Genomic DNA, 429,973 nt, shown 5'->3' with positions numbered 1-429,973 from the left:
TCGTGTGGAAGTGTAGGTAGGAATGCAGGTTACAATGAAAACAGCAGTGTCACGTCGCTTCCGTGAAGACCATACTACCAAGTCTGTACTTTGTACCTTTTGGACATGCCTTTTTTTATTTTTGATGAATTTGCATTGCAAGATGCTCTTACAATAAACTTCACACACCATTACCTGGACCTTGGACATATAATGAATGTCAATAACCTGTTAAACTCCTATCACTATTCTAAAATATACATGCAGCAACACACTTTAGAGGGTGTTACAGAAATTTTGAGATTATTACACAATGCTTGATCTACATATTGCTAGCTGATCTCCCCTTCCCATAAAAATGAAATAGCCTAGCAAGTGCAAGATATCACGTTATATCAAGAGCAGTGTAATTTGAAGTTTCACAATAATAGATTATGTACTCCTCGTGCTTGGTTCGATAATATTTACAGTTTGAGTTCCTTAAGAACAGTGGAATGCACAAAACATTGCTTGGTAAGTTGTCCATGACTTCCATTATGCTTCTCTTTCATCATACGTGTTTTTAAGGACAATTTTTAAGTAGACCTATGCTCATGTAGAAGTTGACAACAGCTTGTGTGATACTTTATTATAATTCTTGAAGCTGCCATTATGCAAAACGAAAGAGAGAACATGTTGATCAAGAATTTGCTTCGTAATATTTAGTTAACACCATTAAGCATTGTTTCCATGACATGAAAATCTAAATATGCTGACCAAGGCAGTAATTTATTAAAAACAAACTAAACGTAATGTTTCAACCTTCTAGCAAGGTCTTCTTCAGACTCTGTATCAAGTACAAATGTAACAAGATACAAAAACAGGGCATTATAGGCATTATATATACACAAACATTACTCCCTCCAGACTATTAGAAAGTTGTTCTCTAACTTTCTAGCAGGTGGCTTTCCCTTGTCAACTGTACTTTCACTTAAAAGGCTAAACATATTTACATCCATATAGAATGTGGAATAGGTTCTAGCCTAAGCCCAGCATTGGCTGAATTGGTTATGAATGAATGGGAAAAGAAAGTGATAGAAAAAGTAGGTGACAAAATAAATCTGTTTTGCAGATATGTGGATGATTGTTTTGGCATATGAAAAGGAACGAAGAGGCAGCTCGACATTTTTGCCAAAGAAATAAAAGATGAAAAAAGAGGGATATTATTGGAACTTGAAATAGAAGAAGACAAGTTAAGCTACCTATATATATTGATGAAAAGGAAGAGAGGACAAGAAATTGAAACTGCTTGGCATCAGAAGAAGTGTGCACAGGCCCGTAGCCAGGAATTGTTTGTAGGGGGGGCGAAGTCAATCCTAGAGGGGGCAAATTTTTTAATATATTGTGTCGCATTGGCAGATATGGTAGGGTACACAGAGGCACTTGCCCCCCTTCCCCCAAAATCTATAAGTAACAGAAAAGGGATAGTATCTTGAAACTGCAACGAACAAAAAAAAAACTTCGAGCAACATCAAATAGCAATATTTCGATAATGACCTTTCCAGATTGCCAAAGAATATAAAGTTTAACATAAATAGGCTAATAGGGACTGTACCTACTTGATATTGTAATTGATTGATTTGGTGTTTTAAGTCCACTTTATGCACACTAAGGCTAATTGGGACTGGATCTACAGTTTAAAGCGGGATTCGAACCACTATATGCCTCCACCCTACTTGATATTTACAGGTCGATAATGTTAATTGATGACTAACAACAGCTTTGGGCCTCTCTGCAGAACTGATTAAGGAAGCCCTTTATAAATCATGCTTCATAATGATTCCCTCTAGTTTCCAGTATGCAAAATTTTTACGCACAAAGGAATCTAACGAGAATCCAACAACACCATTGTGTTGTGTTCTACAAGCAAAATCGAATTAATTAAATAATAATGGTTACATATTATCTGCACTTTGTTGAATTGTGTAAAAAATTGTAATACTTTTTTTGACCTTGCTAAAACATTAAAACATGGGTCCCTTAGTCCACCACGGACTCTTATTTCCTTCAAAGGGGAGACACTTGCATCCCTACAGACAATGTTTGCCTACTGGTTACGTTAACCATTTTGCAAAATATTGTGTGAATTGTATTATATTGTAGTTGAAATACATGTTTCGACACCTGAGAAACAAATAAGAATCCCCTGATTGATCAATGACTTCTTGGATTACAGTGTCATCATTAATATTTGATATTAAGTTTCATAGAAATAAATTGTTTAAATAGGGCGCAAATAATTTTACGAGAGCTCTATGGCATTCTCCTTAATATTCTTTTTTCATATAGATCGTTTGGCTCCCAGGGCCGACTCCCGCCGTCCCATGTAGCTATGGCTCTGAACTTAGATTATAAGAATAGGATAGATTACGAGCGAAGCGAGCAAGAAAATTTTACGAATTGTATTTTTATTTGTATAAAATTTGAAATCGAAGGGGGGGGGGGGGAATTGCCCATATGTGCCCCTTGCAAGTACCCTTGGCCGTCTGGTAGAAAAATGCAAGGTACACGTAAAAACTAATTAAATCATGAGTATCCAATTGTCCTGCTATTCTTAGATTCTCCTAGTCTTGTTTTTTTACTTAAATGTTTGCTTCCCCTAGAATGAACTTCCGTCCAAGGTCGGGAGAGGGGGAATATGGCCCCTGCCCCCTGTGGTTGCGGCATGGTCTGCCAGTGTGTCTTCATCGATTTCACGTCATCCTTCATTGTTGCGATTAGCTAGAAGTAGCAGAAAAGCAACGCTAAGTAACAAGATTCAAATATCCACTCCCTCCCTCTACCACATGAATCACTATTACCAAAAGGCAGACTTGGGAATCAAAAATTTAAGCAGTTCGAAGTTCATAGCAACACATCCAAGAAAAAAACATCTGAACACATTCGGCACCATTAATACAAGACTACTCAAAATGTCACAACTGTTCTAGATACTGAAAATTGCGAAATCGTTTCCCGAAGTTTGAATCTGGAAGGGAATTCCCCCCCCCCCCCCCCCCAATCTTGATACGACATTATACGGAATCCCATACACCCTAATAAATCACAAAATCAATTAGTGTCTTTGTTATATTGCTAGAGTAACACATGATATAATTTTAAACATTAGTGTGTATCGGTATATTTTGTGCTTTTAAGCTGATTCTCAGCAACATACACAATATACACTACCATACATTTTTGAATCCTTGTCCCGAGGTTCAAAAACTTGCAGTACCTGAAGTTCTGTGGATGCTAGTTTAGGCAATAGACACGTACCTCTTCAAATTACAACTTAACGCCCATTTCCTTTTAGATATATATAGGTTTATTCATATTATATTTACAGAAGTTAATTCTTGGCCGTTATTCACAAAATTACATTCCGGTGTACCCTGTCCCCCCTTCCCGAAGAGAGTGTGTAGACTCGCGTAGCCACTGGCTCCACGAGTAAAAAAAAATATAACCCTCAGTACCAAAAAAGGTGGCTGAAGGTATGTGTGTTGCGTACCCGGTTTCCCACATGAAATAAACTATTGTAATAATGTGAAAAGAGCAAGAGAAAGTTAATATCCCCGTCGGTTCACATAGTGAGGAAAGAAAGCTCGCCCAGCCGCTCGCCTTAGAGAAAAAAGATACCTCTTACATTGCTGTACTCCGCCAAACATCTGAGGCCGACTGCTCCTCTGCCCTTCCTATTTATAGGCCCCGCTAATGACCTAAACCTTTACTGGAAACTTACCGCTCCCCACAACGGCCAAGAACCCAAACGTACAGGAATACATAAACATACACAATTTATAACATAAAAAAGGATTCAGTAATGATCGCATCATTACATAGTCCCCCCTTCCTGAAGAGAGAAAAATCAAAGTTCTCTAACCTAGAAAAATAATAATAATATACACAAAGCACTTGTCCACAGTTTCTGTTCACTACAAACACACTTTCATTAGATCACACGACACTGACAGTCAATGTTCACTCTAATTTTGTCCACAAGTGTACTTCGAGATCCGAGATCTTCCCTCAGCACTGGAGCTGGTTAACCCACGTCGATTCTTACCCACTCAGCATCTCTTCCATCCTTCCTCCTGGACAATGAGAGACAGTCTCCTGGAAATCCATCCAAGTCACCAAGGCTGCTGGTTCGACTCACGGCAACGCCACCGAACTGCGGCTTCTCGACGAAATTACACGGTCAAAGAATACGCACTAACTTTGCGTTACTTTCGCGATGAAATTGACTGCGGAACGACACTTTTGTATGAGTACTGTATGAGGTATGAGGTAGAGAAAATAAGTGAAAGATAGAATAAAGAAAAGATAGATAAGTCCCTATGTACAATATTTACAAAAAATCCTCCTTTGAAATTAGACTAGAATCTGTTTCTCAGCTTGTAACGCATCCGGGATATATCTTCGTCTTGCTCCTCCTGCCGAAGTTACGTGCGTTCTCTTTGCTGAATTGGGTTCGGCTACTTTCCTTGCAAAGTCAGGTGGCGAAGAATAAGGCTTCAACTGGTCACTGTTGGCTCTCAATATTCTTCCGTCCCCGCTGTGTTTCATTTTGAAAGTATTTGCCAGGAGTTGGAACAAATGTTTCGTGCGTCCAAAAGTGCCGGGAGTTAGTGCGGTGTGTGTGGTGATTGTTTTGTTTTTGGTGTTGTGTGGAGATCTGGAAGCCAGCTCTCCAGGAAGCCGTAAGTATTGAGCTTTTATAAACAATTTGCTTTATGAGAACTATCCTCCGAGTTTTCCCACGCGGTGACTTTTCGGAACAGTCAGCAAACCGTCGACACCACAATGAAAAATAAACTTTGAACTTATAATCGCAGACAATATATTTCAGTAAAATTACACACCTGTTTAGCGAAAAAAAAAAAAAACAATTCCGAATGCCCCAAGAAGGGGAATCAAATCGGAAAACCCCCACACAGAATAAAACAAGAGAAAATGATACTCCATCCTTCCAAATTGGCGGTCCAGTCTCAGATCGGTCTGGCCTCCACTCACAAACAACAGTAGTTAATAAAAGACTGCGCTCCCAGGAAACATTAGAGGACCCAAGAAAGAAGAGAAACCAGCAGATAGGGGGCGGCCCCCAGTCCAGCCCCCCACCCCCCGTAATTACAAGGGCAAAGGGAAGGGAATTGGATACAATGAACCCCATAATGGAAAATATTCCAGATACTGCGGATATACAGCTTGGACTCTTCATTAAACTGTCACTAGAGCTAAACCTGATGATAACCAAAGATAGGAACATCGCATCAGAGAATAAGACATCTATTCTGGAAATAGTTGCTAAAATGGCTCAGGTACACCAAGACACAGTGGCGGAGAACAAGTCTCTAAAAACAGCATGCGACATTCTGCAAAGCACTGCCAAAGCAGACTCCAAACCCTCCTACGCTCAAACGCTGGCCCAACCGGCGGTAACACAATCTGGGAAAACTGCACAAATACAGAAGACAGTGCAGAAACCCAAGCACACTGTCTTCATATCAGATGAGAATCGAACAAAAGATTCAAAAAAGGTGCAGGAGGTATTTACAAAGGCAATTAACCCCCCCAGGGATGGTATTAAAATAAAGCAAATGCGGACGACTAACAAAATGCTTATAGTGGAAACGGAGACCAGAGAAGAGGCAGAGAAGATAATAAATCATCGCGAACTTGCCAAACTCAAGATCAGGGCCGAATTTCCTAAAAAGAGAAATCCGCTTCTCATTGTCTACGATGTCCCTTCAAATAAATCAGAAACGGAGCTTTATGAGGAGATTTTCTTGTTGAATTTAGAGAATCATATATCATGGGAGGACTACATGAAAAAGTTTAATCTCAGATTTAAAACAGGACCACGCAACAGGGCAAATTGTCATTGTGTATTCGAAGCTACCCCTGACTTAAGAAAGATCCTACTAAAAACAGGCCAGGTTTTCATATCCTTCCAGTCATTGTCTATAAAAGATTACATTGCCGTGTCAAGCTGCCATAAATGTGGAAATTTAGGACACGTAAGCAAAAACTGCAAGGACAACGAAATCTGCACTCACTGTGCTTGCGAGGGGCATACCAGAAATAAGTGCCCCAGGATCGAAGAACCAAAGAAGTGTATACCCTGCCTCAGAAGGAAAAAAGAATGTGACGGCAAAGACTGCCCCACATATAACATTCATTTACAAAGACTAATTGAAAGAACCGATTATGGACCATAAGACAAACTCCAAACAGTCATCCAGGGCCAAGAACAGGAAAACACCCTGTCGCGTTCGCCGCGATGCAGCAAGGGCGGCAGCATACAGAGAAAGAAAGATAAGAGAATGGAAACTAATCTTAGCTACTAAAGAAGAGAAACCGATTGACGATCTAATTATTAACCTGCTAAAATCGACAATACTTAACTCAGAGCATTGCAATACTCACTGCAATAACAATCCATTATCAAATTTTTACCTAACCAACAATCAATCCACCCCTCCAGCGAGACTACCTTACCAAATATTTAGTCGAAACATTCCCGGACTACCCATGAGCGTTTTCACCGCATTGCCTTGCATTTTCCCCACACTTAACCCCCCATATGGCTCCCCGGAGTCATCCTACTCGGAAATACCACACAGTTATTCTCCACTTTCCTCATCCACCCCGCCATCACCAGTTTGTGCCTCACCAGTCCATGAACCTAATACAAACAATCTTTTAACTCTGCTTATGACCCCACCCGATTCCCCATCGGAATCACCCGAGAGACCTCACACTATCTACTATTCTCCTAAACTCAAAAGGACTACTCCCTCCCCTCCCTCGCCAACAAACATCCTTGCGCAACTGCACCTGGAGCCCACCCCCTCAGAACTTCCGCGAACAAACCTCGTAAACACAACCTCTGCTTCAGAAAAGAACCTCAACCCCAACGCTCCTGAGTTCCAACCTTCCAGTAAATACCCTAATTTTTGCAAACCGACTCTCCTAAACCCACCTACACCGGAAGTCACTTTCAATAACATAAACCCAGATACAATATATAAAGATTTCGAAACGTCTTTACGCCTCAGTCGGCTGGAACAGAAAGATAACCTGGCAACCGCACTGAGACTAATAATCAGATATAAACATAAGAACGGCAGAAACATTACTTTTCCATATCCGGAGGCAATAGACAAAATAACTCTAGCGTCGAATAACATACCAATTACGGAAAATGAACTCTTTGAACTCCTTGACAAGGTTTTCTCACGAAGGGAAGTGCCCTTCGAGCTGGAAGATATTTATGCTGACTTCGCAAGGGCGTACGGAAGAGTCGCGTTTATCCACCATAAAGAATGGCCGCAATGTTACCAGATCGTCAGGCATCCATGAACGGCCAAATAAGAGTCTTACAGGCCAACCTTAATGGTGCAAAACTAGCTACCCAGGAAATATTTGAATTCGCAAATATAAATAAAATTGATATTCTGTCCATTCAAGAACCGTATACTATTAATAGTAAAATACCATACGTACCGTCAGGAATAAAAGTATTACATGACAGCGAGAAACCACAAGCTGCTATAATTTTAATGAACAAGAACATCATTCCAACCAAAATCGCTCAATTTTCGAACTCGCACATTAATTGTGTACAACTCTCCCTAGAAAACTTTACGTTCATCCTTATAAATAGTTATTGTCAATTCAGCACTAACCTCGAAATTTTTCTTGACAAGATTGGGGAAGCATGCGATGCCTACAACAACCACAAATTACTGATAACTGCGGATGCGAACTCTTCCTCCCCTTGGTGGCACGGCGACACAACGGATCCTAACGGAGAGTTGATGGAAGATTTTATTGCGAGCCACAACCTCTTTGTCGAAAATGCTCCTGGAAATCCGCCAACGTACAGGGGAAGAGCGGGGGCGTCCAGCAACATAGACATCACTTTATCAAACAACAAACTCTCAGGAAAAGTGCGAGAGTGGAAGGTCTTCGACATGGAAACCACGAGTGACCATAACATAATCACCTTCTGTTTATTAACCGACATCAACGAACCCACAAGCAATGCCGAAAATACGTACGACTGGAGAAAAACTAATCATAGGCTTCTTATGCAAGCAATAAATCTCCCACCGCAGGTGGACTTTACAAAGACCGTGCATGAATGGGCAAAATACGTGACAGAAGAACTAAAAAATGCAATAGATCAATCAACCCCGAAATTATCGTCCAGCGGGAGACAATCTGGTAAGCTCTGGCCCAAAAAACTTAAAAACCTAAAGCAAGTCATGAAGAAAGCGCGTAAGCTGTACCAGAGGACGCGAATACACGCTCTGAGGGTAATAAACTTAGATCTCTACAGGAGGGCCAAGAGCAGATACGAAGCCGAGCTGAAGAACTTTAAAACCAATAGCTGGAAACGCTTTGTCGAATCAAAATTAAAAAATGACAAATGGGGACTCCCCTATAGGGTTGCAATGGACAAGATAAAGATTGGAACTGGTTTTACAACTCTGCAGAAAGAGGACGGCACCTACACCAAGGACCTGCAAGACACAGCGGAATTGCTACTTAACACTCTACTTCCCGATGATAACGTAAATGAAGATAACGACACCCATAAATACATCAGAAGTAATTATAAAGAAAAAAACAACAACAGACCCCTCCTTCCCTTCAGCGTGGAGGAGGTCATAACTGTAATCACGGCCACAAGAAGCAAAAAATCGCCGGGTCCAGACAAAATTCCTGCCGAAATCATTAAAATGGCAAGCCCGGCAATCGCCCCTTTCCTAACGTCTCTGTACAATCAATGTCTCATTGTTAAGGAATTTCCGAAAATTTGGAAGGAATCTGAACTTATTATTATTAAAAAAGACGGGAAAAAAGAGGAAACGCACCCCAAGTCGTACAGACCGATCTGTCTTATCAACATATTGGGAAAAATATTCGAAAAATTACTGACTAAAAGACTTTTGGAATTCACAGCTCTAACAAACAGCTCAGACATTCAATTCGGCTTCACGAAAGGCAGATCTACCGAAGACGCTATAAACAATCTATTAAACACGATCGGCATGGTTGATGAGAAATATGCAGTGGCGGTGCTGGCGGATATATCGGGGGCCTTCGACAACCTCTGGTGGCCCCACCTCTTCCAAACTTTGCGGAACTTGGACTGTCCTGGGACACTGTACACTATCTTACTTGACTACCTCACCGACAGGAGAGTGTTTTTATCTCTTCCAGAAGGAAAAATCAACAAACTTACATCTAAAGGATGCCCACAGGGATCGGTCCTCGGTCCACACTTGTGGAATGCTAATTTCGAACCATGTCTCCAAGTCATGAAGGGCCTACAGGTAGTACACAAGTGTATTGCGTATGCAGATGACTTATTGCTGGTGATAACTGGAAATTCCAGACGGGAGATTGAATCACGCACTTCTACTGCTCTTAATAGATTGACGCAATGGTGTAACAAAGCCAAATTGGATCTTTCTGCGAATAAAACCAACTATGTTTTACTAAAAGGAAAATTAAGTTTTAACAGAAACCCTACAATTAAGATAAATAATAATTCCGTCAAAAGAGTGAAGGAAGTAAAATATCTCGGAGTCACTCTCTACGAGGGGCTGCTTTTCAAGAGGCACATCGAAACCATTACCTCTAAAGCAGAACTAATAATGAACAAGGTGGCCACTATAGCCTCCAACAAATTTCATCTGCCACCCTCAACCTGGAAAACGTACTTGGTCTCCATTTATGACTCGATAGTATCGTATGGTGCATCTGCGTGGGCATCGACATCCCTGGGGAAATCGACATACGTGTATAGACTCAGATCGTCGCAGAGAAAGGTTCTGCTCAGGCTAACCGGGGCGTTTAGAACAACATCTACCGAAGCCTTGCTCACAGTAACGGGCACCTTGCCGTTGGATTACATTATAAAGCTCCGGGCCCTTTCCTACTTTTTCAGGAAGGGCAACGAAAGAAAGATAACCGAGATCCTAGGAAACTTCTACCCAACATTCCGTGACATAAAGCATAGAGTAAGAGAGGATTGGCAGAGGGAATGGAGCTCTTCCGAGAAGGGTAGGAGACTATACCAGTTCATGCCGAACACGAACGAGCCTTTGGTGCATAAAAACAAGGGGTTCTCAAGGGGCTTGATCCATTTTCTCACGGGCCACGGCCCATACGGCACCCATCTTTTAAAAACGGAGAGACGAGACAACGATCTCTGCAGGTCCTGCACGACGGAAATCGACACCCCAGAGCACAAGGTATTTTTCTGCCAAGCTTCGGACGAAATTATCATCGCAGCGAGGCGGGAACTTCCCCACACGGACGTCTACAATCTGCTAAGGAGTCCACATTTTGATAAACTAAATGCTCTGGCAGACACGGTGTCCCATGCGGAGCTGAAGATATTCATGCGAGATAATCGCCGGCGACCTTTTGCCCCCCTGCTCCGCCCAGTCCCCGCCGAAACACCAAGAAGGAATCCGAGGAGAGGAATCCCTGCGCCCCCTCCCGAGCCCCTCCCCGAAGAGGAGTCGCCGGAGGGTGCGTCGGGGCGTCGCTGCTGCGATGTCGCCGCTGGACGAAGGAGGCGGCCGAGAGAAGAAAAATCCACCCACCCCGCACGCCTGGGGAGCGACACAGGAAGTACATGAGACGGATGGAACGGCGTTAGGAGGAACAGCAGTGTTAAGTAAATGATCTCAGCTCGATCCCCAGGGAGGACCAAAAAATGCTAAAGAAACAAATTTAAAAAATTAATTTAAAAAGGGAAAAAATGAGTAAATAAATCCCAAAACAAGAAACTGACATCCCGGGAGCTTCCCTTCTGGAGATTTTTAATTTATTTAAGAAAGCTTATCTGATCAAATTAGATCAAATAAATGAATCACCGCTGGAAGCCAGTGGACTCCCTGGAAGTTGAGCTCGGGACTGAGATTAGAATTACAATTTGGGATTATAATTTAACAACATCTAGTATTTAACAACATCTGTTTTTCTTATGTAATATATTAGTGTTTATATTTCTTGTACTTTGAACATATATGGTTTTGACAGGTGAAGGTAATAAAGGGATATTTTTAGTTTCATAAACATTAATCACTCCCGTTACATTGATTGGATGATTGAATGATAATGTAATAAAACAAAAAGTTATGACCCCTGGTAGTGGGACGGGCGTGATAGGATGCCATTTTTTAATGTAGAGAAGCAACGACAATAAAGCATCTTTCTTCACACGGACATTGCTCCTTGTCCGTCGTGATCCCTTGTCCCCTCCCTGGAATGCAGACGCTGCACTCTTGCATGGACGTGTGCCAGATCAGCAGTTGTGCACGCGGCGGTAACGACCCTAAAGAATTCAAATACAAATATCACACTCCAAAATTTTAATTTTATCTCTTCTTTCTAATTAATGAATAACAATCAGTGTGGGCGCAGGATGCGGCCTTTCTTTGGGCTCCCTGCTCTGGTATGCCAGACTGGGGTTCTGGACTTGTGAGTTGGGCTCTGTGGGTTTGATGAGGAAAATAATCTTGTACATCAAACCGCTCTGGAATGCCGGAGCGGAACCTTCTGCGACTCCAATATTATGCATGCTTGTCTCACTGCCAGGGAAACGTTATCGAGAATGTTATTGAGGATGCTCTTCATGATGTTGTTAAAATAATATTATTAATATTGTTATGTAATGTAATGTCATCTGTTCTGGATTCCAGAACAGATATAATATCACATAAAGTATTGTATATATCAATTATATCATGTATATATTCCCTGTATAACATTACAATTTATTATTATTATACCTATTTTAAAATGCAAATAGTAATAAATAGAGGAAATAAAGTCGGGGGAACCGTCAAATTCGGAGCAACTGACGTCCTGGTATATTTTTAGGAACCAGGACAATAAGACCATACCCTCGAATGTAGGCGGGAGGAGCCGGGCTTACTTCGGGGGTTCCCCCCCTTATTACATGTATTGAATAGCTGTATATTTGTGTATGATTGTTGTTTATAGTTGATAATTGTCTAAATTATATGATAATGCAAATTCAGTATGTAATGTAATAATGTAATAAAGGGAATTATTAACTTATTAACTCCCAGGATGACAAGCGAATGCATTATCATGCAACGACACGAGAATTTGCGAACGTAGAGAAGTAGGTACCCATATTTTCCCTTTTCCCTTCTCTTTGTACTTTTCCGTAGGCAAATTTCTCCTAAGAATTCCCTCGTTGTCGAAATACGAAGATTTGGCCTGGGTCTTCACCTTTTCCTTGTACTTCTTCGTTCCTTCCACCTCCTCATTCCTTGTAACCCTCGCTACGTCAGCAAGAAACTTGTCTTTCATTTGCTCGGAAATGAGGGAGGCTGTGTCCAGAAGCCTACGTGGCTCCTCAGAATTGTATTCTTCATTTCCCTCAGTGGCAGAGAATGGCAACAATGAAGAATCTTCCATATCTTTACTTCCAGAGAGACGAACCATGGGCAGTTTTGTGCTCCGAAGCAAATTTTCCCTCTGTTGCTTCCTCATTTGCTTCGCACTTTCCTCAGTACACAAAGCGCTGAAATCTGCAACTGATTTCTGCACAGTGTCAGTCGAACATTCCACACGGTCAATCATGTCCTCAGTTTCGGGGTGTGGTTTGCAATTTCCCATCGTCGCGGTTGCTTCAGTAACAGTTTCATTTCTTTCCATCGTCGCAGTCATCGTCGCGGTTAGCCCAGCTCCAGCTTCCACAGTCGACGTTCTCCCCTGCTGCGAGAGCGGAAGCCTCTTTCCCACTTCCCTCTTCTCCGCAGAAAATAAATGAATGACGTTACTGTTTTCAAAACTGTAGCCTCCCTGCTTCAAATGTAGCGATATGCCGGCCTTCCTTATAAACCCACGACCTGCGATAAATCCCGTGAAACAATTGCGCAGAACGACGAATTTATGCTTAAATTTCATCCCATTCAAATGTACAGTAAGATACATTTCCCCACATGATTGTACAGAGCCTACTGCCAAAGAAATATTAATACGTTTATTGTTAATCTTATTTCCTTGTTTTTCCAGTTCTCTTGCGATCTCAACAGACACGGTGCTCACAGACGCACCAGAATCCAAATATAGCGAGAAGTCCTTTCCTTGAACCTTACAGGTGACTAACGGTTTTTTGTCGCCAGAAGTGAAATTTCTGCAGTTGCGTATTTCCCTATTCCTCCCCCTGTTTTGCTTTCCTTCTGCGTGTGCAAGAACCGGAGTTATCTGTTCTGGTCTAACGGTATCTTTAGAGACGGCACAGGTGGCGCCCTTCTGCTGACCATCATACCCTCTTCTCCTCGCCGGTTCTTCTGCTCTCGACGGGGTTCCAATATTCCCGGAAAGGCTCAAGCGGTTGAAAAGACCCGGATTTATGGCACTCATTGATACTTCTGTTCCCACGCGGCCGAAAGTGTTCATTGTCCCCGCGGCTGCTAATTGCCTTGTGCCACTCGCTGAAGTCGGCATGGCAGACAGATGCGGCGAACTGTTGTCCCTCAGTTCTGGACAATAGTACAGGGCTTCTGAATACAATCTCTTTTGAATGTCCATAGCGCGAATCTCCAGATCTTTCAAGGTTGCAAAGGTTCTATCGTACATGTGCGTTCTGAATTTAGGATGGGAAAATTTCAAAACGTGCTGGATGACCTCGTCTTCTGTCCCCCGTTTCTCCCTCATTGCAAAAAGCTTCCTGGTGTGTCGAATAAATGCAAGAAGAGACTGGTCTGGTGACTGGTAATTGTTCTGAATGATCCTTGCTATTTCCGAGTCGTAATCGACACTAAAGAATTCTTCCAAGAAAGCCTTCTCAAATTCCCTAAAAGTGCCGAATGGTCTCGAAAATCTGAACCAATCTGCAGCGATTTCCTTCAACGAAAGCGGCAAGATTCTATCTAAGAGAAAAGTATCCCCAATTTCCATGATTTCCTGATAATTGCGTAATTCATGCAAATAATCGTGTGGACTTAAATCACCGACGTTTCCCTTAAAGATCGGAATGTTAATGTTGCTTTTTTCCAAGATTTTGCTCATTTTCTCCTCGCCCGTCCTTGCCGAAGTTCCTTGCGTACGGTTTAGAGAAAGTCTCTCAAGTTCCCCAACAATATCTTCCTCAGGCCTTCCTTCCAAGTTCGCATTGCCTAGCAACTTGCTAATGAGCTCCCTGTCTATTTGAATTGCCATTTTGTCTTCTATTATTGTCTTTCCACTTCACAATAACCAATGCCTTCAGTACTTATCACAAAAAAATATCCCGGACGAGCCCCCAGTATGTATCGGTATATTTTGTGCTTTTAAGCTGATTCTCAGCAACATACACAATATACACTACCATACATTTTTGAATCCTTGTCCCGAGGTTCAAAAACTTGCAGTACCTGAAGTTCTGTGGATGCTAGTTTAGGCAATAGACACGTACCTCTTCAAATTACAACTTAACGCCCATTTCCTTTTAGATATATATAGGTTTATTCATATTATATTTACAGAAGTTAATTCTTGGCCGTTATTCACAAAATTACATTCCGGTGTACCCTGTCCCCCCTTCCCGAAGAGAGTGTGTAGACTCGCGTAGCCACTGGCTCCACGAGTAAAAAAAAATATAACCCTCAGTACCAAAAAAGGTGGCTGAAGGTATGTGTGTTGCGTACCCGGTTTCCCACATGAAATAAACTATTGTAATAATGTGAAAAGAGCAAGAGAAAGTTAATATCCCCGTCGGTTCACATAGTGAGGAAAGAAAGCTCGCCCAGCCGCTCGCCTTAGAGAAAAAAGATACCTCTTACATTGCTGTACTCCGCCAAACATCTGAGGCCGACTGCTCCTCTGCCCTTCCTATTTATAGGCCCCGCTAATGACCTAAACCGTTACTGGAAACTTACCGCTCCCCACAACGGCCAAGAACCCAAACGTACAGGAATACATAAACATACACAATTTATAACATAAAAAAGGATTCAGTAATGATCGCATCATTACAAGTGAGAATTTCAGGTAGGAATGTGTTCTGTATTTTTCACAGGGGGGGCAAAGGAGGCTCTCAGGGGGGGCAGTTGCACCCCTTGCCCCCCCTCTAGCTACGGGCCTGAGTGTGCAGCAGGGGTATTCTGCCACAAAAGAAGTGATATAAGTGAAGTGACAAAAATAAATTTTATAAATAATATGGAGGACAGAATAAAGAAAATATGTACGAAAGAATGTGAAAAAGAAGGTAAAATAAATAGCCTTTGGAAACAGCTGGAAAAGAATGGCTATGAGAAGCAGGATAGACTGGACATAAACAGAAGAAGGAATAAAAGGGGCAGGAGAGAATTGGAAGAGATAGAAAAAGAGAGAAGGTTTGGAATAAGGAGTATGGGGAAGACCACAGAAAAGATATGCAAAGTGCTTAGGAAAGCGGGCATTAAAACTTACAGGAAAGGAGGGAGAAGCATCTTGGGAATAGCGAAGAATGCAAACAAGGAAAAGGAAGACAGAGAAGAGAAAGAGGAAGGGATTATCTAGGAAGTGAAATGTAAAGAATGTCAGCGTATACATAGGAGAAACGAAAAAGAGGCTGAAACAACATAGGGATGATGTACGACTTGAGAGAGATATATTTAAACACACAAGAGAAACAGGACATGACATAGAGTGGGATGAGGCTAAGCAGATAGGAAGGGAGAAGAGAATGCTAGTGAGAAAATGGAAGGAGGCCAAGGTAATAGAGAAGAAAGGTGAAGAAAAGACAATGAACTGGAATGGGGGACTGAAGTTAAACAAAGAATGGAAGGTGTTAGAAAGAGTGGAAAGGACAAGAGAGAAAGAGGAGAGGAGAAGGAAGAAAAAGAGCGTGAGATAAAAAGTCCAACCACATTCTATATGGTAGTAAATATGTTTAGCCTTTTAGGTAAAAGTACAGTTGACAAGGGAAAGCCACCTGCCAGAAAGTTCCAGAACAACTTTCTAATAGTCTGGAGGTAGTAATGTTTGTGTGTATATATAATGCCCTGTTTTTGTATCTTGTTACATTTGTACTTGATACAGAGTCTGAAGAAGACCTTGCTAGAAGGTTGAAACATTACGTTTAGTTTGTTTTTAATAAAATAAATTACTGCCTTGGTCAGCATATTTAGTTTTTCGTAATATTTAGGCATCCCAGTCAACACACTAACGTTGCCACAACGTTGTATGAATGTTGTATTTATGATGAATGTTGTATGTAGGGGAACAACGTTGTGATAACGTTGCCACAACGTTGTATGCTTGTTGTATTTATATGATGAATGTTGTATGTAGGGGAACAACGTTGCGATAATGTTGTATCAACGTTACAAAAAACATTCCACTGAATACGTTTTAGTTTGGATGATCACCACCATGAGCGCCACAAGCGTCAGATCGGAGTGTTTTGTTTAATCTGAATTTGTGTGTGCACTGACCACCAAACCTTATATTTCCTACAGCATACACTAGATGGCAGTGCGACTCAAATGCAAAACAAACATAACTTTTAGTAACACAAATAAGGATACTTTCGATTGTAATTAGTGAAAAAATGTGTTTTATTATCCTTCGAAAGATGTGTGAATATTGAAGTTGTAAGGAAGATCAGAAAATGAAATGTGTTCAATACAAGTGAAACTCCCATGATAAATATTTTTATTCCAGACTATATAATCAGGAGCTAAGTACTGCAAAAAGCACACGTCAGTGCGTCGAGAGAAAACCCCCTTGGAACATTCTCTGTGACTGCAATTTCAGTACGTTTGGAACGGACGACTGGAGGTAATTGCAGTCTACACAGTGGTTTGGTGTTCCCGAGGTACTTTGTTGAACGCCTTGCTGCGAAGGGATATCTGATTCGAACGATACCAGAGCTGTACAATGTCCTTCTTTCGAACTACGACACCAAATACAAGACGCCAAAACATATCCTAAATCAAATCCTAAAATATGTGCCAAGAGCTTCAGTTAATGAAATAGTCTTCACCAGGAACGGAATACTTATAAAATCTACTGACCCACATTTCTCCACCATTATCAGAGACAAGGCCTCATACCAAATTTTTGGTACAAATGCCAATATGAAGCCACTAACCTCTACACGTCCAAAGCAACCTCCTCCGCCTAAACGAACACCAATGCTATCAGTGGTAATTCGGGGTGTTCCCCCTGAATACACCGACACAGAAATCGCTGAAGAAATTCAGGCAGAAGGTCACACCATCCACAAGTGCATGAGAATTCGAAATGATAACGGACCAACCTATATGGTTCGAATACTGACAGTAGATAAAGATACCGTGGACGAACTATTGCACAATGGAGCCTATATATATTGTCGAAAGCACAGAGTCGAACCTTCCAGGACGTCAACACCACTGCCAGTGCGTTGTGAACGTTGTCAAACATACAATCAGCACACTACAACCAACTGTCCAAATTCAGCAATCTGTGGATACTGTTCTGGGCCACATTCTACCAACACTTGTACAAACATCCAGAACCCGCCTAAATGCAACACATGCTCTGAAGGACATCCTACTTACAGCTATAAATGCCAAGCCAGACCTAACCCAGAACCAAATCACCCTGAGCTCGTTGTTCCCATCCGAACTATAGATAGCTCAACCAAACCGGCAAATTCATTAATGGACCCAATCACTGTGGAAGACCTGCTACGATTCTTTACTATTACAACTCAAAACATCCAGCCATTTCTCCGCACACATATTCTGGACCAAGTCATACTCGCTGCAAAAACACTTTTCAAACTGCAGTTACACGCTACGTATACGGGACCACATGTTCATTTCAATATCAACCCTCTTGAAAACACAAGTACATCCTAAAACAGTTTTCAGACTCTTCATAACAATCATGGGTTATTCTTTTCTCTTCTTAAATATTCGCTCTTTAACAAAACACAAAAGCTTATTTGAGACTGTCTTGCAGGAAAAGAATGTATCAGCTTTTTCCCTCAACGAAACATTCCTAACGCCAAAATTCAAACCCAAGATCAGCGGATATAATATGATTCGACATGATGGGCCAACGGAAGCTCAACGTGCAAATGGAGGGACTGCAATTGGCTTCCGAAAATCATATCCGCATAGAGAACACACTTTACCACCGCATTTCAACCTGCCGGAATACAGCATAGCAACAATATATCTGAGACACAGAAGCATTACCCTAGCAACCATCTATGTTCGGCCTGGACATCCTATACCATACAACTTTATCAATTACATTGAAAACAGCTACAAGCATTACATAATCATGGCCGACATAAATCTCCATAGTCGACCACAAGTCGAAAAGCGACAATTTCACCAAACTATAGTCAACTGCCAAAATTGCCATTTCCACCAACTTCCGAAACCATCTAGACCAATCAGCAGTACTTCTCCAGATGTTGTACTTACATCGACTTCCCTCCTTACAAATAGCAACGTGGATGTACTTGAACCCATTGGTAGCGATCACGCACCTATAATCTTTACAGTTGACGCACCTGCACCAACTCCTCACAAACCCTTTCTCATAATAAGGTACTCCTACGATCAAGCAGACTGGGAAAAATACCGTAATGCAATCGAAAACTCCGTGCAAAACGCAGATACGCCAACAAACGATAGGGATCTGGATGATGTAGTCCCATTACTCACTTCTGCCTTAACTGAAGCTGCGAAAAGTACCATCCCACTTCAAACCATCAATCTATATAAACCAAAATTACCGCCGAACTATCTAAAACTGATTTCAGCCTCCAGGCGTGCCTTCCGAGAGTATGTTGTAACAAGAAATCCTGAAGCGTTACGGCATCATAGACAACTCCTCCGCACGGTACAAAACTATATCATTGCATATAAAAGAAGGAATTGGATAAAAACGTGCAATACACTGGCTGATACAACACATCCATCCAAATACTGGCAGCAATTTAACAAACTCACAGGGAAAAGGTCAAGAACTACATATCCCATTATAGTCGATGGGAAATCCGTAGACGACGACCAAGAGAAAGCAAACGCCTTTGCACACCACTTTCAAGGTATCTTCACACCACAAACTGAACCATTACACAAAACAACCCAATCACGTACAGTACAACGTGTCTCAAACCCACATAACCGAGCTCTCAAACCTAACAATGACCATAGTATGGATGAAAACGAACCTCTAACCTCACCTATAACACCAGAAGACATAGCATGCGCAATATCTCGGAAAAGGAACACTGCTCCAGGCTTCGACTCGGTAACCTACCGACTCGTCAGAGAGGCTCCAAGAACCTTTCTGCTAATCCTAGCCACCATATATACCTATATACTACGAACAGGCTACTTCCCGACAGAATGGAAAGTTTCCAAAATGCTGCTGTTCGCCAAACCCGGGAAACCTGTTCGCGAAGTATCCTCTTACAGACCAATACAGCTCACATCGACCCTCAGCAAAATCTTTGAAAAAGTACTTGTACGCAGATTGCACCAACACCTTTCATCCAAGAAGCTTCTACCAGCACATCAAGCAGGCTTCCGACCATCCATCAGCCTCAACGACCAACTTCTGAGATTGATAACAACTATAACAAACCACTATAACAAGTCCTTGCCATCGTGTCTTCTTTTATTCGATCTCGAAAAGGCGTTTGACAAAGTATGGCATTCGGGATTAATATATAAACTCCACAAATTCCAACTTCCTCAATGCTACATTCGCCTTATCCATTCGTTCCTGACAGGCCGCATGGCATACATCTCTCTGAACTCGGCAACATCCTATCCCATCTTCTTGCACACAGGAGTCCCACAGGGGTCCGTTTTGTCACCGCTGTTATATTTAATGTATGTAACAGATATGCCGACCATGGATACCAGCACACACGTATTCCAATTTGCAGATGACACTGCTTTCCTAACTCTTGGGAAAACAGTTCAATCCATTAATAAAACACTCCAAAAGGCCGTAGACTCCTTTATTCGCTGGTGCAACCAATGGAAACTATCAATAAACTCTTCAAAAACTCAGGCAGTAGTTTTCCTACCTCCCCACTGTCGCTCCAAAATACACCGAAACCCCAAACTCTTGGAGATTAAAATAGAGGGGAGACGCATCTTACCTTCAAATCACGTAACATACCTTGGGGTTACCATAGATGAAAAACTGACCTGGCGTCCACATTTAGAAAAGATAAAGAAGAAGGTAAAAAACCGCCTAAACCTATTATGGAAACTGGTGGGTACATCTTGGGGATTACACCCGACAACAGTTCTAACCACCTACAAAATGTTCTTGCGCCCAGCCATCACTCACGGGCATATTGCTTGGATTGACGCTTCTGCTTCCTTCTACGACCAACTGGAAATCTTTGAACGGCACGCATTTAGATTGGCTTTCCGGATTAAATTACCTTATCCCACAGCACTACTGTATGACAGAATTTCCTTCCCGACTATTTTGTATCACGTCGAGAGCCTTCGCCAACGATACATAAACAAAGCCATGATATCCGAAAACCCAGTATTCTGGAATACCATTCATCTTGACATCCGACATGATGCAGCACCTACACATATGTATACGCCATTACAACACCTGCTCACCATGTATTCAAGTTATCTAGATGATCTAGACCCACAGAAACACGAATACGATATATATCATCCATCGCAGTTATCACGCCATATTTATCCCACCACTACAGCCTAAGCAGTACCAACAATACTCCGACTCCAAATATCGAAATCCATATTTACAATCTTCTCAACCATGCTCAAAAGTAAGATAACACATACGAATCACCAATCTTAATAAGAAAAATATTCTGCAATATAAAAAAGCACTTAGACCATCCAAAATGATGAAAGACACATAACTTACAATGAAATCACTTACCGAAGTGAGGGCATAACCCTCTCAACGGTTTGACACTAGCAAAATAATAATAAAAAAAAAAAAAAAAACTGCAAAAAGAAACGGACCTGATGGGCTCGTGGCTGCGCGTGCCGGGTCTGCACATGCTCCCTATCTTAGGAAGGAACGAAATGTCTGACTGGGTGTTCTTCTCAGAGCATCTGGTCTCGCCGGGCGTTCTTCTTAGAACGACCGGCGCCATATTAGAAAGAGCAATAGTCACGGCAACGGTCTAGTGATGGGTTCAAGCCGTTCATTTGTGCGAGTCGACTCATGAGCGCTCGCTCACTGAGAAGAGTCGTTCAAAAGAGTCGCCAAGCTTCTTTTTCTCGAAACACATGCCTGAAGAGGGGGAAGGGGGTAGGTGGTGTTGAAGCAGATGATTGTATTTAAGTAAACGAACACAACGTACGTCCTTCAAGATTAATAAATTGTATTGCATTTTTGTGTATGTGTGTGTGCGTGTAGCCGACTAGATGGCCAAGATTCTGAAGTAATCGACATTTGATCTTGCCACATAAGTTCCCGGGATCTAGTCCCGGTCTGGGCAAGGATATTCTTTACGAGTGTCCCTTCATCTATATCATCACGCATCATCCTCATCGTCGCGATTACTTAAAATTTGAAGAAAAGCGGCATAAAATAAGAAAAATACAAATACGATTCTGTATGTGTGTGGATATACATATATGTGTAAACAGTAAACACACACACACACACACACACACAAACAAAATTTATACTTTTTTTTTATACACATACTTGTTTTCATTACTCTGCCTCATGAGTGAGATTTTCTATATTTGTATCTTGTTTCAGTTTACATTTCATGCTGCGGATAATGCAAATTATGCAGTACGATAGCATACACAGAAATGCTATATAATTATATCAACCTTTTATTAGTAATAACGTGCATTTACATATTCTTCCTTTTTTGCATTCGATCACTGGTTTTAATATCGCAACAAAATGCACTCCAGATCTGCGCTGCGACACATGCTTGCATTTCCACGAGCATCGCTCGTTCACGACTCTTGAAACAGCACGAAGAGTCACAGCACAGTCCCACGACTCTTTCCCCATCATTCGTTCACGACTCGCGAGTCGGCACGAAGAGTCATTAAGCACCTTAGCGACTCTTCTCCTCCCTCATCGTTCACGACTCGCGAGTCGGCACGAAGAGTCATTAAGCACCTTAACGACTCGCTCGCCTTAGCGACTCTTCTCCTCACTCATCGTTCGCTCGCGAGTCGCGAGCTCTCTCACACAAGGCGCGGCGGCGGCAGTCTCGCCAGCAGACTGGATCTACAGTTTAAAGTAGGATCCACCCGCTCGCTCTCCGCGGATGGCTAACAGCTGTGTTTAAGAAATATATATCGCTCTTGAACATTATCCATGTCCATCCCATATCTATGTTTTTGTTGTTCTACAGTCATTCAATATAAGTTTCTGCCAATATCATAATGTATGATCGAATTTCTATAAAGCGGGCCAAATTATACGTATGTATTTTTTTTAATGTTGCTTTCTACTAGTAAAACACCTTAACACGTAGGCTCACCGCAGATGGCCAACAGCTGTTTATATCACTCGTGAACATGACCCATGTCCATCTTACGTAGTTGTTCCTAATTCTGCAGTCATTCAATAAAAGCTTTTTTGCAGTATCATGTACGATGAGATTTATGATTAAACTTCTACATTTATTCTTTAATGCTGTTTTCATTAGTAAAATATTTACACGTTAATGTTAATGAAATAATTCACGTCATATGAAAACGATTTTGTCAGACAATGTTTAAAGTTCACTTTATGCTCGGGATTGAAGCTAAATTTAAACTGGGGGTCTAAATCACTGGGCAAGGTGCCTCCACAGAGGATCGAATCCGAGACAGGAAGCGATTTCCTTACCAGGATTTAACAAGGAATGAAAGGATGGCTGAATAACATAAATAAAACATACTCCATGGTGCATGTTTTTTGTTTCTTGGTTTCTATGTTGGCCAGCTTGAAATAATCTTGGAGTGACAGATAAGTGGTGTCGCCCTCCTCAAAGTAAGCCTATTGACACCGAAAGTTCCGGGTTCGAACCCCAGCCCAGAGATGAGTGGTAATCTGTATTTAACCTCTTGTCAATTACTCTAATCACCATCCATCCTCCGTCGTTGCCTTGTAACGATACCTGGTGGATCCCACTTTAAACTGTAGATCCAGTCCCGATTAGCTTATCTGTACGTAAAATTCATTCATCCTCGCTGTCAATACTAAGTAATTAGGTATATTAGATGCATAAAATACAACAAAGCGTGTTAGGCAGTTAAAATATTAAAATTGAATTAATAAATTATAAAATATAATTACTGCATGCTAATTTATAAGAAATTATAGCATTTTAAAATTTGTTTGTTCCTTAATGGGAAAATAACTAGTAGCTTATTTCATCTGTTCATTCTCATGTTAACAGATTTGTTTTCTTGGATAAATAAAATTGAACGTGTAAATTAAAAGGTTTACATGTGCACGAAGCGGAAGAGCAACTCGATCGAGTACCGTGGTGAGACAAGATGACTTGGCACATCGTTTCAACTCGTGAATGAGAATGCATATCTTGTTCGTGATTTGATTTCAAGTTAAAAACACCTGTCAGGTCTTGTTCGCTTATCGATTTCAAAGCATAAATCGGTATCGTTACTCCAATGAGACGAGATTCTCGGACAGTACATTTTACACAGAGTGTCTCTCATCATCTCACCAACTTTGGAAGGGTTGGCCCTGTTTTCATTGCGATTTTGTAATGCCCTGCTACTTGTGAAACTGATTCACTTCCAACAATTTCAGTCGCCTCTGTGGAGGAGTGGTTAGAACAGTGCGCTAAGAGGAATCTCGGAATTGAGTGTCACTTCATCAATTTCATTATATCATCACTGATTTTCATGTTCGCGATTAGCCAAAGTGGCAGAAGAGCAAAGCCTGGGCAAAAGTGGTATCCCGAGCCGCTATGTGTTTCCACCGAATATCGGCCTCAGGATTCCCTGCCCTCGTGCCGCGATGTGCTAACCACTCCGCCACGGGGGCCGGCCCTCCCCATCACATCTCTGTTTTATACTAAAGGCTATGATTGAATATGAATGTAAAATTTTGTGTGCGTCACTTAGGCTATTTTGCACCCTTCACTTTATACGGGATCCAGCCCCTTACCAGAACTGTAATGTCCTGTAGTAACTAAAATATTAAAATAATCTGACCGGTTAAAAGCTGAGGCTGTAAAGGCACTCTGCACACATAAGGACAACACACACACACACATTCCTACGAAAATTATACTGGCCGTAGGTATAGACGCCAGAGCCTCGTTAGTCTGCAAAATGCAATCCAGGGTGTACTATGTGGAAGTGAGGTTGACAATTGGGTGTACTACGTGAAAGGATCATCCCTTACATCCCTTAAACTATATTTCTCGAGACCCTTGATGTGCTAACCACGCCGGCATACATTATAGAATACTTGAGTTAGTTTTGTCAATATTAATTTTATCGATTGCATTTTTGTTTTGCAATGATTTTGCGCACTAAATTTTCATATTTATCTTTGCTTTTCATTTGTGTTTTACTTTTATTTTGTATATAATGCTGTGTTTCTATTGGTGTAAATTTGTGATTCGTCTCTAATAACGTTATCATTTCAATGTGATTTAAATTTTAATCTTCTAATCTCACGTGTATAATATATAAGTATATGTATGTACACATGCATACAGAGAGAAAGAGAGGGAAATTGCATGATATGATCGTTAGAGGGGAAATCCCCACTGTTCCCCGCATAATTTCAAATTTGTTCCTTGTATTACACAAAATATATTAAATTAATGTTATAACAAATTGAATATCTATTATAGATCGGATTATAAGAAATTATGTATAACTGCGTGTGTGAGCGTGTTTGTCTCTCAGGTTCTTTATTAAAAAATCAGAAAAACAGAACATAATGTAGTATTCAAATATAAAAAGACCTTCATTTCACGAGTCCACTTATAATTAATTCATTATCATGTGGTTTGTTCTATTAGGTAATTCTTAACTGAATATAAAAAATTGTAAGTTATAATTTTTGTTTTAATACATGTTTGTTATTTTCACTAAAGGTTTATCATTTGAACTTGTGATTGCTGCTTGTATTACGTCATTTTTGGATTTGGAGTAACATAAAACAAAAGGTGTTTATTGTCTTTGATTTTGCTTTAGAAAATAATGATTGGTTGATTGATTTGGTTTATTTTACTTCGCCTTTCTGCCACTTTTTTTTGGGTAATCGCGAAGATCAGGATGAGTAATGAGGTGTACTAACCACTCCACCATGGAGGCCGGCGCTTTAGAAAATAATTAAAAGTAACAATCTCTTTCCACACTAAGTATTTTGTGTTGCAAATTATAAATTACTGCCTCCCTTTTCTGATTCACTTTAATAGCATAGTGGTTAACGCTGTCATGTATTAAAATGGTTTGCTTGGCAAAAATTGTTATAAGTCCACTTTTATGCTCCAATAGGCTAATCGGGTCTCCCCGATGGCGTAGTTATAACGTCGCCGGAAATCAAGGGGTACCTTGTTCAATACAAAGTGGAGGTTCGGATCCCACTTTAAACTGTAGGTCCAGTCCCGACCATCCTATCTGCACATAAAGTGGACTTAAACAATAACAACTCAAAATAGGCTAATCGGAATATTGTAATCAAGAGGTCTGTGCCTAACACCTTCCCAAAATCTTTACAAGACTCCCCTAATATTTTTTACTAACATTTAATTTCTTGTAATTTTAGCGCTAATGGTTTGGCCGAACTTGAAACTACAGGACAAATTTGTTGGCTGTTCTTCGCTGCCCGTCATGGGCTGAGGTTGCGCGCTCTCTCTCTCTCTGCAAACAACACTCGCGAGTCGCGAGCTCGCGAGTCGACTCTTTCCTTCGTTCAAAGAGTCGCTAAAGTGTGCCACGACTCTTTGAACGAAGGAAAGAGTCGACTCGCGAGCATGCTCCTTCCCCTCTCATCGTGCACGGCACGTTTCAGCCAGCTTTACTCAACTAGGGGTAGGGAAAAGGAACAGAGAGGACCCCCCTCCCTCTCCTCTCCAGTCCCCATTTGCTGCCCGCAGAATCGACTTGCTTTCTTTAAAAAATTCCGGCCGCCAGGCGAGTATACACTTGCGCATGCGCCTTCCTCGCAAAATTCGTGGAAAGGAGAGGGAATAATGGAATAATAGTTGCTTGGCGGGCGGAGGAGTCGTGGCACACATACGACTCTTTGAACGTGTCGTTCAATTCTGGTGAACGAGTCGTTCACCGCTCACAAGAGAGAGTCGTTACTTTTGAACGACTCGTTCACGAACGACCCATCACTACAACGGTCTCACGAGATCGTTGTCTAGGGAACATGACCGAACGAGCACCAGACTTCACGGCAAAGCGGAACGATCTCAACCCTCTTCACCAGGCTCGTGGGATGTAAGCAGCGGATTCGTCTTCGGCGAGCATCGCAAGGGCTGGATGGCAGTCGGGAGAGATCCAGGACGGACCAGAGACAACCAGGATACGAGACCGAAGCTGACGACGCACCCAGACAACGAGCCGCTTAGCCAGACTGGGCAGCTGGGAGGGGCGTGTAGGTGGATACCTTGCGGTGTTATACCAAGCCTACACGTGCAGGTGGATACCTTGCGGTGTTATACCAAGCCTGCACGGGGTGTGTTGGTGGTCCTCAAAAGGGCCGCTTGGCCCGACTGGGGACCGCGCGGAGTGAGATCGGCCGGGGTCGGCCCTTCCGGGGGCCGGGAGGGGAAGCCGAGCCAACACCTGATACCTTTCCAAAGTTTAACTGAGGAGCTCCCCTGTTCCAGAAGAGGACCCCGTTCGAGGAAGTCCTAGTCGTCCTGCGCAAAGCTATTACTTGACTCAGAAGCACCCCTGGTGATTGGGGGGACGTAAGCCGGAGCAGCCTACTGGAGTTGGGATCCCAGAAGCTAATCCGCTCTCTCTCTGAGAACCCAAAAAATTACACTGTCCGCGGCGCTCGAGGTCGCATCCCGCTGAAGAGTCGGGGAACGCTGAGCAAGGGGCGGCTATGGGCCGATTCAGCGGGGAAGTTGGAAGGAACGCGGTGATCGGACTGGCGTTAGTCGTGAGCACTGGGAGGCCTGGGGGGGTTCCCCACGTGCAATAAAGCAGCCGGCCCGTGAACCAGCTGTGAGCCCTAACAGCACCGCACTCCTACATGCCTTCTTTTGGGGGGGGGGGGGGCACCGGGGACCATGTGTGTGTCGCGTCAACCAATTGGAAGATAATTACTGACCGACTCGGAAATTGTCCTAGGCAGTATAGGCAGGCACATGGGCACGAAATGTGGTTCCCCCGGGTAGGAGCGCAAGTCCCCTTTTCTCTCCGATGTTTTACTGAGGCGAGGTGTCAGGGGAAGGGGAGGCGTCCTTAACTGGTCTCCGAGAGGTACCGGCCTTGGTCGGGATAGCTCTGTGGACCACCCAGTCACTCCTGCCTGTCCACCGAAGGGGTACGAATACCCAGACTGACCCGACCTAGACTCCTCTAAGCCCGACAAAGACGCCTATCTCAAAACTTACATTAACCCATCCCAAAGTATACCATACCAACCTTACCAAACCAATTAATAATATTTTAGTTTCAGGCGAGTCAACGTAAAGCTGAGTAGTTAGAAAAATCTCCCCACTAACATGCCCAATTAGTTTGAAATAATTAGAATCTCTCTTAAATAGGATACTTCAACTACCAAAACCTACCCCAACCCATCCTTACCAGGGGAAACCCGCAGAGGTAAACAATCTGGTACCCAAAAACCACCACCTAACCAAATAAATACCATCCAAATGTAAAGCCACTGTCACTGTCACGCCCAGGTTTTCCTCCCTTCTTCGGGAGGTTTTTACTGGAATAATTAATCTTAAAGTATACCCGCACACGAATGTTGCGAATTAATTAAATTAGGAGGTTTTTACTGCCAATTTATGCATGCGGCAGGTTTTTTCCTCTATTACGCAAAAAGCTCTTTGTATCTTTCCTCTCTTCTATCTTCACCTTCATTTTCGCCTATAATTATATTTCCACACCAGGCAGACACCGTTTGATAAATACTCAACTAGGTGTGCTTTCTTAGGTATTCCCTAACAAGCATGCTATGGAGGGCCCCGAGGGGGAAGGGAACTCACTCAGAGAACCCCGAACCTTAGGGGGACGCTTACAAGACGAGCGTAGCTGCAGACCTGTGCTGAGCCCCACTCACCCCGGCGTGTCCTTTGGGGGGCGGGAAAACTTAAAATTTCTGATTTCTGATTTCTGCAAAAAGAAACTGATTACCAGGTGTAGTTAGAGATTGGTTAATCATCACAATCTCCAGACTAACAATTGCCTATTGTGGTGGAGCAGGAAAAGTTTTTATAATATGTAAAGAGAAACTGTGACGTTACAAACATTAATTTTTCCTGTTACGCATATGTATTATATACAAAAATGGCTTGGCAAGATTGCTAATAGCTTACCATGCGAAATAACCATATTTTAAATATGCATTGTTATATTCATAAATTACACAGACTGCAAGGTAATGTTGCAAAAATGTTGTGGCAACGTTAACCCATGACATACCTAACGTTGCTACATAATGTTCAGTATATGTTGTGACAACGTTGTCAACCAACGTTGCAGCAACGTTGCAGCAAATGACCCGTAAACGTTGACACAACGTTTTCACAACGTTGTATCAACATACATTCAACGTTGTAACAACGTTAGGTATGTTAGGGGCTAACGTTGCCACAACGTTGTGGTAACATTACCTTGTTGACTGGGATCCCACTCAACATCAATACTGTCAATCTTATATACAGCATAGATAACAGAGGCAAACTGTCCATCACCATGCTGTTTAGTTCTGTTTTCTGCAATGTACAGTTGAAGAATTGAAACAAAACCCCAACAAGCCTTCTGCACTAGCCTAATTATAAATTCATTCCTTATAAGAACCTAGAATGTAGAAAAGATTACAAAATGGCAATGGACAATTTGTCTACTGTTATCCTTATTCTGATTGTACTTGCAGACTGTGTTGTACTTTACAGCTTTAAATTGCATATACTCCTCCCTCTGGTGGCACAACCATATCATTTTAAATTGAGTTTTTCACTTTTATGGATACTTTGTAGCTGTGTAATTGTTTAAAGATTTTTCAGATATTTGATGTTCAACATACATGTACCCCAACGGCGAAAAACAGTAGACTAATTGTCCACCACCATTTTCGTTCGGTCTGTATTACACAATGTGATGACAATGAATTGAAATAATAACGTCAATAAGCAGAGAACAATGCCTGTTTCGAACCAACATAGTTTCATTCCTTAAAACAACAGGTTGTGGAATAAAAAGGTAATGAAAATAGTGGTGGTCAATTTGCCTACCATTATCTTTGCCGTTGACTGTACAAAACAGTTTCATAAGTGCAACAAAGTAAATAAACATAACTACTGAGAATCCATGGAATTATAGTAAAATTCGCTAGAAAAATTAATGAAATAGTTATTTCACACACACATACTATTGGTGGAAACCCCCATTAAGATGCCAGATAGATCCTGCATCACACTTTTAATCCTATCAGTTGGAACATTTATATATTTTAAGGCCGAGTCTGTTGCCACGCACGTGTCAGCAGTAAGAATAAGCTTCAGATTTGCTCCTGTCACGTAATTCGTCTGCTAGTAAGATGTTACAAATCTTAAGAACAGATTGAGACGAGAGAAATGCAAGTTTACGATTAATGGGAATGAATGTACAGGTAATTTAGAACCTTTTTCTTTAGAAAGCATTTAGCGATATTATTTTAATGCTAACGGAACCTAACCTAACTACGAGGGCATTTAGGTTTATTATTAGAAGAGACATAATCTTAAAACATTTTTGTGAAAGTAATCGCTACAACTTCACAGTATCTGTTACAGACGTAATTGCATACATAGCATGATTAAATCACGATAAGACAAAGACCGATTCTGCTGCCACGCGCATCTATTTTGATGTTCCAGCAGAAAAAAAACGTGGCAGCAGACATTACCATATTTTTTAAATATTACAAAGGTACGTACAGTGGGATCCATGGGTATTACCCTGCAAATTGTCCATGACTATTTTTATTAATTTTTTTCTTACATCCTATGTGTTTTTAAGCGATGAATTTTTATGTATGCTGGTGCAGAAGTTGTAAACAGCTTGTTTTGAGTTTTCTTTTAATTCTTGAAGCTCTTATTGGGTCAAATAAAGTGCACGAACATGGTGATGGACAATTTGCACGGTAATACTCATGGATCCCACTGTACCTGACCTTTGGGACAGTGGGACCCATGATTATTTACCGTGCAAATTGTCCATCACCATGTTCGTGCACTTTATTTGACCCAATAAGAGCATCAAGAATTAAAAGAAAACTCAAAGCAAGCTGTTGACAACTTCTGCACCAGCATACATAAAAATCCATAATTGACTATTTTCATTAATTTCTCTCTTACATCCTGTGTGTATTTAAGCGATGGATTTTTATGTATACTGATGCAGAAGTTGTCACCAGCTTGTTTTGAGTTTTTTTATTAAATAAAGTGCATGAACATGGTGATGAACAATTTGCACAGTACTCGTGGATTTCGGTGTACAAGCCAACGGCAAAGATAAGAGGCACAGGTAAATTGTCCATCACTAGTTTAATTATAATTTTAATTTTGTTTTAAAATGCGAAATTTTGATGTGAAGCAGATGACGTTTTTATTTAAATTTATGATCATCGTAAAAAAAAAACTAAAGAAAAAGGCGATGGATAATTAATTGTACCATTTATTTTGCCGTTGTGTGTACAAGCCAGATGTAAGTTTCAGGTTTGTAACTGTAAGTGATGAACTGATGCATATACATAGTTGAAATAATAAAGCCAAGGTAAGTAGTGTATTTCCCTTTAAATGTAAAATAAATGTCATAACGACCAAGATTATGCCCACATGTCAACATTAACGAGAGCGTTGATATAACTTGAACGTTCCTCCTAAAGATGCCAGCAGAAGGGCTGTTCTTGCTTTGATCGTATCTGCCGCCTAGTGAGTAGATTGTGAACTACATTGTACCATTCGACATTATACGTGGTGGACTTTTATCCGGAAAAATTGCCAGGAATCTAAATACGAGCATCGGTACCGGAATTTGTATCAATACAACCATTTTTTTTGCATCAGAATGTTGAAGTATGGTCCTTGTACTAATTGCATAGATCATTACACATACACATATTTAATAAAATTGAAACTAAATTACGAAATTTGTAGTTGAAGCAAATTGTTGGAAATTTCAATATTTTTAGAAATAGAGAAAGGAACAAAGAGTTACTCTGTTTACTGCATACCGTATTCTCCACTGATCAGTGGCGGCCCAGGAGTTTTGGGGATTATGTATGCTTTTTTTTTTAATAGTAGTCTGCCCTCATTTTACCATCTTTTTCTGACTTTGACGTTCTTTTTTTAAGAATACTGGGCCAAAGCGGGGGTATGACTCCCAACCCCCTCTCCTTGGGCACGTCCCTGCCAGTGATCCTAATCAGAACAAAGAAACATGGGAGGCAAGACAACATTTTATTAGTGAAATTAATTAATTGATTGATTTATTTTACTTAACTCTTCTGCCACTTTTGATTAATCGCAAAGATGAGGGGGTGATGATTAGGTCACGGATTTTAAGATGCAGCACTTCTCCAAAAATATAGCTGTTTTCATACCGATAGTTTAAGATGTATTTTAGTACATGGTCAAATGAACAAACTTTGCTGCACCTTTCCATTTGATTAGCACATTTATCTCCTTTTAATCCCTCTTTGACGCTTCACCACCTTTTTACTTCCCTTTCTTTCAAGTTTTGTTAAAAAAATTGGACAGAAAAATAAATGATTTGCACTGTTCTCGAGCAGCTACATAAAATAATAGTCTAATTTTTGTAGAGCAGAACGAGAACTATAAAATGACACGTAGCTAGGGGGAGGGCTAAGGGGGCTGAAGTTCCTCCCGAAATCCTACAAATATCTAATTTAAATAGTGTGTAGTGGTAGTTAATTTTACTTCGTTAGCAGGCTTAAACATTAGATCGAAAAAAATTAGTGTATAATAGATGAACCAGGTTATATTTTCATATTCTAATATTTAATCCAAAGAATAGCTAAATGAATCCACAGATCCCAAAATTTATAGTTTTCTTTGTGAGAGGTCACGCAATATAAACTTTATGAGTGATTTTTGGCCCCAACTTTGTAATGAGTGCACTCACGGTCCCCGGAATGACGTATCATTCATACCGGGGCCAGACGTCATTATGGGTACGGGAAAAACGGTCGTGACTTACTTACGGTCCAGGTTTTTTTTCGTTCGCTACTGAGCCGGTCGTTTATTGTTGTACTCATGCGAGGTGGAGATAAATACCTTGAAATGTTACACTGTTTTATTTACCTTAGATATGTAGACTCGAACAATAATAACACACTAATAGCATAATATCAGATACCTGAAAAACATCAAATAATAACACTGACGAACGGTAAAAAAAATGTGAATATATTGTATCAACAAAAAAATATTGGAATCAACAAACTGTTTACATCGCCGCCTCAATCACTCACTCATTCTCTCTCTCTTTCATTCGTACTTCTGAGGTATTTTACATGTGAATATACATACAAATCATGGATCTGATCAACATACCATTCCCTTTTTGTTTGAACTTTTACGCGAATTTAGGCCATTAGTCTGCCAGCTCCCGTGCTCTTTTAAATTAAATCTGCGCCTGCCCTCGGAAAGCAGTTATCTCAAACAATTGGGTCGGCGGGGTTAAACCTTTCGTTCGAATGAACGTATGCATCAAGTCGTAAGCGCGACATTTACAAGTTTCTCGGACGAGGGTAATACACACAAGCCTCTCTCGTCAATTAAGAACAAATACACCATTACATAGTGATGCAAAACTTAATCGGCTCCAGCTGCCGGAATACACAAATCAATCGTCGGCGCGAGCAAAAATTACATCAAAAACCACAATGCAACAAATAATACTACACTCGCACGACCTTGCAATAAAAATACACTTTCCACAATTTTAAAAAAAGACTAATCGGTCAACTATTGACAAGCTTATTGACGCGACGGGGTGGTCGGTTACACAAAAATGGAGCACACTTTGACAATTTACACTAAAAAATAACGTAATGGAATGGAGCTTCTAACTCTGAATGCAGCAGACAATTATATTAGTACATATGAACCTGAAATGACCTTTTATAGAACATTACAAAAAATATCAGACACGGAAGTTAGGTTCGAGGTTCATGAGTCACTTCGCAAATAAGTGAGACTTCGGCGTTAACGGTACGGCGTTGATACAAACAATGCACGTTTACATGGGCATAGACCATCTGAAGAATACTCTACCGGACTCTGCTACATCGTGTGATCGTTCATCTCTCCTGGATGCGGGACTTGCACACGGTTCCTTTGCGGCGAAATTGTTCAGCGAGGTCGATCGCGGCGAAGGATGGTTGCGCCGATATTGGGCACTTTCACTTCCTTAGAACGTCGGTGTTCCTCTCCTCACAACCGCCGGGCGCACGTGGTCACGCGCCGGTCCGGCATCTCTCTAGTGTGTCGGGCATCAATCAAATGTCGTCCTGGAATCATCTCTCTCTGGTAACGGGCTTCGGTTGGACGTCGATCTGGAGTCATCCTTCTCTGTCTCTCTCTCTCTTTGGTAACGGGCTTCGGTTGGAACGTCGAACTGGAAACGTCCTTCTGGGCGTCGGGCAATGGTTGGCTTTGATGTCGGCTTTGGCGCGGGCTGGCTGGCTTCACCGGATTGTGGTGGTGCATTGTTGCAGGCGTCGGGGAAGGCGACGGCCGCCCATTTTTATGTAGTCCACGCTTGGTAAAAACAATTAACCGCGTAATGCTTCACCAGATAAGGCGCACACTGGTAAACTCTCTATCGGCAATTCGCTCACGGTACGTAAGAAAAACAAGTCCACGGCGACAAAACTATAGTGACGCGAGAGTGTAGCGCGGAGATGCTCTCTCTACAAAATCCGGGCAAAACTGTCTCTTGGACTCGTAGTACTGCCGATTTATACCACTTTCAAAATTGTCCGTTGAAAAGCACGCTAGAGTGGCTTGGCTTGGGTTTCCGAAGAGATGGAAATGACCTCTGTCCATTGTCTCAAAATGCGGTCACAAGGCGCGTCCTCTGTTCTGGCTAGCTTGGTCTCCAGCTGATTATCCTGGTCATCCGTGAAAAATAGGTTTGGCCTCCCGTGGCGACTTCTCGGTCGGTCCTGACGAAAATAAGTCTTCCCTTTCTGCAAGACAACCCGTGTTGGTGCAAACATGTCATGTACTAGGCCGTGTTGACAGTTCGGCTGTCACTCAGGAAAACCCGTCTCCCAACTCCCGACGTCTGGCTCGGATACAAATTTTTCCACAAAATAAACCAAACCTCAACGTTACATTTAAACATACTAGAATCCATAAACAAAAATGACTAATATCGAACTGTGTTTTTCACATATCACTGGATACAGTGACAACTTTTAAAGTCTTTTTTTGAACGGAATGTGTAAAAGTTAATAACAAAATACAAAAACTAAGAATTTCAGTACACTAACTGTACAAAATGTAAGAAAAATAATGTACAACAGTTGTGCCACTCACATGGTAGACCAAGTAACAAAGTCTCTCCATTTATATAATAATAGTAATAACAACAACAAGGTAAGGTAAAAAGGTAAAGTGCTCCCCTGTTCTTAGCACCAAGCCATGAAGGCTTATAGGAGGGTGTAACGATAATAAATTTGGATTACGTTTTATTTTTTAGTAACTTAACATAACAATAAAGGCCTATAACCGTTGCTCCCCTCTAAAAATATTTCTGGCGACGCCTGTGCTGATTAGGGATGAGACCCTCCGAAATAAAATCCTGGCTTCGGGCCTGGTATAATATAATCATTGCAGCCCCAATGGTTCCCAAGATAATGTAGCAAAACCCGCGAGAGAAAACAGAAACTTCAACAAAACCTATTCGGCAGAGCCACAGTTCTCTATGCGGTCCGCGCTCATTATATACACAGTTCTCTATGCGGTCCTCGCGCATTATATACAGAAAGCATTGAATAAAGGCATTTTATCAGCACCTTTTTGAAAACATTTTCAGAACCTTCCCCCCCCCCCCTTTCCCGGCCATAGTTTTGCACCTCAAAATCCTTTTCCTAGTGATGATGATGAAAGTGATGAATGCACATTCAAAAACCGACTATGCTCAGGACGGAGTTCGAATCCGGGACCCCCTGTGTCTTAGTGGAAATAAATGAATTTAACATGGAGAGTATAATGAAAATCGGTACAAGGAATAGATCGAGAGGCTGGGGGAAGAGACGCAGATATATGACTGGTAGTGTTGCCCACGAGACGAGACTTTGGCCTGTCTCGTCTCGTGGAAATGCTGTCTCGTCTCGAAAATATTCGTTTGTCTCGGGACACATGATCAATCTCGTCTCGTCTCGAATTTTTAAAAGCCCGTCCCGTCTCGTCCCGTGGACAACACTAATGACTGGACAGAGAGGGAGAGTAGAATTGAGCTAAAAGGGTTTATTTGAACTTTTTAACAATCACTTAGTAAATACTGATAACAGTGACATTGTAGACACTCGCCCGAGACAGATATAATTAAATTGTTATTTCAAGTTTATAGGAGCCGACCTCCGTGGCGAAGTGGTTAGCACAGCGCGATACGACACCTGGGGTCTCGAGTTCGAATCCCGGCCCTTGCATGGGTGTCATTTGTGGTCGTCCCTTCATCAGTTTCATCATCATCATCACTAAACATCATCTTCGCGATTAGCCCAAAGTGGTAGAAGCCAAGTAAAAAAACTAAATCAATCATTCTATGTATATATATTTTGGATGAAATGAGACGAGTGAATTATGCCATAAGTTTGAGAAACTATTCAAAACTGGTAACAAATGCAATATTGTTAATTTTTATACAGTCAATCTGTAAATACAGTCCGTTCGTTTTGGCCCTGGGCAGAGATTGCGCGTGAACAACTTTGAACAACTCTTATAATATAGGTTAGTACTCGTTATGCAATATATTTAATATAATTGTCTACATGCTAAACATATGTGCGTAAATAAGCGAGACGTTACGGGACGAAAATGTCACGCCATATCTCGGCCAAGAGCCAAAACGAACGCATTGTATTTATAAAATGATGCAAAAACTGTTATCTCTACATGTTAAATTGTATTATTCATTTCATTTAAGATAAACTTGAACAGTATGAGCATACACAGTCTACAACATACATGTATGAAATAATACGTTATCTAAACATTAAGAACATTTCTTATTTTTATGAAATAAGAGCTTTCGGTTGCCTTAACTGCGTAGCGAACACAGTGGATAGGCACCCACTGTCAACATCTGAAAAAAATCCACCTATATTAAATTCCGGGGGCACATACTTTCCACAGCAAAAGTTGCAACAGCAGCAGAAACAGAAGCCGCAGAAGTAGAAGCCCGTGACCATCGCACACAATATGTGGAGCGACCTCAACCACCAAGAACCGAGGAGCCAGAAGCTGTCTCCTCCTACCTGTTGGTGCAGTCGTAAGCCTAAGAGCCCGTATCTGTCGTAGATCAATCTCGTCCGCGGGTCCATCAATAGGGAATAGGCTTTGCTGATCCTGACGAAGGCCTCCGTGGCCCATGGGTCGTCTGGGTTCTTGTCCGGGTGGAACTGAAGAGCCAGCGCTCTGTAGGCTCTCTTGATGTCGCCGTCGGTTGCCTGTCTGGGCACTCCTAGCAGCTCGTATGGTGACTGCAGCGAGGCATCCATGTTCAACGAGTCTCTGGAAAGGAGAAAACGTCTCAGTTCTCTTTGCAAAGATTTTTTTAAAAAGAGAAATACTTCAGTCAACTGCTGCAACAACAAAAAATGGGGCATCATGATACTGGAGCATTGCACAAAAACTGGCCCTACTTCATTTAAATAATCAAATTAATCAATGTGGAAAATCAAATTATTGTTATTTTTAATTATTTTAAGGTTTAAATGTTTGTGAATGCATATAATTTGCATATTTCACTAACAAAAATTATTAGCTTCTGTAGCCTGTATGCTTCACAGACAAATGAAGCCACACTTGAAAGCGTCACACACGTAACACATTTTCAGGCATTGAAGCTATGTCATACTCTTGTTTTTTGTTTTTTTAACAGACAGCACAAAGTACTTAAGAATTCTTTGAAATCGGTTCATTATGAATATTTTAATCCAACCGCACGTCTAGAACCTTACATTTTATGTGTGAATATCACACACGTAACGTTGGAATGCACCTATTGTGAACATATACGGTATCATGGTACAGGGAAACACACTAAAACCTGCGTTTTCCTATCATTTCATGTTATTCCATCATATCTTGGGGCAGATACTTTTCTACTTAAAGTTACTAATATTATTGAACTGTTAATTGTGAATAGATTTCATTGTTGCAATTTATGGTGTTTATTATATCTACTTTTGTATCTATTGCATAACAAAGTATATATTACTTTTCAATACCCTTGTCAAACTGTTGTTATAGTTTTAACTTTAGTTATATGTGCTTCCAAAGATGTTTTATTTATTTATCAAATAATTTTTGTTTTAACAGATGTACACAGCAACTCACAGAATGTTACCCATGCTTGTCTTTTGTTTTAAGAAAGGCACGTTCTATACTTTAGGTAAAGTCTGTTTTAAATGTATCCAATTATTTGGCATAAGACATTTTGAAAATATGTCATACCACCTTATTCTTTCTTCATTTGCACCTTGGCAGTCACCATTCCACCAATTTCTGGTTGGAAATATGTGCTATTTTATTTCTTTTCCTCTTAGACAGTACCCATTGTACACGTTATTAATTGTAAATAACATTGACAAGTTATATCTTGATTACGTTTAATTTCCTCGAGTAATTTATATGAATCCAAAGTTATAAAATACAATTCTCTCTTTCTGGCTCTACAGCCCTTGGTGGGCCTTGGCCTCCTCCACAATCAGCCTCCATTCCAATCTATCATCAATTCTTCTCCTCCATCCTTTAATCTTCATTGTCCGCAAGTTTGCAGCTACGTCATCTATCCATCGAAGTCGTGGTCTGCCCTTTCTTCTTGCGTGGTGAAGCTTTTCTTTTAACATTCTTCTTGGCATCCTATCGTCCATCATTCTCTCCACATGCCCCAACCACTTTATTCTCTGTGCTTTGACAAATCTCACTATATCTTGGTCTTTTATTAAATCATCTAGCTCTGCATTATATCTTATTCTCCAGTCGTCATCTTCCCTCACAGGTCCATATATCTTTCTTAATATTCTTGTCTCAAATATTCTGAGGGCATTTTCATCTGACAGTTTCAAAGTCCAATTATCTGATCCATAAGTGACAACTGGTCGTACCAGTGTCTTATAAATTTTAAGCTTTGTATTTCTTGCGATCAGTCTATTTCTAAACAACTGCATATTTGCAAAATATGCACGATTGCCTGCCTGTATTCTTTCCTTTATTACTTTACTCATATCATTATCACTATATACCATTGTCCCCAGATATTTAAAACAAGGAACTCCCTCAAACTTATTATCTCCAATTGTCAGATCTTGAGGTGCTCTTCTGCTCTCAGAGTTAGACATTCTCATATACTTTGTCTTTTTTTCATTTACATTGAGCCCTATTTTTATTGCTTCTCTTTCCATTTGCTCATAGATTTGCTTAAGTGTTGTTATTGTTCTAGAAATGATTGTAACATCATCTGCATATGCACATATTTGACTGGATTTTCCAAATATGGTTCCCTTTTGATCAACTACATTCATTACTTTGTGCAATGCTAGATTAAATAATACTGCCGAAAGGCCATCCCCTTGTTTCACTCCTGTATTGAATTTAAACTCTTCACTCAGTTTACTACAAACTTTCACTCGTGCCTTAGTACCACTCATAGTCATTCTTATTAGTCTTATTATTTTGATGGGAATATTATACTCTTCAAGTACCTTAAACAGTTCATTTCGATTAACACTGTCAAAAGCCTGCCTGAAGTCAACAAATAAAAAATGCAAATCCACATCATGTTCATAAAACTTTTCCATCATCTGTCTAATTATAAAAATCTGATCAGTAGTGCTTCTGCCAGGGCGAAATCCACATTGGTACTCTCCCAGTATATCTTCTGTGTAACATTTTATTCTCTCACTGATCAATCCTGACAAGATCTTATAGACCACACTAAGAAGTGTGATGCCTCTGTAATTTCCGCATATCAATTTATCACCTTTCTTATAAATTGGGCATATTATTCCAGATTTCCATTTATGTGGCATTGTTTCATTTTCCCATATCATTACAATCAATCTATGTATTGCTGCCAACAATGCGTTACCACCAAGTTTGATAAGTTCAATTATCACCTCATCCTCGCCTGGAACTCTATTATTACTCATTTTCTTCATTACAAATTCAACTTCTTTAATACTAGGTACTTGTACCTGATGACCATCCCTATTTTGTATATTCCTATTATACTGCTCTTCTTCTTCTTGGTCTTCCACTTTATTCAAAATCTCTTTAAAGTGCTCTGCCCATCTATTGAGTATCTGATTCTCTTCTACAATTACTTTCCCATTCTTATCCTTACATACTTCTATTCTTGGCTCAAATCCTATTCTCATTCTATTTATAGCTCTATAGAATTTTCTTATTTCACTTTGCTGATTTAGTTCTTCTATTTCTTGCATCTTCTTTTTATACATCATTTTCTTCTTTTCCTTGCATACCCTATGTGCTTTCCTTCTTAGTTCTTTATACCTCTCAGTATTACTTCGAGTTTCCCTCTGTAGCATTCTCTCTCTAGCTTTATTCTTCTCATCTATAACCTGTATGCACTCTTCATCAAACCACTCATTCCTTTTAGTTTTCTCTTCTCCAAAAGTTTCTTGTGCTGCCTCCTTTATCACTCCTTCTATTATTTCCCATTCCTCCTCAACCACTCGAAGTCTGTTATTCTCTTTCTCCTTCAGTTTACTCTGTACCTTACTTACATATTCACTAATTACTTCTTCGTCTTTCATTTTTTTCATATTCCACTTCTTTCTCTTGGCCATCTCGTTTCTTTGCACCGCTATCAATTTTTCCCTCATTACTAATTTTACCAGGTAGTGGTCGCTATCACAATTGGGCCCTCTGCAGCTTCTCACGTCGATAACTGATGAGGCATGACGTGCATTAACCAGTATATGATCAATCTGGCTTATTGTTCCATTAGGTGCCTTCCATGTTCCTAAGTGAATTCTTTTATGTTCGAAACAGGTACTTGTTATGATCATGTTGTTCCTGACAGCAAACTGGCAAAGAAGGTTCCCATTCTCATTGTTTTCTGCATGTAGAGTATGCCGCCCTGAAACCCCTTGTTGATTCTTGTCCTTTCCTATCTCAGCATTAAAGTCGCCCAATACGGTTACCATATCATACTTTTGGATCTTTCCACATGCTTGTTCCAGATTGTCATAGAACTCTTCTTTCTCGTTCTCATCTTTCTCTTCTGTAGGCGCATGTGCATTTATAATTGTTATGTTTCTAAATTTTTTAATAAATGTTTCTAATATTTTAATCCAACCGCACGTCTAGAACCTTACATTTTATGTGTGAATATCACACACGTAACGTTGGAATGCACCTATTGTGAACATATACGGTATCATGGTACAGGGAAACACACTAAAACCTGCGTTTTCCTATCATTTCATGTTATTCCATCATATCTTGGGGCAGATACTTTTCTACTTAAAGTTACTAATATTATTGAACTGTTAATTGTGAATAGATTTCATTGTTGCAATTTATGGTGTTTATTATATCTACTTTTGTATCTATTGCATAACAAAGTATATATTACTTTTCAATACCCTTGTCAAACTGTTGTTATAGTTTTAACTTTAGTTATATGTGCTTCCAAAGATGTTTTATTTATTTATCAAATAATTTTTGTTTTAACAGATGTACACAGCAACTCACAGAATGTTACCCATGCTTGTCTTTTGTTTTAAGAAAGGCACGTTCTATACTTTAGGTAAAGTCTGTTTTAAATGTATCCAATTATTTGGCATAAGACATTTTGAAAATATGTCATACCATCTTATTCTTTCTTCATTTGCACCTTGGCAGTCACCATTCCACCAATTTCTGGTTGGAAATATGTGCTATTTTATTTCTTTTCCTCTTAGACAGTACCCATTGTACACGTTATTAATTGTAAATAACATTGACAAGTTATATCTTGATTACGTTTAATTTCCTCGAGTAATTTATATGAATCCAAAGTTATAGAATACAATTCCCAATCTATATTTTACCTGCCACTTCTAACTTCTAATGCACATGTTTTAAATTTCTAATCACTAATCACTATGGCAATCTTACTTCACAAACACGAACTACATTAATTCGTACACATCACAATCACTCAAGTAACAATTTCAGAAGCCATATTCCCGAAAACGATTCTTCTCTTAAAACATTTAAGATTTTTTTTCAACCTCCCAAGTAATCATTAAATATTTATCTTCAAGCTCACCCTAATATACTTACACAACAACTAAACAAAGTTTTATTGGACTTACAGCTTAACTTGTGGTTGTTTATGCCCAGCATACATTATAATAAACTTAGACAGTTGCTAGTGTTATTTTTATGACCCTATCAACTGTTAGTCGATTTTAGTCATCTTTCTGAGTTTCTTGCAAAATGTATTTAGTTCACTATGCACTTATTTTTCACAAGAATGAACAAATATATATATATTATAATGTTAACAAAATATCTGAAAGAACAAGGTTTCTCATTAGAATGTCTGCTAGTTCATTGGTTCCAACAAAACCGTCACATCAACTCATCAACAATTTATATTGGACTTACAGCTTTACATCTGGCTATTTTCGCCCAGCACACAATTTAAGTACATACTCGTAAGATACAATTTTTATGTAAATTTTACAACACACAATGTTCCAGTACACTCTTAACTAAATTATATAACTACACTCCCTCATTCATTAACAAAAGAAAAACAACATGTATATTATACAATTTTATATCAACTTGTTTAAAAAAAGCAAGCATAATATATCCAATTCGAAAATCTGATGCGTACAATAATGAAGCCAAATTTATGGGAAATGGCACATTAATGTTTGATAATGTTTTGTACAATGTCTCGTTTCTCTGAGTGGATTGGACATTTAAAAATAATATGATGAGCATCACCCCTTGAATAGGTGTTACACAGGCGAGCGAGTCAGTCATGAGTAGTGTATAAAAGGGTAGACAAATACATGAAAGTTGGGATTTCACTCATTTTTAGCGAAGATGGGACGTTTTTATGCTTTATCATGCAATGGGAATATTCGTATTTACAAGTGCATTTTTGTGCGGAACGCCGTGTACCCCTAAGGTCACAATCTATTTCAATGAAATCACTATGTTCTTTCAACCTCCCAAGTGAGCATTAAATATTTATTGTGGTCGCGAACATAATGTTCAGAAGGTACAAGAAGAAGACTTTATTGCTCAATGTAAGTAGTGTTGTCTTCAAAAATATTTCTTCCCAAGTTTTTCATTTTTAGTATTATTAGCAGTATTATTAAAATTATAAACAGTATACAAACTGACAATTCACAAAAACAATATTAACAAGAAAATAAAATACAGTACCATGGTCTACTGTGACACGCCCACGAGTGTAAAGGTCCTAAATAAAAATTTAGGTTCCTTCCCTTAATCGGACTTCTCAGATTTGTTCTTAGTCGAGAAGCAATTACACCTTAATTTACACTGTCTCCTATGCGTGTAGGAAAACAGATAGGTTTTACTTTCACAAAGCAGCTTCAAAATAACGCACTTGAAACACATTTCCAATATTTACCTTCCTCTATTTTGAAAAACCAACACACACAGTATTAAGTTTTATCAACGTTAATAACTTTACACACTGAAAAAATAATTAACATGGAACTTAGAAACTGTTACATTCATAGCTTTTTCTTTTACAACCCACAATCTCCATTATCACATTTTTTTAGAGTTTTACATAAAGGTTGGTCTCAACCTCTCGCTCTTACAATGGATGATATTCAATATAACGTCAGCGGCACAGAGCATGATGGGAAATCTGGCCGAAATGCACGCGGTCCTGCACACAGTCCGGCAAAAGACAGCAAGAGTGAATACGAAGTAAATGCTGAGCAGTGGCGGCGATTAGGGCTGGCGAGGGGGGCAGTTGTCCCCCAATTTTCGCCACTTTTGCCCCCGCACTATGCTAAATCTTATCTACAAAGGGAAATATACTGTCTTTGCCTCCAGTTTTGGGACCCAATCGCCGCCACTGATGCTGAGTGCATGAAAATGACCCGGTGTTTAACACTTTTCATTGTATTATTGGAGATTTGATGTTCAAATGAAGTTTCCTTTTGGTGAATTAATGAGTTGTGTGTGTATTGTGTGTATGCCACTGCTTATGTATTTATTGTGAGAGAACATCATACCTTCATACAGTTTCGCGTATTTGAAAGGCAAGTACTGTGTTTATGGCTAGCGTTATGTGAATTTCATGCTACTCTTCACATCGTGATGCTTTGCAAAGCGTGTGGTTGCTCTACGACCGCTAATAATGTTCACAAAGAGAAAAGGTAATGTTGTTAATCAATGCGGATACGTTCGCACTATGCATATATTTCTGTATATTTTTCAGCTTATCTTCTATGCCTGTCTCAATACACATACAAAAATAGTACACAATTTCACACTTCGGAACATACCTGTAAATTATTGTTTTTACGAGACAAAGTTTGTTTTTAATTCACTTTATTCTCAGATGGACTAGTATCGTTAAAAATGTGCCTCCACCGTGAAACGATCTTATCGAATTTTGGATCCTTTGATTACAAGGGGACAGCATTAGCCGCTACGCTATCGGATAGGCCCGATTAATTCCATGAGAAACAGGCTCCCTAGGCCTGTATTTCTTTCGGATCTTACATGTCTTTATACAGCGTTGTCTTCAGGCAAATAACATATTTTTAGATACTTTGGTCATTGTTACGAGACTATGCAAAATGTGAAGGACTACATTTAGTATAATAGTTAAATTTGTACCTTGAATCTCTGCGACAAACACTGTAAACGCAATACTTATAAACTGTGTTTACAACACACTCTGAAACGCTTGCCGGAATCATGGCAGCGGGCGTGACTCTTCGCGCAATGAATTGAGGGGAAGGTTGTTCGCCGAATATCATCCATTTCGTCATAGTAGTTACTGGCAAGGTTGTTACAACTGTATCGCATAAAGTACTACTTAAAATACAGGGCTTTATTTTTAAAATGTCTCCTCTATTGAAATATACTTCCTTTATGCATGAACAGTATTCTACCACCAATGGCATTTTTCTTGTAGAAGTTAACTGATTTCATCCATACATACGAGTATAATGGAAATACTCGTATAATCCAAAGTTAAGGATAACATTGTGTCCTGTCCACTTAACGTTTCACAGAACTTAGCGTATACCTCTGACAATTTTGGGACTATTGCACTGGAACAGCCTGTAGTTTTGCTTCCTTATCTAACAGCTTTTTAGACATCACTAGGTTAATTCTTGACAAACAAAATGAACCAATTCATTCCCTGGTTGGAGAGAAGGGAGAAGTACGTTAACAGAACCTTGTGGCAGGATCTTGAGTCGAACATGCAACATACTCGCCAGAATATTTAACAATGATTTTACGTCAATTAAAAACTCAATTAAATTAATACAGCTAAATTTCAAGGTTTTTGACTTTTGTGCACATGCACATGGTTACATCCTAAGATTTCCTTCCAAATCCCTCAAATTTCGCTCTGGCAACACTGACTGAATAGCATTGAAATCTGCTTCAGCAACCAGGGCGAGTATCGCGATAAGGCGAGCGTCACGTGGCTTCAGCCGGCGCGGACCAATAGGAAGGGAGAAGAGAGGATCATTCAATTCCTTGCGCCCGATATCTTCGGAACGAATTCTTTGATCGATGTATTTGTTTTTAACGGATCCCAGACGGACACAATGGGGTGGAAGGTGGCATTATTAGATCCCAAGGATTTCCCAGGAAGTACGCAGTGGGTATTTTTCATGGAAATGCACCGCTCATTGTACTGGGATGAAAAGGGACAAAAAAAATGGACCAAGAAGGTCGAGCCACGCGTTGGAGTCCTTGCTGGAGTGAAGGTGCGTTTGTGGACTTGCCGTCAAAGGTAAAGAGTTTGGATACCTCGTATATTTCTTTCTTTACGTCCATTTTCTGCCTCTTTTAGGCCATTCGCGAAAATGAGGATGAATGATAGGTGCACCGAGAAAGAAAAAAACATGGCCATGTCTGGACTCGAACCTAGAACCTTCGATGGTGAGATATGCGTCTCGACTTATTCGCTCAACGAGCCTTATATATAGGCTACCGTACTCTTTTGTGAACCAACAAGGACATATTTAGGGGGAGTCCATGGCATCCGGACTCCCCCCCCCCCCCCAAAGACTTGCCAAGAACTAACATTAAATAATGAAAATGTACTTGTTGATCATTTGCTGCATAATCGATAGTTATTTATCTCTAAACTTATTGCAAATCAGGGATTATATTGGGATTGTAAAGCTTTAAAGGACAGTACCAAATAAGATTTATGCACGCTACTACTTTTGATAATATGCATAAAACATTAATCACGAACTTTACTTTTCGTGAACTGGACCTAACATTCTTTTTTATTATTATTCAATTCTTATCTACATGACATTAATCTCCTTGCCAGGACACTCGTTTCCATGCGAATTTTGACGATCTTAAGTTCATGCAAGTTGGACTCACAGCCAGTGTAATCCTCAGTGTGGCTCATGTTGTATCGTCCCTATATCTTTGCTACTGTCCCTCCTCCATACATCTCATCTTATCACTAACGTGTTTTTTTTTTTGGCCTGTTTAGCTTTTTTATTCCCTTATATTAAAACATAAGCTTTAATGTTTTAACTTTGTTTCGTGGTGTTTCTAATCCGATATCGCATTTTTATTGTGCCTGTTTTGAGGATTACCGCCTATTTTCAAAATCGTGTCTAAAAATGCCTATTCTGAAAATTTTTGTTCACACCTTTCTTACGCGCCTGTGCCTTTCCCTATATTGAAGAAGGTAAGCATTGATATATGTTGAACTGACCGAAATCGGGTAATCGCCAGATTTGAAGGTCGCAAGCAGGGTTGTTAAATGGCTAGGAACCCATAAATTCTAATGGGTTCTATTAGGTTTCGCAACAGGACCTTTTTTCTCTCGCACAATTTAAATTCGGTCCAAGTTGCGTATTGTTTCATTGAAAAAAGGTTCCTGAACCGTATTGAAATTCAACCGGAAAAAATGTTCCTGGACCGTATTGAAATTCAACCGGAAAAAAATGTTCCTGGACCGTATTGAAATTCAACCGGAAAAAATGTTCCTGGACCGTATTGAAATTCAACCGGAAAAAAATGTTCCTGGACCGTATTGAAATTCAACCGGAAAAAAATGTTCCTGGACCGTATTGAAATTCAACCGGAAAAAATGTTCCTGGACCGTATTGAAATTCAACCGGAAAAAAATGTTCCTGGACCGTATTGAAATTCAACCGGAAAAAATGTTCCTGGACCGTATTGAAATTCAACCGGAAAAAAATGTTCCTGGACCGTATTGAAATTCAACCGGAAAAAAAGTTCCTGGACCGTATTGAAATTCAACCGGAAAAAAATGTTCCTGGACCGTATTGAAATTCAACCGGAAAAAAAGTTCCTGGACCGTATTGAAATTCAACCGGAAAAAAAGTTCCTGGACCGTATTTAAATTCATTCAGAAAAAAGGTTCCTGGACCGTATTGAGATTCAACCGGAAAAAAAAGTTCCTGGACCGTATTGAAATTCAACCGGAAAAAAAGTTCCTGGACCGTATTGAAATTCAACTAAAAAAAATTATCCTGGACCGTATTGAAATTCAACCGGAAAAAATGTTCCTGGACCGTATTGAAATTCAACTAAAAAAAATTATCCTGGACCGTATTGAAATTCAACCGGAAAAAAATGTTCCTGGACCGTATTGAAATTCAACCGGAAAAAATGTTCCTGGACCGTATTGAAATTCAACCGGAAAAAAATGTTCCTGGACCGTATTGAAATTCAACCGGAAAAAATGTTCCTGGACCGTATTGAAATTCAACCGGAAAAAAATGTTCCTGGACCGTATTGAAATTCAACCGGAAAAAATGTTCCTGGACCGTATTGAAATTCAACCGGAAAAAAATTATCCTGGACCGTATTGAAATTCAACCGGAAAAAAAGTTCCTGGACCGTATTGAAATTCAACTAAAAAAAATTATCCTGGACCGTATTGAAATTCAACCGGAAAAAAATGTTCCTGGACCGTATTGAAATTCAACCGGAAAAAATGTTCCTGGACCGTATTGAAATTCAACCGGAAAAAAAATGTTCCTGGACCGTATTGAAATTCAACCGGAAAAAATGATCCTGGACCGTATTGAAATTCAACCGGAAAAAAATGTTCCTGGACCGTATTGAAATTCAACCGGAAAAAAAGTTCCTGGACCGTATTGAAATTCAACCGGAAAAAAATGTTCCTGGACCGTATTGAAATTCAACCGGAAAAAAAGTTCCTGGACCGTATTGAAATTCAACCGGAAAAAAAGTTCCTGGACCGTATTTAAATTCATTCAGAAAAAAGGGTCCTGGACCGTATTGAAATTCAACCGGAAAAAAAAGTTCCTGGACCGTATTGAAATTCAACCGGAAAAAAAGTTCCTGGACCGTATTGAAATTCAACTAAAAAAAATTATCCTGGACCGTATTGAAATTCAACCGGAAAAATGTTCCTGGACCGTATTGAAATTCAACCGGAAAAATGTTCCTGGACCGTATTGAGATTCAACCAGAAAAATGTTCCTGGACCGTATTGAAATTCAACCGGAAAAAATGTTCCTGGACCGTATTGAAATTCAACCGGAAAAAAATGTTCCTGGACCGTATTGAAATTCAACCGGAAAAAAAGTTCCTGGACCGTATTGAAATTCAACCGGAAAAAACGTTCCTGGACCGTATTGAAATTCAACTAAAAAAAATAATCCTGGACCGTATTGAAATTCAACCGGAAAAATGTTCCTGGACCGTATTGAGATTCAACCAGAAAAATGTTCCTGGACCGTATTGAAATTCAACCGGAAAAAATGTTCCTGGACCGTATTGAAATTCAACCGGAAAAAAATGTTCCTGGACCGTATTGAAATTCAACCGGAAAAAATGTTCCTGGACCGTATTGAAATTCAACCGGAAAAAAATGTTCCTGGACCGTATTGAAATTCAACCGGAAAAAAATGTTCCTGGACCGTATTGAAATTCAACCGGGAAAAAAAGTTCCTGGACCGTATTGAAATTCAACCGGAAAAATGTTCCTGGACCGTATTGAAATTCAACTAAAAAAAATTATCCTGGACCGTATTGAAATTCAACCGGAAAAATGTTCCTGGACCGTATTGAAATTCAACCGGAAAAATGTTCCTGGACCGTATTGAGATTCAACCAGAAAAATGTTCCTGGACCGTATTGAAATTCAACCGGAAAAAATGTTCCTGGACCGTAATGAAATTCAACCGGAAAAATGTACCTAGGCCGTATTGAAATTCAACCGGAAAAATGTTCCTGGACCGTATTGAAATTCAACTAAAAAAAATTATCCTGGACCGTATTGAAATTCAACCGGAAAAATGTTCCTGGACCGTATTGAAATTCAACCGGAAAAATGTTCCTGGACCGTATTGAGATTCAACCAGAAAAATGTTCCTGGACCGTATTGAAATTCAACCGGAAAAAATGTTCCTGGACCGTAATGAAATTCAACCGGAAAAATGTACCTAGGCCGTATTGAAATTCAACCGGAAAAATGTTCCTGGACCGTATTGAAATTCAACTAAAAAAAATTATCCTGGACCGTATTGAAATTCAACCGGAAAAATGTTCCTGGACCGTATTGAGATTCAACCAGAAAAATGTTCCTGGACCGTATTGAAATTCAACCGGAAAAAATGTTCCTGGACTGTATTGAAATTCATCCGCAAAAAAGTTTCCTGGACGGAATTGAAATAGTTTACAGATAAAAAGGTTCGTTACGGTCCAGAACCCATTTATAGGCTTGCTGATTTTTTCTCCTGGACCGAAATTGAATTTATTTAACAACCCTGGTCGCAAGGGATGTCAGATCTCAATCTAACGAAGCTAACTTATTTCGTCAGAATAATGTTTTGTTAATTGTTTTGATTCGCGCCTCTCACCATTCACTTGGCGAGTTTTTTTGCCGTTATTGTTTAGTCTCGAAGCATTGTTTGGTCTTGTTACAAAAGAGCGTGCGGCTCATTGGCCGGAGGAATGCCGCAGAGGCTTCTAGAGAAGAGCCGCCGCCTTTCTCCAAGCTGGGCTCCCTATTCACAGAAGGGAGGCTGCCGAGATGGGTTCCATTGTGCCCCTGCCAGTCACCGCTCCTGGTCATCTCCCATTGGTCCCCCGGGAGAACCGCGGTCAGGCCCACCGCAGATGACCTCAGCGAAGAGTGAAGGTCCCCGCATTGTGTCCCCCCGCGTGCCATCCGCCTCCTCCCAGATGCGAAACTGGGGCCCCGTGCACGCTTCCCGGCTATCTCCTCCTCCATCGCATCGCCTCGCCCGCGAGTCAATAACCACGCCAGAGAAGAAGGTGGCGACGTGAAAAGAGATTTTGTTTAGGTATGCGACTGTCCATGTGCACCGTACACATAAAAAATTGATCGAATCAAAAGTATGATACCAATACCTTGTAATCATTTCGGTACCACTATTTTATCTTCTAGTATATTCTACAATTACTGTATATGCATACATGAATATATTTAATATATGTAACTATTACACAACTCTTTGTTCTTGTATGGTGAAAAACAAGGGAAAGATCCCGATTGGTTAATTTGTTTATCGGTCTATGTATGTTAATTGTATTGGTTCTGTCTTTTTTTTGGTGTATAAACCAATATGGTACGTGAATGTTAATTTGCATTCTGTAATTGAAGAACTTACTTCTGTTGAGGCAGTAATTAAATAATTAATAAATAAAAGTATGAAACGAAATGGCGGTGGTCGGTCCTCGGCCTCCAGTAAGAGTAAACTAAAGTCATTCAGAATGTAACACGTCATTTGCCAACCGATCTCCATGGCGGAGTGGTTAGCACAGTGCACTACGACGCCATAGGCCCCGGGGTCGAATTCTGGCCTGGGCATGGATGTTCTTTGTGAGTGTCCCTTCATCAATTCCACCATATCATCCCTCATCTTCATCTTTGCGATTAGCCAATGTTGCAGAAAAGCGAAGTAAAAATAAATCAAACCAAACGTATTTTGCCTTCTGCTGGATCTTGGACGCTGAATAGATCTAGCAACAGGGTGCGAAATCCAGGGGGGACGGGGGGAATTCTCCCACCCCACCAACAGAACAACGAACATAAACAATTAGTTTGGAATAATATCGATAACATACAAAAATAACGGACATCAAAGAGCCTCATATCTTAGGACACTGAATTCAGCAATCCCCAGAACACAGAAATTAGACAGACTTATTTCTTCTCCATTTCTCATCGGCTTTCGTTAGCAACCACGAAGTATATAAATATATTAGTAAGACACTTAATAGCACTTATATGTGAATTTTATATAGGAAACTATTATCTTCTTATTATGTCTATTAATGTTTGTCCCTCCTATCTTACGCAAATCATTGTTCATAGCATCAGTAGTACATCAAAATCTTCAATTTGCAATTACATTTTGAATGAAAGACAGTCGATATAATATATTGTATATTTTATAATATAATTTGATTATTATTTAATAATTGACACATATTTAATGACATTATATATGTAGTGTCTGTCTGCTCCTTCCCCCCACCAATCTGCAGTGGTTTCGCACCCTGTCTAGCAACTAAACATGCGAGTGCAAAAAGATCAAGAAGTGCAGCGAACTAGACGGGGCTGTTGCATAACTGTTTCCTGTTAATTCTATTGTTATCAAATTACAAATAAATGCCTGATGAAGGGAGCGGTGTTCCGTCGAAACATTACATGAAAAATAAGGTTTTTAAATTGCTTGTAAAAACTAGTAAATGAAAAGATCTACAATGCAAGCAATAAGTACAGTCACCCGCAATAAAAATTGGACACTTGCACCCTTAAATACTCGCTTCCATGCAATGTGTGTTGCCTAACTCCACGGCGATGGCATTCACTTTGGGTAACGCTATATACTTTGGGGTAACGCGTTGCGTGAAATGTTGAGTGTTCCGTCGCTCGAGAAAAGAAGACAAATGCATCAAAGGATTTTCCTATCCCAACAAATAACCTCTTTAAAATCTGACATGGAAGATCCAACATGGCAGAAATGAGACCCCTGAGGAGGATGTGGAAGTTGTTAAACTCAGTCTCTAGTAATAATTCTAGCATCGATCTATTCAGATTTAAAATTCATTGTATTCTCTGAACACTGTAGGAACCAGGACACAATGAAGATTGTTATGTTAGATTATTGCTATGTTAATCCAACCCTGAATTACACATTGTCTATATTTTTACCTTATTTGTTACAAAATACCGATTCAATTCCTTCGTTCTATGTTTTCCTCTGTGTCTTATATGTGCAATTTATTACTCAATATCACTATTACACTACTACTATTTACATGTAAATAAGCTGATTACCTCTGACATATTTAGATTCAAATATAACTTTAAACTGTATTAATTCAAGGAATGTATGAAATCAGTCACGTTTATAAGTATGTTGTAGTTTGAAATGTCATATTTTTCACATGATTTTATATTGTTTACACAATGCTTTGTGAACACTGTAATTGTCTGTATGTTCGAAATTATTGTATATGTATATATTATTGTATATGTTTCGTAAAACAGACAATAATATGGACTTCAGACTTTTCGTCACGAAGCGTTTTCGGTCTCAAGAACATTATATAATAAACTCAATGAACTCTTGCGATTATGATACATGAAAAATTACATAATATCTTCTTCTATTTGAAAAGAGATACTTTGAGATACGTGCGTAAATGAACTCATATTTATTCAAGTTCACATACTTAATTTTATGATTTTATATCAAATTATTAGTTGTGTTGTATAATTTTAATAAGGTTCTGGGGTAACAGAATGTTTTTGGTGAGGGTAAAAAAATGACATATTTAGTTGTTAACATTCATTTTACTCCTTTCGTTCTCATATTTATGTGTTTCGTTTTTATAAATAAACCAACCGTAGAATTTGAATCATCATGAGCTTTTCAAAATAAATAAATTTTCAAAGCGGAATTTTTTTTCCCGGCTGGCAGAACGTAACGAAGCGTGAGTCTGTACATTTTCAAAGAAACTTCAACCTGACCAAGGGCCATTCACTTATTCCATCAGCTACCTGCTCCTCTTATAGGTATTTCAAATATGCTAAGTCAAATGTAAACAGACTTCCTGGAGTACTGGTGTAGCAAATAGCTTCAGGTAAACAGGCAGTAATTTTTCTAAGAGAATAGGAAGTCAAAACTTGACGAATCGGCATGGAGTAAGTCTCCACTGCATCAGGGACAGAGGAGAATCACACTTTTTGGATTGATTTGGAATAGTCAACAGCGCTCTTCGGTTTGTCTTCAAACTTAACCTGACAAGTAAGCTTACTCTTCGTTCTTGGATTCGATCATCAGACTTCACGTTAGACAGGTAATTATCCTACCCTCACCATGTATGATTCAGGTTCGAAAGTTTTAAAATCCAAGTGTTAACTGTTTGCCATTTCTAGTTCTTTATTAGTGTATCTTGTTACATTAGTACCTCTTGCACTTTACCAGCAAGTTCACTATGAGCAGCAAGTTGCTCTACCGTCAAGGATGAATGATTAAGTGAGCTACATTCCCAATAAGATCCCTCATACGTAAGGGTATGATACGATAAATAAGCAAATGGCTGTGAAGTTCTTTCAACACGCATTGCGTGGAAGCAAGTATTTAAGGATCAAAGTGCCCCATTTTTAATGCCGGTGGCTTTGTACATCTTTCAACACTCCTAAGATTTTTCACAAAGGTGTAATTTATGGACATTTTGATGCTAAATTCAATCCCGCATAAAAAAATGTACTTCACCTGTCAATCACAAAGGAGACCGGCAGTGGCGTAGAATTAGCATTTCGGGTGGGGAGACGCCAAATCCAGAGGAAGGCTACGCCCTTTTTTGCCTAATAATTTACTTATGGGATTATTCGATATAAGTATTGTGTATTTGAAAGTACAATTTCATTGTGTTTTGTTGCCTGAAGTCAGCCGGCTTCCGATAAAACATAATCCATGCATGTTTAAAAGCTAGCAAATGAGATACCTCATTATGCAACAAAGGTTTGGAAGACTGGTATTTTATAGCTTTTTTTAATTAGGTTGTTCAACTCAGAATACCATACGCCATTCGGAGTCTTTTGCCCAAAACGTACTACACGTGTAGCAAAAGTATATTTTGTTTCTTTCAGCAGGTTAGCCAAGGTTATAACATTTCGGCATGGCGCAAGTCATTAAAAAACCTACCAGAATCATAAGCGCTTCTAGAACAATAGTAGACGCATTATTATTGTGGATGATCTAACTATTGAACAATTTGGTTTGCTTTACTTCGCTTTTCTGTCACTAATCGCGAAGATGATTATTATAAATGATGATATTGATGAAGTTGAAGGGACACTCACAAAGTATACCCATACTAACCACTCCGCCACAGAGGTCGGCGGATGATCCACCTATCGTACACTCTATTGACGTAAGAGTGCCAATTAGTAATTCAGACTACTGTGTGGCATACATCACGATGCGTCAAAAAAAACAACCTGATAAACATTTTAAAATAAATTCGTCCAGAGATCATTCGATATTAAGAGTTTTGCAACGAACGCTAACATTTCCATTGACAAAATATAAAGGACGCCCGACCCTGTGGCCGAGTGGTAGTCGACCTCCGTGGCGAAGTGGTTAGCAGAGCGCGCTACAACGCCAGGGGTTCCGGGTTCGAGTCCTGGGTAAGGCATGGGTATTTGTGATTGTCTGTCCTGAAAAAGTCCTGAAACAGAAATGTGAATGAAATGATATGAGTGAATGTGATGGGGGAAGCTTCCGCTTAGGGGGCTTTCCTTTAAAAAAAAAAAAAAAAAAAAAAAAGTGGTTAGCACATCGCGCTGCGACGCCAAGGGCTCCGGGTTCGAATCCCGGTCGGGCTTGGTTGTTTGTGATTGTCCATTCATCAATTTCATCACTCATCCCCATCTTCGCAAATTAGCCAAGAGGCACAAAACGCGAAGTAAAATAAACTAAATCAAATCAAATCAAAATATAAAGGATTTAGATATTAACGAACAAATAAACTTTCTTAATGATACATTAGTTTTGCGGGTTAAATGGTAGAGCAGCCACAGGCTAAACTTCGCCCATGAATAAATAATATCTGTTTCTAACCTTTCATACCACGAGGACTGAAAACTCGGACGAAAACTGTTTTTTTTGTTGTTTTTTTAGTTTTTAAAGCACATCGCTGTTTGTGCGATAAATTACACAAAGAAGTTATATATTGGAGTTTGGTAAAGTTACGCGAGTCATATTGCGTATTGTAGCAACACTATGAGCGCGAAGAACGGGGTAGGTTTGTCGTCTGCATCGGAAGGCAGGAAGGGTCACATGAGCCTTAGAACCAATCAAGTTGTTCCGTACGCCGGCGTACGAGAGAGCATTTCGTGCGTGCTTTTAGATCCAAGCTTTCCCTCCAGGCAGGCACAGTCCTGTACGCCAAACCTATCCGGCTTCCGGCCAGCAAAGACATTAGAAAAATGCTATAACGACAGCTGTTTAGTGGAGCGTTGTAGGCGTACCGAGATAAATAACTATTATAATGCCATACAGCTCAAACACATACAGGGTGTTTCTGTGACCGTGTTACAGACTTGCAGGGACAATGGAAGAGATCAAACGCAACAAAATGAGATAGGGAACCCTGGTCCGGAAATGCCCCAGTCAAAAGTTACAAGAAAAGCCTTCGAAGGGCAGGCAACCACGCACAACGCGGAGGGGAACCATAAAAGAAACGGAAAAGAATCCACCGCACATGCTCTGGAGTCCGTATCTTTTACCGCCATGATTAACTTGACCAGTGTACACTGTGTTTCTGAGAGACATCCTCCCCGAGTTATTGGAACACGTCCCACTTCTCGTTCGTCAACGCATGTGGTTTCAGCATGATGGGGGCCCCAGCCCACTTCGTAGCTGGTGCTCGTGATATTCTGACGCAGACCTTCCCACAGCGGTGGATAGGAGAGGCGGACCTGTTGCTTGGTCTGCCCGTTCACCTGATCTACCCGCAATTGATTTTTTTGTGAGGTCATGTCAAAAGTGTTGTCTACGAGACACCTGTGAAGAACTCTTTGCAAGAATCCTTGCAGCCTGTGATCCGAACGACTCCTGGGATATTAGAGCGGATGCGACAGAGCTTATTGCGACGCTGTCATGCCTGTATCGAGGCAGGGGGGGTCACTTTGAACAACTACTGTAATGATGGCTGCAGTTACTACTCATTAAAGCCACTACAGGGATTCTTCTGTGTTTGTTTTTCACTTCCCCAGACATATTTTATGGTTGCCTGCCCTTCTATGGTTTTGGCTTGTAACTTTTGAATGGGGCACTTCCATACCAGGGTTCTCTATCTCATTTTGTTGCGTTTGTTCGCTTCCATCATCCCTGCAAGTCTGTAACATGGTAACAGAAACACCCTGTATAATTAGTAATGTTTTACTTTTTTTTACAGCACTCATGAATTTTTTACCCACTATAAATCAGGTTGGCGTTCAATAACGCTACGCCACTGGAGACCAGAAGAAGAAAAAAGCAGCAGATACACAGAAAGGAGGAAGATAGAGAGGAAGAGGGGAAGAGGTGATAACGTGCATAGTGGAAATTGGAGCATCGGCCAGTGTGGAGGAAACCGAGCAACGCCCACCAAAGCACTCATTTCAGGAGGTTAGTGATGAGGCTATCGACCCAGCTGTGTCCTACTTAACGCCATTCTCACCTTCGCGTTTTCAACAATACGAACGACGTTCATAACTTAGGCGTTGGTACAGTCACGGGCACTTCTGGGTTGTAACGATTCATGAAAGTCAAGGGTATAGTTTCAACCCAGAAGTGTCCGTGACTGTACGTATCTGCAGCATTTGAACTTGCTTGGACGATTGCTCAAAATGCTGTCAACTTTCCTCGTAATCCGGTACACAAGCGACAAGATTAATGTTCATGACATAAGTAAAATGGCCAAACCTCCCGTATATGTCACTTCTTTTTGGTAATCCGTTCCGATTTTTTTTGGAACGTAAAACGAGATGTCAAAATGTTCCTCTTTGTGACAATCACTTATCGGCATAGAATTACTACGTAACGCCAAAAATATTTGAAGAATGGAAGCTGGAAAATACATAGCGATTGTTGGGTAGAAATCATTTCACATTTCAACATGCAATGCTTCCCTAGATCTTGCTGCATCAGCTGTGGCCAACAATGTGCCATATTCCAATTTCCTTAAGATATTGGAGTCTCATCTCTCTTTACCTGGAACTAATGCCCGCCCCCCTCCCCTGAAGGAACGTTTTCGAACATGAATTGTGTGTAGAAGAAGATATTCCATTCCATTCATAGACAAAATATTAATGAATTACTTCAAATATGTTTATTAACATTCAAAAATGTTTATGATATGCATTCATTCAGTGCTGTCTTGTGACTAATTGTTACGTGTATTAAGTCCTTAAACGTATCCATCAAACATAACGGCTCATATTCCCCAACAGTGGGGATAATTAGGGTTTTGCAAACTTTTGTTTGTGCATTTTTAGTTCCTTTACAGAAACAGATTCTTACTCTTGTGTACGTACTACCAAATACAGTGCAAATACTAATCTTTATCTAGCAACATGAAACTTATTTTTATTTCAATAACTCTTAATTATTAGTAGTTTTGCCTTAAGGTCGTCACATTACCCCCACTTCCAATATGACTGTTATATTTCAGGAGGATATAAAATCATCACTGCGTGTGTGATCTTTGATGCCAGGGTTGCTTGCATCTCCTGAGAGGAAATCAAATAACGTACATTTCAAGTGAAATTATCGAAAATGACTGTAACATAGTATTATCTTAACGAGATTCACTAATCCTACAACAAGCTCATACAGAACTACTTGTGTGGTGTCGCCAGTGGAAAGTGGAAAGAGAAGCAGCTGGAACAAGTAAACAAATACACATACCCAGGAACAATCATAACGTCAGATGGAAGAATGGATGAAGAAGTGAATAATAGGGTACAAAAGGCAAACCAAGTGTACTATCAACTCAACAACACTTTAATTGGTAAACACGAAATAAGTGAACAAACGAAGATGATGATTTACAAGACAATCTACATTCCCACATTGCTGTATGGAACAGAGAGCTTAACATTATTACCAAAACAGAATAGCAGATTTCAAGCAGCAGAGATGAGATACCTACGGAAAGCAGTAGGAAAGACTAGAAGAGATATGATTAGAAATATCACAATTAGAGACCAGTTACAATAAAAACCACTATTGGAAACAATAGAGAGAAAGGTACTGCAATGGGTTGGACATGTTACATGTTGGCGGCAGACCAGACCAGAAGGCAAGAGGGGAAGAGGACGACCAAGAGTTCAATGGGAAGAGTATGTGGAAAAGATAGGAAAGAAGAAAGGGAAAAGAATGCCGGAAGTCCGAAAACTAGCCTTGGACCGAAAAGTGTACAGCAAGTGGAAGATGGAACCCGACGCTTAATGGCAGAAGGGGATGTTGTAACGACCCTGCTTGGTCGCCATTTAATTATTATTAGACATTGCGTGGTCGCTATATTCTTTTTAATCGGATGAAAGAGTTAAGCGGAATGTCCCTGCGAGGCGTACGCTTTTAGTTTAAATGTATTCTCTATATCTACGTTTACTAGCTTCACTCATTATTAGACCCTGCGTGGTCGCTATATTCTTTTTAATGTTATCATTTATTGTCATTTACATTGTTCAACGTGTTGTTTACAATAGCAGAGTCCTGCGAGGCTCATTATTAATTGTATTGTCTGAATGCACACAGTTTTAGTTTATATTGTCACGTGCATCTAGTGATTTTCCCACTAGTGATTTCTCAATGTCAAAACCTTGATATTCCTCAGTACGAAGTTTGCAATATGTAAAAAAATGAGTTAGCAACGCGTACTTGTAGTTAAAATTTTCACCACCCATGCGCCACCGCGACTATAAAACCCAGCGCAGGGAGACCGGAGCTCAGTTGGCTCCCGGATGTCAACTGGCAAACATCCTGGGAAAAACCGGCCATCCAGCCAGAAGCCTAGCAGCCATCCCAGAAGGAAGGAAGGAAGAAAGAAGAAGAAGAGCCTAGCAGCAACCTAACTACCCGGTCTAGGTGCCAGGTTCTACCTGCCTGGCTTGTCTAGGAGCACCTAGACCACCTTCCTAACCTGTCGCCCTTGTACAGGAGACACCGGTCGGCTTGCCGATTCCTAGCTAACGCCGGGGGTGTCGCGGCATCCTTTAATCCTTTACCCAGCGCCCGCTTGTCGGAGGTGCTACGGCCAGTTCCCAGCTTTCTCTTACAGGGGAGCCCGTGACGTCGGCCGCGAACAGCGCCCTAAATAAAATTAGGTCCCTATACTCCCCCTGGCGCCTCACTGCGAGGAATAAATTGAATGGTCCCTGCCCCCCTTTGAGTCCAGAAGTGATGAATGCACGTGTATGGTAAATGTAAATGCACTTAAGTGATAAAGGTTAAAGACTAGTGTGTTAACAGACTTTCTTACGATAAGTTTATAATAAACACACATATGTATATATAACGTTATATAAAGCTGTTGTTCACCTTTTACCCAGCAAGCCCTGAGATATCTAGAATCTGTGTTCAACGACTGGTAAGAAGTTAGCATTTATGGGTAGACTTTTGCCGTCCTCCTAATTGAAGTGTTTAGAGTGTGGTAATCTTGTGTATAGGTGGGACGGACGTTGCAAGAGTTTTTGGCGCCATAACGTGGGGCTAGATATAACAGTGCAGTTAAGTGAAGCCAACCGAACCGTGCATTAAGAGGATTGTCCAGTGAAAGTGAAAGTGTGGACTGTATTAAACATGGACCAAGAATTTACTGGTATGATCCTGAGAAGTAGAGGGAGGAAGACCATGGATTCAGAGTCTGGATATGGTTGCTGTGAAGGACTGGGAGAAGAGGCAGCACATTTCCAGTGTTGCCAGTGCCAGCGCCAAATTCACTGGAGCTGTGATGGAAAAGATGTGTCTACTTTCCCCGCTGTAGGAGTTAAATGCCAGACGTGTGAATCTGCTCCGCAGACTCAAGTAGCGGAGACCGCAATACAAGAACCAAGTCCGCTGACCAATCCTCCATTAGACCATTGGTTATTGGAATGGGTGACGAAAGATAGGGAAGACAGAAAGAAGGAGAGACTTGAAGAAGAAATACGCCGAGAGACTTGAAGACGAAGAGCGCAGAAAGAAAGAGAAACAGGAGGAAGAGAAAGTGCGCAAAAGAGAGGCAGTTCAGGCTGAAAAGCTGAGAAAAAAGGAACTGATAGAACTTAGATCCCTAATAGAGTTTCATGAAGAGAAAAGGGAGCTTGAGAAACGAGAGATTGAAGAGAAAAGGGAGCTTGAGAAACGAGAAATTGAAGAGAAGAGAGAGCTAGAAAGAAGAGAAATCGAGGAGAAAAGAGAAAAGGACTTTGAAACTCTCCGAGCTTTAATTGAGAGCCTAGAGGAAATAAGAAAGAAAGAAAAAGAGGAAGAAGAAGCCAAAAGACAAAGTGAAAAAGAGGAAGAAGAAGCCAAAAGACAAAGAGAAAAAGAGGAAGAAGAAGCCAAAAGACGAAGAGAAAAAGAGGAAGAAGAAGAGAAGCGTAGGAATGAACTGCAAGCCCTCTTTGCCCAGCGGAGAACTGATATAGAAGGTCTTCAGGCCGGAGTAGAAAGTATCCAAATTACTTCTCAGCAGATATAGTAGAGGTTGAGGAAAGATTAAAAGAGGCTCTTCAGGAAAAACTAGAACCATTATCTCAGTGGCGCGGACAAGTAGAAATTACAGTGGAATCCATTGAGAAAGCTGTCCAAAACGTGGGTGACAAAACCGAATCCATCGAGAAAGTCGTGCAGGAACAGAAGGGACTGATGGAGTCAATAACCTCAACTCTGCGGAAGGACGTAGAGCAGGCAGGTGAAGAGAAGGTGAATTCTCTTAGGGTAGAGACAAGGAAGCTTGACGTATCTCTACGAACAGAAATGCAAGATCAGACAGGCACATTTGTCCAGAGGGTAAGCGAACTTCAGGTTCAGTTCCAAAGATTGAATGTTCAGCCAGAACCCACTTCAGACGTTCATTCCAGCCCTTTTACTCCGGATAGAGATCTGAATCCGGATGCTACTCCTTATGAGCCGCCCAGGTTAGCTGAGAAACCTCTATTCGCTGCCAACAGAATGAAGGCTGATGGAAGAAAGGCTTCGATACGATGATACTTCAGATGGATCGCCACCTAGAAGAAGGCCAGATTTTAAGATGCCTAGAATGGCGGATATCGCCCACATTCCTAAATTTAATTCAGCTCAGTCAGCTGAAAAATATCTTCGGGAGCTCAACGTCAGCTTTGAACTTATGCAGGTACCCGAACATTATAGGCTAAAGTTGCTTCCTAGAGTCTTCACTGATAAAGCTGAATACTGGCTTGCAGGAAATATTGATAGTTTCGTGAATTATGCTGATTTTTGCGCCAGGTTCAAAGAAGAATTCGCTTCTGAGAAGGCTAGACAACGGCAGCTAACAGCTGTGACAAACTGGAGATATTCCAGACTTGTCCACGAAAGTATGGAGAGCTTTGTCTGGAGCGTTTATGCGGCCTATAGAAACCTGAGTGATAACTTTAATGAGGGAGAAGTACTTAATTTGATCATCGGACAACTTCCTTATAGAATGCGAAACCTTTGTTTAGCACATGCGCCCAGAACGGTAGATGACCTAACTCATTTCCTGAAGGATTTTGAAATCTATGATGAGCCAGATGCATGGAGGAATAAAGATGAACCGAAGGGAAAAGAACAGAATCCCTCAAGGAACTATAAAATCCGGAACATAGAAACGAGGTCAGAAGGTAATTATCAGCGCCCTCAACGTTTCACTCATGAAAGAGGAGGCAGGCGTGATTTTAGAAGAAACTCTTTCCGACCTTATCCAAACCAAAGACGTAGATCTCCTGAACCTAGAAGGGTTCGTGCGGGTAGAAGTAGCCCTAGTCCTCCGAGACGACTATTTACGGGTGAGCAGAATGAGATTCGCGGACCTCCAACTCCTAGACAAAACATTACATCGGAGCAGGAGGAGACCGTAGAAACAGCGCGGGAGTTTCATCAAAATCAAAGGTCCCAGTCTAGCCAGACAAACTAGTACCTTGTCTAAATGCTTCGTTCCTGTTTAGGCAAGGGACTTCCATGGAGCGGCCCAAATTAATAGATAAAGATGTCCAAGAGTTACTAGTAAATTTCCAGCTAACAGAAACTGAAGAGACCATTTTACAAAAGGAATTGAAGTCTGCAAGGGAATCTAAAATTAGATACAGATCTCCAGTGGTGCAAGCTAAATTAATGGACTTTACAGTAACCTGTGTGACTGATACTGGCAGTGAGTGCTCGATCCTTAATTATTCAATCTGGACTAATTTATTAGATAAGATACCTGGCATACAGATCCAGAAAGTTCCAGAGGTGCGATTGGTAGATTTCTCTGGAAGTCATAAGAAGCGTGTATGTGGAAGCAGGCGTGTGGAATTAGAAATTGGTGGTTTAAATTTCAGTACCGAGGTTTTCATCTTAAAAGGATTTGGAACTGATCTTCTGTTAGGAATGCCTTTCTTGAAACAGCACGAGGCTGAAATCAACTTCAGGAAAAATATGGTAACGTTATCGTTCGGAAAAACTTCTGAGCAGAGAGAGGGGAATCCTTTAAATATTGATATAGTGCGGTATATCCAAAGAATCCAAGATGAAGAAGTGGATTGGATGTATAAACCCACTGACTTCAGAGAGAAGGTCGAGACGATAAATATTTTACTCGATTCCCAGAAACAGGAGTTATTCAGTGTGCTGCTGCAGTATCTAGAGGTATTCTCAGAGAAACCAGGAACCATGGAAAGTGCTGAATGTGAGATCGTACTGAAAAGTTCTGAACCAGTTTACCGCCACCCATACCCAGTACCGCTTTCCAAAAGAAAAGCTTTGGAAAAGGAATTAGATCTCTGGAAAGCATGGGATATCATCCAACCTTCTGTGTCTCCGTATCTGAACCCATTATTAGTGGTCGATAAGCCTGACGGAAGTGTACGGCCTTGTCTGGATTTTCGTCAACTCAATGCAATCATGGTGGTCCCTAAGAGCTCCGTTCCACCAATTGACGAATCTTTACAACGATTCCGAGGATCACGATACTTCACTAGTTTGGATCTGGCCTCAGGTTACTTGCAGATTCCCCTAAGAGCAGAGTGAAGAAAATATACAGCCTTTTCCTACAAAGGTCGTCAATATGAATTCCTAAAAATGCCCTATGGCTTATCGAATGCAGTTTCTACTTTTGTATCTGTTATGCACCGTGTGTTTGAACCTGAGACTGAAAGTTATTTAACGGTGTATATTGATGATCTCCTTATTTTTGATTCGGATTTTCCAACTCATTTAACACACATAGAAGAAGTTCTTCGCAGACTGGAAGAAGTCGGTCTCAAGGTGAAATTAAGAAAATGTAATTTTGTGAAAGGAGAACTAGTGTATCTCGGACATTTAATCTCTGGTGATCAGATCAAGGTAGATCCAAAGAAGAATGAAGCCATTCTAAGGTTCCCTCGCCCTACTAGTAAAAGGGACGTTAGAAAGTTTTTAGGACTAGCAAACTGGAGAAGAAAATTCATAAAGAACTTCTCTGTGAAGACAGAACCTCTGGGACAGCTGCTTTCCAAAACTACCAAATGGAATTGGAGTCCAGCTCAAGAAGAAGCTTTTTCTCAGTTAAAAGAAGAATTAGTAAGTACTCCAGCGTTAGTGCAGCCGGATCTAGATAAAGAGTTCTGTATTCAGAGCGATGCCTCAACTAAAGGTTTAGGGTGCATCCTATTTCAAGAGCAAGGAGAAGATAAAGCTGTTGTTCAGTATGCTAGTCGAAAATTAAAGAACAATGAAAAGCATTATTCAATTCATGAGCTTGAATGTTTGGCCATTTTATTTGGAGTGAATAAGTTTGAAATTTATTTGAAGGGTAGACATTTCAAGATTTATGCTGACCACCGTGGATTAGTATGGCTACAAAACTCTAAGAACTGGAATTGCCGTCTTACTAGATGGTCCCTCAGATTGCAGTCCTACTCTTTCGAGATTATTTACATCCAAGGAAAAGAAAACTTAGTACCTGACGTGCTTAGTAGATATCCAGCGGAAGATGAAGATGTGGAACCAGAAACCAGAAATTTCCATGTGAACTACATCTGGCAGGAGCGAGATGAAATAGAGGAGGTGGAAAGTTGGATAGAAGCTCAAGAAGCTGATGACTTTTGCTGGCCTGTCATCAAAATCCTAGAACAAAAGGAAGAGCAAGATTCGCCTGCAGAAACAAAAGTTAAGAAGTTGTACCAAAGGTATGGTAATCTTTTGTTTAGGAAGAGTTCTGAAGATGAAGTAACGTGGAAGTTGTGTGTTCCAGAAAAGTTCAAGGAGAAAGTTAAGAAAGAAAATCACGACGAGCAGGGACATTTCGGCCTAGCCAAAACCTTAAACCGAATTAAGACTCGTTATTTTTGGCCAAAATTGAAGGCAGATGTAGTTAAGCATGTTAGAGATTGCCTCACGTGTGCTAAGACTAAGATGGATAAACTAGGAATCCTTAAGGACAAGCTGCACATAAATCAGAAGGATCCTCACCAGCTGCTGTCCATAGATTTAATTGGAAAGTTACCTTCATCTCAGGGGTACCAATACATATTGTCCCTGGTAGACGTTGGTACAAAGTTTGTCTCAGTTTATCCCTTACGGCGAGGGACTGCAAGAGAGATAATAAATATAATGGAGAGAGGATACTTTTCCCACTTTCCAAAAGTTAAGGCCATATTGTCAGACAGGGGTACCAGTTTACTTCAGAAGTATGGAAAGACTACCTTGACCAGAAAGGCATAAGATATTTCTTCACGACCGTCTACCACCCAAGCAGTAATACAATCGAAAGGATCAATCAAGAAATTGTAAGGTTACTCAGATTGTTCTGCCATCGTGAACATCAAAGTTGGTCTAAATTTTTAACTGAAATCTGTTGGCTACTCAATAAATCGGTATCTGAAGCCACTGGCTACGCTCCTTCAGAATTATTCTTCAACAGACCCGTTCCTAACGAAGTCCTTGATCATTTCAACTGGCCTATCAACGAAGTAGACCCGCAAATCTCCAACTGGAACCAAAAGCTATTTCTAGCCAAGTCCAAAGAGCGCACTAGAAATATGAAACGAAAATTTAAGACTAAAGGCCATGCGCTCGAGCTGCACGAAGACGACTTGGTTCTTGTTCGAAATCATAAGCTTAGTTCGAGGAAGAATAGAACAATAGCTAAGCTCTTCGAAGTGTATATTCGACCTTATTTAGCCACTGATCTTCGGAAAAACACAACAATGTTAGTTCACCCCAGGACCAGGCAACCCGTCGACCGAGTCAACTTCAACAACCTTCGCCTCTACAGGTGTTCATCGGAGCGAAGAAGAGAAGTGGTAGGGGAAGAAGATGACCTAGTGACTAATGTGTAGAAGAAACAGACTCTTATTACCGTCATATTTTCTATTGAATTTTAAATTAATGTTTCATGAAAATTTTTCATTAATTGTAAGATTTAAATTTCTTCAAAATTTTCGCCCGAGGAAGGGGCATATGTAACGACCCTGCTTGGTCGCCATTTAATTATTATTAGACATTGCGTGGTCGCTATATTCTTTTTAATCGGATGAAAGAGTTAAGCGGAATGTCCCTGCGAGGCGTACGCTTTTAGTTTAAATGTATTCTCTATCTCTACGTTTACTAGCTTCACTCATTATTAGACCCTGCGTGGTCGCTATATTCTTTTTAATGTTATCATTTATTGTCATTTACATTGTTCAACGTGTTGTTTACAATAGCAGAGTCCTGCGAGGCTCATTATTAATTGTATTGTCTGAATGCACACAGTTTTAGTTTATATTGTCACGTGCATCTAGTGATTTTCCCACTAGTGATTTCTCAATGTCAAAACCTTGATATTCCTCAGTACGAAGTTTGCAATATGTAAAAAAATGAGTTAGCAACGCGTACTTGTAGTTAAAATTTTCACCACCCATGCGCCACCGCGACTATAAAACCCAGCGCAGGGAGACCGGAGCTCAGTTGGCTCCCGGATGTCAACTGGCAAACATCCTGGGAAAAACCGGCCATCCAGCCAGAAGCCTAGCAGCCATCCCAGAAGGAAGGAAGGAAGGAAGGAGGAAGAAAGAAGAAGAAGAGCCTAGCAGCAACCTAACTACCCGGTCTAGGTGCCAGGTTCTACCTGCCTGGCTTATCTAGGAGCACCTAGACCATCTTCCTAACCTGTCGCCCTTGTACAGGAGACACCGGTCGGCTTGCCGATTCCTAGCTAACGCCGGGGGTGTCGCGGCATCCTTTAATCCTTTACCCAGCGCCCGCTTGTCGGAGGTGCCGGCTGGCTACGGCCAGTTCCCAGCTGTGGTTGGTGGTACCGCGCACATACTACCTTCTCTTACAGGGGAGTCCGTGACGTCAGCAGCGAACAGCGCCCTAAATAAAATTAGGTCCCTATACTCCCCCTGGCGCCTCACTGCGAGGAAAAAATTGAATGGTCCCTGCCCCCCTTTGAGTCCAGAAGTGATGAATGCACGTGTATGGTAAATGTAAATGCACTTAAGTGATAAAGGTTAAAGACTAGTGTGTTAACAGACTTTCTTACGATAAGTTTATAATAAACACAAACACACACACACACACACACATATATATATACATATATATATATATATATATATATACATATATATATATATATATATATATATATATATATATATATATATATATATATATCAGCGGCGTATACTCTGGGTCAGCTAGGTAATCGGAGATGACCCGACTATAATTTTTTAAAAAAGTTGTTTTTTATTTCTTCCAAATATTCTTCCGAACCAATCTTTGATTCGCATATTTCTTTACTTCGAGCGCGCGAATGTTTTTCAAACGTTTGCCGCTGAATGTCCGAGAGGCTTTCAGCCACTTTCTCTTTCCTAGAATTCCCATCCTTCCTGCATTTGAAATTCTTTTTTTAAAGTTCTCTGCCAAACAACTTACGTACGCCACCAATATGACATGTGACGAATACTTCAATTTGCAATTTGACGAATGGCTTAATTGTAACGATGAGGATAACACTGATGAGACAAAGAAAATACATATTCAAACTTTACCCAAACCCTCTGCTTCGTAGTTTACTACACCAACGACTATCTTTTGCATTTATTCAAAAGGTATGCCTAAGGGCGGTAACGCCAACAACAAACAGTCTAATAGAAAATGTTTCATCCCACTTTGCGTTTTATCCTTGCAAGGGACCGCAACTCCAAAAGACATTCAACTTTCATTACTTTTCCCCCACCCCTACATCACAGTCAATGTACAACCTAAAATGCTTATCCATATTTTTGAAATCTTTAGAGCTGCATAAACAAAAATCATAAAAGTTTCTAAATAGGTCCGCTTATCTAAGTATTCAAAAGAAATTTTGGTTAAGCTAATTAATTTCAATGAGCACATAATACCATAAACGCAGTTCCAATTTGTTATTCTTGTTTCATTTCCAAATTTACGCTACATTTAATGAGGCAAACTGGTTCCCTTTCTGAGCCACTGTCTTCAAATAGATGTGGCAACAAATAAATTTTGCAACGACGTGTTGAATACCATACGTGAATATCCTCCAAAGTTCCGTTTCTGGACTTTCTCTCCTTTTCCTTTGTAACGAGCAACCCCTTGCTGTGCGCGTCACGCGTCAATGCACCAAACCTGAAGTCTTCCCTGGGAATGACATTACAAGTCGAAGCAATGTTTTATTTCTGGTACACGATTATATTCCTCTGATAAACGCTGTGATTAAAATTTCTAACTAGCTTTGAAAGCTTTTTCTTGAACAAACTGTACAAAAGTTAATTGTCCTCGTCCGTGGCCGTGCGGTCTAAGGCGCTGTGCTTTGGCCTCCGACGGCATGGGTTCGAGTCCGCCTGGGTTCAGTCTCTGGGTTCTCGGCCTGTGCATAGGACCGGTGGCAACCCACCATCGTGAGGAAATTGGCGAGCTACGAGTGAGTAGTGTAACCCGGTCACGGATATCTCCTATAACGGCTGGAGGTTCGACGTGCTGACCCCACGTCACCCCATTACTGGTTGAAGATCTCCACACCTCTAGGTAGGATTGTGGGATGGAGCCTGGCAGCCGGGAGATAGGCCAAGGCCCTTCGAGGGCTGTAGAGCCACGGGTATTATTATTATAGAAGTTAATAACAAAATTTAATGACTATAAGCATCTCAGTCAAGTTACTGTTGCGCTGGAAATTCATTTATCAAGTGGATCGAGAAGAAAATTCTCTCCAAGGAGGATATAATAATAATAATAATAGTAATGATAATACATTTGGAATAAAATTGGTTTATTTCAATTAGTTTATAATAATAATAATCATAAGCATGATAATTATTATTGTTATTAATATTACTGTTTAAATTTTATTGTTGGCCTGACCACCCCTATAAAGAATTCTGCTTCCTTGTAATCCACGCGCACGTCACCTACTAAATCAAGAGATTATTATTATTATTGGTTTGGATATATACGTGGATCTTTTCATAAGCCAACTAATTGACCGTCAAGCATTCGGTAGCAAAATCCTTGAGTCTACTATTCAACGTGCTCGGTCACGGCTAACTTATTACATTTATTTCAGACAGTTTGCATTATACTGGCACGTAAGATTTCTCAAAATATGGCCAACTGAAGTTAATCAATGCCATTGAACATAGGATTACTTTTACAAAAATTAATAAAAGTGCAACATGAATTTAGGTTACAAACTGAGACGAGAGTCGTGAATGAAGGAACCTTTCGTTCTTCGCCAGACGTCGCTGTAAGCAGACTCGTTCTCGTTGCTCTTTCTTTCCCGAAGGAAAAGCATCGGTCTCGTTTAGATTATCTCAATAATAAATATATAAGAAATGTTCAAAGACATTTAGTAATATAACTTAAAAACGAAAGTTTTAGAAAATTAAACATCTTTAAATAAAAAGTAAATCAAGTTGCATATTATAGAAATTTTGATTATAACGAACTCAAAAAATAATTTACACTACGATTTACCAAATCCTTGAACAATACAAGGCTTTCGGACAGTATAAGTCTCGATTATACAGACGGCTGTCACTCTCGGTCTTGTCTTCATTTTAAATTGTGCTCGGTTTCAGCCAAAGTGGCACAAAAGCGAAGTAAAATAAAGCAAATCAATCAATCAAAATAATCATAATACGTAATAATAAATTTTATACCAACGGCCGATCTTCCTTTAAAAAAATCTGGTTTTCTATTGTTCTAGTCAACAGTCGAAGGCAATCGATATATGTAATACCTCGAATGACGTGTTTGCCTGCCAGTGAGAAGGAAAAGAAAACAGCATTATTCCTGCTTACCACTATCTAAGATACAGTTTTATTAGTAGTACAAGACCCTGCATTCAACGACTAGTTAAAAAAAATGAAGTTACTTATTGTATTTTGGATGATACGTCCTTCATATCTTCACATTCACGCTTGTTTATTAACTATCTGGATTATTTTTAAAAAATGTTATTTTTCGCAAGTTCTCGTGTCCATTGGCAATATGTACAAATACAGGAAAATAATTTATCTTATGGAAATGGCTATTTCAACAGTCACTCACCCAGGCTCGAACCTGGACACCAAGTGACAAGAGCGTTGCACCACAGCTCTGCACCCTGTCCGTGGGGGTCCCCTTATTGAGAAGAACTTATTGCTTACAAATCCCGCAGGAAGAGTACATTATCTTTGGTAACGACCACCATATAAGTTATATTTTCTGGAGTTCTTTGTTCCAATCAGTATATTAGGACACTACAGTAAATGCAAAGACAATATTTTCAACAATAAGACATTAAATACTCATTTATTATTATAAAATTTTAATTACAGATTATTGTAACGAACTGATAATAACCAGCATTACACAATAAACGCAGTTTGAAGTTTTCTTTATATAAAAGCGTCAAAAAACATTCTCATGTTCACATTAGTTTTTTAGGGGGTAAAAATCTAGATTTTTGGTCAACTAATCATGTGTATTAGAAAGTATCAATGTCAACTATTAACTAATAAGTTCTGGGGAAATTTGAAGTTGTTTGTTGCGGAACCTGAATCAACTGCCCTTATCCTCCCACCCCCCTACTATAGGGCTGTTCCTGGATGAGAATTACAATATTATATTCTACATTAATATTATTATGAAGTACTTATCTCTGTGAAGGAAAGCCGGTCTCCATGGCGGAGTGGGTAGCGCAGCGAATCCAGGTCTGGGGATGTGTTTTCTTTGCGAGTGTCCCTTCATGAATTTAATCATATCATCAATTCATCCTCATCTTCGCGATTAGCCAAAAGTGACACAAAAGCGAAATAAAATAAACCAGCTCAATCAATTTGTGGAGGAGAGAAATTCTGTCCTTTATTTTCTTAGGACTTTGGTATCCACAGAGCGCTTTCAAATTGCCACAAACCAGTGGCGGATCCAGAAGTTACAGCTGGGAGGGGCGAATTTCATTCGAATGCCTCACCTCACCGAACCTCAATTCTAACATACACTACACTGCTATATATAAACAATATATTATACTGTAAACAGGAACGAAGCTGATTTTGTGTTCTAGAAGATAGAGAATTCCTTTGCAAAAATAGAGGTCGAGGACTGGAATAGGTGGTTATTATTGTATCAGAATGCCTCTTGACCTCCTATTGCCACAATGTAATCTGAATGAGCAGATATGAGAAATATAGTGAATATTCACAGAACACGAAAGCCTATTCCCTCAAGGGGTCTCAGTTCGATTTCATTTTGAAGCATATTGCACAGTGATTCAATACAAATTTAAACTGTAGTGTCAGTTTCGATTAGCTTATCTTGATCATAAGGTTGATTTATTTTATAAATATTATCGAGCCTTTTAAATTTGGGGATAAAAGTCGGAACATTTGAGTCTCAAAAATATCAGGTATAATATCATATCCAAGAACTGGCAGTTGGGAATGGAGATCGCTCCCATCGCCCCCCCAGTGGATCCGCCTGCCACAAAAGTTGTCTAAACCACCCCCACCCCCAAAGATCGTTGCTTTGTTTAAAGGACATTCACTTTTAGTGTCTTTTGTTGCAAGTCACGCGTCGTATACGGCGCGCTTTTCGTGTGGACCAATCGAAGGTCGTCTGGGACAAGCAGGCCCAGAATAGCCTTGCCGTTGACATTGTGTGAGGTCGTCTGTGCCGTGGGCCAGAATAGTTTGTCTGCTGAGTGGGTATTTGAAAGTGAAGATAAGAAAGCAGGATTCGAAGGTAAGTAAGTTCAATAACGTTTTCAATATTTTTACACTGTAAGTTTTCTTTATATATGCTCAGATTGTCCTATCCTAAATGCTTAGACCAAAATGTGTTTCACATTTCGAAATAATGACAGTACACGGTGAGAGGGCACTGTTTAGCATGCAGTGTGAGCCCTTTCAATAGTTCTCGTCCGAAGATTGGCATTCGTGATGGTTTGATTTGATTTGATTGATTCGTTTTATTTTACCTCGCGGTTTGTGCCTCTTGGCTAATTTTGAGAATATGGGGATGAGTGATGAAATTGATAAATGGACATTTACAAACAACCATGCCCAAGCGGGATTCGAACCCGGGACACCTGGCGTCGCAGCTCGACGTGCTAAGACATTTAAATAACTAGCGAAATCACAAATATTACTCTTTATTACTTTGCTCCTCAGGTCGCCTAACTTGAAGATTTTAACAAATGTGAAAATTTTGGGGGTCCTTGTCCCCGCCAATTTACGCCTATGGTTGCGGAGACAGAAATCATGGTTTAAGTTCGTTTCCGTCCTTCCCACTCCCATTTTTGGAGAGAAATAACTGGAAAACTATAACGATAAAAAATAAAATTTCAAGTGCACAAACGAAATTCTATCCAAGAAGTTGCTTGATTTTTTCTTCCTCCACGATGGGGAGCTTTTAGTTGTTTAGTTTAGTTATTTCAATGGTACAAACGTAATGATTTTGTCCTTCATTTTAAAGTTGGGGGCGAGGGAACTTCAAATATTAATTTAATTTACTCTCAAATCGTTACGGTACAATCGAAAAAATGCGCTGGGATAAAACTGTACGGGCTACCCCCCAAGTTCAATTTGTGAATACTCGAACTCTGTAATGTTGCAAACGAAAGTAAATGCTATACAATCCGGTACAAACGAAAGATAATCTTACTTTAAACAGAATATGTGGATGTTTGGGGGAACAACGTTACAAAGGTTGACCCTACTACAATTATCACTGCTACTAGGATTCTCTATCATCTTTATTTCTTTCTCCGTTTTCATATGTTTCAATTTTTCTCTGCTCTCTTGGTTCCTCTGTTTCCATTTCCGTTATTCTTCTTTACCTTTTGTCTCTTTCTTTCTACGCTTCCTTCTCTCTTTCCCATTTCCTTCTATTTATGTTCTCTGTCATTCGCTGTCAATGTATCTTCGGTCTCTTTCACCCTCTCTCTTTGTGTTCTTCTGTTCTTGTGTGATTCTCGCTGCGCTGTAAGCAATCCCAATTTTTAACTGTTGGCTATTTGTGTTAGGAGGAGATGGGCCAAAAATATTTCGTTGTGGGCTAGAGCCCCCTTTGGTGTCGACTATTCTGACTGCGACTGGCACCTTCGTTTGGTGTGTGATGTTCCTAAAGTTGTAAAGTAACTTGTTGCGCATAATTCATAATCTTTCGTTATTGCCTGTCGGAACGTACCCCAGAGGGATTTGTAATTGATTTTTAAGTAAAGAGGCCAAAATAATGCAGTGGGATACTGTGGGACGTAAAGTTAATTTGCATGGGAAATATTATTTACAAAACAGGCTTCTGTAAGAGTTTATAAGATTTGTAAGCTGCTGCTTAAACTCCATTCATTCGTTGTAGTCGATTGCATGTAATTCACAATTTTTTAAAGGAAAAAAGACACATTGTAAACAAGGGCGTGAAAGTTAAATATACCTTGACATTAATTTTCGGGAGCAATGATCGCCTTCCCACATTCAGACGCTGATATTCGTGAGGTTTTCTGTAGTGTGCGTCCATAGTATCTTCTAATTTTCGGTCCTTGGGGGATTCTAAACATTAACAATTTAAGTTAAGAAAACTTACAATTTCAAGCAGCAGCTAGAATTTCTTTTAGAGTGTTGTCTTAGATTTCTTTTACACATAAATATGGTTGTGTAACATAAAATTTTAAGTATTATTTTAATTTTCAACTCCTTTTCAGGAATGTGCCATGCATAGAGAGGAGTGAATACGGATAATACCCACAAACACACTCGCCTTAGTTCCAATCTACACTGAACATTTCGCCACTCATCACCGATAGCAGTTTTTCAAGGATCCTGCATGGGTTGGGTTTACACAGATATGCAATGTAAGTAGAGTAGTTCAAATCTAATTTTGTTCTCTTTTCAAGGGAATTTATTATTCATTATTTTCATAAGTTTTAAGCTGTAGGAACTTGAAATGAAGAGGTCTCTTAGGAAGTAAGCTTATATGTTGAGGTGGGAGGACCAGTGGCGACCACTATATGTACCCAGGTGTAGCGCACGCTAGAGGTGGTCAGCTAGTATTGAACATTTAGTCATCATAGTGAGTGTGAAAAGAAAATTAAAGTGTCAAAAGTACATGCATACATAAATACATGTATCAAGGAGTCCGACGTTCCATACTCGGTAGTGGTTCAGATTTCACTTTGAACTTTAGGTGCAGCCCCGATTAGCCTTTCTGTGCATAAAGTGAACTTAAAAACAAATTCAAACAACAAATCTGGAAATAGGAAAGGGTGGGTGGGTGTCTCATAGCTTCGGTTATTTCTGTTTCAAAGGGAGTGTTCGCCACTGGGAAGGACAGTACTAATAGTTATACACAGTGTAGGCTGGAGTGTAAAACTTTGTTGTGACTGTCTTAAGAAGTATTTGGAAATTGATATGGCATACTAATTACACAATGTGTACAGCGAGATGTTAAAATATTACCAGGCAAGTTGTTCATAATTTTCAATATTTTTTGACGTCCCACGTGTATTTAAGGAATTGAACTGCATTGAACTTCTCCGGGAAATATTTATGCATCTCACTCTTTACATACCTTTCCTAATATCTTTGTTACACAATTAATTTCATGGAGGATTAGTGAAAAAAAATGGTTGACTAGACCACACAGCAAATATACTTCTGTGTCAGCATCTTTAAGTTCTGAGAATCGATTGCTGCTTGTGTACAATTTAGTGTTCTTGTGGATGTGGGATGAAGTAAGTGATTCATACATTTTATTTGTTTTCTCTTTTCAACTTGCAAAGTGAGGGTCTGTGATGCTACATTTATTGGCTATCAGTTACCCTGTAAAAGCCTACATACAAATTTTGTCTTTGGAAATTAAATTCATTTTGAGATGTTATGTAGAAGAAAACACACAGATAAAGAAATTAATTCTTATTTGAAAAGTATCTAAACTTTCATCATTCTGGGTTTCTTTCATTCAATCTTCCACTGTATGTATAGACATTCCTTAGGAGAATTTAAATTGCTGGGGGGATCCAAATGATGCTAACTTTGCATGATAATTAACTTTTATATGTTAAATCCACTTGAACGCTTCAAATAGTCTTCCATCTATTAAGAAATATAGTTGTACAATAAACTGTTGTATTGAAGAAGTTAAATTTTTGCTACTTTCAAGATTAATCTAATTTAAATTTATTCCTTATTTCAGACATTGAATGCTGTTTAACTAAAATAACCACATCTGATGTTTGAAGATGATCCTGATTTTGTAAATGGAAATGTAAGTAAATAAATCAATTAACCTGTATGTAATCTGAAAATGTCAGAATCACATAAATAGAACTAGGAACGTAAAATATAATGCTGCGTGTGCGAACCATACATACACACCTTTCATTTTGTAATTAAGAATCTTTGGATATGCATTTCCAAAATGCACCTTAGCATAAATATACAAATTATAATCTTTATGTATTTCTTTCTATACTTTCTAAACTTTCAATAGAACTTTATTTCTGCTACTTGAAAACAGAATCATATCCATGCTTTTATTTTTGGAGAGTTGAACTTTCATGTAGCTATGTCTTGTTTCTATAGAAAATATTTAAAATTGTCAAGGGTATGTGTCTCTTGTCTGCTGGGTGAAGGGATGGAATGAGGCATCCACTCACTTCTCCTTCTGGCACTGTGCCTGTTACATGCTAGTATAATGTACAGAATAAATAAAATCTTTTTGCCTTTTCACTACATGATGTTTACACATACACTTTGACAGGACAGAACTACAGGGTGCGAAATCATTGAAAACTGGTGGGGGAAGAAAGTTCTTAATTTACATTCCCCCTCCGCCACATGTGTGTATTATTAAAAGTAAATTAATTTGTTACTTTTATACATATCAGATATTGTAAAGCAGCCAACTAATTACTTTAGTAACTTGGTTAAAGATGTTATAAATTATGAAATAGTTGAAGTGCTTTTATTATGTGTAAGTTTTTGTTTTGTTTCTGCTTTATGTTAATATAAATCAATTAGATTTCATAGTTATAATTTTCTTGCATTCTTGTTTTACTTTAATTGTGCGTATTGGTGTTGATTTGTTAATGATTTATTGAGAGAGAAAGCATTCAATACTCACAACTACACTAATTTGTGTGTGTTTTCGATATTATTGTTAGTACAGTATATTTGAAATTAAAAGTAATTGCTTATCTTTCGTTTGTTATAACAAAAAATCTTCCCCCCGGAAATTTTTGGTGGGGGGATTTTTAAGGCCAAGATTGTTGGTGGTGGGAAATCCCCCTGTCCCCCCAGGATTTCGCACCCTGCAGAACTAACAGAAACAAAAGAAAGCTAAAGCTAAACACTCAAAAATTAGTAAAAAAAATATTTTTCACACCAACATTGAATGGTACTGTTTGAGCTCTTAGGCGACACCAGAAAGGTGTTTGTGTGTGTGTATTGGGGGGCAATCCATTGACTTAACTTAATAGTAGAACAAATATTAACAATAAGAATCATGGTTATGATAATAATTTTACAGTAATAACTATTATAACAAAAAAATAAAATTATATTATTATTATTACTATTATTAAATCCTTTGGGAGAACTACTAGATGAATGAATATCAAGTACAACTTTTCCTTATTACTATATTTTTTTTTTTTTTTTACATTTTACACAGTTAGTGTACTGAAATGCACAGTTATTCTGTTTTATCTTTAAGTTTTAACTTTTCAATAAAAGCTTTCTAAACATTATTTATGTTATAACAACTTCTGCTTTTTGTGACTTGAAATGGCCGATGGCAATTCCAGGGGGTGGGGTCAACGGATATGTTCCACCTCCATCTCCCGACACCGATGTTTCAGCACAAAATATTATCCTAAAGTAATTTCTTACTTTTGAAGATAGTGTGCCATTTCCAGTTATATGCTGTGGCGTGCCCAGTAGTCAGCCCTCATTTCGCTATTTTTTCCTGCCTGTTTATAGCCCCATCATCACCCTCCTTGTACAGGCCCTTGCTTATGAAATAAAAGCATGCATGTTTATATTACCTTTGCATAATAGGGTGACATACTCTTAGTCCCTCCACCTGTTCATTCAATCAGTGGCGCACGCAAGGGGGGTTACTGGGTTTAACCCTCCCCGAGCTTTAAATATTATGGGAAATGCTGTGTAAAATAAATTGCCAATTTAGTGCTACTGCATTCAATGTAGAAACTGATCAGCTTGAGGGCCTCCCCGATGGTGCAGTGGTAGGTCGTTGCCTTGTAATCAAGGGGTCCTGGGTTCGATACCCTGTGGAGGCACATAGTGGTTCGGATCCCACTTTGAACCGCAGGTCCAGTCTCGATTAGCCATATTGTGCATAAAGTGGACTTAAAACACCAAGTCAATCTTTCAATTGAGCAGCTTGACTGATTGATTTTGTTTATTTTTCTTCGCATTTCTGCCACTTTTGGGCTAATTGCGAACATGAGGATGAGTGATGATATGATGGAATGGATGAATGGCAGTGGCGTACGCAAGGGGGGGGTTAACGGGTTTAAACCCCCCCCTTGAGCTCTTGAAATATTATGGAAAATGCTGTAGAAAAAATTAAAAATGGCTAATTTATCACAGTCAAAGATCTGCGACAGTAATAATAATAATAATAATAATAATAATAATAATAATAATAATAATTTGGATTATTATTCCCATGCAGCATGAAGAAAAACACAACATTCCAAACACAATCTAAGCGGCCGCAAAGTTCAATTTTGCAATTTTCTTTTGCAAAAAGTCGCGCAGTGACTCTTGCGAGAATTGTGAAAATTCCTTGCTTCATCCTTATTGCAAACGTTCTTCCCGGTACTGATTTCACATCCCCTTGTGAACTCTCAAGTGATGCTGAGTCTACATCCACATCATTAAATAATGTCGAAGAAGTCTTTTGTGAATCACCTAGAAGGGATAAATGTGTTGGAATGTCTATAAACTTACTTTACAACGAAAACATAGACTCAGTGGAATTTAGCAACATGTATTCTCGCGCTTCATCATCACCCTGGGTAAGTTCCATAGGTAAAGGTAATGTAAATTCCCCCGTGTATATAGCACCGTGCCATGCAGTCACACATAGTGGTGTGGTGGGCCCCAAAGATTCTTGATCTCGAACTATTTTGCAGGTGATGTGATCAGCACCATGCTCCGGCAGCCTTCATCCCCCAAGGTTGCTCTCAGATACCCATAGGCTGGGTGCGGAGACAAGGCTGGATAAATTCCAACCAATTCCGGGAATCGAACCCGGATATCCCACGAAGTTGTCAGACTAGACCAGCGCGGCTCCTTGAATGAGTTTCATATTTCGATTATTTCAATAAATTTAATATATTTGCTTGTTTTTATGGATTTTCTTCACACTTAAAATGTCTCACTTATCATATACAAATAACCGTTGACTAGACAATTATTTTGAAACAAAAGAATTGTAATTTTGTTCTATTTCTTTCATAAATAGCAGCTGCATTAGTAGTAATTAAACTAATTAATTAATTATAAGAATTATTAATTAATTTAGTATTATTATTAATTAATTAAAGTATAATAAAACAATGGTAATGTGAATTTGTAGAAAGTTTTCGAGATAACACCCCCCTTGATGAAATCCTGCCTACGCTACTGATGAATGGACACTCACAAAGAACACCTGTGCTCAGGCTGGGATTCGAACTCGACACCCCAGGCGTTTTAGCATGCTTTCGTAACCATTCATCCATGAAGGCTGGCTACTCAAGCTTGAATCACTTTGTATGCACACATCACTAGTATACTTTTCAGGGAAGTATTAAGACTCATAAATGTTATAAGTACATTCTAAACTATCACACTCTGACCTAAATGCATTCTTGGTTATATTCTTATTTACTCTTACATTTTTTCTCCTTTCAGATCATGGACGCCTTTCCATACAGACATTTTAAAGGAATACAGCATGCAAATTTTTAGCAATGAAGTAAAATTCCTCTTTTTTGGATAAAATTGTGAGAACTATGTTGAATTATTGCAAGATGAAATGTACGAATATTGTAAATAAAGTTGAATTTTTTGCTAACTGGTAACTTTATTTCTTCAACCTAATCTTTGGGGCGAAAAAAATTAAGCTCTGTATTTGAAATAGAGTGGTTAAAAATTATGTATATGAACATTTATAACTTCTACTAAATTTGCTCTGCCTTCTTAAGAATGTACATTTTCGTTTCTAATTAATTTATTAAAGTACTGAAATAGGTTCTAAAAGCACCAAAAATCACTCTCATTGTAATGATTGTGGCATTGAACTGAGTGTGCAGAACCAACAGCAAAGGAAAGGTAAGGTTGAATTATTGCTTAATGTGTATGCATTTAGTGGCAAGGTAGTATTTTTCAGAGATTATCCCCTTACCATGTATGTATATACTTGCATCCAACGTATACATAAAATTTATCTACGGATATACAAGTATACAGTATTTTGTTGTGTTAAGTATGTCATTTATTTATCCTAGCAATGTATGTGAGCATGAGTGTTGCTTTCCAAACAGTACAGAAAAAAGTTGTTATTTTATAATTAACAGGTGTGACTTCTGAAGATCAATACCCTTCATGTTATATTGTACACTCAAGGACACTTCTGGGTTGTAACAGCACCATTGACTTTCAATTAAATCATTACAACCCAGCAGTGTATGTGACTGTACATATATCCAGTCCCAATTGGCTTCTAAGCATCAAGTGGAAGTCTCAAAAAATACTTATTGGAAAATATGTATGTACATTAAAAGTTGCGGATTTTTTGTATGATTTAGAAATCGATACATAATATTCCTTGCAAGCTTCATGTAATTTAGGGATGGCTTGTTCTTCTACATGAATACCTTGGTGAGCGTGCTGCATTTAGTTTCCTCTAAGATTTTTAAGCTTTGTCAAATTTTAATGCTGAATTGAATGGTATTATTTTTATAAAGAAGACAATTAATCACATTAAAATCTGAACGCATTAAATGAAGAAACACTGTTTTCACTGTGATGTCGTATATTCCACAATGCAAGAGTTAACATTGCATTTCTCTACTTTGATACATTTGCCATCTGGGAAGAAATTATAATGAAGTTATGATTGCTCTATCTTATTCTGAATTCATATTGGATAAGATAGAAAATATCTGACTGATTCTTCAAGGTTAAAGGTAAGCATTATTATACTAAATGAAGATCATTTACCTCTTCCTCACGAACCCCTCAAACTCACCCTATGGGAGGAAAACACACTCTATACTAGGGTGAGAATAACTCACCGTATGGGAGGAAAAACACACTCTATACTAGGGTGAGAAAACTCACCCTTATGGGAGGAAAAACACACTCTATACTAGGGTGAGAAAACTCACCCTTATGGGAGGAAAAACACACTCTATACTAGGGTGAGAAAACTCACCCTTATGGGAGGAAAAACACACTCTATACTAGGGTGAGAAAAAACTCACCCCAATATGGGGTGTGGAAACTCACCTTTTGGGGACGTCTATTTGTGACAAGCCAAACTTACCCCAAAAGGTGAGTTTCCACACCTTTATTTTTTTCAGTGTAAGCTCCTTCTGGCGAGAGTCCATCGGTCGCACTCTCCACTCCAGAGCCTTTGCCGTTCCCTCGGCTGGCACCCTCTTCTGCCATTCTTCCCCGGTGGCCTTTGTATCGTAGGAGCTGTGTTGTTTACGACAGGGACATTTCTCAGGAAACAGAATTCTGGGTTCGCAAATTACGTACTGAAAAGGAAAGTAGAGAAACAGGGAAATGTGAACAACATTTGCGAACCAATTCTATGTTAATTCTCATTTTACATTTGCTTCTGTCTTCCTGATATCTGCTATTTCAACAGATATTGTCAAGGGAAAAAAAAAAGCTTTAATATTGAAGATGGCGGTAATTAAATAAATTAAAATTTTAACTAGAAATTCAAGAAATTACACCTACCTCTCTGGCGGAGTGGTTCCCACAGCTCCCTACGACGTCAGAGCTCCAGGGTTCGAATACCGGGCTGGGCATGGGTGCTCTTTGTAAATGTCCCTTCATTAATTTCATGTCATCACTCGTAGTGATTAGCCAAAAGTGGCAGAAAAGCGACGTCAAATAACAATTTAATAAATCGATTAATGAAGTAATTAAACTATTTATATGCTTACTTTTATTCATTTTTGTATTTTAAAATGCGTGATTACTTTCTTTGTAGCCTTCAAAACCAGTGAGAGTATTTCTTTCACAGAAATGAATAATTTTTTAAAAGGGAAAGCTATCGGAAATAAATTATATATATACGTACACATATATTAGGTAATTTAAGTTGCTTCTCCCCCTCTCTAGATTAATAATGATCATAATGATAAAAGATGTTTGAATGTAAAATATATAAACAAAAAACGCAATGATTCCAACTTATAGAACCTCGCGCATCGCAGGGAATATGAAGTCTGTGTCAAGCAGTAAGGAACCACAATAGAAGATTGGCGCAGGGAATTGAATGCGTGTTGTAGCGATTCGAGAATTTAATATTTGTTTAGCTGTTAGTGGTTTAGTATTCGTGCTAGTGCTGTGTTTAAAGTTAAAGGCAATGGATATAATATAATATTTTCGTGTGAAAATATTTGGAACGGGATCTTTTCCGGAGAAATTGCAAATAGTTAATGTAGGTAGGCCAGTAGAATCTCTTGTACTGTTGTACTGTACCACAGGTCTTGAACTCAAACTTCCGTGTATAAAAACAAAAATCAGGAATGAACGAGTAACTGGGTACTGGGGTAACTTGAATTTTACACTTCAATTAATATTGAGGGTTTTTATTTCACTACCGAATTCCTTTCATATTCTTTGTTACAGGTTTTTTCTTATAAATGTATGAATGTTGAGGTAAATTTGCAGGGAGACTTCAGGAGTGGGTGGATGAATCAAGTGTCTGAGATTACCCACTAGTTAAAACCAGCATACGCCACTGATATATATATATATATATATATATATATATATATATATATATATATATATATAAAGCTGTTGTTCACCTTTTACCCAGCAAGCCCTGAGATATCTAGAATCTGTGTTCAACGACTGGTAAGAAGTTAGCATTTATGAGTAGACTTTTGCCGTCCTCCTAATTGAAGTGTTTAGAGTGTGGTAATCTTGTGTGTAGGTAGGACGGACGTTGCAATGTAAAAGAAGAAGAAGAAGAGATTCACTAATCCTACAACCAGGCGCGTCGCCTGATAATGTTCGCATGAGCACGTGAACACTTTTTTGATGTTCGAGTATACACACACAATTTAGTCTGATACGACGTCTTTCACGTGTGATAACTTTTTTAGATAGTTGGTAACACTGACTCCCACTGTGTTCCACGGTTGCGATGAACACAATGGCTGTGTTGTGTGTTGTGAACTGGCAGCTAAGGAGCTGTTGGCCACTATACCCCGAAAGTGTTCACTGCCCTGTGCGAACCCTGATCCAAGCGGCAATACTTCTTACATTCGGCACCAGAGCGCAGCATATACATGCACGTCTAGGAGGACTCGGAAAGATCGGCGCTACATAGTTGCAATCTGTAGTGAGAAGTCTCTAAACCTGGCGGATTTTAAATTCCAGTGGGCGCTAAAATTCACGGAATAGTGACGAGCGACTTTTCTTTAGAAACTAGTCTGCAGGAGTTAAAAATATCTTTCAAAGTTTCTATGATTTGCGCATGTGCGTCTAAGGGCAATTCACACTGTGCAACTTCCTGTAGTAATCGACGTTTTTCATGCCAAGGAAATAACTCTCACCAACTTAAATTGCAAAGGAAAGTGCCGACTACATTTACATCAATTCAACGCGCATTTTTCTGGTAACTATACTCAGAATAGTATGGGGTCTAATGGCCTAAATAGTTGTTACCGAAAAAAGTTATCAATTGATATTAGTAAATCATTTTTACTATTCCCTACGTTATTAGAACATGCTTATTGTAAATAACAAAATATAACTTTCAGAAAACTAGAGCTATGTTTTTGCTACACATACATTTTCTTTTTTGAAGTTAGAAAGTTGAAATAATGTATGCATTTAAATTATAGGGGAAAGTGGGGGAATCGTGCGCGGCGGGGAATCGTGCGCACCACGTTTCCGAAGGTACGAGCCAGAGAATGAACTTTCGATTCATGCTATAACCTAGCGGGCGTCTCAGGAAATACTACTACATTGGGCTTTTCGCGCCAGTTGTATTGTGTTGTGTGTAGCGAGTGGATGTTTGTTTTTGTGTCCATTGTTGTTATTTTGCTGTTGACGAAAATAAGGAGGTATGTCTTAAATTTTTACTCTAGTGTTTTGAACTATGCTTGTTTCGATAGTGCATGATCATGTCTATACACGTGTCTACTTGTTACGAGATTAACGTTTTTATATTTTTTTCTAGAAAGTAATTTTTTTGTAAGGTTGGTGTGGGGCAATGGTGCGCTTCGGAGAAAGGGTGCGCACGATTCCCCCGTATATGTAATTGAATGCGCACAATTTCCCCAAACGACATTAAAGGTGAAACAAGTAGTAATACCCAGGTTTTTATTTTGTTCACAGATGCCACGAAATTACAACAGAAAAACTGAGAAGAACTCCTACTCTCAGGGTAATCTGAAAAACGCTCTGGACGCTATCAAAAATGAAGGAAGAAAAATAAGGGAAGTTGGCAGATGGTTCAACATACCTGAGTCTACTTTACGGAAAAAGCTTGTAGAAAATCGTGATCTGCCTACTCCAACCCGGCTTGGAAGAAAATCAACGTTTTCTGTTGAAGTGGAAAGTGAATTGAAGGACTATGTTCTGACACTGGCAAAGTTATTCTACGGGTTAACTGCGAAAGAATTAAGACGCATAGCATTTAGATATGCAGAAGATCACGAAATTGTACATTCTTTCAATATGGAACAGGCTCTAGCAGGTAAAGACTGGCTGTACGGATTTTTAAAACGAAATCCCGATGTAACTCTACGACAACCCGAAGGAACAAGCTTAAATAGAATTACTGCATTCAATGAAGAAGAAACGAAGCTATTTTTCTCAAATCTTCAGAAAGTTATGGATGAATATAAATTTGAGCCAAGGCAAATCTACAACATGGATGAGACAGGAATAACGGTCATCCCAAAGAAGTGCCCGAAGATTTACGCTGCGAAAGGTATGAAGAGGATTGGTGCTGCTACTTCAGCAGAAAAAGGGCGCACAATAACTGGTGTTTTTGCTGTCAACGCTGCTGGATCTTATATTCCTCCAATGCTGATTTATCCGCGGAAACGTATGACACCTCAATTACAAAGAAATGGCCCTATCGGGTGTTCTTACAAGTGTTCGAAAAATGGTTGGACAAACGCAGAATTGTTCACTGAGTGGCTAGTTCACTTCCAGAAATCTGCAAAACCCGCAGCAAGTGACCCAGTGCTGCTTATTTTAGATAACCATGCAAGCCATATTTCAATCGAGAGTTATGAATTCTGCAGGAATAACCACATTCATATGGTATCTCTGCCACCGCACACATCACACCGGTTGCAGCCGCTCGACGTAACATTTTTCAGTTCATTGAAAAATGCATTGTACAGGGAATATGATCTTTATTTAACTACAACTGGCCATGAGAGGGTGACAGAATATGATTTGGCTGAACTCCTAAATCATGCTTTCATAAAAGTTGCAACAATGGAGAAAGCTGTTTCAGGTTTCCGCTCTACAGGAATATTTCCCTTTAATCCCGACAAGTTTCAGGATCATGATTTTGCTCCTGTTCAGGACGTTACACTTGTTATCGCTGAAGATTCTTCCTCTCCTAAAGGTTTGAACAAATCATGTGGCATTCCGAACAGTGCAGATGAAGACTTAGTGGAAGAAATCATCCATCCAAATCCTGATAATAATGTGCCTTCAACATCTGCTGCAGGGACAAACTCTTTCCTTTCCTTTGTCCCAATGGGATTATGTCAAGGAAAAGGGAATAATACCAAAACTGTAAAGAATTCTCGGCGAGCAAAACAACATTCAGAAATTTTGACCAGTACGCCCATTAAACGCAAGTTAGAAGAGGCCCAAAAGAAGAAACAAGAAGGAAGTAAGAAGAAGTTGGACAAAATAACGCGACACCATAAACGTCCGTGTGGAATGAAAAGCATCAAGAAGAAGCTGATAAGGAAAAGGCAACTTTCAGAGTCGTCTGAGTCAGACACCGAGGATCAAGAAATTGTTTTTGATGACGATGAATTGGATGACGTAGACTTAGAAAGCGGACAAGGCAGTGCTTTGATTGTACAAGACACTAATGAACGTTGCGGAATTTGTGGTGATTTTGGGAAAGACTGTGAATTATGGTATCGATGTGTTTCTTGCTGTGAATGGAGCCATGCAGAGTGTACTGGTGTCGATACAGCCAACAATTACGTGTGTGATTTTTGTAATCGAAAATAACATCGTCTTCCCCATTAATTTTCTTTCAATTTTAAATATTGAAACAGCAATTCAATTGCCTTCTACAATTGTAAGGCAACCACATTCAATTTATATGTTGTTAATCTGATATATAACTACATACATTTTTATTTGCTGAACTATTTATTAATGCGCACCATTGCCCTACCCTTGCGTATCATTACCCCATAGGTTGGGGAATTGTGCGCAAATGCAGGTTTGCATTACATGATGCATTACTCACGTACACACTGTTTTCTTTCAATTATAATTATTTCATTCAAAAGGAGAAAGAATGAAAAAGTATTAAGCTAAATTTCATATTTTCTCAAGCAAAACCTTTCCAAATATAATGAAAATTGCTTAGGTGCGCACAATTCCCCCACTTTCCCCTAACAATTGAAATCTAATGCATTTTTAATGTACATATAAACGCACATACATTCAATAAACCTGGTGTAAGTTGTTCCCCACAGCATTTTTTAAAAATACATTTTGTATTTTTCACCAGCAAATTTGATTCAGCTATTTTTAATTAGCGCATGTTGAAGATTTAGAAACTTCTGCGTTTCAATTGTTGGCAACACTGCTGCTGTGGAAGAACTGGGGGCAACGTTTGTTTTGGAAAGATGAAGTACCGTTAGTTTTTCGGGGCAACAAAAAAGCCTATGCTCTTTGGCGGCAACGGGTAAAAGACGGTTAGTGTCGATGTCGAGAGCAAGATATCTATTAACAAGCGGTTGGGTGAATTTACGTATGTGCACTGGCTTTCAGATGTGCGAATGTGTGTTGTGCCGTGTGTGTGTAGTGTAGTGTTGTGTTTTGTACACTATGAATACGGTTAGGAGTTTGAAATGATAGTCATTTTCGCGATTGAGCGAGACAGAACGAACTCAAGTAAAAAGGATGGGCCGTCACCAGTCGACCTCTACATTGCACAAGAGGTAAGTACTCCCAATTGCGTTATTAAAAGAACATTTAAAAATTACTGGTACACGAAGTACAATTGGTTATGTGGGTGCAACGTTGTGAACGCGCAATTTTGTTTTCCTTGTTTATTGTTTGAAGGCGGCAATTCATGGACAAACACAGGACACATCCTGGTCGTTTGTTACCATTTGCACATGCGACTCGCTTAAAAAGAGAATGCATCTGAATTGGAACGATTCGTTTCGTGCAATGTATAAGATCAAGGATGGTAAATATGTTTGATTGATTGATTTGGTGCTTTAAGTCCACTTTATGCACAGTAAGGCTAATCGGGACTGGACCTACAGTTTTAAGTGGGATCCGAACCACTGTGTGTCTCCACCGGATTTCGAACCGGAACCCCTCGATTACAAGGCAACGACGGGTAAATATGTTAATGACGACGACGAACAGATGTTACTATACGCTGTAAATCGGTGGTTCCCAAAGTGTGTGCCGCGGTGCCCTGGGGCACCGTGATTAGCTTACAGGGGCGCAACGAAATGTCCCGATATTTTCACTGAATCGTTAGTCAATGCTATGAATGTTTCAAATATCTGCTTATTTAGTACTTTTTTTTTTTTACATATAAAATGTTTCTGAATTTGAAATACGTGTTTAATTTTTAACGTAAGACAAGCAATCTTACAAGTAACTGAGCGTTGCAAGTGTTAGAGAGGGCTACATTCTGGGCGCCGCAGAAAGTCTTGAAAACACTAAGGGAGCCGTGAAGCAAACAAGTTTGGGAACCCTTGCTTTAAATGGTCGAAAATCAATCTCTCTCTGAACCATGGCTAGGAAAAATACGGAACACTAGGAAACAAGGAATACAAGCAATGTCACATTGACTGATACTTCAATCACAAGCATCACAACCGAGTTATTGTGAGCGGGGCGAAATATCTTATACTATACACAAAATATTTTTTTCTGGACTGGAGGCGTCCTCCCCTCTGTCCCGCTAACGATGCACGTGTCAAAGCTGAATGAATGTCGTTGGTTAACATGTGGTCGGTGTAATAGAAAGTAGATTGCGAAGTATGATAATCTTGCGATGTACATACCTGAGATTGCATCTTATACTAATTAGTTTGCAATAGCCATCACTAATTGTAAATAACGTAATTAAGAGGGTGTTAATTGAATAAAAAAGTATTGAATTGCTTCAGATATAGGATGATTTTGGGGGGAAATTGTTGAAGATAAGTTGAACTGTTATTCTTACTTGTTCAATATTCAAGATGAAGTTACAAGGGAGAGTAGTAAATCTCCAATCAGTATAAAAATTTTATTGTGAACACCCGTATGTGAACAGCACGCGACGCCACTGCATACAACAAGCTCTTACAGAACTACTTGTGTGGTGTCGCCAGTGGAAACTTGAATTGAATCCTCAGAAATGCTCCTGCCTCACCTTTTCCTTATAACGTAATAAAGTGCTCTCTTTTTATACTCTTTAAAAAAGTCCCATCAAAAATGAAAAAGGTTTCCTCTTAAAAAGATCGTGGTGTTATCATCGACGAAAAACTAAACTTCAATGACCACATTACACATACTACTAAAAGAGCCATGCGTCTCCTTCGTCTTCTGTACAGGTTCCCTGAAATTCCAAAACCAATCAGCCATTATCATATTTTTCAAATCCTTATCTCCCCCATTCTTGAATACTGCTCCACCATCTGGACTATGGCTTCTAAAACTAATCTTTCCAGTCTTGATTCTGTCCTCAACTTTTCCCTCGACATTGCTCGCCATAGAATACCTTCTCTCAGACACTTCCATAAAACAGATATTATGTCCATTTTGAATATCCAGTCACCACACACACTCGTCACAAACTAGCAGCCATGGAATTTTTGCACAAAAGCATCAACGGAAAAATTAAAACCGAATTCCTGGTATGAGAACCCACACGGCCAACCCGCAACGTAAAGCTCTTTCACATTCCCACTCCAGGGCTCTCTCTCCTACAGCGGTCTCCTTACTATAGGCTCCCCAACTTATATAATAACCTCACTGTAAATAGTGATATTTTCTTGTCAGAACGCAGTTTCCGTCAATAGCTAAGAATGTACGTGTAACATTTTATTCTCTGCCAAGAAGCTCCGCGACCGACAGAACTCGAAGTGCTCGGATCCTACGTTGACATAAACTTTAAGGTCAGAATTTTTCCGGCTTTGTCCCCCGTATAAGCGGCTCTAAAGTGCGCCCGACCAAAGAATGGACTTGAGGAAACCCAGACTTTCCGCCTCCAGTTCAAGGGGGGAAAAGCGGTGTTGCTACCGGTTAGGTTAGGTTCCTGTCAACAAGCTCCCTTCGCTCGCATTTCAGGGAGAGGCAGGAAATCTGAGACCCATCCGCTTGCTACGTGGCGGCAACCATTAGGCATGTTGTTGAAAAGCTTAGCATGAGATACGGCTTAAAATGTCACGTACAGAGTAACTTGTTGAATATTGCGGAGAACTTGGAGTATCTAAAACTTGGCTCGCGTGACGCGTCTATCATAAACGATCACAAACTGCATTTTTCTTATTCCTTTTTAGGGTTATCAGCCATTCTTCTTTTTCTTTCTATTTATTAATAGACGAAAAGCTTCAAGTGCGGCAAGAGTCTACAATTTAGTTCCTGAAACTGTATCGTAACATGCAAATGTATTATCCAAGAATATTAGGTGAAATTTAGTCTGCTGTTATCAACATATTTGCCATTTTGAAAGTGGATGTCGTGACGTCATATTCACCAAGCAATCTAAGTTATTGTTAATCTTACTTGAAAGAGCTGAAATGCTACATTTTGTAGCAAACAATGCGCAATCGAACTATTTACTTTGCGTCAAGTTCCATATGTTTGTGATTTTAAAATTGTTACTATAGAGAGCTTTAGGGAACATAAATATTTATTACACGTCATATTTGCGTATTGTCGATTAGGGGAGACCAGGGCAAAATGATCCCTATTAAATCGTATTTCGCATAAACATCGCAATACAATGAATACTATTACACATATGTTTTGGTGCATATCTTAAGTATTACTGAGAATTGGTTTGGAAATTTTAAATCGGAAATGCAACAGAGATTAAAAAACATAAAATAATCCAAATGATCATTTCGCCCCGGGTATACGGGCAATATGATCCCCTGCTTCTTAGATATGTTACAACAATGTAAATGTCTTGTTAAAAAGTAGAAAACTATAATGTTACTTTAGAAATAAAAAAAATAAAAAGCACTTTAGATATAAAATAGCATTTTGAATGCACAGAACAAAGCATATGCAAGTAATCCTATTATATGCTTTAAACACTTTAATATTTGTGATTATTTTCAGAGTTACTATTCTCTACATGCAGAGCAGAAAAACAATCACTTACCTTACATCAAGAGAACTTGCAATTACATTTTTCGCTGTAAATGTATAAACAAAAGATTGTGAGCGACGCTAACTTTCACCGACAGTTTTCACCTCAACTGAAAAGGCAGTAAAGTCTCGGAGACTTCTGGGTTGTAATAATACCATGGACTCTAAATGGAATCGTTACAACCCAGAAGTGTCCGTGACTGTACATGAATTGCCTACATGATAATACCACTAATCAAGCAGAAATTATGAATGACTGTTTTGCTCCGGGGGATAATTTTGCTCTGGTCTCATCTTTCTATGCTTAGTTTGATAAATCATCTTTTAGAGTGCACGTGACCTCTCTGCTTTAGACACATTCACCATCTCCCTAGCTAGTAATTTCACGAGACATACATAGGGGCTGGGCTACTTCATGTAATTGCCACCAGCATGGGACGCACCGACAACCACAGCGAGTGGTGCTTTTTATGTATACATAATTCCCTTTCATTGTTTGAACTTTTCTTAATATGAAAATTGATTTTTGTCAGCTGCACTGCTGGAGAAGATGACCCTCCACTGACGTCAATTCCGAAAAGAAAGATGTGGTTTCAGATTTAATTTTCTATATATTTTTCTACTGTAACAGTAATTCTCAAAAAGTGTAAAGTGGGAATTGCAACATGTATTTGACAAGGGTTTGTTGTAAGAAAGGCCATTTTACTTCAGTTTTCTTCCACGTTTGGCTAATCGCAAAGATGAGGATGATTGATATGATAAAATTGATGAAGGGACGCTCACAAAGAACAATCATGCCCAGGCCGGGATTCGAACTCGGGATCCCGGACGTCGTGGCGTGTTGTGTTAACCAGTCTGCCACGGAGTGGAAACTAGCCCGGGACCACATGTAGCTGGCTTATCAGTAAAATCTATTATCGCTCTGCAACCGTTCTTTTCCTTTCTTTTGTTACAGGAGATAATAAGACAGGAGAGGAGATGAGCCAACAATAAGAAAGAAGACTGCAATCAGGTGAAGCATCTAAACAGAGCTACTAAAGTGAAAGGAAGTGTTTTATACATATTAAATCATGCCACGTATAATATATGTTTCAGGATCCTGGACGATGGGAGAAAAATATGAGAGAGGATGAAGTGAATAGATATAAGGTGTCTTGGCGATTTTTCTATGTACTTTACAAAAATAGGAAGACTTGAATCAAACAAATGTTCTCGGGTTACCAGCCAGGTTTGAATTAAGTCCACTTTATGCACTGAAAAGCTAATCGGGATTGGACCTACAGATTTAATTGGAATCCGAACCACTCTGCCATGTGCCTCCACCTTGCATTGACCCCCACCAAGGTTAAGTGGGCGTTTACTTTCAGGAGATTTCCTGATGATGAGTAGCTCGAGAACACACTTGTCTTACTTTTCGTCACTTTTCTGCCTCATTTTGGTAGGCGACGATGAGGATGAATGATGATGAGCAGGGAACGGATTTATATGTAAAAATGTGCTAAATATGTAAATATATATTTAGTTATTTTCGCCGAAATAAGGAATCAAATATGGACTAAAAATTGCAAATAAAAAAACCTAGTTTATAATATAAGACGCTACACGAGCTACATAAAATACAGTCTTGGCATTGCAACTATTACCGTGACTGTCTTGAAGAGCAACAAGAAAGCGAATCGTTGCTTCTGGCGCTGCTGTCGGGCGTGCAACTAGTAGCGAGGGGTAGGGGGATTATCAACTTGGTACTCTCTTCCAACTTCGCTAAAATAACGTTTGTAACAACCAGGAGCCGATGCTTGAGCTCCCATTGACAACAATTTTAAATAAATAGGAATTTTAAGAATTTTACGATAACAAAAGCAAACAGTTCGGAGATGTAGAACTGTCAGTTATTCGCAAGAAATTCACCCATCTCTTTCTGTCACACGGAGATATATTGCGCCAATATAGAAAATAAGTTGAGAAATGTTCTGAAATATGGAAATAACATGTGAACATAACTAAAATATGTAAAATATGAGCAAGAATCTCAGATATGTACAAATATGGAAAATAAAAACTGAATTTTTTGAGTCTACATGCCAAAGATAACGCTGTGCGACAATGAAAATTGCCGCAGAACAAAAACATGTGATTCCTATGGAGTTCAGTGCCCTGATGACGATTGTGAAAACAGTTTTTCTCAATCACCTAAACTTTTCTCTGTAAACACAATTTTATCAGCGCAGGACTGCATGTTATTGTTGTTGCGGCGCTTTCAGCACAGCTTGTTACTAGGGCTCGACAGTGCATAAGGGAGGGGGTGGAGAGGGAAGGGATAGGTTGAGGTATAGTGGAGTTGAAGTTGTTGGCAAATAAATGGAAAATCTGTGGTGATCTCAAAGTTCTGGGGCTTGTGCTGGGAATGCAGACTGGTTACACAAAATATTGCTGTTTATTGTGTCACTGGGACAGTAGGGCAAGGAAAGGCCATTACCTATGTAGTGATACAGTGGACTTCGAGAGAAAGCTTCAATCCGGGTGAAAAAAATGTGTTGCATGAACCCCTTGTTGACAAAGACACACCGCTCCGTCTGAAATTGGGCTTCATGAAGAATTTTGTGAAACCAATGGACAAAGATGGCAGGGGTTTTCAATTTTTACTGTCCAAATTTCCTGCCATTAGTACTGCAAAAATTGAAGAAGGTATTTTTATTGGGCCTCAGATTCGTGACTTGATGAAATACATATCCTTTGAAGAGTTGCTGACAGATACTGAGAAGGCAGCTTGGCTTGCCTTTAAAGATGCATGCAACAATTTCTTGGGTAACGTCAGGTCTGACAATTACAGGGAACTGGTGAAACACATACTGGACTGTTACAAGGCTATGGGGTGCACCATATCTTTGAAAATACATTTCCTGCATTCTCATTTGGATTTTTTCCCGCCTGATCTCGGAGGGAGATGTGAGTGACAAACATGGTGAGCGATTTCACCAAGATATCGCTGCCATGGAAAGAAAATATAAGGGAAGAAGATGGTCACAAAACCTTTTGGCAGATTACTGCTGGATACTCATACAAGAAGTTACATCATCCACTCACAAACGGAAAGTTTCCAGGACACGTTTCTAACTTATATGTACATTTCAAGCTTTTTGCAGCTTTCTCGTACCTTTTTTTATGTTTTTTAATACAAACAATTAATTTTGTTCCATGACCTGTATTTTATCCAGCTACAGGTTTCTCCTGTACTGTAATGGAGTCGTTTCCAAGTGTCGCGAAAGTTGCAACTTTGCTTTTCATGAATTACAATATATTGCTACCCATATGAAATATAGGCTAAGTGGTAAGTGTGGCATATCTTTTCCAGAAAAATTGGTACGTGATGGAACATTCCAGATTTCATTTTCGTAATCAGCATATTTGATTTAGTAAATAACACCTTCCTTCATCTCGCGGCAAGACACAAAGTTCAAATTTGTAGCAATGTGTAATACAAAATATAACTGATTCCAGCCTCATACATAAATATGTATTTACATATAAATCCGTTCCCTGATGAGATTAAAGTGAAGAAGAAACAGCCAAAATTCCGAATCTTGGGTGGCGACATCTTGAGTTAAACACTACTCGTACTTAGTCACCAAAGCGAAGGTTTCCTAGGGGAAAACAGGTACGTAATAATGAGTAGGGAAACTGCGGGGAATAGATTACCACAAGACATAGCAGAGGAGCAAGAATGAGGGAAGAGAAGAATTAGGGAAAATCGTAAACGGTGAAAACATGAGAAGAAGGTCGGGAAATGGGGATACAGGAAATTTGGAGGGACTTGAAATCCGAAAGTTGGAAGTGACAGACAGTGATGATGATGCAACGTTCAAAGCGTTGAAGAGGACATTAGATTTCACTTAGCGGGTTGGGGTGGAGGCGTCTCATTCGGATCCAGGGTTCGAATACCGACCTGCGCACGGGTGTTGTTTGTGAGTGTGACATCTTTAATGTACGCCGTGCTCACTTCCTTCCATAGCCTTTTTTCCCGTCGCGGTTAACCGAATTGCAAAAATGAGCGACGTTACATTATACCGACTTATAGAATTTCCTAACACGGCGGTGGGCTTTGTGTATTGCGAGACGCTATGGAGGTCTCCTTTCGATTCACTTCCTCGTCACGTCAATATCCGGATGAATATTTAAAGCGCCGCGGAGAGAGGACAAACAACATCGCCTTGTAGTACGCAGACCTGACCCCCCCGCCCCCCTCCCCCGTGACACGAAAGCGTGGTACGAGATGCAAATGACGGTCGGGGGACGAAGGACGCCAGTTACAACCAGAAAAAAACAGCCTCTCTGCTATTTTGTCACGTGACGAGACGATTGGCCAATCGCTTCGTCTTTTACACGTTTCAGCAAGGCTCGGCGATAATCCTCTACGTGTGCATATATCTTCGTCCTAGAGCGATTTCGCGAACGGCTTTTTGCTTCGTTTTGCAGACTCGATCGCGGAGTGATAACTTTTTTCGTGGTTCCGAAGAGTTCCCCCTCGGTTCGCCAGAGGGCGTGGCTCGCAGCCTCTGCAATTGACGCGACGTGACGTCACCGTGGGAAGAAGCACTCGAAATCTGGTTGCGGCGGCAGTAGTCTGTGCTCTCGTGTCGTTTCAAACGTTTTAAGATTTGCATCGGCATCTCGTCCAGTGGTGAGTACATCTTTTGCAAACTTGTGTGGGATGGAAAAGGCGAGTATTTGCGAGGGAACGCTCCCTGATTTCCCCGTAGAGCGCCGTGAAATTCCCGTCCTTGTTCGTGGCTGTTCCGCGGGGAGGGAAACCCCGGCTACGTAGCCGTCGCTTCCACGAACTCGGGTCGGAATTCCTGCGAAGCGGCGGCCAGTTCTTGGTCTTCGCTCCCCACGTAATCCTCCAGACCTCGCCGACAACATTCCGGCAGACTAAACACAACGTCACGCGGCACAGGGTGTCCGATAAATGCTAGTGCGTGTTTCTTTTTACTGGCATAAATGTTTACAATTAGGCTCTTGAGTACTTTTATCGGCGGATGGAAACATAGGCTAATTCAGATAATGGAAAAAAAATAAACGAACACGTGACATTGCGATCACACTTTGTACATTTCCTCAAATAACTGAAGTAGTTACTGTCAACACGGAACACATCAGGAATTAAAAAATGGATCCCCGACATTTGCGTTAATTTTTCAGAAATTTTGTTAGAGGTAAGTTACGCAAAGTGAACCTACGTATATCATTTCCATGCAAATAGACATTTATGCTAAAGCAAAGCTACACTTTTTTAAACAGGTGTTCGTAGTTTTTGGCGGTGAATCTTTTCGGATAAATATTTCGATAAATTGGATTTTCGCAGTGGCACTTTCCCAAGCAGCGTACGCAAGAAGATTCTTGCGCCAAGCCAGTGGAATATCGAAACATCTACGTGTAGTAATCACAACCCAGTTTTATCACTTTCGGTTTTGGAGGTCACATATTTGAAAATTCACAATGCCAGAAGTTTCCGTAACTGCCTGTCAGTTTAAAAAAGCGGAACACAACCGTTTTTTAATTTAAATTTGAATATTCCATCGTGCAATAACATAGACAATTATTATAAATTGCAGAATGCACCATAAATGTATTTTAAAAAAATTGAATCATCAAAAAACTGTGTAATGGTAGTTAATAGTGAAAAACGGTAATGGTATTTTTACTGTACTTGGATGCTTATTATCAGTAGCGGCGATTGTGTGCCAAAACTGCTTTTGGGGGGGGCAGACTAAGCATTAAGAGGCCATAGTGTGGAGGTAAAAAGTCGGGGGGAGCAACTACCCCTTGCCCCTCCGAATCGCCACCACAGGCCGTCATTTCTCCAGTCAATTTTTTACAGTGCAGAACGATTAATTTTTTTTGGCGGGGGAACAAACTATAAAATATTGCAGATTTCTGAAATCACACACTAAGGTGCTCTAGAAATGGTTTCCAAATACTGCAACACCAATCAAGAAATATGTACTATTCTTTGGCTTGTTGAATGGAATTACGGGCAGAAAATATAATTCTATTCCACAGCGTATTCTCATATAAACATGGGAATTGTGATGGAAATGGTGATTGGATATCATTTGAAATAATTACTGTGGTAAATATCGGTATAAAAAAAATCAGATGGAAATAAACTAACAACATTCTGTTTCTTAATTTAGGCTTGAAGCTTATTTTTAGTCCAGTTTATGCTCAGACAGGTTGATTTGTACTGAACCAAGGTTTAGTGGGACTCGTACCACTGAGCTGTGCCCATCCCCTGGCTGGAAATCGGGACCCCTTGATAGCAATGCGAGACGTTAAGCATTAATGAGCATGTAATGGAAATGAATTCCTGATTGGTGCGATGGCTGATTCCACTGATCCTGTATGCTTGATTCTTTACTGTAGTTCTACAATATATCTTGCAAAAATGAAACCACGCATTCTATACAAATAAATGCAAAGAGGCGTTGCAGCTAAGGGAAATTGCTTTTCCTCACAATTGCACAATACCTTCGATTAGTTCACTTGAATTACGCATACAAAGAGGAAATAGCAGCAATCAACCGAGCAGCGTTCCAAAGTTCCTCCGAGTTGATAAGGCAGACCGTGAATGATGTAATAAGCCTGTTGGAGCAATATTACAAAGGTTACTCACGTACGTGGGTAAATATGCGTGTATGTGAGATGGATGCACAAAATTGCTAAATGATTTGTGCAATTTCATTTTTTTTTATTTGTGATTTGATTGGATGGGAGGGATTCATTTGATCTTCATTATGTTATATAACAAAACATAATAATAATAATATACGTGTAATATGTAATACAATTGTCCTATTAACTGTTCAGGCATTCTATCTCGAACAACCAGATGCGTAATATTAATTCACGATTAGCAATTTTGAATATTTGGTAATTTTCTACCTCAAACCTTCTTAAACCCTAAGGTTTATGGCTGCAGCAACACAAGCCTTCCATCTGTCCCTATCCTTGGCAAGATTAATCCAATCTTTTCCATCCTTACCTACTTCCTTTAGGTCCATCCCAACATTATCCCTCCATCTTCGTCTTGGCCTTCCTGCAGGTCTCTTACCATCAGGTTTTCCAACAAGAATCCCGTAAACTCTTCTTTCCTCTCCCATTCGTGCCACATGGCCTTCCCACCTGTCTTCTTGATTTAATTATTCTAATAATATCTGGACATGGATACATTTCTACCTCTCTAGACAATTAAAGCGAATTAATAATTGACGAAATTCATAAAAAACAATGAGGTATTCTCGTGTCATTATTTAGGGCCCCTACTTTAACACACTAACCAATACACCATGGAAACCTATTGCAGGTTAGCGTAACGCGGTACAAATCTTGGGAAAGTGACTTGCATTCGAATTCCAGGCAGGTCATGGATTTCTATTCCGTTGCTCTTCTGTCAGTTTCCATCATTCGATCATTCTTCGGGTTGGAGTAATCGTGTGGAAAAGAGACGTGTTCAACTGGAGAGAGAAGGAGTGGTGGGGAACGGGAACTTCGACTGGCGTCATTTGCCTTGCTGGCAATTGCATTGTGTGAACCGAAATACTTTGAAAAATACGAAGCTAACAAGAAAACACTCAAAACTATGCTGTTGCTTATGAATCCATAGATGTATTGCTTTCATATTATTTCTCCTTTTCGTAACTGTCACTGTAACAAAAAAGTACTAAGACCTGACGTAGGACGCAATCACTCACAGCGAGTAATATAATACTAGAAAATATTAAAATAATGTTTCGGTTCAGATACAATGCATTTGAAATAAACTCTTGAGTACAAAATTTTTAAACTTGCAATCAATAATACAGTGGAACCTTGATAACTCGAACCTCATCTCGAATTCCTCGATAAGTCGAATTTTTTGTAATCCCCTTGAATTGTCCATAACACTCAATACTAATTTTACCTCAACAACTCGTTTTGTACAGTTTATGGGATGCCGTTCAAGCTCAATAACTTGAAGGTAGAGTATGAAAAACCTCTATGAGTCGAGTTAAATTTTAATCACCTCTATAACTCGAAGTTTTAGTCACACGGACCTCAATAAGTCGAAGTGTAGGGTGCGTACGTACAATGTCATGTGACCAACAATCGTGTCGGTACTTGAACTCCCCCACCCTACCGGTATGTAACCGTGATTGTTAATGTGCTTAGTGTGCATTGTAGAAGTGTTAACTTAAAATGATGCTACATACGTTATAGGCATACGTAGTGCCGACGTTCAGAAGGGTCAGTAAACTTTAAACCTCTATAACTTGAAGTCGGCGATTTTGGCCCTCAATAACTCGAACGGTCCTCCTCCGTAGTCGAACGGGTTAAGGCGTTCACTCGTCTTGAGATCGTTCGCTGCGGGACGGCGTAGGTTCGAATCCGGCTCTGGTCGGAATTTATTCGGCCTACGTATAGGGCCGGTGGCAACCCACCATTGTGAGGAAATTGGGGAGCTCCGAGTGAGTGAGCGTAATCCGGTCGAGAAGACCTACTATAACGGCTGGGGATACGTCGGGCTGACCCCCCGACTATTCCAATACTGGTTGAAGATCTCCACGCTTAGAGGTGACGAAGGAAAGTGTGGGAGGGAGACCGGCAGTCGGTAGGTATGCCAAGGCCCTTCATGGGCTGTCGCGCAAAGGATTATTATTATTATATTATTATTATAACTCGAACGTGTCGAAATCCTTGATACCTCCATTTCTTTATTTTCCCCCCTCAAGTTTGAGTTATCAAGATTCCACTGTATTACCATTTGTGTTTTCAAGCATACTTCGAGAAGCCAATTTTTCCCAGAATGTCAGCTTCTTCAAAATATACCGGTAATTATAAAACTTCATACAGTCAGGATTTTGAAATGGATTCGAACCAGTACCAAATCTTTTAAAGATTATATGAGAAAATTATAGTAGAAGACCTACGACATAGAGGTCGCGCGTAACCTAATGATTTGAGTTCTCGCCTTACATTAGGTTCGATTCCCGGCAGGAGTTCTTAAAATTTCGGTGGTGACCCAGCCTCGTTGGACAACTGAGAAGCTACTTGAAGAGAGCAGGCTGTAGGATTCCATAAGCTGATCACGCGTCACCCAACGAAAAATCGCTTATGACGTGAGTAACGGAGGGACATGTCCCGTAACCCCGTCTTTTCGGAAGGCACACAAATACCAACCATTCTTGGGAGCTGGATTCGAGCAGGATAACGAGGCCTACAGCCAGGACACTCTGCTGCCTGGTCCCGTGTTCTGTTCTTATACCCTTCACGGTCACCGCTTTTACTTACATATGAAGATTTTTACTTGTCAAATATGTTTAAGCTTTAAACCTCACAAGAAGTTGATTGATATCTGTGTATTTTCAAGAGCTAATGGATGCATGAGTTTTAAAATGAAACGCAAAGCACCTATCCAAGATTTGATTGATTGATTGATTTGGTTTATTTTACTTCGCTTTTCTGCCACTTTTGGATAATCGCGAAGATTATGATGATACGATCAAATTGATGAAGGGGCACTCACAAACACCCATGCACAGGCCGGGATTCGAACCTGGACCCCCTGGTTTTCCACAATGCGACAGGTGCAAATAGCCAATATCTTTGCGTGTCAATAATTTTAAAAATCAAACAATCATTCACCATAGTAATTTATCTTTCCGAAACTCTATAAAGCTTCGTTTCTATGCACCGAGACATTGCAAAGACGCACGAGAGACCGTTTCACCCCATTCCTTATTTAAGAAGTTCCCAACCGCATTCCAAGTTTCAGCAGGTTCCTTTTATAACTGGCTCCTCGCCTCCGCACAGAGCTTGCTGCCCCGTCTTCAGCGCTATACTTAAACCAATCGTTAAAATATTAAGTTTCTCCATGTAATCGGGACGTAAGTAACAAGTTGTTCACGTCAAAACACAAACTGTGGGGTGGGGGAAGGGGATCTTGATGCGTGCATTGGCGGACAACATGCATGTTTCAAGGAGGCCTAAGCCAATCAATCACTGTCGCCCCGCCGAAGGAAACGGACGAGAGTGGGTGGAAGCCTTGGGAACATGCAACCTGCTCAACGGTTGTGTGTATATGGGTTGCATAACAGCTAGGCGATTGCCATTTTTAGGGTACCGAGCAGAAAAGGCTGAATGGTTTGATTGATTTGGTTTCTTTTACTTCGTTTTTTGTCACTTTTGTCTATGCTCTGTCCAGGATATCTCTGGAGCAAGGCCGAGCATAGTGGAAGAGGAAGGGTGGGGGAATCGAGTGGTCATAGCGAAGCAGTGCACGCTGCTCGAAGGATTGTAACTGCAGTCGCTTTCCCCCTCCACGCTACCCATTCCCTTTCACGTGTTTATTGGTGGATCCGTCTCGCGTCACTAATTACGCAGAGACATGTTTTCGTTCACCTGCTCCAGAGATACGTAGTTGGGACAGGGTACAGATACTACGCATGCAACTTCCACCGAAAAATGCAGGCTCTACCAGGACTCGTATCTGGGTCCCTGGTACACCGTACGAATACCTGATTTACCAACTGAGCTACCGATCGAACTTCGCCTGATTTTTTGCTGTTGATGTTTTACTTGTGTGAAATTATCCGACAGACTGACAGTGCTACTGCAACGGAATCTGCTGCCTTTAAAACATTGTATCACAGGTGTCAAACGCCCCCAATGGATGGTACTATAGCAAAACGAGCTGCAGACAGGTCAATACTTGTAGACGCAATACTTCTTTCATCAGTTGCATCTGTAGAAGAATCTAGACTTTCACCTGTTATCCACAAGCTGTAACAGTCGACAACGCTGGAAGAGAAACGATAGTTGTGTTTGAAGAGAGACTAAGGAATGACTTTGCACAGAACAAGAGCTCTTACGTAAGCAGTGACATCCTTGCAAATGAAAGGGAGTTATGCTTTGTGCTGAGACGTGAGGTGAATGCGTGGGATGCATCTACAGCCTGTGTGGCTGTTGTAGGTGTGATAAGGAGTTGCAACCTTCAAATTAAATCCTCGCACAAACACGGGATGTGGGTGGGAGTGAGTCCCGTGGGAAGACTCCCTGTTGTGAACGCTTTGCATAATTGCAACAACTGACTACAGATTGCCGGTAATAACCTTTCTTCAGTACATTCGTTTCATCGTTTGTGATAACTCCCATCATGTTTTCTTATTGGAACACCACTCGTACTAATGGTAATGTTTGAAAATAAAATTAGGGGTTTTATAAGTACTGAGGGGGGCCACATAAGAGGTAGTGACCCAACGGACATAGAATGGGTGATCCTGCTGTAAGACGATTATATGTTTATAAATTAAGTAGGAGACATTGATTGCTTACAACGCCTTTATAGATCAGCAGTTATAAAGAAGCAGGATAATAAAAGTTGGTAAAATATTACGTGCTACGTCCAAAAGTGATTTCTCGTACACACTCAAGGAACACTATATAGTGACCAGGCTTATTATGCAACTATGAGCACTGTTTTCGTTTGCGATGGAAATTGTTAGAAAATTAGAAACAGTGTGATTATGTTAATTCATTCATAAACTACCTTACTATTTGGCACTATGTAGAAATTTAAACAGGAAATTCGTAACAACTTTACTGTGGAAGAAATTAGCCTCTCTTGTTTCAAAGGCAACAGATCCCGTTGCGGTAATACTGATAAGGACAATTCTACACAGGAAAAACAGCGGCAGCGAAAAATCAGAAAAAGCCAGAGCTGGCTCACCTCAGTTAGTAGAGGAATGGCACGGTATGCCAGAGACCCAGGTTCGTGTCCTGGTCGAGCTTGCATTTTTCGCTGAAATATTTACACATTCATAAACTGTTTACAGAGGCCGCAGTTCCAATCCCCTAACCGGCCTTCCTAAGCATTTATACTTCCTCCCCATGTGAATGTATATGCTAGGATGGTGCCATTAACTAAGTCCACGCCCATGTCGCTTTCCATCAGTCGTCCTATGATATTTCTTGTAGCGGTCAGTCTTGTGCTTTCCAGATGGGTTACAATAAACAAGAAAAATAGTAGGTATCTGCTATTTCTGATAAGTCATTCTTCAAATTCTTGGCCTAATGGAGACGATGAAATTGATCTTGAGAGAAACATAACGGCATTCGAACCTTGGACCCCTGCATACAATAATCACACCGCCACAGAGAGCGGCCTATGTCCGTTATAAAGTAAAAATTACATTAATCTGTGATCATCTTGTATCTTGAATAAATTTAAAGACATAGAAATTAGAAATATAACATAATTAATAGCCCGACCCTGTGGCCGAGTGGTTAGCACATCGCGCTGCGACGCCAAGGGTCCCGGGTTCGAATCCCGGTCGGGCTTGGTTGTTTGTGAATGTCCATTCATCATTTTCATCATTTCATCACTCATCCCCATCTTCGCAAATTAGCCAAGAGGCACAAAACGCGAAGTAAAATAAACTAAATCAAATCAAATCAAATCAAACATAATTAATAGTTCTACATTATTTCGCATCTTACTTTTTCTTACCCAAATAATATTTTTTAACAAAATTGTCTTATTTGTAAGTAGGGTTTCTGCCACTTTTCCTAATCGCGACAATGAGTAGTAAAATCAGATGAAATTAATGAAAGACGGCCAGGATTCGTACCTGGAACCTTCGACAGGATTATGAGTCTACATCTCAAACAACTTTGCCACCGAAGTTATTATTATTTATTATTAATACGTTATTAATAATAATAATAATAACAACAACAAAATAATATCTGAAACCTTTTGACTTTAATTCTGAACTAAACCACGGAATATGGATTGTCCTTTTGGGTATAAATCCAAACTAGAAGACTTGCATTCGATATTTTATTGAAAAAAGAAAATTACTACACATGACGCTGGAATAAATGTCAGTTACAGCTTGCAGAACGAAACGGAACTTGTCCAGTCTGCCGGGCTTTCAAGGCACAACGTGTCGTCCTCTTTCGCAGTTTTTGCGAGGCCTCTCGTCTCCATGCATGACAGCCGCAGGGAGTTAATATTCCTTTCTTGTGATCCATCTGCGGGGAGGCCTCGCTCCAGTGAAGCGTATAAAATCACATCTCACCATCAAACACGATTGGAAAAATGTCGAACCGAACTATAGTGTACATTCAAACAGCGACGAATACTAACGTACAGAAAAATCGCACACTTTTTTAAAATTTTGTATTATTTCAACGTGTGATGCATGTAAATTGCAGGGACCAGTGGCGTGGGAGCCGAACCAGCTAGCGCAACGATGCGAGGGGGGGAGGGGAGTTAGTGATACTAGACGTCGACTTCTTCCCGGACATTCTTTGTTTTATGCTGGTATAGACTAATCGGTACTGGAAATACAGTTTAAACTATTGTACAATGTGCCTCGACCGGGTATTGAACCCAGCCCGCTTTCGTTACCGGGAGGCCCATCTTCTTCTTCCCTTACATCCCTACATTTTAGCCTGGTGTTCTGAGTCCGGAATGAATTTGAAAAAATCGTAAATGTCCTACATTTTGAGCATAAATTGCATTTAGAAAATTCGTCTTTCTGCTATAAACAGAAAATTACAGGGGGATTTGAGATAATTTGTTCCTCGGAGAACTATACTTGAAAACACATGCAATGACGTTATGAATAATAAGTTTAGGAATTTTGTATTCAAGACTTCAATAAAATGCATTTTTCAAATACTGAAAACTTCAATTTCAAATTATTTGCTACCACACACACACATTTATATGTAGATATACAGTGCGCCATTTCCTTGCGAGGCCGAGAGATCTGGAGAAGTGTGGCGGACGGCGCTAGCGGAGATGCCGATATTTTCGACCAGTAACGTCCCGCTTAAGTTTACCCTCGATAGCATTTTGCTTCGCTCGGAATCGTTTGGAGGCTTCGAATGTGTAACACTGTATGAAGGTTACCTTGCAGAATAAACCGTTAAAAGTCATGGTTTTCGTGAGCATTGTTTGCAATCTGAAAGCTCCGAGCTTGAGTTGTTCTTTCCTTCGCGACTACAAGTGTCCTGGACAGAGCTGCGAATGAAGTGAGGAACAGACCTTGAACCAAGAGCGCGTTAATTTCGTATTGTGTGAAAGTGTAGTTTTTGGTTACTTGCAGTGCTACTTCTTTGTGTAATTACAGTGTGTGTGTGTGTTGTGTGTAAGTGAGGCGATTGAAATGCGAGCCGCAAAGTTCACTTTAGAACAAATAATCTTTATGTATGACACTTACGTGAAAACAGACTCGTGACGAGACGTATGTAGGCAATTTGGACAGAAATTCCCTGGTGTTTCACTTTGATCAACTCTCATAACACAGGTTAGTGCTCGTTTTGCAATATATATAATATAAATATCTGCATTTTAAAGATATGTCCATAATAATAAGCGAGACGTTACTGATCGAAAATGTCGGCATCTCCGCTAGCGCCGCCCGCCACACTTCTCGCGATCTCTCGGCCTCACAAGGAAATGGACGCACGGTATATACAGTATATGTATATACACATACACATAAAAAAAATATTTTGTCAGGAGACCTGGATTTGATTCACTGGGTTTGTGATGTCAAGTGGGAATTCTCCAGGAATGTTCTTCACGGCACTCGTGTCCACCCAGCCATTAATAAATGGATACCTGGGGGTAAGGTCCCAGGAGCATGGTACTGATCACATCATCTCCACAAGTGCCCAAGATTGCAAATGTGGGGAGCCAGCCATACCTCCATGTACCCTTCATGGCTTGTTGCAATGTGCAGAGGGTAGCATATAGTAAAGTGTCCCAAATTTTGGCATTGCAGAAATTTTTGCACAAAATTTTTTGTTCCTCATCTTTGCAATCGATGGTGTCAACACGTACTAACGTGTTCTTCAAAACTTGGCGTAACTGGAAATCCTATTTTATTAAATTTGATACACAATTCGACACCTACGTAACTACTTTTGATAGTTTTCCACTTCTTGTCGCAGCATTTTCAATTTCAAGTCGGCAGGGGTTAAAATTTCAAAATTGAAAATAAGGAACACCTTAATATATGATATGATATAATATTTATTGATATTGGTACGAGCCCTTCGGCTGTGCGTATCTTACAATATTGTTACATAAACACCCCGTCCTTAAACATGCACCCCATTTATCATACATTCAGAAACATTGATAAAGATAAACATTTGGAAAATAATTACATACTATGTACATATATAAATAGCAATGTGGTCCTCTTCTTACATTTGAGATTGTTCATTTTCACAACACTGCACTACATGCTCCACCTATGCCTGAACCACTGCTGTTCCGTACCCTTCACTATCACTGACTCCTTGCAGCATTTTCCTGCGCTCCCTCCAAACTGCATGTAAATAGGAGCCCAGGGCTTTGATATTTACATTCGTTATACCACTCCTCTCCTCCCTACATATAGCCTGGATGGTCTGCTCAATGCTGTCCCTTGCGCTGTCCCCCCATTTGCGTTGTCTGAGGGGTGCCGACCAAACACACTCATGTAGGATGTGAGCCCTCGTCTCCTCTTCGCCGCATAACGTGCAGATGGCACGACCGTCCGGCCCCTTGAGTTTGTGTTGCCTCCACCCCCCTAGCAGGAACCAGGCGAATACACGTACACGTATCAATGTATCGTTTTCTCCCCCATTCCACCCACACCCCTGGCGGTTGTGCGGCGACGAGCGTTACCTTCTCCCTACATTCTGCCATGATGTCTTGCCTGCTACTGTCCGCCAATCTCTCCCTTATGATTTGCAACATCCCAGTTTCGCACCTCCCGCCCCTCACCTCTTCCCACAGTTCCCCCAGACCCATTCTGTACAAGTCGTCCTTAATCCCACTTGCCCAGTGGCGTGCGAACCCTTCCTCAATCTGAACTCGCAGACACTGTTCTTTCAGTGAGTCTCCGGCCCCTTGTTCCAGCTTCATCCAGTACTTGAAGCATCTCATCCTCGCTTCGACATCCTCCCTGTGTTTTCCCATATCCCTCAGGACGCCACACGTGCTTGCACTCGTACTGGTTCCCAGTATTTGTTTTAAAAACCGCGCTTGTATCTGATTTGCTACTCGCCCCCCTACCCTCCCCCATAGTTCCGCGCCGTAAAATAGGGTTGCTTTCACCGTTGCTTCATAAATTTGGTCCAGCAATCTCACACTGACTGTAGGGACTTTCCGTTGCAGTCGCTCTACCTTGCCCAGCCCATAACAAGCTTTTCCCTTTCTGCCTTCGATGTGCTTTGTCCACTCCCCTGCCATACTCAACGTGATGCCTGGATACGTGAAACGTTTGACCCTTTCAAGCTCGGAATCCCCATAGGTCCACCGCTCCATTGCTGCGAAAACATAACCTTTCTTGAACGCCATTATTTTAGTTTTTCGTGTATTTACCTTCAACTTCCATGTTGTGCAATATTGTTTAAGTCTGTTCAATCCCCGCTGTAACCCCTGTACTTCGTATGATATTAAAACGAGATCATCAGCATAGAGAAGCATTGGTATCGGTGTCCCGACTATCTCCGGTGTTTCAGCTCCTTCTTCTCCCACGAAGCTAGCAACGTCATTAATAAAAAGAATGAAAAGTAAAGGTGAAAGTATGCATCCCTGTTTGACGCCTACCGTGCTCTCGTGCTGCCCAGACACCACCCTCTGCCCACATTGGACACAAAATTTGACCCCTCTGTACATATTCATTAGCGTATTAATCATTCTAGCCGAAACCCCCAAGTCCCATAACTTCCCCCATAGCATTTGCCTATTGATAGAGTCAAACGCCTTTTCAAAGTCAACAAAACAGCAATATAATTTCCCCCTTTTCTCGTTTAATTTGCTTTGGATCAATGTGTTCAGGACAAAAACATTATCTACAGTGCTATAATTGGACCTGAAACCAGCCTGCAGGGGAGTCAGTTTATCAAAAATATCGGCCCATTTTCTTAATCTGCTATACGCACTTGAAAAGTGAGGTCACGAAGAGTTGTGGCAAGAGTAAGCTAGAAATAGCCCTTGAAAAGCGTGTCAGAATAAATGGAACAGCAAATGTTTCAGCCACAGCATCGTTCATGCCAAAAGGCATGGTGGAAACAAGCGTTTGAGCCTTCTGTTAACGTGCTTGTAAAATTGTATTCTGTGGGTGAAAAAAAGTCAAATATACTTCATTGGAAAGCTTCAAGTATCTATCTTTTAATAAGCGTCATCTGAAAATTATTCTTCATTGCATTTTAGTCTTTTAATGAAAAATTCACTAAAAAGTGTAGTTTTTTTCTTCCATTTTGCAAGAACGGGGAAATTAACTTCATACAGTTCATAATCAACTATTGATATAAGTTAATATTGAGATTTTATGTACTTGAAGACGGATTATTTTTGCACCTCTGTGGAAAAAGTCAAATGCAAATCTTCATTAAATTCTTCAAAAACTGAAATTTTAGGCAAACGTGCAATCTTGAAATGCATAATTGCAATTTCTACGAAATTGTAAAAAGCCGGTTATATGACACATTTGATCCAGAAGTTTAACGTGTGTATCTCAAGTATCTCGTATGACCACAGATATAAATTATTATTGACCACTCCTAATATGGTAAACGCGCGGATGACGTATGGTGAGATGCGGCCAATCTCAGACTCCGGGGGCCTCAGGTGACTTGCACAATGTTGTCGCTTCGCTGCAGCTACACGGTCTACGCTGCGGGAATACTGGAAGGGCGTTCCGTCGGTTCGATCCAAAGCATTGTGGCAGTGTAAAATAATGCATAATAATTTTGTCATATTATGAATGAAATACATTTTCTTTGTATACTGTAGTTTTTGTTACATTTTCTACTTTTTATCCAATCTTTATACGAACGTCATTTTCTCCGTATCATTTTACGTCGCTCAATTAAAAAGAGTCAGTGCAACGATGAGCTTGATTTGATGAAGGCAATGAAATATCTTATCAAATATTCGAACCCGTGACTGCTGGCTTCGCAGTTTCCTCTGTATATAAAAAAGATAATGTAACGTGCCTGCGATGTACAGCAACTTCATAACAAAAGAAAACAGGAAAGTAAAAGTGAATGTAAGGGATCTTATGTATGTGTGCGAGTTCAGGAAATATACATGGTAGGAACACAAGAGTGATAGAGAATTTCCATTCGTCCATTACAGTGTCTAAACAATGCTTCGCTGTACACAACAATTCGCTATGTAACCAAAACTTTCGACTCACTTTCCGTGTCAAAGCTGCTGGCTGAACGCAGAGTTTAAAGGGCTGCCGGCGGCGCGTGACAATAAAGCGCACATCGTCGTAGCAACGAGACGGAAAACGCGCGAGCCGGTTGCCAAGAAAAACAATTCTGTCTGACGTTTTCGATTCGCAGAATATGAAAAGATAAGACATGGAAATTTGATTTTTATTTCATGCTCATCATTTGGATATGCTTTGCATCGCTATTGGGCTGACCATTACCGAGATTGCAACACTCCTATTAAACATTAATTGTGGCTGTCCCACAAATGACAGCAACATTATATCCCGCTGAGATATTTCCAAATAAACACGCTTCAATCACAAGAAATTTCATATTTTTACGACTAGTTTACTACAAGCTGCACACAATTGAATTCGACTTACATAAAAAAACCACCAAGAAACTACACTTTTACGAACATTTTTGTCTGAATAGAGAACAGACAGAGTTAAAATCTTGCTTTTTTCTAAACGTAGACACTTGTAGCTTTCCAATGAGCTATATTTGACTTATTTCCTCCCACGGAGTACAATTTTACAAGCACGTAAACAGAGGGCTCAATATTTTTGTCACGGATAGCACCATCGTGACGAGTCATCTGAAAGTGAATCATGCAATTCGCAATTAGAAGGTCTCTATATGAAGTGAAATGAAATCGAGCTTTGCGTTCCCTCTAGGATCGACTATAGATGCGTAATTAGCTGCAGTCCGTAGCTTCACGCGGACTTTTCTAACTAGCTTCACTTGCCTAACTAGCCTCGTATTAGTCTGTTGCGTACGATGCTGGTCGTAAAGAGAATTTGTAATGGCTAAAACTCAGAATGACATTCAATAAATATGCGACAGTTGTAATGCTTGAGCTAGTGGAAGTTCTGCGATAGTCCTTTGTGCTTCTCCGATTTATATCCTGCTTCATTTATACGAGTAGATAAGTTCAAAAGTTATATTGTCCAACGTCACGTGTTCACGAGTAAGCACAGGGAAATGTTGTAATATATAGCTACGTATATTTCACACGCACACATTCTAGGGTGATTTCCAAACAGACTGATTTTTTCAGAATTCAGAATATTTATTTATTTATTTATTTATTTATTTCACCTATAACAGAGCTTTCGCTCCAATTACAATAGGCTTACATATATATATATTTTAAACAATTAAAAAATTATAATTCCAACAATACAAAAACAATAGAAGAAAAAAGAGTGCAAAACTACAATAATCGTTTCATAAAGAACACCAGCACAAGTATTCTAAAGAACATAAATCCAAAAATGATATTCACTGAGGTAGAACAAGGTACATACAGACTGAGGCATTTATAACTATACACATGTAAATACGCATATATAAACAAATATACACACATACAGGCAAATTGTATTTACAAATATACCCATATACACAGAAAACATCTATAATTATTTATTATTTATTCATGATATTCTTCGAAGGACGGACAGGAATTGCATGAATGGCATAGCGAAATCCAAGTCTCCACCGTTTCTGACTATTTCATTATGTTTAATACATAGTCTTAGAATGGGGGAATTCTGGTGTTCTGTTGAGTTGGATTTACTGTAATAAAAAGGCTGCCTGAACCGCAACATGTCCTTCTTAGCATTAAATTTTAATGTTTGGAGGAGACTTGGACTGTCAACCAGCCCGTTGACTAACTTATATAAAAATAATTGATGTGATACTACTCTCCTTTCGTACAGAGGTGTAACATTGAATTCTCTGAGTAGTTGTTTATATGATACCTGATCCTGAAAAGATGATTTTTTGTGTTTTTTGTAATATAAGTAACGAACAAATTTCTTCTGAATTATTTCTATCTTTTTGCTATCACATTGAGTGTAAGGTGACCAGACTACACTTGCATATTCTAATTGGGTTCGAACAAGGCAATTAAACAGGCTTGTCAGAGCTCTTTCATTATGCATGTCTTGTGAACTTCTAATTAGAAACCCTAACGTTCTGTAAGCATCATTACAAATCTGATCAATGTGTGTTCCAAAACATAATTTATTATTTAATGTAACTCCTAAGTCATTTATCTGATTTACTCTTTGTAATGCACGATTATTCATTGTATACTGATAAATATTGGCTTTGATTTGCCTGGAAAAAGTTATTGCAAAACATTTTGTGACATTAAAGTTTAATTTATTTTCGATGCTCCATCTTTGTGCATTTTCCAAGTCTTTTTGCAACTTATGTGCATCATTTGAATCTTTCATTACTTTATACAATTTTAAGTCATCAGCAAAAAGTAAGCATTTTGAGTATTTAAAAATTGTGGGTAGATCATTGATGTATAATAGAAAGAATAATGGTCCAAGATTGGAGCCTTGTGGTACACCGGAACAGACTTTGTAAGTGTATGACTTAGCTTGATTGTATGTCACAAATTGCATTCGATTGCATAGGTAAGAGGATATTAACGTAAGAAAGTTATGAGAGAGACCAAACTTAAACAATTTACTTAACAATACATCGTGATCAAGAGTATCAAAGGCTTTGGCGAAGTCCATATATATTGCATCAACAGAATTCCTATCATCGAGGGAATCGGATATACTCTGTGTGAAATTGACCAAATTAGTTGAAGTAGACTTTCCAGGACAAAAACCATGTTGATATATTGATATATAAGGTTTGATATGGTTGTATATCCTGTCATATAATATATATTCAAATATTTTTGAAGGAGCTGAGATTAGTGAAATGGGTCGGTAATTTGTAATTTCGCATGGGTCTCCCTTTTTTAAAACAGGACAAATTTTACTGATTTTCCAAAGATCAGGAAAAATTTGAGTTTTTAAAATAATATTGTAAATATAACACAAAGGGGTGCATAATAATTCGGCACAACCTTTGAATATGTATGTTGGCAATTGGTCGGGACCACTAGATTTGGTTGATTTCAGTTTTTTTATGGCTTCATTGCATTCTGCGTTGGTGATAGAATCTACCACCAACGACTGAGATACTATCATGTCAGAGGATTCAATGATGTTATATGTTGAAGGATTTGAAGCATACACTGTTTGAAAATATTCAGCAAAACCATTAGTAATTAATACGTTCGTTTCCAATCTATTACCCTTATACATCATATAACCTAGTTTCCTATTTGTTTTTTTCTTGTTTCTTATAAAATTCCAAAATGGTTTAATGTTGCTTATTAAATTGTTCTCTATTTCTGATACATATGTTTTATATGCTATATTTATCATTCTTTTTAGTTTTCTACGTAATTCAACAAATTTAGTTTGATAATAGTCTGAATATTTCATCTTTCTTCTGTATGTTTCTTTTTCTTTTAAGTTTCTTATTATATCAGATGTAAACCAACATGGATAAGAACGTTTTTTACATATTGATATTTTCGGCACATATATGTCTATCACACCATTAATTACCTTGTAAAAATAGTCTAAGGCTTCATTGGGATTCTTGTAAGTAGCTAAATTGTCCCATTTTTCATTTTCCAAGTGTTTGTACATATTGTAGAAGTCTGCCCTTGCATAATTGTATACAGTAACTGGAATTGATTTAACACTAGTAACCTTTTTGTTTAAAAAGACCTGAATATGTAGTGACGGGTGGTGGTGGTCTTCCTCAAGCAACGGGTGTAAGTTTCTAATAAGAGTCATGCTATCACTTATATTTGTCAATAATAAATCAAGGGTTTTCCCATTTTTATTTTTTACATGATTGACAGATTTAAGATTTCCCATTGATAAAAAATTAGCAAGAGAAATACTAATAGGTCCACCTTCCAATAAATTATATTGATCATCTATTATTGTGGTAATATTAAAATCACCAACAATAATTGCTTTAAAACTATGCCGGTTAGCAATCTCCTCAACAAATTCAAAAAAATCCTGATACTTCTTAATTGGTGATTTTGGTGGAAAATATACTGATAAAAAAAAGTAACTTGTATATTCAAATATAAATTTGATACATACTATTTCTACATATTCTATAGTGATTTTAAATTCCTCAACAGAATATTTGTTTGCTACAGCAACCAAGACACCTCCCCCTCCCTTATGGACCCGATCTTGACGATAAACATTGTACCGGTTATCTATGAACTCGCCATCATATACACCTACATTTAACCAAGTTTCTGTTAGTATGATTACATCATAATTTTCGAGGGATATACTAGAGTATAGTTTGTGTAATTTTGTATTTAACCCTCTAACATTCTGGTAGTAGACAGATAGTTCATTACATTTTTCCGAAGCCATTTATTGTTTCAAGTTATCTAAGTCATCAGTTGTTCTTACTACATATACATCCTTGTCACCCTCTCTCTTTCTCAATCTTATATTTACAGAATTATCAACCCATACGTAGGCATAATTTCTTTCCCGTTTAATTGCCCTGACTTCACTATATAATTTCCTTCTAAGGGGGGAGTGATTCCTTCAAACGAGGGTTCACCGATACCGATTCCCACCAATGGCCATGTAAACATTTTAAGAATTGAAAGTTGTTCAAAATATTGAATAATATTAGTGGGTGAGTATTCAACTTTAATTATTTGCATCAATTTACCAGAGTTTTGTTTTAAAATGTTAAGAAATTACATCAGAATATAAAAATGCCTGTTATGTAATCACAAAATGCAGTTTGTTCAGATAATATTGGTGCAAAATCAATGAAAAATTCAAATTTTGCATAACTTCCAGGATAATTAGACCACGAAAGTGTCCCGTGAATGATTATAGTGCAGGGTTGGCATGTTTAACACAAAAGTGTTTAAAACAACTTGTTTTAAACGTTTAAAACACATGGCTTTGTTTATTTTAGAAACATTTAAAAGAATGTGTTTTAAACATGTTTTTTTCAAATTTGTTTAAAACACATTTTGATACTTGATGTTTGATAGTTTGTGGTTATTTGCGTGTTTCGTAACTTTGTATTTTCATTCATTCCGTGTCATTTTGTTTGTTCTGCACAAAAATCTGTTGAGTGGCTGAAAATGAATAATCAGTTAACAAAGAAACATATCGTGATGACTGATGAGTACCTGTGGGTCTCTTTAAAATGCCTGGGTTAGTGTTGCCCACGAGACGAGACTTTGGCCTGTCTCGTCTCGTGGAGTCTCGTGGAAATGCTGTCTCGTCTCGAAAATATTCGTTTGTCTTATGACACATGGTCAATCTCGTCTCGTCTCCAATTTTTAAAAGCCTGTCCCGTCTCGTCCCGTGGGCAACACTAGCCTGGGTATGTTTTTTTTTTTACACGTGTTTAAAAAAATTAAAATTGAATACTATATGGATGAAAGTCTTGTTTCTCACCTAATACACTGCGCACAGTTGTTAATGCCAATATTGTTTGTTGAATTCACGAAAAAATGTCATATTCCGAAAAACAGAGTAGCTACCACGTGGATAGAGAGGGGTCTGGCAACTGTGGATTAGTTGAAGCTTCTTGAACAGCCTACATGCGAGATTCAAATTTTAAGATTAACAAAAATAAGTATTTTAAATAAGTTAGTCAAGCGTTTCATTATAACTAGGAACATACCCCTTCCTTGTATTAGTAACAGACAGATAACTTATTAATAATTATTCTTAGAAAATAAAGTCTTCTTGGCATTACGTTTTAAACGTTTTATTTGTTTAAAACATGTTTTTTTCGGTTCTTGTTTAAAACACTGTTTAAAACAAAAAAACAACTTTTTTTCGGGAAAAAAAAAACTAATTTTGACAACCCTGTTATAGTGCAGGAAAAGTATGGGCAGGTATCGTAAACAAATTCCAACCGATACATCGGTATCGGCTCAGCTCTACTTCAAACGAAATGTTTCCCCAAAAATTCGTTTATGCAAGTCGAGTCTGCAAAGTGCAGACGCATAATACTGAAGTGAGCGTCCAATAAGTGCCTGGCAGATCCATGCAGGCCCGTAGCCAGGCAGGTACAAGGGGGAGGGCGGGGGGGGGGGGCTGAGGCGTGAGTCGTCAGCCCCCACCCTCTCTGGCACTGAGGTCAGCCCCCATGACATTTGGTAAAACTATTTTGTGTAATTTGTTTGCAGTGAAGAGTGAAAATGTAGACAGCAGATATTATTTTGCTCACAACTTGATGAAGGATAAATTCACAGAACATGAACAGCAGCTATTACATTCGTTCATCTTATTTATAAGAAGTCTAAGTATCAGCAAGTAATTAGAAGATTTTAGGCTTTCGAAAGTTCTTCCATAGGGGAGCTTCTTTATCTGTACCTTTATTGCTCCTGTTGCGACCTCCCATTTATACAGAAATCTGTGACTTTGATGTCATCATGCAAATTCCGCATCTGCGTCAAAGTTGAACAGCTCCCAAGTTTTGTGAACGAAGGGGAGTTTTATTGTTTCGGCCGGGAGTGGAATGTACGCTAAGCACTATGATTGAATATTGTCCATATTTTCTTGGGTGATATAAATATCTGTATCATCAAACGTAGTATGGAGTGTGTAGTAAGGAATGATTTTAGTAACAGCCAATTAACACTTTAAGCGATATTTTAAAATATATAGAAAAAATATAGTATTTGTGTGATATTTCTAAACTTTATGTAACTTAATGACCCCCCTCCCCCACACATAATTTACCTTCATTTAACACTGTTAAATTTTTGAAAAACGGACTTGATTTACAAAGACCTCCCTGATAACCCGTGCCCCCCCCCCCCCGCTCCCCCCCCGGACATGAATTCTAGCTACGGGCCTGGATCCATGGGCAAGGAGACAAAAACAAGACGCTCGAACTGAATGTTGCAATCTTGTTTATTGGTTGTGGTTTGGTTGTGAACTAGCGAGATCGTTTGCTTTTCTTTGCCTTCAGGTAAAAAGCCCTGCACCAACTGGTGCCCTCGGCGCAACCGGTGGAGGAGGCTTTTAACTCTCAGTCAATATATTTGAGTCCTCAGAAATAATGGGCTTGTTTCCCATGCCATTTGCGGAGGAGAAAATTGGTCTCGCAACACACGCGTGTGCAATATTTAACGGTTCATATCGATTCTCAAGCTCTGGGAGGTCTGTTTCTTCCTTGTTGTCCAGGGACTTATCTCTCTATTTTCTTTTTAGTTCTCTTCTTTTGCCGAAGAGTAATGGTCAGAATCAAGGGCACCCGCAAGGTTTTCTCTCATGGGGGGGGGGAGGCAGAGTAAGATTTCATATCTTCACTTCAGTCATAGAAACTTTTATCATCATTGTTGTTGTTGTTGCTACTGTTCTTATTACCTTACAAATAATAAAATTCAAATAGACTTGAGCCGATCCCCGTGGCGGAGTGGTTAGCACATCGCGTTACGACGCCAGGGGTCCCGGGTTCGAATCCCGGCCTGGGCATGGATGTTTGTGTCTATTCATCAATTTCATCATATCATCACTCATCCCCATCTTCGCAAATATTAGCCAAAAGTGGCACAAAAAGCAAAGTAAAATAAAGCAAATCAATCAAATTGAACTGAAGATATTTTGGCGCTTTATGCAAGTTGAGATTCGAGTCTCCTATACAAATAGAATGTGCGAATCGCCTGGCTTCCTTTTCTTCTATCACTTTCCTCATGAACAGTTCTATGTTGTTGTTTTTTGTACTTTTTCACAAAGCACATATATCAAACACTTACTTAATCTATTGTCCTTCATGATATCTCTGATACAAGTTTTTACATGCCGAAGGGTACTTTAAATAAAAATATAATAATTGAAAATGACAGAGTGTGAATTAAACGTCAGATCCCCACTTCGGGAAGTGATCCCGAACAGCCGAGAAAATCCAAACGGTCTTATTTAAAACAGGTTAATCTTTAATATTTTCTGCACTATAAGCAGGGCCGGATTAAGACGAAATTGGGCCTGATGCTGCTACTAAGTAAACTGTTTAACGTAAAATTGATAGCATTAACTTGAAATCTTCGGTGAACAATAAACACAACGACGTTCTAGTTACGTCACAGCGCAAAGAATAATAGTAACTGTATAATAAGTAACGCTGTGTCTAGGCGTCCGAAAGTTGGGCTCCAAATTTCATTCTAAGATATTTATTTTCAGGTTAATATAGCAAAAGAGAACTGTTCAGCTTTCGGAAAATTCTCGTCTGTTTTCCTCTGGGCCTATTTCAGGAATGGGCCTAATGCTGCAGCATCAACAGCACCAACCTTAATCCGTCACTGACTATAAGTATCTGAAATGTCTTGAAATTATCAGTTTTTATTCCAGAAGTACAAAAACAATCACTTGAAGGGGAAATACAATTGTAAATTTTCACCGCATTGGGAAATTTTGAAAATTTCCCGTGCAGAAAATGGATATTTTTTTTAGTCGCGAACGTCTCAATTATCAACATTTCCTTCCCAATCCCATCCCCATACGTCCCGCACACCCTTACTTGTGTCGGCCCTGACAACACATGCCTTTTAAGCACTAAAAAATCTATGTTGTTAAGGAGTAGTGTTGAATCTTTTCTCTAAAGATTGTTAATGTTACAATAGGTAATGAATTGTTTAACTTAAATATAAAGAAATGCTGAAACTATGGAAATATAAAACAACTATGTAGTAACCATGGTAAATTGTAAACAAAATTATGATATAAAAGAGCTAGACTTTTGTAAGCCTACGGGACATTCTCCTGGTTGCCGAAAGGCTGATGGTTCAGGGGACGTTGGGTAATATCTTGCTTCAATCTTCGGATTGGCTGGTGTACTTGTGCTCCATTTGGCAGATATTCCACAAACCCAACTCTGATAAGGCGTTCTCCTGCATCATCAAAAAGACCAGGGTTATAAACTTCGATACAACTAATAGGTTTAGGCCTACAAGTTGTATCGGGTGAACTGTCTGTTTGAAAAGTGTAAATGATCTTAATGATATTTCATTTCAAACCTACATAGGTGATAATTAGAAATAAATCCTGCACCAAAGACCTCGCAAGGGCTTGGTTATACTAACCCTAGAAGCCTTTGAGAAGTCCGATAAAAGGGTAGTAACCAGACTAACATAAAGCCCTAAAGGCAGAAGGTGCATGTCATACTTATACGGTAGTCACCATGATTCTAATGTCTCTTGTGAAACATTATCTCGTTATTTTGTTGGACATGGCAGTTAATTGCTGCAACTAACAGCCTGTAAATAGCAGCAAACGATATTATTTGTTATAAATATCACTATAAAATCACCATTTGAATTGCATGAACTTTCCCCAGATATCTCAGGGAAGGCCCCGGCTTGCGGGCAGTTACACTGTTAGAAGTCACCGTAACATTTACAATATTCTGCCGTTCAAATTTAGCAGTCTTGCTATTAATTTACAAAATGGACGCAACCGTTTTTTATTTAAATTTGAATATTTTATCATGCATAAAGATAGAAAATAATTATAAATTGCAGTTGCATGCACTACAAATATATATATTTTGTAAAAACTGATTCATCAAAACTACATTAATTTGGTTAATTGTGTAATACATAAATTAATACTTTAAAATAGTCATGGTGATAATTTTTACAGTAGTCGGATGGCAAGGGAAAATGGTGGTCTCAGACCTTCATTTCTTTAATCAACATTTTAAAGTGTAACTCATTAGGAAGAGAAAGTCGTGCTACAATCAGTGGTGGATTACCAGCTTTCTTTCAAAGGTGTTTAGGGTAAATAACCCCCACCTACTATTGTTGTATATTCATTAATTTTATTCCCTTTTGGGTTATGTCGCTCTGCTACTTGTTACATCAATTTCGACAACGCGGATCAGTGACGATGAGATAAATACAATGATACACCTATGCCTTAACTAGGGCTCGAACCTGGGATCCATGGCTTCGTAGCACGTTACGATGACCACTCCACCATGGATGTCGCCTACCATCTATTGTCTTCCTTCTTTGCTGTTTTCCCATCTCCTCTTACCCCTTCCTCTCCTCTTTTCTTTGTGCAATTTCTTTATTGTATTTCAATTTCACACATATTGTGCACGTGGCAACCCTGAAATTGAATCTATCTCTATATGGAACATTCCATGTGAAATAAACAAGTGAAGAAGTGAAATTTGGCATACTGAAAGGACCACTTGAGGTAGGAAAATATCCGAAGTGGCAGATCCATATCCTTTGTATTTTCGACATTACAGTGTTGCAAACTGTGAGATTTTTTTACCATTTTTTCAAACATCTTGTTATCTTTAAATTGCAATATTTCGGCAATCATTAAATTGCAATATTTCGGCAATCACGGAGCCTATAGAAGTGATTCGGACGGCATTGGAAAGGTCATGAAGGTCTCTTTCACGCGAGATATTGCATATCCATGCCAGGGTAAAAAAACATTTGAAGCTGGTGTAAAGAACTTTGGTAGCCATTTTCTCAAAACCTAGTCCTTAATTTATTTCAAAACATTATATGTCCTACATACACTATTACTCTACAACTGTACAAAATTTGAAAATTGGACGCCAATGGGATCCGGAGTTATGTTAGATTTAGGGTAGGGTAGAGTAGGTTAGGTAATGCATAATAACATATTTTGATAGACAAGTACTTAATATTCAAAAGTAAAAGTCTAACAGAAATGAAATACAACATTGTTTGAATTAACGTACAAGAATCTAATGTTTTAAATTCGCAGTTATTAAAAATACAGGGTGATTCAAAAGTCCGGTCCCATAGGTAACTCCGTTATTAGTGCACATAGTGAAAAATGGAAAGAGAGAAAAGTTGTTGGAAATAGGTGAGTTTCAATCTAAAATGCTTGAATTTTCAACGTAGCATGCACCGTTTAGGCTGTACACTGGTACGAGCCTCATTGGTAGCCGAAAATGTCACATGCTTGGCCTTGAATACTGCATGGCATCGCAATACCATAGAGTACAGGGTAAATTAAGAATTCATGACAATAATTACAGGCAAAATAAATTTACGTCCGAATCACTTCTATATCTGCCCTGGTTGCCGAAGTATTGCAAATTAATGTTAACAAGATGTTGGAAAAAATTGTCAAAATCTCATAGTTTGCTACATTGTAATGTCGAAAACACCAAAGATATGGATCTACAACTTTGCATATTTTCCTATCTCAGTTGACCCTTCCAGAATGCCAAATTTCAAATGAATCAAAAAATGTAAGGTTGAGGACCTTGTTGGTTTCACATGGAATGAGTGACACATATGCAACCCACCACGACAAGGAAAAAATGGTCGGATACCATCATTTGCCCCACCTACAAAGGTAAGGGGAAAAAAAGCAATCCTAAAATTACAGGGGGTCTCATTACTGTCAGTACTGAGCAAAGTGTACTGCCAGATATTTTATAGACGCTTACAAAAATGGTGCGAATTTTTTTTTATGTACTTTCCCCTCTGCAAGATGGATTTCAGAAAAAAATTCAGACGATGTTCGTTTATTGCAGACGTTGATACTAGGGGTTAAATGGGGGGAAACTATATTGCTGTTACGTGGATTTCATAAAGGCGTTTGACACGGTTAACAGACAAGTGTTGGGGGCAAAATTGAGAGACGTTGGGGTATCCGCCAGAATGATCAGATCTCTCCAAGCGGCATATGAAAAAAATCAGTTTTGGGTAAAGTGCGGGAATGAGGGCGTTACAGGTGCAATGAATCAATACTGGGGGTGAAGCAGTTTTTTTTTCTCTCCCCTCTGCTGTCTATCCTCTTCATCAACGATATCATGGAAGAAATAGCGCAGAGGGACACGGACCCACCAACGATATCCGACGTAAAGGTACCGCTTCTGTTGTACGGAGACGACCTGGTACTGATTTCGAACACAACAGCGGGTCTACAGAACGGCTTAGACGCATTACATGGATATTGCGAGAAGTGGGCCCTGCGAGTAAATATCAAGAAGACCAAAATAATGGCATTTAAGAATGGGTATGTATTTGGTAAGGATGAAAAATGGAAATATGGAGAGACAAGTGTCGATAGGGTGAAACAGTACGATTATTTAGGCATGGTGATGACAATGATGGGCAGGTGAGCAAGGCATGTACACAGGAATAAATGTAAAGCAATGTTTGCGTTGGAAAAAACAAGAAAATAAAATACAAAGTACCAAATATACTAATCAAAACTCTGTAGGGTGTCTACGAGGCCACAGTTAAGGCAGCACTGTTTTATGGCATCGAACTATGGGTCTGGGAGGGAGGGGAAACTGTAAACGCCGTACAGTCTAGATTCCTAAAACAAGGGCTAGGTGTAGGGACGGGTATGGTAAAATGTGGGGTACTTAGAGAAATGGGAAAATTAAGAGACGAAGTGGATGCCAAAATGAGGAGCATTAAATACTGTGCAAAACTGATCACCATGAAGGGGGGAAATTTGAAGAAACTCTGTGTACAATCACAGATAGGTGGGGGTAATGGGAGGCAATGGGTAGCAAAAATAAAGATGGAATTATACAGTATAGGGCTGGGATGGGTTTGAAAAGAGGGAATAGAGGGGAGAATTGATATGCAGATGCTAGGGGCCGTACGTGTCAGACTGGAAGACATTAACAAACAGAACATTTTGGCAGAATGCGGTGCAAAAATATCGTTACCATCAGCGAAGTGGATACAGATCGAGAATGGAGAAGGAGAATCTACGTGGATTTGTGTGGGGAAGAGAAAGGTCAGGATTGGCCTGGTTCAGACTGGGGGGATGGACACAAGTTAAACTAAAAAGGGATGACGGGAGCGTAGAATGCCCGCTATGCGGTGAAGACGAGACGAAATTTCACATTCTCCTCCAGTGCAAAGAAACAGGGGAAGCAAGACAAAAATATATCAGGGAAATAAATGAAGCTAACATTGAGAATATAATGACAACCATTATTAGGAGGGAGAGACCGAGAGGGGAGGAGGCGCAAATAAGGAATCTGGGAACTTTCCTACACTACGCCTGGGTAAAGAGAGCAAAGAAGCTCAGTGGGGAGAGCGAAAAGGTGTGAAAGGAGGCTACTAAATACGTAAATAAATAAATATGAGAAAATTTAGGAATCACTTAGGTAACAGTGCAGGTGTAGTGAATGAATGGAAATGAAAGATGGTATTTGTGAAGTCCGAAGCAGTGTGAATGTGGAAGTAGACTGAGAGGAGGAAGGGTGTAGGAAAATTGCACTAAAAGTTTTCATCCTTGTATGGTATGCACAGCTGTAAAGGCTCATACTTGAAAATAAATTGTATTCTATAAAATGTCGTTGTCCTGAAACTTTCGGTGAACACTGTACACGCAGTAACAGGCTGTGACACAATCTCATTTGTAATAAAGGTAAGCTAAAGCCACGGAAGCCACTACAACAAAATCGTATCCTGTGGGAAGGCATATTGCCTTGGTCCCTTATATTGAAAGAGGAACATAAATTAATAGTATTTGAAAATAAAATCCTTAGAAAAATATTTGGACCAAAAAGGAATGAGGAGACAGGTGAGTGAAGAAGGTTACATAATTTAGAACTGCACAATTTGTATTCCTGTCTAGATATTATTAGAATAATTAAATCAAGAAGATTTAGGTGGGCAGACCATGTGGCACGAATGAATAGAATAGAATTTATTTCCAGTATGAGCCCTTACAGCTATACATACCATACAAGTGAACAGATAGAAGGCCTGTGTTGCTGCAACCAAAACCCTTCGGGTTTAGGAAGGCTAGAGAGTAAGTTTGAGGGAAGGCATAGAAGTGCTAAATAATCATTTTTCAACTAAAGAAAAGTGAACTGGAGGATAAGAATTTTTACTTAGTTTATGTGGTTGATCAAGAAGTACGACCTTAGAAGAATTACTTTTCTAATGAAAGCAAGAAGTCGGAAGAACGACTGACCTCGCTCCTTTACCTCCGACTAGTGATGCAGAAATCAGCATTCAAACAGTGCCTCGTGCAGGGATGGAGAAGAAAAGAAGACACCGTTACTCCCGCTTGCATGACTCCAAACTCTGCTCCACCAGAGTTGTTAACACTCGTCTCTACTTGTGAATTCATCCAATGTGAATGCAGGAGATCAGGTCTCAGATTCTCTGTCAAGGAATATCATGCATGAATTCTCTCAAGCCATTGAACTTCGTATAGTGACCAATAGAACGAAGTGCCTGAGGATAATGTCAGTCTTTTCTCTAAATTACCGAGTGTGGTTTCTGTAGGACATTGGCTTTAAACTACTTGTTATAAATATTTAGATAATAAATATAAATTACAACCCGTGTCGTAACAGCTCGGGGGCCAGTGCCTACCTACCCACATGCCTCAGCAGAGAGGACGATCATCCAGCCAGTTACGGGATGACGTGTGGTCAGCACAACGAACCCCGAGTCATGTTCGTAGCTCCCCAATTTGCTCACGATGGTGGGTGGCCACATGTCCCATACACAGGCCGAAATGTAAGGAAAAAAGTTGTTACGCTTCTCTCAGGAGACTCGAACCTGCGCGCATCCCGTGGCCGGAGCCCAAGGCATGACGCCTTCGAACGCACGGCCACGGTGCGGGACAAATAAAAATTATATGATAGGAAAATGTGTGGTCATCTACAATAAAGCGTACTAAAAATTCTGTACTTCTTACAATGCTTTATTTCTAACCATATTTCACTTGTATTTTTAACCTCTGTAAATTCTAAATTTGCTTCAAGATTGAATAAAAATTGGTGAAAGTTACCTACGTTACAATTTTTCGTGCTATTTTTTTCATCTTTGTGCAGAAGCCTTAATTCATGATTCGGCAGATAAAGAGATGCGACCATAGCTATATTGTAAGATAACTGTAACACATATATTTCCAAAATGGCGGGCGTACTACAACTATACTCTGTCCTGGGTATCTCTGGAGCAAGGCCACGCATAGCGGCAGAGAAGGAGGGGTCGAGTGGGCAAAGCATGGCAGTAGACGCTGCTGAGAAGTCTGATAACTTCAGTAGCATTTTCCTACCCGTGTTCATTGGTAGAGCCATGGCTGTAGGCAGGGAAAAAATTTCGGGGGAAGGGGTTAATTCATAATTGTTCCCATGGGCGACGCCAGAAATTTGAATAATATAAATAATAACAATAATAATTAAAATTTCATAATAATAAAACAATTTTATTCCAGGTAGGGGGCTTACTCAATCCAGCAGATGAGTGAATATCCAGCACAAGTTGTTTTTTTTAAACGTTTCATGCAGTGTGTACTGAAATGCACAATTATTATACTTTTTTATTAAATTTTAGATAACTTCAAGAAAAAGCTTTAAAAGTTAGATGGAAATTTTAGTCATAAAGTGTTTGTTGTTCGACCTTAAAACTTAATTTTTGGAATTTTGAAAAGTGTGGAACCATTTATTCTTTTTAAAAACGGCCTGCTGCATGGATTGTAACCTCAATTTCGAACGTAATGCGCTAAGAAACTGGAGATCCTAGGTTTGAACTCCTATCAAGGGGGATTTTCGACTTTATCGGACAGGGAATTTAAAAGTTGGAAAGGGAATTTTGGGATAATCATAATTTTCAGTTTACATTCCTTGTGACGCAGGAACAACACTGGAAAGAGGATAGCAGAAGTGAAAATGGAGGGGTCGCGGGTGGGCTGCGATTCCGAGAATAAATCCTGTTTCACTCAACTTTCAGAATTCCAAATGTATGAAAATTCTAGCTCGATCGTTTCAACATTGTCTCCTTGTATTTTTGTGATGCTCGAAAAAAAAGTCTGAAAATGAGTTACAGATTTTGGTTTCTGAACTTCCATTAATCCAACATGTCAGAAGTTTCGGGGGTGGGGGGGTAGAAACCCCCCTCACTACTTGCGCAGAGACTTGTTTTCGTTCGCTTGCTCCAGAGATACCCGAGACAGAGTACTCATTTTTTTTCGAGACTTTTAAGATGCAAATTCGGTGACCATATACTACTACATAATACATGGTACCTTGTTTGTGAGAGTTTTATTTTTAAAGTAAGTGCACAATTTTTTAGCTACAATGACTAAACTAATAATGAATGTCAATTTTTTAATAACACGTGGACATATCCTACGAACATTCAGGGTGGGAGATTCTCTGGAAATCCAGGATGGGATATCCCATGGATGTCTAATGGATATTCACAATAGCTATCCACTGATCTGATCTGGACATTGTGATATCCTATGGATATCCCTGAGGGAATTGGTCTCTATGGGAACAGGCACTAATTGGAACTGAACGTGCAGAAAAGGGAAAGCCTAACAGTGTATTACAAAATGCAATGTAATAATGTATATTATATTTATCATTGTTGCTACTGATGTGAAGATTTGGGGCCACGAATCATAAAACGACAGAATAAATGTTAATAAAAATATTTTCCAAATGGATATCCACCTTGCCTTAATCAGTCAGTCTTCCCAAAGGCAATTTCTCAACTTCCCAGAGGAGATAGAGCCGACAGGGAGGTGCAGAGGGTGGTGGGTGGGCAGTCCCTATGGGTGTGGCCGAAAGGCACGCAACCGGAGGTGAAGGCTTTTCAGAGAGATTTTTGCAGTTTCTTCCTTCCAGTTCTGTCATGGAAAGTTTACAGGATCGTTTAATCTTTGGGTGAATGGATGCAGGGACAACAAAAAAGAAATATCAATATGCTGTACAGCAGAGGAAAGAAATAGTGATGGTGGCTACCTCTAATTGGCTGCTGAACATATAGAGGTTGTAGCTGTACAACAACCACAAACGTGAACAGTCTAAAGCAGGGTTAGGAAAATACAGGGTGCCTGAAAGTTTTCACCTGGCGCCTGAATGTTCAAAACCCAGTTGTACATAAAAAATGTATTTTTAACATTTCGAGTTCGCTTATGGAAATTTCAATTGCCTTTATTTTCTAAATAACGAGTACATTATGAGTTTATTTCATGTTTGTACGTTTCCTGTATCCCGTGTATCATTAAATCAGAATAATAAACATGCCATTATACATTTCTGCATTGTTGCTAGCCGAATTTTAAGATGGTAGAGACGGTCATATATATTAAATGTATTGCATAGTTATTCATGTTACCAGTTGAGCCTTCTTCAGGAAGGCCACTCAGGTGAAATAATTAATTAGTTTTTGTGCAACCTTGTATTAATTTAAAAAATAATGTTTCAAGATCATATTTCCAAATGTGTAGCTTTATGTTAATAGAATTCATGGCTTTCTTAGACCATATTTGGAGAAAATGAAGAAAATAAAAGAAAAAGAGGCTGGCTCCTGAGAAAATCGGGCTGGTGCCTGAATTACGTTAAGTAATAACAGGGTGGCCACTCTAGGACCATGATAAAATTCAAGTATACAGAAGGTCGTTTCACGTCCATGGTAACAAAGTTAGAACCCACCTCACCTTAAGAAAAACTGTGACGCCACGAGCGGTGGTGCTCCACGTGATACCCCTGTCTTGCAGCAATGGCCCTGCAGCGGAGTTTCCATTGGAGGAGACTGCGTTGAAGAACACATTGGTCCAAGCGATCATATTCCTCCTGACAAGCTTTCCAAAGACCCTCAATTGTGCGGGGCCGTCTGCTTCCCAAGGCTCGTTTCAACAACGAAAACCCACAAAAATACATGGAAGAGGCATCGGGGGATTTCACAGGGATGTCTGTAAAGGGGATTGCATGAATGCCCGTTTCACGTGCCATCCGATCCATGTATGCCTGCGTGGACTTTGCCGTATGACTGGATGCCTTGTCCTGGAGGATGACAACACGAGATGTGTCGCTGCCATAGAGAGAAGGAATATCATGCCTGTAAAGTGGCTCCGAAATATTCGTCTGGTAATAGGCTGCATTTATTTTAGCCTTTTTTCCACTCTGCGCAGTGGAAGTTTGCCATTATGGCAGTAACCACCAACAACCATGAACCCGCGTGGAAAACTTTCAGCACATTCACGTACCCGCTCAGATCGACCTCTTGCATCACTTGGACGATAGTAGATGGCCCTTTTTTTTTTTTACCACAACCCGACAGATACGCACATGCTTCATCCAGGGACACCATATACTTCCAGCGGTCCCCTGCCAGATGGCGTTCGTAGAGCTTCCGACTGTTGGTCTTCCTCTCCTGGACATGTGAGGCACGCAACTTATGAACTTGAGCCTTGTGCTTCCGCACAAGTTGTAAATCTTGGGCTATGATGCGATTTACAGTTGCAGGGAAACATTGCACTGCCTGTGCAATCACTCTTTGCGTTGCAGGGTTTTCACATCGCACCAAGGATCTCACTTTCCGCACAACATCGGAGGAACGCTTGGGCTTCCGATATGTCCGAGGTCCACTTTAACTGGTTCCAGCAACAGGTACGGTGCAAGCTTTATGGCGATTCAACACTGCATGGATGCCCTTCTTTGACGCATGGAATGCTTTTATGTCGCACTGTTGAATTATCTGGCTATAACTATAACCAACTTCGGAAAGGGCACAGATGTACCCCTCCCAAAGGACTGGAATTTTTGGTGCCTAATAAACACTCACTCACACACCAACCATCGTCTTTGCAAGTCAACACAGAGTACTTTCGTCCTACTGGCTCTGGCTGTGCCTACGTGCTGCTCCCTGGTGATCGAAATCGTTACCATCAACGTGAAACAACCTGTAACGAACCTGAGAGTTTAAGGTTTTATATTTGTAAGAAGTTAAGATTTTTAAAATGTTTGTTACTTCAAATAATGTGCAAGTTGTCACAGACAATTATAGTTAGATTGATACAGTTGTAGTTGGAACTTTTATATATGTTTATAAATACGTCAAAATCTGTTCGTGTTGACGTCACTTTCTCATCTCAGCAGAGGAAGTGAACCAACCTGAATGTTTCTCACCTGACGACAGACTGAGATTGAAAAACAGGTGAAGGTGAAAAATAATAAGAACTTGGAAACGGAGAGAATTCAAGTATAGATTTTGGGTTTCCGACTTTTCTTCTTGCCGATAAGTTGAAAGTAAGCAATTAATTATGTTCTTTGACTTTCGCTATATGTGAGGGAATTGCCCAACGTTAGTATTGAATGTTCTAGTGTTTTACTGGTAAGTGATTATGAAATATACGCGATTATAAAACTGCGTTTTAACTTTGAAAACAGTGTTGTGTTTCTTATCTACCCAGCAAGCCCTGATGATTTGCAGATTTTCATGTTCCCGACTAAAGGAGTAGCGGACTAACTTTGTGATGACTGGTGTACAACCGGGGGACGTTGCAAACCTTCTGTAATTCCCGGTTTTCAACTTTCCAAAAATTCAAGGCTACAAGCAGATGTTTTATCTATTTCAACCTTAAGTATTACCGCATCTCACCACCCACACATATACTATATTTACAGTCTGTGTGATTTCAATGTATCCAAAAATTCTAATTTAATTCAATTAAACGGTATCGTATACTATTTAAAATATTCAATTTAAGATGCGGCGTTTACATTTGCCATTTCACATACTCATACTCGAAATGCATCTACAAACACAAGTGTTATGGGATACACTAATCTAGAAAAATTGTCAATTTTTAATAATTTCAAACTCAAATTTACCTAATCAACTTCTAGATGTCAACCTGCAATAATCTCCTGCCTGACAGATAGATTGTTCTGCAAAGGACTCTAACAGAATGAACGGATTGAGAGAATTCTGTTTTATTTTCCACGCAGAATTCTTTTCTTTTCCTTCCTCGATAAAAATAAAAGCAAAACTGTGAAAAACTTGCCTTGGGTCATTTGTAAATGTACGAATTAATTTGGATTAATAAAAGTTGCAATTTTTCACGTCTACGGAGAAAAATTCAGGTAGAATTCACGCACAATTCCCGGAGCCAGGAATTCACGCTCAAGGAATTCCCGGTGAGTAGCTACCCTGAATAAGTTTTCTACTCTGGTCTAAGGGAGGTTGTAGAGCATTTCTAAATAACTTTCTTCTTTGAGGCCTCCTTTCTGTTCAAAGACGAAGGTTTTATTCTGTGAACGCATGCTCAACCAATATAGATTCATTATTGCGACTGACTTATTTCCAACAGACAGCGTACTTACCAAAAGCTAAAAATCTGCATATAATTTATGTGGAATATCAGTGTATAATCACTTTCCACTATATACTTATGGAACACTTACGTGGAATATTTTCATCTTGGCAACCTGCTTCTTCACTTCTTTCAAGTGCATCGGTCAGGTCACCTAAAAGAAGATAAATGTTGTTTTTAGAAATATAAGCGATTCCTAAATTTTACATTAAATTTCCAATTTACTTTAATCCAAATTGCTTATTGGCGTGATACAGATAAGCGGTTGGTTCATTATATGTAAATTAATACATGAATTCATTTCGGGACTACCTTATTACAGTTGTACCCTATCAGTAATAGTATAAATAAGAATTTTTAAGTTAACAATTTATGATAATCTTAATCTTTTGGGGTTGGAAGACAGTTCTGGAGGTCCAGCCCGGCATACCCCTTAAATATGCAACTGAATTGAGCTGATTTTGATTTTAAAAGTAGGGCAGTGCAATCAGTAGAAAGACAAAAAGGGGGTTTAGTAACAATTTTCAATTGCATCCATTGACGAATTATATTATGTATGTGTGTGTGTGGATGTATGTAATGTATGTATGTTTGTCTTATCTCTGTGATTCCACTAAAGAAATTTCACTAATGGAAAGTGAAATATTAGAAGTTATTGTTCACAGAATTGATTCGTTTAGGATTATAAAATGCACATCAGATACTAAGCTAGTGACGGGTCCAGGAAAAAATGAGCGGGGGGAATATTTTAATATACCACTAAATACCCAAAATGTTGACTAAGGTAGAATTTCTTGTAAAATAACGCATTATATACGTAACGTTTCCACCCTCTGACAGGGTCTTCTTCAGACAAAAATTCTCACTAAAATGCTCAGACCTGTTACAGGGTGGAAACGTTACGTGTATAGTGCGTTATTTTACATGAAATTCTACCTTGGTCAACATTTTGAGTGTTTTGTTAAACATGGAAACAAGGTTTAATGGTGTTTCCCACTAAATACCAAACAAAAATGCATTTTTGGGCAAGAAGAGCATTTATTTATCGTATTTCTCTTGCTTGTTGGGGTGGTTTTGGTCGGAGGAGTAAGGGCTCTGCGTATGAGTCGACCAGGGAAGGGATGCGTTCCTCTGTCACGGTTCTGAATACGGACAGCAGTCCTGAGAATCGTCTTTTCTTATGGGTGATATTTTGTCTGGAGGAAAGGCCCTTGAGCATCCCCTACCGCCTCCTGTTTTCCGTAGAAGTCATACACTTTTCTGGGTAGTGTAGGTTTCTAGAACAAGAGACAGGTATAAATGTTTTTAATTCTTTGTCCCTTATACCTCTGATGGTAAGAGACCTGTAGGAAGGCCAAGACGAGGATGGAGGGATAACTTTGACATGGATCTAAAGGAAATCGGTAAGGATGGAAAAGATTGGATTTATATGGACAGATGGAAGGCTGCAGCCATAAATCTTCGGGTTTAAGAAGGTTAGAGAGTTAGTTAGTTAGTTGTCCTTTGTAGCTGATGGACAATTCATCTCTCTTGTATCTCTGCTCTGTGACAAATTCCAGTTGTCCATAGCGGCCGTTCCACGCCACACCTAAATGCTCCGGGTTTTCCAGAGCAGAGAATGTTTGAATGGAAGAAACACGCTTTTCGTTTCCTCGTGGCACGGTGACATCGTCAGCAGCAATGTCGCTTTTCTGGATTCTTCCGTGTCTTCCTGATGCTTAAAAGGCTCGCCCACCTCGTGACTCATCTCCATTTGGGTGTCCAGAGGATTTTCTCTCATCCTAACAACTTTTTGTCTTAAACGCTGAAGCACGTGTGTCTCCAAAGGATGGGATGAATCACCAGCTTGACTGGATGTGAGATTTCTGATATGCTTCCAGTTGTCCTTGATTGAGATGTGTTTGGGCGCATCACCAAGTTTGTTATATCGACTACTCACCCGATACATGGACAAACTCTTCGACAAAAACAAGTCTTCTGTCTAGCGGTATGCAGTGACTCATGGTACCTTTCGAAGGAAGGATAGGGCGACAATAACTCTACAAATGGTTGAGGATACAATGTGAAAGAATGTGTTGTTACTTATATTGAAACTCTGAGTAATTGAACTCACCTTCTGGTGTTGTACAAATTACGAAACTATCGTCTATGAAGCAATATAAAGTTTAGAAGTCAGCCGCGCTAGAATTAGAATTAACTAGAATTACACCAATTGTGGAGCCTTCCCGGTGGCAACGGCGTCATCTTGTGATCAAGGGTTCTCGGTTTCGATACTCGGTGGAGACACACGACGATTTGGATTCCACTAACCTGTAGGTCCAGTCCCGATTACACATTTTGTGCAAAAAGTGGACTTAAAAACAAAGTCAGAAACAAAAGGAATACACGAATTGTGGTGGATATGTAGCAACAACTTTTGCTTAAGACCACTAAAAGTCGCCCTAGACCTACGACCTGTGCGAGCAAAGCAAAGTCATTTTCCAATATTCCTCTCCTCAAACTGATACAATATTCCAAATTGTGAAGCGTAATGGTAACGTCGTCACCTTGTAATCAAGCGGTCCCGGTTTCGATACCCCAGGAGGCCAACACTGGTTGAGATCGCACTTTAAACTGTAGGTCCAGTCCCGATGAGCCTATCTGTGCCTAAAGTGGACCTAAAACAACAATTGAAATAAACACAAGTATGTGCTTAAATCCTTCTAGTACAGTCGGCCTCCATGGCGGAGGGGTTAACACATCGCCCTACGACGCCAGAGATCCCGGCCTGGGCATAGATGTTTGTGAGTGTCCATTCATGAAGTTCATCGTATCATCACTCATCCCTATCTTCATAATTAGCCAAAAGTGGCACAAAAGTGAAGTGAAATCAAGCAAATCAAACCTTCTTGAACATTCAAGTAAACCCCGTACAGGTAGCTGTGATAGTGATACAAAGTAGGTTCATGGAGCTACGAGACGTTCACAGATATTTAAACAACATCGAAAGCGAACCACACGAAGATTCATTTGAATGAACTAGAAAGAATTCGAAGCAGATGGAATTCTTCCACAAATTATAATAGCTATCGTACCAGTTTTTGCAAGAGGGAATGAATATGGAAAAACGATTTTGTCGCCTGAAGCCACGGGTCGACCACGGTCTTTATTGCAGACGTTAAGTTTGGTTGATTGTATTTATAAATGTCAAAGCAGAGGTAGAGGAACTGGGCAATAAAGATGTTAATTGAAGAGTAATAGTTAATTTTAGACGTTTTGGGGGCGATCACTTAATTTCAGACGTTTGTGTGTTGGGGAGGGGCACTGGTTGTTATTCATAATTTCATGGATTGGTTGATTTGACATATTTTTGTTTGCTTATTGCCACTTTTGGTTAATCACGAAGATGTGAATGGGTGATGGTAAGGAACAAAGTTGACAAAGAACACCCATGTCTAGGTCGGGATTCAAACCTGGCGTCGTATCGCGTTGTGCTAACCATTCCTTCACGGAGATCGACCCTTGACTTAATTGTTACTTTTGAAGTTCCCTGCGGTATTGCCCCCGTTCTCCCTTCCCTTAATCTGCCCCAGGAATCACATTCTTTTCATCCTGCGTAAAGTGGGGCAGGTAGGCAGAGGTTGACGCACCCAGGGTGACAAAGCGTTTCTTTAGCGTGGTTTATGCTTATGAGAATCTTTACTACGCACCGGCAATAAATGTTCTCCGTCCATTGATGAAGAGTCGTAAATGTTTTATGGCTCCTCCAGAAGACCCGCTCCCGTCGCCGAGTACAACCAGAAGGAGAAAATGGCTTCTCGTGTTATCAGGCAGGGCTTATCGATCGGGAAGTATCTCCATGTAAATTGCTGTAGAGAAAAATCTGCGTGTTCCATCTGAAGGCAGCGATAAGAGACTCTTTTATTAAGACGAGGCCCTTCGCGTGGCTGCCAGGGATCGATTCGGCTACAAGTCATGCAACTGGTCCCTTGCGTCGGTATCGATCGGAGGTCTTCTTGACGGAGAGGCTTTCGTACATTGTTTTCTATTGGAGGGGAGGGGGAGTGGAGATGCCAGCATGTTTAAGATTCACCTGCAAGTAGGGATGGTACCAAGGCGAGACGAGACTTGGTATAGTCTCAAAAGTGAGATGATGAGTTTTAAGTCCATTGTATGTACATTTAGGCTAATCGGGACTGGACCTACACTTTAAAGTGGCATCCGACCCACTATGTTCCTCCACCGGGTATCGAACCCAGCACCCTTTGATTACAAGGCGACGACATTGCCACTACGCCATTGAGAGGCCTCTTTCCCCGAACGGAACCATCAGATCTTGTGTCATGATCAGCGACAGTTGAAAATCAACAGACCCATTTTCAGGTGGTTTAGAATGTTCTTCTTGCAAGGGGAGTAGATTCTCGAGGACGAGGGATTACCCCACAATGCACACGCTAACCCTGCCAAACCAAGGTTCTTGATTTTTTACCCCAAGTGATTGTGTTTCACCAGAGCACCTTGTAACCATTTTTTCAGCTCAAAAACCCAAAATAATTTTTAGATGGTGGTGGTCAGTGCATAGGGACTAGTCGTCTGTGTTATCCGATTTTCTGGCCCGGAGTCCGCTAGTGTTTTGAGTTTTAAGTCCACTTTTATGCACATATATGAAGTTAGTTTAAGTGGGACCCGAACCACTATGTGTCTCCCGGGTATCTAACCCGAGACCCCTTGATTATAAGGCAACGACGTTAAAGCTACGCCATCGGGAAGGCCTCCGCTATTGTTGAATTATATTCACGATGCTGATCGACACAAAAATTTTAAGGTTTCGAGACTAGTAATCGAACCTAGGACCACTAACACAAAAGAGCCAGAACTAGCCAGTCGGCTATATGGGATGCTTGTACTATCAGCAAGAAAAACATTTTGGCAGAATGAGTGGAAACAGTATTTTTAACTTCGGCACAAATTGTGGATTGGGATCGGCAATGGGGCAGGCCGAAATATGTAGACGTTGATTGATTGATTTGCTTTATTTTACTTTGCTTTTTGTGCCACTTTTGACTAATTTGCGAAGATGGGAATGAATGATGATATGATGAAATTCATGAATGGACACTCACAAACATGCATGCCCAGACCGGGATACCTGGCGTCGTAGGGCGATGTGCTAACCCCTCCGCCACGGAGGCCAGCTGTACTAGAAGGATTTAAGCTCATGCTTGTTTTTATTTAAGTCCACTTTATGCACAGATAGGCTAATCAGGACTGAACCTACAGTTTAAAGTGCGATCTCAACCAGTGTTGGCCTCCTGGGGTATCGAAACCGGGACCGCTTGATTACAAGGTGACGACGTTACCATTACGCTTCACAATTTGGAATATTGTATCAGTTTGAGGAGAGGAATATTGGAAAATGACTTTGCTTTGCTCGCACAGGTCGTAGGTCTAGGGCGACTTTTAGTGGTCGTAGAAAAAGTTGTTGCAACATATCCACCACAATTCGTGTATTTCTTTTGTTTTTGAGTTTGTTTAAGTCCACTTTTTGCACAAAATGTGAGACATCCATGCCCAGGCCAGGATTCGAACCCGGGACCCCTGGCGTAGTAGCGCGATGTGCTAACCACTCCGCCACGGGGGCCGGAAAATATGTAGACGTGTGTGAATCGAGTGACAAGACGGGATTCGCCTGGTTCAGATTAGTGGGCGGACACAATTCAAGCGCGGTGTGTGGAAACTTTGGTATCGAGTGTGTAAAGTGTAGAAACAGAGCGAGGAGATACGATTTCAATGGTGGAAGAAACGAAAACTAACACGGAGAGAAAAGAGGAAACAGGGTGTATATAGAGAGGGATATGCAAAAAACGCATATGTGTATGGAATTGTACGCACAGCCGCAAAGGCTCATACGGGAAATAAGCCTCTATTCTATTCTAAATCCTGTATTATCAATTTAGTAAACATTTGACCAGTGGTGTACATGTAAAGTAATGGCTGTTACATCAGCGACCGGGTTCAGAATCCCTTCTCTATCTTCTCTTGTCAAACTCCACTTAGGGGCCAAGATAAACAGGCCGAAAACACCCTTGGGATTATTAACATGACTCGCTTCACATCTTCGGCGAGCGAACAAGATAGTTTGTTGGTCAGAACTGGCGATGAATCGAAGAATAAAAGACGTGAAGAGGCATGTTGCGATAAAAAAGAAGAGCACAAAAAACCACGCATTGGCTGCCGTGCTCCCAATGGCTGTTATGCGTGAAATGCGCTGAGTAACCGCTGTACTCCGAACTCGCCTCCGCTGATTTCCAGGAAACGCGAACGGGAGACAGCGGGATGAGACGCCCCACAAACACCCCACGGGACGAGGGGTGAAAGGGGGCGTAAACAATGCTCTGCATAAGAGTGCAAACAAGACTGGACAGCCAGCGCCTGTGAAGACCATCTCGTGGTAAAAGTGATTGAAGATCTGGTTTGTCGCTGTCTCGTTAGTTTCGTTATTGACGCAGGCTTGCTGTCATAAAAAAATGAAAATCCGATGCATATTTTCGTTTTAAAAAGTTTTTACAGCTAACTTTGCACTATTTGATGTCAATAAGTGGTTTCGGTTTTATGTAACATATTACCACAGGCGGGCTCGTACCCAGGATTTCTTTGAAGAAGGGGCCAGATCCGAAAATGTCCCTATATATGTGTGGAGAGAGAGAGACAGAGAGGGGAGCAGGCTGTAGTTGAAATGTTTTTATTAAGTGTTAGGTTTTATGTTTAACAAAGAGAAGAACAGAAATGCTGCGAGGTTCATTGAATTAGGTTATTTTGCGTTACTTGGCCAAGTTTCTCTAATCGCAACTATTATGATGAGCGACGAATGAAGAAACTGATGAAGGAACACGCATTAAGCTATGCAAGAATTAAATCGAAGTTTTTACAAATTTGAAAATGTTATTTGCATAGTTTTTTTTCTAGGTTAATATTGAAATATTTCATGGCCCCTCCCCTGGGTACGGGCGTGAGCAGGACCACAGAGCGCTACGACGTCAGAGGTTACGGATTCGAAGCCCGTCCTGGGGATGGGTATTCTTTGTAAGTGTTCCTTCATCAATTTCATCATATCATCACTCATCGTAGTCTACTGGTTAACCTTACTCATTAGCGTATCCCTTCTACTTCAATGCGTAGACTTTCATTTCTTTTTCTTTTATTTGTGTAATTTGGACATTACTCAATTGAGCTTATTACAAATACGTCTGGTTTCACGTGACGGATCTCTCTCCGTCGTCGCCTTGTAATCAAGGAGACCAGGGTTCGATACCCGGGGGGATACACACTGTGGTTCGGATCCCACTAAACTGCAGGTCGTTTCCCGATTAGCTTTACTGTAAATAAAGTGGACTTAAAACACCAACTCAATGAGTTAATCAATCAATCTCCCTCTTGTGAATGCATGATGCGCGTCAGTAATTTATCGCCAGCGTTTGACAACTAAAATCATTTTGTAGAAATTTGTACAGCTAATTTTAACAGAACCTTTACTAACATTAACAATTGTTGATTTTTCTGTTCATTTTCCGCTTTTTGTACGTGTAAGTATTTTTGCAAAACTTGATATCTTTAGTGTAATTAGTAGTACTATTCAAGCCAATTGTGAGTATATCATCATCATCATCATCATCAATATTCTACCATGAATCAAATTTTTTCTAGAAATTAATTAATTTCATCCATATATTTAATGGAAAGTTGGTCCCCACTTGACATTTCACGAAACTTAGCGTACACCGTGTGAAAATTTTGGGACTTCAGAACTGGCTTCTGTACAAGTACGTGAAGTAAAAACGAGCCAAGAACTGTTAGAATATTTATAATTGACAAAATATGAATGCTGTCAAGTCTGTACGCGTATAATGAACAAAGGAGGCTAAGAGTCTGACATGGCTGCTTCAACACCTTCATCTTATTTTGAGGAAATTCGAGGCCAGTTGTGTCACGTAATGTTATGACTCCGTCCACCAAGAGGCAGCCAACAATGCGAATAGAATTCTTCGCAAAACTCGTTCCTTCTCAGCTGGGACACATAATTTCTTTTGGTTTACGCGACTGACAATAGATGTCACTACCATGCATTTCTCAGTACAAGGAAATCCTTCGTAGCATAGAAAATCATAAAAAACGTTACTTCTTATTTTGTAACCTACTCTTACTTTTTTTTACTTCAAAGTCCTCAATCCTTTTTGTTTGTGGGAGGATATGTTAAAAGTTACTATCTGGAGATAAATATATTTGTTCTGTTGTGTATGTACGCAGTGGTTAATTTATGCACACACGTAGGTTCATCGTAGAATTAACACCATCACTGGGATTCATAATTACAACGATTTAATACACAACTTACAGATCCATTTCCAAGCGTTTTTGTACATCAATTAACTTTACGAATGTTGATAATAAATTATGATATTAAACAATTCAAACTTTATCCACACTTAACGCGTTCCAAATTGAGTTTTATGTCCAAGAGTGTGTCAAACTAATAAAAGCGAGCAAAGAAGTTTTAGTCGATGACAAGCTTTGCTGTTGAGATATTCTAATCGGAAGTGGGCTTGAGTTTTAAACTGGGATCCGAAACAATACACTGTGTCCCCACCGGTAATCAAATCAGTGACCCCCTGATATCAAAGGAGAAGAGAAGAGTCTTGTCGTGTCTCTCGAGTGAGGAAGCCTCGTCTCGGGAATGTCTCGTTCTCGCCCTCGAGCCGACTTCCGCTGCGGAGTGCTGCACATCGCGCCACGACGCCAGATATATCCGGGTTCGAATCCCGGCCTGGGCATGGGTGTTCATCAATTTCATATCATCACTCATCCTCAGAGTCGCGATTAGCAAAAAAAATGACAGAAAAAGCGACGCTAGATAACAATAATGAAATCAACATCAAATCTCGGCTTCGTCATCTTCCGCAAGTGACTCAGAATGCCTTGCCTTTGAAGATGTGGCTTAAGATGTCTCAGGTTCAGCAGTCTCAACACTATGCTTGCCTAACTCAGCAGTTGCGGAAGGAATGTCTAAAATGGGATTTTACTCCTTGGGAACTTTTTCGAAGTCGCCAATGGCAGACGGTCATCAGCAAGGATGGTTGGTACCAATGGAAGGATGAAAGAAAAGTTAACTATGAATCCTACATTCTTGTACTGACCTGACATGAACTTTGTCGCCGTGGAGCAGAGGCCAGGGCGGAGATAGCTAATTCCCGGCGGAGGTTTTCGTTTCATCGAGGGCTTTCATCAGCCGCCGCCCACTAGAGTGTAATTGGCGGTCAACGGGAGACGACATTCGAGTCCTCTTCCACCTCATTAGCGACAGCTTGAGGTAGTTAAGTGATTTTCACGTAAGGTCTCCACTTTTAGTTAAAAATAGAGTCGTCTGCCTTCGTTTCTTGTCACCAGGAGGTTGCAAAGGACGAAATTTGATTTATATTTCATTTTTGTTATTTAGCGTCGCCTTTGGCCATTTTTGGCTAACGCTACGATGAGCATGAGTGATTGATTTATTGAGTTGGTGTCCACTTTTTGCACAGTCAGGCTAATCGGGACTGGGCCTACAGTTTAAAGTGGGATCCGAACCACTATGTGCCTCCATCGGGTATCTAACCCGAGTCCCTATGAAGCCCTACCTGGCGTCGTAGCGCGCTGTGGTAATCACTGCCACGGAAGTCGGATATACCTTAATTTTGCATCCTAAGTTCACTTAGTACTAACTGTCGAATAACAACCCTCTGAAATGGAATAAATATTGTATCACAATTACTTCAATCAGCAATTTAACCATACACTAACACCGCCCTCCCCGAGCTGAAAATTTTTGATAAACCCCTGACTTTAATAGAAACAAACCGAAGCTACGGACGTTTATTTTCAGATCATTTTGCGTTGGTTAAAGAACACGTCCTTCCAAAATGAAAAGAAAACCTGGCGAAACGCATGGATTAAAATTTGGAGGTTTGGACACCCTACAAAGAATAGAATGGAAAGAAAGATAAGAAAAGGCACATAATGAAATAAATGAGGCTGTGTTGAAAGAAGAAGAAGAAACGTTTAAGAAACGTGGTAAATCGATCTGAAAGAACGGAAATTTCCTAAAACGTCGGTGCTTTTTACCTTAATCTCCCCAATCGATGTAAAGAAAAGCCAACCATTGAAGTCAAAGGCAGGAACAACCTAATTCAGCGTCCATTCGTATCTCCAGCCTCACGCAAAGGTTTCGACCGTTTGCCGCTAGAGGTCCTGAGCGTCGCACATGATCAAACGCCTCCGCAATGGTTCAGCTTCGCATTGACGGTAAATGAAGAATGGAAGAAAGACAAAGCAAAATTAACAATAATGAGAACAGCAAAAACTTGGCTCTGGGCGATCGGAAGTTGGCCATGGAACCAGGTGGACAAACATCAAAGACCGCTTTCGCCGTCTCTCGTTTCGAAGCTTACAATTCTTCATGAATTCTGATCTGGAGTCACGTGGGATTCGTTGTCTTTAGATTTCCAGAAATCAGTTTCTTTGCGGTCGGGAAAGCCTCGGTTGCCATTGACTCAATTCAGATGAAGCGAATTCACCAAAGAGGAAGTCTTTCGTTCTTGAAAGATACAAATGCTCGCTAAGAACTTGGGTGTCAATTGTGTAGCAAAAAACTTTTCTTTACTGTCGCCGACTTGGCATAAATTGTAGATATCAAGATATTATACAAACATGTATAATACCTTGATATCTACAATTTATGCACTGCGGAAGAATATGTGTAAAGAAAATGTACATAGCTTTGTCATGGTTTTTCTTCAAAATAATAAAGAATAACATCAGAATATTAGAATGCCCTTTATGCAATAATCAAATACAGTTTTTCCACACAATATTGGTGCCAAATAAATGGAAACCTTGGTTTTTGCTTAATTTCCAGGATACTTAGACACTACGAAAATCGCGCTGTATTTTGAGGTGGTCTAGCCCGTAGGGCATCTCACTGCCACGCGGGAAACCCAGGTTTGATTCCCGGGGTGGGTGATCTAAGGTCGGAATTCTCCCCACCTTGTCCCAGCATAAACCGGCTCAGGGGCTCACCCAGCCTGAAATCAATGGGTACCTGGGGGTAACCCTGGGTGGGGGGAAAGGCGGCCGAAGCATGGTGCTGATCACATCACCTCCAAAATGATCGAGATCTAGAATGTGTGGGGGCCCTATCCCCAGATCTCCTAAATGCGCCTTCATGGCACGCTGATATATGCACGGGGAACTTTATTTACCTTATGACGAAAGACGAAAAGGCCGGAAAATTATCGGCAGTTATCGCTGATTAAAATTGAACCGATAGTTTACGATAAGGATACATCGGCAAAAGCAACACAAACCCCGTAGAGAACAATCCTGGCTGTGGAGCCACGCACCAGAACCTCGTCAGCCTGCAAAAAGTGCAGCGCAGGGGCTACTAAGTTTAATGGTTGACATTTTGGTGCATTCACGGAAGTTCAGGGGTGTACCCTAGAAATTTGCTATTTGTGATCAACCTGTGAAGTCTCTTTCCATTATCACCCTATTGGTGTAAACTCAGTTTTAATGACGTGTGGCTGAATCATCTTCAACGCCTACAATCCCATAAAGCCTCCCGTGTTTATTTTTTGTGCAAAAAGCGGGGGATAAATGCCATTTGCCTTCATAGGTACATACGAGAAAGAGCAATGAATCAGAAAAGTTGCTCATGTTCGCGGTGTTTCTTACATTTAGCTGGAACGTTCCAGGTCCCTTTGGCCAGAATCCAAGGGATTCCTCGGTTGAGACGAGGAACCGTGGACGTTGATTCCACTTACAGAAATAGCGCATTTTGGTTGATGGACTTGAAGATAACTCTTGTGAATCACCGCCAGATGTCCGAGCGCCAGAATTCTTTCGTATTCTTCTGCTGTGTATAAAATCCGCTATTCATCTGTTCCGGCCTCTTAGACCTTGGACATCTCTAGACGTATAGGTGAGTCCCGCTTTCCCTATATTGTCTCTCAAAATTTCATTGAACGGTTGGTGTTGGTTAGATTAATCCCTCTTTCCGTAGCAGTGGCTGTCGATTCGCTGACATAAAAATATGTACGTCAGCGAATTTCGAAGTTCAGCTACGGATTTAGTTTCCAGATAAGGAATAGTTTAATGTCCAAAGCGTTTCCCCGCAACGTCTTCTATTCTGAAGTTGATGTTCGGGTGTTCTGGAAATTAGACACGTTTATAAATCTTTTTAGAAGAACGGGAAGATCCAAGGGCGCCCGCAGGATTTTTTCTCGCTCGGGGGAAGGGGGGGAGGCGGTAGAGTAAGATTTCACATTTTGCTCTTCACTCAAACTTAGCTATATTTTACGCTATTATTATTACATTATTACTATTATTATTATAAAAATCATAAAATTGAAATTCAAAATACTTTGGAGTTGTTGACAAGTTCAGACTTGAGTCCAGTATTTAAACAGAAAGTGGATTCGACTTGCTTCTGTTCCGTAAACATCTATAAATTGTTTGTGAATAGTGCTTTGTCTTTTTGTACTTTTTCACGATGCACAGATATCAAACACTTTTCGGGATACAGAAAAGTAGAGAAATTCCATAGGATCATATCTAGAAGTGGTTAACTATTAAAACATTAAAATGCCGACCAAGGAAAACTTTTATAGTGTATAAAAAATATACATAAGAACAGGGTCGTCTGAAGAAGACCCTGTTAGAGGGTGGAAACTTTACGTTTTTATATATTTTATACTATAAAAGTTTGCCTTGGTCGGGATTTTAATGTTTTATTAACATGGAAACAAGGCATAACTGTGTTACCATTGATTAATTATGTATATACATATAAAGAAAAAAAATCGTTGTACTTAAAATATTATTATAACAAGTGCATTAAAAATGTGAAGTTTGAACATCTAAAACAAACATAGGCTGGTTTTTCACAATCTGTAAGAGAATGTCACCAAGAGAGAAGGCACACCAACCTCAGCTCACGCTCTTCCTGGACTCGTAGAGCATAAGGCATTTCTCGAGGGAGGTGTAAGCACAATGTTGAAACTAAAATGAATTGTTTCCGCTTGGTCTGGCAGTTACAAGCGCGTAAATTCAAAACGACCCGTATTCCCCTGCGACGCGATTTTCCCCGGGCTACCCTAATCAATTATGTTATTGTAGTTGCTGATATTTGATTGTTAATGTGAATATCTTTCCTCTCTTTCAGATTCGTGTAGTGTAATACGCGGACGCGCTGCTTAGTTACGAGTGTTACAAAATACAGAGGAGGACATCATCACCATAACTGAAAGGTATTGTTAATATTTTTTAAAGCTATACTGTAGTAAGCAGGGGTGCCCACAGGGGGGGCGGGGGGGCGCAAATTGCGCCATCGAAATTTTTGGGGGGATTTTTTCCTTAATGTAATATAAAATTCAACATTTATATATTATTTCCAAAATAAATGTAAACACGTTTACACCTTAGGTACACCATATTTAATCCATTAGATGAAGAAAATGAAGTATTTTGAGGTAGCGATGATACTCACAGGTGGGTTTGTGAACTCACGTTATGTCCAAGCATTTTTTTGGGGGGGAGGACGATTTTGTGTGATGGAGATTTGATGTGAAACAGTACAGCGTTTGGCACAAGTTGAATTACGTTATTAACTATCCATTGCTGTTACATAAATAGCAAATTCTAGACTGCCAAGGAAATTGTAACGGGTAATATTATTATTAAGGAAGTGGGATATCCAACTCTTACACATTGTGTCTTAAATCGACACGTGGATTCTGGTGGGGGATTGAGAATTAAACGTTGGTGGAGGGGGAGGGGCAATATCCGACTATTGAATATCATTGTTAAATCTTAGATTATCGTGGGAATTTTAGTTAGGGGGGGGGAAGTTAAGCATTAAATTTATTGGGGATATCAAACCCTTGTGTATTAATATTACGTCTGAGATTGTAGCGGAAAATGTGGTTTGAAGATTTTTTTTCTTTTGGAGGGAGTAATATCTAGGTTGAAGGGTTGAATATTAAATTTGAGGCGAGGAGATATGGAGCTCTTAATAAAGTGTAAAATCTTAGATTGTCAAGGGATTTCTTTAGGGTTCGAACATTATATTTGGGGACTATATTTAGCAATATGGTATGCACACGTTTCGGCGCCGAACATGGGAAAAGAGAAGCTGTGAAAGAGTAAATATCGAGGGATCCTATGAAAGTACTGAAGTCCCATTAAATTAATATTCTTGCAAGCCTGCAAAGAAATGTATATAAAAATTTTCTTGCTCGCTTCGCGTTGCGTTACAAAAATGTGTGTCTCGCATTTTCATGAGACGATTATGAACAATTATACTGTAGCTGCATTACAATACATAAACAATATTCTCTATATTTATTAATAATATAATTCCTTGAAATATAATGTTTAGTGTCGGTATATACTGCTTAATTTAAAGCAGGTGAGTCATTTGGATGATATGGTTCTATTAGCAATATTATTCTATTATTGATTCCCTGTGGGCTATGCTGCAATAGTTGTACTAACTGTGTACTTGCACATTACTCGATAAAACAGGAAAATAAATAGTGTCAAATTCGCAATTTCTAACTTATTGTTGCAGGGTAATTTTGCTTTAGCAAGTGAAATTTGCACTGAAGACGAAATCCATGTTGTTATTGCTATGGATTATTAAAAAATGTAATTACCCCAAGCAGTGGGGGTGAGTTCTTTGAAGGAGGCACCTTATTATATTCTCGTCCCGGCCTTAGGAATTTCTAGCTTGGGTTCTGTAATTTTCGATCTTAAGTTGTATAAGAGGGCCTCCCCGATGGCACAGTGGTAGCGCTGTTGCCTTGTAATTAAGGGGTCCCGGGTTCGATACCCGGTGGAGGCACAAGTTGTTCGGATCCCACTTTAAACTGTAAGTGCAGTCCCGATTAGCGTTACTGTGCATAAAGTGGACTTAAACCAACAAATCAATCAATCAATCAATCAAGTTGTATAAGACTTTGTGTTAAATACCCAAATTGTGGGTTATTGAAATCTTGTTCTCCAACCACAAACACTGTTTAAATACAAATTTATATAATTATGACAACTGAGATTGCTAGCTTTCCGTTATTTCGAAAATTTGAACCATTAACAAATATGGACAGATTTGCGGGCTATTTTATTAAAATAAAATGAATTATTACGTATTTTGAGGGGCAATGCATCCACTGTCTAGCTGGGGGATGGTAACCTCTGTTTAAGGAGGACGGGCAGATAGATCAAGTATCGTGTTCAATAAAGCTTAAAGAAAACGTTACCTTCAGCAGACACGCTATCGTAATTAAAATACTTCATGTGGATTACCACATGATTTGGGGGGACGCATGACGAGATTTGGGGGGGATTGCGCCATTGGCCTTGGGGGGATGGGCACCCCAGGTAGTAAGGAAACTTAGACAGCTTAATGGTTGAACTTTCTTGCCGCTTTTGGCTCATCGCGACATTCAATGCCTTATCAAAAGTAGCCGAACTCCTTGGTGGAATGGTTAGCGCCAGGCGTCCCCATTGATTACTGAATTGCTTCCAAGCGACACATGCACCTTGTCTCGGTCTGAGAGCTCCCCACAAGGAACCAAACTGACAATTGCCCGTCGACCTGCTTTCGACAACTAGATGTCTTATTTCCGGAATATCTTCCGTACGCCTACTTGGCCCTTCATTCAAGTGCACTTGGCCAAAGTTAAAATTTTAGTTTACAAAACGTGAAAATACAATGTTGGGAATGACATCGGTTAATTTCCACGTTGCAGTGCGAGGTTAAAAAAGAGAAAAGGAAATATTGACTTGAAGAGGAGTGGAGAGGTTTGTTATAGGACCATTTTATGTACATATGAGCCAATAAGAACTACACCTACATCCAAACGACTGAAATGAATCCCACCGGAAATTGAACCCAGAACCCTTGATTACAAGGCGGTATAAGTATCCCTTGGCTACAGCGAAACAGACAATGCACAATCTTCAACGAGGCTTCCCGCTGATGTAACAGCATTGTTACTACCATTTAGACAACTCTTTCCACGTCTTTCTTCTGTGTTTCATTCTTTCTCATTCCTCCCATGTGAAAGAATATTGGCTAGTGTGAGAAAAACTCCATCGCAAGCTTCAATTTCAGGGAATCGTTGTCTGCGCGGGATAAATATTGGTCGCCCGGCCTGTAATTAGCGGAGGACCGTCCGTCTGCTCTCTGTCTCTCTCCTTCCTCCTCCGTTTTTTCGTTTAATGGCTTCGGCCATTTCCTTGCTCGGATTTTTATGTAACTTTTGCGGTTTGTTTTCGTGCATTTCGGCGGAGGCTTAATTCGTTTCGGCGGCCTCAAGCAGGGAGCGGACGGATCTGTTTCACTGTGAAGTCGACGCTTTGCTGTCGGCAACACTTTCTTCTTCTTTGCTTTTGTTCTTTCGGAGTTCCATGTCGCTGATTCGGTATGCGATGTTGACGTGTATTGTCGCTGATTCGGTATGCGATGTTGACGTGTCTAACATAAAAATAGAGCATTTGAATTTGAAATTTTGGGTGCGTCAGCACTTAGGCTATTTTGCACCCGTCACATTGTACGGGATCCAGCCCCTTAGAATAAATAAATATAACTAATACACTCCTCAGAAAAAGTTTGGAATATTATTATATTAGCCATTACGTGATAGGCATAGCCTTGGAATACAATAATACATGGTATCTGACTGTCTGCTGGACGTTCTTGTGTTTTCGCCGACATATACCACCGTGCCAATTACCTATTGCTTAATGTAACAATATTCCAAACTTTTTGTACCTAATATAACAATATTCCAAACTTTTTGAACCTAATATAACAATATTCCAAACTTTTTGTACCTAATATAACAATATTCTAAACTTTTTGTACCTAATATAACAATATTCCAAACTTTTTGTACCTAATATAACAATATTCCGAACCTTTTGTACCTAATATAACAATATTCCAAACTTTTTGTACCTAATATAACAATATTCCAAACTTTTTGTACCTAATATAACAATATTCCAAACTTTTTGTACCTAATATAACAATATTCCAAACTTTTTGAACCTAATATAACAATATTCCAAACTTTTTGTACCTAATATAACAATATTCCAAACTTTTTATACCTAGTATAACAATATTCCGTCCTCCTCCGTAGTCGAGCGGGTTAAGGCGTTCACTCGTCTTGAGATCGTTCGCTGCGGGACGGCGTAGGTACGAATCCGGCTCTGGTCGGAATTTATTCGGCCTACGTATAGGGCAACCCACCATCGTGAGGAAATTGGGAAGCTCCGAGTGAGTGAGCGTAACCTGGTCAAGAAGACCTACAATAACGGCTGGGGGTTCGTCGGGCTGATCACCCGTCACCCCAACACTGGTCTGAGACCTCCACGCTATAACAGGTGACGGCGGAACAGTGTGGGAGGGAGACCAGCAGTCGGTAGGTAAGCCAAGGCCCGCCATGGTGCTGTAGAGCTGTAGGGTTATGTTATAACAATATTCCAAACTTTTTGAACCTAATATAACAATATTCCAAACTTTTTGTACCTAATATAACAATATTCCAAACTTTTTGTACCTAATATAACAATATTCCAAACTTTTTGAACCTAATATAACAATATTCCAAACTTTTTGTGAGGAGTGTAGAACTGTAATGTCCAAGGACTAAGATATTCTGACTTGGGTTAAAAGCTGAGGCTGTAAAGAGGCATTCAGCACATATAAGGACAAAACACAGGACAACACACACACTGCCCTAAAAGGATTATACTGTCCGTAGGTCCAGACGCCAGAACCTCGTTAGACTCCAAAATGAAGTCCAGGGTTGTACTACATGGAAGGTTCACCCCTTGTGCCCCTAGAGCATAAAAAGTTGCAGCATTGATCATTGATATAAATAAGTAATTCCCTATGGGATAATGTCCAACTAACATTGCATTGCATGCTCGCCTTGAAGATGAGGGTAGATATACTGACCATGGTTCCAGACACGGTTCGCTAGTCTGCAAAAAGCAGAGTCCAGGTTGTACTACGTGGAGGAGAGGTTGACATTTGCGTGTGTTCAGGAGGCTCACCCCTTACACGCTAGTGTTGCCCACGAGACGAGACGAGACGAGACGAGACTTTGGTCTGTCTCGTCTCGTCTCGTGAAAATGCTGTCTCGTCTTGAAAATATTCGTTTGTCCCGTCTCGTGTCTCGTCTCGTCCCGTCTCGTTTTGTCTCGTCTCGTCTCGTAAAAGTAATGCAGGACATTATGCCAACAAATGTTATAACTGGGAGACATCACAAAATATCGAAAATGGGTTAAATCTGTAATCACTTTGCTCACTGTAGCCTATGCTGTAGCTGTAGTGGGAATAAATATGATTCCTTAATCATAAGAGCATGAGTATATCAAATAAAGTTCGTTGATTATCAATAGCTAGATAGTGTAAATTTGCCTTGCTTTTCTAGCTCCCATCCACTCTTTATCCATCGTACACGCAGGGAGCTTTCAAACGGAAGGAACACGCGACAGGCAACAAGCCACACGGGGGTTTACACTGAAGTGACAAGCGACAGGATCCCCTTCCGTTCCGTCTATGATAAAAGTATACACCGCACGGGCAGTACCAACAGATCGAGGCGATTCTACGCTCGATATTAAGAAAACGACACAATTTGAGCGACACGCAAGCGACAAGAGACACGTGGTACTTCGATTCGGAAGGTTACGTTTACTAAGGGTTCGTATCCAAGCGAAACATGTTGCTTGTCGCATCTCTCCTGTGGCTTCTTTAATGTGAAGCAACGAACGACAAGGAGACTTCAGTTTATAAGTAAACATTCATCGCGCATGCGCGGATAACAACTCTCGCGACTATATTGTCTATACGGTATCGAGAAAGAGCCTAAGCAGAACAACAAGCAAGCAACAAATGAGACGTGGAGCTTCGGTTCGAAGAGTTTCCTGTGAGGAACATTTCTTCACACCAAAGTTACAGGCGACAAGCGACACGAGTCGCTTGGAAGCGAACTTTCAGTAGTCAATGCAACTTTTCAAACACGAAAAGCTGCACGTGTCTCTTGTCGCCTCGGTCCGTTGTTCACGGATGCGGGGTGAATGTTTTCCTTCAGACTTAAGGGGATTGTGTCGCTTGTAGCTTGGGTGTGAATTATACGTGTCGCTTGTCGCTTCGGTGCGAAATTTCCACAAGATAGCTTTCAGGTTGAAGCGACAGGCGACAAGCGACACAGAGTTTTCACACCAAAGCAACAAGCTCCTTTAGGGAGATTTCACACCGGAGCGACAAGCGACACGCGACACGCGACATATGTTGCTTTGGAACGAGCCAACCAACAGCAACGTTTCACAGCGTAGGAGCATTGCAGGCCGCACAAACCTGCGTTCGATTGGTGAAATCCTGAACCGACACGTGTTACGGGTCGCGTGTCGCTTCGATGTGAAATATCCCTTAGTCTATAAGCAAGCTTTCACCGTGAATTCAATACCAACAGGCAGAGACGACAAAATGCACGCTATTAAAAAATGGCCCAGTCCGAACGACACGCAAGCGACAAAGCAACACGTGCCGCTTGCCGGTCTAGTCGCTTCCGTTCGGAAGGTTGGATTTGTTACTGTTGGTTCATTTCCAAGCGACACTTGTTTTTTACTAGGTTTTTAGAGCAGCGGTGGTGTAGTCGTTAGGCGTCTGACTACCAGGCGGGAGACCCTGGTTCGATTCCCGGAGTGGGTGAATAAAGGTCGGCATTATTCCGCATTGTCCCCGCATAAAGCAGCTCCGGGGCTCAACAGTCTCATATCAATGGGTACATGGAGGCAATCCTGGAGAGCAAAAGCAGCCGGAGTGTGATGCTGATCACTTCGCCCCCAAAATAACCTTTCCCCCACATCCCGTAAATGTGCCTTCATGGCACTGTGTTATATGCAATTGGAACTTACCTTTACCTAGGTTTTTAGTGCAAAATCTTTGGAGTTTGCAACCAACACTAGAGGCTGCTGTGGATTTTGAGAAGAGGGTCTGTTTGGGCGAGAAATTTTATGACGATTATCGTAAGTATGGCTGGAACAGGGCCGTAGTAAATACCGTGCGTCCATTTCGATCTGCAGCCGAGAGATCGGGAGAAGCGTGGCGGGCGGCACTGACGGAGATGCCGACATTTGCGGCCTGAAATGCCCGCTTATTTTTATGGACATATGCAGACATTTATATAAATATTGCAAAACGAGCACTAACCTGTGTTATAAGAGTATGGTTTTAATTTTAGTAGCTTAGTGACTGTATGTGCCGATGATTTTGACACGCCCACCTCTTGTGAAACACGGCGTAGAGTTTGTTTGGAGAACGTTCTAACGCTGCACCAATATCATCGAGTTTTGCTTCGGTTAGAATCCGTCGTTTTTCCTTAGGTGTTTTAAAATTTAACGATACAGTTTCTCGTAATTTAAGGACAAGATGTCTAACCGTATCTCTGTGTGGAGTTGAAACGCATGGGAATTTCTGTACAAATTACCTACACACGTCTCGACACGAGTTTGTTTTCACGTAGGTACGTGTCATACATAAAAAAATCTTTGTTCTAACGTGAATCTTGCGGCTGGCATTCCAATCGTCTCACTGACACGTCACACATACACACTACAATAACACAAACAAGTAACTGCAAGTAACCAAGAATAACACTCTTGCGCACAGTACGAAATTAACACGCTCTTGGTTTACATTGCTCGCCACTATATTTACAACTCTGTCTTCATCTAGTCGCGAAGGAACAAAAAACTCGAGCTCGGAGATTTCGGATTGCAAGGAAGCTCACGAACACTATTGACTTTTAACGGTTTCTTCTACAGCGTAATCTTGATACAGTGTTGCACATTCAAAACCTCCAAACGATCCCCATCGGCACAAAACTCTTTCAAGGATATAAACTTAAGCAGGACGTTACTGGTCAAAACTATGATTAAAATGTTTTATTATCTGTGGCTCTTAACATCGTTTCTAAAGCGTATTTTTTGTGTATATAAGAGCAGAACTTGGATGAATTACAGAAGAACTTTTGCGTGTTATAACACAGGTTAGTGATCGTTTTGCAATATTTATATAAATGTCTGCATATGTCTATAAAAATAAGCGGGCATTACAGGCCGCAAATGTCGGCATCTCCATCAGCGCCGCCCGCCACGCTTCTCCCGATCTCTCGGCTGCAGATCGAAATGAACGCACGGTAATAGCAGTCACTACCTACGGATTGTTTTGCGCAAGGATGAATGGAAGAGAGCTCTTCGGGTAGCAGATAGTTGCCAGATTTAAGATATCCTGAGGAAATTCCTGTAGGAAGATACAGGGATTTTGCAAGTTAAGATAGCTGGGACACGAGGATAAAGCCTGGGCAAATTCGTTACGGACAACGTGTGACGAATTAGGATTTTTCGAGGGGGAATCTTACAGATCTCTATTCCTGTAATACGTAGAAGCTGTTTTGGGTTTCCAAAGAAAATGCTTTATTCCGAATAAATAAATACGTATTTGCAATTGATTAGTTATTTTGTTTATATTTTTTTAGAGACTTTCGAGACGAGACGAGACTTTTCAGGAGCCGTCTCGTCCCGTCTCGTGTCTCGTCTCGTTTTCGAGATGAGACACGAGACGAGACGGGACATGTCTCGTCTCGTGGACAACACTACTTACACCCCAGTGACGATATGATGAAATTGATGAAGGGACACTTACAAAGAATACCCATCGGAGACCCCTGGCGTTGTAGCGCGCTGTGGAGCTAACCATTCCGCCATGGAGGTCGGTCCATGGTAATAAAGAACCATGGTCACAAACATTCAGAGTATTACCATCTTTGGTGTTACACCACTGGATGTCGATTGTCGAACATCAAGTATGGAGACCTTCGACACTAATTTAGATGCATTGCAACAACCAAGTTCCAAAGGCCTTTGGAGGCGACGCAGTTGCGTAATTTGTAGAGTGTACTTTTTACAGAATCCAAAGCTTAATGGAGATTCTGTTCACTGTATTTGCGGGAGGGCATTGACCAAGGCTCAAGGCAGTGGTGTCTTGGCTTCTTCACCTTGCACGATAAATAACCATAGACTTCCAACATGTTATTTGTATCGAAAAGGACATAATACATAATGACAAAACAACAAATGTGTGCAGTGGCGCCAACTTACAGCGTGTCCGGCTTATAGCTCTAATAAAAGAAACGTGTGCTACAGTTTACGAATACCTGCCACAGTCAAAACCTGTGTATGTACGGTACTGCCATCTGTTGCCATTTACGAAAAACACGAAACGATGTCGCGCGCATGCGCATAGTAAACAAACATGGCGGAGTGGACTCCAAAACAGAAGGTGTTCTGTGGGTTATCATTTGTCGAATTGAAGTCCGTGACCCTAGCACAACGTCAGTGACAGTGACGGAGCCAGTGTGTCTCATTTTGTGACGTGTAATGGCAAGGTATTGTGCATCAGGATACACATTTATTCCCAATAAATTCTTGGTCAAACAGATTTTGGGATCGTTTATTTTTTTATAGCTCTAAGCCGGACACCCTGTATATTATGTTTGTTATCGAGATTCGTGGTGGAGTACTTATTGAAATCAGGAAATAAGAGATCTAAAAATAAAATAGTAACGGTGAAATTTAGGGTCTTCGGGAAAAGGCACGTAAGTTGAAAAATGAAATGTTGCAGGAGGCAGTTATTTGTCAATTCTTTAATTAGGAAACATTACAGAAATGATATACATGTTGGGTCATCATTAAGAATCTTTACACATGCCCAATATAATTACGTATACTTATAATAATTTTTAATTGATTTAGCGTGACTTAATGATATCAACAGAAAATCGCACTTTGTGACTTAAGTGCTTTTTCTCGAACACCCTAGAATTGTTGGTGCACATTAATACAATGATAAATGGAAGGGAAGATTTGTGAGATTTTTAAACTGGTCCAATGTTTTCAAAAGTTGACGCCCCTGAATATGTAAATGTAATTTCATTTAACGGTAGCTAAATAAAGGCACAGTCGTGTTCTTCCAAAATAGTTGCGTCGTAGTTATTAGTTTAACTAACATAACGTAAACACCACGAGTTTAAAGCAAATGCACGGGTAGCACAGGTGGCCACGAAAGAACCTTACTTTTCGACCTGGCCTCGTATTTTTGGAGCAGAGGAGGTGATTAGCCATTACATAACGCCTCTCCCAATCGATGCTCCTGCAAAAGATCCCCCGAGTGCATTCGTGGCAATTAGGCGACGCGAATCGTGACATGAGAGAAATAGATGACATCCCCGAGGCACGTACGGTGGCGACACCAAACAGCGGAAACGCAAACTAATGATTACTCTGGTGTATACTCACCCACGGGGGGAATCCGTTGCAATCGTGACGTCTCGCTAAGCATCGTACATTAGCGTCGCGTATGGTTTCGAAAAAAAAAATGGCGCGGATGCAACCCTTTATTTCGTCCGCCGAAAACAAAACAATAAGGTCTCCTTAACCGGCGTCTTCCTGTTCTCAGGTCGTGTGTGTTCCCGCTGCTTCTAAATATGGAAAAGATTCGGCCCCGTTCATGTACGAATCTAAAAACGCCGTCTATAGTACAAATTGCATGCGGTTTCGCGCTGGGTGTTGGCAAACCGCAAAAAAACGTGAAACCTATTTTTTATACGCGTTCTCGGAAACTTTAGGCTAATTGCGCTCCCCCCCGCCGAGGGAACGCACCTGGGCCTCACCTGACTCAACGCCTTTCGGAGAACGTTCTTTTGCATGCTCGCTGCTCCGGCGGTTGGTGGAAATCACACATGCGGTTCCCAAGGTACTGTTGCTTTCCGAGAAAAGTGTCGTCGCGAATGGGTGTCTTTCACAATTTGGCGCCGTCGAGCGAGAGAAAATAATCTCCTTCCTGCCAACTCTCGCGGCTGGAGGTGCTCTAGGGCCTGGTAAGCCCCAAAATAAAATTCTTACCTTAAATGGACAAATATTGATGTCCTTCAACACTGGGGTGGGATCGAAACGAGAATTGGTGCAGCCTCGATTCGTCTCGAGTTACAAATGGCTCATTCTCGGTGCGCTCTCAGTATCTAACCCAAGTCTCGGTTTGGAAGGACAAGTCTGCACCCCGAATCGAAAGAGTAGAAAAGTGTAAAAATAAATAAATAATTATTAAAGCATAATAAAACATAGACCGTGTCCGAAATGTGCAAGACCGCACTTGAAGCGAACACCCTTCAAGAACGGTCTCACAGTTCAGTCTTGAAGCATTGGACTGCAAGCGGAAATCTTTCTAATAGCAACTTCGACTGCAGCGCCTAAACGATCATTAGATAAAACTAGGAGCAAATTGTTTTTCCCGCGTTTTAAACACTTGTTTTTTACAATAGAAATCACACCGCACTTTAAAAAGTTATTACACTTACATTTCTACACATTAGAAGAACTACAACAAACATCTGGCTGACTTTCGACTTTCAGGATTTCAAACAAATGAACAACGAGTGCACGAGTCAAGTATTCAAGCGTGCAAAGATGCGTGCTCCATGCTACGGTCTCGATTGCTCGTTGAATTGGAACGTTCGAACTGCACTAGGTGACGCCATGGGCGTCCGGAAGGGGGGGCAAGGGGGGCCGTGCCCCCCCTGGAAAATGAAAGTCAAACAAAAATTATGTATTTCACACATATAATTTCATTTTAGCCACAATAATATGTGTTAATTATTGCATGAACACCATAAATTCAAATTTAAGCAATGTTTTTCTAGCGAACAACACTATTTTTGGGGAAAATGTGCCTTGTTTGCCCCCCCCCCGGAAAAAAATACCTTCCTTGCCCCTCCCTGGAAAAAATCCTGCGGACGTCTATGGGTGACGCCACTTACAAACCCACACTTCAATGCTGCTTTTTGGACCTTTCGGACAGAGCCATAAGCTTGAGTGATCGAGTTTGTTTTTATGTCCACTTTATGCACACGACGGCTAATCGCGATTGGACATACAGTTTAAAGTCAGATCTGAACAACTATGTGCATCCACCGAACAGTCTTATGAAATGTATTTGCTGTTGCGTAAGGTAACACGAAATAATTACACCGCTTGCGGACTGCCCAATGTGCGAAACGTTATACATAAAACAGGCGGAAAATTGTATTCATAAAATCACATCACATTTGACAGTGTTAGTCAAGAGGTTGAACGCAGTGGTAGCGTCATCGCCTTGTAATCAAGGGGTCCCGGGTTCGATACCCGGTGGAAGCACAAGTGGTTCGGATCCCACTTTAAACTGTAGGTCCAGTCCCGATTAGCCTTACTGTGCATAAAGTGGACTTAAAACAACAAATCAATCCAATCAATCCAATCAAGAGGTTGAAGAAGCTGACCAATGTGAATTGTAGATACAGGCTGTTCTGGGCACGAGACTGTGTCAGTAAACAAGCATTTTGTTTGTTGCAGTATCACAGGAAGAGAACATCGTCCTGCAATGTTCCAGCCTCTAGATATTTTCCATTAGTAATGTCTAATCACAATAATAAGTTAGAAGAAATAACTCGCATTTTCACAACTACCAACATTCTCGTTTTCTTTCATCACTTCGAAAATTATGTCTCGGAGATAGCTGCTATACTACAAGAAAGCAATTCAAAACTAAAGTAACAGTTCAACTACATGTATACCCAACGATATTTACAATATTGAAGGGACAGAACACTTAAAAATTGTTGTTACAACGGAAGGAAAGGGCGTGGTGTAGTGGTTAGAGTTCTCGATTGGACTGCTAGTGGTCCCAGGTTCGATTCTCCTTACGAGGTGTTCTCTTTTTCTTAATTCTCCTTTTATTAATGAAGAGCATGGTGATATTATTTGTAACAGCAGAGTAAAGTGGTCACATTGTTCTGCATCTGGAATTTATATATATAAAAAATGAATTGACACACGTTCAAAGGAATATTTTCATGCATAGATACTCTAACGATAATTGTGTACTGCTTCAAAGACATTGACAAATATTAAAGAAATAACTATTTATATTTTTGGTAATTCAGGACACACTAATTTTACCCATTTTCCCACTCGAGTTCAATGCAAAGATACATCTACAAATATCGACTGAAAAGTTTTCATCACGTGCAATTCTTCATTAAATGTTTTCACCGATTCGTACTACGCGTACCTTCGTTTTCTTTGTTACAAACAAGTATTCTTTGCACATTACATGTAGGAGGAGAGTTGCATCTACATTTCACATTGGGTAGCTCGTTCTACTTGGTTTCAGGAGCGAAAGCTTGTAGAGTAGTGGTTACCGTTGAGGATTTACAAGCTGATGGTCGAAGGTTCAAACCCTTCCGGTGGCAGATAATTTTCGTAAGTTTTAGACATATCCCACTGTGTTCATTGTTCACGCCGTGTGAAACGGAATGATTCAGTTTAGAATTAACGATGGGGGGAGAGGAAATATTAAATTACAAAATCTGCATTTCAACGAACCGAGAAGTGGAGAAGAATTGGATAATTCTTATAAATATTATAATTACATTCATGCTTTTAGTGATATAATCGTAGGTAAAATCAAAGATCTTGCGTGAAAATTTTTTTCCTGCTCTGAACTCAGCCAAAAGGCATTTCACACCGATCTAATACATTCTCCAATACATTTCAAAATGTTAGCCTATTGAATGTTTCATGTCGATAATTTGATCAATGCATCAATTCCTGACGCTGACGCGATATTTTCTGCAACTACCTCTTCTCTCCTCTCGTCTCCAGTCCCTTCTGTTCTTATCTTCTCCTTCTCCTTCTTCTTTCCTCTCCTTCTCCTCTGCTTTTATCTCATATCGCCTTCCCTACTTTTCTCGCATCTTGTCTCCATTCCACTCATCTCCACTCCTCTTATCTCCTCTCCTGTCTTCGATTTCCGACTCTACTGCACTCATTTCCTTCATTTCGTTCTTCTCTTTTTCTCTCTTTTACTCTACTCTCCACTTCCCTCTTCTCGTCTCCTCCTCTCCTCTTCTCTATAAACTCCTCTTCTCTCATCTCGTTTTCATCCTCGTATCTCCTCTTGCTCAATTTTCCTCATCTCTCCACAAATCTTTTTCCTTTCTCCTCATTACTTCTCCTATCCACTACTGTCCTCTATTTTCTTCCCTCCTTTACTTTTCCTCCTCCCCTTTCTCTGTTCTCCTCTCTTTTGTCCCCTTCCGTTTCCTCTCTCCTCTTTTCTTTGTGTAGACTCATCAGCAATGAAGTACTAGAAAATCCATTTTCTTTCTTTCAGAAAGTATTTCTCATTTGCAACAAATGTAATACTGATATTTTTTTCTAGTTTTATACAATAATAATTAGATTGATTTATTTCGCGTATTTCATAAATATCTATTGTGCATGTGGCAACCCTCAAACTGAGCCTAAATCTACACGCAACCCACCAACGCCTTGTGTAAATTGGGTTGCCGAGTTTTAAATGTCGTTGTCCTAAAACTTTTGAGAGACACTGTACAACAATGAGGCGCTGGAGGGGCAGAAGTGTTGAAGACCATCGACTATTAAAATTCCTTGTGATAATAATAATAAAATAAAAATGTCAAGTCCTTTTACTTGCTTATTTCTTGAAAGGAGGTAGAAGGAAGGAAACGTCTTACATCATAAGCGAAAGCGAAGTATAATGAATATTTTTTAATCAGAGATGTCTATATTTTAAAGTGTACAGTTACCGGCAATAAAAATGGGACGCAGATCCTGAAATACTAACTTCCCTGCAAGGCGTTATGTGTGTTGCCTAACTCTACGGTGATGAATGGATTTTAATAGCAAATTTTGAATGGTAACTTCTACGCCGCCGTAGAGTTAGGCAACACACATAACGCCTTACACGGAAGCGATTATTTCAGGATCTAGGTGACTGTACAAGTGTTATTAATACAGAGCATGAAATTAACGGAAGTGAATTACCATGATTACAAAACTGTTATTGATAATAATAATAATAATGTCGGCAGTGTCCAAAACAAAGGATAGTCTAGATAAATCCCCCCCGTTAGTTCCAACACTTTTTTACTTGCAAGGTTTTTGGAAAATAATTTAAGTACAAGTACGAAAGAGGCCGGGGTAATATTGGCAAGTGGTGGGTGGGTGTCCTTGAACTCCCGGCAGCCTTGCCCTCAGCCATCTACTCTACTCGCGGGGCGTACACAACAAAAGCGACTGTTTTCATTGACCACAACCACAAGCTCTAATGAAAAGGTTCGCGAATGGAAGGACTCCTACCAGGGACCTTTGCAAGGTCAGACGGCAATATTGCGGAAGGAAACGCTGCTAAAACAATCTCGGAGGAAGACGTTTGAGTAATCGTCTAGGAGATGGGGAAACCCTAGAAACGTGATGTGGGTGGTCACGTTTATTTTCTCAAAATGGTATTTGTTGCCGAAGCAGTAACGCCGTAATTCAGTGGGGTTGCAAATTCTTTGTGGGGGAATGGCAGACACTTTTATTACACGTGTAAAAGCGAATATTTGGTGTTCGAGTTCGTTTAATTATGAAATCTTTATTAGACTTTGGGACACCGCCCCCTCTCTGGTGCCGTCTCCCCACCGAAGATAGATTATTCTAAGAATGATGTGCGTGCTTTTTGCAGTTAAATGAGAATTCAGTTGACCTTTTTCTTTTCTTTGAAGTTTGTTAACCAAATTCTGCATTCACTATATACGAATTCGGTGACGATTCTTACGACTGGGGATTTCCCAGTTAAATAATAAGTTCTATGCGAGAAAACTAACTAACTAACTCTCTAGCCTTCTTAAACCCGAAGGTTCATAGCTGCAGCAACACAGGCCTTCCATCTTTCCCTATCTTGAGCAAGATCAATATACTCTTTTCCATCCCTACCGATTTCCCTTAGGTCCATCTCAACTTTGTCCCTCCATCTTCGTCTTGGCCTTCCTACAGGTCTCTTATCATCAGGTTTCCCAACAAGAATCCTGTGAACTCCTCTTTCCTCTCCCATTCGTGCCACATGGCCTGCCCACCTAAGCCTTCTTGATTTAATTATTCTAATAATATTTGGACATGAATACAAATTATGTAGTTCTAAATTATGTAACCTTCTCCACTCACCTGTCTCCTCATCCCTTTTAGGTCCAAAGATTTTCCTAAGGATTTTATTTTCAAATACTCTCAATTTATGTTCCTCTTTCAATGTAAGGGACCAAGTTTCACATCCATATAATACTACAGGCAAAGTTACTGTTTTGTATATTTTAACTTTTAGTTTCTTAGATATTAAACGAGAAGACAAAAGTTTATGAAGAGAGAAGTAACATGCATTTCCTGAATTAAGCCTACTTTTTATTTCCTCTTTAATATCATTTTCATTTGTTAATATTACTCCTAAGTATTTGAATTTGGAAACTGGTTCAAACGAGTTGTTATCAATAATTAGATTTTGATTATTACCTAACACTTTGAACAGTCTATGAAAGAAAACACATTTTATAATATCAGTCCACTTCTATTGGATACAATATCGATTACACGAATGTTTTCTAAGTAATCTCCCACGCCACTATATGCAGGAAGATTTGGAATGACTCTTCAGAGATTTAATTGTAAACATAAATTAAATATAAAAAATATCCTTAGGGTTTTACTTTCATAACATTTCCAACATCATTCCTCTTGCAAACCATTCCCGATATCAACGTATCAAATACGTGCATTTCTATCAACTTCTTCCATGGCAAACCACACTTTCTCTCTATTTTTTAAAGAAAAAATCACATTGTCCTTCTATTTAGCCTTCAATGTTACACGCATGTTGCTTGCTATTCACGAGGAAGTAATTTAATATTTTTTATCTCGTGATGATCTTGTAATAAAACTGGGGGTAGTTGTGAAAATTGCACTTCAAGGTCTTTAAAATTTCAACTGTTATCTCTTCTACTTTTGAGAAAACTCCTATAGTGTATTGGATTACGAGACGATGCCATGAAATAAACCATCAGAAATTGACAGAGACAGGCGCTTGCAAGATTGAGACGAGACAGAGGACAGCCTCGTTTGCTTCTTGACTTTAGTAAATTACAGTGCAATGATAATTTCGGTGCAACAAAATTGCTTATAATTTTTTCCTCCATTTGACTTTTTAAAGTTTTAAATTTTTTTAGAAAGCTAGATCAAAGTAGGTTAAGGCCTCATCATCCTCCCCTTTGGTCACGCCACTGAAAAGAAGGGACGAGACTGGGCCAAATCTTGTCTCGACACCAGCGGTAGAAAAATACAGGGCTCCCATTCGCCATGGCGCCTAAAAAATTTCACCTAACGCCTGAATTTTCAAATCCAGTTTCATATATATATATATACACACACACACACACACACACACACACACACACACACACACACACACACACACAGTATCTACCAAAAAGTAATTGGGCACCTATGATGGTGGTTAATATTTAGTATCTAATTTGATTCGTGTGGTCTTCATGTTGTTCCTTGAGCAAGAGAACCACTTGTGAAAGTGATGGCGCGTAGTGCAGAGTTATCAGACTTTGATAAGGGCATAATTGTGGGCTGCCACCTCAGTGGGCTGTCTAGCAGGGCCATAGCCGCAAAGTTAAACAGGCCCAAATCAACAATAGCATTTGTGCTTCGTAAGTGGAAGGTGCATGGACAATGACAATGGTGAACTTTCCGGGCGTCCAAAAAAAATGACTAACAGAAATCGGAGAACCCTAAAACGTGAAATTGTTCAAAACAGGACACAGCCGATGGGTACTATCAGACAGGAATTTAAGGCAGCAACAGGGGCGTCAGTTTATATTGGAACATTACGAACAGAGGCCCACCAACTCGGATATTCCGGAAGAGCAGCGGCACATAAGTCGCACATCACCAAAGCTCAGTGGTGTTTGGACCGTCTCAACTGGACACTGGAGTAGTGGAAAGCGGTTATGTAGAGTGATGAGTCGAGATTCACAATGTTTCGGTCTGATGGACGTGTATGGGTATGGCGGCTACCCGGGGAACGGCTTCTACCAGAGTGTATAATGCCTGCCAGGAAATTTGGTGATGGTGGAGTAATGGTGTGGGGTTGTTTCTATTACTACGTTGTGGGACCACTGGTGATTGTTCGTTGCACAATGAACTCACAGGCATACTGTTCAATACTAGACAATGAAATGCTCCCAACCTTGTGGAGTTTTTACGGAATGGACCCCTGTTACTTCCAGGATGATAAAGCTAGGTGCCATGTTTCGGAAGCTACTATGCAGCGGTATGCCAACAACAATGTTCACCGATTGGTCTGGTCTGCACAGAGTCCTGATCTCAATCCCATAGAACACCTTTGGGATGCATTGGACCGGCGGGTGACGTCTCGGGAGATGCGGCCAAATTCCATTGTCCAACTGAGTGTGATATTGGAAGAGGAATGGCGACTTATTCCCATGGACTTCTTCCCCAAACTAGTCGAGAGCATGCCTGACAAGTGGCTGCTGTACCAAGAGGTGGCTCCACGAGGTTCTAACAGGGTTCGCACCACCAAACAACAATTTTGTACAGGTGCCCAATTACTTTTTGGTAGATTAGTGTGTGTGTATATATATATATATATATATATATATATATACACACACACTAATCTAGTTTGTGTGTTAGTGTGTATATATATATATATATATATATATATATATATAGTTCAATAATTTAATTTCACTTATGGAAGTTTCCTTTTTTGTTCTTAAATAACGAGTGAAGTATTTGTTTTTTCATGTTCGTGTTTACTGTATCGCGTGTATCATTAAATCAGAATAAAAAAACATGACATTATAAATTTTTGCAATGTTGGTAGCCGAACTTTAAAACCTATTGTACAGTCGGACATCTCTTAGAATGTATTGGATAATTATTTATGCTGTTGCCGGTAGAGCTTTCTTTAGGAAGGTCGCTCTGCTGCAAGAAATAATTACTTTTTAATCTTGTGTTAACTAATAAATTTAATGTTTTGAGGTCGCATGTCAAATTGTGTAGCTTTATCTTAGTTCGGTTCATGACTTTCTCATAAACTGTCCCGGGAATATCTGAAGCAAGCGAACGGAAACAAGTCTCTACGCAAGTAGTGACGCGAGACGGCTTCACTAATGAACACGTGAGGGGGGATTGGATTGCGTGGAGGGGAAAGCGATTGCAGTTTCCAGCCTTCCCAGCAGCGTGTACTGCTTCGCTCTGCCAACTCGATTTCCCGCCTTCTCTGGCGCTATGCGCGGCCTTGCTCCAGAGATAGCCGGGACAGAGTATAGACCATATTTGCCAAAAAGAAAAGAAGTTGGCGCCTGAATTTATTTTAGTTTCTTCTACCCCTGCTGGGCACCATTCCTGTCAAAATGTGTGAGGGGGATGAATTTCATTTGGAGCAACCCCACTGACCCACGTTCAGTCCCGAAAGGAGATCAGTTCGTGGCAAGCGAAACAGAAGCAACCGTGTGTTTGGGATCGCCTGCTTGCATGCGCTCCGTCGAGAGATCTCTATCTTCCCGCAAGTTAAGAATGGCCTAAAGCTGGTCAAATCGCCAGGTTATTTATCCGAGGCCGAACCTTTCATGACGTCCGATCGGGGACTTATCGCCACGGTACGGAAGCACGCAGGCCCCTCTCCACGGGGCCCTCGCATTTTCGGCAATTATCGAGCGCCCCGGCCCCACGCGACCCGTGACGTTCACCTCTTGGGACGAACGAAGAAGTCGTGATCGACCGAAATCCAAGCAGGTGGGCGGGCGGTGCACGGAATGCTATTTGGAAGGGAGTCGTGTTCTTTCGCCCGAAGAGCGGGAAAGCCGACGGCGTGAGGCATCGGGTACTCGGGAACTCTCCGGGGAAAGTACGCCACGAGCAGTCGAACCGTTCGCCTCCCCATCTCGTGTTCACAAGACACTTTAATGACACGGTGAAGAGCTGCGACTTCGGCGTAAAAGAAGCGAAAAAATATCCTAAAAAGATTTTCTTTTTAGAATTTTGCGTATACGCACACGGAATTATATTCTTTCTCTTCCAAGAACCGCAATTTATTCCATATTCTGAAAAATTACATATCTTTGGAATTCTTTGTAGAGTATTCATGTGACTTGCTTTGCTTCAGCTGTGTTCTACAAAGGTCCACGGTGCAACAGCCCTCCAAAAAGGTAAAGTGCTCCTCTTTGCTATGCACCCCGCCATGAAGGCGTATAGAGGGTGTGGGGTTAGGGCCCCACACTTTCTTGATCACGGCCGAAGGTGAGGGTAATGTGATCAGCATCACGCCCCTAGCCGCCTTTAACCCCCAGAGTTTCCTCCAGGTACCCACTTTATACGAGGCTGGGTGGGCGCCGGAGCCGCTTGAACAGCTGAAAAAAATCCCGGTTCTTCCCCGCCCGGGATCGAACCAGGGTCTCTCGCATGGTAGTCAGACGCCTTAACGACTTTTTTTTTAAGGAATATCCCTATTCGGTAGTATCCCCGTCATTCATACATTTCTCAAACTTTCACACATTTGAATTTTTACTGTAATCTCGTTTTTTCTTATTTCGGACAAACACAAACATACAAGTACTAGCCGGGATTCCAACCCGGGACCCCTGGCTTCGTAGCGCGCTGTGCTAACCACTCCGCCACGGAGGTCGACAACGACTGAACTACCGAGGCTTATTATTAAAAGTTCATTAACGTAAGAATAAAGGACATACTCCTTTGATGTCTAAATTATAGAATTCGACTCTTCGCTCCCCGAAGAGGTCTAAAAGCAATACATCTCCATAAACATACGACTACATATGAATATAGACAAACAATAAAAACCTCAACCCATATAACACGATAGAAAGTCGTTTATCGCCATGATTATAAGCAGCTTTATTTACTTTGAGTCACTATTGTCTCCTCAAGTTCATTTTCATGACCTGTTTAGAAATACAAGGAACGGGAACTGAATAAAAAATCGCCTGAGTAAGCAGTACCAATGAATTTCATTTACGAAGCGAATAATGCGAAGAGAATGAAATAACAGGGAAGCGGTAACTTATATCGGATTGTAAAGAGAGTGAAGAAGTGCAAAGACTGGAATGATAATGAATTCGGAATCGCTGGGCGAAAATATCTGGGAAGAATGTTAAGGGCTGGTGGCCACCCTCGGAATGGCAGCCGACTCGTCAGACGCTAATTAATCCGGAAATGGCAAACAATCCAGCGAAGCTCCAACGATGCCCTCCGGGGACACGACGCGAGAACTCCCAAGACGGGAGACCTGGCCACGAGATTACGTTACGCTTTGTGATATGCAGAAGGGTCTGTGGTGTTTTTCTGAGCAAGCGTTGCAACGTGATGGGATCTTTACATGAAGGGGGGTATTTTCCTGAAGATATTAAGGCATTATAGGTGAAACAACGAAAATTAAAAGGTGGTAAATCAGGGAGCGAAATCATTGAAGACCGGTGGGGGAGAAGATCTTAATTCTAGACACACTGTACATATTATACATACTTAAAATGTTATTAAATATAAACGTAAATTACTAAATATTTAAAAATACATCAAATACAAAGGAATTACTTTACATATTTAAAAAGTAGGGAACTAAATCTTTTATTAACTGGTTCAAGATGTCAAGAATTTACAAAACAGTTGATATAGTTTTATTACATAAAACAAGTTTTTGCTCAGTTTTTGCTTCCTATTAATATAAATCAATTAGATTTCATACTTATATCAGTCTTGCAGTTTTGTTTTACCTTTCTTGTGCGTATATTGTAATTGGTGTAGATCTGTTAACGATCTCTTGAAAGAGAGAGAGGGAGAGAGCATTCAACATTCACAATCATGTTACTTTGTGTGTGTTTTCGATATTAGCCTTAGTAAAGTATATTTGAAGTCAAAACCAATTGCTTACCTTTTGTTGTTATAACAAAAACTATTCCCCCGGGCAACTTTTGGTGATGGGATTTTTGAGGAGGGGAATTTTCCCCTGTCCCACCAGGATTTCGCTCCCATAAATTGAACTGCACATACATTTCTAAAATAAAAATCTTGCGGCTTTGGAGTAAAACGATAACTCAACTCCCTTGGAAATCGAGTTAAGGCCCGACTGGACTTTTGGCGGACGCCAGGGTAGTTGTTTTCGAATTTTCCTCTCCTTTCGTAAAACCGACAAGATATTCCAACACATGAAAAGTTACAAACGCTTAGAAAGTCTTCTGCAATATTCACATGAATCTTTCGCTGTTGTCTAGATATTATCAACAGATTTAGTTTATTTTACTTGGCTTTTCTGCCAATAGATAAGAATAGGATATTGTTTATTGTAGTAAGGATATTCAGATTGTGAACTGTAGATATTTCTCGTATTTAAAGAATCTTCTAGTTGTAAAATAACTAGGGCTGAGCCCATACCAATACCGATGTATCAGTAACGGTCGCTGACAGTGGTATTGCTATCGAAAAGTATCGGTTGCAATCTATTTACCAATATCGGCCGACATTTTCCCCGCATTTTGGTCTTTCACAGGCTCTGCAAAAATTCAGCGCAACACTTTCCCGGAGTCTAATTATCTTCAAAAGTGTGCAAAATTTGAAGTTCATTTTATTTTGCGTGAACAAACTGAATTTGGTGATTACATAACATGCAATTTAATGTTCTGAAATAATTCTAGATTCATTTAAAGTAAAAAATATGGTAAATTACTACATAGGTACAGTCGAATGCCTACACACTAATACAGTATTGAGACATCCTTTCCTCTTGTACAAATATTTATTGTTCTTTCCTAATTACCTTTCTCGTTGTACAAATTTTTATTGTTATTAATCTTAATCTCTGTTATTTATTTTGTGATTCTTGTGGTATTTAATATTTAGACCTATCACTGATAATGTCAGGATAGTGATTGACCTTTTTTTTTTGTACATATCTTGTTTGAGCTGTTACCATGGGAATTACGACTGTGTTTTGTCTTTACTTTTAGTTCTGGCATTGAGTTTTAAAAAGTGGTCAAGTTGAATTGTAAGAAGCTGTTATTTCTTTGAGTGAAATGGATTTTATGCACATAAGTATTTATTTTGCTAAGAAGTAAAATATACTTATTTTCTCTTAGTGAAAACTTGACTTCGATTTTTATTTGACGAAGGAAAGATATTATAACCCAATACCCTGAGAGGTATCACGTGAATGCTACGAGTCTTAATGTGGTAATATTTATTGTATTTTAGTTAAATAATCATGTTCTTTTACTGAAAGAACGTGTCAGTATTAATCAATATTTTAAGAACCTTTTGTTACAATTTTCAATTATCGGTATCGATATTCGTTCAAAGTTATATCGACACAGCCCTAAAAATAACTAAACTGAACTTAATCCTAAAAGCACAATGTAGTTTTATAGGCAATGATGTCTGTTCTATTACGATGATAAAAAATAAATAAATAAATAAAGCCGCAGTTATTAAAACCATGCACTTTTAAAGAAGCTTCCAAGTTTAATTGCTTGCAACAAGAGGGGAAGGAGATGAGAGTGGGAGTGGGGGATGGAGGGGAACGTCCAGAGGGTTTCCAAGGAAGGGACAATTTGTAGAATGGATTCCGCCTTCGGATGACATGCGATCTGCTTAAATAACAAGTCCGTCTCCGCCTCAAAGGGAGCCGATTCACGATTGGCCGCCGATGACGGGAGGGCGCTCTCGCCTCAACCGCAGGAACCGCACGGGAAAGGTTTCTTTTCTCCTCGCGTGCAAGTACTCGGAACGGGCGACGAGGAAACGGACTCCTCAGGATTTCCATATTTACGCCTCACACGTCGTACGGGACCCACACGGAGAGGTAAGGAGGTTGCAACCGCGAAGGATGGGACGAGGCTGCAAAGAATGACGGAGAAAGCTTTGGTCAGGATGTTCGGTCGCGGTATTTGAACCTGCGAACTTCCGAAAGGAGCCTGTCACCTTAACCACTCATCGAAACTGAAGCCATAACAGTAATAATCCAGCCGACCTCTGTGGCGGAGTGGTTAGCACAGCGCAGTACGACTCCATGAGCCAGCATTGAATCCAGCCACTTTCCTCCAGGGGGCGGCGGGTGGAGGAACACATCAAACTTCACGCATGGATATCATAGGTGTTAAATTACAATACCAATAAAACAATACTAATAAATTTTAATTGCCCCTTACTGCTGATGTGCAATTAAATTAAGTGTAATTAGGTATAATTAACTATCATTTTAAGTAAGGGATTATGAGAATCAATAAAATAATAATATATCATGCAAAATTTTACAGCAAACTAAGGGATCTAGGTTTTCTACACCATATCTGTGGATGACATCATCAAAGAAACTTCCAGTGGGTTCCTCCTCCCCTCACTTGACACCTTCACACAAGCTTGAAGCGTTTCCTGATGCATCATATTACTTAATTCATAACGGACAATAATTTAAATATGTTCATTATTTTACCTTTTAAATATACAGAAGGCTGAATCAGTGCTTATTACTGCGAAAAAACAACAACAGAAGAAGTACGCTCTACGCTAAATTAAAATGAATGCAAGAAAGCGAAAGTGAACATGGTTGCCAAATTTCTTAGCCATTGTCCGAATTCTCTGTCAGGTTACTGAAATTTTCAGGACAAATCGGGGTGGAATGGATACTGGAAAAGGGTTTTGCGAAAATCGTCTGCTGCTGAAACAACACTGAAGCTTCAAACAAAGAAATATCACCGGCAAAATATGTTAAGAGGGGAGTTACGAGTTGTAAAATCCACCATAAACACAACAAAGTGGCGATAATAAACAAAACAACATACAACCGAAATTTTGATCTGAAACCTAGATGTTTCAGCGCTAGAGCGCATGTTTCCACCTACCTCCCATTCTCGCGCGTGGAGTCGTCTTCTCGAGCTAGTCTTGTCTTCCGCGGTCGGAAAGTAGTAGACTTGGAGGTATTTCGGAAAGATTTAGTTTGTTTCAACTACGTTTATAGCATCTACAGATATATCAGTCGCAACTCCTGAACTATTTTTGAAAATATCAAGTAATACGTTGGGGATGTTTTCAAAATACTTTGTGACATATGAACTCGAAAGTTTTATTAATAATTTAAAAACACGGGAACATTTTTAAAGTGATGGTATTGTTACCTTTATGTTGTGGATAGAACGAGACGCACGCCTAACAGAACAGCACTGACATCAGATAAAAGCTTTTCAATTTAAATTTTAATATTTAAAGGTATGTAATGATTATAAATTGTAGTTGCGTGCACGAAAAATATATATTTTAAATCATGTATCATAAAATTACATGAAATAACCGTTCACTATGTCGAAACCGTTAATACTCTGAAAACAATCACGATTTTTTATTGGGACAATTGGATGGCAAACGCAAATTGACGGTCTAGAGCGCCATTTCTCCCGTCGACTTTTTTGCAGTGCAATTGCCGCCTGCATTTGAGGTGGAGACGCTCTCTATTGCGGCACTTGCCAATTTAGACAACAAAGTTGATTGTTGTGAAATGACTTACTCGTCCCTGTGTCGCAATTGGGCTGATTCTTACTTTCAAAGCTCCGAGGGTCTTGAAACCGCAGACTCCGAAGGCTTTTCTTCTGCTTCAGCTAATTGGAGAAAGTACGCGGCTTCTTGCGCTGTGATATTCCGGAGTATAAATAATATGGAGTGTATATGTATATATATGTATTACGTAAAAGAAACCGCAGATAGGCAATAAGCCTTATTAAGTTTCTCAGTCCACGGATGGATAACAGTTATACTTAGCTTCCGCGATCGCTCTGTTATCGCACAGGACAGGTGGCGCCAACTGCCCTAAGCGGTTGTGGCTGTACAGTGCTAAATGGTAATTTTGTGAGTGAACTCTTTATTGTTACTTGTATTCAGAATGGCCCTGGTTCCCATCCTTGGCATGGACAAGCATGCCAGTCACGAATGTGAATGCCCAAACTTAAAGCTTAACTGGACTGTTAGCCGACGCCAGCGCATCTGGTTCTTAATGTTCCTCTCCTTTTGAAAAACCGCTATGGTTTTCCAAAATATGAAAAATTGCATCTGCTTAGAATTCCTTCCAGAGCATTCATGCGAATCTTCATGTGGTTTGCTTTCGCTCTTGTCGAGATATTATTAATAGTTTCGTGGCTACGTAAGTCTATTAAACTATTGAGAATATCTAAATTCTCCGGCCTGTCCAGTAGTGTGGTGGCTACTTGTATCGCTTTGTAATCAAGGGAACTCGGGTTGGATCCCCGGTACGTACATTGCACAGTGGTTTCGGAATCATTCGGATCCCACTATAAACTTTAGGTCAGTCTTGATTAGCATGTCTGAACATAAGGTGGAATTGAAACATACTTCCATTTGAAACTGCTACGGATCATTCTCAACTTTCTGTTTGCAATGTATCCGCGTGCCACCTGGTGTCAAGAGTTAACGAAATCAGTCAAGTTGAATTATTATGCGAACATATTTGATTGAGAATTTGGCCGTTTTGGACTCTAAGAATGAAATAAGTTCATGAATAGTGCGTGTTATTTGAATAGGCTGCATTCCATGGCGCAATAGGTCTGAGAACCTTCGTTATACTACGTGCCTCACACCAGTTTCCATGACGTGACAAGATGTTCTGTTTTCAATCATTTTCAGATTTACCATACGCACTGTAAACGTGCAAGGTTCAGTTTTCTAGTTGAACAATCCTTTCTCAATAACTTAAGATGTTGCTTCATTGCAGACGTTGCATTATATTTCACAAAATTGTCTTATTTACACATAATGCTACACTACTGGCAAAGATATACATGAAACGATACCGAATATCTTTTACTGTTAGAAAGTAAATGCATAACATATTTACTTTACACTTGTACATGCGCATATTTAAAAAACATGTGTACAATAGTGGGCATGCACTTCACTAATCAGCATTCCTTTTCGTGTTAAATAAAGCACGCCTTCGAGTTAGTCACTATAAAGCGGCGTTCATGTAAACACCATTACAAATCAGTAAAGTTCACAAGTATTTAAATGCCATACTCTTTGCTCGCTGGTTGAACATAGATATTTACATTAACATTTAACTGAGTTGTAATACGTACAGACGAACACATTTACGTGTGAGTGATAAGGAGATGAACATTTCTAAATTAAAATCATGACTGTTATTCATACGTGAAGGATTCGTGAACTCGCAACAGATCCCAGTGCACGTAATTCTGCATAACATAAGACCAGTATTTTTTTTTAACACTGCAGATTGAGACCCTCTACCAATTGTCCCCATACTGCTGAATCAACATCAAAATTTGGGTTCTACCTGGAATCGAACCAGTGGCGGGTTAGCGACCTACTCTAGTGGGAAAAGGATCACATCTGTTACCCATTTTGCTGGTGAAAATTTATCGATATATAGTTAGAAGTTGTCTCCTGGGCGATCGCTTAATTTTAGATGCTGAGCAGATCGCGTTTTTAGTTGTAGAAAAAGGTACTTCCCGATGACGTAGTTGTAACGTCGTCGCCTAGTAATCAAGGGGTCACGGGTTCGATATCCGATGGAGGGACATAGTAGTTCGGTTGGTTCAAATTGATTTGGTTTATTTTGCTTCGCCTTTCTTGCACTTTTAGCTATTCGCGAAGATGAGGATGATAATGATATGATGAAATTGATGAAGGGACACTAACGAAGAACATCCTTGCCAGGCACATTGTAGTTCGGTTACCACTTTAAATTGTAAGTCCAGTCCCGATTACCATTTCTGTGACCTATAAAGAAAGCAAACTCAAAATAGACGTAAAAGAGGGGAGCTTGCTCCCCGTGCTCCCTCCTATATCTCTCGATCCCGAAGACTATACTCTATCCCGGGAATCTCTGGATCAAGACAGCGCATAAAGGGTAGAAAGCGATTACAAGAAGAGAGCGTAGCGAAGCGGTACACGCTGCTGCCGTCGTTCCCCCTCCACGCCATCCCGTTCACTCCCACGCGTTCCTTGGTCGAGCCCTGTGGAGCCACTACTTCCGCAGAGACTTTCTTTCGTTCGCCTGCTCCAGAGATTCCCGGGACAGAGTGTAGAAGGTTAACCAAGTGACTGCGTAGGAAATGCTACACTCTGTCCCAGCTATCTCTTGAGCAGGAGAACGAAAACAAGTATCTGCGCAAGAAGTGACGCGAGACGGCTCCACCAATGAACGCGTGGGAGAGAACGGGATTGTGTGTGTGTGTGGGGGGGGGGGGCAACTGCAGTTACCATCATTCCTAGCGGCATGTACTGCTGCGCTCTGCCCACTCGATTTCCTCCCCTTCTCTGACGCGGCTTTGCACCATAGATAGTTGAGACAGGGTATAGAGGGGTGGCTGCATCGTATCATATCACAGGGTCTCCAACGGAACCCTCCCAGCAGCGCCCCTGGCTGGTGCAGTGGTGATCGAAGCGAAGTCCCTCGCTGCCCTTACGCAACGTAATTAACTGACCCGGTGGAATGAAGAAAAGGAGGGGGGACGTGCGCTAACAAAGCGGGCCAAAGTCCTCTGCGAATCTGTTTACCTCGTTTTCACAACCGCGATAAATACTTATCCGGTTCGCAATCCTCTGCTCCTTCTGGGAACCGAAGTTCGATTACCTTATTGATGCACGAGGGGCGAAATCCGCGCTTCTCCTTTGGAAACGAATTCCCGTTTGCTGGCAGTGGTGCCAACCGCCGGATTAAGTTTCTAATTTCCCACCGAAAGGTCGCGTAGCTGCGAGAAGCGCACTGCAATTATCCGCTCCGTAGAGCATGTAACGCCATCAGTGCGGACCAAAGTATATTCTTTGCTGATACTTGTCCGCTGAATGGATAAAGGGTTAGTAAATGCTTTCCCAATTAAAAACCAAACATATCCTACTGAAATTAAGTTATGAACGCATACTGTATCACGCAATATACGTGCATAAATAATTTCTATTCGTTTTCGATTGATCACTGCATCCCTTCAGTTGTTTTATCCAGTCTGCTATAATCGAAATCAGTGTTTCCCAACCGGCGGACCGCGAAAGGTTCTCCTGAAGTTTGCGAGTTATGGTCGGATGAATGTTTTGGCGTAGTTGAATCATTTCTGATCTTCGAGGAGCATCTTGTTGGAGTTGCCGAGGCCAGGTTTGTGTTGGGATGCCCCTAGGTATTTCTAGGTTGTACCTAAGTTGTTCTTCCCTTGACACAATGTCCGCTAGTTTGCGACTGGCAGCCCAGGAAGATGACCTTTCGTTCGTCGTTCACCAGAGATAAGAGGAAGCCCTTCTCTGAGCAGCCAAAGCCGCTGAGAGGGGTGTGTCAACCGCGCAGCTTCCAAATTTGAATTTTACCGGTTGGCCCTTTCTCGAGTTGAGCCGGATGCGTGAAGCAACTTGCGGCCCCAGCTGGCAACAACCTGGAAGGATGGCCTCTCGTTCGTGTTTGACTGCGATAACCGGAAATCCTATCGCGACAGTGGCGGTGAGCGATCAAACGATCTAACCATGGGGCAGTCGCCTCCGGACGGACGGGAACCTCTGTCAATTTTGTTTGCCAATTTTCATTAACAAATTTATTGAAGTGGAAATATTCTGATTAATTTGAATTCTTCAGTGTCCGAAATGGAACATTGCAATAAAAACTAATAATCTCCATAACTATGCCATAATTTATTTATTAATATTCAATTTTAAGGGTACATATTAATTAACGTATGAAGTTTAAGAAATAGTAATCTATTTACAAGTCAAGCTCTTGGGATCGGAGCATCGACTTTTAAAAAACGAATTTACTGGGCCGGAAGCTCACAAAGGATAAGAACCACTGATCTAAAGCATGAGATTCATTTAATCATCAAAACATACTCTAATGTTATCTACGCCTGATGTTGTGCTTAGTTATTTTCAATGGCGTGCCAAGGATTTTTGATAGGGGGGTTACGTATACTTCTTTAGTATTCAGCCCTCATTTTGCCATCTTTTCCTGTCTTTGACGTTCTCTTTTTAGAAATATCGGGCCAAAGTGGGGGATGACCTCCACCCCCCCTCCTTGGGACGCAACTGTTTTTCTTTTATGTCAATTTCGTACTTTAGTAGAATGTTCACAAGGAAGCGGATGAATAATCGATGAAAGGACAACCATATTGAGGACATATCGTCAACCGGTATTCGAACCGAATGACACGCTATCATTACACCACGGAAACCGGCAACGCACATATATTCCGTGATTGGTTGGGTCGTCTCCATCCGTATCCAACGACAACAAGATTCATTAAGAAAATACAGCGACCTCCTTTCTTCGTTGTGTAAGCTCCCGCGTCCCCTCAATTATCCTGGCTATTCCCTCGAAATTCCTCCAATTAGGAATCTTCTTAATTGCAGGAGAGGAGATTTCGGACATCTGTGGATGCAAGGAAGATGGCGCTGGACATGGAAAAGTGATTATTGCTATATTCGGCTTGAATATTCCTTCTCAATACATCACCCTATGCCGCTTCTTTGCTGTATACTGGCATTGCATATTGGGTCGAATCTCACTTTAAAAAAGGCCTAGCTCCGGTTAGCCTATTTCAACATAACACGAACTTACAACAAACTTTGAAAACTTTCTTTGGATTCATCATCGATCCTCGCCGTTACAATTATCGCACTGATATAGAAATTTGACGCAAAATATAAGCAAAACATAATGGAGAGTTGGGGGTGGCGCGGAGAGTAAACCGTTCCCAAGTACAATCGTACTTTCGCTTTTAGTAGAAGAGAACCGTATTCGTGTCCAGATAGACGCACATTACATACGTCTAGTTCGCTGCACATTTTGTCACTAGGTGTAGTGCAGGTGTATCCCGGTGTCAGGCTGGAGCAAGGAAATGACGTTCAACCAAGTAGTCGAATAGCGGTGTTCAAGTTCAGAAGAGGCAAAAATTGCCTGTCTGCTGTTGAAACGTTCGTTTCATTAGTTAGCACGCACCACGTGATCATACACCACACACTACACCGTTCCAGAACGTATTGAAAACGGTGGAGACACCAAATACACTACTTGACACCAAATCAAGGTAGTAGACGAGTCGGTGTTGCACCATGTAACCAACTAGACGCACCAGTGCAGGGAGAGTAAAAAAGTCCAGCGAACTAGACGGGGCTAGTGATTCGGATCTTACTTTAAATTGTAGGTCCAGCCACGATTAACTTGTATGAGCATAAATTGGATTTATAACGATAGTCTATTGCAGAAATCGGAGCTAAATTTTAGGTGCTTTTTGTACAGGAAAGAGGCTCGTGTGTCTTAAACCGTCTACGAGAAAGACCCAGCGACTTAATATGTGAAGACTAAGCTCTGCCGAAGTTCATCTCATGCACAGGATGGTCCGAACCCCGATCCATCGGAACCCTTGAAGCTTTGATTATGAGACTTGAAGTTTTCGTTTTACTCAAAAGTTCAAAGAAGTAAAGAAAGTGTGTATTAGGTTAAGGAGGCACATTTTCGGTGCTTTGGAACCGAGAATTCGATTGGTTTATTTTTTTACTGAACAATGCCGACATTAACATGACATCCAAAATGCATTATAAATTGTTCTCCTAAAAAAGGTTTTCTACAGCGCCTGGTAGTTTGAAGTAGTACGTATTATTGACCACCTCGAACATACTTATAGATCCAGAAATATTTCTTTTTCCAGAGTATAGTTGCAGTTAGAGGACAAAATCTGCTCGATGAATATATGAAGATACTAGCAATATTTTCATTCGAGAAATACTTAAAGTAGCGAGAGAACTTCAGTTTTTGTGTTAAATGACAACGTGTAAAGTTTATGACTAATGATTTGTCTAAACTTTATAACACTTTTATTTAATGTGAAAATTTCTAAGTCTATAAATGACATCTCACATATACAAATAACGAAGAATTAAATTTATATCACAGATTTTTTTACTAATGCGTGAAAAATAAGACAGAATTGTAATATAAAGTAACATCGACTTTGATACGATAAATTCACGTTCCTACCTTTTCATACACACACACAATCAAAATACTCCGTAACTGCTCATATCTTTCATTATTCTCACATTGCACAATGGTTTGGATCCCACTTTAAGCTGTTATTTCCAGCACCGATTAGCCCATCTGTACACAAAGTAGACTTCAAATCCAACTTAAACAAACAAACCATCATTATTCTCTGAATGTTCGCATGATGATATTTGCCAACAGAATGTTAGAAGGCCTTAAGTCCATAAACATGCATTTTTTATTTCTGTAAGAACATTTTGCATGTTATTTAAATCTTGGGCCCATCACCGTCACACATAATATCGTGAGAGGCAAGCAAGGCACTTTGTTCTTAAATAGTGTCCTCTACCCCCTTCCCCTCCAAACAGTGCTTGAATTTAAAATTCTGTCGTTTCCGCCACAAACTTGTAACATCCTTACACAGTAATCATCCGTTCCCTAAAAATTAATGAAATATATTGTCACTGAAAAGGAACTACCACGAAATATTTTATTTTCGGTCCCGTGTCCCTCTCCCTTCCGTGCACCCTTATACACTCGCCGTTTGGATACGAATCTCTTTCGCATTAGCCCTAAGATTTTACACGACATCTTGCGTGAATTCAGCGCTCTTTCTTCCTTCCGACAGTTGGCCACACTGGCGCACAGAGTGTGTATTTCCGAAACAGGTCCAATCAGCATGATAATTTGGATCAATTAAAAAAGGTTAAGTCGGTTGTTTGAGCCCCATCTTCCTTGAAGCGGCAAAGTGACGCAGTGCAACCTCCAGTACCTGGCAATTTGCACGGCGGACGAGTGTGTGTCAACAGGGCGCTTGCTTAACCTTGGTCGTAAATTGTTGTTCAGTAACGTATTACTTTCCCATATTGCCAAGGACACGCGGCCAACTGGTCTCCTCGCGAGTTACGAAACTAACTAACTACATGTGTGTTAGCAGGCTCTCGTTTTTTCCTCTTCTTCATTTCAGCTTCCAAGTGTCTTGTGGATGCTGTTTCTTCTTATCTTCCATCTTCCTTGTTATGTTCCATCTTCTGAATCGTCATGGATTCAAGGAAATGATTTTTATCCCTACCAGAGATGTTTGAAGTAAATGGAATTGAAACGATGTAGTATATAAATCAAGAAGACTTAGGTGGGCAGGTCATGTGTCACGAATGGGAGTGGAAAGAAGAGTTTATAGGATTCTTGTTGGGAAACCTGATGGTAAGAGACCAGTAGGAAGGCCAAGACGAAGATGGAGGGATAACGCTGAGATGGACTTGAAGGGAATCGGTAAGGATGAAAGAGATTGGATTGATCTTGCCCAGGATAGGGACAGATGGAAGGCTTGTGTTGATGTAGCCATAAATCTTCGGGTTTAAGAAGGATAGAGAGTTAGTTTGTTAGTTAGTAGTATATAATTTAACTATGTAACAAACACAATTGAAAAATCATTGTTGTCCATTAATGGTCTAGTGTGAAAGATTTTCCTGTCGAGAAGTACGAAGCCTTGTGGATTAAACAAAGACACGATTCTGCAACTGAACAACCACACAACAGCAGGATGTTTTCTACCTTTTCATGTCATAGTGCTCATATTTTTACATGTATTAAAGTGTTCACAAGAAACTTGTAGGTAGGTGAGACGGACGTTAAGTTTGAACTTGGCAATAGAGATTTGGCCAAGTTTTCGGTGCCACGGTATGAAGGCAACAATGTAGAGAAAGAAGACAAAAACGTATGAGAAAGAAATTATATAAGTGAGAATCTTTGCACGTTCCAGAGGAGGGTCTCGTTGAAACTACCTGCCTCCCTCCCTGGTCCGTTTCTATGTGTAAACTCCCCGACTCCCTACCATCTCGGAGCTGCGTATGGGACCGGACTTTTGAATCACCCTATATTTCTAAGAACAGGGTGTAAACATCAGCTTCATGTACGTTAATTCAAACAATATTGTTTTTATATTTAAATTTCATTTCTGTTATACTTTTACTTTTGAATTATAGTACCGTAATTTTTATCCAAATATGTTATTACTAACCTACCCTAACCTTATCTAACTTAAATCTAACATTTAACTCCGGATCCCATTGGCATCCTATTTTAAAATTTTGTACAGTTATTGAGTAATCGTGTATGCATGACATGCAATGTTTTGAAAACAACATTAAAAGACGTATTTTTGAAAAAATGTCTACCAAAATGTTCTTTACACTACCTTCAATTGTTTCTTTCACTATGACATAGGCATGTAATATCTCGTGTGAAGGAGCCCTTCAAGACCTTTCCAACATTGTCTGAATTGTACTTCATTAAGTGCTCTGATTAACGAAATATTGCAATTTAAAGTTAACAAGATGTTGGAAAATTTTGTCAAATCGCACAGTTTCCAGCCCTGTAATTTCGGAAATAAAAAAGATTTGGATCTGTGGCTTAGCATATTTTCCTGTATCAGGTGGCCCTTTCTGAATGCCAAATATCAAATGAATCACGAAATATAAGGTTGAAGACTGTTGATTTGACATGGAATGGCCAAAATGTTAGATATTACTTGAAAAAGTGAGTTTGCGTATTAATCTTTTCGCGGACCATGCCGTTTTGTCGGTTGACCCAAATAAAGATATGAAAACAAACATGAAAACAATTAATTATTTAATATAAGTGTTGGAATGAGTTCAGTTATGGTCACCTTCACGTGTAAACAGGACGAGAAACACATTTAAACTAATGACATGTTTCGTCACAGCACCATCCGAATTTCAAACTGTTAGAAACATCCAAATCTGAATACATTGACGTCTCGTGCACATCTTATTCTTATAACTTAAAAAAAAACAAAAAAACGATCAGCCTGAATGCAAACTCGAAAGAAGAATTCGTGACCCAGGAAGCAGAGTTAATTAAGATTGAGATGGATAACAAAACAGTTTTCGTGACTGCCGTGAACATTCCGTGACTTATTTTCGCTTTTCTGCAAAATACCAGACACTTGCGAATCAAATTGCAATCAGCAGCCACAAGCTTGTGCTGTCTTACAGAAATTTTCACGCAGCGTGTTTGCTATGTAAATCTATTTGTTGATTACCTAAAACCAACGCCAATTTTAAAATTTAAGAAACGTGTGTTCTGTAATACCACCATCAATTGATTGATCGATCGATTTTTATATTATGGGTATATCTACACATAGCTAGTCACCGCAATATGGTGATTTAACCATATTAAAGCACAATTAGACCCAAATTCGTTTGGAAGACCGTACAACTAATACAGATTCGGTAAATAAGAAACTTTTCGATATAAAATATTGTTTTATTCACTACAACCTGGAATCCTTATAATTTTGTTACGATTGAAGGTGTATAAGTAAATAACAGAAAATAAAAGGTCTCCGTCATGTTCAAACTGCTGCGTACAGATGACGCTGAAGTGGTAGTTTTGTCAATATGGGTGCATTTTTTTCATTTATGACTATTAAGGAAGATTCTGTTGTGAACCAACGGATTCAGGCTGTAGCGGCAAGTATCTGAAATGTGAAAAAATGAAAACATTTCGTACCTACAGAGAGTAGTGGTTATATTAACTATTTTTGAAGTGGCGTTTCGCCACAATATACTCCGTGGTGTAGAGTTTAGCAAACACTGTTGCCGTGATTTCACTCCGTTTTTTCTTGATCAGTGCGAGTGCTTGATTCGATAGGAACATGTAAGCACTTGATCAAGGAAGATGGTGTGGTCCATTGACTATGATACTTGCTCACAACACAAAGGGTCCCTGGTTCGAATCTCCACTACAACACTTTTTTTTAAAAAAACGATAAAATGTAAACTAGTGTAAGTATGTGAAATGTTAATTGAAAATTTGATGACAAATGATTTTTTTAATACAAATTGGAAATAATTTTGAAGCTGCCAAATACCAAATTACTTTAATAAAGTTGAAGCTATGAAGTGAGACGTTAATAAAATAAACGCTAAGCGTATTATTGGAATCTAGTGTTTTAAATGGAATTGATATCACTATATTATTTGCTTATATGTACTTATTTGTATTAGGTCATAGCTATGCTATTAAATCTTGCCCCTAAATCTTTACACAGACGAAAACGTTAATGTGGGAATTGTTAGCAATCTCGTGGCAAGCTGTCATTTCATAAAGTGATGTCTCTTGCAGTTTGCCATTTATATTACCTATTTCAGTTTCTGTTAAAATGATAAATGCTTTATGTTGTTTTACACCTTCAAAAATTGTGTAATTTTAAGCGTTGTGTACATGCGTAGTTAGAGAAGAAGATATCGACTTTGCATACACAAATATTCCTTAAAAATTGAAAGAACATCAACCCCCCCCCCCTCTTTAATAATATTTTTTTCTACAGAAATCAAAGTGGGCAAACAAAATACTGTGGAAATATGACTGTGTAATCAAGTCGGTATGATAAGTTGCCAACATGCTAAATGGTCCCGGGTTACTTGGCTTTTCATCAAAGGTAGAATATTTTTTACAGTGCAGTGCCAAGTAGTATGCCTAGTGTACGCCTAGGGTGGAATTAAATACACATTTCTTCATGGATGTTATTTTTATTAAAAATGTAATGGATTTGAGGAATTACTTGTTATTAAACCTCTTACAAAATCTGGAAAGGCATGTGCACAAGACATAATTGTTAAAAAAACAAACAGAGAATTGATACGAGCATATTGTTGTGTATGGAATTGATTCCAGTTAGTTCTTGCTTTGCGTATCACGCATTTAGTAATCAAGAAATGAACGTTAATGTGAAAATTCTTAACAACCACGTCAAAACTTAGAGCCGTCACTGAAAATAATATTGATTGAGTTATGAATAGAATTTACACAGTATAGATTTCGAATTAAAAAAAAACAACGTAAAATGTAGTAGCTAAGAACATATTAGGTTATATAAGTCGACCGACGTTGTCCAGATCTTAATATTATAATTTTGTTTTAAAATATGTGGCTATGTACAAGAATAGCGAAACGAATGTTCTTACGACCACCTTTAGCACATCGTTTTTCAGTCAATCAGTATCGTCCCGATTTATATTTGTAGTGTGCAGACGTTGTGTAAAGGTATAAACGTATGTTTCATTCTTATTCTAGGATTCCAGCACAATATATCTTTAGATATAGATCAAATTATACATATTAATAGGTCACAAAGCAAACTTGTGTAAACAAACTCGAAAGCATCTTTAGTTTAAAATGTAGACATATGTGCGTAATTTACCGTCACACTGAAAGTAGATATGGTCAGCTCAATATTTGGTCCCCAAGTGTAAAATGATTTTGGGAAGAAGGAAAACTGTAAGACGTTTTAGAATTTAGCGGGTAAAATAATGAATTGAAAATGCATGTTGTATGCACTTCCCACGTTCCATGTATTCGAGAATCTGCAGTTACACATTTTTTTTTTTAAAGTTACACTCTCAAAATGCGAATTGGAACACACACACATGTTGGAGATTCATTGGCACCTACAAAAGTAAAAAAAACTTCTTTGACCGGGCTCGAACACGCATCCTTCAGAAAGTGAAGTGGTAACACTGAGCCCCCCCCCCCCTTTTTAAGGAATACCTTATTTGGTGGTATCCCCCATCATTCACACTCTTTCTCAACATTCGTACATATCAGTTTTTCTCTTTATTCTCAGTTTTACCATTTTACGGATAACATAAACATCCAAGTCCTAGCCAGCATTCGAACCCGCGACCCCTGGCTTCGTAGCGCGCTATGGTAACCACTCCGTCACGGAGACGAACAACCACTCGGCTACTGCTCCTACTGGTAGCTATGTGAGCACATTACTTAATGTAAGTTGTTTCGATTGATTCATCACGGGCGACGTGTATCTCTTCTCGCTTATTTTCTTCCTGATGTAGTTATTTTTTTCAGACCGCTATAATATTTAACCTCCTGCCACCCATGCAAATCTTTCTGCAAAACATTATTGGGACGCAACTCCCGGAAAGAGAATATCTTACTTTCAAAAAACTTGACGTGGAAATGGTGTTCAGTCCCACATTTCACCATAAAATGTTTAATATTTGAAGTTTTGCTTGCAACGCCACCATCAACCAAGCATAAACTTTCTAGACAAATAGTAACTACACTTGATTCACCGTAGATCTGGCAACATAGCACTTGACAAACAGTGCTGCCATCTGTTATCGAAAAGTTACTGCAAAATTGAGTTTAGTTTCCCGTTAATTAAAATAAAATCGAGGATAGGTCTCTAACAAGAAAATAAAATAGGTCTTAAAAACTTCCTCGCTCAATTCTTGAACCTAATGCATTCCTTCAAAGATCTAAAACTATACTATCTCCGAGGATAACATCTCCGAACCCTCTCTGACCCGGGAATCTCAGGAGCCAGCGAACGAAAACAAGTTTCTGCGCAAGTGACTCGAGAGGGCTTTTCCAATGAACGCATGAGAGGGAACGGTATTGAGTGGAGGGGGAAGAGTGACTGCAGTTTACACCCTTTGAAGCAGCGTGTACTTTTCGCTCCGCTCACTCTCATTCTCCAGCTTCTCTAATGTTGCCTTGCTCCACAGACTCCCGGGATAGAGAATAGTTAAAAGGTGAGGCATTCAGCACACACAAGGACAAACCCAGGATATTCCACGACCCAACAGAGGATTATCCTGGCCGTGAGTTCATTCGTCAGAACTTCGTAAGTCTGCAGGAAGGCGTTACCGGGTTGTAGTATGGGGAAGTGAGGTTGACTTTTTGGCGCCTTACCAGAAGGTCACCCCTTACACCCCAATATCAATATCTAGTGTCAAAACCATGTGTTGTAAAACATAGTCACATATTTCACTCCTGTAAGAATAAATGACGTATTCTTAAATATTTTAATTAAGTATTGGGGGGATTCTACTCGACATAGAAATGTCTAAGAAGGGAAACACGTAAGAAATAACTGAATATGACATCTTCAGGACAATCAGCGCAATTTGACTAGAAAGTTAAGAAATAAAGGGTAGAGGATTTCCTCACGGATCCTTCCGACTAGACATGAGGAATTGCTCAGATTCCTGTGGACATGTTACATCGAACTATGCAGAATGTCCCTTGGCGACTGGTGCAGGAATGTCTGCGGAGAAACTATCATTTTCTGGACATCGTCTTCAAAACATAAACCCATTCATCTTTTCATCGGTGTGTAATTATGTAATGACATCCTCTGCACTATTCCTTTCCATGATTATATCTCTTGCAACTATTTATTCTCTTCTCTGAACCTCCGTTTCAAAACTTCCCGTCTTTTTGAGCCACCCTGTATTTTTCTTAAAGAAAATGTCCTCGACTCTTAATTCAATCTCTTTAAGAAAGTGAGGAGCATACGAATAGTTCTTCGATTCTCGTTTCAAAGATCAGGGAAAGGAATTTTACCTAAAAAAGTAGGAAATTCGGCTCCTCCTCGAAAATTGAGGTCACATTTAAAGAAAATTCAACAGTAAAAATTTTGGAAAGTTCACTGGATTTAATTTGCTCTTTCAAAAATTTCGTAATTCGATCCCTCTCGTAAAGACCAGTAACGTTATTCCTTCTGGCGACTGTAATACCTCAGTCCAGAGTAGAGAAATGAAATAAAGATGGGAAGAACCGGTCACACAAATATAAAGCGACGCAGAAGGAAACGCCTAATGGATTTTTAATGCTGAAATATGTGCTGAATGGGTTATGTGGTCCATGTCGAAGGAAAATTGTTTATTAACTATAGGTAAGAAAAAATTAACGAAGAATTTGCAAGGAGTCATTATACTACACGCAATAATCATGTCGTAAACAGTCTTGCACATTGTTGGAAATCATCCGTGGTATTCTCACAAGTAAAGAATGGGACCGTCCTCTATCAAAAAGTCTTATGTTCTCTCATCTATTGTCCGTAACAATCTCTGGACGATCGTTCCGTGGCATTTTGATTTTCAAGACATCCCTTAAATTCCTTATCATTTTTTACAGAGGCGATTAGGTAGAAACGGCTGCGCCATTGTTACGTAACCATTGTCGCCGTTCTCTGCTCTAACGACTTTTTGTCCGGATTTATTTGCCTAGAAAGAATTTGTTCGCCGCGGCGCCAGTAAAAATGCCAATTTGCAATCTTAATAAACTTTTATTATACTGAAAATTTCGACAGGATTGAATTGATCAGAAGCAACGTTAATATTTCACAATACAATTTTCTTTCCCCCGGCCCGTCTTTTATATCCACGTGTTTATTGTGTTTACCGTCTGGGGAATTATTATGGCTAATTTTTAATACAAAGGGGAGATTCCTGCGTGTTGTGTAACCAGAGGCTTTCTGCTCGTTTCAGGTATCGGAGGTCACGTTGAGCTCGCCCGTTGCTAGAACGTAAGTACACTTTTTACAAGTCTTAGTCTGTTTTTTAAAGTTAAATGAAATACTCTGACTAGTCCAACGGTCCAAGTTCCGCAATCCAGAACGAGTGCAGATTGTCCGTGCATTCCAAATGACATCCCAACCTACCCAACCTTTCCGCAACAACACTTCATCTCCTTGTAACATACACTCACCTCACAACACCCCATACGTCATCAAGTCTAAACTGTTCTGGACCCCAGAATATGTATCAATAAATGGATAACCAAGCACTAACATATCAGTAAATCCAAATACACGCATAATTACAATAACAATCTGCTGACACTCATCTTTATTATACTCTCAATACATTAAGACTAATAAACTCACGCACAAGACCTGTTATGGACACCAGAATAGGTTACACTTTGTACTTCTATCACATTTATATTATGTATTGTATATGTTTTGTTTGTATATTATAAATGATAAATAAATATGAGAAGATATAAAAAGGCGCGAGAACAGTTATATTCAGAGAAACTGACGTCTTGGTTTATTTAAAAGCACCAGGACTTAAGCGCATACCCTCGAATGTATGCGGGAGGAGGCGGGCTTACTTCAGGGTTTCCCCCACTTTTTTAAACTTCCTAATTCATAGTCGAGCTATCACTGTTCAAGGCCGGTCCTTACAATAAAAGCTGCACAACTATCAAATTAGTTATGAATATAATTGCGAATGCAAATATACTTCAATATCCTGACCAGACATTAGATGTTGCTGTGGCAGTGACGGCGCTGGAGGGGAACGACCCCCTCCCACCCCCATTGGTAAACCAGAGCGCTCCCAAAGCAAACAAGAGAAACTAGACAAAGTTTTTTTGTGTAGTTTATTTGTTCTATTAAGTCCACTTTTTGAGCAGATAGGCTAATCGGAACTTGACCTACAGTTTAAATTGGAATCCAAACCGCTGTGCAATGTCTCTCTACCGGATATCGAATCCGAGATCCCTTGATGAAGGGTGTCTACAATCTACACTTTTGTGAAAACAAAATTGCTTGAGTTTTCCAGACCAAGAACCAAAATTTTCAAAACCAAGTAATTAGCACAATTCATGTAACCATGTGTACGAAAGTCACTTTATTAAAACTAAACACCAGACTTACGATCTAACTTACCCACGTGTTTTTAGAATATTCACTTCACATGCTAAAGGTAACAATGAGAATGGAAACTGAACAAAAATTGACTGTTGGATATCAGGGGTGAGCTCTTATGTATTGACTAATAGTTAAAAAAGATTTTTTTAATAAAAAAAACATAGCAATTATATCATAAATAGTATATAACATTAGACAAATTTAGTAACATATGTTTTACTCGTAACATCTACCAAACACAAACCCCCAAAGAACGTGGCAAATTCCTAGTAATTTACTGTAACAGATTTCTACATGAAAGTATTTCAAAACATGACCCTTTTACCTAGAGTATTTAATAGGTATACAGTTTCTACTGTAACTACCAGTAATGCTTAGTATATCAAATTTAAAATTTCTTGATTGCTCTGTTTTTCACGGTTCAACAAAAAATGTTGATTGTTTTTCCAGAAACAGTAAATTTCCATGACATTTCCATAAATTTCCAGAACAAATATATTCCCTGATTATTCCAGGATTTCTAGGTTTTCCAGACTGGTAGCTTTGATTAAAAGGTTTCTTTGTATGGTATTTAAAAGCGACTGGCCAGAAAGTAGGTCTATTCCCGACCCACCGCCCCCTCCTGTTTCCCAAGTATTTTATTCCGACTCAAGAACCCCAGCGGCCTTCCGAGAGTTGTTTCACCTCACGCTTGATTCTCATAAACAATTTTATACTGCATTTTAGGCCACCCCGTCTCGCCCACAACGTTCTAAAGAAGCTACGCAAACCACTGGAAACGAAAATTCTGCTTTGGAGTTGAGTTGAGTTGGTGTTTTTATGCACACTAAGGCTAACTGGGACTGGACCTACAGTTTAAAGTGGGAACCGAACCACTATGTGCTTCCACCGGGTATCGAACCCGGGACCCCTTGATTACAAAGCGACGACGCTACCACTGCGCCATCGGGGAGACCCCTGCTTTGGAGTGGAATGAAATGTGCGTATGCATTGGTGAAATAATGTTCAGTTTTTGATTGATTGATTGATTTGCTTATTTTACTTCGCTTCTTGTGCCACTTTTGGCTAATTTGCAAAGATGGAGATGAGTGATGTTAAGATGAAATTGATGAATGGACACTCCCAAACATCCATGCTCCTGGCTTCATAGCGCGATGTGCTAACCACTCCGCCACGGGGTAGGCGTGTTCAGTTTTAAACTACTGTCCAATTTACCATGCGACATTATACGTTGCGGTCATATTCATTGAACAACTTCCCTCCCAACGTTATGTTGATTGGAAATGTTTTGTTTTAAGATACCGTGGTGGCATGGACGTTCGAAAGGTTTTACAGGAGAAGGGGATAAGGTATCCCCCCCCCATAACACTCTTCAGTTTTAAGTTAATGTATTCCTTCAACGAGCTGTACAAGTCTTACTTGTAATTATATATAATATAATATAATATATATATATATATTATATATAATATATATATAATATATATAATACAATAATAATAATTATATATAATTAACGCAAGTTACTCTGACTAGAATAAAATTACATGTGGATTATGCAATTTTAGGTTAACATTAATTTTCCAAGGCAATGCCCCTTTTGGACACCCCATGGGGAGACTCGGCAATTATGCCAACTCCATCACGGTGACCAACATTGGACAGCACCAGTGCCTGCAAAATTCTAAATATGCTACAGCGAACATAGCGGATTCAAAATGTTTCCATGTTCGATACCCGTTAAGATACATACTAGATGTATCATATAAAAGTGGCACCATGCACGGGATAAGACAGAATGTAATATCAGCAAATACTTATATTATACTGTACATTGTATTACCATATTACCGTCATTCTTTTTACGGACACGATCACTTCTGCAGTCTACATTCACAAAATCTTGACACACTTCATGGAACAGCTAACAGTGCATGAGAAAAAAAAATATGCATAGTTCCAGCAAGATAGCGCTCCTGCTCACACTGCAAAGCAAGCAATGGCGTTCTTGGAGAGAGAGTTTCTAAATAGGCTCATCTATAGAGGATTTTGACCCCCAAGGTCACCTGATCTAAGTGAGTGTGGTTACTATAGTGGAACCACGAGCAAAACAACCTGCGCAGACCCGCGACTCCTGTGCACCGTACCCCCGCAAGTAGGAGAGGGGGAGAGTGGACCAAGCTTCCTTATGGCCCGAGGTGGAGGGAAGAAGGGAAAGCTGCGCGGGGACTTTTCGTCCCAAGGTTTTTTTCCTTGTGGTCGATCTATACCCGTGGGGAAAGTTTACGAGGCAAATCGAGGAACACCTGAGGTCTTGAATACTGAACGCTAAATAAAGCTTGACTTCCACTGAGACGCTGAGAAACGCAGGAACAGAAAGCAACAGAACTTCTGTTGTCTGCTTCTATTGAAATCAAATGGTGTAACGCCCACTACAGGGAAACGCGCGGAATTTCAATGCCAGAAGTCTGCAGGTTATCTCAAAGCGCCCGCTGAGACGCCACAAACTGGTTTGTTACGTTCTGTTGCTGGGTTTCTCAGCGTCTCAGTGGGCATCAAGCTTAAGGAACATCTCTGTGGACGAGATGGTTATACCTAGGTGCACTGTGCTTGACATCTGACTTTCAACTGTAGGTCCAGTCCCGAGGTGGGATCTCAACCACAGTATATGTACCCTAACGGCTACCGAACCGGGAAAAGTTTGATTACCAAGTTATAGCTTTTAACATTACACTATAATTAAATAAATAAATATAGGCATGCCTACTCACAATCAGAATGGCTAATGATAAGTACCCGCGGACAATATCACCATTATCAACCTGGAGTCGTAAGAACAGCTCCACAATTGCTTTCCGTGCGTCGAATGATCCGCAAAGTTCAGAGGGGTTCAGAGTGACTACTCCTCAAAGAATTACGATAAGAGAGCGCTGGGCTTGTGACAAATGCATGAAGTATTGAAATACATTGTGCGAGACGTGTTAGTGTGACGGTATAAAAGGAACAACTTTTATTTTTAAGTTGATGGTAATGTGCAGACGTCACTACAAACCTTTCAGTTGGATGTGATCTAATAAGTGCCACATTAATCATTGCAAAATTCGTGGAAATATAATCAACAGTCTGTCAACCTTGATATATGATAATTTACTAAAGGTTGTTTTGAGGAATGCCATCTTCGCAACTTCGTTTGATCTAAGGGAAGTAGTGGGATTGGTGGGGGCATAAACTCGAGAAAGGAAGAGCTTCTCTCCAGCAGATTTGCTATACTTAAAACAAGCTCAACATGCCCATATGAGTTTTTTGAGCAAGTGTGGAATCTTGTCTAATTCAAGATTTTTGTAAAAATGCCCTCGGGAATTTTTCAGAAAGGAAGAGCTCTTCAGATTGATTTGCACATACTTACAAAAGTTGCATCAGCCAGATTTTTATCCATAAATTTGTCAATTTTTGGCCACACCAGAAATTAAGCTTATAGTATGTTTTTCTGTCAAAATCCCAGGAATCTTGAATTGATATCTATTGGGTTCTGAGACCCAGTGGAGTGTGGTGCATGGTTTTTATTGCCTTGTAATCAAAAGGTTCGGGTTTGAGTCCTCATAAAATCTGATGGCAAAATGTTAATATTGTTGTTTTGTAAACAAGGGGCTTTGGGTTCGAGTCCTGATAGATGTGGCACTCCATACGTGAGATTTTGAGCTAGTTGATAGCTCCCAGATCTTAAATTTGGTAAAAAATGTTATACAACAGAGCAAAATTATTCTCTATTAAGAATCACCAGAGTTTTGTTATCTGGGTAAAATATCAGCTCAACAATACGGGCAAAACTGCCTGATCAATACAATAGAATGGAGGTCAAGTAAACATTCCATGTTCTTTCCAATCTTTTGATCAATCCTATGTTTCTGCCAACTATTAATCATGCTTGCCCGGGAGTTGTATGCCAGCAGATATAATCTACACTGCCTCTTTTCAGAGAGAAATAACATCATCAAAGAGTAATTGCCTTCTTTCTGTATGCCTGAGTGATTATATCTGTTGATATTACCTGTACTGTGCCTTTTCCGAGGGAAATTACATGTCATTTGTCATGGAACTCAAAGAGAAATTCTTATCTACACTGTGCCCCCTTTCAGGGACCATTCATCATATTGAGGAAATTTCTTCATGGATATTGTCATGCAAACTGAATTGTATTTAGGCTTGGTCTTGTTGTACACAAGTCTGTAACTTACAGAATAATTATTACAATATTTCTGTATTTCAGCTTTTGGCAGATGTGTTGTGTTTTGGGTAGGTATTTGCTACGAGCAGAGGTGGTATAAAATGGGTAGGTAACTGACGGTAAAGTATTGTTTTATATCCAAAGGGCTTCTGTGTTTGAATTGTGCTTCTAGAACTGCTCTGTGACTCTCTCATTTCTTACATCATAAACATATGATTTTTCTCCTATGAGAATAACGCTACAAATGGTGTCATCTGGTAATGCCTCGTGGAATTCACAGATAATTTTAATGTTTGTCCTGTCATTAACCACAACCTGTTTTCTTTTTGAGGTGTTAATTACAAACATGGGTCTCTGTGTTTTGAATTCATCTGGTGTGTAATACAGGTCAGTACTGCCTGTAGTGACTCTTTTGAAAGCCGAAAAAGCCTCATATAATTTAAGAAAATCATCCTTGGAAATGTCTAAATTATAATTTTCTCTGGGAAATACCTCATTTCTGCCATTTTTAAGATATATGTTCTTGATGTTGCAGTTATCAAATTTACTTGAATTTTTTTCCTGATTATTGTGTCTTCCAGTCTGAAACAGTACCACTACAAAATCGGGCATGTCAAATTGAATACTGGAGAATGAATTTGTAGCATCAAATTCATAATAAGTACCAGATGCAGGCTTCTGTACGCATTGATATGTATAAAATTGCAGAGGAAGCTGTGGATTTTTTAGGATATCAGCTTTGTATTTAAGAGCGTAACTGGCCTCATATTCAACAACAGGGATTCTTAACTCCATAGTCTGAATAATGCATTTGCCCTCATCAGGTAAGGTATTAGGCAGAGCTTCCCCTGTAGAGTTTAATGTGCTGTACCTCATCAAAGCATTATTATCATTTGCAGCTCTTCTAAATGTAATTCTTAACCCGCCTTTCCACATAATATCTTTGTAATCCGAGAAGAATCCTGGCAACAGGCGCATGGGGAACAGTACAGTGTGGCTCTTGGTTAATATCTTATCACCAGCCTCAAATCCACCTATTTTGTAGTAAGAAGCCTCGGTTTTGGATAATTTTAGAGTGGCCAAAGCTGTGGAGGTAATGCCGGGATAATCCACTCTGTTTATAACAACGCCATGCTTTCTGATCTCAATTTCAGAGAACAGATGCGGCACAAAATTGTCTACCAATCTTATGTTTGAATTTGCCGGATAATCTGTACCATCGAGCTTTACAACATCAAATTTGATGTATAGATCTGCTCTGTGAGGGTGTATAAAGCCATCCCCTACATCAAGATCAACCTCGATTTCTGTGTTGGGTTGATTTAAATTTGCAAATGTCCTCCTGTTTGGGGGGAATGATTGTAGCTCATAACTCTCAATATTTTCCATTGTATGTATTTTTATTTAAATGTTAATCTCTATGATAGCAGTTGTTGTGGCTCCAGCAAAATCAACTAATTCTTCTTTTTCATTAGTGACCATCAATTCAATGTAATCTATTCTATTATGGCACACAGGAAAATATAATGTTGGGGATGGATTGTAGATGATTGGCTCCATAAATTCAGAATTAGGTTTGAATGTTGCAATGATGCCAGTTTGTTTGTGAGTGCCTATGCCATTTGATTTGGTGATCATACCCTCAGCCACATTACAGTGAATATTCAGAGTCTCTATGGCTAAGAATTTAGGTATATTCATAGCAGTGTGTTTGATGGCCGGTTCGAGTTTTGTGTTGTTCTCAAAGCCTAACAGCTCTCCTATAGTACCCAGATCCACTGTTTCTGTAGCAGATACAATCTCTACTCTGTGAGTGACAGAATTTTGACTTAACACTACACCTCTGGGTAATTGAGCATTTAGAGTGGACAGATTATATTGCCCTGGAGTGATGACAATTTTTTGATCCCCTACTGCAATTGTGTTGTTGTGGTGTGTAATATTAGGGATCAAGTACATGCCGTAAAATGCTCTGAGAGCTATTGTTTTGGGATACACAATGTCATCATGCAATTTGAGTTTCAATATTGAATTTTGGCTGGTGAGATGGAATACCCCCATGATGTTTCAGATACCACAAGGCTTTTTGAAAATTTTCAATTGATGGTTTATTTATTTGGGACATATATCTGAGAACAGATAAACACAAATGTCCGCAATTAACATCTTTGAAGTTTTGAACACGGGCATTATTGTAATAAAGATTAGCTGATTTTAGATATTTTATTAAATTTTCAGGCGGAACACCTCCAAATGAATCAAACACAAATGCCTCATTGTTTAAATATTTAAGATAACAGATCCAGTGAGTGCCCTGATTTTTGTACTGATCCAAATTAACAATGCCACACTCTTTGTTGAGTGGTTGTTCTGGTAAAGAATCAGACATGTACACACCTCTAAAATTTTTGATGCCCAGTGGCTTGATTAAAGCTTCAATATCTTGGTTTGTAAGCGGCTCTTGTTTTTTTTAAACTTATTCATGGCTCTCTTAACACCTTTGCCTTTTTTCTCCATTGCCAGGTTATGGCGCTTCTGCTCATCTAATTCTGCCTTATTTTTCTTGGCATCTATTACTGTTTTTGCTATGGCAGCTGATCCCCCAGCCAAGCTCCCTACAGCCCCGAGTGCTGCTAAGATGGCCGGGATAGTAAATATGAAACCCCCCGTATGCAATTTTTTTCTTGATTGCTGTAATTTTTTTAATTGGGGGGTACTAAGCAACAATTTCATACCATGTCCCTTTGCAAGACAAGAGCTTTTTTTCTTGCGCTGCTTTTTGGTCAAAAGACTGTCAATAGTTTTAAGAGATTTAAGACCTGCATAAGGTATTTGATACATAACACCCTTGGCCTTCATTGTAGGTTTATTATATACATATTCACAGCCCCCACCCCAGTTTTTGTTTGGTGCTCATAGCTATGGTGGTTCCCAATGCTGATATTCTCTCACTTAAAGAAGCATCTTTGCTTACAAATCTACCAAATGCAGCCTCTTCTAATTTCTTGTCTGCAACATGTCTCTTGTCAAGATCAGAATGTGTGTTGTATGCTATGTCATGGTCTCTACAAGCAGCATCTAAAGGATTTACACCAGGATCCCCTCTGTTTAATCTATGATCCAATTTTGTGCCTGGACCACAATACTGATAGCCTGGAATGTGTAGTTCAAATGGCAGCTTGTTTATGATGTCATTAACCAAGCCCCGACCCTCAGAAATATTCCAAAATTTAGGTGGTAGAGTATTATGAGATATCCAATCCCCTTAGGGTCATTCACTATAAAATTAGACAATTTTGTGCTTATCATGTCCATAATTCCAACCTTTTCATTGTAAAAATTGTGGTTGCCAGCATTCTCCTCCCCAGCTATCACCAATAACCTATCTACAAGTTTCCTGACATCATCAACCCACACAAATTCTTTGGGCAGGGTGTTGTATTGTTTGATTCCACTGCCAGTCTTGATCTGTGACCATATGGGCTTGATTAAATTATTGTATTTTGCTCCACTGCTCGACTTGACTCTTTTTTGTGTGGGATCATTGTTCTGGTATAGAGCATCTGATTTTATTAATATTTCTTTGTAATGTTCATAATCTTGATCTGTATAGCTGCCAGGCCTTTTTCTAGTCATCAGTTCCCACAATCCAGGTGTTCCGGGGTACTTAACAAAACCACCTTTTTCTCCGAGACGAGATTCTGAATATACAATTATATCATCTCCCATAAATGTTACTCTGAAATTGCCAATTCTATGTATGATGCTGCCGTCAAGCTCTGTGTCGACATATAAACCAAACACCTCATCTTTGTTGTCTTTAGGTGTGGTTAAATATTTTTGAGCAAGAAGACCCAATTCAATAGGATCCTGTGTAGCTTCAATTCTTCTAGGAGCAACAGGACTAGGTGTATGAATACTGGAAAGTGGGGTGAATGGATAATCTAATATGTTCCTTGCAGCTACAGGTACAAGCTCTGTGATCAAATCTTGATTTTGCTCTGTAACAGTTTTGATATTTTTACCTAAATTATTAATAGCATCAATGACAGGCTGTTCTGTTTGTTTGTGTTTTTCATAAATTCCCCGGTTCTCTGATTTCCATCCCTTAAATCTTTTTACAAGATAATCTCTTAACTTAAGATCATCAATGATTGGCCTTTTCATGGTTATTTATATACGTCTCAACGTCTAGAAAATCGTTGATTTTACTTCTGTATTTTCCAGTATTGGGTGTTCTTGTCATATCAATTGTGACAAACCCATAACTGTCCTGGTTCCAGCACCTACTGCAAAACTTGGAAAAGTCATTGTAGCTCAGGTCCCCACCTACATATTCATCATGTATGTGTTTGAGGTTGGTATGATCTTGATGAAACACACATATAAAATTGCTGTTGTCTCGGATCAGCTGCTTCGGTATTTTAGAAAAAGTCTGTGCCAGGTAGAAGCAATCAATGTTTTTGTGTCGGCCCTGTGTAAAGAAATTTCTAACCTTGTTTTGATTATCCAGTATAATGTCATCAAACACAACAACAGAATTATCGAGACATTCGTGAAGTGGCTTAACATCTGGTTCAAAAGTGGCTATATCCAATCCATCATATAGCTTCATCAGCTGCTGATATTTTAATTGTTCCAAGCTCTTAGAGAAGACATACAAGTGCCTGTTTTTCCAGTCTAACCAGTTGGGTGCCAATCAACCATTAGTGTAGTTTTACCACAAGCCGATGGCCCAACAATAAGACACCTAATATTATCAGGCAGCAAGTTGCCATTTCTCTTATTCTGTTGTTCAGGTTCTGGCAGCCTTTTTATAACATCCCAGGTGCTCATATTATCACTTTGTTTGCATCGATCCAGCTGTTTTCCGGATGACCCAGCCATTTGACAAGTAACTTGTTGCCTTTTCTGCGGATGATTTTTTCTATGAGATATGTGTCAGGCTGTTTAGTTTTGCTGAGCTCTTGTTCATAGAACCTGCCTTTGAGAATTTCCCCTCGATGATCTTTTATTATATATGTGTTAAGGGTCCCGGGTTTAACTTGAACTACTGTAAATAATTCAGTACTCCAGTTTCTTGTAAAACCTCTTTTGAATAAGTGCTTATATTTGCTGATTCTTACTTGATCACCCACCCTGTATTTGGCCCTTCTTGTTGTTGGCTGGTATCTAGGATAATAAACAGTCCTGATCAATTTTTGCTCATCAGATGAAGTTACTTCAGAGGGTTTCATGTTGATTGTGGAATGGACAGAGTTGTTATATTTATGTAGAAGTTCTGGAAGAATATTAATCCATTTATAATTACCTTGGAGGGTAAATTGTTTATACATAAGATTTTTTAAGGTTCTGTTGAATCTCTCTACAATTGAGGCTTTGAGATCACTGTAACTCGAGTAATGTTTTATTGCCTGGCTTTTAATAAATTGTTGAAACACTGAATTATAAAATTCTTTGCCATTATCTGTTTGCAAATAGCGCGGGGATCTTCCTGAATGATTGATGATTGTCCTGATGGCTTCTGTAACACATTTTCCAGTCTTGGATTTGAGTGGCAGAGCCCAGGCAAATTTTGAAAATGTGTCTATTACAGTAAGTAGATACTTGTAGCCCTTGTTGATTTTGTCTAAGTTTTTCAGCTGTCCACTTGACAACTCAATCAAGTCGCTCTGCCATAAATCATCTATGCCTTTTGTGACTACTGGCAGTCTCTTAAAATTATGCCTGGCTTGTCTGTGTAATTCATCAACTATAATTTCTCTAGACATAATATGAAAACAAGAATATTGCAACTATAGGGTGTTCAGCAGCTGATACTACAGGATTTTCTAAATATAATTTGTCCCCTATTTGTATTTTAAATTCCAGAGAGCCATCATCTTCAGCATAAGATGTTTCTAATGTATTGGGATCTGTAAAATCCTCTAACTCTACACTGGTGATTTTCATTTTGTTCTCAGCATTTGTTATTGATAAGGTAGGGTAGTGGTGTGCCTGTGGCTGATGCCAATATTTGATCTTGATTGGTCTCAATGTGCCCCCAACAAAAAACTGGTAATAAAATTGTGCAGGGGACAGCATATATATTTTGCCACCTGGTGTAAATGGTGAATCATATTCTTTGTTGGGGATGCTGTACAATTCAAGAATTACTGTATGTTTTGGATTCTCGATTATGCCTGTTATTTCTTTTTCTGCTGTAAGCAATCTACTTGTTACAGATTCAAGATGCTCATTGATGGTCCTAACAACATCATCATGGCCTGGTTTGATTTTTATGTCCACAACAAGTTTCTTGTATTGTTGCACAATCTCTTGAAGCTGGGTGGCAAAAACAGACAGAGCATTTGCTTGATTGGATTCCATGGTTCCTAGCTGTTGGTTGATATTAGCTACAATTTGTTGCAAATTTTCAACAACTGCCAATTTTGAATTTTGAGCAGTAAGATCATGGACCTGTCTTCTGATATCCTCAAACAGGGCATGCAGTTCATTAATATGTTGATTGGTTGGAAGAGTGGCCACTGTCTGAGTGAGATGTTTGATCTCTGCTTGGATATTCTTGATATCTTCTGATTTCAATATCCTATTCACTGCTCTCTTAATATTTTTAAGTTCCTGTGATGTAGGAAGATTTGATACTGTATTTTGCAAATATTCAAGTGCCAATTTCACATTATTTAATTCAGATGCATCAGCCACATTTTGCATAGCATTTTGGAGCAGGGCTATATCTGCCTGAGTGGGTGTGGATTGTTGTAAAATTTCAAGCTTTGTTTGAATATCATCTATCAAGTGATGAAAATGAGATAGTTCAGATTCAGTGTTGAGGTTTTCAAGCTTTGTGATTTGTTGCTGGACACTGACAAGAGTATCTACAATCCCAGGCAGGCGAGTTTCTTGTACATTTGCCAAATCACTTTGCACTGCTGCTATTGTACCTTCAAGATGGGTTATGGTACTTTGAATTTTTCCAAAATCTTCATATGTTTCAAGTTGCAGCTTAATATTTGCTACACTCCGAGTTATTGCACTCAAAGCATCAGAAGATGGCAAATTGTTCATAAAATTTTCAAGTGTCTCAATTTTTTCTTTAACCTCGGCTATGGCATTGTGCAGAGGATCCAGATTAGGTATCTGGAGTGACTGAATCTGTTCTTTTAGAGTGGAAATCACTAGATCAAAATCTTCTTGTGATTTTATGCTTTTGACAATTGTTTGGAGCTGTGTCTGGACATTATTTATTTGCTCTTCCAATTGCTGTTTCAATTGCTCGGAGTTGTTAGCCTGGGTCTTAAATTTGGCTTGAAGAGCTGCTACAGCTTCTTCTAAACTTTGAAAATTATCTAATGTTGCCAAATCAGTATATTTCTGAAGCAGCAATTTGAGTTCGGAATCAATTTTAAGAAGAGGGTCCATGCATTGTGATTGTAAATTTGTAATTTCTAATTGAAGACTGGCATTGAGTGTGGTTTGTAAAGCTTGTAAATCACTTCTTAATTTCTTGACTCTGACATCAAGCATAAGAATCTCATCACTGTGATCTTCATGTCTTGTATGGCCAAAAATATCATTAGGCATTTTGTTTTAATGGTTATTTATTATAGAGTATCTGATTCTTAATTCTATAAAAAAGGGTATAAGCTTGTCATAAGATCCAGGGACCTCAATATATAAGCAGTCACCAGCAGAAACAGTATATACAGTGCCAGAAATCATGTTTGAGTGCTTAATTCTATAAATATTTCTCCCTACTGAAATCTTGACATCACCCTCAGGGGTTGTAATAAATTGTAATTGCCCACCTACAGGTAATTGGTAATGATTTAAATTATTGTTAAATATGTACAATATTTTGCCTGTTTCTTCATCAACATCTGTAAGTATGCTGTTCAGATGAATAATTAACAAGCCACTCAGTTTAGATATCATATCAGAAGAGGGTTGTGGTGTTGGCAGCTCCATAATAGCCTGTTTTTTGAACCCAAATAAGTTCATGGGCATGTTTATTTATTTCAAATCATGCTCTGTAATTGGGCATTGATTGCCACTTCTCAAATCACAATGCCCCCATGGCAAAGTATGTATGCCACATGATAAAATGCATCTCTTATCATCATGTGGGTCCAGGGCCACTTTTCTTACAATATTTGAAGTCAATAAGTGATCCACACTCTGAATTCTGGATTCTGATGTTCTGATTGAACTCTGTGATTTGATGCAATTTTCATAATCTTCAAATTGAAGATCTTTTTCAACAGTTACTTTGCCAATACCCTTGGCCTTTTTGGCAACAGTGCCACTACATGTCTCAAAAGTGTACATCTTGGCACTTAACCCAGCAAATTTCACAATAACATCACCACATGTCTCATCTTTTAACTTGCCAGGCACCTTTTTGTTGTGGGGTTGAATCTTTGTATGTTCACTGGTATCAAAGTATTGAAACAATTCAGACTGTGCAATATCTTGATAAACATCTTCTGTTTGAATATCAAGAACAAAACTATCCGTATCCATGTACATCAGTTTTACACGATCACCATAAAAAGGTTTCAACACATCATAATACAATGTTAACATATGTAATTTGGACAATTCCAATATCGCAGCCCCTACATAAATAGGTTTATCAAATTTGATCTTTGTTTTCTTCATGTTGAAAAGTGCCATGTGCTCATCATAAATTTTTCTGTAATTGAAATTAGGCTTTGCAACCAATTTTTTGCTCCGGCTGGGGTCAGTAATTATTTTAACATCGGTATGTTTTCTGACATTTTCAATTGTTTTGCCATACACTGAATTCACCATCAATTTAAACAAGCCCTTATCAAATTGGCTCTTTGCAGATGTTCGAAGCTCCGTGTTTGTATCAATGTATGGTTTCAACCATTCTGAGTGCCTGAACCTTAAGACTTTTCTAACTTTGGTTACTTGAACACCATGATGCATCAGGAACTGGAGGTTTTTGTAATATATGACATAATCCTGTTTTGGCTCTAGAGTCATCATTAGCTTCTTCTGTTTAGAGCCAGGTGAGCACTGAACCTCGGGAATTGGGGGCAGATCAGAAAATGTGTTGTGTAAATCATCAGGAATTTTCAGATCAACCTCTAAGAACAGGCCGTAGTCACTGTCATCAAAATCCTTAAGATCTTCAATATTAAAATCTTCGACCCATTCAAGCCCTGCATATGGCAGTTTATCCATCATGGCATAACCATAGAGGCTGTTTGCATCTACATACAGTATATAATTTGATGGCCGTGCTGGATCATAATCAGGCAGCATAATATGCTTGTTATTTGCTCTGGCATATCTCTGGGAACATTGCACCATCCCCCCTCTTATACATTTCTCCATAAACAGATACGTATCTTGATCGTGGATCAGATCCAATTGCATTTTAGTGTTGAAAAGCATTGCGGCCCATGCTAGGCCCGGGGCACTGTAAAAATATATTGGGTCCAGTTTATAATTTTGCATGGAAGATTTTCTGAATGCCTGCAGTATATCAGCTAAGAGGGTGACATCAAGTTTCAAATATGCCATGTGATAATCACCAAATGTCTTGCATTTTAAATTGTTCCACATCAACTGAGCATGGTAATAATCATCATCAGTGATTCCAGATCCTCTGATTTTGCTGTAAAACTCTTCTTGTGGTGGCAGGGAGCACTCATCAAATTTAGAAAAATCTGTGACATAGTCATATGGATATACACCCTTCCGCCTAATTAATTTCAGGTCCTGATTTGGAAACAAAGCACGTGTGATTTTGAATTGATCATCAGATAATTGACTGGCCAATGTAGCCAGGCTAGCAGATAAAAATCTGTAAGAATCAAGAAATCTTATGTGAATAGGAACACCATCAACTTTAATTATCTTGCTAATAGATATATATTTCTCATCATTTTCAGCTAAAATATTTAAATTCTGCTTCTCAAACCCCTCGTACCTGATCAGATGATGGAAATCATAATTGGATGCTCCATGGCAAAATATGGGGACAAATCTTGGTCTCTTGATCTGAATATTGCAGCTATTACACAGGGCCATTAAGAATTTACCATCTGTATGAGAATGGTGATGTACCTTGATATTTGTATCTGAAAATTCACAATCACATACCGGGCATTTTTCTGTATTGTTGAAATCCTCAATCTGTTTCTCTGTTAAAGGCAACATAGGCTTTGATATTAATAAGATGTTAGATGCTATGTCACGGCACACATTTTCTATTCTATGTGCAAATATTTTGATGGCATTTGGTCCCTTGTATGAATATTCTTTAATAACAACACCATCCCGTATAACCATAAAACAAAAGCTGGAAGGTTCATGTTGCTGGTATGGTGTAATTGAAGATTCTTCGGGATCTGGATTGCAGAATGCAAGAGATTTGAGGTTTGATTCAGAATCCCAGACAATATATACTGGGTGTTCCAACGAGGCTTCATACTTTTTGAATTTGCAATTTTCACTTGGCATTGGCATCACCATATGAACAGGTTTATGGTTCCCACAGTATTTCAGATGCTCAATTAACTTGTTTTTTGCAATTTCTGCACTCTCTTCCCGAACCCCCTTAACCATTTTCCTGCCATCAAATTCAGTTAAGCATCTTCTGCACAACTTAAATATTTTTTTATATTTGTCTAGTTGTGTTCTCACTAAAGCTTGAAGATTATGTATCAGAGTATAATGATATGTATCATCCCCTTCAATTAAGAGCAGATCAATCGGAATTGCAGATTCATCATCAAATGTACTGATTCTGAGAGGATCTATCAAGCAATTGCCAGTGGAACAAATAAATACATTAATAGATAATTGTTTGCCATTGATGTGCCTGGCCCTTTTTTCAAATTTATCAATATTCTGAACAGACATTGGATATTCCAAACCCTCCATTGCATCGTCAAAATCATGTTCATGCTGTTTGTAATAAGTTATTCTCTGAGGATTTCTTAAAACTGGATACAAAGCAGCTAATATACACCACAGAAAACATTTCTGGTCGGTATTTTCAATATTGACCACGGCTCTTTTGTTTTTGATATTGGCAGGTAATGGCACATATGTAGATCCTTGTAATGGGTTGAATTCAGAAATATTAACATATAACTTGTGTGATGAACCGCATAGGCTCCATCCTGACTCTTTTGCCGCAAATTCAGAGTGTCTCATATTCAATTGATCTATCAACCTGCTTATTATTTTGTCTGAATTTGCATTTGAATATACAGGTACAGTTTCTGTTATGTGGGGCTGTATAAATTTTGTGCCATTTGGTTTCTTATATTGAGTATACAATTTGAGGGACAGCTTATAAGAGCCATTTTGTGCATTTAGAATTGCCTGTATATCAGGATTTACACTGTTCAAGAAATTCTCAATGCCACATCTTGGCTCTGATACAAACCGGTGATCCCTTAATTGGCCGTTAAAACTGCTACGGATGGGTTCATAGCGTGGCTGCTTTGCTGCTCTGGCATTAAGAGGTGCTTCGTGCCTTCTTTTCAGACCAGATGTTGATGGTTGAGAGGGCAATGCAGAGCAAGTATTTTTATGTGTATATGTGAAATATTCCATGTTATATTTTCTATTGCATTTGGGGCAAATTTTTGTGGGAGTTCTGTATTTGTCTGGATTACAAATCTTTTGGTGTCTGGCCCAATTAGAGCTAAATATATTTTTATTGCACTGATTACAATATTTTTGATTCGGCATTTTTGCTGTTGTTTATTATATACAATTTCCTGGGTTTCAATTCAAAACTTTATACTGAATAAAAAATATCAGTTGGGTTCAGCACTGTGCTTTGTATATGTGTGTATATGTGTAGGTGTGTATACACTTAATATTTTTGGCTTTGGTATTTATATAAAATTTCCTGGGTTTTAAATCTAATCTTTATGGATTAATATTATTAATATTAATCTTATGACAGGTTGTAAAGCCAATAGCTTACAAGTGGAATATTCATTCACACTGCCATTCCGCAAATGCCTGCACGGACATGCATGTATAGAATGGCAATGACCTTGTTATGTATAACAGGCTGGGACAAATATAAGCTTGACTCTAAATATGAGTGGATTACAACAAATATCAGATTTTATAATGTTCAATTAAACCAAACAGGCCTGTAAGTATGAGAAGCACTGTATCAACACATCTGTTCCCCTCAGTCACTCTCACATAACTGGCTGATGCAATAATCGGGAATTTCTGTAAATACTGGCGCTGAGGAAAAAAATCAATACTACCGTCTCGGGAATTCCACACACTGACACAGAGAGGAAACATGCAAGCACGGAGCAATTCTAGAAGAGGGCTCTACATATTACATTGTTTTAATATTAGATAAGCAAATTGAATGGTATCCAATTAAACTTAAACCAGAAGTAAATATGTATGTGTATAAGCTTAATTTCTGGTGTGGCCAAAAATATATCAATTTTTGACAAATTTATGGATAAAAATCTGGCTGATGCAACTTTTGTAAGTATGTGCAAATCAATCTGAAGAGCTCTTCCTTTCTGAAAAATTCCCGAGGGCATTTTTACAAAAATCTTGAATTAGACAAGATTCCACACTTGCTCAAAAAACTCATATGGGCATGTTGAGCTTGTTTTAAGTATAGCAAATCTGCTGGAGAGAAGCTCTTCCTTTCTCGAGTTTATGCCCCCACCAATCCCACTACTAAGGGAGTTTTTACACCGCGACACGTGTCGCTAGAGGATTTCATCAATGGAACGCAGGGTTTTGCGACCTGTCATGCTCCTACTGTGCGAAATGTTGCTGGTGATTGGTTCGTTCCCAATTGACATGTGTCGCGTGTTGCTTGTCGCTTCTGTCTGAAATCTTCTTCATGAAAACATCTCTCCACCAAGCAGTGCTTTTGGTGGTTAATATTGGTCTGTGAAAATATTAGGCTTAAGGGGGCGAGCACCAGTTTTGTTTAAATGAATCGCCGAAAGCAGGAAATAGTAAGGCATCACACCAGTTCATTCTAATAGTAAGGTTTAGGATGTTAACTAGTTCTGAACTTATGAAACACGGAAAATTGCGACTTCTAAACCTTTCAAATGGCGCTCCTAAATTTATTTTTGGGTGGATCCGCAACTATAGTGAGGCCGCCGAATCAGCTGACACGGGGACCGCCATTATGGCAGTGTCCCGCTGTTGCCGACTTTACCTACAAAGGCACGTGCGGCCAAACAGCCAATCAGGCCTACCGTTGCACCCCCTCGTTCAGGCAACAAGCGGCAACCTTAGAATCCCTCCTCCCCGAAGCAGCCAGCAAGGATTTTGTCAAAATAACCGTTCTGCGCTGTGAATGGAAGCCGGTTCATGTGGCAGCACTACTATAAGGGTGAAATGCAAGAATCAATTAACTAAACATACTTTGGGCTTGTAAGCAGTACTCGAACTGAGGTAACGTGGGGGAGAGGTGTTATTCGCAACCAGAGAAAATTTTCATAAATTATCCCACCCAGATAGGTCAATTTGCACAGGCATCCCTCACCTACTGCACTGTCTCCATGTTGATCCATACAAGCTTCCTATCCATTCCAAACTCCACAAAGCATCTATCTCCCAAGTAGGAATTTCCACTTCGAGCACAGCTCGTAAGTAGTCAGTTGATTGATTGTTTGAGTTGGTGTTATAAGTCCACCTAATGCACAGTAAGGCTAATCGGGACTGGACCTAAAGTTTAAAGTGGGATCCGAACCACCATGGGCCTCCACCGGGTATCGAACACAGGACCCCTTGATTACAAGGCGACGACGCTAACACTGCGCCATCGGGGAGGCAAGTAGTCAGTTGAGAAACAAGCTGGAATAGTATTGGTTTGCGACAGTTGAAAGTAGTTTGAGATGGGAAGTGCGTGCATAAAACTTGGAGCCTGGAGGACAGTGGTTCTGGATATTCAGGAGAGGAGTTGGACGTTCCTGTCTTCTGAAGAAAACGGACGCAGTTTCCTGCGCCGAAGCCGGACGCTGGAAGTCGTGGGCGCGGAGGAGGATCTGTTTTTTCTGCCCCTCCAACCTTTCCCACGTCGCTTGTTCCGTGTGCGGTCTCACTGATGTCACCTTCACCATCTCTTCGGAGACAATGGGTTCAAGCCAACGACGCAGTTGGTAGATCTCCACCTGCATATGAACAGTTAAGTTCGGCCGCATGGAAATGTTTCTCTTCGAGTAGCTTGTTCTCCAATGTGGATTCAGCACTTTTGGAATAAACGTTTCTAACATTAACAAATATTTGTAGCGTATGTGGTACGGAGTAGATGATAATTGGAGATGATGTATGGTTGTTTGTGCGAGAAGAGGACAAATATACAAGAACGAATTACGAGGAAGGAGGAAATACACATTTTTGAGACGTATCAAAGGAGGAAACTTTTAAATTATCCCTCACTCTGTCTCAGTTATCTCTGGAGCAAGCGAACGAAAACAAGTCTGCGCAAGTAGTGACGCGAGACGGCTCCACCAATGAAGACGTGAGAGGGAATGGGATTGCGTGGAGGGGGAGCGACTGCCGTTACAAACCTTCGCAGCAGCGTGTACTGCTTCACTCTGCCCACTCGATTTCCCGCCTTCTCTGCCGCTATGCGCGGCCTTGGTCCAGATATTGCCGGGATATAGTATACTCGTACTTCGTGGATCTTCCTTGTTCTGTTGTTTGGATTTCTGTAATGGTTTATTGGCTCCGGTGCTACAAGTAAGAGTTTTCTTTTCCCCTTCTTGAAAAATTCACAAGATGAAGGCTCCTGCGTAGCCAAAGGGTTAGCGCTCGGAGCTCCGGTCTCGAAAGTCGGAGAACAGTGGTGGGACTTCATGCGCTGACCTCGAATAACCCAAGGAAAAATCTGCTTTGGCAATCTTTAGAGAGGGCTGTTGCGCCATGGCGTTTTTTTTGTTTTTTTTTTTACACAAGATGATACCCATGAAGTTGTAGGGTGACTTAAATGAAATATCTAATGGTAACGAAGAGGAACAAAATATTAGAGAGAAGATAATAAAAACTTTGGGAGGAGAGGATTTAAAAAGTGCATAAAAGAGGCAGGTAGACTATCCAGTTTGAAAGACTTTCTCAAGATACACAAAGAGGAGATAAAATTGAGACCAGTAATGGATTGCAGGAACAATGTTTTGGAACCCTTGCAGATGAAGATAAAGAAGATAATTGGAGTGTTAGTGAAAGAGCAAGAAAGCAGAGCAGTGAGGAATAGTGAGCAAGTAGTGGAACTTATAAAAGGTCTGAAGGTTAGTGGGAACAAGACGACAATGTTTAGCCTAGATGTAAAAAGCATGTTCCCGAGCATCAAGAGGGGACACATAGTGGATATTGTTGGGAAGAAGATGGGACAAGAAATACGACGGTGAACGTGAAGTGAAAGCACTGAAAACTGTTTGGGATAATGATTACTGCAGAGTGGGGGATAAAATAATGAAAATTAGTGTAGGCTTAAATATAGGCTCTAGCTTAAGCCTAGTGTTAGCAGAATTGGTGATGAACGAATGGGAAAAGAAAGTGATCGAAAAAGGAGAGGAAAAGATAATTCTGTTCTGCAGCTATGTGGACGATTGTTTCGGCATATGGAAGGGATCAAGGAGGCAGCTGGACATATTTGTCAAAGAAATAGAAAATGAAGCAAGAGGGATATTACTGGAACTTGAAATAGAAGAGGAAGAGAAGATAAGTTTCCTACATATAATGATAAAAAGGGAGAGAGGAAAGGAATTGAGGCCACTTGGCATCAGTCAGATAAAGTGTGCAGCTGGAGTCTTCTCTCACAAAACAAGTGATGTGAGTGAGGGGACAAAAAGAAATTTTATAAAGAATATGGAAGACAGAATGAAGAAAATATGCACGAAAGAAGAAAAAAGAGAGCAAAATAGAGAACCTATGGAAGCAGCTAGAAAAGAGTGAGTACGAAAAGGAAGACAGACTTGACGTAAACAGAAGAAGAAGGAAGAAAGAAGATAAAGAATCAGGAGAGGGAGAATAAGAGGAGAAAGAAAAAGAGAGGTGGTTTGGTATAAGGAGTATGGGGAAAGCCACAGAGACGATAAGCAAAGTACTTAGAAAAGCAGGCATAAGAACATACAGAATGGGAAGCCGCAGCATTTTAAGGATAGCGAACAAGAAGAAGGAAGAAAACAGAGAGGAGGAAGAGGAAGGGATTATATATATATGAGGCTCCGTGCAAGGAATGTGAGAGTGTGTACATAGGGGAAACAAAGAAGAGACTGAAAGACAGGTTGAAGCAGCATAAGGATGACGTAAGATTAATGAGGGAGAAAAAGGTTACATTCAAACACACAAAAGAAACCGGACACGACATAGAATGGGAGAAAGCTAGGAGGATAGGGAGGAATAGTGAGGAAGTGGAAAGAGACCAAGGAAATAGAGAAAAAAGGAGGAGAAGAAATAATGAACTGGAATGGGGGATTGAAAATCAACAAAGAATGGATGGAAAGGAGTGTTGGAAAGAGTGGAAGGGATGAGATAAAGGAAGGAGGAAAGAAGAAGGAAGAAAAACGAAGAAAGAAAAGAGGAGGGAAGGAATATGTCCACTTCCAGAAGTGGAGAAATTGATAAGGCACAGACTCTGACCAGGGACCTGTCAATCACCTGTCAGGTAGTGTCAATTACCTGTCAGGAGATTCCAAACTCAGGAATTCCTGACAGGAAATGTCCTAAGATAAGGACTGGTGCCTTTGTGTTCTTTTGTGTATGGACCCTGTACTAGGAGTGTATATATAAGATGATGATTGTATCTTTCATCAATTTATTGTGAATATTCGTCTGAAGAAGACCCTGTTATAGGGTGGAAACGTTACGTTTTTATGTGTATTTTTTATACTAAAAGTTTGCCTTGGTTAGCATCTTAATGTTTTAATAAAATAAATAACATCTTACCTTTGACCAAGGTTTATTTCGTTTTATCAATATTATTTCACGCTAAGTATCACAAAGTCAATCTTAACATTAACGACATACTACGTGAATACAATATTCTTCTAAAAATTTTCTTCATAAACTTAGCATCTCACATCTTAATCAACGTTCCGTCTATTTTCCCACTGCTGTCCTGGCAACAGATTCAAGAACAGAAATGTCTGTGCCAGACAGGATAGTTTGTTACGTTCCTTGTAACTTTCCTCACCCTTAACTCCTATAGTCGGGAGCATTGAGGCTCTAAAGGTCTACACTGAAACTTATCTTCAGGGTAGGTGTAGAACAAATCCAACTAAAGTCGTGAAGTTTTAATCAAATGTTTATTTACCGCTTGAGTACTTACAGTCAGTGGTTAGGTAACTCGTAACTGGAACTTGAAGATCCTTTGTTAGTAGATAATTTAAAACTTACTAGAAAGGTCAAACTAGGGTTGCCCAAGCCTAGATTTTACAGAAGAGCGGCATACACCTGTTCACTTCTTCCCAGACCTGGAATTATCACCCGAGACGGCCATTTAGGCTTTCACAGAAGAGCTGCTAACACCTGTTCACTTCTTCCTAAATCGGAACTTACATCCCATTCGGCTAACCTAGGTTTTACAGAAGAGCGGCATAGACCTGTTCACTTCTCCCTAGATTAGACCGTTCCTATTTGGCCAGTCTAGGTTTTATAGAAGAGCGGCTTACATCTATGCACTTCTTCCTAGACTGACACCAGAACAGACCTCCTCACAGACCAAACCAAGGTTATTAGAAGTATAGGTTGGGCCAATCCGTTGTTTACTCGTAATGACGAAACGACGGTAAGAGGTGAATTTATCCATGAAATGAATTCCAAATCTATGCGCTAGTGTTGCACTATGCAGATAGGAAACCATGCCAGAAACTGAACACACGAAATCGAGTACACAAATGAGCATTTCCACCCATTTACATTTTGTGGCTTCAGACAAATTGAAAATAAATATACTTGTAGATAGGTACTTATTGTTATGCGGGACAGAATATTTTTGATCGGAACGGGAATTTTTTTTAAATCCCGACATTCGGGACGGGAAATATTCGCAATTTCTCGACTAGTCAGGAAATATCAAATTCTCATTTTCAACTTAAGTGATTTTCTTTGCATTTCTGGAATGAAAACTAACAATTTCCAATAAGTTCCAGACACTTGCAATGTAGAAAACGTCAAGAATTAATACCGTTTTAAAATGACCATTCGGTTTCCCGACTGCTCGGGATCCAGAAATTTAGGGAAGTCATTTGCTGAAGTCGTGATAGGGACGGAATTTTTCTTTCCTATCCCGGTCCCGACTTTCCGAGATACCGCACACCACTTGTTAATATTATTTAATTTAGTTCAGCACAAGATACATCTTCCAAGTACGTTGAACATAATATATACGTTATATACGTTTTTCAAAAGGATTCTTCGGTCACCGAGCTTTGGATTCGTGTGGAAACGCTAACGTGAATCATGCTAATGCTAGAATCTGCAGTGCGCATTTCTGCCCAGAAGATTATGTACGTAATCTGAAAAGTCAACTTTTAGGTTTACATCGTAGAAAGATCCTTAAGCAAGATGTCTTCGACTCCTTATTATGAGCAGGAATGTAGGGAGTATAATCCTGGTAAATACTTCGCCTACCATTTCTTTGCCATTGGTGTACAATTCTCTCTCGGTTTTTCCCTACATATTCACATAAAGCAATAAAAATACAAACTGCTAACTTTTCATTCCATTTTGGTTATTTATTAAACGGTACGTGTTTGTATTTATATTTCATAAATTTACTTTGCTCTTCCGGCCATTTAAGGCAGTAGACCTAGTGGCCGGGTACTGAATAATCATTTGAGGCTCGAATCATCATTTGAGGCTCGTCGTAGCCTTAATGGATTTCTCTCGTAAGGCATGATCTCCACTTGAGGGCAGAGTTGGCAACACTGTGGGCCCACTGTAGCCTTTTATGAGGGGGGGGTGTATTGCCCTCTGTTTACATCTGGCAACACTACCGTAGTTTGACAGTGTTGTTAACCTACTGGGTTTTTTTCACTGAGGCTCGAATCATCATTTGAGGCTCGTCGTAGCCTTTTATGATGTATATTTTGAGGGCACAGAGTTGGCAACACTGTGGGTTTTTACTGTAGCCTTTTATGAGGGGGGGGGGGTTTATTGCCCTCTGTTTACATCTGGCAACACTACCGTAGATTTTTTGACAGTGTTGTTAACCTACTGGGTTTTTTTCACTGAGGCTCGAATCATCATTTGAGGCTCGTCGTAGCCTTTTATGATGTATATTTTGAGGGCGCAGAGTTGGCAACACTGTGGGGTTTTACTGTAGCCTTTTATGAGGGGGGGGTTTATTGCCCTCTGTTTACATCTGGCAACACTACCGTAGATTTTTTGACAGTGTTGTTAACCTACTGGGTTTTTCACTGTAAATTTTCATCAAAGGGCCTGAGGGGTCCATGTATTTTTTATGTCTGGCAACACTGTTGGGGGCCTAGTGTTGGCGACACTGTGGGTTTTTACTGTAGCCTTTTATGGGGGGGTCTATTGTCCCCTTTTTTACATCTGGCAACTCTATTGGATGTTTTGTTTGAGGCTTGGGTTTTACCAACCCATCCGAAGAAAATTCCACTATATGATCTTTTACTGGTTAAGCTAACCTACAAATAGAAATTGGCAACACCGACGAGCATCAAATGATGATTTCGAGCCTCAAATAATGATTTCGAGCATCAAATGATGATTCGAGCCTCAAATGATAATTCAAGGCTCGTCGGTGTTGCGTACCCACTCTACAAAAATTCCACTATATGATTTTTTGAAGCTTTTCACGGTGTATGTTAACCTCACAAGCAGTGTTGCCAACTCGGGGCGAGGCGTAGCCTTTTATGGTGTATGTTAACCCTACCAGCAGTGTTTCCAACTCGTCGTAGCTTTTCACGGTGTATAATTTTTACACGCACGCGCGTGTATTGTGACGAATGCACTCTCTCATCCTTGAAGGATGAATGCACCTTATCGTAATTTTCCAACTGTGGGACCAAATGTTTATATATATCGTGACCTTTGTAAACCTCTTTCGGGAACAATGTGTCGCACACACACACGCGCGCACGCGTGCCTGTATTGTGACGCAAGCAAACAAAAAAAAAACTTTGCCTGTCATTACAAAAAAATACTTTGACCGTATTCTTAAATAACTAACAAGGACAATGAATCTTTTTGGCTTCCGCAAACAGATCAACATGGAGACTGCACCGCCAAATTTCAATAACCTCTTACCTTCCGTATTATCTAAACTCAATGGTTTACTGATTGTTCATCTCAACAGCATTTGGACGAAACTGAATGACGATGTGGGCAAGATGTTTTATGTTTTTAATAACAATTTACATTTCTACGAAATTCCGATCGACGGGAAACTTCAAATCACCGTGAATCCGGAAAACGCAGGCGAAATCAAAATTTCTACCGGCAAGAATATTTTTCGAATCAAGCACGACAAGATGCTTTCTAACATTACGTACGATGTTTCTGCAGGAGATTATCTTTACATGGAACTTCTCGGAGATTACGACAAACTCATTCCTCTCTTTGTAGAATTACGAATCGTTTATCCTATTATAAATAACCGTTAACCAAAAATGCCTAACGACATTTTCGGCAACACCAAGCGTGTAGACCACGCAGAAGAGATTCTCATGTTGGACATTCGAGTTAAGAAGTTGAGGACCGATTTGATTGCTTTGCAGGAGACCTTAAACAAAAGTTTAGAGTCGGAAATCGCTACGCTCCAAACGCAATGTCTCGACCCCATTCTGAAAATCGATTCCGAACTGAAGACGCTGATAAAAAATTATGTCGACGTACCTTCTTACGACAACGTTCAAAATATACAGTTGAGCGTGGATTCGCTTCAAAATGATTTGGCCAAATTACAGCAATTTCAATCGAAAAATGAAGATTTGGAAAAATTGAAACTCGAAATCGAAGAACGAACTTCCGCAATAGAAAAGAATTTCTCTGAACTTCAAACCGTCGTGAACGATATAGACGCAGAACGCTTACATGTCGTTGTTTCCAAATTACAAGAAGAATTCACCAGCACGTTGGAAGAAATTAAATCCAAGTTGCAGACTTTGGAAGATACAATGACGAACCTACCATCGTCGGACGAACTGCAGGTCATCGGTAAAAGCGTCGCGAACATAAAAATTCAATTGGAGGCCTATCAAGATTTCGAACACATTCAAACCACCATCGCCACGCTTCAGGCGTCCTTGGAATTGATCAACGAAGAAATTAAAAATATTCACGCTGAAGCAAGAGCGTTGACGAGCATTCAAGACACGTTGAGCACGGTTCAGCAGAAGATCGAATATTTAGAAAATTTGAACGTCGAAACGAATCTCGCTCATTTTCATCACGTACTCGACAACATACAGGGTGACTTGGAATCGTTACGGACGAGCGTGCCTTCGAGCGAAGATTTGGAAAAATTGAAAACGGCGGTGACGGCACTATCCGATTCGAACGACATCAAAAGTTCATTGAGCGATCTCGAGAGTAGGGTGGCCAATCTCCCCACCTCCAAAGAATTGCACGCTTTGAAAAGAAACATATCTCGAATGCTGAAACGACTAGAAACGGAAACGGCGAACGTGGAACAGATTCGAGACGAAATTAGTTCGCTGGTGTCGACGCTGCCCACTTCGCAGAGCGTCGCCGACCTTCACACGCAGTTTTCAGAGATGCGAAGGATCGTGAACGATCTTACCGAGAAGAGCTCGAAATTGAATCAAGTCGAGAACCTTCAGAACATTGTCGTCAACATCAGAGATCAAGTTGGAGTGCTGGAATCCACGCAGGAATCGACGCTGGCCTCTTTCGGTGCCAAGTTGCAAGAACTCAACGAAAACTACAAGCAGTTGAACGTGGAAGTGAAAATCAAACCGTCGTTTTCTGCCGTAACGGATACCATAATCGAGCATTTGCTGCCCATCGAAAATAAACTCGGACAAGTTCACAGTAATCTGCTCGGCGTCGACACTAAATTCGCTAAACTGCATTCTCTGCAAGCCATCGAAATCAACAGCGTACCCAATCAACAGAGAATCTCCACGTTTGTCGAAGGTAACAAACTGTACATGTTGCATCCTTATCATCCGTACTACAAGTTTCTCCTCGATGGCACGATTCAGATAAACGAATTTTCGTACTGGTCTCACGGTAGAAAAGCTAGCGTTCCCACCATGACTTTGATATCGAATCGTGGTGTCCAGAAAGCAGGAAACATTCCTCTGGCACGTTGGAACGAAACGCGCAACATATATGAAATACACGAAGACGAAGATCTTACCGTTTTCGACGTGAGTGCCGGCGATAAGCTGATCATTCAAAACACGAGCGAAGTGCCACCCTCTTTGAATCCCATCACGCTTGTGCTTCTCTTGAAACGTAATCTCTAAAAAAAAATGTCTAGGCAAGCCATCGTCGAAGAATTGCATAAACCTGCACGCCGTAACTACGAACGTTTGGCTGTGGTAACCAAGGGCATCGACGACCTCTGGCAAAGCGACCTCGTGGAGATGAGTAGCGGCAATTTGAAAAACGTACATAAATTGAACAAGGGCAACAAGTACCTCCTCACCGTCATGGACACATTTTCGAAATTCGCATGGGCTCTACCTTTGAAGGCGAAAACGGGAACATGCGTCACGGAAGCATTCAAATTAATTTTTCGCGAAAGCGGCGGCAGACAACCACGGTTTCTGCAAACGGACAACGGTAAAGAATTTTACAACGCCGTATTCCAAAAGTTTATTCAAAAACACAAGATTCAACATTATTCGACCTTCAGTCACATCAAAGCCAGCATCGTGGAAAGATTCAATCGAACCTTGAAAACACACATGTGGAAACGATTCACGCTTCGGGGAAATTACAAATGGGTCGACATCCTGCCGGAACTCGTCGACACCTATAATGATACGGTACACAGAACAATAGGCATGAAGCCAGCCGACGTTACCAAGTCCGACGAGCAGCGTTTAATTTCTACAGTTTACTGTCCAAAGTACACACCCACGACAAAAAAAGCTAAATACAAAATTGGAGACCAGGTGAGGATCAGCAAATTCAAACGCACCTTCGAGAAGGGATTCACAAAAAATTGGAGCACGGAACTCTTTACGGTGGTTCGAGTTCTACCCGGAAACCGACACACGTATATAATAAAAGATAGTAGCGGCGAGATTTTGAAAGGAAGATTTTACGAAGAGGAACTCTCTAAAACAAAACACCCCGACACGTACCTCATCGAGAAAGTATTGCGTAGGAAAGGTGACAAACTGTTTGTCAAATGGCTGGGACTTCCGGAAAAGAGTTGGATCGGCGCGGACGAAGTGATCTTGTGAGTACGTGGAACGTGGTGAAGCGTCTACCGGATCCGGAAAGTCAAACGAGAAAAAAAAAGAACGGCGAGTTGCTTCCCGACAGCATCCGCTGTCTGATCGTAGGTCCTTCGGGGTGTGGGAAAACGACACTGCTCGTGGACAATTTTCTCCTCGCACCGAATTGGTTAGATTGGAAGAACAGGCACCTGTACGTGTTCTCGAAAAGTTTGGAGCAATCCAAATACCAGCAACTGATGAAACTGTACGATGGTCTGGACATTGCAACGTTCGCCTCGGAAATAAAACCACTCGACGATTGTCGTGAAAATTCAGTCGTTGTGTTCGACGACGCCATCCTGGAAAATCAAAATGAAATTCGCAACTTTTTCACGCAAGGTCGTCACAAAGGAATGGATTGCTTCTACCTAGCTCAAACGTTTTCCAAAATTCCAAAACAGTTAGTACGCGACAACGCTAATTTCATATGTTTGTTTCGTCAAGATCACACCAACCTCAAGCACGCGTACGATGACTACGTAGGCGGAGACATGAACTACAATCAATTTTCGGAACGCTGCTGCTCTACTTGCTGGAACGGTGACGATTTCGGATTCGCGACGATCGACATGACGAGGAAACCCAACGACGGAAAATACAGAAACAAAATCAACGACTTTCTAAACGTTGCAACGTTGTGAGAAACGACGTGTATAAATAACGTCATGACGAAACGAAAAATCGAAGACGGAAATCTCAAGCTTCGCGATTACCTCGCGAAACGCTTCAAAGGTTGGAAATCCGAGAATCGCGGATTCTACGAAGAGAAGAAACGTCAGGATCAACCCGTGATCGATGCCATCAGCAGTCTAGGTAAAGAAATTAAAAGTGTCACGGAACAAAATAAAAATTTGATCAACGAACTCGTACCGCTCGCAGCTAAAAGTTACGCCGTACCCACGCCTATTTCGAGCATTCCTTCGACGCCGTTCGAACTGAAGGATGCACCGGCACGACGTCGAGCCATAGGCAGCACGTCTTCGGATAAAATCGAGTTGGGGCCTTTGGCACGAGACTACCTGAGCACGGGGAAATTCGACAAGGATGAAGTGTTCGGATTGTATCCCAGCATGGAAACCAGCGAAGGCGGCGGTGTGGTGTGGAAGATTGGGAAATCGAAGGTGACCTTCGAAGGCAACGACATTAAAGTCAATTTAGGCGACAAGGATAGTTGGAACAGGTATCCGGGTACGGTGGGACTGTGGGAACTCGTTGCCAAAAAGCAGCCGAAAGATTACACCGACGAAGATTACCAAAGTTACAAGGAAATTCTGATCATGACGGATGCCTTGTACCAGAACAACGACGCCTCGCAGAATAGGGTGAAATCGAGCAGCGGCGAGAAGTACAGGAATCTCATCAAACCGATTTGGAACCAGGTCAAACAGGCAGCGGCGTCAAACGCTACAACACGTTACCCAAAGAATTCGTTTGGGTGGACGACGTTAGGAAACTCGTGGACCGATTGTTGGTGATAGCCGGCGAAGAGAATGCAGGCAATCGTAATTTCTACAACGAGAAGGTTTGCATCGTGGACATGATCAGCACGAAACTTTCCAACTTCATCGTGAACGACGACAAGGGCATAGGTTACCTGATCAAAATCATCAACACGCTGCCTCCGAAATTTTGGAACGTGGCCGAAGGAAAGGGACTCGTGAACGACATCATCAACAAGTTACCTTTCGAGATGCATCTACCTGGCTACCAGTACTGCGGACCGGGTACCAAACTCGAGAAAAGATTGGAGAGAGGAGACAAGGGTGTGAATCCGTTGGACGCGGCATGCAAAGATCACGACATCGCCTACAACACCACGCAGACGGATCTGGACGCACGTCACGAAGCAGACAAAAAATTGGAACATGCAGCTTTCGAAAGGTTCGTGAGCAGAGACGCATCGCTGGGTGAACGGGTCGCCGCACTGGGTACCACCATCGCCATGAACATGAAACAAAAATTGGGGTGGGGTATATAAATAACATACCGTAAAAAAACTACACAAGAAAAAATCTCAGAATATATATATAAATAACATACCGTGAAAATAACACATAGAGCATCAACATGAAGCCCAAGGGTGTCGTGTACCAGATACCATACTCCAATCTAAAAAATCTAGGTGCTCTCGATGGGTTACTCACCAAGAAACAACGCGAGAAGAAACGTTCTTGCTTGTCGAAAGGACACGGAATGAAATTACTGCTCAGCACACCTCAATTGAAAAGATTGCAGCGTTCGCGGAAACAGCAAAAGATCGGAGGTTTCATATTCAGCATCCCCGCCATCCTGGCAGCATTGGGGGCCGTGGGAAGTTTGGCCGGCGGAAGTGCCGCCATCGCGAAAACCGTCATCGACTCGAAGAAGAACAAAGCGGAATTGGAAGAACAGAAACGTCACAACCTGGCCATGGAGAAGAAAGGGGGGAAGGGCGTGATGAAGAAGTTTAAAAAAAAGAAACAACAGCACTCACCAACCGAGACATTGAATCTCTGATCGGACCGTTACGAATCAAACACTTCAGAGGAGTTTTCATGTCCGACTCGTTACCTTCAAGCGTTAAAAGAAGAGAATGCGGAGTAGTCAACTTGGACGGTCAAGAAAATCCAGGCACGCATTGGATATGTTACCACAAAAATGATGATAAAGCATTCGTTTTCGATTCTTTCGGAGGTGTTCCACCTACAAATTTAATTTATTATCTGAAAACGAACAAAACCTCTAAATACTACAACGACGAACGCATTCAAAATTTCGGAGACGTGAACTGCGGCCATCTCTGCCTCTCCGTGCTCGCGTTTCTCTCTAAAATAAATAACCCTACGATCGAGGATTTCCAGAAAGCATTGTGGAACCTCAAACAGCATCACTAGGATGGGCGTGTTCCATCTCACGAGCGAATCTTCAATCTTGAAACTCACGCTGCACGACGACATCGTCTATCCTAAATCCGTGGCTCTGCGTGCATTCTACAGCATGTACCTCATACCTAACGTCACGCAGCACAACAACAAAATTAGCGTCGGAAGCGAACACATCGTCGTCACGCCAGGACAATACAATCTTTCCACTTTGCAAGCTCAATTACCCAAAGGCACATACCTTTCTCAAAATTCGGTCACGCACAGAGTGGAAATCCTATCCGCGACGGAGACCGTGGACCTGGGCACCATGGGAGAGCTTTTAGGTTTCGAGAACAACCACCCAAAACTCGAAGCTGGCATCAAGCACGTAGCAACCAACATTCCTAAATTCTTGGCCATAGAGACTCTGAACGTACACTGCAACGTGGCGGAAGGTATGATCACGAAATCTTCGGACGGATCATTAGGAAGTCACAAGCAGACGGGAATCATAGCTACTTTCAAACCAAGTTCCGAGTTCATGGAACCGATCATCTACACGCCCTCTTCGCCGATCTATTTTCCAGTATGTCGCAACCGCATAGACGACATAGAGTTGGTGGTGACGAACGAGAAAGGAGACGTGGTGGATTTCGCAGGTGCCACTACGACGGCCATCGTGGAGATCAGCGTATAATAAATAACCACACATGTAGAATGGAGCAAATCGAAAGTTACGAATTGCAATCTTTCCCTCCCAACCGTCGCACGTTCGCCAATCTGAACGAAGCGAACAGGGAGATCGAATACGACGTGGACGTAGGCGACGGGTTCATTCATCCTCACAGAGCGGACCTCTACCTTCAATTCGACGTGGTGAAGAAAGAAAGCGGAGACGCGTTTCCCGCAGCAGCAAACTTGATACTCGTGGACAACTTCGTGCCTCACCTGTTCTCGCAGGTGGAGGTGAGGAAACACAACACCGTCATCGACAGAATAGATTATCCAGGCATCACGTCGACGGCAGTGGGAACGTTGAAATTATCCAAAACGGACGCAGCGTACTACCAGGCCGGGGGATTCGAAGCCGGGACCAAAATATCGACGAGAAGTCACACGGTGCTCTTTCCCATGCGTCTGCTGCCTGGTTTCTTCTCGGACTACAAGGAGATCATGTGAAAGGGAGGACTGAGGGTCACGTTTCGAAGAGCGGCCAACGACAACGACGCACTAATGCGATACGCTACTTTGGGTCCGGACGGCACCACGCCGATAGCCAACACTTTACCCGAAGCAGCGAAATGCGTCATCCGGAGCATGGAATTGAGAATGCCGGTGGTGGAATACGAAACGAACTACGCCCTCAAGTACAAAGCGGAGATCTTGAAAAGTCCGCAGGTGCCGATTCACTTTCACGGTTACCAGTGCGTGCAGAAGATGGCGTCGGGAAGTCACATGGAATTCGACGTGACGACACAGTTCAACAACATACAGTTCGACATGCCAGATTTCGTCGTAGTGCTTTTTCAGACCGGACGCGATAACGATCAGGAAAAAAATTCCAGCAAGTTCGACGACTGCAAGATCAAGAACGTTTATCTGAAGAACGGTAGGAACGAAGTGTTCCCGCGCGAGAATTACAACCTCGACATGACCAAAGACGATTACCTCAAACTTTACGAAGCTTACACGGCTTACAAACGCGTGACCGAAGGAAGCGTGGACGTGTACTACGCGCCCAGCGAATTCAAAGCACGCAGGCCGATGTTCGTCATCAACACATCTAAGAGGAAGCAAGTGGTGGTCAACGATCGTACCAACATCAAGATTGTATGCGAGTTCCACGATGCCTTGCCTGCAGATACTCTGTGCAGTGTCATTCTTATTGCAGAGAAAACATTTGTGTATGACGTCAAGAATGAAAGAGTGACTGAACAGTTTTAAATAAATAAAAAAAAAATAGCACACAATAAGAAATGTGGAATTTTATATATATAAGTACAAATTGCAATTAGCAGTTTCCAGAAGTTTAATTTTGCTGTGCCATGCATGCATGTAATCGAGGAAGTGGAAGTAAATTAAAATTGTTTTTTTTTTTTCGCATTGCCTATTACTTTTTGTTGCACTCTGGGCAGGTCTTACTAGTTTGGAGGCGATAGTGGCCCCACGGAAGTGTATGGACCCCACATTCAAGAATACACCTCTTGTCGTCGTGTGCATCCAGAGCAACTTTCCTGACAATATTAGTTGTAAGCACATGATCGACGCTTTGGATACGATGCTCTTTTTGTAGAATGGGCGATTTTGTTCTGAGGCACTCGAGGTAATCCTCAAACTTGAGGTGCTCCCGAACCACTTGCCTGCTTACACCCTTTGCCTTTTTTGTTACAGAACCCTCAGCCCGGATCGCATAGGCTTTGGCACGAAGTCCAGCAAACTCCACAATCACATCCCCGTCTTTCTCGTCCTTGAGTTTGCCGGGTATTTTTTTGTTCCGGGGCAGAATTCCATACCGGTTTAGCTGGGGATAGCCCGATGTGTCGAAGAGCTTGACAAGAGCTGGAACTTTGGCTATATCACCATACGCATCGGCCGTGCGAACATGGTACACCAAGCTGTCTGTGTCTGTGTAGAGGAGCGAGATATTGTGGTTGTAGTGTGCACGTAGTATGCCGTAATATGTCTCGAACATGCACAACTTGCTCAGATCCAAAACTGCAGCTCCCACATAGATGGGCTTGTTGAGTAGCACCTTGCCCCGGTTCATGTGAATCAGAGACATCTGTTCGTTGTAAATTGTTCGAGACCTGAACAGCGGGCTTGCAACAAGTCGACGACACTGTGTTTTCTTCGTCACCAACCTCACATCAACGCGATTTCGCACATTCTCCATGGTCTTCCCAAATACCGCATTGTTCATTAATTTGAAAAAATCGCGATCAAGTTCCGAAGTGGCATCAGTGCGATGTTTGGTGTTCAGTTCGATGTACGGCTTCAACCATGGAGACTGCCTGAACAAGAGCACGTGGTAAACTGCTTTGACCGAGACCCCTTGCTGCATTAACCACTGGAGGTTCCGGTAGTGTAGCACATAACGCTTTTTGGGCTCCAAGTCCATGACGAGCTTCGGTTGATCCGAGCCAGGTGGACACTTGACTTCCGGAGCAGGCGAAAGGTCACAGAATGTATCCTGCAGCTTCTCGGGGAAGTCAAGGTCCACCTCGGCAAAAAACCCAAACTCGTCGCACTCTTTTTCGATGTCGTGGTATAAAGGATCAACCCACTTAAACTGTCCTGTTGGGAGTGGCTGCATCATGGAGTGCCCGTAAAGATTATTCACGTCAGTGTACATGATGTAGCTTGATGGTTGGGAGGGGTCGTAACCAGTAGCCATGTGGTGATTGTTGGCGTGTGCGAAGCGTTGCGACACTTGGACCATGCCGCCCCGGATAGCTCTCTCGATGAAAAGCATGATATTATTATTGGAGATAAGTGAAAGTTTAACTTTAGTCAGCAGGAGCATGGCCGACCATGCCAGTCCAGGAAGGCTGTAAAAATATACAGGGTCCAGGTTGTAAATGTTTATCGCAGTCGCCCGAAACGCCTGGAACACATCGGCAAGAAGCGTCACATCAAGCTTCAGGTATGCATCGTGGTAATCACCGAAAGTTCGGCAACCCAACTCGACCCACATAGACTGAGCATGCTTGTACTCCTCGTCGGTAATACCTGAACCTCTCAGCTGGCTGTAGAACTTATCCTGGGGAGGCAGCAACTCTTCTTCGAACTTGGAAGGGTCTGTGACGTATTCGTAGGGGTAGACCCCTTTACGTCTGATGAGTGCGACATCTAAGTTCGGGAAACTTGATGTAGTAATGGCTAGTTGGTCGTCTCTGAGCTTCCCAGCAAGAGCATCGAGGCTTGCCTGGAGGAACCTCAGAGAGTCGAGGAACCGAAGCTCGATGCTGCTGCTTGAGTTGGGGATCGGCACCCACTTGCTGATGCTAATATAATGCTCCTCGTTCTGTGCCAGGACATTGATTCTCGCATTGTCGTACCCTAGATGTGTAACCAAGTGATGGAAATCATATCCCGAGCCATTGTGAAAAAAGACCGGTATGAAGCGCGGGTCCCTGGCTCTCAAGTTACATCTGTTGCACCACGGGCCAATGTAGCTTCCGCTCCCATAATGGTCATGGTGGTGGACCTTTTTGTTATCGTCAGTGAAGACCGAGTTGCAAACAGGACAATTTAGAGCCATTTCGTGCTGATGCTTGTTTTTGGGAGACAGAGGCAGCATGGGCTTGGGGGCCAACAGCACCTTCCCTATCTTGATGGCTTCCTGTTGCATTCTCTCCAGGAAGTGTTTGACCGGGTCGGGACCGCGATACACATAGGGCTCGGAGGCAATATGTTGGTCTCGCCACACCACAACATAGGAGTAACTCGAGGCCTCGTGGATTTGGAAAGGAATGGTAGAGGATGTTTCGGGGTTGGGCTCGCAGTTAGACAGAGGTTGAAGAAAGGCCTCGAAGTCTGCTACAATATAGGCAGGATGCTTCACCATAGCACTGTGCATGCGAAAGCACTCTACTGCACCAGGTTCGGGCAGGATAATTCGTGCAGGCTTGTTGGTACCACAGTAGAACATGTGGCAAGCTAGCTTCTCAGCAGCAATGTTGGGTCCTCTGATGCGCCGGTAATCCTGCTGTTTTCGATTATGAAATGTAGCCAAGCACCTGCGACACACCTCGACGTGGGTTTTGTCTTTGCTCCGTTGGCTCGAAACAAGCCGAGAGAGGGAACGGATAAGGGTGTAATGGTGATGGGTTTCGTCCTTGATGAGCAGGAGGTTGATTTCTCGTACCTCGTTGTTGTTGCTCACGTTGCTCACCCGGATGGGGTGGACCTCATTTTCGTTCTCGGTGAGACCGTAAACATTGATGGCTAATTGTAGGCCCAACAAGTCACGAGCACGAACCTCAAACTTGCGAATATGCGAGACTTCTACAGGGTAGGCAATCCCGGCCATTGCATCCTCCAGGTCCGACTCATACTGCTTGTAGTGTGCAACATAGCGTGGACTGTTTTCCCTAGGTATAGGGTGTAATGCTGCCAGCACCGACCAGAGGAAGCATTTGGTGTCTTTGTTCTGAATATTGAGAACAGCTTTCCTTGCTTCAACCTCGGGTGGCAGGGCAATATAGCTAGACCCTGCCAGTGGCAGGGACTTGCTAAGTTTCAGACGAAGTTCGTGGGGGTCGCCACACAGCGAACCGCCCGAGCCTTTAGTCTTATGCTCCTCGTGCTTTGCCACAAACTTCTCGACAAACTTGTCGTAGATGCTGTCGAGGTCAGTGATATCTGCCTGATGCAGTGTTTTTGCTTTTGTGGCATGGAAGAATTTATATATTTCATCAGACGGTTTCTTATACTTGCAGCATAGCACAGCAAAGAATTTAGTGGAGTATGTAGCCAATGCATCGTTGAGGATGGATATTATCTTAGCTCGCTCGCTCTCCAGAAAACTACGCACATCGCAGAAGCTGTCTGATGTTATGTTAAAGTCTTCTAATAAATGCTCAAACGCAAATCGGTCTGCTTTCTTCGCCAGCTTGACGCGTTTGGCAGGTGGCGATGCATCGAGGGAGGTTACTTCTACCTTTCGCTTGGAAGGTTGCGGTAGAGATGTTCCAGTGCTCTTGCAAGTAAGCTGGTGTCGCTTGAAGTTGGCAATAGAAAAAATTTTTCCACACTTAGAGCACAGTTTGGTTGCACATATTCGCTTTCCCGGCACACAAGTACGACAGTGTCTTTGAAAATTTTTACTTGACACAGTAATTTGGCACGTAGGGCAATTTTTTTCAGAACGCATAATGCAGAGATTTTTTGGGGGTATGTTATTTAATACCTAATGCTGTGCAATGCAAAATATAATTGTTAATTTTTTTTAACTATTTTCTATGACCTTATTTGGGTTTTTTTTCGCCAAATTATATGCTTCTAGTCTCCTATACAATACAATATACGAACAATATTTGTCAACAGTATCATATTTGAGCAGGTCGTTTGTCACCTAAACACTACAGCTCACAGGTTGGTAAAATCTGACATGAAAGCAGATAATACGCTTATGCCTTATTTATATGTAATTTTCACGGGCGTACAATATTGTCAACAGTATCATATTTGAGCAGGTCGCTTGTCACCTAAACACTACAGCTTACAGGTTGGCAAAATCTGACATGAAAGCAGATAATACGCTTATGTCTTATTTATATGTAATTTTCACGGACGTACAATATTGTCAACAGTATCATATTTGAGCAGGTCGTTTGTCACCTAAACACTACAGCTTACAGGTTGGCAAAATCTGACATGAAAGCAGATAATACGCTTAAGTCTTATTTATATGTAATTTTCACGGACGTACAATATTTGTCAACAGTATCATATTTGAGCAGGTCGCTTGTCACCTAAACACTACAGCTTACAGGTTGGCAAAATCTGACATGAAAGCAGATAATACGCTTATGTCTTATTTATATGTAATTTTCACGGACGTACAATATTGTCAACAGTATCATATTTGAGCAGGTCGTTTGTCACCTAAACAGTACAGCTCACAGGTTGGCAAAATCTGACATGAAAGCAGATAATACGCTTATGCCTTATTTATATGTAATTTTCACGGACGTACAATATTGTCAACAGTATCATATTTGAGCAGGTCGTTTGTCACCTAAACACTACAGCTCACAGGTTGGTAAAATCTGACATGAAAGCAGATAATACGCTTAAGTCTTATTTATATGTAATTTTCACGGGCGTACAATATTGTCAACAGTATCATATTTGAGCAGGTCGCTTGTCACCTAAACACTACAGCTTACAGGTTGGCAAAATCTGACATGAAAGCAGATAATACGCTTAAGTCTTATTTATATGTAATTTTCACGGACGTACAATATTGTCAACAGTATCATATTTGAGCAGGTCGCTTGTCACCTAAACACTACAGCTTACAGGTTGGCAAAATCTGACATGAAAGCAGATAATACGCTTATGTCTTATTTATATGTAATTTTCACGGACGTACAATATTTGTCAACAGTATCATATTTGAGCAGGTCGTTTGTCACCTAAACACTACAGCTCACAGGTTGGTAAAATCTGACATGAAAGCAGATAATACGCTTATGCCTTATTTATATGTAATTTTCACGGACGTACAATATTGTCAACAGTATCATATTTGAGCAGGTCGTTTGTCACCTAAACACTACAGCTCACAGGTTGGTAAAATCTGACATGAAAGCAGATAATACGCTTAAGTCTTATTTATATGTAATTTTCACGGGCGTACAATATTGTCAACAGTATCATATTTGAGCAGGTCGCTTGTCACCTAAACACTACAGCTTACAGGTTGGCAAAATCTGACATGAAAGCAGATAATACGCTTATGTCTTATTTATATGTAATTTTCACGGACGTACAATATTGTTAAGAGCACCAGTTTTTGTAGAGCTCTCTTTTTCCATCTTTCCTCTATACAGTGAAGCTGTAGAAGACACAATTAGCTAACCTAGCATACAACATACCTTCCTAATTAATATGGATATTGTCACACATTCCTCTTATTTTATACTGTTGTAAATGGAAAAGATTATGTATGGTAAATGTTTTGTACATTATAGGGAAAAAATGCAAAATATCCCCTAACTTTAATTCGATCCACCTCTGAATCGAATTTTTTACATATTTTCACGCCGCCATATGTTGTCCTATTTGCTTCTTTTACTTGCCTTGCTTAATTAACTCTCGCTAATTAGCATTTTTTTGGAAGAAGTCAAATAGAACAACATATGGCGGTATGAGAAATATGTAAATTAAAGAATATTTTAGTAATATAAGGGCCCTAGCAATTAGCTTCGTCGACTAAGAGTACTCTTTTAAACATCTTCAGCTAGATCGTATTACTACGCAAGGACGTTTAAAATGTTTGGGTGTTGAAAAAGTTTGACCCTACTTTTTATTTCTATTGTTTGCTAATAGATGGCGCTAATAGTACCCCCTCCCCTCCCTCTCCCCTCTTCTCCTCTGCTGTATGACAAATAGCACAAACATAAAAATCAAGATTTTGGAGAGCAAAACATAAAATTTGCATGCATCTGATGTCGAACTAGGAACTTTTATCTTTCGGGGAGTCAACATTATTTTTTTACTCAGTCGTCATATAACATGAACACACGCAAATATTCACATGTGCTTTTTATTATTTTGTGTTCGGTAAGTACAAGTATATTCTTACATAAATTATTGTTTAATTTAATAAATTGTAAAACTCGGAGCCTGCTATACTAACACTCCTTCTGTCTATTGAAAGCGAATGTTGCGTGCATACGGAAATAACACAGAAAAAAAAAGCGGATGGAAGCAATTTAAAATCAGTGGAGCAAGGTTAGTATTACGAGAGCGTAAAAACATGTGCTTTCATTCAACTTCGAAAAATAAGAATAAATGTGTGCATACAGAACACATATGCTTTCTTTTCACAGTTGTAAAATCATATAAATTGTACATGAAGTAAGTTACGGGAAGGCTCTCTCTTTTATGTCTGTGTATATGTTGTACAGTGTCTCTCAAAAGTTTTAGGACAACGACATTTTAAACTAGGCAACCCAATTTACACAAGGCGTTGGTGGGTTGCGTGCAGAGTTAGGCTGAATTTCAGGGTTGCCACATGCACAATAGATATTTATAAAATACGCGAAAGAAATAAAAACAAGTATTATTGTATAAAAGTATTAAAAATATCACTAGTATATCGCATGTGACAAAATTCTTTCTCAAAGAAAAAAATAGGTTTTCTAGTATTTCATCGCTGATGAGTCTACAGAAAGGAAAAGAGGTGAGAGAAAACGAGAGGTGAAAGAGGAGAGGAGAAAGAGAAAGCGAAAGGAGAAGAGAAAAATAGAAGAGAGAAGAAAGAGAGGATAAACGAGGAGAGGAGAAGTAGTTAGAAGAAAGGAAAAATCGAGGAGAAATGAGGAAAATGGAGCAAAGAAGAGAAAAGAGAAGGAAAACGAGATGAGAGAAGAGGAGACGAGAGGAGGGGAGTGGAGAGTAGAGTAAAGGAGAGAAAAAGAGAAAAACGAAAAGAAGATGAGAAAAGTGCAGTGGAGTCGGAAATCTAAGACAGGAGAGGAGATACGAGGAGTGAAGATGAGTGGGATGGAGATAAGATGCGAGAAAAGTAGGGAAGGCGATATGAGATAAAAGCAGAGCAGAAGGAGGGGAGAGAAGAAGGAGAAGGAGAAGAGAAGAACAGAAGGGACTGAAGAGAAGAGGTAGTTGCAGAAAATATCGTCTCAGCGTCAAGAATTGATGCATTGGTCAAATTGTCGACATGAAACATTCAATAACATTTTGAAATGTTTTGGAGAATGTATTAGATCGGTGCCATATGCCTTTTGGCTGAGTTCAGAGCAAGATGAAATCTTTCACGTAAGATCATTGATTTTACCTGCGATTATACCACTAAAAACATGAATGTAATTTTAACATTTATAAGAATTATCCAATGTTTCTCCAATTCTCGCTTCGTCGAAATGAAGATGTTGTAATTTAATATTTCCCCTCCCCCATCGTTAATTCCAAACTGAATAATTCCGTTTCATTAGGCGTGGACAATGAACACAATGGGATATGTCTAAAACTTACGAAAATTTTCTGCCACCGGAGGGGTTTGAACCTACGACCATCAGGTTGACAATCCTTAACGGTAACCATTACCCTACAAACTGTCACTCCTGAAAGCAGGTAGAAGGAGCTGACGAACGTGAAATGTAGATGCAATTCTCCTCCTACATGTAATGTGCAAAGAATACTTGTTTGTAACAAAGGAAACGAAGGTAGAACGAATCGGAGAAAACATTTAACGGAGAATTGCACATGTTGAAAACTTTTCATTCGATATTTGCGGAGGTATCCTTGCATTGATCTCGAGTGGGAAAAGGGGTAAAATTAGTATATCCTGAATTGCCACAAATATAAAGAGTTATTTCATTAATATTTGTCAATGTCTTTAAACGAGTACAGAATTATCGTTAGAGTATCATAATTCATGATCTTATACATGAACATATCCCTTTGAACGTGTGTCAATTCATTTATTTGTTTTTTATATATACATTCCAGATGCAGAACAATGTAGCCACTTTACACTGCTATTACAAATAATGTTACCTTAATAGAAGGGGAAATATGTTTTCTAGTATGGAGGATCGAACTTGAGACCGCAATCAATGCTTTCAAGAACCAATACACTACTACAATACTGCTATTACAAATAATGCCACTATGCCGTTGTTTAATAAAATGAGAAGCGAAAAAAACAGAACACTTCGTAAGGAGGATCGATCCTAGGACCGCTAGCAGCCCAATCGAGAATACTAGCCACTACACCACGCTTATACCTTTCGTTGAAGCATCAATTATTAAGTATTCTGTCCTTTCAATATTGTAAATGTCGTTGGGTAAACATGTAGTTAAACTTTTACTTTAATTTTGACTTGCTTTCTTATAGTATAGCAGCTATCAGCCTCCCCGATGGCGCAGAATTTACAATACCGGACCAATCCCCGATTTTTGTAATATTTCGCATACTCACTAATTGAGGTCTCCTAATCACGAATTTGAAGTTAAAATTTGGGGGTCATGTGCAGAAATTGCAAAATAAGCTAAATTGAGTGGTCCGCGATCGGCACGATTGCTCATTATTTACCGGAAAATTTTATGTTTCCAATACTTAAAAAAAAAGAAATATACATTCCTGATTTTAATTATGCTTGCCTTGCCTAACCTAACCTAATCTAACCACCGTGAATGGTTCGTGGGGCTATCCGTCAATGGTGTGTGGGTCTATCCGTGCATGGTTTTACGACCCCAAATTTTAACTATGTTTGCCTAACCTAACCTAACCTTACCGAGAATGGTCAGTGGGGCTATCCGTGAAAGGTTTTGCGCTAATTGTGAAAACGAACCGATAAAAAATCTTATTTTCGTAGCACTTTAACGGCAAACGTTCATAATCGAATACGGCATTTTCGTATCCTGCAATTTTACGATCGATGCACTGTTGCCAAACTTACCTGTAATCAAATCAGTCCACATTCCACATGTTCTTCTACATCGTGATTGTCACTGTCACTGTCGTCTTCTTCGTCATGCTCTCCAAGTATGAAATCAACAGTGTGGCAACGCTGTAGACAGCGTAACTAATTGCGAACGTCAATTGTTCATATCAACAAATATGGCTCCCATACTTGTATACGGAGAGTCATTGCGAGAACTGAAAAGCTTATTTTACAACTTCTGCACGTTAATGAACAATTTCTTCACCTCACCCAAACATGTTGACCTGAAATAAATCATCGCGGCAAATTATTTCGTGAGTATAAGACGTAGCATAGAAATTACAGAAGGTTCCGGTATTGTAAATTCTTTCCGCGTTGCCTTGTAATCAAGAGGTCTCGGGTACGATTCCTGGTGGAGTCACATAGTGGTTCGGATCCCACTTTAAACTGTAGGTCCAATCCCGATTAGCCTTACTGTGCATAAAGTGGACTTAAAACACTAAATCAATCAATCAATAGCAGCTATCTTCGAGAAATAATTTGATGTGATGATGAAAAACTAGAATATCAGTAGTTGTGAAAATACGAGTTATTTCTTCTAACTTATTATTGTGATGAGATATTATGAATGGGAATGGAAAATATCTAGAGGCTTGAACATTGCAGAACGATGCTTTCTTCCTGTGATACTGTAACAGACGAAATGCTTGTTTACTGACGCAAGTCTCGTGTCCAGAACAGTCTTATGAAATGTATTTGCTGTTGCGCAAGGTAACACGAAATAATTACATCGGTTGCAAAAATGTTTGCGAACTGCCAAATGTGAGAAACGTTATAAGTAGACAGGGGAAAAAAATATTCATGAAATCACATCACATTTGGCAATGTTTGTCAAGAGATACTCGTGGGACACTGTGTTAAGGTGCTGGACTAAATGCTTCTTATTTTTCTTCATCGAAGAACAACAATAGAGCAACAGTAGTTCCACTCTTTCTAATTTCTTTTAAATTCTTTAATTGGGTTAAAAAGAAATAAAAATATTGCTTGCATTTCTGTCATTGACGTAGACCAGGCACGTATCCAGGATTTCTTTGAGGGAGGGGCCAGACCCAAAATTATATATATATATATATATATATAGAGAGAGAGAGAGAGAGAGAGAGAGAGAGAGGGAGAGAGATTACAAAACAGTTCAAATTGTCCGAGCGCCATTGAAAATTCATTATAATTCTATGTTTAGAAAACGACGGGAGAACATTGGTCGAATTTCCTTTCTTGCTCTTTTGAGACAATATATACTTCTACAATAGCAATCGCGTTCGGAAACGGTGAAAAAAAATGACTGTTTTCAAAGGCAGGTAAGCTTGGTAGCGTAGCTTGCTCGCGTTCAAAGTGACTCACGCTATATTCAAGGCCGCTTCTTATCGCAAAACACATCGTCTGCACCCAACAAGTTACAAGTGACCAGAGTCGAATTTTGCAAAGAATCTGAAGAATGTTAGATTTCATCAGAGGCGGCTAGGTGGGCATTAGCTAAACACGCATAAGTATAAGTCATAATTCCTGACAAACAAAAAGCTTATTAAATAAGTATTCGAATAGTAACACGTGCTTTACGAGTATCCTGTAACATGTAAGATACTTATCGGGATTACAGCGTAGTAGTGGCAATAGATCCATGAAGAACAAAATAAAACTGAATGGTTGCTTTATTATAGATAAATATTTTATTTTCATTCCCTTGTATTTTCTTATTTTAATAATAATAACACATGGCTCGACAATCCTCGAAGGGCCTTGGCCTATCTCCCGACTGCCAATCTCCCTCCCACAGTCCTACCCAGAGGTGTGGAGATCTTCAACTGGTAATGGGGTGACGTGGGATCAGCACGTCGAACCCCAGCCGTTATAGGAGATTTCCCAGACCCGATTACGCTACTCACTCTTAGCTCCCCAATTTCCTCACGATGGTGGGTTGCTACCGGCCCTATACCCAGGCCGAGAACCCTAAGACTGAACATAGGCGGACTCGAACCCATGACCCCATGACGTACAGCGCCTTAGACAGCACAGTCAAGGAGGGGGACTTTTCTTACTTTACTTTTGGCTAATCGCGACGATGAGGATGAATAATGAATAGAGAAAGAAATAAAGAAGGTCACGCACAAAGAAGACGACGGATCTTCGAACGATAATTCTGTACTCGTTTAAAGACATTGACAAATATTAATGAAATAACTCTTTATATTTGTGGCAATTCAGGATATACTAATTTTACCCCTTTTCCCACTCGAGATCAATGCAAGGATACCTCCGCAAATATCGAATGAAAAGTTTTCAACATGTGCAATTCTCCGTTAAATGTTTTCTCCGATTCGTTCTACCTTCGTTTCCTTTGTTACAAACAAGTATTCTTTGCACATTACATGTAGGAGGAGAATTGCATCTACATTTCACGTTCGTCAGCTCCTTCTACCTGCTTTCAGGAGTGACAGTTTGTAGGGTAATGGTTACCGTTAAGGATTGTCAACCTGATGGTCGTAGGTTCAAACCCCTCCGGTGGCAGAAAATTTTCGTAAGTTTTAGACATATCCCATTGTGTTCATTGTCCACGCCTAATGAAACGGAATTATTCAGTTTGGAATTAACGATGGGGGAGGGGAAATATTAAATTACAACATCTTCATTTCGACGAAGCGAGAATTGGAGAAACATTGGATAATTCTTATAAATGTTAAAATTACATTCATGTTTTTAGTGGTATAATCGCAGGTAAAATCAATGATCTTACGTGAAAGATTTCATCTTGCTCTGAACTCAGCCAAAAGGCATATGGCACCGATCTAATACATTCTCCAAAACATTTCAAAATGTTATTGAATGTTTCATGTCGACAATTTGACCAATGCATCAATTCTTGACGCTGAGACGATATTTTCTGCAACTACCTCTTCTCTTCAGTCCCTTCTGTTCTTCTCTTCTCCTTCTCCTTCTTCTCTCCCCTCCTTCTGCTCTGCTTTTATCTCATATCGCCTTCCCTACTTTTCTCGCATCTTATCTCCATCCCACTCATCTTCACTCCTCGTATCTCCTCTCCTGTCTTAGATTTCCGACTCCACTGCACTTTTCTCATCTTCTTTTCGTTTTTCTCTTTTTCTCTCCTTTACTCTACTCTCCACTCCCCTCCTCTCGTCTCCTCTTCTCTCATCTCGTTTTCCTTCTCTTTTCTCTTCTTTGCTCCATTTTCCTCATTTCTCCTCGATTTTTCCTTTCTTCTCACTACTTCTCCTCTCCTCGTTTATCCTCTCTTTCTTCTCTCTTCTATTTTTCTCTTCTCCTTTCGCTTTCTCTTTCTCCTCTCCTCTTTCACCTCTCGTTTTCTCTCACCTCTTTTCCTTTCTGTAGACTCATCAGCGATGAAATACTAGAAAACCTATTTTTTTCTTTGAGAAAGAATTTTGTCACATGCGATATACTAGTGATATTTTTAATACTTTTATACAATAATACTTGTTTTTATTTCTTTCGCGTATTTTATAAATATCTATTGTGCATGTGGCAACCCTGAAATTCAGCCTAACTCTGCACGCAACCCACCAACGCCTTGTGTAAATTGGGTTGCCTAGTTTAAAATGTCGTTGTCCTAAAACTTTTGAGAGACACTGTACAATTAGGTACAAGTATTGTACAATTAGGTACAAATTGTTGTACAATTATTTCCCCCAGTTGTCCAGTTGGAGTTGGGGGCATAACACTGGTACTATTTGTAATCACAGTGCTTACTCGTGTATTTTGTTTAATATTTTATTTCAAATTCACTGTCAGAGACTAGTGTTGCCAGTTCCTGGATGTAGGTTTACCTACTCTGTTGGTTGTCACTGTCAAGCTTCCAGTATTCGTACAGCATAAAAAGCTATAACCCCCCTCTCAAAATATGTACATTGTATACGCCAAGATGCTCAATAGCCTAGCAACACATCATGAAAAAACATGCCAAGAGAACCCAGTGGGTTTATAAGTCAGTGCTGCCAACTCCTATTTGTAGGTTAGCTTAAACTGTGAAAAATCATATAGTAGAATTTTTGTAGATTTGGTACGCAACACCGACGAGCCTCAAATGATAATTCAAGACTCGTCGGTGTTGCCAATTTCTATTTGTAGGTTAGCTTAGCCAGTAAAAGATCATATAGTGGAATTTTCTTCGGATGGGTTGGTAAAACCCAAGCCTCAAACAAAACATCCAATAGAGTTGCCAGATGTAAAAAGAGGACAATAGACCCCCCTCATAAAAGGCTACAGTAAAAACCCACAGTGTCGCCAACTCTAGGCCCCCAACAGTATTGCCAGACATAAAAAATACATGGACCCCTCAGGCCCTTTGATGAAAATTTACAGTGAAAAACCCAGTAGGTTAACAACACTGTCAAAAAATCTACGGTAGTGTTGCCAGATGTAAACAGAGGGCAATAAACCCCCCCCCCTCATAAAAGGCTACAGTAAAACCCCACAGTGTTGCCAACTCTGCGCCCTCAAAATATACATCATAAAAGGCTACGACGAGCCTCAAATGATGATTCGAGCCTCAGTGAAAAAAACCCAGTAGGTTAACAACACTGTCAAAAAATCTACGGTAGTGTTGCCAGATGTAAACAGAGGGCAATAAACCCCCCCCCCTCATAAAAGGCTACAGTAAAAACCCACAGTGTTGCCAACTCTGTGCCCTCAAAATATACATCATAAAAGGCTACGACGAGCCTCAAATGATGATTCGAGCCTCAGTGAAAAAAAACCAATAGGTTAACAACACTGTCAAACTACGGCAGTGTTACCAGATGTAAACAGAGGGCAATAGACCCCCTCATAAAAGGCTACAGTGGGCCCACAGTGTTGCCAACTCTGCCCTCAAGTGGAGATCATGCCTTACGAGAGAAATCCATTAAGGCTACGACGAGCCTCAAATGATGATTCGAGCCTCAAATGATTATTCAGTACCCGGCCACTAGGTCTACTTAAGGCAATTGAGATTATGAAGAAGTGATAAAATAGATGAATAGCCAATCACAGTTCCCCTTACTTACAAGAGCGACCACAAGAAAAAGAACTTTCCTCCTCTTCCGTTGAACTCGGACTATAAGAGAGCATGCTCCACTCTCCCCCTCCCCTCCACACTGGAGTACGGTGCACAGGAGTCGCGAGTCTGCGCAGGTTTCTTTGCTTGTGGTTCCACTATAATAGTAATATAAAATTGTACACTCACCTCACTTAGTTCTCTGGCAGTTTGTTTCTTTATACATCATATTTGGAGAAGATACAATTCAATCTATAGTTGTACGTACCTGTATAATATAACACACCTTATTACTGACTTCCTTGACCCTGGATGTAGAGGGTCAAGGAAAACAAAAAAATGAGCATAATTTTCTCTTTGGTGAAGATGTACCTAAACCAAAAAAAACTCAAATAATGAATTCGACAATGTAAATTGATGAGATTTAGTATATCATTTGATGAAGTGAACTAATTCTGAGTGGACTAATCGCAAAGGACATAATCAGCTCAGATCCTGTTACTTCTTCATGGTATGTGACGTAAAGTTCCCGCCCAACCGTTTGACGGCGTTAGTGGTTATCGCATCTCCTTTTCCATAGCCTGTAGTACACATCCTCATCTAGACATTGTTCTTGTTCTGGTGTCTAATATCTGCATACTGCAACACTGTCGTTTTGTCATTTCACGTGACTTCACATTGAAGTGATGCATTCACTTGGCCGGTTACACGTCATCGCACGCAAAAACTTCATCCGTTACCATGGTTTTGGGCCAGGGCTGGACCAAACTGCTTCGTATTTATACCCAAAGTTCCAGCCTCGAACACCTGCCTTTAGGTAATTTCTTATTACAATATTCCAAATTATAACAGAAGGATATTTGAAAAATACATAGTTTGGCTATTAATAATTTACAAAGAAAGTTTACATATTCATTTGAGTTAACAATTATTTCTTTAACGTTGATAAAACCTTACATTTTGGAAATATACAAATTTAAATGTTCCGCCATTAATTTAATTACAATTAGGTTAGTTCATCAAATATTGATAATCTTTGATTGGCGAATCTATATTTGCATCATAATAAATGCCCGTTGTCTTAAGCGAGCTAACTACATTAAATTGCTACAGAAAGGTTAATACATTAGTTCGACAACGCCTTGATTGGCGCGTTCATATTTGCGTCACAACCTGAGCCATACAACATGTAGTATCATAGACATTAACAAGAACTCGAGGTACGTAAAACTATATCAATTTTTCTTTTAACATGTAATTGCAAAGTTACAAAATAAGTAAGGTCGTAACAAGTTGTAGGAATGTATAGAAACCGGAAGTGGCTTCCGGCATCAAATTTCATCCACATAAAGCCAAAGACTATAACGAACAACAATATTAACAGAAATAAATAAAACATTACTGCGAAAATAACAAATATATCGTATTTGCGGGATAATAAATAAGTCGTAGCACAAGGTGATTTCTACATGAAATATTTCAAACTATCGGCACGGGTCTTCCAGCAGTTGCGATGGTTTTTGCCAACTCTCTTGCGAGTTAAGCAGAGCATCAACGAAAGTGAATAAAATGCTCTGGTAAGCTTTCTACTAACAGGTCAGGCGATATCAGCAGCCAACCGCCATTCGGCATCAGATCTCGCCACAGTCACCCGATCGGTTCCTTGTTTTCTATGTCTGCAGACAACAATGCCTGCAATCAGACGATGGTGTGATGCTGGGATTGGCTTCGGGTGGAGGAACAGGACGGCGGAGGAAAAGTGTGTCGCTGGGAATCCCACCCGTGACGCACTTAACGGTGCGAGCGCTCTCTCCGAGGGACGTGATCGGTCGCTCGGATGGCGGAAGGATACTGCAATCCCCCTTGACATTGGTGCAACTCCTCTGGAGGGGCTTCAGGGGTGGGAAATCGCTCCAAGTGTTCGAAGGCCGTGCAATGACGCGTTTCACAACAGCGTGACGTGAGCAATGGACCACTTGCGATTCGAAGGAGAGGGGCGATCGTTCCCCTTCGAATCTAAAATGAGGCGATCACCCGTCCCTGGGACGCTTTGAACTAACATGTGTTGAATGAACATAAGGGTAAATCCGGATCGTGCCACATAAAGAGTGATCACCCCGTCCTTGACATCTAATATTGAACAGCCACCCTAGAATCGTCAAAGTAACAATAAATCGCCAACTGACATGAGAATAACTCATGTTACTGTAATGCTCTTAAAGAAAATTTAAGCATTTTCAAGTTCCAAGCAAATACGAATGGCTGCATTATTTCCTATGTAATCGAACTATCTAACGTCGTTCTCTTGCAAATGTTTTGTTATTAACACTCCTACACACTTTATTCGTCAATTGTGTTACCTCTACACGTTTGCAGAAAGAAATTGCCTCGGCATCGGCTATTGGGTGTCAAGACTGGAGGGCAAGGACAATTTACTTTATCTTGGTACACAAAGCATTACGAGGCCATAGTGCGGGGGCAAAAAGTGGGGGAGTAACTGCCCCCTAATCACCGCCACTGTTGGAAATGAATAAATTATGTGTAGTTGTTTTGAACCTGCTTTACGAAACAATGTTTCTATGTATCACAGAGCGGGGAAATAATGGAAGGGACAAAGAAAATTGGTGTCAGGGAAGTTGCTATTCTTCTAATACAGTGTTTTTCGGAGGGTCCTGACACACACTACATACGCCCAGTTTCGTACCCATCAATGCAATAAAACAGTGAGATGGAATGAGTTTTTCCTTTTCCTACACATAGCGTTGCCCACGAGACGAGACTTTGGCCTGTCTCGTCTCGTGGAAGTCTCGTGGAAATGCTGTCTCGTCTCGAAAATATTAGTTTGTCTCATAACACATGGTCAATCTCGTCTCGTATCGAATTTTTAAAAGCCTGTCCCGTCTCGTCCCGTGGGCAACACTACTTACACACAGTTTGGGCATCGGGGATTCGAAGATTTGACCTTCCAAAGTAAACCGGAAACGCGATGGCGGTCTCCCAAATGACCCTTCCGGAGGCCTTTCTACAGGATCAACATTCTTTCTTTATAGACGCATAATTTCTCCGCCTGACGTAATAATTTCACCACTGTCGGAAAGAATTTCTCCGCTTTCTACTCGAACGACCTTCGAGTTAGGTGCTGCCATCTACGCATGTTACGCAATAGCATGTGAATGGGGAGGCGTTGAATTCGCTGTTTTACAACCAGAGCCGGAATTTGATATACCAAAACGAGGCACTGATAATTTGAGAAATCACACTATGACAGGCACTAAAGAGTTGTCAGCGTTTTAATATTGTGGTCAGGGAAAATTCTTCAAAATCTCTCATCCAAAATTTACTATGACCGGCAATTTCATGTACGAGGTGGTTGGTCCATTTAATTTGGTACTGCGAAATATATCTTACAAACAAAGAGGTTTATTACTCGACTTTAAGGAGGAAAGCGAATGTAATTATGTAGTTTTAATGAGAGCACGTTTTCAAGGTCATTTGAAGATCAAACATTTTTTTTACATTTTTTTTTATTCTTATTCCTCGTACGAAAATAAATCTACTTTTGTAGAAACCATATTTTCAAAAGAGCGCGTTGTTTCCCATATATTTGCCAAGAAATTTCGGTAAAATGATACTAATACAATTTAGTAGACCAGCCAAAGACCAAAATTGTGACTTTTACCTGCATAGAATGTTAATGACAGGCCTCCATGTTAAATCAATGTGTCATAGGTCAGACAGAAATTGCTGAAATAGTAACAGGTACTCGCATCACGGTATTCCTCAACTATGCATTCGTTTAACGCAGGATCTATGACCGAGCAAGTTAAGTGGTATAGCGTTTCGATCTCGACACCGAAGTTTCCGGGTTCGAGTCCCTACCTTTCCATGCGCGTTGTTTGTTCCACATTTTAGAGTCCACATTTGACAGGTACCTCTCTATAAGTTCGACTTTCCTGTCATAGGTAAAACAAGGACTCTCCTATAGGAACGTTACTTTATCGTATTCGAAGAATCAGGACGCTCCTATACAACGGCCTCTTTCCGAAATGGACATTTTGTGGATTTCGTTGGTAACGCAGACAAATTATATTTTGTTAATTTTATAAAACTGCAAATGTTAAAGAAAATGATGATTTCAGAAGATTGCTAGAAATTAAAGAATGATAATTATCTCTTACTTACAAATTATGGAAAGCCAGAAAGGCAGAGGACTAAATTATCAGCATAGCAACCCTCAAACAGTTGAAGACTACTTAGTTACAGCTAGCCAGAGACATAGTAGGCTATAGAGTCTTCACCCCGTGTGCTCTCTGTCCAACAGTCCCGTCAACAGGGTCTTCGCCCTCGAGACGTAGACTTAGCTGTCTGAGGATCACTTCGGAAACCTGGAAGGGGGACGAGGTCTTCACCTAAACCCGAACAGCATCTTTCGTTTCATAATCATCAGCAAGAGTCAGGAATAAGGCGGCCCAGGGGTACCTAATTGTCACCGCTAACGAGAGTTTTAGTATTTCCACAGGATCAAGCAACGTAAAGAAGATCTACACAAACCTCATTCTTGGAATAACGGTATTACATGAACTGATGTTATCCAGTTCAGATTAGAAAAGAGCAAAATTATCATCATAAAATAATCAGATAATATCAACACAATCTGTTTGAGGACAGAACAGATAAATTCCGACCTGTATCGCTAGCAACGGACTAGGTGTTACCTCAGTATTACTAAAGAGTCCGATATAGAAGGTAACGATACCTGAGGTGTCCAAGGAGCCGGACGCGGGTACGTGACACATTCATGCACTGGGACTGGACCTACAGTTTAAAGTGGGGTCTGAAACACCCTGTTCCTTGCAACGATCCTGCTAGACCGTTACAAAGTTACGCATTTGTTATTTGTATTGTTGAATAGCATTGTGTTATCTGTTTTGATATCGGTTCTGCATAGGATTTCACTGGTATGCTTGGTAGAGAACGAAGTTCTACCATATCTCACTAGGGAGCGTTTTTGTTCTAATAGTTCATTGTTAACTTGCATAGATGGCCCTCAATGTTAAGCAGCGCTCTCATAGTTCACAAGTATCCACTAGAGGCGCTGGCGCTGCGCTCAGAATTGTATATAAGCAGCGACGCGGCCCGGTCCAGTTAGTTCTGTGTTGACTCTTCGAAGACTCTTGGTTGAGCTCTACTCCCGCAAATAGTCCAGCATTGCTAGCACACGGGTGCTTAAGATTACAAGAGGGCTTGTAATCTGGTAGATTATACGAGCGATAGCAATATTTCTTGGCCTACCAGGTAGATTGTACGAAGGGTGATGTTCATCGATAGTTAATTTTTCATTAAGGGAGAAATAAGCAGTGTTTAATTACTGTATTTAGCTTAGCTTTATTAAAGTAATTAATTAAATAAATAACGTTTAACTAAGCTTTATCCATTATAAGCTTATAATAAATATCAGTTACTTGGTAATATTACTTTTTAATAGGAAGGCAGATTTAATTGTTCCTTGAGTCTTTAAATTAATGCCCTATTGTCCCCATGTCAGCACAGAGGCGACCCAATGCCCTGAAAGGAAAATAAGGACCCATATTCCCCACTGGAGAAAAAAATTGAATGGTCCCTGTCCTCCCTCTCCAAGATGCCTACAGAGGAGATTCGAACCTGGAACTTCAAAAACGACAAGGTGCAGTGAAACAAGCTTAATAAGAATGACAATTCGTCTGAACATCACGGCCCCTCTTGGAAGATCAGCTTCCAAAATTAGAATACACAATAATTATTACCTTTTACAATATAACATATTACACTTGAATACATAGATTACAATAAACACAATTTTCCTTTCTGGTTACATATTTACACTTTCTCCATTGGTAGAGGTGCAAGCTTCATAATAGGCCTCTTTAGTTCACCGTCTTTAGTTTTAACAGTTGCAACTCTTACCAAACCATCTTGTCCTTTGTGAGTTTCGATAACTCTACCTAATTTCCACTTCAATGTGGGTACGTTATCTTCCTTTATTAACACTAAATCATTGACTTGAAGGTTAGGAAATCTCTTCTGCCACTTCGGTCTACTTTGAAGTCCAGATATGTACTCCAAATGCCATCTTCTCCAAAAATGCTGCACGATTTGTTGACACCTTTGCCAACGCGTCAGGCAGTTAATTTTGCTCTTGGTGAAATCATCTTCTGGAATGTTAAGGAGGTTGTCGCCAATCAGGAAATGCCCTGGCGTAAGTGCCGTCAGGTCATTGGGGTCACTTGACATGGCTCTGATTGGACGAGAGTTCAAACAACCTTCTATCTGCACTAATACTGTGTAAAGCTCTTCAAAATTCAACACAGCATTGCCCACAACACGTTTCAAATGATATTTTATGCATTTTATGTTACTTTCCCAAATTCCGCCAAACCAAGGTGAGGAAGGGGGATTAAAATGCCACTTGATTCCTTCATTTGTCAGAAAGTTATGCACAGTTTCTTTATGGTTCGATTCTCTCAAAAAATACAACATTTTATGCAATAGTTTGTCAGTTCCTACATACTGAGTACCACAATCAGAATACAGGTTAGCAGGTTTTCCTCTACGAAATATGAAACGTCTCAAACATGCAATAAAAGTATTAGTAGTTGCTGAAGATACAACTTCAATGTGAACACACTTAGTAGAAAGACATATAAACAAAACAATGTAACCCTTGATTATTTTATGTGATTTCAAAAATCCAGACTTAATTGAAATGGGACCTGCAAAGTCAGTGCCTGTGTTAACACAAGGTCTTGCTTCGTTTACTCTAGGAGGCGGTAAACTTCCCATCAATTGTTTAGCTGTAATAGCCTTGACACGTCTACAAATAACACATTTGTTCACTATGCTACGAACCATATCTCGAAGCCCAACTATCCAATATGTTTGTGTCACAATAGCTTGTAACAGTTGCGGATTTGCATGGAGATTTTTCACATGTTCATGTCTCAATAATAGTTCAGTAAAGGGATGATTTTTGGGTAACACTATAGGATGTTTCTTATCTGAAGACACATCAGCATTGTGTAAACGCACACCTACTCGTAACACACAATTATTGTCAATGAATGGACTCAACGAAAGAAGTTTACTGGATGAGGGGAGCTCCTGTTCTATTTGTAAACAGTTAACCTCGCTCTCATAAGCTTCACGTTGGGTGACCTTGACCCAAAACTCAGTCGCAGCTGATAACTCTTCGGTTGTCAACCTCTGCTCTTTTCGCTGCATGGATGGCGCTCTACAGTTGCTTATGAATCTAAACATCCAAGCAGTAACAGGTATCAATCTCAAGAATGATGAGAATCTCTGCAATAACTCCTTAGTGTCAAAGGTTGTACTCAACAGCACGCGAATCCTTGTTTTTCTTTCCTCCCTTTTTATTTCTTCACTTTCCACTGTAGATGATTCATGCATAGGCAACTCAGGCAAATAAAGAAATGATGGGCCATTCCACCATAAATGAGCTTCACACAACTGTGTAGGAAAAGCACCACGAGAACCAATGTCCGCAGGGTTTTCTTTCGAACGCACATGAAACCACTGTTGAGGATTCGTCAGTTCATGAATGAGTGAAACTAGGTTCGAAACAAATGTACTCCATCTGGATGGATCTGATTTAATCCAACATAAGGTGATCTGGGAATCAGACCAAAGGAAAATATCGTCTATATGCAACGACAATGATGACTGCACAACACTAATCAATTTGGCTAACAACACAGCAGCACATAACTCTAAACGTGGCAATGTTACAGGTTTTATGGGAGCAAGCTTTGTTTTCGAAACTAACAATCTGACTGTAACAACGTTGTCATCATATACTGTTCGTAGATACACAATAGCACATGTACCTTTCTCACTGGCATCACAAAAACCAATCAGTTGACACAAAGTTGGTTCTCTACATTTTAAGCATCGCGGTAACTGTATGCTCTGTAACACAGGTAATTCAGCACAATGTCTTTCCTCACAAACACCATTTACTGTCTCAGAGTTAAATTCACTCATACTTCTAAGTTTATTTTGACTACTGTCAACTTCATCTGCATTAGATGTTTTTCGCCTTTTCACATTTTCCAAATCTTCCATGTTAGTGCTCTTCTTCTTCTTGGATGACTTTATCTTATGGCAAGCACTCAAACCATTGCATTCCTCAACCTCTGAAGCCTCTGCTTTAACAAATGTGCCACATTCAGAATTGCCTCCACTCGAGGGAGCATCCTGTTGCTCGTAAATTTGGGAGTCAGCACTGGATTCTTCTGTTCTTGATTCTGACTTTGATTTCTTTCTTTTACTGGGTTTCACATCTGCATTTTCTTCATCCTCAAAACTGTTGCTGTTATTTAGTTTAATAAATCTACCAGCCTCCCTTGAAATGGATGCATCTGAATGGTTTCTCTTTCCTGGCATCTTGTTAGCCTTCTCCATTTCTAAACGAGTTTTTCTTTGCACTCCTATGATTTTATTGTTCACCACTTTTTCAACGTGGATTTTGAAAGTATCTCCTAGACTATACCCCTCAAAATTTCCAACATAATCATTAATATGTTGTCTTGATAGAAGATGCACCAACTGCCCTTTGCAACTGCCATTTTTCAGGACACCCAGAACAAAGTCCTTTTTAATTAAAATGATCTCGGCTTTAACCACAGTTCCTGGTTGTGGCAACTCATTGTTACCTTCTGTCTTCTTAACCTTGTTCGTGGTATGCAACTGCACACACACCTCCAGGCAATTCATGGGTAAATTGACGAACAACACCTTAGCTGGAATTACATCCCCTCTTTCTAAATTTACACCTTGGATTAGGGAAGAGTGAGCTATGGCCTGCACACCTTCAACGTCAAGAAGCACTACATCCCTTGAAATCTCCACCACAGTTCCTTTGATATATTCACCAGCAGAATATTTTGTCAGCTTTTCTCCTCTCTCTTGCCAACTCTTGGTTATTTTGTCAACAGTCAACAGGTATGATTCCAATAAGTCCACACATGACTGCAACTTTCCATCCCAACAGTGGGATACTTTGACACTGATAGCAGCAATTTTATCATTTTGTACACTTTTCAATTTCACCATCAACACGTCATTTCTCTGCAGATTCGAATCTTCCAATGTGCTGACTTTCAAATCATCCAAGATTATCTTCTTTGGCAATATTTTTTGTACTGAATTATTATGAAGTATCCTCAACGTGATTTCTTCTCCTAACTTCTGCACTATACATGGAACTATTTGGCCCGATGTAAATTTACCGTTCAAATCATAATGTGTTTTTAAGAACTGTATTAAAAATTGTCTACTCGTAAACAAAGGTTTATGCTGAATAGTCACACAGATTACACCACATAACTTTTGCCCTTGTTGGTAAACATTTGCAACACACTCGTTAAGAGAAGGGTGATATGGAATAACTCCAGTGTCGTTCTGACCACAAATTTGAACTATCAAACCAATGGCATCCACTTTCAAAACATGTACATCATATTCTTTCCCAATTTTGATTCCTGCTTCAGATGCATGTAAATTCTCTTGTGACTCAGGGTCAAGTGTCAACAGCAACTTTTCTTCTTCTGGATTGCAACTGAGCACCGAACACTTTAGAGTTTGTCCAACGTAGAAATTGCTTGCAGAAAGCCTATACCCCTTATGGAGTTTTTTCTTCAAATTTATACGGCCCTTCACATTTCCACAAAATGCAACTAACACGATGCTGTTTGCCACTTTCGTGACAGTTCCCTTACAGAGCATTCCAATTCTTGCATGTTCATAGTTTGTAAGTAGTTGTATCCCAGATTTCATTAGCATTGGCTTCAAAGTTAGAATTAAGCGCCTTTACTCTCACAACAGCAGTCGGTAACAAGACACGCGTTGCGTCACACTGCGTATCAGCTGTTATGTGCGACACCACTTGCGGCGTTGCCACGTTTCCACTTACCTTAACTCTTTGCGAAGTTTTACGATGGATAGACGTGTGGTGAGACTTACCACAAGACCTACACGAGCCTGATGTACACCTATCCACAAAATGGGAATTATCAAGGCAGTTGAAACACAAGCCTTTCGATTTCACAAACACTTCCCTCTCTGGCACAGATAGGCTCATATATTCTTCACATTTACTCAAAAAATGCGATTCTCGACACATAGGGCAAAAGGACGACACGTGAAATGAATTAGCACTTCTTCTAGCACTGGGTTCACTGTGGGACGTGGAGGGTTTCCTTTGGGATCCTGGTTTCGGGTCCTTGGAAGATGCAGATGCTGCGAGCGCTCTCGCTCTGTTGTCCAGGAAGCCGCTCAGCTGTTCGAAAGTAGGAAGTTGCTCGGACGACACGCTCAGCTCCCATTGTTGCCTCGAAGTACTGTCCAATTTCTCCACGGTATGAAACACTAGGATAGCGTCCCAATGCTGCACTGGAATGTCCAACACACGTAAAACTCGAACACATTCTGTTGTCACGTCAACCAGCTTGCGTAAGCCGACAGCAGACTCAGTTTGTAATGAGGGTTGGGACACAAGCCGCTTAATTGTGTCGTTCACTAGCGCGTGTTTCTGTTCATATCTGTTAGTCAGAATGTCCCATGCTTCTTTGTAATTCGAATCGGTTATCGCTATAGACTGTAACAATAACGCGGGTTCACCACGGACGCTCGATTTCAAATACTGCAGTTTTTGCGCGGGCGAAAGTGACGCGTTGTTGTGTACGGACGCCACGAACAAGTCTCTAAAAGAAAGCCACTGCTGTAGATTACCTGTAAAAGTAGGCAAATCTAACCTCGGTAGACGCACATCACTCACTGTCTTTGTCTCGGTCACGGTAGTTTGCTGTTTTTTCGCGATGTATAACTTGGCCAATGCTTCGTCGAGCCTGTCTTGCACTGAACCAATTTCCTCATCATATTGCTCAAACTGTTCGTCAGTGCACTTTTCTGAGATTTCACGGATCAGTTTTTGAATGTCTTCTGTCAGTTGTAATGCTTTGTCTATGTACACTAAAATATTACCTTCGGTGAGATCATCTGCCGCCAATTTCTTCTCTAAACGTGTGACGTCACGTTTGAGGAGACGTTTGTTTGAAAGTATTTGCTCCATATTTAAGTCTCAAAACACGTAAAGTACATACACGAAGATCACAGTCACACCCGGCAAGGATACGATGCACAGAATTGCCGGTAAGCACAAAAACACTGTCTCTCAAAGCTCAAACACAAAGCCGTTAATAAGGCGCACTTTCTCAGCGGGAACACAATGGATGACGGGGCCGTAACGAATCGAATCAACCATTTATCCGGGCATAGGAGGACCATGAATAGCTTCCTAGTTCCTGGGTGTGTGGTTTCGCGTATGTCAGTTCACTCTGGTGCAAATGAAACATATATGTAGATTAACTTATACTTTAATAACATGAAGCACGTAAATAACACGAAATATAATGAAGGTTTCCACACAAATGTACACGAATATGACGAGGCGTACAACACACGTACGTCGTCTCACGACTCAACTCGGACTCACACTGCGCATGCGTACACTGCATGGCAACAAGCTTAATAAGAATGACAATTCGTCTGAACATCATATCTCCGGCTAGAGAAGAGCTAACATCATGGGTAAAACTGAATAATGTTCACCGTCACAACGTCGAACCCGGTACGTTGCAGTCATGTACGATTCTGAGTTTACCGCAACTGCAACGTTGTGCCGGAGGTGCAACGCCGAACCCGGTGCGTTTCATCCTCCACGAGGTGTCGAATACAGGGCCCCTTGATTACAAGTCGGCGGCGTCACAGCTACTCCACCTAGGAGGCCCTGTGTGTTCCTTGTGAGTGTTCCTTTATCGGTTTCATCTTATCATCACTCATCCTGATCGTCGCGATTAGCTAAAGGTGGGAAAATAAAATAACAAGTACAAATTTATAAGAAACGTAGATTATAAAAAAATACACAAATTATAATAGTTTCTTCAATTTTATTTATTATCAATGCCGTCTTTGAGTCCGCGTTCATTAATTAATAATCGTTTACTCAAACTGACGGTAATTTGCCTCAGCGGCCATGCCTATAGTGCACCAGAATGAGCTTTTGTATTGTCAACGTTATGCACTGCAAGGCTAATCGAGACGGGACCTACAGTTTAAAGTGGAATTTGAAGCACCATGTACAGTCACCGGCAATAGAAATGGAACACCTAGATACTGAAATGCCAACTTCCCTACAATACGTTGTGTGTGTTGCCTAATTCTACGGCGATAGAAGAACTTTTGATTGAAAAGTTGCCATTGAAGTCTGCTCATCGCCGTAAAGTTATCCAACACGGATAACGCCTTGCAGAGAAACGAAGATTTCAGGATGTGCGTGTCCCATTTTTTTTTTTTACCGGTGACTGTACCTCCACCCAATATCAAACTTGGGATCCCTTGATTGCAAGGCAACGACGTTACCGCTACGCCATCGGGGAGGCCCCCCAGCACCAGAATGATAAACGACTTCGTGATTTTATAGCATGTAGTTAATGAAAAGCAAACATGCATTTGGTTCCTGACCATAATAACGAATGAAGGAAACCGACAGGATTTTGATGAATGGGAGAGGTCTGGGAACCACCGCCCGTTCAAAGGAGCCGATCGGAGTTCACTTACAGGAACTGAGGGGAGGGGAGAGGGGCGTATGGAAAAACCGATGGGTGACATATTTGTCGGAGAACGAAAGAAATCCGTGATTGTGACTCACATCAATGTTGTCACCTTCTTTTATGTCGTCTACATGAATGGACCCACTCGACGCAGCAGAAACATTCTGAAGTGCGGAAGTAGTTGTACGTGGTTGCATCACCTCCACTTCCTACGTCACCGGACAAGCAGTTGCAATGTCACCAATGATGACTTTGCACTTCTCCAGGGAACCCCCTGCTTCCAGGGAAAGGGGATGCGAAGCCTTGTCGCTGGTTTCGTTGCGAGCTGAGCGGTTCTCAGGTGGCAGACTCGAGACTTGGATTTTCTTGCCGCTGACTGTACGTACAATCACGGGCATAAGTGGATGGTAGTTCCAATTCAGCCGCCGCATATTTTCAGCCAGGCACAGCGATGACGTCAGAGGTTTCATGATCGAGTTACGCTACTCATTCGTAGCTCCCCAATTTCCTCACCATGGTCACCGGTCCCATACGCAGGCCGATATACATGTATATAAGTAGCAAAGTAATTCCTTTGCCAATTGCTTACAAATGTCAAAATAGTTGAAATGGTTTAGTATGTATACGTTTTTGTATAGCTCTTGCTCTCTATTCATATCAATCAATTAGATTTCATACTTATATTTGTCTTGCATTATTGTTTTATTGTGCATGTGTTGTTCTTGGTGTAGATCGAAGTAATGGTCTCTTGTCTCTAAAGAGAGAGATTGAGAGAGAAAGCATGCAACACTCGCAAACACTGACATGCATTAATCCTTCGTTCTTTGGGTGCGTTTTCGGTATTTTCTTTAGCGTACATCAGGAAGGTAAGCATGGAAAGAAGTTGGCGTGGATGATGCTGGGGGATGAAGACACGCGATGGTGATGATGGGTCAGAACATGTATTTTTATGTCAGGACACGCGTGTTCTGCAGGAGGAGAAGATACGTAACATAAGGTGCGAAAGAATACTCGAATCAATTGAAGTGCCAAGGAACATAGAACTATTGGAAAAAGTGGGGGTAATTTTACAAACCATCAGGGAGATGAAGTGCTGTATGGTAACACCTGTAAGGAATTTGTGGGAAGGTGTAGACTATGAGAGAAAATAATTATGGTAATGTAATAAAATAGGTGTAGTGCGCACAACCGAGGACTCGCACATGAGATGAGAAATAAATGCACATGAGATGAGAAATAAATACTAGTACTAGTAAAGGGTATATTAAGCTAGAACTAATTGCTTTCCCTTGTTGTAACAAAAACTCTCCGCCTGAAAAATTTGGTGGGAATTTTTTTTAGGACTGTTGGTGAGCGGGGACGGGGGGGCTGTTCCTCTAGGATTTCGCACCCTTCCGTAGCCCATGTGAAATTTGGTGAATAGAATATCTTACTCTTGACGCTGCTTGGAGGGTGGGAAACTTCAAGAGTACGCAAGGTTTAAACGTGATCTCTTGACCCCAGACTCTCCATAATTTCCTTTCTCTCTCCGAGAAAATTGCTGGAGATATTCATTCTAATTTTCTCCACTTCCTTCCTTCTCGCGTTTTCTTTCTTCCCTCGCGGTCCATTGTTCTGGGTGACTAATGCGACAGTTTGGGGACTGATGATAGTGTATGCGCAGGCGTGGGAGGTTTCAATTCGACGGATATCGGGGAAGCGTTCGGAGACTATTGACCGTTCGGACGAAAAGAACTCGTCTCGTGAGCCCACAGTTGTCACAGCCATTCACATTTCAAAACACATAATCGTGGCTAATGAATCTGGGTGGTGTAATTGTGGTTATCAACACTGTCAAAACTTGCTTTAGTGCATTGCTCCCTCTTACAATAAATTATTTATATTATTATTTATTCTCATTCCATATTAGTATACTTTATAACAGTTAAGTCAGGCACACTTGCTTGTAGTTGGTACTAGTACATAGAAATATATATTTGTGTCAAATGATGAACAAATAGAAGTTGCTGACCAAAAATATGCTTTAATGATGGCTAAACATTTTTTTTTACTAAGACCAATTTGTTTTGTAATTCTGATAAATTCAGGTCCATTTCCTAACCTACTCGGCAGTAGTTGGTACATAGGGCGTTTCGAATCCAGGAGTCCTGGGTTCGAGTCATGGATAATCGGGAACCTTAATCACCGACGTACACGAGCTCTCTCTCTCTCTCTCTCTCTCTCTCTCTCTCTCTCTCTCTCTCTCTCACTCTCTCTCTCTCTCACTCTCTCTCTGTGAGTACACAGTGGATTAACACTAGCTTACCAGAGGGGACTGGCAGGCCCACCACCTCATTTTTGCGATTTTTCAACTGTGAAAATTTCTATAAAAAATTGAAAATAAATTATATCGTTCCTTAGGATGTTGCCAATATTTCTGTATTACTTTTGTTCATAAAAATGGAAGGAAAAATACACTTGATTGGTCTATCAGGCATAATTTTGAATGTGTATTATTGGACACACTCATTGCAGTGACAGTGTACAATTGGTTGGTCATGATGGCAATTATTGTAATTATTATATTTACTAAACAACTGCGCCTCTATTAACAAAAAAGGCATTAATAAAAAAATGTATTATGGTGTTTGTGAGTTTTAGTGAATGATAAAATATATGTGAGACACTCGTGCAATAATTGGTAATTAGTTTTTATTAATTATAGTAATTCGACTGCACATATATAATCAGCAAAGGAAGCATTGATTCAATAATAAAATGGTTTCTTGAATTTTAGTGATAAAAAAAGCGTGGGTCTGTGAGTAAGTTAGTTTCTCGTATGGCACGGGTAAGCTAGGGTTAAGCAACACAACGAAGAAAAAACAGTTGGCAGCCTTACAGGGAGGCAACCCACATTGCATTGTCAACAGACTGGAATACATATTATGCCAGGATATGATTTCCAAGTGATGAAAATTCGTTAATATCAGTGTTCGCCCAGCATTGGGAGGACTTTCGGGGAGAGAAAAAAGTATATTTCTGTCAGGAAGGCACAAAACTTTTTGATGCAACCGTTTTGCAAACGTTAAAGGAACCATTTAAGGTAAATCAGAGCTGTGAGAGCGATGGCTGGGGAGGAAGACAAACAAACGCCCGCATCCGGGAACGCATGAGATAATCCCGCCAAGTGCTGCGGGGGTGGTCACGGTATGACATCACTCGTGACGTATCTGTGACGTCGCGTCGTTCCGAGGCCCCCGCCTTCGAGAGGTGGAATGCCGGCGGGGTTAGTCACGCTAGGGGCACGCCCCCCCCCCCCCCCTTCAGCCACTCACGCCGGGCAGGAATTCCGGTGCAAAGGAATACTCGGTTTTCACACATGGGGTATTGGAGTGGTCAGTTACGCACGTTGTGACAAAATAAACCCGACATATTCGATTGCAGGCACCGGTAGTTGAGGATCCACTGGGCCTTCCATACATCTCAGTAATAATGACCTTTTCGAAAACACCCTTGCTATGAAAGATCTATACTAGTTCTAAAAAGCTATAGGTATCACCTTAGAAATCGACCCACTTTTTCAGGAAAAAAATTGTGTGCATTACACGGTTGCCAGGGTTTGTACAATACGATAATAATAATAATAATAATATAATGTAGGCCTATAATTCGCTTTTGAGTTAAATGCATTGTTTATCGAAGACTAAAGTACAAATATTGATAGTACTGATTAAATAAGATGAAGTTGAGATACTCGGAACGTCCAACTAACTCTTCTCTGTTTTATCTAAAATATATTCCTGTACACACAAAGGGTGGTAATTTGCCAACTTTGTCATGAATATAATAAAGGCATAAATACGAGTGCTAAATACTTGTGGACAGGTGAACTAGTGTGTTGAGAAGCAGTTCAAGTTCTGTAAATACCGTTGTAAATAATTTATTCATAATATTCTTATTGAATTACTCTCGTAAGTGCTAAATTCTCGTAGTTATCGGATGATTGTAAAACGATATTTTAATGTCCACGACTTTGATTTATAGCAGGCGGAATGCACTTTGCAAACAAGAGGATTTCCCTTAACGAGTTATCGCTCTCGATTTTGACGTGGTTCGATCCCGGTCGGAGTTCCAAAATTTTGGTTTTGAGAATTAGGGATTTACTTGAAGAGAATAGTAGGGTCTCCGATTTGAACAGCCAAAAAGACCCTGCGATGTTAGTCACTGACCACGCCTCGTCTAATGAAAAACCACTTAGCACTTGGCCTTCAAAGGGCTGTTGCACCGCGTAGTTTCACTCTTACATAAAGACGTACATACCCTGCCCCAGGTATCTCTAAGCAAGGCTGCGCATAGCGGCAGAGAAGTGGGGGAATCGAGTGGGCAGAGTGGAGCAGTAGACGCTGGTCGAAGTCTGGTAACTGCAGTCGCTTTCCTCCCCTCCACGCAATCCCGTTCTTCTCACGTGTTCGTTGGTGGAGCCATCTCGCGTCACTAATTGCGCAGGGACTTGTTTCTGTTCGCCTGCTCCAGAGATAGCTGGGACAGGGTATAGAAAGATAGAAACTAATATGTATGTTGAAGGCAGAGATTCTGGGTAGAGTCTATCGTTATGTTTCATCCATTTCATAATTCATCCTCATAGTTCCAATCGGCTTAAACAGAAAGTAGAAATATATTTTATACAAATGGCGTGAAAAGAAATATGAAGAACCATGACCATCTACAAGAAGATAAAAGAAAGAACGCAGATGAAACAAGATTGCCAGGTGAAAGTTGTCTCTGCAAGTTCACGCAGAAAAGGCTCGTGAAAGGATGGAACCTGCCTGGAAACTTAATCGGGGGCAAATGATCCATCACGTACGCCTCCGTGATCTTGCCCACCCTGGGAAGCCCAATGTGAAAAGGTGGCAGAGGACTCTGGAAACGGGGCCAATCGGACAGCGATTCAAACGGGATGCAACTTGGCTGCACCGTTCCAGCGACGCGTTCAGAAACAGTTCACATCGAAGCCAACCTCATCAATACCTGCTGACCGGAAGTGGTCTTACAGATCTCGACTCCCATCTTCGCTGTTATTCTCCTTTCGACACCCAGTCTGTGCCTATTGCTTTCGAGTAGCTTCCCACTGTAGTGGGGCAACCGGAAATTCAGGACTCTCACCGAGTATAGTTACGCGGAAGCCCACCACAACCATCTTCATAGTAAAACAAAATTACTCCTTGAAATAATATTAATCACATGCGTTCTTTATCCATCTCAATCTGGAACATGGCTGCCCCTTCTCATACCTCCAAGATCGACAGCGTTCTCACCATTTTCCTCTCCATCGTTCGATATAGAGTGCCTGCCCTGAGACACCTGCCTAAGAGAGATCTGCTTGTAAATCTGCGCATTAATACTCCAGAAACTCGAGAGATGTTGCAGATATGAAATTGCTATACAAGATCATAAATGGAAACTTAAGATGCAGCATCCCTCTCCACGAACTCTCACTCAGAGTGTCTAGACACAAAACACAGAACATGGAAACTTTCCACACTAGAACTCCCAGGCTCTAACTCAAACAACGTTCACTATTCCATATAGGCTACAGAATCAGTTCAATATCATCTCCAACCAAATAGATATATTCAATTCATATTAGTCTTTTATCACCAACCTAGGAAAAATTGTAAATAAGTAATTCTTTTGTGAAACTGATCTGTTTACCTTGGCACTGTTTCGACTTGTTTGTTTTATGTGTTTTTAATCGTAGTATATTGTTTTACTGTTGTTTTTCTGGTTTAAAATGGCTTCTGATGTACTGGAAATTTAAAAAGAATAAATAAATAAATTACACGCTTAGCCTTCTGCAGTTATTTTACCACAGTGGGTATCCGAGTTTAAGGGGGTGAGTTATATTCTCCATCAACCCGCATGGAAACGTCACTGCAAGTGACAGTGCATTTAAATGAAGACAAGGTGTTTTCGAGTTCCTGCCAGATTTGGAGATGATTTGAAATATCAGATTGGATATTCACCAGGAGCTGCATTGAACTAAGGCGCAGAAATTTCCGAAGTTTGCAATAGTTTGACAAAAGTTTAATTCATAAAGTTACGTGACGTAAGTTTTCTTTAAAGTACTGTCCAATAAAGATTCGAGCCCTGATTTGGCATGGCTGTATCATTGTGTTTAATTCCATCATCCGTTTTATCAGTTCATCATTCATCCAGTCATCACGATTACCGCAAAAGTTAGAAAAACAACGTAAATAACCAAAATAATAAGAGCACTGTTATAGAAAAATAATTTGTAAAAAACATAAAATATTTCGATTGAGCTTGTACAAATACAAGGAAAGAAACAAGGGAGAAACGGTCGAGTTATCCCAGCCCTCACTCACTCTGGATAATTTACCCTTTGAAGGGGAAGAGTGCTTTATACAGGGGTAGAAAAAACTTAAAATAATTCAGGCGTCAGTGTCATTTCTCAGAAGCAAGCAAATACGATCTAAGAAAGCCATAAGAACAATTAAAATAACATTTTGAAACTTGAGCGTAAAGCATTTAGTTTATTAATTAATACAAGATTGGATTAAAAGTAATTACTTCTTACGCCAGAGTGGCCTTCCCTACCATTTCACCGCAGAATTTAAAATTCGGCTAGTAACAGTGCAAAAATGTTATTATTCTGATTTTAGTAAGCACGTGATATAGAAAACACAAATACATTAAGGTCCCGGGTTTGAATCCCGGTCTGGGTGAGTGTCCATTCATCAATTTCATCCTGTCATCAGTTATCCCCATCAAATTACCCAAAAGTGGAACAAACAGAGAAGTAAAATAAAGCAAACCAATCAAATACATTAAAAACACACACTTTACTCGATATTTTTTTAAAAAAAGGTAATGAAAATTTCCACAAGCCAACTCAAAATTTTAAAAAAAATATACTTTTTTATAACTTAATTTGAAAATTCAGGCGCCATGCCATGTCATGTGTATTGTTCGAAAAAGTTACTGGAATCTCCCCCTGGAAATTCTTAAAACACCCCACTGGACATGACCTTACACGTAGCAGTATTAATTATTTTCCTGGTGAGTGTTACAACAAAATTCCTGTTTCTTCGTCGTAAGTGACGTAGTTTTCTGTCGTACGATCCGTAGTGCGTAGGATTAAAAAATCGTACCTGCCTCGCCTTCCAGGTTGCAATCGGCGGAAATCGGGAGTAACGTAAAATTGCTGACGCCCAGTTTGCGATGACGTCAGAGATAACATTTCAATTAGGCTAAAGAGGATCAGATGTCCTCCCCTCCACCCTCGGACGGGAGGAGTGATTCAGATCCGGTGCGGAGGCAGAGTTTCGCGGAAGAAAGATGGGAGAGACAAAAACTGGAGACAGCGGGAGAGAGCGCTTGCGACACTTTCGCGCCGGCGACCTTGGTGTGGGCGTCCCATGCATGTGGATGTGTGCGGGCGTTCAACCAGGCGCTCATGTATGTCAGTGTGCGAAACGGAAGGCAGGAGTCAGGGGTAGGGGGGCTACGTGCCCCGGTGCATGGAGCGGATCGCTATTCGCAACACCGGATGCTCATATGTTTATGAACTCCTGAAGTAAACAGGGAAATCCCTTCTTCCCTCTTTCTCTCACCCCACGTCTGTCAGTATTCTTTAGCCGCACCCTTGTACTCATGAGTCAAGTAGATCTTGCACTTGAATCGGAAATAATGTATAAACAAGGCGCCCGCAGGATTTTTCTCAGGGGGGTAGAGTCATAGAAACTTTTATGATTATTATTATTATTATTATTATTATTATTGATGTTGTTTTATTATTATTATGACTTAATACTACTACTACTACTTTCTAATTCATAAAATTCAATTAAATTGAAAATACTATTTGGCGTTGTATACAAGTCAGACTCGAGTCTTCTTCAGATAGAAACTGGATTCTCCTTGCTTCCTTCCCATAAACATCTATCACTTTGTTCATGAACAATAGTTTGTCTTTTTTGTACTTTTTCGCAATGCACAGATATCAATCACAGTCAGAGACGACTTAATTTACTGTTCTCCATGGTATCTCTGATTTATGTTTTAAGTGCCGAAGGGTTTTAAAATAATAATAATAGTTGCTGGAGTTACAAGCTTGTGCTTAGTTACTTCCGGCCTGTAAGTTACAGAAAACAATACTTTTTTGTTATACAATATTGCTACAATTTCATCATTCGAATTACATTAGCTATTTCCAGAAATCTCGGTGGGTCTGGCGGGCACGCGGGCACCCTTGTCTATAGATGTTCGTTGTTTCGACTGTTGTTTGAGATTTTGATTAATTTAGTTTATTTAACTTCGTTTTTCTATCACTTTTGGCTAATCGCGAAGATGAGGATGAGTAATGATATGATGAAATTGATGAAGGTACACTCAAAAAGAACACCCACTCCGAAGCCGGAATTCGGACCAGGAACACCTTGCGTCGAAGCGCGCTGTGCTAACCACTTCGCCACGAAAGTCTGCGATTATGTGTGTGAGTGTGTGTGTGTGTGTGTTGAAAATAAATGTTGCTAAAATGCCAGGAGTAGGAAGTGCAGGCCTAGTTTCAGAGAGCTCAATGAACGTATTCTATACAGGGTGCTTCTCTTTACAAAAACAATAAAATGTACATTGTTTTTTATTGTCTTTGGTTTGATTTTACTTTTTGAATGTTTCCATTCTTAACTTTTCAATTATTCAATGCGCTTGTAAGGAACATTTGCAAAAGAGTTGTGGGGAAATCTGCGGTACAGTCGTGGACATCTGCCATGAAGGTTTCCACCTCAAAGCGTTGTGGTTCCTCCTAGAAACGCATCTCTGAATTTTTTATGACCACGGTGTCCGTGTGAAATGTCCAAACCAGTTGTGCATGTAAATTATTTCAATAAATAATCCCCACCACACGTAATGAATCTCACTCCCAAGGAAGGAGAGAGCACGCACGCAATTCCCAATGATTCACTTTTCTGGAGAAGAGGGAGAATTCCAGGTTCCACGAATTGGAGGAAAAAGCGCACGCATTATGCAAGTTCCTTGTGTTGGCTTGCATAATGGCTCGGTGCGTTTTTGTGCAGTTGAATGCAATAGAAAATCCCCATTGATTGCATTAACGGTTCAGGCACTAGGTTCTGAAGATTTTAGGTGTAATGCATGCGGAGAAAATAACTACCTTTATCCGATGGGCTATGAAAATTTCAACCTATTTTTTCCAGGTTAACGAGACTGCAACGCCTTACCCCACAGCCAAGGCGCTCCGAAGGGTTGTGTATTTCTCCTTGTGTGTGTTGAGGGTCCTTTTGCAGCCTCAGCTTTTAGTCTTGATCAGGAATTGCCTCTGGGGGAAAAGTACTAACCTAAATTTTGTTTGTTTCAATTCGTGAGCTCTGTTCTTGCTCTTGGCGTCGATGAGGAGCTTGCCCCCCTTATTACTTATCTAGAAATATACTCATCACAAAAACTTTGGAATATTGTTACATTTGACAATAGGTGATAGACACGACCTTGCAATGCAACAACACAGCAAAAATAAAAATATCAGAGATTTATATAAAGGTGTAAATGAATTTAGAAAGGGGTGGCAACCTAAAGTAAACTTGATAAAAGATAAAGACGGTGATTTTCTAGCTGACCCAAGCGATATTCTAAATAGATGGAAGAACTACTTTAATGACCTTTTAAATGTCCATGTAGGAGATAAATCAGAAGTAAATGAAGTCCACACAGCAGAACCTTTAGTTCCAGAACCTAACTTGACTGAAGTTAAAGATGCTATTAAAAGGCTAAAGAATAACAAAGCACCTGGCATTGATTTAATACCAGCTGAGTTAATTAAATATGGTGGAAATTCATTAATATGTCAAATTCATAAATTAATTTGTTTAATATGGAATAAAGAAGAAATCCCTCAACAGTGGAAAGAATCCATAATTGTTCCTGTGTTTAAAAAAGGTGATAAAATGAACTGCAATAATTACCGTGGAATTTCTCTACTCTCAACAACATACAAAATATTGTCTAACATTCTTTTAACAAGACTAACACCATATGCTAATGAAATTATAGGTGATTATCAATGTGGATTTAAACGTAACAGATCAACTACAGATCAAATTTTTCACATCAGACAGACACTTGAAAAAAAGTGGGAATATAATCAAAATGTCCATCAGCTATTCATTGATTTCAAAAAAGCATATGATTCGGTCAAAAGAGATAAATTATATAATATATTAATAGAGTTTGGAATACCTAAGAAGCTTGTTAGTATGATAAAAATATGCACCAGTGAAACAGAAAGTAAAATTCGTGTGGGTATTAATATGTCTGACAAATTTACAATTCATGATGGGTTAAAACAAGGAGATGCATTATCTCCATTGCTCTTTAATTTTGCCTTAGAATATGCTGTTAGGAAGGTAAAAGAAACTAAAGAAGGACTAAAATTAAATGGTGTGACTCAGTTGTTAGCATATGCAGATGATATAGACTTACTGGGGGATGATATGAATACAACTAAGAATAAAGCTAAAATATTTTTCAAAACTGCTAAAGAGATAGGTTTGGAAGTTAACAAAGAGAAAACTAAATATATGCTTACAGGCCGAAACCAAGTGTTAGGTAATAATCAAAATCTAATTATTGATAACAACTCGTTTGAACCAGTTTCCAAATTCAAATACTTAGGAGTAATATTAACAAATGAAAATTATATTAAAGAGGAAATAAAAAGTAGGCTTAATTCAGGAAATGCATGTTACTTCTCTCTTCATAAACTTTTGTCTTCTCGTTTAAAAGAAACTAAAAGTTAAAATATACAAAACAGTAATTTTGCCTGTAGTATTATATGGATGCGAAACTTGGTCCCTTACATTGAAAGAGGAACATAAATTGAGAGTATTTGAAAATAATATCCTTAGGAAAATCTTAGGACCTAAAAGGGATGAGGAGACAGGTGGTGGAGAAGGTTACATAATTTAGAACTACATAATTTATATTCATGTCCAGATATTATTAGAATAATTAAATCAAGAAGACTTAGGTGGGCAGGCCATGTGGCACGAATGGGAGAGGAAAGAGGAGTTTACAGGATTCTTGTTGGGAAACCTGATGGTAACAGACCTGTAGGAAGGCCAAGACGAAGATGGAGGGACAACGTTGAGATGGACCTAAGGGAAATCGGTTTGGAATATTAAAGAGTATATAGATCTTGCTCAAGATAGGGAAAGATGGAAGGCCTGTGTTGCTGCAGCCATGAACCTTCGGGTTTAAGAAGGCTAGAGAGTTAGTTAGTTAGTTCATGGTATCTGTCTGCTGGACGTTCTCGCGTCGTTTCGCAGAATATGCCACCGTGACTATTACCTATTACCAGTATATAAAAATATTCCACACTTGCTGTGCATAATATAACAATATTCCAAACTTTTTGTGAGGAGTGTATATTTCGGATGGGGGGGAGGGGTCCGAACAAAGTGTCTCATAATAATAATTATAATGTTTAAATTAAATTAACTCTAATTATATTAAATTAATTATAGCCGTAATTACAATATTGAAATTAATTAATAGTATATTTTTATTACATGAATTGGTAAAAGGACGGTGTAAGGATAATGATATAACAGCACGTATTCATTACCTAGCTTTCGTATAGTTAAGGTCGTCAAAATTTTTAAACATAACTGCCTTGCAAGGAAATTAATGTGAAATAGATAAAGAATTCAATATTTATTGAATATCAAAAAAAGTTGTTTGATCCAGTTAACGAAAAGTAAAGTTCCTGGTGATATTTTATGAATGTTACTTTGTAAGTAGTATTAAATCTTGCATAAATCTTCTTTGCTACTGTCATTCAAACTCGTATGATCCCAATATAACCCTTGCCTTCCAATAAGTTTGGCGGAAGTAAATAACCCTCGATTAAACAACAAGTATATTTTCATTATTTAATTTTAGTTATTTTATTATTGCATATTCATCATTATTAATTTTTGTACTTGGTAAGTCTATCGGGGGATCCGGAACCCCTGGACTTCCCCCATAAATACGCCATTGACTTGAAGATTGCATGGAGCCTAAGCGCTGACGCGTTTATTAAAAACTAACTTGAAATAAAATACAAGCATGACAAGGTGAGAAACGAAACTAAACAGAATATTACAATATTAAAACCAGAGCAACGCACAAATATGACCAATTCGCGACTATTTTCAGCTTTTATTGCACTCAAATCGGTTGATTGATTGATTTGTTATACATTACTTCGCTCTTCTGCCACTTTGGCTAATCGCAAGATGAGGAAGAGTAATGATACCGGTACAATGAACCTGATAAAAGGACCCTAACAAATATGCATGCCCAGACCGGGAAACCCGGGACCCCTGGCTTCGTATCGCGCTGTGCTAACCACTCCGCCACGGAAGCTGGCTTCACTGAAATCGGTAGCAACGCATGACAATGAAATTAATCCTTATATATTACATCGTAGACAACCTCTAAAGTAGTGACGTATCGATAGTCTAGATATGATCTTTGAACTTGATATCCTACACTCTGTTTGAAATTTAGTTAACATTGGATTCAGTTGCTGAAATAATCAGCACCACGCCCCTGCCCGCCTTTACCCCCCAGAGTTTCCACCAGGTACCCATTTATATATTTTTTTAGAAACAAATAATCCTAGATATTGTAGGAGACTTATCATGTACATTTCCGTTCTCTTGCTTGGATTTTTTTTTTAAAAAAAATATTTAGTCACTTCAGTGGCCCTGGGGCTATAGGTAGGACTTTTTATATTATAACAATCCAGACAGGGAAAAAAGCAATTCATTTGACGGTTCTATTAAACTGCTCGATGATATTCGATTGATTGCGTTTGTGTTGTAAGTTAATGCACAGTAAAGTAAATCGGGACTGGATCTACAGTTTAAAGTGCGATTTAAAGAATCCACTGTTAGATGAGCAATGTCTTTGTTCAAGCTCTCACGAGTACCACTACACAATAAGCTTAAACTGCATACAAGCCTCGCCAGTCCTTGACAAATCTTTAAAACTATATTGTACCTAATATTTACCTATGCATTGTTCTATCTTACCTCACAAAACTAGCATAATTATGTACATCAATTGCAATATTCCTGCTCAGAAATATTTAGTTTTAATGTGTGTGTGTGTGCGTGAATGTTTTTTTTTGATTTTTATGTGTCTTCTTGATTAAAAAAAAAGGTCTTGTTCTTTTCTTTGTAAGCATTTTTGTTCTTTCTTTTTTATTTCTTCCATTTTTTATTATTTTGTTTATGTACACCAGGTAAATATATAAATGGTGTTAGGTGGAAGAACAGCCACAGGCTGCACCTTGCCTTTCAATAAAGAAAATTTGAATTTAATTGAATCCGAACCACTTGTGCCTCCGAACTCCGGACTCCTTCATAATAGGACGACGACGTTACCACCACGCCATCGGGGAGGCCCCGAACTGTTCGATGATATCTGTAATCCAGAATATTGACGCGGTTTGTGCAAACAAAACACATTCTTGAAAGCTCTGAGTCACGACTAGGTGCCAGCAATTTTAACATGTGAATGACCACCATCCCTCTGAAATTTTTTACGCCTGACGAATTTTCTATGCACAGAATAGATTCGTTCTCCTCTCAGGAGCGATTTCCTCTACTTGCGCAAGTACCGGAGACACAGAGACTCTTGAACAACTTTTCCTTGCGACAGTCTCTCTTGTATTGGCTGTCAAGGCACGTAAATGGCGTCCAGGAGGTGTTTGCAAATGGCGCACCCACAACGGAGCCAAATGTTTCTTCCTCTCCGTCATTTCCGGCGAGTGTCGTTGTCCTTGTTCGGCAGTGAAAGGCTCCATGGCACAGTTGCCTCTTTTCGTCCGATTTTTATCTCCTGCGATAGATCATCGATGGAGGCGCCTGCATGCTTGCGGTGGAGTTACTCCCTCGCGTTCTACTTCATTCGATTCCTTCGACATCCTAGCATTTATGCAACGTGCCAATTCGCTGTCTGTGTTGGGTTGCCTATATGCAAGGATGTTTAATGCAGACAAATTTTCAAGGTTTATTATCTTCATCTTTTTACACTTCACCACCAACTAATTCTGCTCGGTATGGTACCCTCATACATAGAAGCTCACACAAACAACAAGAACATAAAAAAAATACTCCAGAAAATATGTTCTAGTTAACTATTTAGCCCACAGATTGAGAACCAATTTTAGCTTTCAATCGTCAATCTGAGCTTCACGCGTTTTTGAATGATTCATTTAGTTTATTTCACTTCGCTTTTCTGCCTCTTTTGACTAATCGCAAAGATGAAGGTGAGTGATGATAGAAATTGATGAAGATACACAAAGAACACTCATGTCCAGGCTGGGATTCGAACCCGGGACCCCTCCTGGTGTAGTAGCGCTTGTGATAACCACCGCCACGGAGGTTGACTTAACGCGGCTTTCATAATGCAGGAAGTCAATTCAACAGGAATGACAACCGTGACTTTCTTCCTTACATTTCATGTTTGCAAGAAATACAGCGCATTTATGTTCAATATTTACGAAGTATGCACACATATACAAGCGTACGTTTTGTGTCCAGAACCTGCCAAATGACTTTTCAATTAGCAGCTCACGGTCAGCGCATCAGCCATTCTTGACTGCAGCCCTCAGTTTCCTCTTTTCAAGTAGCTCTCTATTCGTCAGTTTCTGTCACTTCATAACTATCTTAGCTTCCTTCCATAAATAACTCAATAGCGTCAAAGTAATGAGCAGGGAACGGATTTATATGTAAATACATATTTATGTATGATGCTGAAGCTCCATGGCTGCCCATTCTCATGCCTCCAAGATCGACAGTGTTGTCAGCTTTTTCCTGTCCATCGTTCGATATAGAGTGCCTGCCCTGAGACACCTGCCTAAGAGAGATCTGCTTGTAAATATGCACATTAATACTCCAGAAGCTCGTAGATACGTTGCAGATATGAAATCGCTATACAAGATCATAAATGGAAACTTAAGATGCAGCATCCCTCTCCACGAACTTTCACTCAGAGTGCCTTGACATAAAACACGGAGCATGGAAACTTTCCACACTACAACTCCCAGGTTCTCACTCATACAACGTTCACTATTCCATAGGCTACCGAATCAGTTCAATATCATCTCAAACCAAGTAGATATATTCAGTTCATATTCATCTTTTATCACCAACATAGAGAAATTTGTACAGAAATAATGCTTTTGTGAAACTGATCTGTTTACCTTGATACTGTTTTGGCTTGTTTATTATTGTTTATTTTATGTTATCCCTTTTTTGTGTTTTTAATCTTAGTCTTTTGTTTTACTGTTGCTTCTTTTTGGTTTAAAATGGCTTCTGCTGTACTGGAAATTTTAATAAATAAATTCAATAAATAAATAAAAATCAGTTATATTTTGTATTATCCTTGCGCATCATGGCATGTTGACTCGAAAAATTCAGATTCAATTTTGCATATTTGTACATATATTAGGTTTTGTCTCATATTTTACATATTTTAGTTATTTTTACACATTATTTCCGTATTTCAGAACATTTCTCAACATACGAGGGGGGGCTGGAAAGTTCGTGAAATCACCCAGAAGAAATACAGCTGTAACAACGAGTTTAATACATATTCAACGTATTCCCCCCGAAGCTCAATACACTTTTCACAACGATGTTTCAACATTTATAGCCCTTTCAAATAGAAGGTTTTGTCCTGCCATGCAAACCAGCCCTCCACCTCCTCAACCAGTGCCTCTTCGGACGGAAAATGTGTGCCCTAGAGATGTTTTTTGAGGTTTGGAAAGAGGTGATAGTCGGATGGGGCCAGATCAGGGGAATAGGGTGGGTGGGGTACACAGGTAAAGCCCAGATCTGCCAGCAATTGCATGGTTTGATGGGCCTTGTGCGACAGCGCATTGTCCTGGAGAAATTGCACACCACGGCTCACTTTTCTCCGACATTTTTCCTTCAGAGCAGCCTTCTTTTCAATCAAATATTGGGAATAAACAGCAGCATTGATGGTTTCACCCTGTTTAAGATATTTTATGAGAATGACACTGTCCTTTCCCAAAATACCGATGTCAGAACCTTCCCCGCTGACCTCTGACTTCGGAACATTTTCGGTCGAGGAGACCCACTGTGGCGCCACTCCATGGACTGCTGTTTAGTCTGTGGGTCATAATGGTGAATCCATGTTTCATCTTCTGTCACCAGACAGCGCAAAAAATCATCAGGGTGTTGAAATTTGCGCACGATCTCCCGTGACATCTGCATCCGTGTTCTCTTCTGGTCAGCATTCAGACATTTTGGGATCCATTTTGCACTGAGCTTCCGCATGTCCAGATACTCTGATATTATGACACCCACACGCTCACGCAATATCCCCAGATACGCAGCAATGGTTTTGGTGGATATGCGCCTATCCTCCATGAACATGTCGTGCTTTTTGACAATGTTTTCCCTGGTCACTGCACTTGCAGGCCTGCCAGAGCGGGGTTCATCTTCAGTCTCACCATATCAGTCTTAAAACGCCTCACCCATTTGACTATTGTTGTATATCCTGGGGCATGTTCCCACAAAGTCTCATGCAAAGTTTTATGGATATCCATAGGGGGATTTGTCTTGCAACACGAAAAATTTGATGGCATTGCGAAGCTCATTCTTCTCAAATTTCATTGGGTTCTCCGCCATCTCTTCTTACTGAACGTGAAACAGAAAAATAACAATGACAAAAGGATATATACAGGATAAGAGGTTTACAATATATGCTCTTTCTAATGGCTACAACGATGTGTTTCAATTTTTATTTCTTCTGGGTGATTTCATGATCTTTCCAGCCCCCCCCCCCCCCCCGTATACTCCATATTGGTGCAATAACTACATGTCCCCGTGTGACTAAAAGTGTTGGGTGAATTTCTTGCGAATAACTGACAAATTTGAAATACACTCCCATTACTTTTTGCAATATTGAATGCAGTTTTAGTCAATATAAATCCATCTTAAGAGACAACAGAAGGAAATTCACGTTCAAACATTTACAGCAAAATTTTGTTATTCATTTTCTGTTTTAGCATTAACGTCAATGTAACCGTACTGTATTCTATGTAGCTCATGTAGTGTCTTATATTACTAAAAAGGTATTTTTTTTAAAATTTTAAGTACATATTTAACTCCACATTTTGGTGAAAATAAGTAAATATGTATTTACATATTTAACAGATTTTTACTACATATAAATCCGTTCCCTTGTAATGAGTAAATTTGTCATACAATATATGCATGTATGGAATTTGAACTGAACAATACATACATAAAATACGTAAATCCACACATATATCTATTTTCGCATGGATTTCAGTCATGATACCTTGCTAACGAACATTGTCCATTCTCTAATGGTCTTTAAACCATACTTATTCTACTACCACGTATCCAGAGAACACCTTTTCTCTCGTCTTTAGGTGAAGAAATTTATTTTTGCAGGAGAACAGATTTCGATCGAACTTACTTCAAATCCGCTGCTCTAGCCAACTAACTCGAGTCTGAAAATAAATTTGTTCACCTGAAGACGAGAGAAGAGGTGGTGAAACATAGTGCTCTGAACCCGCTCGGTCAACGAGTAACGAGTTTCCGCTAAAATTACTTTTGTAATTTCGGTTTAATATTGAAGTATATACGCCGACTAAATGTAACACAAGTACCTATACCATCTTAGGAGGTATTTCACATGCTTTACTACCTGTGGCTGATCGACGAACTGATGCAGTAAATAAGCGACAGACATACAAAGGAATCCGTACCAGAACTGAATCCTCGTTGTCCAAAGGACGGCCGTATATGGCGCAGGTTGTCATTGCTTGGGTAACAATACTGAGAGATCTTGTTGATAAATTAAAGGTTCGAGGAACGAGAGCCTTTTTGTTTTCTAGGCTCCAATCACGGTCCCCTGCTTCGGCGTGGGCTACCAGCAAAGCCGGAACCTCACCCATCCACCTGCGAACATCCAGAAATCGAAAGTCACACGTGTTGCTGTGTCTTGGGATACGCATGCGTTCATAAGGTACTTGGACGTTAGGAGAAACGACGTCACATTTCTTAACAGACTCCCGCGAGAAGGTAAAAAATGTCACCTTTCAAGAGCGTCTGTACACATGTCAAAGGTCGCAGGAGACGTATCACTCCACGTGCCTTGTAATTGGCGTTATCCAAGACGGCAACGTCCAGCAACGTGGGGAGGAGACTGGATCCTAGGTGTTAGATAAACGCTTCGGAAGTTATGGTGGGCATCTACTCCTACATAGTGAAAATCAATAGAATCCTAGGATATAATTTATAACAGAGTTCTCTAAACTATTGTCGGATTACAAATTAAAGATACTGGAGTTTGGACTCCAATTAAGAATTAACCAGTAGATCTACATAAAAACGAGTTACATCAACATTAAGCTTATTCAGTTCTTCGTTAATCTGCACACAGCGATGTCCGTTGAACCGTGGAAACTGCAAGGTGCGAGTCAGTGCGTGCGGTGTTGACACGTTACACGTACATCTTTACTTCGTTGAATAAAAATCTGTATAAAATCGGCTTCGCAATGCGAATTGACGATGATAATGGATTTTAAAAAACAGATGCAAAGAGCCTCAAAACAAGACCAATATTGGATTTGTAGGACTACTTAGTTATAAGGAAAAGTTGTTCCGCCAAATTGATAAGAACTGTTTTTTGACAAATTTTAAAAATCTGAAAATTAAGAATTGTGTTTAAAATCTTTCTGCCTGCACCGTACTAAAATTTCATCATGATGGGCAACCCGTTTTTTATTTATAGAATTTCAAAGAGAGCGATCGTTTGCAAAACTAACCGGTCTGCTAATGGTATGGAAACCGAGACGGGCTTCTCAAAATCAGACCAGACCCTTCGAGATATAATTGCTGAGACTAATTGGGCACTTCCATTCCTAAACGTTTCTGCGTGCAACACATAAACATACTTCGAAAAAATATATGTCCTCAAGTGTACACTGTACTTACCACATAAGTTCCACGATGTTGATCTTTCTTCCTGTTGCATTTCCTCGATCTTCTTCCTGAAAGAAGAGTAAGAAGTTTAGATGGAAAAAATCTCCAAGCAGCATACTTCCAACACTAATGTTTGGTCATACTCATATATCAATGTACAGTGAGATCCATGAGTATTACCGTGCAAATTGTCCATCATCATGTTCGTGCACTTTATTTGACCCAATAAGAGCTTCAAGAATTAAAAGAAAACTCAAAACAAGCTGTTGACAACTCCTGCACCAGCATACACAAAAATACATCGCTTAAAAACACATCGGATCATGGATCCCACTGTACCACAGAAATAGATGGAGCCGCAGTGGTCTAGAAGCCCGCCTCCGTGGCGGAGTGGTGCGCTCAGTGCGCTACGACGCCAGGGGTCCAGGGTTCGAATGCCGGTTAGGACGTGGATGTTTGTGTTTGTCGGGGGATAATACCGAATAGGGATATCCGTCCGACTACCACGCGGGAGACCCAAGTTCGATTCCCGGGGTGACTGATTTAAGGTTGGAATTTTTCTAGCCTTGTCCCCGCATAAAGCGGCTCTGGGGACCACCCATCCTCAAATCAATGGGTACCTGGGGCAACTCTGGGGGATAACGGCGACCAGAGCATGGTGCTGATCACATCACTTCCAAAGTGTCCTAGATCGAGAATGTGTGAAATGTGCAAAGTGCTATATGTACGGGGAACTTTATCTTACCTTTACAGAAATAGATATGGTACTGTGGTGTTGCAATGTGAGGTCTACTACTATAGCTCGACCACAAGGAAAAAAACCTTCCGTCAAAAGCGTTCGCGCATCTTCCCTGCCGTTATCGGTGCTCGGGGCAGTGTTGCCAGGTCAGACTTGAAAAAATCGGGAGATTGTTCCTTGGGAAACCAGAAGATCTGCTACAAAATCCGATGATCTAATATTAGCGGATGAACGACGTTCTCGGGGGCGGAGGGGCGGCATAGGCGTGCGCACTGGGGGGCAAGGGGACGTCCGCAGATTTCTTCCAGCGAGGAGGAAACAATGTATTTTGTTATCAGGCGGGTAAACGAGGCATATTACCCCGTAATAATGTTGCCCTCTCAGAAAACACAACTTGAGTTTGAAATTATCACGTTCCTACATCCCTATTATAATAATGGATGTTAATTACTGTGACTGAAATCAACTCATACGTCTGAAATAATAGGTACTTTTATGTCAACATTCATTTTCCAGAAGGGGAGGGGGTGGCGACCATCCTTGCACTTATTTCCTTTTGGACGTCTATGCCGCTATATAATTTTGTAGAAAATTAAATATTTAAGTATAGAATAGTATATTAAGGATAGAAAACTAAGTATTTTCAAGCCTATAAAAGTTCCAAGCAACTACGGGGGAGGGGATGCATTATTTCCTTTGTAATTGAACTATACCGCTTCGTTCTCTAGCAAATTTCTTGTTATTAACACTCACATGCTTTATCCGTCAGTTATGCTGCCTCTATACATACATACAACACACACACACACACACACACACACACACACACACACACACACACACACATATATATATATATATATATATATATATATATATATATATATATACAGGGTGTTTCTAAAGGTCGTTTACAACGCTTGGGAGGTGATTCCTCACACGAAAACAAGCAAAAAGTCTAAGTTCCATTTTTACGACTGAGGCTTCGTTTCCGAGATAGGAGCCTCGCAAAAGGTGACAAAGTGAACGTCACACCTAACTGGGACGAATACTATCACAGATAGAGAGGCGGTTCCAAGGGAATCATAAAGGAATCGTATGTGCTCAGTCCGGAAGTCACTATGAAAAGTTCACTGCACGCATGCGCAATGGAGTCCTCAAAGGAATTGGGGATTTCCAGCAACAACAATGCATGGAAAAGGTATGTAACGCAGCAAGAAGGACCGTGACAATGAGAAATGCGTTCAAGACAACACATCCCGACCTCAAACATCAAAACATGACCACCGAACACAAAATCCGAAAAGTTGAGCACGGTTGCATACCCCAGTTACACGCGAGGAATGAACGAATCATGTCATGTGGCATACGAGAGACAGGAGGAGGGAAAGAAAAACACAATATCAGATGATTGCGACAACGTGTATTTTTACACGCGACAACTACGTAATATTCCCCCCCCCCCACACACACACAACAAACAACAAATGCTACAATATCTTACACACAGACAGTCCGTGTCACTGTACACCAACTGAAGATGTCACTTTCACCACACAAAGGGGGTGGGGAGCAATACCAAAAGTGTTCGCACGCGATCATTGTGACGTAAAAGAGACCAGTTTTGGAAGCGCTGCACAGGCAAGTCTGGCTCTCGTAGTCTACGTTTGACCTTCATGACTGCTGTTCCCGCGAGAGGAGCTCGAAGGGTTGGTTCTCTCCGGCAGTCGTCCCAATCGTGTTGCAGGTGCTGGGATATGATCAGCAGTTCGCTCTAGGTTGTCATACGCATTGAAGAGTACTGGTATGTTGCATTGAAAGAAGTTGACGTGGTGGAGTGGGCAAGTCAAGTATCGCAACAATTGGTCTGTGGTGTTCGTACGGTGATACGGCCAATTTGTGCAGTGTGCCAGTGTTAAACAAAAACAATACTTTGCAGTTCCAGCTCCCTATTACACAGATGGCTGCGTATACGACCCAGCAGCTAGCAGACATGCATCTCATGTATGGGGAGGCACGTGGTAATAGCCGTGAGGCAAGGCGTCTTTATGGAGAACGCTTTCCACATAGACGTTTACCGTCTCACACCTTCTTTCAGGTAGTGGACAGTCGACTGCGTGAAACAGGGTCAGTGTTACCACCGCGACAAGAAGTTGGAAGACCCCGAAGTGTACGCACACATCAGTTTGCAGAAGATGTGTTAACAGCGGTCGCAGAACATCCTGGCACCAGTACGCGAGTGCTCGCTCGGGCACGAAACACGTCTCATGTGAATGTTTGGCGTGTGTTGTCAGATGAAGGAATGCACCCTTTTAAACTGCAGAAAGTACAAGAACTGTTACCTCGTGACTTTCGCCCTCGTATGGAGTTTTGCCAATGGTTGTTGCATCAGCTGGACACAAACCCTCACTTCGGGGCAAACGTATTGTGGACAGATGAAGCCATTTTCACCAGGATGGATGTCTTCAATAGTAGAAACAGTCATGTATGGGACTTTGACAACCCACATGCACTTTTTGTGGCCCATCACCAGCACAGGTTTTCAGTGAATGTGTGGTGCGGGATAGTACATGATCATTTAATTGGACCATACATTCTCCCTGTTCGCCTGAATGGTCGCACGTATCATGCATTTCTTAGTGAGGTTCTGCCTGAACTGTTGGAGACCGTACCTTTGGCACTGCGGCAAGAAATGTGGTACCAACACGATGGTGCACCAGCTCATTTCGATCGTAATGTACGACATTTCCTGCATGAAGTGTTTCGCAATAGGTTCATTGGTAGGGATGAGCCTGTGCCTTGGCCACCGAGGTCGCCAGATCTCAACCCTCTCGATTTTTTTCTTCTGGGGAGAAATGAAAACCCTCGTATACGACACACCTGTCACATCAGCTGAGGACCTCGTTGCTCGCATCAACGTCGCCGCCGCGACGGTAGCAGATACACCTGGCTTGTTTGCTCGTACTCGACAATCCTTGATTCGTCGCTGTCATCTCTGCGTAGAAGTAAACGGCAGACATTTTGAAAACCGTCTGTGATTATTGCCCTCGGCAAATACCAGTGAGAACACTTTTGGTATTGCTCCCCAACCCCTTTGTGTGGTGAAAGTGACATCTTCAGTTGGTGTACAGTGACACGGACTGTCTGTGCGTAAGATATTGTAGCATTTGTTGTTTGTTGTGTGTGTGTGTGGGGGGGATATTACGCAGTTGTCGCGTGTAAAAATACACGTTGTCGCAATCATCTGATATTGTGTTTTTCTTTCCCTCCTCCTGTCTCTCGTATGCCACATGACATGATTCGTTCATTCCTCGCGTGTAACTGGGGTATGCAACCGTGCTCAACTTTTCGGATTTTGTGTTCGGTGGTCATGTTTTGATGTTTGAGGTCGGGATGTGTTGTCTTGAACGCATTTCTCATTGTCACGGTCCTTCTTGCTGCGTTACATACCTTTTCCATGCATTGTTGTTGCTGGAAATCCCCAATTCCTTTGAGGACTCCATTGCGCATGCGTGCAGTGAACTTTTCATAGTGACTTCCGGACTGAGCACATACGATTCCTTTATGATTCCCTTGGAACCGCCTCTCTATCTGTGATAGTATTCGTCCCAGTTAGGTGTGACGTTCACTTTGTCACCTTTTGCGAGGCTCCTATCTCGGAAACGAAGCCTCAGTCGTAAAAATGGAACTTAGACTTTTTGCTTGTTTTCGTGTGAGGAATCACCTCCCAAGCGTTGTAAACGACCTTTAGAAACACCCTGTATATATATATATATATATATATATATATATGCGCCTAAAATTACACTAAGGAAATTTTCGATGGTTCCTGACGCTATTTACGCCCCTGTTTTGTACCCACCATTACAATAAAACAGTGAGATGGAATGAGGTTTTTCTTTACCGACTGAACATTTAACAAAGCTTTTGTCCCCCTAATCCACTCTACCTCTCCCCTCCATGTTCAAGTAAGATGAGCAGGAAACGTGTTTTTAAGCTGGCCGTTGGAGGTTCCATAGCAATAGTTTATTAAGGAATTCTCCCGAGAAATCAATAGGTCTGGCAACACTGACGTGGCCGCGCTGAAAAGCTCCTTCCCCCTGGCCTTTCCCTCACCCGCCAGCGCGATGAGGTTCTGCGCAGGTTTCTTTCCTTGTGGTTCCTCTATAGTTGAGGAACCTCTATGTGATAGGTGTGTAAGGTAACAGATCTCAGTGGGGAGCTGGGTGTCAGGGGTAACCCCTTAGGACAGCACCCGAATGTTAACCTTCCTTCCACGAAGTACAACTGGGGCTGCAGATTGCAGATTAACAAGGCTGTAGCGCCTGAATCCAGAGCCTGTATGATCCTCTGTGGGACTCGTGTTGCGTCGACCTATATGTTTGTGACTGTCCCTTCATCCACCGACGGCTCCAGGGGGGGATACGATGGTACGTACGGCCGTACCCCCTGTTGTTTCACTAACGTAGCCGGATTTTATTTACTGAATGCATCCTTTGGGGTAAACTTGTTCTTGTTCTTGCGCATTTTTGTTGCTATGCAACTTCCACGTTGCAAAGTTCCGACTGAAACACTTTGGAGATATGCAAGAGAAAAAAATGCCAAAACATCCTTCCTTTTGTTTCGTTTTTATTTTGCTTGCTGCTTCAATCAATTGTCGACAATCGTGCGGAACCTGTTCTCTAACGTCAACAATCCCTTATAAGTAGAACTAGGAATTTTAGGTGCTGCACCTTAAATTTTTTTCTGTGAAAATGGGTAAAAAAGTGACTCATCCCCAAAATAAGCATGTATTGAACTCTACTCAAGGTGTTTCAGTTGCACCTTTTTGCACCTTTTTCACAATCTCAGAACCTTTTCCACCTTTTTCACATTCTCAGCACCTTTTGCACCTTTTCGCCCATTTTGCATCTTTATCATTTTTTTTAATACAACTCACGCGCTGTTTAACCCCACCCACATTCAAGGCACGGCTTCCTGGCACGCGATTCTTGTTTACCGCACAACAATGAATCGGCTTTCTTCAGTTCTTGGACGTTAATGTAGTAACCGTGCGGACTTTAAACAGTGCCAACAATGACCCATTACAATTGCTAGAAGTTGTGCTCTTTTTGTCCTATACTGTATTGTTTACAAATTGTTGTAGGAAAGCTGTTTTATCTTCGTTTCCTTCTCCTGTCTCAGCGAGTTGAATCATATATGTATGCACTGCTCACAATAAATTTTACATCTGAAAATTAGCACCTATTTTAGCACCTTTTTTGTACAAAAATTGGCACCTTTTTTGCACCTTTATTGGCAAATTTTTGCACCTAAAATTCCTAGCTCTGCTTATAAGATCCATTCTCACTTTTACGAATTAAATTGTCGGTGTTTCTTTTTCAGTTCACTGCTTCAGAACGCGGCAAGCGGCTATTCGGAAGGGCTACTGGTCATTTTTGAACATTTTAGTCCGCAACAATAAGCGGCACGATAAACATATTTTTTTTAATACATTAGTTCGTAGTATTGCTTCCCTTCGGATACTCAGTTGTGGTCTGGTAGTGAGTGAATCGCATGCATTAGAAGAGTACGGTCTTAACAGTTTGCATATTTCTGAATTCTTCTTTCTAGTTTTCCGTTTTCGCATCCAATGAAAATTAGTACAGCAAAGAAAAATACTGTCAGGGCCAGAAAATAGGAAAAGTCAGAGAGAACGGGAAAAGGCTACCTTGCGTCAGTCTCCTTTCATGAATAATTTTCAGAGACGTTCGAAATCAGGTGAGTTATTGAAATCATTAAAAAACGGCCTACTTCTAGCGAATCATTTCTGTACACTTTTCCCGAACAGTATCAGAGTGAAATTTGTTTTCCGATTCGAGTTTCGAAACTAGAGATATTGATTGATTGGTTTGGTGCTTTAAGTCCACTTTATGCAAAGAAAGGCTAATTGGGACTGGACCTACAGTTTAAAGTGGGATCTGAACCACTATGTATGTGCCTTCACCGGGAATCGAACCCGGGACCACTTGATTACAAGGCGACGACGCTACCACTGCGACATCGGGGAGGCACGTAGAGACATATTGACACTTGAATTGTGGATAACATTAGTTACCCAACAACAACAACAACAACAAAACGAAAAGTGAGTTAACCAACCTTTCTTCCGTGAAGTTAAGTTTTTGAGAGATAATGAGAACACGTAACGTTTCACTCTTGAGGAAAAAAGTTAACCAAATCATACGTTTTGGGTGAGTATTTGAGTGAAGTATCGTACCTAATTCTATAGTTTAACCCAGTGGTTCCCAAACTTTTTCGTTTCACGGCGCCCTTAGTGTTATCATTTTTTTCGTTGCGCCCAAGTCAGAATGTAACACTTGCAACGCTCAGTTAGTGTGGTTAGGTTGCTTGCCTTAAGTTAAAATACTAACACATATTTCAAATTCAGAAATATTTTACATGTAAAAAGTACTAAATAAGTACACATATTGGAATAAGTGCAATTTCAGTGAAAATATTGGAACATTTCGCGTCGCCCTGGGACACTTTGGGAACCACTGGTTTAACCCATTTCTCATAGTTCCGGTCGTCTTAATAATTCTAAAAGCAAGAAACAAATTCTCTTTTATCGTTCCCCAAAGAAAATCAAATATTAAGTTTAGACATGTATTTATACTGTTCGGAACTCTAAAGTTCCCGATTTCTTCTTTGTGGCTTCCACTTTTTTTTATGTTGCTATGTATACTTAAGCCCAAAAATCTTAATTTTCACGGTTAACACGGTAGCTAATGGGGAAGATGTTTGCAAAAATTATTATGCATTTCTTTAACTTTTCTTCTCAGGGGCAACAGGTTACGTGTTTTGATTGTGTCTCAATAACTTAAGATCGACTCGAGGAATTATTGATGGATGTTTGTTGAACAAAACTTGTGCAGAAATGTTAATATTTCGCATTGCATTGATAGATTCAGATCGTACGGCCCTCGTAGGCTTCTTTTGTAAACTCAACTGTTAACCTTGGTAATTTTAACATGCACAAACATTTCAGTACAAATAGACGAAAATGAAGTAAACCTTACTGCACCGGCACCACAAGACAAAGGTAGATTTCGTCTGCTTAGAATGTAAGGTGTATTGTAATATTTTGGAAAGGAGGACAGAATTCAATGATCGATCAAGTTAACTTTCGTCTTTCGGAACATACATTGAAAAAATATTGTATGTAATACTCGTACCTGGTATCATGTACTAGGTTTTATTATAACAAATACAAAAGACATTAACAATATAGAGGCATTAATTATATTATTTAATTATTAAATATTAATAATTAAATAGTCAATAGTTTCTTTAGAAGCATATAGAAATATGCCTGTATAATATGGGATCCTTTTTACTAGTGCTGTATATTCCAAAAAGGTTCTTACGTTAATTATACTGTATTGTTGAAAATCGTCATACAGACACTACATATAAAATTGCTAAAAAAATTTAGTATAATACATTCTACTAGAAGAGAAATCCACGAACAAATTTTATTGTACAAAATATCAATGGATCAACGGAAAAGCAGAACATTTTAAATTTATTGAAATTCAATGTGAATAAAAATAGAGTTACGCACTTACGCAAAAATAGGTTTTCTTTTGCACTTGCTTCGCTTTTGCAGTAAATTGTACATTTATCACGTCAATTGGTAAGGGTATTGTAATATATGAAAGACAGTGTGAAACTGTGTAATCGATTTTCAATCTGTATAAGTACAGGGGGGGGGGCGCTGTTTTGCTTATCGTACCCCTTGTTCACGAATCCTGAAACCACCAGTGCCTTCATCCATCTCAGCTTATCATCATTCATCCTTTTAGCCAAAAGTGGCAGAAAAGCGAAGTAAAAATTAATCATTCAATCTATCATTGTGGAGCGAGGAAGTCCACAGCAGTGTCCGATGAGAGCTTCCGAGTCTCTTTTTCACATTGTAGTTCAAAAATATTTTGAACGACAATTACACATTAATACAATGTTTTTTTTTAAAATGGTTATTGCGTTGAATTAATTACATATGTAACTTCTCATGTAATCTACAATAAGTGGCACAACCATTAAACACGGTAATTACAAACTGCAGTTTACGAGATAAACACTTACTATTTTTTCTCAGTGAAATATCCGAGTGGAGTGTATTACTTTGTATTTTTAACGTATATATTGCAGGGCCTCCCCGGTGGCGTAGTGGTAACGTCGTCGCCTTGTGATAAAGGAGTAAGTACCGGGTTCGATACCCGGTGGAGGCACATAGTGGTTCGGATCCCACTTAAACTGTAGGTCCAGTCCCGATTAGCCTATTTGTGCATAAAATGTACTTAAAACAGAAAAGTCAAAATCAAGCCATATAGCTATACGTATTGCATTACCACCCATTATAATTGAAAGAAGCATTGAAAAAGGGGGTTATGAGGATTTATTATTGTACATGTAGGATTATGGACAAATACAGGGTGTTTCAAAAAGAATCATGCAATTTCAAAAGGCTATATATTTTTTATTTATCAAACCAGGAACTTGGAATTGCTTTCAAAATACAGAGCTATACATAAATTTTTACATAAAAAATATTAATAAGTGATCAATGTGACCCCCTTTGGACGCTGGTCTTCTTTCCATAAGAAATGCCAAATTACGTATGAAATATGGATGGGTGATATCGGATACAGGATATGGATTCGAATTCTGCTGGATTCACTTTGGGATATGTGAAATGTATAAAATAGGGGGGGGCGAAAAATTCCCTCCTCTACCCGCATACATTTGGAGGTATGCGCTATTGTCCCGGTACCTTAAATTATACCGGAACGTCAGTTACGCGAAATATTTTCCGGATTCCCCCGTTTATCCTTTATTCTTTATTTATAATTTCCATTGTTTTACTTGATGGAATAATTTAATATCATACCACAAAAGGACCAATGATTATTCGAAGACCACAATAATCATTGGTCTACATATAACAGTGTTAGTGGGGTTAAAATGTTATCGTGTTAGATCTACAATTATTGATTTTAAGATCTTAAAGTTGGAGAGAACAGATTAGGAATCGGAAGGTTAATACTGGCGTAAAGTGTATGAAATGAGATAAAAGAGTTATTAGGTTAGGGACTTAAGGTTGACAAAGTTACTAATTGGGAGTGGTAGGAAGTATAAAAGCCTCTATTTGTTGTTATTTTTTATCTGTTAAAAGTTCTTCATCACCATGAATTAGTAAATGTCTAGTAAGAAGTGTGCAGATTAGTAATTCGAGACCATTTGAAATGTATAAGATGAAAGCAGAGATGGGTTGGTGAATTCTAAGAAGATGAAGGCTTTCAAAGTTCAAGATACGTCTGTCGTTCTTCTAGACGAAAGCCGTTCTTGGAAATTCTGAGGCATGTCGAAGATCTAGGATTGCGTTATAATAACGTATACTTTTGCAAGAAATTTTAACATCGCATTCCAAGAGACTTTCTTAGATTGGGAATCGAAAATCCGACATTGCATCATCACTGCATCACTTCAGTGGTCGTTTCATTCACCTACTTTCGGCCATAGAGGTCCGTGCAGTACTCGGAACAGACTAGAGGTGACCCACGAAGCGACGAGATGAGAGGAATCTGGTTCGGCTCACACGCCGCGGAATGCCACAGGTGTCTCGTACGTGTTTACTCACATGCATACAATGCAGAGGGAAGAAAAAGAAGCGAGCGAAAGGAGCGGGAAGTAGCGTTACAGCTTCCCTCATTATCTCCCTCGCCGCGCCCTCGCCGCGCCCTGCATCCTAATGGTTCATTCCCCGTTCATTGAGGCCACTTTTATTTTTTGAGACCTGTGATTAATGAGTGACAGCGAGTCGTTTGCGACGGCCAATCCGCCGCGTGTTTACTCTCTCCTTACAACTTGTTGTAAAATTTAAAGAATTTCAAGATTTAGCCCGGAGATAGTGGCGGAGTGGATAAATTGTAGCGGAGAGGTTGTTTGCCCTTTTGTTTTTTGCTCGCTTACCGGTCGGAGCGGTTCCGGTGATTCTGAATGAATCAGTGACGGGTATCCGTGACGGCTCGTTCCCGCCACGGAACAGTCACGTGATGAGAAATGTTTTTTGTATCTCTGTACATTGAAGACTTCAAGACTTGCGTATTTACTAAACATCGCGGGCCTGATTTAACGTCACGTTTACGAAGGTAAACAGTTTATCCAAAAGAAAATTGCAATGCTAGGATAAATTGATTGATTGATTGATTTGGTGTTTTAAGTCCACTTTATGCACAGTAAGGCTAATCGGGACTGGACCTACAGTTTAAAGTGGGATCCGAACCACTATGTGCCTCAACCGGGTATCGAACCCGGGACCCCTTGATTACAAGGCGACAACGACAATGCTAGAATAAAGTAAGAAGGAAATTTGTATAACACCAACTTCGAATTAGTGCACAGTCCTCAAGAAAGAAACTTGCCTCGTAATTTTCAAGAAATTAGAATAAAATTTATAGAATAGAATAGAATTTATTTCATATGAGCTTTTGCATATACACATGCCTTACAAAAACAGTGCATTCTTCTTTAACCACTTCCTTCTCTTTGCTTTCTTTTCGTTATACGAATTCAAAATTTATTTTACTTCAATACTTTACAGTTCGCTTTCCCACTAATTTATTAATTAGCTGTTACAAATTTTAATAAACCTTTTCGCTCGCTTTTATTCTCCTCTTAATCTTCTTTATCCGCTCCGTCCAGACATATTTGCTTCTCCTCCCTCACACTCCGGTATATTTTTATTACACTGTCCATGTTATATTCGATTATTCCTCTAATAAAATTTCGTCTTGCCTCCCCTGCTTTTTGCACTGGAGAAGAATGTGAAATCTCGTCTATTCGGTTCTGTCGTCCTCCAATTCGCATTTTATTTGTGCCCATCCCCCAGTCTGAACCAGGCCAATGCTGATCTATCTTTTGCCACACACAAGTTCACATATAGTTCTTCCTTCCCATTCCCGATCCGAATCCACCATTATTGCTGATGTTACAGATTTTTAGCAGCTTTTCGCAACCATTGAGACTGTCAGACGGATAAATTACGTTTGGGTTGTTAGGAGAATGGGTGGGTGTCTTTTGACAGTAGAAACGACCACGCACACCAGACGTCTATTCTTTCTAACTATCTTCAAGAAGTAATGTACCTGCACAGAGATATTTCTTGTGCATGTTATTTGGCGCCTATGGGTCTGGGATCTAATTGCATTCCAATTTGCAAACTAGTGCAGTTTGAACCTGCAACGTCAAAAGCTCTGAGACCGATTTTAAACAAATCTTTCCAGTGTGCGGGTTTGTGTGAGGAAGTTCGCGGGTTACACATTTTGGACTTTCTAACGCAATTCTAAAACTCGACGAAGAGATTTTTGTATTTATGCTGTTTTCTTTAGTTTTGGAACAAAGAATAGTTAAAATATTAGGATAACAGACGTATCCGGTATCAGATATCTGAATTTTTAAAATTGGGATAGAATTAACCAATAGCCAGAACTGACAACTCGCCATATGCCTAATCATCGAGGGTACCAGACTTACCCGGACTTACAACCTGACCCCCTCTAAATTCTAATTGAGCATTGGAATTTCCAATGACACAGGTACGTAAATGATTTGAACAAAATAATTGATTAGCTTGGAGCCGAACCCCGATAATAAATTGTCGGTACCATAACACCCTGCAAATTCTTCGTGACATCTTTCTCAAATTTTTGACAAAGGTCCAATTTATTGAGAATTTGGCACTAAATTTACTTTCAAATCACCTAGAAACGTTGTTACTGTCCCCATTATCAGGAGGGGATATTTTCGAAATTTGGGCCCTGCCGACATTATTATTAATTATTATTATTATAACAGGAAAATTACTGAAAATCATCTGTTGCCTGCCGGACCTCGTTCGCTCAGTGTAAACACGCCTCGAATTTTAAAAAATTCAGTTATTGATATCATGTTCTTTTGGCGAATTTTGAATGACGTAATCAATGTCAGGCTTTAGATCGATTTATTTTACTCGTTGATTCTACCTCACCATGGAAAATTGTAGGGTCGACAACGTCACATCCGTTTTGTTTTTTTCGGAGGGTTGTAATTTCGGGGTGTAGATTGGAGGACCTGTTCCAGTTGAAGCTGATGAAGCTCATGAAATAAGCTAATAAAATGAAAACATTAAATAATTTTTATTAGTCGATGATCTTTGTCACTTCTGCCCCTTCGGCGTCTCCTTTTTCGGCTATAGCCTTGGAAAACCTAGTGGCAAATCCCCCCTGCCCATTACTAACATCCAGGAACCGCCAAGAGTTGTTGATTACGCTGTGATTACAAAACAAATCTCAAGTAACAGGAGGTAATGTAATATTTAGCTTTTGTACCTTATTCTAATTGAGCGTATTTGCGTAAAAATATGTGCGTACGTATCACGGTCCGTTGTCAATTAAGTGAACGGCCGGTCTGTTGAACGAGACGCGCCCCGGAGGAGTTTCGAACCGGTGACGGCGGTGACGGAGCGCTCCAACCCTCGCGAGTGGCGGGAAGAGGCAGCTGACGGCGCAGGGAAAATATATTGGCGAGAATTACACGGCGGAGAGCAGCGTATCATGGAAACGATCGGAGGTTCCCGGAAGAGGTGGCGAGGCATTTCCTCTCGGCCGGACTTTCCCATCGGCGGCAGCGGCGGAGGGGGAGGGGGGCAGACGCCGCTGCCTCCGGGCGGCCGTTCCGAAAATTCTGCAGCGAGCAGCGAATGCACAAAAGCGCCTGTCACCGTCGGGTTCGTAACAAATAGAATGTTCGGAAAATAGAGTAAAAAACGCAACCCTTCCTCCCTTCAGGCGTGTTTCGGGTGGTAAGTTATGACACACTTACACACTTTTCGCTCCAGCCACGCCTTGGCGAGCCATCCCGCCACGAGGTGCTTTCTGGATACATTGTAACTCTTTTGAAGACTTTGTTAGTGGTTGTGATGAATATTCTCTCTCATCTTCCATAGAAGATGCGAAACTACGAATTTCCTTGAACAACAACGTTTCTTCCTTCGCCTAGCAAGATCTAAATGATGAACTGAATACATTCGCACGCTAGGACGTGACCTTATTGATGATTACGATGTAGCTCAGCGGTTCCCAAACTTCTTCGTTTCACGGCGCCCTCGGTGTTTCAAGATTTTTTCAACGCTCAGTTAGTGCGGTTAGGTTAAAAAATAAACACATATTTCAAATTTAGAAACAATTTATTTGTAAAAAGTACTAAATAAACACATATTTGGAACAATTGTATTTTCAGAGAAAATATTGGAACATTTCGCGGCGCCCCTGTAAGCTAGCCACGGCGACCGAGGGCGCACACTTTGGGAACCACTGATTTAACTGACTCAATCGCCATCTCTATCGGGTTAATGATAATTTACATTAATCTACATGTAAACTCGCCTCAGTAGACTTCTTTGTCAAGCGTTTTTGTCCAAGGTGCAGTTAGTCTGACACTGGACCACAAATTGTGGCACTAATGACGCGATTGTACAGTGACCGGCAATAAAATTGGGATACCTAGATTCTGAAATACTCGCTTCCCTGTTATATAAGTTGCTTAACTCTACGGCGATAAAAGGATTTTAATAGCAAATTTTCAATGGCAACTTCTGTCACCGAGTAGAGTTAGGCAACACACATAACACCTTGAAGGGAAGAAAGTATTTCAGAATCTAGGTGTCCCATTTTTATTACCGGTGACTGTACAAGTGTTATTAATACAGAGCATGCAATTAACGAAAGTGAATTACCATGATTACAAAACTGTTATTCATAATAATAATATGTGTCCAAAACAAAGGATAGCCTAGGGGTCCAAGTTATATAAATCCCCCCCCCCCCTGCTCGTTCCAACACTTTTTTACTTGCGAGGTTTTTGTACATTAAAGAATGACACAGTTGAACATAGTTTCCTGAGTAGTATTTTTCTTAAATTGAGCATATTTATTTTATTAGTATATTATATATTGCCTAATATTTTAAAATTTTTATGGAAGATATAAACTCTGCAAAGCTTTTAAAAAGGTAAATATATCACCTGTTTTTGAGTTTAGGTTTCAAGTCCACTTAATGCACAGATAGGCTAATCGGGACTAGACCTACAGTTTAAGGTGGAGTGCGAACCACTATCGAACGCGGGACCCCTCGATTACAAGGCAACGACGTTACTACTACGCCATCGGGGAGGCATACCATTGCACCATGCAAATGAAGCACAAAGGAGGTGTGAAGGTAGGGCTCAAAATTCTCGATCTCGGTCATAGTAGGAGGTGATGCGATCAGCACCACGCTCTGGCTGCCTCTTAAGAGCATGGTTGGCACCAGGTATCCAGTTATTAGAGGCTAAGTGAACCAGAGTCACCCAATGTGCTGGAAAAATTCCGACTTTAGATCACCCACCCCGGGAATCGAACCCGGGTGGCAGTCAGGCGTCGGACCGACTATACCATGCTTAGATGTTCTCAATAGTTTCGTGATTACGTAAGTCTATTGAACTGCGTATTGTATTGAAAATACCAAACAATAGCGAAAGCAAACCACGTGAAGAATCACGTGAATGCTTTGGAAGGAATTCTAAAGGGATGCAATTTTTCGGACTTTAGAATATCAAAGCTGTTTTTCGAAAGAGGAAAATTCGAAAACGCTGTCCTCAAGTCGGGCAAAGATCCAGCCGAGCCTCAACCGAGCTACCCAATCAGCCCTAGTTTGTCTGATATTTTTCCGCACAGCACAACTTCGTGCGTGCCATAACGCACGGTAGCATGTTTCTTGTTCGTGAGCATATATTAGGCTACGTACAATCTAAAATTTAGAATATTTCTAATCACGCAGTCACTAATCTTGTTTTTTTGTTTGCCCACCAGTTTCAGTTAACGGCACTTTTTGTATTTTTTTCTGTAAAAAGTATAGTAAAGTGCTCCCCTGTGCTTTGCACCGCGCCATGAAGGCGTAGAGGGGGTGTGGAGTTAGGGACCCACACTTTTTTGATCACGGCCGAAGATGGAGGTGATGTGACGTGATCAGCACCGCGCCCCTGGTTGCCTTTAACCCCCCCCCCCAGAGTTTCCTCCAGGTACCCACTTTATACGACGCTGGGTGGGCGCCGGATCCACTTGAACAGGTGGAAAAATCCCTGTTCTCCCTGGCCGGGGATCGAACCCGGGTCTCTAGCATGGTACTCGGACGCCCTAACGAACTACCGTGGCTATTTTTTCTGTGGGAATAGGAATTTTGGAAAAGTCGTTTTCAAAATGGGTTTGATTCTCTGTTACCTGATCCAGCAAACGTACGTAAGTCGACGAGCCACCTGGAAAGGCTTCTTACGGTGCCCTTGAAGTTGACTTAAAATCCTTCGTGTAGAACGCTGACATAAGCGTATTATTGCCTAACCAGGCAAACAGCAACGAATGATAAATCGCACAAGGCGTGGCAGGAAAGGTTCGTTACGTGACCACTATTCAAGTACTTGCCCGAAAATTCCGTTTGATGGAACCGATAAAAAGAGTCTGTGAAGTGTATACGTCATGAGCAACGTCATAAGAACCTCTTTCATTCCTCCGTGCAGTGTTGTTTCCGTTTCATTCTTCCCCTCTCCTCTGGAAAGTTTCCAACCATTTTTCACCGATTTAGACATTCAGATTTGATCATGTAGGAGGGAATATTCTATATACAAAACTGCAGCCAAAATTATTTCAGTGGTTAATTTCGTAACTGTTCAACAAGATTTTGTTTTGTATATTTCACAAAATTATTAATATGAAATGTTAATAATCAATCCTTGAATATTAGGGCAATACGGCCGTCGTTTATGTGATTTGGGTTTCCTGATACCCAGGAATAAGAGTGTACAATTTCAGCTTTCTTAATTATCTAAACTCCAACCTATTTCTGTTGATGTCTTGTAACACGATTGACGTTCAGCCAACACCTTGTATGTCGGCCGGTCATATAAGTTTATCAAGCCGACCTCCGTGGCGGAGTGGTTATCACAGCGCGCTATGACGTCAGAGCTCTCGGGTGTTCTTTGTGAGTGTCCCTTCATCAATATCGTCACTCTTTGAGTTTGAGTTCTTACATGTAATTTATGCACAGAAAGGTTAAAAGTGGGATCCGCACCACTATGTGCCTCCACAGGGACCCCTTGAATAGAAGGTGATGACGTTACCACTACGCCACCGGAGGCTCTCAATATCATCACTCATCCACATCTTCGCAATCCAAAATTGACAGAAAAGCGAAGTACAATAAAACAAATATTATTATATTTGAATTATGCATTGTATAAAATCGTACTTTTCTTTACTTATCTCTTCTATTAATTTATTGAATTGTTGTAATTGATATTTATGCATTTTCATTAATCTATGTACGCCTATTGTAATTGGCTCTGGTTATTTCAAAAAATACAATGAACTTGATTGGTTTTATTTATTTTTCACCCATAACAAACTGTGTGTTGTATTTTTATCTTTTTGCAGTTTATGACCATTTAATATTTATGTTGTGTATTTTAAAAGATATGCATAGCATAATCTAACATTATTTATTTAACACCAATTTGCCACTAAACATTTTACAACGAACTCCATATATATAAAAGATAAAACACAATCTGTTACTATAAACATATTTTCAAACTCAATATAAACTGTACATTCTATTGATTGATTGATTGATTGATTGATATGCTTTATTTTACTTCGCTTCATGTGCTACTTTTGGCTAATTTGCGAAGATGGGGATGAGTGATGATATGATGAAATTGATGAATGGACACTCACAAACATCCATACCCAGGCCAGAATTCGAACCCGAGCACCTGGCGTCGTAGCGCAACGTGCTAACCACTCCGCCATGGGGGCCGGCTGTACATTATATTAACACACGCAGCCTCACACACGACACTTTCAGCTGAATTCTCTTGTTTCGGTTGCCACTATTTTAAAGGATTTCTTCCAGGAATATTTAATAAAATATGCTGTGGGTAAGCGGAAAGATAAGTCACCCAATGAAAAGTAGATTGACTTTCAAAGGAGGTGTTGCGACAAAAACTTCGTGATAAATTTATAATATCGTTGTGAAAAAGTGTCAAAAAATGTGTAGTTGGAAAGCTAAATACGATTTTTTTTTCAAATTTAAATGCTGAAAAATCATGCCTTCAATAATTCTTCCATGTTTGTCTTCTGAAGGGGAATTTAGCTGACCATTAACGTCCTTGTTATGTGTTGCAGATCCGCTGTTGAAGTGAGCGTGGGTTCCGCATCGCCCGGTGGTCCACAGGACTGTTTGCTTAAGGTAAGTGTGGATTTTTTCCCCCTGGCTCCATTATTTAAGAATCTTCCTTCTGTATTTCCGACAGTCACAACGGCAAACACAGAGCGTTTGCAAAGCTGCCATTATTTTTGAGAATGCGGAGTTACTGCTGTTGGGAAAATACAGAGCAAAGGGCACTCGTGGTCACGTTTTCGGTGGGGAATACCCCGTCAGTCGGAGGAGACGGCAAAGCTCTGTTTGGTGGAGATCTCTCCAACGTATCGCCAGGCGACTATTTCATCCACTTTATGAGAAAATCATCGTGATTAAGCAAGGATGATGAGAAGATATCACCTTGCAGAGAGACACGTGCGGAAAAATTCGCCTAATTACTGATTTTGTTCCTTTTCCAAAATCTCTCTCTTTTCGACAAACCACCATGATATTCCAAATTAAGAAAAAGTATCTCTCTTTAGAATTACTTCTAGAGTATTCAAGTAAATCTTCGTGTGGTTTATCTCCCTGCTGTATAGATATCGTGATAGAAAGTAGGTTTATAGTGCCACGAAACTATCACACAATATTCAGTGAACAGGAAGAGCAAACCACATGAAGAATCACTTGAATAACGTAGAATAAATTTTAGATTCGTATTTCTTTTTTCAGAATTTGCAATACCATAGTGATTTTTTCAAAATGTCTTTGCTGGCGTTAGTCAAATTTCGGAAGAAATCTCTTTGGCTTTAGGATGGCATTATAATTTTCCTTGATTTAACTCTTTGTGTACTATTTATTTATACCCCCAAACCTAGACTAGTAACATCTTAAATTATTGCGTACATGACTTCATACGTTGTGTTAGATTGCAGATGATATCAACGTCTAGTGACATATTACTGCTATTACATTTACATCTTAAAAAAAAAAAGTATAAAAATGTCTTCGCTGCCGAAAATTACCATAAGAGTAGATCAACCGCAGGAGGAATGTGAGAATCGAAATATTAAAGAAACGCTGTAAATCGAGGTACTTATGTACGTAGAACTCTACACATGGCACCATTTAAGAAATATTTAATCGTGGAATCTCTGAATAATTAATCCAACACGGCAGTAATTATAACTTACAATATGACATTCACCGGATACTGTAAGACAACTCTCGTGTTCCATCACCGTGAGGACGCAGGTCATCTGTGTTTACTGAGTTTTGCGAGGGTAATTGGGTAACTGCTCAAAAAAAAAAAGATGAAAAACGGGAAAGGGAATCGAAGCTAGACGTCGCTATCTCGCAACAAACAGTTTGCCAGGTCTTAGCCTTATGTATCATGGAGTTTAGCTTCACATAGACTAGTATACTCTGTCCCGGGTATCTCTGAAGCAAGACCGCGCAAGCGGCATACAAGGGGAATCGGGTAGGCAGAGCGAAGCAGTACACGCTGCTTCGAAGGCTGGTAACTGCAGTCGCTTTCCCCTCCATGCAATCTCATTCCCTCTCACGTGTTCATTGCACTTTCGCAGAGACTTGTTTTCGATCGCTTGCTCTAGAGATAAACGGGACAGAGTATAGCAATTCTCGTCCGCGTACAGCAAAATGACAAACTTCGTAACTGAAGGATTCTGTAGAGAGTTGCCATAAAATCTTGTTCTGATATAACCATCAGGTATTTTTTTTTATTCGGCCGTGAAAGAACTTTATTCAAACACGAAAGAAAGTGTAGATATTGAAAATTATAAGAAAAATATTGTAAATAGAGAAATATATAAAAAGAGACTTATGTGGCAATAAAAAAATATAACGTAGCTTCAAATTAAAAAAAAATGCCCTAATTCCCTCACAAGAAATAAATGTTCAGAGAACCTCATACTAAATATAGTATGTATAGGAGTAAATATAACTAACCAAACATTCTGTGAAAACACATGAAGCTGCATTCCTTGCTATTTGCAGCATAACATACGTAGAAAAGTTACAGGGTACAAAAAAAGCATCTTGAAATAACAAGAATGCAAAAAGTGTTTTATATACTTAGGAAATGCATTAATGTGTGTGGCTCATAGCTGGAGTTATTTTCATTCCGAATACTTTCCAGGTTACATCCCCGCGTTCCTGAACCTCTCTAAATCCTAGGGGAATCTCGGTGCTCTTTCCAATCAAAGGTCACACAGAGGATGCTACCGCCGCAGCCTTGCGTAGCAATAAGCGTCCCCTTTATTTCATGGACTGTGTGCAGTCTGGCTTTGTCGTGGAGGTAACCGATGAGTAAGAAAAAATTACGTCACTCTTTCATTTCAGTTATTTTCATTTATTATTTTCACCTTTCTCCCATTCTTTAGTTGGTTGGTTTGATTTGGTGTTTTAAGTCCATTTTATGCACAGTTTGGCTAATCGGAATTGGATGTACAGTTTACAGTAAGATTCGAACCACTATGTGCCTCCACCGGGTATCGAACCCGGGACTCCATTCTCACGTATTTGAGTTTCTTAAACAAAAGTATCCCTGCCAACAGGAGGTGCGTAATTTCATGATTTTGTTACATTTTTGCTATGCAATATTTATGTTTCATTCAATAGCCCAGATAAGAATTCTAATTGCACATGTCACGCGCTCTATCTATGCTAACTACAGTTCCAGAACTTTTTAAGTCATTGGTCATACAAGGGGCTTCTGTGGTCTAGTGATTAGCCCAGCAAAACCAGCATGGATTGTGGAAATATTGTCAATTATATAATAAATCTTGAACATATTGTCGAAGGATCCGTTAAAGTTTGATAAATTACACTTTTTGCTCAATATCCCATCGTTTTCAAATGGAAAAGAAAATTAAAAACCCATCACCAAGCACGTAAGTTCTCATTTTTATGCATCGTGTTCAAGGTGAAAATAGTCAATTCGCAAGACGCAAGATAATGCAAACGTATTTGATGGTTATATTAGCACAGTTGATTTGTATTTTGTATTTCTTTATTTTATGTCGCTTGTCTGCCTCTTCGGGCGATAAGAATGAATGAATGATGCTTGGATGAAACTGAGGAAGGGAACAGGCGGGGACCATCGGGACTTCAGCGGCGGTTAAACAATTAAATTGGGTGATGCCGACAGTTAACTTTCGTCATTATTCTGGCTCTTTCGTGTGAAACAGTGCTGATGCAAATGGGTTCAATATTACCGAGTTAGCCTCGTGCCTGGCATTAGTATCGGAATTCCACCTTTTTCAAGATTGCTTTTCGCTTGTAAGAGGCACGTTAATACATTGGAAATTTTAATTTTCATAGAGCAAACATACTACAAACGTTCAGAAAATAACGGCGTGAATTGCTGGCGTTATTGCCAGAATTTTCCCAATAGTTTCGTAGATCTGAAGAACGGGTAAGTAATTGTTTCCTTCCATATTCTAAGTCAGGTCCAGCCGCACATTCGGTTACCCATCTTCGAAATTTTCCTTGCCTAAAATGGGATCAATATCAGCCACTTGGCCTTGTACGGGAGAAAGTTGGTCGGACGGGTACTTGTCGTTCAGAATGAAAATTCTGCGTATCGAAAAGTCGAGACGTGTGGTAATTTAATATTCATCTGTTTTTAAGGCTTGCGGTTCAATGTGAATAATATGCATATGTTGCAGTTTTTAGTATATTTATTTATTAAGAAAATTCCAGATACAGCACAGGTGGCCATTTTACACTGAAATTGTCAACAATGAAAATGCAATGATAATAATAATAATAAGCAAAAAATATTAGAAAATAATAAAAGTAACAAAATAACACAAAAGTGAGGAAAATGCATATATAAATGCATTGTCTATTTTTGAGTGTAGTATGGATTGGGCACTATTCATCTGTATTCACTCCTCTTCTCCTAGTTATGTGCCCGACCCTGTGGCCGAGTGGTTAGCACATCGCGCTGCGACGCCAAGGGTCCCGGGTTCGAATCCCGGTCGGGCTTGGTTGTTTGTGAATGTCCATTCATCAATTTCATCATTTCATCACTCATCCCCATCTTCGCAAATTAGCCAAGAGGCAAAAAACGCGAAGTAAAATAAACTAAATCAATCAATCAATCAATCAATCTCCTAGTTATGTAGAGTAGCAGATTTAATCCCGCTCAACGCCTTCTAAAATTTTTCATAAAGGCCCATTCTGCAGTCATTTCAATAATAAATTTATCTTTACATCCCCGATGGAAAATTTTGGGGAAAACCCCCTGAGAAGTAGTCATGTGGTTCGTATATGTACGAGTATATTCAACTTATTTTTACGTTGCTTTTATTTTTACATGAGAATAAATTATAATTAGACGAAATCGCTGAAGTAAAAGGAACACTCATGTTCAGAATGTTTCGTAACTAGATCGTGAGTCGGCCACTCAACACGCTGAGGCCGCGATATGTAGCTTGCCGTTACAAACCTTTCGTTTCCATGTGTACACCAATTTTGATTTGAGTTTATTTTAAGTGCACTTTATGCACAGAAAAAGGTTAATCGGCACTGAACCTACAGTTTATTGTGGGAACCAAACCAGTATGTGCCACCATCGGACATCGAACCCATGACTCCTTGATTACAAGGCCAGGACGTTTCCACAACGCCATCGGGGAGGCCTTCCAATTTTTGTCTAGACTTTCACCTATGTGTTCATTTTCCCACGACATTCCTACCTGCGTTTCTCCCCTGAACCTTCCCATGTACATATCGATAACAAAATAATAATTTCTCGATCGGCCAATTTCAAATTTACCGGCAATACCCGAACCTTCGTCTATCTCCATTATCTAAATTAAAGTGCGATGCTCGTGATAATCGTCGCTGGTGCTTCGTTATTGGAATTTTTTGTATGAGCCGAGAGTACTCAGCCTATCACGAGGCGGCATTTCAAAAATCGGAAAATAAACAAAAAAAGAAGCGAGGCAGACTTCCAGGAAGTGATGGGCCTCGCAAGTCAGTCTCGCTGGCGATCTATCTTTCAGGGTGAGTCATGCGATAATATATCGCCGGACTCCAAACCCGGCACCTGCGATGTCGAGTGGGTAATTTTCCAAGCTCTGCTCAGGGCAACAGAAACTATGTGTTGGATTCAAAACCATTAATTTCTGTTATTATCGGATTTTTTTTTTTTTAATGTCAGACTTGTGTGTGGACCCTTAGGATCTGAAAATACTTTTCAAAGCGAGTCGATTGTTTTGTTTTCCTCTGGTAGAATGGCGTTTGTTATGGACAGATTCCGAGAATGGCCGTTGACTCACCCTGGACGCTAATACGGAAATTAATAATTCTCTGATACGCCAAAGGATGCGCCATGTTTTACAACGTTATGTAATTGCATCTTCCACTACATAATTCTGGTGGGATGTAAAAAGAAAAACACACATCGCATCGCAGAGTGCAACAGATTGTGTACACTCTCCTGCAGTATTACGTCAGTTTTACATAACGTGCAAAGCAAGGAGGAGAAACGATCATGAGAATGGAGGAAGGGTCAACAAACAAAGAAAAAAAAACTGTAATAGAATTGATGGCGATGAGGAGATAAGAAGACTTGAGAGGAACGCATCAATGAATAACAAGCAGATTACACGACTATAATTAACAAGGTGAAAAATAAAACATACCAGAACTAGTTGAGTTAATGCATAAAAAAGAGAAGTGAGAAAATCAAAAGGACGAGCTATAATTATTTTTAATTAATCAATCTAGAAACAATAACCCAACTGTGCAGAGTTACTCCGATATGTAGGCTACGAGAGAAACTATTGCATTTGTATTTTCGTTATTTCGAGTCGCTTTTCTACCACTTTTGGTTAATCACGGCGATGAAGATAAATGATGATCAGATCAGTGGCGCAACCCCAGAGGGGCAGGAGGGGCATTGCCCCCCCCCCCCAACCTTGGACTGAAATGAGATCTAGGGGGGGGCAAGGGGGGCAAACATTGACGGCCAAGTGCACCTGCAGGGAGCAATTACCGCCCGCAACTTCAAATTTTATGCAAATAAAAATACTTTTCGTAAAATTATTGCTAGCTTCGCTGGCGATATCTCTTTTTCTTAGTCTTATCAAGTTCAGAAACATAGCTAGGGGCCGGCGGGAGGCTGCCCTGAGCGCTGAACGATCTAAATGAAAATAAGTTGTAAGATTGATTTTTGGTTTAAGTCCACTTTATGCATTGAAAGGCTAATCGGGACTGGACCTACAGTTTAAAGTGGGATCCGAACCACTGTGCCATGTGCCTCCACCGGGTATCGAACCCGGGACCCCTTCATTACAAGGCGACGATCTTACCACTACACCATCGGCGAGGCACAAAAGTTGTAAAAGAGTTAATCGATTGGCGTCTCGTGAAATTATTTGCGCCCTATTAAATCAATATTGATTACAGCCTACAAAAAAAAAAAAAAAATTGATCCAAAAATTTTCAACAATCCATGTTAATGTAGAAAAGAATTATATTTGGAATGCATTTATCAAGCATTTTCTCTGTTTCAAAAATAGTTTGTGGGCTTGTTTTCCATTATTAATATGAAATTGAACGTGTTGAAAAAATAATTCAAATTGTTTGTTCGAACACAAATGCTTTAGCACCAACTTCTACCCCCTTTTTGCTTAATTTACGAGGATAATAACGTATTTGATACTACCACTGCTGCTACTACTATTACTACTACTACTAATAATAATAATAATGTTGGTCCCGGGTTCGAATACCGGCTTGGGCATGGATGTTTGTGAGTGTCCATTCATCAATTTCATCATATCATCACTCATCCCCATCTTCGCAAATTAGTCAAAAGTGGCACAAGAAGCGAAGTAAAATAAAGCAAATCAATAATAATAATGTTATAATAATAACATTATTATCATTAAAATTTTTATTATCATTATTACTACTACTATTATCATTATTATTAGTGGTACGTTTATCCTGGTACTTGCCCCCCAGACAAAAATTCGTGGTTGCGCCTCTGGATCAGATGAAGTTTATGAATAGGCACAGAAAGAACTCCAACACTGAGGCCGGGTCTCGAAGCCGAGAACTTCGGATGACGAAACAGCCACCGAGACGGCTATGAGAAAATCTAAGTGAGATAACAATCAAACAATCAATTGAAATAATATACAAGATCCCATAAAAACATTACTGTACTGCGTCGTACATCATACATGTACGAAAAAAAGAGTTTTTCTTTAGTTTTTGTTTTAAGTCCACTTCATGCAACGATATGCTAATCGGGACTGGCCTACAGTTTAAAGTTGGATTCAAATCACAATATGTCTCCACCGGGTATCGAACTCCTTGATTACAAGGCAAACTAAAAAAAAAAAGAATGAAATCAGTGAAAAAATAGAGAAAGTATTGTATTATTTTATAATTTAATGTCACTTTTAGATTTTCCTAGATTTAATTAACAACAAGTATAAGGAATCATTAATTGTGCAATATATAAAATATTAAACAGTGAAACGCCTAAGCGCCACCTAGTATTTGGACTTAGAATTCCTGGCTTCGTGTCACGTCATAATCACTCAACCATGGAGAGAGGAAGAAGTATTTAAGTTGAAAAAGTACAGGAGGAATTGAGAGAATATGCAAGATATATACATGAAAACCAATTCCAAAAACTTTACTAATATGCTAGAATGAGAATACACTTAAACTGTATAATAATAATATTTTTTACATTGTAGATAGGTACTACCCGCGTATAGTAACATAGAGTTATAACTTCGTGAAATGTTTCGAATAAAAATGTTTACGAGTTGTCGAATATGGAGAGACCAAACTTTTTTAATGTGTGGCGTTCAAGTGAATTTATCTTCTATCTACTGGAAACCACACCCTTTCAGTGTGCACCTCTTGACGAAGCTCATTTCGATAAATTTCCAACAATGAAGTTTTGGTTATTGTGTTTCAGGAGAGTTGGTTGCCCAGCAGTGGTCTAATGATGGCTTTGGCAGGCAATTCAAGCCAGTTGCCATTCAGGCAAGGTGTTGGTCATTTGGAGCGCTAGTGTTTGTTGTTGCTGTAAGCAGGATGTAGCTTTGTCGAACCACCAAAAATTTCAGCACTAGATTTTACTTTGTAAGTTAAATTTTAATTCGTGAGTAAATTAAAGACTTCCATTGAACCAACAACTGGTCATTCTCTAACCTGCGGGACAAAGACGGTCAAAACGTGTTGCTGAGCACATCACCTCCAGTATGGTCAACATCGAGAACGTACGGGGTCCTACTTCAAAACACACATTTGCTTTCATGGCACGGTGCACTGAACAAGGTAGAACTTTGCCTTTTTGCCTTTGCATCCTATTTTACGAGTCTTTCATTGATTGATTGATTTGCTTCGCCTTTTGTGCCACTTTTGGCTAATTTGCGAAGATGGGGATATGTGATGATGTGATGAAATTGATGAATGGACACTCACAAAGATCCATGCCCCGGCCGGGATTCGAACCTGGGACCCCTGCCGTCGTAGCGCGATGTGCTAACTACTCTGCCACGGGGGCCGGCTCTCTTACGAGTCGTAATGCAATAGTATGCATTCAAATCCTGTGTAAAGAGCGCTTGCTCTCATCACTAGGAATATTCTAGAACAGTCTTTCTCAACCGTCCGGATTCCGGGTTCAAATCCCGCCCTGGGCATGGATGTTTGCGAGCGTCCATTCATCAATTTCATCATATCATCACTCATCTCTATCTTCGGAAATTAGCCAAAAGTGGTACAAAAAGCGAAGTAAAATAAAGCAAATCAATCAATCAACCGTCGGGCCGCGATAAATTCTTCTGAAGTCAGGAATTTTAGAATCTTCAAGAAGAATTGTTTTGAAATGGAAATATTCTGGCTAATTGGAATTTCTTAGTGTTCAAAGTTCAACATGCATAAAAACAGCAATTGTCAAATTAATTTAATGTTGACTTGAGGAAACTGCAATATTTCATTAGAGGCAGTTGTTGACACTTAATTTAAAACTAATCTTATATTTGTCAACAAGCCTAGACATAGTCGAACTATGCCATGATTATGCCATAATTTATTTATTAATATTTAATTTGAAGGCTACGTATTAATTATGTATAAAGTTTAAAAAAAATAAGTATTTACTAGGGCTGAGTAAACTTTGAACCGAACCGACACTCTTATCGATTCCCACCGATGCCGATTTCGATACCTCAAAATTGCAATAATTAAAATTTGTTCAAAATATTGATCAATATTGGTGTGTGAATAATCTTCTCCGCAACTCGTCGTGCTTTGGGGCAGCCTAGGACTTGGCGCCACCAAGGGCAACAACCAAAAGCTCCAATTATATGCATGAATTTACCAATAAATTTGCTTTAGAAAATTCAAGAATTACATCAGAATACTAAAAAGAGATGTCATGTAATCCAAAAATACAGCTTTTCTTTCATAATTTGTGCAAAATAAAAATAAAGTTTAAATTTTGCATGATTTCTAAGATAATGAGACTCCGCGACAGTGTCGCGAGACATTTATGCGGACTCCGTGAAAGACCAATATGCAAGAAAAGTATCGGCTGGTATCGGTAGATGAATTCCAACCGATACATCGGCTCAGTCCTCTATTTACGAGTAAAATTACTAGGATCGGGGCATCGACGTTTAAACAAGGAGTTAACCGGGCAGCGGTCTAACGAAGGTTGAGTATCACTGTTCTAGAAGGCATCTAAAATATCATACGAAGCCATGTTTCTCGCCAGGTTGTAATCCTCTATATGATTACGGTGTATGCGGCGAAATGGTGGACGTGCCATTAAACTGGATTTGCCAATCCCTGACTCGATCGGGCGCAGATCTTCTTCCTCGCGCCCACGTCGATGCACTCGTAATGCCAACGCGGATATTGTCTCCTGGTTATTTCGTGATGCAAGGAAGGCGTTTGCCATTGTTTTTCCCCGCAGTCCCTCGGGGCAAATGGTGTGGTCACCTCTATATACGACCTTTAATCAACATCGATTGGATTTACTCGACACAATATCTGTAAGGAAATTATATTTCCTGATAATATGTCTAAACTAGTCCTTTAAAAGCAAATTAAGACAGTTTTAGTTATGGAATCACTAAAAACTTAACCCAATCACTTCAATTGTGATAGCGTTATTGTTTACTTATACTGGCAAATTAAGTATTTTATTAGTTTTCTTTGTTTTGTATTGTAATAATAACCCATGGCTCGACAGCCCTTGAAGGGCCTAGGCCGATCTCCCGACTGCCAGTCTCCCTCCCACAGTCCTACCTGTAGATGTGGAGATCTTCAACCGATAATGGGGATACGTGGGGGTGAGCACGTCGAACCCCCCGCCGTTATTGGAAACATCTGTGACGGGGTTACGCTACTCACTCGTAGCTCCCCAATTTCCTCAAGATGGTGGGTTGCCACCGGTCCTATACACTCTAAACCGTTTCATGACTTCAAAGTTGGAATTAATTTGATTGAGTGATTTGGTGTATTTTTCTTCTGTTTTCTGGCACTTGTAAATAATAGCGAAGATGGAGATGAGTGATGATATGATGAAATTGATGAGAGAATACTTACAAAGAACACCTATTCTCAGGTCGGGATTCGAACCCGGAACCTTGGCATCGTAGCTATCGTTGTGCTATCACTCCGCCACGGAGAACGGGTATTTTACCCGAATTTACTCCGGTAAAAGACTATAATATATAAAATAAGCGTAATATGTGTGTAGTTCCATGGTGGTGCATGACATGATGATAATAATAATAATAATAATAATAATAATAATAATTGCAATTCGTAAAACGAACATGTTTTCAGAGTTGGTATTTGTATTTACCTGTTTACGTTGCTTCTAATTCTTTAGGCTAATCGCGACGGTGGGAATGAAATAGGTGAAAGGGCGCACACAAAATTCGATTCGAGGACATTCTGTTGGAGGTCGTGAGTTAATAATCATCTGAGCAGCAACTTGTAATCAATGGATGGCCGATTCGATTCACATCTTCGTGTGAAGGGCGCCGGCAGGATTTTTTCTCATGGGGGCAGACTAAGGTTTCATATCACGTCCTTTAGTCATAGAAACTTTTATTATTATTATTGTTGTTGTTGTTATTATTATAATTATTATTGCTATTGAATTGAAAATACTTTGGCGTTGTGTACAAGTTCAGACTCGAGTCTTCTATTAGATAGAAACTGGATTCTCCTTGCTTCCTTCCCATAAACATCTATCACTTTGTTCATGAACAGTTTTTTGTCGTTTTGTAATTTTTCATATTGCACTGATATCAAACAGAGACGACTTGGTATCTCTGAGTTATGTTTTTACGTGTCGAAGGGTGCAGCAAAAAATAAGTAATGATAAGTAATGATAATAACGACCGGGTGCCAATTACGAAGGTCAGGTCATGATTTTGGGAAATTATTTCCTGACTTTTATCCCGAAAAGCCGAGAAAGTCCAAAGGATTTTCTTTCAAAAAGGTTAATTCTAGATCATTTCTGCGCTATAAGTGGCTGAAATTTCTTGAAATTAAGTTTTTATTCCAGAAGTGCAAAAACAATCACTTGAGAGTGAAATAGTGTGAACAATACGAGATTTTTGCCGCTTCGGGAAATTTCAGAAAAAAATTAAATTCCAAATATCTCAGGGGGGTAAGTGGCCCTTTGTTTCGTGTACAAATGTGGATCTTTGTATACAAAAAGAAGTGCAATACAAGGATGATGGCACATACAAAAGAATGGGTGGACTTACAGAATCTTGCACCGTGAAAAGTGTATTTAACCCTTAATATTTTCCGATAATTGTTGATGTTGCCCAGATACGAAGCTAGGATGTGTTTCGAAATTTTGAGTAAATTCTTTCCAATTCTATATAAATCTCTAAGAGAACGTGTTTGCATAAAAGTCCTGATGGAATTCAAGTGGAGGGGAAGAATTCTTCTTCAAGACACGAATGCAGCTGACACTCTGCGCAGGGCGGTTCCTTCGTTCATGTTCGGTGAGTAAAGCTGTTGGCGACCACCAACGAAAGATATGGTAGTGTTGCAGCAGAGGCAGTTCCAGGGGGCGCGAAGGAGTGCTTGCGCAAGCACCCCAAATTTTCTTTTGCACCCCCTTCAGCACCCCCTATTCAAAACTTATGTTGAGAACATTAACTATTACAGTGTCATATGTCGTAACGTTCTATATTATGTTCCACGTAACATGTTTAGTAAAGTACTATTTCAGACTGTCGAGGAGCCCAAAGTTCGCGAAGAAATGTTACAGTTCGTTGTTGGGTGATAGTGCGGCCGAAGGGATTTTTAAGAAAGATGAAGTTGCCGTGCACTTCGGGTTTGTCCTGACACCGCAGCATCTGGGGCAAACTGAATGATAGCTCCTAGCGAAACCACAGCGGGGAGGAGGGGCGGGGGGAGGGGAATTACCCCCCCAACCTTGGTCGGAAATCTATTATATGGGGGCAATGGGGCAAACATTGAAGTAAAAAAAAAAAGCAACGCTAGCGGAATCTAAGAGTAGCAGGACAAAATGATACTCAAGATGGAATTAGTTTTCATGTATTTCTTTATTTTGTCTCTTCCAGACGGCCAAGGGCACCTGTGTGGGCGGGGGCACAGAGAGCCAATTGCCATCCTCGATGTCAAATTTTATGCAAATATAAAAAACATTTCGAACTTTTTTTTCTCAAATTCGGATCTGAACACACAAAATTAAAACGTTATAAAAAAGAGGATGTGGCGTCCTATTAAATTAATATTGTTTTCACTTTGCAATAACTAGGAATTAAAAATTTTCTTGCAAGCAAAGCGAGCGATTTCATTCTTTTCTGTAATACATTGTAAATTACGAGAGAGAGAAGTAAGACAAACAATGAACTTCAGACTGTTACTCGCCTTGTAATCAAGGGGTCCCGGGTTCGATACCCGGTGTAGGCACATAGTGGTTCGGATCCGACTTTAAACTGTAGGTCCAGTCCCGATTAGCCTTTCTGTGCATAAAGTGGACTTAAAACACCAAATCAATCAATCAATCCGACTGTTACTGCTAAGCAGTTTGGTCTTAAATGCATGAACCATTGTTTGAATGAAGAGGAGCGCAAACATTTGAGAGATTTATATAATTTTTGCTGATAATTTGTTATGATGCGGATGAATTGATTATGTAATGCATTTAAATAATGTTATATGCAAGTAATAAAGAAACTTCGAATACGTACACAATTTAGTGTTAACATGTTGCATATGTTATTTTTTACATCGCTACAGGTCATATGTACAAAAATAATTATATTCGTCATGCATTTTCTGTCTTTCAAAAATACAGTTTGTGTGCTTGTTTCCAATTATTAGCTAATGTGAAATTGGACGTGTTGAAATATTTGAAATCGTTTGTCCAACACAAATGCTTTAGCACCTACTTCTCCCCTTTTACGTGATTTACGAGGATATTAACGTCTTTGATACTACCACTACTATTACTACTGCCACTACTACTACTGCTACTACTACTAATAATAATAATGTCATTATTACTATTATTATTGGCACGTTTATCCTGGTACATGCGCCCCCCCAAGACAAAAATTCGTGGTTGCGCCTCTGATATGCATGCATGTATATTTCATGCTTTCTTTATTTTCAACATCGCACCCCCTAAATTTTATTCCGACCCCCCCTCAGCACGCCCTGATAATTAATCCCGGCGACGCCACTGTGTTGCAGCTAGAGCTAGACATGTATTGTAGAGGTGCAGCATTATGGTCGAAAAATAAAGGGAAAAATTCAACTCAACAATTGTTCCACCCTGACCCGACAATCACAGTCGCGTACAGAGAAAGGCTGTCACGCGGCGTACAGCTTGGTTCTTATTTTTTTACATTCAATTCTTTAAAGTATTCCAATAGTACTGTATTCCGCAAATGAACAAAGTGTTAAAATTTCCTATAATTTTTTTACAGCAGCACAATTGAACAGCCATGATAATTCCATGTTCAGAAAATTATACAAATAAAATAAAATGAATTATATTGAACATGTCTTATGGAATTTTTTCGTATCATGACTGCAATTCGAAAAAGAAGTCGCGATAGGGATTAAGAAGAAAGTGAAGTGTCCCAACTAAATCTGGAAGTCTGGTAGCCTTGAATCTATGATTATAAAACAAAAAATATCTAATATTGCAGACTGTAGAGAAGCCTTCCTCTCTCCATAGACATCCCATTAATTTACGAAAGACCAAAATCGAACTTCTTGCAAAATCTGAATAATTGTCATCGCTTTTTGTAGGTTCACATTATAAAATATTTCACATGTCGAGGGAGACTTGGACCCTTGACCCCCCCCCCCTCTTAGGTACAGGCGTTACTGGTACGAGTGTGGTGGTATAACCTGTAACGTGGTATGTTCATATCTAATAATTAGGGAGACAAATTTATGGTAAATAAAAACTGAGTAGAGTGGTAAATAAAATGTTAGATCAGCGGTATATACCAGCGGTGGAAAAAAAAATTGGCACACACTTTTTCATTATGAGAGGGAACAACATACAAAAGAGCTATAAATGGATAAACTACTTCATTTTTATATACTGTACACATACACAAGTACTTAGCTGACCAACCAAAAAGAAAACATCAACACAAAATCACTTCATTTCTAAATTGCATATCTCAAGTGATTTATTCATTGTATGTATTTAAAGGATATCCTTGCTGTCCAACAATTAAAATAAAGAGTAATCACTACTGCACATACACAAACACATGATGATAAACAAAATTCATTCATGACTGAACACAAATGACACCATTGTTTCCCTTGATGTGCAGGAACAGACTAATCTTATCGCTGCTGCAGCTAGCAAGTTCAATGAAACTGGATGTTGAGTAGACATTCGGGGGAAGAAAGGAATGCAGCTTGACAGGGAGCGAAGTTTTCGAACTGAGATTATGTGCATGGGAAATCCCAATTTGCAGCGCCTTCCTTATGTGATCGAAGATGAAACGTTCTTCAGCTGCAAGTGGTAGGAAACTTTAGGCAAACGTTTCGTTACAAATCGACAGTTTGCGCGCACAACCTCGATTGCCGGTTTTTGCGTGTTTTCTACCTAATTTGATGATATTTCACGGTTATTTCGCGAAAAAGCTTTCATTTCGTGCAAAAGCACACATTTCGCATTACTTCGCGAATAAAACTCATGCATATTTCATCATTGGGGGTGTAGTTATGTGCAGAATGTTCAAAATTGCATCTTTTTTTCACATTTCGCGATTTCGCGCATCGCGAAAATTCAATGTCCCTACTAATAATGTACAGCGCCTTTATTAGAGCTGGCTCGTTCCGGCCTCGGGACTACTTTTACAGCATACCCTTGTCCTATTACAAGACCAAAAGAAACATGAAACATTTAATCGAGAACATGATGAATAGACACCGTACCGAATCGAGACGATGTCCTCGTACTCATCTCGAGTCTCAGGGCTGTTGTCGTAGGTACACGTCGAAATAAATACACCGTACTCATTAGCGTATGCCTTCTACTTGTGTTTCGTTTATATTTAACTCCAGTAAGTTTATTGAGAGCTGCCTTTTATTATCAAAACCAAAGAAGAAGTCGGTGGGGGAGGAGCAGTTTAGGGTCCTCGCGGATGTCTGTTCCACTTCAGTTCTAAACAGAGAGGACGACAAAAAAGAGAGAATTATTGCTTTGTATTTTTCCAAGTTTTTCATTTTCCAAAACAAGAAAAGAAGAACAAATACAATACAATAACATGCTACGTGTTTCATATTTTTAACTTATTTTTAAAATATCTCTTATGGGTATAACATCGCCATCATCAGTATTCTGCTGTGAATGGCATTTTTGTAGAAGTTGAATGATTTCTTCCAAATATTTAATGGAAACGCGAACCTCAGTTATTGGATTTAACGTTTCACAAAACTTAGCATATACCCTCTGAAAATTTTGGGACAACAGCGCTGTCGAGTCTATCAGATCCATGATGAACATCCAGATGAAACTAGCCGTAGTTGGAAGAATTCTCGGCAAAGTCCTCTGCTTTTTATCCCCTCGGTTTCCCTCGGAGAAGATGAAGTTTTTGTATCGGAGAGTGACCGCTGAGAGTGTCGCAATGACAGGACACTTTAGGTGGTGGTGTTGTCCTTTGTTCATGTGTGGCTACCGTCCAAAAGTGTTGGTTCATGTGATTGATCGGCGGACGCTTCAAGGCTCTGGGTGACGAGGCGTTCTCCGCCTGCAAGAAATCATCCGCTTCCCACAGGAAAATGTCCCCCGATGCCAGGAATTTGCTTCGTTCGATCGAGTGTTTCTGACGAGCGCTGGTTTCTTCATTGCCCCTGTAGGAAATGGACATTGCTGTGGACCAGGCTTCCCTAATATCTTATGGCCTACGCTGCCGCCTTGTGATGAAGGAGTCCCGGGTTCGATATCTAAGTGAAGGCACATATGCAGCAGTTGTCACTGAAGTCCCAGTTAGTGTAGCAGAGCCATAAAGAGGACTTAAAACTGTCTTCTTCTTCTTTTTTTTTTTTTTTTTCGAAAATTCGAAAACCACGACCGAATGTTTTTACAGAAGTATTTCAAGAACATTTACTCGATACGACGTTTAACCACACTTTTTTTTTTAGAATTTTAATTCAACAACCTCTGAAGGGTAAAGCCTGCCAGCAATGCGACTCTTCATTGTAGTTTTCTTGTGCCGACTTCCGTGACGGAGTTTGAACGCGCTACAAAGACAGGGTTCCAGGTTCGAATCCCTGCCTGAGCGTGGATGTTCTTTGCGAGTGTCCCCTCATCATATCATCCTCACCGTCGCGATTAGCCAAAAGTGGCAGAAAAACGAAGCTAAATAACACAGATCAATTCAAATCTTACGATATGTCTCTTTTCTTCCTATCCAGGCTAATTGTGACGATGTGGAGAATTGCACGAAAATGATGAAGGGACACTCGCCAAGACACGCTTATGCTTAGGTCGGGACTCGAGCCTGGTACCTGTCATGATGAGATCTTGAGTCGGCCGCAACTCGCTCGGCCACCGCATCGACGCCGAGCCCGCTTTTCTTATCTGACTTCTTCAGGCTAGGAGAGAATAATTGGAGCTGGGGATGTAATTTTTCATATGTTGGAAATTGGAATATCATCGAGGTTCTTCGAAGGGAGAGGAAAATTCGAAAACTGCTTCGCTGGAGTCGTTTCGAGTGTCTCACCATATGTTCTCACGATTCTGTGTCCACACCGAAATTTTGGAACTCGCGGTACTGGCAGTATTTCGCATAGTTGTGAAACTGACTGGAAACTATTATACGCTGAGTGTTTTACAAGCTATTGCAATCTCGTGCGGTCTTCGAAATCTTTTGAAATCGATGACCTCTCGAAGAAAGTCAATAGCCTCTTCCGACAGGGATTCCCGTAAGAGAATGTGTGTAAACATGCGCATAAGTGTGGCATCATTCCGCTAGCAACGCATAAGCGACACGGATGTACAATGTATTTGCACAAGATTGATTGATTCGGTTGAAAAATGTATTATCGGATTGATTGATTGAATTCGTGTTTTAAGTACACTTTATGCACAGTAAGGCTAATCGGAACTGTACCTAGAGTTTAAAGTGGGATCCGAACCACTATGAGCCTCCACCGGATATCGAACCCGGGACCCCTTGATTACAATGCGACGACGCTACCAATGCGCCATCGGGAAGGCAGTGTATTATCGCAAACTGAATAATTTACATATATTGATGGGTGGAATCTTATGCAGAACTGGAACGAAATGTTTGGAGAAAGTATATTATTTTTAGAAGGGTCCTTACACCTTATACTAATACTGTATCTTACCTTCGAAACATCGTCCTTGCGGTTCTGGGTTGGAATCCCTGCGTGGGCATGGATGTTCCTTGTCAGTGTCCCTTTACCAATTTCACCATCATGACTCATCTTCACCATCGCGATTAGACAAAAGTGGCGGAAAGGCGACGCTAAATTTAAAAAAATGAAATAAAATGAAACGTCGTCTTATGCTGTATATTTCACTATTTTCAAGCAAAAAGAAAAAGTTATTGAAATTTATGTAACCAAATATAATAACAAAAAACTTTAAAATAAATGTATGTTTATCACCTTTATCTTCACATTAGCAAACGCGATCATTTAATTGAAGTTTGAAATTCAAGTTCCTTCAAAATGAGATCACTCACTTTAATCCCATATTTGAAAGAGCGAGGAGTTAGGGGATTTAGACGCTTCTCTGTTCGTTTCAGTGCACTTTGCTGGGCGAACGGTGAATTGTTTTTGCAGCGGCCACGAGTGCAACACTGATCCGAGGGGGATGTTTGCACACCTCTTCACTTTGTGGGTTTATGCTTTCAACAGCCAATTGGAGACTCGGCTAATGTGTCGCATTGGCTGTAGGGGCAATTTCCAGCAAGGACACTCCACGGACAATGACGTGGCTGTTTGGCTAACGGTGCTTCTGCAGGGATGGGACACATGCCATTTCTCTGAGCGATCATCATCGGGAATTTTCTGGCAAGGACTTCATGACCCGTTCTCAAGTTGTATGTAAATTGTGAGAAGAAACTCTCTCACTACTCACTTTCTACATTGTGGGATATCACCTGTTGGTTTGTTGGTTCTACATTGTTAACAAATTAGATCACTAAGCTAAACTCAGTGGCGCAACGAGGGTGAACGCCTGCCAAGCGACTTTTCACTGAGTGACGTCAGCACATCGAATCCCATCGCCGACATTTCCTACCTTTCTAGATAGAGGACATAAATTTTGGAGCTCCCAGCGAGCGACTGAAGAGCATAGGCGTCGGGAGGGCATGATTGGGGGGAGTCGAACCGGTCGATGGACCTCCCCTCAGGAAATAGGCATAATTTGGCATATTTAGGTATATTTCAAGTTACCAAAAAAAAGTAGAAACCTTGTTATTTTGATTGTTAATAACAGAAGTTTAGTTATGTTAGTTCGTATTTCAACAGAATAGCCAAAGTAAAAATACGTTACAGCGAAAACATTTAGTGTATAATTTTCTGTTTTCATATTTTATTGTTTAATCCAAATAATAAATGGTTACACACTTTTCAAAATTAAAAGAAAAAATAGTTTTAAGTGAGAAGTCAAACAACATAAATTTAGATGAAAAGATTCTCTCGGACTGTCGATCAGGTGAGTTGTGGACAAGATTCCAAGCTTTCGAGAGCTAACGCCACTCTCATCTTCAAGGTAGAAAGCTTGTAATCTGTTCCACGACTCACCTGATCGACAGTCCGAGAGAATCTTTTCATGATTCGTCGCCCGGAAAGCTTCAAGACTTATTTCAATAAATGTTGTGAGTAAACTTTTCCCTCGGCTTTGAAAGCTTTTTTCTTCAACGAGGTGTGTAAAAACAATAAACAACACACAAACCTATGCATTTCAGTACATTAACTGTATAAAATGTAAAAATATAATGAGAAACGCTTGTGCTGGATATTCGCTCATCTCGTGGATCAAGTAGAGGTCTTCAAAACGATATGACGATAATAATAAATTTGGAATAAAATTGTGTTATTTTTTTATTGGATCGCATATAAGTTTCGTGTGCATGACATCCACCGTTGCTTGAATGTTTTGTGAGAGTTTTTCACCCGTAAAGCCACAAAGATACAGGCAATAGTACCTTCTGAAAGCATTAAGGTTATTTCTAAAGAAATCAGTTTCTTAAGAAACTTCAAAAATTAGAATTTCGGAGTTTTTCTTCTTTGAATAAGACATTTACGAGCTTCTCAAAAGCCGAACCTTATGGAGAAAAGCAGTCAAACTTCTGTGATGCCTGAATGGTTAGCGCTCTCGCTTTATCGGGAGAAATCCTGGGTTCTGTTCCCTCTGGGAGCTTCTAACATGTCCGTGTTCGGCCATTTTGAAGAGCTGCCAGAAAACAAGAAAGCTTCAAATAACAGTGGCGATGGGACTCAATACCAGAACAACACGTCACGCAACGAAAAGCGGCAACAGAAAGCAGCAGAACTTCTGTTGTCCGTTTCCATTGAAATCAAATGGTGTAACGCCCACTACAGTTAAAAGTTCGGAACAGAAGCGGGAATTCCCGTGCTAGAAGTCTGCAGGTTATCTTAAAGGTTATCCCCCACTAAGACGCCGGAAACGCGTCTGTTGCCGCGTTTCTCCTCGTGTCAGTGGGCGTTAAGTTTTAAGTTCATAACGGAACTTACAAAAGCACGGTCTACTTAAAGCATAAAGTTAATGCCTATGAGCATTATGTTGATGAGTGCAAACAAGTGTGAAACCTCAGGAACCTGATATGGTGGACTTTTCTGAAAGTGCCAGTTTAGTGCTTCATTAGCGCATCCCACTTGAACGGAATTGTGGCTGGTGCTTTTGCAATGCGAAATTTACCTCCTGGTAAGGTGAACGTATTCGCACTATTTACGAGGTCCGCCATGCATTCAAGTTTTCCTCGTTCGATAAATCATGCGCCAAAGCTCCGCGATAAAATGCCTTATTCACGAGGCGCCCGCCACCTGTTGGGCAACGAGTGACGAAGCCGGCGACAACAGATAGAAGAATTCCTCGCCGTTGAAGTAAGTCCCGGCCGGCGAGGTTACGTAAAGGCTTCCTCCCACGCAGCGGAAGTGCTAACAGGCGGAGAAATTAGGATGTGAACAACAAACTACTCCCTTTTTTGGTCCGACGCAGAAAGAATGGTGGCGGCCGTTCTTATATCCACTCTTAATTACGCGTTGGAAACGAGAGATGCGTAATTTACTCTGTTGTGATTTATTTTTAGAAGTTGCTCACTACGGCGAGCAGGCTCTGTTCGCTGTTTATCCTTACTCCCAGCTAAACCCCGTACCAGCTAACTGTGGACCAGAGAAACGAGAAAAGTCTCTGCGCAAGTAGTGACGCGAGACGGCTCCACCAACGAACAGCAACAGGAACGGGATTGCGTAATGGACGACTGGAGTTACCCGCTTTCTTTCCTTCGTTCTGCAGCGTTGCAAACTTTTGAAAACGATAGTACCGTACGCGCATGGCAAACGGACCGTATGTTTGTCCCCAGGTCCGTTCGCTTGGCTTAAGAATTTCTTATGGAAATATTAGGGATAAAACAGCAAGTGGAAATTTTGACAAGCTGCCCATTTAGCGTACCGGCAAAGGTCTGGACCGTACGTCCTTACATGTACGATCAGGGCCCTACGGTTGGCAACGCTGCGCTTTCACCACTCGATTTCCCTCCTCTGCCGCTATGCGCGGCCCTGCTCCACAGTTAGCTGGGACAGGGATATCTCTGGAGCAAGGCTGCGCATAGCGTCAGAAAAGGAGGGGGGATCGAGTGGGCACAACGAGGCAGTAGGCGCTGCTACGAAGGCTGATAACTGCAGTCGCTCCCCCACATACCCCTTCAGGCAATACCTTTCCCTCTCGCATGTTCATTGGCGAAGTCGTCTCGCGTCACTACTTGCGCAGAGACTTTTTTCGTTCGCCTGCTCCAGAGATAAAAGGGACAGGCTATATTTTCCCTGGCAGTTATGCACAGATTGGCTGATTGCGACTGAATTAATAATTTGGAGTGGAATCCGAACGGCTGAAGTAAAGATGTCATCGGGAATCGAACCCGAGATTCCTATATTACAATTTGCAATTCTCAGTTACGTTCGCCATTATCAACTCTTCTACACGTACTTGCGTCATTCCCTCGTATGTACTCAGTACTTTTTAACTGGTATCTTGAAAGTGATTCGCGCTGTCCCCATCCTCCTGTTGTGACACGGTTCACAGATCATGCATGCCTTCCTTGCCTCTTCCTAACGCTCAAATAATAGGTTTAGAAGAAAGAACCCCACTTGATTAAAGGCCTTGTGAAAGCAATCTGGGTTCCATTTTGAAGATTTTATTGTACGTTTACACGCTTCAAAGAGTTTCCGCAAATCAATGTGAGAATTATTACGATTTGAGACTAGATAATAAATCTTATTCGTGATGTCACTGAACTGCTACAGCTCAAGTAATTTACATAAGACTTTTCCGTGTGTGCGTGCGTGTAATGAGAATTCAATATGTTCAGGGTCTTCCAAATAGGTTTGGTATCGAGACAAGGCGAGAATTGGCAGTCTCGCCTCGTCTCAGGTTGTAAATGCCTGCCTCGTTCTCGGTCTCGTCTCCATTTAGACATATCCGACTCGTTATGGTCTCAGCCTCGAATAGCAAGTTTCGGTCTCTTCAAGATCTCGTCTCGTGTGTCAGATACATAGTGTAAAAACATGCACAGCGTGCCGCGGCAAACAACTTTCCTATTTTTTTTTTTTCAATTTGTCGTCACGCTACAAAATCCTCCAAAACAGGAATTTTATTGTGAATGTATGCAACCACGACGCACTGGACCACATTTGCCACTAATGAATTAACTATCCAGTTATATTTCCTAGGTATGTCCGAATAAGTTGCATAGTGAAATAACTGTGGTGTTCTGTATATGGAGCCATAGAGCCTCGTACACAAAGTATCGTCTTGTCTAGTCTCGCTTTCAGAGATCTTGTCTCGTTCTCGTCTCGACAGGTCTCGTAGGGTCCGATTTTTAAAAGGCCGTCGTTCGAGACGAAACCATCCCCATTTTCAGACAAAAGAGATTATTCTAAAATTGATTTCGAGCCCATCGAGTCGACCCTGAACACCTGATGAAAGCGAAGGAAAACTTGTCTTCGTGCACTCATCAGAGATGGTCGCAATCTCGGAAACTGCTGGATACAAGTCAGCATTCGGATACGGTTAAGTTCCGTCAGACGTGTAGAAACAAGAGCGAAGACACCCCCCCCCCAAAAAAAAAAATAATCCTGATTTGTGTTCCTCCGTTCGTCACGAAAATGCCATAAAGCTCAATTAGAGGACTGATCCTACTCAATCCTCGCGGTGATGTCATGAACTACGTAGCCCATACGTACTCGTATTGTCTGGTCCTTCTGCAATCAGTGCAAGGGAACCTCTTCAGAAAGCTTTAGAAACTACTGCAACGATCTTTAATTCTTGTACTTGTTCGCAACGGTCGACAGGACTTGGACCAACGATTGAATTTTGCAAGTGCAACAAGTGGGCCTACTTGAGAGGTTTCAGGACGTTTATACTGTGAGTGTACTCCTTTGGGAAATTCATTAACTAGTTCTGAAGTGAAAACACATGTAGATACTTAGTGATCTGGGTGTAGGGTAATGGATATTTCGCTCCAGCATTAGTGTAACTATAACCATTCTTTTCTGTGAACTCTCTAATCTTCAAATTTGGAGTAAAATTTTGTTCTGGTCATTTCTATTAACCTGGTTCACACAAGAACATGACAGAGAGGTTTGAGTTTTTGTCTTAAGTTCACTTTATGCACATATAGGCTAATCGGTACTGGAACTACAAAATTTAAAGTGAGATTGGAACCACTGTGCAATGTGCTTCCACCACGTATCGAACCTGGATCCCTTGATTACAAGGCGACGACGTTACCACTGCGCCATCAAGGAGGCCCGACAGGGAGAGAAACATTCTTTTTAAAAAAAATTGTGTCAGGGGATGTAAATGTTACAAACAGCAACTCTTCTGAATCCTTGTCTATGTTAATAGGACTGCAATGAGAAATATATGCTATGTAACTTCCTAACAGGCTAATAGTTTTCGAAACTGATAATCCATTGCACAAGCTATCAACGTCACTTCCGGGGCAAGGGAGGAATTGAACGTAGGCACTGGAAAGTTTTTAGTGGTAAACTGGTCGAACGATACCTCGTTTCATGGCCTCTTGATTTTTACCAATTTGTTAGTTTGGATTTTGAATGAATGTTCAAAAGCCTAAAAAGAGGTAATAATAGGATGGTGTTATCTTGAAAATTCCTGGCGCCTCCCTCGAAGAGGTTCCTTTGGCGCATTTGGACAATTTTAAATGCGAAAGGGGATCAAGCGTGGCAGCCTGTTGGACAGATATTTTAATTTGAAGAACATTATTATTAATACTTTTTTATTCGTATAGAAACAGTTGTTATTTCATATATTGTTTTCTTCAGATCACGGATAATAGATTCTTTTAAAACCAATTTTAAGTATGCAGAGAAAAATGAAATATTATTTGGGTAACTTTCGAATAAGGTGGCTGACACATACCAAGAAACGTTTTCTATAAAAATGGTTTTAAATCAGAGATCTAACCAGCAATGGGTAACTTGATCCCCATGAAACTTAAATTTTCCTGTCGCTCCTCTTGTATTCCTTTAGCTGGGCGCTACATACGTAGTTCAGAATAATTCTTGACTCACTCCATGTCTTATTACCTTTTACAAGCTTGAATATTCAGCCTGTGTTGGGGGGCTCTTAAAACAGCCCTGTGCCCAAAACCGATAATAAATTAGGGTGACAATATAAAAAAATACGATATAAAATGATATTTTGCTCGTTTCAAAGATATTTTCTGTTATGAAGTCAGTTCATGAAAACAGGAATTACAGCTGTATGATTACATATTAGTAACATTGACCTGAGACGCCGTGGAGGTTCGCATGGAAGAAGTCAGGCAAATCGGGAATGACAAACAGTTTGAGATGACGTCACGGGACTTGCCGAAAGGAAGTGGTTCGTGCGCGTAGACAGGCTGGTCACGTGTCTTCGGAGACAATGACATAGATTGTGTTTGGATTACGAAAAGCTGGTCGCTCGAACGACCTTGCCTCTTCCTTTCTTCTTGCTTCACGGGGGAATGCCGGGCGAGAGGAGCCCTTGCGGTCTAACTACCGGAGATCCTGAATCGATTCCAAGAGTGGACAGAGATTTTCTGCTCTAAAGCTGCTCTGGGGCTCATCCAGCTTCTTGATAAGCACTTGGTTGTGACCGATTTTCCCGTGAATGGAAATGCTCTTCCCTAGGGATCGTACAGAGACGAGTCTCAGCCTCGTCTCCAAATTAGATGAGAATGACACGGAGACGCTCTTGTAAAAACAACCTCGTTGGTTTAGGACTCCTGTCCTCGCCACCGAAATTCCGGGTTCCAATAAGTTGACTAGACATTTGGTTTTTCCGATGTCAGTCTCTCTTCATGAATTTAATCTAATTATAGTTCTACCGTATCGTCGCGATTGGGCAAAACTGGCATAAGAGCAACGTGAAACTACAAAAATAGAAATCCAAGATTCGCAGATGACTGTAAAATTTTCAGAACAATCTCAATTCCATTCCATTGATACTCATCTCCTGCAGATTGACATAACAACGTTTACTTCCTGGTTCCTGACATGACATGGACACACATTCACCATCTCTCTCAAAAATAATCTGTTAAAATCATTTTACTCCACATTTGGTAATAAGATCAAAGCAGTATCATCTAACAAAGACGTAGGCATTGTTTTCGACCAAAAGCTCATATTTGAGGAACATATTATAGGAGCCACAAAAAAGGCATGCGTCTCTTACGTTTACTGTATCGTTTCACTGAAATCAGTGACATCTCAGCCATCACATTATACTTCAAGTCATTCATTTCCCCAATAAGAGAATCCTGCTCTCCACGCCGTGTCCCACTCAGTTCTCTAGAATCGATTCAGTCTTTACTTTTTCCTGGCTATAGTTCGTTACAAGGTTGCCTCAGAACGCAATTGAACGCCGTATCTCCTGTCCTTTCTACTGACTTCCTATCAGTGCCGTGTGTGGATGCAAAATGTGATGCAACACACTCCTATAGGAATCCCACTTTCGATCGCCTCTGCGCGCAACACGTAACACAAATCCATCTTACTCAGAAAATCCTAGACTGGAAATTCAAGAAAAATCTCTCTTCTACAGACTTCCCACCCCATATAATGACCTGCCATAAAGTGTTGATATATTTTTCTCGGAGTATGCCTATCTGTCTTCAGTCAGAACAAATGCTGCCAAATAATATGAAATGGTACCATCTATTTTTGCTTGTGTTTTGTGTTATTTTTCGGTTCAAATCCGGGAACTTTTCTAACGTTGGCGCCCACCCAGCGTCGAATGACTTGGGTACCTGGGGGAAACCCTGGGGGGTAAAGGCGGTCAGGGGCGTGATGCTGATCACATCACTCCAACTCATGACCGGATCAAGAAAGTGTGGGGCGTTACCCCCACACCCCCTATACGCCTTCATGGCGTGGTGCTAAGCACAGGGGAGCACTTTACCTTTTTTGTGTTATTTTGTTATTCATAAACACACAACAATTGAATGTTTTGAGACAGGTTTTGTGAACGACCTGTGCAAGTAAAGAAGCGTTGAGTTTTTACACGGTAGGTGAACATCAGGAGCAGCTGGTTCGCGTAAGTTACAAAGTTACGCACAGTGCATTTTATGGTTACAGTAAGTGGCCTCACCGTCGGTGTTTGTGACGCAGATCGCAGTGGGAAAGCTTTGAGTTTGCAGTTTCTCGGAATTAAATTAAAATTTTAGCGTTGGAATGCGAACGTCATGGAAGCCTTCGCACAGCCTGAATAAGGAAACTTGTGTTGTGGGTTTCGAGGCCTACGCCTGGCCAAAAGGTCCCCAGTTCGTTAGCGGAATCTTCCTAGGACGCCCTGCTCTGGTTCAAGCTCCTCCACTTGATCTCCGTGCTGCCGTGAGTACCTCAATTCAATCACCAGTTGATTTAGCTATAGTTTACGTTTGTTGCTCATTGTAGTTATGTACATAAGGATTATAGGCCTTTGCGGTGGGTAGAAAGTTCACTGAAAATTTCCTACTCATCCGCTAAAATGCTTGAAAGATTTCGAGTAAAGTGACAAACGGTATAACCTGACACTCCTGATGCCAAGGCTCGGTCGACTGTGCAAAGGTTTGCGCTCCTTGAGCAGAATGATAATTTGATTTCTACCCGTTTCGCCTCTTTCCATGCCACCTTATGCCGTATCACCACACAGAAACTCGTTGACAAACAGTGGTCAGGGGGAAGAGTGGCAATTACTCACCAGTTGTGCATTTATTTCAATATCGTCGGAATGGGCACGGCTACTAAAAAAAAGAAATCCTTGTATTGGCTATACAAGAGAGTATGAATTTCTCTCCATGTTGCAAGTGGAAGCGGTTTTTTAAGGTGATTATTAAGCTAGATACGATGTTGGAAAAAATATGATCAATAAGTATTGATGTATTCCTTATGGGAAATCAACTGCAACTTAAAGTTACGGCTAATCAAATGGGAGTTTAGACTTTTCCTACGACTAAGACATACGGTACTTCAACGTGTCCTTTTTCCGTCCATGTACTTTTCTACGTCATTGGATGTTTGATATTCCAAAGAGAACTAATAAAATAATGGTCCCACAAGCGTACTCCATTTCTCCTTGCCTCCTACGGTCATCCTGGCAGTGTTGCCAAACCTGTTGTGCATAAAAGAGCAAAATTTCACCTTAAATAGAGCTATGGTTGACATTCAAGCAGCTAGGTTAACGAAGGCTGCATAAAGTGCCTCCTAGGGTAATCGTAAGTCTCACAGGGGTGGGGGCGCTTCTATTACCGTTAACTTTAAAGTGATGACAATTTATTCTTAGTTTCCATCGTCTAGATCTGGCGGCATCACCCATCGCAATAATCCACTAATAGTCGTATGAAATCGAAAGTAAAGGGTTCCCGAATAACAATATTGTCATCTTCATCTCAGCCACGGCACTATATAAAAGTAGCTGGGGAGGTAAGAGAGGATGAGGCGACGCAGCCAATATAACAATATCACGTCACGTGCAAAATGTATACTCATAGCAAAAGTTGGTCTTTGTGGGCTGGAGCCAGTGATGGCATCATAGTGGGGCAGGGGGACACAGTTCACAGCCAAACGAGTGCACGAAAGAGCCAGATCTGTCTGCAAAATAGCGAAGCTGGCAACAGTGTTCGGAGCTGCAGCAGAGAGAACGACCTAAGGGGAAATTGTTCCTCTTCTCCTTAAGGCAAAATGGGAACTGCAGAGAGGGAGATTCACATTATGGATATTTCAGTGTCGCTGAATTAAGCACCAAGTAGAATCAAACATAAATATAACGTAGGCCTAGTAAACATTAAGTCCAATGCATTGTTTCGATTCAATTGCAGTTATACAAGGATAAATCGCTAACCAGAATTGTTTGCATACTTTATTCCGGGAATCTCTGGAGGAACGGTAGAGAAGGGGAGATAGCGAGTGGGCGGAGCGAAGGTATCTGCAGTCTCTTTCTCCCTCCACGCAATCCCGTTTCCTCTCACGCGTTCATTGGTTGGGCCCTCTCGAGTCACTAGTTGCGCAGAGGGCAGGTACTTCTTATTTTCGTTCGCTCCTCCACAGATTCCCGGACAGAATATAGCTGGTTGAGTGGCCTATAAGCAACAAAACGCACATGGATTCAGGAGATTTTAGAAAATGGAGATTTTAGGTTCGTGCTCTGAAGTATGGGTGTTCTACAAATTCTTAATAAACCATCAACAAACAATTATTTTGTTTGATTGATGGATTGATTTGGTTTATTTTGCTTCGCTTTTCTGCCACTTTTGGCTAATCGCGAGGATGAGTGATGGTATGATGAAATTTATGAAGGGACACTCGCAAATAACACCTATGCCCAAGCCGGAATTCGAACCCAGGACCCCTGGCGTTGTAGCGGGTTGTGATAACCACTCCGCCACGGAGGTCGGCCCACAATTATTTTGTATCTGGCGATTCTGCCCTCGCGTCATATACGTTCAATTCTAAAAATATTGAACCCCATATGAAAATCATACAGTATCAGGGTCAATCCTCGTGTGGAGTGTGAATGAATTTGATTTCATTACAAAAAAAAATGATATTCATGAATGGCGGTAGCTTTGGTCTCGCCGTGTCAATGTATATACAAACATCCGCCCATAACAGTTTGAGTGTTGCTATTGAACAATTCTACATCTAAATCCGTCCATTTCCAAATTGTATTGTTTTGTTGATGCTCTCTTTGATGACAATCCGCCGCTGTTCTTGGACCCTTCGTTGCTTTCGTCACCCACGGAAGCTGTCTTTGTTGCTCCTGCATGCAGCTGCAATCTTCAATGCGACTGTGCAGCCGACACAAGCAGTGCAAGTGTTGTCATCCCCGCAACGAATATTAACCTTCTGTCATGGAAAAAATCTTTTTGATGGAGGAATACAGCATCTCCATGACTTGGATCACCCGCACTCCCTGCTAGGTGTTGGTCATTGGAAACTCACCATTTTGAGGCATTTGTCCCAAGTGAATACCTAAATGCACGACCATGAAAACAGGCGGCTGGGCAGAATTGCGCTGGTGCCACATGGGAAAAGCAAAGCGAGTGTGGGACAAAAGTCGCTTTTTCCTGCGTACTGTGTGGCAACGTCAACAGGGCTGCGCTGCCTAGTTCTAGCGTCAGACCGACCTCTCTCCGGGGCACTTTTGTTTCATCCCTGATCTTTCGAGCATATGCTGTCAGTTTGTATCACATGGATTACAAACACCAACTCTATGAGATCTTTCATTCTCTTAAACCTCCGAACACACGGAGTTATGCTTCGACGTGGCAACAGCGCGAATTTCTGCCACCCGCCTAGTTTCATGGTTGCGCGTTTAGTTCAGTCCGTCCCTTGAGTCTTTGCAAGCCATGCAGCAAAATTAAGTTCAAAGATGCGTGGAGATAATTTTTCCCATCACTATTTCCATTTACATGTCGCTTGCACTTTAGCAGAGATAATAGCGGGACTATTACAAAAAGAACAGTCCCGCACCGTGGCCGTGGGGTCTAAAGCTTGACGCCCACTGAGATGCGGAGAAACGCGGCAACAGACCCATTTCGGGCGTCTCAGTGGGCGATAACGTTTAGGATAACCTGCAGACATCTGGCACGGAAAATCCCGCTTCTGTTCCGCGCGTTTCCCTGTAGTGAGCGTTACACCATTTCATTTCAATAGAAGCAGACAACAGAAGTTCTGTTGCTTTATGTTGCCGCGTTTCTCCGCGTCTTCAGTGGGCGCCAAGCTTAAGGCGTCATGCTTTGGGCTCCAGTTACGGGACGCGATTTCGGCCGATGTATGGGACCGGTGGCCACCCACCATCGTGAGGAAATTGGGGTGCTACAAATGAGTAACGTAACCCGGTCGTAGAAAAACCTAAAACAATGACTGGGGGTTCGTTGTGCTGACCACACGTCAACCCGTAACTTGTTGGATGACCTCTCACCTCGGCTGGTGGGCGTGAGGCCGGCAGTCGGTAGGTAGTCCCTGGTCCTCACAGACTCTTAAGCCACGGGTTATTATTATTAATATCAAGAACAAGGACAAGCTTGAACCACATATGTACGAACATGCTACTGGTTACACAATAAGTGCCACGGGAATGATCTGAAATAGACACACCTTCACATAACGTCGAAGTTTCGGTTTCGTCTGTCAGTGAGAGTTTGGTAGGTTCAAAAAGTAACACGTTGCAGTTACTGTTACTTTTTCACACAGTAAAGACATTTACTTTTTTACATGAAAATTGATGAAGCGACACTCGCAAATAACACCAATCCTCAGGCCGGGATTCGAACCCGCGTCACCTTCGCGTTGCCACCGGGCCAGCGAACCGTGAAACATGACATGCATACATAATACGTGTAATTTTTGAGGAATGAAATAAATCATACAAGAAAGCTTATAATTTTCTTATATTATATATCTTATATTTCACGTCTATCTCGTACCATGGATTTTCTTATGTAGTTATGTTATTTTATTCTGACTTTGCATGTTAAAATTTAATGCAATACAAGCAAATAAAGATATATGGATTATTTTTAAAATGTAGCACCAAATTGAATTTGGATCTTTTTATAAGAACAGGGACATGTGAGGGGTGGTGCTCATTCAAAAGGTTTGCAGTGGTCCTCAACCTTCGTGAGCCGATCACTTCGTTTCTTAAAAGTTGATGCCGTAAATAACCTTCTATTTTTTTAACTTTATACGTTAATTACTCTGTACCCTTGACATTTAATATTAAGAAATAAATTGTTGCATTATCATACAGAATATTAGTTCGATTATGTCAGAGCTTGTTGATGAATATAAGATTTGGTTTCAATTAGTTGACAACGACTGGATCTAACGGAATCTTTCAGTTTCTTCTGGCCAGTGTCATTAAATTAATTTGGTAGTGCTGATTTTCTTCGCGTGTTTCATTTCGGACACCCAAAAATTCAAATCAATCAAAATATTTCCACTTCAATAAATTTGTTAATGAATATTACTGCGCAAACTATATTGACCTGTGGTGTCAGTCTGTGAACCTCCAAATTTTGAGGCGCCCCTTAGTTAGATCGTTTGATCGCTCACCGCCACTGTCACGAAAGCATTTTCTGTTATCGCGGTCGAAACATGAACTCAAAAGCACATCTTTCCAGGTGGGAGCCAGCTCTGGATCAAGTCGCAAACTTTTCGACAAATCTCCGGGGCCAGAAACACCGACTTAGAGAAGATGCTGGAACTAAAGTTAGTTACAATTCACTAGAAGTGGCAACACTGCCGTCGGGGGCAGTTTTGGTCGTGTCTCCCCCGACTCCACGCTTGACGGGTCCTCTATTCTTCCACGCCGTCTCATTGTAAGGAGGCGAAATAAAAAGAAAGTAAGCGAGCCTCCCTCTAACATATGAAGTCAAACCTGAAAAAGTAGAAGCGGACAGAATTCCGAGAAAACGTGAATTGGAGAGGAGGCGATTGGCTGGTCTTCTGGCATCGGCTATTCATCCGATACACAAACCCCTCGCTTGTCTCTCACCGTAAAATTTGGCTCATATTGTCATGTTAATCATAATGATTGTTCTACGGGTTCAAGGAACCAAATTGTTGCTTCGGATTGCCCCCGCTAGGTGGAGAAGATGGGGCGAGTGGGTGCGATGCAAATAGCAGGGAAAAAGAAGCAAAAATAATAACCAATTAGGAAGGAAGTCTGTTCCCACAGCATCCCAGAGAGGATTCGGCTATTGTATCTCCCTTCGTCTCGTTCGAGTGGCTGAAGCCTTACGGAACCGAGAGGGTCCAGCGGTGCCTTCTGACGGATGTTTCCGGAGTTCCACGTGGCCCTCGGCGCTGGATAATGAAAACTTCACACAAAAAGCTTGATGTTACAAGGAAACGTCAAGATATCTAGTTCTCTTACTTCACTTAGTTCTTCATTTCTATCATTGAGGTACTAAATTTTAGTATTGACGTAACATCGAGAGAACTATTTAGGAGCTACTTGAAAAGATAAGTGTCGAGTTTGTGCAGATATAAGCGGCAATGGGACTCGATGCACTGACCACGAGAGTCATCAAATGCAAAGCCACTTGACAGAGTTTGGTGAATTAAGAAATACTTAAGTGACGCTTCTGTATTTCGTTGATTATTTCAATAACAATTATAATTACCAGCTCAAAGCTACTATATTGATTCTATAGGGGCTATCCACCGGAAGGAAGTGTCTTCGCGCAGACTCCATACTTGTAGCACAACAACTTCCGGTTCGTAGGCTCATAACATGCTGCTAAAGGGAGCTGAGATTGTGTCATGTATGAAAGGAACGAATGGGTGTGTACAAGGAGGATGTAAACTACGATCAGGGCTAAATAATCTTTCACGGATCTTTCTTCATCAATTTCCTCGAGATCTAGGCGCCAAAATTATTTCATTCAAGCTGTCAGGCGTGAAAATTGGAAGTCCATTAGCAAGGAGTAGACTCGCCAGTAATAACAACGGATGTGCACGAAACCAAAAAGTCGGAACCTGAAAAAAAAATCCCGGTCCGATCAAGATTTCGGAAAAAATGATAAGAGTTTAAAAGTAGTTTATTCCCTACATATTTTTTTTTTGTACTAAATGTCCGAAATTTATTGAAATTAGCAGTTTTTTATTCCAGAAATGCAAAATAAATCATCACCCGAGAGTGAAATTGTGTGTATAATTAATATTTTTTTAGTATCGGGTAATGTTGAATATTTTCCGCTCCTATTATCTCCCAATTTAGTCGGGAAATAACAATACTTTTCCAGTTTTGAACGTTAGGACTTAAAAATACCCCGTCCTGTTCCCTTCCCAACCAAAAATTTTGCATCCCGCACCCCTTGCACTTCATTAAAGGTAGAAGAGAAATCATTAAAATCTCGATTTTCTCTCTAGTGATATGAGCAAAAATATTACTTTTCCTTTCAAAAAATGCTCGGTCACGGTCAGATAGGTTACACGTTATGTTCTTGAAGTGCACACGAACTGTACTAAATTTTTGTGTAACCAGATTTTTTTTGTGTGTGTAACCAGAGGAAATATTTTTCTTTGAAACCAGAAAATTAAGTGCCGGTACTATTATTAATTTTCGTCTTTTGCAATGGAAATATTTTCAACATTGATAGAGAAGAGGTCCTCGGTTTGAACACCATGGTCAGGCAATGGTGTGTCATTGTGTTTGTCCCATCAGTAATTTTTCCAGTTTATTATTCACCTTCATGGTCATGTTTAACACAAATAGCAGAAAATTGACTTAAAATAACAATGAGCGTTTTGTATTTCTGCGTTCAAACGGGAACGAAACCGCATCCCTCTGACTCGTCCTGACTGAAGAAAGAAGAAAAAAGCTCCTTTTTCCGTTTTTTGTATGTCCGTACATCTCACACTTTTTCACTTAAAACATAAATGTATGCATCCAAAGATTTACATGCTTTAAGCGCTCTCGCTCTGTAGGAAAAATTACTTTCTATTAAATATGTAGACAAATATCGCCAATGCAACGACGATTAGCAAATGGATCTCATCCTGGAATAATGCCGTATTACTTCCTATATGCTCATCCAATTGATATGCAAAGGCCTCTACTTTGCCCTGATATCTCTTATTCTCCTCGTCGTCAAGTGCTTTTATATGATCCATTTCATCCGGTATACAAAACGAGAAGAAATGCCACAAGTACGCGCTTGAATTACCCGGAACCCGTGAACCGGAAGTTGTTGTGCTACAGTTCGACAATCGATTGTGCCGTTCGATATGTTTTTGTTTACTCGTGGATAGCCCCTATAGAAACATGGATGTAAGATTTCTATTCCTGAAAAAGATTTCTTCCTCTTTCTTTAAATTATTTGTTGTTTTATTGTTGGGTTTAAAGGATTTAATAAATCAACATATATTTAATTGCATAATAATTATGATGTATGGCCCTGGCAGGAAATAATAGCGGAATGTGAAACAAAGAGATCGCTCGAGCTCCAAAGAAGGGGACCGCGGAAATGGAGACAAGTAGCGTACATCAGGAAATTGTAAGGGGTTGGCATGGATGAGGATAGGGGGGTGGAGACACAATACAGTAAAAAGTAAGGAAGGAAGATATAAATGCGTATTATGTATGCAATGGTGATGATGAGCCAGAACATTTATTCTCATGTCAGGACACGCACGTTCTGCAGGAGGAGAAGTTACGCAACATAAGCTTGGAAAGAGTGTTTGAATCAATTGTATTGCAAAGGAACATGGAACTATTGGGAAAAGTGGGGGTATTTTTACAAACAGTCTGGGAGAGAGACGGAAAAAAAAGAAGAGTGAGAACAGACAAAACAACCAGAACTGCTATGGTAACGCCTGTACGGAATTTGTGGTAAGGTGTAGACTATATGGACAAGGGCAAAATTCATAGTAATGTAATAAATGTAGATGTAGTGCACTCATCCGATGACTCTCAAAGGGATGCTACCACCAGAGAGAACAACAGAGAAATCGTTTTAATGTAGTTCCAAGCTACAGAAACGTCTCAAATGAAAAACAGCCTCGCATATGTTTTCTGTTGTTTTTCCGTCACTGCAAAAGCGATCTCCGGGTATATTCTTACGGCAAGGGGAACCACGTACACCCCAATTGATCAATGCTTTCAGACTTGGACTTCTTGTCTCATAGTTTGATCATCTACATCCTTGACCCACCCCACCCGATCGTCCCTCCAGTTGTGTTTTTCGTGCGTTGTAACACGCTTTCCGGATTCTCCGTTGGAGCGGCCTTCGCGGCTACAAGTGTTGACTTTTGTCCCGTTCTGCTCAACTCGATCTGCTACGCTGCTGATGCCTCTTTCCTTTATGAACCATGGGACCATTGTTGACTTTATCTTCGCCGATTGTGCTTTAATCTTGTAGAGCAGGATTGATTTTGCTTTTAAACAGTTTTGTTGACAAGCCTGTACCGGATCTATCAGAAAAACACTTCTCTTCAGTTTCTTCAGTCGTTTTCCTCTTTCTGTTGTGCTACATTGCAGTCATACTCGTTGCTGACTTTAACTTTTCATTTCTGCGCCATATCCTACTTCATTTTCTCTAATCTTTCCAGTCACGCATTGAAAACAGCTCTCAATAACGTAGCGCAGGAAATATAAATCTCTCTCCAATAAACCGAACCAAGCGTATTTTTTCAAACTTTGTATACTTGTATTTAAAAATCTCCACCTCGAAACTATGATGGTTCCGAAGATACCCGAATGTCAACCTCACTTCTACGTAGTACACCCTGGATTATATTAGCAAACTAACGATGCTCTGGCGCCTGGACCTGAAGCCAGTATAATCCTCCGTAAGAGCTGTGTTGTGTCGTCCTTATATGTTTGTGATTGTCATTTCTATCTCATCATATCACCATTCATCCCCATCGCGATTTGCTAAAAAGTGGGCAGAAAAGCAACATAAAATAACCCAATTCAATCAATCAATCGAAACTTCATGACTGATTTCGCCTCCGAGGTATACTTTGACACTTTCAGCTGAAAAAAATATAATTCTACGACACTTTCCGTGGTAAAACATTGATGATCTTACCCTTCACTCCACTCCACCTTAACACACACTATGTATAAAAGTGTTTATTTCAAATTGTTTAGCAACTGGTCCTAATAATCCTCTGATTTTAATTCCCTGGTCTGAAAAAGGGTGGAGAATCCTTGATTTGGCAGAAAATTACCTAAAAGCCACAGAATATATTGGCGATTCCCAGAGAAGAGTACAGTGTGGGTCTTATGGTGACAGTGTTGCCACATGGCGATTAGTAGAAGAATGTTTGCTGTAGTACATGACTCTGGGAATATTCATTTTAAAAACAACTGAGTGATCTAGTAAAGTAATCATTTAGATTTGCGTACTTAGATTACGACAAAATTCTCATCCCGAAGGAGAAAAACAGACCATTGTCTCTTTTCAGCTTGAGTGACAACAACCAGCAAGCTGTTCAATCTCTCCCCGTCCAAATGACCGAAAACACAAAAAAAGAATGTGTGTTTGCAAGATGATTTGGTTTGGTTTGATTTGGTGTTTTAAGTACACTTTGGGCACAGTAAGGCTAATCGGCACTGGACCTACAGTTTATAGTGGTATCCGAACCACTATGTGCCTCCACCGGGTATCGAACCCGGGACCCCTAGATTACAAGGCAACGACGCTAGCAAGATGATTTGGATTTTATGAAAAAACGGTAAACAAATGTAACATTACATTTGCTATCCTTACTGCACATTTATTCTGTTCTCTTCAAATGTTAACGACTTTGATTTTAGACATAGACACGCTTATTTGGGAGTGGTTATCTCAAACGTAAAAGCCCATAACGTCCCATACTGAACTCCATAAAGTTGTGATCACCTATAGCGAATTTAATTTAGAGATTGAAGTTCTTTCCTTGTAATCATACGGGCGATCGTTCTTCTACTTATGCGACACCCCCAATATTTAATTGGGCTCAACATTGAATTCAATAAACGAGACCAAGCTACTCAAAACTTCAATTTAAAACTTGAATGCCACTGCGTTGACCGAAATTCCCTCGAGTGAAGCGACGACGTCCGTCTCCGTGCAGGGACGCAGGGCACGCGTCGAAGGAAGATGCGTCAATCGAACATCCGCTGCTACGTCATAACCTCTCATTACGTCCTTTCATTTGAATCCAGTTACCAACGTTACGTCACTTGCGAGTTACTCTTCCGGTTCGGGTTGGAAACTCGCACACCACGACTAAGCTTTCTGCAATGGGCTTCTGGTAAACCTGGCAAAAGATGCATATTTAGTACAGTCAAATTAAGTATTTTTGGAGGCAAACCTGGACATTAAAACAAATGAAAGTAAACTTGCTGGAGCATATAGTACTACTTGAGTTGTATTTCTCACAAAAAGTCCCTAAGAATCCCATTGCGGGTTTTGGAGATATGACGTCATCAATATGGTCGCCGTCAGAATTTGTAGTGCACTCTTTAAACGCGTATAACTTCTCACACGATAGAATCGACCCTCCCTAATAGAAATATGTATGATACATCGTTGGAAAGGGTATAAATCAAGGATTCCAGAAATGTAGGATTTATGGTAAGGAAACAATTGGAAGTGGATAAAAACGTAGCATTAAATTTGAGGAACCTCCATTATAAATTAAACATAATGAGTCTAATTTACGTGCAGATGTAAGACTGAACGCCTAAGTTGTTATTTTAGGCTTGTTGGGTTTAGTTATCTTAGCATAAATAATACATTTACAGGGTATATATGCAAAGAGAACCAAACGTAACGAACCTCACCTAACAACGTAGACATTCCTCGAGTCGAGTGACGTCACAAAGCAAGGTTGTCCTAGCGTTGTGCGATAAAGGAGACCTATGAAGTCAAACTCGCCAACAAAACAAAATAACACCAAAAGTATAATTACCAGACGCACAACAGACGCGGCAATATGACAATAAAATAACGAAAACCATATATTTTCCATACAAATTGAAAAAAAAACAACTAAAATTAACGAAAATAAATTGCAGTTATATAGAAATAGAAACCTCAATATCAAAAAATTAAATAAAAATCATAAATACGAATGAAATCACGAAATAAAGAAAGTTGAATCCTAGTGGAAATTCGCATATACATATATCCACGTTGACCTGGCAATACTATGTGTTTACAACATGGATTTTGATAAAGGAAAGCAGCTATGGCAAGTAATGTAGTAAAGTTATTATTTCATAGAACTGGAACTTCTAATTGAAAAATGCACAGTGCCAAGTCGAAGTGTGAATTACGTATTATTAGAGAACATATATATATATATATATATATATATATATATATATATATATATATATATATATATATTACTTCGAAATGGTAAAACAGAAAGGTCGCTTGTGCAGTATAGCCATTAATTACTTAAGGCGAAGAGGGACAATTACGCACCAGTTGTGCATTTTTTTACAATATCATCGGAATGGGAACTGATATTTAAAAAAGGGTTTAGTATGCAAGAGAGTATGATTTTCTCTCAGTGTTTCAAGTGGAAACTGTGTTTCAAGTTGATTAGTAAGCTAGACACGATGTTTGAAAAATATGATTAATAAGTATTTACAGAATCCCATGTATTCCTTATGGGAAATCAACTTCAACTTCAAGTTACGGCTAATCAAATGGGAGTTTATATAAATGTGCTGTACTATGACATAGTTCAACGTGTCCTTTATCCGTCCATGTACTTTTCTACGTCATTGGATGTTTGATATTCCCGAGAGAACAAATAAAATAATGTCCATAAGCCTAATGCATTTCTCCTTGCCTCCTACGGCCATCCTGGCAGTGTTGCCAAACCTGATGTGCCCAAAAAAGCTAAATTTCACCATTAATGGAGCCAAAGATGACTTTCAAGGAGGTAGATTAACGAAGGCTGCATAAAGTGCCTCCTAGGGTCATTTTAAGTGTTAGAGGGTTGGGGTCGCTGCTATTACCGTTAGTTTTAAAGTGAAGCCAATTTATTCTTAATTTTCACCGACTAGATTTGGCGGTATCACCCATCTCAATAATTCACTGTTGCTCATATGAAATCGAAAATAAAGGATTCCCGGATAACAATATTGTCATCTTCACCTTAGCCACGGCTCTATATAAAAATAGCTGAGGAGGTAAGAGGGGGTGGGTGACGCAGCCAATATAACAATATCACGTCACGTGCAAAATGTACACTCATGACAGAAGTTGGTCTTTGTGGGCCTGAGCAAGTGGTGGCATCATAGTGCGGCAGGGGGCGGGTGCCACAGTTCACAGCCAAACGAGTGCACGAATGAGCCAGTTTTTGCTCCAAAAGAGCGAAGTTGGCAACAGTGATCGATAGCTGCCTCAGCGAGAAAGACCTAGGGGAAATTGTTCCTCTCCCCCCTTAATAATTATAATTGTTTCATTTCTCCAAAAAGGCCTCGATACATCGCACACTTTTACAGGGCGTAGAGAACATTGAGATTGATAGGATTCCTTGCAAGTGCGCCCGCAGAGGAGGGCTCAGGTGGGTTACTTGCCCCCCCCCCCCCGGAGATATCAAGGAAAACTTCAATCTCATAATTCGAGCGGTGCAAATTGTAGCCTGAAGGATAATGGATAGGGACATGCATATTTCGTTTTTCTCGAAAACACGAAATGTGAAATAACACATGTTAGTGTTAATTCTTCATGTTTTTGGAAGGTGTGAGGTGCATTTTGCTACCACGTTTTGTCACGAAATGATGCGAAATTAACTCTTAAACGAGAAAATGTAGAGTTTATTTACCGACACGACACCTTCAGGGGTCTGAATTATCCTGTGAGTTATGCAAATGACGAAAATTTGATTAATTCTGCTGTAAATATTTGAGAAGAAAAAATGGATTCCTTTACACATGACTAAGCTTAATACTCTGATAACTATATAAATGTGCTATTAGAAGTGAAATGTTAATTTTGTGTAAAGTATACTTTTTAAATCAAGTTTAGGATTTTATTCACTGTTTTAACAACAAAATGCCATTTTATATACCGCTCTTCATCCCGAAATATGCCAACTTTTTGTTCCGAAATCTTGATATTTTATTCACCATGTGGCTCTAATAATGGGGTGTCATGTGTCATGAAAGGCAGCAAAATTAGAGGTATCTGACATCTGTGAATCGTGGAAAAAACAAGAAGGCATATATAGGTAAGAAAATTAAGAGTAAATTCTTATACTTGAAGAAATATATTACGAACAAATGATGTGCGTCAGATCATTTTTTCAAGTATAAGAATTTACTTTTAATTTCCTTATCTCCATATTATCATGGTGACATATCACACACATATATATATATACACCTAGAGCCGCTGTGGTCTAGTCGGTAGGGTGTCTGATACTACGTGGCAGACTTGGGTTCGATCCTCGGGATGGGTGATCTAAGGTCGGAAATTTTCCGGCCTTCTCCGCGTATAAAGCTGCTCTGGGGTTCACCCAGCCCCAAATCAATGGATACCTGATTAACCTGGTAAAATCCTGGATACCTGGGGGCAACCCTGATCACATCACCTCCAAAATGACAGATCGAGAATATGTGAGGCCCTACCCCCACATCCCCTGAACGTGGCTACAAGTCACGGTGCTATATGCACGGGAAACTTTACCTTTTTGTATATACTTTTATGAATTGTGTATTTTTGTATTAAAATATATTACGTTTATTATTCAGTAATGAAACTTCAGTGATAATTTTTAAAGGTCACCAGTAAAGAAAGTAACACCTCGTTCTCATACATTCAAAACACATTCTGCAAGTTTTAAAATATAATTTTGATGCTGAGACTAACTTACGGTTATTTTTATGCAAAATTAACTATAAAACATTAATTTCTCAAAACCAACTTTTGCAGACTGATATGTGTGAGTATGTGTATGAGAGAAAGATAGATAGAGAGAGAGAGGGGGAGGCAGTTAGATACTTTTTGAACTTTAGAAAGTTAAGTAACAGCAACACGTGGACTGAAACTTCAAATCTGTTGAATTATTTATTGCTTATTTTACTCCCATAATGATTGAGAAGACACCTTGAATGTTTCATCATTCGAATGAAGAGAGTAGTTATGCCAAGACACAGTTAGCAAAAAATAAGGCTTTTTAATCAATCAACCATTTGTCATAGATGCTTTTAGAATGGTTTTGTCAGATCCAAAATTTCCTCCTTTCGGCTTCCGAGCCATTCGTGACTAAGGTTTAGGCGTATCTATGCATTCACAGCGCACGTGTAAAAGATTTAAACGCAATTCAGTGACAAAATTTAAACATTCTAAATATTTCCATATGCTTTGACAATGGGAAAATCCATTAAGAACGTTTTCGGAGTTGGCTGGAGAAGGAAGAACAAAAGCCATTCTCCCAGGTAGCCAAAGAAAATCGCAAACACATGGTGGACAGGAACATATGCCATTGTCCTTCTACAGATAAACATCTAGGTGTAATTGGGACACCTCACTATGGAGAATGGGTCTGCGGGGGGTCTGCGGTGAAGCGCAAAGGTAGATTTCTTATCGCCAAGTTCTTGACGTGCCAGTGAAGCACCTCTTCCTCCTGGCCAACGACAAGGTCGCCTGCCGCAAAGGACCGCACCACCACCCCCTCCGGCTGCACCATCTCCACCCTGGGGGAGGGCCACCCCTGTAATACTTTCACCTCCAGAATCCTGGTTGTTATCACTTTGCGAAATCGAAGCATCTTTGTTGTCCACTTCCGCCGGAGATACCCGAGGGCAGGGGTGTCAAGCAGATGCTGATGTTGGGTGGTCAAGTCTCAACTTGTACGGGGAAACAAACAAATGCCAGAGAGATTGCTAAAATATCCATGTATTTTTCATCACCCATTTATCTGCATTTGCAATATTTGGATTTTAAAACGAAGCTTATTATTTGTCTTTTTCTCTAGCCTTGAGTGAACGACTACTAAGGTTTATATTTAATTAAACGGGATCAGGGTGCAGGGTGTTAAGTGCAGATTCTTCGGTTTGCCGGAGTGTGGAGGAAAGAATACAACTAGATTGAAGTCACAAACAAAAGTGTGTAATTCACAACGCCAAGGGTCCCGGGTTTGAATCCCGGTCGGGCTTGGTTGTTTGTGAATGTCCATTCATCAATTTCATCATTTCATCACTCATCCCCATCTTCGCAAATTAGCCAACAGGCACAAAACGCGAAGTAAAATAAATTAAATAAATCAATCAATCAATCAATTCAACATGATGCATAAACAAGTCACATCATAATTAGACCTTGGATTTTTTTGTTCTTAACCTATTTTTCCTTTGTAGGAAAATACGAAATAACAAGTTACATCAACGTTTCATTAAAAAAACGCGACAACTGATGTAGTTTTATAGTGCCTAAAATAACCTATTTTTCTTTTTAAAACCTATTTTAGATTTATGCGCCTAAATCAAACCTTTTTTTAGGTTTTTATAGATTTCTTCAGGTTTTTCAGGATTTTTATATCACACAGAGGTATTTGTTCGGTTTAGTACGGAAAAAATTCATCGACTAACGTGTTTGGGACATACTTTCAGTCGAATTTACCTCACTCCTAAATCCATAATGTTTTTACAAAGCTCTAAACAAAGCAAAATGTCTGGCACTACTGTTCCCTGCACAGTCCAAAGTGCGAACTTCTGATCCGTGTGTCCTTGTTCACTTTTGCGTCAGTCGGTGCTTTGTGGCATTCACGTCTTGGGAAGTAACTTTTTAGCATTCAAATTTTGCATCACTGACTATGTTTCTGCTGAAAAATCATTTTCAGCATTGAAGATGGTCCACACAGACAAAAGGCAGAGTTTGACTGTGGATAACATGAAAAAGATTGTTATGTATTCAACTAGGTATAATTTCCGGTTTTCAAGGCGAACTTTCCAAAAATTCTAGAGTAAAATAACAGAAGATATTTTTCAGCCTTATACGTATTATACCGCCTCTCACCAACCACACACATACAAACACAAATATATAAAGGGTCTGTGCGATTCCAATGTATCCAAAAATTCTAATTCAGTAAAATGGTATATATGTATATAAAATATTTAATTTAAGGTACGGAGTTTACATTGGCCATTTCACATACTCAGACTAAATATACATACCTATATAAACACAAGTCACAAATGTTACTGGATAATAGAAATTGTTAATTGTACAAGAATTTCAAACTCAATTTTACCTAATCAGCTTCAACGTATCTTGCAATCATCTTCCGTCTGTTAGATAGAATGTTCTGCAAAGGACACTAACAAAGCAAACGAACTGAGAGAATTCTGTTCTATTTTCCAAGCAGCTTTCTTTTCTTTTCCTTCCTCGATAAAAATAAAAGCTAAACTGTCAAAAACTTGCCTCAGGACATTAATAAATATGTATAAATTCAATGGGATTTGGATTAATAAAAGTTAGAATTTTTCACGTCAATGGAGGGAAATTCACGTAGAATTCCCGGTGAGTTGCCACCCAGGTATTGTGCAACAAATTATAGATGCGTAATTGATTCTTCGTATCAACAAAGTAACTTTCGCTAACAGCACAAGTATAGCATTACAATAATTTTTGGCAAATTTTGAAAATGATGTATGCAAATGAAAATTTGGATATACAATTTATAATTGGCTGTTAATATACCTATTAAGATTTCTTACGGTTCTTTTTAACGATTATACCTAATCAGTATTTTTCAGGAATTTTGAACCCTTTTAAGTTTTTCTTTTGGAAACAACTTCAGGATTTTTCGAGCCTAATTTAAGATTTTTAGAACCTATTTTAGGATTTTTAGAACCTATTTTGGTATTTTTAGAGCCTATTTTAGGAAACTAAAAGCACACTTTTTAGAACCTAAAAATCCGAGGTCTAATCATAATACAGACACTACACGTCCTTTCTTTCTCACGAAGGACGATACAGATTTGCAGCATTCATGATGAAAACTAGACAATAGAGCAACGTTAGATAACAGAGTAATAAGGTCTGGTGCACACCGATAACACAGATTTATTCTGACTTCTACGTTGAAGATGAGAGTGACGTTAGCTCTCGAAAGCTTGGAAACTGTTCCAGAATTGACAGAGAATTTATTCATCATTCATCGCCAGGAAAGCTTTAAGACATACATTGTACTTTAAAGATTTATTCTGTTGTGACATTACGTTCTCTTAAGTATTTTTATTAACCGCTTTGTTCCAGTTGGCTGGCGCTTGGGAGTCCGGAATTCCATTCTGGGGTGGCATCGTCTCTGGCAGAATTCCGTCCAATGAAATCAATGGGTACTTAGGGGGCAAACGTGCCTGAATCGTGGTGCTAATAACGCCATGACCGAATTCGAATGTGTGTGGAGGTCTGTCCTCGAGTTTCCAATGTCTCTTCATCGTATGGTGCAATTTAAAGGGGAAAACTATATTCCCCGTTTGACTTTATTAACCTTTTCCTTCTTTCACACATATTATATTCACTGAATTTTTTTTCGGTTGTTTAATTACATCGTGTCTTGGTCATATTTCTTGGTGTCGTACCGAATTATTTTAAACTCGTTCTACGTCATCATTTTTTGTGACACCGGACCGGTACCCTTCATTACAAGGGGACGATGTTGCCACTGCGCTCATATAAACACTTGCATTTTCTTCCTTTAACACAGTTTACAGGAATAGCTAACAATGAATATGCAATTCCCCCCGTGTCGTCTTATCTTGTTACAATGTCAATCTAAATTGATTTCAAGAGTACTCTATTTGGTAAGGTAGAGATTCCCGTGCATATAGCACAGTGCCATTTAGAGAATGTGGTGGTAGGGCCTCACATATTCTCGATCGCGGCCGTTTTGGAGGTGATGTGATGAGCACCACGCTCCGGCAACCTTTACCCTCAGGTACACATTGATCTGTGGCTGGGTGAGCCCCAGAGCCGCTTTATTCGTGGACAAGATCAGAAAAATTCCGACTTTAGATCACCCAGCCGGATCTCCCGCGCGGCAGTCAGACGCTCTACCGATTAGAGCGTCTGTTATGTTACGTTCCTTTTCTGTAACTTCAGGCTAATCGCGAGTGGAAACTTTAAGAAGTAAATAGTGAACCTCCTCCATTTGCTCTAGAGATGCGAATGTTTTGGTCGAAGTTGAACTAGCGGCAGAAATAAGCAACACGACATGACACGATGTGAAGTTCAAACTCTTTTGAATTTGGATCATGTAAGTCGTCCTGGGAGGAGATCTGTGCTCTTGGACACATCGTATCTTCCCAAGCGCTTCCTGCTTCGCCGGTGTCTGGTTACGGAGTCCAACGGGATGAGCCTCTTCCGAGAACTCCCGTGACCGCCATTCGGATGACCCGGCCGGACGGAAGGAAGGAAAGAAATTGTTTTTTCGTGAATTCCCTCCGCGGAGGAAAGTGAAAGCTCCGTGGCACGCGAAGCAACCTTTCGCCAGGATGGGATGACTCCGGCAAAAACATCGATGCGAACCTTTATCAAGTTCAAGGAATAAGTGATGCCATCCCACGGCATTCATATACACTCTTATTCAGGAATCTCTGGAGCAAGCGAACGAAAACAAGTATCTGCGTAAGTATTGAAGTGAGACGGCTCCACTAATGAACACGAGAGGGAATGGGATTGCGTGGAGGGGAAAGCGACTGCTTCGCTCTGCCCACTCGATTTCCCCTCCTTCTCTGCCCCTATGCGCGGCCTTGCTCCAGAGATAACCGGGACAGAGTATAGTGCGGGATTTATCCCTCTTTGCATGTATCCAAGCAAATTCACAAATGTCGTCGAATTACGTTACGTCATGGACGTCCGCAGAATTTTTTCCATGGAGGGGTAACCAAGGTATTTTTTTTCCAGGGGAGGGGGTAAACGAGGCATTTCCCCATCCCATAGTATTGTCTTTTCAGTTTGAATTTATCATGTCTTGCGATGCCCTTACAATAATTAACATTATTAGCGTCACTGAAATTAAATTGAGTGTGAAATACGTATTTTTTTCGTGACTCCCTTCTGAATGTCCATGTTAGGGGTGTAAGGAGTAACCAACCCAGTGTGAAGACACCAAAATGTCATCATTTCATCTTATCACCATTCATCCTCATCGTCGTAATTAGGCAAAAGTGGCAGAAAGGCGAAGTAAAATAAACCAAGTCAATCAATTAATCGTTCGGTGGCGACCGGTTCCCTTAGCTTTGGCTCTATGTTCTCGGCAGAAAAATATAAATAGGATCTACTATTGAATATCTTAGTATTGAATTTTTGTACCCTGGTACTCTGCCACTCTTGCCCCCTGTTCGATACCCTGTGGAGGCACGTAGTGGTTCGGAACCCACTTTAAGCTGTAGGTCCAGTCCCGATTAGCCTTACTGTGCATAAAGTGGACTTAAAACACCAAATCAACCTCTTGCCCCACGTATAAATATTCTAGCATCGCCACTGACTGGCATGGCAGGCGAATTGACAAACTCTGGTAAACGGAGAGATTGGAACGTAGTCTCGCGTATTATGCTCGACAGTGATGACGTAGCGCCGTCTACCATAGCTAACCCTTTCGCGACAGATCTCATTAGTCATTTCGCTTCTCGGGCTGACACAGTAGCCGAAATAATTAAATGCGTTCGCTCACGGTTGTAAAGGGCAGACGCTTTCCAGGAACACGCACCAACTCAACGCCGCTTCTCTATTCGCTTAATTTACAGCGTGCAAAAGAGCAACAGACACAATTTAAGATCCGAAGTGAGGATGAACCCACCACGTGACTAATGCGGTGCATTCACGATGGCTTAGAGATTCTGCTCATAACAGGACCTAAACTAGGCAGGGGCCGTGTCCCCGGTCACTGAGAGACTCACAAAATGTCAGCAAGCATCTTGTCAATAATTCAATTTATTGAAATTCAACGCGGATTCTAAACAGCTCGCCTTTCTTGGACGCTCGATTTCCTGTGTTCCTCCAGTTTTTTTGTTCCTTTCCTTCCATCGAGGCTACCATAACGCCTTTGGTGCGAGAGGTCCCGGCTTCGATTTTGCGTGGGAGCTCCCAAAATGTAGGTGTTGGCCCAGCGTCGTGAGGACATTTGGGGAGCCACTAGCACCAGCAGTAGCGGCGATTGGGTGCCAAAACTGGGGGTCAAGGACAGTTTACCCTCTCTTGGCAGACAAGGTTTAGCATTAAGAGGCCGTGCCGGGGTAAAAGTAGCGAAAAAGGGGCAGCCCCCCCCCCCCCCGGACCCTCCTAATCGCCGCCACAATCCACCAGGGAACGAACCCAGGACCCTGTTAACAAGGTGATAGCAGATATTAAAAATAAGTTATTTGTACTAGCACGGATTACAGAAAGGAATAAGCCTGAGAATTCATTTACTCAGGCGAAACTGTCACAAACCTGTGAAAGTGAAATATCTCAGGTAGAACGCTCTCCCTTTGTGTCCGCCCAGTGGCGGCGATTGGATTCCAAAACTGGAGGGGGAAGGACTTTCCCTTGGTAGATAAGGTTTAGCATAGTGCGGGGGCAAAAGTGCCAAAAAGTGGGAGGTACACTGCCCCCACGTCCCCCTAATCGCCGACATTGTGTCCACGAGTTAACGTTATTGCCTTGAACCAACAACAAGTTTCGTGTTCGTTTTCCGGCATCGACTAATTGAAATGTAGTACACAGTCCCCGATTAATCTACGTATTTGTGCTATTTTTTTTCTCTGGGAAATCATTACTTGAACGATTTGCGTTTGTTCCAATATAATACTTAGTCATCCTTTTTGTCATCCGCCAATAACCTCCTCGCCCCCCATCGTTAATTCACTTGTAGACCCTCCTTGTGCTGCAGTACAAAACATGGGAATTCTGTAAATTCTGTTCGTCGTACGAGACAAATTATGTACGTGAATACGAGGAAAATAGCTTGAGTCATCAGTTAATACCTAAATTCAATCATCCTAAATCTCCTGCATTGTGCGAACAGTAAACTTTCTGAAATCTGCACGTTTTAGCAGATCTTGTGTTGTTACGTCATTGGAAATAAAGGTTGACGCTGTAGCCTGTTTTCCACGAAAGTAACTGTTGTCAAGACGTTTTCGTCGCGTACACTCAGAACCCTCTAGCGGTGCTCCTCGGAACTGCAACTGACAGTCGGCCAGTGGCGCAAAACAAGCTGTGACGAGTTAAATTGTTTCAGTGTTGCAAGGGAAACGCAAATGTACAATCTTCTCTGATAATTTGTGATTCCCATCAAGAAGCAGAGCATGCACGCGCTTATGCTGTTACCACAGCTCTGTGTGGGAACTTTGGTAACGTTTTTAAGCATTGGCGCTCGCAGCGAGGGTCAGTGGGGCCACACCTCACCCCCATGTAAGGAAAATATCGTAGTTATTATTCCATACACCCTTTTATCATTTTGGGCCTCCCCGATGGCGTAGTAACGTCGTCGCCCTGTAATCATGGGGTCCCGGGTTCGATACCCGGTGGAGGCACATATCGGATCCCACTTCAAAATGTAGGTCCAGTCCCGATTAGCCTTATAGTGCATAAAGTGCACTTAAAGTTTTACACAGACTCAATAAACCTTTCATCCATTCCTTGCTTTTTAATGTAACTTGAGTCTCGGTTCTTCTTAAGTCTTGCATATTGCTTCTCTTCCGTATTGTCTGTCGTTCTTTCATTATACTCCCCCTCCCCCTTTCAACCTTGTCTTTCTTTTCTGTCTTATTTCTTGAATTTATCTCCCTCCTCTATCTCTCTCTCTCTCTCTCTCTGTCTGTGTCTGTATATATGTATGTCGCTTGCTTCTTTAATTTTGCTGTCCCAATCTTGGACAGCCTGCCAGGCGACTTTTTCATTTGGTGACGCGTGGTCAGCGCATCGAGTCTCATCGCCGCTGTTTCCTGACTTTATTGTAGTAGCTCCTCAGTTGACCTCGCAAACACCGAAAATATTCGGGCTCCCTTCCGGAATCGAACTTTGGACCGGTCGCACCATGGGCGAGAGCCCTAAAAATTCGGCTACGCAGGAGTTCTACTTCTAATATTCATTGTTTTTAATTCTAGAACCAGCCAGTTTTCCTTGTAGACTTTTAGCTAGAGCCGCCCGGTATTATTAAACACAATATAAAATCATTAACCCCCCCTCCAGATGTAATATTCTGAAAATGTTTGTGGATTGCCGAGGGACGTGCCCCTATATTGCCTCCTTTGCCGACGCGCGTGGTTTAGAGTGAACTCGTTTCCGGTTTCGACAGATCAGATTTGAGAAGTCGAGTGTAATGAAAGCTTACGATTATCCTTCATTCATTAATTGAGGAACGGCGGCCGTCAGTCCCCCCTCCCCCTGACTTAAGTCTGATTGATTAATTTATTTTACTTCGCTTTGCTGTCAAATCGCGACGATGAGGATGAGAGATGATATCATGAAGGGACACTCACAAATAACACCCATCACAAATAACGTACATCGTATAAGATGAAAACTTAAAAGTAATTAGGTGAAAACAAAGGTTTTCTATCTCGCACTTCATTTCGACGCTACGAAGAACTGAAAACCGGAATCTTATCCTTAATATAGCCTATGCAACCACGCAGCTCAGGCTCACAATTGCTACTATAAACAAAATATCTACGAATAATCTGGATCTGGGAGAATATGTCTTGGAGTCGGAAGAAGTCGCACAATAAAATCCGGTACATTTAGATCACGTAAATTGTCCAATATTACACATAAGTCTCTGTGTTTGTAACCGATCTTGACGCACCCCTTATAAAAGTTGACCCGCCCAAGAGAAGATAAGATAAGAGAAGATAACGTCTTTTCTGGGGAACGGTTGATGTGCGTTGCAGAGAAGACACTCCGGTTCAAGGATTGATACGGTTAGGATCCGCGTTACGTTGGCGATTGGTTTCGCGGGCCAAAGAATAAACTGTGAGTGAACTATCGGCCTGTGCAGTATATCTACCAGAACCTGAGAATAGGTTATTAAAGAAGAGAGGCCACATACATGTTTATTATGAATCAACGACAGGAGTATTAGAAGATTGAAGACGTCCAACTCGTTACCAGCAAGTTTTGTGCTTTCCCCCCAACTCCCCCTAAGTGTTCATCGTTAGTGTTTTTCAGCGTGTTTATCGCAAAGTGAAGTAAATACCTAAGTAGTTACATCCAAGACGTAAGTACTCTGTGAAATAACCTCGAAGAACTAAGTTTGGTCTAATATCTCAACAAATTCACACCGGAAGCTGACTAATCTGTGTATTCCGGAATCATTTGTAAACCGCAGAAGTCAGGTGCCTGGGCCTTTAATAAATATTAATACTGTATTTTGTGGTGTATCAATACTTAGATACTTAAATATAAAAATTCACTGCTAGTCTCCTTTTGTGTTATTGACGTTGTTCGACGGCAGAATAAAAATTGCTCTAATAATAAAAAAAAAACGTTATATGTTGTCTCGATTTCACAGAGGTATGCCTCGTTCTCGTTGTCGGCTAGGGATGACCACAAAATCCGGATAACGGATATCTGACTTTCAAATTATCCGATATCCGTTTCGGATGCAATGAATAATTCGGATATCGGATAGTTGAGATTTGATGAAGGATTTGTAGAAAATAAGTACCTTGAAATACGAACATGACGAATAAAAGAATATGTGGATAATCCGTAAAACGGATAAACGATAAATCTGTCCGGATAATGCACACATTCGGATATCCTGATATTTCAGATAATTCGGATAATCCGATTATCCGGATAATCTGGACAATTCCGATATCCGACATCCGGATATTTTAAATCCTCTATAGAAAATTATCCGGATTTGGCCATCTATCAGAGCCAATTCGCTGTACCATCGCGCAGACTGAACAAAGGTGTAATTCTCCTAAGGTTAGTAAATGGGCTGCCCCCCCAGTTTGATCAATTTCTGCTTGCGATCCTCCTTCCGGACGCCCATGAGATAAATTCTATACAATCTCGACTACTGTAATTTTTATGTAGCCGAATTAATCTGAACTTGCGCCACGTCGGTGGTCAAGCGGTGGTTGGTGGGCGACTCAAGATCTCTTTACGCATGGTTCCAGGTTCGAACAGTTGTCGAAGGTACTACGATGACTACGTAAAAACACGGCTACCTTCGAAATTGTGTAACTTGGATAGAATGAATCCAAAACGCGCGGGAAGGGGAGGGGGGAGCAAGACTCGCGCTACGCCACCCTAAATAATTCGAATAATGATTTAATGTAAACAGGGGTAGGGAAAGTGGCACATTTTGAGGGCATGTGCGTTGTAGGGTCAGGTAGGTTGCCGGCTCTTTTCCTCTGAAGATAAGATCATTTATTGATTATCTCCCGTTTATTCTGTACATTTAAAAAGTTCTTTACTAACCTTGCAAACATACTTCATTGCCAACTGAACATTTCACAGCTAACTAACAAGCAGCATTTAGTTGTAGCGTATCTGGGCTAAAACGCTTTATCTAACGCACATCAACTCACACTTCGTAGCCAACGAGCTACTTCCGCCCACCTCTCCGGCACGCTAGGCTTGCATGGGGACAGGGCCCGTACATACAGGTGGGGTCAATTATTGGTAATGAAAGGGTATTGGTTTAAGAGAAATAACGATTATAATACGATAATAACAACACGATAATATATAGCAAGTACACGATATGTACATATTATATTACAACTTATGCAGAATGTTCTGAAATGTCACTATTGAAAATATCAGTATGTTAATGAAATTTCGAAAGATTTCTTTTGTTCGTATTTTAAAAAGGAAAAATTGTAGTTAGTGCTATGAAATTCGCCTGCAATACCACGCCAAAATTTCCTGGCTTTCCATTGTGATTGATAATCACTGGAGTGTTTTAATGGCTTACGTTCGTAAACGCAGTCAGTAAATTTTCATGCCCCCTGTTGTCGCCCAAACAACACAAGAAGTCAAGTTAGAGAGAACAAGACACTACACTTCTGGTCACTGGTGTACGCAAAGATCCTCTCCTAAATTTGGAGAAAATCAAAATTTTCAAATGAAAACAGTCAAAAACTCTGCAAAAACCAGAGCGGTAAATGAGAACCTCTCTTGAAATGGCCCCAGATTGCCATTTTCAAGAGTGGAAATATCTAAATATAGGAAATATCTTATTTCTTATAACGCACCCGCAGCTATGTACTATCCATCTTTGCAATTCCAGCCCCTCCCGGGGAAAAAAATCATGTGTATGCTAGTGCCTAAGATTAATGTCATTTAATATATATACGTATATATGTGTATACACACACACACGCACACACATATACATACATACATATATACAGGGTGATTGAAAAGTATCTTGACATTATAACCAAAAAGCATTTTATTGAAAAAATTGACAATACTGCTGAAAAGTACTCTAGAATGGAAGACAAACTCTGTACATTTCAATGTGGTACCCTGTAATTCTAGGTATAGCATCCATCTCTCTTGCGTAGACCGGAACACATAGTTGGCGTGATCTCCCCTGTTGCTGCAGGCTGCAACCATTTGCTGTGTCAGTTCCTCTATGGTGTTGATCTTTGCTTGGTACACCCTAGTCTTAATAAAAACCTCAGACACAAAAGTCCAGGAGAGTCAGGTCTGGAGAGCGAGCCACCTTAAGTCTTGGTGAGCCACGGCCGATTCACCTATCGGAGAAGGTGTCGGCGAGGTAGTCCCGAACCATTCTGCCGAAATGGGGTGGTGCACAGTCTTGCTGGAAAACAACGGTGTCTGTTATCCTATCCTGATATAAGGAAAATGTCAAGAGACTTTTGAATCACCTTGTATAATGCAGTCTTAGTGTTGTTTTTCTAGAAACCTTGTAATTACTGGACCGCAGGTTGAATTGAATCGTGAATATCAGAAACCCGCTGTCTCCATAAATATGCGTATTGAGAAAACCAAGAAAAATTATCCTAATTTGTCAAGTTGTTACACCGTATTAAAATTATGTCAATTTAAAAAACATTATTATGGTGATATTGCATATGTTTTATTGTTTTATTGATTTAGTTTATTTTACTTCGCGTTTTGTGCCTCTTGGCTAATTTGCGAAGATGGGGATGAGTGATGAAATGATGAAAATTGATGAATGGACATTCACAAACAACTAAGCCCGAGCGGGATTCGAAACCGAGACCCTTGGCGTCGCAGCGCGATGTGATAACCACTCGGCACATATGTTTTATGTATGAATTCATATCTTGAATCTAGAGAAAAGCAAATTCGACAATATTCGGACAATAGAGTGTTCCCCAATTAAGTAAATGATTCAGTTTCGGTCGCGTGACATTCAGGGCCACGAATTTTAAACCGCATACCCAACCGTGATTAGCTTAACCCCGCAGAAAATGTGTCTGAGACAGGTTTCTTCAAAGTTTTTATCTTTGTGAATTTTAATACCCCCCAGAATAAATTTTACTTTCAAGACAAAAATTAAGAAAAGCAAATCTTTGGGACAATAGAGATGAATAAACAAATAAATAGTACTGAGTTGTACAATCTATGATTATCTCGTAATGTTATTACAATAATTAAGTGAAGAAAACTTCGATAGACTGGTCATCTGGCAATCATGGGAAAGGAAAAAGTTTAGGCGAGTCTTGTTGGAAAAACTGGTGGTAAGCGACCTGTAGCAAGGCTAAGACCGTGGTGGAAGAACAACATTGACGTGGACTGAAGATTTGAAGAGAATGGTAAAAAAAACTGGTTCGATCTTGCCCATTGATTTGATTTATTTTACTTCGCTGCTCTGCCTCTTTTGATTAATCGCGAAAATGAAGATAATGATAATATTAAAAAATTGATGAGGCCACAAAGGACGCCCATGCCAAGTTCGGGATTAAAAGCCATGACCCCTGGCATCGTAGCGCGCTTGCCCGGGGCAGGACCAGATGGAAAGGTTGTGTTGCTTCGGATATGAACTTTTGGGGTCAGGAATGCTAGAATGTCAATTGACCAGCATAGGGGGATTTGCCACTAGGCTGTAGCATAGGGGCCGCACAAAAATGAGTCGCTGGAGGGTGCAGAAGTGATAAATACCATCGACTATTACAATTTCTGACTGCCATGCGAGAGACCCGGGTTCGATCCCCGGCAGGGGAAAACCGGGATTTCTTTTCTACCTGTTCAAGCGGCTCCGGAGCCCACCCAGCGTCGTATAAGGTTGGAATCTGGAAAACAAAATTGGGGGATAAAGGCGGTCAGAGGTGTGGTGCTGATCACATCACTCCTACCTTCAACCATGATCAAGAAACTCCACACCCCCTATGTGCCTTCATGGCGTGGTGCCAAGCACGGGGGATCTTACTTTTTACTGTGCTAGTACCAAAATAAAGAACATGTCAAGTAATTTTATTTGCTTAGTATGAAAGAAAATAGAAGAAAGGAGTTCCCAGCGTTTAAATAACTTCTTACATCATAATTCTTCGACGGCGGCTTGTAATCAAGGGCTCCCGGGTTCGACACCCGGTGGAGGCACATAGTGGTTCGGATCCCACTTTAAACTGTAGGCCCAGTCCCAATTAGGCTTACTGTGCATAAAGTGGATTTAAAACACCAAATCAATCAATCAATCAGTTATAATTCTGTTTTCAGTACTGTATTTTAACTGGAGTGCAAGTCTGTATGGCAGACTGCAAAGAAGCCCACTGAGGTCACGTGAGTGCTAGAATAATATTAATAATAATGTCGGCAGGGCTCAAAACAAAGGATAGCCTACGGATCCAATTTTATAAATCCCCTCTGTTCGCCAGCTCCTCCTCCTCTTAAGCTGTTCCGTCGGAGATGACCGTCGGCGGAGGAAGCGTGGCTGTTCGACAGAGAGGAGACCCAGCAGTGGCAACCCTGCTTCGCGCGACGTGAGCATTCGAAGGAAAAAGCGCGCTCCCGTCAAAGTCTCGAGTGAGCACGTGCGACTAGCGCGGACACTTCTCAAAGCTTCCAGGCGTGATTGTGCTACGATTTCACAACAGGATGGCGTCAATGGAGATTTCACGCAGGTACGTAACACAGTTTCCTTCTCGACTTAGCTTTAGTTCTCGTGGAGTGTTTCCGAGCCTCTGATTCGCGAGCGATTGGGAATCGAACCCGGGTCCTTCGGCGACGCGGTGCGGCTTACGAGAGACGGCAAAGCGTCGATGACTGAAAGAAAGAGCGAATCATGAATGAAAGGCCGCGCCGTGGTGACGTAGCGCTGTCCCCCCTCCACGTTTTCCTTTACGGGCAGCCGACTGGCAGAATGGCTGTTGGGCGTGGCCTCCGTGCCTTCCAATTGGTGAAATACGTCACATGGAGTTTCATCAAGCATCCGAGCCGTGTTATTACAAATGCGGTTCGAAACCGAAAAAGAGAGAAAAAATAGGGGGAGGCGACGCAAAGGGGGAGAAATGCCATGGCATTCTTAATATACGTCGTGGGCCGGAGACTGGGGTCAGTATACGTGTTCTTTGTGTGACTTCAACAAGTCGGACTCAAAACTTATTCCGGATGTGGCCCTACTTGCCGCGGAGTGCGACTGTAAGCAAACCTCGCCTCATGTCATAGTTGTCCTTCGCAGCATCGTCAATTCCGTCGCTACCATCATTGTATTATACATAATTTATTACTTATTTATTGCTTTAATTATATCGCCGCCATGGTCGACGAGGTGCACATATACGATGACATGAGAGTTGTTCCTGTTTTGTCGTGCGTCGTCCCCTCCTGTCAGCAGGCCAGGTCCTCGCGGAGACGGCCGAGGATCGTCCTAAGCAGAGATATCGTCCAGAGTAAGTACATCACTGCACGTGTATTGTCAACCTGTTTTCTCTCTTCTTTGGTCGTTCGAAACTTTGTGTGTGGATACTAATCGGTGCTGGAATAGCTTCTCACGCTAAGGTGAGGTGCAAGTAACCTTGCTGTTGACGTAACTGCTGGTGTAATAGCCCATGTGTGTTGAAGCAATCGCCATTCACTGGCATTCCCATGAATGCAAATTAAATTAAATTTATTTTCGAAGTGAAGGAAGGAGTCATTTAGTTAAATTAGAGGTATGCTTGTTAAAGAAACTCGAACATTTTTTTTTTTTTTCAATATTGCTTCGGTCATTAGTCGTTGAAGACTAATGTTTACACAAAGTCTAATCACTCCTTGACCTGCAATTATACGCAAACTCCTGAACCAATTGAATATGAAATACTATTTGACAGTAACCTGTGCAGAGGCCCTTCCAGTGTAAAAATAATCGGTCTGTATTCTGTTGAAATGTGACACTCACAAAGGACCTCAAGTGTACATGTACAGGCAACATAATGACTTTTATAATCAATGTTCGCCAAATCAAAATTAATATCTGTGTTATCATGGGTGACAAATAGTCTTGTACGATATTCATTTGACCTAGATTTTGATAATTCTATCCAATAAAATATGGATTAGACCTTTCTGTTGGGAAATGTTAATTTTGTAGTTCGTAGTAATCGTCGGTCAGTAGAGGTACTGAAATCTTTGTCAGTCAAATTGTACGTGCTGAGTGCATAATTCTACCATTTCGTTATTATTTTTAAGAATAAATCCTCTTTTAATACATTTCTAAATACGAAGTATATCAGTCATAGTCACGTGATCAGGCGAGGTAATCATTTGGACTCGGGGATGTATGTTGATTTTTCAGTCGGGTAGTTGGAAGGGAAGTTTTAGGGGTAAATTTAGCACCAAAATAACCACTTGAGAATTTTAGTGAGGTGCCTCGAACTGTTTGCGGTGTGTGAATATATCATTGGTTTTTCATGGAATAGTTGTCAATACCCCGTCAATATTGGTATCATAAGGTCAGTGACATTCCCAGAAATTTCGTATGGGCAAGATATGTCTTCTTGTTTTTACTGTCCGTACCATCTTTTCTTCCATTCGACGTTTTTTTTTTTTTTGTTATGAAGGCTGGGTTAAGGGGGGTGGGCTATGAATCCCATCAGCCCCCCGTTGGGCACGCGACATACTAAATAACATTGTTGCACCTAGCAAAGGTAAAAGTCTTGGGTTGTAATGTGAGCAAACACTTTGGCAAGCGAAATGTCGTTAAGCGTTAAGCGATAGCACGACATTAAAGACCCTCCAGTGTCGTTGTGAGAGAAGCGCGGCGTTAGTTTACCAACAAAGTACATTCTGTCGTAACGTTCTGCAAACACACACGCGCCGCCTTTTGTTTTTACTCAGAGAGCGGTTTCCTTCCTCCAGTGACTCATAGAGAGCGAGCGCCCCCTCCCCTTCCGAGAGCTGTCACGTCCCGTCTTGCTAGGCACCTATCTTTCATCCTAGTTAACAACCCCCCCCCCCCTCTTTTCCATGCCGCCGCGATGATTTGGCCAGCATCCAGATAACGCTGCTGTGCTACATTGCGCGGCCGACAAGAAGCCTTTCTACTACCTTTCCGCCGGTGACCGAAGTGATCATAGGTTATTGGAAAAACCCAGCTATACAAACCCAAGCTGCTTTTTACATAAGACCTAGCACAAATGCATTTTCTTATAAACACTGCTTTTAGTTCGTAAGAATTATACTGATGTTTGCTTATAATTCGCTCTGAGCTTCCAGGAAAGTCTTGGACTGTTGTGATAGATAAACACTTACCCTTGGTGCCAGAGCCACTGAAGTATCAAAAAATCACACGAGCATTCTACTGTGGAAGAATAGTGTATTTAGGGGGTACGGGGGTCCAGACCCCACCGAAATACTTACTAAGTATTAAAATTAAATAATGAAAATATATTTCTTTTTATTTATTTCCGCCGAACTTATTGGAAGGCAGGGATCGCATTACTTTGAATGACAGTATCAAAGAAGATTTATGCAAGATTTATTATTACTTATAATAACATGTATAAAATATCACCAGGTTCTTTACTTTTCGTCAACTGGATGCAACATCCTTTTTGATAATCAATAAATATTCAATTATTTATCTATTTGACATTAATTTCCTTTGCCACGGGAGTTTTTTTTTTACAAATTTTTCCGACCTTGACTATACGTAAGCTACATTATAATGAATACGTGTTGTTACCACTATCCTAATACCGTATTTTTACCTATTCATGCAATAAAATATAATATTAATGAATTTGAATATTTTAGTGAATACTAATTTAATATAATTATTTTAATTTAAACATTATTATTATTATTATTTTGAGACACATGGTTCGGATCCCCCTCCCCCCCGAATTATATTTCTAGATACGTGCCTGCTGTAGAACAATTTATAAGCAGATGCAGCCACTCAGAATTCACAGCATCAGTATGATTTTCCAAATGAAGAATATTCTCAAAAATTCGCTTCTGTACCATGTCCAAGTTCCAGAATAACTATAATGTAAAAAAATCAATGAGCACATAGCAGTTGCAAGAACGTCTAAGAGCAACATAACATTTGTTGTAGTTTTCAGTCCACGTTATGCTCAGATGGAATACTTAGAACTAATCCGAACCACTGCAACATGCCTCCACCGGGGGATAGAACTCGGGACCCTTTGAGTACAAGGCTACAAGAACCAACAAAATAATTATACCAAGTAAAATGCATAGGGAAAGACTTTTCGTATGAAGCGCTCTACTTTGGTTTAGGAGCCAGCACACATATTCAAAAGGCGAATTTTGAATAAATTTCGGGAGAAACTTTTTTCCCCATTCCGTTACGCAAGTAAATGATGACGTAGCAGTATACGGTCATATTCGGTACTTACTTATGTTTTCTTCATAGTCAACTCACTTTTTTACTTCTAAAAATTGGCGTTAAAATCAAAATAATATATTTAAGAAAAGATCTTATTTTATTTTATGGTAACGAGGAATGCCACAGTACACACAGCACCTAATAGGATTGTACTCTGCATAGTCTATAAAACAACGTCGTGGTGATTAAATTTTAGTAATGGAGTGCGGCAATAAATATCAGTTTTGCATATTTTATGCCTAAGTAGTATAATGCCCTACATAGAACATGACAAATAACATTTCACACGCGACAAACCATATGTCTTAAGTTGCAAATCATATTTTGGAATAATAGCTTTGCATTACCCAATTTACCAAAATACACAAATTGTTTTAATGGTTTCCTTCCAAATATTACGTAATTAGTCTGCTTTTATGCAAACATAATTTATTCGTCCTTATTGAATACATTATTCTTGAAAATTGTAGATTTAAATCCTCAAATGAAGGTAATATTGAGGGAGAGTTGATTCATTGATTTTTAACTAGTTCAACGACAAGTGATAAAATTCATGATCAATTAATTAAACTTGATTGTTGCAACATTAGTCCCAGATTTTTGTATTCATTTTGATGGATTGATATAACAATAAAATTACACATTTATAGAAAACTTAATTTATTATTTATCATTATGAAGCACTTTTGTTAGCACCTACGAATAATATTTGAATTTCCAGTTTCTTTGTTCTAAGTTGAACTTATTATTTACCTTAACGCGATTTCTCCCTTCTCTTGTAACGTTTTTCTGCACAAAAATTATTTGTTTACTTAGTTAGTACCTGGGCCCACTCAATCTATGAAATTTCTCTTTTTCAGGTTGGCAAATCGTTTTACGCGTATATTGCTAGCGCACAGTTCATTCCATCATCATGTGAACACACTCACGCACACACACACCTTAATACTTTCTATTGTTGCATTTAGTATTTATACTTTAAATTGTTACTAATTTTCAACAAAAATACATTAATCTGGTTAGTTATACTGACTCGTCGTTTTATTTCAATCGATTATCATCACATAACAAATTCACAACTATTTTAAATTGTTTCTAAGCATTCTTTAAGTCGGTGGCCCCATAATCAGTTTCACATTTCACTATGCCAAAATCAAAAAATAAATTTAATGGTCCGGTCTGTAAAAATCTTCCAAACAGCAAACGTATAACCAGGCTTTGAATTCCTGTGCTTTCATTAGTGTTGCCCACGAGACGAGACTTTGGCCTGCCTCGTCTCGTGGAAATGCTGTGAAATGCTGTCTCGTCTCGAAAATATTCGTTTGTCTCGGGACACATGATCAATCTCGTCTCGTCTCGAATTTTTAAAAGCCTGTCCCGTCTCGTCCCGTGGGCAACACTAGCTTTAATCGAAACAAGATTCCTAAAAATTAATAATAATAATGTGTCTTGCAAATTAATGTGAAAAAGCTATTCTTGTATATATATATATATATATATATATATATATATGTATGTATGTATGTATATATATATTTCAGTTTACATACAACAAAAAAGATACAGTGCCATAAAGTAAATAAAATTATTTTAATTTACTCAAAGCCCACTGGGATTCTACATGTTTTGCCTAAAGAATACGCGAACTAATAGCGTCATGAATAGTGCAATTCGAGGAAGGATTGACGTTACTACCAGACGAAGAGTGTAACGTGTCTTCGTGGGCTAACGAATAGTGACGTACGGAGCTCTGGCTTTGAATCACGCCTAAAACATTGATTGAATAACCAAATCACAAAATATAGGAGCGAAAATTGGGATAATTTGGGTGTCGCCTGCCATATTTTTATATTTTCTCAGTTTTTACTGCTCAATAGGCGTAATAGCCGTCACTGCATAATTTAATCAACAGTAATAAATGCCAAGAGGAGAAAAATTAATAAAGGCAACGGAAGTATTTAGAATTTATTGTTGAATCTAATTCTGTATTATGTGTGCATGCATCTACTTGTTTTTAGTCCATGATTTAAAGTCCACTTGATGCTCTGATAGGCTAATCTGTGGACATACACTTTCAAGTAGATTCCGAACCACTGTGTACCTCCACCGTGAATCGAATCTGGGATACCTTGCTTACAAAGCGACGGCGTTATAACTTCGCTGTCGGGGAGGTACGCATGCATACGTCCGTGTGCGTTTCATACATACATTATTCTGAAAAAAAACTTAAATACATAGTAGATTCACCAAGCCTTTAATGAATGGGTACGTAGGTATAAAGAGCGACTGGATCGCTGTGCTAATTACATCACCTCTAATATGGCCGAGATCGAGAATACCTGTGGCTCTACCTCCACCCCCCACCCCCTTTATGTGCCTTCCTGCCAATGCAATGCATAGAGGATATCTTTACGTAGATACGTGTAACTAAAATACTATAACATGTTAAATACTAAAAATATAATAGACAGAAACGCGCAATACAATAAACAATGTTGTCGAAAACAAAGAGAAGAAGAATGTTTGATTATATTATTTTCAGTGATATTTACTTAAATAAACGTACAGCTGAAAATATTTAAATTCATATATTTTTGTCATCTAAATTATAAATTAGTTTACGTTTAATTTCTATGCACTACACTTGAAAATTTTGAAAGCGCCATTACATGCAGCGTAAATGTGCTTGTAAAATTCCGACAGCACACGTTTTTTCTTAAAATTTCAACTTAAATGGAATTTGGGAATAAAAAATTCAGACAATATTTTCGTGTTACATATGCCAGTTTATAAATGAGGTTCAGCTAGAGTTGTGTTTTTCCAGTTCTTACACATTATTTCGTACGACTGAAGAATCTCATGAACAGTTTCTTATCGTCGTGAGGATTTATAAAGGGACAAATTTACTTTTTCGTACAATTTTTGAAGCATTAACTTCGAACCAATCCTTCAAATTATTTAGTGGTTTGAGCCCAAATTCTTATAAGATGAATGACGAAAGGGCATAAATTAAAACAAAAGTCGATTGCGTATTGGACGCTAAAGTTAAGTTATATTTTCAAACGGGCTGCGACGCAAATCCCCAAGCGGCGTTCTGCGGTCACCTGTCCGGTTGGGTCACTGCCTTCGTCAACGGCCTCTCTTCGTCCCACTCAGTTTACATAACCTTCTAGGAAACGGTTCTACAACTCTGGATTACGCTCCAACGAATAATTGTCTTAATAAATTACTTTAGTTTTTACTTTTGACGCTCCAAAATAACAATCCGAAGTAAAACTGAAAATATGTGAAAGAAGCAGGCGTCGTTTCAGTGACCGCGTCGTACGTATTTTTTAATATTTCCACCGTAATGGAAAACCAGTGCTCCTAAACAACAGAAAGTGTAGAATATATATATATTTAAGATTGAAAATAGTAGAGTGTTCAATGTACTCATTCAGGAAAAACCTGGAAATTTACCAATGACAAGGGAAATTTTGTAAAAATATTCATTGACCGTTAAAAGTAAGAATTTTTTAAATATTATTGCTAACATGCCTTGAGAAAATTGAGTTTTAACATATTTATAAAGAGTATTTCGCTACATAAGGTCTTGATACATAAAAATACTTTATAAGAAGGTTCATCTTTGCAGTACTTTCATGTTTGCAAGCCAAAAATATACTTTCAACCTGAGTTGATGCGAGTTGAAACATTACAAAATAGTCTGGACATTTATTTAGAAGAAACTGTAAAAGCCCCTGAATTTACTTCCACAAAATAAGTAGGAACCTTGTAGTGTTATACACCGTAAACTTGCTGGGAGCGAAGTATCAGCAATTAATGTGAAACCCAAAAAGTATACACGGTTGTAGTGACTCAGTTGTAGAAATAGTACAACATATTTTAGTTCACTCGTTGTTAATTTTAATGTATTTGCGCTGATAACAGTGGCGTCTGTATGGTCATTACACGGAAGAATTTCATTTCTGTGTCATTGGTTCTAGCTTTGGCGCGCCATAATTTGTTTACCGCTAAAGAAATGGAGCCTTTCTGAGCAACTTCAATGTTTGGTCGCCATAAATGATGCTTGTAAGTTCATAAATGCATATTCTGTATGTAAAACGTACTTACCAAAAGGAAGTGCTTCGTTCTTTGCCTGTTACTTTAAGAATTCCACTGGTCCCTTCGCGTACATAGTTTGTTTTCGACCTGCAAGAATTTGTTTTATTAAAAATAATAATGGAAGAAACAAGAAAACGAGGAAGAACATTTGTAGAAGTTTGTTGGTCATATCAATACCAGTTTCAAACATTTAAAACATGTTTTTGGTAGTTGGAGAATAGTATTTATTTATAAGTTTGCTCTTGGTGAGCGGGAGATTATTTAAGCTTATGCGAGTACTCAGATGAATTCTGTATGGCAGAAGAGAGAGAGACCTTCACATAGGCTACTAGGAATTATATTATTTGCAAATGTGATTGCTTCAATAGCAGCGTACAAATAAAATTACACCGAGTGCAATGGTACGGATTTATCAGCACCGTAGAACGTTTTCTTTCCAAACTGTACAACTTGGATTGTAAACGAATACATTGGTTGAAATTGCACTTAATATATTTAATTTTTGATTAGTGAAAGTACTTGGTTATTTTACTTTCCAAGTTTTTCGGGCTTTATGAATTATACACTAGAAGTGCTTATCAGACATTCACATGACGTTTGTTCAAAACAATGTATTACTATTATTGCCTATATGTGTGTGTGTATAAGTGTAATATTGCATATATTCATAAAATATATTATTTATATAGAAAGCATGTTAGTGGAGTTGAGTTTTTGATCACATTGAGACATCGTTGCAGTACAACTAGAATTGCAAATAAAAACGTAGTGATTGGAAAACCAGGGAAGGATAGGTATGACACTTTTTTTTTCCAAAACGGTTCTTCCCCGATCCAAAAATTGATTGAGACGTATCTGTAGCATACTTACTTGTAATAATCAGGCCTCTATTATAATGAATGTAATGTACAGTAACAGTAATTGGAATCAATTTATATGATGGAATATGCAGAAATGGGGAATCAATTTATATGATGGAATATGCAGAAATGGGGAATCAATTTATATGATGGAATATGCAGAAATGGGGAAGGTACATATTTTTTCCCTTACAAAAGTAACACGTCACCATTCCGTGACGCATTATTTTGCAATGTAATATACACATGCAACAAATTTCGACTGAATCGAATATCCTACACTGCATTCAGAACACATACAGAAACACACGTATATGTTGACTTCATTGTCATTCACGAATCCAGTGCTTTGCGAGAAGAGCAAAAACTGTCATTCTTCATTAATGTAAACAAATCAGGTTTGCTTGGCCAGTTCCTTATAACAAGCAATTGGAAGTAAAGTAACGTCGTGATAGGATTGTTGCACTTGTAACTGTTTCTTTTACGATTTCAGTTAAGCGATGCTAACGTAATTAGCGAAAAAGTAACCGTTACTTATCGAACTAAGTGAAAATATGTCATTTTGCACACTTTCCGTTGTCCTTCCCTGCTACTTCCTCCGGATGCTTACGAAGAGACTTTAACGAGAGCCTTGAATTTGTAACACGAATATAATCTTCTGTGCAGAATTCGCTCTTTGGTACGTGCATGCAGAGCCGGTCCTACGGAGGGGCAACTGGGTACTCGCCGGAGGCCCGGCGATTCAGGGGGCCCGCGCCAGATAAAAATATTTTTTTGGGGTACGGTTTATAGGACGCTTGTGTTTTCAATTAAGCAACTAATAGGATTATTCATGATTTCATGGATTGTTTTTACACACTTAAAAAATATCCAAAATTACTGAAATGACATTCTAAAAAATCGTGTTCAAATATTTCAATCACAAATAGTTAATGTCTATTCATTTAATGATATAATGAAATCGTGAAGTGAGAATATTTTTTTATTTTACATGAAACAATATAAATTCCCTCCAGCGTCAACATTGAATGAAAAGTAAACAGGAGGGAATTATGATAGAGAATGTTAGTACATATTATTAAAAATTGCTACTTTGGTACGTAAATAATAATATCTAACACGCTCAATTTTGGAATTAAATATAACGAATGTCGCATCAGTGGCACATCGGAAATGAAAAGAACGATAATTTAGAAACTTTTATTGTTCTTTGTGCAAAGTACGAAATGTGTAAGGGGCATTCCATGTCAAAGTGTCCTTGAATCTCGATTTTTAAAATTAAATGCAATGCTGTAACTTTATCCTATCTTGTGAATGAACATCTAAAATTAACATTTCCCCCTCAACTCCACTAGAATATTCAAAGGTCAATTACCTTCGCTCTTTGTCTTAAATAATTTATTTTTCATCATTTGAAAATTCCCAGAAATTAAAATAAATTTCTTATTAAGTTAAGAGGCAGTGTTTCGTCCGTCCCACCCGTGACACAAAATTGTTCACTTATAGCTACAAATGTGGGAAAATATTTTAAGGGTAGTCAATCAACAGCGTTAAGTTTCATATTTCATTGCACAGAAACCATAACAATAGTGTTGCTTAACTATCAGTAGAATAATTGCTTTAATATCAAAAATGAAGTTCGCGTGTTTCACCTATGACAATGGAATGCCCCATAAATGAATTCTTTATTAATTGTAATAATTTTTCTCTAGAAAGGACAAAAAGGGAAAATTATTGCCAAAAATGGAAAAATAAAGGACTATAGTTTTAGTGGAGTGCAGAAATAAACTACAGTCCTTCTTCATTTTCTTTTTTTGAAGGTAAAGTACATCCGTTTCGATCAAATCTTCCTTGCAACAGCTTACCGCATTCCATAGCTTCCTGCCACTTGTACCTGGTTTCGCCATTTCACCGACACTCAATACTGTCGTCACTGTCATACAGTTAAGTTAAAACTATTCTTAAGAACATCACAATAAAAGTCTAAATCTAGCAGATAAGTACACTTTCAACCCAACAGGTGTGCTGCTTACAATGAGTTTGTTGCTGCGTAAGCCCAGATCGTATTGTTTCAACAATCGCTGCAAGGTACTCCAAACACTTATGGAATGAAGGGAAGGTAGAAGGCGCTTGTTCTTTCTTTCCTCTAAGTTGCACCAAATAGACGATTGTTGAATGCTTTGTCCAGGGGAAAAAAAGGTCGTACAAAATATTTGATATCTTGTCAATAAAGGGACCAAGGAATATGTTCTTTAAAAAGGGAGTGGGGAAGGAATGAAGGCTGAAAGACTAGACAATAAAGGGACCAGTAAGGAAAATGTTTTTAAAAAGGGGGAAAGGGGGAATGTGGGCTGAAAAGGGGAAGTCAAAACCATCTAATATTGTTGGTGGAAGATAATTATCAACACTGTTGTTATTTATTCCATGATCCGTGTTGAAAAATAAAATAGACTTGCCTTTAAAATCCGAATGTTTATATTGTGATCTTTGCACACCTGCACTTCAGACTAAGGAACTAAGTGTTCTGTAAAATTTGGTTATAGGCCCCGCGTAAGCCCCAGGCTCCGCATCGTTGCTCGCACATTCCCAGCCGTGAATTCCGGTGGAGTGGATCCAGAAAAGCTCTCGTCTCGGGGAAGATGCGCTTCGTGTCTCCAAGGCAACCTTGCCGGACACCTGTTGCGGCATCTCTTGGGCAAACAGGGCGGCGGCACTCGGGCGCCGGGAGAACTTTCTGTCGACCTTGAGCAAAATGCTCACGCGATCGCCGAGAGAGAGAGAGAGAGAGTGAGAGAGGAGCTTCGCTGAGAGGGAAAGGAGATCGGCGCTGAAATTTCGTTTCCGCGGTCTTCGGGAAAAAATCCCCCACGAAGCTTTATCGGGAAGCGGGTCCATCATTCCGAGAACGGTTTCCGTTTCGGGCGGCGAAGAGAAATCGCGGCCTCCACGGATGATTCACCCGGACTTCGCGGAATTCTCTCGAACGTCGACGTCGTGGACTCCCAAAGGAAGGGGAACTCGCTCCCCTCCCGAGAAATAAACAGCAGCTTTCTTTTCTCTCTTTCTCATTTACCTTGAATTCATCGGCGAAAATTTCCATAGTTTAACGCACCAAGTGTTTCCGCTCACCTGCGAGGCACGACAATCTGCCTACAACGAAGCTCTGGGGATTTTCGAACTGTATTTTGAAACCTGGGGACATTTAGCATATTCTGGACCTTGGACTTGTCTGTGAAACTAATTTTATTTGCATTTCTCTTTATTATAAGACCACGCTGATATTCTAAATTCTGAAATATTACACCTGTTAAATCACCGTAAAGTATTCAGGAGAATCTTCAGATGAGTTGCCTGGATTTCTGTAATCGTTTAGTGGCTTTGGTACCATGGGTTCGCCCTTTTCTATTACAAAAACCAAGGCAATCCACACGAAATAAGTCATTTTCTATTGCAAAACCCAGGCAATCCACACGAAGTAAGTCCGTTTCTATTACAAAAACCAAGGCAATCCATACGAAATAAGTCCTTTTCTATAACAAAAACCAAGGCAATCCACACGAAATAAGCCCTTTTCTATAACAAAAACCCAGGCAATCCACACAAAATAAGTCCTTTTGTATTACAAAAACTCAGGCAATCCACACGAAATAAGTCCTTTTCTATTACAAAAACTCAGGCAATCCACACGAAGTAAGTCATCTTCTATTACAAAAACTCAGGCAATCCAGACGAAATAAGTCCTTTTCTATTGCAAAACCCAGGCAATCCACACGAAATAAATCTTTTGCTATTACAAAAATCCAGGTAATTCACACGAAGAAAGGCATATTTGTGGTACCAGAGCAAAACTTTCCTAAAATCTCCATGGATTTCTAAAGATACGTAATATTTCAGAATTCATATTTTGAATACAGTTCTTCCAATTGGACCACATTTTCGAGCGAAGTCTAAGTTCCAGTAAAACTTAATCATGGACTTTCAAGTAGAAGTGACGTCATATTTTTCCACATTATTTTAACTGTTGTATTGTTACAACAGGTGCCAATTCTGTTAGAAGTCCTTGAGATAGGCTGACTCTTGCAGCTGGCTTGAATATCACTAATGACAAATTGCATTTCAGATAGTAACTAGGCCGAATTATTTACACTCAGCGTGTCGTTGCTTTTTCTCTGGGGCAAAATCTAATAAGGTTATCAAAATAATGCCTGTGGCGGAAGGATTTGCTTTTCTTTACTTCGCTTTTTATGCGAAGATGAGGATGAGTGATTGTATGATGAAATTGATAATATCCATGCCCAGCCCGGGATTCGAACCAGGGACCCCTGGTGTCGTAACGCGATGTGCTAACCACTCCGCCACGGGGGCCGGCTGCGAAAGGAACTATCGCTAGGAGAAGATATACATGTTTTGGAAAGTGGTAAAAAAATGGAGAAATGATAAGATTACCAAAGGAGGAAGATGTTGTCAACAAAATAAAATAATTGATGAGGAGTTGTTTCTGGAAGCGTTTAAACCCTGGTTTAAGATCGTAAGTTACAAAATAAAAATCAGTAACGAAAAAGAGAGGGGGTTGGTCAACGAACAGCCTGAAAGAAGTACAAAGACATAGGTGAAAAGGACATCCTGGAGTAAGGATTTGAGCGAAATGTGTACGAAAGAATACTGGATGGAATATCAAAATATTAGAATATAGTAAACCAGGACCGAACACAGGAATTATGCTAGTAAATAACTTGAATGATGTTAAATAATGAAATAAAATTTAACACTTGGTAAGTGTTTTGGAATAAACGCATAACTAATTTCAGTTATTTATATGTTGATAGCTTTCACAACGAATGGATAAGAAAATCTGGTTTCTCGCGTAGAAGTTGTTAGCACAGCGCGCTACGACGCCAGGGGTACCGGGTTCGAAACCTGGTCTGGGCACGGGTATTTGTGGGTGCCCTTCATCAATTTCATCATATCATCACTCATCCTCATCTTCTGGATTAGCCAAAAGTGGCAGAAAAGCTACGTAAAACTAATGAAATCAATCATTCAAAATTTGTCTCTCCTTAGCTTTCTTCGAAATCAAAATTTCTCTCCAATAAACAGTGTAGGCCAATGTTCTAGCTGTGAACCTTGATGTCTAGTGTATTGTATTTATATGTTTTTCGTTATTTAGTGTCGCATTTCTGCAGATCCCAGCTAATCTCGCCTATGAGGATGAGTAAGTGAATATGATGAAGGGACACCCACAACAAAGAAAGTACGCATGCTCAGGTCGAGATTCGAACCAGGGAACTTTGATAACGAAATGAAAAGTCTCGATGCTGAATGGTTCGAATAGCGCGTGAAACTGCAAGTCAATTGCTGCGTTTGTTGATCTCAGATCACTTAATTTTCCTAAGCCGGTCAACCTCTGGAGTCTAGCGTTCATAAAGGCAACTTGGAGTAGGCTTAGGAAGCCGGGAATGATAAGCGATGGGGGTCGACGGGCTGTCCACTTGAATTCCAAAGAACAGTCGCTTTGAAGACCCTGGCCCTCAAGGGTATGTTGCGCCACGGAGTTTATTACTGGTGTTAGTCTAATTTTAAAAATGTTGTTATACTTTTTCATCATGACGCCTTGCTTTTCTTATTCGGTAAAACTTCCTTGATTAGAGGTTGCGCATTCAGATGTCTATTGTTTATATATAGGAGATTATGGTATAGGCTAACAAAAAGTAACAACAATAAAACAATGGAAGTTGTCTTGGATGGTGAAAGTCCCTGCAAAGTATCATTTTCCACCAACGCACCGGACCAAACGGGATGCATAAAAGTGTTCGTTACCTTTCGGTGACGTCATCCGTGGGGGAAAAAACTTCTACCTGGATGACTTTGTTTTTCAGTAAATTTCTTCCCTCTTGTTTGTGGCACATTTACAGTCTGTAATTACATACGAGGAGAGGCAGAAAAAAGGGTTAATGCGACCCCGCAATATCCTTCAGCAGATGTAAAATAAATTTCAGCGCATTTAATAATGTCCCTATATGAGCGGCCCGAGGTGGTTGCACTCCCCCCCCCCGTACTGCATGTGTGTGGCGCGGGGTGAAATGATGCGTAGTTTCTTTGGAATTTCTTCCCCGCGTCCCTAAGCCATCCCCTTCCTAAATGATCTCCGAGATATCGCACAAGGGCATTGAACGATCCGTTGAACTGAAGTGACGTCAGAACTAACGTTGTGGCAACTTAGAATTTGCGTTTTTTAGAACACTTTGTGCACAGATAGGCTAATTGGGACTGGACCTAAAGTTTAAAGTGGGATCAGAACCGCTATGTGCCAAAACCGGGTATCGAACTCGCGACCACTTGACTACAAGGCGACAGCGTTACCACTACGTCATCATGGAGGCTCACAACCTAGAGTTTATGATTTCTTGAACGTTCTGTTGCAATATCTCTCTAGCCGTTTACGGAAAGCAAAAATATATATTTGACTTGTCTCAGAAGTACGGATCAAGAATAAACTTTCACAGTGCAGTTTCACAGTTATTAAAATTATATTACTACTATTATTACTAATCAAATTTCAATTAAACAATAATATATTTTTAAGTGCTTTGAGTGTAAATATTAGTTTACTATAATTTCATTCCACTGTCCATTACATTGAATTTCATGACTGATAGTAGTTTGAGCAATTTACAAAATATCAGTATTTATACGAGATATTTATTTCCGAAAAACCAGACGTTAATTATAATCCTTTCGTGGTTATTTCACATGTAGCCCTCTAGTATTACAATTTATCTTATCCACAATTATTTATCGAAACTATTTTTTGTCGGATTAATGCAACAAACGTCGGGGCACACAGCATAATGTAGTAATGTAATAAATATAGTTAGGTAGTATTTATAAATATACTAAGTAAATACTGAAATTCAAGGAACTGTGTGCAAAAGTTACACACAAACTTTCAAAACCAATTCAAAAACCGTCTCAATCCTTAGCTCTTCTTTATTTATTACATAATTAATACAAAATGTTTACTAAACTGACGAGATCCGTAAAATCCTCTAGTGTATGTGGGGGACAGGGTCAATACCACTCAACCTCTAATTTCTATAAAAAGGGCCTGCCGATAGTGTAGTGGTAACGCTGACGCCTTGTGAGTAAGGGAACCTGGATTTGATTCCCGGTGGAGGCGCGTTGCACGGTTGTTCATCCGACTATATGTATTTTCAAATGTATGTGCAGCCACGATGAGCCTGTCTGAACATGATGTGGAGTTTAAACTATGTTAAATTATATGGGTTCTAGAAATCACCTTGTAGCTTGCGTTGTTTCCCGGATTTTTTGTAATCGGTAAGAAAAGGCCAGTCCCGGGAACATCCACATGAACATGATCCCGAAACTTCTGCTAGGGTTTCTAACAACTCGTGTAATTCCGTGGAATCTATGGTCGTGTTTCTTCCGAACGGAGACTCCGAGACAAGGATGTGGTCCAGCAGACTCCTCGGAGAGATCTCTCTCGTCGAAATTTTCAAGCGCGCGGCCAACTATCACGGGCGTCCATTATAAACTTGGACTGGAAGTTTTGCTACTATTTCACGTGCACACAGTCACACACATGCACTTAATTGAAACGTGACTTGGTCACGTGTGAATACTCACACACGTGTAAATGTCCACTGCTTGCTAGGTTATGTAATGCCTCTCTTTATAGGCCGGCAAAATGGATGATGCAAGATGCTTTGGTTATGATTAGAATCCCCGGCCTTCTGGATTCAGAGTCATCATCTTGCTTCCGTACTAATTCTCTACATATTAATTGGTGTTTCAAAAGTCGTGCAACACTAACTTTCAGATAACATCTTGAGCCGGCCCCCATGGCGGAGTGGTTAGCATGGATGCTACGACGCCAGGGGTCCCGGGTTCGAATCCAGGCCTGGGCATGGATGTTTGTGAGTGTCCATTCATCAATTTCATAACTCATCTTTATCTTCGCAAATTAGGCAAAACTGGCACAAAAAGCAAAGTAAAATAAAGCAAATCAATATCTTGAAACTTGGAATTCTCCCGTTTGTCCTTTGGTATATTTTATAACACTCTACGTTGTCAATTTATTGTATACAGGAAGTTCCAAAAATTAATTAAGGAACAAGTCGGAGACGATAATTTCTCCGAAGGGGAAGATACGAAGAAACTTCTTTGTGACATAATTCAAAGTTTCGCGACTGATGCCATGTTAATCTATTGTTTGCGGTCAATATTCGTCTTGTGCAACGCCTGGTGGGTTTGGAAATAGCGGTTACATGGGATGAGTGAAAAAGTAGCATTATAGTGGCATATAATATAAGTCAGCAACACTATCAGCCAAGAATATTTTGCGAACAGGCGCAAAGAACATGTGCGTAAGATTTGACATTTTTATTTGGTGACTAATCGGTCTTACTTTTTAAGTGTGGTTCGCATTAAAAGTAGTGGATATTCCCAAAAATTATGCCTCTGGGATTGATTCTGAATAGCAAATATAATATTTAACTAACTCTCTAGCCTTCTTAAACCCGAAGGTTTATGGCTGCAGCAACACAAGCCTTCCATCTGTCCCTCTCCCGAGCAAAACCAATCCAATCTTTTCCATCTTTACCTATTTCCTTTAGGTCCATCTCAACGTTATCCCTCCATCTTCGTCTTGGCCTTCCTACAGGTCTCTTACCATCAGGTTTCTAAACAAAAATCCTGTAAACTCTTCTCTCCTCTCCCATTTATGACACATGGCGTTTCTACCTAAGTCCTCTTGATTTAATTATTCTAATAATATCCGGACATGAATACAAATTATGCAGTTCTAAATTATGTAACCTAGTAAATATAATATTTGGAGTGAGTATTGCAAAAATATTAGCTGATCTTTTACTGCAGTGTCAGTATACATGGATACATTGAATTACCATCTACGTATACAGAAGTGGGACGACTGGCATGGGGGATGGTTCATTAATTTACTCCTTGCCAAAGGGATTTGGAAGAACTGACGACTGTTAACATACTCATGAAATCTCGCAGATTTAAAAAAAAAACAGCTAGGATTGTGAGCACTTCCCACCAGTTTTTCAATTTTGGAAGCCATATCTTGAAAATAGCTTGGTTTACCTGGAGAATCTTAAATAAACCTATTGGTAACTTCTATAATGATCCAATTCTTCGAATTCGCAACATCAGCATCCATTCGAAAGATATTCTTGAGAATTTCGATTCTGACCGTCCAGGGTTCAACCAATCCTATCGTCACGTTGTCAAACAGATGTCTCTTGGTTGACGGAACTTGGAGAGTCCGCGTTGCCCTGATTAGGGACATTCTTGAAGAGACGTTCTCTACCTTAGCGACCGCCGATGAAGCGACGGAGAGACCGAAATCCCGTTGAAAGTTCACCAATTAGTAGCCGGAGCTATTTTCTCTTTTCGACGCCTTATTAACAGGGAGGTAAATACAGGCCCAATCTTCGGAAGACCTGACTACGTAGTTTATTCGTCTCAATCATGCTCGGTTCTCTCGCACTGAAACGATTTCAATCGTTAGGTTAGGTTAAGTTAAATGTAGTAGTATTCACTGTTCATCCCTGTAGCATAAATTTGTTCTCTTCAAAATCATTTATTGGGTATCCTATTTTAATTTTGTTTGATTGACTTGGGTTATTTTACTTTGCTTTTTTTGCAACTTTTGGCTAATCGCGAAAATGGGGAGTGGTGATATGATTAAATTGATGAAAGGACACTCACAAAGAACACCCATGCCGAGGCCAGGATTCGAACCCGGGACCTCTGGCGTCGTAGCGCGCTGTGACAATTACGCCGCCACTGGGATCGGTGAGTATTTTGTTCGAAATATTCTGTATTCTTCACTAGATTATACGATGGTTTTATGGGGAGAAAAAGATGGAAATGTGTTCGAATTTGGTAAAATGTTCACCAACAGCAGCAATTCTACAATATTGTGCAACGATCATGTTCTACCACGTTAGTGGATGCACTACAGTACTGCAGTGTTTAGAAAGAACACTATCAGCTATTAAAAACACAGATCTAAAATTGAGAACCGTGCCAACACGCCGATCAATTTGTGGAGGGACAAAGTTTGAAGTTTTTTTTCCCCGCTTCGTAGCGGGTCGAAGGAAGTAACAGAAGCATGAAACCGCAAAATGGAGATAACGACGTTGGTAAATGCATGATTGTACGTAATTGCTGGGCAAATGGTCTCCTAACGACGATTGTAACGGTGGCCGAGAATTATCTCGTTGTCAGAAATAAACACATCGCTCGCTTGTTTGCCTTCATTTGGGTGACCAGATTTACTTCAATACAAAACGGAAACTGGCAGATAACTCTTAACCTTGATGATGGTGGAACAGAAAATGCTTGGGAAAAGGGTGAAGAAAGTGAGTGCTGAAGTGGGGTATTATATTATTTTCTGCCTTTGTTATTAAACTATAAACATTTTTGCAACGTTAGATACAAAACAACAGTGTATTCAAGCTTATGCATATAGTATGGCTAAAAATAGCAACGGACAGATAAACATTTCGCGGTTGGACATTACTTTGCATTGGACATAATGAGTGTCTTCAGTTTTATACTGATCAGGTGTGTGCGCGTATTGCATGTACTGTTCACACTGATGCAAATAAACTTTGAATAACAACATAGAAATTAGTGCTACAAAAAATAACAATATACAAGAAAGGTTAGAGTGTTTTAATTTTTACATTTTAACGTAGCACGGTTATTGAAATATGGATATATTTTACCATCAGTATGTTTTAAAGTATGATAGTAATAACAAAGTTGAGATATTCACTGTTAACATTCATCCCTTCTGGTCATTTTGGCGTAAAGTCGACCCAAATGTGTCAAGTATTCGGAAAAATAGTGTTACGATGAAACCTGTGTTTGCTTGCTCTCGCGTTCGCTATAATTTGAAGTCTTAAGCGCACTTGGATGCTTCTAGGATGTTCGAGAAAAGACACGTAAGTCACAAACTGCAATTTTCTGTTCCTTTAAGTCACTCTTAATTAATTAATTAAAGAAAATGTTACAAATATGATTTTATATTGGACATTTATTTATTTATTTATTGAGAAAATTCCAGAAACAGCACAGGTGGCCATTTTACACTGAAATTGTCAACAATGAGAAAGCAATAATAATAAGCAAAAAAATTTAAAAAATAATAATTAAGAGTAACAAAACAACATAAAAGTGAATAGCAAATGGACAAAAGAATAAGTAAAAGTTGGCACTATGTGATTAATTACAAGCATTTCTTCTGATAGAAGACCGAAAGGCAAACTCGGAGGAAAATATATCAATATTTGAGGGGATATTATTGTATTGTGCTGCAAGTCTGCAAAAGAGAGATCTTTTTTGAATTTCTAGTCAAGTTTTTTTTGTATAAAATAATCTTGTGTTGCGTGTTGTGCGCATAGGTACTCGAAAGTGGAATTCCTCAAGAAGTGTGTTGCAGCGGATTTTGCCATTCACAATTTTGTATAGTAGATATAGTATATCATTTGATTTGATTTGCTTTATTTTACTTCGCCTTTTGTGCCACTTTACGCTAAGTTGCGAAGATGGGGATGAGTGATGATATGATGAAATTGATGAATGGACAGTCACAAACATCCATGCCTAGGCGAGGATTCGAACCCTGGACCCCTGGCGTCGTAGCGCAAATAGTAGGCTATATCATGTCTGTAATGTCTGTTATTAAAGTAATAAACAAATAACTGTCTGCTCCAAAATTGCATTTTTTGAATCTTGTACTTTTCCCGCACAGCCTAGATTTGGTGTCTCTTTGTTTGAATCTCTGATAACACTCTAGTATTCATGACTTAGTTTCATCTTGCAACTTAGTAAAGTTGCAATCATCGTTGTTGTTGCATCTGTTTCAGACAGTAAGACCATGCAAAAAAATGTTTTAAAAATTTGTTCGTTTATTTTTTGGGAATTGCCGTCAACCAAGCATAAAACCTGAAAGTCACATCCGGAGGTAGGGAAGAGTGTTGCTTCATGACCAACGAGCGTTCACTCCATGAAGTCACCACTATTTTGGCGCCACGTACGGTCACTCACTCACTCGCTTGTTGCGGTAACGTGTCGACGAGGCGTGTTTCTCGTTTCCTTGGCAACGTTGCCTCTGAAAGTGCTAACGAGTCGCCAAGAAGTAGAACTCTAAAGTTCGTATATCCGTAATCAAAGTAATTCAGCGGCAAGCTTACTGCGCGTATAATTAATGAAGGAAACGTTTCTGATAAATGTTTTGATATGAACCCGCAAAATATTTTTTTCACAAACATCATATTGAACAAGCTCTTTAACGAAATTTGAAATGAGACTGACTGCCTATTTGTCGATTGTTTTATACTATTTTACCAATTTGTCTTAAACCTTTAAGTACCAAAAATGAAAACTTGGTTGTCGAAGTTGGATTACATAGCAAGAATTCAAATGCTGATACTAGGGAATATGAAAAGCAAATAGCTGATTCTTTTTAGGACCATGGGCGAATAAACTGATCTGGGTTCATTAAAAATAATCCTTTGCTTGTGCGAACATGTTCTAAATATGAAACATTTCGGTGCACAAATGTCTACAAAAAATTCAAAAATTTAATTTTGAATTTCGAAAATTCCGGAGTGGAATCCAGAATGATGTTTTCTTTGTTATTGCTGTATCATGCATCAATTGATTTCATTATCGGGATTAAGCGAGGCGACACAAAATAATCCAATGCATGAATCCATATATAATAAAAATGACTGAGACTTACCCAGCATTCCACGTTTCAAGATCAAAAAAAGAAAACTTGCAAAATTACTATCGAGTTTAATCTGGTCGAAATTAGCCACGATCGTTTCAAGTTCTGCGGCTAGAAATTTCACTCGCCACTTGTATAATTTATTTTCGAATATTCTCATGCTTTTAATTCCAATTTTGATATATAAAATATCTACGCGTGGCGCCAGGCCCACAAGGCTTAATCGTGGTACGGGTTCTGGGTTTCGAACCTTGCTGCAGTGCTTGTTTATTTGTCTTTTTAAGTCCGCTTTATGCACAGTGAGGCTAATCGGGACTAGGCCTACAGTTTAAAGACAATCCGAAGCACTATGTTCTTTTACTAGCAGGCACGTATCTAGAAATTATTTCGGTGAGGGTCCGAACAAAGTGTCTCAGAAATAGATATAATAATAATATAAATGTTTAAATTAAAATAACCAAATTAAATATTAATTAAAATATGTAAAATTAATTAATATTGTATTTTTATTATTACCTGAATAGGTAAAAGGACGGTATAAAAATAGAGATATAACTGCACGTATTCATTATCTAGCTTATCTATAGCTAAGATCGCTAAAATCTGCATAAAAGCAACTGTCCTGGCAAGGAAATTAATGTCAAATATACAAGAACTGAATATTCATTGAATAATAAAAAGGATGTTAGATCCAGTTGACTAAATGTAAAGTTCCTGATTAATATTTTATGCATATTATCATAAGTAGTCATTCAAAGCCGAATGACCCCAATAGAATCCTTGCTTTCCAAGAAGTTTAGAGGAAATGAATAACCATCGCTTACGCAACTAATGTTAAACAAATACATTTTCATTATTTAATTTTACAAGGATCCCGGGTTCGATACCCGATGAAGGCACATAGTAGTTCGGATCCCACTTTAAACTGTAGGTCCAGTCCCAATTAGCCTTATTGTGCCAAAATCAATCAATCAATTATTTAATTTTAGTTCTTGGTAAGTCTTTCGGAAATAGAATAATTAAATGAAGAAAACGTAGGTGGGCAGGCCATGCAGCACGAATGAGAGAGAAAAGAAGAGTTTACGGGATTTTTGTTGGGAAACCTGATGGTAAGAGATCTGTTGGAAGGCCAAGACGAAGATGGAGGGATAACGTTGAGATGGACCTAGGGATGGAAAAGATTGGATAGATCTTGCTCAGGATAGGGACAGATGGAAGGCTTGTGTTGCTGCAGCCATAAACCTTCGGGTTTAAGAAGGCTAGAGAGTTAGTTAGTTAGATAAGTCTTTCGGGGGTGTCCGGACGAACTGAGCCCTCCTAAATACGTTCTTGTCCATTGGTATCGAACCCGGGACCCCTTTACTTTAGTGCATGCAAGAATAAATACCCACATCCAGAGGAAAGGCGACAGAGCAAGAGCTGGATGTTGGTAATTCGCTGACAAGTAGCGACCACTTGAGCAGGTTGTGCTGCGAGCCTTGTCTGACCAGAATAGTAAACATCGTTTCTCGAGCGACGCCGCTAACCTTTCGAGTTTCCTCGTTGTCTGAGAGGAGCACCTGACACTGCTTTTGCCATTACCTGGTGACTAAACGCCCGCCCAAGGCTCCGGCAGTGAATCACGCGCACCGGCTGAGGCTACCGGAGTGGAAAGCCGGGATTTATTGCGCTCCCCCCCTCCTCGCGGCGCTGGTGCTAATAAAGGTTAAGGACTGGTATGTAGGTCGGTTTCCGAACGAACATTTATCGGAAAAGTTGAAAGACATCGACGGGCTTTTCGGCAACCTAGGAACTGTACTCCGCAAATAGGAAAGTTTGTCTTACGTCATGCACTGTTGCATTGTGGGACCGGGACGTCGTGATATTTCCAACAGTCGGATTTTCATTCGGATATTCACCGATGGATTCAGCGCTGAATCCATCAGATTCCACCTCTTCCACCACAGGGGCTGGTGCAAGCGGTGGATTTTAGGAATTGTGGGTAATTGTAGTCTGCTAACGATGGGCTACAATGGCGTCGATGAGAAGAGTGGAAGTGAATTTCGGGCCGGAAATCTACAGAATAAATGTGTGTGTTCTGCCACTGCACTTGTAAATAGAAATAAATCTTCCTCTTCCTTCGTACTATCCTAAGATGCGTAGTTGTTCTTTTAAATTCATTCAACAACGGTGTTTCCATAAAAACCGAAGCAACAGACGAAACTGCAGAGAAAAGAGCAACTGTAGCCTCAATTTTGAAACACTTTGTGTTGAAAATTCAAACGAAAGTGGTGGAATAGGCGATGACGTCAAATGAACTCAGCGCTGCAATTCCGAAGGTACTGAATAGCGTGCTTCATGTAAACAAACTCTCGTGGCCTTGCATTAAGTTGTTACCTGAGGAACTGGTAGAAATTTCTCGATAAAAGCAATACAATCCACACGACGATCTGCCTCAGATATTTTTTTTCAAAATTCAGAATATTAGACTGCGTGTTCGAAGCAAAAGTCATTTTAGAGTAGTTGCTGTTGAAACACCCGATGGTATGAGGTTGCTGAAAGATAGGTAGGTTAGTCTTATGTACGATAAATTTCAACTATTTTATTTCATCTCGGCATTAATTATATAACATAGCCAGGTGACTGGCATACGTGGTACTGGTCTCTGACAGGACCAATGTTGCCAGTACACCTCGTAATTTCGAAAAAACACACATTTTTATGAATTTGTCATTAACCCCTTAAATCGTCCTGTCATGCATGAAATGCGAAAAAATTTATCGTTCTTTCATCAATTCGATAAATGCCCCCAGAAACCATAAAATATTATTGCAAGCTACTTCGGGACCTCCTGGTATCCTCACGTACACTATTCGTAGTTTTGAAAAGGAAATTGCTCAACAACAGCCGAAACTGGAAGACCGTGGCCTAGCGGTTAGCGTGCTGCAACACCAACAGCCTCTGTGTCCGAGCGAGTTGAGTGCTCGACTCACGATCTTGCCACCGAAGGTTCTTGGTTCGAGTCCTACCACAGGTGATTCTTTGCGATCGTCATTTTCATGGGACATCAACGTGTGAAAAAATGGCAATTCAATCTGACGCTAAGGCAGGAAACCAAGGGCGACGGGTGCACGCCTGTCGCCATCCTACGTCCCCTCGTTAAGAGATTAGCTGCGAACGGCCCGGCGCTTCTTGTGTAACTTCTTCCCCTTAGCGGACCTCGGGGGCGACGGCAGATACCCGGATGAACAGCGGCGGAAAATCGAGGCTGGTAATTGAGACGGAAGCGAATAAAATGAATTTTTCCTTTTTTCAAAAACTGATAAAAAGAGCCTCTCCCTACGGCTGGCTTGGTAACAGCCGGAGAATAAAAACTTGGGAATTGTTCATCGTGTCTTGTCGAGGCGGACAATTATGACGAGTGGCACGCGGCGCAAGGACATCTCTCCGTTACACAACTCAGCCGGATTCTGTTACGCGGATGCCAGTAGGTGGCGCTGTGCCGTAGAGCAGAAATCGGGTTCGTAACTAATAATCTGCGCATTGTTTACTGGGTACCCAACAATTTGGCACCCGGTAGTTTGCTCCACGTTACTTGAAACCGCACGCACACGACGACGGAACGAAGTTTTTCACATTCTTTATTTGAAGTCGGAATGGTGGTCCTGGTTTCATTGTTTTTTTATTCACATTTTCTGCGTGTGTGTTTGTATTATTATTATAATTACCTTGCTTATGCGCCCCCTTTAGGATAATCACGACGATGAGGATGAATGATGATTCATTGATTGAATTAGCTTATTTTACGTCGCTTTTCTGTCACTTTACGCTAATCGCGACGATGCGAATGAGTCATGATATAATGAAAGTAGGGCATTCCACGTAAAGATGCTACTCCATGTAAATAACAAAATGAATCAATCTGAAAATTATTGTTTTTAATGACATTAAGGTTTAAATGTTTGTGAATGCATATAATTTGCACATTTCACCAACAAAATCTGTAGCCTATAAGTTTCACAGACAACTGAAGCCATTTCTACATTTTTAAAACGTCACACACGTAACACATTTTCGTTAATAATTTTCATGCATTCAGGCTATGTCGTCGTACTCAAGTTTTTTCATTTGTTAGAAGACACTACAAAGTACTTCATAATTAAATAGAATCAGTTCATTATGAATATTTCATTCCAATCACTTGTCTCGAACCTTACATTTTATGTGTGAAATGTCACACACGTGACGCTGGAATGCCCCAAATGATGAAGGAACACTCACAAAGAATACCCATAACCAGGCAGGAATTCGAACCCGGGACCCCTGGCATCGTAGCGCACTGTGAAAAGGCTTGCTTATTACACCTGAGCTACGAAATTATTGTGTAGAAATAGAATTACTTATGACATCAAAACCACTGGTTGATTGATTGAAGTTTGAGTTTTTAAGTCCACTTTTTGCACAGATATCGGGACTAACCAAAGCCACTGAACTATTGTGTAGAAAAAGAATTACTTTATGACACCAGAGCCACTTAACTATTGCATAGAAAAATAATTACTTATGACACCAGAGCCACTGAACTATTGTATATAAAAGGAATTACTTATGACACCAGAGCCACTGAACTATTGTATAGAAAAGGAATTACTTATGACACCAGAGCCACTGAACTGTTGTATAGAAAAATAATTACTTATAACACCAGAGCCACTGAACTATTGTATAGAAAAATAATTACTTATAACACCAGAGCCACTGAACTATTATATAGAAAAAGAATTACTCGTGGCGCCAGAGCCATTGAACTCTTCTAAGAAAAAAATGGCTTACTCATGACATCAGAGCCATTCAACTATTGGAAAAAAGATTTTTATTCGTGGCACCAACGCCTCTAAATTATCACAAGAACCCAGGCTACAGAACAAGCAGTCCACGTGAAGATTCCATCACTAACTCATAGGTGGCTTCTAAACCGATAAAATATTTCCCAATTCAGGACATTCTTTCACTCCTGAAACACTCATTTCTAGAGTGAGTCCGTGGTCCATCTCCGCGGCGTGGCGTGTGTGTTGACTGGAGGCAGCGCATTCCATGCTTTTGGAGCGGAAATAGGGAAAGCTAGGTATGTACTCAATGACGAGGGAGGGACGATTCGTGTGACCAGTGTTTCCATACCTTATTTCGGGGCCGAGGTGTAAAAGTATTTCCTTTCTTCGTCTAGTTTTTTTCCCTCTAAGGGAAGAAAGTAAAGCAAATTAGAAACTAGGTTGTTCTTGTTACACTCCAAATTTTCAGGTTTTATTTACCATGTGGAGTTTTACAATTTCTGGTTGTTTCAGTTTATTTTATTTGCTTATACAATTCACACTAACCAGCAGGGTTTGCTTATACATTTTCTTTGTAGCGTTTCCAGGTATGAAACATAAAATGAAAACATACTAGTAGAAACTGTGTATAAAAATCCATCTCTCTTTATTTCTGGATCAAAAAAAAAATAATGAACGTAAGATTGTAACTAGGGATTGCCAATTACGGATATCGGATAATTATTATCAGAATTTCAAATAACCGGATATCGGATATTCTGATATCCGGATTATCCGAATGTATGCATTATCCGGACAGTTTTATTGTTTATCTGTTTTACGGACTATCCACATATTCCTTTATTCGTCATGTTCGGATTTTCTACAAATCCTTCATCAAATCTGTAGTATCCGGATATCCGAATTATCTGGGTATCCGGATATACGAATTATCCTGATATATGGATATCCGGATTATCCGTTGCATCCGAAACGTATATCACGTAGTTTGAAATCTAGATTTTGTGGTCATCCATAGTTTTAACCCCCTCTATTTTACGACTTTTCGACAGTAATATTAACTACTTTATGTTCTTATAACAAAAATTAGAAATATGTTTCACAAAGCTCTACGAAGCAACTGAACCACACCAGGTATCTAAAACATTTCGTACAGGATTGAGATGTTTCAACTCTCACTTTTCCCGCCGAGGGAAATTTCCATCAGATTGCAACACTGCTGGGTGCTTGTCCGAAGGCAGTGCTGGGCAGTAGAGCACTCGAAGGCTGGGAAAAGACACCCGCAAGACACGAACGTAGCTGTTTTTTTCTCTTCCAAGTGATGAGTTTGTTTTTGCTTTCACCTTGTTGTGTTTACAGTGCATGCGTGCTTCAAGCAGAAAAGGTACAAACTGAATCTTGTTCCGAAGGCACGAAAGTGGGCGAAAATTCTGCAATGGGTGGGATAGAATATATCGCAGTGGTATTCCCAAAGGGTGGACAACGAGGGTGGAAAGATGGGGCAATCCCTTCCCCGAAGACATCTATCACAGTTTTTTGTTTACAAACAATGGTGTAATGAATAAAAGTGTGCGTTGAGGAGGTACTACGCGATACACTAAAATTTTAGAGTATTATTACCTTGCAAAAATCTGTGCATAAATGTGAAACAAAAATTAAGATTATTACTTTATTTTCTTTCGTAAATTATATCACTATAATTACACAATATATTTTAATAGCATAATCAAACCTATTGGAGTATCACAGTATTATGGATGGCCACAAAATTCGCATAACGGATATCTGGATTTCAAATTATCCAATATCCGTTTCGGATGAAACGGATAATCCGGAAACCCGAATATCATGAGAATTTGAATATCCGAATAATTCGGAAATATAAAGTTTGGTGTTAAGTCTACGCACAGAAACGTTATTCGGGACTGGACCTACAGTTTAAGGTGGGATCCGAATCACTATCTGTCTCCAACGGCTATCGAACCCAAGACTCCTTGATTACTTTAACACTACACTATCAGGGAGGCCCTGTTATACGAGGCCTCGTATATGTAGACACACACAAACACACACACATCTTCAATGGATCTTCATTTTCATCCGTGAAATTTGTCAAAAATAGCTTCTAAAAAAAGCTCCTCGTGAGCGGCCCTTCCTGAAATCAACTGGAGCGAAGAGTCTATGTCCAGCAAGCATCAGATGTCATATCCAACGCGGCCGCCGTGATTCAGCAGTGGGTGTTCCGCGAAAAGTCTTGAGCGACTCCCAGCGGTGGAGCAATTCTTGCGACGTCCCTTCTCGTCGATCTTTTGGCAAATTAATTGCACTTCCGCGCCGTTAACGAAGCCGATAATTTGCGAATCCGCGCTGAATGCCGGGAGGAATGCGGATGGGTGCAAAAGTCGTCGCTTATTTGATTTAATTATCTGTCAGAGCTTGATTAGGCATCAATGGCCGTCGAACGTTGCCCCACTCTCGTTTTCTTCCCTGTGTCCAGCGAGGGGACTCTGTTGGAGGCATTGGCAGCTTCCAGTCCATTGTCGGAGGAGAGCGGCCGCCCACGATGCCAACAACCTCCAGAGGAGATAGTCTTTTTCAAACCGACATTGTTGTCATCCAGTAAAAACGATGAGATTTTTTAATCATAACGAACATAGCGAGTTCCTCAGGCACGATCGTTTTTACTTTCTTAATTCCATTTTAATTTATTATCATTTCAGAATACTTGGTTTGGTTTTTTATGTTTTATTTAACTTCGCTTTTCTGCCACTTTTGGTTAATCGCGAAGATGAGTGATGATATGATGAAATTGATGAAGGCATATTCCGCCAGAGTTTCAGGGTTCGAATCCCGGCCTGGACACGGGGTATCCTTTGAGAGTGTCCTTTCATCGATTTCATCATACCATCACTCATCCTGTTCACGATTAGCCAAAAGCGGCAGAAAATCAATCCATCCTCTATAAACTCTATTTTCACTTCTTCTTTATACCCCTGTTTTCTATACAACCTTGACGTACAGGAGTGTTAATTGGGTGGCAGAACTTGGAGGAGACGTCAATTTTTCTGCATTCCGAGAAGCAGAGGCTGCTATACTTTGTCCCGGGAATCGCTGGAGGCTGAAAACAAGTGTCTGCGTAATTAGTGACTCTGGGGAGCTCGACCAATGAACACGTGGGAGGGAAAGGGATTGCGTGAAGGAGGAAACGCGACTGCAGCTACCGGCCTTTGCAGCAGCGTGTACTTCTTCGCTCCGCCCACTTGCCTTCTCCACCGGTATGCGCAGGCTTGCTCCAGAGATTCCCGAGATAGAGTATACCTGAAGACACCGGCCTCACGGACAAGAGTGTTCTTCATAAAAAGTTTGATCAGGTTCCCCTTTTCTGGAAATTCAAAATATATTATTTTTCCTTTGTATTTTGTTCAACCACTTCTAGGCGAGGTCCTGCGTGCACAAGCTAACGCCTTCCCCTCTTCCCCGCAGGGTTAAAAGAAGTCTTCGTGGTCTATCTGCTCAGCTTCCTCCAGTTGCCCGTGACGATGTCGGCACCAGCCTCCGAGCGGCTGCACAACTCCCGCCCCAACTGGATCAACCCGTGCGGCCTGGGCTCCAACGACGAAGACGCCATCGACGACTTCGGGATGGAGCTCCCTCAGCTGGAGGACAAGCAGCTCATCTCGCAGATCGTGGTCCAGGCCAAGAATGCCCTCATGCACGCCGAGGTGTTCAAGAACGACTACGTAAGTACCTTCGCCTTCTTATTCGTCTTTGATTGGTCAAATTCATAGGTGCCTTGTAATCAAGGGTTCCAGGTGGAGGTCCATAGAGGGTCGGATCCAAATTTAAACTGTAGGTCCAGTCCCGATTATGCTATCTGTGTATAAAGTGGACTTAACAACTCAACTCAAATTCATAGGTCAGCGAGATTAACACTCTGCTAGATCTCTAATTAGCCTTAAATTTTGCCACAATTTCAGGCATGTTTAGAAATCACTTTGGGCTCTAACGTAGGCGAATGGTTGTCGCTCTCGCCCTTGGTACGAACGGCTCGAGTTCGATCCCTATCGACACCCAAAATTTCGATGCAATGGGAGAGCGAACTGTCTGTCACGAAATTTAGCTTTGCTTTAGTTTAGAACACAGTCTAGAGCTGTCTCTCTCTCATTTGAGACATTCTTCTTAGTGGATTGTTTTCAAAATTGTTTGAATTTTCGTAACTTAAACATTATATTTTAAAAAGTTTTGCCAACGCTTGAATTACAGAAGTAATTAAACCTCTAAACAAAAATCACTAAATGAAAGGAATTTTCTCACTAAATAAAACTGCCCCTTTATATCGTCGTCAACAATTCTTTCCTGTCCATAAAAAGATTCTTTCCCTGTTGCTGTTATCTCCTATGTTGCCGTTTCACGAATAAAATATCAGAAGAAAGAATTAACGCTGTAGTATATGTTGAGAAGAAGTGACCGAGCACATCAAAAGATAAGTGTAGAGTGTAACTAGAATTTCTGCTTTTTTGCCAAGTCAGTTCGAATACCGCTTCCGCTTGTGCTTCATAGGCAACATAAACTTTTCAGACCAGTGGATTTGTCAAACAAATGTCCTACATTCGGTGGTCCCACCGCCAGAGCTAAGTATTGATAGTTTGGTCGCTGTAAGGTATGGGCAGTTAAAGGTCTCGAAGGCAGAGGAAACGCCTAAACAGGATTATCTATGCAGAAGGAATTTTGTTTCAGAGACCTAGTGAACGTTGAAACGAGACACGTGATGTTCTACACTTTTATTTGGTAAATATCACGATTTGGGTTTTCTTTGGGGCAGACAATTGCACTCATGGTTATATTCAGTGAAAGATGAAACAAGGAACAGAAGAATAATGAAATTGAGGATAGAAACAAAAGGAATACCATTAAGATACAAATGTGAGTAGACTAATGAAGCTGGAATATAAATGAGAATACTAACGAACTCTCTAGCATTCTTAAACCCGAAGATTTATGGCTGAAGCACACAACCCTTCCCTCTGTCCCTATCCTGGGCGAGATCAATCCAATATTTTCCATCCTTACCGATTTCCTTTAGGCCCATCTCAACGTTATCCCTCCCTCTTCGTCTTGGCCTTTCGACAGGTCTATGAATAAGAATACACAGAAATAAATGTTTGCTTCGAATAACCAAAAAATAGCTGCTGTTTACATGACGACAAGCAAATTATGGTTCTTCACACCAATTCTATTTAGTAATACTGATAAAATTGGACTTATTTGTTATAGATTACCAAATAATTTAATCAAAATTTAGTAAAGGCTTCCGTGCATCAACAAATAGTTTTCGCCAATTCAAGAAAGTCAGTTTTTTTTTCTTTTTGATGCATGGACGACCGAAGTAGTTCTATTCCCTTTCAGTTGCGTTGCAAAATCGTAGAAACTGCGTGTGCTGTGCGTTTCTATTGTTCGATAATGTATGCAAAGGGTTACAATCGGAGGAAGACGTCTTCCTGAGGCGGACGTGTGGGCTGCAATCACCCTCGCTTCCGCTCACAATGAATGCATCCGCCGCGTCAATATCCATCTTCTGTGGAAACTCCGCTCGCGTGTCAGGAAGCCGCAGTCCACGCGAGCGAATAAGGAAACGCTTGGCCTAGGTCTTCTCCCTCGCTCCAAGCTCTGCGGGCGGACATTTCAAGAGCATCTTTCTTTCGGGAGAACCACGTCGATATTCTCAATTCTATGACGTCACGTGTCTTTGGCCCCGAATGTTTAAGAAGACTCTTCGTGCTGTTGTCTGAACTTGTGCAGTAGAAAAATATTTGCTTGTGAGGGAGCGGAGAAAACATATTAAATTGACTTCGTAATATAGGTTAATCGGGAATGGAGTTACATATTAAAGTTAATCTGGGGTTCAGAACCACTAAATACAATCAACCGCAAAACGTTACTGTTACTGTTGTATGTCTTGTAAGACGTTGGGGGTATATATTTCTTACTGTTTTCATCATCATCAACAACAACACACAAACGCACACACCCACACACTATATATATATATATATATAGTTTGAGTAAGTGCATGTATACCTCAAGAAGTCATTGGTGTCCACGTGCAGTCACTTATGACCCACTGCGAAGGCTTTTCCACCCATCTGCCTGCGAACTGAGGCCATTGTCCAATTTTCTCTTCCATTCGTTAACTTCTTGGTGTGGTAAGCATGCACAGAGATATTGATTTCTCATTTGCCGAGAAATTTTCTGCAAGTTTTAGGCTGACAGAGGGCAAGAAACCACTCATCTTCACTGGTGCAAATATGTATAGCAGGCGCCATCTTTAAAATGACAAACATGGTGTTGTGAAGCTCACTTCATTAGTGTTGCAGCCTTGAGGTAGTTTTGTAAATAACAGTTAATGAGTCATGTAAATTTGATCTGTATACAGTCTGTCCTACAATTTTATTGGATTATTAAAGTTTTCATTTGACTCGTGTAAGATATAGGCTATACATATATTAGTACTTCAGACAAGCATTGAAACTAAAAATTTTTAGTTTAGATTTTTACTTTGAATCTTTGGAGAATACTCTGTTAGAGGGTGGCAGCGCTACGTTTATAGTGTGTTATTATGTAATAAAGACTGCATTGGTCAGCATTTTTAGTGTTTTAGTAAACATGGAAACAAAGCTTAATAATGTTATCATCGAACTTCACATCACACACAAAGAAGTGAATGTATGCGGTGGTGGAAATTTGAGCGCACGTATCTTTAAACTGGACTGTGCGAGTGGAACACGGTGGAGGCATGGCGTCACATGTGACGTCACATTCTATTTGACACACAACGCTGCCGTGCCCGTGGATCGTGCTCCCGACGAGACGTTCCTGACCGCATTCAACGCTCGATTAATGGCGGAAAACTCGCTGTGTGGCTCCTGGCGCTACTTAAGGAGCGGGATCCGAGTGCTTCGGGAGTGAGTCATGTTTGTTGATCGTTGTCAACCGCGTGTCATTGCCCAATTTGCATACATTAACATCCTAATTGCCTCGCTCTTCTGTCAGGTCGTCCCTTCACGTGCGAAGGGCCTTCTTAGACAAGGGCTCCTTCCTCCCCTGTCAAGGGCGTTTGTGGAGGAGATTTCCTCCTCGATGGTGCTCTGGTGCCAGTTCAAGACTTAAATCGGATCCCGAGGGAGAGGAGAAACCAGAAAAGGGAAAGGAGTACTCAATACTCCAATAATGAATGAACGAGTGAATGATTTGTTTATTTTACTTCACGTTTCTGCCTTTTTTGCGAAGATGAGGATGAATGATGATAAGATGAAATAGATGGACAACCACAAACACATATTCACTAGGGACGGCCAAATCAGGATAAAATTTTATCCGGATTTCTAATATCCGAATTGTCCGGATAACCGAATATTCGGATTATCCGATATCTGGGTATTCCGATTATCCGAAGTGTCTGGATATCCGAGTGTGTGAATTATCCGGATACGTTTTACGGGTTATCCACATTTTTTCTATTATATATGTATTTCACTGGATTGTATGGAATTTCTACAAATCCTTAATCAAATCTGTTCTATCCGGATTATCAGTTGCATCCGAAACGGATAATTGGAAATCCGGATATGCGTTATTCGGATGTTGGGGCCATCTCTAACATGGACAGTACACAATTCAAGTCCCATGGAGGATTATACTGGGCATGGGTTAAGGCGCCAGAAGCTCGCTAGTCTGCAAAATGCAGCCCAAGGTTTACTACGTGGAAGGGAGGCTTGACATTTTAGGTGCCTTCTGGAAGGATCAGCCCTTACTTCCAATACTGCAATAAGAATGGAAGGAGTACCTAGCCCTGAATAAAACGGAAGCAATCAAAACGAGAAGAATACTCATAAGAGAGATAAAAAAAATGCTCCAGAATACGAACAAAAGGAGTAATTGGGGGTCTCTTCGGTGGCGCAGTAGTAACGTTGTCTTCTTGTAATCAAAGGGTCCCGGGTTCGATACCCAGTGGAGGTACATAGTTGTCTGGATCCCACTTCAAACTGTAGATAGTCCCGATTAGGCTTTCTGTGCATAAAGTGGACTTAAACGCAATTAAATAAACAATTAAAAGGAGTAAAAACAAGGAGAAGCAATCAGCAACAAAGATACTCGAAGTGGGTAAATGCACTAACGCAGTAGGCCTAATAAGTAATAGAATTAGAGTGGTCAGCCTCGAATAAGAACGGGTAGAAAAAGTGGGAGTGTGTGCTCAGAACCAGAATAAAAACGGAAGGAAAAGGAGATAGGAGTACTCGGCACAAGGGTAAGAACGTTTAGAAGAGTAGAATAGAGTACTCAGCATCGGAATAGAAACAGGAGTAGCCAGTCAGTTCCGGAATAGGAACAGGAAGAATAAGAAGAAAAGCAGTACTCAGCAGCAAAATAAAAAACAGAAGGAATATTGACGAGTGTTCAACAGTAGAACGTAAGGAAAAAGAACGAGAAGAATGCTCTAGAATAGAAGTAGAAGGAATAAGAGCGAAAAGAATAGGCTACTCAGGAGCAAAATAACGGAAGAATAAGAACAGGCGATGACCTTTATCGCCAGGCCTACTCGGAGAGATGAATGATGCTGTAGGTATGTGCATTTGGTCGAGAAAAACAATGTTACGCTACGAGGACGTTCCTAAACATTGCAAGCAAAGCGTGAAGGAATTTGATTACGCTTGTGCGTGGCTAAGGACATTCATTAACCCCTTTTATCGCCCGCTTCAGGTGCCGGACCCCGTCGATGCTTGCGGAACAGGTGCGGGGATATGCGAATGGCCGTCGCGGGAGTTTCGCATTGGAGCGATCGAGCCCACCTGGGTTCGGGGGAGATTTTGGGTCCCCGCAAGTGTGTGTGTGGGAGAGAGAGAGAGGGGTTGGGGAGGGGGGGAAGGTCGAAGGATTTGATGATGATGCTGCCTTCTTGCAGGTGGATGGATACTCATTGTTGGGAAAGGAAACGACAGTGCAAGTGTGGATGTTAGTGAAGAATGACTGCAGAGATAAGCAGAAATAATGATATTTGCTTTGTCCACTTCTTCTTTCTCTCTCCAGTTCCACTTGCTGGTCTCGAGTTTCTAATTGCTGATCGTAGGTGTCGGCAGTGTCCTTTGACGGATCCGAGAAGTGTCGTGCGTTATTTTTGGAACCCTAATGCCATCGGCGGACGCTTTTCTGCCTACGGAGTAACTTTAGATCGATCTCGAAGCGTCAGAATCCTAACAGGGAGGCCTACGCACTTCCTCGCCTGGATAAGATGTTTCGGCGAGAAAATGGGGATAATCCTGTTACACGGAGATAGGCGTTCGGTTTCACTACACCCATTTCTCCCATAGCCGTTTCTCTATTTATTTTCTCTTCCACTCTACTTTGAGTAAAGGAAGGTTCGCAAAACTAAATAAAACAGAATTCGCCAAGTAATTCTGTCGATTTGTTTGAACTTATTATTCAATCTACTGAAAATTACCAGACTTAGGAAAGGCTACCGTGTTTTTCCTATGGCTATAAGAAAGCTCAAGCGTATCTTTTAGTTTGTCGCTACGACGCCAGGGACCCCAGATTCGAATCCCGACTAGGGCATGGGTGTTTTTTTGCGAGTGTCCCTTCATTAATTTCATCAAATCATCCCTCATCCTAAAAGTGGCAGAAAAGCGACGCTAAAAATAACAAAAAATAAAATAAAATCTTTCTAATTCGTTTAAACAAATATTGTTTTTTCTCTAAGTGCTATTTTTGTATTAAGATACGCGTAGTTAAGAATTTAACTAATATAATTAAGAATGTTAATGAAGATGGAAATTTAAGAATTTCACTTTAATACCCAAAAATGCTTCAAGATGACATTTCTAAATATATTTCTACTTCAAATTTAGAGTATTGTCTGAGAGATACTGCAGATGTTAATTTTACTTTACATCGTTACGATCAAGCTTAATAAACTGAGCAGTGGCGTAAAATAAGGACAAGAATTGAAAGCTGATGGCTTGCATAACCTCACGGATAATGAACGCCCAGCAAGCGACTGATGCGGAATATTGGTAAATCAAATTTCCATGTTACGACAATGTCTGTTATACTCAAATCTTAAAGTAGGAATTGATTCCAATTCTTTTGAGTCCTGCACCGTGGCCGTGAGGTAGGCGTCATGCTTTGAGCTCCGGCCTCCTGGGGAAAGCGTAACAAGTTTTATCCTGAGATTTCGGCCAGTGTATGGGACCGGTGGGCACCTACCATCGTGAGGTACACGGGGAGCTACGAATGAGTAACGTAACCTGGCCACGGAAACCTACAACAGCGACGCGGGTTCGTCGTGCTGACCACACGTCATCATGGGTGAGACCGGCAGTCTGTAGGTAGGCCCTGGACCTCGCAGGTTGTTGGCCACGGTTATTATTATTATTATTAGTTTCCTATCCTTTGAAATCGATTCGGGATATACAGTCTGCGCCCCCCTCTTCTTCTGCCGATGGGAATTTCCCTCCGGAGGACATTCTGGGTCGCGCGGGAGGTTGCGAGAATTCTGTTGCAACTTGCAACTCCCGTCTCTCCCGGATGCGATCGCTCCATACGTCACCGCCGCTATTTGCTTTTGAGCGCGGCTCCTCCAAGGATCCCCCTACTCCCACTCCTTGTCTCCCTCCCTCCGCCTCCGTGCACTTCCGTTTTCCTCGCAGGTATACAAAGAGGGCTGCATTTCCGTCCCCAAGAGAGAGGAAAATTGTTTCACACCCTCAAGAGCCGCCATCGAACTGATGGTTTTTCAAACAACTCTTTAGACGGTATCCTCGCAGCACGAAACGATAAATGTTTCTTTCCTTGGAAAAGAAATCAAGCTACCAACGTATCTCCCATTGATGTTAGGCCTCCCTGATGGCGCAGTGGTAGCGTCTTCGCCTTGTAATCAAGGTGTCCCGGGTTCGATACCCGGTGGAGGCACATAGTGGTTCGGATCCCACTTTAAACTGTAGGTCCAGTCCCGATTGGCCTTACTGTGCATAAAGTGGACTTAAATCATCAAATCAATCAATAAAAACCATTGATGTTTCTCCTAATCATAACATTTTCCAGCAACTATCTCATTCGTCCAGATGTCTCCATTATCCGCTGCATTCAAAATGAATAGTACCTGATATTTTATGGCTATCGCAACATCTCCATTCACATCTAGAAACAGACAATATCCACTGACGCAATTAGGAAATATATATATATATATATATATATATATATATATTATTCAACACATTGTCCATAGCGTTCGTTATAATTTCATCATGATCGTTATTTTAAATTGATTAAAACAAGTAAAATTTAGAACAGAAAAACACATATTTACTAAAATATAATAAGAATTCGGAATATATTGTTTAGCCAAACGTGACAGAAAACAGGCAACAGGAAACAACAGAAGTACAATACGATAAAAATCTCCCTTACTAATTTATCTGTATTTACGTTCTTTTACATTGCTTTCGTATCTCTTGGTTTAATTGCGACGATGAGCATAAACTGTGAAAATGTGATTGGACAAAGACAATGAAACATGTCACGATTCTTTTCCGATAAGTTTTCGTCCCATCGATACCTTCTCTCCACGATATCCTTTACTTTTCCATTTCTTTCCAAATAAAATTAGTGTTTCTCAAAGTGGTTTCTTGACGAGTGACGCTATTGCCTTAGTGAAATACTCACTTGTAAAAAAAACGAGAACCGTTTCCGGAAAAGAGAGCAGGAAAATCTGTAACGAATTTGGCTTTGTGACAGTCATTGTCAATTCAGTGTGGCACAAGTTTTAAAATATAAGGCCGCCTCCATGACCGTGTTCAGTGGTCCATTCAACATCCTCGCCATCGAAGATTCCGGGTTCGAGGGTGTGAGAATCCGTTCATCAATTTCAACTAACCACCATTCTTCTCCGTCTGCCAGAAAGGGGGACAGAAATACAAATATGTAGCAACAAAATATCCGATTACGCTAATATCTAGAGCAGTGGTTCTCAATCTTTTTCAGTGCGGAGCCCACCTTGAAGGACATTACACTTCATGGGACCTATAAGCATGGCCGCAGGCAAAATTACTTGTAGGGGTGTGCACCTAGTTGATAATCATACTTTTAATCATACTTTTGCTAACATCGAGTACTGTAAGAAGCCCTCTTTTACGATTGCTTAAACAAATTACACATACTTCACTCCAGAAAAGTAAATATGTAATTTGAAAGACTTAGCAATTTAAAAATTAAAATGTAATAAGTTTTTAAGACACAGTAATACATTGAAGATTAGGCACACACAGGAGATGTATTACGTAGAAATTTTCAGCGAAAAATGCATCATTAACATAGTACATGCATCTACGTAGTACATCTCCTGTGTGTGCCTAATCTAATTAACATCTCTACGCTGGGAGAAACCAGGCAACGTCGAAGTCTACTGTGTTCCAAAGGCAACAGATCCCTTTGCGGTAGCACTGGCAGAGACGATTCCACGCAGGTGAAACAGCGATAGCGAAAAATCGTGCGAGGCCAGGCCGGCTCGGTAGCTCAGTGGTAGAGCAATGGCACGGTATGCCAGAGACCCGGGTTCGAGTCCTGGTCGATCCTGCATTTTTCGCTGAAAATTTCTATACAGTAATACATTTTCGAGCCCTAATTCGCAACCCACCTCGGGACCTAGCAGTGGGTCGCGCCCCCATAGGTTGAGAAACTATGATCTAGAGGCTACGAGTTTGTAAACTAGAATCACCAACCAACCATCATCTTTTTGCAAATTTTATTAAAAATATCTCAGAAAATTATTCTTTCCGTGTTGAATTTTGAGTAGAAAAACAGTCTTCACCTGTCTCTGCCGTGAAGAAAATTTGAAAGAATTCGCCTGAATATGTGATTTCTCCACACATCCCAACACCCCCTAAACTTTTTAACAAGGCCCAATTGGCTCTAAATATGCCCTTACAACACCCCCCTACATGAAAAATTCTGGATAAACCCTTGAAAGATCTGAATTGCAGTGGCCTCGAGAAAAGCGACCCGGATAGGAATCTGATGATGTAATTTGCTAACCGACTGCAGTGACCTATCTTGATTTCTCCTTTATGCTCGCGAGATGGAGATGAGGGAAAGGGGGAGGTGGAATCCGGATGTTTACGGTCCGGGAGAGAGGGGGAGCAGCTTCCGTGCTGAAGCAGTGCCTATTCTTCCCGCTCTCCTGGTCGCTGGAGGAATTTTTCACACGAGGCCAGGTGTGGACGTGGTGTGACCTTATCTCAGGAGCCGGGACGTCTGGTGTTAGCGGAACTCGAGTTGGATGCAGGTGGCGCTGGGAGGATGATTCACCCGCGATCGGTGGCATCTTCCTCTATCTATAAACTCCGCTTATTCATCACTTTACCCGGCATTCCTTTCGAATCTACAGCTGAACCGCGTTCTGTTCCTTCGAAATCGGAACACGAGCGTTTGCATATTGTTTACGTAGATCTTAACATGGCCAGAAATTTTTTACAAGGAGGCTTCATTGAGGTGGGCAGGCCATGTGGCACGAATGGGAGAGGAAAGAAGAGTTTACAGGATTCTTGTTTGAAAACCTGATGGTAAAAGACCTGTAGGAAGGTCAAGACGAAGATGGAGGGATAATGTTGAGATGGACCTAAAGGAAATCGCAAGGGATGGAAAAGATTGGATTGATCTTGCCCAGTGTAGAGACAGGTGGAAGGCTTGGGTTGCTGCAGCCATAAACCTTCGGGTTTAAGAAGGCTAAGATATGCTAATCGGGACCGGACATACAGTTAAAGTGAGATCCGAAGCACCGTGCGTTGTGCCTACACCAGGGATGGATTGGTTTGGTTTTAGTTTTGTTATTTCCCGTCGCTTTCTGCCACTTTCGGCCAGTTGCAAAGATGATGATGATGAGTGATGGTATAATGAATTAGATGAAGGGACTCTCAGAAAGTGTCTAATGGTGTTATTAAATATAATTTTTTCTCTCTGTTTACCTTCAACTTCTATTTTCCCACTTTCACTTCTGCAGCAACTATCTTTATGTTGTTTGCAAAGTATGTACTTTATTCTTTTCTTATCTTTTGCTTTTGTTTGTAACTATATGTCTGCCTGTTCCACGATGATTTTTCAATGAATTTACCCTTTATTAATGATTGATACCTTTTTCTTTTCGGCAATTTTATATTTTATGTCCTCATCCATGTGTAACTGGGAACCTACTGTAGTCTTTCACTTAGCTGGGTCGGGTAACGCTTGATAATGGTAACGATAATTCGCTCGGAAACTCGCAGACACGGCCATCGGAGCTTCCCGGAGATCTCGGTAAAGACTCGGGACGGTTTCATGTTTCTTTCTTCAAATAAATTCCTTTGCAAACCGCCGTAATTATCCGGCGACGATTGTAGTTCCTACAATTTGTGAGGAATGCGAGAAGTGGCAACACTGCTTCCAACCCTATCTCGGGGCCGCTCCCTCGGCTGCTTCGCAGGTTGTAAAATCCATAACGTCTTGTTAAGGAAAAATTGAGATGAAAAGGAGGGAAACGCCGGATTTTCTATGGTGGAAGTTAATGGCGCTGGCGGCTCTTTTTATTATTCCGTGCCTCTTGTTTGTTTTTTTCCCGCCGAAGACTTTCGACGATTCCTGTGGGTTTTTTTGTTTCTTTTTTCTGGTCGGAAGGCCTCAGCCGTCGACGGAAGCAAAGGATCGAACCTCGGGCAAAGGAGCTGGATTCTGGCAATGAGGACAGGGTGGATGTGTGTTCAATCGCAAATGAACCACCATTTATATATTATATTATACATTATAATAATATAATATATGTATAATTATTAACTCTAGTTTGACCGAGGGGTTGTTTTTCGATTTTTCAATTCCTAGCATTTTTATAAACAATTGACAATAAAGTACACTGTTCCCTAGTGTGCTCCCAATGTTTGCAAAAATCAGGCCCCCATTGTGATAGCCTATACGTTCCGACATGGCGCTCATGCAAGTGACAGTGAATTAAATGGTTCTTGTCTTCTGTTAATGGTGATTTTTTTGTAATTATTATTTAACTGCACACAAGCAACAAAGGAAGCAACGATTCCGTAACAAAATGGTTTCTTGAATTTTAGTAATTAAATAATGTGTGGGCCTCTATGAAATCCCGCAGGTATCTAAGATTCTTGTACGGCATAGTTAAGCTTGGGTTAAATCTCATACTCAGCCTGTACAGTAGAGGTGTTTCTAGCACTGTAAAATTGTGTTTAAATTAAAAGGTAACATTTATACTTCGCACTAGGGTTACATATAGACTCACGTGTTCATTTCTTAATCTATCGTGACGGTCACACATTACTTCTTGGTGTACATGCATATAAAACAGGGCCTCCCCGATGGCTTGGTGGTAGCGTCGTCGTCTTGTAATCAAGGGGTTCCAAGTTCGATACCTGCTGGAGGGACATAGTGGTTCGGATCCAACTGAAAACTGTAGGTCCAGTCCCGATTAGCCTTTATGTACATCAAGTAGCCTTAAAAACAAACTCGATCAAGCATGGAAAAGTGTAGTAACAAGGACTGTAATATTTATTTCCCTTTGTATGTAGTTAAAGCAAGAATCAGAATTGTCGAATTGTAATGGTAGGAACGATATACATGTGGGCAAATCTAGCGTAACAATGATTAGCGCTATTGTCTTTTGTGCTATCGTTCTCCGGTTCGATCCCCGGTAGGAGCTAAAAAAATGTCGGTGTTGACCCATACCGTGAGGAGAGTTAGGGAGCTACTTGAAAAGAAGTGACGGACTCCGTTGACAACACGTTACTCAATGAAAAAGCCGCTTGGCAGGCTCTGTCCCTCAGGATGGCACGGAGTTTATACAAAAATTTCATGTCTCATGTATTTACTTATTTTGAGGTATATTCCATATTTCCATTAGAGAACATATTTTTACATAAAATGTGGTATTTGCGTTTTTTCTCTACTTTTGATTGATTTATTTAGTTTATTTTACTTCGCTTTTGTGTCACTTTGGCTAATCGCGAAGATGAGGGTGAGTGATGATTGAATGAAATTGATGAATGGGCAATTACAAACACCCATGTCCAGGCCGGGATTCGATCCCGGGACCCCTGCCGTCGTAGCTCGATGTGCTAACCACTCCGCACTCTCTACTTTTAATTTTAGTAGTGCAGATTTATTCTACTGGTTATAAAATTGGGTTAATTTTTATCTGATTTTAAGAGTCACGTTACCTAACTTCATTTTGTTTTGAGCAAAAATTAGGCTCCCACTATACTTTGGTAAAGGTAGCCGGAGACTGGTCCTTACCACATCATCTCCACAAATATCCGAGATTTTGAATAAGTACCATATATGATTTGTTGATTTGGTGTTTCAAGTCCAGTTTATGCACAGTAAGCCTAATCGAGACAGTTTAAACTGGAATCCGAACCACTATGTGCCTCCATCGGGTATCGAATTCTGGACCCCTTGATTGCAAGGCGACGACGCTACCACTGCGCCATCGAGGAGGCCCCATTTCATATGACAACGAGACTTTCTCACGTATTGTTTTCCGTCGAAGCAGCTGCAACGGTTTCTTCCCGCGGCCTCTCGTTGATCATCCGAACATCGCATGCGGACCACAAACCTCAAGGCCAGAGAAAAGCCGTTTTTTCGCCCACCTCGTTGCCCTCCCGAACCGAGGATTTTTTGCCCGCTCCGAGTCCGTTTCAATTACCCACTTTGTTAGTTTAGCTGCGCTCCGTGTCCTGTGTCGGCAGGTTAGCAATTAAAGGCGCTTCCCCCGCCCGAGTCCGTCTTTCCCGCCAGCATCGCAACCTCCCACCTTGTTGCTAGTTACACACACGTCACAGCAATTACGAGATCAGCGAGGGAAGCAACTGCGTCGACATGTTAATGTCCTGCTCTGTTGCACCGCGTGCGTGCTTCGGCCAATCGCGTTTCGGTGGCCGTTTAGGAAAACTGGGCAAATTGAGACATTTCCGAGCGTTTTCATTGTTTTGAATTCGTTTTCTTACGTCATCGTGTTTAAACAATCGCAACAACTGCTCGTTTCGCCGCATTTGAGCTATCTGGCCAACATTGCTTGTTCACATATCACATGAAAGTGTCGTTGCACCCAAAACATAGCCACAGAAAGTGGGGCGTCCTCTGTAAGTCAGACTGGAAATAATTGGAGATGGGAAGATTACCATAAACAATATATTGGATATGTTTATGTGCATATGTAATATGGATCACACTTTAAACTGTAGGTCCAGTCCGGATTACCTTTTCTGTGCATAAAATGGACTTAAAACAACAAAACAAATCATATCACATAAGTCGTTTCCTTGTAATCAAGGGGTCCCGGTGGAGACACATAGTTGTTCGGATACCACTTGAAACTCAATGTCCAGTCCCGGTTAGCCTTACTGTACATTACGTGGACTTTAAAACACCAACTCAACCAACAGTAACTCGTAATATGTGGTTCTCTTGGGCAATTTTGAGCGACAGGAGAGCAAGTGCCTCCCGCCTCCCTAAAGTCCGCACCATAGTTTGAGTTGTTGCTTTAAGTCCACTTTATGCATAGCTAATCGGGACTGGACCTACAGTTTGAACTGGGATCCGAACCACTATGAGCTTCCACCGAGGATCGAACTCGGGACCCCTTGATTACAAGGCTACGACATTACCACAACGCCATCGGGGAGGCCCTTGAAGTCCGCACCAGTGGATGTGCACACACATATATACAAGGTCCGCCCATAAAGAAACCGAACTGTCAAAAAAAAAGAACCAAACCAAATAAAAAGGTACTGTATTCTGGCAACACCGCAAAGAGCTATATCGAAACGTCCTGTCAGTGCATGTTTCAGGCAGTCGGTATCGGGGCAAGCGTGAGTTAGGTGCAGGTCGTATGCAGGTGGCGTACAAAATACGCGCACCAAGATGGAACAACGTTACAATAAAGTTTTGTTACAAATTGGATAAATCGTTTACCGAAACGTTACAGATGATACGGGCAGTGTATGGTGATGCAGCATTATCAAGAACCCAGGTGTATGACTGGTACAATCGTTTCAAAGGTGGACGTGAAAGTGTCGATGATGAACCAAGATCGCCCGTCGAGATAAAAGCACGGATGTCGAAATCGAAGACAAAGGTGCTGCTGATCGCATTTGTTTGATTCCCAAGGACTAATCCACCATGAATTTGTCTCTGAAAACCAAACAGTCAATCAGTGGTATTACAAGGAAGTGCTTGGTCGACTCAGAAACAGGATGAAGCGGGTTAGGAAGGACCTCTGTGATTCTGGCCAATGGTTTCTGTTACACGATAATGCTCGGCCTCATACCGCATTGTCTGTACAACAATACCTTGCTAAGCATTCAGTAACAGTGATCAATCACCCTCCATATTCTCCGGACTTATCGCCTGCTGATTTTTTCCTTTTACCCAAGCTTAAGATGGCTATGAAAGGGCGAAGATTTGACGACGTCGCGGACATTAAATTAAATGTTACGCGTATTTTGCGAACACTTACTGTCAATGACTATCAACAGTGTTTCCAAGACCTGTACAAACGCTGGTCAAAGTGTATTGCCTCCTCTGGTGATTAATTTGAAGGTGATAAAGTCATTTGAAGGTAATTACTTGTTTTTTTTTAAAGTTCTGTTTTTTTATGGGCGGACCTTGTAGTATTTTTCGAGTTACTAGTATTATAAATGAGCTGTTGATCGTAGTACAAATAATTCATTTTTGTTTTTGAAAATTTTACGTCGCTTGTCTGCCTCTGAAGGTTAATCGCGAAGAGAAGGATGAATGGATGAAATAAATGAAGGAAGAAACACAATGCAACCTAGGAATAGAACCTACGACTCCTGGCTCGAATGAGAGATTTTAGGCTTGTCTTCCTTTTTGTAACAAGCACTCTAAAACTCTGAAATAATATTAGCCAAGTTCAAAATCTAGCATGAACCACGAATGCACACATATTCCTGAGTGAATACTGGTTACTAAGTTGAATCTAGACTTTCACATGGAAATTTGCTATGTTCATATCAACAGACGTGTTCATAGAAAATAACAGTAAGCATAAGGTTGGCTACCATTCTTTAACACAGTACTTTATCATTTCTCATAACACTTTCAAATTCTTATTTCTCAAAAAAAAAAAAAAATAGTGATGGTGTGAATGTGAAATACAGTGCACAATGTCTTAGGTTGTTGGTCTTGAACCTAAAATATGAAAAGGGTTGTGTTTAACAAATCATGGTTGTAAAACAAACTAGGCGTAATTGTTTGTAACAGTTTTGGAATTTGTGATTCCCGTGATCCATCTCTTGATAGCAGAAATTGAAAAAACGCCGAACTTCAGTGCCCAGAAAAGACACCTGTCATGCAGTTTGGAAAAGAATGTGGGAAGGGGTAAAGAGTATCCCGACGACGTGACTGTTACAGGTTCAAACTTGACCACTCATTACCGGGAAAGAAGTACTCAGGTTATGCAACTTCAGTTGTAGTTTACTCATTCGGAGCTCCTGTCCTGCTTTATGTTACGCAGTTGTAGATCAAGATGAGAAATTGCCATGGATACACAAATAACGAGCAGCCTTAAACAAGATCGTTTATTGGTTGGTGTTATTGCTTCGGGAGGCGTCCAGACATTTGCGGAAAGTTGATCGGTAACATAGCAATTGCCCCCACGCAAGGCCTTCCCTTCCTCCAACACTGGACATTCACAGAAGTCCACGATGAAAATGTTTCTGCGCTCATCTTCACTGCGTTCCAGTCTTTAAAAAGTACTGTCTGGAAACACTGGGAATTGTAATGGCGGATAGTCCATAGATGCTTTCTACGGGGTTGCATACACAATAAGATATTTCGTATTTTTAGAATTTTCCTTTCAAAAATGCCAATCGGGGGTATTTTAAGGGGACTTTGCATTTACCAATTTGGTTTTTCCACGAGTTATTCACTGCTTTTATTTGAAATTTCGGAGGGAGCTGTAGCCCCTTCAGCCCTCTGCGTACACCAGTCTCTAGAAACATGCTACATGTAAATATTGGCAGTAATTGAGTGGCTCTGGAGTAAAACTTGATGAGCCGTAAACTTATGGAACAGACGAAAACCAGAGTGATAGTTTGTCCATGGACTATCCAATTGTTCCTTCATTATTGTGCAACAACTGAAAACTGAAGCAACATAATCCAACGTTGACTCAATTTCGAACGGTGTGTGCGTTAATCAATTTTACGCACGACCGACTAAGTTTAGTTTTTGAAATGTTTGATACTAAGAACAGTGCCATCTGACGGTTGACATCTGATTTCCTGCGGAGGTATATCACGTTGTCGTGATATAGTAAACTGACAGTTATAGATACCATAACACCTTCGCAAGTACTAGGCATCTATACTGGACTTAGGGGCCTGCCAAAATTGAGATATCACAAAACTTCTTCAATTGAATTGTGTAGTGTGGTCGGTATATAGCACGAAGGATAAACATTTCGTTTATCGTTGGACTCTCATATTTTTCTTCTTACCGAAGATAAACACTCCTGGTGTAATACGAAAAAGTTGTCGCAGATGGCATGAAAAGTGTTGTGATACAAAATAATCTTGCCTGATACACTAGAGCCAGAAATTCCTTTACAAAAGTCCAAGGAACACACCACACAAAGATTCTCGTGAAAGCTCTTAGAAATTCCTAAACGGATGAAAATGTTGAATATCGGCATGATTCTTTCAATCGAAGATGGCCGCGGTGGCTCAGTCGGTAACGCGTCTGACTACCATGCTAAAGGTCCCGGGTTCGATCCCCGGCCGGTTCAAATCCGGGAAATTTTCTAACGATGGAAGCGGCCCCGGCGCCCACCCAGCGTCGAATAACATGGGTACCTGGGGGAAACCCTGGGGGGTAAAGGCGGTCAGGGGCGTGATGCTGATCACATCACCCCCACTCACGACCGGATCAAGAAAGTGTGGGGCGTTACCCCCACACCCCCTATACGCCTTCATGGCGTGGTGCTAAGCACAGGGGAGCACTTTACCTTTTTACCTAAAGTCAACCTCCGTGGCGGAGTGGTTATCACAGCGCGCTACGACGCCAGGGGTCCCGGGTTCGAATCCCGGCCTGGACATGGGTGTTCTTTGTGAGTGTCCATCAATTTCATCATATCACCACTCATCCTCATCGTCACGATTAGCGAAAAGTGGCAGAAAAACGATGCTAAGTAAAAATCAAAACCAGAAATATGATTAAAAAATATCTTTTCAGCAAGCTCTGACCCCTAGTGAAGGATAGTGCAGAGAATAATATACGCGCACTTTGTGCTCCAGTCTTCAAACAGCGCTTTCTTCTAACCTTGAAGATTTCCTTTTCGTAAAAAAAATAAAAAAAGAATAAAAAAAAATATCACATCTCAGGTAGTCCGATCATACAATATACATCCCCAAAATATGGAAGACCTGAGGAAAAAATCATGCAAAGGCAACCTAAACACGTGATGGACGGCACGCACGCACGCACACACACACACACACACGCGCGCGCGCGCGCGCGCGCGCACACGCGAATGCAACGGAGAAAAGCAACGGTCGCAACCCTTTGTTTTGAAACGTTCGAATTTCCAGTAGAAATTGCGCCACATGTTTGTCATTGCTTGGGTCGTTACCATCGAGAAGTTTCACAAATGCAGGCGCTGAGGGGGAGAGGGTGCGAATGGTATGTCATTCCCTCTTTCTCTTTCGTCTTGCCACTTTCTCTCCTTTCCGCTCTCTTGAGAAACCATTGCATGTGCACATTGGAACTGGTTTGGCGGAGGTCGATACTAATACAGGAGGCCCTCCGTGGGATATAGCTGTACTCTCCTCCGGGACAATTAGCGCGCATCTTACGGCTTCAAGGTTCTTTCAAAGGTAGCAATATGAATGACCAAAGAGAACTAGCGTTTCTACTATTCTTTTTTATTGCTTTTGAAATATATGCCGCACATATTTTATGTGCATTGTTCTTATTTGGAGAATTTCTTTCTGCTACTCTTGGCTGATGCTGAGGATGAATGGTGATCAGATGAAAATCATGAAGGCACACTTATAAATAAACATCTATGCTCAGGTCAGGATTCTGATCCAGAACCTTCAGTGGTGAAATCGTGACCACTCGGTCACCATGATGGCTTACTTAATGTCATTGTTTTGGTACCTCTTCGATCAGTCATGGCTGATGGCGTAAAGATAGCGAAATGCCCAGAAGCAATTGTTTTCAAGAATGCCTTTGCTTAGGTTTTGAATTATTTTAGGGAGCCACCCCTTGAATCTGCAGAAGTGTATTCTTGTGAATTGCTTGAAAATCTTACACGTGATGTCAGAGCCAAACCACTTACAATGTCAGAGTCAAAACACTTACAATGTCAGAGCCAGATGGCTTACTTGTGGTGCCAGAGCCACAGGCTTAATGTTGGTGCCAGAGCCAGATGGCTTGCTCGTGATGCCATAGCCAAAATACTTACTTGTGGTGCCAGAGCCACAGGCTTACTGTTGGTGCCACAGCCACAAAACTTGCAATGCCAGAGCCAGATGGCTTACTCGTGATGCCAGAGCCAAAAGACTTGCAATGCCAAAGTCAGATGGCTTACTTCTAATGCCAGAGCCACAAGACTTGCAATGCCAGAGTCAGATGGCTTACTCGTGATGCCAGAGCCAAAATACTTAGTCAGAGCCAGATGGCTTACTTGTGGTGCCAGAGCCACAAGATGTGCAATGCCAGAGGCAGATGGCTTACTTGTGATGTCAGACCGAAAAGACTTACAATGCCAGAACCAGATTGCTTACTTATGATGCCAGAGGAAACAATCATTACAATATCCTCAATCTAATAATCTACGTGAATCCGTATTTTTCTTATCTTTATGCCATTCATGACAATTAGGATGAGTACTGATTACTAGATGTATCTGATATGCATAAGACAGGACTCGAACCGAAAACCCTCTGTTATATTCTTTGGGACAGGGAGTTTATAATTTGATACTTGGTCCAAAATGTGGCAAGCGGAAAGCATCTCCAGGGAACTAACTGCATGTTCTCGTGGCGTCGCAGAGGAATACCTCGAGGGGAGCGAATGGCCAATCTCAAGGTCTTGCTCTGCCACTGCAAGCCTCACTTGCTTCGGGCTCAATTGCGACTACGTAATTGTATAAGAAAGCACAATTCAAAAATCTTCTAAAAGGCAAAGAGAAACCACCTCTTATATACACGATGCTGCATTTTAGTTAAAGGATCTGCGCTTTCACTTGATGTTCCCATAATCAGAGAAGTCTACCTGGTGATCAACTTTGACTAAGAATCTTCATTTGGCTTGTGCTGGATATTTGTAATACAAAATGATGAATGTATAAGAAAGCTTGTAGGCAGCATGGTTCTGAAGGGGAATTTACGAATGAACGTTGAACAATATTTTTCAAGTTTTGTGCGATTTTTAGAGTGCATCTTGCACACTAACGAGGCTCTGGCATCTGAACCTACGTACAGTATAATCCTTTGCAGGACTTTTGTGTTGTCCATATGCATTTGCGATTGTACTCTCATCAATATCATCTCATCGCTATTCATCTTCATCTTCGCGATTAGCCAAAAGTGGGAAAAATCAAAGTAAAATAAATCAAACCAACCAATCAAGAAACTCTTCATTTTGTGTCTCTTCATAGTCATCTCTTTTCCAACGGAAGCTCGTTTGAAGACAGAGCCCAGGGCATGAAGCTTCCATCTAAATCCAGCCACACGAAGACATTTCTGAGATTTCTGAGATCTGCTGGGTGGTTTCTTACAGATGTAATTTTCAGAATTCAAAAAGTCACATTACCGGACTTCCAAAACATGTCCTCCCCCCTTCCCCCGACTATATTTCGGTTGTGATACTATTGCTTGATTTAGACTTTTCGATTTTAATTATACAATAATATTGAAAGAGCAGAGTAGCAACATACCGCAACACCCAAAAATCAAAATATTCATTTTCAGTTGAAACAAAGCCGCGATTTGTTTCCTTCCCAGCCCCGCACAATATCTGTCCGTGCAGTGTCTCGAACCCAGGCCCTTTCCTAGGGAAGAACTGCGACCACCCAAGGAGCTGAGCGACCAAGGTCGAGTCGTTGTGTTGTAGAGGAGTTAGCCTTGGTTGTGCCACTCGCACGGCTTGTTATATTCAGATCACCATCAGGATCCCGTTGCATAGAATCAATGAACGTACTCGGGTGTGGATTCCTTGCGGCCGTGAAATGTGCAGAAGCTGAGGGGGCGCCCCCTCCAGGTTTCCTTCTTGCATGCACGTAGGTGCGTGATTGCGACAGTGTTGCCATAACCGAATAACGTTTTCTTTCCCATCGGATTTTCCCTCATAATAAGAACTTTGAAGTTGTCGCGATTAATCCAAGAGGTAGTAAAAGAAGCGACGTAGAATGAGTAAAATATAAAGAAAGAAATCTGCAATTGTTATGCAGACTGGCCTTAGCAGTTGTTACGCAGACTGGCCTTAAAGAATTATAAAGAAAATATTTCATTTGCCTCGGCACTTTCGGGCCTCTCCGATGGCGTAGTGATAACGTCGTTGCCTTGTAAATAAAGGGTCCCGTGTTAGATACCCGGTGAAGGCACATTGCACAATGGTTCGGATCCCACTTTAAACTGTAGGTCCAGTCCCAATTAGCCTTTCTGTGCATAAATTGCAGTTTTATTTAGTAGTGTGTGTTTTCACTATTTTCAAATAACGGCAGACGCATTGTCCGGCTCCGGACGATATCCTTCAATGATAACGTCGTCCACTGTCATTGCAACGAATTGAAATGCTTAGCTTTGTTTTATGTTTCGATTTAGTGCAAAAACTCATGTAAATGGCATTATACGACATTGTAATATTTACTATTTTTAATACAAATTACTGATAATTTTACCGATTTGATTTTTATCTATATAAATTGCTTCTAGGTAGCCTATATTGCCTTCTATTTTATTTGTATTTTATGTCGCATTTCTGCCACGTTTGGCTAATCGCGACGATGAGATTGAGTGACGAAGATGAACTAGATGAAGAAAACGCCACACCAGAACTCGAACATGCGAACTTTGATGGCGAAGAGGAAAGGCGACCACTGAGTCGGCCGGAAGGGTATCATGTCGGTTTTCTGTATGACAATGTTTTATGTCAATGTCGACAATAATGCTATATTCTCTTCTTTTATTTCTCTTCCGCTTCTTTAGTCTAATCGCAATTATAAAGATGAATGATGATCAAATTATACTGATGAAGAGGCGCACAAAAAGGCCACCCATGCCAGACCGAGATTCGAACCAGGAACCGTCGGTGGCAAGGTCCTGATTCACCCAACGAGCTTTGTCACCGAGGTGACGGTGAACTTGATCATATTGGTCCATCCTTAACGTATAATAATAACAACAATAGTAATCCCCGGCGCAACAGCCCGTGAGGGCCAGGGAGTGCTTACCGTCTTACCATCTGCCGAGGTGGGAGATCATCCAACCAATTACGGGATGACGTGTGGTCGGTACCACGAACCCCCAGTCGTTATTGTAGGTTTCCATGACCGGGTTACGCTGCTCGTTCGTAGCTCCCCAATTTCCTCACCATGTTGGGTGGCAACCGGTCCCATACACTGGCCGAAATCTCAGGAGAAAAGTTGTTACGCTTTCCCCAGGAGACTCGAACCTGCGGGCGTCCCGTAGCCGGAGCCCAAAGCATGATCGCACGGCCACGGTGCGGGACATTATAGACGTATACGAAAGTAATAACGTCATCCGATTTCCCCTTTCGCTCTGAGCAAAATCTCCATTCGCCTGGGGAAACTTTCCTTTAGATGGCAACCCTGATTTGTGCTTTGCAGAAGTTGCCTCTGGTGGAAGCAAAGCCCTTTCCCTCCGCCGGTGTTTACGAGCTCAGCTGAGCAATTGCGCGCCCCTCTAGCTGGAAATGGGGGGGGGATGAGCAGATCTCCCTCCTCGCAAAAAAGAGACCTTGTACTCGTGGCCTTAACTTTTTCGCGTGCTTTTGTTTTTGCCATTGCTATCGTCAGTTCAGCCGGAAGGTGAGAACGACGAAGGATGAACATAAATAAATAAATATTTATTATTTCGAGATTCAGACAAACGAATGGAAGACTGGAGTTGTAATATCGAGACCAAGAACGAGGTAGGCTCCCTCATTCGAGAGACGAGATTGAACCGAGTCTTGGGAAAGAGGCGTTGCAGCTTTTTCTGATTTACTATATCAGTACCCAGGCACGTATCCAGAAATATATTTCGGGGGGTCCGAACCAAGTGTCTCAGGAATAATAATAATAATATTTAAATTAAAATAATTATATTACAATTACATTAAATTAAATAAATACTAATTAAAACATTAATTAATATTATTAATATTATATTGTTATTATTACACGAATAGGTAAAAAGACTGTAAGAATAGATATATAACAGCACGTATTCATTACCTAGCTTACTTCTGTACTTATGATCCGCATAAATTGAATAAAAACAAGTGCCCAAAGAAAAAAATAATTGAATATTTATTGCATAACAAATAAAATATATTAGAACCGGTCGGCGAAAAGTAAAGTTCCTGATTAACATTTTATGCATACTATCATAAATAGTAGTGTGCAAGCATAAATCTTTGATACTGTCCTTCAAAAACCGTATGATCCCTATATAATTCTTCCCTTCCAATAAGTTTAGGGAAAATTAATAATCACCGCTTAATCAACAGATGCTAAACAAGTATATTTTCATTATTTAATTTTAGTACTTGGTAAGTCTTTCGGGAGCGGGTCAGGACCCCCTTGATCCCCCTTAAATACGCCCTTGCCAGTACCCACTACTTTGTTTTCACTATAGCTCTCCAAAAGGCCTTGAGATTCTGAGTTGGCCGAAGATAATATTTGCACAGAGAATTGCACCGAAGGCAAGGACGATAATTTTTATGATGCAGAGTGCCCCTGTTTACATAGAGATAAAGACTGGATTTGTCGAGAAAACGCCAAGAGATAGAGAGGAGAGCGGGCATTCTCTTGTTCATCAGGAGGAGTCCAGCCCTGGGAATATCAAGTGACAGGGATGCTGTGGGAAATGCATCGAACCTGGTGGATGGTAGCAGATCCTTTTGATTAACAGGGTGGCCGGAAAGCCCATATGCCGCTCCCATCAACATGGGTTTCAGTGTCCTTTTGTAAGAAGTAAGTAAATGTTGGGACATCTGCCCTGCTGTTGAACAACCAGTCATCTGGGTCATTGGCCGCCGCCAGGCCTGAAGTTTTCAAATTTTCCTCTTCTTTCGCAAAACAGCTGCAATATTCCAAAATCTGAAAAATTACATAATCTTAGAATATTCCTTCTAGAATATTGACGTGAATTTTCGCGTGGTTTGCTTTCGCCGTTATCTTGATGTTATCAATAATTTAATAGGCTTAGGTGCTCACAAAGATATTGAGAATATTTAAATAACCGCGAAAATAACCCTAAAATTCACGTCAATGTTCTAGAAGAAGCTGATGTAATTTTTCAGATTTTGGAATATTACAGCGTTTCTTCGAAAGAAGAGGGGCATTTGAAAACTTCAGCCCTCGCGGCGGCCAATGGTCCAGCCGAGCCCTTAAGTCGACTTGTAATTGGATATCTTCCGTTGAACAATGAACGACTTCGTGCTAGCACCGGAGCCAAGAACGACGACGGGTATGGATGATGACATGATGAAATTGATGAATGTACATTTTACAATGGTCACTCATGCCCATGCCAGGATTTGAACCCGCGACTCCTGGAGTTGCAGCGCGCAAGGTAACCACTTGCCACGAATGTAGATCTTCGCACGACCTGAACGACTATTTTTGGTCCGAAGAGAATCAGTATCTTTTAGCAAGAAATGGAACGTACCTCACCTCATGTCATGGTTTGGACGGAACAACAGAAGACCATCTGTTTGGGTCCGTAAAAACCAAGCCACATAATTTACTCCTTGCCGAGGCAAAGTGGAGTTTTCGACGCCCCGTACAGCCAACGTAGAAGGATACGTTCGACCCTCGTCTACACAGACATTCTCTCTGGGTAAGGAAAAGACCCCGCGCATATAGCACCATGAAGGCACATTTAGGGGACGTGGGGGTACGACCCCACACATTCTCGATCTCAGACATTTTGGGAGGTGATGTGATCAGCACCACGCTCCGGCCTCCTTTACCCCCTCCCCCAGGTGTTGCCACCAGGTACCATTGATTTGAGACTGGGTTAGCCCCAGAGCCGCTTTATGCGGGACAAGGCCGGAAAAAAATCCGACCAGCCTGGTTCGGAAGTCTAGTCACAACAAAAATACTTCCGCGAGATCTATCGGCTTGACAGACGAGTGGGCGAAACGGCAGAAGTAAGCGAAACTTTTTATAGACCCGCGTTTCGGGTCGGGAGGGAGGAGGAGGAACAAAAGGAACGCAGAGGAAATTGCGTTCTCCACGCAACTTGGCGGGGCCGCAATCGTCTTCCTTCTGACGTAAACACGGGGGGGGGGTCCACGTTGCTATTTTCGTCCCAATTAACCCGGTTATTAAATAAATCCCCCGCCCCCCCTGCATACGGAGTCGCCACGTATGCTTCCATATGCGAGGACTCACGGAAGGGGAGGGTAAACGCCGCTTCCAAAAGGGGTTCCGGGTTTTCCGGGAAAATTCGTGAGCGCCGACTTCCGGTCGCTGCTCAAGCTTGCACTCCGGTGCTAATAGACCGGGAGATACGGCCTCCTGAACGCCGCGGATTCCTCGAAAATGCGTCGCTACGAGGAAATCGATGCCGTCGGTTGCCACCCCTTTGCAATGGCATTGCAGGTGGCAGAGAGAAGAAAAACAGTCGCCTGCCACAGTTTATGTTTCCATTCACGCCATCGTACTTTTGCCAGGAAGTCCCGAAACACTCGGGGAGATTATCATCAGACCCCTGCACACAATCACCCACACAACGGTTCTTCGGAAGAAGCATACAATTATTTTCACGACGATCCCCTACTGAAGAACAGAAAGCTTCCTTCCGCTCCAGAAGATAGTTCCTAAAAATCGGCTTACTCATCCGCGGATGTAGAAGCTCTAACCTAGCTACTTAACTCTGTTGCATCTCTGCATGTCTCAAAGGTGAAATTTGTAACATTGTCTTTCACTTGGAAACCCAGCACCCATATGCATCCCGAATAACTAGAACGGTTTAGGAATCACCTCAGAGATACCAGCAGAATCACATACGCTGTTTCCTGCACTTTTGTAATACAAGAAGGTTGCTCGTGACTCCAGAGCCACTAAACTACGTGTATAATTCATTATTTGAGCCAAGTCCAGGGTCCTGCCTGCCAACCCTTAATGTTAAAAAATACTTAAGTATGTATCACTACCTAAATGAAAGAATAGATTAGAAATTTATCGTACAAAAACCTAACCTACCCATCTTTCTGCGCGTATTGAATACCATGGCCAGAGGTCGGGTGCACCTGGTACTGCCCCTGCCACGACCAATGTTGCCAGTACACTTCGTAATTTCTAAAAAAGCAAAACATACTTTTTATGCATATGCCAATATTAATCCCATAAAATTGTCTGTAATGCATAAAATGAGTGAAAGTTTATCGTTATTTTATCGATTCGATAAATACCAACACAGACCATCGATACACATCGAAAATTATTGCAAGAGACTCCACAGATCCTTTTTATCGATGTTTTTCTTTCCTTCATAAAAGTAAGTTTTTTAAACTTTAGATAACTTTTTTCGCATACTGAACTGAACGTTCATGTAGAGCATGATTTTGTTCTTTAATGTTTAAAAAATATCATCCACATAGGTTAATACAAAGTAAGTTTCATATCTCTATCGCTTTTTAACTTTTCGCACACCCGTGGTTGTCAAACTTTTTTCTCATTGTGCCTTTAGTCGTAACGAAATGTCTAATGTACCCCCACCATAGGTTTTCTCCGAATGGTTTTGGGAATTTTTTTTGGCTGCCTAATTTTTATTTTTTTTATTATTTTTTTTTTACGTTGGAAGCATGTATCTGCAATAGAGCAAAATGGCATTCGGGCTGTATGTGGAAAGATTGTAAACAATATAGAATCCTATATTTATTATTTTATTGGGTGTTCCTGCGTTTATAATCTTTACGGTTAATTACAAGAATAGAAACGTGAAACACATGTATGCTAGGAGTACATAAAAAACTTGAATTTTTCACATATTTTTTCCAGAGTTGTTGAAAAAAAAGTAAAGTTCAAAAATAAGTTTGTAAACAAACTGTCAAGCACAATTTCGGAGTTTTTATTGTAAATACTCAGAGTTTCTAGAAAGTAGCCTGACACAGTTTCTTGATGTCTGGTTGTGCACTTGAAACTATCAAGCAGAGATCCGGCTCCAAATTTAGACTATTATACATTTCAAGTATTTTATTTCAAAACATATGGAACAAAGATAAGAGTGTCAGTGACAAAATCAGCCTTATGTATGAAGTCTGCTCTACACACCTGCAGCAAAATGTTGTGGTGTGGGATTTCTCGACATTTCTCTTCCGAGCTGATCGCGTATCACAGTTTGACAACCACTGCGTCTAAACTAAGTTTAGAACGAGATGAGTCTTGAACATGAAGTCTCGACAACTGTCGAGAGATCTGGTTCCGATTTTTGAACAGTGGTTCTCGTATACTTGCCCAATCGAGAAACAAACACACACACACACACGCTGATTCTTCTAGGTAAATGAGGACGTCCGCCCCTGGTCGCCTTAGCATGCGCAAAGGTCCGTACCTTAGTTGGCCATTGCAGATTCTGGCTTCGTTACGGACCCCGTGTAGGAAGCGAGAGAGAACAGAAGACGTGTAATTGTCTCCCGTTGCTTTCACAAAGTGTTATTGGATTTTGAGAGTTGCTCGTTTTCTTAATAATCGTGGAAAAACCCCGAAGGATGATTTTCTACTCGCTAATTAGGTCCTGGCCACAGTCCACCGTACTAATTTCGTCCGCCGTCCTCACCACTTCCGTATGCTCCGTCCTTCTTTTTTGTGTCTTCTCCGCGCGGGAAAAGGACGGGATGGAAATTAGGAAGGAGAGAGAGAGAGCAAATGCAGTGAGTGCGAGTGAGAGCCTAATCATCTCTTATGTGAACCCTTTTGCGGTTACAATCGCCGACAAATTAGCTTCGTGTCTTTGGAGAGATCCCACAGTAGGGAATCTTTGCGAAGCGTCTTGGCCAAAAGGACTCGCGAAGTCCATTAACTTAGTGTGCCAACTGGGATTCTTCCGCACAACAATTATTTTTTTGTTCTGACAGTTCAAAAATAATTTTATGGCAGCGATCGAATTGAACACAATATAACTAACTCTAGCCTTCTTCAGGCCGAAGGTTTATGGCTGCTGCAGCAACACAAGCGTTCCATCTGTCCCTATCCTGGGCAAGATCAATCCAACCTTTTCCATCCTTACCGATTTTCTTTAGATCCATCTAAACGTTATCCCTCCATCCTCGTCTTGCCCCTCCTACTGGTCCCTTACCGTCAGGTTTTCCAACAAGAATCCTATAAACTCTTCTTTCCTCTCCCATTCTTGCCACGTGGCTACTCAACAAAATATAAGATGTTTCTTTTCCATACTTAGATTACATATAAAGTGTTGTGATCTACAACACAGAAGGAATTGAAATTGTGTTGTTCCGGTAACAATTGTGTACTTACTCATCGTAACAACTTCAAAGATAAACTCAAAATCAATGAGCAATGATCTGTGTTCAAACACTCACCAATAGCAGCTCTCCTCATATTCTCACTTCTGAATTAACGTGATAAAAACAAATATTCTAATCTTGCCTAATCCCTCCTCCCTCACATGTCGTCATTCCTTGATTATATTTTGTCCCTACTCGTGTATTAAAACATATTTTTTGGTTTTTTGTCATCATCATTTCTGTTAATGTTACCTAAATGAAATTTAGCACAATAATCGTGTCTATTCATGTCTCTATCCTCTGTGTAATTTTGTTGTGTAAGTTGGCCTTTGTTCTCATCTTTATTTTTCTGCGTGCTTTCCTTGTTTCTGGGCCTTCCTGATGGCGCAGTGCTAACGTCGTTGCCTTATTATCAAGGGGTCCATGGTTCGGATCCCATTTTGAGCTGCAGGTCCAGTCCCGATTAGCCTGTCTGCATAAAACGTTAACTCTAAGAAAAACTCTCTTTTTTTGTTTTGTTTTGTGTGTCTTGTAGAATACGTGTATGTATGCATTGGAGTTAGCTAGCACTACAGGCGCAGGCTTAACATCACCCTTTAATAAGAATTCAATTAAAAGCAGCAGAACATTTTATTTTTTATAAGATAAATACGATTTTGTAACTTACAGTTCCAGGATTTCCGTCCTTTTCGCAAGGAACAGACAAAATATAACAAAACGAAGACCACATCTCCACTCAGAAACAGTCTTAGTAAGAAATCTGTCCCCTTTGAGTTTCCTTGGAAGATGATGATTCTGATCTCAACCGGAGACAAAAAGCGGCGGCGGCAGGACAGGCGTCGCCCACCTATCCTGCCGCCGCCAGCGCGTGGGCCTTCCCCAGTCGTCAAAGGCCCCGTCTGCTCCGTAATGCAATAGCAGCGTAATTCAATCTAGCTGTTACAAATAGATAGCAGCATCATCAGAAATCCACATGGGGAGAGATATATGAGTTAATAGAGGCAGTTGCGTAGACTCGTCTAGGCCCCGTTCCTCGCTCGTTTGAAATGTTGAACACGAACATATTCTTAAACGAATGGAGACCATTCATGATTTTAGAGAAAACCTTGATATTTCTCTAAAATACGTCTAGAGTCATCGACAGAACTTTATCTCGCTTTTAGCCAGGCACGTATCTCGAAATATATTTGGGGGGGGGGGTTCGAACCAAGTGTCTCAGAAATAATAATAACTGTTTAAATCAAACTAATTAAATTATAATTAGGCTATATTAAATTCAATTAAAACATTAGTAAAATGTAAATTAATTAATATTGTATTGTTATCATTACGTGAATAGGTAAAAGAGTATAAGAATAGAGCTATAACAGCATGTACTCATTATATAGCTTGCGTGTATTTATTATTGCAAACGTTTGAATAATCATTGAATAACAAAAAAGGATATTGTATCCAGTTGACGAAAAGTAAAGTTCCTGATTAATATTTTATACATGTTATCATAAAGTAGTAGCGTGTATAAATTTTCTTTGGTTCTGTCTTTCAAAGCCGTATGATCCCAATATAACCCTTGCCTTCCAGTAGGTTCAGAGGAAATGAATAACCATCGATTACAACAAATACTAAACAAGCACATTTTATTATTTAATTAATGTACTTGATAAGTCTTTCGTGGTTGTCCGGACCCCCTGAACCCTCCCCTAAATACGTCCTTGCTTTTAGCCTCGTGCATATTCATTAATCATTATCCTGCGAGTCTCCAGTCGTATTTTCAAAAGTAAATATTTCGAAGTTAGCCCCTGTTCTCTACAACCGGAGAACTTTGAGTATACTTTTACAAAGGAAATTTACATTTTAACCAGCGATAATTTGAACATCAATGATCTTTTATGTTCATTTCTCCTTTTGTTATAGTGCAGAAGGCCTTAGAAAGATCGCTTCGTGGGCTTACAGCAGACGACAATATGGGAGTGTGTCTGCGAGAACCAATCAGGTCCGCGAATGAGCGAGCCCGGTTGCCACAGCTAGCTCGCTGCACCCTTCTGGAAGGATGAGTGACCTCTGTCTCTTGCTACCTCGGCCTGTTTGTTCGGCTGAGGAGCAGACGACACGAGAGTATCGGCAATAGTGTGCGAGCGACGTCTGCTGTTAGCCCGCGAAACGCTCTTTCTAAGGCCTCCTGCACTATAATGTGATTTTTACGATGTATTGATATAATTAGTAACATTGCAATTAATATTATTAGTGGTCATTTTTTAGAATTGTGTCATGTGAGATTTTTCTTTCTTTCCAGGTGTGGTCGACATTCCACGTGTCGTTCTCGGAGCACCATGATACGTGGATGAACAGCCACTACGATTGGCTTCCGTCGAAGAGTCAAATTCCAAAGGACTTGGGGGAGCCCGTGCCCCAGGAATACCTCGAGAAACTGGAGGTCAGTAGCATAGTCATTGGATTGCAGTTTTTATGACTTCACATATTGACTGAGAATTTACCTAAATTTTAAAAACGCGGTAACTTTTTTCTTCTTACTGAAGCCTTTCTTTCTGAATTTAGGAAAATTTCTTCCGTTTGGAACTTTTAGTAGAATTTTCGTGGGACCGTCTGCCGATTCTTGTATCGTAATAGCAGCAATAATTGTTTCGAATCTCGGTTCTAGACGTATATATTTTCTTTATAATCGGACATTCGGTGTTATTCTTTTGTTTTTGTTTTTCAAATTGGGGGCACACGACTACCTTTCCATTTTATATTCTAAAGAACTTTGAATTTTTTGTCAACTCTCTCAAGATCTTTGTTATGGAATATCTAGTATCTAGTATCTTACAACCTTCTTTTTGGTCTTTTGCAGCTGAACGAGGCACTAAAAAATTCCTACATGTACCTTCAGAAGTTCGCGGTGGGCCTGGAGCAGGTGGTTTGGGATCAGGCTGATCAGAAAGGGGACTACTGGAAGCAGTTCAAGGACACTGAGTACAAATTAAGAGCGGTGAGTTCTCGGGAAGATTCCTGAATTTCTTCATTTATGAACACACAGCGGGGATTCTCCTTAGTTGAAACTAATGAAGCTTTGCATACTGTGTGCTGCACAGAAAACTAAATGCATCATATCTATATACGCAGCAGAACGCATCGATTGCACTAAAGTGTGTTTTATGGCCTCTGCGAAGTACCAGGTTTACAGTTTATTTTTTGTATATCGTAAAGTTAACACCACAAAGTGCATCACGTGATGCAAGTGAATTCCGACCCTTCGGCATGGTTCGAGAGTGAATTTTGTTCACGTTTGGTAGAACCATGCCGAAATTTTGAATATTCGATTAAGTCCAAACTTGCATGCTTGCACACGTAGTAACGTACACTGCCATTGTGATGACTTTAGAGTTAACGCCGTTACAGGTGATAAGTTATTCTTCAGAAACTGTGACAGTAACACAGTTACTTTGAAGTCGCTTTACCCTTACGTTTATTTACTACTATTCTGGTTTGAATTGGATTCCCTTATTGCAAAGAATTATGAGGTTATATCTGACTTATTATTATTCTCGGACGAATCACCTTACTTTTGTCTAAAACACATGTAAAAGTAAAAAAAAAAAAAAAATTGCTACCACTACTACTGCTCTTTGAATTAAATTACTGAAAGTGCAAGCCTTTTACTTTTTCAAACCATGGCACTGAGGACATATTAATGACTATGTACTGATAATAATAATTGATTGATTGATTTAGTTTATTTTACTTCGCGTTTGGTGCCCCTTGGCTAATTTGCGAAGATGAGGATGATTGATGAAATTGATGAATGGACATTCACAAACAACCAAGCCCGAGCGGGATTCGAACCCGGGACCCTTGGCGTCGCAGCGCGATGTGCTAACCACTCGGCCACAGGCTCCGGCACTGATAATAATAAGTTTGTTTCAATAACAAAAACAGAAAATTTGTTTCAAGTTATCTAAATGTATGTATATTTTCCGCCTTACCGACTGGGGGGAGCTCCATTATTTATTTCCCTACCAACCCCACTCTTTTATCTACACTAGTGTCCAAAATTAAAGCAACGAACAGAAATCCTTTCCTCGTGCGATTTTTTTTTTTTTATAAATTTGCCAAGTTTAACCTGTTGCTATCGTGATTTTTGTTGATAAATCCTGGCACATTAAGGTTAGTTTATTTTCTATCTTACACCAGTTGTCTATGACATCATAAATATTATTATCACCTGATCGTATTATGTGGTCAAATGTACACACGGGAAAGGATTTCCGTTTGTTGCTTTAATTTTGGACATTAGTATATGTAACTCTGCACAACCTCTCTCTTTCTATAAAAGTAATTCATAGATTAGTTAAAGTATAAATAAAATGTGCGATAAGATGGAACGCTAAAGCAATATATATATATATATATATATATATATGTGTGTGTGTGTGTGTGTGTGTGTGTGTGTGTGTGTGTGTGTGTGTGTGTGTGTGTGTGTGTGTGTGTGTGTGTGTGTGTGTGTGTGTGTGTGTGTGTGTGTGTGTGGGTGTGGAAGAAGAGGCTCTACAAAGCACTATGGGCTTTGGTTAGCTTTCTTCACTGATTTCATGTTCCAATTTTTTGAACACTTCATCTTGCCATCTGAACTTCGGTCTTCCTCTTGGTCTTCCAGCAGTTGGCTTTAGTTTTACGTTCTGTTCTTTTTTGTTTCCTTCCATATGGCCCAGCCACCTAATTCTTTGTGTTTTTATGAACGTGATTATATTTGTTTGTCGCATTAGTCTTTGTAACTCTAATCGTTTTTGCTTCTACTTCTGGTACGACTGTTTCTCTTAATGTTCATGTTTCACAACCATACGTAGTTATTGATCTGATACTTAATTTGTGTTCGTTAAATAAGTTGTTTCATTCATTCATGCATTGTTTTCTGCCCAGGCACAGGTCTTTCCTTGCAACCTCCTCCATGCTGTTCGATCTTCAGCTCTTCGCTTTGTAGCAGCATAGGACCCATTTCTTTTGATGTCGTCGATCATTTGGTGTCTTCATCTTCCCCAGATTTTCTTTCCCTCGACCATTCCTTCAATAACATCACTTAGGATACATTATCTTCTCATCCAGTGGCCAAACCAATTTCTTTTTCTCTTCGTGTTTATCTTCAGCATTGATCTCCAACTCTTTCTAGCACTGTTTCATTTCTCGGTTTTTGCCCATTTCACCCGTTCCATTCGTCTCCATAAGTTTATGTTATTGTTTATTAGTAGATATTTATTTGCATGCTGATTTCTTCTTGTATTTGACTGTTACTATGTATTTTTATACCAGTTTCCAATTCAAAGGAACTGTGATACATCGGCAAGGAAATGGTTAATTTTAGCAAGGGATTGAATCTTTTCAGTGGACAGGAGAATAACAAATGCCTATTTCCCGTTGCAGGTGCTCTGTGAAATGCAGGTCGCCATGTTGGAGAAAGGGGTGACGCAGCACGATGACGTCTCCAGACAAATCATGACAAACGAATACAGAAACATGGGCAACGCCACGTATCGAAATTTAAGGGACTGGTTCATCTTTAGAGATTACATGAACGGCTTGGAGTACGTGATTCAGGTGTTCGAGTATTTTAAGAACACTTTGACGCACTAAGGGGGGGGTACAACGGAAGAAAATCAAAGTTTCTCGACACCTTTTTTTTCTAACGTGAATCTTCCGTCAGTTGTCCACTTATGTATGTGTCTTTTCTCATCATGTCCATCATCATCGTCGTCTGCTGCGTAGACAACGGCCGGGGACTTTGTGGGTTCGGAAAACCTCGTCGTCGGGAGCGACGGGGGCCCAGAACAGACGGGGAATAGCCCCCGCAAACTCGACCACACTTTTACGTCGGAACCGTCCATTGTGTGTCTTTATAATTTATTACGCCAAACTTTTAAGACTTTACTGAATATTTATTTTGTTATTGTATTAATATTATTAGTGATGTTATTAGACGCTTTTCATTTTGATGTTGTAATGTATATTTTTTTTTCCCGAGACTGGCAGCCGTTGTGTACTTAATTCAGAGGATATTTGTTCGTCGAGGACAACCATAACTATATTAGTATGTTCACATAGGAGGTTTATCTTCAGAAAAAGACTGTATGATATGTACATTGCATGCTTTCCTAGAGGTGTTCAGGAAATGTGTTTGAAATACGTCCACAAAAGGTTTGCACATGCCTTTACCAGTGCTTTCGTATTAATGCACAGTTTCTCGCGTTCAACTGTTTCACAACGTTCACAAGGGGTGTAAGGGCTGGCCTTCACGAAGGCACCCAAATGCCAACCTCTCTTCCACGAAGTGCACCCTGGAAACTGCATTCTTGCAGGCTGACGAGGCTCTGGCGCCTAAACCCACGGTCAGCATAATCCTCCGAGAGGTTTGTGTTGCGTGTTCCGTCCATGTGTTTCTGTGGTTGTCCCTTCACCCACCGCTATTCGACCACATCGTAGTATTTGACGAGAAGAGCCAACTTCTGTCCAAAAATTCTTCACAGCACATTACTGAATCTGTTACAGACATACAAGAAATTGCCTTACTCATGTCTAATAGATTTAACAGTGATACGTTGTGCCTTTTGTTTTATTTTCACACGGACAGATGACGAATTTCTAAATTGAATTGAATTGAACTGAAATGTATTTATTTAAGTGTTGGGAACAGATTTACACCTTTATACAACACCGTGTATTTAACACACATAGTAAGGTTAGCTGCATAAAGAGACTTATAATAATATATATTCAATACATAAGTCAGAAATTTTTAATTAAAGAAATATAGTTAAAAGATAATTGTTCTTAAATTAGCCTACATTATTGTTGAATTTCATTTCTACATATTGGGACATTTACTCCCACTACGGTTACCAATTTGTCCATCCAAGAGTTAGATTTCAAGACTGTACTTGCAATTACATTATGGTGTCTTCTGGTATTATAATGAGGCACTTTTAAGATAGATTCCCGGTGGGGCATATTTAGTTTCATTGTTGTTTTTTTTTAATCATTGTTTTTGTTTTTTTTAATTGTACGCCGCTTTCCTGTCTCTTCCGTCTAATCACGAGACAAGGATGAATACTGATTAGAGGAGATTACTAAAGGGACATCGCAAAGAAACACCCGTCCCCACACCGGAACTCGAACATGCAATTTTGAGTGGCAAGATCGTGAGACGAGCAGTTAAAGCGATCACTCCTTGTAAGATACGCAGTTCCTCCACGTAATTGAGTTGATATATGACTTCCTATGTAGAGGACACAATCGTACTACCAGCAACATGTTTGGATGCAGAAAAGATATAAAGAGTGTGTGCACTAAATACCTTACATGCCTCGCACTTGACAATTAAGGCTTCATAGTTCAACCACACAGCCTTAGATGCCTTCACTATCTCTTTTCTGATAGTCTTTACTTTTAAGCTTTGTGCATTGTTCACAAGTTCTTTTATAGTGATATTAAAAATACACGTCTTTTTCTGAAGATCGTTGATTAAAGGTTGATTTCCAGTATTAATTTAAGCATTTTTAGCAGTTGGTACGATGTGAATGGTTTTTGTTAGAATTGTCCTTGTAACCACTGAACACTGATGAATTTGTGATGAACTGCCAATTTACATTAGTATTGATCTTTTAGTTTTTAGCAAAACATTAGCTTTGATCTCACGTTTAACTATGGGGAGGAAACACTTTTACATAAATTATTATTTGTTACCTCAACACAAACTCAAACAACACGCTACAGTTAAGTAGAAATGAAAATTCATGAACTTGCACACGATATCTGAGTGTAATAGCAGTGTATAATGATTCGTTGAAAATAACTGCTCACGAATTACAATGTGTTTACAAGTGTTAGTTGCGAAAGATTGATTTGAAAACAGACAAATACTAATAAAATGCCATTGAAATATATCCTGTACCCAGATTATGAAAAAGGTTAAAAAAAAGGTAAAGTGCTCCCCTGTGCATAACACCACGCCATGAAGGCGTATATGGGGTGTGGGGTTAACGCCCCACGCTTACTTGATCCGGTCGTGAGTGAGGGTGATGTGATCACGCCCCTGACCGCCTTTACCCCCCAAGGTTTCTCCCAGGTACCCATGTTATTCGACGCTGGGTGGGCGCCGGGGCCGCTTCCATCGTTAGACCTTTAGCATGGTAGTCAGACGCGTTACCGACTGAGCCACCGCGGCCACATCCAGATTATGAGCAAAACTGAAATGAGATTTCAATCTCAGTTTTTATCATTCTACAGCACGTATTTGGAATTTACATTAATAGGTTGTTATGGTAAATTAAATGCATCTTTTTATACAAATATTAACGTGGTAAATAAGGCTAGAAATTCTGTAATGAAAGAAAAAACTTTTCTATATAATAGAACCTTATGAGATGTGTGCCATATACTCGGAACTTCAGTTCAAAATATTTTTCACAAGTAATGCATACACGACACAATCTGTTACAGACATACAAGAAATTGCCTTACTCATTTCTGATAGATTTAACAGTGACACGTTATGCCTGTTGTATTTTTTTTTCACACGGACAGATGACGAATTTTATAACAACGTTTAATTTATTTCAACATAAAATTTATCTTCTCTCACACAGAGTATGGTGTGTGTTACATGTAGAAGTTGCACGAATATTCTTGTAAGATATTAAAAAGTTATTTTTAACTATATCTTTGCAAAAATAAAAATATACCCAATGCATGCCCATTGACATAAGTTTTCGAAGTACAAATGTCGTGTATGTCGTCCAAATTAGAGTAGAATTTTAAAGAAAATTGTTGGAATTTTTAATAATTATATTGTATTGTCAGTAATAGTTAAGTGAGAAGTAACTTTTCATTTATAGAGTAACTCGAGTCCTGTTGTTGAGTATAGTTGCTTGCATGGCAACGATTTCAGTATCTTTGAGCACATTTTGTGTGTGCGTATGTGTACTGTATCTCTTTGATATTGGCCAGCTCAAACTGTATTGGACAGATACTTGAAACTCCTGTCAGACAGGAACAAGCTGGTTCATGTCAAACTGTTCTCCTGGTACAGAAAAATACGTCTGCACGTGCAGAGAGAAGGCTAAACATCCTATCAAATCAAGGTGAAACAATAACCTCGTAAAGAAAGTTGTAAATTTTTATTGTGTATGTATGTATTTATTCCATTATCTAATGACTGTGATATTGTACTATATTTATTTTAAGATATACTCTGAAAGGGTTGTCAATTAACAAATGTTCCTATGTTTAATATTTCAGAGAACACCCTCAGTTATTTTTCACTTTATTTGTAAAGATAAACAATCATTTTTTTGTGAATTTAGTGACCGAATGATATTAATAAACTGAATTAAAAAGAAATGATATGCTTTAAAAGAATGTAGATTGTGTTGAATTGGAATTGTTGAACTGTAAGTTTTCATTTGCCTTGTAAACTTGAAACCAACATTGAGCAAAGGAATGCCGTGTTGTGTACCGTCTGGATATCTTAGTACACCAAAGAATTAACAGATGTCATAATACTTGCTTTTTTATTTATATACCCTATCTCTACTGTTTCTTATTTATAATTGCTGGTTTAATGGCTGACTACATGAAATGTTTTCATTAACTTTTGGAATGCATATTATAGAACCATTATACACACCAAAATAACATTTGTTTTTAGTAAGCCATCAATAGGTAAATGAAATAATTGTTTATGTTTTCTCTTTTGTTTTGACGAAATTTCAGCTCTTCAAACGAGAGCCTTCCTCATGTCCTTGCTTCAGAAAGTCATGTTAATATTAATAAAATAACACGTATAATAATATAGTTATTCACACGTACATGCACACGTAAAGAAATGCAGGGTATACTCGCATCATAATATGGACACGAGTGTGAATAGTTATATTTTTATAATTATTACATATCTTATTAATTTTAACATAGATATCTGAACTAAGAGATGAGGAAGTTTCCCATTTAAATACCTGCTATGTCGTCACAACAAAACAGTAAACCACGGCAGATACGTAAACAATCCTTTGGTTGCAATGAGCCCATCTGTCTGTTTAGAATACCAAATCATTTAGTGAAAGCATGCTTGTTTGTTTATTCCTACCAAAATTCTGAATAAATCGTGTTTTTTTTCTGCGTACGATGCACATATTTAAAAATTCTTAGATTTCAAACTTGGGAGTAACCTAATTGTTTTTAACGTTGCAGTAAACCTTGTTGTTGCTACGATTCGATTACATCAGGATAATAACTCATACTATAACGATATAATAAATACGCTAGGAAGACAAACATACGTTGTTCAAAGCAAAGTATACACCAAGCATTCTGGTTTACGTAAAATTAACTTTAATCCATGGTATGAATTTTTATCCCCCCCCCCCGTCCCTTTGACAATGTAACATTCACATGTAAAGTTACAAATGAGTTGCAAATGCAGGCCTCTTTCTACAGCAAATAATAAATGCTGCTGTAATTAACACTTTCGGTCTTCGAAATAGGAATACGGGTATGAAGACCAAAAACTGATTTCATGAAACACATTTAAAGGAAATTGTTTTCCGAAAAGCTGGTTTCAACAGCACTGCACAACTTGTCCAATTTCTCATATTCGTCAGGATAAATACTGGTAATGCCTTGGGAAACAGTCAGCCTTCTATTCACTTATGAATCAATTGTAAAAAAGAACGTCATAGCATTGGAAACTGTGCTGTATTGAATTTGTGGATATTGTACGCCGCTTTTTTCTATACGTATGTATATATGAATGAATCACAACCATGAGAATGGATGCTGATGAGATTAAATAGGTTATCATACAAATACAATGGAACTCCCAGATCTTTGAAGGTCCGTAACCAGGGCCTTCGGAGTTGAAACAACAAGACAAACACTCAACGAGGCGTCCTGCACGATTCTCGTCTTCTCATTCAGTCATTCTTCCAATTGCTGCATTTGAAACACAAGCACCTCTCCTTAGAACATAGGAAGAGAAAATCAAATTCTTTGCTTTCTTGTATTTGAAGCCTCTTGACTACTAATTAGGATAATAGCGACGGTGAGGAAGAATGATGATTCGATTAAATGAATGCAAAGTTTAATACGCTAAAACATCCAAACCATACCCCGTGGTTCGCACTTGGAACCTTTAGTCGTGTCAACAACGCGAAGCCAACATCCATCGAAGCAAGAAGAAAATTGAAGTACAGATTAATTACCATTATTATTGTGTTACTGCCTTCTCTAATTGAAGAAATTATCTCTGTTGAAGGTTATGAATCAATAATGGAAATGTTGCAAATTGCTGCAACAGTCAACGGAAAAGTGTGGAAAATTCTCTGTGAATCCATAACCATTAAGCGTAGGTATTTAAAATGCTGCATAAAGTGATATGTGTGAGGAAACGGTAATGCAGTGACCATGAATTAATTTTATTGAATTCGAGTAGCCACACATTGTAGTGACAGACACTTCTGGGTTGTAACAATCCCATTAACTCTCAATTGAATCGTTGCAATCCAGATAGCGTTCGTTTCTGTACCACTCCCTAAAGTATGCCTGGTATAAATATCTAGAACGGTGGATTTCTGTTTCTAAATATTGTTCGTAGTGGTAAATGCCTATAAGGACCCCTACACAGTCATGTTGAAATTACCGGCAGCTGTGCGGAAGTCCGTATTGTTTATGCCTTCAAACACTGCCGAACGCAGGAGGGCAGCTGATGAGGCTACACGCCTCATGTAATTTTGAGAAAATCACAATTTGCAAAGTAAATCAGTAAAAAAATTGAGCGAATAAAGGGTCAATCGACCTGGAATCGAACCTAGGACCTTTGGCACTTGAAACTGATACGCTACCACCTGGCCATCTGGTCAACAGACAATATTCGCCTCATGAGACGAGATTGGAAAGCTTTAAAATTTTGAAGCGCTTCTTCTCGGAAATGGCTGGCTAGTGCGGGCTAGTACCTTGACATATCAATGCCTATAGAGTCCCCTACCACTACACAAAGTCTCATCCCTAACTCAATTTCCCAAGCTGTAGTCTCTCCTTTTTTGATTTTGATTTGTTGTTTTAAGTACACTTTATGCACAGTAAGGCTAATCCAGACTGAACCTACAGTTTAAAGTGGGTTCCGAACCACTTATGCCTCCACCGGGTGTCGAACCCGGGACCCCTATGTAGTCTCTCCTTGTAAAACATACTAAATTCTGAAGCGAGAAGAGTACCGTGCCATTTGTATAGTACGAGTACTTTCTCGTTCCGATGTATAGACCCATTAAAATCTCCTTCAACCTGAAACCACCAGAGAGATGACCTGACAGCTGCTTCTGCTTTCTGTGTACAGCAAATTGCCGGGCATGGCTCGAGCGAAGGAAAATATGAGCATTTTGTTAAAAGAGACGATGATTATATTGGATTCCTTACCTTTCGATAGCACAATCTCCAGGAAATTGATGTATGGAAGCATTATCAGCGAATGAGGGCGTGTCCACTGTTTGCAGGAGATGTGGAGTAAGTTACAGCAATCCTGTAAAAAAAAAAATGGTTATGCGAGTTGAAAGAATGAATTGAAAAAATACTAATGTTTCAAAAATATGCGAAATTAGACGATAACACTGGGGAACAAAAAAAAAAATTAATTTTGTGGCATAAAGTTTAATAACAGTTTCAGCACACAAAACAGCTGTGATTGTCAAGTGTATGATTGGTCCAGTTGAGTTATAAAAATAAACGCACCATGGAAAATGTAGGAGGTAAAATTACTCCACGCTTTTCTCGGTAATATCAAAATTTGATAATGGGCTGAAATTCCCATTAATAAACTTATTTATTTATTTATTTGTAAATTGTTGCTAGGCAACTTATGAAGCATTGCTAGGCAATATATCTCTTACTGTTGAATTTTGTAGTATAACTAAGCGAAATGCGTTTAATGTGAATACATTGGAAATATGAGTTCCTCACGTAGTAAGTGTTTCAATAACCCAAATGTTTTTTGCTATATATGTGGAATATATTGTTCCATCAGGATATAAGGATAATGGAAGAAAGGTACCAGGGACGGTGGGATCGCCACATGATGGCCGAGTACTGTTGGAGCTTACAGAGGGATTGTCTTAAAAAGCAATACAGCAGGAAATCGTATAGAAAACGTTTCACATAGTTTGTTTCTTCATTCTGTACATATTTTCTTCATTATTATGATCATAGGCCTATATAAATTTATTTTTATAATAATGATTGTAATCACAAAAAGAAATATTAAATTGTTGTTGGAAGTTCATTTATATGTATGTCTTATGTTTCCGCCATTTTGGTTTAGTTGCATTTATTTCATAAATTAGAGCCAATTCAGGAAATATATTATTATATCATTATTCAGCAGCATGAAATCGCTATAAATTAGTTCTCAAACACTGTGCCGCAATTTCACTGTTCCCCAGTGTAATCATTGGGCAGTAATTTGTGCAACCTATCTATTGAGTGCAAACAACAAGAAGAAGCTAAGCTTCGAAGTTTTCTTGGAGCAAAAGAACGGTAACAGTCCCTCCACCCAAGAAGTAAAGAAACAGGACGATTTTATGTTTCTTGCTGAGATGGAATTTTGCCCTTTTTTCAATCAATGGTTCAAATACAGTAGCAATGGCCATTGTTATTAGAATCATACCATTCAAGTAAGTTAGTTTCCCGTGTTAGTATCAATGCGAACCATTCACCACACAAAATAAATGTTATTGTGCTATGTTATGATACGCCATTAACTAAAGAAATACATAGATAAGTCAGTATGTAGGTCACAAACTTTTATTAAAGAAAATACTAAGTGAATAAAGGTAAAGTGCTCCCCAGTGCATAGCACCATGCCATGAAGGCGTATAGGGGGTGTGGCGGTACTAAGTGAATACTGACTTGAAAACAGTTTTTATTTTCAACATAATCTCCACCAACATTGATACACTTGTCCCATCGCTTTATCAGTCCCCCAAACCCTGCTGCGTCAAAGTCTTTGGGCTGCTGTCCCAGCTTCAGTCGCACCTCACGTTCAACATCTTCATCGTCCGCGAAACGTTTGCCGCCACCGTGCGCGCACTTTTCGGAAATTCAAACGAACACGCATTATGATGTAGGGTAAACCTTGAGAACAAACACCCTGTTGCAGTTGCTATGCTGTCTATCGTCACTCGCCTGTCACCTCGAATCGTCTCCTTCAACCATACCATCTCCACGTGCACTCCTCAAGTACAGTCGCCATTTTTAAACTGAGCTGCCCATGCGTGCGTCTGCTATCTAGCGACTGCTAACTGAATATAATCATGTTGACCATCTAATGAAAGCCTTAGCAACTACTCACTACTATTTTCAGTTATCTCAAATCAGTTTGTGACCAATTTACTGACATCCTTTCATATTGAATTGAAGTGTTACGAAATATTGAACACAGTTACACAACGACAGATGAGCATTTCCTGAAAAGAGAATAACCTTTTTACACCTCATGTGCTCGTCCTGTGTGTGCTGTATTTCCCAGAGACTCTTGTTTGTATCCTATTTGTATTTTTGTTATTAAGCATTGCTTTTGGATGAAGAAACACAAAGAACGCCCAGACCGAGACTCGAACCCGGACCTTCACCACTTCAAGCCGACACCACCAGAATCAAATAACTACAGCCACTGCTACCACATAGGTGGTTTAATTGGTATGCAACACGTTTGCATTCATAATGATTACTTTCTCATTCTGCTATTATTTCACGAAAAAGGTGTTAGTTAATAAGTGTTGTTTCATTATAATAGAATTATGCTTTAAAAATGCATTTTACAAAATTGTTGATATTTTGCTCTATACTCAAGTGCATAGTTGAGCATTTTAGTGACATGTCAAGAGTGGAACTTCATAAAAAATATATTTTAACTTATAACAAGTTGGATTTACATTTTAACACAAAAACAAACATAAACAAGGTCCAACATAGTGGTTTGCAGAGACAATTAAATTAAACTAAGCCATAGATGCCAGTGCACCATGAATAATAATAGAATTACATTTGAAATGTCATGTTATGATATGTGACACATCATTGCGTATAGCATTCAAAGTGTTCCTCTCACATCCATTAAAGGGTGAATTTGTCTTGTACTAACTGTACCAACACAAACCCCCTGCTGTATTAACAAGATAACAACACATAGTCCCTGGAAGGAGACAGTCGCCACGAGGAAAGCTCTGCTGGGATCCTTCGGGGAGTGTTTCCAGGGAGTTGTGTTTGGAGTCTCGAGAGGCGAAAAGCAAACATCCTTTCGCACACGAAACCTTTTCGAGCCAAAGAAAATACGAGTCCAAAGTCTTTGCTGGAGAATAGAATAAACGTTTGATGGCCTTCACTTCCTGTTTCCAACGACAAACTGAATTGGTAATTTAACAATGGACACCGACAAAACCAAACGAAGCCGAGGAGAGCCGAGCGTCTGCTGCTCTGGCAACTGGTAGAAACCTCCGACGCTGCCTTTGGACGACTTCATTAAATAGGTTGGTATTTTAAGCTGTTCAACCTTCAGGGTGGCCACTCAGGGTCATGATAAAACTCAAGTATAATTCCCAGTTTTCAAGGCGAAGTTTCAAACATTCAAGGGTAAAAGCAGATGCTTTCTCTATTTTTACGTATTACCGCTTCTCACCACCCATCCACCCACATACACAAATATATTAACAATATAAATAGTCTGTGTGATACCAATGTATTCAAAAATTCTAATTCATTTGAATTAAACGTCCCATACACATATATAGAGAGAGTTTAATGTACCTTAGGTAGGGATTTTACATTTGCCTTTAACATAGACTCGAAATACATCTACAAACGCAAGGCACACATATTACGGGATATATGTACTAATGTATGAAAAATTCTTAATTGTATAAGAATTTCAAACTCAAATTTACCTAATCAACTTCAAGTTATCTTATCTTGCAATAATCAGATAGATTGTTCTTCAAAAGATACTATCAAAGTACACGGATTGAAATAATTCTGTTTTCTTTTTTCCATACATCTTCTTTTTCCTTCCTTAATAAAAACGAAAACTAAAGTGTGAAAAACTTGCATCAGGGCATTTATAAATATGTATAAATTCAATGGAATTTGGATTAATAAAATTTGAAATTTTTCATATCTACGGAGAAAAATTCACGCAGAGTTCATGCATAATTCCCGTAGTTAATAGTTTACGCAGAATTCCCGGTGAGTAACAACCCTTACCTTGCACCTCTCCCCAGTAATGGTTTTTGAAAGAAGAATACCGATATTCTGAATTCTGAAAAAATAATTCGGTTTTGAAATTCCCCTAGCTTTTAGGAGTAAGTTGAGCCACGAAAGTATCACAAAACTCCAGGTAGCAGTTTCGACACAAAGTTTGTTCTGAAAGTTCTTTAACATGTTCTACATCCACTGTAAAAAGATGAGTGCAGATATGGCGATTTAAGACCGTCAGTTTTCGCTACCATACGACAACCGTAAAAACTGACCATAAACATTTATAATGAATTAACAGCCATTACATAGTTCAGTTATGTAATATTAATAGCTCTATTTTCAAGTATGTTATTTTTATCATGCACAAATATAATTTATAATAATTTTGTATATTTATGGATGATAAAATATTAAAATTTAAGTATATAAAAAAAGGTTGTGTCCCATTTTTGTAAATGAACAGGCAGCCAGTTAAATTTTTAAATGTGTTTATAGAGGTGAGATTCTATAAGTTTTGGCCTGTTGGACACTGAAGGTGCACAATTTGTAACTCCTCCCTGTTCCTGGCGAGTGGCCAACCCACTGAGTACGGAACAGCCTTATTATTATTTTTTTACACGATTCTTTGCATTGAAATTAAAACACTTAGGGCAGTCAAATAGCCACAGGTTAGAAAACCTCTCGGGTATGATAAAATCACATTGGAATAGGAAAGAAAAAACGGAGCGGAATTCAGCGGAAGTGACGTAGGCGCGGAAGTTGGAATCGTGATGTAGTAAGGGACGGTCATTAGGTCGATGCAATCGCACCCTTATCAGTCGCGCCCACGACGGAGAACAGCCCCCTTCCCCCACAGCCTCCCCTCCCCCCTCGCGACCGACAGGGAGTCATGGCAGAGCGTGATGACTTAGAAAGATTGCACGGAAGGTTTATCAATGGCTTCACTCTCCATTCACCACAAGCACCCTTTCGTTGATGCGCAGCGTATCCAACCAAGATCATAAAACACTACGAAAAACGATTTTTTTTATGTTGACGGAGTAGAACCGCAAAAACAAAAAACAAGACCAAGACAAGTGAGTCAATCAGAGATGATCAACTGGCATTGGATGATAAAATATTGCAACGATGAAAAATGTGGCATTCACAAAATTTAAAAAAATCAAATTCACTCACAACATCCCTGAGCAGGAAATAAAGAAGACGTAGTGAAGTGTTAATTGCACATTGGATATTAACTTTTCGTCCATTAAGCCTACATGATCCGTCCAAACAACTGTCGCAATTTAAGGTACTGAGTTTACATTTGCCATTTCACATATTCAGGCTGGAAATACACCTACAAGTCACAAATGTTAAGAGATATACAGATCTACGAAAAACTGTTAATTGTATAAGGATTTCAAACTCAAATTTACCAAATAATTTCAACATCTTGCAAAATTCTTCCGTCTGTCTAATAATAGCCTCAGGGCATTTATAATTGATTGCTTTAAAATTTTTGGGAGCGTCGACACATCAGGCTATTTTGCACCCTTCAATGAATGCGTGGAAGATTCGCTCATCTAAAACCCTTACCTTAAATTAAAAAAGATAAAGAATGGGGTGCAAATAGCCCCTCAAGAAAGGTTAGAAAATGCAGTGGAAAAAACACAACTCATTATAAAAGGTAAGGAAAGATTAAGAGGGCCTCCCCGATGGCGCAGCGGTAGCGTCGCTGCCTTGTAATTAAGGGGTCCCGGGTTCGATACCCGGTGGAGGCACACGTGGTTCTGATCCCACATTAAACTGTAGGTCCAGTCCCGATTAGACTTACTGTGCATAAAGTGGACTTAAAACACCAAATCAATCAATCAAAGCTTAAAACTACCTCAGAAACAGTGGAAGAGACCTGCTCTTCTCAAAAACCTAGAAACATTCGTCAAAACACTGACGTCGTCACTCAACATGGATGACATGTCCTTGGGAAGGTTAAAACTCTGTTTGAGGTTGTTAAAATCGGCACATTCAAGATTTATAAATATGTATAATTGATTATTTGCTTTATTTTACTTCGCTTTTTGTGCCACTTTTGGCTAATTTGCGAAGATGGGGATGAGTGATAAGATGATGAAATAGATGAATACACACTCACAAATATCCATACCCAGGCCAGGATTCGAACCAGGGACCCTTGGCGTCGCAGCGTGATGTGCTAATCACTCCGCCATTGGGGAGACTATAAATATGTATAAATTCAATGGGGTTTCGATTAATAAAAAGTTGCAATTATAGAGAAAAATTCACACAGAATACACGCATAGTTTCCGGAGCCAATAATCCACATATATGCCCGGAATTCAATGAATTACCGGTGAGTAATCACCCTGAATTAGTATTAGTAGGCTTACGCTGTTAGATACGCTCACAATAGTCTACCGTTCAACTATCCAACTGTTGGAATGTTTCTTTTTCTTTTTACGAAACGCATTATTTAAAATTCAGAGCCATAACATATAAACTGCAGGAGAAGTGTCGTTTTGCCAACTCAGCTATACCTTGAGGTTTCATAATGTAGAAGTATTTTATATGCACCTTTAGGGATTTTTATCGTACGTAGTTGGCAACCCTGTTCATTCATGCTTCTCTCTTGCAACACACATGACGTTCATGGCGAGAGGTGCATTACTCACGGGCGATAATTGAAAACTTGCGTCGTGTGAAGAAACGTATACGCGGTGGAAAATAACTGCAACGGAGGGTTTCCCCAAGGAAGGAGTGACGGGACTCTTTTACATAACCCGCGGTTGTTTCTACCGAATTTGATTACCAAACAAACTGTGAAGTCATTTGCATATATTCCATGCACGTCCCGTAGGACTGCATAATGTTGTCAGTGTTGGGAATTTGTAGAAATGGAGGCCAATACGATTGGCAGCCGCAATGAATACGAACGAATTTATTAATGGATTAAATTTTTTTGATTGCATCGAACACATGGCCATTTTCCACCGTTCAGACTATACGAGGAAAATCTCCTGAGCAAAAATCCCTGCCTGAAAGTTAAATAAGGGTGTGTGAAAATCCTTTAAGAAAGGTTAATAGTGCTAGGTTGTAAAAAGACCCGCACAGGACACACATTGGAAAGGTATGGAGCCATAAGAACTGCCTTGAGTGGTGGTGGAATGGCGACAATACGGTCACGGACACTTCTGGGTTGTAACACTCTCATTAACTGTCAATGGAATCATTACAACCTAAAAGTGTCCGTGACTGTACATTGAGTAAGGAGCAGACATATCGACTTTCCATTGCAAGTGACCATTCATCATTTTCATTTATTTACTTATTTATCTTGTTTTTGATAGAAGTTAAGACTTAAGGCTTAAGGCTATGGATGCTTTTTCCCCAATTAACCATTGTCACATATTATACGCATTTTTGTGTATAAAAATTTGTAGATAACATTCAAGCAATTTCATACAGAGAAATATGAAAACCTACAACGACTGTGGGTTCCTCGTGCTGACCACATGTCACCCCGTAACTGGATGGATAATCTCCCGCCTCGGGTGAGTGAGTGAGTAGGATCAGGTGGGAGTGAGGCCGGCAGTCGGTAGGTAGGCCGGGCCCTCAGTGGGCTGCAGCACCACAGATTATTATATTACAAAAAATTACAAAGACAAATTAAATACAAGATTAAAAGTATAAACCATGCGCACGGGTACACAACAAAACACATGGAAATCACCGATAACTTAGTGGTAACCATAGTCGTGCGCAGACCTTCTGATTAGGGAGCAAAAGACTTGATGAAAGTTCAGTCGGGATAGAAAAACCTTATTTTATCTCATTGCTTAAGTTTTATTGCATCGATGTGTGTGTGTGTGTACACACACACACACACACATATACATACATAATCAATTCATCCGCCCCATAACAAACTGAGATAATTGTCTCTCAAATGTGCGCTCTCCTTTTCCTCCAGACAATTGTTCATGCATTTAAGAGAAATCCGTTTAGCAGCAGCGCTTCTCTCCCTGGTAATTTACAAATATATCACGGAAAACTAAACGCAAGCGAAGCGAGCAAGAAAATTTTTAGATCCAAATTTTTGCAAAATAAAAAAAATATTGATTTAATATGGTGCAAAATTTTTTATGGAAAGCCATAACATTCACTTTTACAATTTCTTTCATTTAGATCGTTCGGCGTCCAGGGCGAACTCCCGCCAATCCCTAGCTACGGCTCTGAACTTGATTAGACTGCAAGAAAAGTAGATATTGCGGGCGAAGCGAGCAAGGCAATTTTACAAAATTTATTTTTATTTGTATAGAATTTTGAAATGGAGGGGGCAATTGCAGCTCTGTCCCCCTGCAGGTGTTCTTGGCCGTCTGGAAGAAATAATGTAAGAATGACGTGAAAACTAATTCCATCTTGAGTATTCTTTTCTCCTGCTATTCTTAGATTCTGCTAGTCTTGCTTTCCTTTACTTCCATGTTTGCCCCCTAAAATTGATTTCCGTCCAAGGTTAGGGGGCAATGCCCTTTGCACCCCTGCGGTTGCGCCACTGCACCCACTTCCCCCGTAGTTGCTTTTAATTTTCATCGGCTTGAAAATATTTCATTTTATTTAAGAATAAAATATCCTTTAAAAATGGCGATAAGATTCCTCTATCCTAAATTTCTACTTATAAATAATATAGGGGCATGGACGTCTGGAAGGGGAGCAAGGATGGCCACATCTCCCTCTTAGAAAACGAATGTCAATCTAAAAATACATTTTCACACGTATAATTTGATTTCAGTCATAATAATTTACATCAATTATTATAATGGGGATGCAGGAATTTGATAATTTCAAATTCAAGAGCTGTTTTTCGAGGGGACAACACTATTATCGGGGTAATATTCCCCATGGAAAAATACCTTGCTTGTCCCTCCATGGAAAAAAAAAACTGCGGGCGTCCATGATTAGGGGGGGTGTTTGCCTCCCCTTGCCCCACCCCCATGCGCACGCCTATATGGTGGTAACGTCGAAGGCCTGTAATCAAGGGGTCCTCGGTTCGATGCCCGGTGGAGGGACATAGTGGTTCGGATCCCACTTTAAACTGTAAGTCCAGTCCCGATTAGCCTATCTGTGCCCACAAAGTGGACTTAAAACAGAAACTCAAACATTCACACGCGCGTGCGTGCACACCCTCACTAATTCCTTACATCAATTTGAAAGTTGGAATATTATGTTCATTAACGGGTTTCCGTGTTTTTCTGCACTTGATTTGTCACCATCGTCAACAGCGGTAGAAAGTGTCGTACAATAAAAAAATATCAAAAAAGTTATTGAACTTATCACCCTCGCCCAAAATGAAAACTTTCTACGTCACTGACTTTTTATGAATGGAGGAAGAAGCATTGGCTCCTGGCTGTCTCTGGACCAGTAACCTCGCTGTAAAAACTGGATGGGGTAGCGTATAGTAAGAGATCGTTTAGATTCCCGGCCTTTTTTCTCCCAGCGTAATTGAAATGCATGGAGATCGGCCGCGAGGATGAGTCACCCGCCTCTCCCCACGGATCGGTTCGGAATTAACTATGTGGACCGGGTCGAGGAGTTTCGGGTGTTTTACATGTCCAGACAATCGAGGCGTTATTGCAACACGCGGCAATTAACCCCGAGATGAAAGAGCAGGGGAGGCTGCCCTAACGGTCTCTGCCTCCATGCAGGGCACAGGTGTTCGTGCACCTGGTGGAGCTTCTTTTCCTTCGTTTTAAGCGCTCCCAGCATCCGGAAGTACTTTCAGATCAAAAGATGCTCGAACAGAAAAAAAGTCAACATTTAAACGGTAGGCTTGATTTCACATGGCCAAGAAGTAATTTTTGTGGGAATGTTATGTTTGGAAAAACCACGCTCAAATTTTACATTTACACACGCCGAAATAACCTAATAACGTTTCCTTACAATTTTTTTAAAGAAAGTTGTTCTTGGCATAGTATGGAATGAAATTATTTATGTTGATAAACAGACAGAAAGGTATGAAAGAAATAACAAAAAACGACACTCTCGCCGTTGGTGGTTGATTTTGGGTGTGATGAATAGAGGATATGGGGTTGATTGCCATCATTGGCATTCTTTGTTTTTCAAGATCCGTAAGTTTTCTCATATATTAAATATGTAAAGGTAAGGTAAGGTAAAGTTCCCGTACATATAGCACCGTGACGCGGTGGAGGCACATAGTGGTTCGGATTCCACTTTAAACTGTAGGTCCAGTCCCGATTAGGCTTACTGTGTATAAAGTGGACTTAAAACTCCAAATCAACCAGCCATATAGCACCGTGCCATGAAGGCATATTTAGGGGACGTGGGAGTAGGCCCCCACACATTCTCGATCTAGGCCATTTTGGAGGTGATGTGATCAGCACCACGGTCAGGCCAGGCCGCCTTATCCCCATGTACCCATTGAGTGAGGCTTTGTGAGTCCCAGAGGCACTTTATGCGAGGACAAGTTCAGAAAAATTCCGAATCACCCACCTGAGTCGAACCAGTCTCCCGCGTGGCAGTCAGACACCCAATCGACTAGACCACCGCGATATGTTAATTTATTAATTTGTTGAGAACATTTCGGATACAGCATATATGGCCATTTTACGCTGAAATTGTCAGCAATGAAAAATGGCAAAATTATTTCGAATATAGCACTCTTTGATATTATTTACCAGCATTTTTACTAATGGAAGACCGAAAAGTATGCTCTGAGGAGAATATAACAACACTTGATGGGAAGCCTTCATATTGGGTGGGAAGTCTGTAGAGGAGGGACTTTTGAATTTCCAGTCTAAGCTGTGTATTTTTATGTGTTGTCTTGCATAGTTAGGATAGGTTCGCTTTTATCTGTAGCTTATGTTTTCTGACCTTATTACTTGACATTTGTATTGTTTTCTTCTTTTGCAATGATTTTCTGCCGTTATCTTTCAAATCGCGACATTAAGGATGAATAGCACTTAGATGAAATTGTCGAAGGAACACCCTTGTGGGTCAACTTGACAACGAGCTCAGGCCTATCGTTTTTGTAAACACGAGGCATTATGTAGGAAGCACATTCTTTCTGTATCTAGGCTTGTGGAGAATGGGAACCCGATGAGTCACGAGTGGCCATGACGTAAGCGTGAACTCCTGAAAGAGGTTTCGGGAGTAAATCCTTCGGCAGGCGTCATTTGTCACCTCCCGGGCGCTAATGGGAGAATAGTGTCCCCCAGCGTGAGACGCACTACGACGATTCATGAGGTGCGGGATCTCCATTCACTCGAGAGCATGAATGAACTTGTCGTGGCAGGTAAGACCGACGTACGTAAACATCCCTCCGCTCGCTTTTGTTTCGGCCACGCGGGACCTTCCAGGGGCCATAAATTGAGCGGCCTCTCCCCGGCCCCCCATGTCGTTTCACTTTCGAATCTCCGCTACTCCTTTTGTGGTCGCCAAAAGGTCCCAGCGCCTATTTCCTCAGGTTCGATGTTTCTGTCCAGGAATTCGGAACATTTCCGGTACGTTGATGTGGGTCGGCGTAAGCGCTTCCGCCACAAACGGACCGAAAACGTGTCCAAGCCCACCCCCCGCCTTTGATCTCGGCTGCTCCGCCTCTGGGAGATTCCTCCGAGCCTCTCCCTCATACCTGAAATGCGATCGCGCGGAAGATAACTTCGACGACGTGAGAAAAGACACCAACGAATTTGCTCCTCGCAGGGTGAGAAGTTCGGTGGGAAAATAGTCAGAGAACATTTACCACAGACAGGAACCAACTAGATTTCCTAGAGATAGCCCTAAAAACAACCAAACTACATTGCTAGAGATAGAATTTGCTACGTATTGTATACACAAACGACTAAATGGTATTCCTAGATATAGAAATACAAAAATATGCATTTTTCTTCTATTAAAATGTTAGGGAAGTTATTTTAATTTACCTTTCCTCCCAATAGTATCGCACAGTTACTTTCCACAAAAACATGATATTACTTCCTTGAACAATAGATATATAAAGAATGGGTTTCACTATTGGTATCACGTTTTTGATTGATTGATTGATTGATTTGTTTTATTTTACTTCGCGTTTTGTGCCTCTTGGCTAATTTGCGAAGTTGGGATGAGGGATGAAACTGATGAATGGACATTTACAAACTACCATGCCCGAGCGGGATTCGAACCCGGGACTCCTAGCGTCGCAGCGCGATGTAGGTTTCACGTTTTTGATCTATTTTTCAAAACAAAAAATCCAAGCCACTATTCTATTCATCTACTTTTATATACGTTAAGCTATTTCCTCAAATGGCAAACAATTTAAATCTAGAGCAAAGAAAGTGGATACTAAAGCACTATTGGAAGTGTGAAAATGCAGAGCAGGTGCGGTGCGCACAGCATGGCAAGGAGCTCTTAACACTCCCCCAACTTCACGCCAGGCATTTGCTCACATAAGAAAAAATTCGAAAGCACAGGTTACCGAAATCTGGTTGTCCTAAGACTTTATGACCGAAGAAAATCAGATGTAAGTTGCTGTAACATTTGTGAACTTTCCATACCAAGAACGTTCTTGCGACGCCTAATGCGCAAGCTTAAATTAAAACCATATCGCCCACGACCGGCGCATGATCTTTTGGAGGACGGCCCCGATCGCCGATTGCAGTTCTGCGAACTGATGCGTATTCAAATCTGTTTGGAGCCAGACCTTCTGGATAAGATCATCTGGTCAGATGAGGCTTGTTTCAAATTGTCAGGTCACATGAACAGGCATAACTGCGTGTACTGGGCTGATGACAATCCTCATGTTACCATCATTACTCAACTGAACCAACCTGGCATCACAGTGTGGTGAGCATTGTCAAGCGAAGGTGTTGTCGGACCAGTTTTCTTTGATGGAACTGTGGATGGGGCGAATTACCTAGAAATGCTTCGTGACGTGCCACAACTCAGAACTAGAGCTAACTTCGCCGAACTGTTCTTTCAGCAAGATGAAGCACCTCCCCATTATGCTTTGGCAGTAAGGAACTACCTTAACCAAACCTTTCCACAGCGTTGGTTCGGAAGAAGGGGCAGCATTGTAAAGAAGAAGGTTTACGAGAAAAATCCCCACACAGTGGATGAATTAAAAGAGTACATCTCAGAAGCTTTTATTGAAATTGATGCAGATAAGGTTTTGTGTCGTACTGTGTGTCATAGTGTTATGGAAAGGTTAGAAGCATGTTGCAATGTTGAAGGAGGTCAATTTGAGCACTTACAAGACTTAACTATGTTAAAAAAGATAAGTTAAGTGTTAAATAAATGTGCATAAACAGTATTGAACATATAAATGTACTGTACAGTGCATACCTACTCAGTGTAAGGCTACTTTTGGCCCACCCTGTACATCGAAGCAGCTCTTGAAGTGGGAATTGTGAGACAGGGGCTGTCTCAATATACCGTATTCGATAAACTATCTGTCTGTATGCATTTACTCAACTGTTGTTCGAGGTTTCTGTTCAATCTGACAACAAACTATGTATACAAACTATGTATGGGTCAAGTGGCCAAAATCAAGAATTCGGTATAATTTGGGGATACTAATTTTTCCTTTATGCCACAGTTATATGGGTGCGTAAGGATACCAAAAAACCATGATTGCCATCTCAAAGTGGTAGCTAATAGATATGGCGGCCAATCCAAGATGGCGGATGTTGGGATTTGAAGAAACGATCATATCTGTGAAACTAATGAAATGAAAGCTTAAGATGTGTTCTATATTTAATGTTATCTTAGGTTTTTCGATTGGAGTAACCGTTAAGTAGTTAATCACGGATTAGTAAAGAAAAATGCGTTTTTTTACTATTCATTTTATGTTTATTATTAATTCATTAATACTCTCGGTATGTGAGAAGAAAATGTTCCAAACAAAAATTTTAGCGTAAATGCTTACCTTTAATTTGACATATTACACTTGTTGGTTTTGACCTCAGAAATCTTATAAAACGAATGAATTATGTAGTGTGTGCAGCGAATTCGTCTAGCAGGATGTGCCGTTAGTCCTATTTAACTACACCTATTGTAACTGGTATTGACTATTGAATAGTATATTTCAGTTATACAGTATATATGCAATAACATTTAATAATAATAATAATAATAATAATATGTTATTATTATTATTTTTTTCATCATCAGTTGTTGTTATTGTAGTACTAACTAGCCATGAATTTTGATTAAATGTTACCGAGGTTTTAGGGGAAGAAGCTAAAAAGCTTCTTGAAAGAAGCCAGTTTGCAAACTCCTAAAAAAAAACACCATCTTATTAAAATGAACAATTATATTCACAATTTATAATTGAGTGTTCTTCTGTATTTTAGCCCCTGGGTTTCGCAGATAGCCTAGAATATAAGCTCGTGCCGCCAACCCTCACTCCGCACACTCGGCACAGGTGAGCCTGCTTTGATTATAAAATATCCAAGCAACGATGAAAGTAATACACACGAAGCTCTACATAGATACATTTTTGAGAATCCTTAATATTCACGAGGAGATGCGAGGACCCGAAACTGCTCCTCCCCACCGACCTTTCTCCGCTGCGGGCTGGACAGAGAGAGGTCTGTGGGCTGGATGGTTGTTGGAGGGTTAGAAAATCTAGCAGTACGCTTATGGGAGTATTATTTTACTTGTTCTCTTGGGAACATCAAACTTTAGATGGCGTAGAAAAACACATGGATGGAAAGAGGAAAGGTTGAAGATTTTGTTCGTGTTAGGAAAAGTCAAAACTTCCATTTGATTAGCCGTAACTTGAAGTTGTTTGTCCATAAGGAATACATGGGAGTCTATAAATTAATTACGTAACGTATATTCATCATATATTTTACAGTAGCTTCCACTTGCAACATCATACTCTCTTGTCTATGTTTTGCTTTTTTCAGTAGCAGTGCCCATTCCGACGATATTGAAATAAATGCATGTGGTGCGAAACTGTCACTCTTGACAAAAATAGCTTGAGGTTTCCGTTTCGAAATCAAACAGAAAAGCAAGCGATTTGGGAGGCACGCCCTCGCTGCAGTTCCATCGTTTGGGCAGAGCGAATTCCTCCAGAAAGGGCCGTCTGGGGCTTTGTCCTGGGGTGAAAGGGTCAGCGATTACGAGCTGCTTGAGGACCTGTTTATTGTGGTCCAAAGTCCTTTCGGCTTCCTCCCGGGGAGGAAGAAGGAATTCCGTCGTAGAAAACGAAAGGACTCGCTTCGTGGGAGGAGCTGCTCTTCGCCGTGGAGGAGGGACTTCGGGAGCCCCAAAACCTCAGCTCATTCAGGGTGAAATTGGATACCTTCAACACCGACGGTGCGCGTGAGAACAAATGCAATTGGCGAGAAATGTGCGTGAGAAAGAGCAATGGAAACTGTTGCGACAGCAGATAAAAATTAGAAGACCAGCACGAGCGGAAGGGAGGGAGATTCAGGGTGTGAAAGCATGGAGGGACAGGGGGGATTTGCCCACCAACAATCTTGGCCTCAAAAATACCCCCCCCCACCAAAAATTTCCGGGGGGAAGAGTTTCTGTTATAACAACAAAATATAAGGAATTAGTTTCGACTTCAAATACGTATATTTTACTAGGATAACATCGAAAACATACACAAGCTAGTGTGGTTGTGAGTGCTGAATGTTCTCTCTCTCTCTCTCTCTCTCTCTCTCTCCCCTATTTAGAGTTCTACACCATGACAATACACACACAATTGTAACGTGTAGCAGTGTTCACGTTACAAGGATGTATATAAACTTAATATTTTCCTTTGTTTGGTATTTATAATTTTTGGGTGTTAATGGTTAATTACCAAGAAAAGTGGAACCCACCTCGTATATAGAGTATACATCCAGATGTTAAATATAAGTTCAAAGAGTTTGTTTCTTTCTGCCAGCAAGCTGAGCTTGAATTTCATTATCGGGGACAACAATGCGAGAAAACAATCGCTATTGTGTAGAAGCCAGGCAGACTCAACTTTATGTAAACGTTGAAACCGGGAAAAAGACGAAAGATTAGGCTGTCTTTCCCACGCTATATCTGTCGTGTCCCTTGGCGGACAATAATTTAACTAATATCATATTAATCCCTGATTCTTTTACTTCAAGACGGTGTAATCAGAATTTAGTTACGTTAAGGTAAACGAAAGTTATGCCCGCGCAAGACAAAACCTGTATTTAAAAGAAAATTTTGCTTAACATTTTAACGTTGTAAACTTTCTTTCTTTTCTTTGTTGTCTTTTCGCGTGGCCGTTGCAGGGAGAGAGGGGAGTTGGAAGAAGCCTTACTCACTAGTCAAATTAAATGCTGAGTGTAACAATTAAAATTATATTGCATGTTTAATATCCACAAAAGGGTAAAAATAATAATTTCTGTATATAGCTAATTATGTTCCTCTTTGATATTTTATTAATATGTATTTTATTGTAATGTAAAATTGAGGTAAAGATAAAAGTTGGTAAATCCTTCACGGCACCGAGAAATCCTATATAAGCAACAAAGCTCGGTGGCCCGTGGCCTTTTATATTCGAACTCCAGATAAATACGGAACTCGTATTACCGTCTTTTCTTTTCACACCCGTATTTCTGCGCTTACTTCCACGTCGCTACTAGGAATTAGTTTATTCTGGATTATCGTTAGGACAATTACTTAGCTCTTCTGGTCAGAAGGCTTATGTTCTCTCGGTTCTATGCCCCTGGTCAGGAGATATAATTGAGAGGATTGTGATTGTCGTAGGATACACCAGAATTCGGGATCGGTCGATAGACTGTTAGTAGTCAACGTTTGTGTCCCTGGTCAGGGAACACCTTTTCTTATTCTGTGGTCGCGGATTAATTTTCAGTTCTCTGGTCAGAGGCTGAAAAGAGAAAAGGAAGTTGGGTACTTAACTGAATATCGACAGAACCTAGTGGGAAAAAGGATTGTCGATTACTTATAGAATCTTGGTCAAGATCTATAAGTACATTGAGAACCTTTGACCTAGAATTACGAGGGACCTTACATCGAGGATTGAAGAAGCCGGAATAACCCGAACCTTGAGCCGAGGAGACCCAAGCCCCGAAGCGATACTGAGTGTGAAGCCGAGGCTCAATAGACCCATCGAACCAAGTACGATCCAGGGCGGATCCTTACAAGTGGCGCTGCAACGTTGGGGCTCGAAGTATATATCCGGTGGTTGTTCAGAAATTACGAAACATCGAGATGGCAACAAGAAAGTCTAAACGCAATTCATTGCCGACGATTGTAGAGGAACATGGGATTTTGCACTTTGATTGTTGCTCCGATCAAGATGAAGATAAAGGGGCATTTAGGTGCATTTCCTGCAGCCAGTGGAGGCATTTCGTTTGCGAATTTGAGGCTGAAACCGTGGAAGGGCAAAATTTAGATGCCATCCGGTGTAAAGGTTGCCAGGGCGATGACGATGAGAATAAGGAACCTGCTATTGAACTTCCTCCGTGGTTGACAGTTTGGTCCGAAATGGAAGAAAAGAAAAGAAAGAAAGAGAGCAGAAGAAGAAAGGAAACGTCAAATAGAAAAGGCTGCAGAGGTAAAAGCTCGGAAGGCGGAAGATAAAGCTAAAAAAATCGCTGAAGAGAACAGGTGGCAACAGTTCTGGAGTATGTTAAGAGAAGAGAAAGCCGAAGAAGAAAGAAAACGACAAGAAGAGAAAGCAGAAGAAGAAAGAAAACGACAAGAAGAGAAAGCCGAAGAAGAAAGAAAGCAACAAGAAGAGAAAGCAGAAGAAGAAAGAAAGCGACAAGAAGAGAAAGCAGAAGAAGAAAGAAAGCGACAAGAAGAGAAAGCAGAAGAAGAAAGAAAGCGACAAGAAGAGAAAGCAGAAGAAGAAAGACAGCGACATGCTGATAGATCGGAAAATGAAGAACGGTAGAAACAGCTGCATGAAACTCTAAGCAGGGAACAGTCCGAAAATAATGAGAAATGGGAAGTACTGCACACAACGCTTACAGTTGAGCGAGAGCGTGAAATGGAAGGAATTACTCGTTCCATGGACACTCTGGGAGTGAGTGTAACCGAGATTAAGGAACAGATGACTGCTTATCTAGGGAAAAATGAGAAAGTGAGTTCTAAGGTTGCCGAGTGCTTCGAGAGGTTAGAGAATTTTGCTGAAGAACTACGTCAAGGAGAAAGTAAGGCTTCCTCTTTTTGTGAAGAGATAAATACTAGTATTTCCAGCTTCCGAGAAGAAGTTACCCACAATATAACCAGCGTTCGTGAAGATGTGGACAACATTGCAAAGAATAACACTTGTGTGGCCACCGAGTTACGTCAGCTGAAATTAAACGTGGAACAAAACATAAGCTCCCTGAGAGACAGGCTTCAAGGACTTCACGTAGATCCATCTCAACAGGAAACCGCTGTTAAGTCACCTTATGGCTTTGATAACCATCAGTCAGCTGGAGAGACGTCAGATTACGTCGGGTGTGAGGGTGCACGCGGACCTCCGAGTAAGAGAAAGATCTCGAGGAAGAATAATGTTAGGCCCACAGTGGAAGATCCAAATGTTCATGGTTTGGAAGAAATAATTAATCACAGTAAAATGGTGACCTCCATTGGTAACACTGATGCTGGTAGGTTTAGAAAAACGTCGAAAAGAGAAAAAAATCGGAAGAGAACTTCTTGTGATTCCTCCTCCGAGGACGAAAGACCACCGGGAAGGATTCGTCATAAGAGGCGAAGACGCGGAAGGTACTCAACTCCATCTTCTTCAGATTCGGAATTTGATAAAAGGATCGAAGGACGATATGGAAAATTACCTCGAATATCTGACTTAAATCAACTCCCTAAGTTCAGTGGTAACATTGAAGCTCAGAGTGCACAGAAGTATTTGAAGGAACTAAATGTTAACTTTGAGCTTATGCAAGTTCCACACAAATATCGTCTCCAGTTACTATCCAGATTGTTTACCGGACAAGCCGAGCATTGGTTCCAGGCCCATTACGAAGAGTTTAGGGACTACAATGGGTTTTGTAAAAAGTTTACTGCTACGTTTGCTTCAGAGGAAGCAAAAGAAAGACAACTGGACGTCTTGAGAAATAGAAAGTACTATAAAGGCCAGGGTCAAACCATGGAAGAGTATGCGTGGGGAATCTATGCTGGTTTTAAGAATCTTTCTCCAGTACTCATAAAAAGTGAAGTCGTGAATATGATAATCAGACAGATGTCTTATAAAGTCAGACAGCTTTGCCTCGTTAACCCACCGAAGACAATGGAAGAGTTAGCAGCGTTTCTGAAAAGATATGAAGTGAATGAAGAGTCCGAAAGCTGGAGAGCAGATTGGTTCAAGAGAAATGAAGCTGGGAACAGTAATAATGGAAGGTTTAGAAACCAGCAACCACTGCAGAGAAATACAGCAGTAAGACAAGTCGTCCGAGAAAACCACGGCCCTGCGGGGAGAAACTTTAACAACGACGTCCGTAACCACGAGGAACCAATGACAGGTAATAATGGTTACCGTCAAACTAGGGAATTTAGAGGAAGGACGTGGTATAGGAGTCGGCCTAATATACCAGAGCCCAGATCTGATCCCGAGACGAGAGCACCAGAAGGAGGTTACGTCGAGAGAAGAAGAAACTCTGCATCTCCTCCTTGAAGAAGAGTCTACAATTCTCCTAACCGGCAATTCGTGACTTCAGGATCTCAGACATATGAATCCGAGTTACCGAGGACCTTTGAACAACAACAAGCGCTTGAGCAGACTCGTCAGTACTATTGGAGTGCTCCAGTAGTTCCCACTAACCAAGGTTCAAATAGGAATCTTGCTTAAGTTCCGTTCCGATTAGAAAAGGAAGCCAGAGTAAACATCGCTGTGTTGGATAAGTGGAGTGCCAGTGAAGATAAAATTATGGAAAAAGTTGAAGAAAGTCAATTCTTGTCCAAGAGTGAACAGGATAGTTTGTTCCATTTGCTTATGAAATATCACCACGTATTTTCACAAAGACCTGCCTGTGGTAAAGATGTTTATTGTGAGATATGGATGAAGGATTTTGAACCAGTGTTTAGGAATCCATATGCGATCTCAGTGGCCTAGCTAGAAGCTTTAGAAAAGGAGCCTGTAGATCGAGTTAACTACAAGAACCTAAAGAAGTTCACCTGTTCCCAGGAACGACGAAGAGAAATACTCGGAGAAAGCCAGATTTTTGTGACTAGTGTGGAACCAAAAGAGATGTCAGTGAATTGCTATGAACATTAAGTGAAGTTTGAAAATTTTCACAATTTTTCTGTGAAAGAGAAAATTGTTCAAATTTTCTCGTAGGAAGCGGGGCAATTGTAACGTGTAGCAGTGTTCACGTTACAAGGATGTATATAAACTTAATATTTTCCTTTGTTTGGTATTTATAATTTTTGGGTGTTAATGGTTAATTACCAAGAAAAGTGGAACCCACCTCGTATATAGAGTATACATCCAGATGTTAAATATAAGTTCAAAGAGTTTGTTTCTTTCTGCCAGCAAGCTGAGCTTGAATTTCATTATCGGGGACAACAATGCGAGAAAACAATCGCTATTGTGTAGAAGCCAGGCAGACTCAACTTTATGTAAACGTTGAAACCGGGAAAAAGACGAAAGATTAGGCTGTCTTTCCCACGCTATATCTGTCGTGTCCCTTGGCGGACAATAATTTAACTAATATCATATTAATCCCTGATTCTTTTACTTCAAGACGGTGTAATCAGAATTTAGTTACGTTAAGGTAAACGAAAGTTATGCCCGCGCAAGACAAAACCTGTATTTAAAAGAAAATTTTGCTTAACATTTTAACGTTGTAAACTTTCTTTCTTTTCTTTGTTGTCTTTTCGCGTGGCCGTTGCAGGGAGAGAGGGGAGTTGGAAGAAGCCTTACTCACTAGTCAAATTAAATGCTGAGTGTAACAATTAAAATTATATTGCATGTTTAATATCCACAAAAGGGTAAAAATAATAATTTCTGTATATAGCTAATTATGTTCCTCTTTGATATTTTATTAATATGTATTTTATTGTAATGTAAAATTGAGGTAAAGATAAAAGTTGGTAAATCCTTCACGGCACCGAGAAATCCTATATAAGCAACAAAGCTCGGTGGCCCGTGGCCTTTTATATTCGAACTCCAGATAAATACGGAACTCGTATTACCGTCTTTTCTTTTCACACCCGTATTTCTGCGCTTACTTCCACGTCGCTACTAGGAATTAGTTTATTCTGGATTATCGTTAGGACAATTACTTAGCTCTTCTGGTCAGAAGGCTTATGTTCTCTCGGTTCTATGCCCCTGGTCAGGAGATATAATTGAGAGGATTGTGATTGTCGTAGGATACACCAGAATTCGGGATCGGTCGATAGACTGTTAGTAGTCAACGTTTGTGTCCCTGGTCAGGGAACACCTTTTCTTATTCTGTGGTCGCGGATTAATTTTCAGTTCTCTGGTCAGAGGCTGAAAAGAGAAAAGGAAGTTGGGTACTTAACTGAATATCGACAGAACCTAGTGGGAAAAAGGATTGTCGATTACTTATAGAATCTTGGTCAAGATCTATAAGTACATTGAGAACCTTTGACCTAGAATTACGAGGGACCTTACATCGAGGATTGAAGAAGCCGGAATAACCCGAACCTTGAGCCGAGGAGACCCAAGCCCCGAAGCGATACTGAGTGTGAAGCCGAGGCTCAATAGACCCATCGAACCAAGTACGATCCAGGGCGGATCCTTACACAATAATAGTGAAACAACAATTCAAGACAAATATAACTATGACATCTAATACATTAACAGAAAGCAAACACTGAACCAAAACATTTACATTGTAAATCTACTTCAAGTCGTTTCTAATTTATAGACATCGTTAACCAGGTACACTAGCGCCAAGCATTCTGAAACCTCAGAAAATATGCGAAATGCAGGCTTCCCCGCAACAACATATCGACACTAGCGACACAGCTTCCACACAGTTTATCAAATGCCGTGGTGGATCTACAGTAAAGGAATTAGCTTGCTACTTTATAAATATATACAATGTATAAGCAACACATTAATTCATTTGTATGTATTTTATTATTACAAAATATTGTTTGTTACATTATATAATTAATATAAAATTATGTCATTATAACTAACAAGGCTCTGGAGTTTTGGGAGCTCGTGTTGTGACGTCCCAATCTGTTTGTGACCCTTTTCGTCCATCTCATGCCGGCCCCGTAGCGGAGTGGTTAGCAGATCGCGCTACGACGCCAGTGGTCCCGGGTTCGAATCCCGGCCTGGGCATGAATCAACCAATACTTATGGAAAGTTTTCAAACACCGCACGGTATGTGTGCATATTCACAAGTGGTGCGAGGGATGGAAAACTTGGAAGATTCCGTCGTCTGTTTCCTCGCTCTGAGAACACGCGGCAGGCAAGGTCGTCGCCGATCCCCAATATCCTGTCATGCAGATCAGCCCGCTCGTCGCATGACGGAAGGGAGGGCCGTCTGCAGGCGACGTTCTTTATGGAGCTTCTCGCTCGGTTTTTGTTTCCGACACTTCCGAAAGACTCCGAGAAGGAAATAACAATAATAACGGCCTCGCAATTATCGCCCTATCTCCTTCCTTCCCGCCGAAGCGCTCGTTACGTGGTGCGCAAAAGAAACTTCAAACGACGATAAAAATTCCACCGCATGAACACCCTGTACTTTCCCTCGCTCTCCGAACTGCCATTACACGGCCGCTCCTTCTGCAACCGGAGACGGAGATATTTGATCCGCTGGACGGTTCCGGAAAGAACAAAGGCAAGAGGAGAAGCAAACATCATCATCACCATCCTTGCCATTTCATAAGCGAATGTAATAACTTTGTAACATAAAATCTCTTTTAAGTGCAAACGCATCGGCGGGTAATGTTGGCGGAGCGAATGGGAGAGATCGAATGACATCCTGGTCACTGGAGTGACCAAGCGCTCAGGAATGTAGTCATCCTCTTGCCCAAAATGTTCCAGTCTGGACTCTTTTAAATACTTCACGAATATATACCTTCGCGTCGGGAATGCATTTATCAACGGTCACGTATCGGTGACGTGGCGTGACTTTCTCGAAATTGTAGGAGCTGACTTCCGTGGCGGAGAGGTTCACAGCGCGGTCCGGGCTTTAGTGCACTTAGTGAGCGACATCAATTGCATCGTATCATCATCATTCATTCTCATCTTCGTGATTCCGAAGTGGAAGAAAAGCGACGTAACGTACATCAAATCAATCGCAACTGACAGGAACCCTAATAACACCTTCATTGACCCGCGTCTCACTTATCGGACAAGGCTCCAACAACCTTCGCTCAAGTCCCGTCATTTCGACTTCTGACGTCAAGCTAAATGTTCTCGTTGTTAGGTTAGGCATGTTGTGTTTATGTCTCTTAGCATAAATAGTACCGTCTTGGTCAAGCTTCGAGAAATTGCAGTGCATTAATAAGAGATTCCGCACTTACTTCAGAAGACAAAGGGCGTGGCTTAACCACAATGTTGTTTAAATTACGTGCGAACAGCATGGACGTCCGCAGTTTACTTTCAGGGAGGGGCAAGCAAGGTATTTTTTTTTCCAGGGGGGGGGCAAAGGAGGCATATTTTCCCCCATAATAGTGATGCCCCCTATTTCAGTGTGAAATGATCATGTTTCTTCAACGAATTTATAATAATTAACAAATTACTGTGACTGAAATGAAATTGTGCCCCCTTGCCCCCCTCCCCCCCCCCTTTCGGACGTCCATGACGAACAGATATACTCACTCAGCAACTTCAATCATTAAACAAGTTCAGAAATAATGAATTTCACAGAAACGTACGTTAGAGATACAGTAGAATAGAGCATTAACCATATTTACCTGATAGACTGCAAAGTCGTAGCCAGTAGTTTCAGAATCAACTGATAAGGTGAATGACAGGTTTGTATGTTGTTTTGTTTTGGCTAAGTTTACTACACTTTATGCATAGAAAGGCTAATCAGGACTGGACCTACACTTTAAAGTGGTATCCGAACCAGTATATGTCTCCATCGGTTATCGAACTCGGCACACCTTGATTACAAGACGACGACGTTATCAACGGAGACCAGAATGACAAATATAACACGATATTCACAAAGCCTTAGTTTGGATTCACCGGGTACCTTCATTACAGTAAATTTCATAAGTAAATTTTCGTTAAATGTTCAGTTTCTCTGGCATTTTTTTTTTCACAAAACGATGTAACCATCAACAATTACCGTCGACCCCCCCCCCTCCCCGAGTTCTGTGCCGAGTTCAATACCCGATGGAGGCACATAGTGGTTCGGTTCCCACTTTAAATTGTAGGTTCAGTCATAAAGTGGACTTAAAACACCAACTCAAACAATAAATAAATAAATCAAACAATTACCTTCATTGTTAGATGACAATGGCGTTGTCGCAGATGAAGACATTCCCGAATTATTGAACGCAGCACTAAAAGTTCACAACTATCAGAGAGCAATGCCCGCTTTCGTATCTGGCCGGAGCGGCAAGTGCGTTGCTTACAGGTACATTTGTTGACCTTTTTGAATGCTGGGCTACAAACTAGCTGGCCACACTGATTCATATTTGAATACGTAAATTATTTTATTGAAAAAATAAATAATAAAATGGACGTTTCTGCACTATAAAGCCGTTTGTTGTTTTATACGAAACTTTTTGATTTGATTTCCCCCGAACTTAAAAATCTGGTTGGACTCTATTAGTTTTTTTTTCCTTTTCTTTATCTGGTGTGCTAACAAACCCGCCCGTGAGCCGTGGACTAGGGATGGCCAAACGGAACCGGATCCGAAAAATCCGGATCCATTCGGATCCGCATCCAAAAGTTACGGATCTGGATCCGGATCCGAGAGTTCTGGATCCGAAAATCCGGATCCGACAGTTTCGTATCCCAATCCCATTATAATATTACCACACCTTAAAAGGTATTATGATCTTCGATTACAAAGAAATTTTTCATTAGTTAGTCCTACAAGAATTTTTTTCAAATGTTGTTCCTAAAATACTTTGCTACGCATCGGCTAACACACTCGTGCACAAAAATAATCTTACTTGTTTAACATAAAATGTCAGAGGTGATTTTGTAAATGCAATTGAAACGAATATGTAATCATTCGAATGTATTGGAAATGAAAACACACATAAATGTGAGACATTCCATTCCAGGATGAAACCTTTAACACATATAACAAGATAGAAATGTTATACAAAAATTATACAATTGTTCTACAGTTACAGTTTTGTTTGCGTTCCGGACCGTACAGGACCAAAACTGAATGTAGAACCTGTCCGGCTGTGAAGGACCAGAAATGAATGATGATCCAAACCGGTAGGATCTAAATGTAAGTGAAATTGTAGGTACCACTTACATCTCTCTGGTATGGATTGTGTCGCTACAGGGCAAAGTTCACCGCGATCCTCTTGGTAGTTGTAAAGAAAACACAGGCACACACACTGATAACTATAACTATGTATTATAAGGTATATGCACATAACACTTGATTACACTTCCCATGCACTCCTGTCTAGGGGAAACTGTTTACACGAAGTTGCTGCTGGGGTTACAACAACGCGCCACTAATGAAACGTAGCCACGTTGGGCTTACGGTATCCATGATTGTCCGCGACGGTTTCTGGCTGTGTCCCGAGTGGCCTCTCTACGCACACTGGCTGGAAGTAACTACCGCGCTAAGATGGCGGCAACTAGACACCGCGCTAAGATTGAATTAGCCAATGGGAGTGCAGGTTACTTAAGGCATTTGAAATACACAAATAAACAATTGAAGCTATATGCAATACAAAATATATAAAGAAAGAATAAACATGGTTACTTTTATAGATAAATCTCCAACATACTCCCCCCCGTTGGAATGTTCACATCCAACCTAACACTAGGGAATACATTGTCAATGTTTTAGCTCATGGAGCGTCTTCTTCCCAATGTGGTAAAGGCACAATTTTGCTTAATGCTCTCTTGTAGACTCCGTCTCTAGTACGAACGGTGACTACGCGCACTAGGTTATCCCTTCCCGGAAACACTTCTTGGACGACGCCGACTCTCCACGAGAGTGGTGGAAGATTGTCCTCCTTTAATAGCACTGGTGTGCCAGGTTTCAAATTCGACTGAACGGCTGTCCATTTCTGTCGCTGCTGCAGGCTATGCAGGTAGTCCTGAGACCACTTCCTCCATACTCGCTGCTGGAACTGCTGTATGCGCTGCCATCTGGATAATCTGTTGGCAGCCAGATCTGTAATGTTTGGTTCAGGAAATGAGGTTAGAGGACCTCCGATAAGAAAATGACCAGGGGTAATGTAGCTGAATTCATCATGAGAATCAGGGAGTGTGGAAAGAGGACGGGAGTTGAGGCAGGCCTCTATTTGGCATAGCAGAGTTACTAGTTCTTCGT

The 429,973-nt window shown here is 40.3% G+C and overlaps 4 protein-coding genes and 1 long non-coding RNA gene across 9 annotated transcripts; 2 read left to right on the top strand and 3 right to left on the bottom strand.

Annotated features, from left to right (window-relative positions):
• Positions 1–36,315: 36,315 nt before the first annotated feature.
• On the bottom strand, positions 36,316–41,694 carry LOC145983880 (dnaJ homolog subfamily C member 5-like). Of its 3 annotated transcripts, none has more exons than XM_083116958.1 (2): positions 41,485–41,694; positions 36,316–36,934 (listed from the first exon to the last, which is right to left on the bottom strand). In XM_083116958.1, the coding sequence occupies exon 2, from the start codon at positions 36,919–36,921 to the stop codon at positions 36,436–36,438; it is 486 nt and encodes a 161-aa protein (XP_082973084.1). In that variant the 5' UTR covers positions 36,922–36,934; positions 41,485–41,694; the 3' UTR covers positions 36,316–36,435. The 3 variants fall into 3 exon arrangements, with proteins under 3 accessions (XP_082973084.1, XP_082973094.1, XP_082973103.1); XM_083116968.1 differs by having other exon boundaries at positions 41,552–41,694; XM_083116977.1 differs by having other exon boundaries at positions 41,582–41,685.
• A 29,300-nt stretch (positions 41,695–70,994) lies between these two features.
• On the top strand, positions 70,995–78,325 carry LOC145983868 (uncharacterized). Its single transcript, XR_014441269.1, has 4 exons — positions 70,995–71,073; positions 73,031–73,180; positions 74,521–74,592; positions 78,252–78,325. It is a non-coding gene; the product is annotated as an uncharacterized LOC145983868 (long non-coding RNA).
• Positions 78,326–93,567: 15,242 nt separating this feature from the next.
• LOC145997198 (uncharacterized) lies at positions 93,568–398,305 on the top strand. 3 transcript variants are annotated; one of them, XM_083133947.1, is made up of 9 exons: positions 93,568–93,816; positions 140,616–140,700; positions 180,815–180,852; positions 278,454–278,517; positions 280,568–280,737; positions 362,997–363,253; positions 393,580–393,720; positions 394,138–394,275; positions 396,702–398,305. In XM_083133947.1, exons 5-9 carry the CDS (start codon positions 280,734–280,736, stop codon positions 396,909–396,911), a joined length of 750 nt encoding a protein of 249 aa, XP_082990073.1. In that variant the 5' UTR covers positions 93,568–93,816; positions 140,616–140,700; positions 180,815–180,852; positions 278,454–278,517; positions 280,568–280,733; the 3' UTR covers positions 396,912–398,305. The 3 variants fall into 3 exon arrangements, with proteins under 3 accessions (XP_082990073.1, XP_082990082.1, XP_082990063.1); XM_083133956.1 differs by lacking the exon at positions 280,568–280,737 and having other exon boundaries at positions 93,571–93,816; XM_083133937.1 differs by lacking the exons at positions 93,568–93,816; positions 140,616–140,700; positions 180,815–180,852; positions 278,454–278,517; positions 280,568–280,737 and adding an exon at positions 290,295–290,447.
• Positions 234,561–238,484, bottom strand: LOC145984089 (uncharacterized). Its single transcript, XM_083117499.1, has 2 exons — positions 236,585–238,484; positions 234,561–235,033 (listed from the first exon to the last, which is right to left on the bottom strand). Exons 1-2 carry the CDS (start codon positions 238,482–238,484, stop codon positions 234,561–234,563), a joined length of 2,373 nt encoding a protein of 790 aa, XP_082973625.1.
• On the bottom strand, positions 238,501–239,829 carry LOC145984083 (uncharacterized). The gene has a single exon (XM_083117487.1). It carries the CDS (start codon positions 239,827–239,829, stop codon positions 238,501–238,503), a length of 1,329 nt encoding a protein of 442 aa, XP_082973613.1.
• Positions 398,306–429,973: the final 31,668 nt, after the last annotated feature.

Source organism: Lepisma saccharinum, chromosome 1 (assembly GCF_977018435.1).
Source record: "Lepisma saccharinum chromosome 1, izLepSacc3.1, whole genome shotgun sequence".
Lineage (NCBI taxonomy): Eukaryota > Metazoa > Arthropoda > Insecta > Zygentoma > Lepismatidae > Lepisma > Lepisma saccharinum.
The sequence above is the reverse complement of the archived record's forward strand: the minus strand, read 5'-3'. Positions and strand labels throughout refer to the sequence as shown.

Bases quoted from the DNA above. Each gene is read 5' to 3' on its own strand.
- LOC145983880 (XM_083116958.1), bottom strand. From the start codon at position 36,921: ATGGATGCCTCGCTGCAGTCACCATACGAGCTGCTAGGAGTGCCCAGA.
- LOC145984089 (XM_083117499.1), bottom strand. From the start codon at position 238,484: ATGCTCTGTAAGGGAACTGTCACGAAAGTGGCAAACAGCATCGTGTTA. The intron at 235,034-236,584 runs GTACATGTGCTA...TGAATTTTGAAG, and splicing joins TTGTGATGCCAGTGAGAAAG to AGCTTTACACAGTATTAGTG.
- LOC145984083 (XM_083117487.1), bottom strand. From the start codon at position 239,829: ATGGAGCAAATACTTTCAAACAAACGTCTCCTCAAACGTGACGTCACA.
- LOC145997198 (XM_083133937.1), top strand. From the start codon at position 290,360: ATGGAATTCAAGTGGAGGGGAAGAATTCTTCTTCAAGACACGAATGCA. The intron at 290,448-362,996 runs GTGAGTAAAGCT...TCTTCCCCGCAG, and splicing joins GGTTCCTTCGTTCATGTTCG to GGTTAAAAGAAGTCTTCGTG. The intron at 363,254-393,579 runs GTAAGTACCTTC...CTTTCTTTCCAG, and splicing joins AGGTGTTCAAGAACGACTAC to GTGTGGTCGACATTCCACGT.